Source organism: Dermacentor albipictus, chromosome 6, assembly GCF_038994185.2.
Source record: "Dermacentor albipictus isolate Rhodes 1998 colony chromosome 6, USDA_Dalb.pri_finalv2, whole genome shotgun sequence".
NCBI lineage: Eukaryota > Metazoa > Arthropoda > Arachnida > Ixodida > Ixodidae > Dermacentor > Dermacentor albipictus.
Genome location: NC_091826.1, coordinates 8,180,689 through 8,756,079, shown reverse-complemented (window position 1 = coordinate 8,756,079; position 575,391 = coordinate 8,180,689). Strand labels below are relative to the sequence as shown.

The following is a 575,391-nucleotide window of genomic DNA, read 5'->3' as shown; positions in this document are numbered from 1 at the left end:
TCCTTCACCTTTACGACAACGTGGCAATATGAATGCTACTCGTGTTCTGTTTTATTCTGCCAACCATCAACGCATAGGGTGAGCAGCACCCTGTTGGTCATCGCAGTATACTTGCATCATGGGCCATTTTATGTACAGGTCATCTCAGTGAACTTGCATCAGCCGTTCACTACAGACTCGCGCTTTCCCTTGAAACATTTTTTGAAGAAATATTTAGCGTTTAGTGCTGCTCGGTTCTCGCTCAAGTTTTTCACTAAGATCGCATTTTATAGTGATCACCGTTCAACACAGCACATGCCACTTTTACGTACCTGGTTTGTACCAAGAGAACGAAACCGAAACGAGTTTCTCGGAAAGAAAGCTTCGCAATTGAAATAGCTGTCTTGGTCCGGGATCCGAACCCGGGACCAACGCCTTTCGAGGGCGGTCGCTCTGCCATTTGAGCTAACCATGTGGCTAGCAGATCCTTACAGATTTCCTGTCTAGCTTCGTATACATTCGGGTGGATGACTATTTTCCCTTTCATATATAGTGTATATTACGCTATAATATATTTATTTAAAGAACAAACTACTAGCTACTAGCATTCCCTTTATGCGGAAGCAACCTCTCGTTAGCCGCATCGCATTCCCATTCTCGAATGTTCAAGTGATCTCTGGTGGTGCACATTTGCCCTGATCAAGCCCTGCATGATTTAGCCTACGCTCTAAAAAATGTTTACACCCCTTTGGGACGTATCTTGTCCCCATCCAATAATCGTCGCCTGCCTCACAGTTGCGCTTCCTGTCTTTAAAGTGCAGCGCTCGATAATTTCCTCTTGAGAATGCTGTGTCACGCTGACAACGCGCACGTCGTTCGGGACCTGCAAGTACCGGGCACGCTGCGTTCGAGAAAAAGAAAATGCATGCAAGATAAATGACGACTATTGTTTGGGGGCCAAAATACGCCCCAATGCGCGTAAGTGGTTTCTGGAGTGTACCGCAACGAGGGGCACGAAAACTCGGAGGCGAATATGGGACGGCCAGTTTGTTCCGGCGGAAGGAGCTGAAGGTACTCTATTTCGTCCTTGAAAAGGTGAAGACACGCTGCTGCCGTATACTGTCTCGTCGTTGTAACTATAGAAGACTTTAGTATCGACATGTGCTGAAGTAAAATTTTTCCGAACGAGCGAATAGATCAAAAATTCAATCAAAGAAACGTAAACAAACAAAAATAACTAAATGAAGATAGAAAACAATAACGAAGACGTGGCAATAACAGTATAAGAGGAACAAAAATAAAAATAGAAGAAAACAGACTGAGAAAGACAAGGCTATTGGCATGAAGCAGAAGTGAAGAAATGAGAAATAGAATAATTTAATACGGGCTGCACAATATAGCATTAAAACGTATATACGCGGAATTTCGATAAACGGAAATTGCTTAAACGGAACTGGCGCTTAAACGGAACACCGTCTTCATGGTAGGCTGGTTCTGCAATGCTAAAAAAAAATTATTTAAACGGTGCCATTGCTTTTGCGACCTCCGGATAAACGGAACTGTGAGCATCAACATTAAGGAAAAGCGGCTGCGACGGATGAAGCAAACAGAGCTGCAGTTGTTTTTCAGTTCGAAATACAGCCAGTGTGTGATTGCGAAACACCTTTTTCGTTTCTTATGTTCATTGTGTTTTTTTTTTATTTTATTGTTGTGTCAAATATAGTGCTAGTCGGTGGCTAACTTCCTTGTTTACTTGTGTATATATATATATATATATATATATATATATATATATATATATATATATATATATATATATATATATATATATATATATATGCATGCGAAGAAGGCTGTGTACTTAGATTTAGGTGCACGTCAAACAACCCCAGGTGATCAAAATTATTCCGGAGTCCCTCACTACGCCGTGCCTCATAATCTAATCGTCGTTTTGGTTGGGACGTACGACCCCGTATATATACTAGTATATTACCTTTCAGCTTTGTCTCTCAGTAAATGGAACTCCTGATAAAAGAAACAAATTTCCCTGGTCTCCTGAGGTCCCCATTAAAGTGAGTCCATGTATATATATACAGGGCGTCCCAATTCTATCATGCATCAAGATTTAAAATTTTGCAAATGTCACGTAGCTGCACAGAACCAGGGTAATGATGTTTGTCGTCGCTTGGGGATACTCACATTATTTTTCCGCACTCCGCCTAATTAAAGAGTCTTAATTACTTACTCAATCAACTTCTCACATATTAGAATTAGGTTAAAAATGTCAATGAGAAAATTTTAGAGCATCAAGAAAAACTCTCGATACAGCTTTCTGTTGCTCAATACGTGCTATATAGGTGCTTTTCCGAGCATGAAAGAAGCCCTCGAATACACGAAAAAGTGCCGCGCGACTGGCCGCTCGTAAAAAACCACTTACCTGTAACACTTATTGAGCAACAGAAAGCTGTATCGGGAGTTTTTCATGTTGCTCTACAATTTTCTCATTGACACTTTTCAACTAAATATAATATTTGAGAAGTTCACTAATTACTAAGGGCTAATTATGTATTTAAGTGGAACGCAAAACATAATCTGAGTATCTCCAAGCAACCGCAAACAAACATTACCTTGGTTCAGTCCAGCTACGTGGCATTCGCCTATTTTTAAATCTTGGTGCATGATAGTTGGGACACCAGCTGTATATGAAATGTACACATGAAAGAAATGCCCGATAAGATTAGGTCGGCAGAGTACTGCTTCTTGCAGCTTTCAGACGCTAAACATAATCAATTGATGAGTTAGTTAATCAATTATTCAATCAATCATGAACAGACGAGGTTTGAAAAGAAATCAACAGACGCGGGCGTTCCCCTCTTGGAGTGCGCCAACTCGGCCATGGCACTTGCGCGACACAGGAAGGGCAAGAGTGAAAAAAAAAATGAGACTGGAAGCTGCGGATGCTAATGGGCGGTGTCAGATACGGGACCTTTTCCTGAGCCTCCTTCGAGTTCACCAGACCACATCGAATCGCGTCACACCTAATTAATGAGCGCAGAAGCACCTCTACCACGTTCCCGAGGCGCGGCACGTCCAAACAAATTGGCGTCCCCCACCTCGTGCGCCGCATGTGGAGCTGTTGTCCCACTGTTTGACTCTTCCCGAAAGTGTAGCGGTAGACTGGCAGTGTTCCAAGTAACGTGGGTCCCGAGCAAAGCCGCTTTGCGGCTCTGAAAGGTCGCTCGAGAACAAACCGCCTGCCCCCGCTGTGCGCTTGCAAGCCGCGAGGTAAGACGGCTGTAATGCACCGTGATGCCCTGGCAGCAACCCCCCATCCACCTTTGTGACGGCAGTTGCAGACCAGGAAGGCAATACCGCAGAGAAGTACTCCCTCGGACAGGTGGAGACAATGGAGCGACCCTCTGCGCTGGGTGTGACTTACATTCGCACGGGCGCCTACCATTGGCCGAAAATGACGCCCCCTGAGCGGGCTCGCCGATTGGCCGAACAGAACGTGACCTCGAGACCCCGAAGGGGTTAAAACCCAGAGACCAGGAGCAGCAGTGGAGCATTCCTCCATTCATGTCTTTCGAGCTTCTTGCCACGGGCCGCAGCGTCCGAGTTGCTGCCGGCCCGTAATGACTTTATGACTGTTAATTTCTTTGTACTCTCACTATAAATAATGTAAATAAACCTCCAGTTTTTCATCTCAAAGTCCTCCTCAACATCGGCCAACTCCCGCACCCAACGGCAAAGTCCAAAATCTGGGGGACAGCAAATAGGATTGTCCTCCAGATCCAACAGCGGTCACTCTTGCGGTAGAGAGCCAACAATGTACCCTCTCTCGATCGGCTAACACGCACGATAATAGATGAAACAAAGAAGCAAACAAGGCGATACGAACACGGCAACGCCCGGCTTACACCAGTATACTCGCCGTCGCGCGGTCAACAACATATGCAGCGTCCAGAATGCCCCGCCGGTCGAGGTCCTCGATTGCTTCATTAATGGCTGTTCCGATAAGGCGCGTGCAACGTGACGCATATGGCGCGCCCCTGAAGTACGTGCCGCTTATCGCGAGGCCGTTTCAATCGTGACTGCAGCACCGACACGAGTTTTTTTCGTTTGAGCGGTTCGGATAAACTACGTTGCACAATGCCTGAACAGCTCAACTCCCACTTTCCGGCGGTCACGTTGTGGAGTTACTCTACGGGCGCGGATTATGATTAACAATTCTCCGGCGCCGTGCCACCCAACGTATATATAAACGCGCACTGCAATCGATCCGTTCATTACTGTGACGTTCTTGTTGCTGGGCACGAGGTCGCGAGATCTAATCCCGGACGCCATGGCCGTGATTATACTAGTGCGGAATTGCTTCCGCCGGAGTAGCTCAGTGGCTACGAGTTGCGATGCTTATCACGAAGTCGTGGGTTCGATCCCTGCCACGGCGGCCACATTCCGATAGGGGCGGAATGTAAAACCGCCCGTGCACAGCGCACTGGATGCGCTTCAAAGAATCCCCACGGAGGTAACTGAGATTAATCCGGTGATCCCCCGCTGTGGCGCGTGCCTCATAATTAGGTCGTGCTTTTCGCAGGCAAAAATGCAGAATTTAATTCACTCGCTCTTGTACGCTTTGGTTTAGCAGCACGTTATAGAAGCCCGGGTGACAAAAATTAATAGGAAATGTTCTACTATGTATCTCGTATAGCCCCATATCGCAGTCTAAAAATATTACACGTTCATGCAAGCAACATCACTCATTCAAGAAACTCCGTGAAACGTCATTTCACTCATTATAGAATACCAATTCGTGAAGAGAAATTTGCCCATCGAGCGTCATTTAACCGTCCTCTCTTCAAACAAAAAGAGAGAAACAAAGAGAGATCTGGTATACTGGGCTTCACGTTGATTACCACTGACCCAGCCAGTTCAAGAACATTCGATGAAGGCCATCCTATTGAAAGCATTTCATGCTTCCTACTGCTCCCATTTTCAAGCGAAGCTTGTATTAGCTCACAAGTGGCGTTGTCATGGTCACGCAAAAACTAAGTTGCTCCCAGAGCAAAGCAGCTGTGGGAATCTGCGGTTTGATAAGTTGACAGCTGCACCGGTGCCGGAGCGTGAGTTCTTAGCAAGGATTCCAGCTGCATAAGCGCGCGCTCACGCCATGCGCGCAACCAATTAGAGCCGTTTCGCTTCCGCCGGGGAGGGAAAGGGTAGGAAAGAACTTCGCGCGCTGCGCCGCCTTAGTTTCTGTTCAATTCAGTCTCAGAAAACGGATGGCACGGCCGCGCGTTGTGCGTTCTCCCGGGGAACGGGCAGCGTTCGACGAGCGGCGTCGAGAACTCGCCCGTGAAAGCACTTGTCGTCGGCGCGCCGATCCAAACGCCGTCAGAGCCGCCCGAGCCAAGGGAATCCCACAGCAACAAGATGAAGATCCCGAGTTGAAGGAGCGGAAGGCCGAAGCAATCTGGCACCGTTACCTGTGGGTTACTTAACCGGGACGAATGTCGGATGCACGCAGGACAAACTTCGCTTACCCCCATTTTTCCGGTATAAAGGGGAAGGGTTGGTCATTTTTTTCTTTTTTTTCGCTTTTTGACGAAACTTCTTGCAGTTCAGTCAGGGGGCGCCGCTCACAAAAACCGCATGTAATGAAAACATGTTAGACTATTATCGCATACATAATTGCAACCGCACTACACACGTGCCTTACTCTGGAATCGTTGTGGAATGAAAGAAACAGTTATACTCGATCGTACATGTGTTGGGTGCACTGATGGCGCCGTCGTCACGCCAGACATGACACAACCGGAGCTAAATTTAGCCTCGAGTGCGGCGTTCAAAGCGGCGCAGCTCGGCATCACGTTTGCTCATCCGAACGGGAGTGGTCGCGTTTCAGAGAGCTCACTGGGCCACAGTATAGGTATAGTTCATCTAACTCAAACTTGACTTCATCAGGAGTTATAAGGCCTACAAGAGTGCGTTTTGTTGAAGGAATTACACGCTTGACCGGCTACATCGTCCCTGTGTTTCGAAACATACGGCCCAGAAATGGCGTGCGTATGGTTGAGCAAAAAAAAGACGGAGGGATATCTAACCCCTTTGACCACGGCGAAGCGTGTCAGCCTCCATGGGGAGCGCGAGCGCAGAAGCCCCAACCATCCACGAGTGCGGCGGGGCCCACCATTAGGAGGGGGAGGGAGTCATTTCTTTATCCTACTGCCCAGACACCATCCGCAAAACACGCGGGCCCACTACGAATAGGGAGCGAGCACGACTGCAAAATTTGACTGTAAGAACCCTACTATATAGTTGTAACATAAGTTTAACATGTAAGTTTTCTAATGCGTGAATAAACGTAACTTGTGTATTTGGTTACGTTATTTTTGTACCCTAGTGCCCATGCACCCTTCACAACACGCACAAGACATTTCACGTACCTCTCTGCCGCTGTTAATGAAAAGACGTACCGATTTTAACGCGATAGCGTTAAGATCCCCATGTCGCAGGAAATCCGGCGTCGGCGTCCAGTGTCGACCATCTTTTCGGTAAATATCGTTCCGAACCAAGCATACCCAACCACTCTTCTATCACCAAAGTTGCTCATACCTTGTCCTTCATTCAGACTGCAATATTAAATGTGCGAAACAATATCAGGAGATCTACCCACGCAAGAGGCCGCGTTTCTACCAGAAAGCTTGCCTTCTGAGGTAGTCAATTTGAACACACTCAGGTATGGCAGACTTAGGGTGACATCCGGGGTTAGAAAAGTATCCAGGTGCGCATTGGTCACACTGAAGTCCAGTGAAACTAGCCAGGCAGGGGCACTTTCCAAAGGCATCACAGACTTTGACTGAGGGAGCTCCCTTGCGGTCACATTCGCAGGCTGCACAAAAAATAGACAGAGCACCATTCAGGTTTTAAAAAACAACGCTGAGTGTTGCGCCAGGAGCACATTCATTGCAGAATGTGTATACAAAGCAGGCTACAGGTTCGTTAGTTCATGGTCATTAAGTCAAGTACTTACTACAGGCCAAGGTCACTCTGATATTAAGGTGAAACATTATTTGCCAAGTTCAGGCACTTCGAATCCATCCATCGATCCATTCGTCCCTCCGTCCGTTCGTCCTCCTACGCCGACAGTTGCCAAAGTTACCTAATACCTTGGGTCACTAGGGATGTGCTCACTGTCATGATGCCGTCATTGGCTTTGCATCATGGTCATTCTAGCTTTGTCACCCGACTCTCGTCATGCTGTTGTCGTCGCGCAATCGTCATCATGCACTCGCTGTCACACCGCCATCGCGGTCGTTTCATCGTCGTCACTTCAGTTTCGTCACCCGGCTCTCGTCATGCCGTAATCGTCCCACCAGCGTCGTCATGCAGGCATCGTGGTACAATCTTCGTCGCGCCGTTCTCGTCATACACTTGCCGTCATCCCATTGTCCCTATACCACTGTCGTGTCATCGTCGTCATGTATCTGATGTCATACCGCTGTGATGACGTCGCGTTTATTTAACGCTCGTTATGCCGTCGTCGTCACGCCATCGTCGTCACAGAGTAGTCATCATGCCGTCGTTGCCATACTGCCTTCGTCATTCCATCGACGTCAATTATTATTTCTCTTCTATCGTATTTAACATGTCATTGAACCGTGATTACCCCGCCATTGTCATGCAATCGTCGTCATTGCGTCATCGTCGGACAGTCACTGTTATGCCTTCGTTGTCACACATTCATCGTCATGCCGACGTGGTTGTGTCATCGTCGTCACTCCAGCTTGGCCATGTGACTCTCATCATATTGTCGTCGTCACGCCATCGTCGTGGTAGAGGTTTCGTGATTCCGTTGTCACGTCATTGTCGTCATGCACTCGACGTCATTCCATTCTCCAATTACCGTACCAGTGGTAACGGTAATCAGTATCAGCGCACATGGGAATCTTGGGAATCTGCGCACAATATTTAGACAGCATTATCTCCGGGATCGGCCCCCGAAATAGGCTAGAAATATCCGATACAGAAAGGTGAAGGTAACTCTCCCAATAGAGCCTTCATCTTAAAAAACACGTGGCGACGCCACCTCGAAATTCTCGAAACAGGTCCTTGCGACGTCGTAGGTTTCTATAAAGTCTGCAAGGTGCTAGCTGTCTGTTTACCGATAAAGAAATATTCCACTGCTCTGGAATGAAAGCCAGTGAAGTACCTGAGAACTCCTGGGAGCTCTCAGCCAACTTTATTTCGCGTGTAGTAACGGCAAAAATAATTAAATAAACGACGTCCTATACTGTCGTAGTAGACATCTTGGTTTCGGCGTGAAATTCATAAAAACGAAGCTTGGCGTTAACTATACTCTTCTAATAATCAGGTTTCATACAGACAAATTTAGGTTATTTCAAGAAGCACTCTGCCATTCTAAATTCATTTATTTTTGCTTTTCAGTACTCTGAGCACCACTACTAAAAAATGAAAAAGAAGAACGCCATGAAGACCGTGCACCACGTATCACAAATGAACAGCAAAGGAACAAAAAAAAAAGAGAGAGGCGAGGTGGGGTGGGGGGGGGGGGGTCGGGGGGACACAGTGACGCCATTCTCTTCATCGACTCGTATAGGGCACGTGTTGATTGCTCTACTTCCGGACCTTTCAGCCATGTCCAATCGCCTTAATTGCAACACAGCGATACGGAAATGGACGTGACGCATCGCCTGCGGCCAATTCATCTTAATAGATTGGCACGCACACACCCGTGACGTTTTGGTCAGCCACAGCGGGGCGCCGTTTCGACAGTACAGAAGCACGTAGCTTAGGAAAGAGGGGATGGTGCCAGCCCAGCCGTTCACACAAAATAGAGCCACCTCGGAAGTCCGCTATAAAGGTTCCTGTTGTACGTTCAATATGATTAACTGTTAAAGAGAACAACTGCGGCGTCTTTTTCAATGCTTAAATGTTTTTTTTATTAAAATGAAAATAAAGGAAAGAGATGTAAGCTCCCTATAATGGCGACGGCAATACTCCTTTACGCATAGCATGAACAATAACAATAAAATGGTTTGCAAGGTAAAAATGAACATAATTGTCATAGGATCGAGACGTACAACCCGGAAATTCTAATGAAGAGTTATATATCTGCCACGAGGGCGCACAAAATAGCTAGAATGAATAATGACTCAAGCCATTTGATGCATTTGTTTTCGCATCTGCTGCCGCTCGGTCAAAATGAATGCCGTTTGAAACACCGACGACGGTGCATCATGCGAACCTGAAACTGCAGGAATGTGCGAGTTATATCTTGACAACATAATGCATTCAAAGTTGGATGCGCCTTAAATAATAAAACGACGCATTTGCAAGCAAACAAAAAAGCCTGCCAAATATAAAGCCTGTGCCAGCCGATGTCAGCGTTTATTTTCCCTGTCTGTTTGCATGTTTCTTCATTCTCATTTATTCACGCGTCGTCACTGTACGCAATTATGCAGTCCTACTCACGTCACCCTCCACTGTGCTTCTGGTGATGAAACCGGATAAAGCGCAAATTTTCGTCGCGCTGGCTGTAACACAATATGATGGCCTCCACGACGTCAGGGAATGCCCCTATGTAGCAAGCCAAACAGTTTGTATTCGCCGTCTCTTTCTGGCAGTAAATTTAGCATTCTGTCCAATTCGCAGAATTTTACCGGGGCTATGTGCCCGGTTTCGCACCAACAAGTACACTGACAATAACCAAGTAATACAACCTTTAATTGGTTACAGCAGAAAATCGAACAAGAATAAAGAAGATGAAGTCAAAGCCGGCTTGAAGTGCCCATGAAGCAGTTGTAGTACGCGGATATGTATATGTACAAGGAGCGAGTGTTGTCTCCGCATGCTTTCAGTGGCTTTCTCGCGGTTCGGCTTTCAGGCGGCCGCCCATCAGTGCCACGATGTCGTTCAAGGTCATCCGGGAGGAGCCGCCAGGTGATCGGCGCAAGTGGTCGACCCAGGCTGCGGACCTCCCGGCCCATGTAGCCGGGCTGCTTCGTCTTCACCTTCTGCACCGTCTTCAAGATCTGCTGCTCCGGCTTGCTCTTTGCAGTTGTCTCTTCCTCGCTGGACCACATGCTCTCAACGTCCGAGCCCGGAGCAGCAGACTGCTTGTTATGATCGCGCAAAACATAAAATTCTGGCACCGACTCCTTCTTTGTCAACCTCCTGAACTTGTCAACCCGGGGCCCTGGCCTGAGCCTCGAGTCAGTGGGAAGGGATTCTCTTCATTCTCGGGTTCGGGAAGAGGTCGTGGGAGCCTCTGAAGCCGTGGCTGCGGGGGCCGCACGATGCCCAGAGCCACATTCGCGCCGGTGGGCTTCTGCTTGTTCATGGATGTGCGGTTGTTTACTTCCGCCACTCTCCGCAGTGGTTCTGCCAAGGGTAGCTTCTCCATCTTTAGACGAGGCTGCTGCACCCCGCGGGCGCGGCTCTCTCGAAGAGTTTTGAGCCTATTTTTGAGCCCCGCAATTTCTTCGTCTCGCTTCCGAAGCGTAGGCGCCGACCGAATCACCGGACAGTGTCTCATTCTCGGTATGGGGCCTCGTAATCGTCACACGTTAGCTGCACCACTTGCTTCAGCCTTCATTCCCGCTGACCTTCATTCGGTGCTTTTTCTCACCTTCGTCGTCTCTATTCACGGCGGAGTCGCAAGAAAGTGCTGCTCGACAAACTGCCCCGTGCGAGCCGAGGTCCTGCCTCCCCCGCGTACTGGGGTCCGCTGTCGTTGAAAGAAGCCAAACGTGACCCGGCGGTAGCTGCGTCCCGGACGTTAGATGAGCAGCCGCATTCCACGTCTTGAGCTACCTCGCAGAAGAGCACCGAGCACAGGTTGGCTGGCAGGCGGCCGGGACCACTGCTCGTCTGGTCAAACGACAGCTTCGACTTGAAGTTCAATCTCCTGTCGGGATTTGGAGCATCGATTATTGACATGTCTTGAAGCAGGCCAGGGCTGTGGTGGAACAAGCGAAAGCTCCACGAGCGTAGGTTCTGGAAGCCAGTACGACGGCAGACGTGGAACAATTCCACCATGAGCAGGACACGCAGCTCCCGCATGATAATGATAATGATAATAAACATGATAATGATGAACCGCTGTCATGGCTCGCACCCACTAAGGGGGGTAGGCCAAGAAATGGGCGGCAGGATGTAGCCAAGATCTAGCCAAATAATAAGATCGCATCGGCGCACGAGGGCACTTCTTCTTCCCACGAGGGAGGGATTGGCCACACGCTTTTGGTCCCGCTACCACCTGGGCTTTCTCTTCGAGAGATACCGGCACGCTCTTCCTTGCGTTATCCCGGCCATTTTAACGCGGAGCTTCCTTTGTCCTTTCTCCCCAGTTTTCGGCTGACGCCTGTTGACAGTTGTCTCGCACGATTTGCCTCTGCAAGTGAGCCACTTCGGCACGTAGCTGGTACAGGAACACCTACTGGAGGACTACCATCTTGGTCTGCGGTGTACGACCCTCATTGAATGTCTGTGCTCCAGTAGTTGTTCGCCTCGACGCGATCAAGTTCAACGCGTGCTCGTTAGTTTTCTAGAAGAAACTAACTGGGCTTCTCGTTTGTAGCTTTTTTAGAGCGCAGCTCTTAGGTGCCCGTTCCTGGGTGGAGCGTCGCCGTCCCACGGCGGAACCGCGCGAACGCGCTCGTGCCACTGCTTGCGCGTTCGTCGTCGTCCTCTTCGACAGCCGACTCCGATGCCGCTCATTATGCCAGCGTTTCCCTCTGCGAAGGCGATGAAGGCACTGGCCCACTGCTAGTCGGTGCGGTGATTTCGGTGTAAAACTGTGCCTCAATATATCGCGAAATGACAACACGTGCACAGCTGCACTCAAATTTCGCATTAGGGAGTATCGTAATTGTCGGACATTTTTTGGTTGTTGTTAACCAGCGACCTAACCTCGGGTTTGGCTTCTATTCTTTAACATTCGTTTAGCAGCGTCACTTACAGTTACTGGCCATGCTCTATTGTTTAGTCATTTTTTTTTGCTCTATTCGTTGGGAGCTTTCTCTTCCCTTCTTCCTATCTTCCATTTCTATGTTTCTTTCCTGTGCTTACTGAAGAGTAGACAGGCGTTGTGTCCCTTCCGGTGGCCATTGCCCCACCCTGCATCTTGCTTTCCCTTTCATTTCTTTCAAGTGTATATATATATATATATATATATATATATATATATATATATATATATATATATATATATATATATATATATATATATATATATATATATATATATATATATATATATATATATATATATACACACACACTTGAATGAAATGAAAGGGAAAGCAATATGCAGGCTGGCAATATATATATATATATATATATATATATATGTATATATATATCAGACAAATAAATAAACAAATTTTTAATGTGTTCCCAGAGAGAACCGAACCAACATACAAACAAACAAACAAAAACTGGCTCGCCATCCCGGCCTTGCGAAAGTAGACGTCCAGCTTCACGTTCGTTTCGTAGGCTTCTGTGCTTGCCGGCGCTCCTTGTCGTCTTGGCGAGCTTGTCACTTGCGCTAGGCTTCTCTGGTGCGGACACCCCCATCTTGCCCGGCTTGTCGGTCGCATTGAGCCTCTCGGGAACGAAGTTCATCGGTTTCACCATAGCGGTGCGGCAACAACAATGAAATCAGTTGCTATAGGCTGGTTCTTTTATTTACAAACAGCTAGTGACGTCACTCCGCACGTCGCAAGCTGCCGTCGCCGCTGCGGCTTGCGCAACAGTAACCTTTACCGCGGAACGTATGCGGGGAGCGCTACGTGCTCCACATTGTTAACAGGAGCGCCCTATCATCAATTTTGTGCTTTGGATGCTTGTCTTGCACTCGGTTTTTGTTGAAACGAACGCTGTGGTGTATGTTGTATGCGTGATACCAAAGAATGTATTCACTTTACGCTTCAATTGCTGACTTTATCGTTTCGCGAAGACGATATACCGCGAAAAATAGCCACGCTGTGAAAAATCCGAGGGAACCTAAGGATTTCTTATGAGCTGTGAATGCGAAAGCATTAATGTACAATTGAACGCCTCTGAGTGGTCCGAATTTTGCGCTGCGAGTAATGCACCATAGCGGTACGTGCTGCCCAAGCCAGCAAGCAGCAGCGGCCACCAAGGCTGGCAGGCACGCGCCGCAGCTAGGCTCAGTGGAGGTGAGCGAGAGATGGACCGCGCGCCGCTTTCCGAGAGCGAGACGAGGGTGACGCTGCGTCGCGGCGATGGCCTCGCGCAGCACCTGGCGCGCTGATGCCTCAGCGGGTGCACCCTTTCACTCGCTCTGTAGCGTCGAGGCGCGCTCGTGACGAAGCGTCACAGCCAATGGCAATGCGAGTTTAGGTGCCGTTTCGCTTTTACAGACGACAGACGCCGGTTTTGCCGCTCAATGGGCCATTTGACACTTTCGCACAAAAAGGGCAAAAAGGTATAACAACCCCGACCTAAGTCGGGGTTGTTATACAGAAGGTAAAACCATAAAACTCGGGATAAGCAGGTACATAAGGAGCAACAATCAAGCAATAACACAAAATTACACGCATTATACATTACACACATATACGGAAGGCGAGAGAAACTATGAGAATACAGGGGAGGAATGCAGCTAGAAAGAAGGCCCCAGAGAAAGTGGGAAGCTCGGAACCGAAATAAGACATGTTTTGAAAAATATCAAGATGGAGAAAATGAGTTATACAGACTTTGCAGTTTGTGAAGAGGTGAATCAGTGCTGATAGAGGCAGGGACGTGGCAGGGTTTACGTTCCCTGGTAATCCTCTGCGGAAACCGTAGTGAAGCAGAAGATATTAGCACCGAGAACGACAGGGGTGCTGTGGGCGTCGCTCGCGTAGCGTCAGGGCACGGACTCGCGCCTGTCGTCTGCTGCAGTTCGGGCTTTCAGGCGGTGTCCAGGCGCCTTCTGCAGTATTTCCGTTTGTTCGCTCTCGTTCCCTATGCTTGTATACTTATGATGGTCGTCTCAAATATGTTTTTACGACGTGTTCGTTCGAAAAAACTTATTCAAAGAGCTTATTTCCCAGACAACATATTTCTCAAAGGCAACGCTACAGTGCCAGCCGAAGGGGCTCAGACCGGCGCATTGCGGGTTTTTTCATGCGCAGATCTACGCTTTTCAGCGCAGCTCACGTGAATAATATAGGCATAAACGCAAGAAAATTGAAGGTGAGAATCCACTTACGGTACCATACCTGCCATGGTTCAACGAGCATGTCAGGAAACCTGGCTATATATGACTTCTACAACATTTATCATTACTAAGCACCTCACGATTTACGCCAATACACATCATTTATTATCGTCAACTAAGCGTGGTTTTCGCAATGAGCTATCTATAACAACGCAGCTTGTTCAAATAGTCCAACATTTCGTGGACAGGTGGATCTCATTTTCTTGAACTTCGCCAAGACATTTGATAAGTTGCCCACCCAAAGCTGTTGCTCAAGGTAGTACTAACTTTAAAATGTCAATGTAACTAAATTTTACTTCACATGTCTTCAGTACGGCAAACAATATGTTGGAATTAATGACCCTAAATCTAAATTATTCGTAGTAGAATCTGGGGCGCGCCCCATGGCAGTGTACTGGGGGCCCTACTATTCCTCACATTCAATAATAATCTAAAAAACTGCGTTACTGTCCCGTTGCGATAATTCGCAGATGATTGTGTCGTACGTCGCAAGATACTTTTTCGATTACCAATTGGATTGCAGACTAGGATGTAAAAGCCCACGCATTGGTGCGACCAATAATAGCAAATGACGCTCAACCCATCAAAAACAGTTTCCATGACGATATCTAGAAAAAGAAATGTAGTTTATGGCTTTAATTGCAGTAGCCATTGCGTCCCCAGAAAGACATCACGCTTACCTGCTCGAAGAGAAAATGGAGTAAGAGAAGGGGCGTATATGCAGCACGTTTCGTCGCTGCTTGTCTGAACTCTTAATAATAATAATAATAATAATAATAATAATAATAATAATAATAATAATAATAATAATAATAATAATAATAATAATATATGGGGTTTTACGTGCCAAAACCACTTTCTGATTATGAGGCACGCCGTAGTGGGGGACTCCGGAAATTTTGACCACCTGGGGCTCTTTAACGTGCACCTAAATCTAAGTACACGGGTGTTTTCGCATTTCGCCCTCATCTGTCTGAACTCTTGACATGTTCTAAAACAAACCGACCGACCCAGAAAAAGCTCTCGCGGGAGGCGTTGTTCTATCACGTACTCGGCGCTTTCGCATCCAAGCACAGCGGCTCCACTTTCAATCGTGGAAGGATGTTTACGGTAATCCCGCGCTGTAATGCCTACGGGCACTGTGGGTATTGTGATAAATAAATAAACGGACGGGTAAGGTGCGAACAACAAATAAAAAAGTGCGATAGCTTATAGCGAACCTTTTAATGACGCGCAATAAGAATTAGAGGGCGAATACATCTTTTTCGTTGGTTTAATTGTGCCCTTTTTGTCTTATCGAACATCCTAGGAATACAACAACTTGAAAGGTTATACGAGTACAAAACTGCAAAAAAAGCTATTTCAATTTCCTACCCTTCACGAGGAGCATCTGAGAAAATCCGTGCGCTAAAAATTGCAAACTCAGACGTAAATAAAACATGTGCGATAAGAATAAATTTCCTTGAACTTCGCATTAAGTATTGTTTGTATAACGATTTCAGATGTAACAAACTACAAACAAATGGAAAGTGGGGCGTTCTTGCATGTCATAATCATTCTGCGCACGCTATGCGACGTCCAAATCGGTAAAGTTGTGCCAAAGTCATTTCACGCTTTAAAAAAAAAGAGTAATAAAGGACTCTGGCCATGACGTCGTCGAATGTTCATTTGCTGCGCTCGGTCGTCGTCTGTTATGCTGCGCTATATACTACTCGGTGCGCGGCCCGACATAGCAGACGACCGAGCAAGCCGCGGGAGTGAGTGCCGCAACGTTACGATCTCACTCTAGCGCGTGACCCCCTCGACGCCACGATACAGACACCTCCCGGGAAACGAAACTCGTTCGTAGTGAAGCCATTATAGCGAATTATTTAAGACCCTCTGAGGTATACCGGTATTATTTCTAGGCTTTCGAAGTGCACTACCTCAAAAGGGGTTCGACTCCGGAGGCGGCTGCGTATATGGCGCGCGCTTTAGCGAGAACGCGCGGCCCTGTCTCGAAAGCGGTCTGCCACGGGGACAGAGTGCGCCGATGGCTGATAGCTTCGTGTGCGCTGTGTTCTCGTCGCCGAGTTGAAGCGAGAGGCTGCGCAGAGGTCACTTCGCTCGCTCCTGCTACCGCACTTTCTCACTCCAGCGTTCTGATAAAGAGTTTCCGCGGTCATTGAGCGATACGCATTCATGTTTTGTTGTGCGCGCATGACACCACGCTTGTTAACTTCGTAAGCAAAATGTTTACGTGTTTATACGGCCGAAAGACCTACTATCCTTACTGCTTATAGCTGTATAATAGTTTGCTATCGCAACCGATGCTTCGCCTATCCGGCGAAACTGCAACTTTCTTAAACGGACACTAAAGTGAAAAATGATTTCTTCTGTGTCAGTAAATTACCTTTCTACACCACCAAAAACACCACTCTTCCAACGATAAGACGTTTGGTAAGCCAGAAAAAGCACAAGAACGAAATGCGGGTGGCGAAGCCTACTTAAGTTCCCGCACCTGGTGGCTGTGACATCATAAATTTTTATGGCATCTTTTAGGTTATATATAGCGGTACAGATTGACTACATTGTGTTCTAAGGAACCAAATATTAAACATGGCATGTTTCGGGAACCTTTACTCAGCCAACGCGGCCCAAATGCGAAAACATACTTTCGAATCCCTGACGTCACGCTGACGTACCGGCGCGAAATTCAAATACTGATACTTGGACCTTCATTTTCTCATCTAATAATCAAAGTATTTTTTTTTAAATGACTGCCTGCAGGGTTCTGAAACAATTCTTCATTAGTCTAAATTGATTTATTGTTTCGCTTTAGTGTTCCTTTAACTAAGTCGCGGTTTCCCCTCATGGGGCATTTCCGTTTGTTACGTGGGCGGCCTTTTCTGCGCTACCAGTGCGCTCGATTTCGTTATCGCCTAGCTTGAGCATTGAAATTCGACGGTGAATATGTTGAATTATGTGCAATCTTTAAAATAAAGAATGTGGATGTGTTAAAAATGCAATTTTTATTATACAAAAATAGGGATGCATTAAAATGTGACTGACTCCAAATTTGCCTTTTAAACAACTGTACCCAAGGTTCTAGAAAAAAAAATTTACGCATTTTTAATCGTGAGTATTTGTTATAAAGTTTGTGTAGTAAAATAAACACAAAAGAAAAGAGACACCCCGTATGTGCATTCGAAAGGGTTTTAATGTAGTTTGCCATGCGAACCAATCCTGCAGGCAGTGCATTCCTGATTTCGCACTACAGCCACTCAGGTGCGTCCGCATGTGGAACCTCCAAGTTTGGCGTCTGCATGCTATTGCCTCATCATGTGTGGCGCTGCTGAGAGGAAAGGCACGACGCAGGACAGAGGTCATGCAGAAAGGACTCGCGGGATATACCCCGGTCACGTGTTCGTCAGAAGCGTTGATGCATATTGAAGACACGTCGTTATATGTTTGCCACTTATCTGTACCTAGGCCTCTGCTCATAACTTTAATGATAACTTTAGCATTACACGTTTTTCAGAACGCGATATCGCGACAGTCATACATAAGTTGAAAGCTAAACATTCGCGTAATGCTACGAGGCGTTTTTTAACTCAACAAATGTCCTTGCGTGATGATCTTGGCATTTTGAACGCCCACGTCTGCTCTTTGACTGATTTCTGCTCTTGCTCTAAATTCCATTTTTTAACGCTATCATGTACTCCTGTTTGTTCACGTATTGTGTTTTGTATTCTTTTTTCCTTCTTTGTGAATTCACAAGTGCACTATTATTAAGACCTAGAACTGTTAAGGCCTATTAAGGGCTGATCTCTTATTAATTAAGGCAGATGTATTAAGGCCACAGGTTTACAGCTCTTCATGGGCACATGGAAAAATAAATTAATTGAATTGAATAACACTTTCTTCCGCACGCGCAAAACGTCGCATTAGCCTGCAAGTCATCCCCCATGCACGTGACATTTATTTATCACGTCACAAGTTCGTGTTTGCATTAAAGCAGTTAGGTGTAAACAATTGAATAAATTGGAAATAAACTGCACGCACCATGTGTCTCTCGACATAGTATACAATTGACACGACTCAAAGTTTCGCTTAACGTGGATTCCAAGTACGTTGCGCTTTTCGTAAGCTTATTTTTTTATAGTTGATTTTATTTTGCTTTATTTTTCATGCAATCGTGTCGTCACGCGTGACTCAGAGATGTGCAAGAAAGTCCTGCGGTAGAAAGGCGCGTGCTGTGACCCGTGTATCGACTTAGCGTCGCCACTTAAATACGTTTTCATGGTCTGCCAGGTCTCATTGGTACGGATAATAAATGAATGAATTGAATATTTATTAACCTCAAAAGATTCCGCTATAGGGTAGCGAGCCCTCAGACGTGGTGCCTGCTGGTGACTGTGTCGGGCACTTTTGGATGTACAGTCGAAGCTCGAGTTAACGAAGTGATGACCACGCTCGAATTATTTCGTTAAATCGGGAAGTTCGTGAAATCGAGAAGGATTTTATTTTTGCTCCTTCGAAATCTCAAATTGTAACGTAGCCACATGCAAGAGCTACCGCGGCATTGTATTTACCGCTAATCTAGCCATCTGTCGCACAAACCATGAAATAATGGAAGCAACCACTGCCGCCCATACCGAGAGGGTGTTGAGTTGGCTGTTCAGTGCATGGGCGCAGCGCGCAGCCTCGTCAAAATAAAGCTAGAGCTGTGACTAGGGCACCTAGCTCGAAGAAAAGCCCGTCTGTGTCAAAATTAGAAAGAAATCGCCGCTTTCTTTACTCATTTATTTCATGCAAAACTGGGTTAAATCGAGTTCGGCCAAGTTAATTTCGTTAATTCGGATTGATGACAACATTGAACCCTATGAGTACCTGCCGGGGAATGGAAATTTCTTCGTTAAATCGGGAACTTCGTAAAATCTGGTTTTGTTGGACCGAGTTTTAACTGTATCCCACTGTGAACAGGCGTTGGCCATGCTGGGTGGCGAGTATACGAGCAGTGTAATGCAGGGAAGGCTACACGGAGACAGGAGGAGGAAGAGGAGGCAGGAAAAGTCCACGCGATGTGGGCATTCGCACGCCCGAGGCGAGGATCGCCCTCGAACGTGGTATCGGCAGACTATTGGAAAGTTCGATTCTAATCGGTCTGTGCCCTCCGGAAGAGCGTCGCCAAGTTTGGGTGCGCAGTTTGACGCGATCGGAGCGCGGGGCGGTGCAGTCGGGATGCCCGCAGTTGAGCAGACTGCTTCGTTGCCCATCGTCCCCGTGTGTCCTGCAGGACCTACGTCTCAACTTCCAGACGATTGCCGCAAGTAAATAAAATGAGGTGAGACTTTGCAGAACCTGAGCACAACTTGCTTGCCAAATAATGGCATCATACACTGAAGGGTTCTCGGTAAAATTGCGAAGCAGAGTATACCACGGCTGCACTGAATCTTAGTGGACGGGCGCCGGCGAATATTTCCTAACGGTCTTCACGTAGACTTCTCCCGACCTGAGTAACCTCTTCGCAGAATTTAGTGCCAGCTAAACACAGCATTCCGAATTACCTGCGTGCCTTCAGAGGCGCTATTTAAGCTGACGCTACTCTTGATTTGTTGCATAGATCTGCTAAATGTTGTAGTATATAGTCGTTGATGTTGCGAAAGGTCCGCAAACAAACAAACAAACAGTTGTATAAACCATGTCATTGGTTAGCGCTTTAAGTGTAGGTAGCGTCCTCGGTTGGAATGTAAGGGTTGGCGCACGTCCCACGTGATGTCACAGTCTAACGATATCACAAATTGCGTAATGCAGGAGTCTTCCATTTCGTGCAGGAGCGCAGCTTGGCGAGACGGTGGCGGCAGCAGCAGTGCCTTGTAGGACGCAGTCCTTGAGACGGAACGCCGAGAAACCACGAGTGAAGAGCCGCAGGCGATGCCGTCCTGGAGGATCGCCGATGGAAGGATGTGTGCTCAAGAAATTACCGCGGCGCAGTTTTGAAGGCGTCGAAAAAGCGCCGGCGCCAGCCTGCCTGCAACCAGAGAAGATGAAGGATCGCAAACTCGCCGACGGGTCGCTGCGGACACGTGACAAAATATAGAGCGGGAACAAAATAGCTTCACCGTTGTACCGGAACGGAAGTAAATATAGTGCTCCTCCGTGCCGGAGTAAGCGGATACAACTGTTTCAATATGTTTCCTGCGACGCGAGACTGTCCCGAACTCAAGAAAGTAGTTGAAAAAGGCCAAGTGCGCGAACAGCACAGTTAGGACGCGAGGAGGAACACGAATAGGGCATCGTGTGTAGACTCGATCTCGTTCACCACTCCGAATAACAATCCTGGTCATGTTGCGTACGGTTGGTTTCCCTCATTCGTCGTCGCTGTGTTTTAGCCACTGCTATCTCCTATATTGTTAACCTAGGCTTTCAGACCAGACAGGCCGTTTGGCAAGAAAGTTGCGTACTTAAACCAAACAGACGACTGAGCATTGACCGACAAAGTAGTGTCATTGAGCGCACCACTGTTCTGCGTAATCAAACACTAAAGCCCGACCCGACCTGTACCTTTAATGTCAGCTCACCAGGTATCTCTAAAGCACACACACTTCTTAGCGCAATAGCGCATGATACTCAACGGCATTATTTGACTTTCTTAATTTTCTTACATATGGGATACCCCACAATTGGGCCACCCGGTAAGCGTCACCAGGTACGTGTCCATATTTTGGCTAATTCTTCTGAATGTGTGCGTGCCACTGTGACACTGGCACATACATAACCCTTAAATATCGATATATGTGCCCTGCTTCTCTCTGCATACGCCTCTCATCACCATTCGTCAATCGACGAGCATCATCCGAGATAGAAACGAAATTAAACATTTATTCCAAGCTTTTCCTTTTCTTTCTTTCTTTTAATGCGTTGGGAAACACCTTTCCGATTATTCAGTATATTTGGACTTGGGTTTCGGCACTATATTCTACGTGCTTCTAACACACATGCAAGATCACGGCGTGATCAGTGCGCTTTGACTTTGCTACAGCTTGTTATTTGTAACTCTACTATTGTAGCAGGACCGAGAACACGTGCGATCCGTTAAGTGGCCGTGCGTCCTATGAGGAATGCAATTTCATGACGGCTCGCTTGCCGAACCGTTAAAGGCAGCGCTGCCAAACTTCCGGCATCTTCTCGTGCGGCAGCATGCCTCTCGAGTCTGTCTGAAGGTAGCGCCGCTACAGCTGAGAAAGTGAGCAGCCTATTCGGCTCCAAAGGCCAGGCGTTTCGGCAATCTCGGAGTCCGGAAAAAAGCAGAGCGGGAGAAAACTTCATCTTATAAGCCAGGGGACCACGGCGGTAAAAGCGGGACGTCAGGTCACCTTAAAAACCTCCCCAATTTTCATTAGAGAACCTTTCTCAAACTAAATAGTTGCTTCACATAGGTTTGAACTTATCCGTTGTATCTGCGTAAATTTAATGGGATATTTAACATGAAATCATAATTTTAGGGCAAGATTATTTAACAAGATGTCATTGATTAAAATGCTAATTATTAATTTAAGCGCACGAGTTCCAAGTGTTAAATTTGAGCCGGTCAGTACTCGAGGCGCATCCACATAGCCGAAATCTTGAGACAAGAGCGACTTTCGAAGTTCCCAATACGTGCGGAAATATGGTTTCACAGGACTACGTGAACGTCAATCAATTTCATCGCCGATCTTGCGGACGAATATTTAGAACACTGGTGGATTTCTATATAACAAGCTGGCACGTCTTGGGCAATGCAGATCAGAACTTGTCCTTGAGTGACGCTTGCTAATCGACATTATTACAGCGGAAAGACGAACACAGAGGCGTGCACAAATGCTTGTGATGTTGCGTCTCTATCAATATCGGACAAGGGGTCTTGTCCTTGTTCTGACGAAGACAGGTCAGCTTGTCAGCTTGTCGTATACTCATCATAGCGGTAAGCATTTTCATTTCATTCAAATATACCTCAAATTTTGCTCATTTCAGATATACATCTTGCCCTTGAACATTGACCGAATCAAATTCTGCACTTAACACACGTGCGCTAGAGCAAATATCAGAAAGTTATTCAAGAAAATATAGTTAATTATGCAACTTATAAGCGATTACTTTCCTATGTTCACGACCTTGTATGAACTTTGCTTTGAAACCCATATATACTTAGTCGGAGACGGTCGTCGCCGAAACACCTCATGCAATGTACAAAGCGTATACAGTTAAAGCTTGTCATGATATAACGAATTGAGGACCTTAAAGTGTGCAAGTGCGCATTATTATTCAAGTGCGCACCTTCGCACTTAGGATGGGAGGATAAAAGGCAGCAACGGGCTGACGGGGCCCACTTGGGACGACGGTTGCTCACAAGTTGTGGCAGCAGAGAAATGTTAATCTAGTACGTTTAAATTGAATATACACAAATGCACAATGAAGAACAGATAAAACTGTAAGGACGTATGCATATGTGACAACGTGCAGAAAATATTGTTGCAGGAAGAAAGCAGGCCCACGAGTGTAAAATAATGTATATTTACAACTGGTATGAATGACGTTCAGGCAACGGCCAGTCTTCGTCTTCCTCTAGTCCATGTCACCTTCTTCTTTCCTTTCACCGTAACATCACCCTCCCGGCGGGGTTAGCTCCGTCCCGGTGCAAGTTATATATATATATATATATATATATATATATATATATATATATATATATATATATATATATATAGAGAGAGAGAGAGAGAGAGAGAGCCTCACTTAATGGGGGGACATAGGGCTTGAGCCTGGCGACGTGAACAATTAACATCGCTGGTGACGTTGGGAGGCACTGAAGGCTGGCCGAATGGGGCGATCTCGTATGTCACGTCGGACAGTTGACGTAAGATCTGGTACGGACCACAATAACGGGAAAGTAGTTTTTGCGACAAGCCGACGCGACGTGAAGGTGTCCAGAGAAGGACAAGGGAACCAGGTGAAAAATGGTGGTCGCGGTGCCGAAGGTCACAGCGTCGCTTTTGAGAAGCTCGCGAGACTGTGAGCCGATGACGGGCGACTTCTCGGGCCTGGGCGGCTAAGGCAACAGCATCGCGAGCGTAATCAGTGCTGGGTGATTGTACTGCGGAAGGTAGCAACGTGTCGAAGAGCAAGGTGAGGTCGCGGCCATACAAAATGTAAAATGGTGAAAATCCGGCATTGTCGTGACGGGACGAGTTGTATGCGAAATTGATGTATGGTAAAGCGACGTCCCACTCGCGGTGATCGTCGGAAACGTACATGGCCAGTATTTCAATTAGTATGCGGTTGAGTCGCTCGGTGAGGCCGCTCGTTTGAGAATGGTACGCGGTAGCAAGCTGGTGCTCTGTAGAACAGGAGCGGAGCAGATCATCGACGACCTTCGATAGAAAGTAGCGGCCGCGATGCGTGAGTAACTGGCGATGGGCGACGTGGTGCAGGATGACGTCGTATAATAATAAGTCAGCGACACCTGCAGCGCAGCTGGTTGGCATCGCTCGTGCGATGGCATATCTCGTGGCATAATCGGTTGCCACAGCAATCCATTTGTTTCCTTTAATTGAAATTGGAAAAGGGCCAAGGAGGTCGGGGCCCACACGGAAGAATGCCTCTGCAGGAATATCAATTGGTTGAAGTACACCAGCAGGAGGCATAGCAGGCGTCTGTCGGTACTGACACAGGTCGCAAGGAGCTACGTAACGGCGCACAGAGCGATAAATGCCGGGCCAGAAGAAGCGGCGCCGCAGGCGGTCGTATGTACGAGTGATGCCCAGATGACCAGCAGTAGGAGCGTCGTGAAGTTGCTGGAGCACGGCCAGTCGAAGGTGCTTGGGAACGACGAGGAGGAGCTCCGGGCCATCAGGACGAACGCTACGAGAATATAAAGTTAAATCGCGCAAGGCGAACATCCGGAGGGACGGGTCATTGGGCGAGGAGCTTAGGCGTTCCATAAGTGTTCGAAGAACAGGATCCTTGCGCTGCTCGTCGCCAATATGGAGGAAGCCGGAGAGGGATAGAACACTGATGTCCGAGTCTGCATCGGCATCGTCCGGTTGATCCCCGGGATTGCGGGACAGGCAGTCAGCGTCTTTATGCAGGCGCCCTGACTTATACATAATAGAAAATGTATATTCCTGTAGACGCAATGCCCAACGTGCAAGTCGTCCAGTTGGGTCCTTCAAAGAGGAGAGCCAGCAGAGAGCGTGATGATCGGTTACGACGCAGATGCTCCGACCGATAAGGTACGGCAGAAATTTCGCGACCGCCCATACGAGCGCGAGACATTCCCTCTTAGTAATGAAGTAATTTCGCTCGGGCGTGGAAAGAAGGCGGCTGGCGTTAGCGATGACACGGTCTTGGCCTTGTTGACGCTGAGCGAGGACAGCGCCGATGCCATGACCACTCGCATCAGTTCGTACTTCAGTGGGTGCAGAAGGGTCAAAGTGTGACCGAATCGGGGAAGTTGTAAGCCGTTCAATCAGGGTAGAGGAGGATTTCTCCTGCAGTGGTCCCCAAGAGAAAGAGACATCTTTCTTATGAAGGTCAGTGAGAGGGCGAGCGATGGTGGCAAAATTTTTCACAAATCGCTGGAAATAAGAGCATAAGCCCAGAAAACTACGGACATCGTTTCTTGAACAAAGTACCGAAAAATTTTGCACGGCGTGTACTTTCTGTGGATCAGGTAGGATTCCGGCGGCGTTTACGAGATGGCCGAGCATGTTAATTTCACGGCTACCGAAATGGCACTAGGAAGAGTTTAGCTGAAGGCCAGCCCTGCGAAACACAGAAAGTATATGGTTGTGAGGCGCCGCAGATGGCTCTCAAAGTTCGGCGAAAAAACAATCACATGGTCGAGATAACAGAAGCATGTAGACCACTTCAAGCCGCGCAAGAGAGAGTCCATCATGCGCTCTAATGTAGCTGGCGCAATTGCATAATCCAAAGGGCATGACTTTAAATTGGTACAGGCCGTCCGGTGTGACGAAGGCGGTTTTCTCGCGGTCCATCTCATCCACGCTAATCTGCCAAGAGCCGGAGCGGAGGTGAATGAAAAGTATTGGCACCCGTAAAGGCAGTCAAGAGCGTCATCAATGCGAGGCAGGGAATAAACATCCTTCTTTGCTATCCTGTTGAGGTGACTGTGGTCAACGCAGAAGCCCCACGAGTTGTCTTTTTTCTTTACTAAGACAACCGGTGATGCCCACGGGCCACTGGAAGGTTCAATGATGTCCTTGTCCATCATCCTGTCTACCGCTTTCTGTTTGATGGCCCTTTCTGTTGCAGAGACACCACATGGCCGCCTATGAATGAGGCTGGCGTCACCGGTGTTGGTGCGATGCATGACAACAGATGTATAACCAAGTGGACGGTCGTCCAAATCAAAGATGCCCGATAAGATGACAGGAGGTGGCGAAGAGCTGTTATTTGCTCGGAAGGAAGGTCAGGGGTGATCATCTTAGAAACGTCGTCCGCAAGCGTCGAGTACGGAGGAGTAGGCGACAGGGGTCCGTTGGTACTGAGGAAAGATTCAGAGGTCAAAGAAGAAATCTCAAATTCTTCCAAAGGAGTGATATGCGCTATGGCGATACCGTGTGGCAGCACATACGACTAAAATCCAAAATTGAGGCTGGGCATGCACGCGAGCGCAGTTTTCGCGGATCCGGATTAAGCTGCTCGGTATAGGCAATATTGCGCGACAAAACCACGTCAGTAAGCGGCGACACGCCGTACTTGCCGTCAGGTACGGGAAGACAGGGCGTCAGGAAGACATTTGTAGCCGCCTGTGGCGACAGCCTTGCAAACTCAGCAGAACATAAGCGGTGTGAAGCACAAGTTGTTGCGTCGGCAGGAAGCGGCAGATCCAACTGTACAACACCTGCGGAGCAGTCAATTTGGGCGGTGTGTTTCGAAAGGAAGTCGAGGCCGAGAATTAGGTCGTGCGGACAATGTTCAAGGACAATAAAGAGAACAACGGTATAATGGGCCCCAATGGTCACACGTGCTGTGCACGTTCCAAGGACAGGTGAAGTACTCCCATCGGCGACTCGCACAGTGCCCAGTATACGGCGGGTGTCAGAACCTTCTTGAGCCTTCGGCGGAGAGCAGCGCTCATAACTGAAAGCTGCGCTCTTGTATCAACGAGAGATCTAACAGGAACGCCATTAACTTCAATGTCCAGTAGGTTTCCACATGTAGGCAGGGTCAACAGAGGATTTGTGGGCCGGGTCGGAGTTGCAGCTTCACCTCCGGGAGCTGCACCGCCTAGTTTCCCGAAGCGAAGCGACCGTTTACAGAAGGGGACGAAGAGCGGTGAACGATAGGCGAACGAGACCTACGACCTTGCGGAGACGGGGAGCGGCTGGATCTTGGTGGAGCACTGTCGGCGTTGATGTTCCTGGTCGGTGTATAGGGCGAGAAAGTACGATTGCCTGGCACTTGGCGGTAGTGACTCGGAGACGACCACCGAGGAGGCGACGACCAGTGGATGCGACAATGACGGGCGATGTGTCCAATACCGGAACAATTAAAACAGATGGGTTTATCACCCGCCGTGCGCCAGTCAGCTGGGTTGCGACGGAGTGGCGGAAAGCTTTGCATCTGGGAGCGAGCGGCCGGAGAAATCTGATAGGTGTTTGTATGGCGGACCGAGCAGAGAGATGGAATGCCCAAACTTGTTATTTCCTCCCGAACGACCGCTTGTATAAGGGAGATAGCGGGCACGCTTTCCCGACAGTCGGAAGAACGAACTGTAGCCGGAGCTATGGCCTCAAGCTCACGGCGAAAGATGCGCATTATATATTCCGGTCCTGTTGGCTGAACGAACCGCGGCGGGTCTTCGCAAGATGTCGCGGGTGATATTCGGCAATCTGTCGAAAGTTTGAGCGACGCGGCGGGCCTTCGCTTAATTGTTCGAAGCGTCGGCACTCCATTATAATTGCATCCATAGTGGCACGATCCTTACACATCAGAAGATTGAAGGCATCCTCTGCAACACATTTTAGTATGTGACCAATCTTGTCTGCCTCGGTCATGTTGTGATCAGCCTTTTGACAGAGAGCCAGCACATCCTGTATGTACACGACATAGGATTCTGTGGACGTCTGAGCGCGGCACGCATTTTTTTTTTCTGCCAGCTGACGACCGACAGGTCTGCCAAACAGGTCTCGCATTTTTTTCTTTGCAGACATCCCAGCTCGTTAGGTTAGCTTCATGTGTATCGTACCATAGCTTCGCAGTTCCTCTTAGATCACGTTTGCTAGCATCATTGCTGGATCCCACCTGTTATTGTCTCACAATCGCTCGTACATCGTAAGCCAGTCCTCGACGTCGGCGTTGTCCGTGCCACAAAATGTCCCCGGGTCCCGCGGCTGAGTGAGGATGACCGTTGGCGCGTGCTGCTGAGGCGTTGTCGCTTGTTTCGGTTGATTTGCCATTGTGGCAGCAGGTAGATTACGTCCGCTGCGAAGCTCCGTGATTGTACCCCGCACCTCCACCAAAATGTTGGAGGAAGAAAGCAGGCCCACAAGTGTAAAATAATGTATATTTACAACTGGTTTGGTTTGGTTTGGTGCCTCTAGTTATAGCACAACCCACTACGGGCGATTGGCCAGAATCGGGCGGCAGTGGGTCGTAAAAGAATAAATACCTAAATAGGATTTTTTTTACTGAAAACAGATATTAAATGAATTCTAATCGTTAATAATAATTTTCATGCTATAGTTTCTAAAAATTAGAAGCTAATATTTTTGGCTTCTTGTTGTGGAAAATAAAACAGTAAAATTAGCATGGAAGTCCACTTGTTTCCATTACAAAATTATATATGGCATCACATACGTTCCTATTACAGTGTCCTAGTGCCGACGCCCCCAGAGACAGAATGATAGGTAACGTAATGGCTAATCAAAGTTGGCGGAAGGGACCTTCTAGAAGTCGTTTTCTATGCAAATTGAACCTACGACACTCTATAAAGAAATGATCCACAGATTCGGGTTCATTGCAGTAAAAACATTTAGGAGAAGGTGCCAAACCAGACCTATGGGAATAGAAATTAAGCCGTGGTATTCGGTAACGCATACGCGTAAATGAAACTTCAAATTTTCTTGTTGCACACCATCCGCTGTGCCAAGAAAATCTAAGGTGCTGAAAATCGGTGTTATCTAATACACATGATTTGGCATGTTCTTCTTGAATGGAAAATTTTTTAATCTTGCAGAAGTGATGTATGTCGAAGGTTTTAGGATCCTCAGTATCGGGCCTTTAAGAGATGCCGCTGCTAGTGCGTCTGCTAACTCGTTTAAAGTGAGCCCCACATGCCCTGGCACCCATACCAGTTGTATGAGGCGTAAATGTTGGGGAAGGAATTAATCAAATTCTCGGAGAATGATACTTGAATTGAGCACAGATAAAGCGGAGCAAACAGACAAGGAGTCGGTTAAGATTACGGCTGAAGAAATAGATGTGGGAAGTTTCCATCGAGCTAGGACGATCACCAATAACTCTACTTGAAATATTGGCGTAAAGTATAGTCGAACAGAGGAAGACCAATTTAATGGTGTCGAAAAAATGCCCACTCCGGCCTTCTCTTCCCTGACAGAAGCATCTGTGGCTATTACTGCATTTATTTGAAGGTTTTCAAGGTGGTCATCTAATAAACCTTTTAGGTATAGAATAGGTAGGAGCTTAGCGTTATTGGGAAATAAATCGCCAAATTCAAGACTTCCTGTCGAAGTAGGTAAATTTTGAAAAGCCGCATCATGGATTGATATTTGTAATAGCTCTAATAGTTTCTGCACAAAACTACCTGGGGACAATACAGTCTGGACCATTGATTCTCAAAGAATGCAGTTGGTTCTCGAATAAAAATATAGTAGGAGCATCTCTGGGGAGAAGCATGGATGTTTAGAAATGTTTGGACTGTCAGTATACGAAATCGAGTTTGAAGAGAAGGCAGGTGAGTTTCATGATATAAAATATTATAGGCTACAAATTTTGGAAGGCCGAGACACAGCCGTAGTGATTCGCGTTCTAAAAGAACCAGAGGACGTAACTTGTACGTAGGAACTCCTGAAAATAACACGCATCCAAACTCTAGAATGGGGCGGACATACATACAATAAATCATCAGCAAGGTCTCCCTGCGCATTCCAAACGACTGCTGCAGACTCTTCGTAATAAACCAACAGCGCGTGCTCCTTTAGATGCGATGTGAGATGTGATATGTGTGTCTGCCAATTAAGCTTTTCGGTGTAAATCATTCCCAGATATTTTGAAGAATGTACCTGCGGAATAATCTCCTGGCCATACGACAGTGTTATTCGGATAGGAAAAGTTAAGGGAAAGATAATGATCGCACTTTTGTTGACATTTAGCGACATTTGTATTCCTTTTAGTCAAATTTCAATCTGATTCAAGTACGACTGCAAAGTTTTATATAGGCTATGTATGTCATTCGATGCCGTGAAAAATGCGATGTAATCAGCGTATACGTATGATGTACGTCATGATGTGTCGGGATGTGATTTAGTAAAATCTTGAATAATACTGGGGAAAGTACTGCACCTTGAGGAACGCCCCTTGTCTGTTTGTAACTTTTAGAAGAAACAGCGTTTTGATAGCAATAAAATGTTCGTCCGCTTAGAAAATTTTGAATCCATGCAGTTATATACTGTGGAAGATTCACACTATTGAGTCTGTTGATTAAAGTACTGTGGTCGACACTGTCATACGCCTTCGCAATGTCTAATGTCACTAAGACCGCGTACTGGTTGTCGCGGCGAGCGAGTTGAATCCTCTCTCCAAGTCAACATGAGCACACCAAATTGAGCAGCCGCGCCTGAATCCTATTTGAGAATCACTTAATATTTGGTTCTCACCTATCCACCTATCGATGTGACCATACAGAACTCTCTCGATTAACTTTACAAGATTTGAGGTCAGGGAAATAGGTCTAATGTTGTCTATTGTATATCCATCGCCTGGCTTTTTGAGTGGTGGAATTATTTTGGCAACCTTCCAATCTGGATGAATCCATGCATTTTTAATCGAGTAATTTATAAAATTAAGCAAATCCTGGGGAGACAATTCGAATAATAATTTTATCGTTACTGTAGTTATGCCATCAGGACCTGGGGCTGAAGCTGGCAGCATCTTTACCTTTCTCATTAATTCTTCTAATGTGAATGTTATGTACTCATTAGCTGGTTCAGGTACCTGTATATGATAGGGGCGAAGTGATGTGAATCGACGCTCTAAGCCTTTTGCAATATCCTCCAGTGACTGCACTAATTCAGTGGAAGTTAAGCTAACAGACTCAACATTTATTGGGGCTGAAACAATCTTTTTAGACTGAAGAAACCGAAATAGGGCTTTTTTTATTACTAGACTCTGATAGGTAACTGTTATGTTTGGTGTTATATTTTCTTTCGCTTTGTCAAATGTTTGCCTGAATGTAGCTGCGAGAAACTTATAGTCATTCCAATCACGTGGACATTGATTATACAGCGACTTTCTCCAGGCTGCCTTTCCTCTTCTATATTCGCGTGCACAGTCCGGCTTCCACCACGGTGAATAAGTACCACCTTTAGTTGACTGCATACTGAACTTGCATTTTTTATAACTGTCACTTGGCAGTTGGCACAAATTAACTGCCTTAACTTCATCATTTAGGCCAACCTGTTTTTCTAAAGCTGATCGCAGTGAAACTTGAAATTTACTATAGTTAACATAGGTGCGGACATGCTTTTCAACCAAATTAATTGGGCGCGTTATTTCAAAAGTTATTGGAAGATGGTCGCCATTTGTGGCCGAGGTAATAGCAGACCAGGAGGAAATTACACAGCCCGAACTGGAAAAAGTTAGGTCTAACACCGAACGCGATTTGCCGGATACGTAAGTTGGGGTTCTCGAATTTACACAATTAAGGTTATTTGACGAAACCCAATCTAACAATCGTTTAATATAAGAGTCGGACCGATAACCCCATGATACGTGGTGGGAATTAAAATTACCAGCTATGATTATGTTCTTTCTACATGCTGCAACCGTGGCAACAAGAGAGCCTGTATTGCGGACTCCTGTAGGGAAATAAACATTGATTATCGAAAATGGGGCGCATCCAGGAAGCGTTACATCCAATGCTAGAATCTCACTTTCTGTGGAGAATGACTGGTGACTAATTTTAGCTCTATGACAATTTTTTTGTTGAAATGAAAAATGCCAGTCCCCCTCTACGAGAAGGACGATCTAGACAAAAACAGCGATAATTAACTGGTATGAATGGCGTTCAGGCAACGGCCAGTCCTCGTCTTCCTCTAGACCAAGTCACCTTCTTCTTTTCTTTCACCGGAACAATATTTAGAGAAAACAACAGTATGCGTACGCATCATTACATAAAGAAACGCGGAGGAAGCGTCAAACACGAAAAAAGAAGAAAGAAACGAACCAAAATTATATTTCAAAGCCCCATAGACGGTAACCGTATTTGCCCTTGAGGCCACGTGTGGAAAGCACTTCTTCCTTATACAAACGTTTGGCTATATACAAAATACACAGCAGCCGCGTTTTTAATTAAGTCATTTTGACGAGGCATCTTGTCTGCTGTGAGCTATCTTTGGATAAGCTTTGCGCTTTTATTTGGAATAACGAGCTTCGCTTTGAGCGGGATACATGGTTTGTGGGCCGATATTTGTTTCCTGACAGCGGCCCTCCGGGCATTGCACACAGAGAACAAAATCGGTGACGAACCAATTCCAAACGCCCTCGCGACCTTTCGCCACAATTAAACGAAGCACACGTCAAGTGAAACGTCCGAAGCTTCCGTGCGATCAGTGCGGCCCGAAACGGAACCCCTATCGAGGCCTCAGCAGTGTTTCCACGAGTTTAAACGCAGCTCGGGAAACGTGTACAAAACAAACACAAATCTCGAAGAACGCACGGGGGCTCCGGACGTCCTGCGATTTGGGCGGACGGCCGTTCCACCAGCAGCGCGTGACGCTGAGCGCGACAGTGGCGCCGCCATTATGGCCCTCGCGGCCACGTCCGCCGATTAAAAGCGCGGCGCCGCAGTGGCTCGCAGCAGGCGCCTCACGTCCCGGCGTCGACGCGCGCAGGGAAGCAGACGAAGCGGTAGCTGGCGGCGACGGAAGTCAACCACCCGCGGCTTCCCGCCAGCGCTGTAGTCCGTCTCTGTCGCCGTGATGAAAATAAGAAAAACGGAGTGTCAAAATCATGCGGTTGAAAATGTCGACGACGAAAGGCGTGTATTCTCGGCTGGTGGACAGCTTTCTTGAAAGCGTAGGTCACATTTGGATGGAAACCTCTGCGAGCACGGCACACTGCGTGGCAGCACCCGTTAAGTGAGCGCATACCGCGGTTCTCCAAGTGGGCGCGACCCCACCCATTCCGGCGAGGTCGGAATGCAATAACGCTCGTTTACCGGTGCTTTTGGTGCACGCTAAAGAACTCAAAAGTAATATGGAGTCCTCCACATTCCCCATAACGCATACTGTGCAGTTTCGGAACGTGAAATTCCGCAATCAAATTAATTTTTGTAAGAATTCTATAAATCGAAATTGTATTTTCTACACCCTGCAGAAGCTTGAGCTAAATCTTCTTAAAGACACATGTATAGGCCAAGTCGCGACTAGGCATTCTTAGACACGACCGGAGGCTTCGTGTTCCAGAAAATGGCGTAATTAGAAGAGCGGCACATGGCAACGCTACTGGTAAATTCCACCGTTAACAGGACAAGGGTTTCACTGTTCGTTATTATAACATGACTCATAAACGAGCGCAAACAATACCTGACAATACTTTTCTCACACGAATACGACGCACGAAAAATTCAGTTCCTAACTGTCAGGCCTACATCGTGGCGCGAAATTCAACAAGCATTACGTTTATTTTTCCGGATATGCTTGCCGCACAAACGTCAACAGTTGTGTAAATGTAATCTAACAGGTCTTGTCATCCAGAGTATCTCGATCTTTACGGCATGCACGCTCACGCAGGACAAGCTTCGATTACCCCCGTTTTCCGGCAGGGCAATTGGTTAGTATTTCTTCATCCTTCGCTCGCTTGCGCTGCGGGACAACGCCGACGCAGGAACGGGCGCCTAAATGCTGCGCCCTAAATAGTTGCACACATGTGAGCAATCATTTAGCAAACAACCCGTCTTGGGCTCTTGTTGCACTCGTTTCATTTTACTTTAATTGATTTGGTCTAGATTTTCTAATTTCTAAGCAGTTGTCTTAAAAGGTCCACCGACGATTACGATACTCCCTAATGCGAAATTTGAGTGCAGCTCTTTAGTGAGTTGAATTGACCATATACTGAGTCAAAGAATTTGAGAGAGACACGTACGCATGGTAGTGCCCCCCTCCCACCAGAGCACTCTTATTTTCCACGCATGCACATTCTTTAAGACACTCTACTCCCAGTCCTTGATGCCCATACGGGAAGCGTTGTGGTCGGAGAAACAGACCGATATATTTTCAACATGCTGCACCAATGCCTGGTGGCGCTGAGCCTCTGCTCGCGCAGCTCGTTGAACAGCAGCGGCAGACGAAGCACTTCCACTAGTTGCATCGCTCACTGTTCGAAAAATAAAGCGTGAACACGGGAACACGTGGCTCGCGTGGAGCACATTCTCTAGCAGATCCGGCGCGGGCGAAGTAGCGCATGCGCAGTGGATCAGAAGCCAATGCTGTTTCCATATATGGTATCAGTGGACACGCTTATCGCATGCCTTACTAATGACGTCATCGGTGATCGGGTGACGGCGCACGCTACTATGGCGCCATCTCGTAGCGCGTCGCCGCCGTGGAGCCACGTCTCGTGCGGCACTCCATTTTGCTCATCACCCTGTCGCTATACTCTCCTCCTACGCTTTCCTCCTCGCGCTCCGCGTTCGCTCTAGAACAGCTCTGAAGACGCCCGTTCTAAAGCCCCTAAAGCCCCTCAATTTTCCAAAAGTAGCGCCATTCTTAGATCTTTCCGCCACCCCGCTCACCCAGGCGCTTCCTCCTCCACTCCTCCTGTCGCCCCAGCCTCCTCCGCTCCCCCATTGGCCAATCTGTGTCACGTGAAAGCGGGCGCCGCGCTTTTGTATATTTTTTTCTTTCCGGCGCAGAGCAGGCGCCGCGCTTTTGTATATCTTTTCTTTCCAGCGCGCTGCGACCCCCAATCTTGGGCCTGCGACCCCCATTTTTGGGCCTCCGCGACGAAGTACGGCAGGCGGTTTGAAGGAGCGCGGTAGTTTTATACAATGTGTTAGGGCCGAGTGCTTAATTGCGATGCCGTGCTGCTGCGCCTACGGTTGCCACAACAGACCCAGTGACGGCAAAAAGCTTTTTGTTTTACCATCCGCCGGGCGCAACGCAAAACGAAGAAAAGTGTGGATTCACAAGATCGGGCGGGCTGACTTCGAGCAAGTGGCAAAGAACGCGCGGCTTTGTTAAGTGACACGGCTCCTCCAACCTCTTCTTTTGACGCCCGTGTCAAAACGGGCCCGTGTCCAGTGCATTGTGGGTGCGTTAAAGAACCCCAGCTGCAAAAAAAATTAATCCAGAGCCCCCATTATGGCGTGCCTTATGAGATCGTGGTGTTGGGATGTAAAACCCAAGAATCAACTTTTCTTCTGTCTTGTGTGCCTTGACTGTTCCAGTTAACGCAACACTGCTTCCTTGTGAAAACTTACAACGCAAAAGAATACAGACGCACGTAGTATACAGAGATAAAATTAGCACTTCAACAAAAGTGTTGCTGGTGCCAATGAGGGAGGGGGATAATTATTTTCTGAACCTCTTTCCAGTTGTCCCATCAAGTTCCTTCTTTCTTTTCTATCAAATTCTAACCATTTGCACTGTAATAAATAAATAACGATTTCATATGCTGGTAAGTTGTTAAAATTATCTATACCGCCTATGTGTGAAAACGTTGCTCATGGCCACCACAACCTGTGCATGAGCTACGTACATCTGTAAAAGGCGCGGAACAGAAACGGCCCTGCTGCCAGGCATTGCTGACCGCAGACAGTCGGAATCTCTCACGCGCCCGCCGAACAAAAGCATCCTGCAGGTACGTAAATTAACCTACGAAACCACGTGCACATACTTTCGCGCTGTCAAAACCTGAAACTCTGGTAATTACTCGCGTGTCTGAGCACACCGCGTGCTTGTGTCGTGTTTCAGCAACACGAACTTTCAACGTGCGCGCGCTTTACGCCTTAAATACGCCTTGAATAATGGTGCTTTTCTCTATTTCTTCCGCAAATCCGACACGACATTCTTAAGGCCAGTTACCGACTGACAAAGCAAGATCTAGATTGAAAAAACTGCTCCGCAGGACTCGAACGAACTTTTCCGCGGATTTCCTCCCGTAGCGTGTTAGCCGTCGTCTGCTACGGCAGGCCCACTGCCGGCGGCGCCACCGTCGAGGCCGCGCCGAGCGGAGGAGGAGAGAAGCTACTTTGGGAGATTGAGGGGCTTTAAAAGCCCCTCCATCCACGCGCCACCTGGCGCGTGGATGGAGGGGCGGTGGCGCGTAGATGCAGCGGCTTTAGCCCGTTCCTGCGGCGAGCGTCGGTGCCCTACCTCGTAATCGAGCGAACGAGCATGGCGAAAGACGAGAGCGAAGGCGGAGCGCAGCGGGGGGATGAAAAAAGCGGCAGCCGCCGCGGTTGCTTTTCGGCTGCTAAGCACGAAGTCACGGGATCGAATCCCGGGCACGGCGGCCGCGTTTCGATGGGATGAAATGCGAAAACACCCGCGTATTTAGATTTATAAGTGCACGTTAAAGAACCCCAGGTGGTCCAAATTTCCGGAGTGCCTCATAATCAGATTGTGGTTGTGGCAGGTAAAACCCCATATTTTTTTTTAAGTGGTGAGAGCGAAGAAAGCGCGAGGAGAAAAGCGGAGGAGGGTTGGCGAAAGCGTGGTAAGAGTAGTGCCACGCACGAGGAGCTTTGCGTCTACGATGGCTACGAGATGGCGCCAGAGTAGCGCGCGTCGCAGACGAATGCCAGACAATTGGCGACAAAGTAGAATGAATCTAATTTATAAAGGTAAAGGGGATGAAGACAGAATTCACTCGTATAGACCGTTGACCATTACATCGGTAATATGCAGGCTAGCAATGCAGGCAATCAAATTAAAGCTGCAAGCATGGGCAGAGAATAATGACATTTTCGGGAGAACTTCAGAATGGCTTCAGAATAGGTAGGCGTGTGGATAACAACTTATTTGTTCTTACTCAGTGTATTGAAATATCAAAGGTAGAAGGCAGACCGTTATATGTGGACTTTTTAGACATTACAGGAGCGTGTGACAACGTAGAAAGCAACATTTTGTGTGATATTCTGGAAGGGGAAGGCTCAGGTGACGATTGTCTACAGCTTTTGAGAGGTATCTACCTAGAAAATACCGTTTGCGTTGAATGGGAAGCGATCAGGAGCGAGGAGAAAGTTGGTATCAACAAGGGACTGAGGCAGGTGTGCCCTTTAACCCCACTACTGTTTATGATGTACATGGCGAGGATGGAGAGGGCACTGGAAGTAATATCGGGCTTAATCTCTCATACAAACAGGCAGGTACAGTAGTAGAGCAGTAGCTTCCAGGTTTATTTTATGCGGACGACGTTGTGTTGCCAGCTAACCAGCCAAGTGATTTGCAACGTCTGGCTAACATCTATAAACAGGAAGGCAACAATTTAGGTTTTAAATTTAGTGTTAGAAAATCAGGTGTTATGGTATTCAATGAAAACAGTGAACAGACAGTAGCAATAAAGCGCGAGGAAATACCTCTCGGTAAAAGAATATAAATACCTTGGTATATGAATAAACGAAGGCAAAAGATATATGGAAATACAGGACAATACAATAATAGTAAAGGGGAAGAGAAATTCAGCCATAATGAAGCAGTGCACAGAGCGCTATGGGGATACAAAAGCTACAAGGTGCTCTGGGGTATGCGGAAAGGTGTAATGGTTCCAGGACTTGCTTTTGGAAATGCGGTTGTTTGCTTTAAATCAGGGGTACAATCAGGACTCGATGGGAACCAAAGGTCTGTGGGTTGCCTCGCATTGGGCGCTCATGGGAAGACTACAAATGAAGCTGTGCAGGGTGATATGGGCTGGACTAGTTTTGAAGTGAGGGAAGCTCACAGTAAAATTGATTATGAACAACTGAGGAATATGGAAGAAAGTAAATAAGCTGGGAGAGTCTTCAGGTATCTGTACAGAAAAAACATTGATTCACAGTGGAGGAAAAGAACTAGGAAGCTTACCAGCAAGTATGTGGCCTGTAGGGTGGGTCACTCAGCAACAAAGACGGTCAAGCGGAAAGTCAGACAGGCTGAAATAAGCTCATGGGTGGCGGCAATGGAAAGGAAACCTGCCATGAGTAACTTCTCAAGAGGAAAGAACGAAATCAGGAAAGAAACAACTTATGATAACTCAAAGGGAAGCTCATTACTTTTCGAAGCGAGATCGGGATGCCTTAGAACACGCACCTATAAAGCGAGTTATAAGAAGGAAGAAGAAGCATGTGCTTGCTGCGGTAAAGCTAGGGAAAGTATGCAGCAGGTTTTATTAGAATGTGAAGACGTCTACCCAGCGGTCGATTTAGGCACCACTGGCTTCCTTGAAGTCCTTGGGTTTAGCGGGACCAGTGGAAATATAAACATGTCCGCAATAGGCATTAGTAAGAGGCGATTGGAGGATTGTCGGAAGAAAAGTAGGGAAACGACAAAAGACGGACACGTACAAAAGCACAGTTTGAAATAGGGGATCAGAAAATTTGGGTGGGGTAGTTCATAGTGTTTTTTTTATTGTTTAACCTAAGTAGGACACTGGACAGTATAATAGCAAGAACTTGGTGGTGCAACCCATCGCCCCATTCCAAAGGAGACACTCATAATATCCATCCATCATCTATCTGTATATGGAAACGAAGCACTGCATGAGCTGAGGTCTGTCTGCGGCAGCTGCTGTGAATCCCGGCAACATGTGACACAATAAAGTGTGAACCCTAGCTAACACTGTATAATAGCTAACATTCGCACGGCCTTCTATTGGCTGTTTCCTTTTTTAATGTTACTTATATATGTCATGGGAAAACAGAGGGAAGGTGGGAGATGGAAATTCAAGACGATGAGCAACACGAGAACAAGATGAAAGCAGGTGCCAACGTTTCAACAAGTGGACTTGCAGAAGCGTTGGCACCTGCTTTCACCTTGTTCTCGTTTTGCTCATCGTCTTATATATGTCATGTTCTATTAGTGGCAGAAGTGCGCCTGGAGTGCCCTTATGATTACGCCACAGCCGCCGGAGTGCCCCCCTCCGGGTGCCTTGCGCGCCACGAAACACGGCGCGATTCCTATCCGCTTTTCTCCTTATGCAGCGTCCAAAAGACACATGGCGAGCATAGTGTGACTTGCACCGACACCTCAGATACATCTGGTGTGGAGCAACATGCCGCGTTGGTGATTTCGAAGGTGATATTACTGCAGCTAGCTACAACAATTTGTGCAGCACTCTAGACGCGACAGCTGAATGCCCACTTCCCACGTAGAGGATCAGTCTGATTCCCTTGTCCAGCAACATTTTCAACATGTAACTGGTATTGCGCATGCAGCAACATTCGAATAGGCCAGATAAACACCATAAACAATTCACTGCAAGAATTACACTCATTTGGTGGAACTTAGAACTCGTCGTGCAAGTTTTAAAAATTTCACAGCCGGCTGTCACATCTGGTGGTAACCTTTCCTCCTGAATGCAAGCTAAGAATAAACCGGGAATACTAGACCAAAACTAGAGTTCTGCCTTCTCTACAAATATAATTAGCTCTCGCTGTTCCTCCTAAACAAAGAAGTATAATACCGCTGAGGGATATTACTGCACAACATCATCTGTTGCTACACCTTGGGTTGTTAGCCTCAATTATTCAGGGGCAAATCAGAGATGGCATAGGCGCCCGGCTCAGTGGTGTAGGCAAAGGAAGGGTCCAAAGCAATACAGCAGTTTTCAGGCTGCCATGTCCCTGCACATGTCATTGCGATAGCAATTATATGGACAGGTGCATTTCTGCCGTCACCGTGAATGTGATATTTCGCATTGTAGGGGTTGGAGGACGGACTTAGGGAAGAAAACCAAACTTGGGAGGGTTTATTTTACATTATATAAAGAGAGGTGAGAGTCAAGTAACAGTCGTACAGTCATTACGTGCCGGCAGCAACTCGGACGCTGCGGCCCGTGGCAAGAAGTTCGGGAGAGGTGAATCAGGGAATGCTCTGGTCTCTCTGGAATGCTTCTTTTAAACACTTCGAGGACTGGAAGTCGCGTCATGTTTGGCCAATGGGAGAGTCCGCTCAGATGACGCCATTTTCAGCCAATGGTTGGCGCCCGTATCGCGTTGTCACACCCGGCGGCTCTCTGCGGTCTTGCCTCGCAGACTTGCAATGCGCTTCTTCTAAGGCGGAGAAGGGGGGGGGGCACTCATGCTCCATTGTCCGAGGGCCCACCTGCTCCCGGTGGTATGGCTCCGCAGTGGTGGCAAATGCCTTCTTCAAAGGCGAAGAGGGGTACGCTTGGGCCTTCCCGGCACGTCCGGCTGTCACGGCGCATTACCGCCGACTTGGTTTGGCACCCACTTTACTTCCAACAGTGCCGTGCTATCCCCTCGCTTTCTGGAAGAGTCAAGCAGAGAACAGCTACCGGCGGCTTACGAACTTGTTTGCACGTGAACTTGTTTGCTCGAGCGCTCCTCTGGAATGTGCTGCGATTCGATGTGGTCCGCGGAAAATCGAAGTAGGCGCAGGAAACAGCTCCATATCTAACAGCCCCGGTTGTTCTGAATGGCCGGTGAACTCAATTCGCTGGCCATGAGGAACGCTGAAAGAAGCTGCAGGGTACTGGGGTCGAGCCTCGTTTGACGAACTTCGGGATCCTAGGCCCTGGAGAACATAAGTCAAACAAACAAAACAACACAGCGCTGCACCCCGCGTAAGCGCAGGCTCTTCACCCCTGACTCGCCAGGCTATTACTGAGTCAAAATGAACCCTGACCTTTTCTTTCCCCAATTTTGACAAAACAGTTCCAACCACCCTTCCAAACCGCTATCCATTTCTCCCCGATTGCCGACAAGACCAGAGTACTATTGTTGCTGCAAAACAAAAGGGTCGTTGACATTGCAAACAACAAATGAAAACAGCCGAACATACCCTAAGTGGCTTAACTACACGAACAGCATGTTTCCAACCCTACCACAGTGGCGTACTTATCGCACGTATTGGCGCCACTGAACAATCTGGTCAACCTCACAAGTACGTGGCACAAGCGCACTAGCCTTGTGGTCACTAAACAGAACGCGTACTTGCGTTGTAGGCAAACTTTTCATTTACGCTTACTCACGTTTCTTCCCTGAAAGTCCTACAGGACACGTGACATAAACGAACAATTAAACTTGCAGGACTTACACACTCCGCAGAAATCTTAAAATGATGCGTCTTCTACTAACTCTTTCCACGCACGCTTACAAAAGAAGTCAGAATACGGCTGCCCTCAACACACACCAGCAACCCAGTCATAAATCTGCTTCCTTCCGTCCACACAGGACACGCGCTAATGGAACTAAGAACGCTTCTCAATGCAAATGATGCACTTACTGAAAATCTACGCGCTTAACCTTAGAAAATTCAAAAACACTTAAAAAGAAAGAAGGTTAAATAAAACACAGGCGCTTTACCATAGGCCTTTCGACGTTAACCTTGACCTTCAGGTTACTCACACACACACACACAAAAAGAAAGCCTATATACTTATTAATGAACATCTCGCGAGACTACAGGTTTACATAAAACGCATCTTTCAAATTTCGGAGCTTCTCAAACGAAAACGAACAAAGCTCAAACCTTACACATTGAAAGAAATCCTGGTCTCAATTCGCGAAAACTTTCCGATGTTCAAAAATAAAACAAAACACTTCATTTCTACGGAAGCGCTCTTGGCCTCCCTTTCCAAACGTTTTCGACTGACTCATACCTTCAGTCGGACTCGAGGTGGGCGCGGTTTAAAAGCTACTCTGGCTACGGAGGAACAACAAAAGGGCTGATTCACTATCAGCTCCCCCAAGACGTTACGGTCTCCTGCCAATTTGCGTCCTCGCGCACCGCTTTCAACACAAACTCGATTGAACGCGTCGCTACTCCCCACCTGGTCTCGTCCTGCCACCTTGCGTTTCTTCGAACTGCACGCTGAGCTTTGAAAAGAACTACGGAACGACGAGGAGTTTAACTGCCCCGTGCCCTTTGTCCGCGTCCGTGCAGAACATGCTTCGCGGTCCCCTTTTGACCGGTGGCTCGAACGTTCTGGATGCTTCAACATCGTCCTTGACGACCGCACCTTTTCCCTCGCGCCCTGCCCTTTTGGGTTTCTCGCCATCTTTGGCGGCGCTACATTAGTTACCGTCTTTCGGTCTTTACCGCGCTTCTTTTTACGGCGCTTTCTCTTTGTACTCGCTTTCATGTCGCCTTCTCGTGCCTCGTGCAGGCCGGTACACATTTCGTCGGCCCGGATCGGTGTCTTACCCGCACAGTCTGAGTGATTTACATTTAAATCTACTGTCACTTTGCCTCGACTGGCGGACAGCCCAACCGACTCTGGCACAATGTAGCAGGCTTTACTCGAGTTAGACAACTCGCACTCTTGCGAACTGCCCTCTACTACATTGCCCAGCTCACGCTGTGCATCGGCATGTGAGCGGCGCGCACTCTCATAACTTAGCCGTCACGCATTTTACGCCGACCTGTCAGGCAGCGAGCTCATGTGCACCGCCGCAATCCCGTAGATCACGAGACGCCCCGCATGGTACTTTGCTCCCCGCAAGAGACCCTTGAGTAAACACGAGGAAAGACTCATCGCACCGATGCCCTGTCATAGTTCCTGGCACTGTAAGAAGAAACCCACGAGTAGACACGGGGGTTCGAGCGAGGCGAGAGAGAAGAGCCGGAGGTCAGCCGAACCAGAGAGACGGCACGGTGAGACGCACGAGAGACGCGACCGAGGAAGGCAGCAACACCCCTAGTAGCACGCTTTGTTGCCTCAGTGTGGCCACAACGTTAGCTTCTAACATTGCCTTAACGTGGCTAGCGTCCTCTTTTTGCAACGTTAACGCAACATACATAAGACAACGTTGAGACAATATTGCTCCAATGTTACATCAACTTTCAGTCAATGTTAAAGCAACTTCTGGAGACAATATAAATGCAACATTGCTACACGTTTTTATTTGCACACATGCAACGTTCCCACGACAATGTCACTGCAATATTGCCGCAATGCTGTCATAACATTTCAGAAACTTTGAGACCGCATTCTAAATCACTGAAATATTTCAGCTATCAATGGTTGCTGGTCAATAAAATAATCTCGTGAAAGGCTAAACAGTCTGCAATGGTATCCTCATACCACAACGGTTACGGCAGTTTAAGGTCGCAAGAATGAGCAACTGACCATTACTCCTTGCTACACAGTGATGCGGTGCTGAAAAAGACCACTTTAGAGCAACGTTATCAGCATGTTGCTTGGTAACATTGCAGCAACATTATCTAATGTTGAAGAATGTTAGCGCAACATAATACAACATTGGCAATGTTGTTGCAACGTTGCAGTAACATACTGTGCTACTAGGGACGCTTCACGCCGACGCTCTGCAGATAATAAACAGTTTGCATTTGAGAAAGAATCCAGCCTTTTTTTCCATTTGCTGTCATGGCGCAGCCGACAGGATCTGCAGACGCGTCTTTCCCGAACGAAGAACGAGCGGCCACCACGGAGCCCAGCAGAACGCCATCGGTGAGCTCGGAGTCGACATTCATCTATTCACCGATGAAATCAACGGTCCGCGAAGTTCTGAGCGCCCTGAAAAAGCAACAGCTGACTGACGAGCTGAGAATGCGTGGACTTCCGTGCAGCGGCCGCAAGGACGATCTCGTGACCCGTCTCCAAGACGACAACACTCGCCTACAGACTGAAGCTGACGGCGACGACCACGAAAAGGCGGACTCAAGGGCGCCGGCTACGATCGAGAGTCTGCGTGCAGAGGTTGACCAACTGCGACGGCTTCTAACCCAGCAACGCGGGTCACACGCTACGAGTGACACAACGGCGGCACCGAAGCCAACGCAGGCGCAAGCTGGGGACGAAACGGGCTCCCAACGTTTCGATGGGATCCAAGCCCCCGCTATGGCAGCGAACCAACGGCCTGCAGAAGTCAACCGTGGCGCACCTCCACAGCCTTCGCAGGAGAACACCACCGCCACAGCTCCAGAAGGTACGCCAAGCATGACTGAAATCGTGGCCATGTTCGCACGCGCGCAGCTGCAGATGACGGAAGCGTTGTCGAGAATGTCCGCGCCAGCTCCGCCCGTGCTGATTCAGTCTACGAACGATACCGCGTCCGCCATCCCCGAGTACGACAGTGATGTACAACGAAATGTCCAAACGTGGATTACGCAGGTGGAACGCATTGCTGCACTGGCCCACTGGTCCCCATCACTGACGCTCGCAACGGCAGCAACCCGGCTGCAAGGTGCCGCAAGGGACTGGCACAGCTCTTACGGTATGGCTTGTGAAACGTGGGACCTTTGGAAGGAAGCACTTGCCTCTCGTTTCGACCGGAAGCTGACAATGCAGGAGTTCTTGGACCTGCAGGCTTCACGAAAACTGCGCAATTCGGAGACCCTAGTGGAGTACATGTACTCTAAAAATGCTCTACTGGACAAGTCTCCGTACCCGCTTGCGAATGAAGAGAGAATTTCGCTGATACTCAGCGGGATCGAAGACGACACCTGGGCGATTCCTCTGGTTGCACAGCCCTGCAGCAGCGTCATTGCTTTGATAGACCGCGCAGCGCTGCTCGACACCAGGCGGCGTAAAGCAATAACGACGCAAACAGCGCAGTTCCGACAATCTCAAGCTGGACAACAGAGCCAACGAAACCAAACGAGGAACAGCTACGAGAACAGAGCGGCAGCTGACGACGGACGCCCCGAGCCGAGCGCTCAGTCAACGCGGCGCGAACACCGAGAACCAGTTCGAGCGGCGCGAGCACGAGCCTGCTTTAACTGCGGCAATATGGGACATTTGTCGAGGGAGTGCACCAGACCCAAGACGGAGGCCACAATCCACGCGGAACGACGCCGAGAAGCCAGATATGACGCAGGCAACGCCAGCACAACGTCCAGGCAAGCCAACTGCTTCCTGCAATCGACGGGCGGAAGCCTACCCATCGTGAAGGGCTTCGTTGAGGGCCGACAGGTCAGAGTCTGCATAGACAGCGGCTCCAACGTCTCCGTCCTCGGCGAGAGCTCCGTGGGCCCTGAGGTTCATCCCCGACCCTGGACGTCTCCCGAAACGATAGAAGTGCTCGACCGATGCATAAGACCGGCGAGAATGGCGACTCTGAACGTGACCATCGGAACATCGACCGTGCGACTCGAGGAGGTGGTGATCGCGCCGTTGCCAGGTGCCATGGATCTGATTCTTGGTTCGGACTGGCGCCGCGCTGCGAATATTGGCGTCACGTTCCACCCCACTAACGACGTCACCCTCGTCCCCGTTCAGCCATCGGTGAGTGAGCCGTCGGGTCACGCACCAAGCGCACACAGTGCGCATCGCGTCGGAGAGACCCTAATAAAAAAACAGCCTTTAGCAATCGCAGGGTCCTAGACGAACTACCGGCGAGCAATATCGGCTTCGTACAGCTAAAGACGCAGGACCCCGGTCCCGACGAAGATTACACCAATCAGGTTGAAAAGGCAGTATCCAATATGTTCCGCGACGCAAACGCCGACGAACGAGATGAGCTGCGCTCAATTCTTCACCGTCACCATAAGGCGTTCACCACGAGGAAGGACGCGCTGGGGCTCTGCGCTCACGATGAGCACAGCATCGATCTCAAGGACGATATTCCCGTCGCCTCAAAGACATACAGATCCTGTCCCACTGACCACCAGTTTCAAGAGAGGGATCCCGAATGCCAAAAGTTCCGGGCTGAAGCAGGAACTGTTAACTCCATCTACGAAGTGGAAGACGACATCGTGGTGAGAAGATCGATCGAGGGCGGACTAGCTTGCAAAAGGGTAGTGGTTCCTGCGGCGCTCCGAAGCAGCGTAATGGCAGTTTTTCATGACAACAACGGACACCTCGGAAGCGAGAAGACGAAAGCCTTGGTCCAGCGAAAGTACTGGTGGCCATCTATAGTAAAGGACATCCGCCGCTACATCGAGTCATGCCACACGTGCCAGATGATTAACTCACGAACGACACGAGCTGAAGAGTGTCTCAGCCCCAGAGGAAGGAAAAAGTGGAGAAGGAAAGGTAGGGAGGTTAACCAGTATGGCTTAACCGGTTTGCTACCCTACACATGGGAGAGGGATGGGGGAGATTAAAGATGGGGAAGGGGGAGAGGGAGAGAGAGCACATATGACAGCACACACACATCGTCCGTTGGAGTCCATCATTCTGGCATGGTACGCGACGTCACTCTCACAGCCGCTTGTCCAATCCCGTCTCTTTCAAAAACCGAAGTAGTGCCTTTGTCGCCTTCACCTGCGATATCTTCTGTCGGCGGCATGTGAAAATCGTGTCGAGCGACAATGGTCTACTGTCAAGGCGCGCTATAACAGATGCCAGGGACTGTCGCTGAACGTTATAGTCAGGACAGTCGCACAGAACATGTTCCAGCGTCTCCTCGCAAAGGCAGGCATTACAGAGATCGTTGTCGGCCATTCCAATGCGGAAGGAGTAAGATTTGGTGAAAGCCACCCCCAGCCATAAGCGATAAAGCAGGGTTGCCTCTCTTCGACGCAGTCCAGTTGGCATATAGAGATGCATCAAAGAGGGCAGGTGGTATTGACGGTTGCTCTGGGTGGTCTGGCTGTTTGGTGTGCACCATAGAGATAGCGTGATCTCATGTGCAAGCACTCGAAGTCTGCTAGCTGCGTCGGATCGTGAAAGCGGTATGGCCTCTTCTTGTGCGTCCTCAAGAGCTGCCCGAGCGGCATTATCGGCGTCTTCATTTCCAGTGACGCCGCAGTGACTTGGCAGCCACTGAAACGTCACATGGTGTCCTTTCTCCTGTGATGTATGGAGTAGGCATCTAATATCGAATACGAGCTGTTCGAATGGCCCGCGATGCAGAGCTGATAGTACAGATTGTAGGGCTGCCTTTGAATCGCTGAAGATTGACCATTGCCGAGGTGGCTCCCGATTGACGACACGAAGTGCAGCGCGAAGAGCAGCTAGTTCAGCAGATGTCGATGTTGTTGGGTGGTCAGTCCTAAAGCTGATGGTAATAGCTTTTGCTGGGACAACCACAGCACCGGACGAACACTGGATGTTTGTGGAACCATCGGTATAAATGTGTTCCTTGTCCGCGTACCTCTCGTGCAGAAGAAGCAGAGACAGTTGTTTGAGCACAGGCGACGACAGTTCAGACTTTTTTCCGATTCCTGGTACACTGAGATGGACTGTAGGGCTGATAAGACACCAAGGGGGTATCGATGGTTTAGATACAGCGGTGAAGCCCGATGGCAGTTTGTCGTTGTATTTGATGATAGTTTTAGCGAATGATGATTGGTGCCTGTCCGAAGGTAGTGCTGCAAGGTGGTGAACTTCTCAACTGCAAGGTGAACTTCTCAGCCCCAGAGAAGTTCCAAACGAGCCCAATGTTGTCATCTCTCTCGATCATATGGGTCCCCTGGATGGAGGCGAACGTTATATCCTCGTATGGCATCGACCACGTTACAAGGTACATGGACGCGGCAGCAGTGCCAAGCACATCTTCCAAGAACTACCTGGAATTTTTTACGAACCGGTGGACCCCACGATTCGGCGTTCCAAACATCATCCGCACGGATCAAGCGAAGGGATTTGTGAACAAACGAGCAGCGCAAGTTCACAACAGGCTTGGAATCCACAAATAAACTCTCCTCCGTACATTAGATGTCAGATACGAAGGGCTGTTCGAAATAACGGCACTGACAGGCCCCAACATGGCTGTTATAAGCAGGGCCACCCCCGTCCTCGGAAGATCAGACGAAAAAAGTGTAAACGTCGAACAGCTGAGGAAGTACAAAGAACGCACCTTGGACACCGAGGAATTGACATCGACGGACACGTGCGCCTGAGGACAGTCGCAAATTTTGGGTAGGCCGTGTGAGCGGCGCGCACTCTCATAACTTAGCCGTCACGCATTTTACGCCGACCTGTCAGGCAGCGAGCTCATGTGCACCGCCGCAATCCCGTAGATCACGAGACGCCCCGCATGGTACTTTGCTCCCCGCAAGAGACCCTTGAGTAAACACGAGGAAAGACTCATCGCACCGATGCCCTGTCATAGTTCCTGGGACTGTAAGAAGAAACCCACGAGTAGACACGGGGGTTCGAGCGAGGCGAGAGAGAAGAGCCGGAGGTCAGCCGAACCAGAGAGACGGCACGGTGAGACGCACGAGAGACGCGGCCGAGGAAGGCAGCAACACGCTTCACGCCGACGCTCTGCAGATAATAAACAGTTTGCATTTGAGAAAGAATCCAGCCTTTTTTTTCATTTGCTGTCAGGCACACAGCCCGTCGGTATCGATCGCTGTCTCACGCTCACAGTCCGAATGATTAACAACTGAATCATCCCTATCTAGGCCATCTAGACTGGCGGAGAGCCGCACCGATCCCTGAACAATGCAGTTGTATTCTCTTGAGCTACGCAGCTCGCAATCCTGAGAATTACCCCAACTGCATCGCTCAGCTCGCACTTCACTTCTGCACGCAGATCTGGCTCTACATGGGTGCTCGCGTCTGTCGGGTCGGCAGTACCCTTTTCTTCGCTAGCAACCTCGCTAACATTACCAGCGACGCACACGCGCGGTAACTGTGCCAATTTGTTCGCAGCTGGCCTAGCTGTCTCTACAGTCATCTGTTGGCACAGCACCTCGTCGCTCTCCTTGCGTCCTTTAACGGCCTCTGTTGCCACTAAGGCATCGTTAGCGGCTAGCCTTTTCCCTTCACTTATCAATCGGCAGCCAATCTCACAGGCACTACTCTTCTCGTTGGCTTTTGGCGAAAATCCGCTCGATGCTGCCTCATTCTTTCGCTCTGTACTACCTACAGAATTCTCAGACAGCCGTTGTCTCTGTGCCAATAACTGATCACAATACTGTATCTCTTTGATCAGTGCTGCCTTCTCTCTCTCATACTTTTGCTCACGCTCACGTTCGCGTTCATTCTCACGTTCGTGACGCTCACACCTAAGAGTAAGTTCTTGAAGCTCATGCTTCCGTTCATTCTCGCGTTCTTCACGCTTACGTTCACTCCTAAGCTCACGACGCTCTCGCAAACGTTCACGACGCTCACGCTCCCGTGGCTCCTGTATCACCTCCCAAGCAAGCTTAATTTTTCATCATCATCATCATCACTATCTTTCATCATCATTGCCACTAACTTGAATCGCCTTTATGATAGCTGGCGTTTCCATCCGTTCGTCCGCCTCAACTCCCAAATCGTCGCACACCAACAACAAGTCTAACCTCGTCAACCTTCTAAGATCCATGGCAGCTGCCCCGACAGGTGGTTAAAACTGTTTTCCTTAATTAATTTGTGCAAACACACAATGCATCAAACTCCCGATTCCCAGAACTATCAAAATGAGTCTGGCGAATCAACAACATTTGAGTCTGGCGAATCATAAGGAAAAAAACCACGCGCTCACTTACGGTTGCAGTACTCTGCCATCCGGTTCATTTGTCCGCTGTTCCCGGTTCCTCCGGACTCTCTGGGTCGAAGGCTCGCTCTTCTTCGCTACTCCCAGTTTCTTCGGACCTCTTTCGACGAGGCTCTCTCTTCTTCGCTCTTCCCGGTTCCTTAGGATCTCTCTCGACGAAGGTTCATCCGTAGCGCTGCCGCCAGCTGATGCATTCGGAGGCGATCTCACTGCTGCCAACCAGATGTAGGGATTGAGGACGGACTTCGGGAAGAAAACCAAACTTGGGAGGGTTTATTTTACATTATATGCAGAGAGGTGAGAGTCAAGTAACAGTCGTACAGTCATTACGGGCCGGCAGCAACTCGGACGCTGCGGCCCGCGGCAAGAAGTTCGAGAGAGGTGAATCAGGGAATGCTCTGGTCTCTCTGAAATGCTTCTTTTAAACCCTTCGAGGACTGGAAGTCGCGTCATGTTTGGCCAATGGGAGAGTCCGCTCAGATGACGCCATTTTCAGCCAATGGTTGGCGCCCGTATCGCGTTGTCACACCCGGCGGCTCTCTGCGGTCTTGCCTCGCAGACTTGCAATGCGCTTCTTCTAAGGCGGAGAAGGGGGGCACTCATGCTCCATTGTCCGAGGGCCCACCTGCTCCCGGTGGTATGGCTCCGCAGTGGTGGCAAATGCCTTCTTCAAAGGCGAAGAGGGGTACGCTTGGGCCTTCCCAGCACGTCCGGCTGTCACGGCGCATTGCCGCCGACTTGGTTTGGCACCCACTTTACTTCCAACAGTGCCGTGCTACCCCTCGCTTTCTGGAAGAGTCAAGCAGAGAACAGCTACCGGCGGCTTACGAACTTGTTTGCACGTGAACTTGTTTGCTCGAGTGCTCCTCTGGAATGTGCTGCGATTCGATGTGGTCCGGGGGAAATCGAAGTAGGCGCAGAAAACAGCTCCATATCTAACAGCATAAAGTCCAAGGGCGCGAGCTGTATGCTATATGAGCGAGTGAAAGCTTGCGAGCCAATGATAGCGGCTCTATGTCGCGCGCGCAACGGAGAAAAGCGGATATATAGGAATCGCGCCGTGTTCCGTGGCGCGCAAGGCACCAGGAGGGGGGGCACTCTACTCCGGCGGCTGTGGCGTAATCATAAGGGCACTCCAGGCGCATTTCTGCCATCACCGTGAATGTGATGTTCCTCAGAAACTACAACGCGATAACATCGTCGCTGCGTGCCGTATGCTGCACGAGTGAGTGAAAGTTTGCGAGGGTGAGCCGACTATGGCGGCTCTACCTCTCGCGCGCAAGGAAGGAAAGCGGGGAGGAAGTGCGCCATGTTCATTTGCACACAACGCGCTGGGAGGGGGGGGGGGGGGCATTCTACTCTTGCAGCTGCTGTGTATGGCGCGGCAGCACGGGCCCCATATTGAAAGCGATTTGCGATTAGTAAGTCTAGCTGCGTCGACGGCTCACAGCGTTGTGTGCACTGCATTTTCGCCTTATTTTGCGTTGAAGCGAGGCAACATGGAGGTCAATTCGCTCGTTGCTGCTGCTGCGCTTCCTCATTGCAACATTCTGACAGCGAGTTTCCGTGGTCATTGAGAGAGGTGTGTTCATGTATCGGTGTGCGCGCATGGCACCATGCTTGTTAATTTAGTTAGTAAGCAAATGTTTACACGTTTATACAGTCTATAAAACTACTATCCTTACTTGATATAGCTGTATCCTAATTTGCTATCGTAATCGATGCTTCGCCTTTCGCGCCAAACTGAAGCTTTTATTTAATGTTGGCGACGTTCTAGAAAACTCCCGAAATAAAATCCGCGCTGTCTCACAAGTTGCCCCAATTACTCCAATGGTGCATTCTACTGAAAAAGCAGTGAAAGATTGCATGCTCTCTCATTCGCATTATTGCCATGCAACGTCATTGAAAACAGCTGGACCCACAACAGCTATTGGCTGATTTCGTGATAACGAAAACATCCTCAGTTATACAATTATTCGTCATTTGAGCTATATAAATGAAAGTTAATATGTCTGCGATCTCAAAAAGACAAAAAAGCAACTTATCTCTGCACTGCCAGTCTAAAAACGACAATTGTGCATTGCTATGGCATCGCTGCGTCTGCTGCGCGTGGCCTCCAAGGTGAAGAGCATGGTGTGCCATCACTAGTTGTTTCGCATTCCGCCTTTGGAAGAAGCTAGCAGGGCATTGCTCCCTTTTACCCACTTGCAGCCTCCCCTGTATAGTTTCCAGTGCACTAGTGGAAATGAAAGCAGAAAGCGGCTCATGGGTTCAATAAGTCTAACTTCGATTGTGCTTGAGGATTTGCAAAATTTTTGTGCCAGGAGATTCACAAAGAAACATAACTTATTAGTAATGTCATTCTATGACTAGTTAGAAAAGTGTTTCAGGGCCCCTTTAAACTTAATAGCGGCAATACCACAATTTATAAAAAAAATTAAATGATGGAATTTTCTGCGCCAATTTTCTGCGGAGTGGGGGACTCTGGAGTAATTTTGACCACCTGGGGTTCTTTAATGTGCACTTAAACTTAAGTACATGGGTGTTTTTGCATTTTGCCTCCATCGAAATGCGGCCGCCATGGCCGGGATTTGATCTGTGACATCGTGCTTAGCACATTTCTTTTTCCAGATACATTTCCATCATTAAGTTTTGATGCGTGAAAAAGAACACATTGATTTTCTCAAAGAAGACTCAAATGAACGTAGACCACATGCTAAATCATACTTGCAACAGGTCACACATTTTTTGAAAGAGGACAACAGCAGCTTGGTTCATGAAACAAAGCATGATTACATTTATTGCTCTCTTGCTGCATGACAGTCACGTAGAGTTGTGCAGGATCCTGTTGAAGGCATTGTACGAAGATTCCAAGTCAAAGATGAGTTGGCGCACTTGACTTTCATTCAGCTCATCCGAAGCAGCCATTGACGACATGGTCTGCAGCCTAGTTCATCACAGTAATGAGCAACAATAGCACTTGGTAAGAGACATGACTTGGAGCTTGTGTATCCACAAAACATGGGCTAGCCTACAGAAACTGAAGGCAAGCTCTACAGTAAAAATTGTTGGCTATGTAATATAGCTTGACCTAAAAATGGCCGTCTCTGAATAGGGACCTTTTTTACATGCATGTGTCCTGCAATTTCAGAATGCTACTTTAAGTCACGTGGTGTTGTTTTCCTGTGTATCAGCTACTACCCAATCTGTGTAGTAAAAGTGCTTTCTAGAAAAAAAATTGAAAAAAATCAGTCTTAGTATAATATGCATGCTACAAATACTTAAAAAACCATGAATAAGTACCACTGCCATGGCACTTATGTAGTTTGCATGTAGTGATAAACAGTACAGTACAAAGTCGTTGATAAGACTTTGTTATGCATGATTTCCCTGTGCCAACATTCGCGATCGAAAACAAAAAATTGCCCCATAAGGTTATGCTTATTTTTACCGGTTCATACGTTCTTGGAAAACATGGTTTTTGGCATTAACATTAAGCACATCGCCAAACTGCAATCTTATGGTACATTTTCCAGCGGCTAGATCCCATGTAAACAAGAAAATGTGCGAGGTGCGCACGATTGAGAAAAGTAGCTGGCCATCACATCAGCTTCCATGCAATTCTCGCCTGCTCGTGTTACATGAAAATGCCAGCATCCACTAGTTTCTTATTCCGGTACCAGCAAATCTCCTCCAGTGTCATCGCACACCGCATTCAGAGCTATCGCTGCCAAACCTACTGTGATACTAAGTATCCTCACCTATCTGTTTTACAGTGCGTGGGGCGTAGTGCCGTCAAAAGCGTACTACAGGCTTTTAGTAGGTTACAACCCAAACATACCGCTGTTCCTCGCTGCAGACAGCGCAATGTGAGCATCACGTTTCGCTTCCGCGGCATCTGGCATCACCCAGCAGCTCTATTTCATTTTGGTTTCCCATCGTAGTCTTAAAACATTATGCAAAAAGAAAACAACAAAACATGCCTTGGGCCGCCAAAGCACCGCCAGCTCGACGTACGTCTCATCTCGTGCCCTGTGCGCAACCATTCACGCAACACTTCGCATAACGTAGCTGCCAACTACAGTTAAGTCTGTCATATTTTTTAGTCACTTCGGATAGCATGTCTTTTCAGTTAGTTCGCGTTCTCTCTTACTTTTTTCCAAAACATAGGACTGAGGTTCTCTGTACTGTATATGCTTAAAAGTAGTGTTTCCAAACTCAATGTCAGAGAGCCACTACAGAAGAAAAATGCCCTAGAGAAGTGCTGCACGTCTCATCAGGGCAAGCTATGCACAAATGTGCACAAGAGCGAATGCGAATGCGGGTGAGCAAGTTCGAGAGATGTATTGAGGCCCAAGTTATGCTTGTGAATTTGTTAAGAATGAACAAGAAAGAAATTTAACATGTGGTACAAGCCGCATTTTAACATAAATGTTACGCTGCATGTCCTTTTTTTTAAGTTCACAGGTGTCTTGTTCCTGCCACAGTGGTATTTGTGTGCTTCAATTTTCAAGGAGTTGATTACAAAAATTGTTTAAACAACCCTATCTTGAAAGTCAGCACGAGAAGTATGCTGGTGCAGATCATATGTTGCTGCACCCAATAAATCATTTTAACTTGTGTAACTTATTAAAGGTAACTGAAATTTACATTTCGTTGCTTATGAACAGCATCCTTTTAGCTTTAACTATCACTTTACTTTAGAAGAGCTTTTACACACATATTTCATGCTTCAACTGACACAGACGACATTTTCATTATCGACAAGTCAACTCCTCATTTAATGACTACTGCTGCTGCTGAGAATCATCCAATGAAACTACAAGCTTATAAAAGACACGTTTTTTGCTGCAAGTTAAAACACACACAGAAGCAAGACACATAAAGACAATGTTCCTTCCTTTTGTGTGTGTTTTAACTTGAGGCAAAAGACATTGTCTTTTAGCAAGCACCAACTATGCTTGGTGCTTGCTAAAGCAGTTCTGTTACAAGCTTATAGCAACAGTGTTTATGTTTTTTTCTTGCAAGAAAGATATCAATATAAGTTTCAATCTCAAAGCATATTGCTTACCATTCATCTACCTTGGCTTTCCCTTCAAAGCTGGCTGGTATGAGACTGAGTCGACTCATGGTCTCACTCAACTCTCTCAGGTCTGGTTGGAGCTGCAAGGAGTAAAGAGACAAATTGATGACTGACAAGTTCGCAAAAACACTAAAGGGACGCTAAAGGCAAATATTAAGTCAAGCTAGATAGAAAGAGTGTGCTTCTGTAATAACAAATTTTTCATTTATAATAAAAACAGAGCTTTTGTAAGCAAGAAAATGACGAAAATAGAAAATCGGGAGTGGTGCCATCTGTTGTAAACTATGGCACCTCTTATGCGTGGCGTCAGCACCTGCGATTCACAGAGAGTGGCTGGTACATGAAGGCTGAAGTGACTGTAACTGGTAACCTGAACCCAAGCAGAGCCACAGAGTGATTCACACAAGCTGAACACCTACACCTGCCAAGTAGTACGCTTCACTTCGTTCGCTAAATAAAGACTCTACAAAAGACATAAGAACGGCATAGTGGTGATGACGTCAAGTCCTCTGCTTTGGCATGAGCAATTCAAATTGAGAAGCAGCAGCGGAGCATCTGACGGCAATTTCCTAGGCAAAAAAATTGTTCTATCGGCATGCAGAAAACGATGATAGACTTGTAGATTGATACTATGTCAATCTAGCTTGACTTAATACTTTCCTTCAGTGTCCGTTTAAATCACCAGCTCACCTCATCCATAGATTTGATCTCCAGGCGTAGCTTATCAATGATTGTGATGAAAAGCTGAAAGAAAAATATCAGCAGTTGGCAATGAAGTGTACTTGCAATGCAACAACAACAATAAGAAGGGATACAGCCAAGAAATATGGACACAATGTTTTCTTCCATATCTGTTCTTGTGTTAAGTCATCAGTAAAAGAATGAAGCTGATAACTACACGCCACTGCTGCATTTAGTCTTACTTGGTATTAATATAAATAACATGCGAAATGTTTAAATGTTGTTTCCATAGCCAAGAGGTACAGATAAACAGTACAAGAAAAGTGGAGGTCAGCATGTTTGTTGCATTGCCTCCCCTCAAGCGACCTGTGTATCAGAACTGCCTGTCTTTCAGAATGACACATAAATTGGCCTATAAGCCTTAATTGTTACCTTTACACAATATGAAATAGCTTGTCTTTCAACAACTCTGTTCATTGTATTTGTGACATCCTTCCAGAACATCTAACAAAAGGTCCCTTTAGGCCATAAACCTGTACAAAAGCTTTAGCTTGGTGTTTGCTGCTATAAACTCCTGAAATTTCTACAGAGAGAAGCATTGTTTCAGACACTGCCTTGACACCACTCTTACCGACACAATATCAGCAATGCATTTGCTTGTGTTGCCTTTGTCATCCTTGATGGTGATAGGCCTGTCCTCACGAATTCGTTCCATGGCAGCAGGGCAGTCCAGCTATGCACACGCCAACCAATGGGAAGCAATAAGAGAAAAAGTTTATCAACAAGTACAGAGCCAACCTGTAGTAACTTTCTTCCCAGGTGTGTAACCTAGAGATTTAACAGGCCACGAAGCCTGTAATGTTCGAACAAGGTGGTGGCAAGACCCAAGATAGTGGCACAATAGATATTCTAATTACGCACTCACTTCATATGTGGTTTTGCCACATGTTCTTCCTTAAGCTCTCTTGGCACCCAGGAAGCTAGCTGCTATAGTAGGTTGTGCCCAAAACATGCACGAAATTTTGTCACCCATTGCTTCTAGCACTCATCTCATATAGAAGCCCTGGCAAGCCAATACCAATGCATGCTTTAGGGGTGGTTTTTGATTACCCATGCCTTTGATGTTCCAAATTAAATTCAATAAAATGAGTTCAGCGTTTTGTGCACCAAAGCTTGTGGACAGCCTGTCCGATTGTCTGTCTAGCAGCGATATTGCAATGCAGAAAGAGCACAGCCCCTGGTGACATAGCACAACAGCGGAACACTGCAAATATGACACCATAAAGTTTTGCAAGGCCATGCAAAACTTGATGCACACTCAACCTTCATGCAGTGTTATGAACTGAATTCCAGGGTTTTACATGCCAAAACCACAATTTGATTATGAGGCACACCACAGTGGGGGACTCCGGATTAATTTTGACCACCAGGAGATTGTTAAAACCCCCCAATGCACAGGACCACAGGTGTTTTTGCATTTCGCCCCCATTGAAATGCGGCCACCATGGCATTTACGCAGTGCCATAAGTTGGGTAGTGCCTAATGAAAATGCAACACTTGCGTGCCACTTCTAGGCCCGTCTTACTACTGAGGACAATCTACGGTGCTAATGCAGTGCCGTTCCCAGATTAATTTTTCCCTCCTTTTAATGCCAAACCTCATCGGTGCATCATTGCTGCCATGTGCACCTGCCCTGACTAAACTTGGCTGTGAATCGAGTTTCACAGCATTGCTAGGAACCTTCACGTGGCTTGCTACCAATGGTGCTGCAGATGCAAACATCAGAATGCAAACAGGCTACTCAGCGCAACTGCTGAAAGCTGAAATGCTTTGAGTTTATTGGTTTTAAAGCTTGTTCACACATCCAATCACATAACATAAAACATGGGCGTGCTTTCTAAAGCTAGTGTCAATTGGTCTAAGTATAGAGTGCAGGAAATTGAAGAGAGATTCCATGTTGCACTACCATTGAAATAGATTTTTCATAGATGTCTTATTTCATGTGAGCTCAAGGTTTCCTGCCACCAAGCCAACTCTTGCTCTCGCATTTACTCTCAGGTGCTTTAACTAGCACGCAACCCAGGCTCATACAGCTGATTAAATAAGGTGCAAACAGCATGGAGTAAGCAATGAGAAATGGTAATGTCCATTGTACTTCATGACATACTGCAACTCTTTAGCATAAGCTTCCACAATGACAAGTCGCAGGGAGCCAGTACAGCAATTTTGCTGAAACATCTCATTTTGGCCCAGAAGTGGCCTATAGCTATGGTTCACTTATAATTATTCAAATGTTGATATTTTTAAAAACAAGTCTCAATTTTGTTCACCTCACTATGTATCAAGAAAAGGCATTGTTACAAAATCGTGACCCAAGTCAAACATGTTTGCAGATATAACTTAAGATGTGCATTCATTTAAGCCAGCAAACAGGATGCTCCAGCGAGGGACTGTACTGGATGTCATGTCATACAAATGTGAAAGCAGCCCTTAATTTAAGTGACAGAGAATATCCTAAAGTCCATATGTCTTTATAGCAACTCGTAATACTATTTCGAACCATATTTTACTCTGTTTCCAATAATTTAAACAATATTTTGTGGCCCCTTGTGGTGTAAATCATTGTGAGTTGGCAATGTGCTAATCTAGCTTGGCATTATATTCTCCTTCATGTCTCACTAAGATGATGCAGATCACTCCTCCTGAGTAGGTCTCATAGCTACACTAAGAGCTACTATGCAACAGCGGTCGCACATTTCCGGGTGCATGAATACTTACCCGAAAGGCAGCCATAAAGGCTTCAACTGTAGAGAATTCTGGTCCTTGTACTTGCTTGAATGCTGCCTTGTACTGCACCAGCAGTTTTGAACAAGCGGCAGTGTACCTGCGTTAACGATTTTGGTTGTGCATTCAAATTATGCATTTGCAGGCAAGTGGCTTTACACACACACACACACACACACACATGCATGCATGCACACAAACGCCAACTTACTCTTTTGGTGTAACACAGTCTTTGATGTAAGCCTTCTCTAGGCACTGCAGGGTGTTGATTACAGCATACAAGTCGGCCATGTTATCGTACCTGTTAAAATTAACAGAACTCTCGTTTACTTCACGGAAACGACGTTGTCACGCTGTGTCTCGTTTTTAATACCCCTAAATCTCATTACAAACAATACCTGTGTCTTTCGAGGTACGTTGTTCGTTGTCAGTAACTTGGCGCGAACTCCGTTATCACACGCAAGTCCTTCCAAGTTGATTTCAAACGTAGAGAAACTGTTCTCACGAGTTCACAATTTCTGCCATATTAACTGGTTTATTTCCAGGTTTTTATCGTTCCTTATGTGACAGCCGAACATTGTGCAAAGAGTGAGCGCAACACCTACGGCGAAGGTAATTACAGTTCCGCAAGCTGCAACCCGCAAGCGAGAGCTAGGACGAGGTCGATCAGACCCGTCTTACACAGCCTACCCCCCCAAAAAAAGAAAAAAAAAAGCAACGAAGGAACCGCGCATCTGCCCTACTCACTTCTCGCGCTCCCGTGACGTCCTTTGGAGGCGCACTTCTTCGTACAACTCAGGACGGTGTTCTGAAAACGAAACAGTAGTGCAAGGTGAATGACTCAAGCGAGGTTCAAGGCGGTGAGAGCGGCGCACCTTGGTTGTTGGTTTGCGACATGAGAGCTGCGAAGGAAGCCATGCTGAGCGGTAATAATGCTGCTTGACGGATCGCTGCACTTATAAAGCGGGCACCGGGACACGTTCACCGCATACAGGTACAGCTATCGTTTACAACTGTCAGCAGCAATATCGCTACAGCTGACATACCACGACTCGCAGAAACGACAGCGAAATCGACTTATCGTTGGCCTGGCTTGCCATGGCAGATAATTCTGTCTGCATTCTGGCACTAGCAAGAAAAGCAACTAACAAGAACTTATATAAAAACACTAAATTTTGTTATGTCTACTTAACATTTTTAGTTAATTTAGCAGAAAACAAGATATTTTTTAAAGAAAACTAAAATTTTATAATATATTTGTAGAGGACGCCACGTACTACTCTAGTGCAACAACCGAGGTAGCATGTTCTGTGAGGCAGCTTCATTTCTCTTGTAGGCTTGTTCTTTTTGCGTTCCATCTTGTGCGAGCTGCGTCCTTTTTCTTGCTGGCAAGCGTGCTTGTGCTAACGCCGTGCGACTATGGGTCACGAGAACATCTGGTATTCCCATCCCAGAAAGTACGGACCTGGCTCTCGGTACTGGTAAGTGTATAAATGCACTACGTACTTCTTGTTAAACGTTGGTTCTAGCACATTTGGTTCTTTGACCTGCTGAACGTCTAAAATGCCGGCAGTTACTAAGCCTAGCGCCTGTTACTTCCACGTGTGATCCTGGGCTGTATCTGCAACGAAGCCACCGCGGTGGTATAACAACGCGCCGCATCAGTGAATACGTGTCCCCTGACAACAGTTAGCTCAAAGTAACATTGTACTATTACGGAGTTATTTGATGTGCGTTCGATCTTCGACATTCCTGGCCAGCGCATGCGGCCTGGGCCTGGCATTCTAGGTGTTAAGGTTTCGTACTTCGCGCTCTCGCCAAAGGCTGAAGAACCTCAGCTGTAGTGGTGACGACTGTTTTAACGGATAATATAAATATATGGTTTTACCCGGTGTCTTACTCGGAGCTTGACGCGAACGTCACTGTTAGCACGCATACCTCATTACTGCGTTGTGTAGTACGCTCATTCGCTCATTTACAGTGTTACCCGGTTTGCAAATGTTAATATGGTCGGCTAGTAATTTCAGCTTTCTTCATGCAGCCGAGTCTGTGCCAATCACCATGGACTCATCCGCAAGTACGGTCTGAACATCTGCCGCCGTTGCTTCCGGCAATACGCTGCTGACATTGGATTTAAGAAGGTAAGCGCCCAAACACCTTCCGTAGTGCATCGTGCGTTTTGTGTACAAGTCATTAAAGGCAAATTACACTTTGAGAACATGCAAATTGTGGGATTCTGCTTTTAGTAATGGTGCTAGGCGTGTGTGACCTAACACCAAAATGACACTTGTAGGCGCGGGATTCTAAGTATGTTGCTTATTTCCGTGTATCTTGTAACTTGGGATTTGGCGGCATTACCGAAATAGAACGTGCCGTTCGGAGGCCGCACAGGTTTTTTTGATCACCCGTGGCCATGGTGTGTGCCCTGTAGGCTCTGAAAGGGACATTTCTCTTCAGGCGTGGTCAACACCTGCAACTTTCTTGTTCTATAACATTCTACAAAGGTTGGCACATACTTTTGCGGAGCCACGCTGTGACTTCGTAGTAGAAATCATTTTTGGTGTTCTCTAAGGTCAGCTGTAGGGTAAAAGGTTCCTCTCAGTTATGACAAAAATAAGCTGGTATGACATACGAGCTGATCAACAGGTCATCAACATGCTTTGTCCAATTTTATCGTTTTATTGCGATAGCAATTATATGGTACCTGAGGCACAGTAATTCCATCGGCGCCACAGTTGTACAGGTGACTGCCGGTGCAAAACTTGCATGCAGGGGAGGGTTACCAGGGATGCAGAGTACTGCATGAATGATAAAACAAAGTGGATGCACCATCAACGCTATAGTCAATTACATCGGTGGCAGATTAAAGGCAGCATTCTGCCTTCAGCTGTTGGCATGAACATTGTGCACATGCACGTTACTATTACAGCATTTACATGAATGCGATGACTAGCACATTGCGTCTATGTAAATGGGGCTAATACGCTAGGCAAATGCGTCGTTTAATGTGCCAGACAGGGGTGGTTTGAGACGTGTAGGTCGACTTTCACAGTGCATGTAAATACGATTGCATTGCATTAGGAATTATGGGAAATGGAATTTGCTGCGGATCTGCTGTGTTGCCAAGCTGTGCCCTAGAGCCGGAAACGTCTGGAAGAGCTGCTTCGTCTTCTGTGTGCGACACCATGTGCTACCATCATTGCACCAGGGGCAACGCACTACATGTAAATGCTGGCACATCACATTACCTGTGATGCACTAGAAAATGCGATGCACTGTTGTCGCATTCAGTCGCATTGGTGTAAGTGCGGCCTATGTGGCATATATCGCTGGCAACACTGTGAAACCTACGCAAGTAGTGCAGCCATAGAAGTCTCACTCTACGTGTTTATTTTTCACCAACATTGCATACAACTGTTAGTCCTGGGTGCAGATTTATGTCAAATCACGCATTATTTATCCATATTTATGCGGCTAGTAGGCAGCGTGCTATGTTTTGATCGCGAGCGCAAGTGATGCGCTGTGGCCACTAGTCATGGAAACGTTACGCTGTTGGTTTAGTGGTAAAAAGGTGAAGGGCTCCAGCATAAGCTACGCTGTTTTGCAACGTAAAGTATGAGGCATAAAGGGACACTTAAGGCAAATATTAAGTCCAGCTAAATTAATATATTAGTGCTGGAGAACATCTAAGGCGTCAATATCATTGTGAACAGTCTTAGTAATCGAGAAATTGGGGTAAATGCAGGACACAATTAGACTCTGCCGGAACATTCAAGTACTTACTTGCCAGATGACGAAGGCACTCCTCATTTGAGTTCTGTCCCCAGTACTCAACCACTCATTTTGAAAATGTCATATTATTGCATTATAAGAGGAAAGAAAATGCTGCTTGTCCAGTTGTTATCCATTTCTAGAATGAACTTGTTGACATTACCTTCGACAACGACGCGGGCGGTCGAAAGCTTTCTTTTTACCTAACTCTGTGCCACCCACGCTTTCACGTTTCAGTAGCTTTGTTACTGTGTAGTACTGAGCTGGTTTTGCTGGCTCGTGAAAATCGCACAAGCTGCAAGTATCAGAATTCCGCTTCCATGTGATGTTGCGGGATGTCTGAGCGTACCATGCCACTTAACCAAAAGCAGCTGCAGCGGAAAATCCACCACTACTGTCTTGGCTCGGTTTGTCCACAGCCCCTGCGTTTGCATTTTGCACAACTGTACCGCCATTCTACTCACCGTCAGCAGCAAAGGACGGTTACTGCATATGCAATGTCACCACTCCCTGGTTGGCTGGCGGGAGATTTGAATTGCAATAAAGGTATTCGGACCCTTTAGATGAAATTTTCTCATATTAAACTAAGCCTTTTGAAACGAAGGGTTGCGAAATTTCTGAAATGGTATTTAAACAGTCCACCTCGATTTAGTATTACTTATTAGTAGCTTTCAAATTTTTCAAGCTGAAAAATTTCTTGCATAATAGCCAAACAAAAGACGTAGGCTGCGAAAGGCGACACAATTGGCGCGAAAAAGCTTTGAAGCACTCCGTCGGGAGCCCTCCAACGCACGGAGCACCCTTGGTAAAGGCAAGACTTGCAAAGGGGCATGCGTAACTGCTCATTAGTTCTTGCCGTACCACAGCATGGCAGCGAGAACAATATTCCTTCTCGCTCTGTTTTATTCCCGCAACCAGCAAGCGCTGTTGATTGCAGCGGAGCGTGGCTGCCTCGGGCACGGTCATTGCGGCTTTTGACCAAGACTGTACCTTGTTCTCTGCTTTTCGTCAACGTGTACTCTTGTATAGTTCAAACACCATCCGAGGAGTGCAAGCCCAGCACTAAACCTTGCTATCACTGTGAATGCTTCAACTTTCCAGCATAAGAGTTACTTTCAGCTTATGCTGATGTCTTAGAAAGCAGCGATGAAATGGCTGTGCCTGCTGCTTGTTCCTTTAATAAATTTGCAGCAGTCGCGGAACAGTGTTGCTCTCTCGTTGCACGAGTTTTACTGTTTGCATAACTTGAAACCAAGCAGCCCAATGTGCACATGCATGCTAAATGAACACTTAGTAATTTTTCTTTTATCTTTCAGCTGGACTGAACTCTGGAGGTGGCAATCATGGGATGCTAATTGAATAAACCACCAGCCTGCCTAAGGCAGCCCTGGGCCCAAAAAGAACTGTTTCAGAGCCTGGTTGATTGGGAGTATATTTATTGTATAAAAAAACGAACATGACACACCGGGACTACACAATGTACGGGCAAAATAGGAAGGCACTTGTGATGAGCATGCTTTATGGCCAGCCCCAGCTGTCACTTGTGGCAGTTGTCTGGGGGTGACTAGGGGGGAGGGGGGTGCCCTCTTTCTATAGAAGGGCTCAGGTACATCTGCAACCAGCCAAGGAGGGCCGCTGGAAATGGCCCTGCGCACTGCAAGGGGTTTCTTTGTTAGATCAGTTAAGTCTTGCTGCACACTAACCCCTTACAAGTGAAATACGTTGTCATCCACAATACATTGAGAAACTTTTCTCACATCAATGTTGTGAACACTGGGCTCTTGGAACTCAAAAGTAGCAGATGCTACCTCAGTGTGTGCAACAGTCCTAGCAGCAGTATGCAAACAATGAATAGCATGCAGGTTACAAATGTAGGAAACAAGTTGGCTTCGAATGCAATTGCATTGATGTGCTTGGAAGTTACAGGAATGCATGAACTTAATTGCTTTTCAACAGTGCATCTGACAATCAGTGAGTTTCTTGCTAGATTAAGCTTAGCCATTCCATTTAACTTCACTGCAAGACAGTGCCTTGGGTAGTTCAAGTAGCTTTGATCGTGTGCCCCGTCTTTGAACGTCCATGCATTGATGTATACCTAAAGAAATGGTACAGCTAACTGAAAGATGGCCAACAAAGTGAGCATTTGCAGATCAAGTTAAGGTGCTGTTCATTCCCTAAGAATACCCATTACTTCACCCATATACTTGAGAATTGCACATTCATGTGATGCTTTCAGACCAGATTTCAAGTCGTGCTCAGTTTTCTGGTCGCTTTATTGCACACATCAAAGTGTTATTTACTGCATGACTGGCCAGTATGCAAAATGTCAGAAAAGCAAATATGTGGCCCCTTGTTTGAATTTCCTAGCACAGTTGCTTTCAACTGTCAAAATATATTTCCAGCTTGTCTTTTAGGCATGAAAAAAGAAAGGGACTTCTACTTCAAAAGAAATGAACTATGCCGTTGTGATCTTTGGTTAAATGACTGGACAAATAATACTGCAAAGGCGGTGGTTGACAGAAACGAGCAATTTGTATACAGAACATAATGAGTTGTTCTTACTAAGTGCACAGCTTATGTTATATAAGCACATCAAGATTTGAACTTCACAGAAAATCTAAATGCACTAACCTGTGTCAATAAAGGTAGTTAAATGTGCAACAAAACCCAACTGACCAACAAGGTGAGGCGTAACCACCAAACCTGGGTTTATTCAAGTAAGGAAGCTTTTATATGCATTCCAAATATACTCTTCCGATTGTTCTGTACTGATTTGTGACTGCAGAAAACTTCTGTCAGTCATATGTCCCTACTCAAGTTTGTGAAGAAGTATTTTGTTCAGCAACAAAGAAACACTTCTAGTGTGTTGACCTCTTAGTATGTAACTTGATTTCAGGGTTTATAATGTACATTTTAGCTTTGCAGTGGAATTGGTGCCAGGCAGATTTGCAGGCTATTGCAATTTGCTAAATTAAGCACGCTGTTTCAGAGGGTAAAGCAGGGAAAAAACATTAAAAAGAAATGCCCACACACCCATAAGTTGTGGATGCATATAAAAACCATTCATGAATAAATTCATAGCTACAAGTCTGTGCATAATGCCACTGTATTCTCTCGCACTGCAAGATTTTTTTTTTTTTCCGAAACAAAATATGAGGAGTTGCACAACTTTCAGTCAATGTGTAACATATTGAGCAATAAAAAATATTCACACTCTCAACCTTTCAGGGCTGTGTTTTGGCAAAATATGTACTTTTCTGAGACTTCGTATTGAGAATTCAGACAAATTTTAATGAACCCTAAAGGGTTGCGCATTGAAGTGCAAATAGACCAGCCTCAGACCAGCAACGCATTGTGCAAAGAATGTGAAAACCAAGAAAAGGAAAAATTAAATGAGAAATCAAATTTACACATGGCTCCGAGGCCTAGGCATTAAATTCATGGAGACTATTGCTCCAATTTGAGAAGCAAGGTTTAGCCTTCCCTTGTGATTCAATTCCACAAAATGCGTGTATAGTTTAAAATGGGTACTACACCAGGCTAGACTACTATGTGCTCCCCTTATGCAAAGACAACCATCATTGCACTCTTTAGTGCCACTTTAAATAAAATGCTGCACTTGGCATGTTGACATCTCGGAGTACAGTGACACTGAAATAGTCGCACGACTTTAAGTACACTAGTAAGCAACTATTCCGGCATGCCTTTTCAGGAACGTTTCTTTGCTCCAATGTGTTTTGGCAAACACAGAAGGTGTCCATATGAGGTAATAGCTGAATATTCTAATCTGAACACTTCGCAGGTCCTGTCTGCTAAGTTTTATCAAAAATATTTTGCCTATACTGCATCGTAGATTTGTAATTTTCAGGATCCCAGGTTCGCTTGTTGGAAGTTTTTGAACACTTGCTCCTGATATGGCAATCAGTTACATGAAATCAACATCGTGTTGCTCAAAGATGCAGTTTCAGTTCTTACAGCCTTTGAGATTTATCAGCGCATGTAACACATTAATTTGTCAAATCTGCATTAGTTAGCCGAGTTACTCCCTGAACCCGCCCCTGAAATTCGAATACTATTGCAACAGCTAAATGTATCAAATGATTACAAGGAAGAGTGCTATGTGTCCAACCAACTAGCGTAAAGGTCGGCTGTTCCTAACACCAAATTAAGAGCAATTCATCATATGCTTCACTCCTTACAACATTTTATGAACATTATACATGTAACGTCCATTCGTCAGGTACAAAAGATATTTCTAACAACGGGTGTATGCAATTACGTGATACAGTTGTACTGGCATTAATTCAATGTACTAGGGGACAGATCTTTTGTCAGCATTATCTGAATAAATAAAGTCCCATTCAGGACAAAAATAATCTGCAAATTGATATACATACAACACAATCACCGGATATCAGAGCACCGAGTGTATTGCAGGTTTGCGGACACCATTTTGTTACAGTGCTGGCTGACATAGGCTGGGATAATATAACGATTCTATTCCAATTCTTTTCCTACTTGAGTGGTGCCCCGCCTACATTACATGAGCTTGATCAGCCAGTCATGAGAGGCGAAAGAACTCATGTAAAGCAAATTGTTGCATTATACCTGGCCCTTCAGCAACCTGAAACACCAACCTTGGGCACAGTGAATGTGCTCATGGGCACCGCTTTGGGCCAGTCTGCTTAGCACTATGAAGCCAAGGAACTTAATCTGACGGCCACCAAAAGCATAATTCGAATTATACACTCTTAAAAAAAGTTTGCACCCTTTGAGGGTTATCTTATCCTACAACAGTAATCGTCATCTGCCTTGCTTGCGTTCTCTTTCTCGAAAATTCTGTGCTTGCAACTTTCCTGTAGAGAATACTGTCGCGCTGATAAGGCGCATATCATAAGAAGCCAACAAACACTAGCACCAAGGACAACATAGGGGAAATTACTTGTGCTTAACAAATGAAATAAAGAAACAATAAATTAATGGAACAAGGGTCTCGAATCCGGCAACATTGATACCTTCAGGTAGCATGTGTGGGTTTACTGACCAGTTGCCTTCACCCAAAAACGATCATGTTCTCGGACGCCATCGGCAAAAAGGACGTTCCACGTCCGCCGCCAAGGTCTGTGAGTGGTGGCGCTGGCTAACACTCCCAGGTTTCTACTAGGACACATAAATACCCAAGAAAGTGGATGGGGAAACGGCGCCGCAGTAGCTCAATTGGTAGAGCATTGCAAGCAAAATACGAAGGTTGTGGGTTCGGGTCCCACCTGTGGCTAGTTGTTTTTTCATCCACTTTAATTTCCAATAATTTATCGTTTCTTTATTTCATTTATTAAGCACAAGTAATTTCCCCGTGTTGTCCTCGGTGTCAGTGTTTGTTGGCTTCTTATGATATGACTAATAAAAATCGAGCCCCTCAGCTAACCCCCTTTCTTCTCGTTTGATAACGCACATGTCATTCATGGCCTGGAAATACCCGGCGCGCAACACAGATGACAATTATTGTTATGGACAAAATAAGCCATAAAGGGTGCTAAATGCACTGAAAATGTGGCAGGCCAACAAAAACGTAAAATTAGTTGGGCTATTGCATTACCAACAGTTTGAATTATCACAAGTCAACTGTAGTTCACATGGTCAGGTACTAAAGAAATGGGCGTTTATGCAGAGAGCACAGCAACAGCCACACAACAGGCATGAGGTACACCACTTTGCTATGAAATAAGAACAATGGCATGAGTGGTATAAATGCAGGTACAACAAGATTCAAACCCGTATATATATATATATATTGCAACCTTGGCGCCCAAGCAGAGCGCAAGCAAGCCCTCCTTGGCTAAGACAGGGTGCAGAAAAGGCACAAAAATGAACACATCACAGGTTTTGAAAACGGGGACACCGGAATCTCACCGGGAGTAGAGGCAGATCTCCCCTGCAGGTAGTCAACACTCATGTAAACATAAAATATGCATGTGTGTATAAGGCAACATATATGGCTATATAAAAAGGCTTGTAAAATACTTGTGTAAAAGAGCTACAGAGTAAAACAGGTACACAATCTGAACACGTGGTGGTGCCTGAATGCCACGCAAGCTGCTGATGTTTCAGCACGCACAAATTAAACTTCCCTCACTTTTTCAAGGCTTCCGTGGGCCAATGTTGACTCGACTCTCACCGGTATATTCAGGTACACACAAAACAAACTGTGTTACCACCAACAGGAGTACGAAAAAAAAAAAACACTCCTGTGGCACTCAACACCATCTTGAGGTAGCAGCACATTAAGTGCATGAAAACAGATGGCCTGCTAGATTTGGACATACTGAAAGGCAATGACAACTGAGCACTGGTATTACAAACCACGTTTCGGCACCAGACTCCCAAATTCCGAATGTTCTTTACTCCTATTCCTGTCATGTGATTGGCACTTGACTCCAGCAAGAACTGCTTGGAATGCTATACTAAGCAAGCATGAGCTCACAATGTAGGAGTGTGAGTATTTGTCTTCCCAATTCTCATTCTTGAAAGACAGCCTGAAGTAATGTGACCAGATCTGAGCACTGCAACTGAAGTATATATAGGATGGGGGTGAAGCTTCCACGACCTAGAGGCTGGTCGCTTTATGTGTCGCACACCTACATCTTAAAAACAGGGTCTGTGCAATAAACAACACTAATTGATATGATTTTCTAATAACTGCAGTAAGCATAACTTTATAAAAGAAAGGAGAGTGCACACACAAACCAAATACTTGCATTCACGTATGTGCCTCGATCTTGGTGCGTTACATTTCACTTGGCACAATTATTGCAGTATGGAAAGGATTAGTTACACTAAACAAGGCTAAAGAGATCTAGAAGTTCTGCTGTCTCTTGCACCATCATCACAGGCCTTACAATAAGTGGACAACTTTGTTTCACAAATGTGCAAGGACACATCTTTCAGAACAAACACTGGCACAGTACAGTTGTGACTTTAATCAGTATTGCTGAGGGACTGGATACCATAAAGAGAGGAGATTTAAGGCACTTATAACCAAAGCTCACGGCCTGAAACAATTTGAGCCCAGTCTTAACATTAGAAAGATGAGATGCAACTCTCCTGCTATTGGACCCAATGTCACTATTGGGTCATATTTAGAAATTATTCTACATGCCAATGAATTTACCAGGTGTAGCAGGACACAGAAAAAGTTGGGTGCTGAACTAGCTTCTGGAACCCACTGAACTGCAGTTGCCATTCATTTTTACTACTGTGAATGACAAGAAAATGTCTAAACATATGTCATGGCCTGCCATCTGGGCATGTGTTTGATGATGCTACTGATTACAGCTGCTTTGATTCAACAGGGTTTTGTTTTGCAGCCAAAATGACCAGCCTATACTGGAAGCAAGGCTAGCGGGGGATTTCAGTGCAACAACATAAATGAAAAGAAAAAAAATGGGAGGGGGTTGCTTGTATAGTGGGATGCTTGGCTTATCACTGGCAAAAAGAATAGCACCAGGCAGCTGTTGTCAAAGCTTTTCAGAGCAGACAACTGAGGAAAGGCTCTACTGGAAGGCCTGGCTGAAGTGCGGCAGTGGGGGTGGCGGGGCCGCAATAACGCTAGGCCCGCCACAATAACCTGCCGTAAGCAAGAGGGTCGAATTGGCTTGGGGAGGAGGTGGGCGATGGTGATGCGACGGCGGCTGCTCCTCGGTCAGAGTGGCTGCCGAGACGACGCTAGTCGAAGAAGGCACGAAGGTTGTCGTCCAGGGGGCAGCAGCCACCTGGCCGTGGTGCGTCTTCTTGGTGTGGCGGACCAGGTGGTCCTTGCGGCCAAACTTCTGCGGGCAGAACTGGCACTGGAAGTTGCGCTGGCCCGTATGCACCACCAGGTGACGCTTGACGTCCTTGCGCGTGAAGAAGGAGCGCTCGCAGCGGTCGCACTTGAAGCGGCGCTCGGTGGGTGGCTTGACGAGCCGCGACGAGGCGCCCGAGTGCACCTTGAGGTGCAGCAGGACGTCCTCGCGGCGCGCGAACGCCGCGCCACACAGCCGGCAGACGGGGTCGCCGGCCTCGGCCGCGTGCAGTGCCGAGTGCTTGCGGAACGAGAGCGCCGAGCTGTACTTTTTGCCGCACAGCGCGCACGTGTGCAGCGCCTTGTTGGGGTCGTGCACCTGCTGGTGCGTCTTGAGGTGGTCCTTGCGGTGGAAGCGGCGCTCGCACGACGGGCACTGGAAGGGCCGCTCGCCGCCGTGGATCAGCGCGTGCCGCAGCAGCTTGAACTTGGAGCTGAAGAGGCGGCCGCAGCCCGCCGTCGGGCAGCGGTACTGGCGGCCACCGCCCGCCGGCCAGCTCTCGTGCCTCATGCCATCGTCGGCGGGGAAGCCTCCTGCTGGATGACAGAAGGCTTTGAGCTGTCCGACAACGCATGTAAAGCTATCTTTACGTTCTTCAAAAAACCGTCTTTATCGGCATTCCTGCATAACTTGAAACTCAAAGCGGCTGCTTATCCACAGAATTATGGTGTCTAAACTTATATACGACATAAATGGCAACGACTAAGGAGCGTACTTCTTTTATTCTCGCGTCGATTAGTATACGCCCCACAGAAAGAGCACAATTCTCACTGATTTTGGCTAATTTCACGATGCGATTACAATTTCCACGACCTGTCATCTCGGCTCTCATTGTGAAGGTCAATGGCTCAAAAACAGGCCTTTACGTATTTCAGGCAATTAGACAAGCCGTCCTGCGCATGTTCTCGATCAACTTGTAGAGTATTCTAATGTTGCTGAAGGCTTTAAAGGGCTACACATGGAGTACGGTATGATGGAGGGGTGTTTCGTATGTAGTTATCGGCCTCAAACCCCCAAGGAGCAATGCGGCATCCTGTATTTGGCACGGACAACATTACAGGTGGAGTGTAATCTTGTAATCCTTGTCACGGATTCCATTCCTCTGACCTGTCATTTCTAGTCAGTTTTAATCCAAGGCGAAAACTTCCGCCTTCCGCGCCAAATTGCAAACTAGTAACTCATTGCGGAAAAGATGAAACGTATAAATATAGAGAGCGACTCGTTGTTACAGCAGTACTCGTTCAAAATTTGCGCGGCTTTCCTCGAGTGCGGTGGGAAAGGAGTGGGGGGCTGCACGCGGCGAATCCACAGCCCGTCAGGAAAAAGTTACGAAAGGAGAGCTGCTTGTCAGCGACAATCCGCTGACTGAAGACCACATAGCATGCGCAGACGCTAAGTCGCACACTAAGAATACAGCAAGAAACTCTGAAAACGAGCGCCGTCGACCATTACTTCCAATTTGATGCCGCACACTGCGCATGCGCGCTACTCGTGATCCCGTCATTGCTCGCTACATTGGTTACATCCGGTGAAAGTAGCGACGGTAGCGACTTCCGGCGAGCCGAAGCCAAGCACAAAGATTTGGTGTCCAAAGTGTTAAGTAGGCCATGCCCTAAATCTGCATTCCGACATGTGCGCGGGTTTGCCGGCATAATCGCGAGCGCAAGTGCGGAGCGCCTTAAGCCCAAAACCTGCCGAAAGTACTTATTGTCGCTTTGTCAGAGCAGATGATGTGCAGATTGTCAGTTGTGAACCCACGCGGATCGGTGTTCAACGGGTTAAACACCTCGCCCCTACAAGTTATTTCCGTAAGTTCGCCCTTGTGGTAGCCAGTACTGGTCGGCTGGAGCGATTCCCAAACACCATTTGTATTATCAAGTGGTCTGCGATTGGCACATGCCGTGAGCGCGAAACGGCCTGCAGCAGCCGCAAGCGTGGGTCCTGCAGGCGCAGACACGTGCGAATCGCCCGCGGGACACGCGAGCATCACGGTATGACAGACTGCACGAGAATCATGGAATTGGAGGTTTTTCTCAGCGTTGTTCAAATACGATACCAATCAGGCAGCCATACTCCGTCAGAAATCAATACCGTCATGCGCATGCAGGCTGCGATGTAGCCCTAACTTCTGCTACTGTGGAAAAACAATTGCATTGCACAGCGTTCATAACGACCGCTGAAGGATAGTGGTTACACTACGCTCGTCGTCGAAAGCTCGTACATTCACACTGATGTTAGTGACAAGCTAATGAAGTTTAATTGTACGCACCAAACGTGGAGTCGCTGCCCTTGAAATCGTTGGGTGAGCAGCAGAGCGCAGTGCACGCTGCAGCTACAGTGCTCGTAACATTTTATTCACGCTGTTTAGCTCGCTGCTACGGATATATTTCGTGCCTCAAAATTGTTTTCGCAGTTTATTTTATTATCGCTGCACAAGACGCACGAATTAAGTGTGCGACTAAAATTTTGTTTGAAGGGGTCGCCACAGGCGCCGCGCTGACAAAAAATGGCGCTGTTGTGATAGTCCCCCAAAACGTCTACTAAACATGTGCCGGGCCGGGTCGTAGTTTCCCTAAGTTCTACGAAACTCTAGGTCAGGTGTAGTGTGTGGCTAAGTTGGGAGAAATCGGGTCTGGTGCCCTTCGCCTTGAGCACAAAGCTGGTCCTGCCGAGCATAAGTTACGGTAATAATTTTCATGTGGTCTCACCCGTGCAACGCGGAATGATGAACCAATCGTCGATGAGGACGCAGTCCTTGGAGAATGCAACCGAGCAGAGGAATAAGAATCCGTGTTATAAGGTGAGCAACCTGAAAAACTGCCGCGTTGTTAAACAGATCTCTTAACAGATGGATGTCCAGCCGATTCCGTTGTCGCATTTTGATTTGCGTTGCCTTTGCAATTGCAGGAACAGAAATTGAGTATGAAGTGCCTAGAGGACAACGGTTACGACTATGACAAATGTCAGCACTACTTCGATAACTTCAAAGCCTGCAAAGGCTTTTGGGTAGGCTTTGGCTTTTCCTTATCGCGGGCCGCATACGCAGAACGCTCATGCTGAACCGAGATACAAAATAGCTCTGCATCAGAGTACTCGTGTCCTTGTCTTTGTTGAAAATACGTCACAAATGCACAACTAGGACTTATTGAAAAACCCGATTTTACATCGCTGGCCTCGTCACTCATAATCTTTATGCAGCACATTGAAAATGCAGGGTGCAACTTTTTATTAATGGCAGAGTGGACATTTAACATAAAGAGATGCCTGCAGTGCTCGCATCTCTTGCATGCAACTTTTCTTTTTTTTTTTAACATCTCCGTGGCTGATATACAGCACATTATGCCTTTGCGGACAGCCAGCTGTTGCCAATAGTCAGCTTGCAACGTTGTGCCGTCGGAGTTAAGCTAGGAATGGAATGATCCAAGTTATTAAATATTTTTGTCATACTTGCGATTTGCCAGCATGGCTGCCACGATGACAGACGATCTAGCTAGGAGACAAACGAATTTATAGTGGCTCTTTTGCACATGCATCATACAAAAGAAGAGCTGTTGAAACAGATTGTGAAGCCCTATGGATATATATAATTAGAAATGACACCCATCAGTGACTGGCTAGCGCACCAAAGTGAAGTGAAAGTGCTCTATTTTTCTTTTTCATCATGTTTAAAGAAAAACCAGCAGATTGTGGGTGTTTTCAGCTGGCCATTTCCAAGGACAGAAGAAAGAAAAACATACATCCTGCAATGCCGCCTCCCGAGGAACGCGAGACCATCAAGCAAGAGTACCTAAAGCAAGAAGCACAGAGACGACGGATCAGTGGACAGCCAAGCAGCTAGCTGTTTATTTTTTTGGCTAACTAGCGGTTGACCCATCGGTGCACAGTCTCCTCCCAGTCGGTGTTGGCCGCCTCCTCCTCATCTTCAGTGCGGACGTAGCTGTCATCATCGGTGGTTCCTGGCTGGAGGCAGCTGGGCGACAGCTCCTGCAGGCATGGCAACTGTCTTGCAATGACCGGATGGTGCCTAAACTGTGTTGCAACAGAAGCACCAAGCAGAACGACCTTGGCTCAGAGGGCCAAGGTCATTAATCGACGTACTGAAAGCTGCAGGGTGTGCTGACGATATAGCTGTATTAAGCTTACTGTAGATAATCTTCAAATGGGTAGGGCTATGAAAATTCAATAAATGCTGCAAAATGATAAGCAAGCCTTATGGTCTAGTCCTTCAATAAAGAGCGAACAAGCCACACAACTTGTACCATATAGACTTGTGTAAGGGTGATACTTTTTTGTCACAATTTTAACCAAGGTGCGGCCCTTGCACGCGACCAAACTTTTGGTTCGGTCCCGTGTAAAGGCCACTGCTAGATGGCTCTTGCCATCTAGTAGTGGCACACGGAAGTGCACAGCGTGCAAAAATTCGCAGATGCGTGCCCGTGGCATCACAGCACCGAACGCAATTGCTTCTCCGTCCGATTTTTTTTTGGGGGGGGTGTGGCCCTTACACAAGCCTAATGGTGTTATAGTGTCACAGCAAATTATCTAGTCTCAAACTTCTTAAATGATGGGTGACATTACAGCATTAAGTTTATAAAAGCCGTTGTTACCATCCGTTCTATGTTGATAATACAGATCTTTCAAAGCAATGTCCAATTTTCGATTTTTGTGGGTATCGCACAGTGCATGCGAAGAGCATTCTAATCGGGAAAGCCTGGTGTTCATGGCACAACAAAATGGATGTTCACACGCAAGTTTAATTGAGCTCTTCTGAATTAAAACTCACTTTTGTTAAAACAACAGGAAAATAATGGCCAAATCACGTTTTTACATACTGTCAGTTAGTAGAACTAGCAGCATGACCTGGTGGCTACATTAGAGGTTGCTGCCCTTATACATCAATGTACACATAAAATATAAGGTTGATAAAGGTCTAATTTCCCCTTTATTCTTTATAAGCTTGATAGTCGGGTGCTTCAAGGAGCTGGTAAGCTAAAAAAAAATTATATCACAACCCACTTAGCAGATAAATTTGGCATTATCTTGTGTCAGGCTGTGTGAGGCTATACATGATGTACAGTCGCCAGCAGAAGTTTGGGGACCAAAGGTGCTGCAATTATTATTCTTCTTCTTTTATTTTATTACTATTATTATTATTTGCAGACTGAGAATTCTGGCTGAAATTAAGCGTGCACGCCATGGAGCAGCGCTTTAATATATTTTAATTTTTTGCTGATGTCGTGGTCTCCAAACTTTTGCTCACAATTGTACACTGTTCCAGCATGCCAGTTTAATGTGCCTGTAGCCACTGACAAGTGGTACCACCTTCACTGCCCCAGTTTCTTTCGGGCATCATAAACACACACACTACCTGCATGTGCGTAGGGAAGTATGACCTGTCAGTTCTTTTCAATTTCAGGCCTAGGCCTGTAAGTGTGACTGTTGCTATGCTGGACTGAAAGGTCCACCATCGCAACTACACATGGTTCAAACAGGGTGTCTACCAAGTTGACATTTCCAAATTCCCTGAGTTTTCCAGGTTTTCCCTGAGTGCCTTTGCGAATTTCCCTGAGTGATGCAGAACTATGTTTTATGTCAAGACGGGCTGAAACCATGTCGCCTGATGCTGTCACTCTCTAGTAAGCACATGAAAAAAATAAAAAAGCGACTTAATCCAATTTGAATACTAAGGAGTAGTGTTTATGTTATTTAAGAAGAGAATAGAAGGCAGGGGTTAGTAAAATGCACAGCAAATAAAGTGTCTTCGGAAAAAATTGCAAATGGAGTCGGACATTCTCTAATACGAATAACAAGGAGATGCACATAGAAGCAAATATTTTCGAATATGAGCTATTTCTATCAACTGATAGCAAGCACAGTAGTATGAGGCCCGAACTCTGTCACAATTGAGATTCTCTCTCAACAGCTCCTAAGTCAACGTCAACTGCCCTGACATACTCTCAGCCTGTGCACGACACCTGACTTGTGTTTCACTGCTTTAAAGAGTTTATTTTGGTTTAGGTGAGGGGCACCTGCATCTCGACATCACCCAAAACTTTGTTTTTTGAGTTCAAGCTCCTTCAAAACAGCGGCAGCAAGCTTCCTTTCCCGTTTATTCCTCAATGCATAGATAATTTCTGTTCGTGTCCTCCTTCCGCCACTCGTTCGCCCCAAGGACCATTTGAAGCATCTTAGTCAGTTGCACAGTCCACGACCGACTTTTCGAACTCCCTAGGGGCCGCGAAAACGTCCGGAAAATCGGCCACTTGAAAAAAGATAAATGCATGTCATTTACTGCCCTTAGGGGCTCAAACCACCACAGGCACGTTCGAAAACGCTCTGAAGGCTTGTCGGTACACATATTGGGCATATCGGAGCTCGCACTGCGACAGGAAATACCGGGTGCATGTGTGTATAATTAAGGGATACATACTGTGTTCAGTGGCAATAGCCCCTTCCCACGCTTGTTATGCTTCACTGCAATACTTTTGCGTATGCTTCACCAACTAACACTCCTGTACGGAGGCAAAGCTGACTTACGGAAACGCATTATTCATCGCACCGTGCTTTCGAAGCTTCTAAGCCAATCGCGAGGACCGCAAAGGCGGGGTCAGTGCCATTGCTGAAAACAGCTAATTCTTTTAATAAAAAACACTGCACCCAACGACAAGAAGCTTCATAGCGAACGTCGAAGCAGCTAAGCCTAGCGTTGCAGCAGTGGTGGCAACTGCTGCCAGCGGATCTGCGTGCGAGAGTGCCGGTACGAGGTGGCGAAGTAATCAAAACGGCAGCGGTGGTGCCCTTGATTATTGCAGTTTTGGACCTGCGGTCACGGCAAAACGTCCGGAAAATAGGACGGCGAAGAGTTCCTGCGTCCGAAATTTCACACATTCTGATAGGTTGACTCTATGGGTTACGTGGCGGTGCCGCGAAGCCGTCCAAACTATCGGGAATCCGGAAAGTCGGTCGTTGACTGTACACTGGCAACTCCTCCAGCCGACGACAGAGCGCCAAAGACGGTTCATTACGATTCCTGTCTGTTGCTCGAGCCAGCATTACCGCGACTTTCGACCCTTCCAAAAATATTTGCGCTAATTTTCCCTGATAGAGGCCCAAATTCCCTGAGTTTTCCCTGACTTTTTCCAGACTACTCAAAATCCCTGAGAATTCCCGGTTTTCCCGGTTTTCCAGGTTGGTAGACACCCTGTTCAAAGTACTTATTTACCTGTGGGCTTGCATCTGGGCAACCATTGTGTTGGTTTCCATCACCATCAGGTCCAGGCTGAGAGGCCTCGTCTTCAGAACCCACACCTATGGAACAACATTCATTGCCACATTTGCTTGCATAGGAGCAGCATATTGTCACAGTGTAGTGAAACAATGTAAAACAATGTAAAACAATGCTCACATGGCAACATCTTAACCAAGCTTCACGAAGGTGAAGGTTAAGAAGCAAAGCTAACATTCTGCTCTGGGGAGTTGTGTCAGAGTTAAGCCAATAAAAATGTTCCAAGATTTGCACCTTGTGTTGCACTGCCTAAGCTTGCTAAAGGAGAGCAATGTGGGAACTTGCTGCATGGCACAGTCAGGGACATTTTGGAAGGAATGAAACCAATTAATGAAGTTTTTTTTTTTTTGTTCAGCATAGGGAGGTATAGACAGGTTAAAATCTTGGATCAGTCGCTTCCCATGATGCTTTTAAAAGTTCCATGTGGCATATCATCAAGCATGATGCTTCAGTTTTACAACTAACATTTTTTGACATCCATCAATCATACAGCAAGTTATGGGCTGCAAAACTGTCGCAAAACTATGAGAATTATGCGTGTTGATAACTTCCCTTCCCTGCTTGTACTATAGTTTAGCTAACTGTTACGTCGAGATGTCCTTGCTACAAAACGGTTCAGAGAATGCCACCTTTCTTGATTTCAACGAGTTCTTTTTTTTTTAGATCGCAGCTCCTAGGCACCCATTCCTGCGGCAAGCATTGGCATACTACCACATAACCGAGTGAAAGAGTGCAGCGAAAAATGAGAGCAAATGCGGAGAACAGTGGGGGATTGGAGTGAAGAAAGTGCACGAGGAGGGTATTGCGAAAGCATGAGGAGAAACGCGTAGTGCCGCGCACGAGGGGCTTTGCGGCGACGATGGCTATGAGATGGCGCCAGAAGAGTGCACGTCGTCTGTATGGAAACAACATGCCGCATGAGCGGAGGTTGTCTGCGGCAGCTGCTGTGAATTGCGCTCACGCATCACCCGTGCGCTTCCTCTCACAATCTCCCGATTAGTGAGGCGGTCATGCCAAACTTTGCTCCGTTTGCAACATGCTGCATGAGACGGATGGTCTGTGCCACTCAATATATCACAAAATGAAAACACTTATACAGCTGCGCTCAAGTTTCGCATTAGGGAGTATCGTAATCGTCGGTTAATTTTTATAGCACTGAGGTGCCTGCCATTATTGCATTGCTCACTACTATGTACAAGAATGGCTGCATGTGTGTGTTCAACATGCACTCTTTCATTTAAAAGAACTTTTATACATTTGCATTACTGTATTTACCATACTGGCACAAATGTAGTATGAGTTCTTCCTTGTCATTCCCAAGCCAAAGTTCAATCTCCTTGAATACCTTGCTTCATCGTCAACTTCACATCTTAGTCACAATCAGTGGTGTAGCCAGAAATTTAGTTTATGGGGGGGGAGGGGGGGGGGCTCACGTTGCAGCTTGGCCTCCACCTTAATGGCACATTCACACCGGCGACTTGAGGAGGTCGCGCGACCAAGTTGGTCGCTTTGCGACCAGTTGCAAATGGTCGCAAACGGTCGCCTTTCTCGAAAAGCGACCATTTTGGGCGAGTCGCGCGACCGTGGTCGCAAAACTGATAAACCAATCAGCGGCGCACCGGAAGTGATCTTTCGTGTGTCTACATCCGGCTTCCTCCGGCGTCGCATTCAAATTCCGCGTAGATTCCGAGAGTTCTCGCTGAGAACGATAATCTCCGGGATTGCGACTGCGGGTCGCGCTCAGCCGGGCTTGCCGGTGTGAACATCAGTCGCCTTCGGTCGCTTTTAGATTGCGAGTCGCAAATGGTCGCGCGACCTCCTCAAGTCGCCGGTGTGAATGTGCCCTAAGAGAAAGCTTTATCTCGGATGCTCCTATCTAAACACATGTAGAAGGTGAATTAGTTTTTCTCAGCAACCACGGCACAAAATTTGATCAGGTTTGTTGCATTTAAAACAAAAACTTAAATTCTACTGTCTTCTGGTTTCGAATTTTTCATTTAGGTTGTCAATTTTTTATTAAAAATTGGCACGAATCTCAAATTTTCAGAAAACGAAACTATCATGTTTAAAACTCTGTAACTCAACATTGAAACATAATATCGTAATTCTGTGAATCGCATCTAATAGTACATTTGCAGTGGACAAAATTGATATGTGTCAAATGAATCTCAAACAATTTAGCATTATCAAAATACGGCGTTTGCAGACCCCTTGTGCACCACGTAACTAATTCACCTAAGATACAAATTGACATACCAAATTTGTCCGCTTTGACTCTTATAAGAGATGCCGTTTGAAGAACCGCGATATCTGTTTTTGATAAAGAGCTTTTAGTTAAACGTCGTGCTTCTATTTTTTTTTGCACTTTCAATATTTTCAAAATATTTTAAACAAAATTCATGCCCTAAATCGAACTTTCGCTTCCAACAGATACTAGAAGTTTACTTTCACAAATTAAACAAATTCCATTAAAAGTGATTCAGGGGTTATCTCAGAAAAGCGTTTCTGCGTTTTACATTTATTTGAATAGGCCGCTTCAGAGTTGGGCCCGAGCTAAAGCTTCCTTTTAAATAATTTATCGAGAGATCAAATACATGAATAATAACTGCATTGCCATTGCCAAAGATGCTGCAAATGAATTCTTGAATGCTACGCACTATCAAAACAAGTAATATATGTATATTTTAATGAAAAGATATACTCGTATGTGCCAGAAATTGTGCTCAATATAACTGATATCAATGCTTCCATGTTTCTGTCTATTTAATAAGTAAAGAAAAGATCACACGATCCTTAGAACTATATCAGTTCGAAACCAGCAAAGCAGTGCATGCCTTTGATATGAAAAATGTAAAGGCCATGAAATGAACAAATTGAGCACAAATATGTTAATGAAACTTTGTCATTCAACAACCTTGTTTACATTGTTGTACATATTCAACAGAACGTCAGTGAAAAATCGCAATGATGCTGTCATTTATTCCAATGTATTACGCAGGAGCAGCTGTCACCGGTCGTGTATCGTGAGTAATTGCACCGAAATTATTGTCCCAACAGAGAGCACCTATATAAGGCCATTCTCCAAAATATACGAGGGCAAGTAAAATCAAAGTGAGCCATTGCATATATATGACAAACGAGGTAGTTAATTTAAAAGTAGTCTCCATGAGCATTTAGACATTTATCCCATTGACTAACGAGTTGGGTAATTCCCGTCTCATAAAACTCCTTAAGTTGCTGCTTCAACAAATCTGCAACTGACTAACGTCATCGTCCGACACGAATCTGTTTCCCTTAAGCTGTTTTTTTTCATCTGCCCCAAAATGTGGAAGTCGCAAGGCGACAGGTCTTAGCTGTATGGCGGTATGTTGCAGCGTTTCCCACATGAACTTTACAGGTTTTGTATTAACCACATCAGCGACGTGGGGACGGGCGTAGTAGAAAATTAAAAATTAAATTATGGGGTTTTACGTGTCAAAATCCCTTTTTTATTATGAGGCACGTCATAGTGGAGGACTCCGGAAATTTCGACCACTTGGGATTCTTTAATGTGCACCTAAATCTAAGTACACGGGTGTTTTCGCATTTCGCCCCCATCGAAATGCGGCCGCCGTGGCCGGGATTCCATTTCACGACCTCGTGCTCAGCAGCCCAACACCATAGCCAGCTCGTGGAACAAGATGACCCCATTCGTCAATTTTCCACGTCGTTTGTTCTTGACTGCGACACGCAGCCAATCCAGCGTTTCACAATATCGGAAACGATTGATAGTCTCTCCGGCTTTAGAAAATTCTATCAGTAATGGCCCCTGATGATTGAAAAAAAAATAGTAAACAACACCTTTCCTGCGGAAATGACGGCCTTTGCTTTCTTTGGGGGGGCGGTGAATTCGAATGTTTCCACTGTAAGCATTGGCGTCGTGTTTCAGGCTCGTAGTAGTGGCACCATGGTTTGTCCCCGATCACAATTGCAGACAAGAAGTCGTCACCCTCATAATGATACCGGATCAAATGAGTGAAGGCAGCGCAGAACCTTCTTCTGGCGGTGGTTCAAAATCTTTGGCATACATTGCGCACACAAGACCCGATAACAGAGATGTTCATGAATTATGGTGTGAACCGAACCGCAACTGATGTTCACACGCTCTGCCAGTTCATCGATGTTTATCCTCCGTTCTTGTCTCATCAGCTCATCAACTTCTGCACTTGTGTTGGGGGTGATTGCATGATGGCTTTGGCCCGGCCTTGGATCGTCTTTGCAACTTTCACGTCCTTTTTTCAACCATTTGCTCCAATGCTTCACAGTGGCTGATGAAATGCAATGTCCAATGTAGACGGCAGTCATACGGCGAATAATTTCCTTTTGCAAAACACCTTCAGCTGTCAAAACATTCATGTCACCCCGCTGCTCAACTTCTGAAGTGTCCGTTACGTCACGCAACCATGTTCAATCCAGTGTATGAGAGCATTAAAGATTTACCCTTACATCTGCGTGTCACTTTTGTAAATGAAAGATGCTTGTGTGCTACGCGCATGCCTCGCAGATAATGAACTGAACCATTATTGCGCGGGATGGGTAGGCTCACTTTCATTTAATTCGCCCTCGTTCATTACAAATGCGAAGATACAATACAAATGCTTGATAAAGGGCAAAAAAGTGTCACTGGAAAGAAAGTTCACTGCACGTATACACAAAACCACGCAACAAGATATTTAAATATACGTACAAGTCTCCAATAAATTTATATATCTAAGAAAAAGTCACTGGATATAATGTGCCAAACAAGGCAAATAAACATGTGCAATCACAGATTCACAGAATCCTAGATCCCGCCCCCATTCCATACACTCCACCCGATGTATCGCGCACGCTCCCCGCTTGTTTCCTTTGCGCACGCTATCTGAGCCACCATCGTCGGCTCACCCATTCCACCCCCACCCCCTACGCTTTCACTCGCACATGCGGCGTGCGGTCACGACATTATTGCCCTGACACTTCATACGAAACATGACGGCGACAGCAGGAATACGCCTGGAGTCTTCATATAATTGCTATCACAATAATATAATAATAGTATCTGGCAACCGAAGCGTGCCATGGCCGATTACTTTCCGCAAAAGAAGTAACAAACTGTCACCATGCGACAATTTGCTGTGCCGCAACAATGTACTTTTTTTGCTTTTGTGGCGCGGGGGCACCAAAATGAAAAAAAAAAAAGAACCGACGGAAAGCAGTGGCCACAATCCGATGCCTACTTTGGGCACCTAATCTGGCTACCGAATGAATATCGAAGAAAATGTGAGACGCTTGGTCCACCGAGAACCATACGCATAGTGCTCGGTATTTCACACCGGCGAGACAAGACTTTCCGGAGAGGTTGCGCTCAAGCGAACACGGTGTAATCCGTCAAGTCTTAACAGGGATGGCGGTGAGTGACCATTGTTTCTTTTTCTCGTCTGCCAGCCAGAAGGCGTCCAAAACACTGCCAGGCGAAAATTCACTCGGCCAGAGAAAACCACACGCGCACTGAAGTACGCCGCGAGGTATGGTCGAGCCAACACAAGAAAAACGCATGCACTCTGGCTGGCTCTGGCAGCCTGCGGGTACAGGTAGTGAGAATAAAAAATTTAAGAGGCTCAATGTGTCCTCACTAATAAAGGTCAAAGTAGAAAAAATAAATAATAAACGTAGTTCCCTGGCTGGCTTTAGTGTCTTGACATGGATGCTTTGGCGTAGGTGAAAAAAAATATTTATGTTTTTTATGCGACATGACGCCACAAATGAACCACCACAACGCTTCGTCTCATCATATCTCGCTGCGTGTTTTGTCAACTTGTCTGATAGTGTGTTGATTTGGCTTGTCTCGTATGTTCCGATCTAAGACTTTCGAAAAGTCAATGCACCTTTGGTGTCAAATGTTTATAACAACATGAAGCCCACAATGTTCTGGAATTGAAAATCTAAAGCACGACTTTGGAAATATCAATGCACCTTTCGCATCAAAACTTTATTACAACTTTATACCCATAAAGTGTCAGAATTGAAATCCAAGCGCTCCCGATCTCGCGGCCTCAGCGAGATGCCGCGACGAGCCTGCCCGCCATGCCTTTGGAACTTTGTGCTCGGATGGAGCTCCTTGCGTTACGATATGCGACTCCCGGTGCATGGGCGTTGCCACGAAATCCAGCCCGATTTCGCAATGTTCGCGCTAAAATGTTTTTTCAAGCGTGAAAAGGACATTGTAGACAAAACTGAGCATGATTTCCGGCGCCAGGGGTTGTTTTGGCCGGCGGCGCATGGACAGCACGAACAAATTCCGGGGGGGGGGCTGAAGCCCCATAAGCCCCCCCCCCCCCTGGCTACGCCCCTGGTCACAATATATGAAACGAGGGCCAGGCATTGCTGATGTGAACCTATTAGCCACAGAACAAGGAAAGTGACATGGCTGTACGACTGTAATGATTACACAGCTTCGAAAGATCACCCCCCCACGCACACACATACACACACACACACGCTGCTTGCATTCACAACCAAACCTTAGTATATCACATACTATAAAATCATGACATTCGCAGCCGACTTCCGGTAATTCGATTCTGACTTCCGGTAATTCGATTCTGACGAGACTGGCGAAACTGGCCGAATCATGCAACGGGTCGCATTAAACAAAATGCAGAACAAACGCCCAAACATGGCGGCAGCATTGCCTTTAAAGGTAGCTTCGCCGCAATACAGCCGCGTTATGCGGTGAAATCTACCAAGCATGGAAAGGTACCACTGTTGCCAGACATGGCACGTGTTCCTTAATTCACACATGTACATGCGCCGTCTCTAGGCACGGTACGAGCACAGATGCCCGATAAGTTAATTGACAGGCCTTCATAGTTTTAGATAGACCCCCGCCCTTTTGTTGGCTTTAAACATCCCTTTGACCGTCTGCATTTTTAAATTTTACCACCTGCCTTCTCGCTAGCTTTCCCAAAGCACAGATCATGTTTCTTCACTTCTCGGTGCACGGCATGTGTGTGCATATAATGAAGGAAAGTGTACTGGGCCCCCTTAACGGGTCTCGTGTACATGACACGCATGGCGGGCGAATTGGGGGCTCAAATTGCCACAGCAATGTCAGAAACTGCTCTGAACAGCTGCCAGTATGTTTATTAGGTGTCTACGTGCTCACACTGTGACTGGAGATGGCGTGTGAGCCCCTGTATAATAAAGAAGCGCACACTGTGTACCGTGACAGTGGCCCCTTTCCATTCTTGGTATGCCTCACTGCAATATATTGCGCATGTCTCCGCATAAGCCAGCTTTACCGTGGCAAAGCTAAAAGTTAAAACTGCCCGGCAAAGGCCAACTCTGAGATAAAAATAACGGAAGTTTGGACTTCTGTAAGTGTGTGGGCGCTGGCCGAGACCTTCGGTTGGGATCAAATTAACCAGCATCGAATTAATAAATGTCCACTGTACTAATATAGCAAGAATCCATTCAGCTGCAGATCGAAATAACATGGGGAGTGAGTGAGTGAGTGAGTGAAACAACTTTATTTTGTCCACTAGAGACGTAAGCAAACGCCACGCCACCTGGCTAGGCCCACTCGGGGACCATCATAACATGGGGAGTAATACGTTTTTTGAGCACACCACTTGCATAGTTTCCGTAGCATTGTCAGCGAAGTATATGGAATGGAGTAAAGGTCGCATTACGCATGAGCAGTAAGAAGGCGCCAAGCAGAAACTATGGCCGTAACGAAAAACTAGCTTACAGGCACACATTTAGACCCTTTTGCATTCAATTAATTTTCACTTCGTTAGATGCTTGGCTATGGTTTATGGCAAATGCTCAGAGCTAGATATTGCTAAAAATGCTGCAAGTCTTATTGCACATAATATTGAGCTGCATGTTGCAGGCGCCAAGCAGAAACTATGGCCGTAACGAAAAACTAGCTTACAGGCACACATTTAGACCCTTTTGCATTCAATTAATTTTCACTTCGTTAAATGCTTGGCTATGGTTTATGGCAAATGCTCAGAGCTAGATATTGCTAAAAATGCTGCAAGTCTTATTGCACATAATATTGAGCTGCATGTTGCAGGCGCCAAGCAGAAACTATGGCCGTAACGAAAAACTAGCTTACAGGCACACATTTAGACCCTTTTGCATTCAATTAATTTTCACTTCGTTAAATGCTTGGCTATGGTTTATGGCAAATGCTCAGAGCTAGATATTGCTAAAAATGCTGCAAGTCTTATTGCACATAATATTGAGCTGCATGTTGCAGATTACTTTTCTTTCTCAGAACAAAAAATTGCTGGGTATACCAGAGTCAACGCAAAAGAAAAGGTCAATGGCGTGGTAGTATATGGATTCATATCTACTGAGATTGGGGCATTAAAGTTGATGCAAAGTTGCATAATTTTTCATTGGCCGCAATGCCACGTCATGAGCATGCCTCGTGCATGCTCTAACGCTGGCTCACACTTGCTGGTTCAGGCCTCGATGGAGCAGAGCAGGCAAAAGGAAACACTTGCTGCTGCAGTATTGCGTGAGGGGAGAGGGCATCATCGCAGCGTCATGTCACACTCGGTCTCGGAAGCGTGTGCTATCTGCGCATTCCTTGTCCGCACAAGCTCTTGCCTGCATTCTCACTGCGCCTTGGCAAGGCCAAATCACCAACACAGCAAGCATCTCAACGCACTCGCTTGCCTGCGAAGAGTTCATAACTCGAGGACCGCTCAGCGGTGTTCAATTGGACATTAATGCTTTCGCATTCACAACTCATAAGTGCTTAGGTGTCCACGAATTTTTTCCTTGTTCCACTGTCAGACCTTACATTTTTTCCAGACCCTTTATTTCTTTCAATGGTGTCAAATCTTCTATTTCTTTCTTTCTTCTTTTTTTTTTGTGCATGTATGCCTACTTTGTTTTTCTTTTGCGTCAACTTTGGTTGACACGGCAACCAAGAGGCCAGGCGTGCCAATGCCAAAGATAGCACAGTCGAGAGTTGCAGAGTAGAGCTCTCCATTCTGGAAAGTGGAGATTCCCGTAATTCTCTCCTTTTAACTGCTTGGAACGGCGGAGTTTAACTATTCCCACTCCTGGAGTGGCTGAGCTTGTCCATTCCATTCCTCAAATTCTAAAAAATGAAATGCTTTTTTTCTACAATTGTTTTTTACTTGGTAGAAAATGCAGGTCACTGTCTAAGGTCAACATGGAATGACATTTAGGGATCCGTACGGATCCCTTGTTCACAGGATTGTGAACAAGGGATGACAGATTGTGAACAAGACTGTGAACAAGGGTTCTGTATGGATCCCAATTGTCATTTTATTTTGACCTTCGTTAGTGACCTGCTTCATTTTCAAACAATGCTTTCACCTGATGAGACGGTATTCCGTCGAACTCTTGACTACGCTGTTTACTACTTGCGTTTGCCTGCCTAGTGCCAAAAGAAAAAAACATATACCATATTTACTCGCACAATGATCACACTTTATTGTAAAAAAAAAAATTGACGCAAATTTAGAGGTGCGATCATTACGTGGGTTAAATTTCCCACAAAAAAATTTTTTTCATCCCGCATTTGCTGCGGGATCACAACAGGTCAACAAATAGGCGGCTGCCGCTGTATGTAGTGCGGGACACCAAAACAAGAATGGCGGCCGGCTTTAAGCCGAATGTGCCAAATGTGTTTTTTTTTTTCTTCTCGTGCGAACATTATGTGCATTGAAACAGTTTCTTCCGTATCAGTAATGAATAATATCGTTAATATCGGCAAGTTCGCAGCAATAACGTAGTCATGTCCACTTTGAGGGGACAGAAACAGATGGCCGCGCTTAGCTGCCAGTGACATAGGAACACATGGCGGGCATGCTGCGGAAACTGCGGCATTTATCTTCACAACTAACCTAATACGGCACGTTTACGCTAAGCATGGGCGAATATCTTAGCTTTGTTACAACCGTTGGCGTATAAATAGGCTACACTTCTAACGTATCAGTGTAAACACGGCTGCTATCGTTGCTGCACACGATTTGTTGTGTGTCCACGAGTGCAGATGAGAAGAATCGAAAGGCACCTTTCTTGTTGTAGTTGACCACAACCATTATAAAGCCTAGACATAATAAACGCAAGTTTGGTCGTAGCTTTTTTTTTTGTTATGGAAGTGCAGAAAGTGATGAAAGGAATGAAATGGGGCATCTGATTAAGAATGTTTGGTGCGTGCAGACAGCTTGGTTTGTCTTGAAGAGTTGTTTGTGTAGCATTTGATAGACGGTAAGTGCGATCATTATTAGCTAGACTTGGCACACGACATATCGCTGCGGCAAGTTCGGGGTGCGATCATTACACTGGAAATTTAAAAAATGGAATTTTGACGACAAAATTCAGGAGTTCGATCATTACGCGAGTGCAATCATTATGAGAGTAAATATGGTATTTTGAAGTCTTAAGAGTGTAACAAATAATTTTACATACTATTTTTGTTTGCACAAACACAAACACGCTTATCTCTTCAGGCCACTGTTACCTGTAACATTATTATTAATAATTTGAGAAAAGCAGCTTAAACCATGTCCCCCGTAGTAGGCGAGTGCAATTATTTGAGGAAAAAGCAGGCAAACAAAATTAAGATGGTGGTTTTCGAGACTGCTGCTGTGTTTCTTTTTCTTTCTTTTCTTGACACTTACTGGCATATTAAAAAACATCTTTTTCTAACACGCCTCCTGGATACTCGACAGCAAGCGAAAAAAAAGCCATGGTGTGCTTTTAGAATCAAAATAGACTCGTGCAGGGTGCAGCCATTTGCAACATGGCCATTTTTTGACCTGCATCTTTTTGTCGTAGGTCAAGCATGCTCTTGCTAAATCTAAGAATTTTTGGCAAGTTATTTTTCTAACTACATGACTAAGGAGTTGAAATAACTGAATTCCTGAACTAAAGGTTAAGGAATTAACTTGAACTAAAAGGTGCTGTCTTCTAATGCACTTCAACCTTATAACAAAGAAAGGTTTCCAAGTCATCAGAAGTGGAGAATGTGTTGTTTATAATTACCGCTGCATAGGTAGTCGCCTGTTATATGTAGATACTGGAAATTGAGAAATGTAATAAATTGACCAAGTTTAGTTCAGTCGAATTGACATATTCAGTGGTTTTGTAGCTGCTTATAAAATCAACATTTAGTGCTCCAGAACTACAGGCCCATTCCATTTCCACTCCATTCCAGAATCTTGAGCTGCCATTCCATTCTCATTCTATTCCTGGTGTTTGAAAATTTGTAATGATTCCGGAATCGTTACAACTCGGAAGGTGCACTTCGCAACTTTGGCACTCCAGTCTGTGGTGCAATGTGGTTAATTTTTTTACTATATTGACATCAATTGCACCTGTACTGTTAATTATACCTACTCTGCAACTAATTCTCGCTTACTGTTTTGTTCAGACCTACATTTTGATACCTTTTGCAACTCTATATTACATTCCAAAGTCCAAAGTAAGACAATTTCGTCTTTTGTTAAAATATTACAAACATAGATAGCCAGCTCCCAGATACACCAGACTCATATCAAGTCAGCAAAGAAGGCCTTGTCTTCAAAATTCTCACAATGTTATATCTGAACAGACATGGTGTGCCTAGTAAAGGAATGGTAGGAGGAGCAATTACCTGAATGTAGCTCGCGCACAAGGGACGACATGGCATGGGTGACCGAATCCGCAGCCACGAGCAAGTGATCACGCAGTTGCCGGCCCTCAGGTGTTCGGCCAAAGGCCATCTGCACATCTGCACCCAACCCCACCAGACTGTCTGGGGTCTGCAAGTGTGCGGCCACAATAGCTGGACGCTCCGGTGGTGATGCAGTGGACCGAGGAGAGCTGCCAGGCGTTGACCGGGGACTCCGCTGATGGTTCTGCACGTAAAAACTCCAGCTCATGGCACCATCTTTAACTCCTACACATTGTGGCAGTCAAACTGTGCAAGTTAGCTTACAGGCCTTGATACAGACTTGACTGTTGCAGGCATGGGCAAGCAAAAGTGAGAAGTGAGCACAGTTTTCTGTGGCCTCAGAGAGCAGCAATATCCTGCACCGACTACACTCTGTGTGCAGCATTCTTAAGCTAATTTATTTATTTATTTATTGGATACTCATAGTGAAATATTTAGCGCGCACAATGGACAAGGACACAATGAAGGGGGGCACACGAGCGCTTACTCACAACTGTTTTATTTTCGGAAAGATACTGAACATAATAAATACCCCAACTATCAGCGCTGGGCATGTGCAACAACAGTCGTCAGTAAAACAGAAACAGAACAAAATCAGATTAAAAAGGTTCAACCAGTATTTCAAAAAGCAAATTCACTTTCAGTGATTGCAACCGATGGTAGGCTTATGCATTTTTCAGCACACTTTTTGATATAAAACGCTCCTGTGATTTGACACGTTAGTTTGTTTTTATCTGAAAACAAAATGTCAGTGTCAAAAAATACCGGATCACAATGACATAGATTACAGTGGTTCGACTAGTGCGAATAGTTTTCTTTACCGAGAGAACATTCATGTTCTTTTAGACAGGTGCGAGAACATGAATGTGAACGAAGACCAACGACTTAGTTCTACAACTTGGGCATGTAGAGTTCAAATGTAGCAATGGATGGTTCAGCCATTTTAAAGAGCGCAATAATTTGGCCTTCATAGGTGTCTGTGCAAGAGCGGCAGTGCAATCGAGAGAATCGTCGATGACTGGAAGAAACACACGTTGGCTCCGTTGCTTAGCGAGTACGGTGCAGACAATGTGTAGTACCTTGACAAGGCAGCCCTTTTTTACAAGATGCTGCCCACAATAACGTTCGCAGCAAAGGACACCGCGGTCAAAAATCGAAAGCAGGGCAAGGAAAGAATTACCGTTCTGTTTGGCGCGAACATGTGCGGTGAACACAAGCTGCCACTACTCGTAGTTGGAAAGAGTGGGAGGCCTCGCTGCTTTAAAAATGCACGGCTGCCACCAAGGGATGAGCTTATCTACCGGCACAACAAGCCTGGGTCACAGGCACAATATTTGAAGATTACTTTTGGCAGCTTGACCGAAAGTTCGCGGCCACAGGAAGAAATGTACTCTTCGTTGTTGATAATTGCCCTGCACATGGTGACATCTCATGCCTGAAAGCTATCAGCCTGAAAGTATGATATTTCTTCCTCCGAACACCATGTCTATCTAGCAGCCAATGGACCAAGGCATCATTCACCACATGAGGAAGATTTACCGCCACCACCTGCTCAAGTGCATACCCCTTTGCTATGACAATGGCAAGGAGTACTCCATCGACCTCCTCGGGGCCGTATGTCTTATTGTGTATGCATGGAAGCAAGTGGAACCCACTTTGATCATGCGGTGTTTTGAACACGCTCACTTCTCGAAGGAAAGCACCGTTGATGCTGATGCTGATGCTGACTATTCATGAGCACTTGAACAAGAAGGAGCCAGGTATTGCAACTGCATCAATGCGCTCTGCGCAGAGGATAGTGAATCCGGTGCAGTCGGCTTCGCCGAGTATCTGAACTTTGAAAATTATCAACTAATGTGCTACTCAGACTTAGAGAGTGAAGCTACCGCTGATGTGACCATGTGCGATGACAGCAATGACGCCGACGCTAACGAGCCCTTTCGAGCACCCACTTTCTGGGAAAATATTGGAGCGCTGAATGTTATCTACAGTTTTGTTGAGTGCCACGGTGGAAATTCTCAAATGCTGCACGTAGTTGGCCAACTAGAAAACATAACCCTTGGAGCCTCAAACTACAGGACGTGACAAACCAGCATCTCTGATTACTTTAAGTAATCCAAAGATCGCCGAATAAAGGTAGCGCATTCCTGCACCAAAATTTTTCACCTGGGTTGCTTTTTGTGTGTTCGGTACACCCTTTAAGGGTGTGGGGATGCGCGACTCTCACGCGTCCCCTGATACGTTGTTTTCTCGCATAGCTCCCGTCTCCTGTAATCTGGCTTCGCCGCATAGCCTGGGGCCTGCGGCAGTCGGTGTGGTGTGTGGTCGGCGCAATACGAGAGATGGCGCGAATGTTGCGCTGTTAACGCCGCCTCACGGCGGGGTTACTCGGGCACTGAAAGGAGAAGGCGCTTCCTCTTCGGCTGCGGGTCGGCAAGTGGCGCGGACCTTCCGTGCGTGCGCCGATCCATGCTTCTGTGAGATCGTCTCGCGTGGTTTCCTTCGAATGCGCCACTATTCGAGTGACCGTCACGCGAACGACCAGGCATTGGGATCCAGCATGGGGCGAACATATTCGCTCGCTCTCTGGTCGCGGTGAGTCGGACTTCCTAGATTTGGCGAGCGTCCATCGGCACGTTTTGTGGATAGCAACTCGGCTAGCAGTCATTAGTCTATGAAAGGTGCAATAAATGCCCTTGTTATTGTCTGCACTACTGTGTTGTTGTTCCTTTGTCCCAAGAGCACAGATAAGAAACCCACAAGGGTCAATGACGTAAATATACGGCACCGCGAACAAGTACAAAAATGGTCGATGCCATATATTTACAGTGCCGTCTGTATGTTTAAAAAGCGCGCCAATTTCCTTTTTCTTTTCTGTAATGTGCTGCCACTATGTGGGAATATAGGGAATTTTTTTCGCATACCTCCCTCTCGGTTTTCGTTGCATGGTTTTTTTTAGAGCTAGTTTGCTCCCGCACGTCTATATACTACCGCTCGTGCATTGGCGTGCGCGCGAGCGGGTGGCGGTTTGGGTTTTGTTCCGTAGGCGGTTTCGACTTCTTGCGCTTGCAAAACTGATGGCAATCTCGTAACTGATCGGTCAAAGGGCGACCACTTGCTTCTCACTCGTTTAGTGCTCACGGGGGTGCGCATAGTAAGGATGCCGCCGTGCATACGTTTCTGTTGCTTTTTCTTTTTTTTTTTTGAGACTTCTGAAAACTAATTGCCTCTGGTTGACGATAAGATGAAGATTAGCAGAAGTTTTTCACACGTTTTGCTTTTTTGATGGGCACACAACTACACAATTTTCTTGACTGCGTGCACCTATGCAGTTCGATTACGCTGTAGATGTACAGTGCTCACAGAATGAAATAGGACACGGAGCATTTAGTAGAACCCTACATACGTGCAAAGTACGCGAGAGCACCATGTCATGTCGCTAAGAATTTGGTCACCAAAGGTGACGAGGACTCCGATGTAAGTGTACGCGCCAGAATTACGTCGATGTGACACGAACTGCAGCCGCTTGAAACGAAAGTATGCGCATTACTTAGCCCTAAATTGACGCGTTTCATTCCGTGAGCACTGTACATATTTGATATTCATGTAAGGGCAGAAACATTTGAGTCTTGCGAAATATTCTCGTGTGTGCATTTTCAAAGCCTTCAACTTTGTGTATAATAATGCATCAAATTTTTAATTTTGATGTTTATTTCCCTCTTTATTGTTGTTATTCAGGAATGAAGAGTACATATATACCAACTCAAAATATTTTTTTCACACTTTACGGTCACACTAGAAAAATTACGGTACATTTTTTTCGAAATAAGTCCCTGAGAAGAATTGGAATCTGCAATAAAAAAAGAATCGACCCTGGGCAGTCACATATGCCGAAAAAATTGACCATCAAAGGGTTAATTCGAAAATCCGCTTAATTAGAAGAGTTTTTGCGGTCCTGATGACTTCGAATTAACAAGATTTTACTGTATTAGGAATAGAAGAGGACCAAGTACAGATTCTTGCAGAAGGCCTGATGTGACTAGGAGGGTGTTAGACAGGTGACCATAAACAAAGACTGACAGAGAATGATTAGTTAGGAACTGTTCAATCCATTGGAAGAATGTTAGGATGTGGGTTCAGTTGTGAAAGTTTTAGTAAAAGAAGGCAGTAGTAGAAGAAAGCTTTTGTAAAGTCTAGAAAGATGATATCGGCCTGCATCTTACCGTCAAGATTATTGTGAAAGTTTTGAAGGAAAAGTGCTAATTGGGTTTGGCAGGAGAGGCCTTTACAAAACCAGTGTTGTGAAGGATGGAAGAAATGGCATGAGTCCAGGAAACTTATTATGTACGACTAGATGACGTGTTTCATGATTTTGTAGGACATACTAGTAAATGAAATGGGGCAGTAATTCAGGGGCGAGTCTCTGCAGTTTTGCTAAGGAAATAAATGTCACCGTATCGGCTAGCCCAGTTTGCTTGCTGCAAAACTGAAGCTATGTCAGTCCTTTGGTCAACATGAGATGCACCTTGAGCATCTTCATGAGGGCCTCCAGCTGGAGCATGAGGTCCCTGCGGCTGTCCTGCAGCTGTGCCAGGTGCGCCTCGAGGTGAGCCTTTCGCTGGCGCAGTGCTTGTAGCTCCCCAACCAGCGCGGGGCTGCCAGCACGCATCGACTCTTCTCGCTCCTGTTGCTGCCGCAGCCGCACTATCTGACCCATCATTTCCCTGCACCGGAATGAAACCAGGAGTTGCACGCATTTCTCAATTTCATTTCACCCATGTTAAAGAGAAAAAATGAGCGTGTGTGTGTATACATATACATATAGTTAAACCTTGATATAACAAAGCAGGTAAAATCGGCAACTTGCTTTGTTATATCGAAATTTCATTATATTGAAATCCAACCTTTTATGCAAATAACTGCAGTCACTGATGGATTTTTCTAACACAAAGGGACTGCAGAACTTTCAAAATTATAGGGCAATTGAAAAAAGGAAGTTTGAATGAGAAATAAATTCATTTTGATGAATTTGGGAGTTGGTGGTGAATGATACGGTTTCATGCCACATCAACGATATCTTCACATAGGCGAGCCACGCTTTCGCATCCACTCCACCCCCAAGGCTAATCTAATAGTGTTGCTCGCACTGGGACGACGCTATCATAAAAAGTGCTGGCAGCGGGGATCAAATGCTTCGTCTGCCTCTCACTCCAATGGGTCACCGAAACTCGAGATTATGCAACCTTCAACACCAAACACGCCAGAAGACAGCTTGCATGATTCCACGCTGTCTCGGCAGGCCCATCCTTTCCACATGCGGCAGATTTCCTCTAAAGCAGGCTGCACAGCTGCGTAAGCGCCAAGCTGCGCTTACAGCCATGCGCAGCCACAACTGAGACGCATGCCATAAATCGCGACGCATGTCAGTTCCCTCCTTCCATGCCTTGCCCTTCATGTGCACTTGATCGCTCCCCTCCACCTCTTTCCCTTTGCTCCCGCGGGGAAGTGGCACTTGTGCATGAAGCCACCATCTTTCTTTCTCACGATCGCACACTTTCACTCGCACTCAAAGCACAAAGTGCATGAGGTGCAATAGGATCTTATCGCACTTTGACTTAATACGGAACACGAATCGTCGCGCCGCGTGCGATTTAAGAGGTGCATTTGTAAGCAGCCACTTGTAATTCAATCATTTGACCATCTGCAGAAGTTTCCATTTATTGTCTTGGCATTCCTTTGCTGCGGAAGTGAAATTTCATTATGTTAAAATCTTATACAAACACACTTCGTTATATTGAGGTTCTACCTACCTATGGACAAGATTTTATGAAAAGTTAAATACTTTGTTATATTGAAAATTTCATTATATTAAAGTTTGTTGTATCGAGGTTTAACTGTATAATACAATCTCCACTCAAAGTGTTCACCCTGCTCTGACAGCTTTATTAACAACACCATTCCCACATAATCCACACCGCTTAGCAACAATTCCTTCCTCTCTGGATTGTTGTGCAGGAGTGCAAAGCACATGTGCTGCCACTTGTACAGTGCTATTGAGAAGGTGCTCACGCAGGTTTGCAACTGTCCAGGAAGCTCTCATTTCTCGTTGGAAAGTTCTATACAGGAAGAGTTCACACACTAGTAAATGGTTGGCGCAAGGCAGACACAGGCAGCATCTATCTTGGCAAATTGTCACATGAGGAGTAGGGTAGGTGTGCCAACAACATTGTTTTTTCCAGTTTATGCATTCAACATTTAATGCACTAAGTGGTATGCATAATTACTAGCAATGTTATCTATGCAGTTTTATGTAGTGTGTGCGAAGTAGCTGACATAGCTCTGTGGAAACACACTTGACTCACAGCAAACCTAATAAGAGTAAACATATTTTTCCTTGTTGGGTTGGTGGGCCGATATTGTTCATGATGCCTTTACAGATCTTACTTCAGAAGATTGCATGAAACATAACAAAGTTTACATATACAATAAACTATTCTGAGCCAGAGAAGAGCTTAATTAAGATGATAGAATGCTCTCTAGAACAAGAGAACCCACCTGTTCTTGGCCTCCAACTGTGCTAACAGCTCCCTCTGCCGTGCTGTGTCAGTTGAGCCCGTAGGTCTTTGTGCAAGGCGTGCTGCATATCGAGCGATCAGTCGGTGCTCTTCATCTTGCCCGCTGTCCATGGATGGACCGATCAAGGACGGGAGGCCATTGTGGCTGGCTGCTGGAGATGGAGGCCTGCAGTACCAAGGACCAAGGAATTACCCGGACAAGTTCATGAGAAACAATGATGATGTTTGAGGTTTAATGGCGCAAGGGCCAGGTATGGCCTAAGAGCGCCACATGAGAAACAAAAGAATGACATGGACAATCAGCTCCAGCTAAACCCTTCAGTTTTGTATAAAGTTAGCTAAGAATGTTGTAAAATTCACCGAAGTGTGCTTGCAAGAGCAGAAATGCTGGTACCCTGCCACTTGTCACATAAAAAACAAAGAGGGTGCATATTATGACAAAATGAGTGCAGATGAGTGTCACCATAAAAATTTAGAAATAAGCACAAACAATGCTAAATGGGACAAAGACGATGAAGGTGATTTACAAGTTTGTCTTATTTGGCATTGTTCATACTTTTTTCTGTCATGCACTAACACAGGCAAACTAATACTCAACTATAAATGTTTAAATAGATGGACTAGAGAATTAGGCTTAATTACTTCAGCCAGTGAGAACTGTTAGTGTTGTAACTAACAAAAATTAAATCCCTTTGGTTCCCTTTATTATTTTTTTTTCAGCTAGTGTTATAATGGCAGCATTTATTATTTCACCTGTCCTGCCTTTTACTTGCTGCAGGCACAGCCTTTGATGGCAGCAATCGAAAAAACAGGCAGCACTGCTGTGTCACAAAATCTGTGCTTTCTTCTCACCATGTTAAGGGGCAAACAGTTCGCGAGGACTGCAGAGGACTGCATTTACAGCCAATGTATCTCCTTGGAATCTGCAAAGCTTAAGAGAGGGCAAAAGCAATGTTGTTAAATTATAGTTAAACAAATGACCGTGCCAATCAGTACTGTTTCAGTTGGATCTGCTAAGTTGTACACCTTTGTTTTAGCATGTGATAGGTGATGACTCGCAGAAGCAAAGCTTCATTTTGTCTTTTGCTGGCAGAGCATCAGTTAACTAATCCCAACAACCTGTCACACTTTCCCAGACGACGCAGTGTTCTGCTGCTGAGTGTGAGGTCACAGGTTCAATTCCTGGCTATGGTAGCCATACATGTCTATGGAGGCGAGATGCCCCAGAACACTTGTCTGCAGTGTTTTGGGTTCACATTAGACCCCAGGTGAACTAAAAGCATCCAAACAGACCATGCATTGCTTTGGTACATAAAATGAAAACAATCAAACAACTAATCTCCTTAGATTGGCATTAACATACTACCTCAAAGTTCAAAGGGGAATTTTGGAAACTATAATATGTAGAATTTTGATTTGGGATCAAGGGTCAGCAAAGCAAGAAGAAAGCCCAGTGGGCTTACTTGGAGTTGGACTCTCGAAGCCTCAATGTTTGTGAACCGTCATTGTAATGTTTGTGAACCGTCATTGTACTACTTTAACACTTTATTAGTGAGTACTGTTTATAGGCAACACCAGAAAAAAAAAGAAATATTTATTTTTCTTGTTGAGTTTTGGTATAGAGTACAGAGTTTCTGGCTAAATGTCTCTGGCCAACACTGAATGATAGGCAGCAAGCATTGTGTGCCAATTAGAGTAGGAACATAAAAGACATTTTACGTGCAAATCTCTTTGTTTTGAAAACATGCTCAGAGGAAAAAGACCAAGGCAAAATGCCCGGCTGCAATGGTATCCCACAGGTAACGTAGAGGAAATGGGATGTAGACCTGTGTTTCACATATAGAGATAACCATGTACAAGTTGCACATGAAGCTGTAGGCAACTTGGGGTGGAGTTCGCTTCCAGTGTTCTATTGCTAGCACCTATTCCAACCTATTGCTGAAACGTTTCTTCAAGATATATTTTCTTGTTGAATATCCCTGTTCTCTGTGTATTTTGTGCATTTTGACAAAAAATAATAATTTCCTTCGGGTTTCTTTATGCCTAATCCTTAAAAGGGTTAAGGCTATGTTCCACTAGTGCAAGTGCAGTGCCCGCTAGTGCATGATGGGGGCGTGGCATGCAAGAGCAGGTGATGCTCACACAATGTGTGCCAAATCCAGTGTGTGCTCCTCCTCCGGGAAATGCGGTAGTGGCCGGCTGGGTCTTTCGGGGACACACCGGAATGACTTGCGCAGGGAATGACCAAGCTGCTTGCTGGCCGATTTCTGCCCGAGGAAACACCCATACAACAAGTCTCTCTTTTGTTTCTACACCCTGCTGCGTGCTTTGTTTGCACCCTGAATAGCTTTGAAAAGCTGCAAGTACATACCACATTTCAGCCAACACGCCAAAAAATACATAATAGATGTAACTGCACATCAAACAGGAAAAAATAGCGTGTATGAAGATGTTCTTCTGCACTGGCAAAAATAGTGCACCACAGTATAGATGCTGGCATGTATGACATAACTTCTAAAACTTGTGTGTGCAAAAAAGTCTCAGGCTATGGAAGTAAATATTGTCTGAGTGACTGTTTTTCGATTAGAACTGTAGCCAAATAGTGCATTTTCGACAACCCACCCAGTAGATATGACCTTCGCCACCGATACAACCATGAGAAATAGAAAAACATATATATGTAAACAGTATCAGTAGGTACAAGCCGCACAAAGAACTGTATACAACAATGCATGAATACAAAAACAACCCCGCACAGTTACTGGCAGCTGTTTTATATGGTGAGCTTTCTATGCTTCCACAGCTGCTTTATACCGAAGCGGAAGTAGCGTAGCATGATAGCAACGTGGAACACACTCCTGTTAAGCTTTGTAAGAATGCAAAACTTGCATATGAATCACATCTCTGTTGTACTTAAGTCCCCTCACCAGGCCCCTTAGCAAATTTAGGTTATACACTGGTCATTCTAAAACGCCATCTAGGTATTGTTTTGCTGAAATAATCTTTCAAATCGGTTAATTATTGGGGGAGATAGAAAAAAAAAACTGAATGCCCTGATGCCATACCACCATGAGGAGAGCGTGACTGCCAAAAGACACCCTTTGCCTCGAGTATCATTTGCTATCGACAATCCATCCCCCTCCTCCCATAAGAGACCACATCGATTTCACATGACGAGGCCCACCCTTTTTTTTTTCTCTTCTATTCCTTCTTGCTATGCGGCACATTTCCAGTGGCGGTATTGCACACTACACAATGGACAATTTATCAAAGTAATGTACCGTGGTGAGTGGCATTGCTAGGACCACGTTTTACATCACGGTGCTTGTGCGTATTACCTCGACTGGGAGCGGTGCTTCCTCGAGGGATAGAGGATGCGCGGCGTCTGATTCAATATTTCAACTGTTTTTACAGCTTGCAGTGCTGCAATACTTTACAGACATGATCGTCAGTGCAATTAAGTATGCGCTGTGCTTGTCTTTTTAAAATGGCCAAACCTGGTGAGGGGTTCCTTAAACGAGTTGCAATTGCTTTAGGGTTAATGCACAGAAAATATGGCAGACAAGAAAAATGTTAAAATTTTTCAGAACAAAGCACAAGTGTGGTTTCAGAATTTAAGACAATATGGCACATTCTGGCTTTCAACATTGTCAGTACACAGTACAGAATGTAGGGATAATAGTCTCTTCCAAGATAACAAAAGGATTAAATACATGAATTTACACTTTTGCTGTCATAACATGCTAACAAAATAATGTCTGCAAAAAATTAAAGGAAATAAAAGAGAAACACAATAGAACAAAAATCACAAATTTACTGCAACTTTACTGGCACAGAACCATGTTTATTCAAATGTCTTAAAAGCGAGATGCAAAAAAAGTGATGGAGCCCAAGTAAAATTTTCTGTCTTTGCCTTATGTGCTGTATAAAAATAACTATTAACAATTTGCCTAATTTATTGTACACCACCATTAGTGCAAACCTCCAACCTGTTGAAAATAATATAAACTTCAAACAAGCATGTGGCCCACATTTGGAGGCATCCCAGCTACCGATGCTAGACAAAACAGCATAAATGCATTGCGCACACACATATACAATAGAGCTAGCCCGCTTGCGTCGGGTCATTTGTTGGAGTGAGAGGTGCCTATGAGCTTGCCGCTGTAGAAAATTTGCAAATATACTACAAACTACATGTTCACTCTGACAGCAGCCCACACCATACCAAGAGTGAAGGCCATCTCCTGGAGTTAAAAGCCAGATAAGGGCACAGAAAATTGTGAATAGGCCTTTAACGCCCCCCCCCCCCCCTTCTTTTAAAAGGGCAAAATAATGTTTGAATGTGATAAGCTTCCATGTGGGAACACATATGCATGCCAAGATAAGGCATGTTAATACTGCTGCGGAACAGTATTGGCGGAACAGTATTGGCGCCACACTTGCCTCTTGGCCAAGTGTGGCGTATTCCCTTGTAAATATACTTGTATATAGCTTTTCGTCTGCATCTTGCTGAAACGTCTGCGTCTGTGTATCATGAAACACGATACACAGCTTTCTTTCTCTGCCAAGATCAACACTTGCCTTATTGCCTTTACCTATAAGGAGGATGTGAGGTCAGAACAAAAGCCTAACACTGACTATTGAAGGACTTCAAAAGTGGACAAAGGAGCAGATCAACCACATCGTGTTTGTTCACAAACAAAGGGGGGTTCTTTTCAAGATCTCGTTAAAATCATAATTTATAGCTAAGCCACATGGTTTCGAAACTTAAAGAAAGAAAGGTTAACCTCTACCGAGTTGAAATGGTGGACATTCCGCATGATGGAACAACCCAGAACTAGCAACCACAACTTCTGAGAGAAAAAGAGCCGTGGGCAGAGCCCCAGGTGAATTATAGCAATTCCAAGAAATGTAGGCAGCATATGATGTGAATACGCTACTCACTAGTGCAAAAGACCAGTGACCAAGGCAGAAGGGCATAATGGAAAGTGCAGAATTAACCAGAGCCAAATTATTTAACTGCTTGTACAAAAAAACATTGTGCCAAAGCAGTAGAAAACAGTGAAAAGTGAAGCTTTATAACCATACACAACATCGTACTGTAGTCAAGCATGAAACTCATGAATGGGAACTGGCAATCTAGCTGCATTAAAAAACATCACACAATTCTGGTACCGTATTTTTGCGATTCTAAGCACCCCCCCCCCCTCTATTTTTGCGAAAAAATTTGGAAAAAAGTTTGCACGCGAATCTAAGCACCCCCCTATTTCTTAGGAAGAGCGCGTAGCCAAGGCCGCCAAACACTCTTGCTCCCTCTGGAATCATTTCTCGGCGGACCTGCAGGCACGAGGTCGATGCTTCTGTTGGACGCGTTTTGCGGCCATCTGAGCCCGGAGGTAAAGACAAAGCTTCGGTACATCAATAGCGACGTAGTTGTGATTCTGGGTGGCATGACGCCAGTGCTGCAACCCCTCGACATTTCTGTCAACAAGCCCTTCAAAGCCAATCTCCGACCGGAGTACGAAGAGTGGGTGCGAAACTTTGACCGGAAGAAGACGCCGACGGGAAAGACACAGAAAGCGTCCCCATCAACCTTCGCAGAGTGGATTTTGGGCGCGTGGAACAGGGTCCAAGTGGACGTTGTGGTCAAATCATTTAAGTGCTCGATCACAAGCAACTTCGACGGAACGGAAGACGACCTGCTGTGGGATACCGAGAGCAGCGGTTCAAGCAGTGCGACGAACTCGAGTGGCAGTGATAGTGACTGAGCATCCTACACAAGCGGTGTGTTCACTGTCTGCACCGATTTTTCTTTTGAAGGTTTGCAAAATAAAATGTTATTTCTCGCACCCATCTCGTCGTGATGTCGCAGCGAGAAGAGGGAGGGGGGGGGGCGTCATTTGAGATTTTTCTAATCTAAGCACCCCCCCCTCACTTTGGGCATCGCGATCGTGAAAAAAAGGGGGTGCTTAGAATCGAGTAAATACGGTATGTGCACGCACTTCAATCTGCTAATACCTTTTGGCTTACAAAAAGGCTTTTGCACTTTAGGCACTGCATTTGATGAAAAGCAAGGCACAGAAACAAGACTCACGTAGATGGCATACTCCTTCATCTCGTGCTGGTTGGTGTGCGAACCTGAGGTGCGGCCTCGCCAGAAGCAGTCCTGGCAAAGCTGATAGTTGTAGCAGCGTTGGCATTTGTACCGGAAGCCCAAGAAGGAGTCCCGGTTGCAGCCATCACACTGCACCGGATGCAGCACTGCAAGACATACGCAGCACACTCAAGCCATACCTGGGTGCACTGCATTGATACATTTCAAAGGCATGGATGCAGAAGATGTGGCTGGGTCAAGCCTGTGCCATGTGGTTTGTTTCGCATCCAAGGCTTGGGGTGTTGCCACCATCAAAACGATGACAGTGCACCGCCGGCAGTGCTAAATGAAGCGGCACCTAAGCCTTTATATTGTAAGCCTTATTTGCAATGCATCAAACCAATGCGTATAGAAAAACATTGTTCCTTTATACTTTAAATCTTTCAGAAGCAAATTTGGCTTGAACACTGAAGACCTTTACATCATGACACACTTTAATAGGCAAGTGGGAGAGACAGTAGGCAGTTTCGGTGGTACGACAGACTTATCGGTTGTGAAAGTGTTGTGGTCATGCTCAAATGGAGCTGCAGCTTGCTGAATATTGTGAATGAAGTGGTGCGACATCTTCAGCTACAAAAGTGCAGGAACTTTGGCACCATACCAGCCTGCGACGACTCTATGCGGTTGGATATATCTGTTTATTCAGCAGCCCGCAGCTTGTGTTCACTGACGTGTGGTGGGACTGCAAGTAGTATCTTTTTGCATAAAACACTTATGCGTATTACGCACCGGTATACCTTCTGAAACGCCATTGACGTGCCTTTTATTTCATGTAAACAATGATGCTGTTATAATAACGTCGTTTATTTCTGCAGCAAGTTTATGTGATTAATGTGATTTCACTTGGCCTTTGTGGCAGCAGCAACTTTCAAAGGTAAATGTGCAAGCTACTTCTGAATGTCGAATAAGAAAAATATATAAATATTATGTAAACGGTATAAAATTTAGAAAATACCTGACCAAAGCAAGCAGGTAGCTGCAACAGCAATAGCAGAAGCTATTTGACGCTGGCATCAATTGTCTGCTGTGAAAAATGCTTTGCAAGCATCACTGCGCCTTCGATACATAATTAACTTTCTAAGTGACTATGAATTATTCAGACGTCACGTATCCTCTTTAAGTTTAGATTATAAGTGATTAATAATCAAAACATCATCCGGTATTAGTAAACGAGAATTCTTTTGTTATCAGTGCAACTACCGTTAAATCCAGTTGCCGCTACGATCGCCTTCGAAAACTGGCCCCATTGGCTCAATGGAAATGTCACGGGCTTGGTTAGGTTATCACATTAGCCGGTAGAATATTCTGGCTGATGAGGCCCTCAAAAGTCCAGCCTTGTTATGGTGATATGAAGAGCTGTGAACAATTCGCTCAGGCAGAGACATTGTTTCAGAGCAGCACTGATTGACTAATAGAGTGTTCAAGAGTAAGTAAACTATTTGAGTACGACTTCAGTATAAAGTTAAACCGTGATATAACGAACTTTAGTATAACGAAATTCTCGATATAGTGAAGTATTTAAAGGGACCCTGAAACGATTTTGACGATATTGTACAAACGTACAGTCTTTCTGATCATTAATTGACGCATCTAAGTGCTCCGTGTAAAGCAAGCAATTTATTATAAGGTTTTAAAATGTTTATTGCTGCCAATTACAGCACACCACTCAGCTTAATTTTCAGCCGCCCCTACCCATTTGACGTAAATTGCCCTAATGACGTCAGTAGGGCGAGCTATCCGATTGGCTACCCAGGGCGCGTCATCAATATCTTTTCCTACTTTATGGTGAACAAGTGTTGTTCCTAATAGTTGGAATGTTAGTTAATTTGTTTCTATGAAGAGAAAGTAACAAACAGCATGCACAAGAACAATTTCTCAGTACACTTAAGCCCTTCTGGCACACAGCAAGTGTCGTCTGCTTGTGTTACAACGTGCTCCGTCTTGACGAGAGCTCTGTGGTCAGTGTCGCTCTGTCTTTTCGTGAGCACCATGATTCACCTTTATTGCGTTGTGGGCTGCAAATCAGCGACTGGCAATATGTCAAGCTGCGACATCGCATTCCTCTGCTCTGCAAGGCAGCAGACGAGCGGAATGGCTGCTGCGCATCGGACTGTCGCTATCAGATCGGCACCAGAATTTGCGCATTAGCGACCATCACTTTACACTGCAGGATTACTACCACAACAGTGTTTCGAGAGTGTGATATTCGGGTGAACACAAGCGCCAGGGGACTGGGCCTGGCCATTTGACCGTGCAATTTCATGGGATGAGTAGAAGCGCAAACGTAAATGATCTGCACGGTGCAGCCACCTGGTGGCACAGAGCTCAACCAAACACAGTAGCAGCAACGAAGTGTATTCTTCTTTGGTGCTGGTGTAAATTTTTCGCAGGAGCGTAATCATTAACATTCTGTTTTTGTAAATGTCTAAGATGTTTTACACTTAGTTGGAGCAATATTAGCTCTTTGTTTGGCTGGTTAAGCTCTGCGCCAACGGGTGGCTGGACCGTGCAGACCGATCAGGCAGTCGACGTATGTCTACGCTAAAGTTCCTTCATCAGCTTGAGTTTGTGCCTCCACTGTTCCGTCGAAACATCCAACTCGCCTGTGGTTACTGGAATACATGTTTGGCGCTGCGACAGAATGATCACAATGCATGCTGCTTCGATAGCTCTCGCTTGGGGTCGACTGCCAAGCAGCTGGCAGAAAGTTTGGAGAGGTTTGGGGTGCCAGCTCACTCCTAGAGAACCGGAGGTGACATGACATGCCATCACGATGCAGAGCCAGTGAAGGTGGAGCTTAGCCCCGATCATTTGGTGAAAGAGTTGAGGAGAAAATGCATGGCTATGGAACAGGGCAACTTGTAATCGTCCATAGCTCTCTTAATACGAGACGCTTCACGTAAACTCTGGTGCGAATGATTAACTTTAGGTGTACCCTACGCATCTATAAAATTCGGCCGAACTGTTTCAGGGGCCCTTAAACTTTTCCTAACCTCTTGTCCATAGAAAACCATGTAGTTAGAACCACAATATAATGAAGTGTGCTTGTATGCAATTTCAACATACCAAAGTTTTGCTTCTGCCGCAATGGAATGGCAAGAGAATAAATAGGAACTTCCACGGACGCAAATGGTCAAATTATTGAATTACAAGCGGCTGCTTCCAAACGCACATCTTAAATCACGTGCGACGCGATAAGAGCGACCGCGGAAGTGAAGCCGCATCATGTTCCATATACAGACTAAGTGCGATAAGATCCTATAGTGTCCCGCACACTTTGTGCTTTAGGTGCGAGTGAAAATGTATGAGGGTTAGACAGAAAGGTGGCTTCACGCACGAATGCCACTTCCCTGCGCGAGCAAAGGGAAAGAGGGGGAGGGGAGCGAGCTCGCGGTAATGCGATCAAGCATGAGTGAGGGGTGGAGCTGGGAAGGGGGGGTAAATTGGCACGCATCAAAATTTGTCACAGTCACCACAGTCTCAGTCGTGGCTGTGCACGGCTGTAAGCACGGCTGTAAGCACGGCTAGGCGCATACGCAGCCTGTTTTAGAGATAATCTGCTGCATGTGCAAAGAGTGGGCGTGCCGAGACGGCATGGCATCATGTAAGCTGTCTTCCCACGCGTTTAGTATTGAAGGTTGCGTAATCTCAAATTTCAGTGACCCGTTGGAGCAAGAGGCACTTGCTTCCAACGCTTTCCATGATAGCGTCGTCCCAGTGCGGGCGACACGTCAGCCGTGGGGGCAGAGTGCACATGAAAATGTGGCTGGCTTCGCTTAACTCGTGCCGACTATGTAAAGATTGTCGAGCGTATCATTTGTCGTCGACTCCCAAATTCAGGAAAATGAGTAGTTTTCTCATTCAAATTTTTTCAACTGCCCAATAATTCAGAAAATTCTGCCACCCCTTTCCATGTAAGAAAAAACAATCGGCAATTGTACTTATTTGCATAAAAGGGATCTTTTCACTGCTTCTTAACATTTATGAGAAAAAATCCAGCGGACCTGATGACATTCCAAATACTTTTCTGAAAAGATACGCCGAGTCGATGGCCTAATACCTTTCACTTATTTATCAAAAATCTATGAACACAGGTGAATTACCGCGTGAATGGAAAACTGCCAAGATACCGATCCATAAATCTGGTGATGCTACAAATCCTTCTATCTATCGGCCGGTTTCTTTAACCTATATTGTTTGCAAAATATGAACATATATACTTAAACACATTATGCAGTTCGTCAATAACAACAAACTTCTATGTGAAAATCAACATGGGTTTAGAAAAGGCCGGGCGACAACAATGCAACAGAAACAATCCATGACCTCGCAACATCCATCAATAACTGTGGACAAACTGACATTATCTTTCTTGATCTATCAAAAGCCTTTGACCGGGTATCGCACACTAAGTTATACTGGAAACTTGATAACTTATTCGGTAATTGCAAGGTCGCAAAATTGATTAAAGATTACCTTTCAGACAGGACCCAGTATACTCACTGCAACGGCTACTCAACCGAACGCTCACCTGTTCTATCTGGAGTGTGGCAAGGCACAGTACTACCTCCTATTCTTTTCCTCATTTTTATTAATGAATTAGCTGAGAACTCGGATGTGACAGTCCACATGTTCGCAGATGATTATATAATATATAAAGAAGTCAACAATACTACAGACCAAGTTATCCTGAACAATGCACTTAGAAACGTTACGAACTGGTGCCGATCATGGCAGATGAATATTAATCTAGATAAATCTGTCTGTATGACAATATCAAGAAAAAGGAAGCCTCTGATGTCCACCTATGTAACAGATCAAGTACCGTTAAAAGTCGCTGACCATTACAAGTACCTCGGGGTAGTTATTTCGACAGACTTAAAATGGGCTAAACAGGTGTCATAAATTTCAGGTAAGGCCTTTTCCACTCTTTGCTGACTGCTTCACAAAGTACAAAACTATTAGCATATACATCATTAGTTAGCTCAATTCTTGAATCTGGTATTATAGGTTGGTTCCCGCACACGAACAGATGTATTGATAAATTAGAAGCAGTACAAAGGAAAGCAATTAGATTTGTGTACAACAAGTATCGACGCCGTGGTTTGCCTTCTGAACTCCTTGAGAGAGCAGGTCTTTTCACAATAAACAAACGTGCAAAGCTTCTACGTCTCAAGTTCGTATTCCAGTTCTTAAATAATGAAGTAAATGGAAATAGCCGATGACTCCTATCATTCTCAGACACCAGGCCTACTAGAATAAAACATAATAGACACTTGAAAGAATATAGATTCCACAATGGTACATTTAAGTTCTCATTTTTCCCACGGACAATAACAGAATAGAATGCACTACCTGAACATGTTGGCCATAGTTCAACTGATATGTTTGTCTGAAGACTAACCAATTATATTTCTCTATTGCCTTAACTTGAAAAATTAAATGTATGTATCGGTGTTTTTCATGTAAGTAATTGTTCGTGGTAAGATTTCTTTTTCTTTAAAATATGTTTATAGTGCTATTATAATACCTCTGTGTATACAAATTGCGTACATTGACATGAATTGCAGGAAAGTGTCTGTACTGCCGTTATTCTTTGTCCACAATATTTGGAATTGTTATTAACAGAAACTGTTAACCATGTTTGATACCACTTTCACAGTTGTATTTGTGTCCCGACCCTGCTACAGCCTTATATATAAGGCTAGCAGTATGTATTAAATAAATAAATAAAATAACAAGGTTGAATTTTAATACAACAAAATTTCTATATAATGAAGTAAATTGCTGTTTTTACCTACTTTATTATATTGAGGTTTCACTGTAATGAAATTTCACTGCCACCACGAAGGAGTACCGAGACTATACATGAAAACTTCCATGGACACAGACGGTCAAATGGTTGAATTACAGGTAGGTGCTCGCAGACGCACCTCTCAAATTGTGTGCCTCGAGACCGAGAGCGACTGTCCAAGCAGAGAAGCACGATGTTCCCTATAAAGTTCAAGCGAGATAAGATCCTATTACGGTCAATGCGCTGTACGCTTTGGGTGCGAGTGAAAGCATGCGAGATTGAGCCGAGAATGATGGTGGCTTGATGAGTGCAGTCTTCTCGTGTGAACAAGGGGAAAGGGGGCAAGGGAAGCGAGCTCATGGTAACACCAAGCACGTGTGAGAGGGGTCAACTTGGCGCATGTCTCCGTTTCTAGCGCAGCCGTGGCTGTACATGGCTGTCAGCGTGGCTGAGCACATATGGAGCCCATGCGTCCTGTTTCAGAGGTAACCTGCCGTGTGTGAAAAGAGAGCATGCCAAGATGCTGTGGAATTATGTGTGCTGTCTTACCGCACGTTTAGTACTGGATGTTGCATAATCTCAAGTTTCGGAGACACTTTCAAGCAAGAGGCAGGCGAAGTATTCGCTTCCTACTGTCGGCAATTTTCATGATGGCGTTGTCCCATTGCGGGTGACACTATCAGCCGTGGGGGCAAAGCAGACGCAAAAGCATGACCGGCGTCACTTCGTACCACTGAAATCAAGATACAGTTAAACCTCAATATAACAAACTTCAACATAACAAAATTCTCAATACAGTGAAACCTCGTTAAACCGTAGTTGGCCGGAGCTCGGAAAAGGCACATACTAAACGGTAGTACTGCTTAACCGAAATAGCATGAGATCGCTCACTTACCTGTCAAAAACGGAACTCAGAGAGAGCGCGATGAAAGGGTAAAAAACATGCAGTATTTATTCACTTTGCACAACAAAAGTGTTATTTTCGTTTGATGCCGCGGTGGCCTAGCAGCGACGACAGCGGCCTCAAACTTACTGAAGCTGTGGGCCAGCTTTTCAGCCAGCCCCCTCTTCTCGGCAAACACTTGCATGGCAGATTCCTTGTTGGCATTACGTATTCTTCGTACCGAGTGCTATAGCGCTGCAGAAGTCGTGGGGTGCTTTTTTCATAGCGGGGTGCTGTTCTTGTCGCGACGATTGTATTCATGAGGCTAACGTAACGCGCAGCTTCTGCCACTGTCGGGCCTGAATGGCCCTTGCTGTCGCTTTTCGTGTCGTCCTCATAACTGTCATTAAGCGACACTTCGGCAACAACATAGGCAACGATGGCGAAAAGTCGATCGAACGTCGTAGCTGACATATTTTCGCGGTCGCAGCAGTGCTGCCGAGCAACTTCACATTCCAAATGCCACACACCGTAGTGAACGGCACATCCCCGTCACATGCCCGCGCCGACTTCTTCGTGCCACATTCGATAGCACAATGCCCAATTTTCTTCTATGCTGAGCACCTGGCGTTCTTTATCAGGGCTTCGGCATGATGCGAGTCCTAGCTTTGCATGATGCGCAACTACAGCCACGACGCTCTCTGGCACGGCGCTGAAATGATGTTGATGTTGATGTGGCTTCACGCACAAATGCACAGAGCGCTTGGAGGCCGTTGTTCTGATCAATGAGGCTTGTTGTTTTCTGCCAGGCTACCCGATGGGGAGGATGCACCACCATTATTGCGCGACAAAAAATGGAAACACTAAGTGTTAACCGATACGTATACAATGAGCTGGTACGGTTTATGCGGATATAAAACGCATTATGTTCAATGGCCGCTGAGTCGGGGATGACTTTACTACGTTTAAATGAAACTACTGTTTAAGTGCGTATAGTTTAACAAGGTTTTTACTGTATAACAAAGTATTTGACTTTTCATAAGCTCTTGTCCATAGAACACCACATGTATTTAGAACCTCAATATAATGAAGTGTCTTTGTATGCGATTTCAATATAACGAAATTTCGCTGCCGCTGCAAAAGAATGCCGAGACAATAAATGGAAACTTCCATGGACGCAGATGGTCAAATGACTGAATTATAAGTGGCTGCCTGCAAACGCATCTCTCAAAGCGACCAACCGTGGAATTCGAGCCGTATCATGTTGCATATAAAGTCCAAGGGCGATAAGATCCTAATGTGCCCCGCACACTGTGTGCTTTAGGTATGAGTGAAAGTGTGCGAGGGGAAAGTGGCACCTTCCCATTCGAGCAAAGGGAAAGAAGGGGAGGGAAGTGAGCTCGCAGTAACGCCATAAAGAGTGCGCAAGAAGGTGGAAGGGGGGGGGGGGGGGTGCCAGTTAGCATGTCTTGATTTCTGGCGCGAGTCTCGACCATGGCTATGCATGGCTGTAAGTGCGGATGAGTGCATACACAGCCATGCAACCTTCTTAGAGGTAATATGCCGCGTGTGAAAAGGCTAGGCGTGCTGACACAGCGTGGCACTATGTAAGCTGTCTTACGGTGCATTTAGTATTGGAGGCTGTGTTTTCTTGAGTTTCGGGGACCTGTTGGAGCGAGAGGCAGACGAAGCATTTGCTCCTCGCTGCTGGTGCTTTACTTGATAGTGTCGACCCAGTGCGGGAGGTGGAGTGCACGCAAATGAGTGACTCCACCTCATTTGCGAAGACCTCACCTGAGTCTTCGCTTAATGCATACCGTTGAGAACATATCATCGATGTACATGACATGAAACTGTATCACTCGTCACCGACTCCCAAATTTATCAAAATGAATTGTTTTCTCATTCGAATTTGCTTTTTTCAACAGCTCAACAAATAGGAAAATTCTGCAGCCCCTTTCTGTGTCAGAAAAATAGACCGGCGACTATACTTATTTGCATAAAAGGTTGAATTTCAATACAACGAAATTTCTATTAACCAAGCACGTTGCCAATTTTACCGACTGCGTTACATCAAGGTTTAACTGTATCATCGACACAGCATGAAACCGTACCTTTCGGCGCCGACTCTAAAATTCAACAACCATTCAAATTGGCTTTTTCCAATTGTACGATAATTTGGAAACTTTTGCCAGCCCTTCCATGTCAGAAAAATCCATCAGCGGTTGTACTAATATATTAGCACAATAGGTCAAATTTCGATACTATGAAATTTCGATATAACGAAGCAACTTGCCGTTTTTACCGATTTTGTTACATCAAAGTTTAACCGTAGTCACAGATTGTGCTACAATCGAACCCACTTATAATGATCGCAGATATAACAATCCATTGGTTATAATGACCACATATCAGTGCATTTATGATTGTCTGTCCCTCGCTATGGAAATTACTGCCAGATGTGAGAAACTATTTTTATTTAATTGCTGTACTGTTACAACGAATGCTCCAAACCTCGTCACAGTAAAAAGAGGGTACACACGAAGTGCCAAAGCACGGAAGCACGACAGCGCACACCTCGCTCCAGTCCAACCGCGATGATGATACGGCCTTTGAGATGAGCAAGCAACTGCCTCGTGCAGATTTCAGAAGCCACAAAGGTGATGCATATTAAGTCACGCCTCCAGGGTGGAGGCGTGCCACTCACCGCATAAACAGCATGGCGCGGGTCGTTTGCTGGTGCCCACGACAGCGTCACTCTAGTTTTTTTCGCAATTGTCCGTGTACCACCATGTGCATTACGCCTGTTTCAACGATATGGAATGGCCATCTATGTGTTTCCATCACGGCCACTCAAGCGTTCCTGTCGATGTGATCCTACGTGGCCCGAGTTGGTGAGAATGCTGCACCATGCACTGCCACAATGCAATATTGCAAATCGTGGTTCAGTGGCACTTCATTTATACGTTGCAGATTGCTGATAATGGTTCGTGGTGACATTTTACCTTTCGAACACAGCATTTCTTTTTTTTCACCCAAAGCGACATAGATAACGTAATTTCACAGCTCTTGCGTGACTTCGCAGAATTCCGCATTCACATTTGTAGAATGGTGGCAGGCCGCAGTAGCTTCCGAAGTTTACGCTTCCGACCAACTAGAATGCTTCCCTCTCCTTTGCCTAATACAGTCAGGTCTCGCTGGTAGTAAAGTATATCACAAGCTCTCAAATAAAAGTGGCGGCTCTGCTGCAGCTTCAAAATGACAGGTGATCTGAACTGGGTGCCGTTCTGAAAGAGCTACATGCCGCTGCATTTCGTTCTTTAAATGGCCGTTTCTAACAGAAGTTTGCAGCTAGGTGTGGAAACGCACCGGGAACAAGAATGACGCTGAAAATCTGGCTTTCAGACCAAAGTGCTTCTGAATTATAATTGTTGACGCCAGCTTCAGTGTAGTTAATTTTTTAGCGTGTTTGAGGGTGAGTCCATATATAACGAACTAGTGATATAACAACCACTTTTCGCGGAACTATTGAGTTCGTTATAAACGGGTTTGACTGTAGATGGTTCTGTATTGTCCTGAATGTTACAGCACAAATCAGGACAGAGGGTTGAATTACTTGTGCTTTTGCTTCCATTGCCTCGTCTGTGTTCCAATTCATGCTTGTAACATTTAGGATGCCTCCCTTTCTGCCTCAATCTTAAGAGAGTTTTTCTGCACATGTACCTTTGGCTTGTTCAAGGTGTGTACTGCCTCATACAGTGTGTTCACTTGTGCTTTATTCAAGGAGTGATCAACCCATGCACTATCAAAACTAGAGCCACTTATACCATTCTCCACGTTGGCCATGCGATGGAGAAGGGGCATCCAAATGAGGCACTCTGGACCTCCATCGCTGGTCAACACGGACAGGAACTCGTTGAGCGTCACTCGAGACTGCATAGAGCACCACAAACAATAAATAAGAACAATATTCGTGGTATCATTTCAGCTGTTCTCAGCTTTTGGCTTAGACTATTTTGCATGATGTCAATTAATTTTATAATTGCATACCTTTCTTTTTCTTCAGACTTCAAAAAGTCTATCTTTGTGTTATACAAGTAGTCTTGTTACATATGCACAAAAACTGCAATAACTAGATGGTATGCTACGGGAGAAAACATCTGAGTGATCTATTAATTTTGCTGCTTGATATTGAGGCGAAATGCATAAATGTCACACTTGTGACCTTTGTAGCAGACATTACCTCTCTGGTTTCTAACACTGCTTTTTTACATTCTTGCTTCTATTTTTGCAAATTTAATGTGCTGGCAACGTATAGGTGTCCTTATGGAAGAAATATACTTTAAAGTTGCATTTTTTCCATCTCAATAATAATATTTGGAGTTTTACGTGCCAAAACCACTTTCTGATTATGAGGCACGCCGTAGTGGAGGACTCCGGAAATTTTGACCACCTGGGGTTCTTTAACGTGCGCCTAAATCTAAGCACATGGGTGTTTTCGCATTTCGCCCCCATCGAAATGCGGCCGCCGTGGCCGGAATTCGATCCCGCGACCTCGTGCTCAGCAGCCCAACACCATAGCCACTGAGCAACCACGGCGGGTCATTTTTTCCATCTCATCTATATTTTTCATTCAAAGATGTGCCTGCACTGTGGCAGCTTTAAACACTGGGAATGACATTCCCCCATAAGTTGCGCCAAATACTAGTGTGCTGCACTGCATTCTTTTCCTATGAAAATGGGAATCTGTATGATTTGCCTGTAATATATTTCATATACTTCCCCTAGCCCTTTGTGTTAATTACCATGTTATCTTACTACTCGTCAGATTTATTCAACATATGCCCACCAATACAAATATGATGCCAAATTACATCTTAACAAATATCTAGATCACTTTTCTACATTAGTCCCGGAGATAAGGGCAAATTACAGTTTGTTTTCTTATCTAGTGCTACAGGAGAGTATTTGTGACGACAAAGAGGTGAGCAGTGTGAAGACCCAAGTTTGCAAACTCCTGGCGAACAACTGCCTGGATCAGGGAAACCATGACTGCAGGTGCATTGGAGGAGCTGGAGTCGAAGGCAGCCGGACAGGCGGCCTCGATCTCACGCCGGATGATCCTGTTAACATCGCCAGTGTTGTTAGGACGAGAGGCATCGGCACAGGAAGATGTCGCTGGGGTGTTGGGCAGACGGGCAAACTGCTGGTCGATACGTCGGCATTTAGTGAGTCCCAGGTGGCGGCACTCTTTTATAACTGCATCCACTGTCGCCACATCGTTGAAAACGAGCAAGTTGAAGGCATCATCGGCAATGCCTTTGAGGATGTGGGAAACGTTGTCTGACTCAGCCATGTGCGTGTCAACTTTGTGGCACAGAGCCAAGACGTCCTGAATGTACGTGACGTGGGGCTCTGTTGACGTCTGCACATGGCCAGATAACGCCTTCTGCGAGGCAAGTTGGTGACCATAGGGGTTGCCGAACAAGTCTCGGAGCTCTTGCTTAAGCGAATCCCAACTGATGAGCTCATCTTCGTGCGTCTGAAACCAAACCCAAGGTGTGCCACCGAGGCAAAAGACTACGTTGGCGAGCATGATAGTAGGGTCCCACCGGTTATTGCAGCCGACGTGTTCGTACAGGCTGATCCAGTCCTCGATGTCTTCCCCATCTTTGCCTGAGAATACGCCAGGATCACGGAGAGCGGGGAGAGCGATGTAGGTCGTTAACGTGGCAGCAGGTGTCAGAGGCAGCTGAGTCGAATTGTCTTCGCCGGGAGCCATGAAGAAAGGCTCGACGTACCGTCCACTGCGAAGCTCCGTGACGAGGTACAGGGAACGTCCACCTCCACCAGATATGTTACGTGGGAAGACGCAGACGAAAAGCTATATACAGCATATATACAAGGAAATACGCCGCACTTGGCCAAGAGGCAACAGCCCGTGCTAGCCTCTAATCAGCATCGTCGTCTTCACACTGCTCACCTCTTTGTCATAGCAAATACTGTTTCGCAGCAACATGTTGCCACACAACTCTGGAAGAGTTTACTCCAAGAAATTAACACTTGAACATGATACAACTCTTTTAAAGGTGTTCTGCATAACTACATGTCTGACAAGCAGGAATAAATCAACACATTTCATGTTTGACGGTTTTACACTTTTGTTAGCATGCTTTATGTCCCTGATAATCTGTTATGTGATTGCATATACATGTAACAACTTTTTAACACAAAAAAAAAGAACACAGCACTGAAAGGATAGACACTGTTTCTGCACTGTTCCTTTCAGACCTGTGTTCTTTCATGTACACTAAGAAAGTTGTTACAGTAAAACTTGTTAAACCGTACCCACTTAAACAGTAGTTTCGTTTCAAAAGTAGTAATCTAACATCCCCGACTCAGCAGCCATTGGACATAATGTGTTTTGTATCCGCATAAACCGTATCGTTACGTACTATTATATACGTATTGGTGAACACGTATAGTGTTTCCACTTTTTATCGCGGAATCACGGCGGTGCGTTGTCCCCATCGGGTAGCCTGGCAGAACAACAAGCCTCAGAGATCGAAACAATGGCCTCCAAGCATCCTGTGCATTTTCACGTGAAGCCACATCAACATCAACAAAATTTCAGCGCCGTGCCGTGCCAGAGGCATTGTGGCGTCATGCCAGCAAGGACTCGCGTCATGCCGAACCGGGTGCTCAGTATAGAAGAAAAATTGGACAATGTTCGTGCTATCAAGCATGACACGAAAAAGTCGGCACTGGCATGCAACAGGGATCTACCATTGGCTACAGTGTGTAGCATTTGGAATGCGAAGAAGTTGCTCGGCAGCACTGCTGTGACCGCGAAGAGATGTCGGCTACGAGGTTCGATATTTCGCCATCGTTGCCTCTGTTGTTACCGAAGGACGACACGGAAAGCAACAGTACAGGTGATTCAGGCCCGACAGTGGCAGAAGCTGCGCATTACATCAGCCTCATGAATGCAATCGTTGTGACGAGAACAGCACCTCACAATGAAAAAGGTGCCCTGTGACTTCTGCAGCGCTACAGTGCTCTTGCACGGAGAATATGCAACGCCAACGAGGAATCCGCCATGCCAGTGTTTGCTGAGAAGAGGGGGCCGGCTGAAAGCAGGCTCACAGCTTCAGTAAGTTTGAGGCTGCTGTCGTCGCTGCTAGGCCACCGCGGCATCAAACGACAATAACACTTTTATCGCGCGAAGTGAATAAATACTGCATGTTTTTCCCCCATTGATTGTACTCTCTCTGAGTTCCGTTTTTGGCAGGTAAGTGTGCGATCTCATGCTATTTCGGTTAAGCAGTACAACTGTTTAGTACGTACTTCTTCCAAGCTCTAGCCAACTAGTTTTACGAGGTTTCACTGTACTATGGATTACCAACATGCCCAAGCATACGCCCTTTCCAAGCATAATCATATTGAGAGCAGCATTCCGGGCAAGTTGGTAATCCATTACTCAAATGATATTGCGCAACAAAAAACGCCATGGACGTGAGAGAAGACGACACACCAAGCGCAAACTTTCAACTAAGTTTATTACACCACTGAATCGATTTTATACAAGTGAAGCAGTGTAGACCGCGCATGCGCTTACAAGAAAATTAACTGCACATCCATGTAACATAGCTACGAGTCAAGTTCTATGTTACATGTTACGATTCTATGTTACAAGAATGCGCAGTTCATTTTCTTACTGTAAGCGCATGCATGGTCTACACTGCTTCACATGTATAAAATCAATTCAGAGGTACAATAAACTTAGTTGAAAGTTTGCGCTTGGTGCGTCGTCTTCTCTCACATCCATGTCATTTTTTGTTGCGCAATATCATTTGCATAATCATATATTTTCTGAAAAATGCATTCTTTTATTTTAAATGTATGTTCATGAAAGATACCACGCAATGTGTTTACTACAGGGGGGATATTCTGTAAGAGTCCACCTAGTGGACTGTCTATTTCGGCTGCTCCTGATTGGATCCTCTTACGAGCTTATGGTTCTGGGTTCCCAGCTTTACATACTTAGGCTCTAATTGGCACAAATAAAAATTGTTTGCTTGATTGATGACTTGGCATGTTCATGTCAAATTAGATTCAATGAAACATTGTTCTCATTATGGAACATGCATGCCTCCCACAGCCAGAACCAAGGCAACACACAGGATCTGTTAACTTAAATTCTAAAGGGCAACCTAAAAATATTTAGTCAGAAATCTTGCTCTTAGCTGGAAGTTACAGGAGGCTGCCGGAGGACTGTTCCCTGTGGGAATTCTTGAAAAGATCCTGCAACAGCCAAGCCACAGGCATCAGAGGACGAAAAACATGGTTTGCAACTGCATTCACCCCCCATCCCAGCAATTGTGACGATGATTACAGGCCTTCAGAGGAACAAAAGGCTGAATTCATTTCCCATCACTCATAGTGGCAGCACACAAGGAAACAATTGCACAAATAAAGGCGATGACACACACCTACCATGGATGCACACTAACTCGCCCAGTACTCCAGCTTGCAATAATTTCTACATTGTGGTACCATACTCTTTTTTCTGTTTCTGCTCTGCTGCGTACCACCAGCTATGATGGCTTCACACACTGTGCTTCTGTGAAGATTTTCACAACCAATGCCAGAGTGCTTCCACTGCTGTAGCGACACCAAGGGCAGTACCACTGGTGGATAACAGGAAGGGTAGTGCGACCACAAAGTAGTGGTTAAGACCATTTTGCTGGAATAGGAAGGTGGTTAAAATATGCTGAGCAATTATTCTGGGGCCTGCATGAATGATACCCTACTCTGCTACCGTATCAATCATGAGAACCACAATATACTGAAACACGACTCCTTCATCTCCTTAGCCCTTAGCTATGCAGTATGTCGTAACTGGTGTTGCAAGAGAAGTACCACAAAACCAAGCTGAATTTATATATAGGCTTGATATAGTTGCACCGACAGTCCTAGAAGTAGCAGACACAAGCGGCTCAGCGTACCAAAAGTGAAAGATCAATGACACGTGCTCAAGTTCTCGTGAATGTCGGACTGACAGAATCTGCTTACTGTGTTTCCACTGTTATTAAAACTTCCCAGTCGCTCAGCTGACCTGCAACTTGGCACAAGAAAAAAAGAAAGAGAAGACGAAATAAACAGATAAAAATGATTGTCTAAATGAGAAAAGTGACTGTTTATTTGGTACGTTTCTCAAAAACCAGAGCAATACTTTGGACGCAGTTGCTTCCATTTCAGGTCTTAAAAACTTAAAATCGCGGGAAAAAATATTCATTTTTTGGCAACTACTTGTTTCTGCATCTATAACGCCTAGTCTGCACTGTACCAATATAATTTGCCCCAAAACGCACCCTAAGTGTAAAAAAAAAAATTGTTTTGTCAGTGAGGATGGCGAGAAAGAGCCTAAATTCACACAGAAACACTGGAGTTCACAGAGCTATTTTTCGTCTTTCCCGCCGCTGCGCACCATGATTTTGGTATCGTTCGTGTTAGATACAGACCATTTCTCAGCATCAGTTAAGTTTTCTGAGCACAACTGCTCGTCGATATTTTCCAATTATGGTGTGCAGGTGCGCATCGACCATGCTACTGGACCCGCCACACAGGCTGGCCATCCCGCCCTTATGTGTCGCACAGGGAGCTTTTGTCGCCACCCTCTCGGTGACGCTTCCCGAAAGTATACACGGAGGTCAGCATGTTTTGGGGTAGCTAACCTTAGTCCCGAAAAAAGTTGCTTTGCAGCACTGAAAGGTCGTCCACGGACGACTAGGCGAGGAAGCAATGCAGGACGGATGCGGCCATCGGAAGGTAGAGCCCAGGGAGTGTCCCTTTTGGCCGAACATGACGCCGCTTGCACGGGCTCCACGAGTGGAGGAAAATGACACCTGTACGGGCTCGTCGATTGGATGAAAATGACGACATCTGCACGGCCTTGACGATTGTCTGAAAGTGATGTGACCTCGATGTACTGAAGGGGTGATAAGCCAGAGAACCATAGGAAATGGGGAGCCACAGCGTACGATTTTCTGCTGGCCGTCAATTACTTTTTACTTTTATTTTACTTGCTTCCAAGTCCAGTATATAATGCAAGTAAACCTTCTGTTCTCAAAGCCCACCTCAACATCGGCCAATTCCCCCATTAAACGGCAAGATCAAATATTCGAAAGCTATAAGTTCCGCCTTTCCGTTCCCCGCATCCTCGCCAACGATGGACGTATCGAAAAAATGCAAACGTAAAACAATCACAGGCCGGTCGGATGAACCTTGCGATGCATGCGGCCCTCCTATTGGCTCAGTGCGCCAGCACACCGGGAGGCACCTTCCGGTTCGCTGTTACTACAGCAACTAGTGCCCTGATGCTGCCAGCACAGCGCTCATATAGACCTGCCAGTGGGTCTGCTTAGAAAACTGTTGATATGCCGTTTCTTTGTTGTTCTTATTGCGAACGCAAGTGCAAATCAACTCTCTCTTAAAAAAAGAAAAGACAAAAAACTGGACAAGTGTCCACGAAAAGCAAAGCGCAAACTTCCTTTGTTTTCTATGGCAAGAAAGAGGAGGTGGTTGCCCCAAGATCACGGGGAAAGAATATTTGGGAGTTGGAACTGCTGTCAGTGCGGGCGCAGGCGGGCGGGTGACTAGATAAAGTCATAAAAATAGCATGAGCCGATGGGGGCACATGCAGTGGCGGCGCCTTGCAGCGCATCATACAAACTGCAGCGGAAAAAAAAAGAAAGCAGACACCTGAGTGGGCAGCTCAGCCATGCTCTCTTCAGTGGCACCCGTGTCTTCCACTCAAAGCAGACAACAAGCAGATGACACGGACGTTCGCTTCATCGAGCATGCTGTAAGGTTGTGTTTGCCTTTAAGTCAAAGCGCCACAGTTATTGCCGATGTCTGTTAGAGGGCTGTAATACTAACAGCACTGCTACGCGCAAATGCCCTTCTTAGGAATTTGCTAGCTTAAGACGGGATACAGGTGTTTCGCTAAAAACTGCAAAAGCAGGCACAAGTCTTGGAGGGCAAAGGTGAGCATCTTGAAGGTTCCAAATGATCCTGAATGGCTGCAAGCATGGGATGTGGCAATTCCTGGGGATGGCCGTCAGCTTGCATTGAGAGATTATGTCTCTGAGAAGCACTTCACGAACAACATGGTGAGAAAGGATAAATACTACGTTGAGCTTAGAGGCAAGGTAATCCCAGACCACCTGAAAGAAAGCTGGACTGCGTCCAGAGGCTGTCCTTTGCATCTTTCTTCCGTCTCCAGCATCTTTGACATCCCCGAAAAAGAAGCGGACTCCCCGGGTAGCATCATCAAATATCAATCATGCTACCATTAAAATGTGAAGAACGAGTGTATACGACAAGCCAGGAACATCAATGGCATGGAACGTCAGTGATGTTCATACAGCGTGTGAAGTCCGTGAGCTTGAAGAAAATCACCTTGGTCATATACTCGAAGAAGTTGAAGGCACGCTTTGCCTTCGACGAATGCCAACAGTGCTTACACCCATCCAATCAAATTCATTGCGTGGGTATAAAATAATAGTGGCGCCTACAACCAGAAGCTACAGATCATCTTATTTTAGCAGTCATCAAAAGGAATGCATTTTATTTTTTACTGTGATCAAATGGTTGAAGCGCAGCACCAATCGCTGTCCAGCCTACCAGTGCTGCAGAAGCGCATGCGAGTAACCTCAGTAGAACTTGTGCCAGGTGTGAGGCCGAACACAAGCAGCACACATGGCCGGTTGCCTTGGCAACCGAAATGGCAGTAATTTCTTTCTCGGCCACCAGGTACCGCCAGCACGATAGCTGCTCCACGGGCTTGTGACCTTTTGTGGTCGACGAAAACAGCGGGGTTCCCACGGCTAAATGTTTCTTGCTCCGTGCCCAAGGTTCAGACGAGCCAATGATAAGATCACATTGGAGATAAGTCACTGCATTGTGCAATATCATACGGCAACGGCTATCATGCAACAGCGAAGCTAACCATTGCCCTTTGTCCTCGCACATAGGTTTACTTTGTAGAATTCGGATGATGTGCCGATGCCTATTCCTGTGCCTCTCGTGCGTATGCGGGTTCGTGTTGGTGCATTCCAGATCTTGTTACGAGCCTAAACGTGCGCCTAATGTCAACATCGGCAGAATAATTTTGTTATATGCGCAAACGTAACTGGCCAGCTTGTGAAATCGGTGGTGTTTGTTTGAAGCCGCAAAGCAAGTGAACAAGGAAGGTGCCGGGGCCTCCATGCTGGCTCTGGCTTGTCTGTAAATTTCATCTGCACAATTAGCACTATGGGCAACGACAACGCAGAAATTTGATAAAAATCAATGGATAACCAAAACATTTATGAAGAACTAACCCCATCTACTATTTAAGAATATGTTGAGCATGCATTGGGAGGTGGTTATTTACAGTACTATATTGCATTCGTTAATGGGGGGTGCTTTCCCTTGTGGAGTTCTCACCCATGCTCTCGGGACAAAGGAACGACAACACAGTAGTGCAAACAATCACAAGGCCATTTGTTGCACCTTTCATAAACTTATGCCTGCTAGCCAAGTTGCTATCCACAAAACATGCTCATGGGTGCGCAACAAATCGCGGAAGTCCAACTTGCCGTGACCAGATAACGAGTGAATACGTTTGCCCCATGCTGGACACCAAGGCCTGGTCGTTCGCGCGTACGGTCACACGAACGGTGGCGCTTTCGAACAATCGTGTTCATCCATTCCGGGGTAGGCTCCGCGAGACGGTCTCACAGAAGCATGGATCGGCGCACGCGCAGAACGTCTGCGCCGCTTGCCAACCCCGAGCCAAAGAGGAAGAGCCTTCTCCCTTTTTGCGCCCAAGTAACTCCACCTTTAGGCGGCGTTAGCAAAGCCACACTCGCACCATCTCTCGCAATGCACTTCAACCAGACCGACTGCCACTTGCACAAAGCTACGTGGCGAAGCCGGATTACAAGAGATGGGAGCTATGCGGGAAAACAACATATCAGGGGACGTGTGAGAGTCACGCATCCCCACACCCTCACTACCGTGCCTTACCAGTACGCAGAAGCCAACCGGTACTTCAAGCGCTACTTCCTCAAGCAACGCGTTCGGAACCCCGTGCAGTGCCTGCCACCACCTCTGATCGCCGATGCTGCGACCAGAGGCGCAGTGTCTCATAGCGCTGGCTGTCACGAGGGAAGCATGCGAGAATGTGGTGATGATGATGATGATTTAATGGCATCCCCTTTAAAACGGGGCGGTGAAAAATAGTCGCCTAGCCTGCTTGATTTAATCAGGTATGCTATAGATGTTTTTTATATCCTCCTGAGACCCCGCTATGGGGATTTGTCCAATATATTGGACATTAAGAAATAAGACAGCACTCCTGTGACAAGGCTTTCATCCTCATAAAACCACACTGTCCAACCTATTGGACACCTGTTGGCGCCATCTATGCAGCATTCATGAAAATACATCTTTCAAATTCCTGCCGAAACAGTTCCACAATGGCGGCATTCAGCGGCGCGGCGTTTTAGGGCAGCTGCCGGAGAAGTAAGCACTGTTTCTCGTATTTCTACCTACTTTCAGGGCATATCTTTGATTTTATAATAAAGTTAATACAACAGCATAAGCGCAGAATACGAAATTTAAATTTTTGGCGCGCTTACTTTTTTTCACGCTTCCTTTGATTTCGCGTGTCCATTATGTTGGACGCTAGGACTCAACCCGGTTATTTTGACCGCGCTTTTGAGATGGCGTTGTTATGAACAGCAGGCGAGTACTGTTGGCATTTAGCGGCTTGTGGACGAAATCGCGTCTCTTTTTTTTCTTTAGGGGACTGGCCTCGCGTGTCTGATGAATTAAGTGGATAACTTTTCTTTTTTCAATCCATGGCTAGGATCCGCAAGACACCTGTCGCAGGTGGTCTCGTAAGGAAAAGGACATATCGATGTCCCTCCACCAGATATTGTGCTCATGTACAACGTCAACATGGGGGGTGTTGACAAGGCAGACCAAATGATAAGTTACTACAGAATAAAAGCACGCGTCAACAAGTGGACAGTCAGACCCATCTTTCACCTCTTCTACATTGCTCTCAGCAACTCGTGGGTGCAGTACACGCTGCACATACCCTCCCTAAAGAAACAGCGGAAAGAAATACTGAAATATATGCAGTTCCACCAATCTGTTGCCGAGACTCTCGTGGCTCAAGGGAAGAGGCAGGATGAAACGGAGAGTCAGAACGAAGCCTAGTGGCATCCGCCATCAAGGCAGGCTCGACTGCCTCCTCGAGAACCCCAAAAAAAGAGCACTACCCACTGCTCAATGCTGGCAGACACTGCAAACGCTGCCCGTTGCAGACTACATGGCTGCGAGATGAAAACAAATATCTTTTTCACCAAATGTCGGCTCTTCTTCGGCATCACCCAGGAAAAAAAAAAGCGTTTTGAAGTTGCCCACAGGCAGTGAACACAAGAGCAAAATTTTTGTTGAGCAGAGGAATGCTCTTTTTTATACTTTCTTCATTACTTTGCCTTTCGAGTTATTAAAATATTTTTGCACACGAGTTTGAGTGCAATATCTGCGGTATGACATTACGTGCGCGCTGGGTGAAAAAGACCGGGTAGCGTCCCGGTGTCCAATATATTGGACATCACGCTGAGCTGAAACTATCAGGGCTGTTAAAAAAATATTTAACACTTTTCATCTTCATAAACCTACTGACTTATTCTGAAAGTTTGGAAAAAATCTGTGCACCCAAATGCATCCCGGGTCTCAGGAGGATATAGCAATTTTGTACACATCTTAATCTTTTTTTTTTCTTTAAGAATCTGGCTTGTACCACTAGCTATGAGTGTAAGAGATCCAGTCATATCAATCTCTTCCCTGCTTTTACCACCAATAATATAAATGTCTCTTGGTTATCTTGACTGCTGACCAGTTGACACTTCCATCGACTTTCAACCTAAACATTTCGGGAAGGTATACGTTACCTACGGTTCTCGCTGGGTGAATCTCTTCACATTGCGTTAGAATGCGCCGAGTGGTCTCCGTATTTTTGCTGCAGCATACGCATGCCTCATCTATTTCCTAATATTTGCTCCAGCATGTGTTTTTCCTTGAGCTACCAGCTCGAGTCTCAAATAGCAAGGCACTGCCCTTTGTATTATCGTACAGATTTTCCCTTCTAATTTCTTTCTTCTCATTCTTATAAATCTCCATGGTCCTTTTTGTTTCCATTCTTTGCATCCAATTAACTGTCTCTGTTTCTGTCTGATGACTGCTGGTTGTCTAATTACAGTCTCAATTACCTTGTACTTTGTTGCCAACTTTCTTGATCTCTTCCTCCATTCTTTGTTCATGCTTTTCAAGTACACATACTTGTGAATTTCCAGCTGCCTATTTATTTGAATCCACGTTCCTGAGTCTTTCTTCAAAAGTAATTTTGCTGTGTGCTTCAGTGACTTCAAAAGACGCCCAACACATGTCAATTTGCATTGCCTCATTTGTGGTTTTACTATGGGCTCCCAAAGCCAACCGTCCTACCGATCTTTGGTTAACTTCCAGCACAGACTAGATATGCTACCTTAAAGGGCCCCTGAAACGGCTCAGACAAATTTTGTAGATGCGTAGGGTACAGCTTAAGTAGAACATTCGCACCACAATTTAAGTGAAGCGTTACGTATTAATGGAGCTACAAGCGATTAGAAGTTACCCTCCTCCCTAGCCATGCTTTTCCTCCTCAACTCATTCGCCGAGCGAGCAGGGCTAAGCTCCGCCTTCACTGGTTCAGCGTCACGATGCGATGTCACATCGTCTACTTCCGGTTGTTTTGGAGCCCGCCCCTGCCGGCGCGAGACCTCTCCGCTAGCCGCTTGGCCGTCGGCCCCAAGCGAGAGCTATCGAAGCAGCGTGCATTGCGAGCATTCTGTCGTAGCGCCGAACGTGTTTTGTATTCCGGTAACCACAGGCAAGCTGGTCATCTCAGCAAATGACTGGAGGCATAAACTCAAGCTGATGAAGGAACTTTAGCGTAGACGTACGTGAGCGGCCTGATCAGTCTGCACGGTCCATACACTTGTTGGCGCAACGCTTAACCAGCCAAACAAAGCGCTAATATTGCTCTAACCAAGTGTAAAACATTTTAAACATTTATAAAAACAACGTGTTGATGATTACACTCCTGCGAAAAATACACACCAGCTGCAAAGAAGAATACACTTCGTTGCTGCTATTGTGTATGGTTGAGCTTTGTGCCACCAGGTGGCTGCACCGTGCAGACCATTCACATTTGCCCTTCTGCTCATCTCACGGCTCATCCCATTAAGGCACAATTAAGCGGCCAGACTCTGTCCCCTTGCGCTTGCGTTTGCCTTAATACCTGTGGGGATGCGCGACCCTCACGCCTCCCCTGATGTTTTTCCCGCATAGCGCGTCTCCTGTAGTGAGGCTTCGCCGCACACGCGGCGGTCCGAGTGGTACAGGCGCAGTCCGAGAGATGGCGCTAGTGTTGCGCGGCTGCGGGGTTACCCTCGGCGGGAGAGACAAGGCGCGCGCTCTTGGGTTCGAGGCAGGAAGCGTGCCGCACGTGCAGCAACGCTCTTCCCCGGCGGGTCGCCGAAGCAGCGCGGACATTCCGCGCGCTCGGCGACCGATGCATCTGCGAGACCGCCTCGCGTGGCCGCCTTCGAACGCGCCACGATTCGCGTGACTATACACGCGAACGACCAGGCGTTGGGATCCAGCATGGGGCGAACATATTCGCTCGCTTCCGGTCGCGGTAAGTCGGACTTCTAGACTTGTCGCGCGCCCATCGGCATGTTTTGTGGATAGCAACTCGGCTAGCAGGCATTGATGTATGAAAGGTGCAATAAATGCCCTTGTGATTGTTTGCACTACTGTATTGTCGTTCCTTTGTCCCAAGAGTACGGTGTGAGATATCCCACATCAGACCCCGCATACCGGACTCGCGAAACGCTATTGCGTTAGTAATCTTCCGGTGTAAAGTGACGGCCACAAACGCGCAAATCCTGGCGCCGATCGGATAGCGGCAGTCCGTTGCACAGCAGCCAGTTTGCTCGTACGCTGCCTTGCAGAGGGACACGATGTCGCAGCTTGACATATTGCCAGTCGCTACGTTTGCAATCCGCAAGGCAACAAGGTCGAATCATAGTGCTCGCGAAAAGACTGAGACCAACTCTGACCGCGGAGCTCTCGTCAAAATGGAGTACGTTGTAACACAAGCAGATGACACTTGCTGTGTGCCGGAAGCGCTTAAGTGTACTGAAAAATTATTCTTGTGCATTCTCTTTATGTTACTTTCTTTTCATAAAAACAAATTAACTAGCATTCCAACTATCACGAAGATTATTTGTTTACCATAAAGATGGAAAAATTATCGATCACGCGTCCTTGTCAGCCAATCGGATAGCTCGCCCCACTGACGTCGTATGGGTGATTTCGGTCATATGGGTAGGGGCGGCTTAAAATTCCGCCAAGCAGTGTGCTGCGATCGGCAGCGATGTGCATTTTTAAAACCTTATAATAAATTATACGCTTTACACGGGGCACTTAGATGTGTCAATTAATGATCAGAAGGACCTACTCTAACGACTCAGTACGTTTGTAGAAAATCGTCAAAAGCGTTTCAGGGTCCCTTTAAGCATAGAATGGCATTTGCAAACGTTAGTGCTGGCACCACTGATTCCTGATTCCGCGCACCACCTCATACTTAGTGTGGCCCTACAATGCTCTGCGTTTCATTATTGCAGCATTCCGCTTCCCCTTTATTTTCAGATTCTCTTGGTGGGTGCTTGAGTAAGTATTTCCTTCGTTTACGCATTATGTTGCTTGACTATACACTCCCCTTACCATGGTACTACTCTGCCAGCAGTACCACCATACTGTCCCATGGCGCGGTAACGCAGGTTCAGCCTAGATGGGCCGACGGCTCGTAGTTTTGCGTGCACTGTGTTCTCACCGCTCAGTTTGTGCTGCAGCAATAGACAGCCTGAAGGTCACATCGCTTGGTGCTGCGATTCCTCACGCCAATGTTTTGACAGCGAGTGCCCGCGGTCATCAAGTGTGAAGTGTTCATGTTTGGTTGTGTGCGCTGACATTATGCCAGGTAATTTAGACAGTAAGCAAATGTTTACAACGGGGACTTCTGCTCTGGCAGCTGCTACCTATGGCACGGCCACACGAGCCATGATTTGCATACGACCTGTGATGCGCACAGTGTAGGTGTCTAGGCGCACCGAAGGCCGATAGTGTCGTGTGTGCTATAGCACGCTTGCGCGTTACTCACGATCAAGAAGTGAAACGCCACTGTAACTTTCTAAAAATTATATTTTAATTATTATTTCCCAGTGTTGAAGCTCGTGATTTATATTTTCCCAATTTTATTAGTTTTTTTTTTTCTCAAGGTTACCTCTCTTAAAGTTAAATGTTTGGGATCGGCACTGTGTCCGTCCTACTTATTCCATTCTTATCATTCTTCTTCTCCTTTCTTTTTTCTGATGCTGGCGAGTCGGAGTGTTCACAAAAAATATGCTATAGTGTCTTAGGGCACTGAGATATCTTGATAGCTTGTAGAAATCACCAACAAGAATTCACAATTGTAAAACTGCAACATTAGAATTTGCTAACTTTGGCTAAAGTACATATACAAACACCCAAATGCTAACTTGCCGTCTTTGAACACCCAGGAACATACCTGCTTTCCTTTAGCTATCTTGTTGCAGTACAAGTATTGCAAATCACATCCCAAATTTTTAAAACAAAAATTGTACCCCTTTTTTTTTTCGACATTTTGTGAGCAGCAGACAAGATTGGATGTGTCTTGAAAGTTTCATGTGTCTCGAGCGAATATCAAAAATGGTTGTTCTGGATGGCGTGTCCCCTCATATTTAACGTTGTTTCTTTTTCGTACTTCTCTTAAAGGGCCCCTCACCAGGCCCCATAGCAAATTTTGGTTATACACTGGAAGTTGTTACATGTCCTCTAGAGAGTGTTCTGCCACAAAAATTTTCCTAATCGGCTCAGTAATAGTCGAGATATTAATATTTCCGTGCTGTGAACCCATATTTCTTCAGGCAAGCTCCACTGCATAGCGAGACTCTCTCTCGACTCGCCCCGTCTAGCCTTCGCAAGCAAAATTCCTTCCCTGCGTTCTCCCATACTGGACCTCGAGGATTGCGTGACACATACGTCACGGGCACCACTTTCACTTCTTTTTTTTTCTCATTTTTTTTTTCCCCCCTCGATGATGCGCACGTTTGCTGGCGGCATTGCGTGCGAGCTGTTACTGTTTTGCACAGCGCACGATTTTGCGCGCTGTGCACAAGGACACATGACTACCAGTATAATTCAGTCCTACATGAATACTGAAGCAGACACAAGTGGATCACAGAACATGATCACGCGCTGAAACACGGTAGAACATGGCACAGTTTTGGTACCTGCGCACATGACTGCACGACTGTGGGAACAAGCACACGAAGCGGAAGTACATCTCTCTTGCTTCGGTGTGCAGTAAAACAAAAGCATGCTGACATTCCGTTTGTGTTTTATTATTTCTATAAACATCAATCGTCAATTCAAGCAACAGATCACACAGACAACAGATGTCTTGAATAATTCTTGAAGTCACATGTTACCATGAGCAACATCACACTGCGGACAAAATTACGTAGGCGCAGGCGCATGATTATGTCATCCTCCAGCTTGGAGTGTGGCGGGGGCGAGAAGGAGAAACGGTGTTCGGTTTGAAATTTCAGATATTGCCGAGGCGCGTAGCGATGTAATACTTTTCAGACACGATCGTTATCGTGAAATGTATGCTCTGTGCTTGTCAGCTAAAAATAGCCAGATCTAGTGAGGGGCCCTTTAAAACACAAATTTTGGGTTCCATGTAATATTCAGGCTTCGATATCTCAACACCAAGAACAGAGAGACCTAAATGTTTTTTGAAGAACGGAGCCTAATGTATACTCCATGAAGTATAGCAAGAAATCTTTTTGTTTTTTTTCACCTTGGAAATGAATTATTTTGCTACATTTTCTGCCACATGGTTGCCACATTTTGTAGGCTTGTATTTAATGGGCTGTAAAAGATCTATTACAGTCGCCGACTGATAAATCGGACACCAATAATCTGGACATGCTCCGTAATTCAGACAGCTTCGATTTAATGTGTAGAGATGGCTGATCCTTCGGACAACCGCCAACTCTACATTCGATTATCCAGACTCCACCCGTGGCTGTAGCGTACGCCAACTCTGCCGCCATTATTTCCTATGGCAACCTTGACAAGACATCAAGTATAGCCTCAGATATTACACACTAGATTGTAATCTCTCAGACCTTGCCTTGGTCGCCGCTCTGCACCTCTGAAATTTAACTGCAACTGCCGATCTTGGAGACTTTGCCTGAATTGTGAGGTTGCATTGTGGGGATGCGCGACTCTCGCGCGTCCTCAGATATCTTGTTTTTCCCCATCTCCTGCAATCCCGCTTCGCCGCGTGGCCTGCGTGACATTCGCGGCGGTCGATGTGGTTGAAGCGCAGCGCGAGAGATGGCGCGAGTGTTGCGCTGCTAATGCCGCCGACAGGCGGGGTTACTCGGGCGCCGAGAGACAAGGCGCTTCCTTTTTGGGACGGGACAGCAAGCGGGACGGATGTGCCGTGCCGCGCGTGCGCCGACCCACGCTTTTGCGAGACCGTCTCGCGTGGCCGCCTTGGAATGCGCCACCGTTCGCGTGACAGTACGCGCGAACGACCAGGTGTTGGGATCCAGCATGGGGCGAACATATTCACTCGCTATGCGGTCGCGGTGAGTCGGACTTCTAGATTTGTCGCGCGCCCATCGGCATGTTTTGTGGATAGCAACTCGGCTAGCAGGCATTGATCTATGAAAGGTGCAATAAATGCCCTTGTGATTGTTTGCACTACTGTGTTGTTGTTTCATTGTCCCAAGAGCACGGGAGGAGAACCCCACAGCATCAACATTGCGTTCATCACATCCCATCCCGGCACCTCACGCATGGCACATTATCACCATTCTGTTTGTTGAGCTTGCCTTGCGGACAGCGTTCTGTCATGCTATGCTTGTTTGTTTAGGTTGTGTTCCAGACAGCGCTCTGCTGGCTCTAAGAAGTCTTTCTTGTGAAGTTATAGATAGCCCACGTCAAATGGCATCAACGGTGCCCTCGCAGTCCGACTTTGAGTCTTGAGTCGCAGTCCAAATAAGCTCAACTCTACAACTGTAGAGCCTGAACTGCTGCCTACCACAATGAGCTCAAATGCAGGCATCATTAATGACCTGCTAGGCTGTGGCGTGCTGATTCCTGCCGCCATTAAGTTTGAAAACTTCGTAGACGTCGACAGCGCGGTTTCGTCGTGTGTCGAACTGAGCGATGACGAAATAATTCAGCAAGTTCTCCCACCGTCAAACAGCGACTCTGACTCAGATGATGATATGCCACGGGCTTCGGGGCCTTCTGCATGGAGATTTTACTCAAGCCTTTGCAGTCCTTGTATTGGCATATTGGTATTGGCATACAGCAAAACTCAAACCTGCTCAAACTTGCTTGCACACAAGCGGAAGTGCATGCAGCAACGCGTCGACCACTTGTTCCTTGCACAGGGTCCTTAAAACATCTTAACGATCTTAACCTTAACCGATCTTAACATCTTAACCTTAAAGCGATCTTTTGGGGGGGCGAGGGGGGGGGGGGATACATTCCTTTTTTCGGACATTGAATAGTCCGGATTTATTTACGTTCCCTGTGGAGTTTGAATTATCAGTTGTCGACTGTAATGGTCAGATAAAAAGAAGTGCTTGCTATCCTTCATTCCTTACTCTTTCGCTACCTAACCATGCCTTACAAATAACATTTTATTGCGCCATTTATTTTCCATTGTGGTCGTAAACAATGGAAGTGCAATGTTAATTATCGTAGGAACTGATTGATCTACAGCAAAACTAATTACATATTTGAAATCAGCACAAAAATCTTAATAACACTGGAAAGTTTCATTAATAATGATGAAGAAAATGATGAACATCATTTCAATAGCAGTGTCCTCTCTTAATTTCCTTGATACCTCATAGTAGTCATTTGCTGTCATTGTACTTCAATGCAGTTCCCTAACTGCCCAACTCTTCTGCAGCCAGCAAATACTGATGGACTGGGGGCCACAACTTGAACTTTAGAGAACAATGGTCTATATGAATAAACTAGGTACTCGATGCAGTGCATTTGTTCACACAAGACATAAAGTCCTATTCAAGGATACTTGCAAAGCACACACAGACACAGCAAAATTAATGAAAGACAGAGAAAATGACTAACACCCAACATGCTACTTCGAACAAAAATGTATTCATGTATTACTTTGGGTGTTCATCCTCTTCTGTGTGTGCGTCTTTTCTTCATGTGCGTTTTGCCAGAATTATTTAAAGTTGCAATTCCCAGAATTCCACAATTCCCATACTGGAACTTCTCATGGAACTATCACCACTCAGGATGACCTACCTGGTGAAAAATGCTGGTTGGCAGTGACTCGCTATAGTGGAAGCTAGGTGACTCAAGCACGGAGGCAGGCAGCACAAGGGCCTCTTCCAAGAGCTGCCCAAAACGGGACACAGGTAGTTGTCCACTGCCATCAGCCAGCAGCGAGAAGAGGTCTGTGCAGGCACAGGCCACATCCAGATGTGTGAGGCCACCGGCACACTTCAATGCACCATAGTTTGCAGGCATTTCCAAGTACTAAACTCTCCACAAACCCTGTGTTACAGATGCAGCCCCACCGCTATTGGTTACGCTGCCTGGTGCATTATATGAGACTTCATGCTGACTAAGGCACCTAGGTATAAGTAGGCTGCTTGAGCTTCGAATAGCATCCTGAAGGTTTTTCAGTGTAGCGCAACCAGTACAGGGATGCAGAGATGAAACAAGACACACACGCAGTGGTTTGTGTGTGTCCTGTTCCTTCTCTGCATCATTGTACTGGTTGCGCTACAGTGAAAAACATTAACAATGATGTACCAACAAAACCAAATTTCTACGCTCTAAATAGCACTTCAAAATCAAGAAATCAAGCACAATGCTAGAAGCTGAAAAGGCAGCCAGAATTCGCAAAAAGTTTTTGAAGCTCGAAATGCCAGAGAGAAGACCCCACAAGCGTGATGCATGTATCAGTCAGTCCCTCTTATGCTCACTTCCCCACCACTGAAAAGTAAAAAATTAAAACACCTGCTTATAGTGTGGAGCCAAACATTTAATCTTCCTCCATGCAATACAGCAACTTTGGAATGTCTTGTTTCACAAGTGATTTAGACTAAATTTGATGCACACAATAAACTAACTCAAGCCACTCCTCCATTTAGTTCCTGCATGACTAAGACACCACTTTTATCACTGATTGTTTTGCCTAACTGTTGCTTATACTGCACTTAGCCCAACAATTATTGCTGAAAATCTTGAAACACACCAAAACGAGCATGCCTACAGTGCACAGATTGCACCTTGGTGATGGCAGAAAAACTCCACAACATGCAGAAAAAAAAAAGAAAAAAAGAAAATGAAAGAGAAAATGAGTTTCTGCAAAGAGCACTTCAAATACAGAGCAATGAAAGGCAGGAGGAGAAACTCTGCTCACCAGTGCAGACAGACAGCATAAAAAATGTCAGCGCCATTTGGCAATAATGGCAATGGTGCTCATTGATTGGGGCATGGTACTAATGCGCGCTTTCATTTTGTATGACCCGATGGCATCAATGTGTGCTCACACCCTCCGTGCCTTCACTGTAAGCTTGCCTTCATGTTATCTGGTGCCTCCTCACACATCTGGCAACCTGCTCACATTGACACCAGCAGCGAGTTTACCCTTACTGGAAAACGTGCAACTATATAAGAAGCGTACAACAAACTGAGAGGAAAGGGCAAGTGCTTTACACATGGATAAAGGATAGAAACTCTGGAGGAGTGTCACGTGTCAAAGGTCACTAAAAGATTGGCTCAGCACATGAGCATGCCACAGTAGTTTCTAATGTCCTCCCATTCTGTTCTCTGTGCCTACTTTCAAGGTAGACGTAACAGGCATGGCAGCAATGAATGGCTGCTATGTGACAGGCCAATTTTTGGAGACACAGGAAAGAGAAAAAGTAAGGAAACAACTTCACAGAGAGTTGGCTTGCAAATACTGGCTGCATCACATCATGCTACCCCACAGTTTCTTCAATTTCTTCGTGGCTTTATCATTAACATAGTTCAAGGCAAAGATAGCTCGAGAATGCACTAGCAGCATCTGGGGGCACCAAATGCAAATTGTCCTTTTTTCATATCAGTTCTAATGTTACAAAGAATAATTTTTCATCTGCTCTCTAAGCAGCTGCTTTTAGTTTCCACTTAAGTGACTTGGTATGAGCATTATGAAATGTATCAGTGTCACACACTACCAAGCTGTTTTACATGGAGAAGGGCCTAGCTTTGCAGCTTTCTTACCATTACCCCCATTCTATCCTGGAGATAAAAATATTGAATGACTGATTTTCCAGCAATATGAGTCCACACCAATAGCCTAACTGTCTACTTTGGAGAGTTTGTCCTCCTGTCCATGCCCTCTGCATTTTCAAGGACTGTGTAGGAAAGATCGTTCTGTAACGCTGACTTCGTGGCGGCACTAAATGCATCAAGTGTGTGTGTGTGTGCATTTTGCTAGGAGAGGGAAGCGGCACTCACAGCGCAGCTTGTCCAGCAGCTTGCCCGCACACAGGATGGCCAGGGCCACCTTGAGAGAGAGCACTCGCAGGCAGCCCTGCTGCTCCCTGCATGTACCAGATGTGTTTATATTGTAAGGGAAAACAAATGTGACATCAGTATTAACGAAAGCGAACTATAAATGATGGAATTAGAAAAGAGGTGCAATATCAAACAGTCACCAGAATGCTTTAGCAGTAGACGAGGTGTATTATCAATGCATTATCTCCTAGTGGTTCACCTTGTTGCACAGAAGAGTGTGTGTGTGTCCTATTGCAATTGTGAGCTTAAGTTTTACCCCATTTTCTATGACCCAGCATGTGCATACAAGTCTAGAACCAGGAACTGCTTCAGTTGCTTTTGGCTGCCGTACCAAGTTGTGCTTTGACAACGGATGCCACAGCTGGAGACATTCGATTCACTCAGAAGTTGTGTACAAGTCATGTGACAAGCCCACAAGGTATGGCAAAAGGAGGCAAGCACGGCATTCCTCATGACTGGGGCAGCACCATATAATGTAACAGTGGTTGGATGGCACTCGGAAAAAGATCATTTAATTGAACACAAGAAATAGTCTTGTCACATTACAGACAGAATACTCACTCAATGGGAACAACCTGCTGAGGCCATATTGTCAAGTGACCGCTTTCAAAAGTAAACTATCACTTTTTCGTGACCTGTCATGTAGCCTAACCAACGACTAATTGGATTGATGGACATCCTTGCCATTAGCCTAGTCAGTAAGCATTCACTGATAGTAATGTCTTCGAACGCAATTGATTCAAAATACAGCTCCAGGTAATAACAGAGAAATAGACTAGAATTACAGGGTGGACAAACAGTGCAGCTGCATACAAAGAATAAAGATTCATCCTTCATTTTCATGTCCATTCTGGATTACCAATTTTCTGCTCACTTAGTTAAGAGTGTCCTACTAATGTATTCTAGATGTGTGATTAACCAATCTAGCTTATTATTTTTCTTTAGTGTCTCTTTGAAGCACTTATGTTCCCAACTCAAAAGGTGGGCTCAAGCAGACGTCCATACTGACGGGTCATAGCTGGCAAGCAGCCAGTTGAGCAGCAGGCTGACGCAGTGGGGCAGATCCAGCTGCTGGCTGGGGGGAAGGCGCTTGTTGAGCTGGTAGTACAGGGAGTTCAGCAGGGCACGCACCCGCGTCACCCCAAGAGGTGCTTGGGCATCCATGGCATTGAATGCATTCTCACGGAAGGCCTCGATAAGGTTCCACAGGTCAACTAAATGCACTGCGCATTCAGGAAGATGCAGCCTTGTACTGCACGAGGTAACCTCTAAATGTAGCGAACCAGGTTTTAGTTTTTCACAGTGTTTAAAAACAAGCCCTCAAGAAACTTCTGGCTGCTGGTTTCAATAGCTGCAGCCGAAAGTCTTCCCACAGTTTGTTTCCGAAATGTCCTTAGTAATCACTGTGCTTCTCAACCTCTGACGGAAAGAAGTGCTTCATATTTATGCTACTTCATTTAGGGCAATTTCAGAACATAGGCCACATTTAAAAGCATTAAAGGAGCACACATGCAGTGCTGAAATTTTGAGATAACCCACAATATTTTGAGGTATCGCTTCAATAACTGTGGGTGGGAACATGTACAATGAAAAGTGAATTAGCCCGTAGTATTTACAAACACATCAACTCAAACACTTGTCCACCAGATACCACTTAGTTTTAAAAGCCTACGTGAAACTTTAGGAGTGTCAAAGTATACCAGCAAGAACACTAAGAATACTATAAGGAAAGAGATATTTACAAATACATTAAGAATACTAAGCCAGTTCCTTACATTGGCACCGCTTCTGAATGAAGCGAAGCTTGCAGGCCGTTCGATAGGAGGCAAACCGGATCACATCAAAGTTCTGGTTCTCTGCACAGGCAATCAGATGAGCCTACATCACATAATAAAGCAGCAGACTCCACAAAAATTGCATGTAGCAAGCACCATAACAAAAAGAAAGAAGAGTCAACAACAAGTATGGCCTTCTGCCTCTTACTGCAATAATATGTCATCACTTATCAGTACTGTCACAAGTTTAAATAAAATGATATTATAGTGAGAAAATAACTACTTGCTATTGATATTTGTCACTTGTTTTGGCCAAGTTTACCAATTTCGTGCAACACATCTGCAAATGAACATTTTCTACAGATGACGCACCTGCATCCTACAACATCTCCTGCAAGTAAAGCACACAATAAGCAAATTTTCAGCAAATAAAAGCACACCATGTTAGGAATTTCTTAGTAAGACATATACACATGAATCCTAAAGTGCCTTTCTGTAAATTAACAAAATTTCCCTACTGGTGCTACGTAGAAAACGGGTTTATCTGGAAGCATAAATAATGTAAATACATATGAGGATGTGCATTAAAGAAAAGAAAAAGCTGAATAAAATTGAAACTGTATCCATACATGCACCTAACTAAAATTTTCTGTAAGCCGCTCCAGCAGGCTGTTTGAAATTCATTAACCTTGGCCTTAGCACACACACGAAAAAAGGCTCTTTGCGTAAATCTGCAACTGAAAGGACTTGTGATAGTAAGTTCAGATTTCTGTTGTACATGATGTGGCTGATGTCCATGTTGCTGCTTCAGGTAGACTTTAGCAAACTTGCATAGCAAGGCACAGGTACGTGCCTTGATGAAGCCTCCAAATATGCTGCAGCACAGCATTGTTGTGCTATGTAGCATTCATTTGGCAAATGCTGTCTAGTGACTCGAAGATTAAGGTACACAGGCTTGACATAAGTTTCCGCTTTTTCTTTTTGTTTGTGATGATTCAGACAAGAAGACACAAACCAGTGTGAACACTAAGCAAAACTTGCTATTGCGAGAGCAGTTTCGCATGAGTGCACATCTCAGGGGCACACATGGCACACAATCAGACAAGAGACCAATGAGACTTCACTATAATGCAAACACTAAGTATACCTTGCACAGGTAAAAGACCTAGAAACACACAGATAGCAATTGAATCAGGCACACGCATTCAGGGAATCTCCCCGAACATGCCAGCACAATGCTTCATAGAACAGCCGCAAGTCGGAACTCAACCTCCAATAGCTAACCTTTCCAAGCTCTGACATTGCCTTGCTAATCTTAAAGAACTGAAAATTACTGTGTGGACGAAGACTCCTCTTGAACGAAGGCAATCTTGAAGTGTCTGTCATAGAGCAATGCTATAAAGCAAGCACTTCTTGCCTGTCTTGTGTCTACCTTACTTTGTCCCATCTAAGTTGTGCACTTGTAAAACCTGCAGGTACAAAGCAACTAGCCCAGCAACACATTCTATGAAACCCTATAGCGTGAGCAAGTACATGTCACAGCATTTGTGGTATAGCTTCAACAGAAAAGTTGTGACGTGCAAGGGCCGGCCGGGGCAAGCGAGCCCAAGACCCACGATGAGGAGCCACGGTTCTCGGAGTAGTTGAGTGAGCAGAGAAGAGGTGGCTTGAGTGCGGGGAAGACAGCAGCAGGAGTGAATGAGTGTGCGGGAGGAGAGGGGCGAATGGGGGGCCACGGAGTGTGGTTGTGTGGTGTGCATGGTTGGCATGCGGAAATAAAGGAAAGTTCGGGACAAATGTGTGGCGTGTTGTCGAACATGACAAGTGGGGGCCCGCCCGGGATTTACGAGGACATAGAGACAGTGAACGTTGCCGAAGAATTAGTGCAGCACCTGCTGGAGCAGACGAACGGATCCACCATAGAACGCGAGCAAATCGCGGCAGCGGTCAGACAAAGACTGATGGTGGCCGAGGCAGTGCCTTCGGGTTCTAGGACAAGTTTGGGATGAACGTGTGGTGTGGCGTGTCGTCGAGCGTGACAAAGTGCAGAACATTTTAATGTCAGACTCACACGTATCATGTGTGGCACCTTTTTCAATGCTCAAAACTTTTCTTTTTTTATCAGGATGGCTTATTACTTTCAAAAATTATGGGGTTTTACGTGCCAAAACCACTTTCTGATTATGAGGCACGCCGTAGTGGGAGACTCCGGAAATTTCGACCACCTGGGGTTCTTAACGTGCACCTAAATCTAAGTACACGGGTGTTTTCGCATTTCGCCCCCATCGAAATGCGGCCGCCGTGGCCGGGATTCGATCCCGCGACCTCGTACTCAGCAGCCTAACACCATAGCCACTGAGCAACCACGGCGGGTGGCTTATTACTTTACAAGCCATGATAAGAACATGCTCAATATCTGCTCAAGGCAATGTGAACAAATGATATGTAACAGAAGCATTTTCAGAAAGGGTATGTTATTAACATTAGAACTAGTAGACTTGAAGCATGAAGTAAAAAAGAATACAGGAATAAAAGGACAGACAAAGACAAGCACTTCTCCATCTTTTTGTCCATATTTTTCTTTGCATTTCAAGAATACTAACCAGCTTTCTTTTTCAAGAATTACTTAACACTTGAAGCTTAAAGCCCAAGCACGGTCATTTTATCACGAAAAGTCTCAAGTTAGGCACGGGGCTGCAAACTCTGCAAGCAGATACTCACGGGCAAAGCTGTGTACAGGAAGGAAGAACTCCACGGAAAGTGTACAACTAAGAAGAATAAGGCTGAATACTTTGGAGAGTCAAGCTGGCCTCATGCAAAGGCTTTGTGCACTACATGCGGTACCACACATTTTGAGTCTTTTCTGTATACGGTGAAAACAAAACAGGGTCAGTCCGCTCACTCATTTCAGCCATGAGCAACTTGACATCTGCTCCTGGTTCTTCATCTTGGTACTCCATGATGAACCCCGTGATCTGGTATTCTGCCAAGAGAGCAGGCTCCCTTCACTTGTCAGTCAACTGTAGCCACGTGTTGATTGGCCAGCCTCCCTCCACTGGACCATAATGCTGCAAAGACAAAACTTTTTTTTTTTAATGCCAAGAGCACAGACTGTAATTCTGCATAACAAAAGACTGCAACCAACAGACTGGCAAGCTCACACAACACACAAACTAAATGCTTGGGGAAGATTGCAAATAATTTTGGTGTTGAGGAAACCAGATGGCACATTTTCACAATCACATGTTAAATGAATGAGCTGAATTCAGGTATATTGCATCAAATACGTGCACATGAAATGGTGGCCATTTCAAAATGTGGTGAACAGTTCAGAATTCAGCTGCAATAAATAAGTGAGGGATGAAATCACAATGATAATCATATGACAAATACCTGGCTGCATGCTTCAAGGAACTAAAGCAAGCACAACCAGTTTCAGGCCGATCAAGCATTTCTGCAAGTTCTGTTGTCTTTACCTATTTATGAAATGCCTCTATTTGCTCCCGCACTCAATTCTGTAAATAGTGTAGCTGTAAAACTGCTCTCACTGCACATTTTTCGCCAATTTTTTTCTATTTTTTCAGGCAGCATTTCACTACAACAGCCCTCAGCACAATATATTGCATCGGTCAGCCAGCTGCTCACCAACATTTTTGTAAATAACACAGCTGAAGTGTTCATACAAGGTTTCGCATGCAAGTCAAACTTAACACTGAAAAACTGATGCCCTTCTTAACACATTTGCTTCGACTGCACTCTTTGTTCACATGCCTGACCAGATAAGCACTTTGCGTACGAGTAAATCTTCGCGACGTTTACTATATGTGCGTTTCAAGAGTGGGTGTTCCCTGCCTCTGCATTGACATATAGACCAAATTGTCACAGTCGGCTTTGCAATATCTTGTCAGACATTTTAGCCTAGTCCCAAAATGAGCAACTTAAGCTACATCCATGCTGCAATACTGTGGAACAGTTCAGTAAAGAGAATTAATTTGTGGTTATGGGAGATGCCAAAGGGGGCTATCTGGCTGTCTGTAATCAATGTGCTCCAATCTAATTAAATCACGCGAGATATAATTTCTGCAGAAACACCTATGTCAACCTCTTACGGCTACAAAACTGACACTCGCTGCAGCAAACCATTTGTTGTGAGACCGTTTGAATTTCAAGTTCATGAATTACTTATGTCACATCGCAGAAACACAATCAATGGTTTTGCTAACGACCCTGCAACAACTTGCAGACTGACGATCCCTCCATTCAGCCATGGCGATGTTGCACATATTCCACGCCATTACCAACAGAATTTCCTTCCTAAAGGTCGTAGTAGGGAGGGGGAGCAGCGTAGGCTATTTGTATGTGCCCGTCTCGCACTAGCCTGCGCAAAGCGCGCTGAAAAGTGAAACTGCGTGTCGCAGGGCCCCGAGAACGACGGTTACTCGCGATGGTCGGACGAACCATAACTGCCCGCTATTCTCTACGATACTTTACGAAGCTGGATCAGTTATTAAGCAGCATTCTTCAGGCGAACTAGATTTGTGCACACAAAACGAGAAGCCATCGGTTCGCGCTGATCTCTGGTGGATCAAAATATATATGAGCGAAAAAAACATAAACTTCGTGCGTTTATTTCTACTTTTTCTTATTTCCATATGCAGACCAATTGTCGCTGCACTGCAGCACATGTTTCCTAACGCCGCTTATTGCTCGCAATCTCTGCATCCTCAGTCCGCAACCACCGTCGAGAGCAGCCAGACTGATTCCGATGCAACTTGATGTTAGCCACGTAATGTCAAATTCAGCGAGTAAACAGCTGCGTGTTATGTTACGACATTAATGACACGCCCAAGTCTAGAGCTACGCACTTTTTCTGAGAACTTAAACTCTGTCCCGGTTCACGGCCTGCCCCTAAGCGCTCGGACGCGAGCAACCGGAGTAGGCGCGGCAGCATCACAGCCCGGGAACACGGACGAGTTAGGTTTAATGGTGACGCGAACAGTACTCACAGAAAAGGTACAAATTCTTTAGCCATGCATCGATGTCTAGGTTTCTACGATTCAATTTCTTTCGCGTTAGTTTCCTCGGGTCTACGCGATCCACAAACGTCAAACATGGAAAAAGCACGCCATTTTCGCGTTGCGCCGAAAACAAACAATACAAAGAAGAAAAAAAGAAAGTGCAATATCAGGCCGGCACTGCCGGGGCCCACGCGTAATACATACGCATTATTAGTTATTTTTTTATGCTAAGTAAAAAAAAAATATTGCTCAATATTTGGAATTATTGCGAGCCAGTGGTCTACATACTGCAAATAACATAGCCTTCAAGATTGGGTGGTGCAGTCTAGCTAATCTTGGAGGCTGTAAAGGTGACATAACCTCCGAGGTTCGCGCGCGCTGGCTGGTTTTGCTGCGGCCAGCGAGAAACTCTATGGCTGCGGCGGCTGCAGCCATTGAGTTTCTCACTGCAGCCATCGCCGTCCCATTCGCACATCGAGGTAGGAACTTCCTTCCTCCGTGCATTCGCCCCACTATAGTGCCTAGAATGTACTGGCTAGTGTGCCGTGCACCAGCTCTTTTCAATGATTACAAAAACGGCGCCGAATAAAACAACACACGAAGAAGGGAAACACGAGACAGCACGTAGGCGCACTAACAACTGAGTGTTTTATTTCTTGACATAGCAATATATAGCTGCTGTCAAAAAACAACAAGAACTAAACAGGGCAGTCATCTGCATCGTGCTTAACGTAATCATGCTTAACCAACTAGCCCACCAACACATGCTCAGTTCTTTTCAATGGACGAGCGTAGCGCCGCCTGCAATGAATGCCCACGATGGCCGGCAGAGGTCGCTGCCACACGGGTGGGTGCAGTAAAGCTAGGGAAACGACGGAGCATATTTTATTAGAATGTGAAGACGTCTATATGTATATCCAGCGGTCGATTTAGGCACCACTGGCCTCCTTGAAGCCCTTGGGTTCAGCGGGAGCAGTGGTAAAGCAAACAGGTCCGCAATAGACATTAGTAAGAGGCGATTGGAGGACTGGTGGAAGAAAAGTAGGGAAACGACAAAAGACGGAGACGTACAAAAACACAGTTCGCAATAGGGGATCAGCAAATTTGGACGTGGTAGTTCATAGTGTTTTTTTTTTCTTTTCCTTTTTCATTGGTTAACCTAGGTAGGATATTAGGCAGGTTGCGCCACCAAGCTCTTGCTACTATAGTAGCAAGAGCTTGGTGGCGCAACCCACCACCCCGTTCCAAAGGGGACGCTCATAACATCCATCCATCGTGCAGACTGCGCGTGTCGCTCCGTGGCGTGTCGTCTGCTTCGCATATCAGTTTCGCAGTTGTTGCGTCGGTTTCTGTGTTTGCGTTTTCAGTGTTATTACAGCGTTGCGTGTTTGCGCTTGGTGTTGTCAAAGAGTGAGTGCGTGGCTGTTATGTTCGTGTGCCTGTCATTGCGAGAACTATGCGGCGGCGGTGAAAAAATGCCGAAGCTGAGACAGTGCAAGGAGAGGACCTGCTTTGTGCCGTTGTGTGGATGCGGTTACCGCTCGAACAAAGGGCGTGTATCCTTGTTCACTCTACCATCTGATACGAAGCGGCAGCAGAATGGGCAAGAATGATCAGGAGAATGGCCAGAAGGCCGGCACCAACTGCTGCGGTTTGTGAAAAACAGTTCGAAAACAGCTTAGTCGAGCGCGCGTTCTCTATCACCGTGAACGACGTTGTCCACGAGATTCCCCGCGATAAAACACGCCCACGGTGGAAGTATTCTTCCATCGTGACCACGCCTGAAACCCTAAGCTATACCCACGATATTTCCTGAGTTTGCTAAGCAAGCTTACTTTTCCTGAGTAGGGGAAAAAGAAAAAAGAAAAAACGAGCAGTATATAGTGCTTTGATCTACTATACTGCAGGTTATGTTGCACGATAGATTACTGCCCAAAATTCTTGACCACATTGTGCAGGCTTCCTTTGCGTAAGTAAAGCTGAAGCTAGTACAGACGCTGCTTCATTATTTCACTTTCCATTTTGACAATGGAGGCCTTGCTTGTCTATCTTACCAAGACGTCAAGCGCTGTGAAGGCCGGGTAGATGCTCTTAGCTGTGTTCTTCAGCAAAAACAAGTTACATGTAGCGAGTATAGCTGATTTTTCCGGTCAGCTAGCTGCAGACAGCTGGCCTTTCCTCAACCAGGGTGCCCAGAGTATGAAAAACCAGCTTTTGACAGCAGTTGCAAAGTTCTTTGTTTTCTTGAGGTTTCGTTTTTTTTTTTCTGTAAAAGGCATCAACAAAGAGAGGGAAGCGCAAAGGCAACGGCAGAAGCTCCTGAAACTGCGTCACTGCGCGATCTATTCATATATGTGTGCATTATCTCATCTAGGGCTGTCTTATATGCCTGCGATTAACTGTTGTTACGCATGAATAAAATCTTTGTTACGCTTAAATGAAATATATCTGTTTCCTATCTTTGTTCACGTATATCAGACATAAAAAGAAATCTGCACGTATTTACCAGGTATAAAAAAAAATGTATAGTATACTATACATTTTACAGGCATTTTTTTTTTTTGCTTATTATCCTATCCTCGGGGCCCAATGGGAATTATGAGGAGATGGGTACATGGTTTACAAACCATCAAAAACATTCAAACCTATGAGGACAACAATAAGATAGTAGGCAGAAATAGCAGCAAATAAAATAAAAAGAAAGAACACAGAAATTCAAGCCATTTCAAAAGATGATCGGTTACAGGCGCGGTTTTGAATGGTTATGCATTAATATAACATCAATAGAACAGTAACGTAACCTTAGAATTCCTTTACTTTATTAGAATGAAAAATGTAACCTGAAACGTCCCCTTAAAAAATTACGATGCCATCATCGCTAGAATTAAAAAAGCAAGTGTCCTTAGCTTTTGCCGAAGATATACACGTTCGAAGGGGAAAGCCTTGTAAAGCCTACTCTAATTCACTCGAATCCTTAATTAATACACCTTAATACCTCTAATTCAGCCTTATCCCCTTAATCCAATCACTATAATGAATACTTAAATTTGCTAATCATTTAGCATCTCCTATACACGGCTGGACATGCTTTGGTTCGTTTCTGGCCTTCCTTGGATCGTGTGATATGTTCTGTACCTCGCAACACGGCCTTGGAACATGGAGATCAAGGCATTTGCCTTAGAAATTACGTTTTCTCTTCGCCAGCATAAAACACATCAGGTTCCCCGGTCGAAGCCCAGCTGAGCTAGCACACGCTTTTCACGCAAGCGACAAGCGCTAGAGAAGCCTGTTGTAATCGAAACAAACCCTGATTTATAAATCAGCTGCCCACATTTGAACTGTGCTGCTGCTATAGCTCAATAAAAACAAAAAGCGCAGCAGCCCGCTTGCCGATGCTGTGGAAACACGGCGGGCTACGAAGACCGCATAAAGACCGGATGGTGCCGCGGCACGGATGGATGGATGGATGTTATGAGCGTCCCCTTTGGAACGGGGCGGTGGCTTGCGCCACCAAGCTCTTGCTACTATGCTGCCTAATATCCTACCTAGGTTAACCCATGAGAAAAAAAAAAACACACTATGAACTACCACGTCCAAATTTTCTGATACCCTATTGCGAACTGTGCTTTTGTACGTCTCCGTCCTTTGTCGTTTCCCTACTTTTCTTCCACCAATCCTCCAATCGCCTCTTACTGATGTCTATTGCGGACCTGTTTGCTTTACCACTGCTCCCGCTGAACCCAAGGGCTTCAAGGAGGCCAGTGGTGCCTAAATCGACCGCTGGATAGATGTCTTCACATTCTAATAAAATATGCTCCGTCGTTTCCCTAGCTTTCATACCCACCTGCACTGCAGCGCCCCTAGTGGCAGCCGCCGGCATTCATTGCATTTGGTGCCACCCGAGAGGCCGCGGACGGTACACTAGCCGTACACTAGCCAGTACATTCTAGGCACACATACATAGCGCCATATAAACTCTATAATTCGCACCATAGAGTTTCTCACTACAGTCATAGAGTTTCCTACAAAACATTTTGTAGGAAACTCTATGATTACAGTGAGAAACTCTATGATTCATACAGTATGAATAAGCGAATAAATGCTATGAGCCTATTCTTTGAAACAGAATAGTGGGTTGCGCCACCAAGTCCTTGTGATTATATTGTTTACCCAGCCTATTGTTTAGTGTCTTACCTATGGTAAAGGGAAAAGGGAAAAAAGTCCACGCGGAATTCTCATAACCAAAATTTCTGTACCTCTATTGTGAACTTTGTTTTTGCACGCCTCCCGTCGTTTGTCGCTTCTTTACTTTTCTTTCCCACCAACTTTCCAATCGCCTTTTACTAATCTCTATTGCGAACATGTTTACTTTCCCCCATAGAGTTTCTCACTGAATGTAGGGAGAAACTCTATGCTTTCCCCCTGCTCTTCCCTGCCCTGCCGAAAAAAAAAAAAAGAAACCCAGCCGGCGCGCTTAAATCTCGGAGGCCATAAAAGTGAAAATGTAGTTACAACATTGGCAGTTTGGTCGCGCTACGTGTTGCTAAGCTTCAGCATCAAAGCAATAGCGTCTATTTGTCTATCGCTGTAGGTAAATAAGCATAGATGGCGTAGATAGATAGGAGAGCTAGGAAAGGAAACAAAGTCGCGTCATGGCGACACTCGTTTTCTTAATACAATAAACACCGTGGCAGCTTTGTGGAAATCAGTACTCTGCGCACACGCGCGAACGGCGTGAGTGATTTTGTTGTAGTACTGTTCTGGCGAGTGATCGTTTCTGCGCGGCGACGCCTACCTTGTGAATTTCTCGACCGTGGGCTGTGGCCTTTTCGTGAGGCGTCCTTGCTTCTGTGCTCTTATGCCCACGAACTCGATCCCGGCCATGACGAAGAAACTTCTCTGCAATTTAATAACGCAAACTACATGTGTGGGGCGCAACGCGTAGCCGTGCGCGATTACTTGTGAAAAAGCGTGAACTTCATTTGGAGGTCGCCGGGATGGGTAAGTTGACCGTCACGCCTACTGTCACTGTCATCTGCACGTATACCGTTGTCAACGCACTAACGCCTGTGATCTAAAGGGTGAGGACGATCGTAGCTGTGGTCTAGGGCGCGTAATTCGATTTCCAGAGCAGCTGCCTCCCTCGCTTACCGGTTCATCGCGTTGGTGATCATTCAGAGCTGAACTGCCACGTAATTTTCACACGAGCTTCTACATTTCTCAGGACCCAAATACCCGCATCTAATGACAAGAGGCTGCCTAGCTAAGCAGATTTTCTGTAGTACCGCGTTAACAGTAGCTTTCATTTTCTTCCAGGCCACGAATAACGAGCAGCCTAAAAGGAGGCAGCGATGTCGCATGTTCTTGCGGGGAAATGGCTGCCCTTGCTTTCGGGTACCGGCAGCGGCGCAGTGCAAGCGCAGATGGCGGATACCGCGTCTTCGCGGAGTTTCCTCGATTTAAAAGAAGCCCACAGGCGCTCGAATTTCCGTGCCGTCGGGAGCCATTGGTCCGCGCCCCGGGGCGGTGTTTGCTTTTTTTTATTATTATTATTTCTTGCTGGGTTTCGCTCGGCGCGTCCGCTGCCTGCGCAGCCGTGGTGTCGGGTCGATACGCGGACGGAGGAGAGAGCTCGCTTGCCGCCGCATTGGGAACCGCATCGCATTCGGTGTGCCGCCGGCGGGGGATCCTGCGTCCTTTTAAGGGGGTCCCAAAGGTCGTGCCTTAACGGCTCCAGCTGAAGCATCGTCGTCGCCAGCGGTTCTCGCCATGCTTACTCCCGTCCGACGATGCATCGCCTTCCGATCGGGACGTGGCGACGAGATCGCTGCTGGCGAGGCCTCACAGCCTCTCTGCGTGTTTGCGTCCTTACGGGCAGTCTGGAGCTTCGGCCGACTTCTCGGTTGAGCGCGCGGCTATGCGACTCGACGCGTCGTAGTGGTCCGTAGTTTGTTTCGCGCAGTGTGTCTGCGGTCGACCGACGTTAGTAGCTGATCGCTGCTTGCAGTGACCGCCATGTAGCCCCGTAGTGATGTAGCTGCAGGAAGCTGTTGTTTTTCCACGTTTCGATTTGGTGCACCTTCCCATAGAAAAAGGGCAGCTCAAGAGACGTTCTCTCCGGCGGCGCGAACACACGCCCTCCGTATACTCCACCATAGAAATCCTCCTTGCTAATCGAATTCTGCGAGAGAAGCATAGTTTCTGCATGTTAGAGTTGCTGTACCCTCCCCCCGCAAAGCATTTGACTTCTATAGCCGCTCTCAGCTGACTCGAAGCAGCATGTCCTTCCTGACTCCAAGCTTGCGCTGGTGTATGGAAAGCCAGTGGGTTGGCTCCATCCTCAAGCAGTGCGAACAACATGACTGTGAGTGCACACTTTTGGAATCGATCATCATGTATACGTTGTCACAGATGTATAAGCTGATGTTGATGCATGTGCATTTTCACTTGAAATTGTTAGCTCCATCGACTATCTCACAAGATAGAGCTCTGTGATGGAGTCAATGGGCTCACCCATTTCAACAATAATTAATGGTAGTGGTCGTTGAAAGTGTCTGTGTACTACAGGATATAACACTGCTCCAAGAAATATCGTGACTTGACATGTTGACTCACTGATCCGATGTACACCTTATATTTGTTAGTCATGAATTTCCTGCAAAACAAGGAGCAGTATCGCTTTCAAAAGCGTGTGTTTGGCTGGAGTCATACATGTGATTGCCTGGGTTTTGATCATTTCTTTTTGCACTGACCTTGCCTCCCGTTCATTCTCAGTTAAAATACTGCAATTTGAAATAGGTAATTGGAGAATATATTTTTACGTTAAATGTACACATAAATGTGGAGATCTTAAACATGAAATGAAATGATGACCTGTGTTGCAATTATATAGCAACATCACGTGGTAAAGCTGCATGTTGGCTTAGTAGTAACATTGAAATTACACATATTGAACTTGTAAAGCAGAACTAACGAACTATATTGATTAGTTAACAATAGGTGTATGGCAGTGAAACAGCTACCCCTTCATAATGCCTCAGTCAGTTCAGGAATGCCTTGGTGATTTCAAATGAAAATTATTGCACAGAAAAAATGGTTGCATAGGCCCCTTGGAAGCTAAAGTGCCTGTGCTCAAGGCACTAGCTCAAGTTGCTTAATATGAACGCTCATTCAATATGTTCCTGCGCTACATATTCCTAGAGTTACATAAACAATTAAGAGGGATTTATTGCATGTGCCATTTCTTTTGCTTCAAATAATTTTTGAACTACAAAGCTGAAATATTTTTTAATTATGTATTTTTTGTTCACTTAATTTGTTGTCTAATTATTGCTTCATCACTACATAGGCATTGTAGAATAGGAAATTGCAGACGTGAACCAATAAAGCAGCTTCGTGCATAATGCTTGGAAGAAGACACTATCACTGAAAATGACGTGCACTATTTTTCTTTTTACGTGCAGTAGGGATTACAAAGAAACAATGACAACACTTGGAAAAAAATTATCACAACACACATTAGCAAAACAACTTTGGCACCATAATGCTTGGGAATATTGTGTGAATAAATGTTATAAAGACAACTGTCAGACATTTGTAACTCTTGCCACTAACCTGTGTCCAAATTTTTTTTGATGTAAATGTATGTGTCTGCAGCAACAAAATAGAATGTGAGGCTTCAACATACTAGCACCCCTGATGCTCTTTTACTTATCTGTCAAGCAAGCGCTCTTGCATGATACCTTTATATTTTCACTTTGTTGTTGGTTAGCTTACAAATGCTAAAGCTTCCTTTCCACTACTGATGATGGTACTGAGTAGCGATAATTTATGTAGAGGTGTGTGAAAGTTCGAATTTTCAAATGTGAATTGAATAGCTCTTGCTATTTGATTCAAGAATGCTCTGTTTGAAGTTGTCGAATCGCTTTAACTTTTTTTTTTTCTGAGAACATACAATATACAAAAACAGTTGGAGCCCGAGTTGAAGTGAGAACTGTTCCGAATGATTCTGGTGCAGGATAGATGTGGCTGCTGTGCAGAAGCAACATTCCTGAGCAAACGCTTGGGGCAGATAACAGATAATGTGCACTCAATAATTGCCACTCATTCACTCAGAATGCGTCGCTTTTAGGCAGCCAGTATACAAGTTTGATCCAATTTATTATCTGGCCAGTCTCATGATGCATCCCTTTAAAACAGTTTGTGGTGTCACACTTCTCTCCTTCAGTGTACATCATTGTACGTCCAGCTGGCAACATTCCTTGGTTTCATTCCTCTCGTTGCCATAGTGTCCCATATAATTTAAACTGGTTGTTTATCATTTACCAGCTCCTCAATTGTCTGGACATATAATTGTGAATGGTATTAAATGCATGTGCCTATGCATAAAGCCCGATTTCTCTTTATATTATTTGTTGTTATTTTTTCACGAGGCAGACTCCATGCGAGCCTCGCATTTCCTGTTGCTTCAGAAATTAGGAAATGTTCTCTATTTGACATTTGGTGGTCATTTTTCTCAAATATTCACGTTAGATCTTATTCAGAATCTTCGCCATTTGAACACCCCTTGTTTTATGTGTATCTTACAGGAGTACCGACACATATTTTTGAAGTTGTAGAAAATCTACGACATGCTTCTCACACCTAAATGGATTACACTTGCCAAGTGCAAAGGTTGGGAAATTATATTTTAACTTGATACTGAATTTCATTTTCAAATGCAGACCTAGTATCATTGACATCGTTATGACATCATGATGTCGAGCAAAAATTTGCTGACATTGTACAGCTTGTGGGGATGCACGACTCTCGCGCGTCCCCTGATGTTTTTCCCGCATAGCACGTCTCCTGTAATCCGGCTTCGCCGCGTGGCCTGCGTGATGCCCGCGGCGGTCGAAGTGGTTGGGGCGTAGTGCGAGAGATGGCGCGAGTGTTGCGCTGCTAACGCCGCCGACAGGCGAGGTTACTTGGGCGCCGAAAGGAAGGCGCTTGCTCTCTTGGATTCGAAACAGCAAGCGGTACGGACGTGCCGTGCCGCGCGTGCGCCGACCCATGCTTCTGCGAGACCGTCTCGCGTGGCCGCCTTGGAATGCGCCACCGTTCGCGTGGCAGTACGCGCGAACGACCAGGTGTTGGAATCCAGCATGGGGCTAACATATTCGCTCGCTATCTGGTCGCGGTGAGTCGGACTTCTAGATTTGTCGCGTGCCCATCGGCCAGTTTTGTGGATAGCAACTCGGCTAGCAGGCATTGATCTATGGAAGGTGCAATAAATGCCCTGGTGACTGTTTGCACTACTGTGTTGTCGTTCCTTTGTCCCAAGAGCATTGGAGAACCCCACAAGCTATAAGGCTAAGTATGAAAATGTTGCTGATAAAAAGATAGACTAGAGTCACAGCAATAGCTTGACTTGAGCGAGCAAGTTTATCATGATGCCATGACTAATACACCGCCTGGGTATACTGAAACTAGTTTGCAGAAACAAATATTATATAAATTTTTCTTTAAGTAGCTGTGACACTTGCCAGTATTTAAGGAAAGGGGGGCGGCACAGATAGAGGGTGTGGACCTTTGTTTAAACAAAAAAAAATCGCAGGTCGAAAATGTCATATCAGCACCCCTTTAACATGTTAAATGTGCTACTGGCTGTTTGTTTTTATGGTCCCAATGTCATTTAAAGTTCTGCCAGTTCTTTCTTTTATTATTTTTTTTTTATCTGCAGGCTGCTGTGGGTGTTGTGCAGCACTGCGGCCCCGCTACAAGCGGTTGGTGGATAATATCTTCCCTGCCAACCCTGAAGTGAGTTATGCAGCTGTCACCTTTGGCTTATTCTTCTTAAATTGCACTTGCCCGCACTCAAAGAATTCAGAATGCAAAGATTTTCTTTCTTCTTTCAGCCTGTCAAGTTATATATTCTTGTGTCTGCATATATATATATATATATATATATATATATATATATATATAGCATGCATATGTAATATTTCCCGCACGTATGTTGTCTTATTAAATGTGGATGGAGACTTACTAATGCGGCATGTGCGATACAGGATGATTTGCATTTGACTTCCTTTAATTATTTGTTGACAGGATCATAAAAATTGGTCATGTCTCTAAAGGATACTGACAGTGTGGAATTACTTGACTGCCTTTAGAAAATACTTTTGCAAGTGTCCAAATTTATTTTAAAATGTAAACAACCACATTCTGGTTGCTGTAACATTGCCAGACATTATTGCACCATTCTGGGATATGGGATGAGATTACTGAATGCTGTGTAGGAATCGAGTGTTTAATAAATTAGAAGCCTAGATAAGTGAGACAGGTCCACTCATTATTGGAGTCAGTTTGAATGGAATGGAGCTAAGGAGCAGAACATCTGAGCAACGTGTCATAAGTGTCACAATAAAAAAAGACTGGAGAAAGGCGCAGAAAGGAAAGATTGATAATTGGGACCTGCTGAAGTGAAGCACAGGCATCGTTGGTAGCCATGGCAACTGTGGTTATGAGTTGTTTTTTGCAGCTACCAGAAAGCACTACCAGCATATGGTGGCTGGGTAACCTATAGTCTTCTTCATAAAGCTGTCTGTCCACATTGATGGGCAAAACTCTTGACGGTATCTTGCTCCTTTATTGAGTCCAATGTTTACAATATTATTTCAGGATGGCCTTGTGCGTAACAATATGGAGAAGCTTACATTCTATGCGCTCTCCTCTCCTGAGAAGTTGGACCGAATCGGCGAATACTTGGCGCTACGGGTTTCACGTGACATCTCGCGCCACCGACTCAAGTATGTCGAGATCTCCATGGAGGCCATGGACCAGCTGCTTGTTGCCTGCCATGCCCAGAGTCTCAACTTGTTTGTGGAGAGCTTCCTCAAGATGGTGCAGCGCCTACTAGAGTGTCAGAACCCAGACCTCCAGCTGCTCGCCACTCAATCGGTGTGTGCCATTCACATGAACTGCCAACAGCTTACTTTACATTGTGTACTTGTGTACCTTCTCACCCATGTCTGACATCTTCTGTCTGCTGTTTTCATTCAGTAAGTATGGAGTGCTATGGTTTGAAAACATAGCAGTGAATTATATATTGCCAACTGGAGTGGCTGTGTTCCAATGGAGGTGGCATGTGCATGCATGTGTGCTTTTTTGGTACACATCAGAGTAGCCCTGCTGCGTTCCACTGCACTGTTCCTCTATAGCCCTGTACATAAAGCTTTCTGTAACAAAATAAGAAATATATTGAAAGGAGTCAAGTACTAGTTCAGTAGTGAGTAATGCATCATGTGCTGACCATTGTTTTGGTTTTATGTTCATCTGGACACATGCACCCACCTCTCCTCAAAATTTCTTACTACAATGCACCAGAGTCCCATGTATGACACATTTTGTGTCACAGTGACATTTCCTGGGACAGTATGCGGAAGGGCATAGAATGAAGAATATGTGAGCATTGTTGTATTCCATAGTGCCTTTTCTTCTTGCCTGTGCGCCATTTCCTGTATTGTGTTGTGATGAAAGATTCTCAGTCTTGTTCAGTGCTGCGCACTAAGTCTGTGCATTTCTTCCCGTCTTGCACATACAGTTTGTTAGGTTTGCAAACATAGAAGAGGACACGCCATCGTATCATCGACGCTATGACTTCTTTGTGTCCAAGTTTTCCTCCCTCTGCCACGACAACAACCCAGATGCCGAGCTGAGAAAACAGTAAGATTTCTGTTGAATCGGTTTCTCTGATGTATTCTGCTCATTGTTGTGACAATTGAAAGGCTGACAGAAAACATAAGGGGAAAAGAAAGAGATAATTTTTGTAAAGGTGATTTATGAGGTCTGTTTTCAAACCTGTAATCTTTTGGTCTACCAGCACAAGTCTGTTGCAGGTGAACCTAGTGTATAAATGCATTTGAAGCCAGCTATATTTCAAACCAGTTCTTTTCCTCTTTCTTCTTCCTCTTTTTTTTTTTTTTCGTTGTCACCATACCAGATTATACGCAAAACATTGCGAATTTCTGTGAATAATGTGATTGCTGCAAGTAAAATGATAGAACTCTTATATACAGGGTGTTTCAGCGAACACTTTTAAAAATACTTAAAGGTTGCCTGTGGCAGATAGCACAATTCTTGTTCATGAAGTGATGTCTGCTTGAAGCGGCAGACATTACTTGCACAAGAAATTGAAATGCATAATTGACGAATTAACAAAAAAACACTAATTAACTTTCTAACTAATTACCTTATGGCCCATATTGCAATTTACGAATCTACCATGGAGTTCGCAAGGCGGATCCACTCGTAACGACCCGCCGCGATTGGTTAGTGGCTATGGGGTTGGGCTGCTAAGCATGAGATCGCAGGATCGAATCCCGGCCATGGTGACCGCATTTCAGTGGGGGCAAAATGCAAAAACACCCGTGTACTTAGATTTAGGTGCACGTTAAAGAACCTCAGGTGGTCCAACTCTTTATAGTCCCCCACTATGACATGCCTCATAACCAGAAAGTGGTATTGCCACGTAAAGCCCCACAATTAAAATTAAATTTTTTTTCCCCACTTGGAACGAATTCTCAAGATGACACCAGTTTCGAGCTATTAATTCTGAAACTTTGCGGAGAACTGCATAAAAGGACGTTTTCTTCAGAAAGTTTGTTAAGAAAGCTTCTCTCGTGTGTTTGCAGGCTGCGTCTAGCAGGACTTCGGGGTCTGCAAGGTGTGGTGCGGAAGACGGTCAGTGATGATCTCCAGGTGAACATCTGGGACGAAACCCACATGGAGAAGATTGTGCCTTCGCTGCTGTTCAACATGCAGGATGCCAAGTGAGTTTTTCAGGCAAATAGTCCAACGCTTGCCTCCCGGCTAAGCAGCGTCATCATCATCACCATCATTAGCCTATTTTATGTCCACTGCAGGACGAAGACCTCTCCCTGCAATCTCCAATTACCGCTGTTCTGCTCCAACCAATTCCAACTAGCACCCGCAAATTTCCTAATTTCATCGCACCACCTAGTCTTTTGCTGTCCTCTACTGTGGTTCCCTTCTCTTAGTACCCATTCTGTAACCCTCTGCCAGACAATGGGAAAGGGAAAACATATCTGTCCCTTCATGAACAGGATGTGCCTCTCCTGAAAGGAAAGCAAAACAGCCACAAAGGGGCATTCCTGAGGTTTCGGACTCTCTTTGGCTGCGGCCCTCCGAGTGCCACTTGGACTACCCGCCCTTCCTGCAAGAGAGTTTGGCAAGCTACAAGTTGGGACTACCCGCCCTTCCTGCAAGAGAGTTTGGCAAGCTACAAGTTGGGGATGTGTTACAGAGTGACTGAGTGTGGCTAGAACCAGAGCTTGCCTTCTGCTGTAGCTGCATGCAGAGCATAACCAATAATTGATTGATTGATTGATTGGATTTAATGTTCTTAAGTTATAGAGGCAATATGAGAGAAACTGTATTTGCCCAGCTTCATTGCTGGGCAGATGCCACTGGGAAGTCTGGGGAGGGCACACTGTGCCCCCATCACCCTGCTTTGTTCATATGACAGACGTTCTCAGAGTCGCAGACATTCAGCCGGAGGGGACCAGGCAACTGACAGATACATGTATCATCAGGTGTTTTCACCAGCATTTGGCAAAACATACCAAAAAAGAAAAAGCCAGATGCGCTGGTAAAAGACTGGACAGATGGTAACTCAAGTTACGTGAGCAAACTAACCATGGCATTCTGAACTCGAGGCAGTTACGAATAAGTTACTCACCGAACAAGTTCTCAATAAATGTGGAAATGAGCTGCAACTTAATTTATGCAAGCAGGCAATAAAGTATATCTATATTTATATCTTTGTATTTATTTATTTTGTTTATTCATTTGCAATACTGCTGCTCTCAGCTGAGAGTATAGTAGGAGGGCAATACAATATGTGAAACATTTTACAAAATGATCAAATATGTAAACAAATGTAGGAAATAAGAGGCTACAGTAATGCATTACAACAACACATACTGGTTAAATGAATACAGACAGTGAACATCACTCTAGTGTTACTAAAGTTTAATGATATTGATACCATAAAGTAACAATTCTAGTTTTTGCTGCCTTCAATATTGTTAGCAAATTCCAAGAACAATTTGGTGTTTGTGATAGATGGGTGCAGTGGGTTCCATTCTATTATGGCAAGCAAAAAGAAAGAATGTTTATATGTTCAATTACTGTAGGAACATTCAATTAGTTTCTTTGCATGGCTTTGACATGTAGGTCGAGTGTCGGAAAACGAAGTGCATTTGGACGCGTCTATCTTGAAATTGTTGTGAAGTATCTAGAATAAAAATTTGAGGCGGGCTTCTTTCGCTCTATCTGCTAGCGTTTTTAGATTATATGCGGTAAGAGGGTTAGAGGGTGAACCTTTGCGCCTGTACCTGTTATGTACAAATCTTATGGCTTTTCTTTGCACTGCTTCCTGTTTTCTTAAGTTAGTCATTGTATGCGGAAACCAAACCACGTTGGCAGATCAGGCGAGTAGTTTAATTGGAGTAGGTGCTAGTTTTGGTCACCTTTTAAAAAAAATATAACTTATGTAGTACTGCTGCAGTAATGTTATCGATGTGCGGGGTCCATTTAAGGTCTGCATTAAGTGTCATGCCTAAATATTTGTTAGTCAACTTTAGTCAGCACGGTGCCATTGACTGCATAAGTGAAGTTAGAAGGATCTTTTTTTGTAGTGATGGTAATTATGGTGGATTTTTTTACAGTAATTGTCATCTGCAACAGCTCGCACCATTCAGATATTGTGTTGAGGGATGCACTCAGGGCAAGGTGGTGTGCATGACTGTTGATTTCCCAGTAAACAACACACTCATCGTCAAAAAGTTTAATGTTGCAATCGATTCTCGTTGCGATGTCATGAATGTAGATTAGGAAAACAATGGCCCAAGGACTGATCCTTGTGGTACACCCGATGACACAGAAATAGTTAGTGATGTAACATCTTCAAAGAATACAAATTGTTTCTGATTATACAAAAAGTCCTTGATCCAACGGGTAATTGGGCTATTACCCAAATCAGCTTCTAGTTTGATAATTAATTTATTATGGCTTACACTATCAAAGGCTTTTGAGAAATCTAGTAGAACCATATCTGTTTGACTTCAGTTATTTAGGCCATAAGCAAGGTCATGTACAACTTCGATCAATTGTGTCGTGGTTGATAAACCATTTCAAAATCCATGCTGGTTCGTAGAAAAAAAGTTTAGTCGTTGAAGGAAAAGTGTGATGTGTTGAAAAATAATGTGTTCAAGAAGTTTGCACGATGTACTTGTAAGAGATATAGGCCTATAATTTGATGCCATATCTTTATCTCCGGATTTATGTATTGGCATAATTTTAGCTAATTTTTAGTCTGACAGTGATTTAGAGGATTGGAAAAATTTCTTGAAAATTAGGCCTAGATATTTGCTACTCCATTCCGCGTACCTCTTAGGAAAGTCATTCGGGACGTTATCGGGGCCACTGGATTTCTTAGAATCTATTTCTAACAGAAGGTTCATGATACCGGCACCCGTAATAATTAGGTCATCGATGGTCGTGGTAAAGCACGAATTGACCGTGGGTACATTTTTATTTTCGACAGTGAATACTGACTGGAAAAAATCATTAAATTAATCAGCTTTCTAGCGTTTTTCTTCTGCAAATAGTTGTGGCACTGCTGCATTTATACTGAAGTGCTTCCAAAACCTACGAGAATTGTTTGCAAGGAAATTCGGAAGAGTTTCGTTGAAGTAATGATCCTTTGCCACTTTGGCCTTGTTTTGAAAATCATCTCTAGCATACTGTAGTTTTGAGTTTGTCGGCTGGCTTGGATTGTTCTTTATGGTTTTAATATATATATATATATATATATATATATATATATATATATATATATATATATATATATATATATATATATATATATCGAAACTGTCGAAATTAAATACTTGTTCTGTTTACCTTGTAGCACCACTCAAGTTCTTTATACATATATATATATATATATATAAATTGCATCTTCTGTTTTATGGCTTAGTGCCACTCAAGAGCAGCTGGACAGCAACTTCTAAGGACAAGCACAGTGTAATGCACTCAATTACCATATTTCTCTATTTTCCATGATAGTATTGTTACAGTCTCATGCGATGTGCAGAACTTTTTTCCATGTCAGCACAGTTCAGCACTGCTTAGCTGAAACATTTCAGTGTTGTGTACCTTTGCCACAAGTGCAGGCGTATATGCAAAATCAAATTGCAAGTCAAGTACCTGGATTTGTGCAAGGAAATGAAAGATACTGTGGTCAGCTCGGAAGTCTATCAGCTTGTTTTCTGAACTGGCAGATTCATTAAAAAAGTCCACCATAGGTCGCACTGAAACCATGACAGTGCTCGAAGAATGGCATTCCGCCGACACATACATTAAATTTAGACTTATTGCTTCCAGCCTGGCCCCAGAAGATTTGTTGCAGACATCTGAGTTAGCTGTAGTAGAATTGTTGAGGTAATAGCCTAGTGGTACCTTTATAAGTAGAGCATCCAAATGAAAGAGCAGTTAGTTTCATTTTGTGCTTCTTTAGGATTGAACTGCCTTGATGAGCTCAGCTTGGCCATAACCTACAAGAAGAAAACATGCATACTTGTAGTGTTTTTTGTTGACATGAAAGTTGTAAAGCTACAAGAAAAACGGCCACATGCAGTACATATTGCACAAGTTTGAGCAAGTGTTGCTTCATCTGTATGGGCACTCGCTATATCACAGCTCTTAGGCCTTGTGTTTCAGTTTTTCACCTAATTACTGTTCAGTAACGCTACTTTACTTCGCTCTCAGCAGCAGCGAACTATTTCTCTTCGTTTCCTTCCAGCTTAGAAACGACAAGAACTCCGTCTGTTCACTCGCAGCAAGAAAGTGGGGAAGGCGGCGGCACTGCCCAGACAAGGTTTTGATTTGCTCTCATTGCATTCTTTTCTCAAGTGTCGCTGGCCGTAACGTTATGGAAAAGTCAAGAAAAAAGTGTCCGTAACACCACCAAAATTGCTGAATAGCACCCCTGAAGATGCCCCGTAACGCTGTCAAAAAAAAAAAAGAAAAAAAAGCCCCGTTAGATTGAGGATGCAAGAGTGAGCAGCTGCTGCTTTGTTCTTTGGGAGTTTGAGTGCAGGCTTATTCATTCTGACTGGTGCTTTCTGATGTTTGGCAGTGCGCGGGCTTCGGAGACGCCAGATAGCCCCCAAGTGGAGACACCCGTCACCTTGGCCGAGAACTGCTTCCGAGAAGTCATGGGGCGAGCCACATATGGTCACATCGCATCTGTCATCAAGCCAGTTTTGAAGTGAGTAGCGACCAACACAGCTCACTCTGTTTTGGGTCGCCATTGGCCTGTGATGAAAACCACACTTGTATCGGTGTGGCTGGCTAAATGATTGTTTACTAGGCTGATTCTTCAGGTTCTTCTCTGAGAATGGCTTCTTGTGGTTTGAATTGAGCTGAGTTTTTAATTGGTAAGCATAATATGTACTATACTATGCCACACAATGAATTTCGATTCATAGCCCCCTTTTTTTTTTCTGATTTGTATGAAAATGTTGTAATGCGAGCAGAAAAAAAAATGAAATAGCATGAATGTCCACATGTTAATGGAGTATATGGCATGTTGCCTTCTGCTAAGAAGCAGTCAAAAATGAGTGGTGGGCAGAGGAAGGGGTGGTAAGAAAGCAAAGTAGCATACGACTCTTTAGTAGAGACAAAGTAGTATGGTACATACTCATGTTAAACATGCATGCAAATCGAATAGACGTTTGAGTGAAACATGCAGTGCATTACTTTGCTAAATTATAGTCAAGGAAAATTCTGCAATGCGCTAGTTGATTATACATACTAGAGTTCTTGCACAAGAACAACAAATGGACCAGGCTGGCGGGAGTCGATAAGCATGGAAAGGTATCTTTGCGTGTGCAAGCAGACTGCATCATATATATTCTCATTTTTGTGAAAAATAAACAGTTGATAGTTTCCACTTGGCTGTCCCATGTGTGTGTATACTCTCTTCAGTCAGACACATTCACTGTTCTTGTGAAAAAACTCTAGTAAATTATAGTACGTAGTAACAGAGCTGTGATGTCATAAAAAAGTTTAATGTGCTCTCTTTGTGATGTAACATAGCTAAAATATTACTTGGGTAACAGCAAAAAATGATCACCAGCCATTACAAATTCTTAATTTGTGTGACAGGTACACTTGTGCCATGTAACTTCCACTGTGACAGACGGGAGATGTTTACTTAAATTTGTTTAACGTGTTGACAAGCTGGCATGGTGTCTTTGGGTCTCTTTGCAGTGTATTAATCAGTGGTGTGCTTTCTTAGCTTAGATGTAATACTGAGTTTGGGTACTTGATGAGCTCACAGTCATTTTCAACCTCTATTTTACTAAAACACTGTAAGCATCACTGTGCTTTTCTGGCAAGTTACTGTCAGTCATAGGTAAACAGATGGGAGCACCACTTGTTTGTTCTGTGTGTCCAGGCACCTGGACAACCACCAGCTCTGGGTACCCAACACCTTCTCTGTGTACACATTCAAGATCATCATGTACTCCATACAGGCAAGTGTTCCAAGTGTGCTTGCCTAGACATTTGGATTGCCTCTCTTCCTCTTTTCTTTTTCTGTTTGTGGGGAAAAGTCAGGTGAGTTACACTCTAGTCAGGAAAAGTTGGTTGGCAAGTATTTCACATCTTTGTAGTATTTTTCTACGCATTTGTTTTAGACCTTAAAAAATGTTTAATTTTTAGAATTCAGAATCCGAACAGGACATGGTCAATATAGATAGAGGTCTTGTGAGATAAGATGGACAGAGATCTGCCAGGACTTTGAGCTGAATATTTCTTCGTAAAGTTGGCACACTCTGTACCACCATCTAAATAGTGTATTTTTACACAAATAACCCACAGCTTTAACTATAATTGTCTGGAAACAAGAAAAATCACCTATAATCTGTGCAAAAACCTGCTACAACACAGCGTTCAAATCTTCAAAATTGGCCCTGCAAAATTGTTGGCATAAACCATGTCTCCAGAAACAATGTTGTTGTGTGCATTCTGTCATCACCAGTTTCTTTGTGGCTCTTCTGCATGGTACTGCTTCATGGCAACTTGCTTTCGCATTTGGCTTCATGGCAATGGATTCTGCACTGGTGTATCCATAGGCATTCTGCAATTTATTTTGCAATGTTTATTGCCCGCAGCTCACGATTACTAAGAAGAGCACGCAAAACCAGTCTGAAGTAAAGGCACTCAAACACAGTGTCATTTTCGTATGCCTCTATTTTTTACCCTGTCTTCGTTTGTGTGTCAAATGTCCCTTGTGTATGCTGTTCTTAGCTGATCATTAATCAGAAAAGCCAAGCTTCAACATCAACATGCTTCATTGCCACAAGTTTTTGGGAAATCGAAGTTTAAGCTGAAAGTGTGAAGTTAGGAGTTCATGAATAACAATATTACAGATCCCACACATACGTGGCAATCAGTGCTGAGCGAAGCTTTATTTGATGTTTACACAACTGTTAAAGCAAATGCTATGCAAACATAATGCTAATGGCATAAATATTTGTGCAAAATGGCACACGTGCAATACAGTATTTGTTTATATTTCACATTAATGACACAAATGCAGTCCAATGCTGACTTCTTCCAGACTTCTGTGTTGCTTCTTTTCTTTTTTTTTTCACTTCTTGTCTCTGTACCACAGTGCAAAAAGTCAAAAGTCACAACAGCGTTGTGATGCCACCTATGGGGCCCTAGTATCACATAGAGGCAAGGCTAGTGGGTAGTGGGCCTGTGTCTACTTGGCAAGACAGCAGACAGCACTGTCGAGGAAAGCTTTGCTTTTGGAAGGACACTAAATTAGAGAAGCATTAAATTATGCAGTTTAGGGTGATTTTCTGTCTTCTTTCTTTAAATTCTGCTTTTCTTTATTTGGTATCAGAGGTTGGTTATTAAAAAAAAAAAGATGGTCAAAATTTGTGTTTTTTTTTTTAATTTTATGCTGAATCCATAGTGCAGGTCGTCAGTATGGTGTCACGGATTTTTTTTTTGTATTTTGGCCATTGTGGCTCAGTGAAAGTTTTAAAACTTGCCAAGTTCAGTCCTTGAGTCCCTTAGGATAGAATGTACCCCATCTTTACCAGTAAATATTGGCTTGGTCTGACGAGATCCTGTCAAAAGCCATAAACTCGCAATGAGCTGGTGCAGGACGCTGCAGGTTCCATCCGCCTTTTGTTATTGTGTGTTTTGTGGCTTACTACAAAGCCTCCTCTTCTTGCAGTAAGAGTGCTGTATTATAGAAGTGTTATTTACTATTATAGCACGAATCATTTTTTTCTTTAGTGCCTCTTTAAAAGTTGTTCTCAGTGCTTGTGTTGTTTTGTGCTGTGTGCACACAGGCACAGTACTCGTATGCGGTGATCCAAATCCTGATGAACCACCTGGATGAGATGTATCGAATTGAAACTGGTGCCGGCACTGCTGACGAGACTGACCAGGACCAGGGCAATGCCATCTCCAAGGGCCCCAAAGTCCGCACAGGCATCGTCAAGGTGCTCTTCCACATTGTCACCATTGCAGCCGGAGAAAGTGTTGGGCCCTCTGTCCTCGAAGTGTTCCATTCACTGCTGAATCACCTGCGGCATTCAATCACCATCCGCAGGTGAGCACACTCGCAGACTGTATGATTGGACATGCCTTGCTTGATGAAGAAAAATGTGGGTTGCACTCACAGGTGTTTATGTAGCAAGGGTAAAAAACTAGAACAAGTTTAGGATTGTAGGAGGGTGACACTGTAACTGGTTTGCTCAAGGCAAGGTTTTATCAATTTTGACAATGCCTCGCTGTCTTTTCTTCATTGTGCCTCGATATTATACTTATTGCTTCATTGCAATAAGTGTCGGCAGTTTCCAGTGCACCTTCATATGTGGTTTTTGTCGCATGCTGTTTGTCAGGGCTGCTTTAAATTCAAGGTGATAAATTGAAAATCCACCAGCTCACATCAATATGTTTTAAAGATGAGTATCATTCGAGCACGAAGCTTTCTTTGAATATGAGTTAGTAGCTTTCAAAATATCTGTATTGGTTTTCCTCTGCAGCATTCTCCTACAGGCATCTGCATTGGAATTTTTTCTTTCTTGTGCGTGCAGCTCAGATGGAAGTGACATTGAGGATGAGCGCGAGTTCCAGGAAGCGGTGATTGCTACATTGGGCGAGTTTGCCAACAACTTGCCCGACTACCAGAAGATAGAGATCATGATGTTTATACTGGGCAAGGTGCCCGCATCTCAGGGTCCCGATGACGTCCTCGATGGCCATGACGGCCACGCAGCACCCAACCTCAAGGACAATTCAGAAGTCTTGCTACAGCACATCATGCTCAAGTCACTCCTCACGGTACGCATGAGCCTACCTCCTGGCACATTGTGGGGGTCTGGTATCTCACAGAAGTATTGACGTCCGCGGGTTCGAGCTTTTCAAGCCACAGGGTGGTGTCAGCCATTGCCTCGCATACTATAGCACGCCACTGAGTGCTTGCTTGGGCCGCAAAAAGGGCTACTGAGCACTACTGAGCAAGACAACACAGTATTGCCTTGAGTTAGCGGAAAAGGCTTATTGTCTCCGGCAGCGCCTAATATTACACCCGGTCCCGGGCCGGAGCGGGAATCAAAAGGCTCCCGTTCCAAGGGTGAAAATACTGTGACGTTCTCACCAGAGCTCTTGAGACAAAGGAACGACAACACAGTAGTGCAAACAATCACAAGGGCATTTATTCGTAGACTTTCATAGACTAATGCCTGCTAGCCGAGTTGCTATACTCAAGGCATGCCAATGGGCGCGCAACAAATCGAGGAAGTCCAACTCTCCGCGACCGGATAGCTAGCGAATATGTTCGCCCCACGCTGGATGCCAACACATGGTCGTTCGCCTATATGGTCATGTGAACGGTGGCTTCGTCCATTTCGGTATAGGCCTCGCGAGACAGTCGGACAGTCTCGCAGAAGCATGAATTGGTGCACATGCGGAAAGCCCGTGCCACTTGCCGACCCGGGGCCAAAGAGGAAGAGCCTTCTCCTTATTGCGCCCAAGTAACCTCGCCGTTAGGTGGCGTTAGCAGAGCAACACTCGCGCCATCTCTCGTATTACCCTGCAAGCATAGTGACGTCCGCCATAAAGCCACGCGGTGAAGCCGGATTACAGAAGATGGGAGCTATGCGGGAAAACAACATATCCAGGAACGCGTGAGAGTCGCGCATCCCACAATACAGACAGGGGCACAGCTACCATGTTACAGCGAGATGATAGCTCCCCGCGACATGCTGCTAGGAAAAGTCTCCGCAGCTTTGCTGATTGCTCTTGCAATAACCAATGTGCCTACTCACAAGTGCTCGGGCAATCTCTTTCAGCTTGGGCTTCTGATAAGTGCAGCTTAGCACAGTACGACCATGCGCGAGCTCTAAGCACTGCTCTTCGGCTTAGCATTCGGAAAGGATCAATACAAGGTATGTGCTCACCGTATGTGCAAAAGCACCGTAGGCGAGCTCAAGTCTGAGACAGAAAGGGGTCGGTAGATGAGGGGAAAACGTGTACGTACCCGGTGCTGTCCCAGAGAGGTCTCCCCTGTGCTTGCTCCTTTCCTGAAGCCTACTTTCCTTTCCTGAAGTATCCTTTCATGAAGCCAGCCTGTTCCTGTGGTTGACTAAAGTCTAGTGTTGCCCTTATTCTATTGGAGATTATTTTGGTAAATATTTTATATACTACTGGGAGTAAGCTAATGGGCCTATAATTTCTCAGTTCTTTAACGTCTGCCTTTTTCTGAATTAGTATAATGTTAGCATTCTTCCAGTTTTCTGGGACCTTTGCAGTTGATAGACACTTTCTATAGAGAGCTGCCAGCTTTTCTAGCATTATGTCTTCTCCATCTTTGATTAAATTGACTATTATTCCATTTTCTCCTGCTGCTTTACCCCATTTCGTGTCTTGCAAGGCCCTTCTGACCTCATCTCTAGTTATAGGAGGAGTTTCTGTATCCTGTTCATAATTGTTTCGAATAGAGTACTCCTGAGTCCTCTGGGTACTGTACAGGTCAGTGTAGAACTCTTCTGCTGCTTTTATTATAGCTTCAAGATTGCTGACGATATTACCCTGCTTATCCTTCAGTGCGTACATTTTGGTTTGTCCTGTGCCAAGTTTCTTTCTCATTGATTTCAGGCTGCATCCACTTTTTATGGCTCCTTCAGTCTTTCTCACATTATCATTTCGAATATCTCTTATTTTCGCCTTGTTGATCAGTTCTTACAGTTCCGTGAATTGTATCTTATCTCTTGAGTTGGACACTTTTATTCTTTGTTGTTTCTTTATTATGTCCTTTATTACTTATTATGTCCGACTACCGCAACTGAGCATTCAAGATAGCTCAGTAAGATAATCCCGCAGGCGGCTAGGCTACCTTGTCGCCGAAAAGTACGGCCCAGAAGGCCCTACATGCCTAACAGATCCGCTGATTTGTCTGCCCTTTGCAAATTTTGCTGATCGTCGCGGGTTGCACAATATAGTGTCAATTCTCTGTGGTCTTAACCTCTTGTTTGCCGAATCTCACGCATGCATGCGGTCTTGAACGCGCCTAAGTACACAATATATTTTCGCTGAATTTGAACAGCAATTAACACTTATGTGTAAAAATAGAAAGGGAAAAGTTTTCAGTGCTTACCGAGAGGCCTTGAGTCCCATATCATCAGCGCGACGCGTCTGCTTGTCCCTTGGCGTCCGAAAACTAGCGCTCCCGGGTAGCTATTCAGAATTGTGAGTAGTGCCACCGTATCAGTACCACTTTAAGCCTGGCGCAAAGCAGGCAACCTTGACAGCTCCCAATGGTGTCTTCAGCCTTTCTGCAGCTTTGGACAGCGGTTATATGAGGTCTGTTAGAAAAGTATCTGACTTTTGGCCGAACAAAAAAAAACTGGCATAACTGTAGCGTTGGAAACCTTCTCACCCTCAGAGTAGTCTCCTTGGGACTCCACACACTTCTCCCAGCGGTGCTGCCATTGTTGGAAGCATTCCGAGAAGGCCTCTTTCGGAATGGAGGTTAGCTCAGCTGTCGTTGCAGTCATAATGTCCTCTCTTGTCTGAAATCGTGCTCCTTTCAATGGCCTTTTGATTTTGGGAAACAGCCAGAAGTCGCAGGGGGCCATATCAGGAAAGTAAGGAGCCTGTTGAACTACAGGAGTCTGGTTTTTCGCCAAAAAAGTCTGAATCAAGTGCAAGGAATGCGCAGGAGCATTGTCGTGATGGATGCGCCAATTTCCTGTTGACCACAACTCCGGTCTCTTCCACTGCACAGCATCACATAGGCGATGGAGGACATCCTTGTAGACTCTTCGGTGATTGTTTGACCCTGTGGTGTGTACTCGTGGTGTACCACACTGCGAGAGTCAAAGAAGGCAGTGAGCATCACTTTGACATTGCTGCATACTTGGCGGGCCTTCTTGGTCTTGGTGACGTGGAATGCTTCCACTGTGACCACTAGGATTTGGTTTCCGGGCCGTACCTGTACACCCAAGACTCGTCACCAGTTATTTAATCCAGCATGTCCTGTGAGACTTCAACACGAAGTTGCTTTTGCTCCACCGTGAGCAGCTTCGGCACGAACTTCGCCGCAACTCTCTTCGTAGCCAAATCTTCGGCCATAATGGGATGTGCAGAAAAAGTGCTGATGCCCACCTCTTCCGCAATTTCTCAGATAGTTACACGATGGTCCCACATCACCACGGCGTTCACTTTGGCAATGACCTGGTCATTTCAGCATGTTGACGACTGACTGGAGCGTGACTCGCTCTCCACCAATGTGCGGCTGTCTTTAAACTGGTTGTACCACTCCTGAATCTGTGTGCTGCTCATAGCATCGTCACTGAAAGCCGTCTGAATCTTCCGAATTGTTTCCACTGGGCTGTCGCCCAGTTTCTGGCAAAATTTGATGCAGTTGCGCTGCTCCAGTCGCTCTGCCATTTTCCTTGCAATAAAAATGAATCGACGAGAGCACTGCGCATTACCTCACTCAAACACTGCGTCCCAGCAACTGATACTATTGGCAGGCGGGAAGAAATTCGCGCATGCGCCGAAGGTTCAAGGTCGGCTGATGCAAGCGCGCTTGTTTCATATCCATCAAGTGTGTTCGCAAAAAAAAGGGGTCGGGTACTTTTCTAACAGACCTCGTACTAGAGCTAATGAGAAGGAGAAAATAGGGTGAGGGGGTAACTGACGCCGCAGTTTTTCTGGAAACGCTGTGGGCCTAAACGCCAGGGAGTTGGGAATTGTATGCCTCATTTAACCTACAGTGATGCCTTCTTCGATCAGTCAGACATGGTTTGAACATTCACGCTTGTAAGCAATTGACGGCTCTGCTGCCACCGCAGTCGCAATTCAATTCTTGGAAATACAAACGAAAATAAGCAAGAAAGAATAACTGCAGATGTACACTTAAGGAATGGACGCATATACGATTGTCCTGACATGCTGAAAATCTGTGTGTTCTGTAAATCTGTAAGTACATTAAAAACGAAAATGTACTAATTGTCTTTTATTAGAGATCTTTAAGAGGTATGATGTCATTGCATAATTGAAGCGAGCCAGTGCACAAAGCATGTTCATTTGCTAGAAATCCTGTGACCATCACCAGTTTCATGAAATATGCAGTCATAATGTGCAGTGAAATGTGTTGCTGTACCAGCTAACATTTTTCCGCAGTTTGGCAAAATTCAGAGTGGAAATCGAGACAGTTATGCAGCATTAGTGTAAACCTGGACGCAACTGGTTTGTCTTTTTAAAAAAGTCATTTGGATTGCTCTAATTTCAGAGAATGATCTGGTGCCAGAACACACTGTATGTGCGCCCCCCAGCTCTAAACTGGACACTCTGAGCGTGTTCTAATACCCCCTGACGATTGTTGTGTTTTGACGCATGCTGTGTTATGTGACGCATGCAGGTGGGCCAAAAGTATCGGCCAGTGCAACTGAGCCAGGCATTTCCAACAGCATTCCTGCAGTCCCTGTTGCGCATGTCACTGGCCAGAGATCCTTCCGTGCGCCTCTTAGTGCAGAACATCCTTCACACGCTGCTGGACCGGCACCAGAACCTGCCGCAGCTGAGCATCATGCCAAACTGCCAAGTAAAGTTGAAACCTGACCTACACTTGATTAAAAAGAATTCTTGTTTTTCTAAGTTGTCTAAAGGCGAATCTAATTGTCTAAGGTGAATTCTAATCAGTCTAAAGGCGAATTTCACTGATGGACATACAGTGTTCTTTTGTTCCGTGTCAAAAATTTTGTTTTACACTGGCCATTCTAAGAACAGGTTTGCGTTTTACTATCGGTGCACTCAAATGTGCCGCGCATATGAGCGCACAGCGCATTGAGCCTGGTGTGCTGCCTAGTCAGCTTACCACTGTCATTAACCCCACTGCAAGGGAAGCACGTCACTAATGCAAATTACATAGGCAGTGCCTGCATTGTTACACCGTCACTAGTTTAGCGGCAGCATGCCAGGAAAAATGTGCTGCTCACTCATACGTGGCATGTTTGAGAGCACTGCAACCATCGTGCACTAGTGGGCATGTCAAGTGCTTCTTTCCTTCTTTTTCTTTTTTCTTGTTTTTTCCCTTTTTTTCCCGCAGGCTTTCTTTCGGGCTCAGACAATATGATCACGTAACTAGTAGAAATTTAGAAGCTGTTGAATTGGATGTTTCCTAGAACACTTCACAACTTTCTCATTATAAGTTATGCCCTAAAGGTAATAGTACTTGCAAAGTTGGTGAATTATTTTTGACTAATTATGCATGCAATTAAGAAGAATACAACAATAGTGTGAGTTGTACCATACAACAGCCAACAACATGCATTTGGTCACTTACTTCTAGAGTGCTTTGGCATATTTTTAAACCTTGGTAAAAGTTAGCTAGAACACCGTGCATACAACTTCACCATAAACGTAACATGGAAACTGACTTTTTGAGTTACAGTGAAATCCTGATGATACAAAATCTCTTAATTCGAATTGATGGATAACTTGAACTGCTCTGTTGGTCCCAGAAAGTCCTATGTATTTGAATAGAGAAAAACTCCTGTGAATACGAACTCCAAAAACCATCCAACGGTTATTTCGATCAAAATGTCTCACTCCTATGCACCACTTTTCAGACAAACCCAATCCAAAGGCGAATGTTGAAAGTGTCACCAGCTACAATAATGTCACATTCTGTAAAAATGGCATTGGAAGCCAAGACTGAACTTAAGCAAGCAGAGCAATGCACACACTCCTTTCCCAATCCGGCTTAAAAGGAGAAGGTAGGAGCCCCCAGCCTGCATTTAATCACGTTCCCCCATCCCTCCTAGCGCTTACTTGATCACATTACCATGCGTTTGATCATGATCATGTCATCTCGAACACTACGCACGCGAGAGTATGGTGTGTGTCAAGCCACTATCCTTCTCAGCTCACCTTCGCACATTTTCCCTTGCACCCACAGCAAAAGGTGTGCAAGGCACAATCTTAACGCACTTGTGCTTGTGGGGTCCTCAACCATGCTCTTGGGACAAAGGAACGACAATACAGTAGTGCAAACAATAACAAGGGCATTTATTGCACCTTTCATAGACTAATGCCTGCTAGCCGAGTTGCTATCCACAAAATATGCCGATGGGCGCGCGACAAATCGCGGAAGTCTGACTCACTGCGACTGGATAACGAGCGAATATGTTTGCCCGATGCTGGAGACCAATGCCTCGTCGTTCGTGCGTACGGTCACGCGAGCGGTGGCGCATTCGAACGATCGTGTTCGTTCATTCCGGGGTAGGTCTTGCGAGATGCTCTTGCAGAAGCATGGATCAGTGCACGCGCAGAACATCTTCACCGCTTGCCAATCCCGAGCCAAAGAGGAAGAGCCTTCTCCTTTTTTTGCACCCTAAGTATAAGCCTGTCGTTGGGTGGCGTTAGCAAAGCAACACTCGCGCCATGTCTCGTACTACCCTGCAAGCATACCGACTGCCGCAGTAAAGCCACGCGGCGAAGCCGCATTACAGGAGACTGGAGCTACTCGAGAAAACAACATATCAGGGACGCGTGAGAGTTGCACATCCCCACATGCTTTATACGGAACCTAGGCTTCTTCCAGCACAAGTCTCATACTGATAGAAGAAAGATAAGACTTTTTCAATGCAAGCACAGTGACTGTTTTCGTTTTGTGAAGTGTAGCGTAGAATTGATTAGGCGCTATATTTAAAGGGGCCCTCCTTAGTTCAAACTTCGTTTTACTAGAATAGATTTCTGGTCCCCTTGAAGTTTCAATTAAAGAGATCCTACTGTATCATTACAATTCAGATGTGGTCACTTTTTGTAGCCACTCCACGAGGTTAGCAAAAATGTAAAATCATCAACTTTGCACAATTGAGAAGAGGGGGTTGTTTGCTGATCATTCTATCTGTTCATTTTTTCGCCTTGCATTCTCCTCACCTCCTGATTTAGCGTGATGTGACAAACAAGTCAGACTGTTTGCCAAACTTGCCCTCTTGATGCTATGCTATAGCATCAATTTATCCCATCTTTGTGAGGAACAGGCCACTTACAATATGTTATGTACAGTCTATGATTTGCTCACCTTCAAAATTGAGATGCTGTGCAGCTGAATGGCTGTGCATCGAGAAAAACTGCTGTCAGACCTTGTTAGGCCTGGCTACTTGGTGTGTTTGCATTTTAGGCAAGCAGGTGGAACAGCAGAAGAAGAAAAGTTGATGACATGGCCACAGACATATTCTCATATTACTTGTGCCATAATATTGCCATGTGTCATTGTTTTAATTCACTGGGTTATCACTGCTGTCAAGTTATCGCTTTGGCGTGATGTATGCCTACTGTGTCAAAAATTTCAGAAACATTGTCTTCAGTTGCATGGCAAAAGAGACGTGTAATCAAATTGAGTGTGCGTCATGAACAGTGTTGTAGATTCTTTAATGTACATAAGCATCAATGACTGCTATGAAATCTATGGTGAGAAGTGTACATGGCAGATTGGCTTGACTCGCGGGATCATATTTGATGACCGATGACTGTGCTCGCAGCTGTCATTGTAATTTGAATATTACTTGTCTTTCTGGGCACGAGTTCACCGAATAAAGGGTTATATGCTTAAATTGCACATTTGGCAGCATTTAGTTCTCCACAGTGTGGGGTTCTCCTCCGGTACTCTTGGGACAAAAGAACGACAACACAGTAGTGCAAACAATCACAAGGGCATTTATTGCACCTTTCTTAGATCAATGCCTGCTAGCCGAGTTGCTATCCACAAAACATGCCGATGGGCGCGCGACAAATCTAGAAGTCCGACTCACCGCGACTGGAAGCGAGCGAATATGTTCGCCCCATGCTGGATCCCAACGCCTGGTCGTTCGCGTGTATAGTCACGCGAATCGTGGCGCGTTCGAAGGCGGCCACACGAGACGGTCTCGCCGAAGCATCGGTCCGCGCGCGGCACGGCACGTCTGTCCCGCTTGCTTCCCGAACCCAAAGAGAGCAAGCGCCTTCCTTTCGGCGCCCAGGTAACCTCGCCTGTCGGCGGCGTTAGCAGCGCAACACTCGCGCCATCTCTCGCACTGCGCTTCAACCACATCGACCGCGCGGGCGTCACGCAGGCCACGCGGCGAAGCGGGAGTACAGGAGACGTGCTATGCGGGAAAAACATCAGGGGACGCGCGAGAGTCGCACATCCCCACAACAGTCACTACAACTTGGCAATGCAATGTTTCATTCTCTCTGTATTGGTGAAGGTTGCCAAAGAGGCAACCACAGATATGCTTACTTTGCAAGTCGTAACTCTTGCAGTGCTGGAAAAACAGTGGCATTTGCAGCCAGCCCGAGGTGAAACTTGAAAATTTCTAACTTCATGCAGTGGACGGAGTCTTGATTTTTCTTGTATGTGGCTGTGGCTTGCTGCGCAAGTTGGCACAAGTTTCTTTGAATTGTTAGCCAGTTCCATTGCACGTCAAACTACACTTCCTGCAACTGTGCAGGACCCAGTCGGTGAGCTCCACGTAGAGAAGTGCTCGCGGCAGGACACAGTGTTCATGAAGAAGAATGGCCCGGACTTGCTGAGCCACATCTACGAGAATGCTCAGCTGCCCAACAACCTGCCTGGAAACTTCCAGGCCCTCTACACAACATTGGCTCTGCTATGCGTTGAGCTTGGCAGTGAAGATGTGCTCATCGAGCTGCTGCGGCTGATGTTTGCCATACAGGTGATTGTACACTACATTGCTGCTCACCAGTGAAGCTCACTGATAATTCAGGCAGGTCACCACGGTTTGATTTCTGCAGTAGAAGTTACAGTTAATACTACACAGCTTTGCATAGGCTGCATAAATCCTTAATAAATTTGATTGTACACTAGTAACACGTACAAGCAGTGCACTTATGTTAGCTGTGGAGCAACAAGTTTTTCTTGCTGAATTGTTTATTTTATTTATTTAGGCAGAAGCATTACGGAGAATAGTGAAAACAAATTACGATAAAGGGCAGGCACAGTTTTTGTAATCATGGTTTGCTTTGAAGGCAGTGACATTGGTGACTGAAGAAACAGAGGAACAGAAATGGTTCCATTCAGTGCTAGTTTTTAGACCAATATGATCAGCATATAAGTTCGTATAGCTGCAAGGCTCTAATTCACCATACCGATGATTAATCTTTTTCCACACTAGACAGGCTTCAGTGAAACCCTTATAAGTGTAATGACTTTCCTATTTGAATTTAATTTGTTCTGTAATTAGGCTTATTACCAGATTGCAGGCATTGCTTACACTGAAGTCACCTAAAAGCTGTGGAGCAATGTCAGTAGGTTCACAGACATGGGCAAAATGGGACCTGTGCGAGTGCCTAACTAGTGCTATGTGCAGGACCTGCCCAGCAGTGGGTTGGTGAGCATGAGTGGCACCCACATGGCATCCTTGTACGCCCTGGTGGCTGCCTTCATGTTCCTCGCTGGACAACTCACCTCCATTCCTTCTCTCTGCAGTCACGTCACTGAGGTGAGACAGTGAACTGCTCTTCACACCACACAATTGGTTCATAAGTGCAGACTGATGGGCTAGTTTGTTCTGTTGCATCATGTAATGTGTGATGCAAGCAGGGTATCCAAGACAACAGAGAAGACACAGAATAGAGCCTTCACCTTTGTTATTGCCTTGTTTACCCCATTTGCAATGCAATGCACATTGATAAAAACATTGTAAAATAGTGCAGTTGTCTATTTTCATTACGCATGTCCTTCCTGCAGCTGTCCATGCCTTTCAAAACTGATTAGAGCGTACTAAAAAATCAGATTCCTCATTGCTTCATTTGCCACTACAAAGCTCTGTGAAGTACATCTTTATAACCACCATTGATTTCTTTCAGTTATTTGAAATGGTTCATCTTGCAAATGAGTCAAAATAAACAAAAACATCTTTGTGCTCCTGCATTGGCCAAAAAGTGCAACATTGATGCTGTTTCAGTTTGAATGGTTGGTTACTGAGCCCGTCCCTTTGACCAACCAAGAGACCATGCGGTACCTTATGGGGCCCTAGGGTCTCACAGAAGTACCGACCATCGCGGGTTCGAGCCCGACAAGCCACAGGGCCGCATCAGCCGCCTCCTCTAGTGCGCGAGCTCAGGCCGCAAAGGGGCTACCGAGTGCTATGCACGCAAGAGAACACAGTAATGCCCCGAGATGGCGGAAACCGTTTGTCTCCAGTGGCACCCAACACTGCACAAATGCCTGGTCGTCTCAGGGGTTCATGGAAATCAAGAGGGCTTCCGCAGCAAGGGCGAAAATGCAGACAGGGGCACCTATAGAAGTTGGCGCAAGAGCTAAGGCTCCCACTGGGACATGCCGCTAGGAAAAGTTCTGGCGGCTATGCTATTTGCTCTTGTGATGACCAGTGGGCCAAATTGTGAGAGCTGGGGCAATCTCCTTTGGCTTGAGCCTCCTATAAGTGGCACGACCTCGCGCGAGCGCTAGGCACCGCTCTTCGGCTTAGCGCCTGAAAAAGATCAACACAAAGTATGCGCTCACCGCAGGGGCAAAGGCACCGCGTGCGAGTTCAAGTTCTAGACAAAAAGGTGTCAGTCGACGAGAGGAAAGCATGTGCATACCCGGTGCTGTCCGAAAAGTAGAAAAGGCGCACTCCTGGTGAGCACCCGACAGCAGACCATGCCGCGTCGTCCGCGCTCCGCCCTCACCGAAAACCGTCGTGAGTGAAGCACCACCGCTGAAATTTGTTGCGAGTGGAACGGGGATAAGTGCAGGAACGGCAGAGCAGGTGAATGCCCATGCAACGGTGCCGGCGCATTCCTCAGTCTCCACAACATTTGAGTAATCATATCTAAAGGGTGTGGCTTTTCGTTGTTTTCTTGCCATTTTTGCAATTTTTGCTGATGGTTCATGTACCCCTTGTGGCCGCAGGTGATTAAGGTACGAAGAGAACGTGCACCACAGTTGTTGCCCCAGGGCCCGCCCCTCACGGGGTCACTGGGCCAGGTACCAGAGCAGGCACTTTTCGACCGTACTATAGTGGCCGAAGCTCTTCGTAGCACAGGACATGACCCTTCGAAGCTGTTCACCCCGTATGCCCCACGCCACTCCAGTGTTCCAGGAGGTGAGTTGCTTATACGTTTGGGACATCATCACCCACTGTGTTCCCGATGCACGCCATTTTTATTCCTGTTCTCTGCATTGTTAGCATTTGTCACTTAGAATCCAATGTTCACAGCAGGTTTCTGATATCATAATAGCTTCCTGACATGATATTGGAAGAAAGTCAGACTTGTGCAATGTTGCCGCATCATGGCCAAAACTCTAGCAAAGCAATGTTTTGTAATGCAAAGAGGCTGTGGTTCTAAGTGTACTGTTTGTCATGGTCTCAAAGCATTTTCCTGTCCGAAATGCATTTTCAATTTCTGTGCAAATTTTTTATGGCCTTCTTTCAACTTTCTTACCTTCTATTCTCACCCTACCAAGCCACAGCTGTTGTGCTAGGAGCCTTGAATGTTCACTCACTTACACCTGAAAGCAGTACTAACATGACATTTTCTACTTTTCATTCTTAGTGTTAAATGAAGGCAGTCAACCTCAAAACCCTAGAGAAGGTACCTGCATGCCTCAGAGCACCCTAAATAATTTACTATGATAACTTATCTATGAGCCAGTTTTGAGTTCGTTTCGCAAGAGGTGTTTGTGTCATGACGCAGAAGGTAGTCATGTGGGAGCAGAACATCGTAATATTTTGGCACTCGCTCCGAGTCACTCAGTCACCTGCTATGCTGCTACGCCAAGTTGCGCAATGAGGAGCAAAAAAGAGCAGATGTCCGAGAGAGCAAGAGCAAGTGACAAATTTTCTGTTCCCGCTGACCACTTTCTACCACCACAAGACGTAACTTATTTAAAGCTATAAATTCTGTAATGATACAGAAAACATCTGAGAACAATTAAAACACAAAATATACAACATTCCAAGCAAGTCATTACACCATCATCACTTAGTGACTGCTTGCTGAAAATGGTGTTTTGGGCAAGGACCTGGCGACCTTGTCCATGAAAAATTACCAACATAGATGTTTACCTCCTAATATTTGTTTATTTGCACATACATACTGCACTTGCATTGGAGTGTTGCGGGAGTGTAGAAAATATTACATGTCAGTTGCAGTCAATCACTTGCAATGAACAAACATGACTATAGTCGGGTACAACTTTAGAAAAAAAGGGAGGGTCGGCCCAGATGACTGAAGCACAACAGCCGATTGCCTTCGTGTCTAAAATAGTCTCGCTCAAAAAAAAAGAACCATGCTTCTCAAACGCGTAATTCTTGGTATAAATAAAGATTTTCGTATTTTGATGACTAGTTTGGTAGAGCTCTCGTGATTGGAATGCTACAGCACATACCGGATTGCGAAAGGAAAATAACCCCGTGCCTTCTACAATGCTGCGCGTCGTCTGCTTTTTAGCTTCATTGCAAAGGACAAAAGTATAAAAAGCAGCTCTGCATGGCTTTTGCACTGGTTTACATGTACCCAGCACATTTACTACTCGTTTTCCGAGCTTAAAAGTAATCAGTTGCTGTTCAACAAGTACTTAAAAAAAAGCAATACATCTTTTGAAACCATTACAAATCTGGGGCAAGAAGACAATAAAGGCAGGAAAGGTACAAAAATGGTTCATTTATCATTTTAAATAAGTACTCTTGGTTTTAAATAGCACAAGATTTATATATTTTTCGTTTTGTGTTTTCTCAAGCTTATTTTGAAGAATGTGATAGTTTTTGTTTTTCCGTTCCTTTCAAGCCTGCAGTCTCGCCAGTTCGCGTAGCATAGCGTCAGCAATGCTTGCTGCATTCTTCCGTCCCCGGATCATGGCTCAGAATAAACACGCGTGGCACACATGGTGCATCATAAGCTCGCAGTAATATTTGCGGCATGGTAGACCACCACAAACAGTTTGGGAATTCACTCTGACAAGGGGCAGACGCGCACGACTTGACACGATTAGGCCCAGTTCGAAGCGCCGGCGGCCATCTTCTTTACCGGCAAGGTCATTTAGAAAAAATTTAGAAAAAGGGGGCATTTGCTCCTCCAAGGCGGATGCACACGAGCCTCCATTAATGGGCTTGTGTGCATCCGCCTTGGAGGAGAAAAGGCCCCTTTTTCTAAATTTGTACCTGTTTATAGCTTCATTCCTCTGTACAGTCTGGTTTTGACTGCTTTTACCAAGTTTATGGCACAGTCCACTATTAAAAATATGACTGCACCTTTTCATGAGCAGTTCAAAGAAAGAAGTCTCTCACATTAGGTGTCTCACATTAGTTAGGTGTTTAACTACGAAACATAATCTGCAGTCCTTCATGTCATGTCCCAGCTGTAACTGCCGGTGAAATACTAAACGGGTGTTGCAAGGGTAGCTGTCCTTCTGGCATGCATTGTTTGCAAAATGAATAGATGGTTAATAGTAGTCTTTCTTGTTGTGTGTTTGTGATGCAGTCCAGTCCAAAGATGGAATTCTTCCAGTACTCTAAACTGTAAAAATTGCATCCATTGCAGGTACCGTATTTACTCGCATAATGAACGCACTTGCATAATGGATGCAGCCCCAACTTTTCCAATCAAGAAGTGTGTTTTTTTTTTCTTTTTCTCGCATAATGATCGCACCCTGAACTTGCCGCCGAGAAGTAAGAGACACACAGTAAGATTCGTCGTCTGATAGGGCGTCAGGCAGGTGCAACTGTGTCCAACGCTGTGTCGGATGCCGCAGCGTACCGTGTCTCCTAGCTTTATTGCGATAGCAACTATATGGACACTACAGTCGCATTTTTTCCGTCATCGTCGCTGCCATGTGCTGCATGGTGTAGGTGTGAGTGCAAGCACGCAAGGGAAGCCGACAATCGCAGCTCAATCTCACGTGCCGTCTTTCGTCGCGCAAAAGGTCCCAGGAGGGAGGGGCAGTGACGTTGCACTCCAGCAGCAACTGCGCATTGCACAACCACACCCGAGGGGCGCCGATGATTGCTGCTCAATCTCATGCGTACAAGGAAAGAAAGCAAGAAGGCAACACGCAGTATTCCATCGTGCGCATGGCGGCAGGGCGAGTGGGGGGGTGTTTTACTCTGGCAGCAACTGTGCATTGTGCAGCCACGGCGCGCCCTATCTTCAAAGCGATCTGTGTCAAGAGCTGAGGTAATGACGGCTCGTACCTTCATGTGCGCTGCGTTCTTGCCACTCAGTTTGCATTGAAGCGAATGTTTGCAAGTTTATAAGGCTGATAAAACTACTATCATTACTTCGTGTAGCTGTCTACACATTTTCTATCGCAATCGATGCATTTGGGGCAAAGCTGACTTTTTTTCGAGGTGGCCACGACAAAAAAAAATCGCTTGAAATTTTACCCCGCATAATAAACGCACCCCCCAAATTTGTGCATCTCTTTCGGGAAAAAAGTGTGATCATCATGCGAGTAAATATGGTATTTTTAAAGAACAGAACTAGGGAATATTCTTGCTATGACATCTTTGATAAGCACTTCAGTCTGTGTTGCTTCACAAACTATTTGAGATTGGTCCTTCCTTTTAAGACATCTGGAAAGTATGATGGCATGGAACTAATCTAATTTAATATGACCGCATATTTTTTGGGTTTTGTATGTATCAATAATCTGTCTGCTATAATTGTTGTATAATTGTGTAAGTTGTTTTTGTAAACCACTTCCTCCTCCCCCCCCCTCTACTCTATGCTCCCTCCATGTTGCCTGTCAGGTACTGTAAATCACATAAAAAACTGAAATAACTGATGTGTTTTTGTCATAGTCAACAGACTCAGGAGAACACTTTTGTGGTTATAACATTGCAAGCGCACAACTGTATGTGATTGTGCTTTCATGTTGGATGACTGCTTGACGTGTGCAGGGGAGGCCAATGTAACACGAAGTGTGAGCGACCTGAACTCTAACAACATTGAAGTGGCCAGTGTCAACTCTTCTCCTGGCTTCATTCGAGTAAGCATGCTCGTTTAATATGCTTTTTCATCCTCGGTATGCAGACACTAGCTAATGTTGCTACAGAACTCTTACGTGTTATCAATGTCCAGTCCATGCAGGCTAATAAAATCCACCTGCTATTCGCCATGCTTTCTGTAAATTGTAGAAGGCAAGACTTCTGACATGTTTATCATTGAGGGCAGTCTTTTTCTTCACTAAGATGAAACACTCTAAATGTTTTCATTTTGCCTCAGACTGTTTGCATCACTATTCCTAAACCACCCCGCAGGGGCGTCTGCGGAAGCAGGTGTTTATTGCGTTGTGACACCATGTACCCAAGCACACAGGGGTTCGAACCTCCCGCATCTATGCCTGTGTGTCTTAGCCGTGTCCTGGGAAAGGGGATCCTGGCGATTGAGCCAATGTCAAGTGTTTGGACCTTATAATTTCGGATGATGATTTCATGAAACTCAGTGAGACTGAACTCTTAGAGGGCTGGAGTGAACAAAATGTCATCAGTGTCAAAAGAATTAAGATGAAGCGTGAAGAAAATGAAATTCTGAACAAGCATCTCATTTTAACCTTTGGCTCAAGTGTACTGCTCGAGACTATTGAGGCAGGCTATGTAAAGATCGGAGTCAGGCCGTATATCCCCAATCCCCTGTGATGCTTTAAATGCGAGAGATTTGGACATAGCTCACAGAGCTGTCGAACTCATTTTACTTGCGCTAAATGCAGCGCTTCTGAACACATGTCTGAATCATGCAAGAATACTCCACATTGCATAAACTGTGACGGGGAGCACATCGCATAATCGCGGTCCTGCCTATCCTGGAAAAAGGAAAAAGAAATTGTTACAATCAAAGTGAAAGAAGTCTATCGTTCAAAGAGGCACTAAGGCGGATATTGTACCTGCCAAAGAACAGCTTTGCTGAAGTGGCGCGTCAGGGGGCGGCGCCACAATGGCTTCCAGCAGCTGTTCGGCCCAGACGCAGTGAGCCGGTGGCGATGGCCCCCCCGGGGTTGCAGTAAGCGCGGCACTGCCGTCCCAGAAGGAGGCATAGGCTTGCGGGTTGGTGGCTTCCAGGGTCCCGTCTCCTGAGGCGAGGTCTTCAAGGCGAACAAACTGCTCCAGAGAGCAAGTGTCCAATGCCCCAAAAGAGACGATAGACACGTCTTCTAGCGAGCGTGGCAAGTGCCTAAGGAGCGGCGGCAGTCTCTCAACTGCTCCAGAAAAGAGAAACTCCACATTACAGGGCCCAAAAAGGCTCTATAAGTTAAGTTCCATTTCCTACATTACACACACAGCACACATCTCTTTTACAATACGGACACACAAATATTGCAGTGGAATGTAAGGGGACTTCTACGCAATCTGGATGTTGTTAAAGAAGTTCTTCACAAACTAAGTCCAAAAGTGCTGCGTGTTCAGGAAACACACCTAAATTCACACAGACAAACTTTCTTACACACTGTACCATTTTTCGAAAAGACTACGATGATACCCTCTCCTCGTCAGGCGGTGTGGCTATAATAATAGATAAAGGTGTTGCCAGCAAGCAAATACAACTTCAAACGTCCCTTGAAGCAGTTGCCATCCAAGCACTGCCTTTCAATATGCCATGCGCAAAACGCTGACAATGCCGCCTGTCGCCAAGGCTGCGAAGCATAGGCGGGCTCTGGCGAGCACTGTTCGCATCAGTACCCGTGCGCGTGCTGTAATGTTTGCGTTCTTGATAGTTTTTTACGCTTCTGACAGCCTTCAGCGATGTCTTGAAGCAACTCCAAAAGCAATTGACCGAGAATATTGCACCATGGCAGTATTGGCAGTATGCGGCGCACTTCGTACCGTCAGCAATGTGTTTCTATATCCTCGAGCAAAGCTTGCCAAAGTAGGCTAATGGAATTTTGACAATAAATTTTTGTTCTGAGATGTCTGTGCATGTTTGGTAACCTCCATGAATGATGTGTCGCATTTTATGAGCTGCCACGGCAGCAATGGCTTCGCTGGGACCATCAGGCTTGGCTCAAGAATCGGAACTCCCATTTCCTCAGAAAGTTTCCTTACGCGCAGAGAATCGTTTGCCTTCGGGTACACGAGATTCGATAATTTTTTCGCTCGGCACTGGACACACAGGTGCACATTACGCAGTGCACTACCGCGATCGGCGATTGTTGTTCGAAATGCACGATCAGTTTGCATTCAGTTTCGCCTCGGAATCAGGCTGTTTGCCTATCTGTGCTCTCTCCTTTCGCAACAACAAAATTCTTGCGAAAGCAAATTTTTTCGCGTTCCCCGCCGATTTCGTTATTGCAAGGTTCAACTGTATGTGATAACAGGCTTTATCTAATAGAGAGTTACTTATCAAAGCATACATTTCAGGTTAGAGTTGGCAATACCTTGTCCAGGCCATTTATCCAGGAAACTGGGGTACCACGGGGGGAATACTCAGTTGTACCCTTTTTATTGTGAAGATGAACTCCTTACGTTCAGTCATTCCTCGAAATATCTTTTACTGTCTATATGTAGATGACTTACAGTTAGGGTTTTGATCATGCAACCTCGCAATGTGTGAAAGACGAGTGCAGCTTGGTCTGGAACAAGGTCTCAAAGTGGGCCAACGAAAATGGCTTTAGGTTAAATCCCAGCAAAAGCTCATGCATCCTTTTCTCAAGAAAAAGAGGCTTGATTCCAGAACCCAGCATTGTGCTCGATGGTCACCACATAAATGTGAACACAGAACACAAATGTTTCGGCATAATTTCTGACACAAAACTGACATTCATGTCGCACACAACATGGGGTAGTGATCGGAAGTGTCTAGCAAACCTCTACAAGAGTCTTATACTTACACGATTAGATTACGGCGCCATAGTGTACCAGTCTTCTACTCCAAGTGCCCTAAAAAATACTAGATCCTGTTCATCACCTAGGCATCTGGCTGGCCACAGGAGCCTACAGGACAAGTCCTGTGGCAAGCCTTGATGTAGAGGCGAACGAGTGGTCACACCATCTGCAGCGTTCATACTTGAGCTTCGCTTATTTTCTGAAACTGGATGTGAACCCAGAACATTCCTCTTATCCAACTGTAAACAGTTTGACATTGGCAATGCTCTTTCGTAATAACCTTCAGCTAGAGAACCATTTCCTCTGCGCGTAAGGAAACTTTCTGAGGAAATGGGAGTTCCGATTCTTGAGCCAAGCCTGATGGTCCCAGCGAAGCCATTGCTGCCGTGGCAGCTCATAAAATGCGACATCATTCATGGAGGTTACCAAACATGCACCAGAGGCACATATAAGAATGCATTTCCTTGAACTGCAGTTCACATACACGTGCCCAGAATTCTACACAGATGCTTCAAAGTTGCATGCTGGCATTTCTTAAGCCGCAGTCAGCCCATCCTCCTCAGAATCGGGCTGTTTGCACCCGGAGCATCTTTACGGCAGAGGCCTACGCACTCTTGTTGGCTGTAAAGCACATCAAGGAAAGAAAACTAGAAAAAGCAGCAATAATATTTAAAGATTCACTGAACGTCCTCAAAGCCTTAATCTCCTTAATCTTCACTGCAACATACTAAATTCGCAGTTCTCTCCAGAACAATGAGATGTGTTTTTTTTTTTTTGCTTTCTTTCTGTTTCATGCACAGGCAATTCAGGTCGGCCTCGCGAGCTTTTCACATGCGCAGGCGTGCGTCAGTAACAAATGCAATGCTGCAGTAGCTTTGGGTGTCACTACGTTACAATTTTAGATTTCAAAGGACCGAAAAGTTCAAAAATAACGTACAGCACGAAAGACAAGTACTGCGAAGACCAGCACAATGCGTTGGCGGGCTAGTTGGTGCGAATCCATGAATACTTTGTTTAGCGCAAAACGACAGAGACAAGAAAGACGACAGGACAAGGCGCTACTCTCAACTGACATCATTTTATTGCGTCACTCCTTTATAGACCGCTCAATCTAGAGGAACATGCGCAGTGAGCACCATGTGGTGGAGCCACCAACATCCGATCCCAAGAGCGCACTCATGCGACAGAATCCAAAAAACCAAATTCAGCGCTGTACAAGGTTAAGGAAGGCACACTAATGCACTGTGACCCCAATGACTGAATGAAAAATGCTTCCGATAACTCTCGGGCGGTGGTGTCACGGCTCATCTTCAAAATCGTGGTATCACGAAACAGGGGTTTGCACTTGCATGTTTTACAATGCAGAGCCAAATTGGAACCTGTGCCTGTAGGTATGGATCGCTCATGTTCTCTAAGGCGCTCGTTAACACAGCGGCCTGACTGCCCTACATACACTTTGCCACATGACAAGGGAATCTTATAAACCACACCGACGCTGCAATCTACAAACTTCACGTGGTTCTTTTCACAAACAGGTTTTTTACTTGTTTTAGAAATACGGTTGCACAACATTGACAGTTTCTGAGGAGCGGAAAACACTATCGGAATTTGGTATCTAGTGGCAACATTCTTTAGATTGTGAGCCACTCTGTGGCAATACGGCACAACTTCAGGCCTCTTCTTTTGTGTGATGCAGTTACTTTTGTGCCGCTTCCCTTTCAGTTTTTGAAGCAAAACCTCCGAGACTGACGTCACCACCACACTTGGGTAACCAGCAGCCTGCAGCCTATTTAACTGTGCAATGAAACTCATGTTCGCAGAGTGATGACAAGATTTCTTTAAGGAAGATTCTAAACACATCAAAGCAATAGCGCGTTTCACAGTCTTTGAGTGCGCGGACGCGTAAGGTAAAAGACCCTTACGTGCACGTGGCGAGTACATCCAACAGGCGTGGCCTGTTTGTAAGGATAGCTGCAAATCTAAAAACTGGAGTTTACCGTCCCTAGATAGCTCATGTGTGAAAGTTAAACCTTTGCCATTGTCATTGAACATTGTTAAAATATCAGCTACCGTCACGGAGCATTCGTTGTTAGTCTGTTTTATCACAACAAGAAAATCGTCAACATATCTAAAAATCTGAACCGAGTCATTGTTTAAGGCACTCTTAAGAGCGCGGTCGACAAACGATAAAAAAATATTACAAAGAGCAGGCGCCACACATGAACCAATACACACACCATTTTTCTGGATAAAAAGGTTATTTTCGAACTGGATAAAAGTTGCACTTAAATAAAATTCAAGAAGGGACATGAAACTTTCCGAAGATAACCCGGTCGCATTGCGAAAATCTACCTCGCCGCTTTCTTCGATGCACGTCATCACACTGCGAAATAGCTCATCATGTGGTATCGAATAGTACAGATCTTCGACGTCAACAGAAAAAATGTCGGTTACAGAATGGTTGTCTTCCAGAAAGGAAACAACATCGAAAGAGTCTGCGAAGACGACATCACAGCGCTGTGTATGTCGTCTTCGCAGTCCTTGTCTTTCGTGCTGTACGTTATTTTTGATCATTAATTACCAGCTAGCTCAAGCAACCACCCTAGTAGACCGAAAAGTTGTTTCTCGATTTTACGAACAACTGACAATATATAGCATTCATTCTCTGCCAAGCCTGTTCCTAGCCCACATGAAAAACTATTTCCATGCTCAGGTACACTATTTGTTTTGTTGTGTACCTAAAGGTTTGAAAACTTCCACTTGCTTGCCTCTTATTTTGGCATGGAACACGCATTGTGCGAGCTACCTTTCATGTTTATTGGTTTGCATGGAACTGCCAGAAATGCACAGGTATTATACAGTGAAAGCTCGTTAATTCGAACTTCAATAATTCAAATTTATGGATAATTCGAACTGTATGATTTGGTCCGGCCAAGCTCCACAGAAGTCTGTGTATAAAAAAGCCTGTTAATTCGAACGCGAGAATGTTCAGCCACGGATAACTTGAACGACGCGCCACTGTGCCGGCGGCTTGGAGCCTGGCACATGGCCAGAGAAACGTGCCTACTGCCTGCACACAAGGCTGCATCGCCTTCGGAACGGAGAGAACGGCGTGAGAAGGCAAAATCGGGAAAAATATAACCGGCGTGGGATCGGCCAGAAGGCAAGCGGCGGCTGCCTCCACTCCGTTCTACGTGACCTCCGAGACATCTTGCCCATCGCGAATCTCAGAGGCTTTGCAAGTCTTGTGTAGCTGCTAATGTTGCGCGGAAGATGGTGCTGCAAGCACCAAAACACAGCGAATCAAGTGCGTCGCAGCTGCGCTTGCAATCAAGAACCGAGGAATCGGGGCCTTCGCCACCTTCACATGTTCAGCATCTTTGTCTCGGCAGTCTTCATCAGTTGTGCACGTCTGTCTTCAGCTTAGGATTTACCGACCGTCGCGATTCTTTATGATGGCGTTAAGCCTCGGCTAACGTTCGTTTTGGTGGACATCGGTGGTGTGGCACAGTCTGACCCAGAGCTGCGACTTGAAGATGGCATGTGCCTGCAGCACACGCCATCACTTTCTGGCACGCCAAATTTTTGACATGCCCTACTGCTTCCAAATCGCAGTGTACTGTTGTTCTCCTTCACTTTCGTTTGTTCGAACTTTCGTTAATTCGAACTGAAGCGGCTTCCCCTTGCGGTTCGAATTAACGAGCTTTTACTGTATTATCAACACCAAATGCACTCCAGGACCTCATTGATATCTTGTAAGCAGTGAAAAAAAAAATACAGAAAGAACCGAGGAAGTGAAGACAGTCACAAGTGCCGAGTTGCCAACTAAATATGCTTAGATATACTCTATAAAATTACCCTATCTGACTGCATTTGTCTTTATTTCCATTCATATTTGTTCACTTTACGTGGCTTCCATCGAGATAGCAAACTGACCAAGTTGACTTCTCACCTTGGCGCAGTTCCCTGTATACAGTTTGTTTGCCATTATTTGCGTGCAGCCCTCCAGGCACTGTGGAATACTAAAAACTAGCAAAATGAAATCTACACTAGAGTTAGGTATAGTAACAAGTGGTTGGTTACATGAGACTGTAAGGCCACAGAATTAGTGACGAAGGTGACCATAGTAAGGAAGCGGCCCCACTAATGATTTTTCCCAGGCTGGAAATAATTTGTTCTGCATATTTGCAGGTCAGTGCTTGTGGTGGTGATAACAGCAGTGCACTTCTTTCTTTGGGGAATGCACCGTCTGACCGTGTGCTCCTTGTTCTACACAGAAGCATCCTGAGGAGGAGATAACGGTGGAGGCACTGAAAAAGATGATGCAAGAGCCGATCGACACACAACAGGTGGCCGAGGAGCAGCGGTACAAGGTGCTTGAGCGATTCCGCAGCACACCCTTCCTCGAGCTGCTGTCGAGTGCACAGCAGCACCACCAGGTACTGTTATCATCCACATTTTGATACCATGTTGCAAACTGATTCCATGGCATTGAGTCAAATGTACCTCTTGTGTTTCTCGAATCCCCATTTACTGGTGCAGAGCAAAATTGTCTGAGCATTATTTTACTTCTTGCAGGCAATGTTTTCTCTCTCTGTGTGTGCATGCACACGTTATACCGAGCTATTATTATGTTATATTGTTTCTGCTGTGGCAGCTTGGGAATGTTGTGGCTAAAATTTAGTAAATTTTGTTATGCATATTTTTTTGTTTATTTACATACTAGCTTATACCTCACATATTTTTCTAGTTACTGTGGGTATCTCGCCCGTACTCTTGGGACAAAGGAACACCAACACAGTAGTGCAAACAGTCACAATGGCATTTAGTGCACCTTTTATACACTAATGCCTGCGAGCCGTCTCTCAGCACATAGAATGTGCCAATAGGCGTGCGACAAGTCTAGGAAGTCCGACTCACTACGACTGGATATCGAGCGAATATGTATTATAATATATATAATTATATATAATTAATATTATAATATGAACCAGGCTAGACACCAACACCTGGTTGTTCACATGTACGATCGAATGACCGTGTTTGTCCATTCCAATGTAGGCCTCACGAGACAGTCTCGCAGGAGCATGGATCAGCGCATGCGCGGAATGTCTGTGGTATTTGCTGCCGCTGAGCCAAAGAGGGAAGAGCCTACTCTCTGTCACGCCCAACTAACTCCACTTTTAGGTGGCCTTAGCAGCGCAACACTCATGCCATCTCTGATACTAATCTACAACCGCACTGACCGGCGCTGACGCTTAGCTAGCTAGGCGGAGAAACCGGATTACTGGATACACAAGAGCCATGTGGGGAAAGCAACATCAGGGGACGCACGAGAGTCCGCACATTACTGAGGCAATATTCTGAAGAAAAAGTGTAAAGGTGCTTGAAATAGGTTACCTTGTAGGTTTGATGTAAGGAAGAATGGTAATAAACTGGTTGAATTAATTGACGAGTAGATCTGCTATTTATAAACAAATATTAAGGTAAGCTAGGGTGATGCGTTACACTCCTGAACTGTGAACAAGTTGTCTTACTTTGAGTCGAGACTTGATGTGTCAAAATGGACATGATGGTGATAGATTACCAGCAGTGCCACTTCGAAATTCTTGCCTCAGTTTGATCGAGGAAAGCAGAAATATGGAGACAAAGTGATCAGCGGTGGTTGAAAAAGGGATGTCATAAGGGCCAATGTTTATAGAAATCGACTTGTCTTCATGAGGGCAACAACTGCTTTCCTTGGCAGCATTTATATAGCTCACTCTCACCCAATGGAGGAGGATAATAAGCAAGTGCGGAAGCAGAATGAGAAAAATCACAATGTTCAAAGAGCTTTCTGAGAAAACTACCGTATTTATTTGAATCTCTCCCTCTTTATTTTTTTGCATGAGTTATGAAACTTCTAGGTCGGCTTAGCTTCGTCGATGTCACTAGGAGCTGTTTAATCCTTTGAGGGTCGAATTATTTCGAAGAAAACTTTCCCGGGCGGTCAAATTATTTTATTGCAGATATTGTATGTACAAGATGTATAAAGTCGGGAATAAATAGTAAAAAAAATTAGGGAACAGTATTTTGGTGTCGGCATCACTCAGAACTGCAATATGTTCAATAGTATTTTAGAGTGTGGTACTCCTTGAAACACGAGTCTCCGCGCAGCCGCAGAGAGCGAGAATACCTCATGAGCGGCGGTGATAAACGAGCTAAGAGCCGTGCCAATCAAGATAGAAACCAACTTCCGCCGCCCCTGCGATAGCGTGCCGACAAAGATAAAAATCAGGTTTCGTGCGCCTCCGTTGCGGCGGAACCAAAACCGCGAAAGCGCATTGCTGCTGAGAGCGAGAATACCCCGCGAGCGGCGGTTATAAACAAGCTAAGAGCAGCGCCAATCAAGATAGAAATCAACTTCCACAGCATTTGCAAGAGAGTGCCGACAAAGAGAAAAATGACGTTTCGCGCGCCTCCGTTGCGATCACGCGGCGAAACCGAAACCGCAAAAGGGGTGTGGCCGCAGTCTGCGCGACGCGCTGAAGCTTGAAGTCAGTTCTGTTTATCTCCCCAAGAAGGTCGCACAAATTTCAAACGCTTCTTGTTAGACCTAAGAGGTGGCAGCACCTCCCAGTAAGCGTGCATCGTCATTATGGCGCGAAATTTCAAATGGAGGGTCGAAACCGTACCCGTACGGCGAAGACCTTGCGGGACAGAAAACCGCCGCCGTACATGTACGGCAAAAACCGTCAAAGGGTTAAAATGGAAAGATGCGTGCCGCTGACGCCAGTGCCAAAACACAGAACTGTGGCCATTACTAGTTGCTGCCACACAGTACTACAGCTCACTGTAACAGTACGCCATTTTCACTGCAACAAATGCATGGAGCGCTGACACAGTCACTGTTTCTTCAAAGCCTGCTTTCCGTGAGGCACTGTCACCAAGCATGTGCAGGACAAGTGCACAGCTGGCGCTGGACATTGGTAATAAATGCCATTTACTTTCTGTGGTTGTCATTATTTACTGTTACCTTGGTTGGCTTGCACGAGGAAAGCTTTTTCTTTGATTTTCGGACTCTCTCCAAATATTGAGGGGGGGCGAGGGGTCAGCTTAGAATCGGGACCAGCCGAGATTCAAATAAATACAGTAAGCCCATTGAATTGGCAATTCCTGCAGACATGTGACCATTCCTTTCCGTATTTTTGTGACTGAAGAAGAGTGGGATGAGGCCGCTCAGCTACGGGCTGTCCAGAGGGCCCACGGCGCGGCGTTCAGGCATGGCCTGCCCGTCTCGAGAAGGGAGCGGCCTGCTGCAGCTCCTCCCTCGTAAGGGGGTTTCGGAGTCGCTCCTCAGGACCTAACTAAAGTTCATTGCCTGCATGCCTACTTCTTGCAGGAACGAACAGCTGTACCCCCATCCCTCCTTTTCACAACATCCCAACTAAAGACTCCCATTTTATGAACATTTTGACTTCCCCCATTCTACATCTGCACCTCTTTGTTCTGTTCCTCCAGTTAGGGAAAGTGAGCTACGTAAATGCTGTCAAGAAAAGCAGTTGTTGCCCTGACTAAGACAAGTCCTCTTTTCGAAATGTTGTCTCCAGTGACAACCCTTGTTCAAGCACTGCTTATCACTCCACTTTCTGTATCTTACATTCTGTTAATACCTTGCCAAGACTACGGAACTATTTGCTCTAAAAAGGTGCATTACATGGTGTACAAAAATAAACAAAACTGAACCTAACAACTTATATATTTCTTGTACCAAAAGCAATGAACATGCACAGAAATACAGTAAAATCTGTGACATTATTATAATACAATGGGCTAGAAGTTTCACCCTCACTTCCTTTACATACAAAAAATCATTTCCTCTGAAGAAATGTTGAAAAATCTTTTATAGACTTCACTGTCACTATAGAGTGGTCTCGTTGTAGATGGTCTTTCAAAAGTCAATTTGCATTTCTCTGGTGGGAAAGGAATAATTTTTTCAATATGCCTGCAATAACGCCTTTCATTAGGTGCAACTGTTAACTTGGATAAATAGAGAAAACGAAATCCAAGCTTTCCTTTTTAATGTTTCACATTCAAATCACAGTTTCAATGACATCAAGGTCATTTCACAGATTTAATGGTACTATCATGTTTTGGGGTTTATCTTATAGAAGGAATCCACAAACGTTAAGTTTTTGCCCAGTTGCAAATTGTTTGTAACCATTTTTAATCATACTGCTAGTTAAACAGCACAAAAAGATGAAGACACATGTACACATGGAACACACAGTACATGTCTCTCTGTCATCATCTTTTCACTGTTTAAGCTTCCGGTATGTCACACCTTGTCCAAACAGAAGTACTCCTCAGCCACCTTTAATGAAATAATAAACGAACAATTGACTAGCTGTGAGAGGTGCTGTCAAAATCTCTAGTGTAAGTGAGGTGCTAAGGAGCTGGAGTATCAACAAATAGTACTCTGCCTCTTTTGTTTTAGTGTCATTTCTGGCTTACGAAGTCTGCATTCATTGTAAGACTGGTTTACTTGCAATTGTGGAGCAGTAGTTTACCCATTTAACCTAACATTCCTCTTTATATATAGCATAAATTAGTAGTAAATGTTTCATACTCAATATTGCTAGTTTTCAGCATACTGTAAGCCTTTGTAGCTGGATGCAGTGCCTTTATAGCTGGAACCAAAATGTATTTCATTTGTCACAAGAGAAACTCGTACAAAAGCAGCCTGAATCCATCCTGCAGGCTACAGTGCAACCTGCCCGTTTTTCGAAGCATACCAAGCTCCGGTAACCGACAATGTTGGCTCACAGCACGAGGGGCTTAATAAGACAGACATTCCAAGACAAATAAACTGGTCGCATTGGCAGCCTTTGGTTTTCTTTATATTATTGCTTGAACATGAGATAGCTATGTGACAAGGGCCATGATAACTCCATTCAGCATGAACATTCATGCCACTCACTCCTGAGCATGAAATTGTAGTAGGAACATCTATCCTCTGCTGAATAACTGTCATCACTTGTACATTGACATAATATGTTCACATTTTGTGCCTGTAAGAACTTGTAGAGGGGCAGTACAGTTACACTACAGTGTACGGCCTCTGTTCATGGCATAATTGAACCTCACAACACACCATCTAATCATTCCTATCATAAGGCATCTGCTGCATTTGATGGTTTGATTTTGGTGTTGAAACCAGAAGCCATGCAATAATTTAACATACAGTTATATCATAACTTCACTATTGACTGGTGTCAACCAATACCTAATTCAAATGAATTATGGCTAATCATTTGGCTGTGTGAATCTGAGTTATTCCAATCACTTCAGCACAATACAAACTGCCTTTGTACACAAATTAATAGAGAGTTTTAGAATAGGAGCCTCAAACGTTTCGAAGCCCCAAAGAAATAGCGTCGAAGCCACTGCGCATGCGCGAGACGCAAACTGCGTTTAGGTTTTGTGTTGGGAACGCTATTTCACCGATTTAGTGGGAGCCCAAATAGCGGCCCCAAAAGATTTGCGTCAACAAAGATGGCGGCACCCATCGAAGCGATGGCTCTTACCTAGCACCAAACTGGGTTTGATTCGCAGTAACGCGTGAAGTATGCAAGCTAGGAGAAATGACTGCGGTTTTCGCTTTCTCTCAACTAGCGTGTAATATGAAGATTGATTCATTAGACACCGCTAATTCCGAATTCGATTGTGGATTTTATGGCTCGTAGGCCTAACACGGCTAAGCTTGGCTGGTGAAGGCACGCAAAAGTTAGTTTTGTTGCTCAAAACTAAGCGCTACTAATTGTTTACTGCTTGAAGAATAACCTCTAAATTGTTAAATGCGAATACACGCAAGTCGAAATTACTGCCTATCATAAAATGGTATATTTTATTTAATTATTTCTAATAGTTTTTCTTTGACGCTGTAGTGGCGCTGTCAGCGCAAGACGCTATCCACAAATGCAAAACCCTATTCTAAAACTCTTCACTCCTGCATGCTCCAACGCTAGCACCCGCAAAGCTCTTGCTCCTATTCTAAAACTCCCTAATCTCTTGCAGTGCTGCAAGGAGAAAAGCTGAGTTGGTAAAGCATAAGAATTGCTATCACTCATATCTGTTCCTTATCAGTATCATCCATAACACATGACTAGCCAGGATTGGCCACTTGTGAGCAGTAGCTTTACAGCAGACAGTATCTTTCACCACTGACGAAGTGTGAAACGGAAAGTATTTGAAAATACTCAGCAAATTATCCCGGCTCTCGTGTGTTTTTCTGTTGGACACCAATGTGAAAAAAATATGCATAAACAAGGGAATGGCAGCTAGGTCCCAGTTCCTCATTGTTGAGCGCTGACTACAACTAATTTTCTCATGCCAGTCACTTATGAGTTGTGGACAGCCTCTGTTCATTTTGTTGTGAGACATGTTGCTGAATCTGGTGTTTTCACTCTGCACTCACAGAAAAGCCACATCAAAGTCAGATTTATGAATGTGGAGTTTTGCGAGTGTTGTGAAGGCCAGGCACAAAAAGCTACATGCTTCTGTAATTTCACTATTCGTAAACACAAAACTGTCTCTGTATGGTTATCACCAATACTTTCAAAGAATATCATATTTCCTACTAACGTTTTAGCTATGGGCTGGAACAGGACAAATCACAGGAAAATGTTCCAAATACAGAAGGAAGAGCAACTGTAACAGGCACAAGCTTTGTTCATTTTACAGTTGTTCCTTTTTTGTGCAAACTTTCATGTGTCATTTGCAACAACGTATGTTGATCAGCTGTGGAATTTTCAGGCCATTGACCTTCAAGGCAAGCTGAAGGAAATTCTGGGGAAGCTGCCAGGTCCCATGACTGGCCAGACTTCTACAGGCAGGCACACTGGCACGACAGCAGGTCAGCATGCACTAAATGCCCATCTGGCTCAGGAGTCCCACACAGCCCCAGTGTACGAGATCAACTTCCCTGAGCTTTTTGTCTTCTAGTTCTCACACTGATGGGGGCATTCTCCCACACATGGTGCAATAAAAGAGTCTGTTTTCTTGATCTCTTGCGATTTCCTTAGCACCAGCAGCATGATCTTCAAGTCATTCTCCCACGTATGGTGCAATAAAATAGTGTTTTCTTGATCTCTTGCCGTTTCTTTAGCATCAGAAGCATAATTTTCAAGTCATAGACCTTGAGTCTACAAGTTGCAACATTAAGCAAAGACTGCTGACTTTAGCAACTAGTGCCTATATGTACAGAATGGAACTACAGAACATGAGATAGGTCTCCACTCAATTTGAACATTCAGTGCTTCCTGCTGGTTGCTTTAGTAAACATGGAAAAATATCAGGAAATAGTGTGCTCAGCATATGGTGCAGAATACACAGTACTGCTGTCACTGTTAAAAGTATCTAGACACTGTGATGAAAAAGTCGTAAGGAAGTGCTTGTCTTCCATTTGCAAATTTCAGCATATTTTCGTAAGAATGCTACGTTCAGCCTCGGGCAAGGATTTGAGGGACTATGTTATCCAGGGCCATTTCTAACAAAAGGTTGAGAATGAATTCTAGAGTGCTGTCTGCAAGCGCAGCTTTTGTTAACCTGTTGCTCATGAACTCAGGTCAAAGTTAATTTTCTTATCGTAGGTCCGCACAGTACCAAGGTCTGACCTCTGTTGCAGCTGAACTTTGAGTAAGAGCTTGCGTATCTCTTGCGGAACATCCTTGAGAACAAAGTTAGCAGCGTAAGGTTCTACACCAGACTCTCCACCTTGTGGTCGTGCAATAGGATGGGCTGGTGTGCTAACACTGTCCGGCAGCAAAATATCTTTGGTAAGTTCAGGGTCAAAAACTTGAGATTGTTTCCCTGATCTGTCCCTGTAACGACGCACCATCCGTGACACCAAGATTTTTGTGCGCACTAAGGATGTAAAGCGCTTGTCACGAGGTTTGAGGTTAGACTTGAGTGTGTTTACAACATCCAAGCAATCAGAAGTGGGTACAGGCTGGTAGAGCGCAGCTGCACCTGGACGCAACCTGATGCAGTATGGGTGTTCCACGGAGGGTCGGTAGGACATGATCGATGAAAGTGCCAAGAGCAGAAGAGCAATGAGAAGTACAAGTACCATCCTTGTGTCGTTATCCAAGTGTGACACATTAGGCTTGGCTGTCGTGTTGTTGACCTCCACAGCGTTGTAGTTGGAAGCATGTCTTCGGACTCGTTTCTGATGGACCCAGCCATAGTCAATCTGAAAGCTGTCGCGGAGCATATCAGCAGCCAACAAAGGCACTGTGATGGGACGCTTTGATGCTTTGGATGTACTTCTTTTCCAGAAGAGTCTTGCAATTCCAGCTGCGAAACCGGAGCGACTTGTTCTATAGAGTTCTGTAGTCGACCAGGTATTTGTACCATTTGTGCTGTTGTGCAAGTTTGTGCCTTTTGAAATTGCAAGTGAAGAATTTTGTTTGAAGGCATTCAAGAAGCTTTCTACAGTAGTTTCGAAGGGTTCGGTACTTTTCCGCGCGTACTTGTTTTGTGTTCCCAACGTTTTGGTCAAAATTCCATTTCGAGAACCGACTCCGGTTTCTGCAGTGGCCCCTACAGATGCGGCTTTGATGAATTCCGTAAGTTTTGCACGAATGTCGGATGTGCATCCTTTTCGGCGAGTCGACACGACATAGGCATTTTCCGCGTTCGGGTAGGCCGGTTTTTTTTTATTGCGTATAAGGACGCTGCTGCTTACGTTGGTCGCCTTTCCTTTGGACACGACGACCGACTGGGACACGATGATGCTGCCATTGTCCGTCCTCTCCACCGTAAGCGGCAACGCGACCGCGGAAACGTATAAAAGAAGTACAACTATAAACATGGCTCACCATGTCTAACCTTGGCACCGCGCCAGGGCTCGGTACAAGTCTTGTTTATGCAACGGCATCCGCATGCTTGGGCGCGGGACGCAGCATATACATATGCAGGTCCCGTCAACCTATTGCACAGGATCACGTCATCGTTTTTCTTTTTAGCTCGTGTTCAAAATAGGTCACACAAGCACCTATCCGAATTTCAAGAGTATTTTACTACAGCGAAACTTGAAAAGGCGCGCGCCTATTAGCTTGGAAATATTCGTTATACACCCTTAAAACACGACACAGATATCAGCTTGTTAGGTCAGCAATATTCCACGCAGTATGTTTACAACTATCCCTCAACCTCACGCAAACCGAAACGAACGACGTTACTTATCGATGACAGTAAAGCTTCACATAACAAACAAAAGCAGACGACGTCGTGCGCTGGCGCTGGAAAAATGTACAACCATCGTGCCTTATTTTATTTATATTCAATAAAGCTTTTACTCACGCAGCCACTCATAGCCTGCTGTGTTCGACTTCACCAAGTGTCACTAGCTTGTTGTCTAAATAAAAGAACGCTTCGTTTATAAAGTTTTCTAACCGTCAGAGTGTGGTTAGAATGCGCCGGGCGCGAAAGAATTGCTCTTGGAAACCGAACGCGTAGGATCCGACGCGCGAGCCACAGCCGAAAAGCGTTCAAGGGTGGAGTCGACGGAAGCCGGAAATCACGTGAGCAAGCCGAGGAATTTGGTGGGGCTTTTGCCAGCTCCATGGGTCCGCACTTGTATGCTACCTGTTCGCGGAAACCGCGGCTGAAATGGAGTTGACAGGCCGTGAAGTGACGCGAGGTCGAGGTGCCTAACCCGGACGCATCGGAGGCAACAATTCACCTATGTGACGTGAAGTGTCTGAAGCGCGGAGACAACGGTCTTACCTTCCAGACGCGCTGCCAGGCGTTAAGATGGCGTCCGAGCGAGAGCTGAAAGCCGTGGAGCGTATCAACCTCCGAAACACCATCAACCAGTGGAATGCCAATCGTCTTGACCTTTTCGAACTCAGTGAACCGAACGAGGTAAATGCGTGCTGGTGCTCCGGAACCGTCCACCCGTAACGTCAGTGTGTTTTGCCCGTGCCTCATGTGCGTTCAAATGTGTCTCGGGGGCCACCTTCGGCCCGAGTCTAGAAGTGTGTCACGTCAAGATGGCGCCTTGCTGCACTTGTATTACGCGGAATTGACGCTTTATTAGCGGCTTTGAGAGCTATTTTCGGCTTTCCTAAGACGTTGCTCAGCTCCGGTGCCAGCGACGCCACTGTCATCGGAGCACCCGCGGGCACTCGGGCGTGACAGTCGCCGTGAGCGGCGTCCTCGCTCGAAGCGGCATCCAAAACTTGGGTAGTCTCTGACAGTTTACGAATGAATGCTTACTGTGTCGCCCTGACTCATCACTTTTGTGGTAAAGTTGATAACATCACGGCTCCTACTCATAGTTTTGGTACCGATAATATGTGCTTGCTTCAGGCCACATTAATTTCCACGCTAACTGCAGGATGCTGGACGTTCAGATAACTCATTCCATTACACCTCTTGACTTTTGTGGTCGAGGCCGCTAGTTTCCACCTGTGTAATGAAACCTGTCTGCTATTGTACGCAGCCGTGTTCCGGAAACTTAGAATTGCAGTGTAAACAAGCAAAGCTACTGTTACTGCGTCAGCTCCGCACCTGGCACAACGTTTAGGGCCGAGCTCCTCGCGACGTAGACATTTGTCACAGAGTTTGACTCTGTTTTGCAACCCAAGCCAACGTGCTCATTGAAACTCGGCCCAAATATCACTGTTGAGTTTGGCCCACATTAATATATAACGTAACTCAGATTAGTATGCTGGTAAACCAACGAAAAAATTGGCATTTTAAGGGTGTCATCTTATTGCAAACATATTAACAGAGCATACACAGTGGTGTTCAGTGGATGGCTTGTGCTTCTCAATTGTACATGAGTTTCACTTCACGACTTGTGCACTTTGATGTCGGCCGTTATTAGAATTGCATGATGAATGCACGTTGTGTTACACCTCAGCTGCGCAGTTTTGTTTAGCATATTACAGTGTCAGTTTATGTGGCTGCACATCATGAAAGAATGGAGTTAAATTGCTTTGCTGTTCTGTCAAATGCTTACACTGAAAGTGAAAAATTATTTTTTAATCTTATAAAGCAGTAATAAAGTTATCTTAGTTATTAAGAAATGTCTACAATTTAGACTGCTGGAAAAACGTAGTTTCAAATGGTGCAGCTAAGAGCAGCTTCTGGGCATGTTATTACATTTGGAAAAGGAGTAGGCATGTCACAAAAAAGGCCGCAAAAATAGATGTCTTTGATACTGAAGCTGAAACAACTCCGACTTTCTGCTTACTGTAAGTGACGCACAATCCGGAACGCAGAGCCACCTTGTCTCCTATGCATATTCTTTGATATTACTTGGTGTCCACACAACACTGCAAGCCTCAGAGGTGAGATGCTTGTATTTGCAATATGTCTTCTAAGCAGCAGCTGCCCATGTCCGCCTAGGTGCCAATTAAAGGCTGTTCATTAAAAATTTAGTTACCAGCCATGTAACTTTGCCAAAATTGCTTCAATAGTATACACAATAGATGTATGTATAACCAATTTAGCCAAAAATGAAATTGCCATTAGCCTTTATTGTGTACCGCTGCAACTTGAGGTTACTAAAATACAAAAAGCATTCCACACTAAGGCCTTGTGGAGTGAAAATCTCGAGGTAGAAGCAGATTATAACTTATATTCTAAATATTTTATAGATGAATCAAAGGGCAACAATAGTGTGGGTGCTGCAATAATATGAAACCATTTAAAGAAGGAAATGTGACTTCTGTGTTATGCTACTGTGTTTACTGCAGGATTCTGTGCCATCGTCGGCTCTGGAAGATAATCTGACAAGTAGTGACAAATCTGTCATGTTCAGCGACCCTTTGATTCCTCTTCAAGAGCTCATATCTAGTCAGCTGTCAAGAAATAATTTAGGAAAGAAAGCACAAAATCAGTATACAGAATGTCATAGCAAGGACTTATATGTTGCTTTCTGGAAATGAGAGAGCAGATTTTATGACAGCTGGAACAAAAACATTCGAGCTATGTGATGTTCGGTTTACCTTGGCAAAGTAAGTGCACTTCAGAAACTGCCGATTTAAATATTGGCTGAAACTGTGGGACCAGCTGAAAGATGAATTTTATTGTATACAATATTTCTGTGAGAATGGCGCAGTTGTCACCCCAGAGAAAAAAAAACACTTTATGAGGTCATTCTGTGTCATCGAAGAATTGGCCACTCAACAGTTACCTCATTAAATTATATTGCCACACCATTCTATCACTAAAGTTGCTCATAACCTTGTCTTACATTTTTGACAAAGTTATTCCTGGGAATTTTGAGAGTGACAGCCCGCAAACAAATGTCATGAAACAAAACACTAATAACGCGCATGCCTTTTATCTTGAATCTTCTCATCCTTAAATAATAAAAGTGCAAAACAATAACAAAAACATGAAAATGATGCAGTTTTTTGTGTGTGTGTGTGTGTGCAGTTGTGCACTATCTCCAGGATTGGCCCACACTAGAGGCCACATTTCTACCAGTAAGCTCGCTATCATGCATAGCATTAGCCGCCAGCATTTTCCAGTAAACATTACGGTTACATAAGCTGCAGTTGCCCGAAGCCTGAGAAGCAGTTGGGGATCTATGAATGCTGTCGCGTTTCACTCTTAAAGGCGAAGCTTAAGCATCCTCCAAGTTTTTTTGAAATACTTTTGCTCTGTGATGTACAGCAATATTACTCCATCTTAACTAAGCTACTTTTAAAAACATGCATGTGCACAGCTGCTGCAGCAAAATATCGAAAATCCATCCATGCAGCCTTTATTGAGCACTGAGGCAGCTGGCAGCTGCGCAGGAAAGACGAGAGAGACAAGAACATGAAATGATGCCACATTCTTGTGTCGTTCCTGCACTGCTGTTTTAATACGTCAAACAAACTGACCCATCAATTGTGAAATGAACTTTTTTTTTTTCCAACCTTGAAAACATGCTTGAACCTTGCATTGCCTGAATTAGCATGTCATGATTAAAAATTGCCATGAAAACGTAGACGGAACTGCCATTAACTATTGCCATGTACACATGGATATGACTAGCTTGCACGTTGAATGAACATTGGTACCAGCTTCTTAACTGTACATAACGTGGGCTTGTCTGAATTTCACCTCGTACTTGTGAAATGTGTCAATATTCATTGGCAGAAGCGTGCGTCCAGTTTGTGATGCAATGTTGGCACTCATTACCAATTGACTTTCATCTATCAAACCTTGGTGGTACATACAGTATAGGTCTCGACTATTTAATATAAATTGAAGAAATCTCCATGACGCATGTGTAGATCTGCCATGAAAATCAGTTCAACCAATATGGCATTCATGAAAGTTGCATGTACCTGTCTGTATGTCTACATGCATTGATGTGTTGAAGAACTAGTAAGTGGCTCTATTTGCAGCACATTATAGTTGTGCTCAGTGGAGTTGTAACCTTCTCAGATGCTGTTAGCAATGTTGGGCCTTGTGAGCTGTGCAACATCCATTGATAAGTCTAGGGTAAAAATATTTATTGTCATAATGTGATTAGCTTCTATAGTGTCCAAAAAGAAGACTGCTTTGCAAGGAGACAGACATAGTTTTCGGTATTGCAGGGAGAATTTTATTGCTATATCAGTTATATAGACACTGCAAGTGAATGCTCGCTGTCGGCATTGCTGTGAAGTTCCGTATATATTTAGGGATCTTTAGGCTATATGCCATGCCATGCTATATGACATGGGGTATGTGCGGGTTATATTGCTACACCATTCTGTCACTAAAGTTGCTCATACCAGGTCTTATTCTTGACAAAATTATTCCTCAGAATTTTGAGAATGGCAGCCCACAAACAAATGTCATCAAACAAAACGCCGACTGCGCATGCCTTTTACCTTCATCTTCTCAGACCTAAATATTAAAAATAAGTGGGAAACAATAACATAGCTCAAACCTGAAAGTGATGTTAATTTTAGCCGCGTGGCGGTGCTCTACCTCTGGGATCGGCCGTGGAAAGACATTTGAAACATGCAGAATATGCAAAAGTGGTGGCAAAGTCGTTCTATGAAAGACGTCACCTTCAATTAATATAAAGAAATGAAATTGTCCGATGCAGAATTTGAACGGAGGACCCTTAGCACAACAGCTTGTTTTTACTTAGTTTACATTTACTTCAGTTCGTGCTTCCACTAGAGCTACGAGTCTTACACTTTGTGTAATATTTTAATATGTTGCTATCGCCTCTATGGCAAAACTGATATTTGTTCTTTAATCTGCAAATGTTTCTCCATGTGACTTCTATTAATGGTCAAAATGAAAACTGTCGTGATACAATTCCTGCTGCTATGAATAGCAGTTCTTACTGTTGCTTTATGGCACTGTGGCATTGACAAGGCCAGAAGCACATGAAGGTGACTTACTGCTGTGTCGGTTTCAGGACCTCGAGTTCCATGGGGTGATGCGATTCTACTTTCAAGATGCAGACCAGAAAGTTGTGACAAAGTGCATTCGTGTTTCGAGCACAGCCACTGTCAATGATGTCGTTGGCACACTCATTGAAAAATTCCGCCCTGACATCCGCATGCTGTCGGTCCCGGACTATGCCCTCTACGAAATACACGAGAATGGAGGTAACCTTCGTGCTATTTCCTCTGTACCGGCATGCCTTTTTAGTTTGGAAAGATAATTTTGATTCCTACACTGTGAGAATACGCATTGCAGTTATCTTTTACTCTACTTGAAACAGGATTACTATGCTACTGCTACTAAGGGTGTATAATGACCCACGTTGAGGGTGTCTTAACTTGCACTGGGCCTTTTTCTACAGTATGTGTGCCCTCACGATCAGTTGTCTATCAGGGTTTCAGATTAGTATTGGATGAGTTGATGCTTTTGGAAAGTATAACAATTTAGTGTAACAACAATGCTGAATATCAAGCTCTGTGTTTATTACCAATTGATAATGAGCCGTATTATGTGATATTATGGGCATCGCATGGTTATAATACTACCACTGCTGTCATTTTGGTTGGGGCTATTAGCAAACTCTGACAATGTTGAAAATGCTGGCAACAAACGAAAAGAACCAATTCTGCACATTGATGTTCCCATAGAATGCTAGCGCCAGTTGTTCATTCACCTGGCAAAAGTGACGAGCCACCTCCCTTACTACAGGCTCAGTCGAAGTCGACAACAGAGCATGTTGGTGCACTGTCTTCACATTGCACTAATACAGACTTTCAAAAGGGAATGACATGGGTACGCCTGTGTTATCCCCTTTCATGTATTTTCACACAGCTAGCAAGCAGTGTAACTTATGGAGCAGGGCAAGAGAGATTGACACAGGGTGTGTTGATCTGAAGTGTCGAGAAAATTCTCTGCACTGGCCAATATTGCAGCACAAGAGAGAGACTAGGTCCAGATCAACTAACAGAATTATAACTGCATATTTTTGAAACTTGTGCAGGGGCCACAGGGTTGCAGAAAATTCCTTTTTCTGCATCCTTGAAGCAAGCTACAGTACCGTATTAACTCGCATAATGTTTGCACTTCTTTGTCAGAAAAATTGTTGCAAAATCAGGGGTGCAATCATTACGCAGGTTAAATTTCCCGCGAAAAGAAAAAAAAACTTTTTTCGTCCCGCGTTTGCTACGGGACACCAAAACAAGAATCGTGTCAGGCCAGGCAAGCCGAAGGCGCCGAGCGTGATTTTTTCTTCTTCTCGTGAGTACATTGCGTGCATTGAAATAGTTTCTTCCGTATCAGTAATGAATAATAACATTAATATCGGCAAGTTTGCGGCAATAACATAGCCATGTCCACTTTGAGGGGACAGAAGCAGATGGGCATGCTCAGCTGCCAGTGACATAGAAACACATGGCCGGCATGCTGCGGAAACTGCGGCATTTGTCTTCGCTACTATCCTAATACAGCACGTTTCCATTAAGGGTGGGCGAATATCTTAGCTGTGTTACAAGCGTCGGCGTATGAATAGAGTACACTTTAACATATCAGTGTAAACGTGGCTACTATTGTTGCCGCTTGCGATTTGTTGCGTGCCCACAAGTGCAGATGAGAAGAATCGAAAGGCGCCTTTTTTGTTGTTGTTGACAACCATTATAAAGCTTACACATAATAACGGAAAGTTTGGTTGCAGCTTTTTTTTTAGTCATGGACGTGCGGAAAGTGATGGAAGTAATGAAATGAGGTATCTACTTAAGAATGTTTGGTGCGTGCAGACTGCTTGGTTTGTCTTGAAGAGTCGTTCGCGTAGCATTTGACAAATGGTAAGCGTGATCAATATTAGCTAGACTTGGCACACGACATATTGCTGCGGTAAGTTCGAGGTGCGATCACAACACGGGAAATTTTAAAAAATCAAATTTTGACGACAAAATTCAGGGGTGCGATGATTACATGAGTGCAATCATTATTCGAGTAAATACGGTAGTTCATTAGATCCTACTACCTTGCTCTTTCCACAAGTCTTATCCTAAAAATAAACTTCCCCATTGTTAAAAGTTCAAACATTAGCAGATTACAGAGCTCCAGCATCTCATCTCACCTCCATTTTTGCTAAGTGGCATATTTAAGTGATGCTTAGAAGACATGCAACCAACACTTGATTGGGCTTTTTGATATAGTAAACTGCATTTTCCTGTAAAAATTAACATTGTGAATTTGCTTAATGTAGTTTTATTTTCAATCCAATGATTACTAACATTAAAAGTTCACATCAGGTCATCCGCTGTAATACTGATAACATTAAGAAAGAGGCTTATATCTGCAGATGCCTTTTTCTTGTCTACAGCTATACACCAAGGCAGTTATTATATTCAGCTTATCTATGAGCATGATGTTGATAGCCTTGAGGGCTGCATGTATTGTGTTGTGAGGAACATTTATCTGCATATGTTGTTTTTTCATTGCATTGAGCAGCGACACGACTTGCTACTGATTGTATTCACAGAGGAGCGTAAGCTGGGTCCTGATGAGCGTCCCCTCTTGGTGCAACTCAACTGGCATCAGGATGACCGTGAGGGCCGGTTTCTCTTTCGACGCATGGACCACAAGTCTCGGGTGAGACAGCCATTGTCCGAGCCGCTCACCTGGCAGCAGATCAGCTTACCTTCATGTGTTTTTGTATGCTTTTTACTATATCTGTGTCCCTGCTGTTTGTGGAAAACAGCAGTGCTAATGGCAATTTTGGTGACTCATTTACCAGAATTTGTTGGTAGCAATAAGTACAAATGAACCTCGCATATAGCTTTGACAAAAGAAAAAGGAATTAGTGCTCAAAATATTGCAAAGGCACGATTGGCAAGAAGTACGTACTATTTCTGCACCTATAAACCAAAAAATATGTCCACCATAAAGGTACCAGTGAGCTTATACCATGCACCATACCAATACCATGCATTGCAAAGTTGAAATGTTTGGCAAGCAGCATTTTCACTTTTATTTTGGTGGTCCTATTTGTTGCCGCTGCTACTGTAGTGCCTGCTTTTTGCTTTTAATTGAGTTGTTCATTCTTGTCTGGCGATATGATTGTCGTATCTCTCCTTCTCTTATTTCCTTGTTCTATACCTATGTGTTTTGTGTGACTAGCTCTTCTATACCGTTGCCCTGCAAGGGTGCATATTGTCCTAGTGGCCTGCTTTTTGCATCCACATTTTGCATCCAGCACTGTGTGCTGCCAAGCATGGCTTGAGATCTTTGGCAGTGACTTATTGCTCAGTGTCTAAGTGTGTCCTAACCTTCCTTGTAAGAGCTTTGAAAAAGCATAGGGGCTTGAAGGGGCTAACAGTTCATTGTTTTATGCAGCTGCCAACCCTCAAGGTGGAATCATTGCGGTTTGGGCGCAAACTTTCACGTAGGGAGCACAAGAAAAAGAAGAACAAAGAACCGGTATTATATTCTTGTTTTTCTGACTCTCATGTGTACAACTGAGATGCGTACAGTCGCCGACCGTTTATTCGGGCCTCACGGGTACTGCGGAAATGTCCGAATAAACAGGTGTCCGAAAAAGCAGATTAAGAAACAAAAAATGAAATCCTTTATTTCCACAGTAGGCTTGAAGAAATCATGAATGCGCCATTGCACGCTGTTCCGTTCACACGCGATCAGATAAGCCTGAGTGTAGGAGAGGGTCATACGGTCACTACAGACTTTTTCATCAGGCGAGGAGGATAGGGCGCACCGAGAGGCTTTCCTCCTCTCTGGCTTGGGCGATCCAGCGCGGCGCTGCTTGAAAGTATTGCTGTTGCGCGCTGTGGAACGATTTCGAGATGTTTTAGATGGTACTTCGTGAAATTTACGCCACGTCCGTTCATATTAGGTCGTCAGGGAAGCTTTTCTGTGCATCGGTAACTACAGTAGGCAGAAATATCTATTGGGGGTGCAAAAATGTGACGCGCTTTATCAGCCGCAGTGTGTACATGTGTTGTGAACTATTTTACTTATATCTGTTTTAATTCAACAAAGAAAACCGGTGTTTCTGTATTAGCAGCATGAAATGGTAAATCTGCTCACTATCTGATCACTTGGTGTAGGGAGTAAAACACAAAGCATACTTACATAGCAGGGCCAGAGTTGCTGTGTGAAATTAGAAAAAAATGGTACTTCTACTCCCATTCTTTTCTAATAATCAACCTTCAACACCAAAATTTAGGAAATTATATTTGAAAAAATACTTTCTCACTCTAAACTAAAATAGCGGAGACCCGCGCCGAGTAACGGCAACTTCGAGGATGACGTAGGCCCTCGTCGGGGTGCACGAGCGCCCAACTGCAGGCATAAATAAAGTTGTCTCCAACCAATCTACGTGGTAAATGGTTCTGTGAGACGTGCTTACATAGCGGGGCCAGAGTTGCTGTGTGAAATTAGAAGAAAATGGAACTTCTACTCCCATTGTCTTTTCTAATAATCAACCTTCAGCCCCAAAATTTAGGAAATTAAATTTGAGAGAATACTATCTCACTCTAAACTAAATTAGTGCATCTCTTCAGTGTCCCTTTAACCCTTTCAGGGTCAATGATGTAAATATATGGTGCCGTGAACAAGTCCAAAATGGTCCGTGCCATGCATTTATTGCACAGTCTGTTTGTTTAAACCTTTGAGGGTTGATTTTTCTTGCCATATGCGACCGCCCAGGGTCGATATTTATTATTGCAGATTCCAATTCTTAGGAACTTATTTCGAAAAAAAAAAATTACCGTAATTTTTCTAGGGTGACCGTAAAGTGAGAAATAAATATTTTGCTTTAGTATATATGTACTCTTCATTAATGAATAACAACAATAAAAAAGTAAATAAACTTATATAAGAATTCAAAATTTGATGCATTGTTATACACATAGTTCAAGGCTTTGAAAATGCACTCACGAGAATATTTCGCAAGACTCAAATATTCCTGCTCTTACACTAATATGTACATCCATACCATAGTCGAACTGCTTAGGTGCGCGCACGCAAGAAAACTGCGTGGTTGTGTGCCCGTCAAAAAGCAAAACATGTGACAAACTTCCACTAATCTTCATCGCGAGTGTCAAAAAAAAAAAAGCAACAAAACGCATGCACGGCGGCATCCTTACTATGTGCACCCCCGTGAGCACTAAACGAGTGAGAAACGAGCGGTCGCCCTTTGAGCAATTAGTAGTGATATAGCCGTCAGTTTTGCAAGCGCAAAAAGCCCAAAGCGCTGCCTGCACTCGCCAATGCGTGAGCGGTAGTATATAGATGCGTGGGAGCAAACTAGCTCTAAAACCAAGACCTACTGTATAAGGGGCGACCTGCACGTGCGGCACTGCGCTAGCGCCGCTGATTTGCTTTTGCTTGTGTGTTTCTTGTTGTTGTTGTTTTTTTTTTAAGTTTTCCAAACCGCCGCCGCGAACAGTGGTGCTAATGCTCACCCCCACCTAGAGTCACTGGAAAAAATTTCAGAGTACCGCAAAGGTCGGGATTTGACTGGCAACACTGAGCAGCCACCGCCATATACCGTAACAACCGGACTATAGGTCGTACCGGAATATAGGTCGATCCCCCAACTAACGAATTCTCAAAATGAAAAAAAAAATTTTTCAATGGCAAAAGTATCGAAAGACCTGACACCCTTACCGTGAAACAAATGCGACTCAGGGGGTTGCACAATGGTGACATTATTTATTTAAATGCTGCTCGCATGTGCACCTGGCCAAGTTTTTAGCGGTATCGCGCGACCATCGACCCGCGTGCTTGTCAGCACCTTATTAAGGGCACTGAGCAGCGAAACAAACGAGATACGCGCATGTGTACACATGCCCTTACTTTCGCTATTTCGCCGCTCCGTGCCGTGATGACAAGGTGCTGACAAACACGCGGGTCGATAGTCGCGCGATACTGTTAAAAATTGGCAGGGTGTACAGTACACAGAAGGGCACGAAGTGCGCAAGCGCTACACCGAATCAGAGCAACGCCTTTCATCAGAGTCGGATGACGAGTGCTTTTCGCTGCCCAGTCCATAGGCGCGTGCGATCTTGCACGCAGCTCTCGGGCGGACTCCGCAACCTTGCCTTCCAGTTCTGCAGTCCACTGTGATCCGGCACGAAATGACGTTTTCTTTTGGTTGCTGCAAGTTGTAATACGTTGCTTTTGCCTCCGCCACTGCCGAATGCTCTTTTCGGATACTTCAAGTTCGCGCTGTGCCGCCAGGTTGCCGTGGGCTTCCGCGTACTCAATCGCCTTTTTCTTGAAGGCGACGGTGAATTGACGTCGGCTTCCGCTCATTTTGAAACAAAATGAAAATGCAGCCTTTAATTAATATAACTTTGCGACAATGGAAACGCAAAATGCCGGTGCCACACCATCCCCACGCCGCCATAGACGCTGCGCTGCTGCTGATGGCCATGGCGGCTGTTTACTTTATCCGCCCATTGTTGCAAGACTTCTGTAGTTTTTCCGCCAATGTCCGGTATATCGCGATGGTTTTTTGAAAAAAAGTTCGACCTATATTCCGGTTTTTACGGTACCTTCCAAGCCGACTGCGTCGTGGGAAGGCCGCCGTGTTGGAAGAGCTTGATATTCGGTGACACATAGGGTTGAGTGTTTACTGAGATACAAATACTTTGTGCCCGGAGATAATGGTTGCTGAGAACGAACATAAAATGTTATTTTGTGCGAGTTAATGCAGCCGGTGGTTGTTTTGCACGCCGATCGTGTTTACTGCTGGAACTGGGCTACGATTGTGGGCAGCAGCTTAGTGCTGCTATCGGGAGCTTATGCACGCGTTTTTCCCCTTACGCGGAGCGAGCTACGAAGGAAACATTTCGTCACTTCGAGCCGGAATGAGGCATGCTTGTGCTTTTGGGCATGGACATCGTGGACCACCGTCGGCTTCTATTGAATGTTTTCAAGCAAGACGAAACTAACACCTGACAGTGTCACAGGCACGTACGTTCATTGTATAATTTCACAAGCTAAATCGGATACATTTAATTTAGTTTGTAAACGGATACCGCGCGTTCTCGATTCTGCCGGGCGACTTCGTCCGCTCTATACGCACGACACACTGCGACTGCCGTGTGCGCACCAGTGTTTGGCCGTGATTGTAAGACGATCTGTTCACAGAAGGCGTAAAAACCAACTTCGATGACCATTTTGCGCACTAAATCTTGTGTAAGGCCAATATGAGACAGTTGCGTGATTACAGCAACGTATATGTACTTCTGTACTCAGATAATGAGGGAGAGTTTGCTACATTGTGATTTATGAACACGGCTGTCTAGTGCGTTCATGAGCGGTGACTCTTCTCAACTTATTTATGACTGTTTTCTTCGACTGCCAAGATTTGCTGCCTGTGTAAAAAAAAAAAGCAGGAACGCCTGCTGGTGACGCAGCACTTTTTGTCCTAAGTTACATAGGTGATGTATAAAATTCTTGTGCTTTTAGAGCGGTTTATGTAACATGCGTAGTGAAAGAGTGAAACTAAAGCTACTGCGTGTTCTGTTGTTTTGTATTTCTTGTTATGCATCAAGCACAACATTATTTGGGTATGTACCGTAGCATTTCAACATAAAACATAATATGTATGCTGACTTCGGTTCATTGCATGTGCTCGGCTTGCAAGCTCAAAATTTGAAGCATGCGTTGTGAATATTACCTGGCCGTTGGTTTCAACCTCAAAATGCGTATGTATAAATGAGCAAAGGATAAGTGGAAAAAAAGGAAGTATCATGGGCCTCGTATTGACCATGTTTTTATTGACTGCGATCGTCACGATCTGCGAAAAACAAGTGCCATATGTGTCGAGTGACTCGAGGCGAGAGCGCGCTCACGTGCGCGGAGAAATCATGCGAGTATCTGGTGCACGTGAGGACGTGGAATTCTCACGCGACATGTGTGCCTTCGCATGCCACGAGCACGGAATAATCGCGTGTGTTGAGCAAGAAACGCGTACACGTGTACCCCCGTCAAGTGTGCAAGACGCGAACGCTTCCTGCAATGAACTCCTATTTTTGTCGCACCGCTAACACCGCGTGCACTTCGCTTAAATATCTTCTAAAACAGTGCCGAAAAGCAAAAGCAAGGTGTACTTATACCTCGCACACGCGGGTGTTTTTTTGCAGGCTTGAAGTTCTCCCGGCCGATTCTGTGTAACCACGTAGAACGACGCTCTCGGTCATTTTTCCTGGTCGGAATCGAGTAAAAGATTTTTCCAGACTCGGTGCGGTTGCTGCATTCGAAGACTCAGCAGCCAGGCATGATTTCCTTGCAGTCAAACGCGAGCGCGACAATCGGAACACACACACACACACAAAAAAAAAAAACGTAGGGAACCTGCGCTAACTCAGCCGGTCCGCTCGGTGCTTGGAAGGTATATGGCACCCCAAAGTCACGTGGTACAGTTGGGCCAATGAACGCATCGGTGGCACGGGGAAAACGAATGCGGTACTCTGAAATTTTTTCCATTGACTCTACCCCCACCTACCCCCAACCCCGTGGCCGGCCGCACACACGGGCAGCAAGCATTTTCAGCGAGAGCACGAAAGAACGCAACGCACCCGCGTGAAACAATCGATTAGCTGATTGCTTGGTGATCTGTTGGTGTCGCTAGATCTTGATTACCAGATTCTATTTCAGTGAAACTGATTCTCAGCCCCGTGGGCGCCGACTTTCACGTTTGCGGCTTCTTCATACACGATGGTTTACTTCTGCTAACCGTTGTGAAAGTCAAGCGGCCGAGCATCAAGAGGAATTTCATTTCATGAGTTCCCCGTGACCGATATTAGAAACCAATGGTTGAAACATTAACACAAAAAAAAAATTGGCTGGGGCTTAGCTAAGCTTAAGCCTGGATATCTCGAAGCGAAAAGGTTCGGTGATGCTTATGGTTTAGCTGATAGTTATGCTTTATGATTTAGCTTATGGTTATTCTTACGGTTTAGCTGATGGTTATGCTTTATGATTTAGCCTATGGATATGCTTACGGTTTAGCTCATGCATATGCTTTGGTAAGCTTATGGTTATGCTATACATGTGCCTTGTGTAGTTATGCAAATTGCTTATCAATGATATATACCAAAAGCTATGCAGGATTATTAATCTTCTTTATTCATCGTTGTTGGGCACATTGTCTTGCGATTTCTGTACAGCCATAAATACAGCTCTCTGTATCGGTAGTATCACTCTTCTCCTTCCATGTTGAATGTGCACGCCTGTTCTCTGGCAAGCGGTTATATAGTTGGCCTCCGCGATAAACACGCGCTTGCGGCGAACGTCAAATGACGACGCTAGCGCGCGGCAGTGGCCCCCTGCGCCGACTCCGAACACGCTTACGGAGCCAATTCCGACACTATTTCAATCCTAGCAGCCGCGCTGCCGCGCCTTCAAAGTAGTTTAAAATTTCATTGCACTGCACAGCGAAGATACCAAATATCTAGGGCATGTATCACATGTATCGATGCACATTTTTCTAACCGCACCCTGTCAATAATGTGAAATGCCGAGTTTACTGCAGCTCCTCTGCGAATTTTTACCGTCATCACCGTACTCCTGAAGGCAGGGCCGGAGCGTTTCGGGCGTTGCTGTGAGGGTGAGCACTGGTGGCCTCTACCGGCATGCTTGGTCCCTACTCAATGATCACGTGGTATTTCTTCGGCCGTACGCTGCCGTAGGCGACCACGGGATGCGCAGGTCACTCTTTATACAGTAGGTCGTGTCTAAAACAAACCATGCAACGAAAACCGAGAGATGGAGGCGCACGAAAAAAATTCCCTGTTTTCCCACATAGTGGCAGCACATAACGAAAAGAAAAAGTTAGGAAATTGACGCATTTTTTAAATGTACAGACGGCACCGTAAATATACGGCATCGACCATTTTTGGACTTGTTCGTGGCGCCGTATATTTATGTCAGTGACCCTCAAAGGGTTAAAAAGCATGCTAATTTCTTAACTCTTTCTTTCCTGGCATGTGCTGTCACTATGTGGGAATACAGGGAATTCTTTTCTTGTGCCTCCCTCTCTGTTTCATCGCATGGTTTGTGTGCTCCGGTGCATCGATATACTACCGCTCGCGCATTGGCTCACGTTGGGGCAGGCGGTGGTTAGTTTGGCTTTTGTTGTGCGGGCAGTTTCAGCTTCTTGCACTCGCAAAACTGATGGCTATGCCATTACTAATCGCTCAAAGGGTGACTGCCTCTTGCTTGCTGGTTTATTGCTCACAGGGGTGCGCATACGAAAGATGCTGCCGTGCATGCATTTCCTTTCTTTCTTTTCTTTCTTTCCATTTTTCTTGAAACTTGCGATTACTACCGTATTTACTCGATCCTAATGTGCACCTGTTTGCTGTGACCTAAAAAAAGAAAAGTCATTTAAAATACCGTGCACCTCATTCTCTCCTACAAAAATACAACTTTTTCTCATTTCGAGAAACAAAGAATTACTCCAAATGCATTAAAGTTGCAATAAATAAAAAAAGTCGCAGTTTTGCAGAAAAAGCGAAGCATCGATACAATAGCAAATTAATAGACAGCTACAGTGAAACCTCGTTAAACCGTAGTTGGCCAGAGCTCGAAAAAAGTACGTACTAAACGGTCGTACTGTTTAACCGAATTAGCATGAGATCGTCCACTTACCTGTTGAAAACAGAACTCAGAGACAGTGCTATGAAAGGGGAAAAAAACAAGCAGTATTTATTCATTTCGCGCAACAAAAGATATATTTTCGTTTGATGCCGCGGCGGCCTAGCGACGACAGTGGCCTCAAACTTACTGAAGCTGTGTGCCAGCTTTTCACCCAGCCCCCTCTTCTCGGCAAACACTGGCATGGCAGGTTCCTTGTTGGCATTACGTATTCTCCGTGCACGCGCGCAGTAGTGCTGCAGAAGTCCCGGGGCACCTTTTTCATTGCCGTTTGCGCTTCTTGTCGCGACGATTGCATTCATGAGGCTGACATAATGCGCAGCTTCTGCCACTGTCGGGCATAAATCACCCGTGTTGTCGCTTTCCGTGCCGTCCTCATCACTGTCGCTAGTCGACACTTCGGGAACAACAGCGGCAACGATGGCGAAAAGTCGAACCTCGTAGCCAACATCTCTTTGCAGTCGCAGCAGCGCTGCCAAGGAACTTCTTCGCATTCGAAATGCCACACACCGTAGTCAACAGCGGATCCCTGTCGTGTGCCAGCGCCGACTGCTCCGTGTCACGTTCTATAGCACAGACGATGCCTAATTTTTCTTGCACTCGGCGTCTTTTTTTTTATCCGAGCTTCGGCATGACGCAAGTCCTTGCTTGCACAACGCCACAACGCTCTCTGGCATCTCTCTGGCACGCCGCCGAAATGATGTTGATGTTGATGTGGCTTCACATGCAAGCACGCAGGGTGCTAGGAGGCCGTTCTGATCTCTGAGGCTTGTTGTCTTGCCGGGCCGCTCGATGGAGACGATGCACCGCCGTGTTTGCGGGACAAAAAATGGAAACCCTACGTTTTAACCGATGCGTATGCAATAAGCTGGTACGGTTCATGTGGATACAAAACACATTATGTTCAATGGCCGCTGGGTCGGGGATTTGATTTTACTACTTTTAAAACGAAACTATTGTTTAAGCGGGTACGGTTTAACGAGGTTTTACTGTATAATAAAAGTAAGGATAGTAGTTTTATCGGCCGTATCGACATTTAAACATTCGCTTACTAGCTAAATTAACAACCATGGTGTCGCGTGCTCAAGCAAACATGAACACCTCTCATTCAACAGCGCGGTGCGCTCAGATGTGTAGACTCTTCAGCACAATGTATTGGCGGGCTAGTTGGTGTGAATGCATACCCTGTTTACTGCAAAACATCGGAGACGAGAAAGACGACAGGACAAGGCGCTACTGTCAACTTATTTTATTGCGTCACTCCTTTATACAGAGCAGAATCCAGAAGAACATGCGCAGTGAGCACAATGTGCAGGAGCCTTGTGCCTTCTTTAACCTTGTACAGCGCTGAATATGGTTTTTGTGGATTCTGTCACATGAGTGCGCTCTGGTGATCAGATGTTATGGTGGTTCCTGCGCGTATACTCTTGTCTCTGTCGCAGATCACTTTCCAGATAGGGTCTACGCGGCTGTACCGTAGCAGCCGCTGGCGTGGAATGCCTCTCCTGTTTGTGCCAGTCCCGCACGCAAGTTTCGGAAACTCCGAACGCCCGTGGTACAGCCCGACTTCCGTCTGTCTCCGCTGATGTGATCACTTTCCTTTTAATTGCGGCATCATTATGAACTCGGCATGTCTTTGCAGATGGCACTTACATGCTGATAGAGCAAACACAGAAAACGGTATGACGGACGCTGCACTAACCTAAGCTAAAGGCCATGTACTGCAGCACATGGAGGAAGCTACAGCAGCTAAGCTCGAAGCACGTATGAGGTGGCCATATTGAAGTTCTGGTGGTGATATGGTTATGCAAATTTAGGGTCGTGTTCAATTCTGATGTGCACACAATTTTTGGACCCATTTTATCAGAAAAACAGTGTATGTTAGATTAGAGTAAATACGGTAATTGCCTCTGGTTGGCGATAAGGTGAAGATTAGCGAGTAAATATTAGTGTAAGAGCAGGAACATTTGAGACTTGCGAAATGTTCTCGTGTGCATGTTTTCCAAGCCTTCAACTATGTGTACAGTGAAACCGTAGTTGGCCGGAGCTCGGAAAAAGTACGTACTAAACGGTAGTACTGTTTAACCAAAATAGCACGAGATCGCCCACTTACCTGTCAAAAACGGAACATGGAACTTGGAGAGAGTGCTATGAAAGGGGGAAAAAAATGCGGTATTTATTGACATAGCGCGACCAAAGTGTTTTCGTTTGATGCCGTGGTGGCCTAGCAGTGATGACAGCAGCCTCAAACTTACTGAAGCTGCATGTCAGCTTTTCAGCCAACCCTCTCTTCTTGGCAAACACTCGCATGGCAGATTCCTTGTTGCCGTTACATATTCTCCGTGCACGCGCGTGGTAGCACTGCAGAAATCGCAGGGCACCTTTTTCATTGAGGGAGCACCCCTCATCACGACGATTGCATTCATGAGGCTGACGTAATGCGCAGCTTCTGCCACTGTCGGGCCTGAATCGCCCATTCTATCGCTTTTCGTGTCGTCATCACTGTCGTTAGGTGACACTTCGGCAACAACAGAGGCAACGATGGCAAAAAGTCGAACCTCATAGCCGACATCTCTTCGCGGTCGCAGCAGCGCTGCCGAGCAACTTCTTCGCATTCCAAATGCCACACACCGTAGTTAACAGCAGATCCCTGTCGCATACCAGCGCCAACTTCTTCGTGTATGTTCGATAGCACGAACGATGTCTAATTTCTCTTCTGTGCTGAGCACCCGTCATCTTTTTTACCCGAGCTTCGGCATGACGCGAGTCCTCGCTTGCACAACGCCACAACCCTCTCTGGCACGGCGCCGAAATGATGTTGATGTGGCTTCACGCGCAAACACACAGGGCGCTTGGAGATCATTGTTCTGATCTCTGAGGCTTGTTGTTCTGCCTGGCCGCCCGATGGAGACGATGCGCCGCTGTGTTTGCGCAACGAAAAGTGGAAACACTACGTGTTAAGCGACACGTACGCAATAAGCTGGTATGGTTTATGCGGATAGAAAACACATTATGTTCAATGGCCGCTGAGTCTGAGATTTGGCTTTACTACTTTTAAAACGAAACTACTGTTTAAGGAGGTATGGTTCAACAAGGTTTTACAGTATAACAATACATCAAATTTTCAATTCTTATAAGCTTATTTCCTTCTTTTTATTGTTCATGATTAAACAGTACATATGTACTCATGCAAAATATTTTTTCTCACTTTATGGTCACCCTAGAAAAATGACGTTAAATTTTTTTCGAAATAGGTCCCTCTGAAGAACTTAAATCTGCAATTAAAAAATTGATCCTCAAAGGGTTAAAAGTATTAAAAGAAGGGGCGGCACGAGATTTCGAAACAGGCATGCACATTACGATTTCTCATGGTACACCTCCTCCTCGTGACAGCGCAAGGCAGCATATACCTGAGGGGCACATGCTTTTAACAAGTTTATTCAGTGTAGTTTCCGAAGCGAGTGAAATCAGTGTCGGTGAATTTTTTGAAAAAGTCAGTGTGGTCTAAAACACTGTCGCTTGTCATTGTCTGCTCTTTCAATTTTGCTGATGCTTCTGTGCTGCATCTAAAATTAAATCACTATTAATTAACTGCATATGTATGCCAGAAATATGTGTGATTGGATGTCACAGCTGGGCAAATTATGTGTTGTTTCTGCAATGCATGCGCGGAAAAGTAGCAAAACTGACTTGTTAGCTGCAGCTGTTTGTGACGTGTTTCTGTGTACCCTGTTATGTTGCAGCTGGCTGTTATTGCAGTGTTCTGATTCTGATAAATAGGTGCCCCTTAGCAAGAATGCAACGTTGGGGTTTTGTAGCCCCTCAGTTAGTGACTGCTTTTGTTTATTAAAGAACAGTCATGTGTCATTAGCCAGTTGGCAGCGAGGATTTTTTTAATTCTCTGAAACGAGAAATACAGTGGTTGCTGGGAAAAACATGTGTATGATAGCACTCTGTTCAAATCAAACTCAAGGAATTTCGTAATGGATGTCTGTTGTGCTGACTCCCTTGCGTTGTGGCTTCCAGGTTCAGACTGAGGAAAAAGACGGAATAGCAGAGAAGCTTTACACTGAGCTTCCAGAGACGAGCTTTACACGATCAATTTCCAATCCGGAAGCTGTGATGCGCCGCCGCCGACAGCAGAAGCTGGAGCGCAAGTTGCAGCAGTTCCGGCAAGAGGGAAGCCCTGAAGCTGGCAAGTGATATTTTCACTATTGTGCAATGCTTATGTAAATATTTCTTATTCAGTGGTCGAAGTCCACGAGTCCTTCTTCTTTTGATAATCGAATATACAGTCAAGCCTCGTTATAATGAACCTCAATTTAAGAAAATTCAAGCTGTATTATCAGTTTATAATGATAGTTTGATTGAAAACCGTGTACAGTAGAACCTCGTTTATACATACCTGTTACAGTCGCCGACCGATTTTCCGGACTCCGAAAATTCGGACATGCCCGATTATTCGGTCAGCTTCGCGGCACCGCCATTCTCCCCATAGACCATAATGTATAACAACTGCCGAAAGTTCGGACACCTTGCAACCTCTCTTCTGATTTTTCGGACACTCCTTGAGCCAACTCGGTAGTAGAGCAACTCGGTCGAGACACTCCTTGAGCCAACTCGGTCGACTTGCTGAACGCCATTTTTATTTTGAACGGAGCTTCCTTGCTGCCCCACGAAGTGGCGCTAGTGGAAATCCCCGCTCATCATCATCGTTTCTGCTTGGTTAGAAAGGCTCTGCAGCAGTTCCGGTTTCAGCTTAGCAAGCCATGTCAAGACAATCCAGCAGCTGATTTGTTTCTTCGCGCAAGACGCTGCGAGCAGGCCGCGTTTTTCGTTAGTGCGACTGGTGTCGGCACGGTGGTGTTTGCTTTGTGTGCTGTGTCGAGGTTTCGGTGATCCAACGCGGCATACGTAAACATCGCGTCAAGGGTCTAATGGCGCCGACAGTGCCGGCGCAGACTGCGCTGGGGAATGCCGGCAAGCGGGTGCCGGGAGCCCCAAGACTTGTCGCCTTCCGATGTGCTCCTTACCGACGCGGGAAATGTTCTGCCGAGGCCTGCGCAGTGGTTGCATTGCGATTCCGGACACCGTGTCATTTGACAGTTTCATAGGTGCTGACACTGCTGTATTGACATGCGCAGAACTTGACGACGGCAAGATCATTCGTCAGGTTTCTGCTGCACCGCCGGACGATGACTTTGAGTCGGAAGATGACGCACCATGTGCTACGCTGCCGTGGCATGCGGAGTGTGTACAAACAGTGACTGTGCTTTCAGCCGCTAATAGTGACCGTACGACCCTCTCCGAGATTCAGGCTTATCTGATAGCGCGTAAACGGAACGGCGTGCAACGGCGCATTCACGATTTCTTCCAAGCCTACTGCCGAGCCCGAATAAGTGCGTGGAAATAAAGGATTTCATTTTTTTTTTTCTTAATCTGCTTTTTCGGACACCTGTTTATTCGGACATTTTCGCAGTCCCCGTGAGGTCCGAATAAACGGTCGGTGACTGTACATACATTTTTCTGGCGCCAACTTTCTCACTCGAGAACACAAAAAATGACTCAATAGAGTTATGCTCATTTTTCATCGGTTCATACACTCCCGGAACACGATTTTTCGGCACCAACGCTTTATGCAGGAAATACCGCTGCGGCATTTGTCGTATTGGTTACAACTTGTGGAGGCCGCAGGGTTCACGCCATCTTGGAGCACTCATAGAAACGTGAGAGCTGGCAATTCCTTCTGTGCAAGGGGGATGGAGAGAGGGTGAACGCGCGCGAATGAGATGAAGCACCTGCTGGGGAATGGGGCCAGAAGATGCACGCCTATCTGCCATCTCCCGCTAGGTGTTTATCTTCTCCTCGCACACTTCCATAAGTGGGCCAAGTAACCTCCAAGTAATCTCGGGGGTAGTCTGTGGCAAGTGCAAAGACCATGATGAGGTGGTTGGTGCCTTGATGCGCATTGTGTTCCTGCATGTTTGGTGTTGGTGGGCATGGGATCTCAAGTTTCCGAGACTCGATGTGAAGTGTACGCTTGCGTTGTGACAGTGAGTTTATGGTCATTGAGTGAGATCTGTTCATTTCTGCCTGAGCGCGGTTGATGCCAATAAAACGACGAACCTTGTCTCTTTGCTATTGCCATCAATGCTCTGCCTTTCTGGTGAAACGGTGGCTTCATTTTTTTGTGTGTGTGTGTGTTAGCACGAATATCTGTACCTTTTTACACCTTTGTTTCTAATTTGTGGGCTTCATCTCATGGTGGCTGCGGGCACTACTGCAGTCGGCCATGGCATCTTCAAGATTTACAGCTCCGCACAACTCCACACACCCAAATGTTGGACGCCATGAGCCACGTTGATGCATTGCTCTCAGCATGATCTGCACCGCACACGCTGGCACTCGTAACTGTGCTATTATGACCCAACCTTCTTTGTGATTAGTTTATGCGTGCTTACTGACAAAATGCTATCCGCCAGGATTGCTCTGGGAATTTGTTATCCACTGATGCTGAGTGTTAGGACCTTTAATGCCCCTCGGCCGAGGCAACACACTCCTTTGACCTCGGCTTCATGTAGACGGCACCCCCGAACTGTCACACCCGGGGAAAAACGGTAGTGTCCTTTGCCTGTCTCTCTCTACCTCCAACCTTTCTCTTTCACTCACTTTCCATCTTTCCTGTCTCCTACTCATACACACTCCTACACGAGAAGAACAAAATCGCGTTGAACGCGATTTTTGTTCTTCTCGTGAGTATATTACGTGCATTGAAACAGTTTCTTCCATATCAGTAATGAATAATATAATTAATATCGGCAAGTTTGTTACAATAATGTAGCCATGTCCGCTTTGAGGGGAGAGAAACAGAGATGGGCGCGCGTAGCTGCCAGTGACATAGAAACACATGGCGGGCATGCTGCGGAAACTGCGGCATTTGTCTTCACTACTATCCTTATACGGCTCGTTTCCTCTAAGGGTGGGCAACTATCTTAGCTGTGTTACAAGCGTCAGCGTATGAATAGGGTACACTTCTAATGTATCAGTGTAAACGTGGCCACTATCATTGACGCTCCCGATTTGCTGCGTGCCCAGGAGTGCAGACGACAAGAATCGAAAGGCACCTTTTTTGTTGTTGTTGTGGACCACAACCATTATAAAACCTACAAATAATAAAGCCAAGGCAAGTTTTGTTGTAGCTTATTTTTTTTTTCATGGAACTGTGCGAAGTGATCAAAGGAATGAAATTGGGCATTTGCTTAAGAATGTGTGGTGCGTGCAGACCACTTGGTATGTCTTCAAGAGTCGTTCATTTAGTATTTGACAGCATTTGACAGATGGTAAGCGTGATCGTCATTAGCTAGACTTGGCACACGACATATCGTTGCGACAAGTTCGGGGTGCAATCATTACACGGGAAAGAAAAAAAAATTGAATTTTGACGTCAAAATTTAGGGGTGCGTCCATTACGCGAGTGCGATCATTATGCAAGTAAATACGGTATGTCATATTTGGTTATAGTGGTAAAGAACAGCTGACATTTGCAGGCCCTGTTTCTACAGGCCCTGCAGCGTCCTATTGTAGGGCTCCATGGTGGGCGGCTGGTGTTGCTGCCAAAAACTGCACATCTACCTGTGGCTACTTCCTTCCATCCACTACATGATTGTCCCTGAAAAGAGGGTGCACCGACGAAATTTTGAATTTTTTTGGTCGCCAAAAAAAAACCTTCCCCCGATTTCGTGTTATCCACTCTAGAAAACAGGAAACATAAGCATGAACAATCTCACCTTTTGTTGTTTCGAAATCCCTAACTCAGGCATTTGGACCAGGCCATAAAGCATCAAAGATGGCTAGCAGAGATCTCCTTTTGGAACTCCGCGACAGAAAGCAACTCGAGAAACTGCATAGCCTGGTATTGTTTGCAGATGTCCCAGTGACAGTGGCCCCGCACCGCACGATGAACACCACCCATGTTGTTGTTCAAAACGTGATCAATATTAAGAGAATTCTGCTGAGGTGCAATGGAAAAGAGATCAAAACAAAGCACCTTTGGTTCAAGCGTGCTCCCTGAGAATATTGAGACAGGGTATCTGAAGGTCTGGGTCAGACCATATGTCCCAAACCTTCTGAGATGTTTTAAATGCCAGAGATTTGGCCACAGTTCACAGAACTGCCGGGGCCGCCAAACTTGTGCTAAATGCAGTGCTCACGAACATTCCTCTGAATCATGTGAAAAATATCTCCACTGTGTGAACTATGATGGGGACCTCGACGTGTACTCGCTGTCGTGCCCATTATAGAAAAAAGAAAAAGAAATTGTGATAATACCGTATTTATTCACATAATGATCGCACTCGCGTAATGATCGCACCCCGAACTCACCGCAGCGACATGTCGTGTACCAAGTCTAGCTAATAATGATTGCGCTTACCATCTGTCGAATGCTACGCGAACGACTCTTCAAGACAAACCAAGCGGTTTGCACGAACCAAACATTCTTAAGTAGGTGTCTCATTTCATTACTTTCATCACTTTCCGTACTTCCATGACAAAAAGAGGTACCGTACAACCAAACTTTCCTTTATTATGTGTAGGCTTTATAATGGTTGTGGTCAACAACAACAAAAATAGGCACCTTTCTATTCTTCTCATCTGCACTCGTGGGCACGCAACAAATCGCGAGCGGCAACGATAGCCACGATTACACTGATATGTTAGAAGTGTACCCTATACATACGCCGATGCTTGTAACACAGCTAATATATTCACCCACCCTCAGCGGAAATGTGCCATATTAGGGTACAGTTGAACCTCTATGTAACGAACCTCTATGTAACGAATTCCTGGATTTTACAAAATTTTTCAATTCCCCAACACATCCCCCATTGAAGCCCATGTATAGGCGACCTCCATGTAACTTACGCGTTGCGGCGATTGACCTTGATGTAACGAATTCGCGGCACAGATCATCGAGTTGTATCTTGTAATTTTTTGCCCAAAATTCAACTGCGCAGTGCGCAACTTTAATGAATATTGTTTAAGTAAGTTTTTATATCTAAAGCTAAAGTAGACCGTGTGGTGTTCTCACACCCGTACTCTTGGGACAAAGGAACGACAACACAGTAGTGCGTACAGTCACAAGGGCATTTTTTGCACCTTTCGTAGATCAATGCCTGCTAGCCGAGTTGCTATCCACAAAACATGCTGATGGGCGTGCGACAAATCTAGAAGTCCGACTCACTGCGACCGGATAGCGAGCGAGTATGTTTGCCCCATGCTGGATCCCAACGCCTGGTCATTCGCGTGTACGGTCACGCGAATGGTGGCGCGTTCGAAGGCGGCCACGCGAGACGGTCTTGCAGAAGCATGGATCGGCGCACGTAGCACGTCCGAGTTGCTTGCTGTACCACCGCCAAAGAGAGAGCGTGTTCTCCCTTGCGCCCAGGTAACCCCGCTGCAGCGCAACACTGGCGCCATCTCTCACACTGCGCTTCAACCACTCCGACTGCCGCGTGCGCGGTTAAGCCGCACGGAGACGGGGGCTATGCGGGAAAACTAGATCTCAGGGGAGGCGTGAGAGTCGCGAATTCCCACAACCGCGAGCAGAACGCTTGCAATCGCAGCAAACAAGCAAATCTCGGTGATGATGATGATGCTGAGCGCCGCTCCGTGGCAAGTGTAGCAACCTTTAAGCTTTCATTTTGTAGCTTGACACTAGGTGGCACTACTATGACAAATTCTTTGTGGTGTCTTGCGGCGCACTTATGATAAGCCTTCTTTGTCAGCATGTTGATGTGCGTGTGCACATGTGTGTTTACGGTGTCAGTTCGTTGCGATGAGTTCCGCTGTGAAGAAACGCAAAGTTTTGTCGCTTGAAGATAAGCTCTCGATTTTGAATGCAGTTACCGCCGGCGAAAAAAAAATTAGAGGACGCTTAAGCTTCGCTTTCAAGAGTGGAACGCAACAGCGTTCCTGTCGACCCGCCAAGGGGTGTAAGACAATGGGCTACGGCGCAGCGATCACTTATGAAGCGCCCCGCATCGGACGCGGTGAGCGTCAAGCAACGCAGCGTTGGGCGCGGCAACGAAACGTACGCCTGAGCAAGCGGGACAAACCAAAGAACTCGGTGTCTCGGAGGGGGAAACGATGCACGCCAGCCAAACGTCGTGATCGGCACGAGCAGAGAGATAGACAGATAGTGATCTAAAGAAAGGAAGGACGCTTGATTCTGCAACCCGTGAGGGAGCAAGGCGAAACGTCGTCAGGGGAGAGGGAATCCAGGCCATGACGCGCCTCGCACTGGTCCCCGCACAACCCCAATGCGCGCATGGCGCGCCACCTGTCGGGGCAGCGCCGTACATTCAGAGGAGGGGGTCTTCCGTGTTTGCCGCAAGATGGCTCTGCGTGTGCTGAAAGCGCAGAAGAAATGTAACGGAAACGCACTTCGCTACTCGTGTAACTGCGACTTCTGTAAGTTACATGTTCATAATTACCGATATACACCGCAGTATAACTTTCTACGGCTTGTTTCTAAGGCAACACCGCGTTCACTAGAGGCGCTTTTGTACTGCTTTGAAGCATCGAACTCTTGGCTGAGTGGTAGCATCTCCGTCTCACACTCCGGAGACCCTGGTTCGATTCCCACCCAGCCCCATCTTGCAAGTTTCTTTTTATTCATGAAGTGCCTGCCGGGATTTATCGCTCACGGCCAACGCCGACGACGACACCGGCTTTTCTGCGACACGAGCTCCTTAACGCTGTCGCGTTAGAAGAAAAATGTCGCTGCCCGCCTCAATATACCAGCAAGCTCCCTGTCAACCATTCTTGCTGCAGAACAAAGCATCCGCACTGCGATGGAGTCGGGCACAAGTGCCAAGAAAAGAATGAAGTCGTCGACCTATGCTGATGTGTACAACGCCGTGTTTGCATGGTTTTTGGACAGACGAGCACAAAACGTGCCCATAAGTGGTGTGATTTTATAGCAGGAAGCCATAGATTTTGCTTGCATCCTGGGCCACGACGACTTCAAAGCAAGTAACGGCTGGCTACAAGGATTTAAAAGCCGGCACGGTGTCGTCGGAAAGGTGATATCTGGTGAGTCTGCCTCCGCAGACAGCGATGCTGCTGCGTCGTGGGTGGCGGAGAAGCTTCCCGACATTTTCAGCCGCTATGAAGCTGCCGACATTTATAATGCTGATGAGATGGCCCTGTTTCATTAAATGTTACCGAGCCGCCTGTTGTCACTAAAGGGAGAAGACTACCACGGTGGAAAGCAAAGTAAACTCCGCGTGACGGTTTTGCTTTGTGCCAACACTGATGGCAGCGACAAGCGAATCCCATTGGTTATTGGCCGCAAGCCCTGCCCAGATGTTTTAAAGGAACAAGGTGGATGCCACTAAAATATGTGGCAAACTCCAAAGCATGGATGTCGCGGGCAATTTTTTCCAACTGGCTGATGGAGCTCAACCAAGATGTCAAATGACAAGGCCGCAGCATTTGTTTGCTGCTTGACAACTGCTCCGCGCACCATGTGGAAGGCCTACAGCTTTTGAACGTCGAGCTGCAGTATTTGCCCCCTAACTGCACTTATCTCATACAACCCTTCGTCAAAGGGATTATTAACAGCTTTAAATGCTGCTACCGCCGTCGATTGATACAAAATATGCTCCTGGACATCTGCCTTGAACGGCCGACGAAAGTGGATATCTACCAAGCAATCCAAATGCTTGCTGCTTCGTGCCAAGAGGTCGGATCACAAGTGGTTGCCAATTGCTTCGCCAAGGCTCGGGTAAATCAGGCCATTCAAGCTACGGTCCCTGAAGACGAACCTTCAAGCCCACCTGAGGTTGCAGAAGCGTGGGATTAACTACGCATGAATGGTGGGGTGCCCGACGGTGTCGAACTGTGCGATTTTTTGTTCGTGGACAACGGCGCTGTGTCTATAGAAGAGATGACTGACGCGGCACTTGTGGAAACAGTTAAAGGTAGCCTTGAAAGTGACAGTCCGTCACAGCCTGACACGTCCTGTGCGGTGCCTACCGCGAGGGAACTGATGGACGCGGTGGACGTTCTGCGCTGTTTCGTCGGCTCGCAGGACGATGAAGCAGCACTGGATGCCCTAGTTTCTTTGGAGCGCCGAGTAGTGGCTTCGATCGGGCAAAAACAACAAGCAACAATTACGCAGTTTTTCTCCATTAAATAAATTCTTTGAATGGCGAGTTCACTTCAATTGATATGTCGCATTTTTATTTCGTTTTGGCATGATCCTTACCAGTCTTAACCCGAAACTGCATGTAACGAAAACCTGAATATAACGAAAATTACGAACTTTTTTCAATTTCGTTATATCCAGGTTTACTGTAGTAGTGAAGACAAATGCCGCAGTTTCCGCAGCATGCTCGCCATGTGTTTCTATGTCACTGGCAGCTAAGCGCGCCCATCTGTTTCTGCCCCCTCAAAGTGGACATGGCTACATTATTGCCGCAGACTTGCCGATATTAACAATATTATTCATTACTGATACGGAAAAAACTATTTCAATGCACGTAATGTACTCGCAAGAAGAAAATAAAATCGCGGTCAGCGCGTTTGGTTTGCTCCGCTGGCAGCCATTTTCGTTTGGTGTCCCTCACCTGCAGCGAACACGGGCCGAAAAAAATTTATTTGTTCTTTTTGCGAGAAATTTAACCCACGTAAGGATCGCACCCCTGAATTTGCGTCAATTTTTTCTGACAAAAAAGTGCGATCATTATGCGAGTAAATACGGTAAAAGTAACAGAAAACATCTCATTCATGGAAGGTCTGTGAAGGTCTTGTCTACTGAGGTGAGGCCTTCACATCAAACGCAGTGCTTGCAAGAGTGCATGTCCAGCACTTCACAAAAGGCGATAGATACTACAACCAGCCAGACGGTGCCACCAGCACCAGCTTTCTGGCCCTCACTATGAAAACACAAAGAACAGATGTCCTATTCACTAGACTCAGAATAGGACATACATTTGGCGCTCATAGCTTTCTCTTGACTGGTAACAAGCCTCCAACCTGTTGTAGATGGGATGACAGGCTGACTGTCCTCCACGTCTTCCTGGAGTGTCGGGAACCCGAAAGAGACAGCAAGAAACATTTTCCTCTTGCATACCGCTATTATGTCCCTCTTCATCCGGCTATATTTCTTAGTGAAGAACCGTTTTCAAGACCAACGCAATCCTTGCTTTCTTGAATGATGTTGTCATACATGTTATAAGCCCATTAAATTCGTAGCGCATCCTCTTTCCAGAGTATGTCACTATGATAGTTTTGTGTAGCACATGTCTCTAGGCACTTGTGTTTCAATGGCTCTGGTGACGCAGTAGTGCTCTAGCCAATTTTAGCATCTGACATATTTTGTATATTGCATCATTCCTTCGCAATGCTCATAGGACACGTCATTAGTCATTGCATTACCTTATTACACATAGGTTTTATGCAATTTACAGCAACTATTTTAGACTCCTTTACAGCCATGTCACATCAACTTCACAGAACTGCAGTCCACTGCCAATTAACACTAGCATGGCGCTCTTTGTCCATTCCTAACCCTTGCGCCACTAAACATCACACATTCATTCAGAGGCAGTATCAGGCCAGTATGATGTCTACAGAGCTTGGTGGCACGCAGTATCCTTAAAAGAAGGGAAGTGCCATAGAGGAGTCCCATTGCAGTGCACACCTCATTTCGAGGGTGGCATTATGTTGCGCTGCAAAATAATTCAATGCTCACACATTACCATCGATAGACATTGTTAGATGCTTTCTGGCACAATTCTTTTCTTAGTAAATATTGAGTTGATATTTAGTTGATTTTAGCGTATTTTGAACGTTAATGTGGAATTTGTGCAAAAAATTGGCAACATTGGTGTTTACACTGAAATTAACTTTTTTTTTTTTCTACAGTATATTGAAGGAGGCTTAAAATGCCTATTTTTGTGCTGCCATGAGACAATTCTGACTTTGCAGCTTTAGCTCGTTCTTACAATCTGGCACTTGTGTGTTTGCATTTGTGTGCAGGTGGCACGCTGCGCATTTTTGGCGAGTCGCTGAACCGGGATGTACCATACAAGACTTTGCTGCTCTCGACAACGGACACTGCGGCACATGTGGTTCGGGAGATACTGGTGAAGTATGGCCTTGAGCAGGAGGAGCCGCAGCACTACTGCTTGGTCCAGGTACTGGTGCCCCCGCCTCCAGGCGGCCTGCCAAGCCCCCAGGATCCTCCCACCGGAGGCCTCAAGGAGTTTATCCTGGATGACGACGACTGTCCCCTGGCCATCGAGAGGCAACACAACCGCATGAAAGGTGCGTTCTCTTGTAATGACTGTTAATGGCATTTCCTTTGAATTTGGGTGGGGACAAGTGATCACCTTGCGTCTGACGGGATACGTGTTGCCATATAGTAATCTAGCATTCTCCCTATCCCTGTTTTATCTCTTGAAATTGCCCGTGTTTGTGAAAATCTCATCCCTAACTCTCGCCCACTTTTTCCTCACTAATACCGTATTTTCTCACATAATTGCACTCGCCTAATGATCGCACCCTAATTTTGTCGTCAAAATTCGATTTTTTTTTCTTTCCCGTGTAATGATTGCACCCTGAACTTGTCACAGCGATATGTCGTGTGCCAAGGCTAGCTAATGATGGTCGCGCTTACCACCTGTCAAATGCTACGCAAACGACTCTTAAGGGGGGACATGGCGATTAAAAGTATCATTATGTATTTATGAACCAAACTTGATAAAAATTGGCATGCTTATTTAGTTCCTTCTCCTGATTCTAAAAATGCAGTTATTTTTTTTTGTAGGTTCATTATTTCATTACATAATTAAGAAAACAATGTATTTTACAATGCCTTTTTTCTTACTACAATAGACAAATAACCGCTGCACAAAAATAGACAAATGACATATGGTCCAATAGAAGAAAGCACAAGCTTCACAACATAGGAAGAACTTTTATGATTGGATCAGTATTTCCTACTTTATAGTGCACTGAACTCCATTGTTCTGAACATGGCCTTGCATTAGTCAGACAAAAGACAAATTTTAAAAACTTTAAACAAAGAAACTTGAAAAACTGCTTCCTATGTTTGGTGCTCCAAACATCTAGCTTCATGATGCAAAAAAAATTAATACTATAACTATGATAGCTACTGATATATCACAGTAAATGTCTTGCTGGGTGGGTAAAATTAGTATTTCGAGAAAATCAAGAAAACAAATAAATGTCACATTTAATTGTGAAGGGTCACAAATGTGTGCACATACACATTCCCAAAACATTAGTAGGCTCCTGGGGCATAGTCAGTTTGGGCATTTGTGTCTCTGTGGCGCTTTTTGAAGAAGCACTGCACATTTTCTGCCGATGCATGCTTGTGTTCAGATGCGGCTGATCGGCGCCGATCTTTTTCCGCCATGCGCTGCATACACTTTTCGCCAGGATTCATCGAGAGTTCTTGCAAAATGCTTGCCGAGGTTCTCCTGCAGCCAGCATTGAACTTCATGACTGCTTCCGCCACTGCAGCCTCAACGCTGAAGAGTGATGCGTGCTGCTCCTTCGGTGCGAGCGCCCATATTAGCGAGTGCAGGCTTTCATTGTTGTTCTGTGTTTTGCCTCGCTGGCAACGTTCAAGCAGCATCTTGTCAGAGAGCCGTTGGTAGATTGGCAGTAATGCCTTGCTTACATGAGCAGGTAAATTGTAGCGGTGCTTCGGCACAGGTTGGCCTTTGGCCTTTGCAGCATTTTGCCGGCACCAGGAATCGGGACCTTCTGGGCAAAGGCTATGATTCGAGGTGACGTCATTTGATGTTACGTGATAGTAGCTTGCCATCACGGCCTTCTCCATGGCTTCAATGTCACCAGTGTGGGACTTCAGAGCCCATCCATAATAAGAGCTCAGTTTGTTGACCAAATCTCCAGTCAACCTTCCTCTTCCACCAAGTGGCTCTGAGCCAGGCCCCTTGTGCTTTGACAGGGCATTACGTAGTGCTGTCCCCATCCTCTTATGGACATGGTTGACACAATCCTCTTTGTCAACTTCTATAAAGCCATATACTTTGGCCTCCTTTAGGGCCAAGAAAGTACGGCTGTCACCGTCCGACAGCACAGTTGTGTATCTTAGGCTGTACTTTTCCAGCGATCTTTTGAATAAAATGAGGCCAGCCTCCACCTCCATTTCACCAGCCTTCTTATCCGTATTTTTTTGACACTCATGACTGGCTTTCCATTCTTCGTATGAAGGGTCACCAACTTTTGGTCCACGCTGACAACCGGCACAAAAGTTGCTCAGCACAACGTAGTCCAGGACAAGTCCCGTGAAAAGTTCAATGACGGCGCCGACACCGATGTGCGAACTGTGCCCGCGAGTCATCCAAGACCCGTCGTACGATACAGCAACGTTGCCCGGGTTGCCGAAGTTTAATTGGCTGTAAAGCTGCCGGACCGACTTCGCGCATTCTGTTGTAAGCGTCTCAGCTGCCCGGGTCGCGGCGGGCGTCAACTTCGTTTTGACGTACCCCTGCCACGTTTTCGTATGCAGCCCGCGGTGCGATATATTCATTGTTGCGAAAATATCATTGAACGCAGTTTGCCGATTGCCGGTGCTTTGCATCGCGCGCGCAGCCAGAATGTTGACGGTAAACGGATTCACTTTCTGAGTCCCATTCACACGCGGCGAGCTCCACGCTGACGCTTTGTCGCCGCATTTCGAGCATATGAGCACCAGACTTACTGCAAGGCCATATTCGCGCTCCTTCCGGCTGATTTTCGCGCTACCGCCGCATGTATTACAGTTCATATGCTCCAGAAGTGCGTTCACCGATTCCAGGCACACCACGGTGAAAACTGTGTCGTCAATCGGGCCGGCCGCGACATCGCCAGCGGACAAGATCTCCGACTTACGGCTCACTGCTGCGGTTGATGCGAGCTCTTGTAGTTTCTCGTCGGATCTCATGTCGATTACCTCCAAATCTGAAGGCGTCAGCATAACGGTGTCACGACGGACGCGGCTGGCGTTTTCGTCGCAGCTACTCGTTGTCGCACCACCTAGGCCTAGCACTCGGTCGGCTCCATCAGTTCCGTCGCTTGACGCCGTTGGTGGCTCGTCCTCAACCACTTGCGACGCGGTGGGGCGTTTTTCGAAGTTGTTGAGCATGGACTTCTTCCTTTTCTTTCCATACTTGTGCTTGGAGTCAAACTTTCGGAGCGGAGGAGGCATCGTCGCGCGTACTCACACAACGATCGTATCGAACATGGCGTCTCGCCTGCGCCTCTGCTGCGGCTAGCAGACAGCTCGGGAGTGCGCCCAGCCAATCACGTGGCGTTATCTCGTCACGTGCATGCGACAGCGAATGAGAACGCGCGTTTCACCTATTTTTGCCGCCGGTTTTTGTATTGAACCAGCAAGCCTAACGAAGCGGCAGCGCGCGATATTTGAAGCCGAAACCGCGTTCTTTCAAACGAGACCAAGATGGCCGCCCTCAAGGCACTAGTACGCGAGCGCGGCGTCATTGAATGTGTGTCGTTTTCGCGTCGACACACGCGAAAAATCAGGTGCCCTATCTGTTTTTAAATTGTTCGTATGGCTGAAATATGACCTTACGAGATTGGAAACTTGGCAGATAGGGAGAATAATAGATGTAGATTAGAGAAATGCTATTTTCCAAAATTCGTTTTTTTATGATATTTTGGGTCTAAAGACCCGTGTCCCCCCTTAACCAAGTGCTCTGCACGCACTCTCTAGCAGATGCCCCATTTCATTCCTTTCATCACTTTCCGCACTTCCATGACAAAAAAACCTACAGCCAAACTTTCCTTTGGTTTGTTATTTGTAGGCTTCATAATGTTTTTGGCAATAATGGCAGATGCCCCATTTCATTCCTTTCATCACTTTCCGCACTTCCATGACAAAAAAAAGCTACAGCCAAACTTTCCTTTGGTTTGTTATTTGTAGGCTTCATAATGGTTTTGGTAATAATGGCAGATGCCCCATTTCATTCCTTTCATCACTTTCCGCACTTCCATGAAAATAAAAGCTACAGCCAAACTTTCCTTTGGTTTGTTATTTGTAGGCTTCATAATGATTTCGGTCAACAACAAAAAGGAGCCTTTCGATTCTTCTCGTCTGCACTCGTGGGCACTCAACATATCGCGAGCGACAACGATAGTGGCCACGTTTACACTGATACATTAGAAGTGTACCCATTCATACACCGACACTTGTAACGCAGCTAAGATATTCGCCCATCCTTAGCGAGAACGTGCTGTATTAGGATAGCAGTGAAGACAAATGGCGCAGTTTCCGCAGCATGCCCACCATGTGTTTTTATGTCACTGGCAGCTAAGCGCGCCCACTTGTTTCTGTCCCCTCAAAGTGAAAATGGCTACGTTATTGTCGCAAACTTGCCGATATTAACAATATTATTCATTACTAATACGGAAGAAACTGTTTCAATGCGCGAAATGTACTCAGGGGAAGAAAAATAATTGCGTTCGGCGCATTTGGCTTGCTCCGCCAGCCGCCATCTTTGTTTAGGTGTCCCACACTGACAGCGGGAGCTGCCTGCTTGTCATCCCGCAGCAAATGCACGATTAAAAAAGTATGTTTCTTTTCATGGGAAATTTAACCCGCTTAATGATGGCACCCCTGAATTTGCGTCAATTTTTTTTTTTTACAAAAAAGTGCAATCATTATGCGAGTAAATACGGTACTCTAATTGGGTCTTGCTGATCCCCTGCTCTGACCATTTAACACTTGCATCAGATTTGAACCCCAGTTCTTCTGGAAGTAAGTGCGTGCGAATATAAGAAAATTTAGAATATTTTAATAATATCTGTATTCAATTCAAAAACTAGGTATTTGAAAATTTTTGAATATTCAGTGGGGCGCACATGTTCAAAACAAATCAAATAAAGGCTGGCAATGCGGGAGCAAACACAGTTCTTAGTGTTTGTTTCGGTCTAATCTGATAATGTGTCTGATTTTCACCTGTAAAGCTAGCTCAGCTACTGAGCATCTAAGCTTCACAGTGACTCAACTTTTTGCTGGGGCTTTGCTGACTTGGCTTCTTTGCTATGCAGCTTCCGACGGGCTAGCCGAGGCGAAAAAGAGCGAAAATAGCTGAAGGATTCGAAAAATTTGGGCGGAATGAGGTTCGTGAGGCATCCTGTAATAGGGAGGCCATTCTGTGATAAGTTAGAAAAGTGTTCAGGGTCCCTTTAGGACAGGTGTTAGACTGGCAGAACAGATGTGGAGGTTTGCGATTGTTTGGTTCTTCACTTTATCGATGTCGTACAAGAGCACTGGTAAAATGCGGTGTCTGGTGGCCACCTTGTAATCCTGAGTTTAGATAGGCTCAGCGCAGGTAATCAGGCTGTGGAATCGATATGTGAATGTGGCAGCTAGTTAACAACTGCCAGCATAGACGAGGGACATGTAAGACTCAAAGCTTGCCCAGTTCCAGAACATAGTGTTTGTTTGCCAAGGAACAGTGGTACATTTGACCCACATTTTGTGCAGGGACACTGTCCTTCCACATACGGCGGCGGCCAGCTGACTACCAGCCTCGAAAGCGCAAGAAGAAGGCACCAAGCGGTGGTGGAACAGTCCTTCCCGAAGAGGGCTTGCCCTTTCTGCAGGAGGTGCCCCAGGGCGGTGGACCCCCTGGCCCCTGCCACCCGATTCCTCTCCACATGACCGAGGTTGGCTCGGCACCCTCTGGAAGCCAGGGGCTGCAGGTGGGTGGTAGCTTTGGCATGGCATGGTGTACTGTTGTTGTTATGCAGTCTTTATTGAACAATTCAAATCAAAATATATAGAGGTGTGTGAATATTGGAATATCAAGTTTTGAATTGGATAGAGAATGTTTGAATAATTTGATTTGTGAATCAAATATTAAATATTTGAATTCCTAAATATTCGATTTTTCAGATATCAGTACCTTCAGTGAATGACCCATCAGTAGTTGGTGCCTTGACGAGCATAGCATTCCCATGGTGCGCATTCTCTATTGGTGCAAGGTTCATCCATGTCGACTATACCGATCGAAACAATTAACACCACGTGGACAGGGGCACTACAACCGCAGCATATATGGAAGGCATGAGAGCATGTGGGAATCGGTCTGATTAGCCACTGGAAGACATGCTGATCGCATCGAATATGCAAGTTCAGTGTTCACACACGCAGATTCACGCATTTGGGAGTCTTATGCCCACTTGCGAGCACACTGACGAACTTGGCACGTGTGCTCGCGGTGGCTCGCCGGCTGGTCGACCGTGTACCCGAACACCGCTTAAACATCTAACAATCTAACCCGTACTCGTGATTTCACAACCAATCACCGATGAGCCAGCCGTAGGAACATATTAGCGACAAGCTTCGTGGCAGTTTGTGGCCTATTGTCACATCAGCTGGCGTGCATCAAGGCTGCACCATTGGCCATACTGCCTAGCCCATTAGGCCTAATTGGAGATTCGTCATCAAGTGTTGGCAACATTTAAGTAGCAACATTTATTTGTCTCTTGGACACGTAGTGATATAATGGGTTCCTGGCCATAAAGGAATCAAAGGTAATGTGCTTCTTGACGAAATCGCCAAATCAATAGCATCACAAGGTATTCGTTCTGCTGCTGTCCCTGCCACAGACATGAAGCCTTTCCTACGAAACAAACAGTGAAGCCACTGGCAACGCTTGTGGGATGCTGAAACGAGCAGTAAGCTTGTGATTCTTGTGATTAAAATATGTGATTAGCCTTCTGAGCATGTGCAGCATTGTGTATTTTGCACAAAATTTGGAAGCATAAAAGATTGTGTCAAATTTTCTGATATTCGAATCAGTATGCGTTTCTTTTTCCCTTGATTCGATTCAAAATCTACTATTCAGTATTCGCACACCCCTAAAAATATAGCTTTGATGAGTGTAATGATAGTTTCTTACACAACAGCAACCAAAGGAGCCTGAGACTGGGTCAAAATCTAATACTGAATGAAACACACTAGGTGTGGGGAACACACACTCGTATCCAATTTTAACAGCCTACCAGCCTGGACTTCCTTGTCCCCTGAATTGGGCATGGTTGGTAGCATGTTTCGCTACTTCCGGTTTTGAGTAGGTACTGGCATGATTTCAAAATAAAAACATCACACTTTCTGCTCGTCTCAGTGACCGAATCAGCATTCAGTCGTCCAGACTGAGTTCCAATAATCGAACGGGTAGTGTAAGGCATGCAAACTATTAGTTGTCGTTATGACACTAGGTCAGTAGGGTGAGCAACGAAGCCTTGAAGTTGTCCAAACTATTTCTCTGTGACTGTATACACCAATTGGGCCATGAGCGAGTCCTCCTAAAGAACAATTCAGTCAGTATAGTTCAGTTTGTTGTCCAATGCACTACACACTCACAGTGACATTTTGCCCACAGCTCCAGGGACCAGGCGTCCTGCCAAGGCACTGTGTGATAGCACACACGGAAGGTGTGGTTACGGTGACACCCAGTCAGCCGGAAGCAGAGACCTACGTCGATGGCGCCCGGGTGTTTGACACCACACTGCTGCAGCATGGTGCCACGGTTCGCTTTGGCCGCAGCCACCTCTTCCGCTTCTGGCAAGCACCACCTCCTCGGGCGGCTGCCCTACCTCCTGCCTCACCTGCCGCTACGGGTGACAACCATCGGCCACCACATGAGGAAGACCACCGACTGTGAGTGGCACCACCTGGGATGGCAAGGGGAAAGGGATGTGGGACCAAGATGTACCAGCTGTGCAGTGCCCCATAATAAATGCCTTTATTTTATCTTTTTTTGCTAAACGCAGTGAAAAATTCAGGGCATGAGTTGCAACGTTGGGCATCCGATCTTATTTTTCTACAAGGGATAGCCAAAATGTCCAATAGTGTTGATTACATTGATGTGTTTAGCTCTCTAAACCTCTGTGTAACTACTTCCATGGGTGTCCCCACCTGTGATATCTGTGAGGTGCTTTCAGTGCAGGAAAGCATTGCTCTAGGTTTTCTTTTTCTCTCTCCTTTATTACATGCTTTCATTGATGACTTTTTTGCAGTAGGCTAAGGTTGGATTTGAGTGCAATATGCAACACATCATTGGGGCTATACACCACAACTTCTGTCTTCCTGTATTTTTTCTTTTCGCCTGCTCTACAATGTAGCAGGTGGTTGTACAGTAAGCCTACCATACCACCATAGGCATAGATAACAAATTTTATATTTAACAGTCGCTTGCTGTACTCTTATTTGATGCATCCAGCCATTTGTGGAAGCTCAGCTGGCCGTAAAGGCACCTCAAATTGTGTTCAGCCATTGCTAAGTAGGAAAGTTCTACACATAGCATTGGTGATGTGTTGCAGGAGAGCTCCTGAACCAGAGCCCACAAGCATGGTGGCTGTTCCCGACCATATGGGTCCCGTTGGCGCAGGGGACCACAGGGATCAGCGGAGGGGTGACCCCATTCTGCCTGCAGTGTTGGAACTGTGGGAGGAGCGTGAGTCTCTTTTCCCCGAGTTTGGTGCAATGTTGCCGACCGATTATTTGGACTTGACAGAAACTGCCATAAAGTCAGAACATGAAGTCGAAAATACTGCATTCATCTGAAAATAAGAGATTTTGTTCCGCCAAGTGGCGAAAAAGGTGGGCCATATCCTCTGATCATCACTTTCAGGGATACCTTCAATTTTGCGTGACTTGTGCAAGACAAATCACCATCTGCGTGCGACTGCATTTTTGGGACAGTGCCAAGCACGCTATCTTATTGCAGTGCACAAACGTTGCCACCCTTCGGTGCGTACAGTGTTAGTGGCGCGGAATGTCATGTAAATGAATGTACCGTATTTACTCGCATAATGATTGCACTCACGTAATGATCGCACCCCTGAATTTTGTCTTCAAAATTAAATTTTTTGAATTTCCCGTTTAATGATCGCACCCCGAACTTGCCGCAGCGATACATGTATGTCGTGTGCCAAGTTTAGCTAATATTGATGGCGCCTACCATCTGTCGAATGCTACGCGAACGACTCTTCAAGACAAACCAAGCAGTCTGCACGCACCAAATATTCTTAAGTAGATGCCGCATTTCATTACTTTCATCACATTCCGCACTTCCATGACTAAAAAAAAAGCTGCAACCAAACTTGCCCTTATTATGTGTAGGCTTTATAATGGTTGTCAACAACCACAAGAAAGGCGCCTTTCCATTCTTCTCGGCTGCACTTGTGGGCACGCAACAAATCGCAAGCGGCAACTATAGTAGCCACTATTACACGGATACGTTAAATATACCCTGTTCATACGCCAATGCTTGTAACACAGCTAAGATATTCACCCACCCTTAGCGGAAACGTGCCGTATTAGGGTAGTAGTGAAGACAGATGCCGCAGTTTCCGCAGCATGCTGGCCATGTGTTTCTATGTCACTGGCAGCTAAGTGCGCCCATCTGTTTCTGTCCCCTCAAAGTAGACATGGCTATGTTATTGCCGCAAACTTGCCAATATTAACGATATTATTCATTGCTGATACAGAAGAAACTGTTTCAATGCACGTAATGTACTTGCGAGAAGAAAAAAATATCGCATTCGGCGCGTTCAGCTTGCTCCGCCGGCTGCCATATTTGTTTTGGTGTCCCGCAGCAAATGAGGGACGAAAAAAATTTTTTTCTTTTCGCGGAAAACTTAACCCGCGTAATGATTGCACGCCTGATTTTGCGTGAATTTCTCTGACAAATAAGTGCGATCATTACGCGAGTAAATACGATATCTTCAGAAGTGATTGTCCAAGAATATGGCCCAAGCTTGTCAACAAGTTATTGTGCCCAAGTACACACTCTTAAGGGGGGACGCGGGTCTTGAAATCGCGAAAAATGGTCAAAAATGGCAATTTTCAAAAATTGCGTTTTTGAAGTCTTTAATGTCCCAACTATGCCTCTACAAAATATTATGGCTCAATTCCTACTCGAAGTATAAAAAAAACGGCAATTTAGAAACGTCGGTGAGCCGAAATTGAACGCCAAACGCGAAGATTTGCCTCATTTTCAAGCTGCCGTAGCTCCGCGCGACGCGAACCGATCGGCGCCATCTTGGTCTCGTTTGAAAGCTGGTTTCCCGCTCTCCATTCTGGCGCCCCTCGGCATGCTGTAGACCCTCGTGCAGCGGAGCGATCGGCACCCCAAGCACCCGTTCTCAAGAGCGAAATCGTCGCGAGACAGCCGCTGATTGGGTGAAGCGGGCGCCTCCCCGAGGCGCAGCCCTCTGATTGGCCGTGACGCATGCTTCGCCTGCCGCGGCCCCGCGGCCGCGTTGTTCGACTCCTTCGCGTCGTCTGCTTTCGCCGGCGCGCACGTCATTTTTCGCATTCCTCTTGTATTTTTCGTTCTGCCTTTTTCTTTATCGTTCTTGTAGATATTTTGGCTATTGAGTCGCCTCTTTTAACCACGAATTTCTTGCTTTTGCGTGCCTGGTGTCTTTGTTCCGCGTGTCACGATGGCGCGAGACGCGCGCTTGAAAGCAAGCACGCGAAAAGCAGTCAGCAAAAAGAGGCGCGCATGGAATAAGAGCGCTACATCGTCGAGAACTACAGCTTCGGTGATGCCGCAAGCTGCTGTGGCATAGAGATATGGCTGTGGCCTTGGTGGATGCAGCTGGAGTGAGCTCGCCAACAACAGCTTCGCCGGTGGACGCGGCTGGACAGTCCCGATCGGTGTCAACTTCGGTGTTACCGCAAGTCTCTGCAGTGCCGGTGGATGCGCCTGGACTAAGCCCGTCGACAATGCTAACTTTTGAAACGCTGCAAGTCGCTTCGGATTCCGTGTCGTCGGAAGCGGCCGAGCCGGCTGACCTAAGCCTAACGTCGACTTCGGCGTTTCCGAACGCCGCTTCGGTGCCGACGAACGCGGCTGAACCGAGCTCGCGTGCTCAACGCTTCGACGCGGTGTTTTGCGCGGAGTGCGCGGGGCGTGAAAAGTACTCAGACAACATTAAAACTTCATTGGCGAAGAAGTCCGCGACTTCCCGCAAGTTCGAGCTAATGAACGTCGGCGCAGCAAGTAAAGACGACTTTCTGAGCTTTTTTGTTTGTTTTTTTTGCCAAGTACCAATGCAATACAGAGGTTTTCACAATCTTTACATGAACAGATTTCTTTGAGTTTGGTGTTATTGTGTTCAGTAATGACTGGGCTGCATGCTAAAGCATTAAATTTTTCCGTGTGATAGGTAAACAAAAGTGGCAGAGTAAGCAAAACTTTGAATGCAATTTTCTCAGCTTTGCTTTTTCGATCAAATGCCTTTGCCTTACAGAACTTTTCATAATGTTTGCATCAACTGATTTTATTGAATTAGGTATCATTTTTTTCAGTAAAACCTCAACTACATCCTAAAGCTTTCCATTTTTCATTAAACCCATTAGACTAGCAATTAGGTCAGATGTAAGCTAATTACTCCCGCATTGTTTTTTTCTTCCGACTTTGTTATTCATTCATGACCTATATGATCACTTTTTAAAAATTTCTTTAGCTTTAGGATGTGCAGTGGGCCCTTGGAAATGACAGCCATTTTTTGAAACTAGTTTTTTTAATTAAGAAATTATCATAATGGCCCGTAAGAAAAGACCTATGTGGGATGAATTATTTTGCAATATCTTCATTTATAGATGAGATATATAAAATCTGAATATATATTTGGGATCAGCATTCAAAGATATATCTGCATGCCAATTTTCAGGAAGATATGTTACGAAATAAAAAAAAAAAGTTTTCAAGACCCTCATCCCCCCTTAAACAAATGTACACCCTTTAGGTCGTATCTTGCCACACAACAATAATCAATTGCCTTGCTTGCATTTCCTTCCTTGAAAGTGCCGCGCTCACTAGTTTCCTGTCGAGAGTGCTCTGTGATGCTGATAACGCATAGGCTGTTCGTTACTTGGAAGTATCGGGCTCACAGCGTTAAAGAAAGAAAATGCGGGCAAGGCAGATCACGATTATTGTCGTGTGGCAAGATAGGAACCTGAGGGTGTAATTTTGCTTACGAGTTCGCTTGCCTTTGGTAGTGTAGTATGGGGGGGGGGGGGGACTGATTCCGTTGTGACTATGGCGATAGTCTTGACTGAAAAAAGAAAAAGAAAGTTCAGTCCACTGGTGCGTTTCCTTGGCTAAGTAAGAGCAGGCATGGCCTCCGAGACTGGAGGATGGCACGTGCCATAGAGTTTCTCACTACATTACCTAGAGGGAAATCTGGTGCTGTTGTGCTGTGGTATGCATGGGAATGCTTGTATACAGTCGAACCCGGATATATCGAATTCGATGGGGATCGTAAAATAGTTCGATATAGCGAAAATTCGATATACAGATATAGGCCAAAAAAGCACTCGCGATCATAAAAAATTGTGGCTTACCGATTGGAACAGTCGCGAATCACATACGATGTGCACACAATATAAAAGCGCTTTATTTCACGGAAAAAAATCACTAATTTTGGGCTGCTTTTTCCTCTGGGAAATGAAGTTCAAAACACTAGTCTCCATCTTCTTGAGACTGTCCAGGTGCCAGAGCCCAGTGCCTTCCATTTCGCCGCAACAGCGCCAAATCAGGCTGAACGCTGACGCCAGTTCAGTGGCTGTGCACGGTCGCGTTTCTTCGAAAACACAATTGCCCTTGTCGTCGCTGGAATCGCCGTCTTGAACGCCAGCTATGCGGCGCATGTTGGGGCAGCGGGCTATTGTGCAGCGGCTTGAATTTCTCGTTTTGTTTTTTTTTCTTTTCGGTGACATTGCATTTCACTACCATTCCGCTCGGGCACCCAGCAGCCAAAGTTCATTATTTCAACCAATAAGGTGGCATAGGGGCATTATAGTAAGCGGGTCATTTCAACATGGAAAGCATACAAAAGTTGACGGTGCAGCAGCTTCTCATTGTAATAAGGTATATTGTTAAACTGGTATCGTTATAAGTGGGTTCCACAGTATAAGTAATTTGATATATAACATAAAAATATTATACAAATATTTTCAAGGGGATTTTACAGCCATTCATTCTACACAATAATTTGTTACATGTGGGTTCAACATATCTGCGTTCAGCTGTGTATATTGGCTCTGCTCAGTTATTGTTCCAAGGTTTATGTCTTGGGCAGTCTTGCAGTGTTCACCACAGGCAGCTGTTTACCTTTTGCATTCTTTTAAGTAGAGCTGTGTGCTTCAGCCAAATGGTTCACAATCTCTCGCTAATTTAATCCTGACAATCTATCATTCCATTGGCCTTTGTCTTTCTCTCTCGTTGTTGCTTTAGATGAGTCCCTGTTCCTGGATGCAGTCATCAACCAACTGGACTGGCTTTCGGTCCAGTTTAAGCTAGTTCCTGCATACACTCTCTACATGGCCTGCCGCTACCGGGCTTCCACACACTTTCGACCTGAGACAAGCCCCACCGAGCGTGCGCAACGGCTGACAGCACTCGCCACCAACATAGGAGCTCGAGTGCGGGTAGCTGTGGAACAGCAACAGCGAGACTCGGGGCCACTGGCCTTCTGGCTGGCCAATGCCAGTGAGCTGCTGCACTTCCTGCGGCAGGACCGGCATCTCAGTGCCTACACCTTGGATGCTCAGGACCTGCTGACCGAGGCACTCCAGCTGGCATTCCGGCAGCTTGTTGCAGCACAGCGGCGTGAGTTAGCCCAGGCTTTGCCTCGTGCTTTTCTCAGCCCGGACACGGCCACAGATGCACCAATTGGTGAGTCCCCCCTCTGCGAAAGAGGAGGCAGCACTCGTGTTGACATGAATGCGGTAGAAGCGTAGCATATTAATTTACCATATTGCACATGCCCATGTGCCACTGTTTGTGCATTTTCCTGTCCAGCTAGCTAAAACCATGTAGTGTCTTATTGCTGGCACTTCCAATAACCGTGCTTTTGCTGTCACATGAAATTCACCAAAAGTACTTGCATGGTAACAGCTACATTCCATCAGGTTCTCCTTCATTTGTTGGCCTGAACAAATTTGTGGTGCTTATTTTGCAGAATTGTACCATATTCTATCAGGGGATTAAACTTTGCTGTGCGTTGCCATGTCCAGCGGTAGCCGAATGCGTGCATTTCAACATCCATCTCGTCAAAGTGGACTTGGCTATGTTAACACCGCAGATAAATAAGGGTTTGTAAATACTTGAATATTTGATTTCCAATTGAATTGTGAAAGTAACTGAGACATAAAGACAAAGGAAGAAAATAAAAAGAGCCAACAGCGGCATCTGTAAAAACACACAATAAAGTGACAACTGTGTAAAAACGTGTGAACTGATTCCCGCTGTTGTACATTGGTTTAGATAGTTGTTTAGCTCGTGTAGCTCCAAAAACGCACACTGGTTATTCATCAAATCTAATCTATCTTTGTAAGCGCTCTGTGTTGGAGCTTTGTACACACTGTTCTTTTTGTTGTGCATTAATAAGCAAACTTGCAGCTTTTTTCTGCACGAAGTTAAAGACGCAACTGCTGCAACCGGGCTCATTCATACTGATGTTTTCACGCACTTAGAACAGCAGAACTAAGGTTGAAGTGCACCGCAGCGCACATTGAGTATTCGCAAATTAGCATTTCTATCGGCAATGCTAGCGCATGTTTGTTCAGTCTTAAAGTTGTTTAGTCTCAGCTTATTGCTCTCTATTAAGTTTCAGTGGTGATAACCTCTCAGATTCGAGCCCAAGCGACACTACCAGAATATGTCCGAGGCACTTTGTCAGCGGAGAAAAAAGCACTTACCTGCCAATTCGGCAAAACCTGTGCAATTGTGAGGTGCAAGGCACGCTTCAAGTAATGACGCTGCAAATGACCGTTGAAAAACATCCATGTCCATATTTGATAACTTAGGCAGCGTAAAATAATGCTTTGTTAACTTTGAGTTCGACGTTGTAAGCATGCTTACTTTGTTGTGACAAACACTTTGCCACCTGCGCAAAGGATCTGGGATCAAATCCTGGCCTCGGCAGCTGCATTTCGTTGTGGGCAAAATTCGAAAACGCCCGTGTACTTAGATTTAGGTCCATGTTAAAGAACCCGAGGTGGTCCAGATTATTCCGGAGTTCCCCACTACGGCATGCCTTATAATCAGATTGTAGTTCCGGCACCTAAAATCCCATAATTTAATTTCAGCCTTTCGCTGTGATGCCCGTGCTGTTTACTTCTTTTGACACAATAAACTTGATTGTAGTCGTAAAGTTGACGTCCTTTCTCAAACGTCGGTGCTCTGAAATGGGCCTCAATGTCTTCGATTGGCTTAAAATCGCAATTTAGAACTACCAACATATTTCAAACGAGCGTCGCAAAAGCATGCCTTTGTAGCAGTGGCCGCCTTGGTGTTTTCCAGTACTGACACGGTGGTGCTGACGGCTGAGCCGATCGCTGCGCTGCCTTGCCATTGAAGGCAGCCCACAGAGTCAGTCTATAAGAACGTCTGTCATTTCAGATGCAAGAACCCTTCACTGTCCAATTTTCCGGAGTTCTTGCCCTGTCCGCATGTCTGAAACTGCATTAATCAAAGCCAACACTGCTGTTTGTATTATATCGCCTCCTCCAACCAGCGCTCTCGCACGCAGATCCGCTGGCAGCTGTAGCCACCACCTTGTCAACGCGAGGCTTAGCTGCTTCGACATTCGTTACGTTTTTAGATTCCTTTCAGTTTGCAAGCTTCTCCAAGCCGTGCATGAAAAAGTGACCCCCCTTCCATTTCCACTCACCACGCGGCGCTGCTGTCGCTGTCGGCCCGAAGCACTCGCGCTCGACAGCTGTTGAGAGAGCGTTCTCTGCTGGCCTTTTCTGGGCAGTGACATTGAAACTTCAGTCTCGTGGTTAAAGGGACACTAAAGGTTACTATTAAGTCAACGTGGACATTTGAAATACCATCACAGAAACCTCGAAACGCTTGTTTCGTGCCAAGGAGAGACTTATTTCAAGAGAAAATGCGTTCTGAAGCGTCCGCGTACCTCTAGCGCAGTTCAAATCGCCCGCCCTCCGATCGAGGAGTGCTGACATCATGGTCTCATAGTGACGTTGCGCTACCGGTGAGTAGAACGGCGTCCGCAAAGGGCGCTACGGCTTTTCTGCGCAAAACGCAAAGGCACAGCCAGAAACAGCGCCAAGACAGAGCCGACAGCAGAGCGAAAGCGGGAGTATGGTGGCTAGCGGAAGGAGAAACGCGCAACCATGGGGCTCTTGCATTGCCCAGGGGGCGCTGCGAGAAAGGTGCTAAAAAGCGCCCTCGTCCTAAAATGGGCCGTACCAAGCTCGGTCGTCTGCTTCGGAAAGCACGTTTACAATATGGACCTGCCACTTTCGGTTGTGTTGTAGCATGGCCTGCTGCGTATATCGGGCACCGAAGATATTTTCAGGGGTGGCACGCTGCGTAAAGGCAAGAAATTATGCAGTGCCGAATACGTGTACGCCGTTCAAGAATTAGGCGGCGAAGATTTAGCACGGTGTCAATCGCAAGTGAAGCGAGTCGCGTACGAAGTGGAACTACAGGTAACGTTTTCACGCTAGCTGCTAGATTCAGGCGCGCAAACGCGAGGAAATGCGTGCTATAAATGAATCCACAGCAGCGATAAGCAGACATCATGTGTACGGAACTGCTCCAGCACACGACGGTACGCACCGCGAAGTACGAACTGCTCGAGCGCATGATCGTACGCGCCGTGATGGCAGCAGTCTTCGAACTGCCGCCAAACGGCGGGCCTCCTGCAGTCTTTGTTGACTGCATGCCGCTAAACTGATGCAATACATGTGAGCTCGCACGTATGTGCGAATCGTGCTGCAGCGCGAGCTCGTGCGCTGCTCGCTTGATGTAGCTTTTAATGACAGCGCTCGAACATCGATGTGCTGCAATCAATATTGCCTTGCTGCGCTGCCTCAACGTGCTGGCTTGAGATCAAGGATGAGCGCATTTAACTCTCTTAACCTGTGCTGCTCGTAGAGTTGTAGTGAATTGTCATCGAATGAGCCCGACCATTTGTGCTCATTTGCACACGCTTCACCACTTCGCATCGGTCGAATTGTTAATTGTCGCTGTAGCCGGATCTCGAATCGTGAATTACCAGCCATGTCTGCTGCTATGTCGGTCTGCTGTCGGTACTGTAGGTGCAAAAGACTGAAATTTCGAACGCAGATAATCAAGCAAGCTTCAAGACAGGCGAAGCAGTCAGCATGGCACGAAGTTTCGCTTACTCAGCACGACGAACTGCAGCTATGCAGCGCGCCCGACGCTCCACTTCGTGAGGCCTTGAAGGAAAACGGTAGAATCTGATGTTGGGATTCAGGCCTTTTTGTTCATGGCAGCCCACGACGCAGAAGTAATGACGGTGACGCCTTTTCAAGGCTGGGCTAGGTCTCTCCGGATCAAATCACCGATTCCTTCTACTCCCAGTATTACGGCACACGGAGAGTCCATTTTCGTTAAACTATAGGCTGCGGCGAGCTCGCAGCGTGGTCGGCGTGGTCTGTGAGAAGTGACGAGCCTTTTCGCACTCGCAACAGGGCATAAAAAAGTGCGAATCGACGCAAAACTCGGTCTAAAAACGTGCTTCGCCACAGCCAGGGCTCAATACGACCCAAGCTGGCACGACCCAGATGTACATCGTTTCCCGCACCGCCACCAGGCGCCGCTACTATACCTCAAACTCCAGCGCAAGACGCCCATAAGCTGGTACTTCATTCTATGATGCAAACTTCGACGCTCGTCGCAATGGACCCTGACACCGACAGATTGGCTCGCGATGGTGGGCTCAACTTTAGCAATTTGAGCACCGACGAGCGCGACCTGCTGCTGAGGGCTCGCGCTGCTGGCGTCGTTGCGTACTACGACGGCGGCCTCGACACCGGCTTTGCGGAGCAGGAAAGCAACGAGGGCTTCCCACGACATCACATGGACATGGCATTCTCGTTGCTTGTTCCAAATGAAAGTTTCGCGAGCCAGCAGAACCCTCACAGCACGACGCGATAACGAAACATCTGAAACTCCAAAGCGCGCGCGGCGCAGAGTCGAGCGTGCAGAGTTGAGCGAAAACGAAACCTTTCGAACTCCTGTATTACTGAAGGGTAACGTCAAAATGTTATTTTTTCTTAGAATCGAATGGACATAGACAAGTAGCATTTTTTCCGTCTTATAATCGAATGAAACAATATTGTTAATACGAGTAGTTGAGTATTAGTAACACAAATTATGAGGAGTGCTTTCGTCATCGGGCTAGTACCGGAATGTCACTGGGGGGTCTCAAATCGTGTCATGCATTTACCTCAATTTCTCGGTTACTAAAACTCTGTTCACGATTATATTGACGCCTTAAGCCTGTTTCACATGCAAGCGATTGAGCGAACGGAGCCAACAGCAGCGCGGCACTGCGAAGCTTTTTGCAAGGTTTCGTTTCACATGCATTGCCGCCGCGCGTTTTCCGCCGCAGCGAATAGCAATGTTGCTGGCAAAAAACATGGGACTTTCAGCCAGTTTCGGTAGTTTGCGACTACCAACATAAGCATTGCTTTGTCCCTGTCTCTCAAATTTTTATTTTATGAATATATATCCTACGCTTAGCAATTAACAATTCGTTGAAAAGCTCTGTGGGCATGTTGCCCATACCCCGTGTAGCAAGTAAATAAACATCGTCCTATGCGCAGGCTTTACCGCACTAGTCCTCCACTGGTCACATGTCGAGGCGGGCCGTTCGGAAGCGGTGCTGCCGCTCTGCCGCTGCGATGAAATTCCAACTTGTCCGAACCCCGCCGCTAGTGCCGCCGCCGCCGCTTGAAACAGATTTCTGCGGCGCGGCGGCAGGATTCGGGAGCATTTTCGCTTGCATGTGAAACAGGCTTTAGACGTTCTAGAACATTGCTCTACCACTTTAACTTGAGTTTCTGGTAACCGTTAGTGTCCCTTTAAAGAACTGTTCGGCCCGAGTGGTAGGTGATGCAAAGAGCAGCCTAATGCAAGATCCCGAAGAACTGATAGTTTAATTTCTTCGTGCTTTGTTTATCACACGCTCTTCCGACGTTTACCCCGAACATTTTAGTGTTTACTAGATTAACGCTTATTTGAAGGTATGCGCAAAACAGTATGAAATAGCTATAATAGCTATGTTCCGTTCCATTTCTAGACCACAGTCACGAAATTCCGACTCTGTTGTCGACGCATGGAGCACCGCACAGACTGAGCAGGTCAGGGTTATGCATATAAATTTTTAATATGGTAATTTCAGTCAACACAAACAAGCATTAAATCAAAACAAACTTAGTCGAAAGCATGGAGGGAATTGCTATGGAAGAAGAGGTTTTTTATTTGCAATGGCGGCCTTTTCTCTGTTTTCCGGCTGGCGATTCATGTCTCTCGCATAAAATGCATGCAAGCCACAATGACAAAATGCAGCACCTGGCATGTAAAAGTGGCCATATGCTCTGCACATCCAACTCGAGCAAGGTTTAGCAAGTCCAGCTCATCTAGCACGTCCCAAAAGATATCCCCCAAAACAGGACCTTCTTTTAAATGCTTCGGTTGCCTGCTGTTTGACAACGATTTTGTCATCATTGCTTGGTCGACAGTGTGCCACGTTTAACAGGAAAATGCACGGGCGCTGTTTTTCAATTAAGGAAATAGAAACTGCTTTGTTTGCAGTATTTGTAAGCTGTAGCATGTTTTTGGTGGGATGCTTTAGGCACCCTTGCTTGAAGCTCTTGTATACCGTAAGGTATGAGTTAATGCCAACAACTGGCACTGGAGAGCTGATATCTTTCATACAGGAAGGACCAGTTGTACTCTTGGATAATTTGTGCACCACATAGCGTGAAAAGTAGTATGAAATGCTTCATCCAGTAAATGTGGTCACTGTCACTGTTTCTGGGCGAGGCAGCTTCAGAAGTTACCTCGAGCATTCTGGACTCGGATCAGTTCATGCAGGCGAGCTTGCTTCCAACGGTGTGCTTCTCTCGATTTTTTCAGTGTATCTTGAACAACCACAAACACAGCCCTCGGTGCACCCTTCACACTTCCACGTAGACCTCTCTTTAGTGGCGTGTAGTGACAAAGCAGTCGGAATATTTGAGTAAAGTGCACACTTGAGAAAGTACAGCTCGCTACTTCGATCAGGTGGCGGCGACAATGAAAAGGGACCGTGCCGGTCGGGCAAACAGAGTGACGAGAACCACCACGTGGCAGGAAACAGAACAGCAACACTCCGCATGGCACAGCTTTCAAATTGAAAGGAATCTAAAAATGTTGGTTCGCCATTAAGGTTCTTGCCTTTCAGTGCCGTGTTTTTAATTGAAACGATTGGCTGCTGTCAGTAATGGCCGTTGCATGAGGAATGATCTGGAAAAGAACTGTGCCGCTGCTTCTTTGAAGGAACTTGAGCTCAAAAAGCAAGCAAGTGTTGGCTGACGCAAACATGCAGGTGACCCTCATGCAAACCAAAATAAACTCTTGAAAGCAGTGAAACACTAGTAAATGAGGACAGTTCAGGTTGACTGTCCAGCTGCTGAGAAAATCTCACTTGTGACAAAGTTCCGGTCTAATACCAACGATCTTGCTATCGCTTAATAGAAATAGCTCATATTGGAAATAATTTGCTTCTCTATGCATCTCTTTTCATTCGTATTTGAAAATGTTAGACTCAATTTGTAATGCTTTTGCCATTTTGTTTTTCGAAGATATTTGCTGTGCATTTTACTATCCCCTCCCTTCAGTTTTCTATTTTTAATAAACGCTACTCCTTAATATTCAGACTGGATTAAGTTTTTCTTGTTCTTTTTTTTTTCTCTCTCTCTCTTAGAATGCTTACTTGAGAGGGACAGCATTCGGCGACGTGGGGTCAGCCTGTCTTGACATAAAATAAAGTTTTGTATCGCTCAGGAAAAACCTGGAAAACTCGGAGAATTTGAAAATGTCAACTTGGTAGACACCCTGATAATGTAACAGTGCACTGACTCTGCTGCGAACGCATTTACACAGACGGCAGATGGACACACACAGAAGGGGGGGGGGGGGGCAGATATGTTGCATGAACTTACCATGGGCCTCCCCATTTGAGATCTCTTTAACATCAGCGCTGACCACAGTTGATGCGTGCAGCACCTATGACCGTGCGGAGCGGTGCCAAATGATGTCATGCGCATTCCCCACTTTTCTGTTCTGCAGATTGGCCTTAACGAGCTGATGATAACCCACAGAAACCACGTTATAATTATGGAAAAACCCTCCTGTCTTCTGGAAAAAAAACTGGAACACAATACAGTAAAAACACCTTAATTTGGGTTTCATGGGACTAAAAAGAAAAGGGCAGATTCAACCGAATTTCGAATTATCCACGGTGTCAAGCAAGCAATCAATTCGCAACCCTTGCTTCTATTTCATGCAAAATCAGTGCAGATGCGGCAATTCTCTTCCTTTCTCCTCACTTCCACCGAGCGATAATGGCAGTTTTTTTTTTTTTTCAGTTTTGCTTTGAAAAACATTGATTTTTGTGAACTCTTTGTGACAGATTGACCTGTATTTCAAGGGTAAGAATTTGTACAGAGGCTTCCGCATGTATAAATTATCTGAAACTATGCTTTTTATGCGGCCCGAAAATTTTGTTGCAGTTGTCCTTTAGCTCTTTCGTTACAGTGAGAAAATTGTTTTTTATAAGTCTCGGAAAAAATTATTTACCTCTACAAAAAATATTCTAGCACACATTGCAGCATAGCATATTTTACATAATGAAATGCTCTTTCCAATAACATACATTGCCGAACAAAAAAGATGTATTAGGGAAAACATAAAAATTCTAGAAATTGCTGTTTTTGCTTCCAGTTGATAAAAACAATAAGAAAAACAGGATTTCTACAGAAACATTAATATCGAAAGAAATTCAGAATATACATTTCAAAGATAAATAACTGAGGAATAGTGTCTGAAAAAATAAATGCTTAGTACACTGCCATTCTTCGGTTACAAAGAAGAAACTAAGGCCTGTTCTTCGCTCATGCCATCCGGTGAAGCAGTTCCTGGATTTTGTGAAGCTTATGTCCACTTTGTGGTGCTCGTAACACATTTTGCAGTTCCACCTTTTCGGCATCCTCTGAGAATGGTCCGATGAAAAGTCCAAGGAACGTACTTCACTAGTTCGTCTAGAGTCATACACCTCTTTCCAGGACCGATCGCGCTCAGCATAGCTGGGCAACTACAGAATTATGCATCCAAGCATATCTGTTTGCATTTTTGCAAATTGTCTTGATCACCTCTACAGCGAACAATAGAAATAAATCTCATTCGTTGTAAACTGTCTTGCGCTGATCCGTAGTGCTGGGCTGAGGTGTGCTACGAGCGGCCTTGGTGTGGTTGGAAGTTTCTTTGCTGCCAATGGCAGCACATCATGACCAAGCGAAGTGCACACTCTGAAGATAATCAGTAGAGCTCTCAGGTTGCGCAAAAGGGTCGGCGGATAAGCATGCACAAGGAAGGAGACCGCTCACCGCTGTAAAGGAAACTCGCCGGTGAACAGCTGCGGATGTTCCAGGCTGACTCGAAACATTGTCACCGTTAGAACTTGAATCTGCTTTGCTGTCATCTTCGGAATCATAACTTGAGTCCTCATGTCTAAATTCAAGTGCGGGTGCAGCATAGTTTCGAGCGCAACGCTTTGCTCACGATGCAGCCTCGTGCTGCGTAGTGACACGGGCACCACCCCTTGGAGATTTTACCTCTTGCCGTGATTTTGCAAGAGAAGCAAAATCAAAACTCTTGGAAACTGGTTGAAAATTCCAGGTTAACATGTTGGACAAGCAGTGGACCTTCAAAAATGCGCTCTGGTGGAATAAAACAACTCGGACTCCACACCAAATCTAACTAGGGAACAGCTGGCGTCATTTTCGGGTAATTAGTACCGCTTAGCGCTGTCGTATGGCAAAGCCAGGATATTATTTAATTGTTGACTTGCTGGGAGTAAAGCCCCTTAAACTTCGTTAAGTAGTGACACGCTTTCAAGAATGCTGCCTCCTCCTCGCGCGCTCTGGCCGAGGCCGACTCAGGGTTGCTGTTGGCCTAATAGCATCACGAGTAGCTTGCGCCGGATTCATTTGTTTACAGTCGTGCTTCAGCACCATTTTCGCTCGAGCGGTGTGAAAGGTTTCATTTAACGCACGACTCCGCGCCGCCCACTTCAGTAGTTACGTCATCACGTAGTGTTGTGGTGGTTTTGCTGACTCGCAAAACTCGCACAAACTGCAAGTAGCAGAGAATTCCACTTCCGTGTGATGTCGAGGGATGCCCGGACGGTCTACACCACTTGACCAAAAAGCAGCTGCAGCGGCGAATCCACCGCTCTGTCTTGGCTCGGTACCGTCATCCGTCAGGCGCCGTTTTACTCACCGATGGCAGCAAAGGGTGGTGATGGCGTATGCAATGTCACCATTCCCGTTCGGTGGTGGGAGATTTGAATTTAGAAAAAGGTATTCAGACCCTTCAGATGCAATTTTCTGGTAATCAGTCTTTTCTTGGCACGAAACAAGTGTTGCAAGGTTTCTTCTAGATTGATATTTAAACAGTCCACGTCGACTTAGTATTTGCCTTTAGTGTCTCTTTTAAGTGAATAAGAAATGGCTAAACATGTTGAAATTGGCCATCTAAAGCATTGATCACCAGTGATCGATTTGAATAGTCATGGTAACGAAAGAGTTAATGCCGTTTCAGACCTGCGGTCATGTCAAAAAATCCGGAAAATCGGACAGCAAAGGCTTTTGTGTCCCAAATTTCAGATGTTCTTATACATTGACTCTATGGGGTATGTGGCTGTACCGCGAAGGCGTCTTAATTATCAGGCATGTGTCCAAAAAATCGCACATCTGGAAAAATCGGTCATCGACTGTATTCGATATTTGATTTGATAATCGGTTTGTTTTTCTTGACTTGATTCGATGTTCAATTCGAAATCTACTATTCGGTATTCGCACATCCCTACAGATAGGGTAACTCACAGATGTTAACACTTTCCTGTCTGTGAGAAAATAGACAGTTCTTGGGTATTCTAGTAAACTATTTTTTACTGCTGCAGCAAATGCTTCATATTAGAATGTATGGTATCAATTTGTAGAAGGAATGTTCTTTATCACGACGTTATTTTCAAGCAAACATTTATGAACAATTCTTTGAAAAAGTTCATTTACGAGGGTGAATCGGAAAACTTTTCCGCTATGTTCTTTAGCCACACAACAGCTGTAAATGCGAAATCAACATATCCAGCAGTGGACCTTTCTCGGACCGGCCCGACCTTATTTGCCGGTAGCTCTGCGGCACGGCGCTGCTGCGATGTTATTTTCAAGCAAACATTTATGAACAATTCTTTGAAAAAGTTCATTTACGAGGGTGAATCAGAAAACTTTTCCGCTATGTTTTTTAGCCACACAACAGCTGTAAATGCGAAATCAACATATCCAGCAGTGGACCTTTCTTGGACCGGCCCGACCTTATTTGCCGGTAGCTCTGCGGCACGGCGCTGCTGTCAGTCGTTGAAGATGGCGATTGTGCTTCACACGTCCACGGCGTACGAGCAACGAAGTGTGATTCCATTTTCTATGGAGCAAGGGACGAATGCCCATAGAAATCACTAAGGAAATGCAGTTCACGTATGGGGAAAGGTGTCTCTTTGAGAAGTGTGAGGTGGTGGTGTTGTGAGTTAACAAAAGACCCTGAAGACTTGCATGACAGTGAGCATTTGGACGAAGTCAGCTGGGCAGATTCTATCACAGGGGCATCTCAAATTTAGTGCTGCAATGGGACAAATGTCTGAACCAGTGTGGGGACTGTGTTGAAAAATAGTGTGAGGTACGTAGAATAGTACGTATACAGTGGAACCCCGATTATACAGCTTTCTCGGGACTGTGAAGAAGCGTTGTAAAATGCGAGCGTTGTAAAATCCGAACATAAATTATGCTTATAAAAATACTACATATTTCGCGTGACGGATTTACGAGAAACTTCAAAGTGAACTACTAACATACTCTGCTGGGCTTGGAAATCCAAATTACCAAAAAAAGTAAATGCGATAAGAAATAATGCTGCAGTACAGCTACTAATCATGCTTTATTCAAACGAACCTTTACGGCACTCCACTGCCCATTGCCGCGATTCCTGCCAGCCGGCGCAAACTTTAAAAAAGTCGGTAAGTTTCTTTTGGACCTTCTTTGATGCGTGAACCAAGAGCTTTCGCTCGAGTTGGGCAACGTCCAAAAGGAGGTCCTCTGCGGCGTTGCATGAACAGATGTTCCGGGAGCAGTCTATGTGTCATAGCACCTCGGCGAACGTGGTAGGCACAGGTACGGCATCTGTGGCGTCGGCACTAGGCAAAGTCTCCTCGATGGCGTCATCCAGCAACACCTCGGCGAAGGTCGTGGTGAGGTTTAAACCCTCGAAATCGTCGGCGGCGAAGCCTGCACCGGCTTCAAGCGGCATTGAGGTTGTTGCGTCCCCAGCAGAGGAGGCAGTATCTCGCTTAAAGCCACAGTGCTTGAATGAGTTATCAATTGTGCTTAGCAACACTGCATTCCACAAACTGGTAATAAAATGCATGGCGTCGAGCACAGTGATCACAGTGAGCGCATTGAGCCCAGTGATAAACCTAGGTCTCTCCACGCTACCTCATCGGCAATCTGCTGTTGGGAAACTGGACGAGAGGCAACGCCGCCGAGAAGAGAGGGAGAAAGTGATTGTGGAGAAAGGTGCTATTTCAGCACAGCGGCCGTCGCGGGCGGCTGCTGGTGGGGGGTAGAGAAACGCTTCCCCAACGGGACGAGAGACGACGCCACTGAGAAGAGAGGGAGAAAGTGATTGTAGAGACAGAGCGAGTAAAGAGACCCACAGCACTTTTTTTTTTTTTTTCGTCTGCCGTTCTGTCCCGTGCTTCGCGAGGGTCATCGTATAATGCGGGTCGGGTGTAAAATTTCGTCGGATAAGTGGGGTTTAATGCATTGCTTCTATGGGGACTTCGCCGTTAATGTGCTAATCCATCGTAAAAACCGGGTGGACCGGGTTTTATACTGGGGGACGTATAACCGGGGTTCCACTGCACTTGTAATTGCCTGTGTGTACCTTATTTTGGCTAATAAAATATAGGGGCCTTGTAAAAGAAACATTTGCCATGAAAACGAGAAAACTCCTTAAAAACATCGATGCTCCTTTGTACCAAGAAAATATTTTAAAATTCTAAATATACATTTTGAACAAGAAGGCTATATACAACATTCCTGCAAATATGAGCTTTCTCTCTGTAGAAGTTTTTTATATACTAAGGAAAATGGGTAAGTCCTTGTGGCTATTTGGCGGTTTGTAAGAGCTGTGCTGCGGCTTTCACGAACCGTTACATGCCAATGAGAAGTGCAATGCTGAGTTGCACTCCCGGCCGTCTTCTTGAGCTAAACACTCTTTGCGCCACTTCCAGCAAGTTGTCCTGCCCAAGCGACATTGACAGCCTACAGATAAGAACTGTGACCTCTAGAACACAGCAGATATAGTGCAGCACCACCGAAACGGTTCAGAGTAGAAAATGAAATTGGCCGGCTGATACCTGTTTAATGACATTCAGGGACTGTTGGACATATTTTTGCCATCTGTACCGGAATCCTATGAACCAAAATCATTTTCCAAGTCTGTGCTGCCACCACCATCAAAATATTATGGTGCAGACTCATCGAAATCCATCGGAGTTTGTCGTTTCCAAAGGGCAGCTGCACGCAACATCAACGCCATGTTGGAAGCTATGAGCACTCATCACGCCCAACTAAAAGGCGCCTTAAACATACCCCCGCGGTGGAAGAAATAAACAAAAACGAAGCTAGAAAAACATTTTCTCTTTAAGGCACTGGATAGCGCTAGATGTCCGAAAGTGCTATGAGCACAGTAAAATTTAAAGTTGGAATCATTGATACCAGGTTATCGACGGATACAAGTGCGGACAGGAAAGTGTTAATCTCACTTCTAATTGACAAAAAAGACACTGTTTAAACACACATAATGTACGCATGCATGAATTGAAATCGCACGCAGCCAGCCTGCTCTGTAAGCTGCCATCTTCGTCTTGATGTCCTGCAGTGCGGTGGCAGCCGCTGGTTGTTTAGCCAGTGGTCATCCCATAGTGAACACCCACCACGGTGGCTTAGTGGCTTTGGCATTGCTCTGCTAAATACAAGGTTGTGGGACCAAATCCCAGCCGCTGGCCGCATTTCGATGGGGGTGAAAAGATGCATTGGGGGCACGTAAAGAGATGCCCTGGTGGTCAAAATTAATCTAGAGTCTCCCACTACGCCATGCCTCATAATCAAATCATAGTTTTGGCACGTGAAACCCAGCATTCATTCATTCATCCCGCAGCGAATGCACTCACATAGTTCCTAATATGGTATGCTTCTCTTTACATGGGCCGCGGAAATACACATTTTCCATTTCAAACTACTCCTGTTTGGCGTATTTGATGCAATACCCCTTTCTAGTGAATTAACTCGTTTACGTGAGATGCGATACGCTTGGAAATTACCATATTTACTTGCATAATGGTCGCACTCGCGTAATGATCGCATTTTTTTTCTTTTCCGTGTAATGATCGCATCCTGAACATGCTGCAGTGATACGTCGTGTGCCAAGTCTAGCTAATTATCGCACATACCATCTGTTGAATGCTGTCGAATGCTACGCGAACGACTCTTCAAGGCATACCAAGTGGTCTGCACGCACCAAACATTCTTAAGCAGGTGCCCCCTTTTATTCCTTTCATCACTTTCCACACTTTCATGAAAAAAAAAAGCTACAATCAAACTTGCCTCGGCTTAATTCTTTGTAGGCTTTTTAATGGTTGTGGTCAGCAACAACAAAAAATGCACCTTTTGATTCTTCTCATCTGCACTCATGGGCACGCAACAAATCGTGAGCGGCAACAATAGTAGCCACATTTACACAGATACATTAGAAGTGTACCCTATTCATACGCTGACTCTTAACTCGGCTAAGATATTCGCCCACTCATAGCGGAAATGTGCCGTATTAGGATAGTAGTGAAGACAAATGCCACAGTTTTCGCAACACACCCACCATGTGTTTCTATGTCACTGGCAGCTAAGCACGCCCATCTCTGTTTCTGTCCCCTCAAAGTGGACATGGCTACATATTGCTGCAGACTTGCTGATATTAACAATATTATTCATTACTGATGCAGAAGAAACTGTTTCAATGTGCATAATGTACTCGCAAAAAGAAAAGCAAAACGCGTTCGGCATGTTTCGGCTTGCTCCGCCGGCCTCCATTTTTGTTTTGGTATCCTGCACTGTTACAGTGGCGACTGCCTCTTTGTTGACCTTCATCCCGCAGCAAATGCAGGATGAAAAAAAATTTTTTTTTCCTTTCGCGGGAAATTTAACCAGTGTAATGACCGCACCCCTGAATTTGCGGCAATTTTTTTTTCATAAAAGTGCGATCATTATGTGGGTAGATACGGTAATACAGTTCGCTTCTGTCACATTCATGTACACGTGGCCAGTGTGACTTGTGTGTGGTTTTTGCTTGTTTCCTGTAAATGTACGAATTTTATTTGTGTGGCATGCACCTTTTAAACTAAGAATGCCTGCATTGGACAACGCAAATTCAGCTTTTGGTGTCGTGTGGGATATTGCAGCCAATAGTTTCTGTACGCCATGACATACAGTAGGTTATGCTCTGTGTAGCATGAAACAGAGCTCCCAAGCTTGCAAGTAGTAAATCGTATAGTATGTGCCCAAGGCCTGCTTTGTAAGTCGCAAAGCTATACACCTTTTCAGTGTTCTTTTACGTCTTATTCACTTCAATGTTGATGGAATGGAGGAGGATTGGATATTGATATTGCTGTGTAGGGGTTATTAAGATTATTGGAAGACTGACCAGATATGAGGACTTGCTAACTTGCTGCAGCAAATGGCTAACAGGTGCCTTCACTTCTGGTCACTGCGGCATGTGTCAAATTGTAGATGAATTCGTGTCCTATCCATTTATTTCCATACCTCGGCATCTCTATGCAGGTGAGGCTCTTGGAGTCTTGGCAAGCAGCATGAGCCTGCTGCGACGCTGCCGGGTGAATGCAGCACTGACGATCCAGCTGTTCTCCTGGCTCTTCCACCATGTGAATGCGTGGCTGCTGAACAGCCTCCTCCTGCACGGGCGCCCTCCACTTTGTCGGCCAACAGGTGCCCTGCTGAAGCGCCGGCTGGCCCATCTAGTGGCCTGGGCTGAACAGCAGGGCCTGGAACTGGCCGCAGACTGCCACCTTGCACGTCTCATCCAGGCAGCTCACTTGCTGGCGGCACCCAAGGCCCACCCTCAGCATGACCTGCCCCTGCTTGCCGACGCATGCTTCAAGCTTAATTCTGTCCAGGTACCTTGACAAAAGGGTTTTTTTCAGCCATCATACGTGTTATGTTCGTCAGCTGTTCAGAGCCATCTACGTGTTGCGAAATCGCTTGGCACCAATGAATAGGACAGTGCTGCACGAAGTTGACTAGAATGTATGTGTTGCAAGTGATGATTGTGATGAGTCGCTGAACATTGCATTAAGGAATAAATTAGTGAAGCTGGCATCACCTCTTTCTTTTTTCAAGTGCAATGATGCTTGCTACTGTAAGGCTGCAGTAGCATGCAACTTTAGAGTTAGTGCATGTGAAGTAAGAACATTGCTTCCAGTGTTGGCATATCAAAATCGATCCACATGAGCAAATGTATTCTTGCTAAAGAAAAAGAAAAATGAGAGAAAGGGTTTAAATTTAATGTTCCTGAGCTGTGTGCTATTTCATGACCTCAACGCTATTTTTCAGTCGTTACACGTACTCCGGAATATATTTGGAAGCCCGTGGTATGTCCTGGTCATCCTGGTTTGTGACTTGAACCTGAGACCATCGCCTTTCCGGGGCAGCCGCTCTACCATCTGAGCTAACCAGGTGGCTATCAGATGGCAGGGCGAAGTCGAATTTGTCAACAACTCGAAGCAAAGGCAAGAGTTTGACGAAATAGTTCTGCAGAAACCCGCAAGGTGGAGAGAGGTAATTAATAAAGAAATAAGTAGACATCCACCCATTCGTAGCAATTGCTACAAAGGAAACCTATACGGGTTCCACGAAAGGAAAGCCTCGTAGTTGAAGAAAAATTTTTCCTGGTCCGGGACTCAAACCCGGGACCACCACCTTTCCGGGGCAGCCACTCTACCATCTGAGCTAACGAGACGGCTATCAGATGGCAGGGCAAATTCGAATTTGTCAACAACTCTAAGCAAAGGCAAGAGTTTGACGAAATAGTTATGCGGAAACCCACAAGGTGGAGAGAGGTTATTAATAAAGGGAAAATTAGACATCCACCCATTCGTAGCCATCGCTACAAAGGAAACCCATACGGGTTCCTCAAAAGAAAAGCCTCGCAGTTGAAGAAAAATTCGTCCTGGTTCGGGACTCGAACCCGGGACCACTGCCTTTCTGGGGCAGCCGCTTTACCATCTGAGCTAACCAGGCTGCTATCAAATGGCATGGCGAAGTCGAATTTGTGAACAATTCGAAGCAAAGGCAAGAGTTTGACGAAATAATTCTGTGGAAACCCGCAAGGTGGAAAGAGGTAATTAATAAAGGGAAAATTAGACATCCACCCAGTTAAAAATTTAAAAAGTTTGTGCCACTTTCATATATTGTTACACCCTGCCTTAAAATTGGGCGATGATCCACTAGTGCCATTCACTAACTTGTTCGAGTTTTTAGACGAAACCGGTTATCTACATCGACTTTAAGGTAACGCAGCTATTGCTGCCTTAACATTGGATCTTATACTGTCCTGTGACTGGCACGGCATGGCCTTAGTTGCTTTTGCACCATTAAACCCGAATTAACTAACTAACTAGCTTTTGGATATTTTCTATGGTCTCCCAATGCTTTCCTTTCAGCGCTTTCTTCAGTCAGGGAAACAAAAAAGTTGCACGGAGCTAAGTTGGGACTGTAAGCAGGATGGGGGGACCACCGGGGAGTTGCTCCGGGCTAGGAAATTGGTAACGATGAAGGACATGTCGCTGGGGCATTGTCATGGTGGAGCTTGACCGTGTCTTTGATGTCAGCCCAGAAACTGTACCAGAAAACTGTACCAGAAAAAGACCTATGTCCCCTCCTACTCTGTAGGGTGCCATCAAGTCTTGTCATTCTGCGCTCGCTTTCACGTGCCTCTGTGCTAGGTCTTTCGCTATTTTGGGCTTTCAGAAGCTCAATCTCTAGGCGCTTCATTTTGAGTGCGTCGCGTGCAACGCAATCGCGCTCTTCTTTGGCCTCACGTGCTGCCCACTCGCACTCTGCTTTTTCCTCTAGGCACTTCGCTCTTCCTCTTTCTCTAGGTGCTTACGCTCTTCCTCTTTCTCTGCAATGCTACCTAAGCATTCCTTCAGTTGATCGTCGTCTGCCCCGATCGCTTCGATCACCTCAATGATCTCCCGCTTCCTCTTTGATTTGGCAATTTGGAGGCCCAACTCATTGGCCACGCTCAACAATTCTGGCTTCTTAAGTGCCTTCAAGTTCATGGCTGCCCTTAGTGCTGCTAACTCTTCACTCTATAACAACCTAGACGTACTCAAAACTTCCGTCAATGCTCAAAGAAAAAAAATCACTGCACTGTACTTTCGAAAAAAAATACGTAAAGCCAAGTGATATCTTAGTGAAGAAAAGCCGTGCACTCACCATGTGCAGTCATGAATCCTGACACCTCCCTTCTGAACGTTGTTGCCAGGACAAGAGGCTACGATCTCGTAGTTGTTGTCCAAGTTGGGGTCTCCAGGGTTGCGTATCGCAATCACTGCCAGTCAGTTTGTTGCGTACTCCAGGCTAGCGTATCGTACTGCTGCCGAGTAGTAGCGACGCCTGCTTATCAAAGCTCCACCGACGTTACTTATTGGGTAGCGTGGCGTTGCCGGCGGGCTGCAGGCATCTGGTAGACCATGGCGACCAAGCAAGGGCGAGACGATTTCTAGTGCGAAATTTGCATGGTTTATTGAAAGGTAGATGAAAGATGATGAAAAGAGAATGAAGTAAATAAAAGTACATTTCGGAGCCCCTTAAATAGGCTCTCTACAATCGTGGGAGAAATCTTGCTTATGTCGACGCCACGTGACCGGCACAGAAAGAGCGCCCCTCCTCCTCTGGTTATATCAAGCCTGCTGCAAGGAGGAGGGTGTCCCGCCTCCTGGAATTATAGACGCTTGTCCGTCTCTTTTGCGCATTGCTAGTTCGTGGAAGTTCTCCTGTAGAGTTTGGCCATTCGAGAAAAGGGTCCCTCTAAAGTCGTACACACACACAAAAGAGGCCTGTAAACACTGCGGGGCTTCTGCCAGACCGGCAGACACTCGAAATAGTCAAGGCGAATTAGGAAGTCACACTTAATTTGACGAGGCAAGGTGTGTGAAGGTCAGGTGATAGAAATTCCTTTCTGCACATGGTGCTGGATGCCAACCGTAGCAGGAGCAGTCACGCCTCATTTCGACGAGGCATGGCGAGAGAAGGTCGGGTGAAATTTCTTTCCGCACGTGGTGCCAGACGCCGACCGTAACACCTCCGTATTTAACAAGCAGCAGTGCTAAAAAGATGAAAGGAGGATCACAACATCTTCTGATGTGGACAGCTGAGCGCTCGTGCCTTTACATTGCTTGTGCAAGAAACAGCTTAAGCACCTTCTTTTAGGCAATTGCAGTTTGACGGCTTACATTCTTGCTTTGCAAGGTGAGGTCATTTGTGCCTGCTTTCTCAAAACCCTTGTATCTTGCGTAAACAAACTGTGAACAAATTCTTTTGGCTTCCTCATATGGCAGGTGCGGCACTTGCTAGAGCGGTTCCAGCCCTTGGGTCCTGGTGATCAGGTTGGCCCAGGCTTGATTGAAGCACTGGTGCGAGAAGCACACAAGGGTGAAGATGCACGTCTCACTCAGGAGGGTCGCCCGCTGCAGCTGGCTGAGGAGCCCCAGCTGGCCCTGCCTTTTCTGCTCCCCGAGGATGGATACTCGTGTGAGACTGTGCGAGGTGTACCTCCAGGACTCCAGGTGGGTGGCCTTCACTCTTTGCTGCTCACAGGTCAGTGTGAGGTCGCACGACTGCCACAGTTCATCACCTCTTCAAACAAAAATGTTTTGATATGGATAGTTACCTCGTGCTAAAGATTAGAAACAGCAATAAAAAGATAGCAAGAGAATTGTCAACTTCTAATTATGTTGCCCTTTTGTTCTTCCTTAGTTTTTGCTTTAATAATGCTGCTTATGAAGCCATTTGGCTTTGAGCTTAGATTCCCATACTTAGGTGAAAAGGAATATTTTAGTTCGGTTTTACTTCATCATTTTTGCATGTCTTCTCTTTTTCAAACTGTTGTTCAAGTTCTTAGGAGTTAGCATACATTTTTGTGTGCTGCATTATGCACCACTTTGTTTATTTTTCTTGCCATCATGTCTGCACCTGTCTGTTTCTGTGTGTACATGCCCCTCAGGATTCATGTGTGCATTGGGTTGGGCAATTTGCGCTCATTCCAGCCATAGCTACGATAAGCGATTGATGTTGGGAACTTGCACTACTGATATGTGAAAATGTGTGTCTAGTAGAGAGCGGCGCTGGTCTTTGGGACAAAAAAATAACGAAAAAGTCGACTTTCGGAAAATGGAATTTTCGAAATCTGCAGCTATTGTTCCGCAACTACACAAAGTTTCTCGACTCTTGAATGAATGTTTTAACCACAAAATTGCTTTATTTTGTCGATACCTGCACAATTTCAACCGAAGTTATTGCAAAAACGGTACTTTTTTCACGAAGCGCAGTTGCCGTTTCACGCATAGGAGCGCAGACATCTTGGTGTCATTTGAAAGAGCTATCTTCTTAAGATTCGCTCCAACTACGGCTCCATGCTGCCATTGGCTTCCTCAAATTTACGCGCCAAAAGAGAGTCCCAGTGCGGCCCCTTATTGGTTGTTTAGCGCATGTGACCTGTGCTAGGCATACCATTGGCGGGATTCCTTTCACGTCGTCTGCATCATGCTCATCCGCGCGGTCAGCTATGCGCCATATTGTCCAAGCGTCGAGTCATTGTGAGTGAAGTGACACCGTACTGCACGATGGCCCGTAAGAAATTTCATACGAGGAATGAGTTTGGTGCAAAAAAGGTGCGATGTGCACTTATAGACAACTTCAAGAAGCATAGTGAGACAGAGTCGGATGTCGAAGTCGTCGCGGCCCCCTCCACACCCACGTCTGTTGGCGCCGCCGGTGTAGGCCTAGGCCTAACAAGCCCGTCACCATGTGAAGGTCACGTTTGTCGCGATACAAAGTTCCTGAAGCCTGCATAAGAGGGCAAAAAAAAGAACCCAAGGAAAGCTCCAGCGGCTGTCGTCCACTCCCGTGACGGAAAGGAAGCGAGATCTTCTGACTGATAACACCGATGCCGCAGCTGAACCCGTTGAACCACTTGATGGGACCGTGTTTACTATAGTAAGTTTAAATGCGATGAACATTCTGCTTGCGTGAATGAAGTGCAAGGTATGCAATGGCAGGGACATGAAAATCGTCAGAGGTAAGCACTAATAAGAAGATTCTGTCAGTTCTTATGTGCGGGAACTGTGGTGATCTCACTTCGACGTGGAGCTTGCCGTGCATATGTGGTGAACAAGAATGAAACCCGTTCGCTGTGAACGTTCTTGCCGCTCGCGCAATGCAAGCAATGGGAAACCGGCAAACAGTCCTCAATGATGTGTTTTCCACTATGAACATTAGCCATTGCGGTCTTCACACGAAGACGTGGCAACACTACATGAACGAAAATGTGACTCCCGCCGCCGATCGTGTTGCCCGAAAAGTGACAAGCGAGTGTGTGCGTTTGGTTCGTGAATTTTACAGCGAATTGTGTCTCGACAATCCCGGGAGCATCACAATGTCGTACGATGGGTCGTGGATGAATGCGGACACACCTCGTACACCGGCGTCGGCGCCGTAATTGAACTGTTTATACGGGTCTCTGGTTAGGTTACGTTGTATTAAGTAATTTCTGCACTGGATGCGAAAAGGGCCCAAATGAAAATGATCCTGGTTATGGAAGCTGGAAGAAGAATCACCAGTGCCAGAAGAATACTGAGAAAAAATTGGGAGAAATGGAAGTGAAAGCCTCCCTAATTCTGTTCAAGAGGACCCTAGAATGGCACCACCTCCGTTATACCACTATATTGAGTGATGGGGATAGCCGTATTTAACTTGCACTGCAAGAGGAAAATGTTTACGGTTATTTGAAAATAGACGCAATGGACTGCGTAAACCACGTCCAAAAATGCATGGGTATGGCATTGAAAACAAAGCTTCTGGCCTTCGGAGCCTCGGTGGGAAGGGTCAGCTCACAGCAGACCTTATTGCAAGACTAAGCTCATGTTACGAATGGTCGCTAAAAACGCACAAGGGAGACGTGGATGCCATGCACAAGGCACTGATGGCGACCTACTATCATATCACCTCTGATGACTTTGAATCAAACCACACATTTTGCCCAACAGGCCCCAACTCGTGGTGCCGTCAAAATGCCGCAGAGGCTTGGGGCGAGCCAACACCAAAGCATCCTTGCAACCTGCCCCCTCATGTTTGCCAGGCCTTGCTGCCCATTTATGAGCATATGAGTGACCAGAAGTGTCTTGAGAGGTGCCAGAGGGGAAAGACCCAAAACAGCAACGAGAGCCTCTACTCGGTTATCTGGTCTCTCGCACCGAAGGATCACCATGCAGAGGCTCTCTGTTCACCATACAGGCAGCCGTGGCGGAGGTAGTGCTGAAGTTTAATGCAGGGAACGTCAAAGCGTCTGCATCTATAATGCAAGAGCTGAGCCTCAACCCCAGCTCATTATGCAGTGATCACATGGCTGAAAAAGATCAGCAGCAATTGAGAGCTTCAGCTCGAAAGCATGCATCAACTGAAAACATGCATCAGGCCCTCAAGAAACGCCGCACATGCACCAATTTTCAAACTGACTATGTGCCAGGGGGATACTAACCAATTACAGCTGGTAATGTGTAAAGATTTTACAATATTATTGAATAAATCGACCTTTTTTCATTTTTCTTGATTTTCTCAAAACAAGCTTTTTACTTGCCCTGCCTGTTCAGAGCAACGATATCTGAATCTGTAGGACACCTACAGCTTGCGGGGATGCGCGACTCTCGTGCGTCCCCTGATGTTTTTCCCGCATAGCGCGTCTCCTGTAATCCCGCTTCGCCGCGTGGCCTGCGTTACGTCCACGGCGGTCGATGTGGTTGAAGCGCGGTCCGAGAGATGGCGCGAGTGTTGCGCTACTAACGCCGCCGACAGGCGAGGTTATTTGGGCGTTGGGGAGACAAGGCGCTTGCTCTTTCCCGGCGGGTTGGCGCGCGGCGTGGACGTCCCGCGTGTGCGGGGCGACCCATGCTTCTGCGAGACCGCCTCGCGTGGCCGCCTTGGAACGCACGACCGTTGGCGTGACCGAATACGCGAATGACCAGGCGTTGGGATCCAGCATGGGGCGAACATATTCGCTCACTTCCGGTCGCGGTGAGTCGGACTTCTAGATTTGTCGCGCGCCCATCGGCATGTTTTGTGGATAGCAACTCGGCTAGCAGGCATTGATCTTTGAAAGGTGCAATAAATGCCCTTGTGATTGTTTGCGCTACTGTGTTGTCGTTCCTTTGTCCCAAGAGTACGGGTGTGAGAACCCCACATCTGGCGTCCAACGTGGGGCTTTTGGGGCATCGGACGATAGTTTTAACAGTTCAAGTTCAAGACCTTTGTTTGAACCGAAGCGTAGGCCTAGCGTGAATTTTGATCGCTAGCGTCGGCGGCGTGCTTTCTTGAGCGAGGTGACGGTGGCTGTAGTGTGTTTGAACATGTCAACATGCCAAGCCTTTTCGCAAGTGTTTTTTTTAATGGCATTCGTCGGTACAAGAGCCACGTGGTCTGCATCCTGGGAGAGTGAGGCTCAGCGCCCGCGGAGCATTGCCAAGCCTGAAGCAAGGGAGTACGGAAGCCTCGTGGTTGGTCCGAATTTCTTATGTAAATAGCTGCTTCTATCTCTTTGACTCTGATGAAGTCGCGGCTCTGGGAGCCGGGTGGCCGCGGGCCACGGGTGCCACTACGGGCTGACTGGTATTGCGGCCTGGCACCGGGCGCTCCGACACCGTCTGGGACGGTGGACGCACTCAACTAGGATGCTGTGTGCACCGAGCGGAGTAGGACCACCTCACAGTGCTGACGTCTCCTCGCGGCTGCCTGTTTTGCGCTCATTTTGGGTGTTGTTTTTGGATGCCAGTTGTTGTCAGGGTAGCGACGCTTTAGGCCTAAGGCTTTACGAAGTTTCCTGTCGCACGTGGAGGGACACAACACGCGAACGACCAGGCCTTGGGATCCAGCATGGGGCGAACATATTCGCTCGCTTCCGGTCACGGTGAGTCGGACTTCTAGACTTGTCGCGCGCCCATTGGCATGTTTTGTGTATAGCAACTCGGCTAGCAGGCATTGATCTATGAAAGGTGCAATAAATGCCCTTGTGATTGTTTGCACTACTGTGTTGTCGTTCCTTTGTCCCAAGAGCACGGGAGGAGAACCCGACATCTCCCACAAGCTGTAATTTTTTTCTTGCTACAGGCAGCTAAATGAATAAAGCTTGAAGTGCTGCAAGCATATTCTTATTTGTGTACCTCCATAATTTTTTGTTTGCTTTCTTTTCTTTTTATTAGTAGCTGTGCATTAAACACTAAACTTCATTGAGCTGCTTAATTGCTATTTGTTGTTGGGTTGGAAAACTGCTTGCAGCACTGCAATCCTTATACAGTCTGCATTCCACTCATGCAATAAATATAACTTTCTGACCAGTAAATATCTATTGTTTCACCAAAACATGCTAATGAACATTTAATTATATCATTAATTGCTTGAGCCACACAAAAAATTGTTGCATTGTCAAAATTAGCACAAGAACATACATATATCTATGCACTTAGGTTGAATTTGCCTAATAAGTAACGAAACCTCCGGATGCTATTCAATACTTGAGCCACAGCAAAAGTTAATTGCATTTTCAAAATTAGCACAAGAACATACATATATCTGTGCATTTAGGTTGAATTTGCTTAATAAATCTAATTAATAATAATAATTCCTTCCAGCAACGCTGTGAAAGCTTGTGAAAGAGCAATAATGATTTTGCCTGCAAAAGGACAATGCGTGCCTGTTCATTTGTGGGAATATTCAAGACTGAAGAAGCACAGAAGCAGTGCCCATTTTGGCTATCACTGTTTCAATGAACGTTTTATTTCACTTCGCAGGAGTTTCTGCAGCCCCTGTGCCTTGCTGGCCTGTGTCGGCTGACGCTGCAGCCCACTTCCCTGGGCCACTGGACCATCTACATGTGCGACCAGGATGTCCTCGGTCCCCGTATTCTCACGCTGACCCTCAAGAAAAGCCCTTCGGGCATGGGGCTGAGCATTGTGGCTGCAAGGGTCAGGACCTCCGTGTTAATTTCTAGGCTACTTGTTCTCATATACTGAAATGTGGTGTGTTCAGTGATGTGGCTTTCAATTGGGCACTGATTGAGAAATGCTGAACGTGCCCCTGCCGGGACAGCAGTGACTCACAATCCGGTGAAAGTGACAGTGCAGCACACAGATCATTGAGAACTCTCCATATTAGCTGAGAAATCCTGTGAAATTAAAATGCACTTTGGATACATAATTTTTTAGATGAAATGCAATCTAATGTAAGCAGTTGTCTACGGGCAAATTGTTCAACACAATCTCCTCACCTTTGCTGTCAGCTCACAAGCAGCACTGCATTGCCCATTGCACGAGCACAAGGGTATCACTGGATGGGGACAGGCTGTGCTAATGGGAGCAAAGGAGCAAACATATGCGTAATGACCCGTGCTGGTGGTTGTAACAAAGTCCTAACGCATATGCTGAACACTTTTGAAAATTTTCTTTCTGCCTCCTTTGAAGTTCAACAGCCTTGGAATATTTGGCTTTACACAAAGCATATGGCATGGTAAATGTCAGTCAAGCAGCTTGAACAGTTTTTTATTGCAACACTAAGGCATGCCTGCAAGTTTTGAATGGGAGAAATTTAAGATTCAATTGCATCACATTGGTCATTTACCTCACACTCTCACTTCTTCAGCTGTGTGCAAGTAAGCAGGGGCAGAACAGACTGCGCCTTTTTTTGCAATGTCTCTGAGGGCTCTGTGCCTGCTGTGCAGGGCTCCAACCAGGACCGATTAGGCATCTACGTCAAGAGCGTGGTCCGAGGTGGGGCAGCTGACCTGGACGGCCGCCTCCAAGCCGGCGACCAGCTACTCAGAGTCGACGGGCATTCCCTAGTCGGCGTCTCGCAAGAAAAGTGAGCCACTTGCTTGATAGCTTTTCAGCGCCAACATTCTTGTCGCCCACTATGTAAGGTTACTTGCTGTTTAGTCACCTGAGATTTAAAATGCACTGTAAATGCACTAATTTAGAGGCATGTGTGTTACTCAAGGCATCACCTAGCTTCACAATATTGTGTGTGCAAAGCAATCCTCTCTTCCTGCTTAATTGTGTAAAATAATGAAATATTTTCTGAAAGCTTTCAGGTGGAAAGTTTTAAAACGAGGCACTGTGCACACAATCCAGGAGTAAAGGGCGCACCGATTTAGGTTGACAATACAGCAGATGTGCCTTGCGTGTGTAGGTGAAGCAGGCATCTGCTCTCTGAAGAGTTTACTCAGAGTGCATGAAGAAAATATGGACGCGTTTGCTGCAAGGACAAAGCATGCATCGCAAGCTATCTTCAAGTTCGTGATGGCAATGCATGCAGGGCAGCAGAGCTGATGACACGCACAGGCCCACTAGTCCAGCTGGAAGTGGCCAAACAGGGAGCCATACACCACGGGCTGGCATCACTGCTCTGCCAACCGTCACCTCTGCTCTTGCAGCGCGGCAGCAGCCGCCTCAGCGAACGTGACATTCCTGGCCGGTTGGCCCACGAAGAGCCCCCTCCCCGCATCCAGGGCAGCAAGAGTGTACCGGCTCTCAACTGTATGTAACACTGTCCGTGATAGCTGCTAGGCTTTGCCATCTTTGGTCTTTATGGCAGTTGGGTGCTATTGTCATGTTTTCTTCAAGGAAGCCGTTAGGGATTCTGGCTACAGTGGCTGCATTAATGGGGATGAAATGCAGAAACACCTGTGTAAACTTTCACCACTTCAACAAATTCTTCGATATGTCGATTCCTTTTGTTATCATTAGTCGATATAGAGTCAAACCTCAATATGACGAAGTCATACTTTTAGCGGAAAATTTCGCTAAATAGAGAGCATCTCCTGGACGCGCCCAATATTAGACAAGTGCACTAAACTTTTATGTTGCTTCAGGGGTTATGAAACTTTACAGCAGTCTCAATGTTGTATGTTTAATTTTGCCTACAGGTGGCTCTGCAGCTATGGATGGTGGAAGTAGCCAGCACTTGGCGCCAGGAAGTTCCATGACGATGCCACCACGGGGCTACCCTCCAGGACCTTCTTATTCGGTATGTGGTCTCCTAGTCATCCATGGGTTGGCGAGTCTTTCAAGATGCAGTGCTGCAACCCTGTCCATATGCACATCTCTTGCCAAAAGTATGCAGCCTATGAGACTGCTAATTTGAGATTTTGAGGCAATAGTAATAGCTTTTTCTCATGCTCACTCATTAAAAAATATTGTGATAATAACAAGAGGGCTTTGTTCACATAAAAAATACTTGAGTTGTTTTACTTACCATTACCTACTAAAAATGGCAAACCATCGGACCCAACAATAAGGGCCATATTGCCAAAGCCGACACTTCGCCATGGTGAAGGCTGGAGGTATGGTTCATTTAAGAATGCTGCAACAGGCAATATGCGTTATACTTGAATTAAAATGTTGCCCCATACATCGCACTACATGTCCACGATAAGAATTTGTAACTACCTTATTCAAAGGGAAAAGCTACATCAGCATCAGTGAAGGCTAGATTTTTTATATGTTTAGTGTGTAGTGTTTAGTGGAAATTTGCGTAGCGCCCATGAGATGCAAAAATAATCGATGCCACGGGCACCGGGACGTGCATAATACAGTAGCCGACGGATCTTTCGGACTTCGAAAATTCAGACTTGATGGATATTCTAGACTTCATAAATGCACCGTCATGGTTTCCATAGAGTTAATGCATTTTCACAACCAATTTTTCAGACTAATTTAGGCCCCAAAGTTCGATTTTCTGGACTAAATTGGTCATTCCGAGCCACACCACCTGATGTTGGAGGCCACCATGTTGGATTTTCCACTGGCTTGGCCAGGCTTCGCTTCCAGTGGCCCACTTTATAGCCTCCAAGATTAGAAGGCGCATGCTATCAATAGAGTGTGTAGCAGAGAGTTTCTAAATAAATACCCTGGAGGGCAATGTGGCGCTAGTGTCTAAGGGGGCTCTTCTGAGTGTTGCCTCAACATACATGGGAATGATAAGGACAGGCTTCGGAGTGACTTCGATCTTTAGACTACAGTCGAACCCACTTATACCAATACTCAAGTGCCACAAAAATTCGATTGTTATAGCCGATAATTGTTATGAGTGGGTTACATAAAAAAATCAAAATAGGGTCATGTCAGAGCTGATGTAAGAAAACTATAATGGCAAGGAGGCCAGTGCCTCTCCCCACCACGTTCCTCCATCCGGCTGCTGGTGGTATTCACTCGTTTAACTGCTTCCTGGGCGCTCTGATCACGTGTAAGCAGCCGCGGCTGTCGGCGTTAAATAATGGCACTGCTATAACAACTACAAAGAGGGGTCACGGGTGGCAAGGGATGTGCGAGCATCGCCGAGGCATCACTTTGGTGGCCCCAAAAAGGGCCTCTTAAAAAATGCGAGAAGGTTGCCGTGGCAGCCTGTCAGCTTGTGAAATCCAGAAGAACGCTTAGGCGAGATCGATGCAAGCCTCTTACCACAAACTTCTCATCCTATGTCTGTCAGCCTTGCATGCTTTACGCGAAGCTTGCCAACATCCTTCTCCAAGGCATCCAGATGCTCCACGTAGTGCAACGGAAGGTTACCCGTGAGAATGAAGCCCCGGAGGAGGACTGAATTATCTGCCAAGCTTCCTATGAGAAGAACGTTGAGGCAGCCTACCATACCGAGTCATCGCTGGCGTCGTCGCCATCTCTATCTGAAGCAGGAACGTTCGCGACGATCGCCTCATTGGTTAGAAGCACTTCCAAATATATAGTCGTGTGCTTTGTTTTTACCGGCAACGTCGTACATTGCCGATGATCAGCGGGCAGATCAGCCATCTTCTATTTTGGCGGTGAGTCAAACGAGGCTGAGAAACCATGTGACCAGGAACAATTTCGTCACAGCCTATAAGGACGAACTTGAGCAATTAAATTAACCAATTTCCAGAACTGCGCTGAGTGAGGAGCCAGCAAGCAATATGCGAGCAGCGCAGTTGGTACAGTTCATTTGTGTTTCAGAGGGTGGCACAGCGTAGAGCTATGGGCGCAGCCCATTTGTGTTCGGAGGGATGGAGGGGTGACGGGAGAAGGCGAGAAAATGAGCGCGTGGCGGCTGTTGGAGCAACGGGACATCGTGCAGTGGCTCCAATTTGCCATTGTCTTTTTTCTTTTGGAGGATTTTGCATTGCACTATCATTCGGCGTGGACACCCAGCAGCCAGACTTCATCGTTTTAGTCGATAATGCAACATCGGGGCATTGTAGTAAGCTAGTTATTTCACTGTGGAAAACATGGCGGTGTTGCAGCTTCTCATTGTTTTAACCGATATATTGTTAAAACCAGTATCGTTATAAGTGGGTTTGACTGTAGTGGCATTTTCTTGCGGTGCAGTAAACGAAGCTATAGTTAAATATTTTCACGTAAAATCTCATTTTATTTCTGCACTAGCTTATATAATGCACAATACATCACATAAACTTTATATGCCTTTGAGGTAGTAGCACGGTTTACCACCAGGGCACACCAGGGTATGCATTCTTCCACAATTCTATTCCCGATTTAGCGCCAGTGAATAATATTTATTTATTTCTACAACATCAATAACAACCGTGCATGTACTTATATAAAGATACTCAAGTATTTATGTACATAAAAATTTTGTAGTTGGAGAAAGTGTTGTCTGCTATGATGCCTGCTCGCTGCGAACGTGACTTTTCTCACAGACGACAAGCACTTGCGTACTCTCTCACTCTTTCTAAAGGCTGCGTTGGCTGTCACGATTGCTGAACGTCTTCAGGTACTTTTAAGCACATCTGCTGCAGTGCTAGCTAGGACGCTTGTTGTCTCCTACTAGTATGCTTCATTATATATTATATTGACGTATTGCTTCTTCTGTAGCCATAAAGGCTGCGTTGGCTGTCACGATTGCTTCTTCTGTAGCATGAGCTAGCAGCTGTTATGGCGTGGCTTTGCATTTACCGATTTTGCGACAGCAGACTACAGCCAGGAAGCAGCAGCTTTTCCTACCATGAGTAAGTTTGTGTTCTCAAATGTCCTGAAACACACATTTCAATGAGCACATGAACGAGCAATATGTAATGAAGCCCTCAATCAAATTTGATTTTCTAGCCATTAGAAGTACATTTGTCTTGTATCAGTAGTGCCTTCTTTTTGCTTTTCTGAAGTTTGATAAAGCATGTGACGCTACAGCGCTAACCTAACACACTTAACAAACCAAGGTCAAAACGGTCAAAACATGTTCTTTCAATGTTTACGAGGCTGTCACTTTCTCGGCAGAGCTTCGTCACCACACTGTGACACAAACATCTGCCCAGCTACTGGCCCAGTGTGCAATCGCCACTTTGAGCAACAGAATAAAGGCAGAGAGCATCTTTGAGTGTGTTTATGCGGCTTTGCATTTGTGCGATCAGCACCACCTCCTGTGCTTTTGCAACAGCCAAGTAGTGTGGCTTGTTTTTTCTATTTCCATGGTGATGCTTTTATCAACTGTATATGGACACAATGTCACTCTTGCACAAATCTAAACAAATCTGATCCCCTCCAAGCGTATAACGAGGCCTGGCATTATGAGAGTTTTTTAAGCCACTCCCAGCCTAATAATTTTATTTCTTGGGGTGAACAAACTTTTCAGAGTGTTTGATTTTTCAGATTATTTTTTAGTCCCTGCGAGGTCCAGAATATTGGTCGACGACTGTATTTGGTAGCCATTGGGTTAAGGGAGGACGCGGGTTTTACATCGCGAAAAATGGCTAAAAAATTGATTTTTTGAAAATCACATTTTCAGTTTCTATAACTCTTTTTCTATCTGATTCCAAAATATCATCCATATAAACCACGTAGAAGTGGTCTAAAAAAATTGTTTTATCAGCCAAAGTGGCGAAAAATTTCGCGGAAATCAAGAAAGAACTGCGTTTTTCAAGCCACAACATCTCTGGAACGGTGCAACCGAGCGCCGCCATCTTGGTCTCGTTGCAAAGCGCATTTCTCCGTCTTCAAATTTAGCAGAAAGTCTTCAAATTTGCCGCTTCAGCTATCACCTCGGTACAGAAACAAGCACACAAAAAGCAAATGACTGAAGGTCGTGCCGGAGTCTGCGATTGGCCGCGCCCGCCACGTGACTCCAGCGCAGTTCGCCATTGGTCCGGCGCTCGCGTCGTCTGCTCGGCTCTTTCACGGCTCTTTGCACCTCGCGAGCCTGAAAGTCTCCACTCGCCATAATCTCGACGTGTCAAAACGGGTGCTACGCAGACATTGCGGTAGCGTGGCCGATCCCTACGTTTATGGACATCTCAGACCTACGGCAAGGTATTCTGATCATTAGCGACGCGGAGTTCGCGACCAAGGTTCATGCGCGGAATCCTCGGACATGCGGCTAGGCCTTTCAGCACACAGTGTTTCGGAATTCGTGACCAAGCACATCGCGCATGCAATGCTCGTACCGCGGCTAAGCATTTCACGCATAGGAGTCTCCGACTCGTCGATCAAGCACATTGCGTGCGGACATCTCGGGCCCTCACCTCAGCATGTTATGCATCGGCGCCTCCAACTACGCGACTAAGTACTTCGAGCGCCAACTCCTCGACCTGCATCTAGGCATTTCGCACGTCGGCACTTCGGACTGCACGAATAAGAGCATCGAGTGTCGACTCCTCGAGCCTGTGGCTGGGAATTTCACGCGTGGCGTTGGCACCTCGGAGTGCGCGAACAAAAGCATCGAGTGTCGACTCCTAGAGCCTGCGTCTAGGCATTTCGCGCGTCGGCACCGGCACCTCCGAGTGCGCGAATAAGAGCCTCGAGTGTCGACTCCTCGAGCCAACGGCTAGGAATTTCGCGCGTCTCTCAAACTGTGCGAACAAGAGCATCGAGTGTCGACTCCTCGCGTCCGCGAACCCTATCATAACCCCCACCCGCCCCCTCATAAAGAGAACATCATGAGCTCTGTTCACTAGGCCCCTCGTGCTAGCACAACATCTGGCTGCAGAAGTGACCGAGGCAATATACAAAAGTACAATTCTGGAAAGCACCTAGCAGCTGCATATCTATCACTGGCTCTCTGATCCTTAGTTCCACAGCCATTGTCAGGTGAAGATGACTTGGAAGGCTACTTAAACTCAGTGCCTTCATTCAGTAACATGGTCAGTTCTACCAAATGAAAAAAATGCCTCACTGATTGTAATGAAGACTGCTATCAATCAGGCAGCCTGCAGGTACAACACTGGAACTATATTCATGCCCACACAGAGTTCTGCACCTCAGTTTGAAACCCAGGCACCATGCTCTTTGTAGAGCATGGTGCCAAATAAAGTTTCTTGTGCTAGTTCAGTGGCCAGTGTGCTATTATTTTAAGTGTGTGCAGTCACACATTTAGTATGACCATTCTTACAAAATATAGAGCTTCAAAGCGGTGCCATTTCTATTGCTGTAGATTCACTTCAGCAAAAGCTACGTTTGTTTGAAACTTCAAATGCGTTTATTTCAGTTCTATGTTTTTGCACACTGTGCTGCGCCTTACGGGGGTTTTTTCTGCGTTGTTTTTGGCCAAAAATGACAAGGGTGGTATCATTTTATTTGTATTGAAATGATCTGGGGGTGATGCTATCTTTATTACTCTTGCACAGTCATGAAAATTACATTCAGGTATAGTAATCACTGCTAATTGGAAAAAAATTTTCATAAAAAATGCAAGATTGTTTTCTTGTCCGCAAAATGCTTCCAAATGAATAAGAATAGCATCACCCCTTACAGTAGGTCTTTAGCAATGGTGTCATGCATTTAGTTTTTGGTTTAGCAAGACGGAATCATCAAAAAGCCTCGTAACAAGTTTGAAATTAATTTGACTTCAGACCTCAATATTTATTGAACTGCTATAGCTATCAAAAATCTAATTACAGATCTGAAATCAGCACAAAAAATTACCCTAGTCAGTGGAGTGTATTAAATATTCACCCAAAAAAATAAGAGAAAAAGTTTTAGGACCCACATCCCCCCTTAAAGAGTAGAAAGGACGATGAAATGGGTGCACGGCAGTCAATTGAAAGAAAACCTAATGGGGGCACTTGACCTTATTTTCTAATGTTGTAGGGCTGCCAAGACTCTGATCTGTTTAAACAATACAGACAAGTGAGTTTGCAGCAAGTGGGTTAGAACAAAAGTTGGAATGAGCCTCGGCATGAGCATTTGTCCATTGTGGATTCAAATAAGCACCAGCTAGCCCACTTGCGTACACTTTCTCCGGTGGAACAGATGGCCTTTTTTAATATTTTGTTGCGCTTGCATGCTATCAGTGTCCACAAGCTCCCCTCTGTAGGCTGTTCACATCAGTTTCGACACAGCCCAGGCAAGCAGCCATGGAGGAGCGCCAGTACCAGAATATTGGCTTGTACCAGCAGCAACACCAGCAACAGCAGCAGCTTCCACAGCAGCCACATCCACCGATTACAAGGTGAGACCACATATTTCAATAAAACCTTGTTAATTTGGAAGATCGGATCATTCGGACACATCCTCAGATCCCATCGGGCATACGCTGTGGGGATGCGTGACTCTCACGCCTCCCCTGAGATCTAGTTTTCCCGCATAGCTCGTCTCCTGCAGGGTGGCTTCGCCTGCCGCGTGGCCTGGCGCCCGCGGCGGTCGGAGTGGTTGAAGCGCCGTACGAGAGATGGTGCGAGTGTTGCGCTGCGGATGCCGCCGACAGGCGAGCCTTGGGCGCGGGAAAGGAAGGCTCGCTCTCTTTCCCGGCGGATCGGCGGACAGCGTGGACGTCCCGCGCACGCGCCGACCTGTGCTTCTGCGAGACTGCCTCGCGTGGCCGCCTTCAAACGCGCCACCGTTTGCGTGACCGTACGCACGAACGACGAGGCGTTGGGATCCAGCATGGGGCGAACACATTCGCTCATTATCCGGTCGCGGTGAGTCGGACTTACAGATTTGTCGCGCGCCCATCGGCATGTTTTGCAGATAGCAACTCGGCTAGCAGGCATTGATCTATGAAAGGTGCAATAAATGCCCTTGTGATTGTTTGCGCTACTGTGTTGTCGTTCCTTTGTCCCAAGAGTACGGGAGGAGAACCCCACACCGCATTATATATTGAATCCAAACTCTTGTTCATTTGGGCGTATTTGATCGCGCACCGGTTCATTCAGACAGTTATCTAAGCGCGGTGAGTGCAGAGCACCTCCCATGTTTGGCACAAAAGAGTAAAAGCAGTGCCAGTGTCCAACCAAAACAAAGCGGCAGAGTTCACATTTCCAGTCTTTAGTATGAACCATATGGGAACGACAGTAACACAGAATGCTTCATACCTATTTCTGCCTTTGTAGCTTTTATTATGCTCTTGTTTACAGTCACCGACTGATTTTTTGGACTCCAAAAATTCGGACATGCTTGATAATTCGGTCTGCTTCGCGGCACCGCCATTCTCCCCATAGACCACAATGTATAACAACTGCCGAAAGTTCGGACACCTTGCAACCTCTCGTCTTATTTTTTGGACACTCCTTGACCCAAGTCGATCGAGAGCAGCATGCACCGACTCTGACCGGTGCATGGTTCGACTTGCTGAACGCCATTTTTGTTTTGGGTGGAGCCTCCTTGCTGCCCCACGAAGTGGCACTACTGCAAATCCCCGCTCATCATGATTGTTTCTGCCTGGTTTGCGGATACACCAGTTCCGGTCTCAGCTCAGTAAGCCATGTCAAGACAATCCAGCAGCTGATTTGTTTGTTTATTCGTGCATGACACTGCGAGTAGGCCACGTTTTTCGTTTGTGCGACTGGTATCTGCGTGACGGCGTGGTGATGTTTGCTTTGTGTGCTGTGTCGAGGTTGCGGGGATGCAACATGACATACGAAAACATCGCGTCAAGTGTCTAATGGCACCGACAGTGCCCGCGCAGACAGCGCTGGGGAATGCCGGCAGGAGGGTGCCGGGAGGCCTAGGATTTGTCGCCTTCTGATGTCACGTGCACCCTACTGACGCCGAAAGTGTTCTGCCGAGACCTGTGCAGTGGTTCCGGACACCATCTCATTTGACAGTTTCACAGGTGCTGACACTGCTATACTGACATGCGCAGAACTCTATGACGGCGAGATCATTCGTCAGCTATCTGCTGCACCGCTGGATGATGACTCCGAGTCTAAAGATGACGCACTATGTGCTACGCTGCCGTTGCACGCGGAGCATGCACAAACAGTAACCGTGCTTTCAGCCGCCTATAGTGACCGTACGACCCTCTCTGAGATTCAGGCTTATCTGATTGCGCGGAAACGAAACAGCGTGCAACGGCACATTCATGATTTCTTCAGGCCTACTGCCAAACCTGAATAAGTGCGTGGAAATAAAGGATTTCTTTTTTTCTTTTCAATCTGCTTTTTCGGACACCTGTTTATTTGGACATTTCCGCAGTCACCGTGCGGTCTGAATGTTACAACATTCATTACAACACGAATTACAGCATGAATTACAACACAAACACGTTACACAGTAGAAGCTGTCCAAGATGAAGAATGATTCTACCATGGCCTGCACGCTGGCAGCAAACCTTCCAGCAACATTGCAATGGACGGACACTGTTGCTGACCAGCTCACTGAATAAAAAATTATCGTCGGGATGTGCGCACAGTATTAAGCATGTAGTGAATAAAGAGGCAGGACTTGTGCTGCGGCAGCACTGCAGAAGAAACATGAGGCCTTCCTCGCTGCGAGCGCTAATGCATCACGAGATAATAATTGCAGCTTCTGCACTGCTTTAGTGCTAAATAGAAACGATTTGCTGTTGCTTACAACGAAAACGATGCAACACACCAAGAAAGACAGGTGAAAAAAAAAGGGCACCCTTTCCTTTTACCTGTTTTTCTTGGTGTGTTGCATCGTTTTCATTGTAAGAAGCATGCACCAACTAGCTCAACAAGTGTTATTAGGATTTGCTGATTCATTCAGTAAGTAAATGCATGGTGTTTGAGTTAGCATTTGTTTATAGTTTTTTTTTATACCCTCAATAGTTTGAGATCGCTTGATTCGCACATTTGTTTCTATCCTATGAAATTTCTACAGTGAAAAGTTGGCCGGAGCTCGCAAAAAGTATGTATTAAACGGTAGTACTGCTTAACCGAAATAGCGTGAGATCGGCCACTTACCTATTAAAAACGAAACTCTGAGCGAGTGCAATAAAAAGGAAAAAAAACATGCAGTATTTATTCATTTTGCACAGCAAAAGTCTGTTATATTCATTTGATGCTGCGGCGGCTTAGCAACGACAACAGTGGCCTCAAGCTCCCTTAAGCTGCAAGCCAGCTTTTCCGCCAGCCCCTTCTTCTCAGTGAACATCCGCATGAGGCTGACATAACATGCAGCTTCTGCCAATGTCGGGCCTGAATCGCGCGTGCTGTCACTTTCCGTGTCATCCTTATCACTGTCGTTAGGTGACACCTTGCAATAACAGAGGCAACGATGGCGAAAAGTTGAACGTCGAAAAGTTTAACCTCGTAGCCAACACCTTTTCGCAGTCCCAGGAGTACTGCCGAGCATCTTCTCCTTCTCATTCCAAAGCCACATACAGTAGTCAACGGTAGATCCCTCTCGCGTGCCGGCGCCAACTTTGTGCCATGTTCGGTAGCACGAACGATGTCCAATTTTTCTTTTATGATGATCACCCAGTTTTTGTGCGAACTTGCACGATGCCACAACACAAGCCAGCCATAATGCCCTCTGGCTCAGCACCAAAATGATGCCCTCTGGCTCAACACCAAAATTCCAAGCGTCCTCTGCATTTGCATTTGGAGGCTGTTCTGATCTCTGAGGCTCGTTCTTCTGCCTGGCTGACCTACCATTATGATTGCGTTACGAAAAGTGCAAACATTACGTTTGAAGGGCCCCTGAAACAGTTCGCATAAATTTTGTAAACGTGTAGGATACGGCAAAAGTTAAGGGATCACGCGACGCGCTCCTCATAGGTTTTGCTGTCAGCCCTCACTGAAAACGCCACGGCGAGCTCTCCCGGACATTTCTGTAAGTACTTTCGAAATGAGAGAAGTTTTTTACTGTCTAAATAATAATCTTGGGCAAGCTGAAAGCACAGAATCGTTTACAGACGCTATCTCTTTACCGAATACGTACAGGGAACGCCACTGCGTGCGGTCGCCGCGGTGGAGTCTCCCGAACCAGCTTCTTGCGTGAAAGGTAGGTAAACGCTGAAAGCAAACTATGTGAAATATGCTCTTATAGTATTTGTATACCTAAATTGAGCATAATAGAATGAAGCCTCCATGCAGCAATCGCACAGATTCACAACAACCGTCTGCGCATCTGCATGCTTGTCCGCGCACTGTTTCGCTTTCGCCGCGTGCGCGTTTTCGCACCATGCCATGAGCTTTAGGCCGCAGAATGTGAGCATTTGACAGTACACAAGCAGCCATTGTTGCGTCGGTGCTATCAGAGCTGTTAAAAAATAATTTCATTGTAGACATTGTAGAGACGACGGGCACTGTGATATGCCGTCGCGACGATTCAATCTTTTTTTTTTCTTCTAAATTCTTGGACGTTTCAATATTATTTCTCGAATTGCGCCACACTGTATGTTTATCGGTGTTCTCAGCGTGTGATTTCCCGCTGCTTCTTATTTGTAATCCAGTGTATTAATTCATAACACAAACTTGACCATATGCCATGCTTGTTTTTAATGTGCGTCTTACCACTCCCTTTCCACTCCACTAAACTTTCCAGTAGCTATAGCATCGACAAGTTCATAGACCAAACCGTCATTACATTGGTCGGGCAGCGGACTCAGGCGAGCGTCTCAGTGCACGTTTTTCGAACATCGCAGACCCGGCGCCGTAGCAGAAATCTTCCTCGCGTCTGTGCTTGCTGCATACCCGAGTTGTAGCCGATGACTGTTTGCTGGTTTTATGTTTCGGGAGCCAAGCTTCATGCAGCTTATTGTCCTGCGGCTACGTGTGAATAAGGCTGACACCGGGCTCCGTTGCGTATGTCCGGCACTGCAGCACCGAACAGTAGCCTACCATGATGCGCGCCTTCAAACGAAGCCACTACCTATTGTAATACTTTCAAGCGTTGTAAAGGAGACACTCGAAGCGGGAAAATCTCGCGACTTAATGACGACTGCAGCGTACGAGGGAATTTAAACTCTCATTTTCAACTCGCTTCAACGCTCCCGAAGCAGCCGACGCGGCTGCTATGTCCACGTGATCCCTAATAGCGTGTCACAGCGACGATGGCGCCAGCTTTTCCAGTGGTGGAGCTCGAGGCCAATACGTGAGCGGCGTGATGGCTTTGCACAGCATTCCGTGAAATGTAGGCAATCGCTGAGAAGCAAACTATGTGAAATATGTTCATATAGTGGGCTGTCTGTATAACCAAATGAAGCATGACAGAATGAAGCCTCAATGCAGCGATCGCACGGGTTCACATGGACAGATTGCACATCTGTATTCACGTCCGCACGCAATGTTTCGCTTTCACTGCAAGCATGTTTTCAACGCCATGCCGTGAGCTTTAGGCCGCAGCATACGAGCCTTTGACAGTACACAAGCAACCATTGTTGTGCGGACACTATCAGGGCTGTTCAAAAATATCGTTATAACTATGGACCTCGACGCCTACAGCGATTTGTGGTGTGCAGTTGTGACAATTCACTCCTTTTCTCTTATATTTTTCTGTTTCTTCTAAATTCTTGGACGTTTCAATATCCTTATTTCTCCAGTTTCATCGCACTGTATGCTTATAGGTCTTCTCAGCAAGCGATTTCCCACTATTAAAGGGACTCTAAAGGCAAATATTAAGTCAAGCTAAAGTGCTCGAGAATCTCTAAGGCATCAATGTTATAACAAACAGAGCTTTAATAATCAACAAATTAAGGTAGATGCCGGAGATGATTAGGGACTCCCCTGGGACATTCAAGTACAGGGTCCTGCATATTTGGCTCCACGTGTTCAAAAAAAGATTTTGCACTGACCGCTGCACTGTTCTTGCTCAAATTTTGCAGAACGATTGCATTTTGACGTCAACTTTGTTTTAGCATACCACTTGGCATGATTAGTTGCCTGTTTTTTTAAGACAAAACTGAGAAAGTGTTTTCGTCTATGGCAAAAATGGCGTCCAAAAAGCCGACCCTGGCAGAGGTTTGTATCGTCACCTGCCGTCATCTGCAGAAAGCAGCGTTTCAGGGAGGGCTGCCATGTGTTGTCCGCTCCTGGAACAGGCGACTGCCCTCCCTGAAACGCTGCTTTCTGCAGATGGCGACAGGTGACGACACAAGTTTGTGTGCGCCGTCGCGGCAGCAGCTGGCATACCCATAAACACAGGCAAATTTCCACATTTTTCTTAAAAACCAGGCAATTAACTGTACCAAGTGTTATACTAAATGAAGTCGACACCAAAATGCAATCAGGCTGCAAAATTTGAGCAAGAACAGTGCCGCGGTGAGCGCTAAACCTTTTTTCGAACACGCGCAGCATCATATTCAAGACGTTGTACTTGGCCGATGACAAAAGCACTCCTCAGTTAAATTTTGTCACTAGTACTCAAGCAATCCTTGCAAAAAACATCCTTGCATTGTATTATAAGACAAAAAAATATGCAACTTGTCTAGTTCTGTTTCATTAAAAAAAAATGATTGAAATTACTTTGACAACGATGCGAGAGGTCGAAAGGTTTCGTTTTCGCTCGACTCTGCACCGCTCACGCTTATGCGTTTTAGGTTTGTTATCGCATAGTCCTGCACTGGTTTTGCTGGCTTGAAAAACTCACACAAGCTGCAAGGAGGAGAGAATACAACTTCCATGTGATGTCTTCGGATACCTCATTGGTTTGCGCCACTTGACCAAAAAGTAGCTGCAGCGGCAGTTCCATTGCTCTGTCTCTGCTCGATATCGCCGTCTGTCAGGCGCCATTTTACTCACCGACGGCAGCAAAGGGTGCTGATGGCGCATGCAACGTCACCACTCTCCTGGTTGGGTGACAGAAGATTTGAATTTCAAAAAAGGTATTTGGACCCTTCAGATGCAATTTTCTAGCAAACTAAGTCTTGGCACGAAAGAAACGTTACGAGCTTTCTGGAATGGTATTTAAACAGTCCACGTTGACTTAGTACTTGCCGTTAGTGTTCCTTTAATCCGGTATGTATTAATTGTTTGGTGCAAACACAAGTACAATCATATGCCAGGCCTTTCTTTAGTGTGCTTTGTGGAGATGCGCGACTCTCATGCGTCCCCTGATATGTTGCTTTCCCGCATAGCTCCAGTCTCCTGTAATTCGCCTTCACCGCATGGCCTGGTGCCCGTGGCAGTCGGTGTGGTTGAAGCGCATTGCGAGAAATGGCGCAAGTGTCGCTCTGCTAACGCCAACGTTACTAGACTAGCTTCAGTTGTAAAACTCCCCGCCCACGTGCTTACAGCCGCTGTCGCCATTTCTGTGACAGCCGCCAGAGGGCAACGCTGTTCGATCGGGCTCCACTGCAGACGCCTCGTCACAGCCTTGAGCTTATGCGGACGGGCAGTTTGCACATTTCACGCTCGCTGGCGTTCTCCCTTGTCCGAATTAGTGATACCACGAGAAAGCAGTATCCACCTACAGCAATAAGATTTATCGCGCCAGTTTATTAATGCTGAAAGAAGGGTAAACTGCACGAAAGGAAGAAGCGCACAAGCTGCGTTTCTAAATGTCGTGTGTTTCTTCCGGTCGTCTTAACGTTTTGCGCAGTTTAGGCTCACGAGCCTGAATATCCGGCCAAAGTGCGTGATTGTAGGATGATTTTGATCCCCACCGAAGCTTCTCACCACGCCAAAGAAGCGCTACAAAAAGAAAGATGAGGTCGGTCTTTGTACACACAAGCCACAATAAAAAAAAAGTCGGATTTTTCATTCTGTGAAGATGCTTAATCAGTGAAGCTAAAACTTGGGGCCCCTGTGTTTATCACTGGGTTAATCCCGAGGGTTCATTTCAGTATTTCTCAATTATGAGGTTGCACACACAATCGGCAGCGAGAGAGAACGACGTCACTGACGGTATGCCCGCAGTCCGCAGTTGTCGCTTGCGTTAGATGTCTCGAGTTTGCTCGGCGGCGTGGTTAGCAACCTTCGCCTGCGATTTGCCGCTTGTGATTCTTCGAAATTAAATCTTTCCGTTACGTAAGATCATGAGTGGCTCATACTCCCTTAAGCAATGGCTCATACCCCCGTAAACGCGGCCTCCCCATTACGACGACAGAAGTGAAGTGAAATTATACGCTGGAAAGATGAATGGCCACACAGCCAGCTGTGGAAGACAACGACGAACGCGGCAGCAGTGGCACGAGCGCGTGCCGTTGATTTCGCAGAGAGTTCCCAGTCGGCACGATGAATCGCTCAGTTTCACGCCGAGCGAGGCGTCGCATTGCTAGGAGCACAGAAAAAGTGGTGCGCCGAACTGTTGACATCGCTCCGATAGCGGCCTATTCAGCCAGGTACGCAGCACGTCGTCATCGTCTGCTGATATTCTTAAAAAGCTCGGCGAAGGCTACAGTTCCACGGATGACATGCTTGCTGAAATTCACTGTCAACAACGAACCACAGAATACACCAACGCTGCACCGCGTGCTTAGTCCGGCCCGCCCGCGTAGCCGGCTAGTGAGGAAGTGAAGCTGGGCGCGACTGCAGCGCCACGAAAGCGCAGGCGGGTGGCGGTTCCGCGCAACGGCGCCGAGTTTTAAAACTGAAGCTAGTCTAGTAACGTTGGCTAACGCCTCCTAACGGCAGGGTTACTTGGGCGCGGAAAGGAGCAGGCTCTTTCTCTTTGGCTCGGGGTCGGAAAGTGGTGTGGATGTTCCCCGCGTGCACCAATCCATGCTTCTGTGAGACCGTCTTGCGAGGCCTCGTTCGAATGCGCCACCGTTTGCTTGACCGTATGCACGAACGACCAGGTGTTGGTGTCCAACATGGAGCAAACATATTCGCCCGTTATCCGGTCGCGGTAAGTCGAACTTTCACGCGCGCCCATTGGCATGTTTTGTAGATAGAAACTCGGCTAGCGGGCATTGTTCTATGAAAAGTGCAATAAATGCCCTTGTGATTGTTCGCACTACTGTGTTGTCGTTCCTTTGTCCCAAGAGCACGGGTGAGAACCCCGCAGCTTGCCATTCCCTTTCCATTCCAGTGAATTTGCCGGTATCTAGCATCAACAAGTTCATACATCAAAGCTTCATGACATTAGCCAGACAGCGCGTGTGGACGAGCGTTGCAATGCGTGCTTTCTGCTACTCACTGAACATCACAGCCTCGATGCCATAGCAGAAATCTTCCTTGTGGAAGTGCTTGCTGCACACACGAGTTGTAGCCTATGGCTGCTTACCGGTTCTAAGTTTTACGATCCAAGCTTCACGCAGCTTCTTGTCTCGTCGATACTTGTGAAGGCTGACACCGGGCTCAGTTGCATACGTCCGCCACTGTGGCACCAAGCAGTAGCCTGCCATGTTGGACGCCTTCAAAGGCAGCCACTACGTATTACAGTGCATTCGAATGTTGTCAAGTAGACACCCAAAGTGAGAAAACCTCCCCACTTGATCAGAACTACAGCATAGGTGCAACTGTCGTTTTCAACTTGCTTCGGCGCTTTCGATGCCCAAAATATGCTGCGCTATGGTGCTACAATGAAACGGACAAACGCAATCCCTACAAATGGAGGCAGATTTTTTTTCTGTTGTCCTAATTTTTACCAACAGGTCACATAGTAACCAACTGCACAAGCTGCTCAACTGCTGTAGAGACACCATCCACTAAGCTAAACACATTTATTCCTGTTACTGCACCTGTGCTGCTGTGGGTGAGCAGAGCCGAGAACAAGAAATAGTCGGCTAAAAAGCATGGAATTGCCTCTAAAAGTGTTTACCTTTTCAGGCCAAGCCATGGTTCACAGCCATTACCGTGGAGTCCTCCCACGAGTAGCAGCAGTGGCAATGCACCGCTCCGGCCAGAAGTGGGTGCCCGGCCCCTCTCCACACTGGTGAGCCCTCGAGAGCAGGAGCAGTACGTGAGCAGCCTTGGTTCCCTCGCCATGGGTCACCACTCTGGCCCTCCTGGAGGAGGCGAAAAAGTGTTGGGAGCCCCACTTGCATCAGATCCTCCCCCACACTGGAGCCCCCACCCGCCTCCGCCAGACCTGAGGGCGCAACGGGACCTGCTTCGCCAGGAAGCCAAGATGGAGGAAATGAAAGAGGAGGTGAGGCAGTGAGACATGGAGGAAGGACAGCTTAGGAGAGTCCCTGGCAATCTCTGCAGTGTTGGAGAAAGTTGTTGGAGAAATTCATGTGTATTTTTTGTGAAGTAACATTGGGACTGATGGTGCAAACCGATGTTGTCATAGCAACCGTGCCTCAGTCATCTGGTTATGAGAACAAATGTGCACATTGTTCGCAGTCGCTGGCAGCTATCACCTCTTGCACCACGCGGGCATGTGCGACGCTGGCAGCGTTCGCCGCCCATTCGCGAAACCTTTCCTTGAACGCTGTGTCCTCCAATCACTTTTCCAAGGGCTTGATTGCACAGCATGCCAGTGTGGTGGAGCTTTGCGCGTGTTAGCTTTGGGGCATGCAGAAGTGAAGAGTTTTAGAATAGGGCTTTGCGTTTGTGGATAGCGTCTTGTGCTTGCAGCGCCCCTACAGCATAAGAAAACAACTGTTATATATAATTAAATAAAATATAATGTTTTGTGATTGGAAGAGTAATTTTGACATCCATGTTTTTGTGTTTAATTGCACTTGGATGTTATTCTACTAAAGTCGAACCTGGTTATATCAAACTCACAAGAAAACGCCTATCAGTTCGATATAGAGCATAATTCGATATAAGCCTGCTTAATAATTGGATGTCATAAAAGCACATACCATTTATAAATTAACTTTATTGATGAAACTAGCTTAGCGTGGCATGAAATAGTCCAGTCTTTTTTCTGCTTGCTCAATTTCGCCGCCTGCCACACATGCACTTCTCCACATTCTCTAAAGAATCAGAGTAGCTGAGGCTGCAACCTTCCGCATTTCTGCAGAAGCACCAGACTAGTGCAAGCGCACCAATCACTTCGGAGGATGTGGGCAAAGGACCGTCGTTGCTTTCCTTATTGTGCCCACTTTCACTTTTGCTAGGTACGATGTCGGCAATGTAGTCTTCGTTTTCGGGCTCTCCTGTGGTTGCAACAGACTCATTTGCGCTCACAAACTTGTCCACGGTTAATTCTGCAACAACTTCTGGAAATTCTGACAGCTCACTCCAAACTTCGGCAACACAATCAACGGCTCCGTCGCATTCATCATAATATACTCGCCATCTTGCATGACGAGGGCACAAGAGCCCCTGATTGGCTGTCTGAGCAAGCGCTGCGGGTAGGCCAGGATAATTTTTTGCAGGGGGTTGTCAACGGCTTGTCCGAGACAGCGCTGTCACGGTAGGGAGAGCGGTTGGTTGGAGCCGCGCCGCCGGGTTTCCCCGCCACAGCAAGGGAAAGCCAACTTCCGGGGGCACTTTTCCGCTGCTTGACGTTCGATATATTGGGAGTCGCTGCTATTTCTGTTCGATGTAAGCGTAATTTTTGCTATTATACTCATTGTAACTATACCGTGTCCAGAAATTGTTTGATATATAGAATAATTCTATGTAAACGGGTTCGATATATTTGGGTTCGACTGTAGCAGCAAGCAATTAGTTGCGCCTAGTTTTGAGTAACTACCTTTACATGCTGTCACCAGCCAAGTTAAGGCATGTTAGGCCTACGATCTATGAAATCAACACTCGAATTTGGAATCAGCGACGTCTAATGAATCAGTCTTCATTACACCCATTAGTTGAGAAAAAGCGATAACAGCAGTCACTTCTCCTAGCTTACGAACTTCACGCATTACCACGAATTGAAGCCAGTTTGGTGCTAGGTTAGAGCTGTCGCTTCGATAGGTTCCGTCACCTTCGTTGACACAAAGCTTTTGGGGGAGCTTTTGGGGCTCCTGCCAATTCAGTAAAATAGCGTGCCTGATGCCAAACCCAAACACAGTTTTCGTCTCACACTTGAGCAGTGGCTTCAATGCTATTTCTTTGGAGCCCCTATTCTAAAACTCTCTAATGAGTCTGACACACACACACACACACACACACACACACACACACACACACACACACACACACACACACACACACACACACACACACACACACACACACAAAAAAAAAAAAAGAACTTTGGACAGTGTCTTACCTTTTGATTTTCAGGCAGTTGCTGTCGGCTATCCCTTCCCCATTTCGCAAATAATGAAGGTAGAAGTGTTGTGCTTTTTTAATGTAAGTCCTGAAGCATTGAGGAGTGCTATAAAGCTGCTCATTTTTGTCTGCATGCCACAAATATTTTTATAATTCACCTTTTGCAAAGGTCGTTTGTAAGACAATATGCATACCTAATAAAGCTTAAAAAGAAATATATTATGCTTATTCTGCAGTAAAAAATAAACCAATAGCTTTAATAGCACCAGATATAGCTTTGTGAACATTATGACACAAAAATTAAGAGCTATTTCTGTGATTTTAAATAATGACCTATTGGATGACAATTAGAGGATGCGACTTGTGGTAAATCAAAATCTATAGCAGAGCTATACACACATACATACATTCACATACCAAATTTATCACGTTAGTTACATAAGTAATTAAAATAGTTTTCAATGCCGCATCCCCCTTAAAATGTGACTTCTAGGCAGAGGGGTCATGTGCCAGCAAATTGTTTCAGGTTCCCAAAGCAGTCTCCTTTGACATTGTTTGCAAAAGTGTCCGACTGGGCCTTGCCACTTGCCTGTCAGTTTCAGCCTAGTAACTTTTGTAGCACTTCCCCCCTGAAGAAAACGAGAATTGTATTCACGAAAAGAGTGTTAGTCTTGCAGACTGCACAATTTTATCACAACTACGGATTCTGCGGAAGAGAAACTGAGGACCTCGGGTGTCTCTAGATGCAGCTCACTTTGCCAGTGCCTGGTCAGCAATCTTGCCAACTGACACTTCCCAGGTACGGCGGCGAGAGGAACGGGACCTCCATCAGCCATTGATCACAAAGCCCCCAATGAAGCAGCACCCACAGCAAGGTGTTCGCTCGCCACCGCCTCCAGAGACCAGCAATGGGCACCACCCAAATAACAGGTCTGTAATGGCCAGTGGATTGCTTTTAAAATTAAATTCTGAAATCCTAGTGCACTGCAGTGATACCTGCTTGTATCAAACCTAGATGTACAGTCAATATTGCTTTGCCTGCGCTTTTCATGATAGGGTCATTCTACTGCAGGCAACAGTACAAGCCATGAGAGTGGAGTAGAGACATCACAGGCTTCGCTTTGTGCCACTGATGTTAAGATACCATATTTCTGCATGTGTAACCTGCAATAAAAATGCAAGAAATGTAACAGTAAAGTAAGTATGCAGGGTACATGTGAATTTCTCCTTTAAGCGTGGCTTCACGGCAGTGCGGCGCACCCTGCCCTGAAGTCGTACCTTAGGCCAGGTGCTCTGCCATTTAGTTTTGTTATCTCCTAGGGAATGCTACCCTCTCCCCACCCTTGCGTGTTGAAGCCCCTCTCTACCCTCCATAGTCGCCCATTCTCCTCCTCTTTACGGATCGAAATACTACTGCATTTATTAGTTAGCAAATGGTGTATGTGGCACTGGCAAACTAGACCTCGGATCACGATGATCGGTGCTGAATGGCCGCCCTAGCATAGCCAAAGCTAATGATAAAGCTTTCACTTTACAAAGCAAATTGTGTATCATGTGATCATGTGTAGATCACCCGTATCTGTGGTGCTCACTTAATTAGTGCTACAGCTTGGCCGCATCTGCTCCATCACCATTGCACATGCGAGGGCTATTCTCTTCATTCTGTCATCGTTTGTCGTGCGAATCCCAGCTGTGAAGTGATCCGATTCAAGTCACAGTGGTGGTCCAATTGCGTCATTTTGCTAAAATTCGACTTGCATGCTCCTGGCTGTGCCCACTCAAGTGCCATTTGCACCATCTGCGCAAAAGTGCGGTATTTTCACGTTTTCACAGCAATGGAATGTTTTCAGTAGGGTTATGCAGCCACAGTCAATTAATGATTTTCTGGACGCCCGCTCTTTCAGACATGCCCAGTAATTCAGACTCTTTCATAGTCAATGTACAAGCTAGACCGTTTTAAATGTCAGATGCAAAAACCCTTCGCCATCCAATTTTCCTAACTTTTTGCCATGACTTCAGCTTTGAAACAGCATTGATTGAAACCACTATCGCCGCCAATTTTGCTTATCTTGCTGCCTCGAACAGGTGCTTTTGCATGCAGATCTGCTGGCAATCTGGAGCCACTTCCACGACAACGCTAGGCCTAGCTACTGTGACGTTTGCTACGAAGCTTCTTGCTGTTCATTGCCGTGTTTTTCATTAAAACAATTCGCCGTTAACAATGGTGCCGACTCCGCCTTTGTAATTCTCACCAATGAGCACCAGGTGGCCGTTGTGCATCGCCACTGTGGCTAAATCGCAAAACTTGGGGGGATGCGTAGGAGACGACACAATGATCAGGGCATTGCCCGCACTCCTTAACCACTAACTTGGGAAAGTGAAGGCATCTATATGAGGCAGGGCATGCCCACGATCTTCGTGAACAGCAGAAAGAAAACACAATCACCATATTAGGAAGTATGTTCCACAGTTCCACAGACAAAGCTCACTGTGCTGAGCTACAATGTAGTCCTGGAACTGTACGTCCCCAGCATTATGCATATATATGCATTTAATGACGTTTTGTGTATATATGGACATATTCTTGCAGCTCGACAAAGCAAGGAGCATGGAATCAGTAAAATATTCCTGCAAAGCCGGAGTTGAAGGGCGTTGCAAGCATACTGCTCCTGTGGCCTTTGCAATGGATGAAGAGGGAACGGAGTAATGCACAAGCAGAAATCAGAGCTGGAAGCTGTAAAAAGAAAGTCTTAAGGGGGGACGCGGCAATTGAAGTGGCAGAGTTTTCAATTTTCCGATTTCTTCACCCCCCCCCCCCCACCCACCCACCCCGCAATCCACAGACCTTTCTTTACCTCGTAGTGAAATATTACAAGATATGCGATAGAAATCAAGACGACAGCACTTTAGGGTAAAGTACTCTCATCAAAAATTGCAAAAGAATTGGGCTTCGGTAGGCCCCATCGCATCGCGGATCGCTCGGCTATCTTGATGCAGCACCGCCATCTTGGTATCATCGTAAAGAGGAGAGATCGGAGCTCAAGATAGCCAGAGCGATGCATTTCTCCACCAAAAAATAAACCAGCAAACACAAGGGAGAAAAAGGCAAATAGTCACGTGGGGCACAGGGCATGCTCCTATTGGCTGTTTTAGATGGGAATTGCTGACGAACCTCTCTCACGCGCATTTGTGCACAGCGAGCTGCGCGTTCTGATCAGCGTGATTGATGATCGTGGCAGGTTAACGCACGTGTTATGTGATGAGCCCCATAGATATCAAATTCTGAACGGCCCACTTGTGCGGAAGACCACGAAAGGTGTAAAAAAGAGGGAGAAAACCACTCGTAGAAGCAGATGCTGCCGAGCTTGTCAATGAGGCATGACTAGCGCACATGGGTGACCGGGAAAGCGCATCCGCGTGCGGTGCTGACGATGTGACTATAGGCTATGGTGAAGGCGTGTTTGTTCACGAGTAATACTCAAGGGGCGTTCGCTCGTGAACAATGGTGAATGCGCGTCCGCGAGCGAGCGATGGTGCGTCAGCGTGCAATTCTGTCTGCAACATGGCATCGGCGAGAGCAAAAGTTTTCAAGTGAAATATTCAACTGCAGATTTCAGCTCCAACTCTCACTAATAAAGAGCTTGTGCGACGAGAGACGAGAGCAGATGTTTTGAATGCACCATCAACTACCTCTGCATGATGCATGGATGCATGACAATCAAAAAGGCAACTGAGGTGCATGAAACTGCTGCAACAAAGCAAAAAACCACATCAATATGTAAGGAAAATGTGTCCTCACAGGCAAACTACATCCCAGGTGGGTTTTAGGTGCTCAAAGTAAATATTTACATGTTTACAACAAATGAAACTGAGCTCCGTTCTCTCGACTTTCATTTTTTGTGCAGTTGCTTTCAGTTATCATGCGTGCAACTCGAAACACTGAGGAAAAGATACTTTTTGTTTTATAATGAACATATTCCTTTTCACCCAGCATTGATTTTAGGCAAAGATGCACTTGTGATGTCACACATGTTACCGTGTTTATTCGCATAATAATCGCACTTGCGTAATGATCACACGGCTGAATTTTGTCGTCGAAATTCGATTTTTTGTCTTTCCCGTGTGATGATCGCACCCTGAACTTTTCGCAGCGATATGTCATGTGCCATGTCTAGCTAATAATGATCGCGCTTACCATCTGTCGAATGCTACGCGAACGACTCGTGAAGACATGCCAAGCGGCCTGCATGCACCCAACATTCCTAAGCAGATGCCCCATTTCATTCCTTTCACCACTTTCCGCATTTCCATGAAAAAAATAGCTACAACCACACTTGCCTCAGCTTTATTATTTGTAGACTTCATAATGGGTTTGGTCAACAACAACAACATAAAGGGCCCTGCCTTTCGATTCTTCTCGCCTGCACTCGTAAGCACATAACGCGAGCCGCAACGGTAGTGGCCATGTTTACACTGATACGTTGAAAGTGTACCCTATTCATACGCCGACGCTTGTAACGCAGCTAAGATATTTGCCCACCCTTAGCGGAAATTTGCTGTATTCGGATAGCAGTGAAGACAAATGCCACAGTTTCCACAACATGCCCGCCATGTGTTTCTATGTCACTGGCAGCCAAGCGCACCCAACTCTGTTTCCGTCCCCTCCAAGTGGACATGGCTACGTTATTGTTGCAAACTTGCCAATATTAACGATGTTATTCATTACTGGTACGGAAAAAACTGTTTCAATGTGCATAATGTACTGACAAAAAGAAAAAGAAAACGCGTTCGGCGTGTTCGGCTTGCTCCGCTGGCCGCCATTTTTGTTTTGGTGTGTCCCACACTGACAGCGGCAGCCGCCTGCTTGTTGACCCGTGCGGGCTGAAAAAAAAAATGCGGGCTGAAAAAAAAAAACTTCATTTCGTGAGAAATTTAACCCGCGTAGTGATCACACCCCTGAATTAGCAACCATTTTTTTTGACAAACAAGTCTGATCATCATGCGAGTAAATACGGTATTAGCTTTTTAAGAGAAGCAGGTATTCTAAATGATCCTACATGCACCTTCATATTATGATACAGTCAACGACTGAATTTTCGGACGTCCTCGCAGCACCACCACGAGCTCCATAGAATCAATGTATAAGGACATCTGAAGTTTCGGACGCTCGAACCCCCCGCCGTCCAATTTTCCGGACTTTTTGACGCGACGGAAGGTCCTTTGGCTTCTCGCGCAGCGCCCTTGCGCAGGAAATCGACTTGCAGCCGAAGCATATCACCGCTTTGAACCACAACTAGCCAAATCTAGCCGTCACACACCGATTGGTCTGGCCACGCTGGCTCTTCATCGCCGCACTTCCGCTTCCGCCTCCGGCGGAGTTTCCGGTGCTGGGCTAGGGTCCCTAGCTGGGCCATTTCATTTGTTTGCGTAAGCCACGTTTTGGCTAGCGTGGTGTGTGGTTGTGCTGTTGTGTCAAGTGTGCTCTGCGACGCTAGGCCTAGGTGCTTCGACGCTCGTCTGCGAACTCCACTGTTCCCAACTTGAGGATTTCGCTTGCCTTCGATGGCCCACACTCCGTCTTCCTCGTCCTCGCCGACAGCGTCGAAGCGCGGAAAGCAGTACCATCGGTTAACGATGGAGAAGAAAGCCGCCATTATTAAGCAAGTCGTGAGCGGCCCATCGCAGGCTGACATGAGCAAGGAGTCAGGCTGTGAAGGATTCAGAAGACTCCGATGTTGAAAATGAGGAGCCAATGCCTGCGCCGCCTACAAGCGCCGAGTTGACGCGAGCACTGTTGACTCTTTCATCAGTGTACAGTGCTGACATGACCCTTACTCAGGTCGAGGTGAACATGATCGCATGCAACCGGAACACTGTCCAAACAACAATCAACAAATTCTTCAAGCCACTGCAGCAATAAAACCGGCTGCCCGACGATGCACATGTACATAATAAACCGGCAGTCGGCTGCATACAGAGTTTTTGAATGCGTTTCTTTATAGCCACTTCACTACTCATTGTCGTTCCTGAGTAACTCTTCCGTGAGGTGGCGTTAGCAACATTACACTCCCACCATCTCTCGTAATATAGTTCAGAACTTCTTGCTAAACGAGTTGATGCACGACTATGTTAGGAAGAGTTGCGCGTAAAAGACTATGAACGCAAGAAAAAATGAAGTAGACAGAAAGGGTGCAGTCATAAAGAGCGAAATATGCTGCAACCACACCGACCACCACCTGCACTTAGCTACAGGGTAAAGCCGGATTACAGGAGACGCAAGAGCCATGTGGGGAAAGCATCAGGGGACGTGTGAAAGTCGAGCATCTCCACAATAAATGAAGCGTAAATGAAGGAATGATATCAGTTGGAATGCTGTTGCAACGATAAATGGAGAGGGAATTGTGGCAAGAGATTTAAAAACAGAAAAGATAACTCAGTCACCACATACTAGCCTAGTGCGCCCATAGACAGGCATCTGTTCTATGCCTCCATTGGCAGTTTTGTATGGGAAAGGTCCACTGTTAAAGGGAATGCACATTCCCATATTCTACCATCAATTATTGCTGCTATAGACCGTTTCATCGGCCGAGGAGGAAAGGGCGCACGGGCGAGCCTTTCCTCCTCTCCGATCCAGCATGGCGCTGCTTGAAAGTATTGCTGTCACGTGCTGCGGAATGTTTTCAAGATGTTTTATATCTTACTTTGTGAAATTTATGCATGTCCGTTCATATAAGGTCGTCAGGGAAGCCTTTCGGTGCATCGGTAACTATACAGTACGCAGAAACATGTGACGCGCATCAGCAGCCGCAGTGTGTGTATGTGTTGTGAACTGTTTTGCGTATATCGGTTTCAATTCAACTAAGAGAATCGGTGTCTCTGTATTGCCAGCATGAAATGGTAAATATGCTCACTATCTGATCGCTCAGCATAGGGACTAAAACATTAAACATAAGAGCGCATGGTCGTGTACGGCCAACCTAAGGCAACCACGAAACATCTTAGCGGCAGGCACTATAAAAAAATTGTGATACACCGGCATCGTTCTCACGCATTTAAAGTCTAGTAGACTTGAAATCACTATATGTCTACGCTAGCCTTCCTTCATGAGGCTGATGGTGCTGCTCAACAGAGCGATCACTGTGGTTGGTTAACCAGCATGATACATATATAAACTATGTGCATCAACATTGCCTTTTTGCCCTGTAAAGCCATGATATATGAAAGGGATCGCATAATAAGAAAGTGATGGCCATTTTTGAGGACAAAATTTCCGTAATACATGTGAGTGCGTCATAGAAAACGGAACGAAAACAACCGAAAAAAGAAAATTCGGTTACCATCCTCTTTCTCGAAAAAGAAAAAAAAACGTGCTAATGTCACAGTACAAGCTCACATAGTCACACCGCACAACGTTGATAGATCTATAAACATTGATGCCGCATTCTTGGAACATATGCTATATAGAATAGACATGTCTACTCCAGCACCTACCACTGCTTAGGATGCTCGCACAGTTCGTAAACGGTCGCTTTGCTTGACAAGTATAGTTCACACTGTAAGGTGTGCTGTTATTGCTAACCAAAACTATTTTATTCATGGGTGGAAACCTCTTACGCTGAACCAACTAGTCATGTAATGTAATCTGCAGCTAACAGTTTGAACGCTTATCAAAGTAAAACAGCACAGCTCAGGGCTATCGTAGCAGAATAGTTCCCAGGCCATTACGATCGTTGCATACATTTCATTGCTCTTAAACCGCAGCTTAGAACTAGAGGATAATACTGCAATACGGTCACATTAGTGAATGGAACTTTAAGAAATCCACAATTTATCTCCTAGGCTGATTGTAGGTGCAAACATGTGCGTACACGTTGCACTGCATGCTCCGTCCACCTTAACACCAGCAGAAAGTCCAACCATACCGACTTAAACTACTTGGTACGTCTCACAGAACCGTTTTCCACGTAGAGGATGCCACGTCATTTTACACAGACCGCATGAGCGCGAAAACAAACACCAGAAACTACCAGCATGCCAGCTGCCCAAGCCAGCATGCCGACTGCCCATAGATGGCGCCACTGCGTAGCAATATGGCGGCGCCCATGAAAAACCGGTGTATAAAAAGCCCACAGGCTAATTTCTTGCATATCAGTGGATGACCAACTGATTGTGTCCTACGTCTTTGTGATAAAAGTGAACAAATATTCATTATATTGGCATTAGTACTGATTATAAGTGTTCCCATTAGTAGCGGAATGGGTCGTACATGATTTGAGAATTCTTTAGCAAAACCCCCATTCACTCACTCAATGAAACTTGTGAAAATTTGGCTGTAACTTCCTCAGTTTTAAACTCTGTTGTGGCAGAATGTTCACTTAGTGGTGTCCTGTAACTTCCTTTATAAAATTGTTTTTGATGGTGTGAAAGGCCTATTTATAAAGGGGATCAACAATGCATATGCAGGATACCCCGAGATGCCATCCAGGTGGCCAGCCCCTCGCCCTGGGAACGGGAGGAGAAAGAGATGGTGAGTTCTCTCGAGTGCGAGATGCACATCGACGTAGGATTTGCCAAATGTGTAGACGACCGAGTTCCAATAACTGCTCTGTTCACGCACCGTGATAGCAGCAGTGGCATTATGAATCATGCAGTAAGTGCATCATTCCGGGTGTGTGTGTGTGTTCTTTTTTTTTTTTTTTAACCCTTCGAGGGTCAAATTAATTTGAACAAAAACTTTCCCAGGTGGTCAAATTACTTGAATGTACAAAATGTATAAAGTTGGGAATAAATAGTAAAAAAAAATTAGGAACAGTATTTTGGTGTCGGCATCACTCAAAACTGGAAAATGTTCAATAGTATTTCAAAGTGTGGTTCTCCTTGAAACACTGTGCTAAGCACAGTGCCTTATCGCAGTCTGCACACCTAAAATGCGTGTCTGTTCTCCTCTTGGAGCGACGAGTTGTGTTGGCGCGCACATGACAGCTTCTCTGCGTGCAGCTGCCTTGGGCAGAGGTCTGAGGCACCCTCTCGTGTAAGCGCGTTGCCGCAGAGAGCGAGAATACCTCGTGAGCGGCGGTGATAAACAAGCTAAGAGCAGCGCCAATCAAGATAGAAATCAACTTCTTCCACCCCTGCAAGAGAGTGCCAACAAAGAGAAAAATCACGTTTTGCGCGCCTCCGTTGCGATCACGCGGCAGAACCGAAACCGCGAAAGCACATTGCTGCTGAGAGCGGCAATGATAAACAAGCTAAGAGCAGCGCCAATCAAGATAGAAATCAACTTCCACCGCCCCTGCAAGAGGGTGCCGACAAAGAGAAAAATGACGTTTCGCGTGCCTGCGTTATGATTACGCAGCTAAACCGAAACCGCAAAAGGGGTGTTGCTGCAGTCTGCGCGATGCGCTGAAGCTAGAATTCTGTTTATCTCCCCAAGAAGGTGGCACAAATTTCAAATGCTTCTTATAAGTCCTAAGAGGTGGCAGCACCTCCCAGTGAGCACGCATCGTCATTATGGCGCGAAATTTCAAACATAGGGTCGAAACCGTACCCGTACGGCAAAGACCTTGCAGGACAGAAAACCACCGCCGTACATGTACGGCAAAAACCTTCAAAGGGTTAACTCTTTAAAGGTACGTTTTCGTTTTTTTTATATATATATGTAACCCTCCAGCAGGGCGTCTACCAACCGGTAAAACCGGGAATTCTCAGAGTTTTTGAGTAGTCTTGTTGCCGGCTGAGGGTTTGACAATGCTCCTCGTGGCTGTGTTGAGTTTGGAGACCTTACTTCTGAGGCGACGGTTTAGGCACTGCCCCTTCCATCGAGCTAGGATGGAGGCCTTAGCCTACAAAAGATGGGCGAGGCAGCTATGCATGCGTTAAACTGAGGCATCTGTAGTTACCACCCGAGTGGCCGTTTCCCAATAATTTGGACGGCTTCACGGCACCACGTACCCCATAGAGTCAATGTATAAAAACGTCTGAAATTTCGAACGCAAGAACTCTTCACTGTCCGATTTTCGGGACGTTTTGCCGTGACCGCAGGTCAAAAACGTCATTAATCAAAGCCACCACTGCTGCCATTTCGATTACCTCGCCGCCTCGAACCGGCACTCTCGCATACAGATCCGCTGGCAGCCGTAGCCACCATTGTGGCAATGCTATGCCTAGCTGCTTCGACGTTCGCTATGAAGCTTCGTGCCATTGGGCACCGCACTTTTTATTGAAAGAATTCGCTGCTGTCAGCAATGGCATGGACTCCGCCTTTGTAGAACTCGCAATTGGCTTAGAAGCTTGGGAAGCACGATGCGTTGCATAATGATGGTTTTCAAAAGTCAGCTTCGCCTCTTTATAGAAATGTTACTTGGTGAAGCACACGCAAAAGTATTGTAGTGAAGCATAACAAGCGTGGGAAGGGACTGAGACACAGTATGAGCACCAATATGCCTAATACGTGTACCGGCAGGCCTGCAGAGCGTTTTGGAATGTGCTTGTGACGGATTGAGCCCCTAAGGGCAGTAAATGACATGCATTTATTTTTTCCAACTGGCCAATTTTTTTGACGCTTTTGCCGCCCCTAGGAAGTCGAAAACTCACACGTGGACTGTGCAACTTACCAAGAAGATGCTTCAAGTGGTCCATAATGCAAACTAGTGGTGGAAGGAGGACAAGAACAGAAAGGACCTATGCATTGAGGAATGAACAAGAAAGGAAGCGTGCTGCCGCGGTTTTGAAGAAGCTTGAGCTCAAAAAGCAAAGTGCTGGCTGATGCCGAGATGCAGCTGTCCCTCATCGAAATCAATATAAACTTTTTAAAGCAGTGAAACACAACACTGAGGTGTCGTGTGCGGGCTGAGAGTATGTCAGGACAGTTGAGGTTGACTTACAAGCTGTTGAGAGTGAATCTCAATTGTGACAAAGTTTGGGCATCATACCACTGAGCTTGTTATCAGTTGATAGAAGTAGCCCATATTGGAAAATATTTGCTTCTGTATGGATCTTTTTATTTGTATTTAAAAATTTCGATTTGCAATGTATTTTACCTTTTTATATAGAATATATTTCATTCGCTGTGTATTTTATTAGCCCCTCATTTCTGTTTTCTTTCTGAGTAAAATAGACACCACTCCTTACAATTCAAACTGGATTAAGTAGTCTTTTTACTATTTAACATGCTTACTAGAGAGTGACAGCATTGGGTGACATGGTGTCAGTATGTCGGGACATAAAACAAAGTTCTGTGCTACTCAGGGAATTTGGAAACGTCAATTTGGTAGATGCCCTGTTTTAAGTCAGATGTGACTTCGTTACGAAATTTGTACAAAAATGTTGAAAGAAATTTCATGGCCAACCAACTGGCCAAGCTAGACATTGAAAAAATGTAAGTTTAGGCATGTTGGTTTTCCATTTCAGCCTTTGAGCGCACAAAGGGACAGTGTGACAGAAGTAGACAAAGTGCTCATCTTTGTCTGTATCTGTCACATTGGCCCTGTGTATTTTTGTGTGCTAAAAGACTAAAATAATAGACATGTGATGGCCTGCACAATGGCTACTTGCACTGGTCTAATGTTGGAAGGTACAGGGGTGCAGGTCTGTGTTCACCTTTCCGCTAAGAAATTAGACCAGTGCCTATGATCAACACCACCATCATATGGCTATGCATTGGTACAGTATGAATTGTGTTGGTCTAGAAGGTTTTGCAGCAGATTGTAAGGTTCCTTTCATAGGGCGTAAAAACTGCATGTGTCGATTATTGTGAACTGTGTTGATGGAGCCTAGAACCAGTTTATCCACTTGTGTTGACGTGATGCACATGGGTATGGGTCAAAGGCTGAGCTGGAACAATGCTAAACTTACCGTTCCAACCTGTGTGTACAGCGGCGCCTCCAGCGACTGGAAGAAATGCGCCAGATGCGAGACGAGGAGTTGCAAGAACTGGAGTCTCTACCGAACCGGACAAGCCGACAAGAGGAACGGCTGAGGGCCCTGAGGCTGGAACGAGAGTTTGAGCGGCGGGCACAGGAACTTGCTGGGGACGAGGACGAGGAGGAGCAGGTGCCAGAGCCAGCTGTATGCAGTTGTACGATTGGGTCTCCTCACTTTGGCTGCACTGGCTGCATCAAGTGTATTGCTGGTAGTGCTCTTGGCACACAGGACACCCTACTGAACTGTTAAGAACCAGAAAGCTTCCTTTTCTTTATTCAAGCTTAGTAGCGAGCTAGTCTTCACCACAGAGCTAGTTATTGCAGATGTTCTGGTTTCTTGTAGCAGCGACTTGTATTGTGCCACTGCTGTGGCAGAAAAGATTGTCCAGAAACTATCAACAATGATTGTAAATGTAAAGAAATATCGCAAACAAGTGAATGTTTGCCTTGCTGAGTCCGACCACCGAACATTGTACATCAAGCAACCACAAAAATGGGTAAAGAGTCAAAGAAAGCTATTTGCTTTAAAAGACATGCTGCTTTAGAAGTGTTCAAACTCGTCTGTGGTGCTCAGACTGCTTATTTCAGAGTGCTCCAGCAGTGCTGCAGTAAGATAGTGGTAAGGCTGTATTTCAGGGACAGAAAGGGTGTAGCGTTGATCATCAGACTTCTATATAGTACACACAAGGAACTTAAGTCTCATAATAAAGCTTCAGTCACTTCCTTATGAGGCCTTTGTAGTGCTGCTCGATCTCTCTGGAGCAACCAGTCAAATATAGTTACTGAAGTCTCGGGTGTAGTGTTATTTTTATTATAGTGTAATTTCTTATGTGTAGAATGAGCATCTGTCCTGTCCGCCTGCCCTCTATTCTCGACAATATTTCCACCCAATGCAATTATCAGTATAATACTACAGATTACAAAACTTGCGTGTGCCAAGATGTCACTGTTGGTGATCCATAAATTGCATTTCATGCTCCTCAATGCAGCATCTTTACTGGCAGCAGCTGTAGCGCACTAAGAGTCAAAGCATTTTTTTCTGCCATTGTAGCTGCCATTATTGCTGTAAAGAGACAGAACTTTGCTGCAGCCATTGCATGGTCAAAGTGAGAAGACTTGTGTCACCTTGCTTTGTCTGTCAGTCTGCACTCGTTAACAATCTGCCTTCTGGCGTACCACGCATGCTGCTTTGGGAAGCACAGGATTGGCTCTGCCAGCTTCTGGGGAAGTAGGTGTCCCTTGTTCCTCGCATGTGTGTTAATGGCAAGCCACACAGCGGGGCACTTTATGACCTGCATCCCCCCCCCCTTCCCCCCAATGCATCCAGGACTTGACAACTGAGGTGCAACCTCTGAAGGAGCGCCCCTCCCAGCATCCTTGGGAGCCGATTCATGTGGTTACTCCCCGCCATCTGGAGGTGAGTTTTTGAGAGAGAAAGAAGAGAGTAGTAAGCATTGGTAAGGAGCTTAGTCACCACAGGCTCATCCAGTTTGCTACCCTGTTCAGGGGAAAAGGGATGGAGGAAAGGAATAGGAGAGAAACAAGACTGCATGCATGGCATGCACACATGACATTGCATGGCACAACTGCAGTCAGTCCCCATTGTATTGTCACTTTACATATTTTATCAATGCTCAACTTGTTAAGCCTTAGATGGCTCAAGATTCAAGATTTATTATCGAAGCACATGTAATACACTTCATATGACATAAATAAAGGAAGAGGTCTCAGAGGCGCAAGACTGAGAGTGAGACCTATAAAACCATACATCAGACAGCAACATTTCGGTAAACATTGGCGAACACAGAAAACTGAGTTATAAAAATGTTCAGTTAAGCAAAAAATAAAGCATATATACATAAATTTAAGAACACTCTTTGTGAACATAAAGAAGTGTTTGAGTGTAACAAGTATGACTGCAAAGCCTTTTTAAACATTTCAAAGGATTTCTTCTTTCTACCTACAGGCAAGGAATTCCAAAATGATACTAGTGAGAAGTTAGCTGTAGACTTGCCATTGTTTGTCCTGGGTTTAGGTAAGAGAAAGTTATTTAATTTTGCAAAGCTGATTTTTGCAAAACTGATTAGCATGTAGTAAAGGAATTTGCAAGCCTTCCATTCACATATATCTGTATAAGAATGCCGAGAAATTATCTGTTTAGTTTTTGAACTGATAAAATAGCATGTCAGTAGAGTAAGGAGAACGTATTGGACATGAAGCTGCTGAAGGTTATTATTCTTATTGCTTGATTTTGGGGATGCTGAATGGTTGATAAATGAGTAACATACGTGTTCCCCCACGATCAGATGCAATAGACAATGTTGCTCTGAAAGAAAGCGTAATAAAGTGACAACAATATTTGAAAATAAAAGAAAGGACAAGCTTTTAGTAAAAGTCGAATGGCACATGCTGCTTTTTGCATGAGCAGTGCAATCTAGTATCACTTCTAGTATCACTTCTAGTATCACCTCTAGTATCACCCTTCTAGTAACTTCTAGTAACTTCTAGTATCACCCATATAGACAAAGGAATTGTTAGGAATAATTCGGTTAGTTGACAAAAATATGACCAAGTTAGCTTTTTTGGCATTTATATTTAATTTATTCTTTTTGAACCATTCAACAACATTTATCAAATCTCTATTTAGTTTACTGGCAGTTATTACAGTGTTATCATCTGCATAAAGTATACAGGAAGAATGTACAAGACTTTACGGAAAATTAGTGATGTAAATCAAAAATAAAAGCGGACCCAGGATTTACCCCTGCGGAACACCTATGTTGATGGTTTGGGAATTAGAATATCAGAATAGGTACCAGACACATGTACTTTTTGTTCCTAATCATTCAAATAACTATGAATTAGTTCTAATGGGGGCCCAGATACATCGATTGACTTCAGTTTCTGCAATAAAACGTCATGCATAATCGAATCAAAAGCTTTTGAAAGGTCAATAAATGTATCTCCAATGACATTACCGGGGTCAATGGCAGATTTAATTTTATCTGTTAGCCACATTAGACCGAATTCAGTTGAGTATTCTGGTCTGAAACCATACTGGTTATTGGAAAGAATACCAAACTTGTCTAGATAAGTTCTTAAACGTCTTGCAGAAAGTTTTTCTATGACTTTACTGAAAAATGAAAGAATTGCTATGGGGCACTAATTAGAGATTAATCGCTGATCTCCTTAAAGATGTAAATAATTTTTGCATTTTTCAGCTCTGTTGGGAAGAACCCAGTTATAAATACAAGATTGATGATGTGACAGAAAACATCACAGGTTAAATGCACTATCATTTTTATGTTGGCAGCAGAAAAATTGTCAGGACCAGCACCTGTATTCTTAATACTAATGATAATGTTGTAAACTTCTTCAGGTGAAGCCAGATAAAGAAAAAAAATAATGTGATAATCGCGATCATGTGTAGTTGAGGGGTGCTGTAGACTGGGGTGGATCAGTGCCAAATAAGTCATTGAAGGCATTCGCTTGGGTCGCTTAGGCTTGTGGGGCGAAAAATTCGTTATCAGGCATTATGGCACCAAAATTCAAGTGAAACAACTCGGAGATATGGGCAACCCACCCAGATCTCCCAAGTTGGATTCCATTTGACATCGTGAAGGTCGAGAGTCAAACCCATTACCTTTGGTGTCAATTAAGGCAAAGTTAATTATGGCACAGTTAAGATAGAGTAAATGAGGCACCCGAACCCACAACCTTTGGTGGCAGTCAAACCCACTTAGATATGGACAAACTGGCCATATCTCCAAGTTGGATTCCCATAGACATCATGAAGAGTGTCGAAAACATGACCTTTTGTGTTAATTAAGGCGAAGTTGATTAAGGCACTCAAACCCATGACCCAACATGGAGATGTGGGCAGACTGGCCACATATCCAAGTTGGATTCCACTTGACGTTGTGAAGATCAAGAGTCGTACCCATTACCTTCAATATAAAGCATAGTTAGTTAAGATAGAGGTGATTAAGGCACTCGAACCCACAACTTTTGATTTGAGTCAAACCCAGAATGCAGTCAAATAAAAATGTCAAGTAATGAAATGAATGTCTCGTGAGCATGCAGTCATTCGCCTTCATCATCTTTAGTGTGTGCTAAAATGACTGTCAAGTTTTGCGCCATTGAGAAGCATTGCGGATGTCAAAGGATCTTTGCATTTGAAAGTAGTTGACAGTCTGTACAGTTAGAGCTGTTCATAGGGAGAGAGGCATTGGACATCACAGTGGTGGTAAAGGCACCTTGCTGTGAACTCTAAAGATGTGGATACCTTACAGCTGTAACAAGCATGCAAGTCATGAAGTTTGTGCATAAATGAAGTAAGGTTGGTGTTGGCCAATGTTTATCAACATGAACACCTTGTTATGAAACACAGGTTGAAAATTGGATACAGTAACTCTTGCCTCCAATGTCTATCAGCTTATTTAGCTTGCTTGAAGTCTAAATCTCATGAATACTTGGTTTAGCGCAAAACAACAGACACAAGAAAGACGACAGGACAAGGCGCCTTGTCCTGTCGTCTTTCTTGTGTTTGTTGTTTTGCGCTAAACAAAGTATTCATGGATTCGCACCAACTAGCCCGCCAACGCATTGTGCTGATCTAAATCTCATTGCTATGCTTTCTGCTACATAGTCATAAAGTCTTGTAAGGAGTGTCCGACCAGTGCATTGATAGCATTCGCAGAGAATCAAGAAAGGAATGCTGAATAGTGGCCTGCTTGGCATGGAATTATACCATGTAGCATGAAGATGCCTGTTCTATGAGATGTCGGCGCACAGACAAAGTAGTCAAAATTACTGCTCCAGCATGGCATCTTTTGCAGCCCAAGAAGGGGGGGGGGGGGGGGGTATTCTGTAAGAGTCGACCTAGTGGACTGTCCATTTCGTCCGCTGCTGATTGGATGCAGCTGTATGAGTGAGGAGGAGACGTGCCGCCCTAGCCAATCAGCAGTGGCCGAAATAGACAGTCCACTAGGTGGACTCTTACAGAATACCCCCCCCCCCCCCCCCCCCCCCTTTCGCAGCCCTTGGTCTTATGGATCAATCTCTCAATCAGCACATTTGCTTTCAGGAACAAGAGGATCGTCTACGACAGCTGCGTCTGGAGGAGAGTGGCAAGCAACAGGAGCTGGCTGCTCAACGCATGGCTGAAGAGCAACTGCTGCGTGAAGCACAGCGCCGACAGCAACAGCAGCTGCAACATCAGCAGCAGCAGCAATACCAAAACCAGCAACAACAGCACCACCACCAGTTACAGCAGCAGCAGCTACAGCAGCAGCAGCAGCTACAGCAGCAGCAGCAGCTACAGCAGCAGCAGCAGCTACAGCAGCAGCAGCAGCAGCAGCAGCAGCAGCAGCAGCAGCAGCAGCAGCAGCGTCAGCAGCAGGAAGAACACCAGCCGCATGATGACCAGCCTCCACCACTGCCGGCATGCCCACCTCCCCCGCCAGACCGCAGACCCCCACCTTCCAAAAAGGTGTCCTTTACTGAAGCGCCCCCTGTTGAGGTAAGCGCAGTGACAGCTGCCTGTGGCTGCAGAGCAGAATATGCATAAGAGAAACTCCGCATTAGCACAGCATGAGCTTATGCCTAGATAATCTCACACGAAGACTAGCATGGAAAAAATGTACGGAGGAAGTTCGAATGGATAAGTGACATATGTTGCCATGTGGTTCAATCTTGCAACAATGTTAAGGTTGGCTGCCATGTGAAGTGCAGCAGCACAACATTTGCATCTTCGGCCACCAGATGACACTCTTGTTGGTGACAACCTAGGAATGCATTGCAAATACACCACTGTAAAGCTCGGGAATCTGTATAGTTGTGCCAGCCCAATTACCGTATTTACTTGAATCTAGGCCGGCCCCGATTCTAAGCCGACCCCTAAATGTCCGAAGCCAGAAAAAATGTAAAAACTTGCCTCGAATGTAAGCCGAACAAAAAAAAAGGGAGGACAGCGTTCACAAAATGAGAACAGCATTTATTTAATATGAACATGCTGAGCTCACTCAGCGTTATCATCACTGCTAGCCCAGTCCGCATGCTCAGACAGTGCAGCACGGCTCACATGCATTGAAATGTGGTGCAGTCTCGGTCAACAGTTCCTCTCTGTTATCGCGCGCTTATTTTCCTTATGGCTGTCATCTCATTGCGGTGCACACGAAAGGCATCCTCCATTGCACCCTCCAATGACTGACATTTCTTTCATTGATGCCGAAGTCCCGCCCGGCTTGAACGTTGGATGATGCCTCTGCGGCTAGCAACTTTTCGTTTGAAAGTTGCACTATAGTGGCATCGCCTGTTTGGTGCCATTACGATAATGCCACACTATGGGCCAGACCGCACACACAGAGATGCCGCACGGCGATACGACACAGGTCAAAATAGCGACGTCGCTCCTGTACTTCAGTTGGCTACTCGTGCGGCTAATAGCAGCTGCAATACTGACTTTTCTAGATGGTGTTAGCTATGCACCATATTTATCATATTCAATTACAAACTGGTGCGTGTTTTAAAATCCTCAAATCTAAGCCGACCCTAAAGTTTGGTATATGATTATTTGAAAACAACTATAGGCCTAGACTGGAATAGATATGGTAAGTTTGCTCATTTCTGTGAGGCAAACTTCTTTCAATATAGGCGTCTCCCGGGGAACTGCATTTTGGAACACAAAAGGAAACCAAGCATGCGCAGCACAGTTTTGAGGGTGGAGGTTGCACTAAATTCTTAGATTGACATTGAACATGCGACAAAGGGCTTCAGGTCACCCAGAGAATGTGTGATGTTAGTTAGCAGTTCTTGAATCATACCAGTTCCAAAACTCCATCCAGGCCTCTGGATGTGTGTAGTGTATCAATCTTGTGGGGTTAATTGACTGACATGTATGCCACCAGTGGACATTGGTATATTAAGATGGGTGATTCCACGAGAGGTCAACACGGGTAAAAAAATTCATATCTTGGATTCCATTGAATATTTAATATTTCATGCACATAATCACTCGGTATCACGAAAGTGAATGTGGCTTCTTTGCCAAATGAATATTTTAGGAGGAAAAACATAGCGAAATTTTTCAGTGTGGAGGCGCCTATTTCATGCACAAGGCATTGTCGCAAATTCACAACAACGTGAAATGCAACATGTTACAGCTACAAAGAATATATTTTTGTCTGTAAAACATAGACGTAAAGAAGGGTCAGCTAGCACTGTTTGAGGCTTCTGTGCGAAACGGAAGTGTTTTCGAATAACTGCTTAATTTGCTACAATTTTCAAGAGTTGCTATGTTTACCATTTTTTATCAGCTGAAGCAATCCATGTTGCACTTTGAAATTTGGTGGACTGTGAGACCTTAACCGATTCAACAATTCTGTTGAATATTATTGTATCACAAATTACCGTTATTACAATTCGCCTCAAATGTGGAGTTTTGACGAAAATGAACTGTATTAAAAAAAAATGAACTCTATTAAAAGAAAGAAAGAAAGAACCCATCGTAAGTATTTCTCAAAATCTCGTAAAAGACTGTTCATGTTGCATTATTTTGTTTGTAATGACAATCTAGGTGATAGAAATGAGAGCTTCGCCAGAATGCAGCAAAGTGCTATGGAAAAAGGGACATTGGGATAGAAAGAATATGCATACGGCTTTGAATTGCCTAAACATGACCATGATTGCGACAGAAAGACAGTTTCAGCCTTACTTATGCATAAAAGTGCGTTTAGTACAATACTCATTCGCTTTAATGGGAGTAAAGAAGCGTTAGCATAACCTTCACATGGCTCATTTCATTTCCTCATGTGTGCACAGCTTGCAGCGTAGATGATTTGTTCCTTCTGTTAATGAAGGTTTGCATTTATGTGCTACAGAATTAACGGCTAACTGTCTGTGAATGTACACAAGTAACAGAATGCACGGCAGGTAAATGCCTCCAGAGATGTACTGGTCATTATACAGGGTGTTTCAGCTAACTTTAGTCAATGTTTAAAACTATGCTGATACACCCTAAGATGACGCAACCAAATGCATGTTGCTCACTTTTGTATGTAGTTTGTCACGCTATCTTTTGTATTTTGCCTAATTTGATAATCAGTCAGGAATAATTAACCAACTTCTGAAGCAATGAAGTTAGGCAAAGAATTCCAATTAGAAAGTTGTAGAGCGCTTTGCAAAACGTCCGATTAGACAGTTTCTACTGTTCTATATATTAAGTATTAGTGTTTTTCAGATTACTGCGGATGCCCGCGAAATACTAAAACATACCACATCATAGAAAGTGAACAAACATTGACACCAGGGACAACATAGGGGAAATTACTTGTACTTACTAAATGAAATAAAGAAATGATAAATTAATGGCAATGAAAGTGGTTGAAAAAACAACTTGCCGCAGGTGGGGAACGATCTCATGTCATCGCATAACGCGTGCGATGCTCTGCCATTTGAGCTACCGCAGTGCCGTTTTCCCGTCCACATTTTTGGCCATTCGTGTTTGCTACTAGAACCAGGAAAGTTTTAGCCAGAGCCACAACTCGCAAACCTTGACGGTGGATGTGAAACATCCTTTCTGCCGCAGGCGTTACGAGTACGGGATCTTTTTGGGTGAAAACGACTGGTCAATAAACCCTCGCATGCTACCTAAAGGCATCAACGTTGCCGGATTCGAGACCCTCGTTATGTAATAAATTAGAGGAAAGGGAGTTAAAAGATGGGCCCAATTGCACGCGTAATGCAAAGACGTGTGATCGTTCCCCACCTGCGGCAAGTTGTCTTTTCATCCACTTTCATTTCCATTAATTTATCATTTCTTTAATTCATTTAGTAAGTACAAGTTTTTCCCCTATGTTGTCCTTGGTACCAATGTTTGTTGGCTTCTTATGAAATGTTTAATAAAAATCGGGCCCCTCGGTTAACCCCCGTTCTTCTCGTTCACTACATAACGAGGGTTTTGAATCCGGCAACATTGATGCCTTCAGGTAGTATGCGTGGTTTGATTGACCAGTTTTCTTCACCCAAAAAGATCCCATACCCATGACGCCTGCGGCAGGAAGGGTGTTCCGTATCTGCCGTCAAGGTTTGTGAGTTGTGGCTATGTCTAACATTCTCAGGATTCTAGTAGGAAATACGATTACCCAAGAAAGTCGAGGGGAAGATGGCGCCGCGGTAGCTCAATTGGCACAGCATTGCACGCATAATGCGAAGATTGTAAGATCGTTCTCCACCTGCAGCAAGTTGTTCTTTCAACCACTTTCATTTTCAATAATTTATCATTTCTTTAATTCATTAGTAAGTACAAGTAATTTCCCCTGTGTTGTCCTTGGCGTCAATGTTTGTTGGCTTCTTATGATGTGGTATTTTTTTTTATTTTGCGCGCATCTGCAGTAAGCTGAAAAACACTAATACTTAATAGATAAAAAAGGTAGAAACTGTCTAATCGGACGTTTTGCAAAGAGCTCTACAACTTTTAATTGGCATTTTTGCCTTACTTCATTACTTAAGAAGTTGGTTTATTATTATTCACTAATTATCTAATTAGGCAATATACAAGAAATAGCGTGACACACTACATATAAAAAAGAGCAACGTGCATTTGGCCATGTCGTCTTAGGGTGCATCAACATATTTATAAACTCTGGCTAAAGTTAGCTGAAACACCCTGTATAAACATCATTATATAACCTAAGATGCGGTGGTGGGAGTGGCCTTGGTGTTGGTTAGGGCAGGGTTAGTTGGCAGGTAGTTCCAGCTGGCAGCTGCCTAAAACTACCAAAACTGTCTTTCTGTCGCAATCATGGTCAAGTTTAGGCAATTCAAAGACGTATGCATGTTCTTTTTACCCCGATGTTCCTTTTTCTTGGCACCTTGCTGAATTCTGGCTAAGCTCTCATTTCTATCACCTATATTGTCATTATGAACAAAATAATGCAACATGTCTTTTAATAATCTTTTTCAGGTGCCTATGAACAGCTTTTTACGAGATTTTGAGAAATATTTACAGTGGGCTTTTTTTAATAGTTCTTTTTATTTAATAGTTCCTTTTTTTTAATAGAGTTCATTTTCATCAAAACTTCAATTTGAGGCGAATTGTAAGAATGGTAATTTGTGATACAGTAACAATATTCAACAGAATTGTTGAATCGGTTAAGGTCTCACAGTCCACCAAATTTCAGAATGCTACATGGATTGGTTTAGCTGATAAAAAAATGGTAAACATAGCAACTTTCGAAAATTGTAGCAAATTAAGCAGTTATTCGAAAACACTTTTGTTTCACACGGAAGCCTCAAACAGTGCTACTAGCTGACCCTTCTTTACGTCTACGTTTTACAGACAAAAATATATTCTTTGTAGCTGTAACATGTTGCATTTCACGTTGTTGTGAATTTGCGACAATGCCTTGTGCATGAAATAGGCGCCTCCATACTGAAAAATTTCGGTATGTTTTTCCTCCTAAGATATTCATTTGGCAAAGAAGCTACATTTACTTTCACGATACCGAGTGATATGTGCATGAAATATTAAATATTCAATGGAATCTAAGATATGAATTTTTTTACCGGTGTTGATGTCTCCTGGAATCACCCAGATGCATACTCACACAGTCCGGGTCTCGTTCTGCCGCTACGTGTGATGCGGCTGAACGGGACAGTAGGCTTCGTGCCTGCTGTATTAGTGCCTTTACAGCCTTTATTCTTGCATTTTCCAGCAGGGATGACACCCCATTAGCTGTGCACCTCCAGAACCGTGTAGTCAATAGTGAGCGTGGTTTCATCCACAGCAGTTGTTGCAAACAGTAGCATTGTTTTAAATGGTGTGCATTGGTGGCGTGCCTGTAGAACTACGTAGTCGCCATACGTAGTAACGTCATGAGGAACCGCAGTTTCATCCACCGTGCTGAGTAGTAGTTTCATTTTAATTCAATGCACATTAGTCGTTTGCTTTCAAAACTGCGTGATCGCTATCCATTATCACATCAAAAGCAACTGCAATTTTGTTCGGGTTGCAACTAACAGTAGTTTTCGTTTTGACTCTGTGCAATGTGTGTGTCTGCATGTGTGTGTGTGTGTGTGTCAAACATGGCGGAAGCTGCCGAGGATGAAGACCAATTCTACTGCACGCTGCCAACAAACCCGCCAACTACATCACAATGCTGTTGCCCACTGACCAGCTCACTGGCGAAAAAACAATCGGGATGTGTGCGCAGTAGTAAAAGCCGCATCTTGAATGAAGTCTCGGGTTTTGCACCACGGCCACACTGTAAAGAAAGTGGCAAGACCTTCGCAGCTGTCAGTGGTAATCACTCCCGAGATGATAAATGCAGTTTATGCACTTCCTTTGTGCAAAATAGAAACGGGACTTGCCAATTCGTTTAGTGAGTAAAGTGTGTTGATGTAGTAAGCATTTGTTTATTGTTCTCGTTACCCAGAATAACTCGACATTCGGTTAACTTGGACCTTTTTTTTTATCCCGTGAAGTCAGAATTAACAAGCTTTTACTGTATTTACATGCACTGTTACATGTAGATGCAAATCTGCTTTGACAGTTCTTCATTGTGTTTATGCGATTACAGGTGTGCCCCCAGGATGATGAAGAGGAGGATTCAGGCTACACCTTACAAGATATTGATGCAGTGCTGAATGCTCCACCAGGTGGTTACCTGGTGGCATCCACACCAGGTGTCATTGGTGCACAGGAGGTGTATCGTGACCCTCGACAGCGAATTGAACGTCAGCGAGCCCTGCAGCAACCAAGCAAGCCACCAGGACCCGAGAAACTCACCTTCCGCGAGAAGATGCGCATGTTTGCTCGCGAGACGGGTGAGGAGCACACACCACGCGACAAAATGAAGATCTCACGGGCGCAACGGGAGATTGAGACCAGCCTGAATGGTGTGCCTGCGCCCAACCGTTGAGCAGTGTTGTGGCTTGCACCAAAACAGTCTTTTAAATCAAATGCCACTGTAATGCCAATTGAAGGACTAAATGGTGGACTGTTTCTATGCTGTTTTTGACTGAAGCAAATTATGTGTTTTGAAGCACAGAGAATGTGGCTGCTGCCATGTTCCGATAGACTTTTGTGCAGCTTGAATGAGTTGTTGCTGTTTTGTCGTTCCAGCTATATTGTTATTATGCCCTTCCTTTTTGATCGACTTGAACCATAATGCTTGAAGGACAACATATAGGGCAGCTGTTATAAATAACAATTTAATGAACTGCAGTGAAATGCCACTTGAAGCCGAAACATGGCTGCTCTTATGTGCTTCTAATGAACTCTAGTTTAGCAGCTTGTTATTCATCCTTATGGCTGATGACATTTTCTTTTTACAACTCATTAAATAGCATTCTAAGAAAGTTATCATTGCCATTTAGCTCAAAGTTTGGTACTCATTAGCAGCAAGTTATATTGTGTCACTAGCCATGAGGATGCTTTTAGTCAAAGGCCAAGTTTGTCTACTAGAGGCTGTTTTTAATTATTTCTTGCTCTTTGAATACTGATTTACGCAAGCTAAACATAGATTATCTGTTATTTGTATACTTTCAAAGATGTTAAGGATCATTACTGAAGTGTGGTTGTGTAAGGAGTACTCAGTTTTCTAATACAGGTGTTTACATTTGTGGTTTGACTCATTCCAAATTACAAGAGCTTACTTTGTTGAAAGTTCTCCTTTACTATTTTTTTTATTTATTGTTATTTTTTTCATCATGAACCTGTGTAAGAGTCACAATGGCCATTGGGCCAGCTTTTCACTCAAAAGTATTTTTATGGTGCTTTACAACACACTTTATGTCGCTTGTTCATTCACCAGAGTGCCTCTTTCTTTATCATAGTGCAGCTAACTGAGAGCAGCTAACACACACATGCCGAACTTACGGCCACTGTCGCAAGGTACGCAACTCTACTCTTCACAGCCCATGAATTGGACTCCAAAGCGCTGTGCACATAAAGCTGTTGCATCATATGATGAGCTATTTTACCAGAGTGCCTGTCTTTTATTACCATGCAGCAGCTAAATAAAAGAGCTACCTGAAAGTTGTGTTATGTGTTTTCTTGGGTCTGGAAACGGTACACCTGAACATCTTGGGACGCTGGCAAGGCCAAGGTTGGTCTTCCTGGCAGACAGGTGCTTGCATGTCCTCACTTCTGCTAGTGTCGTCATATTTTGTTTTGTTTTTTTGTAAAGCAGTGCATGCATGTTTGGAAGCCAGTTTGTGAGAGACAGCTTTGTTCCATTTCTGGGTGTTGTCTTCAAGCAACTGTTCAAGTGAGCTTACATTCCGTGGCACATCTAGATGCAGAACTGACTGTTGGCTGTTGGATGCAACTGATTGTGTAGCGAACTCAGAGGACTCTGCATTTGCAGCTTTTCTGGTATACACATATGGTTGTACTGCATTCATTGCTTCTGCTTTCCGTGTTGTGTTACCGTCATGGTATGTTGCTGGTTTTTGGTCTGACACCCCTCTTGATCTGGAATGCAGTTTAGGAGAAGTAGGTCCATTTCGATCGTGTTGCTCGGCATTCTTTTCAAAGAAAGTGACCACTGAGCTTACATGTGGGCTACCATTTGGAAGTTTTCTTGGAGGTGGTGTCCTTGAGCAATCTACGGGTGTAGCTGCTGCAGGATTCTGGAATGGCAAATATTTATCTTTCTGGACAACTGATGGTTGCTTGTTATCAGTTTTGGTGATCTTTTCATTCCTCACACCACTGTTCTGTGCCCTACCTTTTGCATTGAAACACTGTTTAGGGGTGGCCAATTCATCACTGCCTTGTTGGGCTTTTTCTTCCAGCAGTTGGATAAGGGAAGTTACATTATTTTTTGGCAAGTCTATCTGCAGACTTTTCTGTTCTTTATTGTAGGTGACATGACCTGCCTGTTGTGGTAAAAGATTAGTGCAGTTGGTTGACACACCTTTGGTTTGTGTTAACATATTCTTTTCTGTCTGAGTACCCTTGTCTGTAACTCTGCATGGTAGCTTGTGTAGGTTATGCAATAAAGGTGGTGTGTTTTTCACTCCAGTTGACCGGGAGATGTCACCTGTGGTATCTATTAGGTCCTCAGGCATGAGAGCTTTCTTAAGACTCAAATTTTTTTCATTTTGCTCTTTTCCATCTACAGATGACAGTTTGTGGTGTTTGTTTCTAACAACATAGTTTTCAAAGGCTGTGTTCATATCGGTGTCGCCTAGCCTTGGTTTAGCAGGGACGGAATTTGGACTTGAGCCTCCTGCTTCAATATGTATCAAATCTTCGTTGGTGCCACTTGCTTCAAGGAGATGTGCCATTTTGGCACAAGCCTCCATGATTTTGTGGATTGTGTCCAGCAGCGATTTCTTTTTATGTGGTGCCTTGTGTGGCATCTGTGGCTGTATCTTCTGGGCATTGATTATTACGGCTGGTCCAAAACCCTCAATTCTTGCAGAAACCATTTGTGGCCACTGACCACTTGGTACGTCCTGTGAGTCTAGAGCTTTCATTTTCTGCGACCCTGACTTTGAGTTGTGCCCAGCAACATTTAGGGCTATCATGGATGGCTTTGTGACGTCTGTTTTGCTGTCTCTTGGTGACTCAGCTTGATGGTTCATTTCTTTTGCAGAGTCCATTTGCTGCGTGTCTTTGTCACCGATGGGTTCTTCTGCAGCTTTCTTCCTAAAAATGTTTACCACTTTTATGTCTTCCTTTGGTTCTCCCAGGCTTCTCTTTACAGTCGGCAGGCGTCCTCTTGGCGTGATGCCATTTTTCCTGTTGGCAGAGTTGTCCACTGTGGTGCTAATGCTTGGAGCCTTGTGGTCACTTCCTGACCTGTCTGTAACCTTTGGTGAAGGAATGTTCTGTGGTGCCTCATCGTAGCTGGCCGTAGTGCTTGGCGGCTGCTCGTCACTTGTGTTTTGTGGTGAAGACTCTCTCGGTGATTTTAGTAATGACGGCTTGTTCTTTAACACAGTCTTTTCTTGAAGGTCTACAGGACGCCTTTTACTACTTGGCTTACATGTATGGTGTGGCATGTTTCGTGGCTTGTGTGAGGGAATGTTGCTTGATGCGTCATCAGATATGGCTGCTGTCTTTGAAGGCTGCTGCTTGTTTGTCTTCTTTGGCGTGGGTGCTTTTGATGGAGCCTTCTGTGACGATGGTTTATTAGGCCCCCCTCTCTTTTCTTGACGGTCTGTATGGAGCTTTTTACTTTGTTTATATTTTGGCTGTGGTCTCTTTCTGGGCTTATCTGAAGGAATGCTTCTCCGTGTGTCATCAGACTTGCCCACTGTCTTTGAAGGTTGCTTGTTCCTTGCGTTTCTTGGTGCAGGTGCTTTCGATGGAGCTCTTTGTGATGCTGGTTTGTTACGTAAACCTGTTTTTTCTTGAAGGTTTACAGGATGCGTTTTACTACTTGAATCAGATATTTTTTTCATTTTGTTTCTTGGCCTGTGTGCAGTAATGTTACTTGCTGGCTGATCAGAGCTGGTTGCTGTCCCTGAAGGCTGCTCGTTGCTAGTGTTTGGTGCAGGTGCTTTTGATGGAGCTCTCTGTGATGACTTTTGAGGTAGCTTCAGCTTTTGTTTAATGCCTACAGAGTGTTTTTTACTAGTTAGCACGGGTTTGGGTTGTGGGCGATCTGTTGGTCTATGTGATTTTCTTGGCTTGCTGGTTCTGGCAGCCACCTTTAAATGTTGCCTGTCGCTTGTGTTCTCTGGTGCAAGTACACTCGGTTGGACTGTTTGTAGAGATGGCTTGCTAGGTAATCGAGTCTTTTTTTTAAGACCTGCCTTGGATTTGGGTTGCGGTTCATCTATATGCCTTTGTGAGGAAATGTTTGGCACTTCACTGAAGCTAGCACCAGTGTGCGAGTGCTGCTTGTTGATTGTAGTTTGTGGCGCAGGTACTTTTAGTGAACCTGCTTGTGCAGACGAGTTTTCAGGTAGGCCTGACTTCACTTTAGGGCTTACAGTTTGCTTTTTACTTGATTCAGGTTCCAGTTGTGGTTTATATGATGGTTTATGTGAAGGGGTGTTGCTTTGCCCTGTAGCAGTGCCTAATGGTTGCTTGTTGCTTGTGTTCTGCATTTCAGGGATGTTTAGTGGAACTGCCTGTGACGATGGCATATTAGGTAGTGCGGTCTTTTCCATAAGGCCTGTAGGATACTTCATACTTGGGTCAGACTGGGGTTTCAGCGACCCTATTGGCATCTCTTTTGTACGGCTTTTCTTCTGATTTTTTCGATGTATTTCCTGTTTGCTTGTGTCTCTGACCAACTCTCGTGGCTGCCCCAAGCCTGACTTGGCACTGGTTTCTTTAGGAACTTTATGCTTTGGTTTCCCAGCTGGACTTGCTAATGGGGCTTCGCTGATAGTGTTTTTTTGTTTAGTTGCAGCCTCTTCATGGGATGTATGAGAGCCACGTCTCACTTTTGTGTTGTCATTTAGGCGTGTTTGATTTAGCTTGGGTTTTGCTAACGATGGCTGCGTCTTTTGAGTAGAAGTAGCTTTCTTTTCCTTGTTCACAATCATTCCCTTGCTTTTGGTTGGCCTTCTGGGTTGCTTGGATAGGAAGCTTGTATTTTGACATTCTATGACATCCTCAGCCGGTGTTTTTTTCAGAAGTGCCTCTTTACCATTAACAACAAGCTTTTCGTCAAAGGATGTTGACAGCTGGGGAAGCAAGATATCATCAGATGTTGGACTTGCTGTTCCAGACGATTCAGATTGTTCAGAGTAACTCAGTAGTAGCTGACTGGTGCCATTACTGCTGTCAGGATGTGAGCCTGCCAACAAGTCTTTGACATGCTTGTACAGATTCAGTGGTATAGCAGTCACTGCTCCCAGCATTCCACGTTCCTGCATTAAAGAATGGCAAACTGTTCTCCAATGCTTACTAAATAATATGAGCTCTGACCTTTTCTGGTATGCCATCTGGTAGGCTGCATGATGAATGAACAGAAGCAGGCATTTCATTTGCTTGCTGTCTGCAGAACTTGCCAAGGCCAGCAACTACTGCAGTGCATGTTGCCATCAGGAAGAGAACTGGTTTCCACAGGAAGCCAAGGAGACATTGAATAGCCCAGCTCACACTGCCAATGGACTTGCTCCGTTTGCTCGCAGTCTTCTTGGAAATTACACGGGAGCTGCAAATAATTAACATGGGCATTCAGTGTTTACATCTGGCACAGCCATTCACTTGTCCACATTGCAGAAATATGCATTGTCATGCCAAAATGAAACGTGTGCATGAGAAAGTGAACTAGGTGAATTTCTCTCCACATCTGCCATGGTATACTACACCAGGGTGATGCACTCACCAAAGCTTAGTTTTGGACCAGATTTCACATCGCATCTGCCTACATCTAAAGTAACCAGGCCTAAAAGGTGCTCTTCTCTATTACTGCCCATATCATTCACATATCATTTTGGCATGGTAGTGAACTCTTGTCATATACAAGTCACTTCCGTTTAAATTTATACCACGCAATTTTCCATCGGATATTTAGTACGACTGTGCCTAATTGCCACAGAATGGCACTGAGCTTTTTTATCTCTAAAGTCGGCTTCGGTGTATGCTTATTCTGTTCGTCAGTTGACAATATTTCATATAAATAGTGAACTCAATGTCTATGATGATTAACCAGGCAGATTAATCTGTGTTGCCTTGCACATTATTTATATGTGCATGTCTTACACCGGTGCGATCGAGCCGGATATCTGGATCGAATTACTTGGCTCTTTCCCGCATCTCGCGCAAAGGAGCCAATCGCGACTGAGAAATTCGATCGCGATCGAAAGTGTGCCGGGTTTAGACCAGACGTTATACCGGTTCAGCTGGCTTTTCATGCAATGCAAAAGTAAAAAATAGCGGTGCAAGGGGAAAGAAGAGATGAAACTTTGCACCAAGCCCGAAAATTGCACATGCTTTCTTAATGTACAAGATTTTCTTGACCTAGTCTTCAGGAGATGAGCTAATGTATATCTGCTTCTTAAATTGAAAAGACGCTGCATAGCTTATTCAGCAAAGCACATTCGAATAGTTGATGCGAATTTTCGCGACACTTCATCACGATTGCTAAAGAATGCGTCAGACCGAGGCTGTTTGGCGCCGAGTTTCTTTTTAGGTCGGGGCATACGCAGTCACTGCTTTTAAAAAGCGTATTATGAAATAGTAGCACTCTGTGGTAGCACCACAGCACGCTCTCTGCATGCAAAATATGAAGGTGATGATCTTCTCCAACCCTACACGATCTACATGACAAATGGCTTGTGGCAGTGAGTAGTGGGGGTCGCTAAATGCAGCTTTTGCTTTATGCAAATGTGTGTTTCTTTCTTTTTTTCTGTTCTTTCCCCACAGTATGGACGAGAGAGAGAGAGAAAAAAAACTTTATTTGGTTCTTTCAAGGATTTAGCGTCTCGGGGTCTGCGTCGTCTTCTTGGGCGCCGGCGACTTGGAACCTCCACAGAACACCTAAGGAGCCTCTTCGAATCATTTCTGACTTCTCATGCGAAACTCTCTGCTACTGCCTTCTTCAACCACTTCCAAATCAACCACCAAGAACATTGTTACGATGTTATTTACAGCTGGCAAAAATAAGAAAGAAATCCTATCAGCTTTATAATTTGTTTATTCTAACCTTTTACCAGTAAGCACAGCAGAGCATTACAGCTTATCGACGCCCGGAGTTCTTTTCAGTGTTCTCAGCAGGCAACATTGTTTCTGCATTTTTTTTATGTTTGTTGTGTTTTACTTTTTGGAAGTGCGTGAGTGAGTGTAGTTATATGTGTATCGGTGTAGAAAGGTGAAAGGAGCTTGACAACTTCTAATATATAACGTGTGTGCTGCTAATGACGGCCGGATCGACGCAAGGAGGTCATTATGTCTAAAGGAACGCTGTGGATGGGTGATGTAAGTTGAGTTTTTCTTCGCTTCGATTTCTAAGTTGCAGAGCAGCGCTGTATTTAGGCTTAGCATGCGAAATTTCACCGAGGACGATCGCAAGGAGTTAGTTTGTCTTGCTTTACTGCTCGGCGTATTTGAGCGTACGCTTAAAGCCTTTAAGCTGCCGATCGACAAGGTTGGTACTATGTATCGGTTGAGGAGGGGTCTCGGAGACGCGCTGCTGTGTTCTTACCAGATTGAGCCTTACATGGATGAGGCATTCTTGAAGCAAGCCTTCGCCGTGATGGGGGAAACTTGCTTGTCTACGAAAATCATCACGAATAAGCTAACCGGGTAAGTGGCCCCACTCAGCCCCACCCTTATGCACCGGGCCCGGTCGAGCTACTCACGGTCTCGTCTATGCCTCTTCTCATTCGCAGACTCCCGCTGGGCTACGGCTTCCTGGAGTTCATTGACGAACCCACGGCGCAGAGGATACTGCTAAAGTGCGACGGCAAGACGATTCCTGGCTCTAGTCCTGTGAGTACACTTCCTTTATGGCATTTATTAATGTTAAGTGCTAATTATTCAGGCACCCTGCACCAGGGCCCGTATATCGATTCCCAAAGACCTAAAACTTTAATCATATCAAGACCTGGAAGTTATTTTAGACATGTAACAAACAAGCATTTGCTCACCTTTTCTTACTGAACGCCGGAAAAAGAAAGTGCGCTTGGAAACGGAAACGGTACGTAGCTTCACACAAAACGGACCCTCAAAGCATAGCTCTGTAAAAGTCTCGAAGAATTTTCCTGCAGGAGCTAAACCACAGGTAGTGCCACTTAAGTGAAAACTCTCTTGCCCAAAACAATTACAGCACTTCTGGCATGCTGTATGCGTTGGTACTCTGAAACCTACCTCCACGCAGTGTAGGTCAGAGGGTAGAGTGTACCATACGTGAAGCAGCATGACAATGTGTAGCATGACTTGCATTGGCCTTTGATGGTGTTTGGTTTTAGTTTCTAACACTAACACACACGTCTTTTTGCAATTTCCAAGGTTAAATTAGCTGTTGATTTGAATTCCCCCCCCCCCACTTTCTTTCTTTTTTTTTTCACTTTCTTTTTGTTGATTGTTACAGAGCAAGAAGTTTAAACTGAACCACGCCTGTCACAGCAAGGACACTGCACAGCAACAGTGAGTGTCAGGTTTCTGTTGTACATGCTGTTATCAAAATAATCTTGCATTGTTCAGCCCATAGAGTTCCAAAAACGTACATGAGCATTATATGGGGTATTTATGCAGGTTTGTTCACCATGCAGCATGGCAATAGGCAATTACAGAATTTGCACACTGAAAGTGCCATGCCTTGCTTGCGTTCTTTTGTATGCTCGGCAGTTTGTGCCCCCAGACGTTAAATGCACAAAATCTGAAACTCCCTAAGGCCCTAATGATGAGGAAAAACATTGGCTTGGTTTCAGATTTCAAAGGCAGCATAGTGCATAATGCAACTGCAGCTCAATTCAAAAGTACATGAAAAGTAGTCATCTCAGTATATCAGTGAGCTGAAAATTCACCAAGTGAAACATTGCTCAAAGAAACATCGCGTTACTAGGAGACTGTGATAATATGGTATTGAAAAACTGCTTAGTTTATTGATCACTTACATCAGAAATCGGAATATACCTAGGGCAGTGCTTGCATTACATTGGAGATTGAAAAAAATGCCTGCATTCAGCACCTGCACAATGCTGACATTTCCTATTAAAGAAATTCTCAAGTCAAAGCAGCAGCAAGATACCTAGTGCTGCCCGAGATGAGTATTTGTCATCTTTTAAGTAGTGCGTATTGAATATTGAAACCGTGAAAGATTGCATTGGGGATGGTAAGTTTTCAATTGTAGTGATGTTGCAATATATAGCTTGAGCAAGGCTCAGAACTTTCTTTTTGCTTGATACATCATAGTGGGCTGTTTTGTTTCTTGGCTCAGAAATTGACACTCAAATGATTAGCTGCAAGGTCCATTAAGTTGCTGTGATGTTAAAAGGAGGACAAAATAATGCAGAGTAGTTGGCATGTAACTAAGGAGCATTTGATGCTGGCTCTATACAGTCAGGGTGTGCACAGGTCCTTGAATATGGCTGAAATTGAAAAGTATGTTTTCAAGGCACTTGAAAGTACTGGAATTCTTTTTTCCCCTTGAAAGCCCTTGAATTTCGTGAGTAAAATAGTCTTAAGGTCAATTTTGTGACCAGTTTACTATTGCGGATCAGCGTGGACCTAGCAAACTTCCCATTTAGAAACAATGGTTAAAAAAAGCACCGAGCCATCGCACTTGCGTGTGGGCCACACACCTTCACCACATTTGCCTTTGGCCTGCACGCCCCGCTCAGCACGCCTTCTTCACAGTTACACCTCTCCTTCTCTCTTTCATCCCTACCCTGTCTCCATTGTGAGGCTCTTGTTTCGGAGGAGTGAACGGAAGACTGGAGAAAGGCATGTGAGACTGCCAATGCAACAAAATCCTGCCAAATCATGCCATGGGTATGCGGCAAAAAAGCAGAGTGCGGCATTTCACTTTTTCTTTCCCCCCCCCCCCCCTTCTCGTGCGGCCTTCGCACTTTATCTTGGAGTTAATTTGCAGCGAAGGAAAGCATAGTCTCATTGAAGGCGAAGCTTTCAGCGGTGGCGGTGGAGCGGACGTGAAAGCTTCGCAGACTTCGTTTTGTATTGTTAGTGTAAAGAGATTGACGCGGCATGAAACCATATATTTAGTCACGGACTCTCAAATTCAACAAATCTATTTTTTTCCCCGATTGTGAAACAAACGCACAAATTTTTACGGCCCCTTCCATGAAAACACAATATATCAGCGACTGTATTTATTTACATAAAAGGTCCAATTTCAATTGTACTTTTTTGCTGGCAATTTTGTCAATCTTCGAAACGATATCTAAGTTTAGCTATATACATATGGTGTTTTGGAAATGTTGTACTTAGAAATTGCTACATGGTATGTCACTCTGCAGCCTTGAAAAAGCTTTGACAGGGCCTTGACAGTCCTTGAATATACTTGAAATTTTGTCTCCGAGACCTGTACAAACACTGATGGTTTGGCAGTACAGCATGATTGCGATGCTGCCCGCTTTTTAAAAGGCCTCCAAACTGCCTCCAACATTTTGAACACGTGTACAGAGTGATGTGACTTAACTTGTACACTGACGCCACACGACGCCACAGTACGGGCCACAATGCTTTCTGGCGCAGCGCTGAAATGATGTTGATGTGGTTTCACCCTTCCACCCTCTGCCTTTGCGCTTGGAGGTCATTCTAAATTCTGAGGTTCGTTGTTCTGCCGGGTCAACCTACTGCCGTGATTGCACAATGAAACATGTGAGCACTACGTGTTGACCAACACGTACACAATAAGCTGGTATGGTTTATGCGGATACAAAATGCATTATGTTCAATGGCCGCTGAGTTGGGAATTTGACTTTATTACTTTTAAAACGAAACTGCTGTGGGTATAGTTTGATGAGGTTTTACTGCATTCTGATTCGGCACTTGGGTAGTAGACTAGTAGTCTCCATTGGGCATTTCGACTCATTTGCAGCAGAGCAACCAGCGTGCACACCCATAGCGTAATTGAACCGTGTATGTGCTCACACACAAGAAAACTCAATGGTTGTGTGCCAGTCGGAAAAACCAAATGAGTCAGAGACTTGCAGTAATCTTAAGTTTTGCCTCCAACAAAGGGCAATCAGTTTTCGTTAGCTGAATCTCTAGAAAAGAAACGCAGGCATGGCAACATCATTTTTATATGGTGGTAACGCTTATATATACCAGCGCCTGCCTGTAAACAGATGTAGTCACACTTTTGTGAACAACAGTACAAGCGAGCATCTGGCGGTGACCCTTTGAGAGATTTACAAACCAGATTGACATCAGTTTTAAAAAAAGAGAGAAACAAATGAAAACGGCCTGCAAGACAAAAACGAAAACTAACTGACACGTGGATGCGCGAACGGTCGCTGAAACGCCAGTATAAAGAAGCTGTGGAATGAAAATGAGTCCTAGGACTTCTTGTACCGACAAACGGGTGCAGCGGGGAAACCGTCGGAATGCTAGAAAACAGTGCCAAACAAACACTGAGGCTCAATCATCACCGAAGTGATTTTATAAATAGTTCATGCTTTTATGACGTCCATTCTCTAGCAGGCTTATATCGAATTATGCCCTAAATCATACTGATAGGCGTTTTCTTGCAAGTTCGATATAACCGGGTTCGACTGTACTCTTTTTTTTTTTTTTCCCAAAAGCTATGCCGTGCATCTACCAGTGAAAGTGCCATTGTCACACCCTGCAGGTAGAAAGCTTTGCTTAGTCAAGCTGCAGTTCTGAAGCTTTTTCCCATTTTACTTTTCTTGCCTCAAGATAAATAATACTAAATAAAATATCAATTGATTAGTTTCTTCCAAGAATCTTCAAATTCAGATGAGCTTAAGGGCCCTTTTACTTTTTAAGAAAACTTTAAATGCCATAAGTTACGGATTTTATTACATCATGGAATTTTCAGTTCTAGTGCTTAAGTGTTTTCTTGTCACGTGTTTCCAGAATTGAGCATTCTGCCTTTGTCGGAAACTTGACTCCAGAGGTTGATGACCTGAACCTCTACACAGCATTTCATTCGAGATTTCCGTCAGTGAAAGCAGCAAAGGGTAAGCTGACAATCATCCGAACAGTCACGTGCATTGATAGTTGTGGGAACATGCATTATATTTGCAGATTAGTTGAAAACCTGGACTATTTTGCTGCTCAACAATTCAGAATTATTCTGTGCTGAAATGGTGAATCCACCATTCCTAATCACCACGTTGTGATGTGAAGGATTCAGTACAGTTGAATCTGTTAATTTGGCCCTCCTTTTGATGCTTTGTGTTTCTGTAATGCTTCCTTTGCATTTTTCTTTAAATTAGAGCACTTGATAATTTGAACCTTAAGCATATCTCATAGGTGTTCAAAGTATGGAAGTAAGCAGTGGAGGGTTCTGTCATAACGTAAATCCAAAGCTCAGCAGCAATTAACTTGTACCCTGAGATCCTCTTGGCAACTGCTGCTTTGCTTTTCAGATTTGTTGGTGTGAGTTTTGCCCGACCACTGTATTTGAATGGTGATTGTGTCAAACCTGTGTAACTGCAGACAGTGTGCGAGCCAGAATGTGTGTCTGCATTTGTCACTGCTAACTTCTGTGAAAAAAACATTCTTTACAGCATGCTTTTGATGCAACCCTGGAATCCACAGCTGTCGATAGTAAGCACCTTGATCGTTGCAAATCATGTTGTGATTTTTTCATTACATTCAGTTACTGCTGCGAGAGCTGCTCATTTTATTTTAAGGTTCTTCTGGACATGTGCTTACTAATGCTACTTGATTGTGGCGGCTCCAGGTGTCATGATGACGGGGGATGACTGTGGACGCTGAAGACATGTATGCCCTCCAATATTCAGTACTCTTTCTGTGGGAATTTCAATGGCTGTGAGGCCTTGCGTGTGTGCATTTTCTTTCTTTCTCCATGGGCCTTCAGCAGTGAGGTGTCCTCTGGCAGCCTTACAGAGTGGAGGGAGGGGTTGAACACAGAGCTATACCTACTCTCTTTGCCTGCTTGAGACTGCACAATGCCCAATGCGGTATGTTAGGTGGGTTTGTAGGTATGACGACATTAGTTTGACAGCTAACAGTTTTAGCAATAGTAAAGGGATCCTGCCACTTTGAGGTACTAGGATCATACCATTAACATGTGGTGCTCGGAGTCAGTTTACAAAGGGCAATATATTTTGGCCTTCACTGCCAGGAATGTTACTATTGAGAGTGCAGTGTGCTTATAATTCGCATTCCTGTGAACTAAAACTAAAATGGACTTTGGCCATTAAAGCTGAATGTGCAGTTGTCTCTCTTAGCTTTTTTTTGTCATATTTTTTACCTTACTTTTTTTTCTTTGGTTTTTTTGGGGTATTCGTACAATTTCAGTGTATTTCCATACTCAACAAAGTGGAACTAATTCCAGAATTTAAATTTTTTTTTAGGAGAGCTTAGAGTAGCGCCACTCAACGATTCAGAAAATATGACTGCAGAAATCAGACTAGAGAACACTTTCGTAACTGTTATGCAGGTATCTCGTGCATCATGATCAGTGGCATACATAGCAGCTGCAAACATGGCTGCATGATAATGGTAGTTCCTTGGTGGCAGCATAGCAAGCAAGCATTTGCAACATGGCATTTCAAGCTGGTGGAATCCAATACCTTTGGCTCTGATGACTGCAACACTTGCCTTTCATTTTTTCTCAGTGGCATTGCTGTTGTGGCCATGTGCCAATGCAGAAATTTTCAGACTAATGTGTGGGCTACTTGACTGCCTCTGGGCACATAAGCAAGGAGCACAAGCACATTGCAACCCCTTCTCCCCCCTGTGTGGTTTGTGCGAGGCTGCCACCTTTTGCTGGTCGGGCCCGTGGAGATGCACCAGGTGTGAGTGGGTGCAAGCTTCTTTGTGGTCCGGGCACGGTGTGCTGTTTCAGTGGTGCTGGACGAGAGTGGCAAGAGTCGGGGCTATGGCTTTGTGCGCTTCGGCAACCAAGAGGAACACCAGCAGGCTCTTGAGGTCATGAACGGCTTCGAGGGGCTGGGCGGCAAGGCATTGCGTGTTAGCAGTGCCACCCCCAAAAGGTAGCCACCGCCCCCTCACCCACCTTCGCTCCTTCTTTTGCTTGGAGGCATTGTCCTGGGCGCTTCTGTACAGATAGTGCCTCAGGCTATCATCATCATTATGCTCATAATCATGCATTATTATGAAAAGCATAATAATGGTGCTGGTGTACCAAACGTAATTTTCATACCATAGCTCTTGGTTATTACATGCACCGCCACTTTGGAGTGAAATGCAAAGAAAAAAAAAATCTGACACCCGTGCACTTAATTGTTACAAATTGCCATGTGATTGGAGTATATATTAAGGTGCTAAATATGCAGTACAGTCGCCGACCGTTTATTCAGACCTCACGGGGACTGCAAAAATGTCCGAATAAACAGGTGTCGAAAAAGCAGATTAAGAAAAAAAAATTAAATCCTTTATTTCCACGCACTTATTCGGGCTTGGCAGTAGGCTTGGAAGAAATCGTGAATGCGCCGTTGCACGCTGTTCTGTTTACACGCAATCAGATAAGCCTGAATCTCGGAGAGGGTCGTACGGTTACTATTAGTGGCTGAAAGCACAGTCACTGCTTGTACACGCTCCGCATGCGACGGCAGCGCAGCACATGGTGCGTCATCTTCAGACTCAGAGTCATCGTCCGGCGGTGCAGCAGAAACCTGACGAATGATCTTGCCGTCGTCGAGTTCTGCGCATGTCAATACAGCAGTGTCAGCGCCTATGAAACTGTCAAATGAGACGGTGTCCGGAATCGCAATGCAACCTCCGCGCAGGTCTCGGCAGAACATTTTCCGCGTCAGTAGGGAGCACATAGGAAGGCGACAAGTCTTAGGCCTCCCGGCACCCGCTTGCCGGCATTCCCCAGCGCACTCTATGCGGGCACTGTCGGCGCCATTAGACCGTTTACGTATGCCGCGTTTGATCACCGAAACCTCAACTCGGCTCAAAGCAAACACCACCGTGCCGACACCAGTCGCACAAACGAAAAACGCGGCCTGCTCGCAGCGTCTTGCGCGAAGAAACAAGTCAGCTGCTGGATTGTCTTGACATGATTGACATGACATGGCTTACTAAGCTGAAACCGGAACTGCTGCAGAGCCACACTATCTAACCAGGCAGAAACGATGATGATGAGCGGGGATTTCCAGTAGCGCCACTTCGTGGGGCAGCCAGGAAGCTCCGTTCAAAACAAAACAGGCCTTCAGCAAGTCGGACCATGCACCGGTCAGAGTCGGTGCATGGTGCTCTCGACCGAGTTCGCTCAAGGAGTGTCCGAAAAATCAGACGAGAGGTTGCAAGGTGTCCGAACTTTCGACAGTTGTTATACATTGTGGTCTATGGGGAGAATGGTGGTGCCGCGAAGCTGACCGAATAATCGGACATGTCCAAATTTTTGGAGTCCGGAAAATCGGTCGGCGACTGTAGTTCCCAAACTTAGTGCCTGAATGAAGCAACATTATTGTTGCATACACTAGCGAATGTGGAAATGAAAATGCAGTTTCCTCTTTGCCCATGCTGGCATGATGGCACTAAAAATTTGTACACTAAAGTTGGCACTAAAAAGGTGAAAAACGTAGGGGCACTTAAAGTTGAATTTATTACATTGTACTAGTTAACATAAATAGTGATGATTTAATTCGCAGCCAGTGATGACGTAGAAAATTATGAGCATAACATTAGGAGGTAAGAAGGTAGTAGTAGCCTGGTTTAGAGAGCAAAAGCTGCAAGTTGAAATTGCTCAGATTAGGAGGAATAAAAATAGCTGTGCAGGTGACACCCAGCATGTAGTGCTAGGGTTGTGCGAATACCGTCAAACTTTGTTAATGCACAGTTGGCCGGGAACAATGTTTAGGTACGCACTAAATCATGTGCGAATTAACTGCCAGTGTCAGTTTAGTGGCTACTTACCGGCCGATAAATAACTATGTCATGATGCTTTTAAACACACACACTTCGACATGCTTTATTTGTGGGTACTCGGCAAGAAAATTGATGTTCACTTGCCGCCATGATGGCTTTGCTGTGATGGTGCCATCTTTGAACTCAGCAAGGTCACAAGGCAGTTTGTCCATGAGGCTCCGCTTCTCTGCGGAAGCTTGCATGACACTCAAAGCATGTGCCGTGTCAGATAATGAAGGGCCGTCATCATCACTTTCGCTTGAAGCTGGGCGATGTGCGACCGCGGCAACAGTGTTGCTATCCAAGAACTCCAGGGATGTAACAATGTTGCTGTTGACGTCTCGATAACATAAACACAACACACCACAGCAAAGACCATTGAACCCTACAGCAACACCATAACAGCAAGCACACGGGCGGAATCAAGATAAAGAAAAATGTGCTTCGACACAGTTACTGCTTGAATTGGATTTGATTCAATTTGACAACGACAGCGAATTCACACCCCTAGCGGCAGCTTCTTTGTGTTACCGGAAGTCAATCTCAAAAGCCATGCTTTTGTGCGCTTATATCGGCAACAGCTGTATGAGCAGGAAATATGTCATGGTGGCCGTGTTTTAAAGTCACTGTTGCTCGCAACTGTCGTCCGGGCGTCACAATTTGTGAATAGAACGTCTGCACGCTAAATTTTGCCAATTTGGTGCCTGTGTGTGTAAACAAGAAAGAAAAAAAGTATGCACTAACCATTTGGTGGGCAATGAGTGACTGTAATCGAAAGTGCCAGAATTGAATACTTTTCGAATAGTTTTCAAATGAGTAGCCATTTTCACAATTGATGTAAGACAGTATTCGCATCCTTCTAGTATTCGTAAGTGTAGCAGCTTACTGTCATACATTGTGCATTATCAAGTATTGTTTATCAAAATGCATGAGTTAAGCATTTGGAACAATTAAGTAGTTTGTTTGCACATGCAGGACATTCCGGAGAGTGGGAATGTAGCCTGTAACGTAACTTGTTTCACAATGTAAGCTGAAGTTTTATGCGTATGTTACGCATGCAGAGATGTTATACATGCGAGCTCCACGTACTGCGTACGACAGCAGAACTTGGCTGAGACGTTCACAACAGCATATGCTACCCGCATACTATGTTATTTCACAAAGCCCAAGGGGCGGTTCAGGGCCCCTTTAAGGATTCCACCTATATTGTGGTTGTGCTACTGCAGCAACTTTTTTTTTTTTTAATTTATGAAAGGTTGCTTGCTTTGCATGAAAGCACAGGACAAGCTTTAGAGCCCAGCCCCTTTTCTTTTTTGTTTGCATGAAAGATTTGAGTTCGTAAGCTGGGCTTGTTAATGCATTTCAGATGTACTAACATTTCAAGAAAGGGATGGAAAAGGGGAAAAAGGCGAACACAGAGCTGTGTTCATGTGTTGACACTCTCTTTATCGCTCTGTACCTTTAGCAAATGCATGAAAAATTCTTGGCTCACATTTTTGCTTGTGAGGAGCCATATTAAGTAATTGCACATCATTCCTAGGGAAATGAGTGCCATCTTATATGTATGCGTGCTATCCTCATCACCTTCATGCACAAAAGGTAAAATGTAAAGCCTTAGCAGGCGTCCTTTAGCACATGCATGGCAGCCACCCAAACCAGGCACAATTCTGTAAAGGGAGCGTTTGTCTGCATATCTAATTTCAGACATGTTGTCCTAGATCATTCATAGCAGTAGGTGCACTGTTAATGTTGTGCTGTTCCTGTGTCTTTGTTTTCTTGCTTACAGGAGCAACGTCCCAACTACCGTGAGCATGGCTACACCACCAGGTCAGCAGACGTACCAGCAGTACTACGGCAACTATGGTTACAACTACCAGAACTACTACAACCCCTGGCAGGGCTACCAGCAGTACTACGCCGGATACCAGGGCTACCAGGGCTACCCAGGCTATTATGGACAGCAGCCTGAGTATCCACAGCACACTGATTCGTCAGCTGTTGCTGTGAGTGAGGCTGGCAGGCATTATTTCCACTTTTACAGCCATACCATCATGTTTAATCTCATATCCAGCGTAGGATGATGGTGTTGCTGTGTCATCCAACTTTAGTGAACACTCAGTGTTTATTCAGCTGAGATAAAACCTGTGATCGGTGATGCGTTTAACATCTCAACTTTTTACTTGTAGATTCAGATGTTAAAACATTTTGCAGCTTATTTGTGAGAGCCTGCATAGTACTATTAGGTTCCAATTCCTGTAAGCTAGAAGTTAGCGCAGTATGTGTATTGGCATTGTTGTTCACATTTGGGAGTGAGTTTTTAATTTTAATGGTACATAAAGTCTGAAAAGCAACTAGTGCCCAGAATGAAAGTACTAATGGCACTTCTTTGTGAGGATGTGCGGCAGTGTTGTCATTATCACCGCCATATTAGTAAGTCAAAATTGTACCTTGCTAAAAATGAAAAGGCAACGTGGGTGACTAATATTTAATATGTACTTCTGATGAAACATGGAACTGCTAGCTGAAGGACAGAAGGTGTTTCCAACTTGCAGCTTCTAAAGCGAGATGAGTATTGTTGAAGCATTTCAAGGTGCATCTATTTAGAGAAAGCTTTATGAAAAATTTTGGGAAATGTAGACAGTTGGGAATGACTGCCACTTGCATATACTTCTGTGTTCACAAATCCAACAAGACAAACATTTGAGGTTTGCATTTATGAGTACAAGCACATGGGTTCACAGCTCCATTAACAAATAGTCGTGGCTGCCTTTGCAATTTTTTAAAAGAAACTATTCAAGTCCATATAAAATAAAAGCTCATTAATAAATTTCCTACCTAATTCACACAGCTATAATCTAGTGTTGATACAATGCAAAACTGTTTCATGTGTCTGCACATGCAAATGAAGCTGTCTTATAGTTGTTTTGACCAGTCTTCACTTTGACCTCTTCGAGGAAGCCATCCCATGCACCCAAGCGAACATTGGCTGCTATGTGCATTGACACCAATGCTATTCCTAAACTTCTCTGAGAAATACATAGGTGATATGAACCTGTTGGTCATTTCGCTGAAGATCAAGCTTGCATTTGATGAAGTTTGAGAAGGGCAGGTCCAGCTATCTGAAGCATTGCAACTATTGAATTAGTAATGGCATCGTAGATCAGTGAAGGGATAAAAATATGGATTAGTTAAGATCAGAGCTGCAACTTGGCTTTTTGTATTGCCTTGCTTAACTTCAGTCATGGTTTTGGTGTAGTTGCAATCCAAAGGTAGCAGAGCAAGTGCCGCTGGCATAGCCGTGATGTCCTTTTGCAGCACACTGGTTACGAGGATGCTGCCAACGCTGCTGCTGCGGCAGTGCCCCATGGTCCGAACCCACCTTTGCCTCAAGCGGCAGCCACAACTTCAGAGTCGGACAATGAAGTCGAAGGTGAGTTGCCAAGCCTAATTTTCACTTATTTCAGTTACAGCCAGCTATGCCTTCTACTTGTGACCAATGGTTTTGGATATCTGCAGTTGATTCACTCAGGTATTTGTGATCTGTGTGGGTGCTGTCAGGAATGATCTTAAGTGTAGATATGAGCCGCCCCGTCTTGTGCTTTCAAATCCTGTAAAAATTGTTCATGACATTCAGTTACCGTAAAAACCCGCGTATAATACGAACCCGAATATAATACGAGGTGAAATTTCTGGGACGAGAAATGGGAAAAAAAAGGTTTACCCGCGTATAATACGAGTGAGAGAAACTCGGGGAAAACATTTATTGAAATCGGACTCAGCACTTCATTCACTGTCGTGAATGAAGTGCTGCGCTTTCATCGGACAATTCCTTGTCTGACATATCCTCCCAGAGGTACTCGTCCTCGGTGCCATCGAGCGCGTTCGAGATCCCGCACTTCTTGAAAGCGCGACGCACAAGGTCTTCTGGGATGCTCGCCCATGCGTCCACGATCCACTTGCACAGCGTGGCTGGCGATGCCCGCTTCAGCCGCCCAGTTGGCGTCACTGCAGGTTCACCTGACCGCATCCACTCTGCGTAGCACCGCTTCACCGCGTCCTTGAAAGGCTTGTTGACACAAACATCTAGAGGCTGCAGCTGAGACGTCATCCCACCAGGGATAACGACGAGTTCAGTATTACAATCACGCAACAGCTTCTTCACCGAGTCGGCCAAATGGCCACGAAACGCGTCCAGCACGAGGATGGACGGGAACGACAACAGTGCACCGGGCCGCCTACACCAAACGGACTTTATCCAGTCGAGCACAAGACTCATTCATCCACCCTTTCTCATGGCATTTAACGATGACATTTTTCGGCAGCTCACCTCTCGGCATTGTCTTGCGCTTGAAGACGACATAGGGCGGGAGCTTGCGGCCGTCTGCCGTGCATGACAACATGACGGTAACACGCGTCTTCTCGTTCCCAGTGGACCGGACACAAACTTGTTTCGAGCCCTTTTCGTGCACGGTGAGGGGACGTCACGGTGATACTTCCCTCGGTGACGCCAAACTGCCTCCCGGCCGCACTGTTGCCGATTTCCTCTGCCGCTAAAATCACATTTCGCTTGAAAGCTGCCGAGTACTGCTTCCGTGCCCCCGACATCGTGCTCCTTCACTAAAAACGATGCACTTTGCGAAGCGCGGTTAACACGTGAACTGCCAAGGTCCGCACTCAACAAAGAAAGAAACGATGCCGTAGCCAGGCAGCAATAACAAAGCCAAGTCGTAGCCATGCAGATATTACGAAGCCAAGCCGTAGCCACAGAGCAATAACGAAACCAAAACTTCGAGCCGAACTTTGAAATTTTTGTCCGGATCCGCATATAGTACGAGGCGGAAATTTGGGACGCTAATAACAGGAAAAAAACCTCGTACTATACGCGGGTTTTTGTGGTACATTTCAGTATGAATGCAATGGAAAATTGATAATCATTTCTGGAAAGGAAGCGTGTGTCGCAATTATTCAGTCTCATGTGCCGAGTCATCATGCCACAGAGCATGATCTGCAGCTTTGTGATCTGCATTTGTGCAGGTTCATGTTGAAAAAATCTTTGTATTAAACACTGTGTTAAGTCTTTAGGTTAAGGGCCTGTAGTTGTACACCAGCTCTGCCACATAGGTTTAAGTGCAGCTCATGCCAGAAATTTAGAGATCTTTTGTCATTGTAGCGAAAATTGTACTTGTGTAAACTATGTCACTAACTGCATTAGTTAGCTTGCTAAACATGTTGTTTCTGGCGCAAAGTACAGAACATAAAAAAAAAGGGGGACAGGTAAGAGACAGAGGAGTGCCTCTGCCTCTTGCCTGTGTACCTTCTTTTATATTTTGTACTTTATGCCAGAAACAACATGTTTAGCAAGCTTACCCACCAACTAGCCCAAGAACAAGTTCTGCATTAGATGGCTGTTGTTACTCTTGCTACGCGTTTCCGTATGGTCTTTTTCACCAATGCGGGCAAGCTGTTCTGATATGCTACTGACATGCAGTGATAGCAATAAGTATTACATGTGCTTGCTTTTCTAGACCATGACATGGGCATGCCTGACATAGAGGCCAGCAACAAACTCCTTCTGGCCCGATCTGAGGTGAGCCACCAAAACTAGGTATTCTTGGCAGAACTGACAGTGAACTTGGGTTGAAAGTTTCATTTGGGATGTATTCTTTCTTACTCGATGCATTAGCATGTTGCTTAAAATTTTTGCTGTGGCCCTTCATGGCAAATTTCAGAAGTGTGTGTGAGGGGGTGGAGGGGGGGGGGTCATGTGAAGACATTGTTTGTTCATTTCTTTGTGATATTTTCAGCTCATAACTATGATTTTACTGCAACTTTATTAACTTACCTGCTTGAGAACAGCAAAAATAATTTAGTGTGTCAGTTTCTGTGCAGTGTTATGTTAAGCTTCTGGAAATAAATGTGGGGTGCTTCCACTTCGAAGTCTGATGTAGAACTCGCTGTGATGTACTGTCATTTGATGCAGGACCTGTACTCTGCGTTTGAGAGCAGTCGCTGGCTTCCGACAGAAGGACTGGACCCACCTTTGGTCTCTGTCAAATGATGTGTGAAAGAAATAAACATACTTTTCTATTGTGTTGCTACCAATTTGTACGATGACCGGCTTTCTGCATTTTGTAAAACATTTTTTTTCTCGCACATAAAAATGCACAGTTTACACAAAGTGCTGACATAGAAAGATGGAATAATTACAACAATTTTGGCAAACCTCACACCACGCCTTCTCGTGAACTGTGTTCAGATACCCTGTATGACCCAATAAGCCATTGGCTGTTACAAGTACACTGACAGTTTGTCACTTTCATGCTGTCGCCCAGTCAGCCATTTAATTGGTTGTTCGGAACCTCTGTAAAAGGACATGCCATTGTTGTGCACCCTTCTTATTTTGTTCATTATTTGTGCTAGAACTTTGAAGCACCGAAATATAAGAAATATGTCAGGCTGGAAACTAATTGGTGTTTTTGAATGCAAAGACCAATTTGGCATTCAAAATTAGGCAATTAGACCAGTAATAATTAATTGGATAAGAAAGGGTGCCCAAAAATAACCCTGCTTGGGAAAAAGACTGCTGGCTGACAGCACTGTTCATACCGTCCTTGTCTCTCTTAAAGGGCCCCTCACCAGGTCTGGCCATGTTGAGCTTATAAGCGGAGCATACATTGCGCGATAACAATCGTGTCTGCAAAGTATTGCATTGCTATAGCTGCGGAAAGATCTGAAATTTCAATCCGAATGCCATTTCCCTCTTCACTCATGGCCGCCGCGCTCCAAGCCGGACGGTGACGTAATCGTGTCCGCAGTGTGACGTCACTCGTGGTGACACATGACTTCGAGAATTATTCTAGACAACGTGTTATTTGTGCGATCTGTTGCTTGAAATGACAAATTGAAGTTTAGAGAAATAATAAAACACAAATGGAATGTCTGCTTGCTGCGAAGCAAGAGAGACTTACTTCTGCTTGTTCCCACGGTCGTGCGGTCACGTGCACAGGTACCTAAACTAGGCCATTTTCTAGCATGTTCCAGTAAGTGATCACACTCTGCGATTCGCTTGTTCTGCCTCGGTATTCGTGCAGCACTGAATTATACCGCTAGTCTTGTGTCCTTGTGCACAGCACGCAAAATCGTGTGCTGCGTGAACAAGACAACTTGCGTGAGATGTCATCAGCGAAAGTGCGTAGCGCGGAAAACAGGCTAGCCAGTTTGCAAGCTGTGGAAAATACAATGCTTACACCTTGCCTTTACGCCACCTTAATGTGGGAGATTTTATGAATGTATGGCATTACTTCTAGTTGCTTCCTTCGCTCTGATGTCGGCGACTTCTGGCCTGCAAGACCCTTCACTTTCCGCAATCCGGCTTCAGGAAAAGCCCTAATGTCCAAAAGAGGGAAATCTGCCAAAAGCAACCTCTCAACCTGCTGTTTCAGGCTACGTGCCATACGCTGGCAGCAGCTCTTCTGTACTGCATCCAGGAGGTGTCCAAGCGCTACAACCCTCTTGGCCAGCTTAGACCGATTAGAATCGTACGGCAGTAGTGCTTTTTTTTTTTAAGCATAAAAACGTGACACCCTTCATCGGGTGCAATACTGGGGTTGTTTACTGCCTTCCGTTGGCTTGTGGTAAAGTATATATAGGCCAGACAGGTAGGTGTTCTAATAAGCGCCTGCAAGAACTCAACACATCCTTAAGCAGGAACCAATTTGGCACTTGATTGCTGCGGCTGCAAGAAGTGCAAGAAAAGTGCGCCACTGGTAAGACTATATGAATGGAAAATCTTGAAAGCTTTTCACATTAGAAATGAGAAAGAAAATTGTGTCAGTGATATGTCTGTTTAACCAACAAGGAATGTGCTGACCTATCGGGTACATAAAAGGTGATTAAAAAACTGACATTGATGCACGGGTTGTGGGACGAGTACACTTTGCTTGTGTGTTGGCTGTTTTTGTGTGGCAATGTGCTTTTTGAGGTGCTATCAATGCACGTCTTGGGAGGAGTTAAAGATGCGCATGCGTCGGAGGTTATGTGTGGCAATGTGAAATCCAATAAAGTACAGTTGAAAGTCCAGCATCTGTCCATGTCTTAACGCCTTTTCTTTGTGTGCATGTCCTCTATGTTTCGCTCCTATCCCTTTTTCAAGTTCATGTCCAAGAGGCCTCGCATCTAGTGTGTTGGAACTGGTCGGAACAGAATGAAATCAGAAATGAAAAGAAAAAACATTTTTGATCGGAATGAAAGTGTAACCAAAATGTTATGTATTAATTTGTTTCGGAGTGAAACCAAAATATTTTTAATCGATTTTTGGTTTAAGGAGAAATTTGGCACTTCGTACTTTGTTATTGACAGTGATTCAAAATGCTTCGATATCAATAAACATTATAGTTATATTTTTAGAGCTGTTGGATCAGCACACACACAAAAAAAAACATGCACAGTTTGCACTAGTGGTGCAAGGCTGAAGTCAACAGCAGAGCTTGTGATCACCTAGCGATCACGTGGCTTCCCTAAGCTATGCTTACCTTCGCTTATGCTAAGCTGGTAGACTTGGCTAAGTTTCTAGGTTATGCTAGGTTTTGATAAGTCGTCTCGGCAAGCTTAACGCAGCAAGTTGTCGAGCAGTCGCAGGCCGGGATCGCTTTCTCGGCGACATCGAGCGTTCAGACGCCAACTAGCGTTCCCTGGACAAACTGGATCCTCGACTCGGCGTCGCCTCTTTACAGCCGCAGCTTCGGCGCGGTGTTCCGGATCAGCTCAGTGGCGATGCATCGCTTTTCGCTTGGGAGTAAAGCCGTTTGTTCTTCGGTCTTCCCGTGGCAGTAGCACGTAGGCACCGAGTAGAGGAGGCAAGAGGTGTGTTGCCGCGCCGGCTGTTCCGAGGCCTGTGACGTAGCGACTCCGCCCTACGCGCATCGAGTGCGAGGAGGTTACGTGGTTTGGTGCCTTCGCCGGTGATTGCTAGGCGAGGCGAGGCGGTGCACAGCTGGGCTGAGTTTTCTGGTAACGCTCCACGGCGGAACGAAAGCTTAAACAGCTCCGCTGTTGTACGGAAAGATTAAGCATGATACAAATCTGTTTCACTTAGGCTTGAATGTACCGCGCCGTACCTGTGTAGCCATGCGTGCCGACGCGAAGTAGCCCACCAGATTTCCACCTAGGTGAAAATCTAGTGCCACCGTTTAGGAGAGTTTCCTAAGGGGCGCTGTGATTTCATGGGAATGACGGTATATGATGGTGTACTGAAATGGGGCAGTGTGTCCTTATAGCAAAGCAATGGGAAAGCCGGGGACGCTTCTGCGATGACGCCACCAGACGACGCTGCGATCGACCGGCGTGCCTAGCGCGCGAAATTTAAACGTGCAAAACTTTTTGCATTTATAAACTAAAACTCTTTCAAAACGCAATTGAAGTTATTTTAATTTGCAATACAGAAGTTATACCAACAGTTAGGATACATCAATAACGCCTTCTAAGCTTGCACGTTTCCAACCATAGATCATATGCAGGGTACGTTCGATTCGTCTGCACCACTTGAACCAGTTCACGAGGTGCTGCACCCTGTGAGTGAGTGAGAGTGAAATAACCTTATTTGATCCAGAGAAGACGCATAAGACCGCCAAGCCGAGCTTGACGGCCCGATCGCGGGCACTCTGGACGGCCAGGGTTTGGTCGATGAGTTCGGGGTTGCCCAGGAGCGCAGCCCACCTATCCTCGTTGAACGAGGAGCCGATGGCTTCACACTCCCACAACACATGATCCAATGTTGCACTTAGTTCACAGGCAGGTCAGTCCGCACTGGGATACATTTCAAGGTATATTGCATGAAGAACCGCAAGGTTAGGATACGCACGGGTTTGTTAAAGTCGAAGGGTCACTGCCCGCGCCCTGCATAAGGCGGGGTGCGGGAGGGGCATACTCGTCTTGATAGTAGTGTGTGGTCAGCTCATTGAACGTGAGCAAGGGCTCCCCGCTGGGCAGGGGGACAGCGGAGGCGGCGCGATCAGCGAGTCCTCGCGCGGCCTCGTGCGCGCCCTCGTTAGGTTTAGAGGGAGAGCCCTCAGTCGACCCCAAGTGAGCGGGAAACCAAGTGAGAGAATGCGGAGAGATACTTTTGGCGCTTTGGAGAATGCGGAAGGTCTGAGGGGAGACCATCCCGGTTTGGTAGACCTTAATGGCTGCCTTTGGATCGCTATGTATTGCCTCTCTGCGATCATCGAGCACAGCCAGCGCGATTGCAACCTGTTCAGCTACGATCCTGTCAGCTGCACCATTTTTTGTTTCAGCGGTGCAGCCTGATCCTCCCCAGCTGCCTTCCCCCTTTGCATAGCTCCCAAGGCGTTCTTTACTTCTTCCGGTGTTACTTGTGGGATTTAAAATTCCTCTAGACTATTGTATAAATCTCTATAGAACTCCTCAGCCACTTGAACTATCTCATCCATATTAGTAATGATATTGCCGGCTTTGTCTCTTAACGCACACATCTGATTCTTGCCCTATTCCTAGTTTCTTCTTCACTGCTTTTAGGCTTCCTCCGTTCCTGAGAGCATGTTCAATTCTATCCATATTATAGTTCCTTATGTCAGCTGTCTTACGCTTGTTGATTAACTTACAAAGTTCTGCCAGTTCTATTCTAGCTGTAGGCTTAGAGGCTTTCATACATTGGCGTTTCTTGATCAGATCTTTCGTCTCCTGCGATAGCTTACTGGTATCCTGTCTAACGGAGTTACCACCGACTTCTGTTGCACACTCCTTAATGATGCCCATGAGATTGTCGTTCATTGCTTCAACACTAAGGTCCTCTTTTTGAGTTAATACCTGTTCTGTAGCTTGATCTGGAATTCCTCTATTTTCCCTCTTACCGCTAACTCATTGATCGGCTTCTTGTGTACCAGTTTCTTCCGTTCTCTCCTCAAGTCTAAGCTAATTCGAATTCTTACCATCCTATGGTCACTGCAGTGCACCTTGCCGAGCACGTCCACATCTTGTATGATGCCAGGGTTAACGCAGAGTATGAAGTCTATATTTCTAGTCTCGCCATTTGGGCTCCTCCACGTCCACTTTCGGCTAACCCGCTTGCGAAAGAAGATATTCATTATCCGCATATTATTCTGTTCTGCAAACTCTACTAATTATTCGATCTCCCCTGCTATTAGAGCCTATGCCATATTGCCCCACTGACTTGTCTCCAGCCTGCTTCTTGCCTACCCTGGCATTGAAGTCGCCAATCAGTATGGTGTATTTTGTTTTGACTTACCCATCGCCGATTCCACGTCTTCATAAAAGCTTTCGACTTCCTGGTCATCATGACTGGATGTAGGGGCGTAGACCTGTACGACCTTCAATTTGTACCCCTTATTTAGTTTCACCACAAGACCTGCCACCCTCCCGTTAATGCTATAGAGTTCCTGTATGTTACCAGCTATATCCTTATTAATCAGGAATCCGACTCCTCGTCTCTCCGCTAAGCCCCGGTAGCACAAGACGTGCCCGCTTTTAAGCACTGTATATCCTAACCTCACTGAGCCCTATTATATCCCATTTGCCGCCCTCTAATTCCTCCGATAACACTGCTAGACTCGCCTCACTAGATAATGTTCTAACGTTGAACGTGGCCAGGTACAGATTCCAATGGCGGCCTGTCCGGAGCCAGGGATTCTTAGCACCCTTTGCTGTGTCACAGATCTGGCCGCCGCCGTGGTCAATTGCTTCGCGGTTGCTGGGGATTGAGGGCCGGTGTTTGATTGTTGTATTCATATAGGAGGTTGTGACCAAGTACTGCACCAGGGTGGCCAATCCTGCTCTGGTGAGAGAGTGCCGTTACCGGTTCTGGTCACCGGGATCAGGCCGCACTCCAGACCTTTTTATGCAATTCCTTAACACGCGGATTTTTTTTTTCTGGTGGGAAATTGCGCGTCACCGGGATTCGAACCACGGTCCTCTTGCACGCGAGGCGGATACTCTACCTCTTCGCCACCGCAGGATGTTGTACGCCTCATTTAACCTACAGTGGTGCTTTCTTCGATCAGCCAAGGTCGATCAATCTGAGCTCGGTTAAACCTCACAGATGGCACTCAACTGGAGAAACCTGGTAGTTTATGACCTGCAATGAGTGGCCATACATTATAGAGGAGGGTTAGTTTTTTACAGAGAATTTTTTTTTCTTTAACAAGGTCCCCGTGCGGACGGTCGTGGCGGAGATATGCAATTCCCTTGTATAGTAATAAATTAGAAGAAAAGAGATAAAAAAGAAGGAAAACAAAAAAAAAAGGAAGAGAACAGGGGATTTGAACTCGTGACCCTTGGATGTTGCCCGGAGAGATAGCTCAGTCATTTGGTCCGTCAGGCCCCAGGTTACATTGAAGCGGCATAGTTCCTGTTCAGAGCCTCGTATGGGCTGGACTAATTTTGAAGTGAGGGAAGCTCGCAGTAAAATTGAGTATGAAGAACGACTGAGGAATGTGGAAGAAAGTAACTGGGCTGGGAGAGTGTTCAGGTATCTGTACAGGAAAAACATTGATTCACAGTGGAGGAAAAGAACTAGGAAGCTTACCAGCAAGTATGCGGCCTGTAGGGTGGGCAACACAGCAATAAAGAAGGTCAAGCGGAAAGTCAGAGAGGCTGAAATAATCTCATGGGTGGCGGCAATGGAAAAGAAACCTGTCATGGGTAACTACTTATGAGGAAAAACGAAATCAAGAAAGAAACAATTTATGATAACTCAAAGAGAAGCTCATTACTTTTCGAAGCGAGATCGGTATGCTTCAGAACACGCACCTATAAAGCGAGATACAAGACGGAAGAAGAAGCATGTGCTTGCTGCGGTAAAGCTAGGGAGACTATGGAGCATGTGCTAAGAGATTTATTAGCAACCGGGGCAGGCGAATGGGTAGCAGTCAGAAGCGTTCGGCAAGAACAGCAACCACGCGCTCATACCTGTAGCGATGGTGCTGTGGCGCAGGCAGGCTACTTTTCTTCGTTACACATGTTTTATTAGAATGTGAAGACGTCTACCCAGCGGTCGATTTAGGCACCACTGACCTCCTTGAAGCCCTTGGGTTCAGCGAGAGCAGTGGAAAAGTAAACATGTCCGCAATAGGCATTAGTAAGAGGCGATTGGAGGATTGGTGGAAGAAAAGTAGAGAAACGACAAAAAACGTAGACGAACAAAAGTACAATTCGAATAGGGGGATCAGAAAGATTGGGTGTGGTAGTTCATAGTTGTTTTTCTTCTTTTTTATTGTTTAACGTAGATAGGACATTAGGCAGTATAATAGCCAGAGCTTGGTGTCGCAACACCGCCCCGTTCCAAAGGGGACGCTCATCCATCCATCCAACAAACGCATGTGCTTGCTGCGGTAAAGCTAAGGAAACTATGGAGCATGTTTTATTAGAATGTGAAGACCTCTACCCAGCGGTCGATTTAGGCACCACTGGCCTCCTTGAAGCCCCTGGGTTCAGCTAGAGCAGTGGAAAAGTAAACATGTCCGCAATAGGGATTAGTAAGAGGCGATTGGGGGATTGGTGGAATAAAAGTACACTCTAAGAACAGTTTACACCCTTTGGCTTGCCCCTTCTGCCACACAAAAATAATCGTCATCTGCCTTGATGCGTTTCCTTTCTTTATCGCTGCAAGCCCGGAACTTTCCAGTGACGAACGGCACGCGCGTTATCAGAAGAGGCACTCCAAAGGGTGTAAACTGTTAAATGCTGATAACGCGCGTGCCGTTCGTTGCTGGAAAGTTCCGGGCTCGCAGCGATAAAGAAAGGAAACGCATCAAGGCAGATGACGATTATTTTTGTGTGGCAGAAGGGGCAAGCCAAAGGGTGTAAACTGTTCTTAGAGTGTAGGGAAACGACAAAAAACGTAGATGTACGAAAACACAGTGCGCAATAAGGGATCAGAAAATTTGGTTGTGGGAGTTCATAGCGTTTTTTAAGATTTGTTAAAATTTTTTAAAATTTAGGTAGGACATTAGGCAGTGTACTAGCAAGAGCTTGGTGGCGCAACCCACCGCCCGTTCCAAAGGGGACGCTCATAACATCCATCCATCCAACAAATGTACACCCTTTGGGGTGTATATTTGTCACACAACGATAATTGTCATCTGTCTTGCTTGCGTTTCCTTCCTTGAAAACGCTGCACTCGCTACTTTCCTGTCGAGAATGCTCTGTCATGCTGATAACGGGCATGCCGTTCGTGACCTGAAAATACCGGACTCGCCGCGTTAAAGAAAGGAAATGCGGATAAGACAGATGACGATTATCGTTGTGTGGCAAAAGGGTGTAATTTTACTTAGATTGTACACTCTTAGTAATATTTACACCCTTTGGCGCGTATCTTGTCCCACAACGATAATCGTCATCTGTCTTGCCCGCGTTTCCTTTCTTTAACGCTGCGAGCCCGGTACTTCCCAGTCACGAACGGCATGCGCGTTATCAGTGTGACGCAGCTTCTCGAAAGGAAAGTAGCGAGCGCCGAGCTTTCAAGAAAGGAAACTCGGGCAAGACAGATGACGATTATTTTTGTGGGACAAGATAAGCCCCAAAGGGTGTAAATATTTCTAAGAGTGTAGACCGGAGATTTTCAACACCCCAGGCTGTCATCGCAAAAAGAGCCATGATGTTTTCGCCCGCGGATGGCACACTGCCTTATTCCAGTACACTCTTAGGCAAAGGTGCACCCTTCGGGGTGTATCTCTGCCACACAATGATAATCGTCATCTGCCAACTGCTTGCGTTTCCTTTCTTGAAAACGACGCGCCCGCTACTTTCCTGTCGGGAATGCTATCATGCTGATAACGCGCGTGCCGTTCGTTACTGGAAAGTACCGGGCTCGCAGCGTTAAAGAAAGGAAACGCATCAAGGCAGATGAGGATTATCGTTGTGTGGCAGAAGGGGCATTCCATCCGGTTACTGATACGCATCACGAACAGACATAGCGGAATGAAAGAAAGCAATACGATCCGCCTGGTACAAGCGTTCGTAACCAGTCACATAAAGTACGTCGCCTCCTACCTCAAGTGGCAGGTGGCCGAACGAACTAAACTAGACCGCCTCATCCGCAAAGCGTACAAACGTGCCATAGGATTGCCGATCAATACCAGCACGGATAAATTTCTCGAACTGGGTTTACACAATACCCTAGACGAGATAATAGAAGCGCACAACATCGCGCAGTACGAGCGTTTGTCAAAAAGCAGAACCGGACGACACATTCTCGAGACGCTGGGCATCAGCTACTACACACAGCAGGGCGAAAAGGTTGCGATACCCATACCGATTCGCGAGCGCATCGCCGTTTCGCCGTTGCCCAAGAACATGCACCCGACGCATCACACTGGCCGGCGCAACAGGCGCGCGCGAGATTTACAAAAGAAATACGGCAGCAACAAAGAAACTGTCTACGTAGATGCGGCCCGTTACGAGCGGCAGCGTGGTTTCGCGGTTGCAGTCACGGACCATAGCGGAACTTGCGTCGCGAGCGCGACGATACGCACAGAAGAGACGGAGGCGGCCGAGGAAGCAGCGATAGCCCTCGCGGTGGCCACCACGGATGCCGAGGTGATAATCAGCGACTCGCAGGCAGCGATACGCAACTATGCTAGCGGCCGGATCTCCCGGGAAGCGGCCCACATTCTCCAAATTCAACAGGGCAATATTTGCCGCAAAAACGACCGTTTCCTCGTATGGACCCCCGCCCACACGGACCCTCCGCTCTCGGGAAACGAGACGGCCCACGCCACGGCTCGAGGACTTACATGCCGAGCCGCGGCGCCCGCCGGCAATCCCGACGTCTCGCCCACCGCGAGAGCGATGCAGGAGTGGACGTGGGGGGATCGCATGACCACTTTCAGAGACATCACGCAACACTACAGATTGAACAGATGTAAATACCCACCACCGCACGCCAACCTAAACAAGAAACAGGCGGTTGCCTGGAGGCAATTGCAGACACACACATATCCTAACCCGGTGATCCTTCACCTCTGCTACCCCGACATATATCCGTCCGACGACTGTAAAGCGTGCGGAGCCAGAGGGACGCTGCAGCACATGCTGTGGGCATGCGCCGGTAGCCAGCAGCAGGAGACTCCGACGAACGGGATAGAAATGGCAGTCTCGAACCGAGGGGCGCGTTGGGAGGCGGCCCTGCTCAGCCACGACCTCGCCGATCAACTGTGGGCCGTCCGGCACGCCGAGGAAGCCGCCCGGGTCCAAGGACTCGAGGCCGTCACCTAGGCTGGGGTGCTTATGGCCCCACCCCACCCAAATCGCCGGGCATTTTCAATAAAGTTTTCACCACCACCACCACGTGCCAAAACCACTTTCTGATTATGAGGCACGCCGTAGTGGAGGACTCCGGAAATTTTGACCACCTGGGGTTCTTTAACGTGCACCTAAATCTAAGCACACGGGTGTTTTCGCATTTCGCCCCCATCGAAATGCGGCCGCCGTGGCCGGGATTCGATCCCGCGACCTCGTGCTCAGCAGCCCAACACCATAGCCACTGAGCAACCACGGCGGGTCAGGGGCATTCCAAAGGATGTAAACTGTTCTTAGAGTGTAGTACAGGGTCCTGAAAATTTGGCTGCGCGTGTCCAAAAAAAGATTGTGCGCTCACCGCTGCATGCACTGTTCTTATTCAAATTTTGCAGAACGATCGCATTTTGGCGTCGACTTCGTTTGCGTAATAAAAAGCTAAAATAGCTTTTTATGTGCTGTTTTAGTAGAAAATGAATGATTGTGACAGACGGAACGGTGCTTGCCAGGCGCATCTTCAAGGTGTCTTGGTCTCCGAGAACGATGTCAATACGAAGTCACAATATGCCGGCATACCCGTGCATACCACACAGCGCAGCAGCGCCAGATTTCACATAGTGAGGAACCCTATGGCCCAAGCGCACGATAACGGACTGTTCAACGATATCGCGCCGCGTTTAATGATGTACTGGAATGACGCATACGAGCCGTGCCGCACTGTCTGCGCATGCGTGGGCGCGTGGACGCGAGCTTGCGCGCGTCCGCAAGCGTACGCGTGGTGTGGGCTTTAATAATAATCAGGCTGCTGCTAAGTGCAGTAGCGAATCGGCATCGTAGCAATACCCAGGGCTTGTGCGCTGAAGAGCTTTACGTTCCGTTTTCTAAAGGTACAACGCCTTGTTACCGAAGTTTTATCGTTCAATTAAGTCCGTTTTATCTGAACAGCGGTCTCGCATTTTGGCGAGTACACTCGATGACACGCTGCTCCTGAGATCATGCTCAGTGCCTTGACTTATGGCACTGAGCATGACCTCAGAATTCATAATGAACTTATTGAGAAAAAGAAATACTATATTCTTATCGGTACTTTGCTTCGAAAAGTTTTGCATGCGAACCAAAACCATTATGAACCGCAACGGATTATTATTATTTTTTTTTTTTCGTTCCGGGAGTAGAACCGGAACGGAACGTTTTTCCGTGGAATGAAACTAAAAACCAGAAATATTTCATTCCGACACAATATCCACATCATCACAAAACACACCAAAGACTACAAATTTGGCGTCCTTTAGAGAACTGACGAGAAGGTGAAACTGAGAGCCGTTTTCTCAAAATTGTTCGTCTCCAAGCGCTTGCAGCCACTAGGGAGAATGGGAATAGCGGGAAATGATTGGTTGTACGTGGTTAAGATGACCATCACTCGTGCGTTTCATTAACCGAGTACGGGGCCGAATGGAAACTGGCGCGTGTGCATGTGCTCTCGCTAATGCGCACGCACCTGAAAGAGGTAGCTCGATCGCGTTGCCAAGAAGGGAGTGGTCGACTAGGTCCGTCTTCGGAGAAGCTACTGCTCATGGGGTCGACACTTTTAATTGATCCCGATCCGCTTCTTGGCGCTTGTGTTTATTTGGACCAGTTTTAATCTTTTTTTCTTCTTTTCTTTCTTGTCATTGGACCATTTAACATAGTGTGCGTTCTTTAGTACGTGTGTGTGTACAAGTGTAATGCACGTAATGTTTGCTCATCACCAGACACTAGAAAAGATGCGATGCAGGAACCTACCTATCTAACGCCAAGCGCCTGGGATGAGCTAATAATGTTTGCAGTGATGTTTTCTTTTCTTTTTTTTTTTTGCTGACTCACGCAGCTGGACCTGGCTGGACCCGTATTCGCACACGCACTACCACACGAGTTAGATACCGACTCTTGCGAGATGCCTTTCACACCGCTCTCTATGTGGGAACGAGCAGGGCCCGGGTCAGTCATACGGGGGTGCCGCACCGCCTGCTCCTCCTCCGTCGCCCCAACATGACCTTGAGAACCGACTCGGGTTGTGACTCGGCCGCCGCCCTGTCCGTCGTCTGCTACGCTCGTTATCTCGTCTCAGCGGAGGAGCGAGCTGCCGTCTGCGAGGATGCGCGTGTCGAGAAAGAGAAGAGATAGGGAGAGCGAAGGGAACGGCTCTCCCCGGCGAATTCCGTGCAACGTCGTTGAATGCAACCGCGGGAATAATTCGCAAGAGCTGCCTGCACGCATGAAGTAGGTCGGTAAACATCAAGTGTGCTTCTGTGTTCGCCGACGCTTATGTAGTATATAGTTAACGGCAACTGCGGTTGCACTAGTAAACCACGAATTTCTTTTTTGACGCTGCGCTATAGTTCGGCGCTTGCATAGCAGGAGCCATGGAGCTCGTAGCTTTCACAATGCCGCACACATTTACTGGTCGCCTCAGCGACCGCGCCTGTGTGCTATGTGATCTTTATGGTACGGGAGGGGGGGGGGCTGGAGGTCAAAAGAAACGAAAAAGGATACGTGAGGGAGAGAGAAAGAGATTGTGTTGCGACGGAAGGAGAGCGGCGCGGACTTGCTGCGGGCGCTATTCTGCACCCCTCCCTCTCTCCTTGGGAAAGACTCTCCGGAGAGGCGAAGAACGGTTTCTTGGTGTTCCCCCGATCGGTATTCTCTCAGTCCTCCCCCGCGCGCGGTTGGGAGCATGCGACCCCCCGCTCACTGCTTCTGAACCTCGCTGCGCAAGCGGCGAACGCTCCAGACAACAGGCGCCTCCTCGATAACGTGAGTGGTTCTGTTTTCATGGGCACTTCGACATCCTGCTGCCTCGAGCGGACGACGCGAAATGAACTAGTAACTTAGCGCAATAAGAACCACAGACACAAGAAAGGTGGACAAGACAAGCGCTTGCCTTTGTCCGCCTTTCTTGTGTATGTGGTTTTTATTGCGCGAAGTTACTAGTTCGAATATGGAAGACCAAGTAGCGCAACAATCAACTCTTCTAAAATGTGAAATGAATTCAGGAACTGATGTGACGCGTTCTACCAGGACACTTATAGTGTAGAGCGTACTGGATACGTAAATTAAAGCATATATAGGCCGCAATAATCGGTATTTCAACGAAATGATATGGGTGACGCGCGGGATCGAAGACAGGGGTTAGAGCACTGTGTTTTCTACTATGACTTGAAACTCGTAAACTGTCAAGACTTCGTGGTAAGTGTACTAGCTAGGACGACTGCCCGCTAATGGCAATTTTTTTTGTCATGGCCAACTTTACAGCTACCTAAAGCAAACGAATGTTGGAGTGCTTCTACTACACCTTTGAGACTTATGTCGCCCAAGAAAGAAAAAAAAAAAATGCACGAATGTGTAAGCTTGTTACGCATGTTACGGATCAGACGATAATTTGTGTAATCGGGCTAACGCCGGTTTCTCAGTCTCGCCAACGTCGCATATATTTTTTTTTCTGTTAGAAAAGATTTTCATTCAATGTTTCTTCTTTTCTGTATGTGTACGGTTATATTGCACCGAAATGTGGAAACTAAATACTATGACTCCAGCTCACTTGCATACGAAGTAGGCACACACAAAGAAGGTCGTGAAACGGATGAAAAATATAGAGCAGTTTCGCGGACGATGACTGCTGCTGTTGTAATTTGCACAACTCGTCGGAACGTGTAACTGATCTCTAATTCTTTTAAGCACGTGACACAGAGTTACCTGGCACATTCTCACAGCGAGCGACACCCCCCCCCCCCCCCTCCCTTTTTTTTTATTTTTCCACGTCAATAGAAACAAAATAGTGGGAAAGAAAAGTGCAAGTTTCTAAAATATGGACAAAATATCCGCTTTCGTTGTTACAGCGTGCTAACGGATATAACGGTTGCATTCCGTGATTTCGTGACATTGTTTCGATTAATAAATCCAGATTGCGCGACGCTCAACAACACGCACAACGGAAAGAGCTGACAGTGTGTTGCCTCCCAATGTGCCAGCTCAATGTAACGTGAGCGCTATTGAACGCCGCTACCGCTGCAACTGCAAGAATATGACTGTCATGACGGGAACAAACGTTGCGTACTTCCAATTGTAAATAACCCTGTGAGCCGTACGAGCTATAGTTCATTCAGTGTATAGTTTCGAAAGGCGATTAGCGCATACGTATTGGACAAACACGAAACGCAGGGAACTCTTGAAATGGGCGGAACATGCTTCGACGCGAACAAAACCCGAGCTTTCAGCACGCCTTGCTGAGCTCGCCGATGTGCACGCGGCTCAATTTAAGCATTGCTTATGGAAGTCGAAAAACAGCTCGCCGTCGTGCACGCTGCAGGACTGGTCAGCGGCGAGAGAGAGACAAAATGGCGGCCGCCGTTAGCAGCGCGGCGTGGATAACCGCGACGCTGCTGTGCTTCCTGGCATGGTGCACCCTACGCGCTAGAAGCCAAATCCTGAACCCTCCGTACTTCAACCTTGCCGAGGGCCGCAACATCTCGGCCACGGCTACGTGTGGTGACCAGGGCACGCCCGAGCTCTACTGCAAGCTCGTCGGCGCCAACCTTGACAAGCAGGACAACCCGAACATCAACATCATCCAGGGACAGGTGGGTCTCTGTGGCGACGCTGATGATGAGGCAGCTGTACGTTGCGGGAAAAAAAAAGAATATGACTGCCTTTTTGCATTGTAGGCAAGGTACAAATTTTAAGCCAGGTTGTGGTGCCGCCTGAAAGCTCTAGCACCAGCATGCGGTGACCTCAAGGACTGCTCGGCGATTGTTTTTTTCTTTTATTGATAGTCATTATATTGCATTTTAGATCTGGGAGCGGTGAATCACTTTGGAATGATTGTGGATTCTTTTCTTGTCATCAAAAGGGCACGAAAGAACGACGCGGAACGTTGGCGTCAGGCTGACGGTATTTGTGCCTCGATTTGGGTGTGGTATTCGGAAAGGGAGTATTCACCTTTCATTTTCCCCGCAAGAGAAATGCAAGTATACAGTTTAGACAGAACCTGCCACTGTATACACTGCTCTCTTTTATAACAGTTCCTTGTACATTCTCGTGGCTTATGTAGTCTCAGCTATCGCGCAGACGATGATGGGTTTTGTCTCTCACTCGACGCAAAGTGCTTAATAAAATACACCATAACGTATACACTGCTAAAACGGTTGCACCCTTTGGAGTGTATATTTGTCCCACAACAATAATCGTCATCTGCCTTGCTTGCGTTTCCTTTCTTGAAAACTCGGCGCTCGCTACTTTCCTGTAGAGAATGTTCTGTCGCGCTCATAACGCGCAAGCCGTTCGTGAATTGGAAGTACCAAGCTCGCAGCGTTGAAGTAAGGAAATGTGGGCAAGACGGATGACGATTATTGTTGTGGGTCAAGTCCCAAGGGGTGTGAATCTTTTTAAGAGCGTACAGTCCAAGGTCCAACTTCTGAACTCCTATTTGAACCTGTTTGGATTACAGAAAGAGGAGTTAAATGAATACAGAAGAGGATTCATTTGTGACCAGGTAAAGCTGTTCTGACAAACAGCTTTTTGTCGCAGTCCTTCTTTCTGTATTTTTGACAGAATGAAAATAAACTTGATTGATTCAGCTATAGCCACCCTTGATTTTTGCACCTTTTATTGTGCAGCGTTATGCCACGCGACAGTAACCGTCAATAAACTCATGCTGCTCCCCCCCTTTCTTTTTTAACGCTGTAATGGCGTACCTAATTACTTCCTTCACCGAGTGCCCTTATACTAAAATAGTTACGCCTTGTAACGCGTACCAAAAGAACAAGCGTCCTCGTACCAGGTACATTACTGTCGGGAACGCAGCGGCGACCAGAAGTTGTTCGTGACAGGAAAGCATCCGGTAGTTAGGCCTCACGCTGGACCTTAGTGTATTTGAACTTGCATCGAACTGGCAGAGTTCAAAATTCACGTCATCGTTTCAGTAATTGAGCCATCCAGAATAAATTATGCCTGTTTGGTGCAACAGCGCCTGCTTCAGCCTGACTGCGTTCATTCGTTCGCGCCATGCAGGTGTGCGACTACTGTGATGACCCCCGCCGAGACTACCCTCCGCACGAGTACTACGGCGACACGCTGGGCCAGCGGCGCGAGCACCCGGCACGCTACGCCATCGACGGCACCGAGCGGTGGTGGCAGAGTCCACCGCTCTCCCGCGGAACGCGCTTCAACGAGGTCAACCTCACCGTCGACCTCGGACAGGTAACACTCTGTCGTCGCGCTCCCAGCATCTGCAACGCGCATTGGCGTCGTCTTTTCTTGTGGTCGTTCCCTCTGCGCTGTGCAACATATTGGCGTCGCGGCCCATGGTGCCCCAAGATTCGATCAATTGTGATATATATATATATATATATATATATATATATATATATATATATATATATATATATATATATATATATATATATATATATACATATATATATAGGAAGCCCTGCGGCCAGCACACTGTTGTATGCGCAGCTTGAGAGCTTCGTAAGGGCATCAACGCGTAGGCTAGTGCATCCCGAGTAGACGGTATACATGGTTTGGGTACCTGTCATTGACAAGTATTGCGCAAGAACTAAGAGAGAATTACATAAGACAAAAGCGCGAACTTCCAAAAGAAGAAGAACAACAACATGGACTTTATGAAAAAAAATGGCTGTGGCTTAGGTAAGGTTAAGCCCAGGATGCGAAGCATACTAGCCTTTATTTTAGTTGTTGAACCGCTGTTTAGCCTGGTGAACTGCTGTTGCTTGGCTATATTTGGTTCGGCTAGACAAAGAAACAACTCATGCGTTACTCTGCTTCGCCTTCAAGAGTGGAACGCGACAGCGTTCCCGTCGACCCGCCAAGGGGTGTAAGACAATGGGCTACGGCGCAGCGACTACGCGCCCCGCATTGGACGCGGTGAGCGTCGAGCAACGCAGCGTTCGGCGCGGCAACGAAATGTGCGCCTGAGCAAGCGACGCACGCCTGAGCGTTAGAAACAGCTCGTTTCTAAGACAACGCCGCATTCACTAGAGGCGCTTTTGTACCGCTTTGAAGCATCGAACTCGTGGCTCAGTGGTAGCGTCTCCGTCTCACACTCCGGAGACCCTGGTTCGATTCCCACCCAGCCCATCTTGCAAGAGTTGAGCCAAAGCCACTTCTCCTCTGTCGTGACGTCACGGTGTCACGTGGTATTGAAGGCGACACCCGCCGCGCCTGAGGAGCTGGGTTGAGCTCTCGTAATATGCTTCGCATAAAAGAATGGTCCGGCAGTTTTGGTTGCGGTCGCCTCAGGTGGCGGCTCGAAGTCCTTGGACTCAGGCGGCGTCTTCGGCTTGCCGGACGGAACTGAATGGACGGCCCAGTCTTCCAGCGCTTCCAGCTCCGAACATTTGAGAGCCGCCTCCCAGCGGCGGCGACGCGAACTTCCAACGAAATTTTATTCGTTGTGGTGAAGTTTACATCCAGACATGATATATGACATACTTCCGGTTAATGATAAGAAAAAACTTTAAAACAAGCTAATCGACTGTAGTGTAAATGACGCTAACATGTGCCGAGAAAGAAAACGAACAGATCCGCGTTTTGCAGTCGGCTTGTTTGTTTTATTGAGTGCATCCTGACACAGAGCTTAACATGCGCAATTACAAAACACTGTCCATGTTTGACCTTCTGCTGTAAGCATGTTTACGATGAACCACCATGCAGCTCGCCCAAACGTGTACGTTTTACGAAGGGCGATACAGTTTTTGCCAGCGCATCGTAGGCCCATATGCTTGTGCGCTGGATTCGTGACTTTATGCTCGTAGGTCTTGATATCCCGAAGGTCGATATATATATCCAAAACAACGATTTCCAAACGGAGAGTCGGTCCTCTATAACATCACAATCGGAGCGCGCAGGTTCTTGTTGGGAGCTGGCACCCCTCCCCACCGACCTACGTCGCTTAAATTTGGCCACTTGCGAAGCAGCAGCAGCAGAAGAGCATTCGAGTTAGTTTCACCACTTACATCAACCTCCGGGTGAAGTGCTGTAACCGCCAAAAGTCACTTCGGTGGCTACGTTGCATACGTGTACGTTATGTACCATCGGGTCGCTTTGACACGCCACGAACGCAAGGACGTCAAACATTGGGCTAATTGGTTCTGTATGAATAAAGGTGTAACAACGCGACTTCTTGAACGAGAGCAAAAAGAAAAAGATAACGAACAAGGAAGCCTATTTTCCTTGTCTGTATTTTCCTTTTTTTTTTCTTTTTTTTTTCGTTCAAGAAGCTGCGCTGTTATACCCGGCATTTAAGCCCACTGAGACGCTTCCCTGTGGCGGTGTGCACTTCTATGATGCACTTGGCCTGCGGGTAAATTAGTGTTTCTCCTCTGCAAACAAACGCGCTTCAGTGGTCAAAAAAGAAAGAAAGAAAGCGAGAAAAAATGATATAGCGCATCTGCTTTCGCACTCTGTCCGGCCTCTCGAGTCGCTTTTGCACGGAGTGTTCCCCTTTGGCGGGACGGAATATTTTCTTTGCGCCGTCTCCTCCCGTCGACCGTCTCGCCGCCCTCCCCGTCAGCAAATGGTCCAGTGCCGCGGTGCTGGCTTTTTCTTTACTTGGTTTCGAACTTTCTGCAACGTGCCGCTTTGTCCGTGGCGGTTTCTTGCGAGAGAGAGGGAGAGACGGGGCGCAGGGTGGCGGGCTCAGCGAGCGAGGACCGTTTCTGGGAATAGCGGCGACGCCAACCCCCCAGAATGCGGGCGCTGCGTGAGCTCGCTCGCCGCCCCTGCGAGTGACGGGCGGCAGACGGGCCCACATTTGCGTCTTGCAGTGCGTTTGCACCGCGAAAGATGGAAGTTTCACATGCAGCTCTACACACGCCGATGTGTTAATAGAATGGTTAATTATGTCACGAATTCTTTAATTTACTTTTCATTGATTTAGACATATTCAGCATGTACCACTGGGAGTGTGCCTGTTTAAATCTTCATCTCTTATATTGGAATCCTGCATAGTTGGACATGCCCATACTGGAGGATTGTCCAGAACTGGCGCCTACTGAGTGCCTAATAAATTAACATAAAGTCATGCATATAATTCACCATTCCTTATATAGATTGGTGTGCTTTAGGAGCTCCTGTGAGCTGACGTTATATGTACAGGTTTTATTTAGGTTACTTTTTTATTACGCAGAACAGAGCTCGACATACGTGATCAGCGTACAAGGTGTATATGAGCGACTTACCTTCATATAAGTTTTGTATATACCTATATCCATAGATATATTTCGCAAGACAGCAGCTTGATTTTCAACCAGTCTGGTTCTTGTGGCCAAGCCATCGAAAGTATTTATTAGAGAGTTTTAGAATAGGGGCCCCAAAAGTTTACAATATAGAGGTTGTTGTATCAGCAGCAAGCGATTAGTTGCGCTGTTTTGAGTAACCAACCTTCACCAACCAAGCTAAACCGTGTTAGGCTTACGAACCATGAAATCGACAATCGAATTCGGAATCAGCGACGTCTAATGAATCAGTTTTCGCCACACACGCTAGCTGAGAGAAAGCGATAACTGCAGTCACTTCTCTTAGCTTCCGAACTTCACGCGTTACCACGAATCAAACCCAGTTTCATGCTAGGTTAGAGCCGTCGCTTCGATGGGTGCCGCACTTTTATTGACGTAAATCTTTTGGGGCAGCTTCTAGGGCTCCCGCTAAATCAGCGAGATAGCGTGCCCGACGCAAAACACAAACGTGCCAGTGGCTTCGATGTTATTTCTTTGGGGCCCTTATTCTAAAACTCTCTATTGAATGTGCGTGCTCACGTATGCGTGATAATTGTAGCATACAGGGTGTCCTAGATATCATGCATCGCATGTGTAAAAATATTCACGCAGAAACTCTTATTATCTATGTATGAGTAAGCACTGTGCGACTTGCTCATCTCCACGCAGCCCGGTGTCGTCATAAATGTTATCAACCTGATCCTACCAGTATAAATCTTTATAAACTTTTATCGGTTGTTATCAACGTTGTCGGACTAGATCCGAACTTTATCAATCCTTATCGGTTGTTATCAACCTTATCGGACTCGATCGGAGCCTTATGGACCCTTATCGGTCGATATGAACATTATCAAAATAAATCCGGTCCTTATCCACCATTATCCTGAGGGATAAAGGTGGATAATATGCACCCTAACGGATATGATATGACTCTTAGCAACCTTATCTTACTTGATCCGATCCTTATCCGTCCTTCTCAACCTTATCGGGGACGATCCGACCCTTATAAACTCTTATGAACCTTATCGGGCTTGATAACCATTAATAATCCTTATTGGTGCTTATTAACCTTATCATAATGCTCCATTATAAGACCTTATCGCTCTTTAGCACCTTATCAATCATCGTCGAACCATTATCAACCATGATGAGAACCATATAACCCCTCATCAATGCTTATCATCCTTATCAACTTATTTCCTGCTTATCTGTCTGCGTTGCGCAACTTGAAGCGCATGAGCCCTCAGAGATCGGTGGCATTTCGGCCGATGAAGGAACGCCCGACCGGAATGTGCATCCTGCGACCACCGAAACGCATCGGGGATGTGGCGTGTTTGGCATTAAATTTTAGCAAAGTCGGAATGTTCTTGGTGTCTACAGTGCTCCTAGCTAGCTCTACATGTGGTCCAAAAGATTACTTTTATTCCATCATCACCAAATCTTTCGACTCAGCCTTCATAGAAACTGTTCTCCTTCGACATTTGCTTTGTACCGCCGGTACAACGCATTCATTTGGCTCAGATATATCCACCTTCTGCAAGTGTGAGTGTTTAAGAAGAATCTTTAACTTGGGCTCAACCCCGATGCGGCCTCTTCAGATACATGTAAAACACAAAAACGTTTTTCTGAGATAAGCTATGAACCGATTTCAATGAAATTTGTTGCATTTGAGAGAGAAAGGTTAATTATAGTGTCTGCTGGGAGCGGAATTTAAATTTAGTGCCCGAATTTTGTTAAAAAGATCTTTTTTAAATCCGAAAGTTTGAAAAAGAAATAGAAGCACGAAGTATACAAATTAATAGCTCTGCATCAAGAGCAGATATCGTGGTTCCGTAAACGGCATCCACTAGATCATTGAAAGCGGACAAATTTGATATGTAATTTTACATATTACATGAATTTGTTACGTTGTGTACAAGGGTTCTGTAAAAGCTGTATTTCCATACTATTTATATTTTTAAGATTCATGTGTAACATATCAATTTTGTCCGCTTTAGATGTACTATTAAATGCAATTCACATAATTGTGGTATTACTTTTCATTGCTAAGTTACAGAGTTCTAAAATTGGTAGTTTCGTATTGTGAAAATTTTCGATTTTTGACGCTTATTAATAAAACATTGACGGCCGAAGTCAGAAATTCGGAACCAACAGTCACTAGATTTTAAGTTTTTCTTTTAAATGCGATAAGCGTTGTCAAATTTGGTGCAGTGGTTGCCGAGAAAAACGAATTCTAATTTTACATGTATTTAGGTAGGCGCATCCGAGCCAAAAGTTCGGCGGGTAAGACATTCGACTTCTGAGCGTGGTGTCGTAGGTTCCAAACTCGCCACCTCCACCAGTTTTTCTTTGGAATTTTTTTCTGCTATACATTAATTTCTTCATACCGGTTCATCTTACGTGACATCGCTTGCGTAAGCGCTCGTCTTTTCTGTGTCCCTCTGTCCTGCATCGCGCTGCGCCACTTATATGGAAAACCAACTAGCCCAAAGTTACAGTAGGACGGGCGGACAGGTTTCCTCGTTGGGTAGGCATGGAAATGCTTAAGGCGGACCATTCTACGTGAACATTACCAAGTGAATATTGTTCACACTCGAGTAACCGCCAGAAATTTATTTCGTTGATGCCATTCAATTTAATAATTTATTGCAATTAGGAAATGTTTTTGATTACTGCTCTGAATATCGTGCTGTCATTGAATAATCTGTAGGAAATTGAAATAAACTTAGAACTGGCATGCTTTCAGCGAGGTAATGCTTGTCCATTCGTTTTTTTGGCTGATGAAGAAAACCCACGAAAAATGACAAATACCGCGTGACCGCATCAGCGCCCTCAAACAAGCTCCCGTGGCAACACCGAGACGTCGCGGCCGTGTCACCTGCTGACTCCCGTGTAGCTTGACTGAGGACGCGGCCTTTTTTGATGCGAGATAGATTGACTGTATTATAAAGCCCGCCAAAGCACTCGAAAAGTGCCGCGCGACAAGGCTGTAGTCACGTTATGTTTTCAATTTTCCGCGGGTTTTCATTATCAGCCGGAAATCTTAAACTTCCAAAGAATACCTGGCTGAAACCAGGCCAGTTTTCTTTCAATTTTGTACAATTTCTTCATTCACTAATTCTATCACTAATTAAGTTTCTGACTAATTACCTTATGGCACATATTGCAATTTACAAATTCTAGCCGGGAAGTTCGCAAAGCGGATATACTTGGACCAAATTCTCAGAATGGCACCAGTTTCGAGATAATTCCCGATCTTTGCGGTGAAATGCATTGGTGTTCCATTTACTTTTGTATTTTAATGCATAAAACGACGTTTTGTCAAGAAAATCAGTGGAATAATATAGCGCATTTTTACCGCAAGTTTGACGGCGCATACCTCGTAAATGGTGTCACCCACACAATTCTTTTCAAATAGATACGCCTCGCAGTCTCACCCTCTCGAATTTTTTATGAATTGCAATATGTGCCATAAGATAACTAGTTAGAAACTTAATTAGTGAATTTTTGTTAATTACTCGATTATGCATTTCATTTTTCTGTGCAAATAATGTCTGCCACTTCGAGTAGACCAGCTTATGGACTAGAATTCTGCTATCTGCCACAGGTAAATTGAAGAAAAATTGAAAGTGTTCGTTGAAACACCCATGCGTATGTTAGTGAGACTGTGTGGACTCGAACATTTCTGGGAGAACGTGCCGAGTATACAGAGCTCAATCCTTTGTATATGTTGTCGTCCTGGTAGTATTGTGCCATATCCGCGGAGACTTGAAATATTTGTGTCGTTTTTTGTTGGAATAAACCTTTTCTAAACAGGTCAGCAAAGTGTGGGAGGGCTCGTAAGGAAAGCTTTAGAAATACCTCTACGCTGATAGCTATTAATACAATCTGTATGTAGTGTGAACGAAAAAGAAAACTGTATAAGCGCACATATTTCTCCGAGATATTAAATTTAACGACAATGGGGTCCCGCCGCCCGATGCATATGTTTCGTCACGTACACGCAGAGAAATGCGTAACACGCGTATGCGTCGGCTAAATAATGGCGGGAGTCTGTAGGGTTATGCTCGAGCTGGGCGTGTCTAACATTGCTACGCATATTGTCCGTGTACCAGCACAACTTAATGCCGCTAACCGTTTTTTTTTTCTGGTTTTTCTTATTGTGCGTGTATGTTCTTTAAATTCACGTTAGCGGTGCGAACGACCGTGCAGTTTCTTTGATCTTGTAGATAGAGTGATAAATGCAGCGAGGACCAGTATACGGAAGCAGTGTGCACGTTTCCACAAGCATATATATAACATAGACGTCGTGACGTTGAAGCACAAGTTCATAGAAATAATACGGTAACTTAATTGCGCACAAACCACACAATGAAAGGGCAAGTTAACATAAAGTAACGCGTCCTTGTATACGCAGAGGTCGGAAGGAAAGCGTGGCAGCGCGTCGCGGGCATAGCGCAACCAGCCGGCCGTACGCGCCATGTCGTAATCGGCGGCAGCTCCGATATGCGCAGCCTCAGAGGCGGTCGCAATCTTCTCAGGGGTCTTCATCGTCGCTGAAATGCGACTCCCGTGCTCCCCCACCGCACTGTCGCGCAAAGGCGTTTGCAGCGACCGCGAAGTGAAACGAGATCGCCGTATATACGCGGCGTCGAGGTCCTGTCGTGGCGGGCAATGTGAGAAGTCGCGCCAAGAACGTGCACACCGAAGAAGCGGCCACTTGTATACGCGCGCGCGGCTCTCATGAATCAGCTGCCTTATCTCTGCGGCGCCGACCGCAAGCACTGCGTTCTCCTTGTACGCTGCTTAGCGCCTTGATTAGGGTCTACAACTTATCGCCCGAGCGTTGACCGCCGCCTTTCTAGTATCTCTTGTCTCTCTGCCTCGAAGGCCAGGCGGCAGCCGTTCATCCAGATTTGATGAACACTGGAACTGCAGGCTATACAGTTGATACAGAGGCTATACATAGGCTATACAGGTGATGAGATGGCTCTCCTTTCAATAGAGAGTTATAGATCAGTAAGCCAGCGAGCCAGTGTAGGCACCACTGCGCATGTTGTACCGCGCACGCGCACTGGCGTCTACGGTGCACCGTGGCTATAACTAATAACTAAACTAAACACTGTAACTATAACTAAACACACTGTGCTTCCGAGGCGTTCAGCGCATACAGATCATAACATGAACCATTATTCGCTGAAATGAAACAGCGTCAAACATAACGAACAACCGCTGTTCTCCAGAAACGTTAGCGCTCAGTGGTAGAACAAATTACAATTACTTGCAGTCGTGAAATATTCACTGTAGCCTATAGGGCTATAAAATATTTCTCACGAGTTGCCGCGCAGAGACGTTATATCACTGTTAAAACGGTTGCACCCTCTGGGCTGTATATTTGTCCCACAACGATAATCGTCATCTGCCCTGCTTGCGTTTCCTTTCTTGAAAATGCTGCGCTCGTTACTAAATTTCCTGTAGAGAATGCTTTGTCATGCTGATAACGCGCATGCCGTTCGTGACTGGGAAGTACCGGGCTCGCAGCGTTAAAGAAATGAAACGCGGGCAAGACAGAGGACGATTATAGTTGTGGGACAAGATAAGCCCCAAAGTGTGTAAATTTTTCTAAGAGTGCACTCTTAAAACGGTTGCACCCTGTGGGGTGTATATTTGTCCTACAACAATAATCGTCATCTGCCTTCACTCTTAGAACTATTTACACCCTTTGGGGTGTATCTTGTCCCACAACAATAATCGTTATCTGTCTTGCCCGCGTTTCCTTTCTTTAACGCTGCGAGCCCGGTACTTCCCAGTCACGAACGGCATGCGTGTTATCAGTGTGACGCAGCTTCTCGAAAGGAAAGTAGCGAGCGCCGAGCTTTCAAGAAAAGAAACTCGGGCACACTCTTAAAACGGTTGCACCCTTTGGGGTGTATATTTGTCCCACAACAATAATCGTCATCTGCCTTGCTTGCGTTTCCTTTCCTGAAAACTCGGCGCTCGCTACTTTCCTGTCGAGAATGCTGCGTCACACTGATAAGGCGCATGTCGTTCGTGACTGGAAAGTACCGGGCTCGCAGCGTTAAAGAAAGGAAACGTGGGCAGCACGGATGACGATTATTGTTGTGGGACAAGATACGCCCCAAAGGGTGTAAATTTTTGTAAGAGTGCAAGACAGATGACGATTATTGTTGCGGAACAAGATAAGCCCCAAAGGGTGTAAATATTTCTAAGAGTGTTGCTTGCGTTTCCTTTCCTGAAAACTCGGCGCTCGCTACTTTCCTGTCGAGAATGCTGCGTCACACTGATAAGGCGCATGTCGTTCGTGACTGGAAAGTACCGGGCTCGCAGCGTTAAAGAAAGGAAACGCGGGCAGCACGGATGACGATTATTGTTGTGCGACAAGATACGCCCCAAAGGGTGTAAATTTGTCTAAGAGTGTGTGGTAATGCGCAAGCCGTTCGTGACTTAGAAGTACACTTTTCACTCTAAAAAAAGTTTACACCCTTTGGGCTGTATATCTGCCACACAATGATAATTGTCATCTGCCTTGCTTGCGTTTCCTTTCTTGAAAACGCCGCGCCCGCTACTTTCCTGTAGGCAATGCTATGTCATGCTGCACTCTAAAAACAGTTGCACCCTTTGGGGTGTATATTTGCCACACAACAATACTCGTCATCTGTCTTGTCCGTATTTCCTTTCTTTAACGCGACGAGCCCGGTAGTAACGAACGGCATGCGCGTTATCAGCATGACATAGCATTCCCGACAGGAAAGTAACGAGCGCAGCGTTTTCAATAAAGGAAATGCGGGCAAGGCAGGTGACTATTATTGTTGCGTGGCAAATATACACTCCAAAGGGTCTATAAACTTTTCTTAGAGTGTGATAACGCGCATGCTGTTCGTTACTGGGAAGTACTGGGCTCGCAGCGTTAAAGAAAGGAAATGCGGACAAGACAGATAACGTTTATTGTGTGGCAAGATATAATTCAAACACTCTCAAAAAGTTTGCACCCTTTTAGGTATATATCTGCCACACAAAGATAATCGTCATCTGCCTTGATGCGCTTCCTTTCTTGAAAACGCCGCGCCCGCTACTTTCCTCTCGGGAACGCTATGTCATGCTGATAACGCGCATGCCGTTGGTTACTGGAAAGTACCGGGCTCGCAGCGTTAAAGAAAGGAAACGCATCAGAGCCGATGACGATTATCGTTTTGTGCACTCTAAAAACAGTTGCACCCTTTGGGGTGCATATTTGCCACACAACGATAATCGTCATCTGTATTGTCCGCATTTCCTTTGTTTAACGCGGTGAGCCCAGCACTTTCCAGTAACAAACGGCATGCGCGTTATCAGCATGACATAGCATTCCCGACAGGAAAGTATAGCGGGCGAGGAGTTTTCAAGAAAGGAAACGCAAGCAAGGCAGATGACGATTATTCTCGACAGGAAAGTAGCTAGCGCCGAGTTTTCAAGAAAGGAAACGCAAGCAGGGCAGATGACGATTATTGTTTTGGGACAAATATACACCCCAAAGCGTGCAACCGTTTTAAGAGTGTATGTCTTGCCCTCATTTCCTTTCTTGAAAACTCGGCGCCCGCTACTTTCCTGTCGAGAATGCTGTGTCATGCTGATAACGCGCAAGCCGTTCGTGAATTGGAAGTACCTGGCTCGCAGCATTAAAGAAAGGAAATGCGGACAAGACAGATGACGATTACCGGTTTGGGACAAGATACGACCCTAAGGGCGTCTTTCCAAGGAGTGTGCGCATGCGTAACTCAGTTCTTTTACGGTTTTTTTTTTCGTGGAAGAAGGGGAGATTTTATTGTTTCCGGTGTAGAGTGGCATCAAAATTAACAGTAAGATTTTAATCTTTCCTCAGTGATAAATTGTTATTTTCTGTTTCTTGCAAGGGGAGCCAGGATTGCAGCAGACAGTTCGATATGTGTATATTGCAGATAAAAAACACGCGCGCGCTAAGATGCAAGCTTGCTTACTCGTTACGAACTCTACCGCTACTTAACTAAAGAGCAAAAAAAAAAAAAAAACACGGAGTGGGCGTACGTTGCTGTCTGTATATTCATGCAATTCCCTTATTAATCTGTTAACAGTTGTCCCGTGTTGACCATGCGGTTTCCGGCCTGCTGTGGAAGCGACTTCATTGTATTAGTGATTTATTAGCCCTTGGGGCGCCTTCACGACTTCGTTAGAATTCGAAGCTATGCGGACGTTGCTCACATCCGCGTTCCTCCGACGCACGTGTTCCTTGAACCGGAACGGTTTCCACAGAATGCGACTTATCGCTGTCCCCGCCTGAAGGTCTCTTGAATTAGAAGTTGCATTTAAAACGAAGATAAAGCCTTAATTCGGTGTCACCCAAAGAAACGACTGCACGTCGACGACTACATGACGACGAGGCCAGTGGCGGCAATACAACTCAGAGTTGTATTAATTGAGCAACGTGCGATGACTGCGATCGGCTTGCACGTCACAGACCCCATTTCGAATCCTAGCCAGAGAACCGGGACAAATAACTAAGTAGGCTATCATTTTCCAGCCACTTCTGCCGAATAGTCATGCTGATGATGATACTTGCTAGTAGTGACAGCACGCAAGTTTAAGCAAGCGCGCAGCAACGTCGCCCGCTTCCGACTGGCGCCGCTATATTTGTCTCGCCTGTCTCGCCCACGACCGGCTGTATTATGTCGTGGTCTCGCCTGAGCAGCGGTTTCCTTGCGGTCGACGTCGCCAGCGGAAGCGCGCGGATGGCGCCGGATGTGGCAAATTGGCCCCAATGCCGCGACGAGGTCGCCGTGTTGCGACGCGTTGGTTCGTTAGCCCTAATTGAGATGCCGCTATGGTTTCCATCCATCGTTCTACAAGGTGCGTTATTTTCTAGCTGCACCACATTTTTTAGATTGCCTATGGCAGATAACCTTTAATCTAAATTACTCGTTGAGGCGGCCATTACTTCAAGAAATCAGAATGTTTAATTGAATAATTAGCATAATTATTATAATCGACTTTTTAATTAATTAATTTATGCCACATATTTCAACTACAATGGCATATCCACTTGGAAAGAATTATCTGGACAGCACGAGTTTTCAGATACTAATTTTCAACGTGTCTATCTCAACATGCATTGGCGTTCCAGTTACTTTTGTGCTTCATTGCATAAAACACCAGTTTCTTCAAAAAGTAACTGGAACACCAATGCATTTCAAGACGGACATTTTAAAAATATTAAAAGTTGCGCTCAATTGACTGCACCATCAAGGCAATGGTACACTTGCACAATTACAGATTCCCCATGACCTAGTGTGTGGCGTCCATGCTCGCTGCTGGATTTTGTTGAAGATTGCAGTGTCCAATAGCGAACACCTGCAGCTGCAGTGGAGCAAGCATGAGCAAGGTAGTGCAAACAGTGAATGTGGATATGAATGTGTACGTACGGAGAGGTATACAAGCGAATTTAAAGAGAAAGAATAAATATGAGTCAAAAATAGCTGAGTGAAAGGTTGTTTAGACACCTGAAGGATGTTCAGAGGAACATGAAATGTTTGAAATGCCGTTGGCGATAGTGTTACTTGGGCATTTCTTGCTTAGCACACTGGCTGGCATGATCGGGGTCATGGTTACACAAACCAGCTCTTCCTTTGAGCACTACTTCCTGGTGCTTCTCAATTAACACAGCAAGCTGGGTGAGTTGGTGGCTGAACATATTCCCAGGGGTGGGCAGCGCAACCAGGACAACAGATAAAAGGAAGGGGTAGGTGATATGAGCACAGTATCGTCCACTTCCTTTTGTCCTTCATCCAGGTTGCACTGCCCACCCCTAGGAATATGGTGTTTCTCAGCGTACTTGAATGACCAACATGCTTGATCCAGATTTGCATAACAAGCATAATACTTTGTGGTTTGCAGGAATTCCACGTTGCCTATGTCTTCATTAAAATGGCCAACTCCCCTCGGCCAGGTGTGTGGGTCCTGGAGCGATCGACTGACAATGGCAAAACCTACAAGGCCTGGCAGTACTTTGCCGACAGCATCGATGACTGCAGAACCATCTTTGGACCAGATGTGGAGGACTCCATCAAGCGTGATGACTCTGTTATTTGTGAGACAAAGTTCTCCAAGGTGGTGCCCCTTGAGGGAGGGGAGGCAAGTACTGATGCTGCCTGTAAATTAGCACTCCATACAATCAAAATGAGCTATAGGTCACAAGGACAGCTAACCACTTGAAACATTTATTCTTTTGTAAGTAAACATGGAATGAAGCTTTCTTCTCATGGTTTCAAGATGTGTACACTACTGTGAATATATTCTTTAATAAGCAATATATGCAGTTTGCTTAGATTCTTTCATAATTTTTGCACTGCGGTAGGCCTTTACTAGAAACATGCTGCTGTGCGTAATTTTTGGCAAATCCACAAGCAAGCTCTATATCCTATTTAGAACCATACTTAAAAATTTATGGCACTGTAGTCAAGAATGCTTGTAGTTTATAGAAATATTTATAGTTTAAAAGCCTTGTTGGTATGAAATCTGCAACTTACCAGATTTCTACTTTAACACTACTTATGCAGATGGTCATCTCCCTGCTGAATGGCCGTCCGAGTGCAGATAACTTCACATATTCACCTGTGCTGCAAGAATGGACTAAAGCAACCAACATACGAATGCGCCTGCTGCGAACAAAGACACTTCTAGGTCACCTGATGTCAGTCGAACGTCAGGACCCCACAGTCACCAGGAGGGTGCGTGACTTTGAAGAACTTTATTAATTGTGTGCTGCGAGGTTTCTGACTCGCATAGAATGTGCCCCAGAAAAATTTTATATTTGCTAATTTGTCAAACATAAATATGTATGCAGGTACATACTGGCCTCTAAGTAATATAATTTTGCCCTGTTACTCACGAAGAATGCAATCTATCATGGGACAGCGACTGCTGTGGATCTGGTGATGCACTTCTATACTCCTTGGTTATAGACATTCCTGTAGTGCAATTTACTGACATTTGTCAGCACTTTCAAGTAATTACAATTTGTGAGGTAAAACACATAGTTTATCAATATGTTAAAATAGGGAATAATCAATTTTACCAATTACGATCATTTTATGACAACAAAGCTATTTAATATCCTATGGAGACGTTGCAATGATGTTCTACCTTGCATACTAAGCTGTTCTGGGTTGTGATACTAGGGTTGCAATCAGCTCACCACTTTCTCTCACTGGCTTATCTGATTACACCATCTTGCACCGTCACTGCTTATTTTTGGTTAGAATCTCAGATTCGTTTAGCTACAAATAGGACTACACTTTTTTCTGTTCTTTACTTGTGTGGGTGACAGTCATGCACATGTAGTTACGATTTGATTTTTGCTATTTTCACCCTAATCCTGTTGATATTTGTTTACCACAGTACTTTTACAGTATCAAGGATCTCAACATTGGTGGCCGGTGCGTGTGCAACGGACATGCTGACACGTGTGACATCACCGATCCAGCAAACACGTACAAGCTCAACTGCACGTGCCAGCACCACACATGTGGTCACCAATGCGAGCAGTGCTGCCCTGGATACATGCAGAACAAGTGGCAGCGAGCCAGCATTGACAACCCCAATGTCTGTCAACGTATGTACACACTTACCATAACCGTAAGGGTATTATCAAGAATTTTATAAAGCCTGATGTATATTTATTACTGTTACTATATTACAGAAACATGTACAAGACACTATGATGCCTAGTGGTACTGTGGCCAGTCAAAATGCCCAGAATTAAAGAATGAATGAGTGTATGTTTTGTTTATCTGTCAGTGTTAAATGTTAAAGGGTTATAAAGTTTACAGAACTTGATCATCATTGAATGCATAGTCTAAAAACTAGTACGGGTTCAAGGATATAAACACAATAAAATATGATAAGCAGTAGTTTCGCATCTAAACAGGAAAACAACACACCAAAATAATGTTAAAATTGTGAACACTTATAAAGCACATGTGACACTATTTCGTAAACACGACTCTGCTTGAGAATGTAACATTTAAATGAACATTTATGTTCACAAGGACATATTTGTAAGGCTACTGCTGGCTTTTTTTTTTTTCCTTTCTTCTCTAAAGAAATTAGTGCAACAAGACAATATTTGCAATGTGTTATACTGTAGTGGAAAATGCTATTACAAGGAGCAGTTGCAGTCAATGCTACTATCTTGCCTGCATCTGTGGTATCATGCCACTCTGGCAATGGAAGGGAATTCTATTACCAGTGAAAAGATGCAGCTCATACATTTAGTTAACGTGGCTTGTTCATCATGTAATGTAGCACATTTATTGTGAAGGGTATGCAGAGATTGTTTTATATTTGTTCTGTGATGTCTTCAATCATCTGGTGTTCAGTCCACTGATTTCTCTGCACATTAAAATATATATATAATCAATGCAAGATTAAACTGAAGTGAAAATGTGTGGTACAGTGGAAGCTTGTTATAGTGAAGTCACATCTGACATGAAGGTATTTTTGTGTTATCCAATATTCTTGATAGGCATATGTTCGTTGTATGCTGATATCGGCAAGAAGCAATTTTGATTTACTTCATTGTACATCTGGGTTCGTTATGTTGAGGTCCGACAGTAGTTGTTTAGAGTAGGTGAAATATTGAAGTGCTGCAAGTCACCGTTACCCACACGGTCTGGCTCCCACTTTGTCTGTAGGACAGAGGTGTAAGCTGAAGCTGTTGAAGATGTTGTGATGCAGCTACTATGTCTCATGCTCTTGGAAATACCATTACATAGCTAGCTTTTGTTAGACTGATCCACACAGATGTTTGTATTACTTTTTCTATAGACCCTGTACACATACAGTCCAGCCCACATACAACGAACTTGATCGTCACGTGGCATTTGTTCGTTGTATCCAAAGTTCGTACTAAGTGTACCACCTATAATACGTGAAAAAAGAGCAAGCGAGACGAAAGTTAACTTTATTTTTGAAAAAAGTCCGTGATGCATGTCTGCTTCTTCAAAGCTGATTGCATCACTGCCGTTTCTAATTTTTCCAGCGCAGTAATATGTTCATCGCCAAGGCCTCTGCTGCACACGAGTTCCTTAAGCGACGCGATGTAACCAATCGCGGTTGAAGCGTTCACAGCAACCGGCGGTAGAGCAGCATCCTCGTCCTCGTCGGTCTCTGGGCAGTCAGGAAGGGTTCGCACTTCACGCACAATAGCTTCGTCAGTGCATGGCTCCGCAATGTCGGCGTCGTCATCAGCAGAAACGAAATCGTCCCAGGCAACGTCAGGTCCGGCCAGCTGCGTGTCAACGACGCGTTGCCACAAGTACTCGCGCGACCGGCCTTCCGGTGGGTGATCTATGGCGTCCTCGAAGCCTGGGCCCATAAAACCCGCCTTGCGGAAGCAATTTTCTATGCACTCCGCGGTGAGTTCCATCCACGCCGCTTTCAACATGTCCACGGCGGCAAGCAAGCTGATGCAAACTGGCATGGCAGCATCAATCGCGATCAACAAGCGTTGGATGACGCGCCGCCAGTAGCACACCTTGAACGCATGAATGATGCCCATATCCAGCGGCTCAGTCGCTGGATATGGGCCCCTGTAGTTGACCGCCGGCTCGGTCAACTACAGGGGCCCGACAGCTTCGCGTTCGCTGTAACCGAGTGTTGAGGCCACAACAGTTCGTTCTATGTGAGACACTGTGCCATTGCCCCAATATATATTTTGACGGTAGCACCGCCCTCGTTCGTACTAAGCGAGCGTTCGTTGTATCTGCGGCTGTTATAAGTGGGCTGGACTGTATGTATCAGACTGCAGATAACTTGAGCTTCAAGATGGAAGCTTCAACTCACATGTTTTAGTCTTGAGCAGCACATCAGGGCAGTAAGATCATTGTCTGATACTTCAGCTGGCCCCCTTGGTCTCATTGGGAGCTTAATTCTTTCCATGGCAATAGTAGAAGCAACCGGAATTATGCTTGCTAGAATTTTCACTTGTCACAGTTACTGTCAACAGCATGCAACTGAGGACCACATGCTAAATTTCAGTATGCGAAACATTTTCTTCTGTCACCTTATTGTGCTCAGAAATGTCAGTTGTAGCAGAGTGATGAGTCTTGCCTCTTAATAGTTCTCTTTGCAATATGTTTGATTCCATGATGAATCAGTACTGTTTTTATTAATGTGCAGCCTGCAACTGCTTTGGACACTCGAACGACTGCTACTATGATGAAAAAGTGGATGAACAGCAGCTGAGTTTGAACATCCATGGCATTTATGACGGAGGTGGAGTCTGCCAAAACTGCCAGCACAACACAGAAGGCATAAACTGCAACAAATGCAAGCCTGGCTTCTATCGCCCTTACAACAAGCCCTTGAATGCCACCGATGTCTGCCAACGTACGTGGTGTGCTATGTGCACATAGCAACTTCACTGAATCATCATGTGTGCATGTGGGAAGTCCTCTGGCCCTTGATTTTTAACATTGCAACTAACAAGGCATATGAAAGCTGGAATACTACCTATGATTTTACTCATGTTATTGTGTTGTCAATAATTATGGTGTTTAAAGAAATACTGGCTATCTAGATCTGTGTGGCATAATTTTTTAGAGAAGTTAACTGTTTCTTTCTGAAGCAGTACTTTGGTGTAACTTCTTGCTAACCTACATAATATGTTACTGACGTTTTTGACATGTGTTGCATAGGCAGTGTTTGTAAAAGTAGCTGCGAATCTGAACGCTTTGCTGATGTCACTTTTTGTTACTGTGCATAGAAAGCCAGATGCCTTAAGAATGTTTTATTCTTTGTATGTTTTACCATGTGGGAAGGAGCACGTAATTTCACAACTTATGCTGTGGAGTAGTAGGGCATTGATTTTAACTTTGAAACCTGTGATACTTGTGAACTGGAAATTTCACACCACAAGGACTGAATGAATGTGTCTTGCCTGTGCTGCGCAGCGTGCCAATGTGACCCGACATATTCCTCGGGCAACTGTTCAGAAGGGTCGGGTCAGTGCGAATGCCGGCCGGAGTTCTTGCCACCAAACTGTGACCAGTGCAACGTAGGCTACTATGGCTACCCAACCTGTCGTCCTTGTGACTGCCATGCAGAAGGCACTCAAGGTCGTGTCTGTCAGGTCAGTGGAGACTCTGCTTCTAGAAGCATCCATACCATGTGGAACCTACACTTTAGACCATTTTACCTCTGGTAGCATGATGCGATTAACTTTAACGCCAGTCTTTTACCTTCAGTTTGCTTGTGTTGCAATCAGCACTGCTGATGTCACTAGCGTACTTGACCCAAAGTCTGCAGGGCTGTTTTACTGTTTTCAGATTGACCCTAAACATTAATGTAATATAATGAGCAAGTACCCATATTAAGATGCTAATGTTACAATATCCTAGAGCTCTTGACAAAAGAAAACAATCTGTGGGTATTATTCCACTGTCTGAAAAATAATGTGGGCACTGTAAAAGCTTTCTACTGCTAGAATCTCCATTATAAGAACAATCTATTTAGGCACCTAATTGAAAGACATATGAGTACTGTATGGCACCTTCATATCTGCTACCACATTTCAACAATGAGGTTGGCACCCTTTGGCTTGTGAAATGTGTTTCCAACTTCTGAAGGACCACTGAGTGTAACAAGTTATCTTCCTTTTTTTTAATGCCCTTTTTCTTTTTTTCAGGTGAACGGAGGCCAGTGTCCGTGCCGCCCTCACTATGAGGGAAAGAACTGTGACCGGTGTGCTCCGGGCTATTATGGTTTCCCACACTGCCAACGTGAGCACTATATACACTCTGTAATAGCTCTTTACAAGTCACTTATGCAACTTAGATAGAACATTTGCAGAAGAGTTGCTTTGTTGAGACCACTTAGATTGATAGAGGCTTTGTGAAATGATCTTATGTGAAAGAGATGGCTGCAAAAATCTAATGCTTACACAAGAACACTGTTATATTGAAGCTTATGCCGTTTAGCATTTATTTTTCTGGAGCATTTTTTGCTTGTTTTATACATGTTGTAACACGAATATTTTTTAACTTGTATGAAATACACAGAATTGTCTCCTGTTTTTCATTGATTTTCCACTTATAAGTAATCTTTGCACATGTCCACAGTACACTGATGTTTTTGCCAATCTGCATGTAGCCTGTGACTGCCACCCAACGGCTTCCTTGGGCAGAACATGTGACGACACCACAGGGCAGTGTCAGTGTCGCAACAGCTACGGAGGACGTCAGTGTCTGGAGTGTCAAGTGGGCTTTTATGACTACCCGTCTTGCAAATGTGAGAAACTTGTTCTTCATTTCTATGCTGGCTGTGGCATTACCATATATTTTTTGCATGGGAACCACACTTAAATTCATATATCATTCCGTGTGTAGTATGTGCATATCTTGCCTTGCGGTTCATCGTCATTTTGTACAGCATTGTACAAACAGTGCACACAGGATGGCCTAAAAGCAAGGACGTGGCACCAGATATCACCTGCTCTGTTGTTCTGCTTGCCCTGACTGCGCTTGTCATTGTACAAGGTGTATTGCCAACTAGCTTATCAGTATGCAATTCTAAAAGCAGATTCACTCTCTGCAAAGCTCTTTAATGCATCATAATATGTTGTTCATTGAACGTGCGGGAACGTTTATACAGACAAGGACGTGTGGCAAGTCCATTTTGTACATCTTGTGGCTGCTGCGAGACACTTCAGCACCTTATATTTGAGTGTCCCGCTTTCACTGCACAGCGCATGTCGCTAGTGAGAAACTATCATCTCCTTGGCCTGCGGTGTGCGACGCTTGACCAATGTTTATATCCCAGTGGTTGTGCATCTAAATGTGATCACACTTATCGTGCCCTACTTACTTATCTAGAAATAACCTAATTAGGCTCACGTTTGTAGCGTGACCTTCAGTGAACGGCCCTACTATGTGTGATCTGTACTTTGTTCTACTTTAGTCTTTAGATTTGTCCTGTTGCTCTTCCTTTCCTCCTTCCTCCCCTCCTTCCTATATTCCATTTCTGTGTTGCTGTCACCTCCCTTCAGAAGAGTAGGCAGGCGTTGTGCCCCTTCCGATGGCAGTTGCCAGCCTGCTCCTCGCTTACCCTTTCCTGTTAATTGTGTATATGCATTGAAAACAAATAATAATAGTGATAATAATTGCCATAAAGCCACACTGCACTTTAACAGGCATTGAAAGCAAGAGTGGTAATGGCTCAGCACATAAAGCTATGTTATTCCTGCACATTTTTTTGTTGCCCATAACGCTGTCATATTTCGTTAAAATGAAATTGCATTTGACAAAAGAATACCTTCATTATAGCTCACATTCTAGTAAACTTGCATGTTGTCATTGGCAAAAAAACAAAAAAACAAATTTAAGTTTTACTTCATTATGTCAGATAATCCATATTCACTGCTTATAATAGTGAGGTTTACTGTATAGGATACTTGCTATCAGTTCTAAACAATATCTGCCGCCAGCAAGAGAAATATGCTAAACCACATTTGCTGCCTGCTTTTTGTGTGCGTGTGTGTGTTTCACAGTTATAGTGAAACTTCTTTTTGATTCTCCCAGGGTTATTTAGTGTGCAGTGTTGTTCGAATATGCAAATTTTCATCTTTGCTCTTTCTTTCTTTTTCTCCCGTCATCCACCCTTTCATTTTGTCACCCCTTTTTCTATACTTTCAGAGCACAAATAAACTATTTGTCTGTTTGCCTGAAACTATACCGGATATGCTAATTTGTAAAAATTTATTAACATGAATCAGATATTATGTGAAATAATTATATATGGTACATGGCACATGGTTCTGGTTTTCCATTTTTTTCCCACACAAGTTTTGAACATAGTACATTCACACACCATATATATTTGGAATGTGTGATAAACTTTTTATTCAAGCATGCAAGAAGGGAAAATAGCATTTTCTGAATGCTTTACACATTTATAACCAGCAGATAGTAGTTAACACTTTTGGTTTGATGACGGACGTTGCAGTGTGTGCCTGCGACACCACGGGTACATTGGACGATGTCTGCAGTAACCAGACTGGCCAGTGCCTGTGCAAGCCGGAGTATGGAGGGGCACGATGTGACCAGTGTGCACTGGGATACTATGGCTTTCCCAACTGCATCCGTGAGTTGCCTTTGAGCGGTGAACACGAGGAGCACATTGGATGTTGCCCACTTACTGCACAGCCATAAATCTGTGTCAGTGGTAAACTTTTAAGAACAGTTGTTGAGATTAATTGTCAAAAAAGTGACACCGCAATAATAGAGGTGTCATATATTTCTTTGCTTTTCTGACCCAAATTCTCTTCAGTCCGAAGCACTGAAGATTGAAAATAGCTTGTCAGAAATGTGCAGCTTGATGGCTAAACTTTGCAGATTGTCTACGAAATTATGAACTCATGACTATACTCCATCTCACAAGCTGGTTGCAGCACTGCTGATGATACGAGGGGTACACAGGCAACATCCTTGCGCAGCAGTATATAGTTCTGGCCGTAACTGGCTGATTATTAGCTACACAAGTTTTTTTTTTTTTTTTGTTGCTCACTATATGATATAGTACAGTGATACATGACATGTTAGGGCCTTTGCGCATGCCCGTCGTATACCGAGAATTACTGTGGCAGTTACCGCCGTTGTTACATGTTGCCACAATGTTGCCCTAATCATGGCAACATGGCAGCACCCATACAGCACTGACCACCCACTTCGGTCCAAATTCGCACGTTACTGGCTCTTGGCCCCGTCAGCAAGAAACGAGCGGCAAAATCCGTTATCGCTCAGTCTCATCTTAAGTTCTAATCAAATGATTAGGTATGTTTTGTTATAATTATTGAGATCGGCTGTGCGTTTTCACGCTGCCAGGACTACGGACATGGCACTGAGCCGTAAAACTGGTTTGATTTCTAGTTCGTAAATGGCACCATAGCATTAGCATTGGTAATGTGTTGACGATGCTAAATGCTATAAATGTCTAATTGTTCACTGCATCATTAATTTACTACCCCGCTCAAGTGCCTCGTAGACACCGGGCAGATGCTGTGACACAGGTGAAAATTAGTTAAGACATTCGCCTGTGCTACTTGCTAAGCAGGCTGCAAAGTGACTGCAGGGAAAGCATACAGGTAAAGTGAAGCCCTGATGTTGTATGCATGTAAATGTAGCTTATGGTTACGGCGTCGAAACATTTTTTTCATCAACCCACCAACCATGGAGCATGCAACAAGATGGCAAGCGGACGCTGAGCAGACGAAGCAGCACAGAGGAGAACATCTCAAGGGGCATTCAGTATTCCTATTGGCAAAGAATTGGTGTATCTTCCGCAGTGCTGCAACCAGCTTGTGAGATGGAGTATAGCTTTGAAGTTAGTTTGAAGAAGTTCGTTTCAAGTTAGCTTAGTAATTACTTTAGTGTAGTTTAGTTAGTTAGCTTAGGAGTTAATTTTAATTTTAAGTTGAAGCTGAAGTTAGGCTTCAAGACTACTGTGTGATGTTTGGCATTGTCTGCCATCACACAGCTGTAAACTTGGGTGGGGGTTAAAACAAAACAATACATTTATGAAATTGGGACTACCACAAGAGTGATTTCTTGGAAACTGAGGCATTTAATTTCGCCTTGTTTTCTCACCCACAATATACTTAATACGAAAAATAATTAAGCATATCCCACATTCTGTGGGAATCGAAGTTATGCGAAGCATTTTGCAGGTAGCTGGCTAATGGCATTGACTCTGCAGCGGTGCTCCTCAACCAGTTCTTTGACTCTCTCGATGACTTTGAGCAGGAGCTCGCTGCGAAGTTTGTACATGCTGAGGGTCAGAAGAAGTGTGGGTTAGCTTAACTGCTCAATCATTGCGGACACGTCCCTCTTCCTCTGCGCCCAGTAGCACACGAGTAGTGCGCGATCCTCGAACTGCTCAAGTAAGGCCCTGAGAAATGCAAAGTTCAACATGACGCACTTTTTAACAAAGCTGCAGCCTTCTAAGAGCTTCTTTGTTAGCGTGAAAAGCTGGACTTATCAATCTGAGTCGCATTAATGACACTGCCATGCTGGAGTTTGGCACAGCGTTGTCGTACTCAGACACTATGTGCAGCATGAAAGAGTAGGCCTTGATGCTTGATTAAATAGCCTGGTAAATACTGTGGGGGTTCAATTCTGTGTGCGGCTAGGGCTGAAGGCGAGCTCCGGAACTAGCCACATGCACTCGCTTCGTGGTGCTACCAACTCGTAGCGCGGGAATCGCGGCTACGTCGGGTTCGAACGAATAAGGCAACCAGCGGTGTCAACTGCAACAACGTTTATTGCTACCAGCAATAACGAACACTCGCAGAGGGACGTCCTCTCAGTAAAAGTAATAAATAGGCTTGCCTCGTTGCCTGGGTGGGTCAGGCGAACGAAGTCACACACAGGTTGCGGCAGGTGGCTTCGTCCAGGTGGTGCTGGTGTCCGGCGTCCCAAGAGCGCGGGTCTCCCCTGGTCGCGCTGTTTTGTACATTTTTACCTGGGCGAGGGGAATGTCTTCCTCGCCCGTCAGCTACCTGCCCGCGAGTCGGGGAGAAAGGGTGCGCGCGCGTCGCGAGAGCGAGGGAGAATCGGGAGAGGGCGTAGTGCGCCTCTCCCATGTCTATGCAGGCTTTCGACGCGACGACGCGGGAGAAAGGGCGTGTGTGCTCCCCACAATACGAGAAGGCGTGAAAGTTGGGTGGGAGCGTGGGGAAGAATGAGGCAGTGGTTTGCTGTCCGATGATTGAAAATCAACACTTGTGGGAAACTTCCTTTTGAATAGCTGTTTGTAGTGAGGCAGTCACCACCTGGTATTCTATAGCCGATATGCCCAGGTCTTCTTATGCACGTAACCTTGCTTAAGTGCAGGTAGTATGCGACAATCGGAGATGAGAGTCAGATCACGAAGCTCAAATGATGATGATACAGTGACGACATCGCGAACACAAGCATGTATCCAGCGACTCAAATCTCAAGTTGATAGGCATAGATAGCACCGCGGCATAGGTGGTTAGCTAGACATTGATTGATTGACTGATTGATTGAAAGTGCTGTAGTCTGCTTTGGATACAAATTCTGCAATGAATGTGCTCTTGGCGCATCACTCAGTGTTGTTTTTAAAACCTGAATGGTGCTCTCTGTATCTTTATGCAGCTTGCAAATGTGACCCCAAGGGCTCCCTTAGTGAAGTCTGTGATGCCTCTGGAAGGTGCCCCTGCCTGGCTAGTTTCACTGGACTTCAGTGTGACCAATGCGCACCTGGATACTTTTCTTACCCCGAATGTCACCGTAAGTCTGCCATAGCTGAGTGTATTAAAATTGACTATCCCTAAAGACAGATTGCAATGATTTTGCAACTCTTGCTGAGCATCCAGTTGGTACCCAGAAATAATGTTGACTGGCACATGCAGGCCATTTAGGAGTTACTGTAATTTTATGCGTATTACAGTTCATTCTTTTTTTTTGTGTGTGTGATCTTGGCCTTAGTGCTTGATATTCTTCTGACTATATGGCTATATTATGAGTGGTTGAGTTGGGATAAGAAGTTTACCATAAAAGTACCCTGATGTACAAAAGTGGTGGGAATGTCTGAGGGAAGACAGTAGGGGAGCGTTTGAAGATCGTAATTAGTATGTGGGTGTGGGTCTGCTCAGTGTTCAGTGTATCGATTCCGGCAAACAGCAGGATTCTGCTGCAAATTTGAAATGTTTGGATATGAGTAGCACCTTTAATTTTATCACATTTAAAACAACATACAAGTTTATATAGTATGCTTATTAACAGAACATATATATACAGTCGAATCTCCTTAATTTGAACATGGTTATTTCGAACTTCCGGTTTATTTGAAGTGACGGTGTGGTCCCATCAAAGTTGTGTGTATTCCAATGGGCAAAAACACCCGGTAATTTGAACGTGTGAGCATTTGTGATGGGTAATTCGAACACACCACGCACCAACAATGCTCTCAGCAGCGTGCCAAATCATGCAGGCGCCTGTGACCAGCATTTCTCTGACCCCATAGAGGAAAAGCTTAGGAGAGACCCCTCAAAGCCGCGCACAACTTAAAAAAAGAAAGAAAATGTGACAGAAATTTTACCCTCTCAAATGGCAAGGCCACCATTTCTGTGTCGTACCGTAATGACCCAGCCAGGCTAGCGGCAAAGCATGCGATGTGGGAGGGATTGATTATGGATCTATTTCTCGCGGTTTGCCGTGGCGGCAATCGACCCGCAAGCATAGGAGACCAATAAGGGTGGCCTCTGCAGTGACGTGTGCGCAGGAAACTGGTGTCATGTGGACCCGCCCGACTGCTCTATTCGTACTCGCATCTGGTTCAGTCGGACTGCTTGTTTTGGTTGGCTTGGTTTGGTTTTCTTCACACTTGTTTTTTTATAATGACGAATCTAAACCAAGACATCCCAATGGAAAGGTTGTTGGAGGCAGTGCACCATATCCGTTTCTGTACAAGACATACCCTGAATACAAGGACACAAAGGCGACACCTAGTACCTCATTCTCCTTGTCTTTTGTTAGCCGTGACGTTGCAACAGAAGGGATCACACCAACGTGATTATGATGGCAATGACTTCGCCATCTTGATAAGACATTACTAGCATTAATAATACAGGACGAAGAATATAAACACAGCACCGATCTGTCAGCAGACGAAGGAAAAAGCATGCGAGCACGCGGAGGGAAGCAGTGGCGGAGGCACAGTCCGGCCTCAGAAACTCCGCTGCTTTGGTGGCAGTCTTAGGTTGGATGGATGAATGGATTGATAAGGCAGAACCCTTTAAATCGGGCGAGGGCGCACACCATCTAACCGGGACTAATAATATCATCATCATCATCAGCCTAGTTACGCCCACTGCAGGCCAAAGGCCTCTCCCATACTTCTCCAACTACCCCGGTCATGTACTAATTGTGGCCATGTTGTCCCTGCAAACGTCTTAATGTCATCCGCCCACCTAACTTTCTGCCGCCCCCTGCTACGCTTCCCTTCCCTTGGAATCCAGTCCGTAACCCTTAATGACCATCGGTTATCTCCCCTCCTCATTACATGTCCGGCCCATGTCCATTTCTTTTTCTTTATTTCAACTAAGATGTCATTTACCCGCGTTTGTTGCCTCACCCAATCTGCTCCTTTCTTATCCCTTAACGTTACACCGATCCGACATTTTGTACTTAATGGAAGGTGAAACTTCACTCTTGCCTTGATTTTAGCCACTAATCAGATAATTTCCTTTGGTTATTTCTACTCGCTTAAAGTCTATTTTGACTCTACTGTCCCTAAACCCCAATGCTTTGAGAATAGCCACCCTGTGGCTTTGGACTGTAGGGTGAAGCCCTTTACAGCAAAGTATCAGGTGTTCAGCCGTTCCCTCTTCCTCTCCACATGCACCGCATAATGTGTCTATCCCTTGTGTGCTTGTCTCTGTACGTGTTAATCCGCAGTACTCCTGTCCTGGCTTCAAACAACCAAGAGCTTCCCCTGGAATTATCGTAGATATTTTCTTCAGCAATTTCCTGCTTGAAAGTTCTGTATGTTCCCAGAGCTGATTTTGTCTGCATCCCTGTTTTTCACAGAAATTTTCCCTCTCTGTTTCTGTAACATTTTCTTAACCAGTTTCTTGACTTGCTTCCCTGGTGTTGTCCAAATAATTGTGTGATGATTTTCTGGTTCGCTTCCTCCATTTTGTGTCTACATTCCTCATGCACAAATAATTGAAAACTTTCCTTGCCCACCGTTTTCCTGCCATTTCTCTCAATCGCTCCTCAAATTCTATCTTGCTGTTAGCTTCCCTGCCCTTGAATGATGTCCATCCCATGTCACCCTGCACCCCCTGATTTGCTGTATTTCCATGTGCTCCCAAAGCAAGCCTACCTGCCCCTCGTTGCTTAAGTTCCTACCTTGCTCGAACCTCTGATCTCATGCACAGGACCGCATTTCCGAAAGTCAGACTAGGAACCACCACCCCTTTCCAAATCCCTCTCACCACCTCGTACCTATTGTAATTCCACAGTGCCCTATTTTTCATCACAGCTGCATTCCTGCTACCTTTAGTCATTACATATTTTTCATGTTCCAATAGGTACTCAGCCCCATTGTTTATCCACACGCCAAGATATTTGTACTTATCCACTGCCTCCAGCTCACCACACTGATTATCATTAAAAATCATGACTGCTGATTTTTTGTTACTAAACTTTAAACCTAACGTGTCTCCTTCTTTACCGCAAATGTTCATCAATCCCTGCAAATCTTCCTTGTCTGCAATAAGTACAATGTCATCCGCATACATCAGTCCTGGTAATGACTGTTCAATCCATTCTCCTTGCTTGAAAAAAGGAAGGTTGAAGCCAAGTCTACTCCTCTCTAATTTGGTCTCTGATCCTTATGGATACAGCATGAACAACAAAGGTGACAGAGAGCACGCCTGCCTAAGCCTCCACTGAATCTCTATAGGCTAAGATTCCTTTCTTTCCCATTTTATAAGCACCTTGTTACTTTTATAGATATCTTTTAAAAGATTAGTTACTCCATCTTCCACCTCTAGTCTATGTCCCACAAATCCTCTTGGATTACACTGTCATAGGCTCCCTTTATACCTAGAAGTGCTAGACATAGGGGACTGTGTTCCTTTTCTGCTATTTTGATACACTGCGTCAACGAGAACAGATTGTCCTCTAACCTCCTTTGTTTCCGGAACCCATATTGTAATTCCCCCCAGCACCTCCTCACCCTCCACCCATGCCTGCAGTCTGTCCTTTACGATCTGCATCACCTCCCTGTAAACCACTGACATCACTATTATGGGACGGTAGTTGTTTATGTTGGCTTTGTCCCCTTTTCCCTTATATATCAAGTTCATCCTGCTTAGTCTCCACCCATCAGGGGCTTTACCATCCATTATCATTTTGCTCACTACCTCTCTTAATGTTTGCTTAGATTTTGGGTCCAATGTCTTTATTAACATAATTGGAATGCCATCAGTTCCTGTCGATGTGCTACTAGGAACCCTCTTCTCTGCCCTTTCCCACTTACTTTTGTTCAAGCAGAACCACTGCACTAACCGGTCTATCCTTGTCTGATAGAGTACATGTAACGCTTTGTTGTTCTTCAAATTTTTTCTGTCATCATTGTTCTTATATGTTCCATTGCCTTACCCCCTTCTAGCGGAACACCTTGAGCTGTAACTGTAAACTTATGCTCTAGCCTAGTCTTATTATTCGAGGAGTTGAGATGTTTCCAAAATTTCTTAGCTGCTTTTCTATCCTTTTTGTGTACTTCTGACAACCATTGGGTCCCTTTTCTTCCAATCTTCTCATTGATCAAACAGGATGCTTCCCTTTTACAGTTTAAGAAGTTATTCCATTTTCTGTCTACATCAGCTGCTCAATCATGCCTCTGCTTATGATATCTGCGTTCCCTGAATGCTTCCTGATGTTTCTCTATGCCGTTTCTTGACCTCCCCATCCCACCAGCTCTTGGGTTTTCATCTTCTTTTTCCTTTGGGCCTGACTCGTACCTTAGCAAGCTCTAGCTCAAATAACCCTGTTAAGTTTGTGTATGACCATTTTGTTTTAGTAACCTCAGAAATTACTTCCTCAATTTGTTGGGTTACTATTTCCAGCTGCTTTTCTGAGTAAAAAATCCCATCTGGTTGTTCATCTTGCCTCCTTCCTACTTTTGTTTCACTTCTAAAACTCAGCTTGATACGTTTGTGATCCCTACCCAGACTTCTGGAGCCATATTCATCTATGTTCATTACCTCTAGCCTATCATGCATCCTATGTGACATTAGTGCATAATCTATCATCGTCTGCAGGCTCCCTACCTTTCATGTTATGTGCCCATCACACACCTCAGTACTGTTGCATGCAACCAAATCATGCCTTTCACACAGAAGTAATTAGCGCCATCCATCAAGCTGGCGGGAAAGCAAACCCGCGTCCCTCCCGCTCCTCTTGACCTCCCTCTCAACTCCAGTGTATGGCGTGTGGCACCATTTGGATAGGGTTATATCTTGGTGCCAAAAAACGTGCACTTGCCAAGAATAAAAGAAAAGTAAAGAACAGATGTTTCAGGCCCCGTACGGGTCCCTTGATCACAATGAAGATGTAAGCATGGGCACGCGGCTATTTATGGGTGAATGTGGCGCAGCGTGCGGGTGTACATCTCGGGAAGATTACCCTGCGTCCTGTTTATCGTGTGTCTAGTTGATTGGATGTAAAATGATTCTAAAAGCAAACAGGATTATATCTTGTGCATACAGCAAAAGTACATACCTCGAATCCTAGTATACCCTTTGCCAGTGTACCCAATTTTAGTCTTTATTACACACCAACTGCCTGTCCACAGACAAAAGGACAATTTGAATGGGGTTGCAGCCTGTGCCCTGCAAGTTGCGGGTGTGCATTGCCTGTTGCCTGCATGTAGCATTGTGCATTTGTAGCAAGGTACACATAGTCTGCTGGTGAACATACAGTACTATTGTCCATTGGGACATTTGAACTCCCTGTGCTATGATATGCAGTACTGCTAGCTACTTGACCAGCAGACACTGAGTGCATGCTGAAAATGAAAGGCTGGGCAAAGGCAAAAGCCGACTGGCACAGACGGAGCTTGTGATCTCATCTAGGTTGCCTTCATAGAAGCTCAGCTTGTATGTTGTGGGTGTGTGGTAACTTCATTCGACCTGCTCAACTGAACACTACAGAAGAAACTTCTTTGCTTAAGGAGTATGGCATTTGAAATGGGCTGCTGGTTGGCAAACCTTCAAGTGGTCACCACATGTTCTCGCTTTGATGACGAAGTTGCAGTCACTGATCAAGTCAAGGTGAAAAACACAGAGATTCTTCAAAGCCCGTACGGGTTTCTTAATCACACCAGTCTTTATCATCATGTTACCTGCACCAGACAAACTTTCGTTCTGTTCTTGCTTTTCTTCCAGCTTGCGAGTGTGACACTTATGGTGCTGTTGGTATCTCCTGTGGCAACGATGGTACATGCTTCTGCAAGTCAAACTTTGATGGAGAGAAATGCAACAGCTGCAAGAAGGGCTTCTACAACTACCCGCTCTGTGAAGGTACAGATCCCTGCTATTTTCTTTATTCCAACAGGAGAAGCTCTCCTTCACATTTTCAGTTGCATAATTACATCGTGGTTTATATTGTTAAAATGAACATACCCAAGCAATCACGGATATCCATTGGATGTCCTATGGATATCCATTTCCGATATAACGGGTGTCCAATGGACGACCGCAAATCTCCCAACAGACATCCATCGGCCTTCTGATGGATATTGAAAAAAAATAACTTGTACATCCATCGGACATCCGAAATGGGATCCTGTGGTGGATGTATTTCGGACGGTATGTCTGTCGTGTATATATAAATGTGTGTGTGCACACGCACACACACACACACATTTTGAAGCAGCGATAGTGGAATGCATTCAAGCACCCAACCAATGTTATATAACAACCGGTCGGGTGCTTCAATGCATTTCACTGTCGCCGCTCTGCTGCAAATAAACAACAAACATGGGCCCACACCAGATTCAAAATGCAATAAATCTTATGTCATGTGCCACCTTATGTCATAAGTCCATAAAGCACACTTGAATACTGTTCATAGCATCAAATATACATGCTGATAAAAAGAAAACTTGCAGATCTAGATGTCATGACTGAATTTAGGACAGCACGAAGACATAAAAAACAGAAATAGAAACTCCTTTCAGCATTTTCTAACAAATGTGGGAAATACAATACAACTAATTAAATGAAGTCTCATGTGATTATACAATACTTATTTTACTTTTTCGTACTGTCAAACCTTACGAGGATTCATTATAGGCTGTGGGAACCACAAAAGAGGCTGATAAGAGTTCAGCTCACCCAAAGTGGATCCGCGCTCGGGCCCTGGGGCGGTGAGTCGCTCGCTAAGGCCGGGCGCAACAGGGGGACGGCGTGCGGCGGTCTCAGCGGCTGAATTGAGATGCGGCCAGTCGCAAGCTCCTCAACCGAAAGACAACAGTGCATCGGGGGAATAGCGCTTCTCCCCGAGCGGCGGAGAGGGTGTCTCCCCGGTTCCAAGAAAGGGAAAGGAGGGAACGGGGTGCCTTGGCTGCGGCGTCGCGGCCAGGCGCGAAGAGCAGCGGGAGCGCCGAAGGTGCCCTCTCCCCAGCTATACCCTCCGCGAGCGAGCACGTGATTATCGCGTGATAACCGCGTGGCCGCTCCGGAGATATCGGGATGCGCGTGCGATCCCCACATCCCCCCTCCTTAAAATAACCCTTTAGCCGCTAAGAGGCCGCCGTCACCTGAGGCTTTCCTGCGAGAGGGACATGCTACTCCGACAGCAACACGGTGTGAGTCCATGTTGGTGAGGGAGCAGCTCTAGCTGCAGACCGTCGTCGCCGTGTAGGTAGCCGCGAGCAAGGCCGGAACATTGAACGATGCCACGGAGCAGCTTGGCAGTAATGGGACGCAACAGGAGGCAAGAAGGCTGCTAGGTCCGGGTCACCTTGCGTCTCGGCGGCGTCACCTGCCCAGTCGGACGTGCCGGGTCCGTGGTGGCGAAAGGGTCCCTGGATTTTTCTTGGCTGCCTCGATTACGCTGACGCGATCCCCGAACCAGCCTCGAGATGGCGCAGGACAGCTGTCTTTTGGTGTTCCCGGGGTTCGTTGTCCTCTGGTATTGGCGAACGCGTTTCTTTCTGTTCGTTGCGCACCCTCGCGGGTTTCGGCACGCAAGACCGGCAAAGGCGCGCCGACCCACCCCTGACGATGGCTTGCACCTCGCTGCGCAGCAGGGGTCCACTCTGTCCTTGCGGGCGAAGTCTTTCGCTCGGCCTTGAGGCTGGATGCTTGGTTGCGGGGCTCGCAACTCGGTCGCGGAGCTGTGCGGTGCGGTTCGGCGAATTCTGCGCCGCGGCGGCCATTCCGGACCGGAAGTCGCCCGCTTCACCCCAGACGGGGGGAATGCTCCGCCGCTGTGGTTTTGTTTTGTGTTGTATTTGTATGTGTTGTGGCTGTTGTTGTCTGTTGGTATCCTTGTACTCTAAGGTGAATAAACACCTTAGGTCGAGACTCACCCTGTCCCCGCTGGCCTGAACCCGCCGTCGTCGCAACTCACTGCGAACCGCGGGTTAGGGGTCACAGCTCTGACTGCTAGGGCTGCTGCGAAAGTGCTAGTGAGCGACTGCCGCTCCGCCGGCGCTGTGCGATCCAGAGAAGGGTCAGGTGCGCACGCGCGAGCCTGAGTAATACCCCTATAAGGCACATGCTTTATTAAATTAAAAAAATAATCTCACAAGCAAGAATAAATGTAGAGCAGAAATCACAAAGTACACTACCATGCTTACTGGAAGTGTAAGCATCAAGGCTTAGGCTAGACAAAAGACAGCAAAAAGGGTGGGACAAAGACAAACACTGTCTTCATCCTTCTTCTATGCTGTCGTTTGTCTCATTTTGCGCTGATTAAACAAGAAAACTTAATACAGACATAAACAGCAGTCTAACAGAATAATGTAAGATAGCATCAAAACACAATTATGTATATGTCAGAAATAGAATGCATTTTGAAGGATATGAAAAACATAAAATGTAACACACCTGCAAACTCATTGTTATGGAAAGATTTAACACAGAAAGCACTGCCATTTTTGCTGGTTCAAGGAATTTGTGTATTGTTGAACAATAATTAAAAGTTATTATTATGCATACAAGGAACATATTTTTTCACTCAGAAGCTTAGTAAGAAAAAAATTAAGTGCATGACACTTGGACCTGCGAACCTTAGAGCTTTGTCTACAAGAAAGATATAGCGTGACAGCCATTACACTTATCCATAATTGGATGCAGAAATGCCCACCACGAATGTACGTTAATAACAGTATTACCAGTAGTTGCACTTAGCGACCACAGAACGGTGTATTATTCTTACCTCTTTAAACATAAATTCATTCAATTTAACCCTTTCAGGGTTTACTTTTTTTGCCATATGCTATCGCTCAGGGTCGATTTTCTTTATTGCAGATTTAAATTCTTCAGAGGGACCTATTTCGAAAAAAATTTACCGTAATTTTTCTAGGGTGACCATAAAGCGAGAAAAAAATCGTTTTGTGTTGGTATGTATGTACTGTTTATTCCTAAATAACAACAATAAAAAAGGGAAATAATCTTATTAGAATTAAAAATTTGATGCATTGGTTTTACACATAGTTGAAGGCTCAGAAAATGCACACACGAGAATATTTCACAAGTCTCAAATGTTCCTGCTCTTACACTAATATTTACATCCACAGCGTAATCGAACTGCGTAGGTGAGCGCACTCAAGAAAACTGTATGGTTGTGTCGCCATGAAAAAAGCAAAACGTGTGACAAGCTTCTGCTAATCTTCATCTTATTGCCAACCAAAAGGAATTAGGTTTCGCGAGTCTCCAAAAAAAGAAAAGGAAACCCATGCATGGCGGCATCCTTTGTATGTGTACCCCTCTGAGCAATAAACGAGCGAGTAACAGGCGGTTGCCCTTTGAATGATTCATAACGAGATAGCCATCAGTTTTGCAGGTCATCATCATCATCAGCCTGGTTATGCCCACTGCAGGGCAAAGGCCTCTCCCATACTTCTCCAACTACCCTGGTCATGTACTAATTGTGGCCATGTTGTCCCTGCAAACTTCTTAATCTCATCCGCCCACCTAACTTTCTGCCGCCCCCTGCTATGCTTCTCTTCCCTTGGAATCCAGTCCATAACTCTTAAAGACCATCGGTTATCTTCAAGTTTTGCCAGTGCAAGAAGCCAAAACCGCCGATGGAACAAAACCCAAACTAACCGCCGCCCACCTGTGCGCGTGCCAATGCGCGAGTGGTAGTATATAGATGCATCGAAGTAAACAAACTAGCTCTAAGACATACCATGCAACAAAAACCGAGAGAGGGAGGCGGGAGAAAAAAATTCTCTGTATTCCCACATAGTGGCAGCACATGCCAGGAAAGACAAAGGAAATTGGCGTGCTTTTTAAATGTGCAGATGGCGCCGTAAATATATGGCATCGACCATTCTGGACTCATTCGTGGTGCCGTATATTTACGTCATTGACCCTGGAAGGGTTGACACTATAAGGATCTTTAATACCCGCTGCGCTAGAGAGTGGCTACATCATTTTGCTTCTGAGCCCGAGGTCGGAGGTCGCTTCGTGTTACAATCAGCGGCATTAACTTCTGAGGTAGCCTCTGTACAGCGGCAAACATTGCAAGGCACATAAACGTTCGCATGGATAGGATGACAGATGACAGTATACGTTAACGCATATGTGCGGCGTACATGCACTGCTGCACCATTCTGGACTTGTGATTTCTCAAGACGTTGACTGCTGGCTGCTGGCGCTAGATCCTAAGTCCTCAAATATGGCCTTCATTTTCAGTGACGCTTTCTTTCGAATGTACGGCTCTCCCCTCAATTTAGAGCTTGTTGGCACCTGTGAACAAAACATGTTCTGATACTGTAATGGCTCAAATAGGGATAGATGTAGCTGTCACACCTCAATAGCTGAGCAGGTGACTTCGGGCAGGCTTTCAAGACTGCAAACAAACCAACACTGCACCGGCACTTCGCCACCATTAAAACCTATAAAACGATGGCTATACCTTGGATTGGATTGGATTGGATTGCTGCAGGACACTGTTGTCAAACAGCACGCGTTGCCAAGGCTTTATGACACATAAACGTGCATAAAAAAGTTTTGTTGAAACATTTTCATTATATATCAAATTAGGCAGTGAAATAACTACTGGTTTTGGCAATAAGTGGTGTCTGAAAACCAAACATCTATGCCGTGTTTCCGGCTCCTGAAATCGCTTCTGCTGAATTCAGTTAGCAGCATAGCCTTACCACTCACTACATGTCGTCTATGATGTATTTTTTTTCTTCTCTAATCGTTCACGCAGCCAAAAAAGGCCTAGCCTTTGAGATCTGTAACACTTTAACTGTGGTCTTAAGTTATAAAGATGCGTCAGCTACCCGTTTTGCCGTGCAAAAATAACTCAGATTATGTGTTCAATAGAGTGCAGAAACATGCAAATGTAAAATGAATTACGAACCTTTAGAATTTCTGGCTATATTTTTCATATTAGGACGTTGATCAATGCCTTAACTTATGTCCTAGGCATGCCCATTTATGTACAGCCAGGGGACGTTCAAAAGAGGATGTCCCGGGCCTGGACATCTGAACGGGACATGGACATTTCTTGTACGTCTTATGGACGTCCGTGAGGGATATTTAGATGGATGGGCATTCGGACTTGTGGCAGACGTCCCATGGATATCCGTGGTTGCTTCGGTATGAGTGTTCCTTTTGTGTAAATTGCCGTGCCATCAAATAACTTGTAGTGCACTTTCTGCGATGTTGAATTGTGGGAGTTTGTCATGTCTGAAATGCTGAGAAAGAACTGAGCAGTAACAAAAGTATTTTGCACGAGAGAACCTTTCGTGATGTTTGATGTATATATGAATGTGTTCATTGTTCAGGTTTAATTTGCCAACATTGTATTGCTTAGCTGAATTCACTGCACAGATTGCCTACTTGCATGTATCTTTCAATGCTATTTTTTAACCAGGCTGCAACTGCAACCCTGCTGGCATTCTGCCTACATTTGGCGGATGTGGCAGCCTGACCAGTGGAGAGCTGTGCGAATGCAAGGAACGTGTCACGGGTCGAATCTGCGATCAGTGCCGCCCACTCTTTTGGAGCCTCAAGCCCGCTAATCCTCAAGGCTGTGAAGGTTTGGACATCTTTTTTGTTCTTGCCTATTGGTGGCCATATGGGTGCACACAGCACAGTGCTGTGGCTTGTATGTCGTTGTGGACAGACAAATGGAGAGTACAAAGTTGAACACATCATATGGGTAGTAACTCGAGAGAGTGATTTTGCACTGCTGAGTATTTGATTACCAAAGATAATGGGGGCCCAAAACCAAGTGTACAAGTCAAAATCATGATGACAACACACGAAACAGCAGAAGTAGAAATGAACAAGTGTATATTCTGGTTAGTTAATCATGATGACAACACACGAAACGGCAGAAGTAGAAATGAACAAGTGTATATTCTGGTTAGTTAACTAACCAGAATATACACTTGTTCATTTCTACTTCTGCCGTTTCATGTGGTGTCATCATGATTTGAACTTGTACACTTAGTTTTAGGCCCCCATTATCTCTAAATTGTTCGAAATTTACTTGTTTACCCAGTTAAAAAAAGAACATTGAGTCCAGTTGGATTTTTGAGTGGGACTCAACTGATTCCAACTGGACATCATAGGAGGGCCAAATTCCAATTGGGCATCATGAGAAGTGCAATTGGTCCCAACTGGACCCAAATGGAAGCCAGTAGATGAGTAATCTCGTGAAACAACAAAATAGTTTATAATAATAATAGCAGAATTATAATGTTAGTTTTCAAGTAAAAGATATTTGTACTTTGGTGTGATCAATGGAAAGAAGCATTTAGCTTTCTGTCAAGTTAAAAATCTATCTGGAAATTTTATCAATTTCTCATGAACCACTGGCACCACTTGGTCAACCAAATATTGTTTATATATAGCATCTGACATCTCTCTCTCATATATGGAGAAGTAGTGAATGTTGGATATGTCAGTGAAGAGAATTGCCGTAGTGTGTTGATGCATGAGTATATATGCTTCTTGAAAGGATTTTAGGTGTATCGGTGTCATGTCAAGGTAAGGGCTCCAATGTTGTTTTTTTTCCTTTTCTCTGTTTTTCATGCTGGTCCCAACAAGTTGAATTCAGAGACCAGTTGAGTCCAATTGTGTTCAAAAAACCAGTTGGTCCAATTCTACCTGTTGGATTTTTCCAATGGGTGTACAAAAACACAATTGGAAATATCCAATTGGTTTTTTTTTTAGAACTGAGGTTGAACAGCACGATAAAACAAGGACATGAGGAATCAAATACCACAGACAAGCGCTGTCTGTGGTATTTGTTTCCTCGTGTCCTTGTTTTATTCATGCTGTTCAACCTCAGTTCTAAATATGAACCAACTTCATAGCCCTCATTAGGAGTTTACTAATCCAATAGGTTCTAATTGGAAATTTCCATTTAGCTTTATCAATGCCTTTTTTTGTTGTTTTGACTGGGCATGACAGAACAAATTGAGTTAATTTATCTCCATTCAGGTTTCCCTGTAGAAAACAGTCTGGGTGAATTAGGCCCATAAGAAAATGAGTGCTTTGCTGCAGTTGATGTGGTTGAAATACTTAAGTATGATACTATGTTCAAAAACAGACTGGTCTGTTTGATGGTGAGTTCTACTAATTGGAGCAACTGACAGATATCAATGCTGTCTTGAATTAAGTCACTGAAATGCTTCAATATTCACCTTTACTCAACAGTGTCATGATACAGAATTGGTTCGAGAGAAATAACAGCGGGAAGCAAAAATATATTGCTGGTTCTTTAATAATTTTTTGAAGGAATATGAATTATGGTCTGGTAAACAAAAGCTTGAGTGGGAGAATTTGATTTGTTAACACTGTGTGCTTTGCTATATCTGTGAAAGTGTTACACAGTGCTGCAATAAGGCACTGGGTATTCTCAAAGCTCTTCCCCATCTTGAAAGTGTCATGTGATAGATGGCTGCTATAGCTGTTACGCGAGCAACCTCTAGATGGCGCCACCACACTGTGGTGCAATCCCTTCTCAAAGACCCGCTCCCGGGCCTCTCGTCAAGCAGACGAGGCCTTGCGGCCCCCGAAGCAAGATGCTTTGGCAGCATAACCTCAATAAACGTGTCTCTTTGAAAGCCTGTGTCTTCCTTATGCGCAGTCAACGTGGAGTCAGAAGTGGAAGACTGAAACTGTTGATGCAACCAGTGAGCGAAGCAACCAAGCAGCTTGGACAGGCTACCGCCACCACCGAAATTCGAAGCCGGCAGCAATGTCGCAGAACAATGGCATATGTTCAAACAAGCCTGCAGAGGCAACCACAGAGGTCAACAAAGGGAAGCACCCAGCAGTGAGGAGAACAGTGCGAGCATGCAATTATTGTGGAGGAAGTCACGAAACCTCGAGGAACGCATGTCTGACATGGAAGCAAACATGTAACAACTGCAAAAAGCTCAACCACTTCGCAAGTGTGTGCAGGAACTATAAGATTGTCACCAGCTCTAAACCTCAAGATGACGATTCTGATGCTATACTTATGGTTCTAATGGCACAGCAAACCCATTGTTCACGACATTAGATGTCAATGGAATAAAAATGAATTTTCAGGTTGACAGTAGAGCTGCAGTTAACGTCATCTCACAGAAGAGCGTCACATCACACCAGATAAAGCCGACATCGACAAGTCTGTGCATGTGGAATGGTGCAAAGGTGATACCGATAGGCAAGACAAACTTGGGTGTGATTGCTCCAGATGGACACAAGCATGCTGCAGAGTTTATCATTGTGTGAGATGACCTCACACCACTTATAGGACATCAGACAGCTGAGGCCACGGGACTCATTATGGTAGACTATATTCTCGTTGCCAGTGTCTGTGAGGAACACACAAAAGGCTTGACGAATTGCATCTTCCGCAAGTACCCCACTGTATTTGAACAATGCTTAGGCACGCTGCCTGGGAAAGTACATCTTGTAACCAAACCGTCAGTTTGTCCAAGAGCAGTCACAAACTTCCACATCCCTGTCAGCATCAAGCCACAACTCAAAAAAACACTCAGGCACATGGAGCAACGTGGAATAATCGAGCGTGTCAATGACTCTACTCCATGGGTCAGCCGAATGGTCATTGTCACATAGAAAAATGGCGAAATCAGGATCTGCATCGATCCACAAGCCCTGAACAATGCTCTGGAACGCAAACGACACCCGCCACCTGATCTGGATGACACATTGCCAGAGGTTGCTAAGGCCAAGATCTTCTCAAAGTTCGACCTACGCGACGGACACTGGCAGTGCATCCTGGATAAAGAAGCTAGTCTCCTAACTACATTCCAGACACCAATAGGACTATTATAGCAACTTCTGGGAGGTTGACCAGCTGATCGAACTTCTTGACAGCTGCTTGTGTTATCCACTAGTAGAAGGAACATTTTGCAAGACACAGTGTGCCAGTAGTTCTTGTCATGGACAATGGCCCTCAGTTTTCCTGTGAAGCTTTCAGTAACTTTGCCACAGAGTGGAACTTTGAACACTCGACATCAAGTGCAGGATACCCAAGATCAAACGGCATGGCTGAATCAGCAGTGAAGACTGTCAAAATGCTTCTCAAGAAGGCTGAGGAGAGTGACAGTGACATGCAACTTGCATTTCTCAACCACCACAACACTTCCCAGCAACATATCAATGCCAGTCCTGTGCCACTCCTCTTTGGTAGAAGAATGCGAACACTTTTTTCCCGCGACAGCCGCATTGCTGGAACCAAAGGTTATAAATGCAAAGTCTCTCTTGGATTTTAAGAAATGTGCCATGACACTCCACCATGACAAGCATGCAAAGATATACACTCGTTGAGAAAATGACAAAATGTCACAGTCTCTGCCCATGCTGATGGAACATAATCAAGAGGTACACTGATGAAACAGTGTGGTATTCGATCATACAAGGTGCAAGTAGGCGACAGCACTCTAAGACGCAACAGAGTGCACATTTGGGAAGTTCTTCAACTGTGCCTTTGTGGTAATGCACCCATTAGTCCACAGTCAACAGCCACAGTCAACAGCCTGAAACACCCGAACCACCCGAGGCCAGAGATTGCATGGAGCAAGCAACTAAGGTGACAACACCGCTTACGAGAATGTGCAAGTTGCAACAGCAGGCAGACCCAGCATCAACTCCAGTGCGTCCAAGGCGGGTCGCCACTCTGCCAAAGAGGTTCATTGACTTCATAGTCTATAACACCAAATTTCAACCACAGGAGGATGTTACATGACCAACCTCTAGGTGGCACCACCACACTGTGGCACAATCCCTTCTCAATGACCCACTCCCGGGCCTCTCATCAAGCAGACTAGGCCTCGCAGCCCCGAAGCAAGACACTTATGGCGGCGTAATCTCAATAAACGTGTCTCTTTGAAATCCAGAGTCTTTTATATGAGCAATCAACAATAGCTTCTAAGGAGTGGAGGCCAGAAGTGCTGCTGAGAGCACTGATGTTTTGTTGCAGAGTGCGAGTGTCACATTCCTGGCACTGTCGGTGGCCTTGGAGTATGTGATGGACAGAGTGGTCAGTGCCTGTGCAAGCCCAATGTAGGACAGCGGCAGTGCACAACTTGCCTGGATGGTACTTTTATGCTGCAGGAGGACAACCTGCTAGGATGCCAAGGTAGGTTAGCACTTTGTATTGTCTTGTACCATCTTTGCTCATAAGGAAACATTACAGCTACCTTTTGCAGGAGACCTTGAGGGTTGCTCCTTGTGTCACTATTTATGTGCAAGGATGGCATTCATGAATAACATACTCGTCTGTAATAGTGCGAGCACAGTAGTATGTTTTGATGTGGAGTGACTTGAAATAAAATTCTGCCACATATAATGATATTTTACACAAACAGTGCATGCATAACTTATGGGGTACGCTGTACCTGTGGCTAAAGCGAAAGGCAAGCTCAGTTTTAGTCACACTCAGTCGCCGTACAACGCTTCCACAACCTGTAGTGAAAATAAATTGCAATTATGGAGGTTTGGGCAAACAAGGCAAAACAAGTGGCATACACACAACACCTACTCGTCCCTACACCTACTGCTTATTACTTTTGCACTTGACAATAAACATTATTCAGTTCAGGTCCTGTCGCATGTGGTCAAAGGCAACGATAAAGTGTGAGCATCATCACCTTGTCTTGACACTACGGCTGTTGTCAAACAAACCCGCTAAATCCATAACCACCACAGACCATCTGCTGGTGCCGTGGCACAAGCGCCTTCCTCAGAATTAAAAAAAAAATACAATAAGGCGCATTGAAGTTGATCGTAGCTACAAGCTCTCGGCACTTTCCGCCAGGTGCATCACACCTGTATTTATTTATTTATTTATTTATTTACATATACTGCCATCTTGCATAGCAAGATATTGCAGGAGTGAGTGCATACATATGTCAATCAGTTGAAGAATACATTTGAGTGGCAAAAAGAAAACAAACAATCGAAAAAAAACAATATCAGGAATAGCTAGTTGATTAATGAACATGATTAGGTAATAGGTTGGCAAATACATCACTTGGTAACTCGCGCAAGGACCCCTCAAGGCCATTCCAAATCACAATTGTATGCGGAAAAAAGGAAAACCTAAAACAATCAATCGTTGCATTCAAAGGAACAATGTTAAGATGATGACTTCTTCTGGTGGGCCGAGAAGAAGGGTTAGTGAAAACAATAGGTGCATTGACATAAGTTTTCCCATGAGCAATTTTATGTAGCAGAACAACACGGTCACAAGTACGTCTATGGGCCAGTGGCTTTAGTAGTAGCTTGCTAGCATGCGATGTCGGTGAGAAATGGCGGTCATAACGATTATATATAAACCTTATGGCCTTTTTCTGAATAGACTCAAGCATGTCTATGTCTTTGGAATGATGTGGCGACCACACTACCGACGCGTATTCAAGTAGAGGCCTTATTAGTGATCTGTATGCCGTTAATTTACATTCTTTAGTTGCATCTCGTAAGGTTCTTTTAAGATAACCCAGTTTTCTCAACGCCTTGTTGGTTATACAGTTAATGTGAGCATGCCATTTTAGATCAGGGGAGAAAGTAACACCAAGGTATTTAAACGTGTGGACGCTTGCAAGCTTGTGCGCTTCATTAAAATATGTAAATTGTAATGGTTGTTTTTTATTCGAAAAAGTCATTGATACGGTTTTCTTAAAATTAAGTGACATTTGCCATGTTCTGCTCCATTCGCAAAAACGGGTGAAGACTTCATTCAGCTCTAACTGATCATGATTACTACTTATACTAGAATAAAGGACGCAGTCATCAGCATATAGTCTTATTTTGACAGAAGTGCCCGCGGTTACTTTAACGACATCATTTACATAGACTACAAACAGCAAAGGACCCAAGACAGACCCCTGTGGTACACCGGATGTAACATTGACACGAGATGAGTGAACATTGTTAAATGCAACAAACTGAGTTCTTGTACTTAGGTAGTCCTGTATCCAACCTAGTAATTTATAATCATGAATTATTGCCTTGAGTTTAATGAGAAGCTTTTTATGGCACACTGCGTCAAAAGCTTTACTGTAATCAATAAAAATGGCATCAAGTTGTCCTCTAAGGTTAAGTGTGGATGCAATATCATGGGAGAATTCTAGAAGTTGTGTTACCGTGGAGAATCCGGAACGGAAGCCATGCTGAGCATGCGAAAGAAGATTATGTTCAGATAAGTACTCAATGATATATTTATGAATAATGTGTTCCAATAGTTTACAAGATGTTGATATTAAAGAAATAGGTCTGTAGTTAGATATTTCCTGCTTATTACCGTCTTTGTGAATTGGAACAACTTTAGCACATTTCCAGAGTATTGGAACAGTGGATGATTCTACAGATTTCGAAAAAATTAGGGATAAGTACCGAGAGCTCCATTCAGAATATCGCCGTAAAAACATATCTGGAATATTATCTGGCCCAGTACTTTTCATAGTATCGATCTTGAGTATAAGATTGTGTACACCAGCTGAAGTGATTGCCATACTAGGAAAAGGTGATGACGAAAGAGTAGTGCAAAACGTGGGGGTGCGTCCATCATCACAGGTGAACACTGATTTAAAGTAATTATTGAAAGCTTCAGTAATGCTAAGATTATCTGAGCATGGTTGATTAGCAATTATGAATGAAGGAGAGCTCTCACTTGGTGGACTGACGGTTCGCCAGAACTTTGATGGCTTGTTTTTAATGAAGTATGACAAGGTGCTATTAAAATAGAAACTTTTCGCATTTGACATAGCAGATTTTAAGTTGTTTTTAAGTGTGGTCAATACTGAAGCTTTCATTGGATTGTTTGCATAGGGTTGTTTGCGCAGACGCCTGATGCGACGAATTAGGTGTATAATTTCACGTGTGTACCAAGGGTGCTTGGGATTGCGCTTTATACACTTGGTTGGAATGTAATCAGTTATACATTGATTGACAATTGAGTAAAAACGGTTCACTAACACGTTAACAGAGGAATGGTTTACGCAACTCGAAAATTCATCAAAAGAGCATGCGAGCAACTCAGTTATGGAGTTGTCATCAGCACGTTCAAAGTTCAATACTGTCTGATGTGAGGGGCGCTTAGGCATAGTTGCTAAATTCAAATAAACAATGACCCCTTTATGGTCCGAGAGGCCTTCAACGATGGTACTATCATAACCATTTTGTCTAAGTTGCTCATTTATGAAAACAAGATCTAAAATTGAGCTTTCTCGGGTTGCGGAATTCACAATTTGCGTCAGATCGAAAGAAATAGACATGTTAATCAAGTAATCACAAATGGCTTTGTGACGGCCACCAGCAGATAGCGTTGGCCAATCTATGCCAGGGGTGTTGAAATCACCAGCAAGTAACATTTTACAACAGTTAAGTTTATGTTTGGTTATATAATCGGTAAGATCGGAAAAGACACTGAGATCTGTGTCAGGGGGTCGATAAACAGCTCCTACAGCCAAAGTGAATCCACAAAGCCTTATTTTGCACCATACTGATTCGCAGTTAGGAACGTCAGGCAATGCTGTAAACTCAATGTCTGGGTTTACGAAGAGTGCCACACCGCCACCGCGCCGGTCACTTCTATCTTTCCTGAGGACGCTGTAACCTGGTGGTAAAATTTCAGTATCTAAGATGTGTTCACCAAGCCACGTTTCAGTCACGCAAATCACAGAAGGATGATAAAATGCCACGAGATGGTGAAAGTCTTGAATTTTGTTAAGAAGACTGCGGGCATTAACGTTTACCAGCGAGAAATTAGCATCGGAATGCAGTCAAGTTTCATGTACTGCAGAGGTTTGCTTTTTGGTTTTAATCATTGAATCACCTGATTCATTCAGCACATAGCGTACATTGTCTGTCAGCAAGGAATCATACTGCAGACGAACGGTAGATGCATTTTTCCTTTGATTTACAGAAAGCCTCCAAAGAGCTTTGCGTATCTTTCGAACCCGTTCAGAGAAGTCCTCATTTATATATATATCTGTACCTTTAAGCTTTCGGGCATTCTTTAATATTGCAATCTTTGACCTGTAGTCCAAAAATTTGAAAATAGCAGGACGTGGTTTATCACCTCTACGCACCCCAAGCCTGTGCCAACGTTCAATGTCTGCACACTGAACACCAAGTTTATCAGATATCAAGTTCGTGAATGCGTCAAGTAGTTGCCCGGAGGGCTCAGAATGGGGTTCAGGTAATCCATAGACAACAAGGTTATTTCGGCGGGACCTGTTTTCAAGATCGTCAGACCGACTTTCCAGCTTAAATACCACGTTTTTAAGATGAGCGACAGTTTTTTCAAGTTCCTGAACTTGCGGAATCACTTCCGCGACTGGCAGTACTGACGTCTCAAGCCTGTTTAGCCTTTCTTCAATGGAAGAAAACTTGGCTGTCCAAGAAGATATTTCGGAACGAATTTTTTCCTGCCCTGCGAGCAATTGCAATAGCGTTTCCTGTAACTTATCGGGACCAGGATTGGTCTCGACGTCACCAGATAACATCAACAACATTCTACGGACAGAAAAAATAGAAAACGCTCTCATCAGTGGGCCAGGCAGCAGCACTACACATCGATCATCGCTTCTATAACAAGGAAAATTGTACTTCGGGCATACCTGAAAGACAGTGCAGACAAGCTTAAACCATGTGCTCATCGTGCCGCTGCAAGACCCACTGAAGAGCATAGCGTCCGTCCTCGGCTTTATAGTGCAGTGTAAACGACCAGGTGACGCTGTGGTAGTGCTCCATGCGCAGAAGGGCTCGCCAAAGGTCAAGCCACGCAGGTCCGGTGCTTCAATGCAACGATGATGCGATGTTTGTATCACATCCCCCGATATGGCGGTCCTGAGTAACGTTTCGAAGGATGGGCCAAAGGGATCATGCGCAGAGGTAGCACATTCCTGAAGACATCTGGATTTGGTGCAGGCGGCAATCTGAAAGACAGTGCAGACAAGCTTAAACCATGTGCTCATCGTGCCGCTGCAAGACCCACTGAAGAGCATAGCGTCCGTCCTCGGCTTTATAGTGCAGTGTAAACGACCAGGTGACGCTGTGGTAGTGCTCCATGCGCAGAAGGGCTCGCCAAAGGTCAAGCCACGCAGGTCCGGTGCTTCAATGCAACGATGATGCGATGTTTGTATCACATCCCCCGATATGGCGGTCCTGAGTAACGTTTCGAAGGATGGGCCAAAGGGATCATGCGCAGAGGTAGCACATTCCTGAAGACATCTGGATTTGGTGCAGGCGGCAATCTGAAAGACAGTGCAGACAAGCTTAAACCATGTGCTCATCGTGCCGCTGCAAGACCCACTGAACCACCTGTAGTGGAAAGGTAGTCAAGTAACCAGTGTGTTGGTTGGAAAAATAAATTTTGTAGGGCAGCTTACTTCACGAATTTTGATAGTAGTTAATTTGCACACCTTTTTACCAGCCCAGAGGGGGGCAGTTACCCTCCCCCTGCCCCTCCTGTCTGCATGCCTAAGGTCACAGCATACAAATGTGTGGCATCATGGTCAGAGGAAAAAATAAGCATGCTTGCTTATATACGCATGAGCATTTTCTTTACGCTGTGAGTTTATTTAATGTTTTATTTTATACAGTGGACAGTGTTAAATAGCATGGATTGAGAAATGCATTCACAGCATTGCAATAATGCCTTATTGCAACACAGAAAAAAACCTTCTACTGCTTTTATTCCCACTCCTATGGCCAGCAGGTGGGCTAGGGTGGCATTATATAATAGGGGTTTCCAATCCCATTCTTGGTTCTGCTGGACACAGCTGCAATCATGTCTACATGCAATACACAACAGACAGTGGTGCAACAAAATTGTGGTTGAAGTAAATTAATCAAATTGTGCTGGTATGTTCCACCGACAGATATAGAAAACAATGCAAATGGTGCTAAATCATTGAAAGTAGAATGCCAGAGTTCATTATTTTGATACCAAACTAGGTTTTGCAAATAGAGTGTTCGAGCCTGATACATGTGCCTTGGTAACAATCCATGGCACAGTTTGAATCATAGTCGCATGTTACAGATAGTGTACTGATGAGTAGTACGGCTTCTTGCTTGTTATCATTGTGCCTTTTTTATGTGAGAATTGGGTTTTGACTCAGCTAAGCAAACTGGCTGTGGCGCTGTTGAAAACACCTTGATGAGTAGCCTTGCACTGGCAGTTAGTTGAGCAGTGGCCTCACTGTTCGCATGCATGCTTTTCAGACTGTGGCTGTGATGTGGGTGGATCAGTAGGCAGCACGTGTGATCAGCGGAACGGACAGTGTCCTTGTCGTCCACGGATTACCGGGCGTCGTTGCTCAGAGCCTTTGCAGGCACACTACTTCCCCACATTGCACCAGCACAAGTATGAGGTTGAAGATGGTCACACGCCAAGCGGCGTCCATGCTCGCTTCGACTTTGACGAAGTGCTCTTCCCAGGATTCTCATGGCGTGGCTATGCCATCTTCTCTAACATCCAGGTGAGGTAATATCCAGGTGACTTGAAGTTTTCATTGTACTATGTCGGTAGACATGGTGTTAAAAATTACAATAAAGTGTAATGAGTGCACCAGCTGGCTTATGACACACGGGTCACAGGATAAACTATACATGGCGAAGAATGGAAATTCTGTGTGTCACATGCCAAATACCATGTGCCACGGTGTTTACTACATGGCTGCCATTTCTGTTCTTTGCCATGTGCATGAAAAATGATTCTAGCTTCTCCCAAGTTGAATATCTTCTCATCATCATCCTCCTCCTCATCATCATCATCATCATCAGCCTGGTTACGCCCACTGTAGGGCAAAGGCCTCTCCCATATTTCTCCAACAACCCCGGTCATGTACTAATTGTGGCCACGCCGTCCCTGCAAACTTCTTAATCTCATCCGCCCACCTAACTTTCTGTCGCCCCCTGCTACGCTTCCCTTCCCTTGGGATCCAGTCCGTAACCCTTAATGACCGTCGGTTATCTTCCCTCCTCATTACATGTCCTGCCCATGCCCATTTCTTTTTCTTGATTTCAACTAACATGTCATCCCTTAATGTTACACCTATCATTCTTCTTTCCATAGCTCGTTGCGTCGTCCTCAATTTGAGTAGAACTCTTTTCGTAAGCCTCCAGGTTTCTGCCCCATAGGTGAGTACTGGTAAGACACAGCTATTATATACTTTTCTCTTGAGGGATAATGGCAACCTGCTGTTCATGCATGATCTGAGAATGCCTGCCAAACGCACCCCAGCCCGTTCTTATTCTCCTGATTATTTCCGTCTCATGATCCGGATCCGCCGTCACTACCTGCCCCAAGTAGGTGTATTCCCTTACGACTTCCAGTGCCTCGCTGCCTATTGTAAATGGCTGTTCTCTTCCGAGACTGTTAAACATTACTTTAGTTTTCTGCAGATTCATTTTTAGACCCACTCTTCTGCTTTGCCTCTCCAGGTCAGTGAGCATGCATTGTAATTGGTCCCCTGAGTTACTAAGCAAGGCAATATCATCAGCGAATCGCAAGTTACTAAGGTACTCTCCATTAACTTTTATCCCCAATTCTTCCCAATCCAGGTCTCTGAATACCTCCTGTAAACATGCTGTGAATAACATTGGAGAGATCGTATCTCCCTGCCTGACGCCTTTCTTTATTGGGATTTTGTTGCTTGCTTTATGGAGGACTACGGTGATATCTTCTAAATGCATCCAAAGGTTGTTTCACAAGTTCCTCTTTTACCTATTGTGAAGCAAGTTACGACTGTCTTTCTTTTTGGAAGTATCTTCTTGAGATTATTGACAATAATATATTAAAATTAGTGTGCATAATTTTCACCTGGAGCGCAGGCAGGTGAAATAAAAGACGCTTTTAATTTTTTCTTAGCACGATAACAGAACAAGCTGTCTTGTGGCAATTACGATTAGCTTATTTGGAGGAAATTTTTATGTTCCACGAATCAAAATGTAGATTTGTTTGGTTGTAGTCACACAGTGGTATGGCAAAATCTAATTTGACTCTGTCACTAAAATGCCTCATTTCTCATCTAGTCAAACAAACAATCTTGCCTTTCTAGAAGACAAGAAAGGAAAATTCTTCTCCAAATTTACAAGTGGAATACACATGCCTTCTGCAGAGCTGAAACACACTGCAGCAGAATGCTTGCAGATATTATTATCGGGTGCCTGTTGTCAGATGCATTGCTTCTCTTTTCAGAAAGAGATCCTGCTTGATCTACGCATCCAGAAGCCAGGACTGTACCAGGTCATTGCACGTTATGTCAGCCTCAATGGTGACAATATGTACTCCAATATCACCTTCACTCCTGACTCTTATGGAGGTAAGTGCAGTGTGCACAGTTGTGTGTAATTTGTCAATGACCATTTTGCAGTACAGTTTCTGGAGTGTGTTCCTTATAGGATTACAAAAAAATCAATTGGACTGCAGCGACATTTGAATTCCCCTAATTCAGTTACTGTGAACAGAAACCTTCAGCAAGTATCCAGAGAATTTAAGCATAGCTCCCTGCCTGTACTTGGAAAAACCTCAACTCCCCAAGCTGATAGAAAATCTGAGCATATTAAGAAAGTAGTTTGGACAGATAGACACCAGACAATGATGTCAACCGTGGTTGTTGGATCCTGTTAAGGCTACTTCTAGCTCACTGCTTCTTGTCATTGGCACCATGATCGTATGAATTGTCGTTGACGATTTCCGCACAAACTTGCTTGTCCTCTCTTGTTTCTGTGGCATCTGCAGAGACCAAGCAGAGTGAGATTCTCATCCTGCCACCCAGCAAGGAGCCGCGCTTCCAGGCTGTCGTCGGCCCTGATGGTGTAACTGCACTGCCGTTTGTACTCAACCCTGGCCGCTGGACCCTGTCCATCAAGGCACAGAAGCCGGTGTTCATGGTATGTTGACATATCTGTAAATTACTCATTGCTACGCATGTTCCTTTTCATGAAGCATGTTCACTTTTGTTGCTAAGTCATTGCCTCGTCTCTTCTGCTTCCTTCATATTTGAGCTACATTAACATGCCTGAGCACTGGTTATGAGGAAGTTGGGCAAGCTTCTTGCTCTTATGCTTTTTGCTTCTGCCTCCCTATCTTGTTCCAAAACAAGAGAGAAGTTCATGGCGGGATGGAGGCTTGAAGTGATGAACACTGGTAGAACAAGGAATGTCACTGGAACCAACATTTTGACAAGGGGACTTGTCCTCGTCCTCTTGTTGTTGAAATGTTGGCTCCAGTGAAATTCTTGGTTCTACCACTGTTAATCACTTTCTTGTTGACATACTTGTCATTGAGAGCTTGCAGCTTAGGCTACATGAATTTGTTTATGGTTGTATGGCTGGAATGAAACAATGATGGTTTTGAAGCGTTTAGAAACCATGAGCTTTAGAGAACTTGTTCCCAAGTTTGCAACATATATGAACTCGGTGACTTGATCAGGAGCTGTCGAAAATCTGAAAGGCATCCATGCAGACTACACTCGTTTCACTGCACAACAACAGATTGATGCATGCACTCTTCAAAAGAACAAGTCCTTGCTGATAGCGCCATATTGAGATGCTACCGCAAAGCTGCGAGAAGCGCCTCTAGGGCATCCACAATTTGTAACGCAGCCAGTGCTGATGGCGTGCATAGACTAGAAAGCGCATATTCAACGATCAGTTCCCTTTTGTGGTTGTTTGAAAGTCCAACATTCCATCTCCCTTCCGACTATCAGGATATTTGCAACTTTGGTCATGGAAAGACATTTACAGAAGCAAAGTTCCCTTGTGCATACATCGTGACATGGCGTACGCCCTACATATGGTAACGGAACATGCTTCTAATGAATACATCTGTGTGACAGCAAGACTTAAGCAGGGCATGTTTTCGATCATTGGAGGCTATATACTGCCGAAAAAGAGATTTTATCGCCTACACCCAAGTTCTGTCGTCCAAGTGTGCCCTGGACCACATATAATCATCAGAGACTTTAGCGCCCACCACCCATTATGGGGTAGTGTTACGATGAATGGATAGGGTGAAGAATTGGCAAACTTCATGCATAACGAAGGTTGCAACCATTAATGGCAATTCCCCTACATTTCTCCCGAGGCATGACATATAGCAGCTCCTTAGATCTTGCATTTGTGTCCAGAAGCCTTCTACCCTCAACAACCTGGTGCACAGATCTGGAGACGCATGGTAGCGACCACATACCTACATATGTACAACTGCAGTGGTTCCTTCAAGCTGCTCCACCTCGTATTCGTTGTACTAACCGGCAAGATTATCAAGCATTGGTGGACAATTCTTGCTCAGACCAATCTTCACTGCCTGATCTAGAATGTGTTATTACCGCAGCTATTCATGACGCGACAAAATTCATACATATATCGGTACCTAGAAGCTCCATCGACATTGAATATGAAAAAGTACGAGCTGTGCGTCGCCGTGCCGACAGAAAATACCGTAGAACGAAATCTACCTCAGACCGTACTATCTGTCACCGAGCTCGACGACATGTCCGTCGGCACCTTGACAAACTGGGCACCAAGCGCTGGAGAGGATTTTGTACTTCCCTTGATCCTCGCAAACCACTTTGTAAAATATGGCAGGTAATGCACAGCTTACAATTTCCCCCCACTACCAGAGCCCGGGAGGATCAAGGATCCTCCCGTGCTCTGGCAGCGGTACAATGTAGAAGCGAGGCGGAGGTTGCAGAGGACTAGTGCAAAATTATTGTGGCTGTAGCTTCTGGTTCACATTAAACAATTGACTCACAAGCCCCACCGTCCACATATGACCGTCTTGACATCATGTTGGCAATGCAAGAACTAGATGCTGCACTGGCTTCATCTTGAAGATCATCAGTGGCTGGACCAGATGGCATCACATACGCCGCACTGTGTTCCCTGGGGGAAGACGCATGCACTGCTCTCCTCTCCCTCTTCAATGCATCGTGGAGCTCGGGCACTGTGCCAGAGAAATCGAAAACCAGTTGTATTCTAGCGCTTCTGAAGCCTGGCAAGACACCTCATGCGATATCTTCCTACAGACCTATTGCCCTGGCAAGCTGTATGGGCAAGATCATGGAGAGAATGGTGCTGACGAGGCTAGAGTGGTTTCTCGAACAACCTTTACCCAAACATTATGACAGATTTTTGCAAAGGAAGATCCTTCATTGACAAGCGTGATTGACTTGGTGTCAACCATCGAACAGGATAAGAAGCATCGACGCTTGTCAGGAGCGACGTTACAGGTGCATATGACAATGTGTTGCATGGCACCATTCTTGACGCACTTGAGTAGCTCGGAATTGGAGGTAGAATGTTTCACTGGTTAATGAACTACCTTACAGGCCGGTCCATATTTATGACGACGACAGACGGAGAGACCAGTCGTCATCAAATCAGCCGTAGCATTCTTCAAGGAGGCATACTCAGCCCTACACTGTTCAATATAACCTTTACTGGACTCGCTGATATAGTGCCAAAGACTGCAGCCATGAGCCTATACGGTGACGATATCTGCATATGGGATTCTGGTGTTTCGCGGCCACAACTTCGTGCAACACTGTGTCACGGCTTTTTCACCCGTTCGCCATTGACGCAAAGTCGTCAATGGGGTACACAAGCCGATTGGTCGTTCTGTACTCAAGCAAACACAGCGAAGGAGTCAGAGTCGGGAGAAAGACAGAAAAAAAAAGTTTATTGACTGAGAATGACACAAAGAATAAAAGAAGCACAAAAAAACACACAAGGACACTGACACGCATGCACTTAATCTAGATCAATGATGAATACAAAAGAAATACAACAAACAGGTAACAATAGACATAGAAATTAACACTGCACCAAACACACTTAACAGTGGTTAACTAAACAGAGTTAAAATGAAAACAAATAATGGCATATGCATAGCCGGGCAGCTGCAGCAAGTCCATAAAGTGTGGAGTCGACGGCAGAGCTTTCCCGAAGAACGCTGGCTAGCCGATCTCGTGGTGGATGCAATTGCTGGGCTGGGTTTCCCAGTAGTCCAGGTCTTACGTCTTTCCTCCAGCAGGTTGAGCTGATTTGAGGAGACCTACCATGTGCTTTGTTGCAGACGTTGGTTTTTCTTCTTTTACGCCGACTAGTAAATTGCAGTCCAGACACGGCTAGGCGGCCCAGGCGATACTGAACGGTACTAGCTCCTTGATGCTTCTCAGCAGATTGTAGGCTCAGTTTCTAGACTAGAGTCTCTAGACTGGCTAGCTCGGTCTAAAAGCTGTGCTTAAATAACTTCTCCTTTCCCTAGTGCCCTGGGTTGGAAGACGGCAGATATAGGTGACGATCCAATCAAGTTCACCCATGAATACTTTGTTTAGCGCAAAACGACACACACAAGAAAGACGACAGGACAAGGCGCTACTCTCAACTGACATCATTTTATTGCGTCACTCCTTTATAGACCGCTCAAACCAAAGGAACATGCGCAGTGAGCACCATGCTCACTGCGCATTGCGGTCTATAAAGGAGTGACGCAATAAAATGATGTCAGTTGAGAGTAGCGCCTTGTCCTGTCGTCTTTCTTGTGTGTGTCGTTTTGCGCTAAACTAAAGTATTCATGGATTCGCACCAACTAGCCCGCCAACACATTGTGCAAGTTCACCCAATTGCATACTGGCTTCTCCGAAGGTCTTGGCCACACCCTTTTTAATTAGGGACGAGGGAACAGGTGCTTCCCCCCTGCTGATAGAGTTTGCGCAGTCGTATTGCACCACATATGCACACCCTTGAGTCCGTGCCGGGCCTTCATTGTCCGTTCATAAACATGGGAGAAACTACGGCAGCTGGCCATACAGCGCTGTCGGCACACATACACTGGCAGCAATTTGTGGACACAGGATTGCGCAGAGACACCACATACACTGTCAGCACTTCGTGGACACAGACTTGCTCAGACACACCACATATTTTTCAGTATTCGCACCCCCGCCTTCTTAGTAAGCTTCTCAATGCACACGCAGGGCAGAGAATAGACAGGGGTTCCTAAGAAAAGCTGTTGGGGTGTCACGGTTGCGCCAATAATCTCTAAACCTGCTTTCAAACCTTTTCGTCCGCTTGCCCGAGTGGCCGGCAATAACCGCTTTGCTCGTCGGTTCCTATTACTATGACCCTTTGGTGCCTGTTGATTGGCGCTTTGCTGAATTGAATAATGCCGCACCGTGACACACTACAACATGCAGTTTCGGTCACCTCGAAGTATTTGCAGCAGCGAGGTCTACAATTGGCATCTGCGAAGTGTGTGGCCTTTGCATTTACCCACAAGGCGATGCACAGTTACCAGATTACGATTAACGGTGCAGCTATACCATACTTAACGCACCACAGATATCTAGGAGTGATGGTTGACCGAACCTTGTCCTGGTCTAAGCAAGTGTTGATGCTCCAGTCCAAATTAAGCAGCTTCATACACATGCTTAAATATATAGAGGCATGAAGTGGGGCCCATCAGAGAGTTCATTGCTTTAACTATATGAATCACTTTTCGTAGGCTACCCACAATACAGTCTACCAGTTATTACAAGCATTCGCCCCTCCTGCCTATGTACACCAGTGAGCTTACAAGCTCAGGCACTGAGAATCTGTCTTTGTCTGCCTCGCTGCACTTCGACAAAGGGTGTGAGTGCAGAAGCACGTGTACTTCCTATAGACGCTTATCTCTCATGCGAACCTTTAAGGGTATGTCTTTGACTATTGACCTGCCATGAACGTCGCCCCCTATCGACCATTCGCACTCTACCTCCAGACAGTGCTTTCTCAGAATCTCTTTCGCATCACAAGAGCATCCTTCCCTCAGGCTTTACTACAGCAAAAGCAGCGGCCATACCAGTGCGGACTTTGTCAAGACCTGTGGTTAATCTATCCATTCCTAGAGTCAGGAAAAAATGATGTATACCTTCAGGTGAACTTAAACAATTTACTTTAACCTATATATCGGAAGAATATGCTGCTTCCATACTTTACTTACGGGCGGGTGTCAACAAACACTTCAACGGCAGCACTCGTAATACCAAATATGAAGATCAGTAAGTGCTTCCATCTTGACCACCAAACTACCTCAACGGCCACAGAGATTGTTGCCATTCGGGGGGCAATTCGTTATATATCGGTGGAGCCGCATCAGACTTGGACTATATTTTGCAATTTCAAGCCAGCACTTCAAGTGATCAAATCACACGATGTCGCCCTAAGACCTGGCCATTGCATAAGGTTTCAGTGAATTCTGGGACACTATGGCTCACATGGAAATGAGCTCGCTGACGTGGAAGCAAAGATGGCCCATCTTAATGCCACGCCAGTGTCCATCCCATTTTCATGACCAGACGCTAATGCCCTAGTGTACAAACTTGTGCGTGATAATATTGCAGTATATTGGGCCTCGCTAGGTCATCGTCATCGCCACCTTCACGAACTCGACCCAGAGATGAAAGTACAGATACCACCAAACATGAAAAGGTGCAATGCAAGCTTGCTGCACAGATTACGATTAGGTGTGGCCTTCACGCGGTACTACCTGCATCTCATCAGCCGGGCGGACAGCCCGAATTGTGAGGAATGCGGTATTCCTGAGATGATAGAACACCTCTTGTGCATCTGCCCACGATTTGATGTACAGAGAAAATCGCTGACAGACATCTTGTCAAAATTTGCCGTTGGACCATTAACTGAAAAGATTCTATAGGGACCTTCGCCTGATCCTCGTCATCAGCCTGGTAGTCTGAAGGCTCTCAACAAATTTTTGTATGAGAGCGGACTGGACAAGAGACTTTGAAGAGTCTTGGAGCGTGCAAGATTCCCACCACCATCTTCATCCTCATAATCAGTCTTCTCTATTCTTTCCACACCCTTTCCCCTTCCCCCAACGCAGAGTAGCAGCTCACAACATTGATTCAGGCTGACCTCTCAGCTTTTCTATCATAATAAATACCTCTCTCTCTCTCTCTGATCAGGAGCTGTTCTGGTGCACTGTTCGGTACTATATTATGCAAGATTGTGCACCTAGCTATGTAACTGTTTGTGTCTTGTTCCTTACTTTAGTCTTGAGAAGAGAAATGTGTACCAGAAAAAGTTTTCCAAGTAGGAAGGTTGCACATGCTTCACTGTTGTATGCAGGTACAGAGATGTCTGTCAGGTGCTATTGCCTTTAATCTATGCCACCTCTCAAGCGTTCATGAAAAATCAATTCAATTCAGTTCACTTCAGTTGAATTATACTGACGTATGTGGTTTTACAGCGCGAATTGTGCAGGCATGTCCGGAAGAATGCTTCTGCCGCAGTGCAGTACTCTCATCTTCCGAGATGTATTGGGTGTGCCCCCATATCCGTCACCTACCTTTTCAGTGTTCAGTGCTCATTGGTGACGTGTTTACAGAGTATCCCTCGAGTCGACGCAAGCTTTCTGAAGATATCCAAGTACTTTTGGATAACTGCAAATAAGAATTTGCAAGCCTTTAATGCTGATTGTACTGTTCATATGAGAAATGAAAACAGAATGGGCATTCTCCATAAATGAGTCGCTTTTCTTTTGTACAACAGAACTCGGCCTCAAACATCTTGGTACATGTTGAGACATGAAAAATATGAGCCGAATGAACTTATTTTCATAATTTCTTGCATATTTGTAAATCTTTTTTGTCTTTTTAACTGGCTCACATTACCTTAGTTTTGCTAAGTTTAGGGTCACATTGCAGTGAAGAGCTACATATAGTCACAAGCAGTAAGAAAACACAGTGCTGTGCTATCATGCGACAATGAAATGTGAATGAGAAGAAACAAAGCAAAATAGTTCTTGCTTTTACTGCTCAAAATTTTGTTGCATTATTTTGGGTGCTAAATGCACTGTGGCACCATGACTGAATGTCTTCCTATGAATGGCATCAGGGTTGCACACACTAGCATATGTGGAAAGAGAACTGTGCCTCCCAGTTTGTTTTCCTGCTTCGTGTTTCACTCCTACATGGTTGTGACATGGTTGTGTACATGCACAGGTCTGATGAAGTCATTCTAGGTGAGGAAATGAAATGATGTCAATTGCAGCAACATGCATCTACACCATATTGCAAGGAGAGAGAGAGAGAGAGAGAGAGAGAGAGAGAGAGAGAGAGAGAGAGAGAGAGAGGAGTGTTCATTGCCAACAAGAGAGAGAGAGAGGGAGCTGCTCATTGTCGACAGTGAATGGCTGGCTGTTAGGTTTTAGTGAAAAGGCGTACATAATGGTGTTTCAATATATCATGCACACTACCATCACATAAAACAATGGGGAAACTTTTCTTTTGGACAGGACTACATTGTGCTTCTGCCAGAAGCCTTCTATGAAGCCACGCTGCTTCAAGAGAAAGTCAAGCAGCCTTGCCTCCGAGGGCAGGCAACCGAAGTGGCATGCCTCCAGCTGCGCTACCCAGCACTCCCTGATGGAGCAGTGCCTGTTTCAGCAGCTCAGGCTGGTTACGTTGAAGAAAACGGACAACAGAACCCCATCAAGCTTCTGGATGACCAGGACATCTTGGATGTGAGTTGTCAGACTTTTCGATAGCTTTGACAGCTCTTAACGCATTGAGCACAACAGATTGTGCCATGTGCTACCTGTCTGGCCCTCATAGCTTATCATTGTGGAGGTAACATTTTCAATGCATGCCAGTTTGTTTTACTGGTAGAAGTAGATGTGGGAAAAGCTCCCGCGCAAGAACATTTCTCCTGCTGCTCTTATTATCAGCTGCACTAGCAGAATGGCAGCAGAGATGTTGTAACATAAAACATGTCATTTGCTACAGCAGTGCATGTTCTGGATGACATTTAATGCTAGAATGACAGTGATGATGGTAATGGCAGTTCCATAATTTGCTATCTGTGTGTGACCTCTAGTAAGTTTGAGACAGGCAAGCTGAACTGCACTATGCCTCTAAACTGGGACTAAATTTGTTGGGTTGCATCGATTAAATTTTACAATTTTAAAATTGAGAACATGAGGGCTTGAAGTAATTTAAGAAAGCAAAGAGTAAGAAAGTTATTAAAAAGTTAGTACATATTAAATCTCACACAGTGAAAAGTAAGGCTACCTCTCTTCTTTCAGGAACTTCGCAGTGGCCCAATGGCACATTTTACAGAAGAGCACACCATGACCTTGGAACTGAAAGCTCCCTCACCAGGACGATATGTGTTCCTGCTCTTCTACCACTCGCTTGATAGCAATGGCTCCCTGCCAGCGGATGTAAGCCTCTCAAACTCCGATGCCTTGGCCACTGGCAAAGTTAATCTGCATCAGTGCAAGTACAACATGGTCTGTCGACAGGTATGTGCCTGCTGCCTCTCCAGGCAGTTGCTTCTTTTCTTCTCAGAGAATGAATCAATTCTTATCTAGTGTCTTGTCCTGAAAGTCTTGAAAGACATACTCTAGACTCTTGCACCAGTTTTGTGTTTTTGATGTCTGAAGCTTTATATGTGGTTAGTGAACTCTTCTTGTGTTCATTGCCATTTGTGCACTTCAGAACTATGAAAGGTTTGATCGTCAGACACTATCGATACACTGTCACTGTCACTTAAATTACTGCATATCCAGTATTAAAACATTGATTATTGGTAATTTGGGCTGATATTCCGGTGCCACCCAAGTTGCATGCAGAATTTTCTTTTCTAGTCATATAATGTGCAAAACTTCATAGCACCCATGTTTTACAGCCCAGACAGACAAAAGAAAAAGCAATTGGTGTTATGTTGCGGCACCTATGGACAACAAAACTTGCTAAAAATGCCACTCTCCCATGCACCGTGTTAAAGAAAAAACTTCAGTAAGCCTATAATTGCATTGTAGCTAAAATGAATTAAACGTATCATTTTTATTCAGCATCCTTCTTTTCCCCAGTTGTTTACTGTTTATTTCAGTGCCTGCTAACAGCTGTGAAGCCTTGGCAACAGGTTACTAGTACACACAATAGCATGAACATAGTAAAATATTAACACAGAACAGCAATCTCGCCTTTAACATACACATACAATCATCAATGTATTACCATTTCATAAATCTTTGAAAACCCTGAAAAAGGAGAAACAGGCCGGAATTATTTCACGTCACAAGGATCACCAGCCTCAAGGCTGGTGATCCTTGTTTTACACAGGGACTACAACTGTTGTTTTCCATTCAGATGGGAAAAGCCCACTTTGTAAAGAAAGGTTAAACACATAGGTCAAATGAGAAGATAGGTCTCTGCACAATATTTTATTATAAAGCTAGGAATGTAAGTATACCTTGTAAAAAATTTCGCCTTCAGCTTTCTTATAAAACAGGAAACCTCAAGCTCAAACATTAACCTGACTCATCATCAGATTGTTATAATGTTGGAAGAAAATGCCAAGAGGGAATGGAGACAGCCTTCTATTTAAAATGCGACACACGCAACCATTTGACCACACATTGGGTTTGTTGACAAGTTCTAGAGATTCATCATTCAAAGATATATGAAACTACCGTAACTGTATGTGGGGTACCTGGTTTTCAGCCTGTGTATGCCATTTGAAGCACATTCTTTTTAGCAGCTAATGCATCAAACTGAAATTTCATTTGTCACTCACTGGTCGCACATACGCACTCGTATAAGTCAATTACTTCCACCCCTCCCCATATTGATAAACGAAGTTCAAGATAGATTTTTGAAATTGGCATGATTGAAGAACTCTCATATGCATGTACTTGAGCAGGAAATACTCTTGTAATCATTACACATTCTAAAATGGTTAGCTTGTACATTACTGTCTGATGATTGATTCTATATGTTCGATGTGACTATAAGAGCAAGAGGTTACTACATTGAAGCTGTGCCATTCACATTCAGGTTGTTGTTGATCACCTGAATCGCGTGCTGGAGTTTGGGCTGAAGGATGATCCAGTGCGCATAACCGTCGACCTTGGCGAAGACTCCAACACGGAACTGGCCGTGGAGAGAATAGTGGCTGTGCCAGCGCTCCAGTGGCACACAGACTATTTGCTTCCCGGCAGGGAGTGTGTCTTGCGTGAGGGAGAATGCCAGGGACTGCCTTTCCCTGCCTTCTCTCCTGCTGCAAAGGTATGCATGTGCTGATTTTCTCCCCTCAAGTAGGGTTCATCATTTAAGATGAGCCTAGCTTGTTGACGTGATGCTGGTCAACTTAGCTGGTCCGAAGCAAAGCTTGTTTATGGCAATATTCACATTTTCAAAGCGATTCGGACAAATGGAGCATGTCTACTTAGTCTTTCTTTTACAGCATAGATGGCTGCACAGTGTCAGCGCTCGAAAGCAGCATTTATTGTGCTCTTGGTGTTTTACTACATAGATGGCAGCACGTATTCAGTGTTTGAAGGCCGTGTTTATTCGGTTTTTGTGTTATACCACATAGATGGCAGCACTTTAGCAGCACTTAAAACAAAATAAAGCATTTCCCTCGTTTCCTACTATACAGTTTACGGCATTGACAAATATATATATATTGCTTAATGGAGAGCTAGAATGAGGCTCACACGGGTAAAGTATAAGGTAAGTTGGTCGAGAATGCTCTAAAAGTGTTTTAGAAAAATAGCAGCTTATAAATATGCCATTAAAAAATAAAAAGAGCCCACTTTTCATCAGAACAATAAAACGCTAAAGGGATAATAAAGGCAAATGCTAAGTCGATGTGGGCTGTTTAAATACCATTCCATAAACCTCGCGACGCTTATTTTGTGCCAAAAAAATACTTAGTTTACAAGAAAATTGCATCTGGAGGTTCTAAATACCTTTTTCGGAATTCAAATCTTCCGCCGCCCAACCAGGGGAGTGGTGACATTGCATACGCCATCACCAGCCTTTGCTGCTGTCAGTGAGTAAAACGGCACGCGACAGACGATGGCACCGAGCCAAGACAGAGCGGTGGATTCGCCACTGCAGCTGCTTTTTCGTCAGATGGCGTTGACCTTTCGGGCATCCTGTGACATCACATGGAATTTGAATTCTCTGCTAGTTGCAGTTTGTGCGAGTTTCGCAAGCCAGCAAAACCAGCACAACACTACGCAATAACGAAACTACTGAAATGCAAAAGCGTGGGCGTCACGGAGTCATGTGAAAATGAAACCTTTCAACTGTCATTGTCGAAGGTCCTTTCAATGTGTTCTTTTTTCTAAATATGAAATAGAACTAGACAAGTAGCCTTTTATTTCATCTTATAATACAATACAAGGATGTTTTTTGCAACGAGTGGTTGAGTACTAGTGGCAGAATTTAACTAAGGAGTGCTTTCGTCATTTGGCAAGTACTTGAATGTCCCAGGGGAGTCTCTAATCATGTCCTGTATTTACGTCAATTTCTCAGTTATTAAGGCTCTGTTCGCGATAATATTGATGCCTTAGAGATTCTCGAGCACTAATCTATCACTATAGCTTGACCTAATACTTGCCTTTAGTGTCCCTTCAAGGGGCTAACACAGCCGACTTTTGTTATTTTGATTAGCTTTGTAAGTCGACACTGCTCAAAAGCATAAAAAAATGTGCGTGCATGTTGACCGCATCTGATAATAGAGTAATTTTATTATCACAAACAGTGCTGGTTTGTGTAATCCTGAAAGATCTAAATGGCAACCGTGACTATAAGTGCAAAGTAGAACTTGCAGTTCGGCTTGCCCCAGTACGTCATGGATGCTCCGCCACCAACAGTATAACATACGTGTCTACAATCACCTACTCAGTGTCCTCCACATAGTCATCACTTCATATTGTCAATCACGTCAAATAGTTGTGATCAAAGCAGTGGCCATACTTGGTAAAGTCGTGCAAGTTTTGAGGGCAGTAAGGTGCTGTTGTTCGAGGTGGCAATGATGAGCTGGTTTTTAAAAACACTTATTGTCATCACATTTGTGCAATCTCATGAAGTTAAAAGTTAAAATTACCTATTATGTAGCATCACCCTGGTCTTATTTAAAAAAAAAAATGTTACATCATCATCATCATCATCATCATCATCATAAGCCTAGTTACGCCCACTGCAGGGCAAAGGCCTCTCCCATACTTCTCCAACTACCCCGGTCATGTACTAATTGTGGCCATGTTGTCCCTGCAAACGTCTTAATGTCATCCGTCCACCTAACTTTCTGCCGCCCCCTGCTACGCTTCCCTTCCCTTGGAATCCAGTCCATAACCCTTAATGACCATCGGTTATCTTCCCTCCTCATTACATGTCCTGCCCATGCCCATTTCTTTTTCTTGATTTCAACTAAGATGTCATTAACTTGCGTTTGTTCCCTCACCCAATCTGCTCTTTTCTTATCCCTTAACGTTACACCTATCATTCTTCTTTCCATAGCTCGTTGCGTCGTCCTCAATTTCAGCAGAACCCTTTTCGTAAGCCTCTAGGTTTCTGCCCCATATGTGAGTACTGGTAACACACAGCTGTTATACACTTTCCTTTTGAGGGATAGTGGCAACGTGCTGTTCATGATTTGAGAATGCCTGCCAAACGCACCCAGCCCATTCTTATTCTTCTGGTTATTTCAGTCTCATGATCCGGATCCGTGGTCACTACCTGCCCTAAGTAGATGTATTCCCTTACCTCTTCCAGTGCCTCGCTACCTATCGTAAACTGCTGTTCTCTTCCGAGACTGTTAAACATTACTTTAGTTTTCTGCAGATTAATTTTCAGACCCACCCTTCTGCTTTGCCTCTCCAGGTCAGTGAGCATGCATTGCAATTGGTCTCCTGAGTTACTAAGCAAGGCAATATCATCAGCGAATCGCAAGTTGCTAAGGTATTCTCCATCAACTTTTATCCCCCATTCTTCCCACTTCAGGTCTCTGAATACCTCCTGTAAACATGCGGTGAATAGCATTGGAGAGATCGTATCTCCCTGTCTGACGCCTTTCTTTATTGGGATTTTGTTGCTTTCTTTGTGGAGGACTACGGTGGCTGTCGAGCCGCTATAGATATCTTCCAGTATTTTTACATATGGCTCATCTACACCCTGATTTCGTAATGCCTCCATGACTGCTGAGGTTTCAACTGAATCAAACGCTTTCTCGTAATCAATGAAAGCTATATATAAGGGTTGGTTATATTCTGCACATTTTTCTATCACCTGATTGATAGTGTGAATATGGTCTATTGTTGAGTAGCCTTTACGGAATCCTGCCTGGTCCTTTGGTTGACAGAAGTCTAAGGTGTTCCTGATTCTATTTGCGATTACCTTAGTAAATACTTTGTAGGCAACGGACAGTAAGCTGATCGGTCTATAATTTTTCAAGTCTTTGGCATCCCCTTTCTTATGGATTAGGATTATGTTAGCGTTCTTCCAAGATTCCGGTACGCTCGAGGTTATGAGGCATTGCGTATACAGGGTGGCCAGTTTCTCTAGAACAATCTGACCACCATCCTTCAACAAATCTGCTGTTACCTGATCCTCCCCAGCTGCCTTCCCCCTTTGCATAGCTCCTAAGGCTTTCTTTACTTCTTCTGGCATTACCTGCGGGATTTCGAATTCCTCTAGGCTATTCTCTCTTCTATGATCGTCGTGGGTGCTACTGGTACTATATAAATCTCTGTAGAACTCCTCAGCCACTTGAACTATCTCATCCATATTAGTAACAATATTGCCGGCTTTGTCTCTCAACACACACATCTGATTCTTGCCTATTCCTAGTTTCTTCTTCACTGTTTTTAGGCTTCCTCCGTTCCTGAGAGCCTGTTCAATTCTATCCATATTATAGTTCCTGATGTCCGCTGTCTTACGCTTCTGGTGGTCAGTTTTCTTTTCTCATTTTGCAAAGAAACCTAAAAATGTGGATAAGGTGAAAGGAAAGTATGAGGTCGTGTAGGTCTTTCATAATTTATACTGTGCATCACTTTAATAACAAAGCAATTACATTATGATGCTGAACAGTGATTTCACCTGGGTAATGCTCGCTACCGAAACTGTGCTGTTGCTTAAAGTGAACAAGCAAAGAAAGTACACCAAGAACTGTTCTTGCAAAGAAGGCAGTGGGTTTTACTGCACACAAGATGCTTGGCTCTATTGCCCATAAAAGATGGGAAGACATTCAAAACTGCCCTGCTGTCTCTAAGGTTGGAATATTTATGAATTTTACTCTGTGCATAGTCACGAGAGCAGCGCTTCCCAATTTCTCTACAGTTCTTGCTATCTTCCAAGTAGTGATGTTTCCCCTGGTTTTGTATCTTTTGGGCAGGTTGAATTCGAGAGTGCAGAGGATGCCATGGTGGCAACTGACCTTCCAACGACCCTCAAAGACAATGGAACTAGCCTGGTTCTTCTTGACCACCGCAATCCAATGGTCACCCTTAATGACACTGTGCCAGAACCGGGACCTTATGTGCTAGTTGCACACTACTTCCAGGCAAGTGTACATTTATTGCAGCACTAGCTCTCTGTGTTCAGTTTCAGGAATTCATAGTGTGCATTGCTGAAGATATGTAGTAGAGGGCAAGAAATATAGAGAAGAAAGCTTTTGACTTTTGTGTGTGCATGGAGTTTGTAGTTTATACAGGCATTTAGAGTTGACTATTCTGCAATCTAAGTTTGCATACCTGCAGAGGCTTTTGCACTGGAGTCCCTGACTTATACAACTTTCTTTCATTTGTGGGCCTTTTGGCATAGCTAAAGACACTCTTCACAACCAGAAGCACATGTTACTGCTTCTGGAATGGCTTGTTATCCCATCCGATGTTTCCACATACCTACGTGATTGTTGGCTTTTCAATGATCATGAATGTCATTTACTTCATGCTGAGGACTTGCCATATGGTTTCTCAAAGCTCAGTGAGCACACAGCACTTTCATCATTGCTCTGCACAGAATGATCTTTGTCTTGCTGGCCTAGGACATGGAGCATGAAGCAGTGATAGCTATATGTGTGCAAAGAGGCAGTTCGTAAGAAGCGCATGCTCATTTAATATTGTGTTGGTTTGTGTGCATTGTGTTGGGCTTCACAAATTTTGAATTGTACAGGACTGGTGCAGCTTTCTGTCTCTCTCTTTCTTGTTTGCCATTGGGCATCTGCAGTGGCCTAAGGTGCTTTCACATCAAAAGTGCGCTGCAATTGTGTGCAGCCTGACCACCCTGCCTTTGAGCTGACGACCATCCTGGAGAGTGGGGGTCACCAGCGTGACACCAAACTGCCCCTGGAGCACTGCCCGTGGACTTCAGGCTGCCGGGCTGTGCTTCTGAACCCCCTGACAGGCACCACTGCCTTCCCCCTTATAGACAACTTCACGCTCACCTTTGAAGTGCCCGACCAGAAGTCAGTCTGGCTGGTGGGTGCACATCACAGTTTTCACTGTTGTTTGTGTAGATATGATGAAATCATATTGGACATTACAAATTTATGGCTACGAAGTTGGTGCTTTGCAAGCGTATAGATTTAAGGTTGGTGGTGAAAGCAGCATTCATGTTGGGTGGCACATGTGAGTTTTACTTTATTAATTTTATGTTGTTAGCGCCCCCTAATAGATAAATGCTTTGCATGCAATGCCTCGCATGCAATGCTCTGCTGATAAGTGAGTGAGTGATAAAAGGTCTTTATTAAATCTAAATAAGAAAGATATGTACATGGTTTCAGGGCCTAGGCACTAAACCAATTTGTAAACCTTGTTGCTCCTTGTAAAACCTAGGAAGCTAAAAGCTCAAGTGTGAGCTTGTGAATACAGGATGCAAGACACTCCAATAAATGCAGATTACTCACAACAAAAAAATATACAATAGAGTACAACATGGACATGCCACGTCTGATTGCGAGAAACAAGAGGATAATGCACAAACCTAAAAATATTATTAATAAACAGATTATAGCTACTGTATCAGTAAGGTCTTTATAAAGACATGGCTTCACAATTATTTATACTAGCAAAATTTTTGATGCCTGAAGGGAAAACTAAGAAAAAAAAAAAGCTGTAGTTACACAAAAGTTTGACAGGCCAGTGGTGTTGTATGAGACCTGCCAATGGTATTTGGATTTAAGTAGGAAATGACAGAGTGCTTACTATTTTTTTTCCACTCAGAACTGTCGGCAGCAGGTTACCTATTGTATGGTCTACATGCATTATGGAACAGTCCACATGAATAGAATAAACTGTATGTGGCTACACATTATATTTACATGTGATTATCATTTGTGTCAAAACAAGTATTCAGATGATTCTAATAAGAATGTTTACTTTATCATCCCTTGACTTCGATCGGAGTGAGAAGGTTGTAGGGCTTAATCAGAGATCACCTAATCCAAGTGCCTGTCATAAAAAACTTTTACCAGTTTTTAAGTTATATTGGAGCCCCAAAAGTGAGCTCCTTAAATGAAGAAAATGACTCCTCGAAGCATTTCCAGACGCTCTATCCAATCTAACATTCCGACCTTAAGCAGGCACTGCACAAAAGTTACCTTATCAGAAATGTCTTGCATGAAAGTGTGATACATTAAACATTTGACAGCGAGACAGGAACACAAAAACCTGAGGTCGAGCACTAAGTTGCAATTGCAGGTCCTCAGCCTCATGTATTTGTGTTGCTGTCTTTCTATCAAGCATTTCACGCTTTCACAGAAGATGTTTCAACTCCAACTAGACCAATCAGTAAACTTATATGAAATACGCAATTCATGTTTTTCTCAACATACCCTACAACTTTCTGTTGACACCTTGGTCATTAATAGAGTAGGTAATTACACCTTTAGGTGGTTTGTTGATTAATCATTTAAATTTATTTATTTATTTATTTAAAATACCTTACAGGCCCATTTAAGGGCATTGGGTAAGGGGGGACACAAAGTAAGTGTTTCAACAGGAGTAAATAATATAAACATCAATACAGGCTTTCACAAGATAAGTAAAGCAGTACAGGAGTAGAGAATATAAATATCTATACATGCATTCACAAGATAAGTAAAGCGAAGTTCAATAAATGTTTGTCTAGGCTAAGCTTTAGAGAGCGTAAACACAGTAATATACTCATGCTCACAAAAATATAAAAATACAAGTGTGAAAAACAGCGAAGGAAAGCAGGTCAATAACATCGTTATACAATGTTTCTACAGGAAATTCAGCAATTCTTCGCGAAAAGCGTCACGATCTCTTATGCTCGCAATGTTATCAGGAAGGCTGTTCCATACGGTTATGACACGTGGCAGTGCTGATGCGTTAAATGACAGTGTATTACCGAATATGCGCATGAAACTATGTCTATTGTTAAGGCGACGTGACGTGCGCGCTGGTACTTCAAGCGGCAACACATGAGCTCGATTACCATGGACGTATCTATGGAAAAGGCAAAGAAGACTTATCGTGCGACGAGTTTCAAGTGGCTGGAGCGAAATATCTGCTTTGATCTTGGTCACGCTGCAAGTTCTGTCGTAGTTACTTGTGATGAAGCGCGATGCCCTGTTCTGAATTTTTTCTAGCATATGAACTAAATAATTTTGATGTGGTGACCATACTGATGACGCAAATTCTAACTGTGGGTGAACAAAAGTCTGATATGCTAATTTACGAACTGTAGCCGGGGATTTACGCAAGTTCCGTCGAAGATAACCCAGAGTTTTCGAAGCTTTTGCGCAGATAGCCGTTATATGTTATAGGGGTATTACTCAGGCTCGCGCGTGCGCACCTGACCCTTCTCTGGATCGCACAGCGCCGACGGAGCGGCAGTCGCTCCCTAGCACTTTCGCAGCAGCCCTAGCAGTCAGAGCTGTGACCCCTAACCCGCGGCTCGCAGTGAGTTGCGACCACGGCGGGTTCAGGCCAGTGGGGACAGGGTGAGTCTCAACCTAAGGTGTTTATTCACCTTAGAGTACACTGTTTCCAACAGACAGCAACAGCCACAACACACACAAACACAACACAACACAACACAAAACCTCAGCGGCGGAGCATTCCGCACGTCTGGGGCGAAACAAACCGCACAATGTGGGAACCACAAAAGAGGCTGATAAGAGTTCAGCTCACCCAAAAGTGGATCCGCGCTCGGGCCCTGGGGCGGTGAGTCGCACACAAAGGCCGGGCGCAACACAGGGGGACGGCGTGCGGCGGTCTCAGCGGCGGATTTGAGATGCGGCCGTTCGCTAGCTCTTCCACCGTGAGACAAAGATGCGTCGGGGGAATAGCGCTTCTCCCGAGCGGCGGAGAGGGGGTCTCCCCGGTTCCAAGAAAGGGAAAGGAGGGAACGGGGTGCCTTGGCTGCAGCGTCGCGGCCAGGCGCGAAGAGCAGCGGGAGGTGGCGAAGGTGCCCTCTCCACGCTACCCTCCGCGAGCGAGCACGTGATTATCGCGTGATAATCGCGTGGCCGCTCCGGAGATATCGGGATGCGCGTGCGATCCCCACATCCCCCCCTCCTTAAAATAACCCTTTAGCCGCTAAGAGGCCGCCGTCACCTGAGGCTTTCCTGCGAGAGGGACATGCTACTCCGACAGCAACACGGTTTGAGTCCATCCATGTTGGTGAGGGAGCAGCTCTAGCTGCAGACCGTCGTTGTCGCCGTGTAGGTGGTCGCGAGCCAGGCCGGAACGTTGAACGATGCCACGGAGCAGCTTGGCAGTAACGGGACGCAGCAGGAGGCAAGAAGGCTGCTGGGTCCGGGTCACCTTGCGTCTCGGCGGCGTCACCTGCCCAGTCGGACGTGCCGGGTCCGTGGTGGCGAAAGGGTCCCTGGATTTTTCTTGGCTGCCTCGATTACGCTGACGCGATCCCCGAACCAGCCTCGAGATGGCGCAGGACAGCTGTATTTTGGTGTTCCCGGGGTTCGTTGTCCTCCCTCGCGGGTTTCGGCACGCAAGGTCGGCAAAGGCGCGCCGACCCACCCCTGACGATGGCGTGCACCTCGCTGCGCAGCAGGGGTCCACTCTGTCCTTGCGGGAGAAGTCTACGCTCGGCCTTGAGGCTGGATGCTTGGTTGCGGGGCTTGCAACTCGGTGGCGGGGTTCTGCGGCGCGGTTCGGCGAATTCTGCGCCGCTGCGACCATTCCGGACCGGAAGTCGCCCGCTGCACCTCTCACCTCGCTGTTAGCCGCCGGAGGATGTTTTCTCGCCGCCTGTTGCCCGCACTGCGCTGCTGACTGCTTGCGGCCTGCTCGTCCCCACCAGGAGTGGAGATGGTCTTTCCTTTTTGCTTGGTGGTTGTTTCACGGCTCCCGACGGGCGGTCTGCTGCTGCGACAATTCTGTTAGCCCCTCTCGCTTCTTCCAAAGAGAAAGCGCGTGCTCGCTCTGGAAGCCTGCAAGCTAGACATCGGAGGAGCATTCCGTCCGATATCGTGCACAATAAAATAGCCTCCGCGAACCGGACAGAGTTAGTTCTGCCGAGATCGCAAGTTATAATGCTGCACCGGGCTCGAACGTCGAGCCGTGCCACCCGATGCCGCTGCCTGCGGGCGCGGGAGAGCATTCTCCTCGGGCCACTCGTTCCCTCTGTCATAGTAGGGTTTGAGATCGCAGACATGCACCGGTCGGCTGATCGGTCTTAGCTTCAAGTCCGCCAGCCTGTACACGAGCGAAGAGACAGTCTCTCGCACCCGGTACGGTCCTGTCCATTTCGGCGCCAGAGAAGCTGAGAATTTCTTACTGGCGTCGCTCAGGACGTGATTCCGTCTCAACACCAGGTCGCCCACTCTGTAGTGAACTTCCCGATGAGAGCGGTCGTACTGCGCTTTCTGCTCGGCACGTGCAGTGCTCAGGTTCCGTCGCGCTTTTCGTAAAGCCTCCGTTACCTTCGCGCGCAGCCCAGTCGCATAATCGGCGCGTGCCGACGAAACAACCAGTTCCGTGCTGCTTCGTTCCTGTAGAGTAAGTTCTACCGGATTCAGCAGCTCCCTCCCAAGGTTGAGGGTGGCGGGTGTATACCCAGTCGATCGATTCACTGTCGACCTGATAGCAAATCCAATTTCAGGAAGACAAGCGTCCCACTCATTGTGCGTCCCCGCAAATGCAACTAGCATGTGCTTGATGTTGCGGTTCACACGCTCAGTGGGATTCGCCTGGGCATGGTACGTGGTTGTTCTCCTGTGCTTAATGCCGAGAGCTGCACAAGAGTCCACGAAGAGTTTGGCAGTGAAGTAGGACGCATTGTCCGTTATCAGCTGCTCAGGATAGCCGAATCGTGTAAACACCTCGATCAGCTTTCCCATGATAACGCGTGCCGTCAGCTTCCGCAGGGGGAACAATTCCGCCCACTTGCTGAAATGGTCTGTGACTACGAGAAGGAATCGGTTCCCGCTCGGTGTCCTGGGGTAAGGCCCCATGACGTCACATGCCGCAATTTGCCACGGTGTTCGGCTATTGATCGGCTGCATGAGCCCGGGTGGGCGTCCACCACGCGGCTTCACGCGTTGGCACACGTTGCACGAGCGGGCGTAGCGCATCACCTCCCGCTTCATTCCAGGCCAGGTAGCAAAGCGGCACAACTTTAGATAAGTCTTAGGGCCACTTGCATGCCCGGCCAGGCACGTATCGTGAAAGTAGCGTAAAAGTGCTCCTCTCAGCGTGCGTGGAATCACCGCTTTGAAGGACTCGTGTGTATCCTTCTCCGCGGGAATGTATCTCAGCAGGACGCCGTCAGAGTCTAGCAGGTAGGAATCCAACGCGCTCACAGCATTACCAGCTGTTTCGGAGCGCCGCGCACCCACAGCAATACCAGCTGCGTCCATGTGCGCCGCGGCCGCGCCGCCGGGCTCCCGGAGCCCCTCAAACACTTTTTTACAAAACGGATCCTCCCGCTGTGCCTCTAACAGCTCCTTTCTGCCGAACACGCTCCCCACAGAACTGACGCAGTCCAAGTGGTTCACGCTTTCGTCCTGAGAAGGGGGTCCATCCGCCCTTCCTTCGGGACCAGCGCCGTCGAGCATTGTAGCAGTTACTCTGCTCTTCGGCTGAGTCACTGAGGGGTCACGATGGGTATTAATATTACCCCTCCTGACAACCTCAATCGTCGCAGCGGTTAGTCCGCTCTCAAGCTCAGTTTCGGGCGAGGTGAGTTGAGTAGTAATATCACTCTTCTCACAGTCAACGGGCGCGCGCGAAAGTGCGTCCGCCACAACGTTGTTCTTTCCTCTCCTGTAGCGAACGGTAATATCGTATCGCTGCAGGAGAAGTGCCCATCGCGCGAGCCGGCCGCTCGGCTCTCCTAGGCGCCTAAGCCAAGTTAATGCCATATGATCGGTCTCAATTATGAATGGGACTCCATCAATATAGTAGTCAAACTTTTTGAGAGCGAAAATGATCGCCAGACATTCCTTTTCTGTCACGGAGTAATTTTTCTCTGCGGGAGTCAAAGAGCGGCTGGCAAAAGCTACCGGGCGCAAGCTACCTTCGTGCTGTTGGAGCAAAACCGCTCCTAGGCCAAGGTCGCTGGCGTCCGTATGAATGACAAATTCTTTGTTCAAATCAGGTAGCCTTAACTCGGTGGTTTCCACGAGCGCGTTTACGAGGTTGCGCAGTGCCTCCTCTTGCTCGGGACCCCACCTCCACTGCTCACCTTTCCTCAACAGCATTGTCAAGGGGGCTTGCAGTGCAGCGCAGTTTGGGATGAACTGTCGATAGAAATTCGCCAGCCCCAAAAAGCGTCTCAGTCCGCCTATGTCTTCCGGTGACGGGTAGTTCAATAATGCCTGAACCTTGTCATCACACGGTAGAAGGCGTCCGTTATCCAGTTTAAACCCCAGTAGCGTTACTCGGGTTGCTGCGATCTGGGTCTTGGTCGGGTTTAGCGTTATCCCCGCAGACCTCAGACGCTCCAACACGTCCCTGAGATGGCGTAAGTGCCCATCAAAGGTACGCGAGTATACCACAACATCGTCCAGGTAAGCAAGAGCGTGGTGCCACCTTGCGTCACCCAAGACACGGTCCATCAGGCGCTGGTAAGTCGCAGGCGCACCGACAAGTCCGAATGGCATACGGGTAAACTGGAAAAGTCCCCTGTGACACGTGAAGGCAGTCTTCTCTCGGTCACAGGGATCTACCTCCACCTGAAAGTATCCTCTGCTTGCATCGAGCGTAGTGAAGTACTTCGCTCCGCCAACGTTGGATACGACCGAGGGAATGCTAGGAAGCGGATATGCGTCCTTGCGTGTCACCTCGTTCAGGCGGCGATAGTCAACACAAAGGCGGGGCGTCCCATCCTTTTTAGGAACCAACACCACAGGAAAACCCCATGGGCTGTCCGATCTTTCAACAACGCCTGTATCGAGCAGTTCGTCCAGAGCGCTGTCTAGTGCTTTCCTCTTAGCCAAACTCACCGGCCGAGGATTACACTTCCACGGAGAGGCATCGCCTGTCTCAATTTTGTGCCTGTATAGCGTAGTGCAACCAGGCCGCTCTGTGAATACGGCATCATATTCAGTCAGAAGCGCTGAGAGGCGAGCCTTTTCTTCCCCCGACAAACTGCTTGAGTCGTCCAGCAGCGGGTGGTATCGTTCGCCCCTCACTGCGGCACAGTCTGCCACCGCAGCGGGGGTTACGGGCTGTGCGGGAGGGGAGCAGTTCCCCTCCGCGCCTCTTTTCTCAGCGCGGTTGGCCGGACGGCATTTCGACCCGGCCGCAACCGTTCTGAGGGACCTTTTCGGGCAATCGTTTGTTCGGTCTGCGCGCGAAGCATCATCGAACGAAGTTGTCTCTGACGCTTTTTGAAATGAAACGAAAGGTTTCAGGGTGCCACATGCTCGCTCCCTATATCCTCCGTTGCAGACGTCAATAACAATGCCCGTCTTGGCGAGGAAGTCTCTTACCAAGAATTATAGGAACCGACAGGCCGGGAAGGTGAGCTAGGCGCTGTCGCCTCACCCGTTTCTCCCACCGCACCACAAGCCTAGCAGCACAGCTCGCGTGTGCCGTGCCGCTGGCCAGTCGGAAGGTCACATTACTCTCTCTCAGTCGGATAGCGCTCCGACGGAGATGTTCACACACCTCGTCGCCAAATAGTGAAGCGCTTGCTCCTGTGTCTAACAGCGCAAAAAACCTGCGCCGGGCGACTGTAACCTCTATGAGCGGGACTGGCGTGTCGCTGGGCAATCCAAAACGACAAGCCAGCGGGGCAAGGAGTTCGTGTGTCTCACTTCGCACCGCTGTAACCGCCGCCGGCCATGCAGCACTGCTCAGCGGCGGCCCCGCTCGTTTCCCGAAAGCGCGTGCTCTCGGTTCGCAGGCTGTCTGCAATCCCGGGCGTAGTGCCCCGGCTGGTTGCACCGATAACAGAGGAGAGCCGGCCTTTGACGGGCTTGGCGTCCAGTGCCTCGCGCCGTTTGACCGTTATTCCTCTGTATCGACTGCTCCCTTGCAGGCACGCTCTGCTCTCGCATCACCGAGCCGGCATATCGACCACGATTCTGCATACCTCGGCCATCGGCAGCGCATGCTGCACGCATGGCATAAGTGTACGGATCGAGAGCCCGGTCAGATAAGCCCCAACCGTTTCTCAGTTGTCCGTCACTGAAAGCAACCACACCATCTCCACCGGAACGAGTGCGAAAAGTGTCCCCGTTCCACGCGCATCGCGGCTCAAGTGCCCTCGACGCTGGGGGTGGAGGTCGGTATGAGCGCAAGGCGAGTATGTCCGCCTGTATGCGCTTTGCCTCCGAGGCCAGCTCATCCAAATCCCTGAACTTGCTGCCTCTTAGGTACGCTGCGAAGGTGGGATGAGCTTGTCGTGTGACTCTCTCCACCTTATCGCAGTTCGGAGCGGTAGGGTCAGCGGTACGATAAAGTTCGTCCATCGCCCTGACGTACTCGAGCAAGGATTCGTCCGGATGCTGAGTACGTAGCTCCAACTCGCGCCGCAGACGACGCTCGTAATCTGCGGGCAGGAATTCCTCGCGTAATCCCGCTCGGAACTCAGCCAGCGTGCTAGACCGGTAGCCAGTAAGCCGGAACCAGCGGGCAGCGTGATCAGTTAACGACACTGGTACGACGCGTTCCAGTATCTCGCCATCGGACAGCCCCGTTGCGCGCTGGTAAGTCAGCACGCGATCGAGGTATTCGTTGACGCTAACTGAATCATGATACCCGCTGTAGGTGGGTAAGTCCACCCTCACTCTCGGTCTAGCAGCGGCGGCAGATGTCAGCAGAGTGTTCTGCACGGCACCTGTCAACCTCTCAATCAAGCGCATCGCATCCTGCAACAGCGCCTGTTGGGGCTCGCTCTGGCCAGTAATGCCTGGCACAGGAGCAGAACGCGTCGAGCAAGTATGCCGCAGTGGCTCCATGCTCTCCGCAAACACTGGCGAAGGGTTCGGCGTAATGTGCCTCACGCCTTCAAGGGTACGAGGCTCGCTCTGGCCAGTAATGCCTGGCACAGGAGCAGAACGCGTCGAGCAAGTATGCCGCAGTGGCTCCATGCTCTCCGCAAACACTGGCGAAGGGTTCGGCGTAATGTGCCTCACGCCTTCAAGGGTACATCCTGCCGGAGAGAGCGCCTCGTGTGTAGCGCTACCCTCTTCGAAGCTTATCAAATTCCCAGGGCTAATGTTCGCCGCAGGGCATGACTGAGCGGTAGCAGTTACCGCCGCTTCGAATTGTTGCCTGCTGGTAGCAACCTGCGACAGCGTATACAACGGCTGTAAATCAGCCCCGTATGCTGCCATGGTTCGTTCGTGCAGTGGCAGACACTCACACAAACAGACTCAACCTGTCACACCTCTGGCCCCACGTTGGGCGCCAAATATAGGGGTATTACTCAGGCTCGCGCGTGCGCACCTGACCCTTCTCTGGATCGCACAGCGCCGACGGAGCGGCAGTCGCTCCCTAGCACTTTCGCAGCAGCCCTAGCAGTCAGAGCTGTGACCCCTAACCCGCGGCTCGCAGTGAGTTGCGACCACGGCGGGTTCAGGCCAGTGGGGACAGGGTGAGTCTCAACCTAAGGTGTTTATTCACCTTAGAGTACACTGTTTCCAACAGACAGCAACAGCCACAACACACACAAACACAACACAACACAACACAAAACCTCAGCGGCGGAGCATTCCGCACGTCTGGGGCGAAACAAACCGCACAATGTGGGAACCACAAAAGAGGCTGATAAGAGTTCAGCTCACCCAAAAGTGGATCCGCGCTCGGGCCCTGGGGCGGTGAGTCGCACACAAAGGCCGGGCGCAACACAGGGGGACGGCGTGCGGCGGTCTCAGCGGCGGATTTGAGATGCGGCCGTTCGCTAGCTCTTCCACCGTGAGACAAAGATGCGTCGGGGGAATAGCGCTTCTCCCGAGCGGCGGAGAGGGGGTCTCCCCGGTTCCAAGAAAGGGAAAGGAGGGAACGGGGTGCCTTGGCTGCAGCGTCGCGGCCAGGCGCGAAGAGCAGCGGGAGGTGGCGAAGGTGCCCTCTCCACGCTACCCTCCGCGAGCGAGCACGTGATTATCGCGTGATAATCGCGTGGCCGCTCCGGAGATATCGGGATGCGCGTGCGATCCCCACAATGTGTACTCCAGGAAAGATGAGTTGCGAGTTCAATGCCAAGGTACTTGTAGGACAATGTCGGAGGTACGGCGGTGTTATTTAGGACGTAGGAAAAGTGAGAGTTTGAATGTTTACGCGAGAAGGACATAACTTTACATTTGTCTGAGTTCAGGGTCATCTGCCACGTACTGCACCAGAAACTGACAAGGTTAAGGTCGTTCTGCATTACTGCATTTAAGAAACTGTTAAGACTAGGAAACACAATTATGAATAACGTGCAGTTGATATTATCTGTTGTGAAACCCTCCATAGCTCTTGATTTCTTTGTGGCATTTAGCTGGGAAATCTAATTATTGTGTAGCCATGATGTGTCCCAGCGATCATTCTTTTAGATGCCACACATGAGCACATGAACTAGCACAGAATTGTGCAGTCTGTTTAGGCAGTCATGTCTGGCCATCTGTGGTGCAACTCAACATTTTTTGCACGGCATGCAGGACCACTTGATGCTAATTCGTGAAGACCAGTTTGACAAGTCAATGCTGCAACCTCTTCCCCTGGACAAGGCTGTTGAATTCATCAAGCAATGTGGGCAAAACAGCCTTTATATCAACACCGACACCAGTGGTATATGTTCCTTTAAACCCTCTGCTTTTATTTTTATTTTGCAACTACAGGCAGAAAAGATAGAAAGCAAATGATACATTTTGTTTCTGATACAGGAGTTGTCTGTTGTTTTATGTGTGGAAGTAATGATAGATCATTTTTAAATTTGCTCACAAGGCAAAGAAAGAAATGTCATCAAAAAGCATTGCTATGTGAAAAAGCATCCACATTACCTTAAACATTTTTGTGCATTATAAACATGCACGATGTGGACATACTGCGCATCTTCTAATACAGTCAAAGAAACGTTATATGGGATGAATTGGATGGCTTAAAACATGATAGATGAATAGCTTGAATAGACGAAGGGACAAAATAGGAAGCGGCAGTAGCTAGCTCCTCACACATTTGTGCCTCATCTCAACCCAGCTCCGTTTTGCAATGTGTCAAACATTGCATAACTAGTGATAACAACTGCAAACTAGGATGGCAAACACTAGTGATATGTCTAGTGTTATATCCTCAGTTTCAGTTTCAAACTCACGCTGTAGGTCCCACTTCTGGATGCCCTGTCAACACGCTACAACATCTAGCATTAATTGATTGGCACAAGGCGTCTAATATAAACTTCATTGCTTGAAAGAGTATAAGCACTGATTGTTCGTTAGAAAAGGGTGGTGTTGGTGATTATGCAGTGCAGTCATGTGTGTATAGTGACAAGTAGTGCGCTTTTGCAAGTACATGCCTAACTGTAGGGCCATGTGAGCGTCGACCTCACATGCACTATATCCCTTTCATTTATTAAACTTACTGGTCACGTGGGTCACAAGCATTGCACTTAAGAAAGGCTTTTTAGACTGAAATGCACCCTTTGTTTCATTTCACAGACTTTTGCAAGGAAGCGGTATTTTCAGTCACTGCTGAATACAACAATGGGGCACTTCCCTGCCAGTGCAACATCGATGGCTCGTTGTCTTTTGAGTGCGAGCGTTTCGGTGGCCAGTGCCAGTGCAAGGAGAATGTGATTGGCCGCACCTGCTCCCAGTGCCGCACAGGCTACTATGGCTTCCCTGCATGCCAGCCATGCGACTGTCCCAACACTGCTGTGTGCCACCCAGTCACTGGCCAGTGCATCTGCCCTCCTCGTGTCACTGGCGAAAAGTGCGACACCTGTGTGCCACTCACCTTTGGCTACACTCGCATTGTCGGATGTGAGGTGCGTCTTCTTGCAGTTATGTGACACACATGTCTATCTGCCATTGTTGGCTGTATGAGATGGGTGATATTTTCAGTGCTGGGCTTTAAGCCTTTTTTTTTTTTTGCCTCTTCTGCCTTGTCTTAAGGACTATTTTTACAAGATTATTTTATACCCCATTTACTTACTTCCAGAAACTTTAATCAAGTTTTTCTGCATTGCATCCTGCGAGTTTCACACCTACTTAAGCATGTTTCTAATGAAAGTGCAGTTTTGTCTCGCACTCCTTCTTATCCCCTTTTCTTTGAGGCAAGTGGGCTATGTTCCACTTCCTTAGGTAGTTACCAGCATCTCTCTCAATATTTTTGCTACGTTTTTCAATTTAATTATTAAATATTATGAAATATAGTAATGTGCAATTTATGGCAAAGCACATATGCAGGAATTGCACAGTGTTACCATCTTTTATGGGGAACATTTTATTATTATTCAGAATGGTAAAATTTCAAATCTTTATTATAAAAATAAGGCCAGTGCATGCTGCTTAACACAAATATAATTATACCTCAATATAACAAACTTCAATATAATAAAATTCTTGATATGACAAAGTATTTAACTTTTCATAACCTCTTTACCAAAGAACACCATGTGTTTCGAACCTCAATATAATGAAGTGTGTTTGTGTGCAATTTCAATCTAACGAAATTTCACTTCCGCTGTAAAGGAATGTTGAGACAGTAAATGGAAGATTCCACAGACGCAGAGGGTCAAATGATTAACTTGCATGTGGCTGCTTGCAAACGCACCTCTCAAATCGTGTGCGGCACAACAAGAGCAACCACCGAAATGGAGCCGCATCATGTTTCTTATGCAGTAATAGTCTATTGCGCCCGTGCACTTTGTGCTTTAGGTGCAAGTGAAAGTATGCAAGGGTGAAACAAGAAAGATGGTAGCTTCACGAGTGCCGCCTTCTTCCTGTGCAAGCAAAGGGAAAGAGGGGGGAGGGGGGTAAGTTGGCGCGCATCACAATTTCTGGCATGCAGCTCAGCCATGGCTGTGCATGGCTTAAGCGTGGCTGAGCGCATATGCAGCACTGCACCCTGCTTTAGAGGTAATCTGCTGCTTGTGCAAAGAGTGGGCCTGCTGATATGGCTTGGCATTACGTAAGCTGTCTTCTGGTGCGTTTAGTATTGGAGGTTGCATAATCTCGAGTTTCGGTGACTTGTTGGAGCGAGAGGCAAATGAAGCATTCGCTCCTCGTTGGTGGCACTTTTCATGATAGCCACGGGCACAGAGTGCATTCGGGAGCATGGCTGGCTTCGCTTCATTCGTACCACTGATGTGAAGATATTATCGACGTGTCATGAAACGGTATCATTCATTGCCGACTTCCAAATTCATAAAAATGAATTGTTTTCTCATTCAAATTTGCTTTTTTCGATTGCCCAATAATTCAGAAAATTCTGCAGCCCCTTCCCGTGTAAGGAAAATGGATTGGCGATGTATTTGTTTCCATAAAAGGTTGGATTTCAATACAAAATATTTTGATAAAGTGAAGCAAATTGCCGATTTTACCTACTTCGGTATATCGAGGTTTAATGGTATAGGGTGCTTTTTCTTTTAGCTGCATGAAAATTTAAAAAATTGCTTGTGGCAGATAGCGAAATTCTAACCCTTGATCTAAATTGCTCGATAAGGTGGCCATTACCTCTGTGAGAAATCAAAGTGCTTATTTCAATAATTAACACCACTTTGCTCATTAGCTTTCGTGCTACCTGCCGCAGGCAATTTTAAAAAATTTATTGCAGCTAAAAAAGCATACTGTATATTATTTGAAGGTTATTTTTGGAGGCTGTAAATTTACGGTGAAGCTCCCCTGAGTGCTTCAGCACTTGAGGTGTTCACCCTTTACTGGATGACCTTGTGCATCTCGGAAGGGATTGAAAGACAAACGAGCATGTGCTACCATTGGATGTTATTTTTCACCATGTTAGATTGTGTTAATACTACTGACTGTTTAACATGACAAAGCTATGACTTTGAAATATGGCAAGGCAATGTCTGTTGAGGTTCCTACGAATGCCATGATACAATATGTAAAGCTTTGTTGTGCTCTATTCAGCCGAAGAATAGGCATCATACTTTATCACCAAATCGTACTTGTACTGATGTAGCTTTCCATGTGCTCCTGTGAAAAGAGATGTGCTTGCCTGTACGCAGGAATGTAACTGCAACCCTCACGGAGTCCAAGGAGGCAATCTCCAGTGTGACCTGCAGAGTGGACAGTGCAGGTGTGTGTGCAACATAAGAGCCATCTTACACTGTCACATAGCCACCAACTACAGAGGGGGGGCTCGTGGGTCTGAGCCCCACGTACCTCCCTGCGCCCCAATTTGTCAATGCCAGGCCTCTGTCGTACACATCTGAGGTTTCTTTTAAGTTGTCCCTAACTTCTCACTTTTAATTTTTTTTTCAATTGACTAAAAGCTTGTTGTATTATTGCTTGTGCAGGCGTGCTCTGCTTTTTATTAAATAATGTTTTCACACAATTTCTGTGAATGCTTATAATCAAGGGAAAATGGCATTAAAATGCCCCTCGCCAGGCCCCACAGCAAATTTTGGTCATAAGCTGCAAGTTGTTACATGTCCTCTACAGAGCATTCTGCCACAAGAATTTTTCAAATTGGCTCATTAATAGCTGAGATATAAATATTTCAGTGCCACGAACCCATGATTTTAGCAGGTGGGCTCCACTGCCAAGCAAGACGCTCTCTCCACTCGCCCCGTCTAGCCTCTGCAAGCGAAATTCCTCCCCTGCGTTCTCCCATACTGGACCTTGAGGATTGCATGATGCACACGTCACAGGCTCTGCCTTCATTTTTTTTTCTCCTCGCAATTTTTTTTTTCCAGCGCTATGCAATTCCGCTGACAGCGTCTCGCACGAGCTGTTATCTCGTTCGTGCAGCGCATAATTTTGCACGCTGTGCACAAGGACACATGGCTAGCGGTATAATTCATCGCTACACAAATACTGAGGCAGAGCAAACGGATCGCAGAGCAAGATCACACGGTGATACACGGCAGGAAATGGCATAGTTTCGGTATCTGCGCACGTGACTGCACGACCGTGAAAACAAGCAGATGAAGCGGAAGTACATTTCTCTTGCTTCGGTGTGAAGTAAAACAAACAACACAAAGACATTCCATTTGTGTGTTTTATTTCTCTAAACTTAATTTGTCAATTCAACCAGCAGATCACACAGATAACAGATGGTGCCTTGAATAATTTTCGAAGTCACGTGTCACCACGAGCGATGTCACACTGTGGACCAGAGTACGTAAGCGCAGGGACGCGAGTACGTCACCATCTGGCTTGTAGCGCAGTGGCCATGAGAAGGGAAAATGGCGTTCAGATTGAAATTTCATACCTTTCCGCGGTGCGTAGCAGTGTAATTTGAAACAAAATCGTTGGCACACATTGTATGCGATGCGCTTGTCAGCTCAAAATGTCCAGAACTGGTGAGGGGCCCTTTAAAGAAAAATTTAGTAATATAATCTTCAATTCTAATGGTACATGGGCAGCTTCTTCAGCAGAATGAATATTTTGCTAAATGTTCATGTTGCTTCCAACATTGCTCTGCAACTTTTTTCAGCGAGGGAACTAGTGTAACTAGAAGCACTTGAAAACATTATATGCTTGTTTTAATGATGTCCTGGGAGAACTAGATAATTCACAGAGTTTATGTTTATAGCTGTAGGCGTCGTGATAAGCTATTTGGCAATTCATGACTTAGCTTGTGGGGTTCTCCTCCGTGCTCTTGGGACAAAGGAACGACAACACAGTAGTGCAAAAATCGCAAGGGCATTTATTGCACCTTTCATAGATCAATGCCTGCTAGCCGAGTTGCTATCCACAAAACATGCCGATGGGCGCGCAACAAATCTAGGAAGTCCGACTCACCGCGACCGGATAGCGAGTGAATATGTTCGCCCCATGCTGGAACCCAACGCCTGGTCGTTCGCGTGTACGGTCACTCCAACGGTGGCGTGTTTGAAGGCGGCCACGCGAGACGGTCTCACAGAAGCATGGGTCGGCGCGCACGCGCGGGACGTCCACGCCGGGGAAAGACCTCGCGTCTTGTCTCTTGGCACCCAAGTAACCCCGCCTCTCGGCGGCGTCAGCAGCGCAACACTCGTGCCATCTCTCGCACTGCGCTTCAAGCACATCGACCGCCGCAGGCACCAAGCCACGCGAGCCGTGCGGGAAAACAACATATCAGGGGATGCGTGAGAGTCGCGCATCCCCACATCCCCCCAACCTTAAATCACTTCTTATTCTGGCGAAACATGTGACACGGTCTAACATTAATCCGTGCTTTGCGAACAAGATAGTACATGCAACAGTGGCCGCTCTGAGGAAATGTCCACAGGCTGTTCATAGCATGCAAGCCGACATTGTCCGTGGGTACACCGCTGGCGTCCACCGGTCACAGCAGCAGCTTTGTAGACTCGACGGCACGATTACAGGCCAGGACTCCGGAGACGACGATGCAGTAGCCGGTACGAGCAAGTGTCGCTCGCGCCCTGCTAGGAAGAGCCGCTGTAGCTGTCGGTGACCGCCGGCTCTTTTGTCCGCCGCCGAGGGTTGTGAGCTGGATGCAGGAGGCGGCCGAAGTCGCTGCGCTGCACTGGCCACAGCATCACCATCGCCCGGGTGACTCGATCGTAGTTCGGGGCAGCAGCGCAGACGATGTGCAGGTGACAGCAAGCCAGGGGTGACTCCAATCACGCTGCGTACACTCAACACACTCGGCAAACACTAAAGTAGTGCAAGGGAGAGAAATTGTGCATGCGCATCGCCTGTTCAACATGTTCAACTCGGCCAGCAAAAGATCGGGCAGCTACTCAGATGCTAAGTTCACGTGAACGAAGCTTGCTTTCTTGAGTCGAACGAGTAATTTCAATTCGTGCGAGGCTAACTAGAATGAGGGACGCAAAGTGCAACACCTCAACGCCACGGTCCACCGGGTTGTGTCCCTCCACATGCAACAGGCAGCTTCGTAAAGCCTTAGGCCTAAAGCATCGCTACTCTGACAACAACCGGCATCCAACAAACAACACCCAAAATGGGCGCAAAACAGGCAGCCACGAGGAGACGTCAGCTCTGTGAGGTGGTTCTACTCCGTTCGGTGCACACAGCATCCGAGTTGACCGCACCCACCGTGCCAGACGGTGTCGGAGCGCCCGGTGCCAGGCCACAATACCAGTTAGCCCGTAGTGGCACCCGTGGCCCACGGCCACTCGGCTCCCAGAGCCGTGACTTCATCAGAGTCAAAGAGATTGAAGAAGCTATTTACATAAGAAATTCGGACCACCCTCGAGGCTTTCGTACTCACTCGCTTCAGGCTTGCCAATATGCTCCGCGGGCGCTATGCCTCGCTCTCCCAGGATGCAGACCACGTGGCTCTCGTCCTGACGAATGTCATAAAAAAAACACTTGCGAAAAGGCTTAGCACGTTGACATGTTCAAACCACGACCGACTTTATTACTCGCGACCTGCTCACTACGCCGGCTCCTATGGCTGCGCGTGTCCGCGTAAATATCACGTGGCTGTTCAGGAGGGACGGCGCGCCTCAACAGGTGGTGCTACAAGTTACCCTCATTCCGGCAGCGCTTGCCGTACACTTCTGTTAGCTTCAGTACGCTTGCGTTACCATGTTGCAGGTATGCCAACTTAAACCGCATCGTTTTTTAAGCACGCACCGCAAATATGTGGTAATATTCATCAGATGCAATAATCGTGGACAGCTTTCTGTACACAGTGGTAGTTAAGAGCGCGAGCTGTCAGCTAACACGCCTAAGTCTCTGGCTCATGAGCGCGCGAGAACAGCGCAGAAGCAGTCGTCTCACGCTCGTAGCAATTCCCCTGCATAGTCGCAAAAAGCTGTACCCGACTAAAGGCTGATAGCAGTAATATTTTTCTTTCTCAGCGCAGCAGTTTCGCAGCTAAAACAAGCTCAAAGAGCGGTTGTAGTGGTGGCCGCGGCTTTGGTGCTACTCGAGCGGCGTTTTTTTTTTTTTCGCGCACAGCTGCACAATCTCAACACGATTGCTTCTGCTCTGTACCTAGCAGCATCCCAGGGCGAAGCCGCGCTACTTTCGGCCAATTTACAACAAAAAGCACGCCATGCACACTTACTCGTTTTCAGAAGCATTTACCCGATTGTTAATCGTTTCAAGACGCACTCTACATGAAAAATGAATAAAACCAGACTAAAAAAGCTTGTTTGCCAGACACAATAGCCGGTCGTGGCAAGAACTTTATTTCAGGTCAGCCAGATTCTTACACTTTTAGGATCTTTCTTAATTTCGGTTTGGCATTAATTAATTTTCGTTTGGCGTGCTCTTCTGTGAGATCAGAGGCAGAATTGGACAAAAATGGCCTCATAAACTTGTGGACAATCAGCTTTAGCTGGGCCCTTCTGTGAGGCTCTGTGGTGTCCTTCAAGCACACAAACAACTGATTCTTTATAAGTGACGGCAGCACTAGGTCTGCAAACTTCTTAAGCGGCATTGGCCCCCTAACAAGCACAGGAGCCACACTTGATGCAGCACCTTCCAGGCGGCTGACGAACCCTACGAAAGCCAAGATAGGGTACGATAGCCCTCCCCGGCTCGTGCCTGCTATGATGGCAGTAGTAGTAGACTGAGAGGCTGGTGCCCTCAAATTAATGAGACAGCCCTCACATGCAATGTAGTCTTGCACGGCTCTGACCAAGAAGCCAGCAATCATTGCCAGTGTGCTGGCTCGAAGGCTTTGTTGAGGGGCACCTGAAAGAATGAAGGCAAATTGGAACTTACTGACACTTACTCTGAAAAATGCTATTGGTAGCATTTCAGTCCTAAATCAATCTTTCACAAGCACAGCGCCCAAATATTGGTAATATCTCCTTAATTCATGAAAACAGATAATTTGTCAATGGCTATAAGACAGCTCTTTAGGCGACAACACTTTTCAGAGGTCACTGTTCAGGCACAGCTAAGTGCAGAATGAACGCTGTCCCTTCCTCTTGGTCGAAGCCTCAGTCGTTGATCCCTTCGTTCAGACCATAAAGGTTGTTTTGGGACAGCACCTGAACTCACTGTTTTATATCAATATCTCTACTTTTCTGAGAAGCAGAATCCTCCCACCACACCCAGCATTGGCACTGGATGACGCGTGGATGATTCCAGTCTGCGTCTGCAGTCTACAGTCTGCAAAATTGCATACTGTAGAGTATGCAGTTTTGCAGTTGAGAATATCAACGCAAAAATGAAAGGAGAGTAAACAAAGCTAGTCGTGCAGTGAACATTTATGGCACAAAAGAGGCCCGCTGACCAGGACGCATTCCATGTGAAGCGTCAACGTTTCAGGTATATTTTTTTGCCGTCACAGCCACGTAAAGATATATATGATTCCCACTGCTTACCTTCTGCTTGGTGAGAAATTCTCTTGAGTCACTGGGTCCGCAATTGTGTTACAGGAAACTCGTGAAATGTGATACCCTTCGCTGTGCGCCAGCTCGATTTGCAGAGCGGAACGCAGCAATACACCATCACGGGCGATGATTTTTACGGCCTACGAAATGTAAAGGCTCTCAGCAGTAATTGTGTTCTTGGCACGTATGCGGACAGCAATCAGAGCAGCCGGAAACACAGTGTTCATACGCGCACAAAACACAACGAAGAAGCCGCCACTGCTACCGCTACGCCAGCCGGCACTCGGCGTGGGGGCAAGTTGTGGCGCCACAGAGAGCAGCGGCGGTCGGGCGAACTAAGAATGAACTAAACAAGCAGTAAAAAATCGGGGGCTACGGAGGCGGTGCCAGTGAACAGGTCGCGAAGTAATAAAGCTGGTCGTGGTTCAAACACACTACAGCCACCGTCGCCTCGCTCAAGAAAGCACGCCGCTGACGCTAGCGATCAAAATCCACGCTAGGCCCACGCTTCGGTTCAAACAAAGGTCTCGAACGAAGCAAAACTGTTAAATCTATTGTCCAATGCCCCAAGAGGTCCACGTTGGGCAGCCAGATGTGGGGCTCTCCTCCGTGCTCTTGGGACAAAGGAACGACAACACAGTAGTGCAAACAATCGCAAGGGCATTTATTGCACCTTTCATAGATCAATGCCTGCTAGCCGAGTTGCTATCCACAAAACATGCCGATGGGCGCGCAACAAATCTAGGAAGTCCGACTCACCGCGACTGGATAGCAAGTGAATATGTTCGCCCCATGCTGGAATCCAACGCCTGGTTGTTCGCGTGTACGGTCATGCCAACGGTGGCGCGTTTGAAGGCGGCCACGCGAGACGGTCTCGCAGAAGCATGGGTCGGCGCGCGCGCACGGGACGTCCACGCCGGGGAAAGACCTCGCGCCTTGTCTCTCGGCGCCCAAGTAACCCGGCCTCTCGGCGGCGTCAGCAGCGCAACACTTGGGCCATCTCTCGCACTGCGCTTCAAGCACATCGACCGCCGCGGGCACCAAGCCACGCAAGCCATGTGGGAAAACAACATATCAGGGGATGTGTGAGAGTCGCGCATCCCCACAAGCTATAGGAGTGCACTTGAAGAAACATGAACACAATAAATGAGAACACCCGAGCTCGTCATTCCTTAATCAAAATTTATTCATCAAAAGCTCGAATGCATTCTATAACTATTATTTGATCTGTTTCCCAATGTCCCGAAAGGATGCTACATCACAAGGTGTTTACATTTGGTGAAAATTGTGGCCACGTTGTATGGTGAAATGTATGGTGAAATGTTAATGTTTCTAAATCAATAAGGAACTTTGCAAGTAATTACCAAACCGTCATTTTCTCCTTATTTCCATGCGTTATACAAGGTGCCTGTGGTGTCCTCGATGAATAAATGAGTCACCTTGTTTATATTCTGTGGGTATCGAGGGAGGCAGTGGGTGATGTGCAGGCAAAGTTCGAAGTGTGCCATTCAGTTACAGCATAGAACTTAGTCTGCCGTCCTGGGAGAACTATAAGCCACCGATATCAAATTTGGTAGATGGGGGAACATTATGGCCGATATGCATGAGAAGTTAAAAGTGCATGTGTGAAGTACAGCCGTGGCAGAATATTTCTTAAACAAGAGCAAGAAGCGCTGGCCGAGTTGGTGCAGTACCATGGTGAGATAGTTCTAAAGATAAATGTAAAAATAAGAGACAAATACCAGTCAAGTGCTTGAAAGCATTAGTCCTATAATCTGCGAGGAACAGTGCTAATGTACAAATCATATTCTGGCAACATTTTAAAGTGTGTGATTTTTTACAAGCAACTGAAATTTGTAATGTGGCTACTCAAAAGACACAGCTTCACTGGAAATTTGGCTGTGATTCCACGAGATCACTCCTCTCGTTCTTTATTTGTGGAAAAATTAACCTGCAGACTTAAGTGATTCCATCAGTGAAGTCGTTATCAGTGACATGCGAAATAATACGTGAATTATACATGTCTAAACATCATTGTTTTTCTTCTGAGGACACAGTACTAATGGCTCGCAAAGTAACTGTAATTCATTACATTTACTAGTAATGACAAAATTGCCACTTATGTACAGAGGTCCATGCGAGTTATGCAGCTTGTTATATGTTCCTCATGGTGGACATTACATGAGCGAACTATTCTGCTCACAAAGCACACAATTGACCCATTCACTAGCAATCTCATGCTTCGCGCCCCTTCGAGAAATGTGGTGTATTGGATTAGTGTTCTATTTAACATTTATCATGAGTGGATTTTCTGACAGTCTCAATAAGCGTTAACTACTTATGCAGCTACAACAAATCTAAAGTTATGGCATTGCCAATCAAAATGCTAGTTGCTTTGTAAACACCACTTGTTTTGCAGCCTGCACATCATTCCACTGCCTATTTGAAACAATGATATACTGTATTTATTTGCATAATGATCGCACTCACGTGATGATCGCACTCACATAATGATCGCACCCCTAAATTTTGTCATCAAATTTGATTTTTTTCTTCTTTCCCGTGTAATGATTGCACTCCGAACTTGCCGCAGCGATATTCTGTGTGCAAAGTGTAGCTAATGATGATCGCGCTTACCATTTGTCGAATGCTGTCAAATGCTACGCGAACAACTCTTCAAGACATAATAAGTGGTCTGCATGCACGAAACATTCTTAAGCAGATCCCCATTTCATTCCTTTCATCACTTTCTGTACTTTCATGAAGAAAAAACTACAACCAAACTTGGCTTGGCTTTATTATTTCTAGGCTTTATAATGGTTGTGGTCAACAATGACAAAAAAGGTGCCTTTCGATTCTTCTCGTCTGCACTTGTGGGCATGAAACAAATTTCAAGTGGCGACGATAGTAGTCACGTTTACACTCATATGTTAGAAGTGTGCCCTATTCATACACCGATGCTTGTAACACAGCTAAGATATTTGCCCACCCTTAGCGGAAACATGCCGTATTACGATAGTAGTGAAGACAAATGCCGCAGTTTCCGCAGCGTGCCCGCCATATGTTCCTATGTCACTGGCAGCTAAGCGCGCCCATCTTCGTTTCTGTCCCCTCAAAGTGTACATGGCTACGTTATTGCCGCAAACTTGCTGATATTAACAATATTATTCATTACTGATACGGAAGAAACTATTTTAATGCTCGTAATGTACTTACGAGAAGAACAAAAATTGTGTTCAGCGCGTTCGGCTTGCTCCGCCGGCCACTATCTTTGTTTTGGTGTCTCACACTGTTACAGCGGCAACCGCCTGTTTGTTGACCTGTTGTCATCCCGCAGCAAATGCGGGACGAAACAAAAAAAATTTTTTTTTTTTCAGGAAATATAACTCGTTTAATGATTGCACCCCGAATTTGCATCAATTTTTTTTACAAGAAAGCATGATCATTATGCGAGTAAATGTGGTAGTTTCAAACATAGTTTTTCATGAATTTATATGTTCTGCATAGAAATCAACAGAACCAATCAATATTAATTGCAATAAAGTAATTGATGAAAAGTTCACAAAAAATAAAGATTTGTATATATCCATATAATCTTTTCCTGGAGTGTTATCTATAAGAGGACATATGTACAATAAAGTGTTTATTTTTATGTAAAAAAAAAATGGCTGTGGCTTAGGTAAGGTTAAGCCCAGGATGCGAAGCATACTAGCCTTTATTTTAGTTGTTGAACCACTGTTTAGCCTGGTGAACTGCTGTTGCTTGGCTATATTTGGTTCGGCTAGACGAAGAAACAACTCATGCGTTACTCTGCTTCGCCTTCAAGAGTGGAACGCGACAGCGTTCCCGTCGACCCGCCAAGGGGTGTAAGAGAATGGGCTACAGGGCAGCGACTACGCGCCCAGCATTGGACGCGGTGAGCGTCGAGCAAAGCAGCGTTCGGCGCGGCAACGAAATGTGCGCCTGAGCAAGAGACGCACGCCTTAGAAACAGCTCGTTTCTAAGGCAACACCGCATTCACTAGAGGCGCTTTTGTACCGCTTTGAAGCATCGTACTCGTGGCTCAGTGGTAGCGTCTCCGTCCCACACTCCGGAGACCCTGGTTCGATTCCCACCCAGCCCGTCTTGCAAGAGTTGAGCCAAAGCCACTTCTCCTCTGTCGTGACGTCACGGTGTCACGTGGTTTCATGGCGACACCGCCGCGCCTGAGGAGCTGGGTTGAGCTCTCGTAATATGCTTCGCATAAAATATATATATATACGATATCTTCCGGACCAAGGCATTCCGGTATCATGCCTTAGGCATCTTGAAATGACATGTGAAAATACATATGCTATAAGTAGCTAAATCACTCCTGCTTTCAAACCAGCGTCATATTTCGTTATATATATATATATATATATATATATATATATTGCGATGAGGTTTATTCTCGTTCACAACGTTGTGGAACGCTAGGCAAAACAAGGCACTGCAAGGGCTGTCCGAAGCACGGGGTCGCTCGAGATCACGGCACGGCCCTTCGTCTTCTTCTTCAGACGGCACATACACAGGGGCGCGTCTGCTTCATTACAATGCCCCGGGAGCTAAGCGTAGCCATCCTGGCGACTCAGGGTGCGGAGAAGATGAGCGGGTCGTAGTACGGTTTCAGGCGGTTGACATGTACTGTCTCTCGCCCACGACGACGCAGGTCGGGTGACACGGTGAGCGGCTCGACGATGTAGTTGACCGGTGAAGTGGCCTCGATTATACGGTATGGACCGTGATAACGCGCCAGGAGTTTGGAAGAAAGGCCAGGAATGTTGGCTGGTATCCAAAGCCACACAAGTGAACCAGGAACAAAGTTGGGCGGTGGTTGATGAGCACGGTCATGTCTTGTCTTTTGACGTTCTTGAGTCTCACTAGTCAGGGCACGTGCCAGCTGACGGCAATCTTCAGCATATTTGGCGACTTCGGAAAGCGGAGTATACTCTGTAGCGTCAGGTTGGTACGGCAGTATGGTGTCCAAAGGGCATGATGGCTCACGGCCATACACAAGGAAAAAGGGGGAAAAGCCGGTGGTCGCTTGCGTCGCGGTGTTGTACGCGAACGTAACAAAGGGGAGTACGGTGTCCCAGTTGGAGTGGTCGGATGAAATATACATCCGCAACATGTCGCCAAGTGTGCGATTGAAGCGCTCGGTAAGACCGTTGGTTTGGGGATGGTACGCGGTCGATTTGCGATGAATTATCCTGCACTCAGCGAGGAGGGCTTGGATGCCCTCCGACAGGAAGACACGGCCCCTATCACTCAGTAATTCTCGGGGAGCACCGTGGCGAAGGACAAAATTGCGAAGGATGAAAAAACCAACGTCACGGGCGGTCGCTGCTGGCAGTGCTGCAGTCTCAGCGTAGCGAGTAAGGTGATCTACGCCGACAATAATCCACCGATTTCCACGCCCGCTGCATGGAAACGGGCCGTAGAGGTCGATGCCGACGCGGTCGAACGGACGAGACGGGCATGGCAGCGGCTGCAACGGTCCTGTGAAACGCTGTGTAGGTGTTTTGCTTTGTTGGCATGTAGTGCAAGACTGAATGTACTTTTGCACAAAGTTGTACATGCCTCTCCAATAATAGCGCTGACGCAACCTTGTGTAAGTTTTGAGGACGCCGGCATGAGCGCTTAGGGGGTCAGCGTGAAAAGACGCGCAGACGTCAGAGCGCATATGACGAGGTATAGCGAGGAGCCATTTGCGTCCGTCGGGCATGTAGTTTCGGCGATATAGAATGTTGTCCCGCACTGAGAAGTGGGTTGCTTGGCGACGCAGTGCTCGTGTCGAAGGGACATCAGACGGAGCAGCAAGGTAGTCGAGTAACATTGCAAGGGATGGGTCCTTGCGCTGCTCTGTGAGCATGTCAGGGATGGTGAACGGTGACAGGGTGGACGAGGAAGCTGACAACGACGCCAAATCAGGCATCAGTGGGGAGCGAGAGAGCGCATCAGCGTCGGAGTGCTTGCGACCAGAGCGGTACATGACGCGGATGTCGTACTCTTGCAAGCGAAGCGCCCAACGTCCCAAGCGTCCAGACGGGTCTTTCAAGGAAGAAAGCCAACAAAGGGCATGGTGGTCAGTAACAACGGCGAAAGAACGGCCGTAAAGGTATGGGCGAAACTTGCTTAATGCCCAGATGATCGCTAGACACTCCTTTTCTGTGACGGAGTAATTTAATTCTGCTTTCTTTAGAGTACGGCTCGCATAAGCGACGACGTATTCATCATAGCCAGCTTTCCGTTGCGCTAAGACCGCGCCAAGGCCAACTCCGCTGGCGTCAGTATGGACTTCCATGGGAGCATCAGGGTCGTAGTGGCGAAGAATCGGTGGTGAGGTCAACAAGTGGCGCAATTGCTGAAATGCTGCATCACATTCAGGTGACCATGCTGCTATGCCGTTACTGGCGGAAAGTAAACTTGTCAAAGGCGCCATGATGGATGCGAAATTGCGTACGAAGCGACGAAAATAAGAACATAAGCCAATAAAACTTCGGAGGGTTTTGATAGACGTGGGCCTTGGGAACTCTGCAACAGCGCGGAGCTTGTCTGGATCCGGGAGGACGCCGTCTTTTGAGATAACGTGACCCAATATGGTTAGCTTGCTTGCAGCAAAGCGGCACTTTTTGAGGTTAAGCTGTAGACCGGCAGAGGCGAGACAGGTCAGAATGTCATGCAGGCCAGCGAGGTGCGTCGGAAAATCGGTTGAGAAGACGACGATGTCGTCGAGGTAACATAAACAGGTCTTCCATTTGTGGCCACGAAGGATGGTGTCGATCATACGCTCAAAAGTAGCAGGCGCGTTGCATAACCCGAAGGGCATGACGTTAAATTCGTAGAGGCCATCGGGTGTAACGAATGCGGTTTTCGGACGGTCAGGCTTGGCCATGGGAACTTGCCAGTACCCGGAGCGCAGATCCAAGGAACTGAAGTATTCTGCGCCTTGTAAACAGTCGAGAGCGTCATCGATTCGAGGCAGAGGATAAACGTCTTTCCTCGTTATCTTGTTTAGGCGTCTGTAGTCGACACAAAAGCGAATGGAGCCATCTTTTTTTCTCACCAATACGACAGGTGAAGACCAAGGACTTTGAGAGGGACGGATGACTTTACGTTGGAGCATGTCGTCCACGTGCTCCGTGATGATTCGGCGCTCTTCGGCAGAGACACGATACGGGCGCTGTCGCAAGGGGGAGTGGGAACCAGTGTCGATGATGTGAGAAACACCGGTGGCACGGCCCAGTGACGTCTGATGACAGTCGAAAGAAGAGACACACTTGTGAAGGAGAGCGAGAAGTTGGCGGCGATGAGATGGGGAAAGTGCAGGGTCGATGGCCTTGTCAAAACCCACTGAAGGTGATGAGCCGGAGACCGAAGCGATGGCGTCAAGGTGACGGAGGGAGGCGGCAGGAACATCGAAGTCGTCGACGTAGTCGACCGCTTGAAAGTATCCTAGCGTCTCTCCACGCAGTAGGCTGATCGGGTACTGGTAGTAGTTGGTGACCAGCATCACAGTTGAGCCAGAGGTTACAGTAAGCACGGCAAACGGAAAAACAATGCCCTTGCGTTGAGCAAACACATCGGACGGCGTGAACACTACGGTGGCGTCAGATGCGGAATCAGACGACAAGACAACAGCCATCGACGACTCAGGAGGTACGGTTGTGTCGGCATCAACAGTGAGTTTGTCGGCAAAGTGAGGAGAGCTGGTCGGCAGTGATTCACATAGTGGTAAAAGCGACACTTCTGCACGTGAACAGTCAATGACAGCATGATGACGTGACAGGAAATCCCAACCAATGATGAGGTCGTGAGAGCACGATGGTAGCACGAAACACTCGATTATGTACAGAACGTCGTTGATGACGACACGGGCCGTGCATACAGCTGAAGGGTGGATTCGCTGCGCGCTGGCAGTGGCGAGCACCAGGCCAGAGCGAGCTGTAGTCACTTTTCGTAGCTTGCGGCAAAGGCCCTCGTGAATGACGGAAACGGCTGCTCCGGTATCGACTAGTGCCACTGCTGGTACTCCCTCTACAAAAACGGTAATTACATTTTGCGGCGAAGATTGAGGTCTTGAGAAAATCGACGTATTTGCAGTTCTTGCCTCAGGAACTGCAGCAGTCAGTTTCCCTCTTCAGTGGGAACTCGACGACGCAGGGGCGAAATCGAACGCCGACGAGGGGAAGGGGAACGCCGAGTTTCCAACCGGCGATCAGTGTCAAGACGTCGCGGTGATAATGGAGGCGTGGCGGCGTATTGTGGTGCGTAGCGGGGCCTGTCAAAGCTGGTACATGCAGTTGAGGCGCGGCGGCGACAGAAGCGTGCCACATGGCCAGCAATGCCGCAGGCGAAGCAGATAGGCCGGTTGTCTTGAGTGCGCCACGTCTCGGTGGGACGAAAAAAGTGTGGTGACGGTCGGGCAACTTGAAATGAAGCCGGATTCATGGGCGATGGAAAGGAAGCGGTCTGCGCAGGTGGCCGTGCAACCACGGCTGCATAACTGAGCGGCAGCGACGTAGGGTGGTTGGCAAAGGTGGTATGGGCCAGCGGCACACTCATAGGGTTGGTTGGGGGGGTTGTAGGAGCTGCAGGAAGCGCTTCAGATATGTGATTTCGGATGGCTTCCTGCAGCGTTGGAGGCAAAGCTGCCGTAGGGGCGTCACTGTGAGACAGCAGCGAGAGCTGCCTGGCCACCTCTTCACGGATAAAATCTTTGATATGCTGCGAGAGGGTCGAGTTGGTGAATTCGGTAGAAACCGCGATGCTGGAGACGGAATCGGCGTGCTGGATGTTCTGGCGGGCGATGGAACGTTGGCAGCGCAGCTCGTCAAAGCTCTGGCAGAGGTTAATGAGGACGGATACGCTAGTTGGGCCTTTGGCCAGCAACATCTGGAATGCGCTGTCCTCGATGCCCTTGAGGATGTGTTTGATCTTGTCATCCTCTGACATGCTGGGATTGACCCGCTTGCACAAATCGAGAACATCCTCGATGTAGCTGGGGAATGTTTCTCCAGGCTGCTGTGCGCGCTGGCGTAGACGCTGTTCAGCGCGTAGCGTACGCACAGCTGGGCGATCAAACACTTCTGCAAACAGAGTCTTAAAGGCGGACCAGCTTGTAAAGTCTGATTCGTGGTTGAAGAACCAAAGTTTGGCTACGTCGGCGAGGTAGAACGGCACGTTGGTCAGCTTAGAGTGGTCATCCCATCGGTTATGGGCACTTACACGTTCGTACGATGAGAGCCAGTCTTCCACGTCGTGTTCGGCGGTCCCACTGAAAATGGGTGGGTCGCGCTGACGAGGGACGCCGGCGCAGATGACAGTGGCAGCCGGTGGGGCGGGCAACGAGGTGGCGGGATCAGGCATAGTGCAAGGCGATCTTGTTGGCAGGGTTCGAGTGCGGAGCTCCAGGACGAGGCGAAGGATCTCAGCAACCTCCACCAAATGCGATGAGGTTTATTCTCGTTCACGACGTTGTGGAACGCTAGGCAAAACAAGGCACTGCAAGGGCTGTCCGAAGCACGGGGTCGCTCGAGATCACGGCACGGCCCTTCGTCTTCTTCTTCAGACGGCACATACACAGGGGCGCGTCTGCTTCATTACAATATATATATATATATATATATATATATATATATATATATATATATATATATATATATATATATGGAAAATGAGAACTCTGCCTTTGCGCTGTCAGTGTAGTCCCCACTCCTGATTCTGCAAGTTTGCAGAAAGCCGCTTGAACAGTGAAGATAAGAGATTACTAAAGCAGGATGGTTTTGATGAGGTGGGCTTACTTGCTGTAACAGAAACTTTCAGTCTGCATTGGCGTGCCACATACTGGGCACTGAGCATGCAGTATAACTGGAACCTCATGAAGGATAAATTTTTCTTGGGCCAGTTGGTTGATACTTGTTAAAGCCATTGTAGCACAAATAAAGATTAACACAAAGAACACAAGACTAGACACCAGTGTGTGGTGGTAGTGCGCCTAGTATCTGGTCTTGTGTTCTTAGAATCCATTTTTATTAGCACTACAGCGGCTTCATCAAGACCTAATATGGTAGTTCAGAGGAGAACTTGGTTATAGTGGTAAAGACTCTTGTGGGATATACAATATTTTTTAGCTACATTAATAAAATGAATAAGTGTAGTTTTGTTAAATTGGAGGCATAATCTTTATGTCTGCTATTACCATTTCTAAATTATTATGAGATCAGATTTACAAGCATTATTGTGTTTGTCTCAAAATTATAATCGAAAAGCAAAGCAAAGGTTCTGTGCTGATGATGATTTTTTTTTTTTTTTTCAGATGCAAGAACAGCATTGTGGGCCGCACGTGCAACGAATGCAAGTGGGGTTACTGGGATTTCCCACGCTGTCGCCTTTGCAACTGTGACCTCCGTGGAACAGGGGAAGAGATCTGCAACCAGGACACTGCAGAATGCTATTGCAAGGTGCCCATCTTTCTCAGTGCCAGACCCTTTTTATTGATACGGTCAAAGGTTCAAAGCATCAGTCAACAGAACATCCATGCCGAGTGGACATAAAGGGGTTTGAGGCACTAGCCTGGTATTTTACTGTTTGGCAGGCACATTAAATTGCAGTTTGGACAAGCCATGTGTTGAAAATGCTGTTATATGTTTTAGAAGTGGGCCCTAGCTGATTGCAAGGTATATTCAAAGTGTGTGCAGTGCATTACACTTCTTGTACATTTTATTCAGTGTTACGAAGACATTTTCTGAGTAGTTTTGTTCCAGGAAAGACCATATTTAGGGTTATAATCATACTTGCTAGTGCACTGGCCAAACAAAACAAATAGGAAGTAAGTTACCTGCTAGCTAAATTTCAAAAGAGTAGCTGCTTGGGCTGGCTTGTGAAACATCCTTTAGATTAGGAAAAATCCTTTTTAGTATACAAAACGTAGAAAGGAATGAAGAATGCAACTGTCCTGTTGCCTCCTTCCTTCCTTCCTTCCTTCCTTCCTTCCTTCCTACGTTTTGTGCACTAAAATAGATTTTTCCTTGTCTAAAGAATAGCTGCATTTGCTATTGGATACTCAATTTAGCAAAATTTATTTCCTTGTGATTTTTATTGCTGTTGCTCAGTCTGCACTGTTTGGCTGTCAGCAACACAAGAAAAGATACGAGTAGTAGGCTCCCTTTAAGACAAACTTGAAAGGACCATGAAAATTTGTTCGTCTTATCAGAAGAATAATCGACAACATGACCAGGTGCATCCAAATCTCTTACTTCAAAATGGTAAATGAAGTAGACTTACAATGGTGGAAAAATGACGTAAAAAGAATTTATTTAGCTGAACTTGACAGAAAACTGTCTTCAAGTGGTACTCTTCCTTGATTTCATCCAGTTCGTGATGAATATTTGTCACTTGGCAAATAATCGAATTGTCAAATCGGCAAGCAGCCACAGATGACGTCATCTCACCTAATGACCTTAAAAATCCTTCTGTACCTTCGTGCTGATGGAAAAAGTTCACCAGAAAATTCAAGCAGGCATTTGCTACCTCACAGGTCATCAGTGCAGGCTCCGAGCTAGCTAAAGTATGAAGGAGTGCGCTGAGCACATGGCAAAGCAACGTCACCTAGCGACAAGTCTAGGTGACTTTGAGCAAAGTGGGGAACGAGAAATGAGGCGAAGCATCATGGAGGAGGAAGGTAAGCGGAGGCGCGTTGTGTTGACCTCCTCTAGCAGTTGCTACAGGTTTTGTTAGATACGGACGTACCGGGTTTGCTTGTTGTAGCATCGTCCTCACGCACCATCCGCTTATGTGCGAGTGCGTGATGACAATGCATGCGACGGTGAGCCGACGATGGCGGTTCAATCTCGAGGGTTGCAATGTGGGCTTGTTGGTAGCGCTGTGTGTGTCCCTTTGTGTCTTCTTTTGTCCTGTCTTTGAATCGCGCTACCATACTCCCCTTGAAGAGGCTCAATCTCACATTCACAGGGCAGGAAAGGGGGAGGAAGCACCTCATCTTCTGTTGCGTGCATGGCACCGAGTAAGGGGAAGGAGGGGCCACTGTACTTCAGCCGCGCGCTGTCATGCGGGCTTTATTTGAAAGTGATCTGCTGAGGGGGCACAGTCTAGGTGGGCCGATGGCTCGAAGCATTGCGTGTGCTGTAATCTTGCTGCCCAGTTTGCATTGAAGCAATTGACCTCCAGTAGGCTGCCTCAAGGCGCGCACCCCCTGGCATGGCGCTTTGAGGCACCCTAGCCTCCAGAATCGGTAGCGGTGGCAGTCACTCCGAATGTTCGTTTTAACTGAAAAGTATGTCTGAGGTGGTTCGTCTTAAGCGGATTTTTTTTTGCATTGAGTCTATGGAAAACCAAACAAACGTTCCCTCATTGTTTGTTATATGTGAGAATTCGGATTAACGGAGTTCGTCTTAACGATAGTTCACTGTACATCTGAGAGCACAGTTGCTTTCTTTTTATTTCATTCCAGGAAAATGTTGAAGGGGAGTCGTGTGACACTTGCAAGCCAGGAACCTTCTTCCTTGAGGAGAGCAACCCTGTGGGCTGCACCAAGTGTTTCTGCTTTGGCACTACAGACCGCTGCAACAGCGCCCTGCTGTACCGCAGCCAGGTGGGTCTCAAGGGGTCTTTAAGGCAGTGCTTGTATGGTAATTTTCACCTCCACCAATGGCATAAGCAATGTGAAAAACAGGACACGAAGGCCGATGATAAACACAATATTCAGTGAATGGTCAGAAACACCACTGGAAATGCCCCTTCAACAGTATATGTTTACACATGCATCAGCAAATAACTGTCCAGTTTTGTTTCACCTTGGTATCCATGTCCCTTCCTGCCTTCATCTTGATCAAGTGCTGCTGTGGTGTATAAGTCATTTTCAACCTTCGGGAGTAAAGAGGGGCTGTTGTTAGCTTGTGTGTCATAAACATCCCTAGGGGGATTATCTTTGCCATCTGTGGTGCATATCAGTTGTAGTGAGCACCTTGTTGTTTATACTCCTGCAGAATTGCAAAGGGGTTCTTTGAATTTAACGCCAGGTCAGAATAATTCTCCTAATCCTTTTCCAAACTTCGCCTCAGTACTGTCGAAGACAATTCCTTTTGTCGAATTGTTGGCTTCAGCAGCATACTTTCTTCTACCACTGTTAATCACTCCATAGCACCCTGTGTATGATTGCACTGTGAACTGTTTTCTTCGTTTATACACCTGCTGATCATGGCTGATCATGCAGTTGTAACGAATGAGACTTGTCGATTGCTGCTGAGCAACTGGGGTATCTTCCCTGTTAGTGCTTGTATGTTGAACATATGAATGATATTCCAGAGGTGCAGAGGAACGGAGAGAAGGTATAGCACACTTTTGTCAGGGGAGCTTCTTCAGCAATGTTTACCCATCAGAGACTGTGGTGCTTCATATTACCAGCCCTTTTGTATTGTTTATGCTTCTCATCATAAAGCAACCACCACTAATCAAGAAGCTAGTGAAAACCTATCATGGTTTCACCTCGTTTCATATTTGGTTGTTTCTGTTCATTTGTTCACCTACAACCACCACCATTTTTTATGGTACCTTTCATGCTGCTTGCATGAATCAGCAATATGAACGAAACAGATAGACTGCAAACCTGATTAATGCTAACTAATATCAAGAAAATGCATGAAAGCACAAGTTGTGCCTTTTGAAGAAGCCATCCACAGAAAGTAATACCCAAGGAATTGCCACGTCATTCTTGAAACCCCATTTTAAACTGTTTAAATTCTTTAAACAGCTCTTTTCATGGTTAACTGCATTAATAAAGACTGAGCCTGACTGCATGTCAATAATGCAAAAGGTTTGTACAGTTAGGTGAGGTCTTCTTAGCATCTGCAAATCATACAAGGAAGGGTAAAGCAAACATTGCACCGCATTGCTTGGCATCACATCATGTCATTACATCCATTGCGCATTATTTGGCCATATAGAATGATGTGCATGAGGCAAATGGATGCTGTTGTTTCGTCAGCCTTACTGCAGCCACATCTTAGCCTAACCTTGTAGGCATTGTGTGCAGATTGTGGAAATGGATGGCTGGACATCTACCGGCCTCAATGTGCTTGGCGAGTTGACGCGTGAAGATCTGGAAGCACCTGTGTCGTCTTCACCCAGGAGCGTGGAGGTGACTCCACCCGCAGAACTGCCCGTGGGCTCCCTGCTTTATTTTGCGGCTCCCTCACCGTACCTTGGAAAAAAGGCATGTGCCATTCCACCTGATGCCACCTTCCCTTTCTCTGTTCAAACACCTTTTCTATTTGCAAGTGCCGTAAAAACATGGTGCACCAGGCTACAAAATGTAGAATTACTCCTGTAAGCAACGAGAAGAAAGGGGGTTAACCGAGGGGCCCGATTTTTATTAGTCATAACATAAGAAGCCAACAGTGTCAGTGTTTGTTGGCTTCTTATGTTAGTCCTGTAAGCAAGTTTCTTGGAATGAGATGTGTTGTTGAAAAAGTCAAACACTAGGTATAGCAAAGACTTTAGTATATGATCAGAGTACACACTCCACTCTGCAGCTTTCCCTACATTGAGTCTTCGTTCAAATAGCAGTGCTATCAAGCATTGCACAGCATCCCTTGGGTTATATATCTTGCACTACAGAGTGATCATGTAACTACAAATCATTTGTTTAGAAGCAGAAATATATTTTGTGGCACATGCATTTAATACTCTTGACTGTAAGTTAAACCTGCAGAGATCTAAAACATAAGTTCTTTTGCCAATTTGATCAATTCAAGTCAGTTTAATACAAGCTCACTGAATTTCTAGTTTACTAAGCAAAGGTCCTCAAAGTGTTGTCATGTCAGTTGTCATGGAATTCACCATAACACAGTTCATCCTATAGGGAAGGTCTAAGGTATTTTGGTTGCAGGTATTTAAACATGTTGCCATTGAGTGATGACATTATAGTCACACTGAAGGGTACAGCAACTTCTCTAATGTCTCTTCCAGGTTACGTCCTATGGCGGAATGCTGTCCTTCAGCCTTTCAACCAAGGTGGATTATGCTGAAGACTTTGGCAGCGTTATTGGTCCAGACATCATCCTTACGGTAGTTTTTTTTTTTTTTTTTCATGTGTTCTCTCCGTCCTCGAAGTGGTAGCTTCAATCATTGCCCTTAACACTGGCATCGCTTCGCAGGGAAACAACTTCACTTTGGTGCATGAGCACTTGGAACAACCTGCGGCTGATGTTCCACTTGACTTCAGCATCAAGTTGGTTGAGGTAAGCTGTTGATCGATATTGTCACAAGGCTACCTTTTTTATTGCATCATAGTCATGTTATGTCAGCAAATTAGTTTGAAGTGAATGTGAAAACTGCCACATGTTAAAAGACTAGTTCGTGTGGAATTGCATTTTGAGCAAAGCGGGACTGTATACTTTCACTTTGGCATGATGGCATGCAGCATGTTAACTTGCTGGAGCTATGGGTGTCCTGTCAATGCATTTGAAAACTATAAGACCTAAATGTAATGCAGGTGCGAGGTGGTGTTTAATACAACTTGTAAATTTGTTATGGACTGTTAAGTCATAAGTAGCATCGCGCTCAGTACAAGCTGCAACATGCGAGCCGCGTCTGCAGTGACGCTCTTGAGAAAAACACGGAGAGGGTGTTGCCATTTGAGCAGTGTGCGTACCTTCTGCTTTCTATTGTCTGCTTTCTTTGTGAAGTGATAATACACTGGCCTGCTGAGCAGCTATTGCTCCATCGTGGATTAAAAAAAAGAAAAAGAAATGAAGCTAGGGCAGCGTGCGCCATAACAAAACACGCTGTGCTAAGGACTTGCAGGCTGCTCTGCAGGCCACTTTATTATCGCTCCGCGAAGAAAGCAGACAGCATAAAGCACAGGGTATGCGCATTTCTGGAATGCCAAAACCTCCACTTTTTCCCAAGAGCGTAGCTGCAGCGATGACTCGTGTGTTGCATCTTGTATTGAGCGCAATAGTACATTGAGTAAAGAAAGTGAAAAGCATATTGTCTGCTATGGAACCCAGAGCTGCGTTGTCACAATAATTGTTATACATTTTCCTACCAGGGCGAGTTCCGTCATCTAGGTGGGCGCAAGGTCACAAGGGAACAGCTTATGATGACCTTGGTCAACCTCGATGGCCTGTACATTCGGGCTTCCTACTTTCAACCATCTCTGCAAGTCAAGTACGTAGAGTGAAGAATTGGCCTATGCCATAGGCACAAAGTTTTCATTCTTCCGGTGGGGGGGGTACCAGCATACCAGCATTTCAAACCCCATATATATATATATATATATATATATATATATATATATATATATATATATATATATATATATATATATATATATATATATATTTCTTGCACTTGAAGAAACTTCATGCGACCTCAAAGAATTGTTCACCGAAGTGGCGGCCTTATATGAGAATTTACAAGACCCTCATAGTAGGAGACATTCCAATTTCACAGCCCAAGTGCTCTCGCTCCACCAAGAATCTGGCATCTCTCGCTGGTGTAATCTTCCTTTGTGTAATTATCGTATACTTTGCTACCACTAATACTGCTTCGCCTTTTCGATGGAACTGCAGCCTCTCTCTGTATTTTTTTATTTTTATTTTTATGCGAGTCTGAGTATAAGCGTTCCTGCATGTGACTGCTGTTGATTCTGATTTTAAGTGAATCCGGCTTGGCCTCATTTCAGTTACTGAGTGAATTATACAGGGTGCCCCAACTGTTATGCACCAAAACTTAAAGGAAGAGCAGTTGCGTTACTCGAAGAAAACCTAGTGCATATTTTTTCCAGTAGAGTGGAGTAGCTGCCAGTAATTCTTTCGTTCCTGAAATTTAATGAGACCATTGCAATGAATTATCGAGAAGTACTGTCCTAATTATCAAAGTGTCAATGAGGCATTTGTAGGCACCTCTAGGCATCCCCAAATCACATCTAACAGCAGGAGAAGCTTGACGTGGGTGAGTTGGTTCAACATACTTGAAGAAAAGCAGTGCTACAAAGATGCGGACTAAAAGAAGAACGTGTCCGTCTGTCCACCTCACATCCGCCTATCTGTCTTACATGTTCTTCTTGAGTCCGCGTCTTCGTCGTCATCATCATCATCATCATCAGCCTGGTTACGCCCACTGCAGGGCAAAGGCCTCTCCCATATTTCTCCAACAACCCCGGTCATGTACTAATTGTGGCCATGCGGTCCCTGCAAACTTCTTAATCTCATCCACCCACCTAACTTTCTGCCGCCCCCTGCTACGCTTCCCTTCCCTTGGAATCCAGTCCGTAACCCTTAATGACCATCGGTTATCTTCCCTCCTCATTACATGTCCTGCCCATGCCCATTTCTTTTTCTTGATTTCAACTAAGATGTCATTAACTCGCGTTTGTTCCCTCACCCAATCTGCTCTTTTCTTATCCCTTAACGTTACACCTATCATTCTTCTCTCCATAGCTCGTTGCGTCGTCCTCAATTTGAGTAGAACCCTTTTCGTAAGCCTCCAGGTTTCTGCCCCGTAGGTGAGTACTGGTAAGACACAGCTATTGTACACTTTTCTCTTGAGGGATAATGGCAACCTGCTGTTCATGATCTGAGAATGCCTGCCAAACGCACCCCAGCCCATTCTTATTCTTCTGATTATTTCTGTCTCATGATCCGGATCCGCTGTCACTACCTGCCCTAAGTAGATGTATTCCCTTACGACTTCCAGTGCCTCGCTGCCTATTGTAAACTGCTGTTCTCTTCCGAGACTGTTAAACATTACTTTAGTTTTCTGCAGATTAATTTTTAGACCCACTCTTCTGCTTTGCCTCTCCAGGTCAGTGAGCATGCATTGCAGTTGGTCCCCTGAGTTAATAAGCAAGGCAATATCATCAGCGAATCGCAAGTTACTAAGGTATTCTCCATTAACTTTTATCCCCATTTCTTCCCAATCCAGGTCTCTGAATACCTCCTGTAAACACGCTGTGAATAGCATTGGAGAGATCGTATCTCCCTGCCTGACGCCTTTCTTTATTGGGATTTTGTTGCTTTCTTTATGGAGGACTATGGTGGCTGTGGAGCCGCTATAGATATCTTCCAGTATTTTTACATATGGCTCATCTACACCCTGATTCCGTAAAGCATCCATGACTGCTGAGGTTTCGACAGAATCAAATGCTTTCTCGTAATCAATGAAAGCTATATATAAGGGTTGGTTATATTCCGCAGATTTCTCTATCACCTGATTGATAGTGTGAATATGATCTATTGTTGAGTAGCCTTTACGGAATCCTGCCTGGTCCTTTGCTTGACAGAAGTCTAAGGTGTTCCTGATTCTATTTGCGATTACCTTAGTAAATAGTTTGTAGGCAACGGACAGTAAGCTGATTGGTCTATAATTTTTCAAGTCTTTGGCGTCCCCTTTCTTATGGATTAGGATTATGTTAGCGTTTTTCCAAGATTCCGGTACGCTCGAAGTTATGAGGCATTGCGTATACAGGGTGGCCAGTTTCTCTAGAACAATCTGCCCACCATCCTTCAACAAATCTGCTGTTACCTGATCCTCCCCAGCTGCTTTCCCCCTTTGCATATCTCCCAAGGCTTTCTTTACTTCTTCCGGCATTACCTGTGGGATTTCGAATTCCTCTAGACTAGTTTCTCTTCCATTATCGTCGTGGGTGGCACTAGTACTGTATAAATCTCTGTAGAACTCCTCAGCCACTTGTACTATCTCATCCATATTAGTAATGATATTGCCGGCTTTGTCTCTCAACGCATACATCTGATTCTTGCCAATTCCTAGTTTCTTCTTCACTGTTTTTAGGCTTCCTCCATTCCTGAGAGCATGTTCAATTCTATCCATATTATACTTCCTTATGTCAGCTGTCTTACGCTTGTTGATTAACTTCGAACGTTCTGCCAGTTCTATTCTAGCTGTAGGGTTAGAGGCTTTCATACATTGGCGTTTCTTGATCAGATCTTTCGTCTCCTGCGATAGTTTACACTGGTATCCTGCCTAACGGAGTTACCACCGACTTCCATTGCACACTCCTTAACTCCTTTTCGCGTCTTCGTAGTGCTGTTTTTCTTCAAGGACATCTAACTACTTTGTTTTCAGCGACATACTAATTGCATGCAATTTTTTCCGACTGGCAAACAGACCTCACGAAATATGAAAAATACCATGTGACTGCGTTCCCACCCGTTTTGCAGTGCACTCAAATAAGCTTATTGAAAGCAAGTGCTTTGCCTATCGCAAACCTGAAGAGACACCGCATCACCTTGATAATGGCACGGAAGGAGCACCAACAGCAGGTTTTGCGGCTCTGCAGCTATTCCTTCCTCTGCTACGTTACACTTATTGTCCGTCTATCAAGGCTGACTGATCACATTGATAACAAAAGCTCCTTGATGATGTGGCTGAAGCACCGCTCTGACCACGCACGAAACGCGAAAAGCAATGTAATAGGCATAGCACGTTTAAAAATCCCGGCTTTGCTCGCACCGCATTGTCAGAGTGCATGCGCAGCTATATTTCACGCCAGAAACTTGCTTTGGACCAAAGCCAAATTAAAGTGACAGTTTTAGTTTTCATGAGAGTGTATACATGCTGCAAAAACGGGTTCATGGCAACAAATAAAAGTGAAATAAACAGACCGGGAAGCGACCCACGTGTAGAGAAAAGGCAAAACCAATGTATTCAAAAACGTAAATATACCACGACTAAATGAGCCCAATTGGCACTTGGGACGTCTGCACAAAAAACAAAACAAAACAAAAAGAATATCAGATTTCAATGTGTCCTTGTTATCTATGAATTCAAAAGCACCATCAAACACCAGCTGCTTCCTAGAGGATGTGTTTGAGTAGGTCTCCTTCTCCAGCTACGCAGTACTCTGCTTTATCACATCTTCAGTGGCATTCTTGATGACCGATGCTGGAATTCTACAGTTGACATCCGTTATCCTTGTCTTGAGCTAATCTGACGTCCGTCTTGATCATGTGAGCACGATCTTTCACATAACTCCAAAGAAAGAAATCGAGTGGAGAGAGGTCAGGTGACCTAGCCGGCCAATTTACAGGCCTGCCATACCTTCCAATCTATTGCGCATGAAAAGTCGCATCCAGCCAGTTTCGTGCTCAGTTGCTGCTGTGTGCTGGTACTTCATCTTGCTGATAACACAGAAGTGGAAGATGTAACAGCAAGACTTCGCTGAGAAACTCATCCACCACTCCTTCAAGGATTTCGTCCATGCACGTAACACTGTCCAGTCAGCTTGTGATCAAAGAAGATGGGACCAATTATGATATAGCAACGGCGTAAATTTCGCACCCCACTTTGAATGACCACTGCAGGTACTGGTGCTGATTGTGCTTTACCCAGTGTGGATACGAGTCATTTCAAAAGTGTGCATTATGCAAATTTACCTGGGCGTTTCTGTGAAAATTGGCTTCATCTGTGCTCAGGATATTGCTCAAGAAGTCTGGTGACTCATAGGCTTTTATGAGGACCCAATTTGAGAAACCTAGATGATTCTACACTTCCCTATCTTCCAAGCATTGATGCTGGTTAAGGGGGTACAGGTGAAAGGCCATCATTTAGAATCCTCCGAACTGAGGACTTGGAAATTGATACCAGTGTGTCCACGTCCCGCACGCTAGCATGTGGGCTTGAGACCTTAAATGGTAGAACGTCCGTGCGTAAGCTAGGACTCACAGATGGAATCCTCCGCCGCTGTTTCTTGAAGCTGCCGGTTTGTGGCAGGTTTTCATAATTTCTGATGATAGTCGATGCGTTTGGTCTACCGCCGCACTTCCATGACTGATATATATTTGCGGCCTTCCTCTTGTTGCCATTTGCAGCTCACAAGACAAGGATCATGTTTACCTTCTGCTCATTAGAAAAAGACATGGCGACTGGGACGAAACAAAACACACCTTTAAACATTTGCACTGATGTTGTCAATTTGCTTTTGTGGTGTTAGGTAATGTGGCAAAGAAAAAAGAAAAGCCATCCGTGCATTTTATCTATGCTGAAACAACAACTATCAGAGCTTGTTTCCAACTAGCACCAAACCCGACGTGTTCATTCGGACATGATGCAGCAGATAAGGCACTAGCTCGATCATGATGTTTTACAGTGAAGCTGTATATGGCGAGTCGATTCCTCCATCCGTACGTCTGTCTCTTGCCGAAACCTCCTTTGGCGCAACCCTGTGTGCATGCGCGAAAGAAGAAAAGTGAAAGAGAGGCGCACGATTGGCTGCGCAAGTAGTGACGTCGTTGCTCTCCGCTGAAGTCGAGCGGGCGCGAAGCAGTTTTTCTCTGGCTCCGAAATGGGTAGGCCACACATCATACATACTCCTGATGAGCAGGCAGCCTTCAATCAGCAACGCCATGAGCAGAACCGGGAACATGCTCATCTACACCGTCCCGATGCTGCAGCCTGGGCACAAGAACAGGCTCGTGCCGCCATGTGCAAGCAGTAACTGCGTACCGAGGATCTGGCAGCCTACCAAGCCATCGTCTAATGAACCGTCGAGTTTAACCCAGTGATAAAACACCAAGGCTGCGCGTTTTAGCGTCGCTGGTTGACCATCTGTATGGAGTGCTTGGGCAATGATATTTTCTTTATTTCCGTTCATTTCGTTCTGGCCAACTCGGAAGGAGCGTGCTCGAGGGTGCCGCTTTATGGTGCGGGTTGGAGCACTGTAGCGCGGTATTTGCCATGTTTCACAGGGCTTACTTAACAGTGGGAAAAAGTTAGTATGCAATTAGTACATCGCTGAAAATACTGTAGTTAGATGTCCCTTGGCTGTGCCTACAGATGTCTTATTCACGCCTCAATTATTAGGATAGTATATCTCAAGTTGGATAATTAATTACAATTACCTAATTAAATCTCAGTAACAAAAAATTTGCTGGCAGCTACTCCACTGTACTGGAAACAATATGCACTAGGTTTTCTTTGTGTAACGCATTGCTTTTTTTTAAATCTTGGGGCATAAATAATTGGGACACCCTGTATATATTATGACCTCTGCATGCAAGTGACAATTTTTCCATCCCTAATAAATGTTGTAAATTATTAAAAGTGTTTTTCTTTCTTGAGTCATTAGCTTTGCTTACTGGAAAGAGAAGCGATACTGAGACACATATCATTCGCATGCATTTCACACACCATTGATTAAAGACTCTGCCGAAGGGGTCACTAAAGTCTACAGTTTTTTTTTTTTCAGGGTCAAAAAACACCCAGTGCACTTAGGAGCAAGGTGGACATACAGCAACATATTCATACTCTAGGCATAAGCTATCCATACCTTTAGAAATAATTGTTAATTGGCCACCTCCTTCTCTTTAAAAATGTAATTAACTTTGTCCTGTGTATATACTAAATGTATTGTGTACGTGCATGATGTTTGCAGTGAAAATTTAAAACAATGTCTAAGCAAGAAAATACGGATGTGGCAGCCCACCACTGGTACTTCTAATTTGCTTGTGCTCCTATTGTCAGGATTTGCAGAAATAAAGTAAAGTGTGAATTAAAATCCATGCACATCCGCAACAACAATAATGCAGTAAGCTATTAGCCACAATAAAATTTTAATTGAAAAGGTCAAGGCAAGTCAAAAGAAACCTTAAATGATGTGGGTGACAGAACTCTGGTTATGACACATTAGGTGGGAGGGGGGGGGGGGTAGGCTTCAACATCGCCGGGAATGGGGGGCTGCCCCCCCCCCCTGAATTTGTTGGAGGGGGCTCAAGCCCTGGAGCCCCCCCTGTAGACAGCGCCTATGGCCTATGCAGTTCATAGTAGACATGCCATGCAAAACCTGCATAGCTCATGTTTATGGTCTGCATGGGCTTGGGAACGCCTACCTGTTAGGCCTTATTTGTACAAAGCCTTTACATTGCTAATATACAATTGTTGAGAAAAGTCCAAGCTACCATAACTTTAACCGAGATACAAATCTTCGAGAGTATAGTTTCAGCTTGGTAGCGTGTCTTGTGTCTGCACTCCTTTCAGGTTGAGCAATGTGGCTCTGGACACAGCGCTCTCAACGTACCTTGCTGATGCTGCCCAATCCTTGACTGTGGAGCAGTGCCACTGTCCGCCCAATTACAAGGGGACTTCTTGCGAGGTTTGTTCTTGTCTCTCACTTGAGGGAAATTTTCTAAATTATAATTCTCAAGCTTCTGGCCATTAAGAAGGAGCTTTAGCACAGGGCCAATTCTAGTTGATTCATACAAAATCATGCGAAACTATTGTTGTTGTTGTACGTGCTTTTAATCAAACTTGTAGCATACATTAGGAAAAATGAAATTTCAGTGACTTTCCTATGTACATATTTTTTTAATTAGACCATGAGATTAAAAAAAAAATATTGATGAAAGAATTAGAAAAGTTTGGAGAAGTTCTAGTACCATGCTTACAACTCAAATTTTCATCTATTAAGATATTGTAATTCTGCAAACAGCACATTCAAGGATGCCTAAAGCAGACAACATTAATGTATATTTCTTTAAAAGTTAATGAAACATTGTCGTTTTTAGTTTTTACGGGTATTATTACAAAACAAGTGATCTTTTTCGAAGTCATTTGCTGTATGTCAATTTTGTCCGATTTAGGCATATAAAAAAAAAATCATACGAGGTTGCGTGAGCCAAAACCACGATCTGATTATGAGGCATGCTGTAGTGGGGTACTCCGGATTGATTTTAGCCACATGGGGTTCTTTAATGTGCACCTAAATCTAAGTACATGGGTGTTTTTGCATTTTGCCTCCATCAAAGTGTGGCCGCCATGGCCGGGATTTGATCCCGTGACCTCGTGCTTAGCAGTGCAACACCGAAGCCACTAAACAATTAGTTACCATGGCAGGTCCATTTAGACATTAATACAGGTGCTGTTTACAGAACTGTTCTACTATATACTTTTATGGTGGAGTCATTGAACTATTTACTTGAGTTTTCTTTTTCTTTTCTTTTTAGATTTTAAATTAGTCAGTCAAAAATAAAAAAGTTATACTATGGATGCGCGTATTTACCATTTGGGGTCACAACATGCATTTTTTAATTAAGACTTGATTCGACCATGATATGTTATTACCACTTGTGTAAATTGTCACATTTTCCAAATGCTAACGTTGCCACACTGTTTGCAGGAATGTGCACCTGGGTACTACCGCTCAAGGACGGGTCCTTACCTGGGCTTCTGTGTTCCCTGCCAGTGCAACAACCATGGGGACACTTGTGATGTTGTCACTGGAAAATGCTATGTGAGTTGTTTTCCTGATAGCTCTGACAGTTCCAATTTTTTACAGGAACTTGACAGTTCCGTTATTTGTCCTTATATAGTTTATGCATCTCTGCCTTGTTTCCGTCCAGTGCTCTGAGAACTCGAGGAACTTGACTATTCCTTGGAAAACTGCCCCCCCCCCCTCCCCCGCCGCCCCCACAGAGGCACTTTGTTGTCTTAGATAGATTGTCATTGTTTTAACCATGAACTTTTTTCTCATATTTATTTTTAGAACTGTCGAGACAACACCTATGGTGACCACTGTGAGAAATGCTTGCCTGGTTACCACGGTGACGCCACCAGAGGCAACCCTGATGACTGTCTCATCTGTGCCTGCCCAATTCCATTGCCATCAAATAAGTATGTGGTTCAGCTGGCTATCTGTTAGCCAACATATTGAACATGCTGTAGCAGCTCATTGACAATCATAGAATTTATTGATGATCAACTCCGTAGCCACGGTACTGTGCTCAGCTTGTGTTAGCTTTTAATGAAGCTTTGAAGGTATACATTGTGTCGCAAATAGGGAGGGCTTAGCTCGATCTTACGAAGTAATTCTGAAGGAGGTTGCTTTGTGACTTTTTTTTTTTGCCTTTTTAGAAGCTTTTCTTATCAAAATCGGCACTGATGTCGATGCATCAGAATAGGAATGCATTGAATAGTTATGCTGTAGTGCTCTATCTATTTTGTATCTGTATGTAAATACAGTTAAGCCCTGATATAACAAACTTCATTACAACAAAATTCTCGATTGAACGAAATATTAAGCTTTTTATAACTTCTTGTTCATAGAGCAGCATGTATTTAGCACCTCAATATAACGAAGTGCGTTTATGCACGATTTCAATATAATGACATGTTACTGTCACCGCAAGAGAATACCGAGACAATAAATGGAAGCTTCTGTGGACACAGATGGTCAAATGGTTGAATTACAAGTGGCTTCTTGTGAACATACCTATGTAATCACGATCCACGGGACCAAGAGCTATCACTGAGGAGCAGCGTCATGTTCCGTACATGATAAGATCCTATTGCACCCCGTGCACTGTATGCTTTTGGTGCAAGTGAAAGCTTGCAAGGGTGAGCCGAAAAGGATGGTGGCTTGATGAGCTCCTTCATCCCGCGCAAACAAAGGAAAACAGGGAGAGGAGAACTCGCTTTCGGTAACGCAATTAAGCACGCGTGAAGAAGGTGGCCATGGGAGGTCATCAGATGGGACGGGACAAGAGAGAGTGGGGAGAGACGTTGATGTAAGTCTTCTTTTCTAGCGCGGCTGAGCATATACATAGCCCATGTGCCTTGTTTTACATGTAATTCGCTGTGTGTGCAATGAGTGGGCATGGCGAGATGGCGTAGAATCATGTGCACTGTCTTCCTGTGCATTTAGTACTGGAGGTTGTGTAACCTTGAGTTTCGGAGACCCATTGAAGCTAGAGACAGATGAGGCATCCGCTTCGTGCTGCTGGTGCTTTTCATGATAGCATCATCCCACTGCAGGCAACGCTATCGGCTGCAAGGGTGGAGTGGACGTGAAAGTGGGCTGACTTCGCTTTCATATCTTTCTTGCATCTTTCGTCGCTGACTCTGAAATTCAACAAAATGAATTTTTTACTTATTTATAACTTGCTTCTTCAGATTGCCTGATAATTAGGAAAATCTTGCATCCCCTTCTGTGTAAGAAATATTAATCGGTGACTGTACTTGATTGCATAAAGGTCCAATTTCAATGCAATCAAATTTCAATATAACGAAGCAAATTGCCAATTTTACTGACTTCAATATATCGCAGTTTCACTGTAACTTACTTGTTTTCTTCTGGTGCCTGCTATACTCTCTTCTGTGTTATTGCAGCTTTGCCGAAAGCTGTGAGGTGTCTCCAAGTGGACAAGAGATCAGCTGCAACTGCAAAAAGGGATACTATGGAGCTCGATGTGATGTGTAAGTGTATGCAAGGCGAAATCGTGGGACTGGCTGTTTTCTAAGACTGTTTTGCTCGGTTTACTGCAATGAAGTACTAATAATTGTGCGCAGATGTGATGCTGGCTACTTTGGTCAGCCAGATGTGATCGGCAGCAGCTGCGAGCCATGCCATTGCAGTGGCAACATCGACCCTGAAAACCCTGCATCTTGCGACTCAGTCACTGGCGAATGTGTGCTCTGCCTGAACAACACCTTTGGCGCAGCATGTGAACTCTGTGCACCTGGCTTCTATGGGGACGCCATCATGGGAAAGAATTGCCGCAGTGAGTGGGACTCAGTCCTTTCTAGGATACTTCTTGCAACATTTTCAGATATGAAAAGTGAAACATACGTTTATTAGAAAACTAATTTTCCCAGGATGTTGATCTAGGATACTCTTGATAGAAATCGTTTTATGTATTCCTGTTATAAGTGTAGAGTCGCAGTTTGATAAAACTGCTGGAAATCGACTTTGCTTGACTACAGGATGTATCTATTTATTTAGCTTTTTTTCTTCTTTGCTTCTATAGAGTGCTCCTGCAACAAATGCGGAATGTACTCCTGTGACCCAGCTGCAGGAACCTGCAGCTGTCATGACAATGTGATTGGAGAACTCTGTGACCAGTGTGCTGTGAGTGCTTATCTTGCATCTTACAGCCATCATTGAACTTATCCAAATATGCACATGAGTGAAAATGCCACATTGTTACACCATTATCAAAATATCACTTTAACACATGAATCACATCAAATCTTGTCTGGCTTGTGAGGACACAGTCCACTGTTTGCAACACATCTAAGCCCTCCTTAAAAGAAGAAGCTTCTGTGCTATTTACAAACTGCCTGGCAAGCATGTCGATTTTGGTGCCATGCACTGCCCTTCCTAGGATGCATGCGAATAATTTCACAGCTCCAGAAGAACTGTTTCAGGGCATGAATGAGGAAACGCTCCAAAACAGCTGTCCTTGTTTGACTTGTATCAAAGGTGCTGGTACATAGTACAGGTGGATTTAGCCTTGTGAGATCTGCTTGCTATGACTCTGTCAGCACGTCTGTGCCTGTAAAGAGTTATTGCCACATTAGTGGTCTGATGGCGAGTCCACGTCCTCGAGAAACATAGAAGTGGCCTCAGCACTTCCCGCCTTGACACTGCGCGACCATGTAAAACTTCCATAGCACAACCTACAGTGTAAGCACAACTGTGGAGAAAGCATGCATAAGTGATTCATGATTTCCGTTGTACAAGGGACAGTTTTGCAGGAAATGTTTGTTGCCCGAGTGATGTTTGCAGTCTGTGCAGAGGTGGTGCAGGTGTAGCTGTGTTCATAGTGTCACTGAACTGCGGTGCAGCCAAACCACTGGGGCTTCAGCAGCTGCCAAGGCTGCCGTCCCTGTGACTGCGGCTTGGCTTCCCAGTCCAAGCAGTGTGATCTGGAAACAGGCCAGTGCCCCTGCCAGCCAGGTGCTGGAGGTCTCCGCTGCGAAGCCTGCGAGCCAGGATTTTGGCGTTACTCCACCAGTGGTTGCATCTGTGAGTGTTGTGATGCCCATTAGCCAGGATTGCATTCAGATGCATTTCTCTTTCATCATCAGGAGCATTACTTGTCTCCTGTTGAGCACAGTAATAACTTGCAGCTTGGCATATTCACACATTGTGTAAAAAAAAAATAATGTGATCTGCCTCACTTCTGTTCAGTATCTGACATTGGGCTAAACCCCATTGTCATGCACTTTTATTGAGTTTCCTTAACTACTTATGACAAATTGGTTTTTTGCATGGTGAAATGCTGTACTTGTAAATCAATTAGTCATGTTTATGTGAGCTTCTCATACTGTATCATGTGAGTCATGGTATCAGTGGGCAATGTGACCAAATCCAATTGTACATACGTGTATGTCAAATGTGTTGCATAGGCCCACAATCACAATACTACGGATACCCAGGCAGCTCAAAAGGCAAATGGAAAATGGAAAATGGAAAATGGAAAATGAGTCTGTAGTCTAATTTTATGTGCAACTTGGCGATAGTTAGCAGGTGAAGTGCAAGTTAAAGATCTGTATGGCTAACTGGGGGCATGTCCCGTTACTGCATTTCATGCATGTCTTTCATTATGCGACATGTAGTCTGATATACACATGCACATGTGAATCCGAGGTCTGTAATACGCCATTAGCACATACCGCTTGCAGTCCTTAGTAATTGTGTTTTATAAATCCTGGCTCTGCTACTTGCATGACTGACTGAAAAAGTGCACTTTTCCCCTGCACATTTATTCCTTCTCTTTTTTAGCGTGCAACTGTGCTGCCAAGTTTTCGGCTGGTGCTGTCTGCAACCAGCAGACGGGTCAGTGCCAGTGCTTGCCTGGCGTAATCGGGGAGAAATGTGACAGCTGTCCACACCGATGGGTCTTCGTAGAGCGACAGGGCTGCCATGGTGAGTATGTAACAATCAGTGAGAACTGGCTATTAACTTGTTCTTTCTTGAGTGTCATTGCTGTGTGCGTTCATACACACAAGACTATAGCTTCCACTGCAAGCTTGTTGCTTCCTTTGTGATAGCTTGTGTTGTGCAATGCAACAAACTTGTAATAATTTGAACTCAAAATTCAAAACTCCTGTTAATTCACAGTGTTTTCAGCAGTTTGATTGCTCCTGGTGCACTTTCAATGCATTTCAAAGCAACTCAGATGAAACAAGGCTTTTTGTTAATTTGGCATATGTAAAGCTTTTTGGCTTCCCGGGGCTGAAAAACATGTCCAAAGGCAACCAACAAGTGGACAGGCATGTGGCATGATTGGTAGAAAGATGACCATGTTTGGCAGGCTACTGTTATTAGGTGTCACTGTGAGATTGTGCCACTGACCCAGCCAGTAACATATGCAGAAAAAGGCATAAAATTGTCTTGTTTTTTGTCATACAACTTCATATCATAACTCATAATTCTGTTTATTAGCATATTTCATTAGTTTGTGACTAAACTGTACCACCCTGGATTAAGGCAGTCTTATTCTTGCTGCTCCATTGATAGTGCCAAGCAAATTTTGTGTCAATAGCTATGCTGGGATAGGGTAGTGCTGATGCACCCCATCAGAGATTTGATTGCTTATTTAGTTGTATGAATGTACATCTGTGCTGTTTAAGGGACCCTTATTAACACTGGCTTATTGTGCATCACATGCGTAGAATGCGGCGAGTGTGTGCATGCACTGCTGGACGACACAGACCAGTTGGCAGGTCTCTTCGGCGATATCCAGTTTGAGGTGAAAGACTTGTCGGCAACATACCTGGCCAACCAGCGGTTGCAGGTGGTCAACCAGACTGCCCATGACCTCCAGGTATGTACTATAGCACAGGCGGTAGTATACCTAAATAGTTTGTCAAATTACTTGTTACATGTAATGAATACATTGTTGCGCCAAAAAAGGAAAGTAAAGACTTGGGAAGGAACATTCTGTAATCAACAAAGGTAACGCGAATTTACCTGCGCATTGCACGGTTTGCCTGGAAGGAACATGCCAGTCACTACTGCGTGAGATAAAGATACTTGGCAGGAGTGGTGATACGTTAGCAAGAGAACTTTTGGAGGCATATCACATAAAAGTAAGAGGCACGAGTTGTATTAATGACACGTCTGTTTTTCTGTTTGAAAATGAGTTTCAAATGTTGAAAACGTCACTGTAATCGCTCTAGGCAACACTGATGTACTCATGCGTATTTGTTCATTCTCCCTGCCCTGCTGTAAGAATAAAATAAGTTGAAGTTCAGCGCTCATTCTGTCGTTTCGTACTCTTCCTTCCCAAGTCTTCATTTTCCTTTTTTGGCGCAACAATGTATTCATTGGATCCCAACCAACTCGCCCAGCAACAAGTTCTACTTGTTACATGTCATTATTTGGTTTATTTATTATTTATTTATTGGTTTAAGTGACCTACAGACAGCATAATGTATCCATGTACTGAACTCTTCTGATTGTTCTACATAACATGGGGGCTGTGCTTAGAAAGATATAAATGATACAGTCTGTGCATGTGAAAATAATGCACTGCTTATTAGGCACTTAACAGTGTTGATAAAAGCACCATATTCTAGATAATTTCACTGCATCGTGAATACAACATAGGCACTTTACTTAATGATTGGCAGTGCTCCTTTGCTTGCAACATGCTACAAAGCTCGTCCGGATTTGGGCAGAAAATTGCGTGGTTACAGGATATAGTACAAGGCGTCATGTGTTTAGAGCCTGTAGTGCTTGCACAGCTTGCTGGACACTGATGTTTATTTTTATTACAGCTTCAGTTTGAGACATTCCAATCAGATCGGGAGGCAGAAGATGCCAGTCCCTTAGGACAGAATGTCTCTGACTTGGAGACCTTTGGCAATGTAGTTCGCAAGAGTGTGAGTAAACAGCCCTGTTCCATATGCATTGCTCCTTTTGCATGGGATTGAAAATTACCAGAAGTCTCCTTTCATTCTCTACATTTGTAAAGTAAGTATATGCTGGTGAAACAGTGATACATGGCATTCATTCACATGATTGAAATCATACATGTGGTTTTACCTTCTAAAAATTAGGTTTATAGTGTCATCAGTAAGACTGACATCCCAGTGTTTTATCAGCTTGTTGAGAGACTTACATCTTTGGCATAATGGGAACAGAAAATTAATTGGTGGCTGTAATAAAACATGCCAGTTTAAAGAGTATTACCATATTTACTCGATTCTAACATGCACATTTGTTTCCAGAAAAACATGCTAGAGATAACCAAATGCATGCTAAATTGGAGTACGACTCCACAACTAAAATAGTGGTGGGGTACCATCCTTGGCATCAGAATTTTCTGTCATCCAATCCAATTCACATGTACACTGCTGCAGCTGTGAGAGCAGTGGAAGTTTTGTGCCCACTCCATAAGTGCATTAGGCTGCAGTAGTCTGCAAAGCATTCAAGAAATGTGATATTTTTAAAGTCCTTCGACGGTGCCGAAGATGCGATGCTCTGTCAGGCCAGTGTCAGTCGTATCGAGGCATTCGACAGCAATGACAAATTAAGTGATGCTTGGTCTAAGTAGCCCAGATGTAGTAATTTTCCAAATCTGAAAAAGTTGCCATTGCTCTCTAACTATTGAAAAATAATGAGTGAAGTATGAAGGGCATCGCATTTATCATTTCTTGAAGTGTGAAAATTAAGATGTGTGTTACTTTTTAGGGCATTCCAGTTTCGATTTGTGGCCATGAAAATTGTGTATGCTTTACAATACAGGGAGTGTTCAAGTAATCAAGTAAATACAGTGAATCTACAAATACGGTGAGGTGATGAGGGGGAATGATTGTCATCCACCTGACTACAAAGAAAGCTCACATGCGTCTCTCACAAAGAAAGCTGCAGAAATTCATAATAGTTTCTACAGAATTGATCTGCTACATGCAGTATCCCAACTGCACATTGATTTGCCAATAAATTTGGCCTCTCTGCGGTCTCCTAGACTCCTGGTAGGCTGAGATGGTAGAGTGACCATTAGTAGATGATTGAGTGAGCAACTCCATTGTGGAGCTTTCTTTTCGAGAAACCAGTATGGATTTTCTTTGCAGCTTTGTGATGCCGTCAAATGGACGGCAGTTATTCTCTTTCATAATACTTATTCCACCAAGTGCATTGCCGTAAACTTATTTGTCGTAGTTCAGCAATGTTATCACGACTTCTTGCCAATCAAAACTTACATCTGCTTCTTAGATGTCGGTGATCCTCTCTTCGGCCAGGACAAATGACAATGCTGCATTTGCGACTAAGATGGCTGCCTTACAAGAGGAAGCTGATGTCAACAAGACCGTCAAAGAAATGCAAGGTAAGAGCACATTCGTACTCATAATGATTGCAGGTGTGATCATATGGAGAACAGGCAGTCAGTAGCAGTGAGAGGATGTGCCACGAAGCACTCTTACATGGGCATTCTTCTGTGCAGACATTCTGTACAACCTGATGACATTCTCGGAAGGCATTAGCACATCGTCTGCTAGCAGCATCGAGCCAATGCTTCAAGAAGCGAAGCGCATCACTGAGCGGCTCAATGATACCACCTTTGTTCCTGAATTTCGGCAGTCCGAGGATGATCTAGCCGAGGCTCGTGAAGGTGTGATATTTGTATTTATTTATTTGCACTGTAAGCTCTTTATAGATCCATTGCATGAGTCACATTAAACATCATAAGCACAAAAAGAAAAGGTGCTTCTATGAGTTCACAGAGGCATTAATGATTATAAAGACAGAGACAATTAGCTAAAGAGTCAGTAAAAATTTCTCTTAAATTGATTCGTCTGCCCGGCTGATAAAAGAGCCAAATATTTACAGTCTCTAACCTCTGCTTCTTTAATTCACTACATATGAGAGAATCAGCTTTCCAAGACTGAAACTTCACCGTGATGCTGCTGTGGCAAGGGCTATTAGCACACTGGGCTACCATTTTGTTTAATGCAATACCTTGGACATGTCCTATTATTCAGACTCTTTCATGGCAGAGCTATGTGTTGTATACGGCCAACGCATGTGCGTACGATGACAATCAGACAGAGTGAAACAATATGTCATTTCACCAAGTGTCTAATGCATAGAATACCAAAACCGTTTATGGGAGGGTCGTTCCTTTTTATCCATTTCATTACACTTAAATATCTAAGCCGAATCTCTTCTGGATATTATGTTTGTCGTCTGATTTCTCTTTTGTGCCCCTTCAACACACTTATTAACTTCCTCAGCCTTGGAGCAAGCACAGCAGTTTTCACTGCCTGCGGTGCAGAACAATGCAACACTTGCTGAGCTCAGGCGCAGCATGCAGCAGGACCTGGAAGACCGTCTGCACGAGTTGGCTAACCACACGGCACGCGCCAACACCATGATGCGCAAGGCTTCGGGGCTGCTGCACAAAGCTAACAGCTCACCATTCAGGGTACCTTAATTGCGTGCAATCTAGGCTGCATGTTGGGTGCATTCCATGGTGGCAGCAGGATATTTATAAAGTATTTGAGCTTCTTTGCCTTTACAGGGCCTAGTCGCCCAGAGTGAGGAGCTGCAGTCCAAGGCCCAGGAGCTCTTGAGAGAAGGCGAGGAGTTGCTGCGCAAGTGCTCTGGCTTCAATTTGGACGCAGACAAAGCCCTTGATGTGAGTGCCTTGGGCCTTGTATGTACATGCCAGAAGGCTGAATTAAAATACATATATTGCCTTTTCATTATCCTGATATTATTCTGTTCCGCAAACTCTACTAATAACTCTCCCCTGCTATTCCTAGCGCCTATGCCATATTCCCCCACTGCCTTGTCTCCAGCCTGCTTCTTGCCTACCTTGGCATTAAAGTCACCCATTAGTATAGTGTATTTGGTTTTCACTCTACCCATCGCCGATTCCACAGCAGGCAGGCATTCTCAGATCATGAACAGCAGGTCACCATTATCCCTCAAGAGAAAAGTATATAATAGCTGTGTCTTACCAGTACTCACCTACGGGGCAGAAACCTGGAGGCTTACGAAAAGGGTTCTACTCAAATTGAGGACGACGCAACGAGCTATGGAAAGAAGAATGATAGGTGTAACGTTAAGGGATAAGAAAAGAGCAGATTGGGTCAGGGAACAAACGCAAGTTAATGACATCTTAGTAGAAATCAAGAAGAAGAAATGGGCATGGGCAGGACATGTAATGAGGAGGGAAGATAACCGATGGTCATTAAGGGTTACGGACTAAATCCCAAGGGAAGGGAAGCTTAGCAGGGGGCGGCAGAAAGTTAGGTGGGCGGATGAGATTAAGAAGTTTGCAGGGACGGCGTGGCCACAATTAGTACATGACCGGGGTTGTTGGAGAAATATGGGAGAGGCCTTTGCCCTGCAGTGGGCGTAACCAGGCTGATGATGATGATGATGATGATTGCCTTTTCTTGTACATCCTAACAAAGCAATTTTTATAACTTTTCGCATGTTGTCTGTGCTCGGATGACATTTAGCCAGCGTTGTATTCATTTTAAAAAACATTTATTCAGGCCAGCTAGCAGGAATTCAGATATCTCAAGGGAAAGAATTTAACACCAAGTTGTAGCGCACTAAAGTACTAGGCTTAGTACCTTAGCTACTCTGGACTGTGTGAATGCGATAGCATAAAATGTTGAATTAGGCGTGTTGTACAAGGAAACAGAGCTAAGAACAGGAGACAAACATCTCCTCTCGTCGTCATCCTCTTTTTAGCGTTGTTTCCTCCAAGTTCGGAAAAGGAATAGACAGCAACTTTTTTCTTTCCTATCTTCTTTTTTTTACTGTCCCTTCATCTTTTCTCTTCCATCACTTCCTAATTTTCCTAGGTGGCTAAAGTTAACCTTGTGTATGTGCCCTCCCTTGGGTATAATATATTAGGTTGTAGTGGCAATGTACGGTTGGCGCCTGCAGCCTTGCCCGTTAAGTGCTGCAGCGTCCCCAAGTTGGGCTCTATGGTGGGTGGCTGCCATTGCCGCCGAAAAAAAAAGAAAGTACTGTAGGGACACCCGCATTTCCCCGCATACTTGATCGTCACCCTCAAAAGAGGGGACACACCGGTGACCTAACCACATGCTTCAACCGAACAAGAGAGACCTATCCAAAATATCATGTTGTGCACAGCGAGAACTCTGAAAAACAGGCCAGATTCATTTCCTGTTTCATAGTTGCAAAATCTTTAACCGAAGCCATAGGGTTAGGTTATAAAGTAACAAAAATGGCTAGCGGAGACCTTCTTCTTGAGATCCCTCAGAAACATCAGTACGAGAAGCTAGGCAGTCTTGTGACATTTGGTAGCATACCAATTTCTGTTACACAACACCGAACAATTAATAACTCACGAGGAGTCGTGTCAGAGGCAGACCTCCAGGATTTGACTGAAGCTGAACTCTGGGAAGGGTGGAAAGACCAAAATGTAATCAATGTAAAGCATATTATCCTAAAATGGGGCAACAAAGAAATTCCCACCTTACACCTTGTCCTAACATTTGCATCTAGCGTTCTGCCAGAAACCATTGAAACAGGATACATAAGGCTAACTGTCCGACCATATATCCCGAGCCCTAGATGGTGTTTCCAATGTCAAAGGTTCGGCCATGGCTCGCAGAGCTGTCATGGTCAAATAACTTGTGCAAAGTGTGGAGTCCAGGGCCACCCCTCCGACAACTGTAGTGGCACACCTAACTGTGTGAACTGCAGTGGTGACCATCCAGCCTACTCACGCTCCCGTCCAAACTGGAAGAAAGAAAAAGACATAATCACCCTCAAGTCAAAGAAAACATTTCGTTTAAGGAAGCCCGTGAAAGATGCTCACCTTTCCACAGCACACCTTATGCTGATGCGGTGCGTCGGGGGGCAGCGTCGCAGCGGCCAATGCCAAGTGCCCAGCCCGCGCACAGCGAGCTGGCACCTTTGGCTCCTGCCCCCAGGGTGGAAGTAGGTAAGCCTACTCCATCCAACCAGCAAACAGGCCAGGCTACCCTTGGTTTGCCGGCCCCACAAAAGTTATCTGTGGCAACGTGCGCTACGCGCAGCGATCCCGCAGTACCGAAAGCGGCCCCGAAGGTGGGCGCAGCCAAGGCTGCCCCAACCTCCCCAGCCCCTTCCAGCACTGGCAACAGCTGGCGCAGCTCAGACCCAAAGGTAAGACCCAAAGCCCCATCGACCTGCGGGCTGGTGGGCGCAGGGGTCTTGCCCTCCGAGGCAGGACTGTCTCGGTTAACTTCTCACTTGCGAGAGCACGTGTCCGGCGCCTCACAATAGGCAATGGACACTACACCAATCCCCACGGTGCACCAAGCGCCTAGGGAGCGGCGAGGCTCCCTCAAACGCTCCAGAAAGGACAAAACCCCCGTTACAGGGCCTGCAAAGAGCTCTGTAGTCTAAGGCATCACTTCTGTTTCTGTACACACAGCACAAACTTACTTTAAATATAGATACACAAATCATTCAGTGGAACGTCGGAGGTCTTTTTAGAAACCTTGATGATGTGCAAGAACTTATCCGTGAACACAATCCAAAAGTGCTGTGTTTACAGGAAACACACTTAAAATCAAAACACACAAACTTTCACCGACAGTATGTTACGTTTCGCAAAGATCGCGATGATGCTATCGCATTATCAGGTGGTGTTACCATTGTTATTCATAAAAGCATTGCGTGTCAACATTTACAGCTACAAATGCCCCTTGAAGCAGTGGCGGTTCGAGTTGTTCTCCTAAACAAATTCATCACCATTTGCTCGCTTTACATACCCCCACATTACAAATTAAACAAACATGAATTTCAGTCCTTTATAGATGAATTGCCAGAACCTTATGTTGTTCTTGGCGAATTCAGTGCACACAGCTGCCTGTGGGGCGACTCTCCTGTAGATGCGCGAGGTCATCTTGTTGAACAGTTTCTTTTTTCTTCTGGTGCGTGCCTTCTGAATAAGAAGGAACCCACGTATTACCGTCTTGCAAACAGAACCTTTTCTTCAATTGACCTTAGCACAGTTCATCTGTATCTGTAGCATCTGTACTGCCTGAACTTGAATGGGAAGTTACCGACAACCCTTACAGGAGCGACCACTTCCCCATACTGCTAAGAACATCTAAAGAAAACGAATATCCACCACAGGCTCCTAGGTGGAAGGTTGATACAACCGATTGGGAGAAATTCTGAACTCTTACTAGTAGCTCATGGGCTGACATGTCTTTGTTAGGAATTGATGCTCTGTGGAATATTTTACAGACTTCATAATAGATGCCGCATCTAAATGCATATCTGAAGTAAGTGGCTTGGCATGCAAACGCTGTGTCCAGTGGTTGAACGAAGAATGTAGGACCGCTTGTAAGAAATGGAACAAAGCATAGGGGTTGCTACGCACGTCTCCCACTGCGGAGAATCTTATTAATTTTAAAAAAGTAAAATCCCACGGCAGGAGAACCCGCCGACAGGCCAGAAGAGAGAGTTGGCAGAAGTTTTTATCGGGTATCAACTCGTATAGAGATTAGGCCAAATTCTGGAACAGGGTTAATAGGATAAGAGGGCGACAAACATATTCACTTCCTTTGGTAAACTCACAAGGTGATACACTGAAAGATCAGGCAGACTCACTTGGGGAGCACTTTGAGAGCATATCAAGTTCAACCAATTATTCAAAATCCTTTCTCAAATATAAGCAAATAGAAGAATGTAAGCCATTCATAAGAAAATGCCAACAGAGTGAACCGTACACTCGTCCTTTTAGTATTGCCAAGTTGTTGCGAGCTGCTTTGAGTGCATGCAAGAGCTCTGCACCAGAATCTGACAGAATCATGTATGAAATGATCAAAAACCTACACAATGACACACAAGTTACACTACTTGCACTTTTCAACTCTATTTGGGCTGCAGGATACCTTCCAACCGCATGGAAAAAAGCCATTGTGGTCCCTGTTTTGAAACGGGACAAAGACCCCTCCTTAGTGGCAAGTTACCACCCGATAGCCCTCACAAGTTGCCTTTGTAAGGTATTTGAAAAAGTGATTAATCAGCGACTCATCCATTTCCTTGAACTGAGCAAAATGCTTGATCCCTATCAGTGTGGCTTCAGAGAAGGGCGCTCCACAACCGATAATCTTGTACGTATTGAAAGATATATCCGTGACGCATTCGTACAAAAACAGTTTTTCTTATCCATATTCCTCGACATGGAGAAGACGTACGACACAACGTGGCGCTACGGCATCCTGAGAGACTTGTCAGAAATGGGGATTCATGGCAATATGCTAAACCTAATAGAAAGCTATTTGACAAATCGTACCTTCCGGGTAAAAGTTGGCCATGCATTGTCACGTCCTTTTATACAGGAAACTGGTGTACCCCAGGGAGGCATACTCAGCTGCACACTCTTTATTGTTAAGATGACAACACTTCGTGCTGCATTACCACCGGCCATTTTTTATTCTGTCTACGTGGACGACATTCAAATAGGTTTCAAATCATGTAACCTCGCAGTGTGCGAGCGACAGGTACAGCATGGCCTGAACAAAGTGTCAAAGTGGGCAGAGAAAAATGGATTCAACATCAATCCTCACAAAAGCTCTTGTGTTCTTTTTACAAGAAGAGAGGCCTGGTCCCGAATCCTTGCTTAGAACTGTGTGGACAACAAATACCTGTCAGCAAAGAGCACAAATTTCTAGGTATTATACTTGACTATAGGCTCACTTTCATTCCACACATTAAATATCTTAAAGAAAGATGGCTAAAAACAATGAACTTCATGAAACTTCTATCCCAGACTACATGGGGTAGTGACAGGAAGTGTGTAATGAATCTCTACAAAAGCCTAATGCGGTCACGATTGGATTATGGTGCCGTAGTGTATAACTCTGCCGCCCCGAGCGCGCTAAGGATGCTGGATCCTGTCCACCATCTAGGTATCCGCTTAGCCACTGGCGCTTTCAGAACAAGCCCGATTGAAAGCTTATATGCCGAATCGAATGAGTGGTCACTCCACCTGCAGAGATCATACATCAGCTTTACATATTTCCTTAAAGTGCACTCTAACCTTGAACATCCATGTTTTAATAATGTTACCTACATGATGTGTGCTACACTTTTCCGCAGTCGTCCCTCTATAAGACAGCCTTTCTCGCTGCGTGTGAAGGAGCTTAGCGATGAAATGTATGTCCCACTCCTTGAGCATCGCTTAATGCACCTAACCAAGCTCTTACCTCCTTGGGAGTGGCAGGCGATAGAATGTGACGTATCCTTTATAAAAGTTGCAAATCATGCTCCAGAGGTCGAAATCCAAATGCATTTCCTAGAACTTCAGTACAAGCACTCGTGCATAGAGCTCTACACAGTCGCTTCCAAGTCACATGCCAGAGTGTCCTATGCAGCCGTTGGTCCATCCTTCTCGGAATCCGATGTACTGCATCCAGAAACAAGTATCTTTACGGCTGAGGCCTGCGCACTATTGTCAGCAGTGAAGCATATCATCATCATCAGCAGCGGCGGCGGCAGCAGCAGCAGCAGCAGCAGCAGCCTGGTTACGCCCACTGCAGTGCAAAGGCCTCTCCCTTACTTCTCCAACAACCCCGGTCATGTACTAATTGTGGCCATGCCGTCCCTGCAAACTTCTTAATCTCATCCGCCCACCTAACTTTTGAAGCATATAAAGAAATCTAAACTTCAAGAATAAGTTATGTATACGGACTCCCTAAGTGTTGTGAAGGCCTTGATGTCATTCTGTAAGCACAAAAACCCAATAATTAATGAACTCTATTTCGTCCTGTGTAAAGCAGATATATCTAACCAACATGTGATTATATGCTGGGTGCCTGGCCATAGGGGCATTGAGGGTAACATTCTAGCGGACCAGATGGCCACATCAATTTCATTGCATGCAGTTAATCCTACTGCTTCGGTCCCTGTCACATACCTGAAGCCCTTTTTAAGAAGGAAATTACGAAACCACTGGCAACGCATGTGGGACGCAGGAATAAATAACAAACTGCATGTGATAAAGCCACAGTTAGGTTCTTGGCCCTCCGCAACAAAATCACGGCCAACAGATGTCCTATTCTGTCGTCTCAGAATAGGACACACATTTGACACGCATGACTTTTTACTCACTGGAAATGATCCTCCAACCTGTGGTAGATGCGGGGAGAGGCTGACCGTCCCTCCATGTCCTCCTGGAGTGTCGGGAAGCCGAGTCTGAAAGAAAGAAACATTTTCCCCTAGCATACAGGTAGCACATCCCCCTTCACCCTGTAATGTTACTCGACCCAGAACCGCTCTTTGACACCAACGCAGTCCTAGGTTTCCTGAAATATGTTGTAATACATGTTATTAGCCCCACACATTCGTAGCGTCTCCTCTCTTCAGAGGATGCCGCTGTGATAGCTGTTTCATATAGCACATGCCTCTAGGGCCCTTGTGTTTCAAAGGCTCTGGCGAGGCAGTAGTGCTCCAGTTAATTTTACCATATCACATATTTTCTATATTGCACCATTCTTTCACTATGGATTTTACTGCACATAGAACATGTCACTTGTCATCGACATAATCTTATTACAGATATATTTTATGCACTCTAGAGCGACTGTTTTTAAGGCCCCTTTACAGCCACGTCACATCAACTTCATAGAACTCACAACTACATTGCAAACTCATCACCACGGACCTGGCGCTCTTTAGCCATACCTGGCCCTTACGCCAATAAACACCGTACATTCATTCATACAGCAAAATACAGGATAATTATGCTAAAGGTGCACTCTATCCCTGGGAAGTTGTGAACCAACTCTTAGTAGACAGATTATTAGAGGAATTTAGGATAGGGGCCCCAATAGTTTGGGGCCCCAAAGAGCTTTACGAGTGTTAGTGCTGGGGCATGCAGGAGTGAAGAGTTTTAGAATAGGGCTTTGCATTTTCAGATAGTGTCTTGCCCTTGCAGCCCCACTATGGCACCAAATAAAAGCTATTATACGTAAACATTAAAGTAAGATATACCATTTTATGATGGGAAGAGCAATTCTGACTTTCATGTTTTTGTATTTAATCTCAATTTAAAGGTTATTCTATTAGCAGCAAGCAATTTGTTGCGCTTGGTTTTCAGTAACCAACTTTACGTGCCCTCACCAGCTAAGCTAAGTTAAGCCATGTTAGGCCTACGAGCCATAAAATCGACACTCGAACGTAGAATCAGCAGCGTCTAATGAATCAGTCTTCATTACAGACGTTAGTTGAGAGAAAGCAATAAGCGCAGTCACTTCTCCTAGCTTACAAACTTCACGCCTTACCATAAATCGAGCCTACTTTGGTGCTAGGTTACAGCCGTCACTTGGATGGGTGCTACCATGTTTGTTGATGCAGAGCTTTTGGGGAGCCTTTGAGGCTCCTGCTAAATCAGTGAAATAGCATGTCCGACGCAAAACCCAAATGCAGTTTCCATCTCTGGTATGCACAGTGACTTCGACGCTATTTCTTTGGGGCCTCAAAACGTTTGGGGCCCCTATTCTAAAATTCTGTATTATGTCTTTCATGGCAACCAGAAGAGAGAAGGAGTAATGACCCGAGTGCATTGCATTACTTTAGAAATAATGGCCAGCAGTTCTGCTGAAGACATCCCATGGTGTGTCATTACAGGCGCTGGGTGACAATGAGCGTCGACTGCGTGATTCAGTGGACGAGCTCAAAGAAACCTTGGCCAAAGTGAAGAAGCAGACTGACGACGTCGAGCCAGCTGTCTATGATGCCGTTGACCACTCACAACAGCTTGAGAACCAAGCTGAGGAGTGCAAGAAGTAAGTTTTAGTGCCAATAGAACTGTTCACTGACCTGGTTGAACAGGCTGTCATTTCACAATTAAAACCAGCCCCTGTTCATTCTGGGCTCTTACCTGCACATCTGCAAACATCTGATCGAAGGTTCAAGCATACCTGTTGTTCATGCTTCCTTGTGCCTTACTTAAATTTTTCCTTGTGTAGTTACGATAACTTCGCACAAATCTTGGCAGTGAGATTTGCTCTGTGATTATGAATTGTGCTCTGTACTAGTTTATTTATTGCGTATCTTGTAAGTCAGTGACGTTTGGATGCCTCAGGGCCCCCACTGTTTATCTACCAGTGCCATGTCTTTTTATTTCTCTGTTGCATTGTTCCTTGCTTGATATTTGATGTTAATATATACCTTTTGTTTTGATGAATCAATCCGTGTTTGTAGCAAAACCAGTGTTACAAGAATGTTGCACCACCAGTACCAATTAGAAATAGCAAATTAGAAAAGCAAATTGAGAAATACAAATTGTGGAAGCAGCAAATAATGAGGACATGTTTGTACACTTACTAGAATGCATGCATAAAATGCCTTGTTTTGTTGTGTTCTGTTTTGCAGCATCTTATATGATACAAAACAAACATCTGCATCAGCGCTTGCCTATGATGAAATTGCCAAGGCAGTTGATGATGCTCTCAATTATTCGCATGCTGCAAAGGCTGCTGCTGATGAAGCCCACTCCATGGTAAAGTTTTCTTGTTTCAGTTCTTTTAAACAGATCTAAAAAAACTTTTGTTAATTTTTATTGCTGCAGTGCTGTAGGAAGATTTACACTCCTCTGATGCTGTTTGTAGTGAATGAATAACCAGCATGCATTAAAAAAAAAAGAAGAATGACACAGAGGGCTGATGCCATTATTTACATATGTGTCTTGCTGTTGTTGAAAGCATAAAATCTCACGATAGATGGGCTGCCTGTCTGTGTAGTACTCTTGCATCACTGGTGCTTTGAGGAAGCTATTATGCTGGCATTGCCTTGCATGTGACATACATGTGTTCAATTGTGTTGTATTGGTTGTTGCTATATCTTTGATTCTTTGTTTCCCACTAGAATCGTGGAAAGTGCATATTTATGGCTACTCCTTCCTTTTAATACATGAAGGCAGACCAAATTTGATGTTTTTAAACCATGACAGCTCCAATATGGCAACAATTTGCCTATGCAGATGGTAACATTTGTTGCCATTGAGAAGTCAGCAGGGGAAAGACAGGGAACTTAACCACAGAATATCTCTGATTGGGCTATCCTGTACTGGAGAAAGGGAAAAAGGAAATAAAAATAAATGCAGCAATCTGAGTCTGCAATTGTTTAAGGTTGTTCAGCAGCACTCAAGATAAATCAGAACATTTTATACGACTGTGCATTGTAAACCATACAATTAAGTGAGTCTTGGTGGCAGTGACAAATTGGTCAAAGCATGAAGGGGACTTAGACCTCTAAATAAATGTTTCAGTCTGTTGGTATCATCGACCGTGCTTCTGACTCTAAGGGCAACAGTGAAGGTCTCCTCGCCAATGCAAGGGAACTGGAACAACATGTAGAACATGGTATGTGTTAATAAGATGCTTACCATCGGCAGTATTAATATTACTTTTTAAAATCTGTGACAGAACTAAATAGGCAGCTGTAAAAAAGTTGTATATAATGAATAACCTGATATAATGAAGTAAATGTAACATTTTTCTTGCCGATATCAGCGTGTAATGAATACATGCATGTAATGAACATCAGCTATAGCAAAGGTACCTTTGCGTCAAATGCTATTTCCTTATAACGATGCTTGATTGAACTGACAAATAATACTTCCTCACTTTTAGTGTTATAGAAATTACACATGTGGTGGTGGTGCTTTCACAAGCTTTAATTAAACCAAATTTTGTTAGAGTTCAATGACTTGCACAGTAAACATTATGAGCAGCCAGAATGACCAAAACGAATTTTATAAAATGCCACTTTTTTACATTAAAGTGAGCACCAGCTAGAGTGTATACAATGTTTGTAGGAGCTCGCTGTAGATTTTACGAAGTCAAGCTTTACAGTATCCCACATACATTTTTATTTTTACACTCTCAGAAATGAAGCCAAGAGTAGGAGATGCTGTTGAAAAGCTTGCGACCATAGAGCTTCACAACAAGATGAATGCCAAGGACTTGCAAGACTTGGCACGTGACATGGACAATTTGCAAACAGGTAATTTTATTCAGGATACCTGCACTGAAGTTTTTATACTACGGAGTGCCAAATGATTCCATGCTGTTTTTATGTTATGAAGTGCTGAGCAACTTCTATTACATTTACTGCTTTGAAGTCACAAAGAGTTTTCTTTGTAATAGACCTTCATTCGGATTAATTCCACCACTTGTCTGCTATATATCAGAGATTGTTCATTTCTACAGATCACTTTAGTAACAAAATATGTTTGCTCAGAGTCACTCTTAAGGCACATTCACACTGAAGGTGGAGCGGCCAAAGCGGGCAAGCGGACAAGCGGAAAGTGGGTAAACATCCTCACCAGGCATGTAAAAGCGAGCGGAAAACAAGGCGGTGAGCTCGATTGCTCGCGGACTGATTTTTTTTCACCTGCCGGAGCTCTCCACTTTGCCACAGTCATTCAGAACGCCAGATGACAGTAGTGCAGTGACGATGCTGGCACGCGCACGGTGAGGACAGACGACCGGCGCCACGAGATGGCGACATTAACACCACGAAAATGCTAGATGCTCCGCTTCCTCGGCGGCGCAGGCAGCCGGCAAGTCGTCCGGTCGGAATAGGCCCGCGTGCTCACTGCCTCGTTGCATTGAAAACCCGCTTCACCGCTTGGACGCTCCGCTTTTGTTTCGGTATGAATGTGCCTTAAGAGTCACAAATGTCACAAATATTGAGCAATAATAGAGAAAACTACAGTGTGGTAACAAGTGTAAGTATAGTACACACCTAATTAATTATCCACGCTTCACCATTGTGCCAGAAGACAATGCATCTTATCATCACCAGTTGTTTGCTAATGGTTTGTGTGCATTCTCCCTTCACCATGGCACGTCCAGTTACGCTTCTGTTTTAGCATGGAAAGCTGTACTTCTTTTACAATCAAAGGGGCACTGTTTAAGTTGAGCTTAATTGCTATATTGATGTACCAAAATGTCCAATATTTTCATCTTACTGAACATAAACTCTTCGCAAGTGTTTACCATACATAAACATAGTGGTTCATTTGTAATTGGTGAAGTGCAGACAACTCCTCATAATAACAGAGTTACACTGCATTTCATCATTTAAAAAAATGTAGTCGAGCTAATTTTGTTGGAGAGCTCAGTAGTGCTACCTGTTCACATTGCACTGGTAATGCTTTTTGGAATAATACAGCACCATCTCTGTATGTGGGCATCAGACCGAAATCAGGCAGTTGTGGCTAGAAGTGCACAATGTCTGAGACTGCTCACACAACTACCTAAAAGGCCTTGGTAATTGCAAGCACCTTAACTCTGGCAGAATTGTGTGGCCACTTCAGTTGTGGTCTTTTCAGCAGCTAAGTTTCTAGGCATAAAGCAAACATTGTGAGGTTGACAGAAGGGTAACATTTAATAAGTTCTGACATCTTCTCATCCTCTCTCTCTTCTTTGTCTTTTCTTCTGCCTTGTGGTTTCACAGCTGAAGGTCAAGAAGCCCTGCAGACCTCAGTGACCGCTGTGCAGGCAGCAGCTGACCAAGTGCAAGAAACTGCAGACAAGATTGATGCCATCCTCCAGCGACTTCCTGGTGAAAACACCCATGCTCAGGAACTCTCCAGCGACAATGTAGGCTACCAGCAGGCTCTGCTGGCTGCCAGCAACTACAGTGAGTCTGGTTTCTTTCTTGTTGCTTTTTTTTTCATTTAAATGAAAGCAAAAGTGTATTTATTATTACTTATGAGTAATGATTCAAAGATATTCACCAAGTAAGCAATGACAAAATGAAAATACTGCCTGCCATATTTTGAAAGCTGTATGGGTATTGAAAGCTTTTTAAGGCTCTAAATATCGTGGCTGTTGAGTGCTGAAAATGTTGAGTGCTGCTCTTCCTGCCAACATTTTGTCTGCCCTCTTCATATTGCACCCAATACAAGAACCACTATTTGATCAGGCCGAAAAGTAAAGGCCAGTCCAGTCTGTGTAGTTCTCTGTTCCCATGTTGTTTTACTTCATGTGTGTGTACAAGTATATAATGCAAGGGGAAGCAGTTATTAGATGTAAATTTCTTTATAATTTTAGTACAAACTACATTGGCATAAAAAGATGCGGGAATGCTAAATTTGCCTCATCACATATTCAGAACCAGGAAAGAGGCACATTTTAACTGCATCATGGAGATGTGCAACTGAGGCACAATACTTATTCATGTCATTATACCCAATTATACCATTGTGTAAATTTGTGCTTGGTCACCTCATATGTGCATTTGTGGTGCCACTCCATCCTTGCTTGTCTTCAGTTGATCGTGTCATGGCTCCTGAGCCAGACTTGGGCCGCCTTGCAAACCGTCTGCTGCAACGACACAAGGCCATGAAGGACCATGCCACGGACATCCAGAACAAGCTGGAAGAACTACGTCGCAAAGTGGCTCTTGCCAAGGATGAAGCTAACAGGGTCAGTGAATATGGGCTTGGCTTCCAAAAAATAAATATAGAAAGAAACTATGTGTAGTGCTTAGTGATAATGAAGCAAGAATATTCTGTCTAAAAATTTTACCTTTTGAAATTGTCTTTTTTTGTAGCGAAATGGATCAAACACAGATTTCTGAGCTGCTCAACACGTGGCAAGCTTCCTGTTTCATGCACCCAAACCAATTAGAGTTGAACTCATCTCAAATATTTTTTTGAAGCTTCAAGAATAAAATATCATAATTAGAAAGAGATTGCACAGCCATATGCTGACTGTGAATTTGGCATAGCAGGGTTCCTTTATTAACAATTTTGTATCCAGGAAAGCATGTAAACAAGGTAATTTCTAGTAGTATTACTGTAGGCAGTATTTTAGACAGGCTATAGGAGGCAAAGAACCTCCATTTTTAAAAGGCTTACGATGGCATTTGTACAGCGACACAAGTAGTCTGTCCGATGACTGCTCAATTTGTGTTCCTCATTCGATATGGGAATGATAGTAACAGTATAGGGTGCTTTCGATGGCTACTCATATTAAGGTTAAGCCTTGCAAACAAGTGTTTTAGCTCGAACGAGTATGTTCACCACTTCAACAGCGCTTAGAAGCTATCAGCCTAAGGCAAGCTGGAGGCAGTGCAATGACACAGCCTGTGCTTTTAGCCTAAATGATGAGTGTCAATATGTGCATGCCACACTGGCTCAGTGGCTATGGTGAATGATACTGAGCACAAAGTCACAGCTTTGATTTTCGACCATGATGGCCACTTCCCAATTGGGTTGCAGTGCTAAAACACCTGTGTATGACAAAAAACCGAGGCTGAGTTTGCGTTATAGTAACCCCACGCGCTCAAAACTAATTCGGACCTTGCCACTCCAGCATCTCTTGCAGCCTTTTAGTTGCATAGGGATGTCAAACACTATCACTCGGCCATCATACACCTTGCTAGAATGTTTCTTTTAATACAGAAAGAGAGAATTGAAGTTACTGCTTTTGTGCACACTTGCAGGTTAAGATCGGCATGGAGTTCAAGGGGGAACAATGGCTACGGTTAAAGAACCCTGAAGACTTGCAAGAGGCAGCTACATACACCCACCTGTCTCTGCACGCTAAGACGGACAAACCTGATGGCACACTCTTCTACCTTGGAAATGGCAAGAACCCTCAGCCAAGGGCTAAGCGCTCTCGTGAGGTCAGTACATTCTGTAGACTCATTCTTTAGACACAAGTGATGAGAGTTATTTTGAGCATGTTTTCAGGCAAGTGAGATGCTCTAGCTGAGAACCTAATGGCTGACATAGTTATTGTTGCTAGTGTACCATGTTCTTTAACATTCATCTTGGAGAATATTGTGAGGACCACAGTACAGGAAATTAAACAGCATTTGAGTAGCCACTGCATTTAAGTGATGCTTTCACAGGCAGTACCTTCTAGTAAGAAATTTGCTGAAAGAAAAAAGGAAAAAATGCATTGCTAGTACTTCAGCTGTTAGTTTTCTGCTGTTATTATTATTTTTTTATTAACGAGATTTATTTGGCAAGAAGTCGAGTCACAGAAAGTTCATGTTGAAGCTCCAACTTTTTCTCAGTGATGATAGTTTTTGAATTTAATAATTGCTATGTATTCAATGTTTTTAATACTGATACCTTTTGTAGTTTGGTGAAATTTCACACTGCAGATGTACTTTTCAGGGTGATTTCATGGCCCTGGTACTGAGAGATGGTTACCCTGTGCTTCTCGTCAACCTCGGTGATGGTATAGAAGAGATTCGGAATGACAAATATGTTGCTGACAACAGGTGGCACCATATCATTATTGACAGGTAATCTTGCCTTTGTCACTGCAGGCTTCAAGTGAGGTCCTTGTTATTGTGTCTCCCAGTTGTACTGTGCGTATTCACAGAAGAGCAGTGCCATGCTTTCTGAAGCAAGAACACAGTCCAGAGCAGGTGCGAATGTGGCGATGATGTGCAGACATCCTGACCTTCCTCTCAAATTTCTTGTGTGTCATAATAAGGGCTCTGTCAAGTATACTTGTTGTGTCATTTGTAAATTTTGTCTCCAAGTTTTGTATTGCTTAATAGCCATACATATCACTATTATCTCAACTATTGATCAAGATTTTAAAAAATAAAATATTTTGGGCATATGATAATTGTAGTCTAGGCTGGTCCTCTCCTCTAAATGCTCGCAAGGGCCCATCAAATTAGGAGTAAGAATGATTAAGTTTTCATAAAGTTATGAAGGTAACTGTTATAATTTTTTATAATCTGACCTCTCCCTCGGGGAAATGTCGGGCTCTGCTTCTGGTCAGGAGGGGTGACCAAGTTCTATGAGGAGTATTGCCCTGCACTTTAATAACCAACCAGTTCTTGCTGCATTAGTGAGAACTGTGCTCATCACGCCTCACTTTTCACAAGTATGCCTTCCCAGCAAAAAAAAAGAAAGAAGGTAACTCTAGACCAAAACTGAGCATCTTATAAGCATCTGAATTTCTGGTTTTAACTGAAAACTGCTGAAAGACATCTTCTGCAAGAAAATGACCAATTGTTTAAAATTCATTAACACTGATTCTTTGAAATTTTCCACCCCTGTGAAATTCCTTCATCTGAGTAGTATCAGCTCCATTACAACAACAGCCAATGTCCATATTACTGGGGTACTTATTACTCAAATTTGCGTGTGCGGACTTGACCCTTCTCTGCATTGCACCATGCCAGCGGAGCGGCAGTCACTCACTAGCACTTTTGCAGCAGCCCAACAGGTTCCTTGGCTGAACCATCAGGGCAAGGCACGAAAAGCCACAGGAGCGGCGAAGGTGCCCTCTCCAAGCAACCTTTCTGCAAGCTTGCTTGTACTTATTATAATAACCATGCACGACTGCTCCGAAGATATCGAAATGCTGGTGCATTCCCCACAATATAAATGCATGAACAACCAAATTATCAGAAGCTAATGGGAAGTTTGAATTGAGTTTGGGGATATTAAAAATATTCATACCGAAAAATATTTCCAAGAAATACTGGGCACTAAGGACCTGTAACATGCAGTTGGCTTTTGCTAATTGTGCAAGGCATATTTTGGGAGCTTGTGCCTTTATAAGTCCACTATTCTCGTACTGTCAACCTTAATTCTCTTCCCGACGCTATGCTCACTAAAGTTCTTGCAGATTGCTGTATGCTTTTGCCAGCAAGAATAATCTAGAAAAGTCGTATATAAGCATGTCTGGCTTCTGGAAATTTTTAATTTGTCGGCATTGTTTGCAAGTTTATTTGAAGTAGCTATCACTCGTTGCGATAAACTGTGTCAGTTTATCATTCAATTAATTTTTGCAGCATTGTACATAATGCTCCCCAACTGTCACAAAAGTTCATTTGTACTCCGGCAAAATCTGATTAATACTGATGCATGGTTTCGGGAAAGAAGGAGGGGTTAGTATTTTTTTAACATTCAAATGGGGGAGGGTGCAGGGGACTGCCTTCATCTATCTATTGCGAAGACTTCTGAAGTAAGATGTGCTATGTAGTCAGGGACCTAAGGACAGAGGCACCTACAGATATTCCAGAAAGAAAGCGTCAGTGCCTTTGACATGCTATTTTGTTCTACCATTTTTGCTTCAGGACTGGCAAAACAGTCAATCTTGAAGTGCGCACGGAGGGTGAACCTGACAGCACAAAGACCAAGTATCTTCAAGGCACCAGCAGTGTCTTCAACTTGGATCAATCAATGTCTGAGTTCTATATTGGAGGTGTGCCAGACACTGAAGATGTATGTATCACATAGTGTACGCTTGTTATTGCGGAGCACGCAGATTCCACATACGTATACTCACCGTGATGCATGGCTATGGCATTGTGATATTGAACAGGAGGTTGTGGATTCGACTCCCACTCACAGTGGCTGCATATTGATGGGAGAAAATGCAAAATACTGCTTAGACTGAGGCACTTGTTAAAAAAGCCCAGGTTCTCATGATAAAGGCTGTGCCACTCAGCTGAGGAATCAACCATAGCCCAGGTCCCTCAATCAATCGATCAGATTTCACACCTGAATCTTCTATTTAGCCTTATCTGGTAAACATAAAAATGTTACTGTACTAATTTTTGCAGTTCCATATGTAGGAAGCGAGAAGAAAAAATGCAGACTAGATTTATAGATAAGAACTGCTAGCGCATTTTTTGGGGTAGCTGTGCATTCAAAAAGGCTCTTTTAAATTGAGGTGTGATTTTTCAGAAATAACAATACTTTCTTGAGAACATGCATGTTTAATTGAATCCTTATGTCAAGGCCTAAACACTTGTCATGGCAATCGAAAGGCCAGATTGGCATTGTCTGAAACCTCTATTAATGCTTGATATCTAAGTAAATTTCCATTCTGGGGGTAGGGAAGTAGCGTTAAATTTTTTATGGTATCGGGAATTAGGTTATGCAAAAAATTGCTTTTTTAAACATCGTGAGCATTTTCTACCTTTGAGATTCCATACCATTAACGATTATGCATATGCTCTATCCGGCTACTATTGTCAATTCCCAGGTTCAGCTGAGCCCTCGGGACACTATGCCATTTGTTGGCTTCTTGGAAGAGTTGCAATTTGGTGGACTGCCTGTGGGCTTGTGGAACTTCCACAGCCACGGAGGAAAGCTAGAGGGATGCCAGGAACGGGACAGCCTTATTGACATTCCAAGCGGCAGGGGCCTTCGCTTTGATGGCACAGGCTATGCCATAGTGTCCAAGGAGCGGCGTGATTTCAACGATGGCATCAGCATCAGCATGAAATTCCGCACCTATGCCAGGGAGGGACTGCTCTTCCTCATACACAATGAGGTCAGTGAGCCGACTCGTTGTTGAATGTTGCCCAAGCTTACTAACTCACCTCATTCTCTACTTCCTGGAATGACTACTGGCTGTGATACTTTCACTTTTTGAGGAAGTAGCAGCCATAGCACACACTGAAAGAAATGTAACAGCAAGAGCTGGTATAGGGACATTCTATCATGTAAGGCTCTGTGAGTGTGTATAAAATGAGCTTTCAGTGGATTAAATTAAGCAGCTGCTAAAAGAATGTTTAGAACGAATACAATACTAGGATGGATGTATTTGCTAGGGAGCATGTATTTGTTCTTGTGTCCATTTTTTCATAGACCACTGTATGCCATCAAAAAGGCTCAAACTAGCTAAAGACTGGACTCTGCTGGCTTTTAGTTTTGCATACCTAGGTGCAAAACTAAGCTTGGAGCTGAGCCCACACTAACCAACTTTTTCTCTCCTTTTGGTGATTTAGCCTTCTGTCTTTGAAAGTTCTTCATAAGGACCACTGTACCCTTGCAGGGAACGTTTATGGCCCTGGAGTTGCGTGATGGCCATGTAGTATACAAGTTTGACCTTGGCAGTGGCATGATGCAGATGAGATCCAACGCAGCCTACAATGACGGTCAGTGGCACCAGCTCAGAGCGGCCCAGCTCCTCGGAGAGGCTGACCTCACTGTGAGTGCAACCAAATGACTTGCCTCCCTTGAAATGTGAAAGCTATTCTGATGGCAGGTTAGCAAAGAGGCATGTGTTAAAGAAATGAGTCGGGCTGGACTGGTAAAGCACACTTTCAGAATTTTGATTCTCTCTTTTGCATTAAAGAAAATTTCTCACTAATGGAGAAAGTGAGCTTCCCTTTCTGAATTCCACTCCCAAAATGGCTGTGTGACAATGTCAGTCTGCGATGCTGTAGCATTACAATTAGGGTTGTGTAAATAGTGAAATTTTCTAATCAGATCCAGTACAAGTATAGAAGAAGAAAGTGGGTGGAGGGGGGCTTCGATTATTGATTTATAATTTCTAAAGAAAGTAAAATATAAAAACTCCTGTGTAGTTTGCTTGGCAACAAAATGCTTATTTAGGTTACTGATACATTTAATACCATTGTCAACTGAGTTTTAGCTCATTTGAATAGCTTGTAAATGAGAACAAGGGAAATTTAACTGTATCTGGCACACCATGACAGTGGCAGCAATATAACAAACAAAAAGCATGCTGGCAGATGCATGTAGAACTGTAGTGCTCGTCGTAGGAGTGAAGCACATTACCATACAGTGCTGCACATCGTTTTCGAAGTATCCTAGCATGGTGGCATTGCCAAAATAGTGAATGCATTTGCCTTAATCTGGAGAAAATATTTGTCGGCTGCAGAGCATGCGCGTTTAACAACTGAAAACTATTTTGTATGAAATATTTTCCACCGTGAGCTCGCTCATGAGCATGTCCATCTGTGCAGCAACCACGGTTCTCTGCAGTCGTTACATCAATTTTTCCTCCTGTAGACTTCAAAAGCTCTTTCTGTTTCTTGGTATTTGAATGAAATGAATATTCAACAACTTCAAATTAGTTAACTCTCAAATTGAATACGAATCGAATATAAATATTGAATATTCACAATTACACAACTTTTGCGTACGGGAGTTCTCGTAGTGCAAGAAAAAAAATACAGTTGTTTCCATGTTGAGCCTAGACTCATTTTCAAAAAGTGGGCTTCAATCCACGCTGCGAAGGTGGTCGGCCAGCAAAGCTGTGGTATTGCCTGATCCTATAGACCAATGTTGTGTAGCCTGCAACTGGGTCCTGCCAAGCCCAAGCACGATGGTGTTGCGCACATTTACATTGCTCTTTCTTTCATCGCCCATCATATTCACGCTGCTCTTCAGGTGTCCTAACTGTGCGTGGCTTGCTTTGGCCAGGAACTGCTGCATCCTGCTTAGCCTACACATGACGCTGTTGTGCATATTAATGTAGCTGTTCCCATTGCCACTCATAGTGTTCACGCTGTTCTTTGCGAGTCCTAACTATGTGTGGCCTTTCCATAGTGCTATCACAACACTAATGCAATCAGTTGCTAGGCGGGTTCTTTTTTTTACATATGAAAGTGTAGTGGCATCACTCCCTGCTTCATATGCTACAGTTGCCGCTTCCTGGCAACTGCAGCTTACACAACCGTAATCTTTACAGGGTAATGCTTGCAGCGAGCGTTATGCACAGAGGAAAGCTGGCACTTTTCTTTATTTTTTCAATCCCCCGCTGCGGATGTGCAGAGGCGAGCATCATCTGGGGGTGCTACAAGGAACCCAGTGGCACACACCTTCCACTGTGACTGGTTCAATTGTCTGTCGACGGAGATGAAGAAATCCCGTGATCATAGTCATATACAGCTTCACTGTAATACAAAGTATTCTTTTCTTTTTCTCAAAAGCATTTAATACCCTTTTTGCGTCACATTAACAAAAGCTGCAACATCAAAGGATGCTCCGTTTTGAATTTTCAAGGTGACATTGCTACATGTCTTTCAATTGCATCATTTTTTGCTGCAACAAACCTCTACACTGTTACTGAATCCAAGCTATTTGCTGTTCCAAAAGTGTGGCCTACCAACTTAGTGTGACTCATCTTTCTTTGATGAGACACCAGTAACTCTGATAACATGTGCTTGCAGCCAATAATATCTATTTCAACAATTTTCCTTTTTGTCAGGTGGGAGGCAATGATTCTAAGACTGACACTTATCGAGGTCAAGAGAAGGGCATTGACTCCAATGATGACATATTCATCGGAGGCCACCCGACTTTCCATGGTCACATGTGAGTTGCTATCTTGCCCTCTAGCTTAGAAATGCACCTAGCATATACAGCCTTTCTTTTGTTATCTCTTAAAACTGTCATCAAATTTTGGACCCTGTAAATAGCGTAGTTTCAGATGCCTGTCACTGGCAAAAGATGCCGAAAGCGAGTGGGGCTATACTAATCCAGGTACAACCAGATTAGGAAGGCCCACTAGGCTTCAACAGGACACTCCCTCACCAGAACAGGAATTGGCCTCCCTGGTGCAGTATTCCGCCACCCCTTCCCAAATGGCTCAGTCAATTACCCAATGGCCCTCAGTCCCCAGCAGTTGCAGAGCATCTGACCAAGGTGGTGGTCAGACCTTGTGGGGATGCGCGACTCTCGCGCGTCCCCTGATGTTTTTCCCGCATAGCGCGTCTCCTGTACTCCCGCTTCGCCGCGTGGCCTGCATGACGCCCGCGCGGTTGATGTGGTTGAAGCGCAGTGCGAGAGATGGCGCGAGTGTTGCGCTGCTAACGCCGCGAGGTTACTTAGGCGCCGAAAGGAAGGCGCTTGCTCTCTTGGCTTCGAGACAGCAAGCGGGACGGACGTGCCGGGCCGCACGTGCAGCGACCCTCTTTCCCGGCAGGTCGGCGCGCGCCGTGGACGTCCCGCGCTAGCGCGCGGCGACCCATGCTTCTGCGAGACCGCCTCGCGTGGCCGCCTTCGAACGCGCCACGATTCGCGTGACTATACACGCGAACGACCAGGCGTTGGGATCCAGCATGGGGCGAACATATTCGCTCGCTTCCGGTCGCGGTGAGTCGGACTTCTAGATTTGTCGCGCGCCCATCGGCATGTTTTGTGGATAGCAACTCGGCTAGCAGGCATTGATCTATAAAAGGTGCAATAAATGCCCTTGTGATTGTTTGCACTACTGTGTTGTCATTCCTTTGTCCCAAGAGTACCGGAGGAGAACCCCACAACCTGTAACACAGCAGAGGGTGCTAAAAATCTCTGGGGCTGGACAAGCTGCCAATTGAAACTGACCCCTGCAACGTTTAACACCCGAACCCTCTCGTGTGAGGCTAGCTTAGCCGGACTCTTTGAGGAACTATCAGGCATTGTTTGGGATATCATCGGCCTTAGTGAGATTAGAACTGGTGAGGCTTATACATTGCTGAATAATGGACATGTCCTGTGCTATAGAGGTCTCCTCGATAAGAAGCAATACAGGGTAGGATTCCTAATCCATAAGGACATAGTGGGCAACATTGACAGCATTCTACGGCATTAATGAGAGGGTAGCTGCAATCGTAATCAAACTTATTAAGAGGTATAGATTAAAGGCAGTACAAGCCTATGCCCCAACATCCAGTCACGATGATGAGGAAGTAGATCAGTTTTATGAAAAAAGTGCAAACTCAGTATATTGTAGTAATGGGCGACTGCAATGCAAAAGTGGGGAAAAAGCAGGCTGGTGAACAAGGAATTGGCAACTACAGTGTCAATTCTAGGAACTCTAGAAGAGAGATGCTGGTAGAATTTGCAGAAAGGAATATGCTTCAAATAAGGAACACCCTTTTCAGGAATCGTAGCAACAGAAAATGGACCTGGAAAAGCCTTAATGGTGAAACAAGAAATGAAATTGACTTTATACTTTATGAATGAAACTGTAACGAAGCTGGCTTCAGAGGCAGCAATTGAAGTGGGAGGCAAGGCTTCAAGGCAAACAGTAGGCAAGCTCTCCCAAGTAACAAAGGACCTAATAAAGAAACGACAAAAAATGAAAGTGTCCAACTCAAGAGATAAGATAGAATTCGCGGAACTGCCAAAACTGACAAACAAGGTGAAGATAAGTGATATTCGAAACTACAATGTGAGAAACACTGAAGAAGCTGTAAAAAATGGAGGCAACCTGAAATTAGTGAGAAATAAACTTGGCATAGGACAGACCAAGATGTATGCACTAAAAGATAAGCAGGGTAATATAATCGGCAATCTCGAAGATATAGTAAAAGCAGCGGAAAAATTCTATACTGACCTGTACAGTACACAGAGGAGTCAGGATACCTCAATTAGAAACAGTAATGAACAGGATACAGAAATTCCTCCTATATCTAGCGATGAGGTCAGAAGGGCCTTGCAAGACATGAAACGAGGAAGAGCAGCAGGAGAAGATGGGATAACAGTCGATTGAATCAAAGATGGAGGAGACATAATGCTTGGAAAACTGGCGGCTCTCTATACGAAGTGTCTATCGATTGCAAGAGTCGCAGAAAACTGAAAGAATGCAAACATTATACTAATCCACAAAAAGGGAGACATTAAAGAATTGAAAAATTATTGGCCCATTAGCTTACTCCCAGCATTATATTAAATATTTACCAAAATAATCTCCAATAGAATAAGGGCAAAACTGCACTTCAGTCAATCAAGGGAACAGGCTGGCTTCAGGAAGGGATACTCTGCATTGGATCATATCCATGTCATTAATCGGGTTATCGAGAAATCTGCAGAGTAGAATAAGCCTCTCTATATGGCTTTCATAGATTATGAAAAGGCATTTTATTCAGTAGATATACCAACAGTCATAGAGGCATTACGTAATCAAAGAGTACAGAACGCTTACGTAAATACCTTGGAAAATATCTACAGAGGTTCTACTGCTACCTTAATTCCACACAAAAAAAGCAGGAAGATAACTATAAAGAAAGGGGTCAAACAGGGAGACACAATTTCTCCAATGCTATTCACTGCGCACTTGGAAGAAGTATTCAAGCTACTAAACTGTGTGGGACCGCACGCGCATCCCGATATCTCCGGAGCAGCCACGCGGTCATCACGCGATAATCATGTGCTCACTCGCGGAGGGTAGCGGGGAGAGGGCACCTTCGCCGCTCCCGCTACTTTTCGCGCCTGGCCGCGACGCTGCAGCCAAGGCACCATGTTCCTTCCTTTCCCTTTCTTGGAACCGGGGAGACTCCCTCTCCACCGCTCGGGGAGGAGCGCTATTCCCCCGATGCATCTTTGTCTTTCGGCTGAGGAGCTTGCGACTGGCCGCATCTCAATTCAGCCGCTGAGACCGCCGCACGCTGTCCCCCTGCTGCGCTCGGCCTTTGTGAGCAACTGACTGCCCCAGGGCCCGAGCGCGGATCCACTCTGGGTGAGCTGAACTCTTATCAGCCTCTTTTGTGGTTCCCACATTGTGCGGTTTATTTCGCCCCAGACGTGCAGAACGCTCCACCGCTGTGGTTTTGTGTTGTATTTGTATGTGTGGTTGCTGTTGTTGTCAGTTGGTATACTTGTACTCTAAGGTGAATAAACACCTTAGGACGAGACTCACCCTGTCCCCCCTGGCCTGAACCCGCCATGGTCGCAACTCACTGCGATGCGCGGTTTAGGGGTCACAGCTCTGACTGTTAGGGCTGCTGCGAAAGTGCTAACGAGCGACTGCCGCTCCGCCGGCGCTGTGTGATCCAGAGAAGGGTCAGGTGTGCACGCGTGAACTTGAGTAATACCCCTATAACTGGGAAGGCTTAGGAGTAAGGATCAATGATGAATACCTCAGCAAACTCCCGTTTGCTAATGACATTGTTCTATTCAGCAACAATGCAGACGAATTACAACAAATGAGTGAGGACCTTAACAGAGAGAGTATAAAAGTGGGGTTGAAGATTAATATGCAGAAGACAAAGATAATGATGAATAGCCGGGCAAAGGAACAAGAGTTCAGGATCACGAGTCGGCCTCTAGAGTGTGTGATGGAGTAAGCTTATCTAGGTCAATTAACCACAGGGAAACCTGATCATGAGAAGGAAATTCACTGAAGAATAAAAATAGGTTGGATCGCATACGGTAGACATTGCCAGCTCTTGACTGGAAGCTTACCGTTATCATTGAAAAGGAAGGTGTACAATCAGTTCATCTTACCAGTGCTGACATATGAGGCTGAGACTTGTAGACTGACATAGAAGCTTGAGAGGAAGTTAAGGACCGTGCAAAGAGCAATGAAACGAAGATTGTTAGGCGTAATGTGAAGAGGCAGAAAGAGAGCGGTTTGGATCAGAGAGCAAACAGGTATAGACAATATTCTAATTGACATCAAGAGAAAAAAATGGAGCTGGGCAAGTTATGTAATGCGCTGGTTAGATAACCGTTGGACCATTAGGGTTACAGAATAGGTACGAAGAGGAGGGAAACGCAATCGAGGATGTAATTGAGGGGTAATTGGAGATCGCAGGGAGAGGCCATCGCCCTGCAGTGGACATAAAACAGACTGATGATGATGATTAGATATGGGGCAGCCTCTGTCCAAAATTTTGCATTTGAAATACTGCTGGATTCATCATGAAAAGGTAGCAAATATAGATGTTCTTGATACCAAAACTGGAAGAAAGAAAAAAGAGTAGCAGAATGATGTCATTACTGTTTGACCAGAAAAGACGCAGAACCTGGAATCTTGAGAGCCAGCGCGACTCCTTGGCGTGACCTCCAAAATTAGGTGGTGGCCATGTTGTGCTGAAAATCTCAAGATGATCTTAGATTAGCACCACTACTACTAACCACTGCCACTTGGTGCATGTGTCGTCTGCTTATGTGCTATTTCAAGGCTGCTAAAATTGGATACTTACCAGCCCTGCAGCTTTGCCAAGACTGCTTCAATAGTACACTTATACATAACCAATTTATTCAAAATGAAATTTTGTTGCAGTTGGCCTTCAGAGATTGTGGAAGTTTCTTAATGGTCAAAGTTGAAGGAATCTTGGAAACATATAGGCTTTTCAAATGCTTTTGCACCTGTGACACACTGTTTATGAATGTGAACGTAAAATTTACATTTAACTTTTCACCGTCCAGGTGACTTTATCTCGGATGACTTTGTCTCCTGTACTTTCTCACTTAGTTAAGAGGAGAAAGTTATCCCTTGCTTTGTTATCTAAACAATCCAATTCAGTCACAGTGAAGTTCTTCGCAAAGTTTTGCTTTACTCATTATCTTCATTTGGTTTCCACAGGGAGGTGACCCGTATGAACTTTGAAGGATGTATTGAAGAGTTGGAGCTAGACGCAAGACTAGTGGACCTACACAAGACCAAGGAAGCCCTGGCTGTAACCACTGGTTGTCCTCCAAATGTAGGTGACTTTACTGTCAGGCGTTTCTGCTTCACGCTTCATACTACTGAGACAGCAGTTTAAAGGTCGAAATGGCGTTTGCTGTGTCTACGTGCTGTTGAGTAAATCATTTTATTTACGCATAGAAGATGTATAAAATAGAAGATGTGCCTTTTGAATTATGAGGAAAGGTGGCCAACTCATTGTAAGCAGAAACAGTGCTGCCGATCGCCAAGCTTTGTTTGAGTGAAGGCTAGTGCTTTGAATTTACCAAAATTTAATTTTTATATATTTTCTCTTTATATATTGATTGAAATATTACTTATGAGTACCTGAATGAAGAAATTTGTCAACAGACATGCAGGCAGTCTATCCGATTATTATGCTGTGACTAATCATAATTATTTCCTTATTATTTCCTTGCACAGGTGGCACGGGTGGTGTCATTCTCAGCAGAGTCTCCTGGCTTTGTCGCCATGCCATTCATGGACTTGACAGAGAATGCTCAGCTGACATTGAAGTTTCGCACTAACCGCCCCAATGGTCTCATCTTCTACACAAGCAATGAAGACCACTCCAAATTTCTTGCACTCGGATTGCGCGGTGGAAGACTCTTCCTACAGGCACGACCAGGTGGCCGTGTAGAGACTGAGGGCACTTACGATGATAGCCGCTGGCACTATGTCACTGCCAGCAGCTACTCCAACCGGCTGAGGCTGGATATTGACGATGCTCTTGTGGTGAGCACTGTCTTGCAGTTAAGCAGCAGCAAAGTGCTTGTTTTGCTAGACTGTCATTGTGGGTTTGCATACACCTGTATAGTGAAGACGACACGCAGAAAAAAAAGAAAATCAGTAACATGATCGCTGTTGAAGGATATGCTAGGGTGTAAGCAGTAGGACTTGAAACATAGGGCAAAAGCACACATTCAGTGGTACAGCTCATTTTGTTATGTGTATTTCAAGTGCTCTTGCCTACCATACGTGAAATGCCATCCATATAAATTGAAACGCGGACGAAGTTGAAATTGGCTACAACACATGGTCACCATCTTCGTACACTTGCCATTGTTGATGACACTTGCGCAATTCAGGCTTTGGGAGAAAGGAGACAGCTTTGGGAGTGCAGCATGTTCAGAAACTGGCTTTGTGGTAATTGTGCTTTACACTATGAAGGGATTTCAAGGAAACACGCTCCAATGTGTTCATTCTTGCTTGCATTTTAATATATCTTGATGATAGAGGCTAACCTGCTACTACTATACTCTTCTCAGCATCCTGGCTGGTTTTGCACTGGAACCTTGCATTTACCCCCCAATCCCATCACACTCCAAATCTTAATATCTATAGTGTTCGAGATACTCATCAGTATAACTTCTCCCCATTCATATTAATACCGCTGGTCCAACCATTTCATCAATCAAGCCTGTGCATAATATGCGCACCCTTGCTGCACAGCAAGATAAAAAGCTCATAAGGTTTCCAAAAGACAGAAGTTTGTATCCTGTGTGTTATCCATGTTTTGTCTCTCATTGTGCTTTTAATTTCTTCAAGAGCAATTTCAGCCCACCTAACAGTCTTGTCACAGATGCCCATGTCTGTACTAGCCATTGCACCACATGGTCTCAGAGCCCTAACTTTTGCATTGTTCAAACAAGGGCTGCTTGTTTTTTGGTGGGAACCCTCAGGTGCAAGAGAATGTGGTGGAGCCCATCTTGATTCACACCACCAGCCCACTCTACTTTGGAGGCCTCCCCACTGGAGTCCAGGCCAATCCTGAGCTTCAGCTTGATGGCCGCACCTTCTTTGTCGGATGTCTCGGTGATTCCACTGTGCGAGGTGCGCTCCAGAATTTCGCTGCTACTGCAGATCGAGTTAATGCTGTCCTCACCAGCTGCCCTCTGCCTGGGGAGGAGAGTGGTGAAGAGGGCATATCTACAGAGGACACAACACATGTGTATGAAGGTAACGGCCTATTTTAGATGCACACTTCCTGCTTACAGTTTCTGTGTAAAAGCCAACTCTTGCCATGTTTTCTCATGTCCTGACACCAGTTACTTTCATTTTTTGTGTTAGTATGCCTAAGCATGTAGTTCGGCAATGGTTGGTAGTTTTGTGATAAGTACTGCTGGTGTAAAATCAACAGAAGTGTTGAGATGAGGTCAAAATGGTTGTTTATTCCACATTTAATTTACCAATGACCTTCTTTTGAAGATGTAAAGAACATCATTTGAATCAAGGTGAAAAAAATTAGAGGGGTCATCTGGAAGAAATTCAAAACTAAGAAGTGAGGGAACCTAGAGGCATTATGCCAAACCATTCTATGAAACTATCTTGACTTGCAAAGCAAGTGTCCAAAAGAAGTCAGGCTGAAAATGGTGAAACAGGCAATTTCGAACCTGGAAAAGTTTAACTTATGTATAAGATTTAACAAGCTTCTGTCACAGACAGTTAAAGGGACACTAAAGAGAAAAATGATTTCTTCTGCATTAGTAAATTACCTTTCTACGATGCCAGAAACACCACTCTTACCACGATAAGACCCTTGGTGAGCCAGAAAAGGCGCAAGAATGAAAGATGGGTGGCGATGCCTCCTTGAAGTTCCCGCACCTGCTCGCTGTGATGTCATGGATTCTGATGGCACCTTCTAGGGCATATTTAATTATATAACGTTACAGACTGACTACATTGTGTTCTAAAGGAACTGAATATTAAACTTGCAAGTTTTGGGAAACGTTACTCAGCCAACGCAGCCCAAAAGATAAAACATACTTTGGAATCCTTGATGTCAGACTGACGTACCGGCATTGGGGTTTCGGTACGAAATTCAAATACTGATACTTCGACCTTCATTTTCTCATCTAATAATCAAACTATTATCTTGAAATGACTGCCTGCAGGGTTCTCATACAAATCTTTATTAGCTTAAACTGATTTATTGTTTCGCTTTAGTGACCCTTTAGGCTTCCCATGGGCTTCTTGACTTATTTGCAAATATCTAAAATGTTGTCTATGTTGGTGTGAGGAAAATATATTAGCGTGTTAAAGTGGTGGCAAGATTTTGCAGTTGCAGTCTAAGAAATAGCTAGATGCAAGCATTATCCCAGTCCATAGAGATGGTGATTTGGGAAGTTACCGCAAGGAACACACAAGACGAAGAAAGGGACAACACGAAGCGGTACTGACAACTGTTGATTTAATTAAATTAATGCCGAGCTTATATAGATCAGACACAGCATGTGCACCTGAAGAGTAATGAAAAAAAAACAATAAAAACACAGAACGACCTTCAACAGGGGTGTGACACAAACGCTAAGATAAACACTGAAGACTACTGAAGCACCAAACACGTGTGTGTCACATGGAAAGAAACAAAAAACAGAAAAAACGTTCAGCTGGAAAGAGAGATTGTAGAGGCAGTGATCATGCAACGCTTTAAGGATGGTGACTGCTTCAGCTCACCATCTATTGCTGTTTCTCAGAAAGAACCTTTGTTTCTTTCCATGTGATACACAGGTTCGGTGGCTCAATAGTCTTCAGTGTTTATCTTAGCATTTGTATCGCACCCCTGTTGAAGGTTGCTCTGTGTTTTTATTGTTTTTTTTTATTGCTTTTTGGGTGCACACGTGTGTCTGATGTACATAAGCGCAGCGTTCGTTTCATTAGATCATCAGTTGTCAGTACCGCTTTGTGTTGTCCCTTTCTTCGTCTTGTGTGCTCCTTGTGGTAACTTCCAAAATCATGATTCACCAACTGGCTTACACCCACACTCTGCTATATAATGATGGCTTGATGCTGTGATGATCTTTCTTAGGATTTCTTAAGCTTTTAACTTGCAAGCTGCATTTGAAAGAAGACCAGACTGAGGAATCCAAAGCTGTCTCTGCTCTGGCGCATGCATGCAGCTGTATCATTTCCAAAGAGCACCAGTGTGAAGGCAGTGCTGAAGGACCGCTACAAATATGGGCCATTAAAGTGGCAATACAGGTTTGTTCAGCATGTGGTAAATGCATCAACTTGTACGTAACCATGTGCAAAAGCCAGGAAAGGTTGTTTTATAAGCCCCCTGTGGCAGTGTTCGTGAATTGGAAAGAAAGAGAGAGAATGCTCACCTCCAGACAAAGGCAGAAACATCATCCTGACACAGATTATTCTAGCCAGCTACTCTGCATTGGGGAAAAAGGAGAATGGAAAGAAATGTGGATGTCAGACCCGAGGATGAAGACAGAAACTATAGGTACAAGAATAAGCAGCCGCTTACACAATGGCCTTGAGCCCATACCAAAATGAAATGGGTGTATTACATGCATCTCGGGCTTTTGATCGGCGCAGGCAGCCATCCCTCGAGTGGTCCACTTCCTGGCTGTGTGCTGCCACTGGAGCCAGATCGTGATGCTGATGTGACACCTGAGAGTGGCCTCCGGTTTGGCAACAGTCCCGAAAGCCGACTCGAGTTCCGACTTCCTACAGACTTAGCCAATAGTCTGATGGAGCACTCAACCATCTCGCTTGAGTTCCGCACCCGCCACGAGGACGGTATCCTGTTCTATGTCACCAACAGCAACAAAGTCGACTTCATAGCCATCTTCATGAAGCAAGGAAGAGTGAGTGCTTTAACATGGATGTTGTTCACTGGAACAGCTTGAGTCTCTGTCTATATGCACATGTTGCTCCTTGAAACAACATCTGTTGCAATGCTGTGCAAGCAACATATTCATGCCACTGTCCGTACTAACAGACCTCTTGTGCAGGCAGGGCATTGAATGGGACTTTTGTGACTTGTAATGGAATATAAAGTGTTAGGGCACATTCACACCGGCGACTTGAGGAGGTCGCGCGACCATTTGCGACTCGCGACCAAAAAGCGACCGAAGGCGACTGATGTTCACACCGGCAAGCCCGGCTGAGCGCGACCCGCAAGTCGCAATCCCGGAGATTATCGTTCTCAGCGAGAACTCTCGGAATCTATGCGGAATTTGAACGCGACGCCGGAGGAGGCCGGTTGTAGACACACGAAAGATCACTTCCGGTGCGCACTGATTGGTTTATCAGTTTTGCGACCACGGTCGCGCGACTGAAAAATCGCGCAGAGAGCGACTGGCCCAAAATGGTCGCTTTTCAAGAAAGGCGACCATTTGCGACCATTTGCGACTGGTCGCTTTGCGACCAACTTGGTCGCGCGACCACTGTCAGTCGCCGGTGTGAATGAGCCCTTAGAGTGCTGAATAAATGCACTTGACCACTGAATTCACCATATGGACAGGCTCTCTCGATGTGAGGCACTTGCAAGTGCACCATTGAACGTCATCCATTTCTTCTTTCTTGCTAATTTTATTACATAGATGAGCAGTGCTTAGAAGGCATAATGCCACCTCAGAAGTGGGAGCATAATGTGTGACATTGTACTCTAATTAAGAATTTAAAAATGTGATGAGGGATTAACATCAACAAAAAGGGGCTACGGAATTCAAGTAACTTTTATTCTTCCAAGCTGTCTTTTCTAATCAGCAGAGCACACATAATGAAAAGGAGCTTTATGTATGTCTGATGTAAATGTAACCTGTGTTTTCTTGCGCATTCGTGATAGCAAGGAATAAAAGGAGCACAGCCAGAAGCAACAGAGTGACCCAGCTTTATAACTGAAAACATAAGCGATGAGTTCATGTATTACAGACCTTGCCAGGTGCTCATTACACCTGATTAAGCTTGTAATTTTTACTGCACAGAGCTTCAGTGTTTGTTCTTCTACAGTGGGCATTGCACCTCTGAAATTTGAGTTTCTTGGCACCTTCTGGGGTCATTTTGTAGGTGAACGTCATGTTCAACTGTGGCACGGGCCCAGGCCTGCTGACGACATCAGAGGTGTACAATCTTGAAGAGTGGCACTCTCTTGAGTTCAGCCGCCGGGGCCAGATGGGCGTGCTGTACATGGACAATACCACAGCAGCACAGGGCAGCTCCCAGGGGACCACCAGCTCAATCAACGTCAAGAGCCCCATTTACCTTGGTGGACTTCCACGCAATGTCTCATCTCAAGTGAAAAACAACCTTCGCGTAAGTCCCTCACAAGTTAAAAACAACATCCATGCTGCTAACTAGTGCAGTGCTGATGTAAGTCAACTTTGTGCTGTCTCCACCTGCAGGGAGTGACTGGCTCTTTTCCGGGATGCATCCGCAAGCTGGAAGTACAAGACCGGCAGATGCTGCGACCTCGGGTCAGCGTTGGTGTCACAGGCTGCTCGCAGAAAGTAGAACCGGGCACCTTCTTTGGTGCCAATCACAGCCACCTCATCCTCTGTAAGTCGACAGCGAGGCTGCACCCCTCAGCTGTTATGCATACCGACATTGCGGTCAGGTACCAGAGTTGAGGAACTACTGTACAGGTTAATAAACAATGAAGATTTCCTTGTATTGCCGACTATTTAATTTGTAAGCCTTTTTGGAAGTCTACAAGATTGCTGCATAAGGGTCAGAGCTGATCTTGCAGATAGGTGTCATACTTAGCTTAGAGCACTATTTGTCTAACATGGAGGTCTGCATGTCAAATATATTTTTACTGTCTTCTTTTGAAAGTATGTAATATATTCATTGCAATGGCCAACAGTAGGATTATTGTTGCCTTCTGCCTCAGAGCATCATTTATTCTGCTACAGTTATGTTATTCAGCTATCCAGCTATCTATGTGTTCAGTATACGCCCCCTTTTGCAGTCACTTACATGTTTGTGCATATGGTATTGTATACATTTGCTTTCATGTTACTAATAAATGTAGCTCTCTTGCTCTAAGACCATCAACAGAATAGTGGGTTGAACAAAATAAGCGAAGCACAGTGCTGACACATTATAAAAAATCCACGTGCCCACTGATGGGTAGAAAAAATGGTGAGGGCTTTGGTTCACAGCTAACGGCCAATGCATTTCTGCAGACGACAGCTACAATGTGGGCAAGGAAATGACTGTGGAACTGGACATAAAGCCACGAAGAACTTCGGGAATCCTGTTTGCAGTTCACAGCAACAACCAGAAGGATTTTGTACTGCTGCAGATGGTCGATGGCAACATCATATTTAGTGCCGACAATGGTGCAGGAATTATCAAGGTCTCCGTCACTGCAGGAAATCTTTGCGATGGAGAGTGGCACACTGTAAAAGGTAAAGCGCAGCTTTTGTCACCCCACTTAAAAACCAGCATTCATTTTGCTGTCCTTTTTTTTAATGCTGCAGAGACACGACTGTATGGTAGTACTACGTAATCTTCATGACTGCAGTAATTAATTTGACATTACGTGTTGAATTAACTTAATTCATTTTGTCCCTGTTATACTAATGGATTGGACATGAATGCAGCAGAAATAAGAGATGTTCACATTTCTTAGCCTCCCTATGTATTTTAATTGCACGTTTTCAGAGCATTAACAAACACACAACAGTGCCGTGCCTTCTAAGCACCATGCTTTTATGGAAATGCAGTTGTGGTTGAAGCATGCTTATAGCATATTTTTCCTTTTCAGTTGACACCTTAGAGTACCATAATGAAAGTTATACGCATGACTATGTATTTTTTGTCATGAACAGTAGTGTACTATGAGCAAATGATATAAACAGCTACTGTTGCCAGAATAGCAGCAAGGGATTACAGTCGAACCGGGATATAATGAACGTAATAAATAATTGGATAAAGTAAATTTAATATGTTTCATGCCAGCACCAGTGTGTAACGAATATATGCTTATAACAAATATTGGATACTACAAAGATATTTTCATGTCTGATGCGCGACTTCGTTATAACAATTAAGGTTCGACTGCATTCACAAACTCAATTTGTTGCAAGCAGTCATTTTTAACTGCACAGGACTGGAACCTGGTACTCCAACTATTATGCAGCAATATTGGAGATGCAATTTTCTGATTGGATAAATTTCAAAGGAATGCGTGGCTTTAGCACAGTCTTAGTTTGACCACCAGGTGCCGTTTCTTTCCAACACAGCTGCAAAGAACAAGAACATTGTGTCCCTTGCTGTCGGTGCTGCCAGTGACTTGGCCATTGGGCGAGGAGGAGTTACGGCTACCGACACAATGAACCCGCTCTACATTGGTGGTGTGCCAGATCCGAGCAAGACACGAGCCACGGCCACACATGAGCAATATGTTGGCTGCATCCGTTACCTGCAGATCAATGGAAAACTCCAGAGCATGGCCGAGAGCACTGTTTATGGCAACGTCCAGTTGAACTCGTGCCCAACCATCTAAGGAGTTGCATTCTGCTTGTGTTATTCCTGGGTATTATATTATTATTCCTGGTAGTAGTACTCAGCTTTGTGTCATTCTTTTTTAATCATTGACCTGAAGAGTATTAAGATTGGTTTTACAAATTCTCACTTTTCTCACCAGGTACAAAAGTAAACTTAGATTTAATTAATATGCAATATGTACGAATTGCTTTTGTTTCTAAATGTGGTAATGTTTTTGGATTAAATTGGTGTTAAACAAATACTTTACTGAAGATTACTGTCTTATTAATGTAGAGGCTTCCTTTATTATCCTTGATAAAATCTGGAAGTCTTCTTTTTTTTCGGCCACTGATGATAGAAAAAACAACAGCATTTCTTTTTTTGCATTGCTAAATTGACATCATTGTCCTGCGCTAGTTTGATTGGCTGAGATTTGTGTGACTGGGGTCACCCTCCACCTGAATTGGAAGAGAATTGGCTATATCTTTAATACAGAAAGTGTTGAATAAAGATTGGTTTATTTGTGTCATGTCAACTGTGTCTCCATAAAAGAGCAGCTCAAGAAAATTGTCTTTCACATGTTTACAATGATTCGAACTGCAGATTGTTTGCTTTATCACATGAAATAAGTTCTTTGATTGCCTGGAAAAGAATGCAAAAACCTTGGAGTGTTGTGAACATCATGAGAATTTTGATGAGTTGTTTTCACAGATTGGCACACATAGAAGACAATGCAGAGCATGTCATCAGTCGCAGCAATGGACTAGATAGTCTCTAAACTTCTTGCACAGATAGTACAGGCACTGAGCACAGTGTGGTTGTTACAAGTGAAAAAATCGAGGTCGAAGTAGAAATGTGCAGATCTACCAAAAGAAAAATGAGAAGCTGGCACTTTCATCCAAAGGTGCAGCATTGAAACTGGTAGCAAAGTTTAGCATTGGGCCCGAACTCCTCACTTATGGTGTTCTAACAGCACGCGGAGGCGACATGGGACAAGGGAGCACGTGAAGCAACTGCTACTGTGCAGCAGGAGCAGTACCCTGGCAGATATCTGGCGTGTGGCAATGGGGAACGCTGGCAGTGCCATTACAAACATCGCACCATGATGGTGCATGAGACAAGACCAACAGAAAACCATTGGCATTTGATAGCACCGAGTAAAATATTGGATAATGGTCATGTGACGTTTGCTGTACATTCTGCTTAGGCCGGTGCATGCACTACAGTTCACTGCCCCTCAGCAGGTGTGTACTGCACATTGCTCATGCCAGCAGCAAAAGGCAGCTCTGACTCCAGCAGAGCCGACTGATGAGAGCGAAACGGTGGCAAATGCACTATGCATCTCTGGAGGCCTTCTAACTGTCCACATGTGAGCCACACATGAGTCACAGATACCAGGACAGCACAATGGCTGTGGCATGCCTTGAGTGTCCGTATGGTTGCTATCACAATAAAGAAACAAGTGAAACAAACCACTGTCAGGTGATACATTTGATTTTATTGACATCCTAGTGCTTTGATTTAATTGACTCTCTATGTTGCTCAACATTTTCATGTTACACATTTCACCCGATGAATTTCTCACTGCAGTCTCTAACCTGAAGTGCCTGGATATAAGTGTGTTTTTTTTACAAGACTTAACCTCTTACCTACATGAACAGTTGTACATGCAGTTTGTAGATGTGGTGGTGGTGCAGTCGTATAGAGCATCCAACTCCAGATTACTGAAGTGTTCTGACTGGCACCACCCAGTAATTCTTCGGTGACCCCCTCACTGGATCCAGTGGTTCCCATTAAGTCATAGAGAAACCAACAATTAGGATGAAAAAGAAAAGAATCCCCGGTGCTTGCCATATGTACACTGCGCCATTGAACACGAACACTTATGGCACTCAATTTGAGAACCTAACTCGCAGAAGAACATACAATGACTGCGGTTTTGCAGAATGTACCTTGCTTTTGTATATGTATAACAGGATGTCCCACCTAACAGCTTGGCTGTTAGGTAATAAAATATTCAGTTATGGGGACCAATGGTGCTTGTTCACGAGTTCTCTTCCATCACCAGGAATATTTTGTGTGTTGCTTAATTAACACAATAATTATCTCAAACAAATGTTTGAATATTAAAGTAAGGGCATGAGTTATAGTGAGAGAGCTATTAATTATTGCATCCTAAAACATCCCATTCTGTTGTTTTTAGCATGCTTTGTCCTGCATAATTAACTTCTCCATGCTAAATTTTCTTGTAGTGAGAAAAGTATGTATGTAAAATGCCCATGCACGGCAGCAGCGGACCCAAAAGTGATTTGAAGGAAATAGCTCAGTGTCTGATTTTCCAATCATCTGGATGGGGCAAGCTGTTGGCGTTGGTTTCTGCTGATCACAAGCTCTGTGTCCTGCCTGACGATTGCAGCAAGCACATTGATCAAGCATCTCATTCAATGCAATGCTCAGGGCCTCAAGGTGCATTGATCAAGTGGTTACTCAGTCTGTTGATGAGTGAGGTTACTTCCTTCAAATCACTTTTGGGGCCACTGGTGACACAGTGTGCTTGCATAACCATGCACCACTTTAAGAATTTTGCGTTCAAGAGTAAAGCGCAGAAATATTGTTACGCGTGGATGTTAGGAGCACATAAAGACTGAACTTCCAATATATATACAGAATGAGTCAGCGTAGACAAGATGGCTGACCGTTAACAACCCACAGCAGCCAGCATCTCGCGGTCTTCTTTTTCCTCTCTTCGTTCATACTTCTGTAGCAGGACCCCCTGGGTGTGAAGCACTGTCTCGGTGCATGGTAGGCGGAGAACTGCAAGCGAAGTATGGCTTCAGCCACGAAACGTGCACGATGTCAACAGGCGGCGGACTTGAGGATGGATCAAACTGTAACGGCGTGATCTCGTAATTGACATCGTTAACTTGACGTAGGACTTCATAAGGCCCTGTGTAGCGAGAGAGAAGCTTCTGGGAGAGGCTGACCCGACGACATGGTGACCAAAGCAGCACCCAAGCACCTGGGGCCAACTGAACATCGCGATGGCACCGGTCGTAACGCTCTTTCTGCAGATGCTGAGAGGCTAATAAGCGAGATTGATGACTTCGTGAGCATACTCAGTGGCAATGCAGGGCACAGAAGGTAGGATGGTGTCAAATGGCCATGTGGGGTCATGACCACACAAAAGATAAAAGGGTGAATATCCTGCGGTGTCATGTTGGGACGAGTTATACGCGAATGTCACGTAGGCCAGCGTGGTGTCCCAGTCGTGGTGATCATTGGAAACGTACATTGACAATATCTCTGTGAGTGTTCGGTTGAGACGTTCCGTAAGAACGTTCGTTTGCAGGTGGTGGGCGGTGGACAGCTTGTGCTCAGTGGCACAAGAGCAGAGGAGGTTGTCCACAACTCGAGAAAAGAACGAGCTGCCATGGTCTGTAAGTAACTGTCGAGGTGCACCGTGCTGTAGAATGACGTCGTTCATCCTTCCGTAGCAATATCATTATGCAGGACACATTGCACTGAAAACAACTGAATGGGATGCTTTATGATGCAAAAAGTGCATTAATTTCCATCTAAAATTGTGCCCCAATTTCCAAAAAGGAAATAGTTAACCTTCCTTACTTGATTTATTTATTTGCTTTGTCATAGTACAGTGTAACAGGAGGCGGAGGGAAAAGCCGTTCATATGGTGGCTTGAGGAATCCTCCATTCCCTTTGTGAACAATGGCAGCAGTTGAAGGACGTCACAATATCGCAGCACTTTTTTTTTAAGTGACACATTGTTTTACGTAAAGATCAAGACATAAAGGAAAACTGAAAACATAGTTTACACTTATCTTATGCAACGAAGAAAACTGCTGCAATCTTCTGCACTTAAATAAATTGCTACATAGTTTATACAACAAAAAGATCCGCTAATTCTGCGACACTTAAACGAGACGCATCTATACCTTTGCTAGTGTAATTATTTAGAATTAGCGGAAGAGTACATCGAAGCATCTGAAAGCCATAATTAGTATGAAAGTAAGGAACGTTCCACATTTCTGTATTTCTTGTTTCATAGACCTTTTACTTTAAGCAAAGATTCGCCATCTCCGTGATCAAAAAGTTTGAGCATTTGCAGCTAAGACAGTACTCTCTTAGTAGTCTGTATTGATATAGGTAATTCACTTTGATTATCCTATATTTTTCAAATAGTGGGTCGCTAGGTGCTAGAACTATAACATTGTCTATCAGCCTCAGTATTTTCTTCTGTATTCTCAGTAATTTTGTTAAGTTTGTTTCTGTAGTTGTTCCCCAAACCAAATAGCAGTAGTTAAGAACTAAACAGCGATTTGTATATCAATAACCTCACCGAGTTGGGGATAAAGTAAGCAAAATATTATCCTAGCTGATGGATAGGATGACCAAACACAGTAATTATTCGAATCGTATATTGCACCGACTCTTTATTATTATTATCATCATCATCATCATTAATTGTTGTAGTAGTAGTAGCAATAGTAGTCTGTGTTTACGTGGTTGAATGGTCTTCACGCATTCGATCTGCAGTGGTGTATAACTAAAACCAACTGGACAGAGAAAGCTCAGAATAAAATTATCGGAATAATTGTTGGAAAGCCTCCACGCTTACCCTTCCCCGCATAGGAGACCACGCTTAATTGGTGTATAACTGTAGTCTGTGGATGATAGTGGAAAACAGCTAGCCTTGAAGCTGACCTATATAACTGTTAAAGTTGTCCACATTAATTGCTTAGCTGAAGGTTAGCATTGTACCCAACGTGGTCCACATCATGGTAATTAAATAACAGCACAAAAATTCTGTTAAAAATTGAACCCCGGTCTCCCGCTTGACCGGCGGGGATACTGACCACTATTAATGAGGAAGACTGGTTGCGATATGCTTAGTTTATTACATTTACAAAGACAATTTGTGGACGAGTGCGTGCATAAGTATTTGCATTTTATGTAATTATTTTTGTAGTGGTGGGGAAATATCGTGGTTTACATTCTTTACGCAAGACAGGTTGATTTAGCCCTCGCCATGGGGCATTGGTTTTTCTAATTGTTGATTCGTTAGTTTTCTCATTTGTGATTTTGTTAGGGGTTCGCGTGATGATCAATGATCAAGCATTATTTGCTGCTGCTAGAGTGTACTAGAATCGGGGAGTGGGTCCAGCGGATGCCATGGCAACCTCTGAGGCTTAGGCAATCTCACGGACTGGGTCGCATGTCGTCTGCTTGACGCATCGTTGTTCTTGCAAGGACGTTAGTTCTTGCGCCATTCCCATTGCTGTTTCTCCAATTTCTTTACAACATGTAGGTGGAAAATAAAATTGTTTCCGCCTCCTCGTAGCAAAAGATGGAGGATGCCTAAGCTTCGCCTTTAAGAGTGGAACGCGATAGCATTCAAAGATCTCTGTCTGCTTCTTACGCTTCTTCGGCCTCTGCGGCCCCAACCCACGGGCCGCCATGCTTCCAGCTTTGATCTCCCCGCTACCGCTTGGGTGCCCCGGAGATCCTGCGCCGGCTGCTTTAATATAATCTCAGGTGCTCTCCTGAGGCCTCCGTTTGCCGGTTACTTGTGCCCTCCTGGAGCAGTGCTTGTGAAAAATCCGATCTATCGTCACGACGAAAAAAGCGACCCGAGGATTATACAACACCAATCAGAACATTGTCCCTTCAGACACAGCGATCACCAAGCGGCGTTCGCGCCCACTGCCTCACCGCGCGGGCAGCCAGCGGCAGAGCGTATAAACCAACTCGACCGCACTCTGCAATGCTGGCATGTCTAGGGGACAAACGAATACGACGCGCTCTAAGAAACCTCCTCCGTAGTGCCTAGGCTGAGTCATATATTCAAGGAGCGAAAGCCCCCAGATTTTCTTTCTCACACCCGCTCTTACTCGCGCCTGCGCAGAAACGTCGAGCGCCGTCAAAAGCGCCACGCCCCACTGTACCTACTAGCAATTGCAAAAACGCTATAGTACCTTCAAATGCTGTCAAGTAGATACCCCTGGCGGGAAAACCTCGCCACTTAATCAGAACCGCAGCGCAGGTAGGACTTTAAACTTTCGTTTTCAGTTCGCTTCGGCGCTTCCGAAGCAGCCGACGCGGCCGCTGTGTCCACGTGATCCCTCATGCCACGTCACGCCGATGGTGGCGCCAGCTTTTCCAGTAGTGAAGCTCGCCCCCGTGTTATACGCGAAGGCGGGCTCTGGCGGGCTTTCTGAAAGAAACTAGAGTGTACCGTGAGTGCATTTCTGTCTTTTCCACCTTTTTGTGAGTCCCCTCTTACAATTCTCATAGCCTAAGAAGTCTGGAGTCTCCCAAGTAACCACGGATATCCGGGCGACGTCCGACGGACGTCCTTTCTGGATATTCGGGATGTCCGTGGGATATCCATGAATGTCCGACGTACGTCCGAGGGACGTCCCTGGGAAATCCAAAGGTAATCGCTTTGGCATCCGTAGTACGTCCGACGCGGACATCCAGCATGGACATTCAGCGGCCGTTCAGGACATATATATATATGTGTGTGTGTGTGTGTGTGTGTGTGTGTGTGTGTGTGTGTGTGTGTGTGTGTGTGTGTGTGTGTGTCTTCCCGGGGATATTCCAGATATACACATGCCTTGAAGCGACAATAGTGGCCGGGACACATTCAAGCACCGGACCATTATATATATTACATTGGTCTAATGCTTGAATGCATTTTTGTTTTAAATAAACGAGAAATGAACGTACACCAACTTCCACATACAATTAAACGTTTATTGTCACCTTATACATATACATAAAAAGACCAATAAGCAGATATATGCGTACTGTTCAAAGAACAAATAAATACACGGATAAAGAAGAAAACTTGCAATTTCAATAGCACAACACAAGGTAGAGAACAGCAGAACAAAAATACTTATTGCCCACCCTGCTTTGACATTTGAGTTTGCAGCATGGAATAAAAAGAAAGAGCAAAAATACATCAATTAGCATTATTAAGCAGCGAAAGCAACAGAAATGACAAGAAGGAATTAATCTTGACTACATCACTTCACTAGCACTCTTCGACACGGGCACAAAAAATGACATTAACTGGCTAATGCCTTAAACTTTAATGTCATTCGCGGGGTGCCACACGGACATGCTTAATGGTATTGCAGCTTAAATGTTATTCGCGACGTAGTGCGTTCTCGTAAGTCAACTTGCCGTCAAATGCGTACTCTCGTTCTCAATGTCTCCACATTCTGACGTGGCTGAACGAACTATTAGTGAAGAACAATCAATATATTCTTCACTTTCTTTAAACAATAGCTCTTTCTCGTGGCGTAGTGCGTTCTTACAATTATTAAAACTCACTTGGCCATCGAATGCGTACTCTCGTTTACAATGTCCCCGCCGTGGCCGTAGTGACCATATTCTCACGATATTAAACAAACTTGTAGATAAAAACAACTAATATATTCTTCAATTTTTTAAAAGGAGCTTTTTATTTTCGCAGAGATCAGCAGGCGATCTTGCCCCTACTGACGGCTACAGCTCTGATCATGAGCGCATTAGCCAGGAGAAGCTGTTTGCCAGGAGAATCAAAGGGCGCCGATGAAGAGTCCGCGGTAGCTAAAGCAAATGTAGACTCCGGGGTCCTGCTTACCAGAAAACCCGCATTGACTTGTGCGTACACCTCTCCTAAGGGATCCTGTTCCGTTCTCACAGCGAAGTGAACCATCCGAAGCTTGATGTAGAGTATATCCATCAGGGAAGCAAATTAAGGCACATTGTCCTTAGTGCGCGTAGTCTCACAACCACCGTCCTGAACTTCCGATGTCGCCTCGGTGCAGCGACCAGCATCACAAGGCGTACAAATGTTTGCAGGGACAGCCCGACCGCACATGTTAATGCATGCGTGCGGGGTATACGCGCCACTGCACAGCTCTAGACTTGCGAATTCTCGAGCTGTTGACTGCTGGCTGCCGGTGCGAGATCCGAAGTCCTCGAATATCGTCTTTGTTTCCAGCGACGCTCGTTTTCGCGCGTGCGGCTTCTCCCGCAGTCTAGGCATCCTGGCACCTGTGAAGAAAACACATTTCAATACCCAAACGAATTAAAAAAGAAATATGTAGCTGTCATACCTTGGTAGCTGAGTAGGAGACTTCAGCAGGCACGGAAGGTGACAAACGCTGCTCCGCTGCCCTTAAAACGATCGCAGAATGAAAAATGGCGTGGCGACAATGGCTAGAGCTTGGATTGGATTGGATGACTGCAGCGTTCTGCTTTGCCAAGGTTCTAACACTTCCACGTGCATCTACGCAAACATAAATAGGTTTTTAAAATATTCTATTATTACACAGTGAAATATTTACTTATTCTGGGAATATTCGGTATCTGATTTTCGAGTTTTTAGTTTCTGCTAAGCTGTCGGCGCCAGAAAAACATAGCCTTTGAGATTACTGTCAATGCATGGCGGCTCTGACGCATTATAGCTTTCGTAATCGCTTTCAACGCACGCAGCCACCAAAAGCGTAGCCTTTGAGATTTGTTTTTGTTACCTATAATGATATTATTGTATGCAGACAACTTCCTGTTTTAAGAAACCAGTCAAAAACAGGCGCACACAGGAAACATACGAGAAGACAGAAAAGAGGCTGGAAGAGGCCTGTCTTGTGTATGTTTCCTGTGTCCGTCTTTTTTTTTTTGCTGGTTTTTTCCTAATACAATGCACCAACTAGCCCAACAACGTGTTTTACTTCCTGTTTCAATGATAAACCTGAACCTACATAGCCTAACTCCAAGTTACATGTTCGGAGGTCAGGACCAAAACTCTATGATCAGGAACTTTTCATAATGAGGGGTAACTTGAGTGCTTGGCTCTAGGTCGAATAAGTGGCTTCAAATGGGCGCTTATATATTCTGCTAGTCATCCACAAGCATTTTTTTAGAGCAAACTACAAATTGTTTGTATGACCCATCGATAGAAAAAAAATCGTATTTTAATACTGCGATGTTAAAGTGGGCAGAATTTATATCAAGTTGGAAATATATTTATTTTGCTTTGAAAAAAGAATGAACTGTGTCCGATAGAGAACAAAAATAAACAAATATAATATGAAAAAACTAAAATTTCCGGCAATATATTTATGCTAGTTTATATATAACTCACTAGTGTATATCCTGGGCATGCCTATTTATGGACAGCCAGCGGACGTTCAAAATGGGATGTCCCATGGACATCCCGGTGGGATGTCCTTCGGACATCCAAACAGGATACGGACTTCTCCTGTACGTCCCACGGACGTCCATGTTGGATATCCGGATGGATGGACGTTGGGACTTATGGTGGACGTCCCACGGATATCCGTGGTTACTTGGGCTACGTCCGGTGTTTGCGGCGTACGCAGTGGCGTAGCTAGGTCGTCTAGCACTCGGGGCCCATAGGTCTTCTGTCACCCCTCCCGGGTGTAGCCGGCGGAAATAGGGGTGTCTTAAAACGTAAGTGACACCACCCCCCACCTCCCCTTGCACCCGGGACCCACGGCGCCCCCCTCCCCCCCTCCGTTGCCACGCCACTGGGCGTACGCTCGATTTCTTTGGTGACTTTGCGTTGTTTTTCTTTGAGCATGTTCCCCCACTTCGTGATCGACTCGATACTTCCTATCGCGTCGTCACATGCTTCTCTGAAGGCGTTGCAATGATCGGGCTAGCCCAACAACTAGAGCAAATCGAAAACATACGACACGCCACGTACGCCGACGACATCACCGTATGGGTAACCAAAGGCTCACTCAGGGAAAAAGAAAGAAGACTACAAGAGACCGCGACATGCGTAGAGGTCCATGTCAGGCAAGAGGACTAGCCTGCTCGACAGAGAAGTCCGAGCTCCTAAGAGTATGGCGAGGCAAGAAGAACGGCACTGTCCCCGAGTAAGAAAACCTGAGGCTTATCGTCCAACTCGAGGGGCAACCAATCGCGGAAAAAAACACTCATCAGGATATTAGGAATGTGGATACAATCGAACCAAAGATGCACTCACACCCTAACAATACTTAAAGCAGCAACCAACCAAGTGGCCCGCATGATAACAAGGAGGAAAAGACACGGCATGAAAGATGCAGGCACGCTAAAGCTGATCAGAAGCCTGGTGGTCAGCAGAGCGATATACAGCCTTCCATATACTACTACTGCACAAAATACGAAACGCAACAAGCGGACGCTATCCTATAAGGAAAGCCCTCAAGACGTACGGCGCTTCACCTACCGCAGTCAACATCAACCGACAAACTACTGGCTCTGGGGCTACACAACAGTCTCGAAGGACTCCAAGAAGCGCAAATAATTGCGCAAATCCGAAGACTAAAACTATCGGCAACGGGCAGAAGACTCCTGAGCAGATACGGCGGTAAAGCTTCCATAAAGGAGACACAAAGCACGGAGGCGATAACGGACGTATACAGAAACACCATCAAAGTAGCACCGATACCCAGGAATATGGACCCGAACCTGCACATGGCGCGAAGAGAAGCAAGAGCAGAGTATGTGCAAAGAATACTGTCAACTAGAAACGACACAGTGTACGTAGACGCCGCTACATACACTGAGGACAGAAATCACAAGAAAAGCAAAGTGGTAATTACGGTGATCAACTTGGACCTAAAAGAAATCACCAGCGCACCAATCCGGAACTGTATCTTCTTTATTCTATGACTGTACGGTAGTCGAGGCTGAAGAGGCAGCCGTGGCTCTAGCGGCAGCGGAGGGCTATACCGATCCAACAGGTCCTTAACCGTACTCACAGACTCACAAGCAGCATGCCGCAACTACCTAAACGGCAGAATCAGCCACAGCGCGCTCCGCATCCTCCGCTCAAGTGGCAAAGCCGAAAACCAGACCAAACACACGACGATAGTTTGGGTGCCGGGACATACCGACATTACGGGACATCAGGAGGCGGATAGGACAGCTCGAGGGTACGCAACAAACCGAGCATCCAACAATCCCAACCCCGCTGAGGAACGCGAGCCGGTAGCCCAAAGCTATTGAGAGATGCTAAACTACTACAGAGGGATCAGACGGAAATACCCGCCCCCACACAAAGAACTAAATAGAGAAGGCGCCGTAGCATGGCGACAGCTACAAACGGGAACATTCCCGTGCCCCTAAACATGCTATGAAAAATCTACCCCACGTAGTACGAGAGCGAGTGCCCGTGTTGTGGAAACAAACCAACCCTATACCTTACCACATGGGCTTGCCAGAAAATAGTCGAGCTAACCATAATAGAAAACCCGAGTGCGGAACAGTGGGAGAGGATGCTATCCAGCGACATCCTGAAAGTCCAACAAGGACTAGTAAAGCGTGCACGCAGGGCAGCCTCGGCGGAGCCCTGGACTAGAGGAACCGACCCTGAAGAGAAGATGGAAGACTCCATCTGAAGCCGCAAATCCACTGTAAAATAGAGCAAATAAACGTTTTTTACCACCACCACCGTGAGTGTACTCTAACGACGAGGCTCGAGCCATTGCTAATGATGATAGCTTTAATGGAGTCCGACAACGATGGCACAGGATCCGCATAAACAGCTTCGCTCTAAAAGCCGCCTTGGTTTAGGTCCCGTCCGACTTCTTAGCTCCTTCTCTCCGAGCCTTATACAGGGTGCCCCACGTAACTTTAGCCAAACTTCAAAATACAAATGCCACGTAGCTGGACAGAATCAAAATAATGTTGCTTGTCGTCGCTTAGAGATACTCAGATTATTTTTTGCATTCCGCGTAAATACATAATTAGTCTTAATTAATTATTCAACTGAAATATACTTAATTAGAATACAATTATAAATTGGAAAATAGTAGAGCAACATGAAGAGCTAAAAACACGTTTGTGACTAAACTAAAACTTATTTGTGATATCACGTGACCGGCACCCTCCGCTTTCGGTGACGTGATGAGTCCCATTTTCACGGCCGAAGCCGTGCTGCGCTTCATACGCGCGTTGAAGGCATTGGATAACATTAAAAATTGCTATGAATACTTGTGGCACTGTTTCTGTATGTATGGAATGTACAATTTATATAAAAAAATGGCTGTGGCTTAGGTAAGGTTAAGCCCAGCATGCGAAGCATACTAGCCTTTATTTTAGTTGTTGAACCACTGTTTAGCCTGGTGAACTGCTGTTGCTTGGCTATATTTGGTTCGGCTAGATGAAGAAACAACTCATGCGTTACTCTGCTTCGCCTTCAAGAGTGGAACGCGACAGCGTTCCCGTCGACCCGCCAAGGGGTGTAAGACAATGGGCTACAGGGCAGCGACTACGCGCCCCGCATTGGACGCGGTGAGCGTCGAGCAAAGCAGCGTTCGGCGCGGCAACGAAATGTGCGCCTGAGCAAGAGACGCACGCCTTAGAAACAGCTCGTTTCTAAGGCAACACCGCATTCACTAGAGGCGCTTTTGTACCGCTTTGAAGCATCGTACTCGTGGCTCAGTGGTAGCGTCTCCGTCCCACACTCCGGAGACCCTGGTTCGATTCCCACCCAGCCCGTCTTGCAAGAGTTGAGCCAAAGCCACTTCTCCTCTGTCGTGACGTCACGGTGTCACGTGGTTTCATGGCGACACCGCCGCGCCTGAGGAGCTGGGTTGAGCTCTCGTAATATGCTTCGCATAAAAAAAGGACGGGACAAAGGTTTTCTTGTAAGTATATATACCCCTCCATTGCTCGATCTTTTCATTGCGATAGCAACTATCTATACACTCCGGGCGCATTTCTGCAGTCGGTGTCGCCGTGGGTTTCGTATAAAGTCCAAGGGCGAAAAATGGCGGCGAGGAGTTACGGAGTCGCCATCTATCGGAAGCGCCTCGCTGGCGTAGTATGAGGGATCACGCGGTGCGCTCCTCATAGGTTTTGCTGTCAGCGCTCACTGAAAATACCGCGCGCGAGCTCTCCCGAACATTTCTGTAAGTACTTTCGAAACGAGAGAAGTTGTTTACTGTCTAAATAATAATCCTAGGCAAACTAAAAGCGCACAATCGTTTACAGACGCTATCTCTTTACCGAATACGTACAGTGAACGCCACTGCGCGCGGTCGCCGCGATGGAGTCTCCCGAACCGGCTTCTTACGTGAAAGGTAGGTAAACGCTGAGAGCAAACTATGTGAATTATGTTCTTATAGTGTTTGTATAGCTAAATGGAGCGTAATAGAAAGAAGCCTCAATACAGCTATCGCGCAGATTCGCAGCGACCGACTGCGCGTCTGCATGCTTGTCCGCGCACTGTTTCGCTTTCTCCGCGCGCGCGTTCCCGCGCCGTGCCATGAGCTTTAGGCCGCAGAATATGAGCATTTGACAGTATACAAGAAACCATTGACGCGTGGCCGCTATCAGAGCTGTTCAAAAATAATTTCATTGTATAAACTTCGACACCTACTGTGATGTGCCGTCGCGATGATTCAATCTTTTTTTTTTCTTCTAAATTCTTTGACCTTTCAATATTATTTCTCGAGTTGCGTCGCACATGTATGTTTATCTGTGTTCTCAGCGTGCAATTTGCCGCTGCTCCTTTTTTGTAATCCAGTGCATTCATCCATAACACAAGCATGACCATATATACCATGCTTTTTTTAAATGTGCTTCTTACCGCTGCCTTTCCACTCCACTGAACTTGCCAGTATCTATAGCATTGACAAGTTGATAGACCAAACCGTCATGACATTAGTCGTGCAGCAGACTCGGGCGAGTCTCAGTGCGCGTTTTCAGAACATCGCAGACCGGGCGCCGTAGCAGAAATCTTCCTCGCGTCTGTGCTTTCTGCATACCCGAGTTGTAGCCGATGACTGTTTGCCGGTTTTATGTTTCGCAAGCCAAGCTTCACGCAGCTTCTTGTCCTGCGGCTACGTGTGAATAAGGCTGACACCGGCCTCCGTTAGGTGCGTCCGGCCCTGCGGCACCGAGCAGTAGCCTACCATGTTGCGCGCCTTCAAAGGCAGCCACTACCTATTGTAGTGCTTTCAAGCGTTGTAAAGGAGACACTCGAAGCGGGAAAATTTCGCCACTAAATGAGGACCGCAGCGTACGAGGGAATTCAAACTCGTTTTCAGCTCGCTTCGGCGCTCCCGAAGAAGCCGACGCGGCCGCTATGTCCACGTGATCCCTCCTAGCACGTCACGCCGACGGTGGCGCCAGCTTTTCCAGTGGTGGAGCTCGAGGCCAATTCTATAAGTGCGAGGGTGAGCGGGCGATGGCGGCTCAATCTCGCACACGCAACAGACGAAAGCATTGGGAAGAAAGCGCGCCGCCTTCCGTCGCACGCAAGGCTTCAGGGGCGCGTTCTGCTCCCGGGTGCGCCCAGCCGGGCCGCTGTACCTTGAAAGCCATCTGCGACGGGTAGAGTCCGCGCTGCGCTGTTTTCTACTTCGCGTTGATGCGAGCGGCGGCAGGAAGGTGAGTTCGCTCGCTGCGTCTGCCGCGTTTCCTCGCTGCAGCGTTTTGACAGCGAGTTTCCGTGGTCATCGAGTGAGATGTGTTCATGTTTGCTTGTGCGTGCGTGACACCACGCTTGTTCATGTAGTTAATATGCCTGTGTTTACATGTTTATACAGCCGATAAAGCTACCATCCTTACTTCGTTTAAATGTCCACTAATTTGCTATCGCAATCGATGCCCTGCCTTTTGAGCGAAACTGCGACTTTTTTTTTCTTTTTTTTTTCAACAGCAGACAGCTCATCATACCTTGCTGGTGAAGCAGCGCACTGACACGGACACAGTGAAGACAAACGGGAAAAGACGACACTCGCTGCTAACCAGGGAAATAATCGAAGCCTTTCAAATTCACAAGAGGGGAGAGGGCTGTATCAGTCAGCCATCTGTACATCTAAGCCATGGTGAGGTTGCCTTTTTGGAAGTACACTAAAAAGAAGAAAAAAATCTGTAATAAAAATGTTTGTTAGGGTTGCAACAAATTACGATAGGAGCGCACACCATGATAGATAGGTGCCATATCTTTGACGCCCGAGTATGCGCGGGCAAATGATTTTAAAAAAAAAGTGCCTTTATTCTTCCTTGATTTTCTTTGGAGGGTGCGCAGGTATATAAATATGAAGTATGTGTTCTGAAATAAAATAGTTGTGAGTGCAGCGAGTGTCGTCTTTTCCTGTTTGTCTTCACTGTGTCCGTGTCAGTGCGCTGCTTCACCAGCAAGGTATGATGATCACTCACCAACTAGCCCAACTTTCCACTTTACTGAGCAGACAGCTCTGAAAGCCAGTTTGCCAGTATCAGCATCGGCTGACCAGAACCACGGGAAGTAAGTGATTCAACAAGTCCTGAAACCGAGACAGATCCCAGCCTCGCCCTTTTCGGGGAGCCCGCGAGATCTGCCCGGTTTCACGGGGCAGGAGTGAAGGCTCGATCTTTATAAAGTTGCACTGGAGCGTGACGTACTTGTTATGTTTCTTATAGCCGCGGTGACAGGAGATTTTGTCATTTTATATTTCGAAGCTAGAGTTGTCTGCGTGCGTCGATGCGCATATAGGTTCCAGAGCGCCGTTATCGTCCCATCTGAGTGTGTTGGTTCGACGTGACGTTTCGTTCGCGTACCTTTGCCTACGCCTTTGTCGTGCTTTACATCGAGAACTTAATGCGTCATATTCAGTTCTGATTCAGCGATCGTCGACTGTGCTCGCCGCTATCGTTGCCACTCGCGTACACCGCTTGCTTTTCCTGGCGCCGTTAGCACAAAAAGTGTTCGGGGTCCTCCGTGTCCTCTGCCTGCATGCCAGCTTCTCTCTGACGATCCGACGTATACACGTGCTGAAGCGTCTACGGTGAACCTTCGGTAAACCTTCGGTGAAACGCAAGACGAACTTCGATGCTAGTCGGTAAGCCATGCATTATTTGTTCCGCGCGTCTGGCGGGTGTTAATTTTTCGTTTTGCGGCTTTCATGAGAGACGCCGGGTAAATCTTAAGTTAAAACGTGCGATGAGCGTTCTTGAAATCGTCAGACTGCGGTCCAGGAGGAATTGTTGTTGTTGGAAATCGTCAGACTGATTTCCAGGAGGAATTGTTGTTCACGTTTGATTTGGTTATACTTATGTAGTTAATATATAATTATGTAGCTGTGAGTACGTGAGCCATCTCGTCTGCAAGACCTGCGACTTATGCACACGTTTTCGGGCACGTGCGTTTGCTTTGCTTGTCACCGATCGAGACGTACACGTGCTCATAAATGAGCTGCAGCTATAGTGTCATATACTTGTTTGTCTATATCGGGCGACACGTTTCACCGCCTAACAAATGTTATCGCACAGCGCAGGACGCGCCTGCGTGTATCGGAAGTTTCTGGAATGTTATCGATGCTTCCATCCGCTGTCTGTGACCGAACCTTGTGTAATCTGATCGCACGTGTGCGCGACGCGAATTATGTAGAACTTTGTGGATTTCACAGTATTTCTACTGTTCTTCAACGTCACCACCACGTGACAATATATCCATCGTATTCGTCCTTCAAATTTAGCCTGCAGGCATGAGTGGCGTAACCGAGAGGTAGGCTTTTGCTGCCAGAACAATCCCCCAAGTTGTGTATTAATCCTCGCGAAAGCAACAAGAAACGTCTTATAGGAGCTGTCGAAAACTTTCGTGCTGCCGCAGCGTCAGCGCCATGTTCAACTTGCGCCACGTCTCTCGCTTCGCATGGCCGTCGCGCGGCCTCTCTTCTGTGGCGTGGCGGCCGCCGCCGCTCCCACGCATGTATATGGTTTACAGACGGCAAAGGGACGGAGTACGGCGAGCCGTGTTCGCAAAAGTGGTGCATAACCGCCGCCGCTACACGTGAAGAAGCGGGCAGGTGCGTTGCCGTCACGCGCGCGCCGAACGTCGGGTCGGCTGCTGGCCCGCACTGCGTTCTTCCGCCGCCGCTCGCCGCCACGGTAAAGGGGAGGCCCGGAAGAGTTGTCTCGCCATTGCGTCCCACCCGACCCCCATGGACGCCGTACGCCGACAACTGGGCTTGGAAGACAGCGTCATCGGAGGCGACATGGGCTCCGACCGGGTGAGCCTCGGAATTATTTAGCGCATGAGCGCGCTCGTGATGTTGATCGTTTCAAGGAGCTCTTTCCTAACGCAGCGGATCACGGGTGGATTGTTCAATTGCCGGCATAGGTTCGAGCAGTCCGTACCCACCGAGTGTTCGCACGGCAGAAAAGCAGACGACACTTTGGACATCAACGAAACGGCAGGCTCGCGTTTAAAGCCAGATCTTTTTCTTTCAGTTACATTTTTTTTTCTTCTTCTGTAGAACAGAGAGAAATGAAGTAGCCAACGTATTTCGTGCCTCTCCACAGCAAGCTCTCTATAACAGAAGTGGGATATTTCACTGTAAAGATGCCCATTATAATCTGACGAATCGGTCCACGCCAGAGCAGGAGGAAATCGGTGAGGTTGGCGCATGACCACATGCTATGCGCTCCGCAGGCTCGCATGGCAATTTAAATTATCCATCGCGCGAATCGCTTATTCAACCCGTGGACCGATCGCAGCGCGTGGCTCGGCATGTGATGTATATCGGCAACGGATTGCGCCGAGAGGGAAAGTTTGCACGCGTGCGTGTCGCCGAGCCACGTGGAATGTAATGCCGATTAGGTTGGTATTGTGAATGTATACCTTTATTGCACCCACTCAGCACACATTAGTCCTTTAGCCGTCCACAAGACGTCTCGACAAGATTAGCGAGACGTCTTGAAATCACTTTATAATGTTACAAGAGATCTCGTAGTCGTTTTTACCAGACATTTAAGACGTCTTGTAGCTGAGTTGACGCAGCATTGTCGGATATCTTAAGTCGTCTTGTAGCCGTCGTGAAGACCGTCCAGTGCACCGCCAAATAAGAATTTTCGAAGAGCAAGGTACGACACCTTCTAGTCAGTAAGTAACTTAACCCCATAATTTGTTGAGTGGCAGGTCCGGCCCCAAGGTGACATACGTACAAGCCACTTCAAAGCTCTCTCAAACGTGGCGGCACAATGTATGATCAGGCCTGTTCAACATACTTTGCAACCGTCAGCACCCTAAAACTGAAGCGACAAGCACCACTTGTTCATTGGGCGAGGGAGTAGTTGCAAAAATGACAGCAAGCTCTACCAAACATGTCAATTTACCGCGGGAACATTTTTGTCAGGGGAAGCACTAGCACGAAGATGACGTTTTAGGGTCTATATGGACGCTAAAATTCAGTCGTATCATTGCAATCCAGATGGTTTGTCTGCTTCTGATATCAAATGTCCAACGAAATGTTGCTTAGCTTCAGTGATCTGCATAGAAACGGCATACACTGCACATATACGATGGTCTGGGAAGACCCAAGACATTTTACTTACATTATCAACACTGATCGAGATTTGCAGATGGAATAATATCAAGGACTTAAGCAATACTGTCACAGAAGTTTTCTTTGCATGGATGTTTGGCACACACACGAATTTAGAAACGAAAAACGCCCTTCCAGCTATGTAGATATTTGTTCTGAAAACAGGTGTGTCATAAAGGTGTGTCATAACGGCGTCTCAAGACTGAATGAACGTTATTCGTGAAAGACGTCGCTCTGACCTCTGCACAAGTGTCTTGTTTCTCTCGTTTGCTACACATGACAGGCCCCCGCAAAGGCTATCGCTAATGGCAGCGTCAGTAAAGCATAGCTATGGTGGCTAGCCACCATAGCATAGCTCATGCTGGCAGCGGAACACTGCCCTCCTCCGCTGCCGATTGAGAGGGTTGCAGTCAAACTGGCTGAGCGCGTGAAATGTGAGCGGCGCTCAGTTTGGGTTCTGCACTGTGCAATAAATCATGATATAAATAAATAAATAAATATTGAGCGCTTGCGAAAGTCTCCTCGTTGTGTGCATATACCTACAGTGCCTAGCCACCTGTGGAGTTTCCGAATCCTTGAGGATGCGCGGTTAATGAAAAATGTCGCAGTATCACCCGCAAGGCGATGCATCGATTGCGATAGAAAATTAGTGCACAGCTATATACGAAGTAAGGATAGTAGTCCCGTCGTTCTCTCTTGCCGTCTCTGTGCTCTGTTAACCCTTTAAGATGAATTAAGCATGTGGTGTCAGCGCGCACGAGCAAACACGAACATATCACATTCGACGAGCGCGAACACACGCTCTCAAAACTCTGGTGTGAGCAACGCGGCAGCAACAGCAAGCGAAGTGACCGTGCGGTCTACCGCTTCAACGCAACAGCGGCGAGCACACAGCGCGCACAAAGGTATGAGCCGTCCGCAGATCATCTTCAAGATTCGGCGCGCGCGACCGTACAAAGTAAACGCTTGTTGGCGAAGTCGAGGCCGCCCCACCTCCGTCCAGTGCTGCCTTCCCGCTTGCCTCCATATATGGCGCGCGAAATTGAGCCGTGATCACATTTGCGCCCGGTCGCGAAATGCGCGCCTCCCTCCCTCCCTTCCATCCCCGAACGCCCTCGCGCGACAGAAAACGGCGCGTTTCCTCTTCGCATTATTAGTTCGTGCGCACCAGATTGAGCCGCGATCGTCGGCTTCCCTCGCGTGCTTTCACTGGCACACACAGCATACAACGCGCGGCGACTGTGTTAGCGCCCTTGCACGTTATACAGAACATCACGGCGACGGCAAAAATGCGTTTGGAGTGTCTGTGTAATTGCTATCGCAATAAAATAAATTCTGAGGTTTTACGTGCCAACACCACGACCTGATTATGAAGCACGCTGCAGTGGAGTACACCGGATGGGTTCTTTAACCGTGCACCGCGTGCACGTAACACAGCAGTTCATGCATTTCACCCAATCGAAATGCGGCCTCAGCGGCCGACATATGCCGCGACCTAGCAGCGCAACGCCATATAGCCACTGAGGCACCACGGCGGGTATATGTACGGATAGGGGTCAGCGCCGAATGTGTAAAAGGCGCGGATGTAGTCCGACGTTTCCATCGTGCTAGGCAACGGCCGACGAAGTTGAATACGTCGAAGTTGGAATACGAATACGAAGTTGAATATGATCGCCGAAAATTTGGCTGTCGCCCGCAGCAGCGCGGCGATGAGCTGCTGCCGCAGCGCATGCTCGCACGGGCGCGGCGAGCGAGGGTTTTTTACAGCGAAGCTCCACCAGTTCCCCCAGGATCGTGTCCGTGTGTAGACACAAAACTCCCCATACGTGGGCCGATCCCGGCGGTGGAGGTGAAGCAAGCGTTAAGCACTCCCCATACATGGAGCGATCCACAATATAGTGCAATGTCGGCCTGACCCGCGGCAGAGGTGCACTTCGCCATTAAGGGGCCCACATACACAGCTTCGCTGGCCATCCTTCAGAGAGTGGTAGGGCACTGAGTTTTTGTTTGGCGTAGGTGCCATCTTCATTGCACTCGAACAGTAGGCCGGCCAGCTAAGCTAGCGCGCGACTGTTGCGGCTGTGGCGCGAGACAGGACATGTTCTATTCCCGCGCTGGCCACGACAGAGCGCGCCTAAAGCTACCAGTGACGTTGGCTGTGCGGTGACGCTATAGATTACATATAATGTCCGCTTCGCGCTGTCGTAACCTATGTAACATTTGATCACCGCTCACGCAGGGACAAATGCAGGACAAATGAAGTATATACAGTGCTAAAAAGCGGGCACGTCCTGTGCTACCGGGACTTAGCGGAGAGAACCAGGAGTCGGATTCCTGATTAGTAAGGATATAGCTGATAACATACAGGAATTCTAGAGCATTAACGAGAGGGTGTCAGGTCTTGTTGTGAAACTTCATAAGTGGCACTAATTGAAGGTCGTACAGGTCTACGCGCCTACATCTAGTCATGATGACCAGGAAGTCTAAACCTTCTATGAAGACGTGGAATCGGTGATGGGTAAAGTCAAAACAAAATACACTGTGCTGATGGGCGACTTCAATGCCATGGTAGGCAAGAAGCAGGCTGGAGACAAGTCAGTGGGGGAATATAGCATAGGTTATAGAATAGCAGGGGAGAGTTATTAGTAGATATAGCAGAAAAGAATAATTTGCGGATAATGAATACCTTCTTCCTCAAGTGGAATAACCGAAAGTGGACGGGTAGGAGCCCGAATGGCGAGACTAGAAATGAAATAGACCTCATACTCTTAGCCAACATTGGCATCATACAAAATGTGGACGTGCTTGGCAAGGTGCGCTGCAGTGACCATATGATGGTAAGATCTCGAATTAGCCTAGACTTGAGGAGGGAACGGAAGAAACTTGTACATAAGAAGCCGATCAATGAGTTAGCGGTAAGAGGGAAAATAGAGGAATTGCGGATCAAGCTACAGAACAGGTATTCTGCTTTAACTCGGGAAGAGTACCGTAGTGTTGAAGCAAGGAACGACAATACTATGAGCATCATTAAGGAGTGTGCGACAGAAGTCGGTGGTAACTTCGTTAGATAGGATACTGGTAAGCTATCGCAGGAGACAAAAGATCTGATTAAGAAACGCCAATGTATGAAAGGCTCTAACCCTACAGCCAGAACAGAACTTGCAGAACTTTCCACGTTAATCAACAAGCGTAAGATAGCTAACATAAGGAAGTACAATATGGACAGAATTGAGAATGCTCTCAGGAACGGAGGAAGCCTAAAAGCAGTGAACAAGAAACTAGGAATAGGGCAAGAATCAGATGTATGCGTTAAGAGACAGCCTGCAATATCATTACTAATATGAATTAACGCATGACTTAACCCAAATCATTGATAATCAAAAACTAGTTGATCTAATAGCATTAGATTTTTCGAAGGCGTTTGAGAGAGTAATCTATCAAAAACTAATCGGCAAACTGAAACCAACTTTAGGCAACGGTTCTATTGTCAATTGGATTGAAGATTACTTAACCAACCGGTTTCACTATGTTGTTGTTAACAATTAACTTTCTTCCGTTTGCAAAAGTTACATCGGGGGTGCCTCAAGGGTGCGTCCTTGCTCCCACTTCATTCCTTATCTTTGTTAATGATCTGCCCTCTAACATCCGAGTTAAAATGAAGTTTTTTGCCGACGTCTGCATTCTTTATAATGAAATTAACGCTATGAATGATCCCGTTGATTTAAACAGCGCCCGTCATGATGTAGACAAGTGGTGTAAAAAGTGGCAGATGGAACTGAACATTAAAAAAAAAACTGCCTTTTTATCTATAACCCGCAAAAAACATAGGTCGGATTTCGAATACACTATCAATAACATACCCCTCAGCCGAGTTCATGAGCATAAATATCTTGGCTTGATTATTTCACATGACCTAAGATTGGAGTCGCATATTAATAGTATCATACCATCTGCTTTCAAACAGCTGTTCTTCCTCAGAAGAGGACTTCGAGCTGCGCCACCGAAAATTAAACTGCTGTCATACAACGCACTTATTCGCCCAGTTCTCGAATATGGTAACACAATTCGGTTTCCTTATACACAACAGCTTATTAACAAACTAGGAGTGCAGCGAAAGGCAATTAGATTCATCTTTAACAAATACAAGAATAGCGATTCACCTACCAACTGCTAAAACAACCGTGTATTCCTACTCTGCGAAACCGCGCCAAACTAGCAAGACTAAAATTATTGTTCCAATTAATACACAATGCATTGCGAATAAATACTTCGTTGTATATTTCACTAGCTGACACCAGACCTCCCCGCCGTGAGCATTCACTAACACTCAAAGAATATGCATTTCGCACTGACTGTTTTAGATATTCGTTCTTTCCTCTTGCAATAAGAGAATGGAATAGCCTGGACCCCTGCATTACGACTAACACATCGTTGCCGAAATTTGTAAATCTTGTAAAAGAACTGTTGAGCAATAATTTGATTATGCTGGCCGGAAATAACACACCACTCACGTCGTTGTGTAAGGTGAAATCTGTATAAGCATTGTATTTGCCTATGCAATTTCACCCCTTTTTGCCAAATGCACCGTATCATTCATGTTTTATTTCCTGCCGTATGTGTACGTCTGCTTCGTGTCGATTGCAAATATAATTGTTGAGATTATGTAAACCTGTTTTTATCGCTATTTGTGAGCATACAATATATGCCCAACCTGTAAAAATACCACTGGGATTGACAGTATTCTAAATAAATAAAATAAATAAAAAAGCACGCCGATAATGGAAGAGGCAATACTCTCGAGGCATTTGACATCCAACAAGTAACGCCGGAAGAAGTAAAGGAAGCCTGGGAAGCTATGCAAAGGGGGAAGGCAGCTGGGGAGGATCAGGTTACAGTAGATATGTTGAAAGATGGTGGGCAGGTTGTTCTAGAAAAACTGTAAACCCTGTATACGCAATGCCTCATGACCTCGAGCGTACCGGAGTCTTGGAAGAACGACAACATAATCTTAATCCATAAGAAAGGGGTCGCCAAAGACTTGAAAAATTGTAGAACGATAAGCTTACTGTCCGTAATTGCCTACAAAGTATTTACTGAGGTAATCGCAAATAAAATGAGGAACACCTTAGACCAGGCAGGATTTCGTAAAGGCTACTCAACCATACACCATATTCACACTATCAATCAGGGGATAGAGAAATGTGCGGAATATAACCAACCCTTATGTATAGCTTTCATTGATTACGAGAACGCGTTTGATTCAGTCGAAACCTCAGCAGTCATGCAGGCATATACGGAATAAGGGTGTAGACGAGCCGTATGTAAAAATACTGAAATATATCTACAGCGGCTCCACAGCCACCGTAGTCCTCCATAAAGACAGCAACAAAATCCCAATAAAGAAGGGCGTCAGGCAGGGAGATACGATCGCTCCAATGCTGTTCACAGCGTGTTTACAGGAGGTATTCAGAGACCTGGATTTGGAAGAATTGGGGATAAGAGTTAATGGAGAATACCTTAGTGACTTGCGATTCGCTGATGATAATGCCTTACTCAGGGGACCAATTGCAATGCATGATCACTGACCTGGAGAGGCAAAGCAGAAGGGTGGGTCTAAAAATGAATCTGCGGAAAACTAAAGTAATGTTTAACAGTCTCGGAAGAGAACAGCAGTTTACGATAGGGGGCGAGACACTGGAAGGGGTAAGGGAATACATTTACTTAGGGCAGGTAGTGACCGCGGATCCGGATCATGGCTGAAATAATCAGAATAATAAGAATGGACTGGGGTGCGTTTGGCAGGCATTCTCAGATCATGAAAAGCAGGTTTCTAATATTCCTCAAAAGGAAAGTGTATAACAGCTGCGTCTTACCAGTACCAGAGTCCTTCCTCTGCCAGTACTCACCTACGGGGAAGAAACCTGGCGGCTTACGAAAAGGGTTCTACTTAAATTGAGGACGACGCAACGAGCTATGGATAGAAGAATGGCAGCTGTAACGTTAAGGGATAAGAAGAGAGCTGATTGGGTGAGGGAACAAACGCGAGTTAATGACATCTTAGTTGAAATCAAGAAAAAGAAGTCGGCATGGGTAGGGCATGTAATGAAGATGGAAAATAAACGGTGGACATTAAGGGTTACGGACTGGATTCCAAGAGAATTGAAGCGTAGCAAGGGGCGGCAGAAAGTTAGGTGGGAGGATGAGATTAAGAAGTTTGCAGGGACAACATTGCAGGGTAGTTGAAGTATGGGAGAGGCCTTTGCCCTGCAGTGGGCGTAGCCATGATGATGATGATGATGATGCAGGGTCGCAGTGGCTCTGGCTTCCCGCTGGACATGAACATGTACGCAACGCGCAAGACCTTGGCACAGGGCATGCTCGACCTGGCACTGCTGTCCTCCAACGCCTGCCAGCTGCGGCGCGTGCTGTCTGCGCCGCCGGGACAGCGATACCACGGGACGTGCGTCGCCTTCCTCGCGCTCTCCGTCTCCTTCCAGGTATCGTCGTCTCTCTCGCTCTGCGTGCACGAATTTTACACCCATTTTAATTTGTTACGTTGTTTAATCTGGTGCGAAAGAGAATGCTATACATATATATACTATAATTTTTTATTGACATTGACAGAATTCGTAACTGCAAAAAATAGCTGCTGGTTTCTATAGCGACCTTGTGCCTTTGCACGCGCCGTTCACACGAAGCTGCTGGCGGGCCTCCTGCTGGTACTGCTTGGCCGATGGAACATCAACTGCCCTTGGGAGCAACGCAAGGCCGACCTGGTGAACAACGTGGTCGTGCTGCTCACATTTCTCATCAGCGTCGTCAACGTGCTGCTCTCGGCGTTCGCGCCGGACTCTCTGCTGGGTGACCACGGCTCGCACCATCAGCAGCACACGACCGTGGAGTGGGCAGCGCCGCGCCATTGACTGCGCATGCATGGCCGGGTGTAGACGACGTTAATGTCGGCCCTTGGCGGCGGCTCTACGGGGCTGGGTCTGCTAATCCGAGAACCTTCCGTTTCCCGCACAGTTGGCAAGTCAAAAGAATGCTTTCAACAGACGTGTTGCGTGGTAACCACACGGCGCTTCAAAAAGCAGCACGCGTCGCGGAATTGCGCCTACAAATGATTGTGCGGATACCTCCGAGAAAACCCGGAACCCGGGACGTCCGGAACACATACCTGTACTCGCAAAAAAAACTACACTATGGCTGTGTTGCTTGACTCGCCGTAGACGGCAAAGCAGGCGGCTAAGTGGACAGCGGCCATCTTAAGTCTTGTTCCAATTCTCACGATGACGTCAAAGTATACAGCTACGCGAAGACAGCATCGAAGTAAAAAAAATGCTACTTTCCTGTCCAACCGAGATGGCGGCTGCGCAGGACGCTTAAAGACGACAGGAAGGTTGTCTGCGCACAAGAAAGCGTAGCCATGCTATCCTACACTTTTAATGTAAGCTACCTCGTGTTTTTCATACGGTTAGGTTAGATTCCGTAAAGGCTACTCTACAATAGACCATATTCACACTATTAATCAGGTGATAGAGAAATGCGCAGAACATAACCAACCCTTAAGTATCACTTTCATTGATTACGAGGAAGCGTTTGATTCAGTCGAAAGCTCAGCAGTCATTGAGGCATTACGGAATCGGGGTGTAGATGAGTCGTATGTAAAAATACTGAAATATATCTATAGCGGCTCCGCAGCCATCGTAGTCCTCCATAAAGAAAGCAACAAAATCCCAATAAAGAAAGGTGTCAGGCAGAAAGATACGATCTCTCCAATGCTCTTCACAGCGTGTTTACAGGAGGTATTCAGAGACCTAGATTGGGAAGAATTGGGGATAAGAGTTAATGGAGAATACCTTAGTAACTTGCGATTCGGTGATGATTTTGCCTTGCTTAGTAACTCAGGAGACCAATTCCAATGCATGATCACTGACCTGGAGAGGCAAAGCAGAAGGGTGGGTCTAAAAATTAATCTGCGGAAGGCTAAAGTAATGTTTAACAGTCTCGGAAGAGAACAGCAGTTTACGATAGGTAGCGAAGCACTGGAAGTGGCAAGGGAATACATCTACTTAGGGCAGGTAGTGACCGCGGATCCGGATCATGAGACTGAAATAATCAGAAGAATAAGAATGGGTTCGGGGGCGTTTGACAGGCATTCTCAGATCACGAACAGCAGGTTGCCATTATCCCTCAAAAGAAAAGTGTATAACAGCTGTGTCTTACCAGTACTCACTTACGAAAAGAGTTCTACTTAAATTGAGGACGACGCAACGAGCTATGGAAAGAAGAATTTTGGGTGTAACGTTAAGGGATTAGAAAAGAACAGATTGGGTGAGGGAACAAATGCGAGTTAATGACATCCTAGTTGAAATCAAGAAAAAGAAATGGGCATGGGCAGAACATGTAATGAGGAGGGAAGATAACTGATTGTCATTAAGGATTCCAAGGGAAGGCAAGCGTATGAGGGGGCGGCAGAAAGTTAGGTGGGCGGATGGGATTAAGAAGTTTGCAGGGACAACATGGCCACAATTAGCACATGACCGGGATAGTTGGAGAAGTATGGGAGAGGCCTTTGCCTTGCAGTGGGTGTAACCAGGCTTATGATGATGATGAAAGTTAGCTGAAACACCCTGTATTATGCGTCAAACAAGGCAAATAAACATGTTGCGCAATCACAGGTCACAGAACCCTAAGCCCCCCCCCCCCCCCCCCTCCCTTCACTACATCCGATGCATCGCGCGCAACGGAAGGCAGCGTGCTTACTCCCCGCTTTTCTCCGTTGCGCTCTCAAGACTGACCCAATTGAGTCGGCTCACCCAACACCTCCCCCCCCCCTCACCTACGCTTTCATTCGCACATAAAGCATGCATGCTTTATGTGCGAATGAAAGCGTAGGGGGGGGGGGAGGGGGGAGCCGACTATGGGTTGCGTGGTGACAGTGTTATCGCCCTTGGACTTCATAGAGAACATGATGGCGACGGTGGCGACAGGAGTGCGCCTCGAGTGTCCATATAATTGCTATAGCAATAATATACTAAGAGTATCTGGCAACTGAAGAGTCCCGTGGCCCATTACTTTCCGCAAACGAAAAAGTAACAAAATCGAACTTTTACTATGCGATAATTCGCTGTGCCACAACAACGTCTTTTTTCTTTATTTTGTGAGGCGGGGGTACCGAAATGGAGAAACGCAAAGGACAGCATGTTGGCCACAATCCAATGCCTATTTTGGGCACCTAATGTGGCTACCGATGGAATATCGAAGAAAGTGCGAGACGCATGGTCCACAGAGAACCATATGCATGCTGCTCGTTATCCTACACTGGCGAGACAGAAGACTTTCCGGAGAGGTTGTGATAACATAGAAATGAAGGTGATGCCTTTAAGGGAACGCGTTGCAATCCGTCGAGTCCCCGCAGTAGTGGCGGCGAGCGACCATTGCTTCTTTTTCTCGTCTGCTAGCCAGAAGGCGTCCAAAACTTTGAGGCCAAAATCCACTCGGCCAGAGAAAAACGAACGCGCACCGAAGTGCGCCGCACGGTTGTCAGGGCAACACGTGAAAAACGCATGACCTCTGGCTGGCTATGGCAGCCCGCGGGTAGTGAGAACAAGAAAATTTAAGAGGCTTAATGTGTCCTCGCGAATAAAAGTCAAAGTAGAAAAACATAAATAAGACCGTAGTTACCTTTGCTGGCTTTAGTGTCTCGACATGGATGCTTTGGCGCAGGCGAAAAAAAAAAAAATGTTTGCGCTTTGTCAACTTGTCTGATAATGTGTTCATTTTTTTTGTCTGGTTGTATGGTTCGATGTACGACATTAGAAAAGTCCATGCGCCCTATAGGCGTCAAATGTTTATAAGAACATTAAACCCACAAGGATCCGGAATTGAAAATCTAAAGCACGACTTTGGAAAATATCAATGCACTTTTCGCATAAAAAGTTTGTGTGATGTTTATGCCCATAAAGTTTCAGAATTGAAAACCATGCGCTCCGTAGATTCCCATTTAAGATTAACCGGTGAAGAACGGCCCAATTTTGAAAAGTGGTTAACAAAGCAAGTGGTGCTGGTAGAATCTAAACTGCACTTTAAAGGCCTGTACTGCAAGTTTATTTTGCTACTGTTTCAAACGGGTCCCTGAGGCAGAACCATAGAGAACCCAATCAAGGATAAATCCATTCGTTCCAAAAAGCACACGAGAGAGAGAATTTACTTGAATGAAGGCAGAGAGGTCGGCCTGAGCTAATGCTCTGTAGCCTGCTACTCTGCACAGGGGCAGGGGAAACGGGGACATAAAGGTGTGATCAGGAATGATGATGACATAGAAAGAGGGGGGGGGGGGGGTGGACATTTACTATAACTAGTGTGAAAAGAAACATAAACACGCAATGGAAATTCACAGCCAGAAACAAATACATTTAGAGCTAAAGTGGTACCAACACCACGTGAGTTAGGGCACACCACGAGTGTAAACACGCGCAACAGTTCGACGTGGATGGGCCGCGACGAATCGACGTCTCGCCAAATTATGTCGGCGGGGTGGACCGACGTACCGGCGACCAGAGCGACCGGCTGAGGGGATGCAGGCGGCTTGGTGGCACGTACGTACAGATGGAAGTTACGTTCTGGCCAGGCAGCTGGGCGCAAACTCGGGCTTGCAGCCCGACTGCCCGTGCTCTGCCCACGGACATAGGAGTCCCCGAACTCCGTCGTTCTATCAGCGCTCCACGCTTTTCGTACGCTCTGGCCCTTTGGTTTCTCCCGGATCGGTGACCGTCGGAGCCCCGTGTTCACCGGCGATTGGCCTCCATAGGTTCTCCCGGTTGGATCGCTTTCCTTTTATTTCATCTTCTTGCGCCCCGCGTGCTGGACGCTCTTCGACGTCTTCCACCCTGTAAGCACAGGATTAATTCACATCCGCGCGCGTATTCTTTGTTGCCCTATTCTTTTCATTTCCCAACCACGGCACTGTCTCGCGCACTGCATGCATCACACTGCCGAGCGTTTCTGTGAAGAAATGCAAGAGTTCGATATTATACCCTGAACAAACTTGTTTTAGCGGGTTAAAATAAAGGCAAAAGTTGTCGAAGTCATATATAGCCAACGTTTGTGACATGCTTGTTGCACCACTGCATGTATGGTGTTAGTGGATTCTTATGTGCTATGTTATTTTTTTCTTTCGTTTATTCTTTTATTCACGTGAGCTACGGCTGCAGAGTGTAGATCCGCGCATGAAAAATCCGCAATGCTAGAGCCTGAGCTCCTTCGGCTGGCACTGTATATAGCGTTGCCTTCGAGAAAAATATTGTCAATCGCCTAGGAAATAAGCTCTTTGTATAAGTTTTCGGGAAAGAAGAAATCTTCGATATAAATTTGATAGGACCGTCATAAGTATACAAGATAGGGAACGGGAACGGACAAACGGAAACACTGCAGAAGGCGCCTGGATACCGTCGAAACTGCAGGAGACGACAGGCGTGAGTTCGTGCCCTGGGGCGTTACGCGAGCGGCGTTCGCAGCGCCCCTCTAGGTCGTTCTCAGGGCTAATAACGCACGAAAACGAAAGGCGGAACGGGAACAGACACGACCAATCGCAACAAGCAATACAGTTTTGTTCACTGTTTCCTCTACTGAGCTGGTGCTTTGGCTTGGCATAGTTATAGACCCTTCAATATATTCACCTTCTGTAAGCGTAGGCGCTTAGCCCAGTCGGTCAGACACTCAGTTTGCGAGTGTGGGGTCGTAGGTGAAAAACTCACAACTGCCAACGTTTTAAAGCGAAAGCGTTACTAACCACGTGGTGCCGAGTTTCACCGTCGCCAGCAATTTGACCTTCATTTGACCGCAGCTGCGCGTAGCCTTGGCAACGCATCACAGCTTGATGCGTGCGCTCTCCGCAGCTGGGTCACTGCCTGACCATGTATACGCGACTCGCCGCGAGCCTGGCAAAGCGGGAGTCGCACGGTCCGATGCGGCGTCTGACGCGCCGGAACAGCAGCCGGAATTGAGGTGTTTTGCCGTGCCGAAGCGCCGGTTCGTCCACTTGCGACAAACCGGGCAGGTTTTCATGCCCCGATCCGTCCGACAACCGCACCGTCGTTTGGCCGCAGCCAATGACAGCGCGACTGGCATGTGACGTTCTCTGACGTTCCCTCCACAGAGGCGCAGCCGGCGGGCCGGTTTCTCGAGGTCTTTTTTTTTTATATATCCTTGCCGGATGCAGTTTGTTTCTGACACGAAATAGTAACCAGTTCAGTAAAGTTATCTCGAACATGTGCCTGTTCTGCAAAGCAGCGCCTAGTACACTAGTACTAAACTACTGGCGAGATCGGGAGCCGCGATGCGAGGGCATTTCGCAGGCAGACAGCACACACCGACCGCCTGAGCGAGGCTGAGGCTGCTCGCTTTGCTTGCACGTTTGCCCTTCGCAACGACTGCGTCGAGTAAAGCAATTGTATTGAATTACGTACGACCTAAGTGTGCAGTGTTAATCGTTTTGGCAAAAATAAGCGCTCTTCGACGAGCTCGGGCTGGATCGCAAGCGCCGTCGGCCGCGGCGTTTGCCGAGCTAGACCTACCGGCCCTATCGCTGTCAGCGGAGCCGTTAGTGGACAACGCGCCGTCGTGAAGTGTTCTGTCACTCGCAGGGGCATAATTTTATTGAGTGTTCGCGTATAGCGGAGCAGTGTTGTGGAGAATTCTTTATATTGGGTTTCTCGACGTGGATATGAAGTCTTCCGAGCGTTCAAGCCGGGGCGCTGAATCTGGGCGGAGCTTACGCGCCGCTCGCTCGTCCGGATGCACGCACCGCGTGTGCCCCGAATCAACCCTAACCTACCCGAATCGCCGCATGCCGCCTGCCGGATCTTGGCCATGAATGGCCATGCCCTCTCACGGGTTGCAGAATCAATCGTCTTTACTTTCTTTAGATCATTATCATCAGACCATGGATGAGAGCGAGGGCTGGCCGTCTTCTCTGTGCGTTGCGCGGGAGCGGGGCTTTGGAGCCGTCGTCGCCAAGCAGCGTCTGATCACCCCGAGGATATCGCCCCGCGAGCTGCTTCACTGGAGAGGGTCCAGAATGCAACATGCGTCACACCGTTGAGATCAATGTAGCCCACGTGTCCGCGCCCTGACCGTTTGTGCTTCGACGCTGCGCATGTTCGCGGCGTCTCTTTGCATGCGCTTGAGCTTTCCCTGTGGCACAGCAAGTGTCGCACCGTCGAACGATGCGTGGTCTAATCAGTCATGTCTAACCACCGAGCTAGGCACAGCCGTCATACGTGACTTAACGATGACTGTATACCTAAGTATAATTACAGCTAAATCAAAGGTTAACCAAGTGAAACCAAGACTTTACCAGGCTAAACCAAGCTTTCGCTGTGCATATCCAGGGTTGCTTTGCATATCCAGCTGTTCTCGTCTCTACGGGAAGAAGCCCGCACTCGGGCCATTGGAATATTCTCAAGACGGAGGAAACAAACTGGGCTACCGCCATCCGGAAGGCAAGCCATAAGGAGCCTGCGCGGAAACCACGATATTGTGGTTCTGCCTGTCGATAAAGGGAAAGCAACTGTGCTACTAGATAGATTCCGACTATGCCTATGCACACAGGCCGGTACCTTGATTCCATTTCTAATCATCCCGTGGCTCACAAGAAATCGGTTGCTTCGTCACTGTTGACGCGTGCTATGCGGATCTGCACTGAGAAAGACCGCCTGCCATCCGAGCTCAAGATGGTACGGTGGGAACTTTCCAAAAATGGCTACCCCGACCATTTTGGGGCAATAACTGAAAAGAAAGTTTTGCAGCCAGTAACAGCTAATCCGAAGGTTTTTTCCGCCAACGCAGGCATTCCGTATGTTGGCAGGATAAGCGAAGCTTTGTCCCGCGTGTTTGCGAAGTACAACTTGCACATTGGGCACGTGCCAAACTCCAAGCAAAGGAACATGTTTGTGAACGTTAAGGGCCGCCTATACCAGATATCAAGTTCCCTGGCGTTGTCTACCGGATTCCTTGCGGCGGTTGCAGTCAGGCCTATATCGGCGAAACTGGCAACTTCACACGGCGACTCAAGGAGCACGAGCGCAACGTCAGAAATGGATATCGCTGCGCTTGCTGAGCGTGCGCATACGTCCGGACATCACATTGATTGGGACAACGCGGGAATCGCTTCTCGGCCTTTTGGCTAAGATCAAAGTGTAGCCAAACAATGAAATCTGACAACGCGGCTTCTTCTTGAGTCATTCTTCATCCAGTCGACAACCGGGACCATGAACCGAGCAGCACTATCGAAGCATGCCAATCATACACAATCAGTCATTACGTGACAAACTTAGCCTTTAATATGCCACTATACTCGTCTTTTCTGCCTCATTGTGAACAAGGAACCCGTACGGGTTCCGAAACGCCCTTTTTTTTTCGTTTGACTTGGTCAGTGGCTGCAATCCTTTTTTCACTTCAATGCCTGACCAGACGAATTTTCGTCGAAACCTTGACTACTATATATCCAGGGTTAGCTGAGCTAAGCCTAAGCCAATGTTTTTCCTTTCGAATTCATTTTTTTATACATTAATTTCTTTATAGCGATTCGTATTACGTGACAGGCGGACGGACGGACGGGTTTCCTCGTTGGGTAGACATGGAAATGCCTAGCATTTAAACGTTAAATTGCGTGCCCGATGGCGGGGTCGAATTTCGGTCTGCCCGTACAGCAGCCTGCTGCTTCAGCCACAATCGGGCGGATGTCTCTGTCGTGCCATCCGAGGTGGTCGCCGCGTGCATCACGCTGAGTTACGCCAAAGACGTAGGAGTGAAACGGGCAAGCTTTTAGCGTTTGATTAATCGCTTCGTATAAATTCCCAGATGTGCGTTGATTCTGCAAAAAAATAATAATAATAATAATAATAATTCACTAGCAGACTCTGCTTCAAGAAAGCAGCTTCAAACAAAACCGTGAAACTAGTGAAAGAAGCTCCACTCCGTTCACAGAAGAGGCGACCACTCGTCTTCGGTTCACTGCAATGGGTATTCAGTCGTACGGCTCGGCATTCAATTGACGATGGCGCATATGCGGGATAGTTGAGGTGCAACCATTCAAAGCAATGCAAAATGAGAACTAAAAAATCGTCTTTTTTGTTTTTTGACGCTTGGTCCCGCGCTGAATGTTTGCAATGAGAGTGACTCGCCTATTTCTTATCTTTATTAGCTTTTGGAGGTAACATTGAAGAGTGTGTGTGTGTGTGTGTGTGTGTGTGTGTGTGTGTGTGTGTGTGTGTGTGTGTGTGTGTGTGTGTGTGTGTGTGTGTGTGTGTGTGTGTGTGTGTGTGTGTGTGTGTCGGAACAATGCACGCGTGCTTCCGTTACTAATTATACCATGCACAGGATGAGAGCCTTTCTGACTGGCGCTGTAGCTGAAAATCGAAATATAAGGCAAACAAATTCGGCTGAGCTGAGAAAGCAACTTGCTGACTTCGAGAAGATATACGCTGAAATTTAATGACAGCACGCTATACTATACGGCTATAACTGCACGAACTGATGCTAGTTTCAAAATTATTTCCAAGTGGATGTGCCTTCTGAGATCACTGGCTACTTCAGTTCATGCATTCCAATAAGCGCGCTAAAGTAGTTAGTTGAAAAGTTAATTAGTGAAATTCCGTTGATTAGTCAGTTATGCATATTTTATTTCCTGTGTAAGTCTTCCGAGCATAATCCATGGAGCTTATACAGTGCATGGCTATGGCGTAGCGCTGCTGCAGAGGTTGCGGGCGGCACAGCTGTGGCTGCGGCGGCCACACTTCGATCAGGGCAAATACAAGACGCTCGTGTATTCAGATTTAGGTGTGCGTTAAAGAACCTCACGTGGTCGAAACTAATCCGGGGTCCCCTACTACGGCGTGCCACATAATCAGATTGTGATTTCGACACCTAAAAACCGCGAATTCAATTATTTTTAAAACTGACGCTGTACTCTCAAACCCTTGTGTGCAAGCGGGCTCATGAAAAGCAGATGAACTGATGAAAAAAAAAAAGTGTTTGGAACGTGTCGCACACATATTGAGGCAATCTTTATTGGTCCTTTGCTGGAAATCTGTGCTAATTAAAGTGTTCTAGGGAAATGCACTGAACGGTCTGAATGTTTGGTATTGTTGCAAGTCTGTCGTTATGTGGCGGGCTCACATCTTTCATTGTTCCTGGCAATGCTTTACTTCAGAAATGGCCGGGTGGGTGCTTTCCTATGCTAGACACGTAACATCACATATAATGTGCCCGTGGAGAGTTCGTGCACGGGTTTTTTTAAGCTTGAGAGCGGTAACTGGACAATCGAAAGTCTGTCCACTGCTGCCGCTTGCGAGGCGTCCGCGACGTAGCCGTTGGCTGCGCGGTTGACGCCAGCAGGTGATGCGCTCGCCTGGCGGCGGTTCGTGTCAGCGACGAGAGCGGGCACGGCTCGGTGCGCACTTCCTTCGCGGCACATTTGAGAGCCCTGCAATCGCGGCGCGCAAGCGTGTTTTTGTCTGTTTTTGTTGTTCGTACTTCGCGGGATATCTTAGGACGCAGAAAAAATGATAATGTACCAGGTTAGGAACTAGAAGCCGCTGAATTAATGTTTCCTAGAACGCTTCACAAATCTCTCATTAGAAGTGAATACTTGCCAAGTTGGTTAATTGCGAGGTTAGCTGAAATGCAACGCGACTAGTGCGGCACTTCGGGCTGCGCGGGCTTTCTTTGAGGCTTGGAAAAAAAAAAGAGAGAACATTTATCTGGCATGTATGAATTGAGTAACAGAAAGCTGGATGAGGAATTTTTCAGGATGTTCTATAATATTTTCTATTTGACACTTTTGCTCGTTATATTATATTTAAGGGAGTTAATTAATAACTAATTATGTAACAAGCGAAATACAAATAAATAGGCTTATTTGCTTCAAGCGATGGCTAACATTACCTTGCTTGGTTCTGTCCAGCTGCGCGGCACTTGCATAATTTTAAGATTTGGCACAAGGTACGTCGTGGTGTTGCAGTCTGTGACGAGACGTGCCCTTCAGTTCTCCGTATACTTCTATCAGAATCGTGCCCCCATAAAGACGACGAACGACATCCTTTTGACGGTTCCTTTTGAGGGCAAGCTTCCTGCTGTCGCTTCCGCATTTGTGGAGGACATTGCAGGTTCGAACCGCCCGCCAACCGCTGACGAATCTCTAGGGAAAAACGTCAGGGGAACGCCTGGCCGCGTCTAGGTACCGCGTCATTTAGCGATACGGCCAAGCGCTCCCCACGTTCCCTATCGCGGTGTGCGTCCGCAAGCGGCAAAGCCACATGCATCTCAAGCCGACGCACTAGTACGCTCAAAATTGAAACTTACAAGCTGTCGCGCCACCTTGCAATAAAATAAAAAGACAAGTGTTTGCTTTCTAATGAAATTCTAAACGCGCACTTTCTGTTAGGTGTTACGCATAGACGGCAGTAACGTCGGCTAATTGGCAAGAACATGTGACAAAGAGTGTTCGAATATTAAGCGGCGCCCCACTGATGTCATCGAACGACTCTGCCAGTCAGCGCCGCGAGCAGCCGACGCACCCCTGTTGCCGTCAGCAACGCCCGCTGTTCCATCAGCGTAGAAGGGAGGAGATCATCTATTCGAGGGGGCTTGCTCCATCGGGACACTTTGCGGGCCGCGCTTTTCGCGTGTGGTGGTGGTAAGACGAGGCTGCTCGGCCGAATTACACATGTGCTGAAACTCCGAGCGGCCCTGCGAGTAACCGCGGAGCCGCGGTGACCGCAAGGGAAGCGAGGCTGGAGGCTGCAATTCTCACGAGCGGTAGCGACGACGACGTTGTGGTGCTGTACAAGCGAGTGCCGCCGGCGAGGCTGGTCAACGGTGACGGCATGGCTGGCGCCGGCATGTCCGAAGACGTCCGAGAGCCGCCGGACAGGCGCCTCATCGAGCGGGAGGCGAGTGCCACACTTACATATGCGTATATGCGTGCATCGTTGCCGTGTACTAAAGGGCCAGAAGATCGCGCTTCTCCGCTGTCTTATACCGGCGCGTTATTGTACAAGCGTCGTCTGCTACACACAGTTTACGAGATACTCAGTTTAGATAAGTGCATACTATGGCAGAGTACATTTCTTAAGCCGTTGTATTTTTCATCCGTATGAGTAATAAGCATGCACAATACAGAAAATTCGTCGGCCATAAGTCTTCCTGGGTATCTATAGTACAGATTAGGAATTAAATTTGCTCTGTTTTGTGGCGGCCGAGAGCAAGTGTACGCGCCATAAAACCACGAGCCGTGCAACGTCACCGTGGTGCTCGGTGCAGATGGACGCATAAAGCAATATAAGTGTGCTGCGGCTAGCCCAGCAGGACATTCAACCTAAGAGCCAAACACGCACATGCGCCAATTTAAAGTTGTGTATTCGCCGCCGGTGTAATTTCCGTGACGATCGACGTGCGCGTGAGGACAACGCGTTTGCGGTACATATCCTCCGAAGCTGGGCCGTCATTCGCAGCCTTCCGCGTAATCCAATTAGCAACTCACGTGGCGCTGTGTTACACACGGTCGCCTGCAAGTAGTGTGGCTGTAAATGCGTGCTCACAGAGCAAGTGTCGTCTGCAAAGTGCTTCGCAGAAGACCGCTTGCCACGTGCGAGTGAACTTATGAACAACGTTCATTTAGCTCTGATCGGGATCCAATTTATGCTTATTTGCAGCGTCTCCTATAGCTCCTGTCCTCTTTGCCTGCACTCTTCTTTATTTCGTTTCGCACAAGGAGCCTCGTGTGTAAGCTTACCGCAGTTTCTCGGCTCGCTTGTTCATTCAGAGTTGAATAGAGAATGTTTCCTTCCCCGATGCCACACGTTCCAGAGTGGTGTCCTTCCTATGTCATTAAGTTACACGCTCACGCACATTCGTCACCTTGTAAAATGTTCAATAAATGAATAAACAAGTCTCGATCCACTCAGATTAGAAGAGGCTTCCGGGAATGTCTGCTGGTGTGCGAGCCAAGTATCTTCGGCCGGCCTAACCCGGTCCGGCGGGTTTCTGCTCTCCAGTTCTCTCTTTCCCGTTTATTGTTGTTCCTATTTTCTTTCCCTCCTGCAATGAACGCGAGAAGTGCAACCGCTTCGTTGATTTGGCCTCGCGCCCGCTGCTTCAATTACGCGTGCTCTATGAAAAGCAAGACGGCGGCGCACACAGTCTTGGCTCTGTTCGCAGGTGCGCGTGCGTGTGTGCACGCGTTGCCACGCGACAGCGTATACACGGTACAGCATGTACACTTTCGTGAGCACTCCGAGCCGAGTTTGCAGGCGGAGACTGGCCGCATTTCCCGAACGAGAAACTTGCATGGTCTTTGATAAACTTAGCTTACGCGACTGATAGCTAGGCATATATAGTTGTGCGACTGCCATGTTACGAGGTGCGTTCAAAAAGTGTCAATCCTTTGGCCTGCAGGAATGCATTTGTTGATTAGGAGGCACAAGACCCTAATCCCTTTCAAGGTAGTCTCCTTGGTAATGCACACACCTCTCCCATCGTGCCCGCCATTGTTGGAAACACTCCTGTAACGCGTCTTTCGGAATGGTCATGAGTCTGACCGTCACATTCCGCATGTCTTCTCTTGACTTAGATCGGATTCCTTTCAGCGGCATTTTCAGTTTGGGAAATAACCAAAAGTCACAGGGAGCCATGTTGGGGGAGCAGAGGAGGGAGGCTGACGAACTACAGAATGTTGTGTTTGGCGGAGAAAGTCTGAATGTGTATATCGGGCGGGTGCGTTATCAGATGGAGCGGCCTAGTTTTTGCCGCCCACAGATCCGGTCGTTTGCGCCGCATAGCATCACGAAGGCGACGAATGACCTCCTGGTAGTATTACTTTGTGATGGTTTGGCCTTGTGGTGCGTACTCATGATGCACCACCCCACGGCAGTCGAAGAAAACAATCAACGTGCACTTGACATTGCTGCGGACCTGCCGTGCTTTCTTTCTTTCTTTTTGGCCTCGGGGATGTCAGATGTTTCCGCTGTGATGACTACATCTTGGTTTCTAGGTCGTACCCATAAATCCACGACTCATCGCCTATGACCACAGTGTTCAGAAAATTGGGCTTAGTGCTTGCATTGTCCGACAGGTCCTGTGCGAGTTCTATACGGAGGTGCTTCTGCTCCATTGTTAGCGTTTTCGGAACCGATTTCGCGGGCACGCTCCTCGTGACAAAAACCTCTGTCAAAATTGAATTTACTAATCCAATGCTTACCCCTATCTCGTTCGCAAGTTCTCGGACTGCGATGCGACGGTCCTCCGCGACCAAAGTCCGCACTTTCTCAATGACATTCTCGTTTTGGCTTCTTGGGGGCCTGTCTGAACGCGGTTTGCTGTCCCCCTGGTGTGCGGCCATCTTTGAAGCGGTTGTGCCACTTTTTTTTTTTGCTTCTTTATCTGTGAGGTACTCATGCCATCGTCCCCGAAAGCCTGTTGAATCTCGCCTATGGCTTCCTCTTGTACATCGCCAAGATTTTGTCAAGATTTGATGCAAAAGCGCTGCTCGTGCTGTCCCGTCATTTTACAGCCTACTGGAATCCGGCAAGCGTTCACTATGCGTGTGCTCACTCATAGGCCGACGGCCAGCAACTGACGCTTTCTGCAGGCGGAAAAATAATACCGCATGCGCCCGAGTGTCCCCTCCGTACCTCCACCGAAGGAGGCCTCCCGCACTTCATTGATTTACGCAGGAAGGAAGGAGGTTCGATACTTTTTGAACACACCTGACATGTAGGCGTGGGTGGGTGCACGTACAGGGCCGCCGATCGATTGTACTGAAGTCGTAGACTGTTCCTTGTAATAGCGGCACATGTAAACGCATTGTTCGGAGTTCTTCCGATAATTGATCTACTGCGTTCGCTGCTTTTGTGTGTGTGCGTGTGCGTGTGCGTGTGCGTGCGTGCGTGCGTGCGTGTGTGTGTGTGTGTGTGTAGCGTTTTTGGTTTTAGAAGCAATAAATATTAACGCCAGCAACATATAAAGCAACCTATGTCCCTTTATCCAAATGTCAACCTTACCGTATAAAGAAAAGTGCGATTCCAAATGTAAAGAGGAACGCATGGAAGTGAAGCGGGACACAAGAAGATGGAGTGATCCACATTGGTCTTAACATGTTCGATATCGCTATACTCGCTGGAGCCGACTTTTCCGCGATTGTCTTCGTCAGGGCTGTGCTGACGATAAGACAAGTGCCCTTCCCTTGCAGATTTGCGTTGGCGCCAACGACATCCAAGTTGGTCGATAACTTTATTCATGTTTAATATGTGTGCATCCATGGTCGGCAAACACAAATCTGGAACCACAATTGTTCAGTCATTCCAGCGACCTCGACATGTGCAGGCCTGGTATACGAGAATCGCCACCGCTGAAAACCTCCACGTGTATCGGCGCGTCAAGCGACATGCAGCGTATTTTTAGGCCTGCGCACAACGTGACTGCTTCGGCGCTGCAAGCATGTTTTCGCATAGGCGGGTCCAGTTAAGCCAATAAAGCTCGCTTAGAAAATTAACGAAGCTCTATTTGAGGTGTTCCTCTTTAGCTGCGCCATTTTTCCTTTCTTACGTTGCCTGTGGCTGACAGCACAGTTCTATCTCATAGGCTAAATTACTCGATGAGGCGGCCATTACGCCTACAAGAAATCAAGATACTTAAATGAATAATAAACGCATTTGCACTAATCAAACGTACTTAATTACGGCACATATTTCAATACGAATTGTAGCTTAGAACGACAGAAAGCTGAGCTAGTTGGTAAGGGTTCATTATGCAAGAAAGGTGAGGCGTTCAGACAGGACACGAGAAGAGAAGTGCGCCACTTTCGTGTTGTCCACTTCTCTTGTGTCCTGTCTGTACGCCTGGCCTTTTTTGCTAAAAAAAAAAATTGTAGCTAGTGAGTTTGCAGGGAAACTCAACTTGGAACGAATTCTGAAGATTGCGCCGGTGTTGAGATATGCGCCGTCAAACTTGCGATAAAAATGCACTGTTCCACTTACCTTTTTTTTTATTAAAGCTCTGTTTCATGTACTGAAGCACGAAAATAACTGTAATACCAAAGCATTTCTTCGGACACTGAAAATTAATATCTATAAACCGGTTAGTCCCGAGAATCCGTTCCAAGTATATAGGCCTTGCGAACTCACCGGCTGTCATTCGCACATTGAAATATGTACCGTAATTGCTTAAAAAGTTATTTAGTGTAATTGCGTTAATTATTCAATCGGGCATCTTGATTTCTTGTAGAAATGATGGGCTGCCTCATCGTATAAGTTAGCTCTAGGGTTAGAATCGTGCTGTATACCACAGGCAATTAAAAAAAAATTGGTGCAGCTAAAAAAGAAAGAGCAGCTGGTACATCACGAGCTAAACATGGCCGATAACGTGTCTCTCAGAATTAAGTCTAGCGTGGAGCTCTGTCTGACGTGACAACGCCATGTTAATTGCGCTGAAAAAGAAAAAAAGAAGAAAAGATGAATTCGAATACCGAACATAAAGTACGCTTGTAAGCAAGTTTAAAGCCCGGTCTGGAGTTCTTCACGCCCTGCGATTGAGGTAAAGGTTCTGCGTGGGAGTGCCTTTAAAGTCTCGAGCGCGAAGGCACCGCGTGGGATGCGGTCGAAACCGTATAGGGCGTGTACACATGCCGATCCAGGGGCGCAAGACACGTCACCAATCTGTTACGGAGTCCCTTGCATGGGCCAACTCCGGTTCACCTACTCGGATACGTGTCAAACGTGTAAATACTCCAAAAGAGAACCTTTGAAACGATTTGAATGAACTTTATTACATTTAAGAGATGTACTTTACTTTCTGACTATCGAGAAACACCTTTATATATATGTGGTATAATATTTCTCCTTCATAAAAATTGCCAGAAAATTGTAATATATCTTATTCTAAAGAGAGATACTACCAAGTTTATCGCTCCGCAACTTCGCATCAAGAACAGATATCGAGGTTGTGTAAACTGCATAGAAAACTGCAAACTGCATAAACGCCATGGCTGCCTAAATCAGACGTGTGCTGTAAATTAAAGCTTCAGTGAAACCTTTAAATCATTAGGGCAGGTTTGCGAGAGACGTATTAACAAATCAGTGATATATTTCCGAGTAGTTTAAAATATGCCAATTTTGTCCGCTTCAGAAATTCATGACAATCCTGCGATAAGGGCTGTTTCCGCTGGGCCGTTGCACATATGACGGATTACACTAATATCCCCCCCCCCTCTTTATTCTTTTTCTTTTCGATTTGGCCAGGGAAGTGAAGATTTTTTACCGGTGTTACACAGTGCATTTTCTATCGCAATTGAGCCCCATCTGGGTCGAATTTATCGATCGCGATTGGGTCGTTTGCGCAGGCTGCGGCACGGGAGCCAGTCGCGGTCGGGCTATTCGATCGCGGTCGAAAATGCACCGTATGACACCGGCGTTAGTTTCAGAAAAATAATGAATATTTATAATGTATATGCTATAGACAGCTTATTAAATTTCTCTATTCAATGTGACAATTAAAGCTCATCGATATCGGCTCAGCGGACGCGGAGAGCAGCCGTGAGGTGTAAAGCTTAGATTCAGTTTTATAGAACGTAAGCTGGCTGTCATTTACAATAAAGATCAATATTAAATCAATTTAGACAGCAAACACGTTAAATATGACAATTTCATCAGTTTTACGGGAAAATGATGATTGCCAGACTTCCGTCTACGTTAAACGCCGCGTCGACAAATCGGTGTGACGTCGCCCATGGGCCTTAACGCGTGGGGCTTCAACGTATGGGCTGTAGAGCTTGCAAGAGCGTGCTGCAGGTTTAGTCCTTGATGCCTTTAGCGTTCAACGTGATCTCTCTCTTTATTTTTTTTTTATCGATTAACAAAAAAGCAGGATACCAGCGCAAGTATACACGGCTTCATTGGAAAGCGGTGTGGCGTCGTCACGCGGCTTTCCTTCTCTGCTCACGGTATAACCGCTTTGGGGAGGCGTATGCATGATTGTCCAGTCCAGCTTCACGTATTCATATGTCCTCTTTAGAGTCCGTTTAAATCGGTGTGCCGCATGAATTGCTCGAGTGACGACAGCACGGACCGTGAGCCCTGGGTGCGCGTCACCGACACATGCGAGCACTGGCAAGCGTGCACACGTATCGGCCAGGCGGCGCCCGCCTTCGCCTCGTGCAGTGCGGGGAGACCGCGTCGGAAGCGACAAAAGTCGGCGTTCGACCTCGCCGCCGACTCCGCAGAGCTCGAGCCGGAAGTGGGCGCAATTAGGCGAGACCGCGGCCCGCCTACGGTGCGCGTCCTGTCCCCGCTCGCTGCTTGCGCGGTCGGCGACTGCGCGCGGCCCGGGCCCGCACGCGGCGTGGACCAGAAAGGGCCGAGCAGCTTTGCCAAAAGTCACGGCGATAGCTAGCTTATCCTCAGATGCGCAAAAAATGCGCACCTGAGGATCCTTTCTCATTTTTTTTCTTCCTCAACAGCATTCTTCAACCATAGCAGACTTGTAAATACTGCGTAGCACGCAATCTCTAAACGTATACAATCTGTAGCACGACTGCGTAAATTGTGCAACACGCACTGATGTGTTCTTTGAATGCGTGCGCTGACGCGCCGGCTCGACTTGTGCGCCGGAAATCACGTCCGTCGTCTAAAAGGATCGACTGCTCACCAGCAGCGGCGGTTAATTAGTAGGCACCTATGATAAATATGCAACGGGCGGGTGTACACGAGAGGCCACGTCGTGTATACGTGTGTATGACGACGTTAATGCACACCCGGCGACGAGTCAAACGCCGATAGTAGCTAAGCACCAAATAATATAAAACAAAATGCCGGTCGCACTATCCACTATCCCTTGAGCTAAATTACACTATGAGGAGACCAATTACTTCTACAAGAAATCAAAGTGCCTGATTGTATAAATAACATATTAAACTAATTAACTTTAATTAATTACTTTTCGGCACAGATTTCAATCTACGAATTGTATAGCCGGTGAGTTCGCAAGACGTGTCCACTTGGAGCGAATTATCAGGACTACACCAGTTTCGACATATTATTATTATTATTAATGTTCTAAATGTCCGACAAAATTTATTGGCGTTCCAGTTACTGTTGTGCTTTAATGCACAAAACAGCGTTTACTCAAAAAAGTAAGTAATCAGCAACAGCACATTTTTACCGCACATTTGACGTCGCATATCTCGAAACAGGCGCCATCCTCACAATTTTTTACAAGTGGATATGTCTTTCAATATTCTAGCTACAATTAATAGATTGAAATAGTACACATGAAGAAGCTAATTAGTGCAACTTTGTTAATTATTCAATTAAATATTTTGATTTCTCAGAGTGTCCAACTCATCGAGTAATTCAGCTCAAGGGTTAGAATTGTGCTATGTGCAGTAGGCAATCTTTAAATATTTGGTGCGAAAAAAAAAAAAGAAAAGAAACTATGTAGACGTCGTTGTAAAAGTCGCACATATCACCGAGTTGCCACGTAGGTTCGCACTTGCACTTCTGCGGCAAGCGAAGTTTGAATTCAACGCAGCTGTTCCCTTTCACATGCGTGCACCGACTGTGGCCGGTATTTTACATTACAGCTAAAGTTGTGCTAAAGCGTCCGCGAGTTAACGTGGACTCTCTCGACTGACCTCTTTCCTTGTATAGCTCTGGCAGCCTGCACTAATGCGTATTTTGCGTTTGTGATGCACTTGTATTTATGTATGGCACCAAAATTCACGGTCAAGAACAACGGGGTCTGCATTGAAAAAGAAAGAAAAGAAACATGACCATTGCTTCAAAATGGGATAACGAGAGAAATAATCTCTTGAACGTTGAGGAATGCGAACATGAATATGAGAGAAGCGTACTTTGCCTTGAATGGCGTAAAAGCCATGCACCAGACATGCTCTGCTAAAAAACTCGAAAAGCCGAGAAAAGAATGCATAGAGATAAAATCTAGTGATCTATGCTTTCTACGAGTAGTGAGCGTGACCGACAATTTAAAAGTTGCGCGTACGCTCACAGAACACCGAAGGTATGTGACCTGCCAGCACCGAAGAAAGCGGATGAAAAGGCCGATATAAGCACGCGATACAGATGGTAGAGCATGAAGAAAGACGCACGAATAAAAAATAAATAAGAAAGGTAATAAAATAAAACGCCACAAGCATTAACGTATGAACCCAAATTAAGGAGGCGGCCGCGCTTCCGCCAGCATTGCACATAACGGATGACATAGAAAAGTGCGGTAGAGGCGCAGACTTCCTTTTTTTCTGTTTCTCTCTTTTTTTCTTTCTCTCCTACCCTTCTTGACAGCAGCGAACAGAGCCATTGTGTTTCGGAGCGCAAACCGGCCGCGTTTGGCCGCACTTGTGCTGAACACACAGACACGGGCTTCCGCACGCGGCGCTGAGACCGCGTAGAGTTCTCGGCGGTTGGTGTCGTCCTGCGGGGGGCATCGAAACGGAGCGTGACTCATGCGGAGTTTCGAGCGTGGGCGCCGACCTGTCTGTGCGCGATGCGACGCAAATTCCCTGGAGACGCAGTGAATTCCCTGTTCTCTCCCTAGGAGACCCTCAGTCGCCTAGAAATCCCCTAGCAACTCCTCAGACAACAAACGCACGCGTTTGTCGAGGTTTCGGTTTCGGATTCGCGCCGCTTGTGCGCGATTGATCGCGGCGTATCACGTCGACCAGCGAGAGGCGTTTCAACTCGGCGATTTCGCCTACGGGACGGCCTGTAAATGATTACTTCGGAGGAATAATTTCTAGCACAAATGCAGCGGTTTAATTTGGACGGCATACCTTAACGCACGGCCTTTACGCGCGGTAATTTCTTTTTCTCCTCTTGCAGACGTGACGGGTAACCGAGCTGTATTTAAATAAGACTATGATGCATATCCTTCCATAAAGTGTCACTTGCGTCCGACACTGAATAGAAAACTCAGCAAATCAAGGAGAACGTATCAATATTTGTTGTCGTCGTTGGATGGGCATTAAAAGCTTCATCAATTCATGAAGCCTTAAGGTCAAGCATATGTAACAACGCACATCGAGGATCCCGACAGAATTATTATGCGTAATCTGGTGCTGAAATACTAAGTCTGGTACTCTGGTGCTGAAATATAAGCGCCGTACGTCCTGAAAAGGCTTATCATATCTAGAGCTTCCACTATATGGCTACTTCAACTATTATTGACTGGGGGTGTTGTCGCAGCAACCCCCAGACCCACCCACGCTTTTTTTTCTCTATTTCCTTTACACAGCAGCAAACCTTGCAAACTACGCGCTAAGAACTGTCTGCCCGTTTGCTCGGACTTTCGACGGTACCTCCAGAGCGTCGGGCGCGCAACGAGGTACTCCGCGGAGCCTGAAGGCTGTTCGAGTCGTGTTGAAGTGTGCCTTTCCCCGCAGGGCAGTCCGGAGGCACCGTACCCACCGGCCGCGCCCGAGCCGGGTTTCGTGACGCCGTCCGTCGGCCCGGGCGGCAAGCGCGTCCGGTGCATGGACATGAACCTGTACGCCACCAAGAAGAGCATCGCCCAGGGGATGATGGACATCGCGCTGCTCACGGCCAACGCGTCGCAGCTCAAGCATCTGCTGCACGAAGGGCCCGAGGCGAACCGCTTCTACGGGCTCACCGTCGCCTGTGTCGCTCTATCCATCGGGCTGCAGGTACAGTACGCGCCAACGCTCGGCCTGTAAGCGACGTTCTGCGTGCCTTTCGCTGTGCAGGCCGTTGCGTGATCACAGCTGCTGCTGAGAGGAAACTTCCATCGCATAGCGTGGTTGGTGAAAATCCCGCACTACTGGTGCGGCAATGGGTGGTGCGGAAGGGAGGCGCGTGCTCGCCTCAGCTTTGTGCTAGGAACACAATAAGTGCGCAGCTACAATTGTTCCTGCTTGCGCGATGATGGTCTCGCATGTAATTGCAGCTCCTTTATTCTTTTTTCTCGCAACGCCTATGGCCATACATGTAGAACGCCATGATAGACAAATTCTTTCGGTTTGAGCACCATTTCTAGAAAACTCGCACCTTAAACGATTTGGCAACACTGGTTGCTCTGTAGCAACCAAGTCTATCTTCCTGCTGGTACATTGAAAAAAAAAAAAATAGGGCTGCTGCTGTTTGCGACATTCGGGTGCTCCGGCCATGCATGCTTAAAACGTACCAACGTGGACTGCGCAAAAGACAGAAAGCTCATCCAGGAAATATAGCAATTTCGTGCGCGTACATGCCACGTATTCTCAAGAAGATATCAGTAGATATATATTTCAGTAACCTGTGTTGGCTCTTCGCAGCATTCATCTGTTGATTCTATTTCAATGCCGCTATTTCAATTATTCTATTTCAAGTTATAGCACTGTGCAGAACTCATCTAGCAATTCCGCTTTTAGTGTAAGTTACGATATGCTAAACCTTTTCACTCCAGTGCTTGAAGGGAAGGTTGAACCAGCCATGTTGTGGATGTACGGTCGATGGTGTACAGTGACCTGAACGTTACAATGCAGGTCATAGTGGGGATACTCCTGATATTCAACGGCCGATACAACATCAACAAGACCCACCAGCAGCGGAGAGCGGAGCTGTTCAACAATGTCATAATCATCGGGGTCTTCCTCATAACGGTCATCAACATATTTGTTTCTGCATTCAGTGGTCCAGAGTAAGCATCTCTCATTGACGCACAATAGATTTTGGTGCGCTTTTGCAGCGACATAATGATGCTGAATGCTTGTCGAGTTCATGGATGACACAACAGTTATAATCCTCTTTTTGTTAGAAATGAAACGAATGTATTACCATTAAAAAATAGTACCACTCAGATTTACAGAGGTGGAACATGTTTACAGCAGGCAACTGCACATTTGAACCATTAAACAACTGCACTAATGTATTTTAATGCTGTCTCAGGTGAACAATATTTTTTAGAGCTGATATTAACAACATTTATTCTTTTTTTTCCAGTTCTCCCAGATGGTCTGAACGCCCACGGCTACCGTGAAAATGTGTATTACAAGCATTCACTTGGCATCTTCGTCTGACATTGTCATCAATTGCTTTTTTTTTTTTTTGCTGCTGTGTATGCTGCACTAAACCTTGATAAGAGCTTTTTTAACGTTGCATACGTTGTCAAGTTTGAAGAGCTGGTGCTGTACTGCGTTCGGTAATAACCTACGGCTAGTCGTGTCTCGACTTCAAGGAACTTCTATATGCAATAAAACAGTATTGGTAACATGTGCTCCATTGTGCTATGCTTCAATACCGACCAAGAAGCACTGATTTTCAGCGTGAACTGCCGACGCTTTCACCCCTTTCGGGAAAATGACTTTTCCCCCCTAAGAGAATGTGATGAAAGAGCGGAGTACACTTCAGTCTCTTCAGCTTCCATAAATGGACTCAGATACAGCCCCCACCTTCTCTCTCCGTCTGCAGAGATTTAATTAAGGAGATATCAAACTTTATTGAGAAATTATAATTTCCCTTATCGTACTTGAGTAACTGCTACAGTGCATGTACAAATTTAAAATGCAAACAAAGTCATCCGAGCATAGCTTCTAATTTGTTCAGAAATTATATATATATAAACGAGAAGAAAGGGGGTTAACCGAGGGACCCGATATTTATTAGTCATATAATGAGAAGCCAACAAACGACACTTGGTGTCAGTGTTTGTTGGCTTCTCATTATATGACTATATATATATATATATATATATATATATATATATATATATATATATATATATATATATATATATATATATATATATATATATATATATATGAAGCGGTCTGCGCTGGACGCATGAAAGAAGACGAAGGAAGGTGCTAGGGGAGAAGTGAGAAGGAAGAAGTTGGAATAAAAATGGCGGACGACACCCGTCTCACTTAGATGATGTCATTTCTGTTGCCGTTCTAGTTAGGAACGCTACATTTTGGCGCAGCCGACAGTTTTCGAAGACCAGCGATGCGGGTGACGTTTTTCGTCGACCAGGCGTCATCAGAGTCTGTTGTGTTCACCCGATACCAAGTGCACGGTGAGCCAGCGACGGACCTTCCTCTTGAAGTTAGTTCTACCGCGCTGATCAACGTGGTACTGCAACAAGCTGCAATCAGCCGCCAAGCCCTCGTGCAAACAGGATCGGTGACAGTGAATCTACAACTGCAGACACTGAGCGAACTCGTTCTGGAACCCATACGACGTGGCACCCTCAAAGAGGAAACGCCTGCCGGGAAGGTGAGCCTAGACTTGAGTGTTATGGAACTGCAAAGGAACATTATACAACAGATCGAAATAATGAGAACTTTCGTCCAAGCGCTTAGTCGAGAGCAGTCAGCACGAAGCATTGTTGAACCAGATGTTTTTGAAGGAAAATCGCAAAATGCACACTACTGGCTGTGTTTTTTCGAGTATGCCTGTGACAAGAATCTGTGGCACTCCGACGACACAAAGATTTTGCATATGCGCCGCTATTTGGGCGGTATAGCCAGAAAATGGTATGACGTGCAACTCATGGATTATGGAACAACATGTTGGGAACTGTGGAAAAGCAACTTTTTAGGGGCTTTCGAAGGCAACGTAGTAGAAAGATGGGATGCGGCACTGCGGTTCAGTTATACAGGTGGCTCTCTGCTTGAGTACTGTCTTGAGAAGCGTCGCCTGTTGTATTCTGCAGAACCGAAGCTGTCGTCTTCTGCTGTTGTAGCTTTGATAACGCAAGGGTTGTGTATCGAGATCCGTAGTCATGTCCAGCTCAAAGGTCCAAGAACGTTTGATGACCTTCTGAACTTTCTACAGACCTCAGTGCCAAGAATTACATCGAGAAGACAGCCAGATGGTAGAACAGAGCAACTTGATTCCAATCTAGAGTCGTTGCCGTCAACTGAATGCGAACACAGCTTCATAAACAAATCTCTGGGAAGCGTAAATCATGACTGTGAGGATGGTGAAGAACCAATTACCGCAGTTCACGGCAACCTACTTCCACATAATCTGTCTACCGTGCATCACAAGCCCCAGAAAAAGAGCTTCAGTGAGACAGTATATTTGGTGTCGTCAAGCTTATTGTACGCCCCCATTAAGGTAGATGGCATTGAAGTGAAGGCTCTCGTTGACAGTGGAGCTTCGGTATCTATTATCAACAAGACTCGAGTGGATGCCAGTCGTCTGCACGCTGGTAGAACATTGCGTGTCCAAGCCTATGATGGGTCAGTGACCATGCATAGCGAATGGGTAACCCTGGCTATTGAATTTCAAGGAAATGCTATTACCAGTGACGTATTGGCCATTCCCAATGTCACCTACGATTTTCTTTTGTCCCGTCCAGACATGAAAAAACTTAAGATGAACCTCTATTGGGATGACAAGGTAATGGCCGAAGACACGATAAGAACAGAAGACCCTGGTGAAGAACCTAGTGTATCAAGGCTAATTTTTCACCACGAAGACATCAAGACTAAGTACCCAGAACTTATATGCATAGGAAGCTACCCTCCAGCAATGAAATCCCATGTCGTTCCTTTCGAGCTCGCAGATAAAACAGTGGTTCGTAGAACCCCCTATAATATGTCCAGAGATAAAAAGGTGTGGCTGAAAAAGGAGTTGCAAGAAATGTTAGACGCAGGTATCATCCGGCCTTCTGTATCCCCATTTGCTTCTCCTATCACTATTGCACCTAAAGAAGACGGGACATTCCGCCTCTGCACAGACTACCGGGCTCTCAATCGTCAAACTGAATTGATACCTTATCCAATGCCGAGAATCGACGACATCATTGACGAAACCGGTGGTTGCCATTGGTTTTCACGAATAGATCTCTGCAAGGGCTTTTGGCAGATTCCACTAAGTGAAGAAACGAAGAAGTACACCGCGTTCATAACCCCATTTGACTTGTTTGAGTACAACCGCCTACCATTTGGTTGGAAAAACTCCCCTGCGTGGTTTCAGAAGATTATGACGGACATTCTGAAACCTTACCTGGGCACATTTTGCAATGTGTACATCGACGACATCATCATCTACTCAAAGACAAAGGACGAACACCGTAGTCATCTTTCAAAAGTTCTTCATGCCCTCAGTCTTGCCCAACTCAAAGTCAACTTCAAGAAAAGTGCGTTCTTTCAAGATACCGTAGTATTTCTTGGCAGGGTGTTTGATGGACAGACTAAAAGCACCAAGCAAGAATCGGTAGAGAGAATCTCCAAGCTGGTAAAGCCTTATGATGTGCACTCCCTGCGCGTTTTTCTTGGCCTTGCAGGACACTTCCGGGCGTTTATCAAAGACTACGCACTGAGAACAAGGTGCCTCACACGTTTAACTCAGAAAGACGTGCCTTTTCATTGGGACGAGAAGTGCGAAGCTGTCTATCGTGAGCTTGTAAAACTAATATCGTCGGACCCCATCTTGCGAATACCGGATTTTTCCTTGCCTTTCGTGCTGAACACGGACGCATCACATTATGCTACCGGTGCAGTTCTATACCAGAAGCCATCCAAACAAGCTGATCAAACCAAACACTACGTCGTGGGGTACTACAGCTATACCCTGAAACCCGCCGAAATCAATTACTGTACCACAGAAAAGGAAGCTCTGGCCGTCTTAAAAGCTGTGCAGTACTTTCGTACTTACCTGGAAGGTGCCAAATTCATACTTTTCACGGACCATCAAGCATTGACTCAACTTCTGAGCATGGCCCAGCCAAGAGGCCGCATTGCTAGATGGGTGAACTATCTGCAACAATTTGATTTCGTAATTTCGCACCGTCCTGGCCCACTCCTCACTGACGCTGACGCACTATCAAGATTACTTGTACAGGAATCAAGCAATAATCCAGATACAATCAATCATATTAAGCTATGGGAAGGTACAGAAGAGCTCCAGTTTATCAATGGAAGGTATCACGTACCACCAACTATGATTCCAAGGATTCTTCATCTATACCACGACACCCCTGAATCGGGTGGACATGATGGCTTCTGGCGCACTTATAAGAAATTGCTCATGAGATTCACATGGCCGGGCATGAAAAACGACATCAGCCATTACATCCGCACATGCCACCTCTGCCAGGTGAACAAAGTTAAATTCAAGCAATCGACAGACGTTATGACAAACCCTGAATATTCAAGCATCCCGTTCGAAGTAATTCATTTGGACTTCGCGGAGCTCAAAAAGAAGGGGGAAGGAGTCAAGCGAACGCAAGCTTTCTTGCTCTCCATAGATGAGTGCACACGGACGATTGCGGCTAAAGCTGGCAAAGAAGACGCAAACAGCGTAATAGACCTCCTCAAAGCTGAGTGTTTTAAACACACAAAGACGCTCGTCTGCGACAACGGGCCGGCTTTTCGGAGTGCCAAATTATCAAAGTGGGCCCAGGAGCACGGCATCATGATAAGGTATTCTTCTCCATACCACCCGGCAGCAAACGGCCTAGCGGAACGTGCCATACGAGACATCAAACAGTATCTGAAGATGTATCCAGACTTTGCCGGTGGCTGGAAGTGCTGTCTCGAGGCCGCTGTGAAGCATCACAACAGATCATACACCACGAGTTTAGGCTGCAGCCCTCATTTTGTAACTTCAGGTACAGCGCCCATACTTCCTGCAGATCGTGAGCTAGGTCTCCTAGAGAACCTCGAACTTGCGGAAGTAAGGAAAACTGTCAAAGAACAGGAGATCTACAAGCGCCGCATGAAGCGAAACTTTGATAAAAGGCACAGTAGCGAGATACCGGACATACAGCCTGGAGACTATGTCCTTGTAAGGAAAGGAGCTGTGCCCTCAAATTCAAAATATTGCGGACCATTTCAAGTTATTTAAAGACTGCATGCCAGCATGGAATATTGAAGAATGTCTGGTACGCCGGAGCCTCGGGCCAAACGGAGTGCGCCGCTATTGGAAACGTATTCAAGTATTACCCCAGGAGGTGTAATTAAAAGAAATCCGGAAGAGTGAAGCGGTCTGCGCTGGACGCATGAAAGAAGACGAAGGAAGGTGCTAGGGGAGAAGTGAGAAGGAAGAAGTTGGAATAAAAATGGCGGACGACACCCGTCTCACTTAGATGATGTCATTTCTGTTGCCGTTCTAGTTAGGAACGCTACAATATATATATATATATATATATATATATATATATATATATATATAGTCTTTTAACGAACGACATGTGCATTCTTTTCACACAATATGTATGCATTGACAGTGTCGTAAGCGAGGTATCGATCCGGAACTGCATCCAGGCTCACAACCGAGGCAGGGTGGAACCGCAGGCGGGTGTTGCCGCACGTAATTTTATTCCAGGTATGCCTGGTACGTAGAAATTTTGAGAGTGCACATACAGTTACGAGTCAAACAGTTTTCTGGTGGTGGAAGGGGCTATTTCTTTGCAGCTACTGCCAGGGCCGTAACCAGGGGCAGGGTTTTGACACCCGCCGAAATTATCGCAGCGGCGATATACTGTTTAGCACGATTTACATATATGTCATTACATGTATACGTCAAAATATATATGTTTATACAATTTCTGTTAATTCAAACCTTGTGCGTTCGCCAGATTTGGTAGACATTTGGAATTAACAGGCGGTAAAATGAACGAATTCTAATCTTTTCTTCAATGCAGTGTTACAATAACTATACATGTCGTCGTCGGTCACTCGCCCGCAAAACCCAACTCTGTCGTCTGTTCTGAGGAAATCACAAAAGAGACATCGCTCAGAGCCTAAGCCGTCATGATCACTGTTGGACAGGTTCCTGCGGTCACCGTCGCCTGCTGAATTCCTTGTGTTTACCAGCTTTAGTACACGTCACCGCTGCACGCATGACGGGTTGCCGGTGTGGGTCGAAATGACCGCAGCGGCATGCTGTCACGTTCGAACTAAACGGCTTTTCTCTGTAGCAATGTGTGGCTTCTCAGCGGGATTTTCCAGTGCGTTCGAATTAACTGAGAAGTCGAATTAACCGAAGTCAAATAAAAGGGAGTCGATTATTATGACATGGGAGCGACGTGTTCGATTGACGTACAATATCTGCCGCGGTACCCTGTGGCCATGGCGTGGTGCTGCTGATTTTGAGACCTTGGGTTCAATCTTGGTGCGGCGGCTGCATTTCGATGAAGGCGAAATACGAAAACGCTCGTGTACTTAGATTTAGGTGCACGTTTAGGAACTCTTGGAGGAACGAAATTAATCTGGAGTCATTCACGACGGCGTGTTTCATAAGTATATTGTGGTTTTGGCATGTAATACGCCAGAATTAAATTTTTATTTCACGCGGAAAAATAAATGACTATTTCAAAATGGCCGCCGCTGTCCCCACTAAATCCCAGAAGCGTATCCCCGCAGGCCGGCTGTACCCGGTTTAGAGGAAAACCGGATGTGACGTGAGCCAGTGCCGTACTCCCTGCCCCCAGATAGGTACTTGTACGCCTAGGGAAAGACGCTGCTAGGTGCTGCTGCTAAATCCCTGTGGTTTCTGCCGGCTCACGTAGGTTCGTTCGCGTGGTCTTGTTACGCCTCGCTGGATCGTGTTCAGTCATGCCGTCCTTGCGCGGCGTCATTGTCGGCGAGTCAGGTTAAATTCTTTAATAGGTCGCGCCTGCGCCTAATTGAGTCTATTAAAAACTGCACATTCAGTTTTGCTGGCTACAATTCAGTGTGGCTGGTGTGGGCTGTCTCCACGATGCGCTTCGAGCGTGTCGATTTCGCCGTTCTTTATGTTGGCGGAAATGACCGTAAAAGCAACATGGATCTACAAGAAATATGCAGCAACATCAAGGTAAGTCTACTGAAATCACAAAATTTGAAACAATAAGCGCTAATAGTTGTGTTTTCTTTTAAATTTTAGGCCTTGATTGTTCAGCGAGACGGCGCCCGTCGTGCTGGTTTTCAAGGTGCTCTCTCGCTGGCTAGAAGATGCTGATGCGGAACAGAAAATGCAAAAACGTCGCTTGTTCAACCGCAAATTGACGGCTACGCTGAAGCGCATGCCATGTCTGCGGAATTTGAACCCCGAGGTATGGACCCCTTTTTTCCAGCGGCATGCCGTTGCATACCGTCAGGAACACGCTTGGCTTATTTCTGACTCGGTAAAAAAATGTTTCACTTTTTCTCGCTGCTCGCTGCTGAAGAAATGCGGACCGTTTGTCGTAGTTGTCTCCATTACAGGGTGGCATTACTGCGGTGAACAAAGCAAGTGTTGCCGTACATACTGTGCGCACTTCACCCTTTGTTGGGCGGTCGGAAAATATTGGTCCCACTATTCAGGGCAACTTCGCTACTCTGTAGCGGTGAAGTGTAATTTCTACCAGTGAACGTTCTTGTGTAGACATGTTTCTGAATCACGTTAAGCACATTTTTTCGTCAATTTCTTTGTCAAACACGCGATAGAGCGGTTGCGCAGATTGTTAACTTCCCTTTCTACAATGTTTGGTTTATTCTGTCGCCGTCCTTCAAACCACCACAGCGGCAAATGGACTCTTTTGATCGAAATTCCGCGTTTTCATAATAGCTGAATTTTGGTGCGGTTAGGTGTCTCAATTTCTCGTGCCCACAGCTACCAAAACAGGTGATCAAATTATTAGCATCGCGAATAAATCGCATTCCTACATATGCAAGCTGCTACATATTTTTGATTGATTGATTGAATAACTTTAATGAGCGGTTCTTAAAACGAAACCCTCTTTGCCTCTTCCTTGCTCAGTGAGTGGTGGCTGCTGCAGTCCTGCCAATATTGGTCACTGTGTATGGCACTGGATATGTGCTGCTTGGCATGTGTCTAAATAGCAACTTGGATTACCTGTTAAGTGCAGCTCAACATGTACCACTGGGTAGACACGTAGAACAAGAGGCAAGAAATTAAGTATACAACAGGAAATTTAAGAAGTCAGCCACAGAGAAGTCGGAAAGTCAGCATCGAAAGCAACCGAGTATGGACAAAAATGAACTAAACGAGACCAGGACATGCATTGTGTGCAGAGTTATAGAAGTGAACGAGTGGTTGCATTTTACTGAACATTACAAAGGCTTCACTTATAACCGATTTTCACATATGCATGGAATCTGCTAACTTTTCTGTGCAAAACTCTACCGGAAAGGATATATTGCATCCATCGGTGTTAATATATTTCTTAGCATATTTTCTCTTTTTCAGCCAACATACACATCCCCGTTAAATCAAATAGATCACTGTAGATGGCTGCCACAAGCATATTACAAGAACTGTGAATTGGAAGCTGTTGGCTACCTGTGGCACGAAGTCATGCAAGGGCACATGTAGTCTGTGTGTGCACATTGACTTCATGTTTCTCATTTGACTGGCTCCTATTGCACTCCGGCTGAATAGCAATAACACACAGGCCACTTTACGCTCGAGCTACTCGAAAGCCTGTGAAAGCTGCAGGTACATTCATAAAAGTTCATAAGTAGATGGCATTAGTGAAAAAAATTAAAACCTTTTCTGGTACAGCCGTGCGTTGTCGGAAGTGTCTCAATGCATTGCAGTGATTAAACAGGCACATATTGGCTGTACCACTTAGATTTCAGCGTGCACGCGTTGGCTGGATAAAAAATTCTACCATATTTTAACTCCAAACATTAGCTCACGGGTGGAAAGCGGTTTCTGTTGTAAATAGATGTGGCTTGCACACAAGGTATGCTGCATGAACAGAAGGTGCTGCAGCCACATAACCTGACCTTTGATCTTCATTATGCTCACAGATTGAAGGGATGGAACTAAGAGTGTGTCTTTTAAATGCTTGATTTCAGCCAGTTAAATTTGCCAACACGGGGTATTAAAACCACTGGTGTCCATCTGCTGTTGGGCTGGATTCTCAATTTAGTGAGAATACTAACTACTGCGTTCATTGGTGCTGACAGATATCAAGTCAGTTGTAGCTCGGCATTTACTGTATTCCGTTTGTCACCAAAATGCTAGAGAACCACTCGAGATCCTTCGATGTCAGCATCCTCATAATCAGTGGGCACCCCATAAGAAAAATAGGTCAATTTTGGATGGTATCCTTGCAAGTGTGAGAAGGCTAGGCCACAGAAACTCTCGTTTCTGATTTGTGCACTATTCAGCCACGTTAAAATGTGAGGAGCCTAGACATCTAAAAGACGAGCAAGCAAATTGAATGTAGCTACCAAGCAAAAAATGTGGAAGCGTAAGCTGTTGATTTTTTACTCTAAAGGCACGTTCACACTGAAGACGGAGCGGCTAAACCGGGCAAAGCTCTTGGCCAGGCGGATAAAAGCAGGCGCTAAACGAGGCAGCAAGCCCGATCGCTTGCGGACCACTTTTTTTCCTGCCCGCCAGAGCTGTCCGCTTTGCTGCAGCCAATTGGAACACCAGACGACGCTGGCGTGTGCGCGACAAGGATGGACGACCGGTGCCACGAGACGGCGACAAGTGCACCACAAAAACCTAAGATACTCCGCCTCGGCGGTGCGGGCAGCCAGGCAAGCTGTCCAGTATACACGGTGTTTCAGCTAACTTGTGCCGAGGCTTTAAAAGAGAAAGACCGAAAGAAACTAGGCCTGCAGTACTCAGATGCAATCAATTCAGTAAACTACCCTTTTGAGCAACTTTAGTACTTACGGCTCATTGAGAGACATCTGCTTTATTTTTTCAAGACAAAAGAAAGTGCACAAAATCGAAAAAAAGTACCATGCAACTATGCACTTTTTAGCAGTGATGAACAATGCGGCATGCAGACAGGATGTAAAAAAATATGCAGTTCCGACACACTGTGAAAATTATGTAAGCAGCTTTCTTTGCTGCTAGTGTTCGTTGATGGCATTTGGCAGTGATGTGTTAAATGTTACCTTGCATGCACCACTTGTGTTTGTAGTACACAGAGCTCACAGGCAGACGTGTGCTCCGGTGCTCAAGGTGGTGTTGTGCACCATCCATATCCTGTGAGAGTAGTGGCACTGTCATTCCCTCACATGGCGCATCGCATGGCAGGTGAGGTAGAGAAATCCGTTTATTGAATCCTTAGGAGAAATAGTTGCTGCCACGTCCTGTGCCCGACAGAGCAGTGCCTGCTGGCCACCCAGGCTTCTGTCACGCAGCATGGCCTCCCAGTGTTGCAGTGTAGGGACATTGAAGTTTTGATGCTGGACCACCACTTGCATACTGTCGTTTTGACGGCGTGGTGCTGTATTGCAGTTTTGCATCTGCACATCCTGTGTCAATTGTTGGCATGGACACACTTGCTGTGTTTATTTTTTCAGAAATAGCATAAACATGCCATACCACACCTTGAACTATCATTATATTTTTAGTTTGCCCACAACTGTCACCATGTCTAGTTGTAGTGTTTTTCTTTTAAAGAGACTCCATACGAAAGATGCTTTCTGATGGCATCTTTACCTTCTCGTGTGATCATTCAGCAAGCACAAAGTACTGCAGCTTCTGCAATGCTTTTGTCTATTCCTTCCAGGCACACTACTCTCAATCTATCATTAGCGCTGAAATAGAATACCACCTGTTTCTCAAAGCAGCTTCAATATAGATTCTAATCGGAATAGGCAGACTTGTGGCAGTATACAACTTTCTATAGCCATAAAAGGCAAGCTAGCATAGTGGGGCATCTCAATGCTCGTAAAAGCATTCAACTGCATGTATCTCCAAATAACTAAGCTCAAGCAGACACTGTCAAAATCTTTGCTTGTCACGGTGAGTTGGTGCGGGAACTTGAAGGGGTCTCTTTTCCTTCATTTTTGTGTCTCATGTTTTTGCTAAGGCTCTTGCCACAGCAAAGTTGCTCTTGTGGTATTTTAGAAGGGTAATTTACTAATCACCTAGGCGATGTCATTTCCTACATTTGGTTGCACCGTGTGCATCAGTGCAATAAAATGGGTCAAACGGCTTAATATGAGATGTTGCCAGGCCTTTTTGGCACGACACTTGTGGATAACATTTTGGTGTGGCTTGGGCGAGACCGAAAGAGAGAAATTTACACATACGAGCACAAAGGCCAGGCACTGTTCCCTTGTGGCCTGCACAACCACTAGAATAGCAGCTAGTCTTATCAATTCATACTGAGTATCACAAAGTGGAACATTGCAAGAACTGTAGCTTGGTTGAGACAAGGCACTTACAGCTGCAGCTGAAACATGTGGTGTGATCAACATGTACAAGGTTACAATACTCTTCACCCTTTTTGTATTTAAGACTTTTTAAACTTTGCCCGCAATTTGATTACAGCTTGCCAGAGTTCCTTGGAAAATCCTCCCATGCACCTGCAATGTACATTGGCCCCCCCCCCCCTCCTCGATGTGGCATGCAAGATGGCAGCAGCAGCTGTGGAACAGTTGAAGAGGCGAAGAAAGCTCCACATTATAATAGGTTGTATGTAAATAAAACTGATCGAACACAACCGATTCGGCTTCCACTTTTGTCAAGACAATTGTCAGCAAACAAATGGAGTAATTTCAGTAGGGCGATACTAATAGTGCATAGAAATTCTTGGAATCCTCGTCAGCTTTCTTACTGTTAACAGGCTGTGTTGGTAAGGTGGTTTAGGTAGGGAATGCCAATTCATGAGGGATGGTCATGGCCACCATGTTCAATGTATGTGCAGCATCAATCAGTTCTCTAGACCGAGTGCACTAATGTCATGGCAGGCCAGCACTTCGTCGCATGATATATTTTCAAACCTCGCATGCTTTCTTTGGGGCTCTGAGAAAATTAATGAAGCGTGAAACTAAAATCGGCATGTTGCAGTTTTCAATACTACCATCACTGCATTTGTCCATTCTTGAAAGAAATTTTATTGTACCAAATGCATACAGAATTGTGGAATATCCGAAGTACATTTTGCTTGTTTTGGTCAAGCAGCTGGCAGAACAAAACCACGAAGTTCCAAAGCAGGAAGGTAACACTTCTTTTGAAGTACACAACGAGTGCAAAACTTGCCGCCAATTAAAAAAAGAAGGGAGCTGCTACACACCATTTCTTCGTTCTTTGACCATTTATTTTTTTCTCTTGTGGCTGATGTTTAAAAATCCTTGCTATAGCAAATGCAAAGACATCAAAAATCAACGCACGACAGATATTGGTACTATGGTGTAAAGTAATGAAGATATAATTTTGCATGCACATTATTTTGTCTGAAATAGAGGGATATAGCACAAACGTTGCTCTTCAATCCCAATAAAATATAAGGAACTCGTGGGCTACAAGAGGGCTACGGATGATTGTTGAGGGCCTCGGATTCTGTAATGTGCAGCTATACTTAAAGGGCCCCTGAAACGGTTCGGACAAATTTTGTAGGTGCGTAGGGTACAGCTTAAGTAGAACATTCGCACCACAATTTAAGTGAAGCGTTACGTATTAATGGAGCTACAAGCGATTAGAAGTTACCCTCCTCCCTAGCTATGCTTTTCCTCCTCAACTCGCTCGCCGAGCGAGCGGCGCTAAGCTCCGCCTTCACTGGTTTAGCGTCACGATGCGACGTCACATCGCTCACTTCCGGTTGTTTAGGAGCACGCCCCCTCCCGCGCGAGACCTCTCCGCTAGCCGCTTGGCCGTCGACCGAGAGCTATCGAAGCAGCGTGCGTTGCGAGCATTCTGTCGTAGCGCCGAACGTGTCCGGTACTCCGCTAAAAACAGGCAAGCTGGTCATTTCGGCAAATGACTGGAGGCATAAACTCAAGCTGATGAAGGAACTTTAGCGTAGACGTACGTGAGCAGCCTGATCGGTCTGCACGGTCCAGACACTTGTTGGCGCAGCGCTTAACCAGTCAAACAAAGCGCTAATATTGCTCTAACCAAGTGTAAAGCATTTTAAACATTTATAAATCAACGTGTTGATGATTACACTCCTGCGAAAAATACACACCAGCAGCAAAGAATACACTTCGTTGCTGCTACTGTGTATGGTTGAGCTCTGTGCCACCAGGTGGCTGCACCGTGCAGACCGTTCACATTTGCCCTTCTGCTCATCTCGTGGCTCATCCCGGCACAGTCAAGCGGCCAGACCCTGTCCCCTTGCGCTTGCGTTTGCCCTAATACTGGACTCGCGGTTTGCAGGTCGCTAGGTTTGCAGTCCACAAGGCAACAAAGTCGAATCATAGTGCTCGCGAAAAGACTGAGACCGACTCTGACCGCGGAGCTCTCGTCAAAATGGAGTACGTTGTAACACAAGCAGACGACACTTGCTGTGTGCCGGAAGTGCTGAAGTGTACTAAAAAACTATTCTTGTGTATTCTCTTTAAGTTATTTTCTTTTTACAAAAACAAAGTAACTAACATTCCAACTATTACGAGCATCATTTGTTCACCATAAAGTTGGAAAAATTATCGACCACGCGCCCTGGTCAGCCAATCAGATAGCTCGCCCATGTGACGTAATATGGGTTATTTGCATCATATGGGTAGGGGCGGCTTAAAATTCCGCCGAGCAGTGCGCTGCGATCGGCAGCGATGGGTATTCTTAAAACCCTATAATAAATTACACGCTTTACGCAGAGCACTTGGATGCATCAATTAATGATCAGAAGAACCTACTCTAACGACTCAGTACGTTTGTAGAAAATCGCCAAAATCGTTTCAGGGTCCCTTTAAGCACACAAGCATTTTTGGAATCTGCCTCTACCTGGGTGCAGCTTTGTGACCTGGAATGAAAAGCCACACCCATCGAGATCGAGCTGCTGCAGTGGCGACATCACAGTAAAAGGTAATAGCGAAAAATTAAAATAATATGGCCATGCAACTTGCAACAAATCAGATAGGTCACCTGAAGCTTCTATTTCCAATTTTTCTGGTGTTGCATAGAAGGGCAAAAATCTTGAAAAGTGATAGTGTACGACTTTCATGCATAAACAATTGTGCATATCTACTTTTTTTTTAACCATGCAGATATTTAGCAAAAAGTTTTGAGCACGGAGAGCCCGGCGTTTTTGCAAAGGAGTTTCTAGGTGAGGTGGACACACTATGCTGCTAATAATGCGAGTTTCAGAAAATTAATTTTGAAAAATTCAGTCACTTTTTTATTAGTAACTTGGCGGCAGCCTTCTAAATGGCATATTTGGAGGCAGTCGCATGTGAACGCACACCCTTTCTTTTTCTAAATCTCGAAAATTGCACTTATTTTGAGATATTCATTACCGCGCTCAATTGAGTACAATCAAAACTTGGTGCATCCTCCTCCACATCAGGCGGCAGTGCCCTGTCAAGAAGTGTGGGACAAAGCTTAAATGATAGCCTGATATGGCACACTGACGCACATGCTTGCCAGGCAAAGTGTGTCGTATCAGCAGCTACAATGACTGGCCAAGATGTTCCCATCTGATGAGATAGCGGGACCTTCTTTTCTGCACTCCCAGCACACTCAGTTCCAATATTGCCTCGATTTACCAGTGAAATTCAATGATGAATATCTTGAATTAGGTGCAACTTTCAAGATTTTTAAGAAATGAGAGTGCATTAGAGGAATTCCTCTGCAAGAATGCCACATTTTCCACGCTCATAACTTGAAAACAAGAAAATCTGTAAGGTAATAAAAGACACCCTATACGTATACAGTGTGCATTGGAGCATTTCATGCAACCAATATTCAAGCACCTTCTGTCTACAAATAATTCATAAAGCAAATTTATGCATTAAAACTTGAATAAGTTACGAGCACTGGAAATGCAAACACTGTTACGAACCCTTGACACATGCCAGGCATTGTGTTGCTGCTCTCTGCGTAGGGCCTATGAATAAAAACCACCTTCAACATCGCACAGTAAGCTACTAATTGCTATGTGTAGGAAGACTTACAGTTCTTCAAATGCAATTATGACCTAGACATTCTAAAGCTTTTCTAATAATGTACTTTTAGTGAACAAGTCCCCAAAACTTGGAACAACTCTGAAGCTATAATGCCATTATTATCTGAAAGATGCACTACACATTTTTTTAACGCAGTAAGGAAACATTCATAATCGACAATGCCACCATAGACATGAGAGTCATAATATTGCACTGCGTGCAGCAAGGATAGCAAAATCTCGCACAAAAGATTAGTCTCTCCCGCAGCCTTTGAGGCCCCCTTTATTATGTCTCGCTTATGATGCCGTAACATAGTACGAAACCATGATGACGTAACTTATGATCGTGAGTTACTCTTGAAAGAAAGCTTGTGCACACATGCATATTCCGGCATTGTAACTCTGGAGTGCACTTACAGTAAGGACACTGTGAAAAGAAGAAAAATAAGGCCAACAGCAAGAACCAGGCAGCGCAGTGCTATTTGCACCTTCTCGGCTGTTGTCGGTTTAAGTCACCTTTGCTGCAGCAGAGTCGTGTTATGCGGCGAAGCATATTTATCATCATGCAGTGAAGCATATCTGAAGTTAAAGGAGACACTGTCACAGGGCCCCTGCGGGTGCTTATGGTTACCCGACACTAGCTTAAGTACTTATACTGTGACCTCTTCATGCATTTGGACAACACCAATCGCCATGTAAAAACCTCTGTGTTCACTGCTAATCTCGCCAAGAGCCTAAATTGTTCGAAACTACAAATTTCACCAAGTGGCAAACTTGGCAATGCTTCTGGAACCTCATTCTAAAGTACTTTAATACTACCAGGATGCTTCAATGTCAAACTGGATTAACAACCTGGGATGAAATTGCGCCAGCTTCTAACTTTCTGAATGTTTGCTTCACCTCCTACATCAGTGAGTAGGCAGTGTTCAATTGGCGCTCCCGCTTCACCAAGCAGATGACCGCTGACGAAAGCACAGTGAAGGCGAATAATGAGAGCGCAAGCAAACATTCAGAATGCGAGATCTCGCCCTTGGATTTAGAGAAAGGAAGGGTAATTTCATCACCAAGGAACCGAAGTATGCATTCAACAACAAAAGCTTCTGAACGGGCCACTTCCACATCAGCACTGCGGAAAGACTCTGATGAGCTTATCAACCAGCAGAAATTTTCACTCGTGGCAGAAATTTTCACTACCACAATCGCAGGTTCAAAGATATTTGCATGATGACATTTTGGTCCAAAAAGAAGATCCGTTTGAGCGATGGTGTAAGCGTGGTGCCTACTGTTGGCTCGGCTTGCGAAGAGCGACCTGCTGATACCAGACACTTAAGCAGCTCTTTTTGATGTCTGAATCGATGGTAACATGCACTAGGTGTCACTGCTCTTCGAACATGTTGAGCTGTTGTCCTTGCTTCGTGAGACATTAAGTAACTACAATTATGACATTGTCAAACAAAAGTGTTGTATTAGAGAATTTTGTTAACCACGAAGCATAATATCCCTGTACATTATTTGCTATGCAGTCTATGTAGTATAACTATTTTGCACCTCTGGTTGGTGAAAAGAAATGGATTTTTGCAAAACCAATAGTATTCATATTCGAAAAATATTCGCTTCGCACTTAGGTTTTATTATTCGAATTAGCTTTGAAATTAAAAAATTGATATTTCCACACCCATAGTTTTTACTCAAATACCTGGAGCATAAGTCATTTGAGGACGTAACTTCAGGAATAGCAACAGTATGCCACCAAAGAGTCAACACAGTTCAAATTTTTTTTACATTTTTTTACAATTGTTTCCTACTGTACATTCAATAAAACCATCTTAAGCCTCAATAATTGACTAAACTAAGCTTTGATAACAGCTGCATGCTTGGAACGAACGGTGCATGTTCCAGTCACTCTAGGGTAGCAGTTTAGGGTAAAAAATATCTGTTACTTAGGAATGCCACTTGGTGACCTTGTGCAGAGAAACCCCAGCTGGACTTTGCCATCTGAAGCTGCTGCGCACAATGGCTAATCACTGGCTTCTTTGGTCTTCTCGATGGCATCTACTTGCTTGAGAAGCTCGACCTCAATGACGTCTGACCACTGGCAGCACATATTTCTGTTTATCACAGATAAAAATTGCCTATGAGCTCTTATTTCGCCCAAAACACAGACTTTTGCCACATTTAAGAAAGTGGCACTCTCCAAGTCAGTGTGGTCAGCATGTCTGGCATGCTGCGTCAGAGTGGAGTTACTATCCTAAATTAATGTGCTACAGAGATGACAGAGAGGTTGGCAAAGAAGTTATGTGCCCAGACAGAAAGAATGATAATATTTATGTCTACTGCAATTCAAAGCCATCTATTTGAGCACCTTGCACCACCAGAGAAATCCTAATGGCTTCCTTTTTTTGCATCTCATAATGTGGGCGGTAACACCCCATTAAATGGTCCCTAAGATGGTTTTTGTCAACCCTGAGGAAATATCTCACAGAAAACTTGTAGACAGTCTTGATAAGTGTTGTCAGATTACCTTTCAATGTGTCCTTTATATGTGGTGATCGTGATTTCAATTCATGTGCAGCACTCACACAGTGTGCACTCCTTGCAGACATCTGTAACTAGTGGCAGTTTACCAGCATACTTGAAGGGAGGAAAAAAGAGCATGGCCACACCAACCACATCACAGCATGTGCATACATCAGATGACATTGTGGAACCTAATTCTATGTCAGCAGGAAATGCATGGCTGCTATCGCTATTTCGAGTGCAAATATTTGTCCCACGGGTACAGAGAAGTCATTATGGCAACCACATAATCCAGGCAGCTTAGTGCTGGGCAACTGCAATATTTATGAAGCAGCACACTGCATTCAAAGCCAGGCACTGTCACACTTGTCTGGGAAAATCGGTGCTTCTATACACAGGGGCTGGACCATTCCAAACCACAGTCACATTGGAACTCTGTCCACTCTCGTAGGGTGCATTTTCTGTGTAGTCACTGCCACTGCAGGAATCATTTTCTTCGAACTGCACAAACAGAAAATTGTAGCAAGGTGCTCTGCAGTGCTTGGTGCAAAGGCAGAACAGCCATGAGCCTTCTCCCATCCACAATTCAGAAATCCGCCAATACATAGATGGCTTACAGTGGCATCTCTACAGGCAGCACACACCACCTATATGCTGCCACTTAGATTGCAACACACTGAGGGTCTCCATGCCTTTATGTAAATGCTCAAATATACTACAGGACAGGATCTTTAGGGAATAAAGGTTGTTTCACGGTTTTCATATCTATGCTATGACAAAGCCAACTCCAACTGCACAGGTAGATATTGCTGTGGAAAATTAAATTTTACAGTTCCATGCACCACATTTTCCATACAGTACTATAGTCTGCAGGATCTAATTTGGGCTGAAAAGCCCCTCTCATTAAGCACCATGGCAAATTTTAGTTATAGGTACATTGGAAGTTGTAAGATGCCGTCAAGGGAGCATTTCCTCAAACAAATATTTCTAATTAGTTCATTATTAAAGGAAATGGAAGAAATTGAAATGTTGCATTTTCACGCTGCCAGGAGGCGAGTGCTAAAAGTGACGGCACTCAACCCCTTTGCCTCCAAGTGATCTTCCTTCTTCATCTTCCCCCATGACGAAGCCAAGGGTTCACGTCACACTCGCATGATGAGCCGTCTTTTCTTTCCTTTTTTTCTTCTCTTCCTTTTTTGCTGTGGGGCACACATTCAGGGATGGCATTTAACATTGGTTGGCTTACGAAAGTCACGTGCCATGGTTGGTGATATTGCAGGCAGCACGTTTTACATAGAGACATTTGTGCATGTAACCTTGACTCTGGCTGAAGCAGGGCTTCGTTGAGACCATGATGGCTTTTGTTTAAAATTTCAGTTGTTTTCCCACTGTGCATCATTTTGATAATTTGGAGACAGGATTGTTAATGTGTGATCTATGCACTGCACTTGTCGGTTTGCAACTTCCAATCTTGGTGAGACGCCTTTTCATATAACAAAGTGCAACTGAACTTCCTGAAGGCATTTGCCTCCTATGTTCAAGGGAAGCAGCCCACATCCGCATACCTTATTCACAGATGTCAATTCTTTTTTTGCTGCTGCTCCGTATTAAATATGGGAACCCAAGACTGTGGAAGTAGCGTGGGCTTGGTGGTCTGGAGCTTACCATTGGTTGTCGGATCGTGCCGCTGACTGCATTTTGCAGCGGCTCATGAGTGCCGAGGGGGCCAGGCAGGAGATACGGCAACAATTCAACGAGTAGCAATGAATGTTTACTTCACATTGTTACGGAGTGGTCAACTCTGCAAGTTTCCCGATGGTGAGCGACAGACATGCTAGTTTGCTCAAAAACTGAAGGCTGAAGTCCATTAGCGAAGACGTCCTTTATAGTGTTTGGAATACCCTCGCTCAAGGAGAGAGAAAACACTCTCCACGCTGGCGGCTGCCGCTCGATACATGGAAGTGTTCAACGAATTTTCTAACCCCCACTGGCTCAGTAGAAGGAAAGGCACTGACATGCGCATACACACACACACATCCACACAACGCTGGCATCTTCCCTGCCGAGGACGAAGAGAAAGAACGAATGCACACACGAAGCTTAATCGTCCCACTTGCTGAAGGGAGACAACACTGTGGAGACTAAGCAGACATCAGGGTGTTGTGCAAGCCGTGGGTAAGAAGGTGAAAATGCCTGCACAAATGATAAGGTCTTATTGCTATTGGGGCCTCCTAGGCGTTTTCCAACGGTTGCAGGCGGCTCGGCGTATCTAAAGGGTCGAGCCTTTCGCTGTTGCTTTGGTGGCGCGACACAAATCGTTGACCACACAGGCCAGTCATAACATCAGTTAGACTAGTTCTTGTGCACGCTCAAGGACACTGAGCTTGAACGACGCCGTGAATGCTCTGTCTTTTCAGTGCTATTAGAACTGTTCTTGTATTTTCTGTGTATACGAAGTCGATTATAAATCTCTTGTGCATTTTGCAACGTGGCCTTAAATATCCAAGCACTGAAACGCAGCCACATGATCAGAGTAAGCAGCATTCACTTGCATATCGTGAGTTGCCAGAATAAATTGAAAATATTGTGCTGCGACTATCATTACTACGTCATGAAGCAACCAGAAATGACAGTACCATGCTTCACAATGCGACTTTCATTTCTCCCCTGGTGCTCTTGTACTTCTCTGGTCCCCTTTCCACTGTGTAGAGCTCCCAGAAAAGCTTTTCTCAGGACAGGGGACCATACTGTGCGCTCAACCAGGTGGCACCCATCACCACAACATTGCCCCAATCAGTCTCACCTTGTCATCTCTCGTCCTGTCCAGTGACATTCTTCACATTTCAAGGATGAAGGTTTAGCACTGTGCTTCCGATGACTCTTTAGAGCTCTGGGACAGTGCTTCCGCTGCCAGGGATAATGCTACAGAACAGCGAGTCCACTGACGCAGGTACGCAATGTTTGAAGAGACAAAGATAAAACCTTGTGCAGGCTGTCCGACATGCATATAGTACATCTTTTTCTGCGCCTCTTTCTAAGCAACAATGCTTTCACTGGTGAACAGGAAGGCAGCCTTTGTTTCTTTTTTTCATTATCGTTTCTCAGTTTTACAAGGCCATAAAAAATAAGGAAAACAGAAAAGATTGCGAACCAGCCCTGCAATTTTCTTGAATTATTGGAAACGAATATGTGCGAACAGAGGATGCCAAATGAAATGAACAGCCAGGTGCAACAACAAGTGACATCATTCAGGTGGTGCAGGCGGTTTGGGAGGCCCATAAAATGCCTTAATAATGGGATTTATTTGAGCGTAAACATGGTGAGAAGGCTGCTTCTGCCTTGCAGTGGTGTAAAGACTGCTGCATGCCTGGAGGTTAAATGCTCATCATTCTATCATACATGGAAGTATTCCGACTATTTAGTGGAGGCATGGGAAAGCCACTCAAGCCTACATTAGCAAAATGTGTGGTACTGATTACAGCGAACGCACTCCCTCCATGTTCATGCAACCGAATGTAAACATACTGAAAGCTGAGGTGTACCTGACGAGTGTAGCATTGTGATGCTTGCCAACAGCCCATAGGACAGGAAAGGCAAATCCCTGTGCACGCATAGTGAATTCGTCACTACTGTGCATGCTCATTTCGGCAAACTGGCATAACAGATGTATTGTGAGTGCAATATGTGACTGTAAAGCATGTGGCGCGTCTTTGTCACCATAGCTTGAGCTTGGTGAGAATCAAGTGGTTTGATAAATGTACAACAGAGTCAGCAATGGTGGGACAGTTCTTAGAAACTTCACAGCATGCCCGTCTGCCTCTACAATGTAAAAAAAAAATTGGCTTTGATCCAAGAGCCAGATCTTTCTGACTGGGCAACATTCATGCACCAGCTTTGTCAGTTTTTTTATGCTCCCAGTACTTGTGCTGAGGTTGTGAGAAAGGCCTGGAGAGAGTATACAATTAGAGAATCATGTACCTCTTACATTGTGGATGTCCTGGAATTGTGCTAACGCATGAACACCACCACGTCTCAAAATGATCGAATGCGACATATTAAAGGCACAAGCACTGTTACCTTATACGCCCTTGGTATGCAGAACCCCAGCACCTTCAGCACTTCTAAGGAACCGCTTTATTCTTGCCGAGCTAGAGCTATGGCGAGGAAGAAGCGACACACTACGTACGGATGAGGAAGATGAAGGAAAGCCACATTGCGCTCACAATATCGCTAACGTGGTAGTTTCCCAAAGGAAGCGGTCACACCACTGCGTATTAAGTGTATGCACAGGGATACCCATGTCTTCCCTGTCCAAGGGATTGGTGGCAAGCACCACAGAGCAGCACTGGTCAGGTGCATTCCAGTTAAATTCTTAAGAATTGAGAAAAGGCCGATTCCACACAAAGCAACGACCTGACACCCTTGCCAACCAATATGTTGAACTGGCATTGAGTTTCAGGTGTTTGCGGCCACACATAGGTAAACCAATGGGCAAGGTTCTGACTGGTGTTGTAGAAGTCGCGGGGCGCTTTTTTCGTTGCGACGATAGATCGGATTCATTTACAAGTACTGCTCCAGGAGGGCACATGTAACCGGCAAACAGAGGCCTCAGGAGAGCATTAGATTATAATCAAGGAGGCGGCAGGGTACCCAAGGGGTAGCGGAGGGATCAAAACTGGAAGCAGGGCGGTCCCAAACTGGAAGCAGGTTATGTTGCCCCAACCCACGGACCACCCTGACTCCTGCTTTTTTGTCCGCGATAGCGGACAGCTGATCTTAAAATGCGTCAGAAAATTCGGGAAGTACGACTTACACACAGCCTACGGGCATCATAGATATACTACTAGCACGCGCAGGCCTCGGCGAGCCCCAACCCATGGACCAGTCCGGGTTCTAGCTCTGGTGTCCCCGTTACCGATTTGGTGCCCTGGAGACGCCGCCAATAATATGAAGTAGCGACACGTTGTTACTAGTAAAAAAACAACGCTACGTTCAGCACTGCCGCGCCCAACAACTTCTGCAACGCCTGTGAGAACTTCGCCAATCAATGGTTGTTCTTGGCAATACTTAGAATTTGTGAATTTTGTGTACCGTTCATGCTTAACTTTGTAGTGCACTGTGGCTTAATGAAGCACTACGCTTGCGTGTAGCATACGTACACATCTTACCTGATAGACAGTGAACGGGGTCTTGTACATATATCCGCTGAAGAAGAAAAGACTACACCTTCACATGTGTTAAAACGCATGCCAAACTTGAAAAAACAGACGTACAATGAACCTCCACACGTTAAAATCGCAAAAGAATCACTTAAAAGGCGAAAACTATTGAAAACTTCGCAAGCGCCACGGCAAGCGAAAATCCGCCATTGCTGCTGATATGGATGGATGGATGGATGGATGTTATGAGCGTCCCCTTTGGAACGGGGCGGTGGCTTGCGCCACCAAACTCTTGCTACTATGCTGCCTAATATCCTACCTAGGTTAACCCATGAGAAAAAAAAAAACACACTATGAACTACCACGTCCAAATTTTCTGATACCCTATTGCGAACTGTGCTTTTGTACGTCTCCGTCCTTTGTCGTTTCCCTACTTTTCTTCCACCAATCCTCCAATCGCCTCTTACTGATGTCTATTGCGGACCTGTTTGCTTTACCACTGCTCCCGCTGAACCCAAGGGCTTCAAGGAGGCCAGTGGTGCCTAAATCGACCGCTGGATAGATGTCTTCACATTCTAATAAAATATGCTCCGTCGTTTCCCTAGCTTTACCGCAGCAAGCACATGCTTCTTCTTCCTTCTTATATCTCGCTTTATACGTGCGTGTTCTAAGGCATCCCGATCTCGCTTCGAAAAGTAATGAGCTTCCCTTTGAGTTATCATAAATGGTTTCTTTCCTAATTTCGTTTTTTCCCCTTAAGTAGTTACTCATGGCAGGTTTCTTTTCCATTGCCGCCACCCATGAGATTAATTCAGCCTCTCTGACTTTCCGCTTGACCTTCTTTGTTGCTGTGTTGCCCACCCCACAGGCCGCATACTTGCTGGTAAGCTTCCTAGTTCTTTTCCTCCACTGTGAATCAATGTTTTGCCTGTACAGATACCTGAACACTCTCCCAGCCCATTTACTTTCCTCCATATTCCTCAGCCGTTCTTCATACTCAATTTTACTGCGAGCTTCCCTCACTTCAAAACTAGTCCAGCCCATATCCCCTTGCACAGCTTCATTTGTAGTCTTCCCGTGAGCGCCCAATGCGAGGCGACCCACTGACCTTTGGTTCCCGTCGAGTCCTGATTGTACCCCTGATTTAAAGCAAACAACCGCATTTGCAAAAGTAAGTCCTGGAACCATTACCCCTTTCCACATACCTCGGAGGACCTCGTACCTATTGTATCCCCATAGCGCTCTGTGCTTCATTATGGCTGCATTTCTCTTCCCCTTGACTGTTATGGTTTTTTCCTGTGTTTCCATATATCCGTTGCCTTCGTTTATCCATATACCAAGGTATTTATATTCTGTTACCCGAGGTATTTTTTGGCCCTGTATCTCCACTGTCTGTTCACTGTTTTCATTGAATTCAATAACACCTGATTTTCTAACACTAAATTTCAAACCTAAATTGTTGCCTTCCTGTCCACAGATATTAGCCAGACGTTGCAAATCACTTTGGTTGTTTGCGAGCAACACAATGTCGTCTGCATAAAATAAACCTGGGAGTTGCTGCTCTATTACTGTACCTGCCTGTTTGTATGAGAGATTAAACCCGATATTACTTCCTTCTAGCGCCCTCTCCATCCTCACCATGTACATCATAAACAGCAGCGGGGATAAAGGGCACCCCTGCCTCAGTCCCTTGTTGATATGAACTTTCTCCGCGCTCCTCATCCCTTCCCATTCAACGCAAACAGTATTTTCTAGGTAAATCTCTCTCAAAAGCTGTATACAATCGCTACCTAAGCCTTCCCCTTCCAGAATATCCCACAAAATGCTGCGGTCTACGTTGTCGTATGCTCCTGTAATGTCCAAAAAGGCCACATACAACGGTCTGCTTTCTGCTTTTGATATTTCAATACACTGAGTAAGAACAAACAAGTTATCATCCAAACGCCTACCTATTCTAAAGCCATTCTGAAGCTCTCCCAAAATGCCATTATTTTCTGCCCATGTTTGAAGCTTTAATTTGATTGCCTGCATTGCTAGCCTGTATATTACCGATGTAATGGTCAACGGTCTATACGAGTGGATTCTGTCTTTCTCCCCCTTACCTTTATAAATTAAATTCATTCTACTTTGTCGCCAACTGTCTGGTATTCGTCTATCTTTTAAAGTTTTTTCAACTGCTTTCACGAGAGCTTCCTTACTTTTTGGTCCCAGTTCATTTATCAGCCTAACGGGAACCTCGTCTAGCCCTGTGGCTGTGCGCTTAGGAATTTTCTCTTCCGCTTTCTTCCAGTTTAAATTTGTAAGCACTAGCTCCTTTCCCCCTTGGGTCTCTTTCATGCTCTTTTTTTCTTCAAATACAACCTCGTCCTTGCCTTGGAAAGATTCGGCTGTTACTTTTTGGATGTAATTTATTGCTGCTTCTCCTTCCAGTCTGTTTTCATCTTCGTCTAGGATATGTTGTTGTATTGTTGTTGATTTCCTGCCTAATAATTTTATGTGATTCCAAAATATTCTAGGTGCGGCCTTCTTTTTCTCACGTATTTCTGACAACCAACTTTCACTTTCACCTTTTAATTTTGCTTGCACCAGTATTTGAACCATAGACTTTTTCTCCCGGTATATTTCCCATTTACCGGTTACTTCATCTTGTGGCAACTGCGCCTTCTTTGCCTGCCTGTGCTCTCGAGATGCTTTCTGTCTTTCGGCGATCGCTTCTCGTATCTCCTTGTTCCACCAGCTTTTCGGTTTCTTTTTTCCTTTCCAATGAACGTGTTGTTTCCCTAATCAACATATTGATGTTGATTAGGCTGTCCCCTTGCGATCGAGTCGACAAGCGCGCGGAAGCGCGTTTCTTTATTCAATGTAGCCAAAATAAGTGAATAAAGAAAACTGTGCATCAACTCCAAATACACACACGCAAAAAAAATAGTCGGGATTCTCTATAGCGATGTTTCCAACCCCTTGACTGATATTTCATACAGCTCGTTGCATTAATTAAAATACCTGCAGTGCATTGTTTTCATAACGCGCAAAAAAAAAATTCTGCGCTTAAGTTTACCCGCACAAACACGCGCCGCAAATTCGTAGAACGCTACCAGTGCAGCCCCCACCCTTCAAGAATATATATAAAAGACTAGTCAATAATAATAGCATATAATTATAACGTGAGCGTCGGTGCAATCAATGGAGAATTCGATTTTATTTGTTATAGAAAATCAAATGCAATAGTAAACAATGGATAGAATTAAGCATACGGCTTCTTGGAGTCTAAAAAAAAATCTGCCTTGAAACTTGACATGGTGACGAGGCAAATTGTGGGTATACGATTGAAAATAATTGCTATAATGTGTTCGCGTATGAGTAAACTTCTCAAAAGGAGTTTCAAGTGCTTCCATGGTATGGCAAGCTTATATCTTGATTCATAAAGTTTTTTTTTATTCATATTGGTCAATTATGTTTAAAAAGAGAATTGCAAATCCCAATGGTTTTGTTTTTTACCGGGGGAACACAGAGTTGAGCCACTGTTTTGAAACAAACTTTTATTTAAAGGCAGTTACAAGTAACACCGACACCCTCACTCACGACAAAACAACTTTCACTTGCTGTGTCCAGACACTTGGTTCAAGTTGCATGTAATGCTTCATCTCCAAGCTTTGCGTGGTTTCTTAAAAGCATTGTGAAATCTACACGGTGTTTTTATTTTACACCTCCTCATCTCACAGCACAATATCTGAAATGCGTGATTAAGAAGAATCAGGCCAGCACATATTCACAGAAACGAACTCTTCACAGTGCAGTTGACAAGTGCAAAAATTACAGCAGAAACTGTCAGTCACATGATATGAGCAAAACATAACTGTTCTTTTTGCGGGAAAGCCTCAGTCCCATGCCGACATTAACCCATATGGTGGTCATCACTGGCAATGTTTGAAAGATTTTCATAAATTAGAGACTGAATGTCTGGAGTATTTATCATAAGGGAAGTAGAAACTCACACGCCTTCTAAACAGCACTTTGCAGTGCTAAATGCATGCTGGCTATTGATAGTAATAAATAGTATGACTGTTACAAATGTTAAACAAGACAAAAGCTCACTGGAATATGAAGGCTTGAAGTGATAAACAGTGTTTGGAGGGGGAATGTAGCTATAATGAACCTTTTGACAAAGATTTGTCTTCGTCAGTGCTGCAATTAAGTTCTGCACAGCAATCTTTATGCACGCTTAGCTCACCTTCGCACACCGTCAATGTAGGATGAAGAGGAGAATAAGATAGTGCGTAGAATGAAGTTGAAGTGTAGAAAAGAAATGGGGAGACAGTGAAAGAGAAGGTAGGAGCATTGTTGTAGATTATTCTTCCAAGGTTGCTCTTCCAAAAGAAAAAAAGAAAAATATTAAATGTGTAAGGAAGCATTGCCAATTATTATTCTGCCACCATAAGCACCATAAGGGATGCAATATTAAACTGATCTGATATGTAGAGTGGCCTAAAGCTTTCTGCATAGTCTTTACTATCATTATGACACTGTCTGCTGCAGCCAAATATGCAGAAGTTTTCATGGAGTGCTCATGACCAGAGCAACTTATCCAGACTGCACACAACACCACTGCATATACCCTCTATTTTGGTAATCTGAAAAATAAAAGTTTATTCAAATGGGCAATAAAGAACATCACATGGAACACAACATTTAGATCGAATTATGAGGCATGCCACAGTGCGGGACTCAGTATTATTTTGACCACCTTGGGTTCTGTGATGTGCACTTGAATTCAACTACATGCTTTTTTTTTGCATTTCACCACCACTGAAATGCAGCCACCTTTGCTGGGATTGAACCCGCAGGCTTGAGCTCAGCAGTGCAACATCTTGACTACTGCGCTACCGAGTGCTTACACAAATTTATAAGTAGCAAAACACATTGGAGGCTTTTGCACACTGAAACACTACACACCGTCCAATGCGCTTCCTATGTACAGACATACTTACCAGCGGCTCATATGACAAGCATGGAGGCGTGCTCTAGCACACTACTATCCAACAGCTCCCAAGTACCAGAGATAACCACTGGGTCTGTACCTATTTTCACAGAACACTTACCAGCAGCTCATACAACAAGCATGGAGGCATCTCTCGTGCTCTAACACACATACCATCCAGCTGTGACATATGGCTGCACACCACAGACAAAAACAGATGGGCTAATCATCAGAGACCACATGTCATGATTTGTTTATATGCATGCGCTCAACCTGCTTCTATAAGGCATGACAGCACAGCACTACTGCACCGCTTCTCTCTTCCTAACTGCACTGGAGGCTTGTTACCAGTAATCGTGCCCTGCTGACGTGGTTATCTCTTCAGTTTCTATGTTGCTGTCCCTAAGCCGTTATTTAAGGACTTCCTTTTGAGCTTCAGTGGGCCTTGAAAGGCTAGATGATGGCTGCGACAATCTAGGGTTTTTTGTAGAGTGAAATCTTAACAGGTGCACAACTTTTTTGTTGGCTGGTTCATTTGAATGGTCTGGCATCTTTCTTTTTGGGTCACTTTCACTTTCCACAAGCATGAAAACTGGCTCAAACAAATTGTTTGCCTTCTCACCCACACCCTCAGAGACTTCACCATCTAATATTGCCTGTCTGACTGAGTCCATTTTTGTTCTTAAGAGTGTTGAGCTTGACAGTGCTTTGGCTGCTTCCAGCTTTGTTATACTCCATACAATGTGCAATGCCCGACTTGCCTCACATGCTTCTTTGGGTGAGCTCTCATGGGCCTTGTTGCTGCTAGTTGGATTAGCGATGACCACACAGTGACTATGCTTGCACACACACTGCGCATTCCTTGCACCTCAAAGGACAGCAAGCACCATCTTTCACTTTTGACACTTTATATGAGAGCCCTTTAATAGACTGAGATGGCACAGTCCATATGCCATCTTCATTTATTTTGGCACAAGCTGCCATTTCACTGCCAGACCTGTGGTTCTTCTGAATTGTTCTCAGCTCCTTACCCTTTGCCCCTTTCATTATCTGGCTAGCCCCTTTGATTAAAAAATGATTTGTCAAGTCCATGAGGGCAGAAATTAGTTTGTCACCATGCTTATTCTGTTTTCTCTCCAGCATAGTATGCTTTAACGTCCTGTGCTTGCTCTCAAGGTGCATGTTAGTGTTGACAGCTGCTCTAGTCCTAAAGCGATAGGCCCACTCTTGCGGCCTAACTGCATAGTGGTCTTTGAAGTACTTGAGGAAGTCCCTCAGTTTTTCTTCCTCACTAGAAAGGAATTGCTTAAAATAATCTTCAAATGCCTTTTCCGCGAGGAACTCTAAGAGTAGCCACACACTATGGTAAACATGTGGCCTTAGCTGTCTCTCTACACACTCGAGTGTCTTCTTACGCCAATTGTTATCCACATGCCAGGCACAGAGAAGTTTCTGTTTTGCGGCACCCATGACCCTGGACCATGCTTTGTAGAATTGCGAGGCATCATCAGATATCAATGTCTTAGCGGCCACTTTTTTGGCCATGGCCGACTCCAGATATTTGAAGAATGCTGTCAAAGTTTGCTCGTTCATCTGGTTGCAGATGAAATAAGCTATAGCTACAACTGATGCTACTTTATCTAGCACCAGAAGAGTGGTCAGCTCAAACAGGTACTCTATAGTTCCATGTGTGGAGTCAAGACATACAGTCCCTGCAGGGCCCAATTTTTCTAGTAGCTCCTTCTGAGGCTCTGTCATCAGAACAAGAGCAAAGTCTGCTGAAGAAAATGTACCACTTGGGTCCACTGCACCTTGTGCCTTGTACAGGCAGACAAGTGTTTCACCTTTTTCTTTCATCACAAGCACCCACATGTCTACACTGACAGCGTCATTAGTGTGACAACGTTCAGGAGCAGCAATGTTAAACTGCCGTTTGATGTTATGCAGGGTTGAGCACTCTGCCAAGTGCACTGGCCTCAGCTTGGATGCCACAGATGTTCTTATTCGCTTTAGAATGGTTTTCATGGGCACACCCCTTTCTAGGTTCTCTGCTACGCTGGCCTTTTCCTTGTCACTCATTCCCAAGTGCTGAATTTCTGGTTTATGACCATAAGTGGTGCTTTCAGGTGTCGGACTCTGAGTGTTGTCCATTGTGATGGTAATAAATGAAAGACATATCTTACCAGACCTACAGCTCCCCTGACTTTTCTCCCGACGGTCACTATGACCTTCCTTTTTCCTTGCCTCGCCTGATCTATTACAGTAATAGTGGATCCTTGTCTCTCCACTGCCCAGCTTTTTGGGGTCCCTGGGCAAAATGAACCAGCAGTTTTGGCTACCCTCTTCTGCTTTCCGTTCATGAAATTCTGTAATAAAAGCACAATATAGCATTAGATTGTGACAAGTACTTTGGGGAGAGAGATGCAAACAAAAATAATCACTTTGAAGGCTTTGGAGACAGGCTAACGTAGCATTTATTTTACTCCCTCACCTTCAACTCGACTGTGTCATGAGGTCACCATTGATATTGCTCAAATTTCTGTTAAAATTGAATTTCAAATATGCAATGCGCCATAACTTCAAAAAATTTATCATATTAGTTTTGTTTTAATAAGAAACAAGTATGAAACTTAAGCGTGATCTATGCTCACTCCTTCCTCAATATTGAATCAGACTGTACATTCACAGCAATGCTATTACGATAAGACAAAGACGAACAGAGAGCACGTGGTGCAAGCTACGCCCTAGAACAGTGTGAATCCCTTCCCTCAGTTTCTTCTTGAAAAGCTCCTTCGTTTCAAGAAGAGCTTGAATTTTTACTGTAGATAGGGGCTTGGCGAGGGAGTGTTCCATGGTCACGCGGTTATGATCTGGCTTGGGCATGCGCCTGGTTCGAAGAGGCAGCATTATGTGTGATTTCAATAAACCAGTTGCTAGTCTGCGTTCGTCCTGTCTTCTTCTACGTTGGTGTCTTTTCCCAAGCGCAGTTTAAGTTCACAAAAAGATGTCTTACCAAGTAGCCTCCTAACACACTCTTCTTAAAGAAAAAAGGATTGCGCGTGCGTCAAATTTGGCTCTATTTTATGAAATCTACAACCAGAGTCCTTCAATTGAAGGACTGTGGTACTACTAAAGAATTTTCCCAAAGTACGCCGGGAGACCAAGCCGCTGACAGCCGCAATTGCAAGTGTATTGCGGTCGGCACTGAGGCGAAGACTGTACCACGCACGCAAGTAGCGCTAAGCAACGTGAGAACGCAGAGCAAATCCCTCCTCTCGTTTAAGAAAAAAAAAGAAGGGGGGAGGGTGCGCGAGCGTCAGATTTCGCTCTATTCTATGAAATGTACTACTAAAGAGTTTGCCAACAATACGCTGGGAAACCATCCCGGCGACATCCGCAAATTCAAGTATGGTCCCGGTTCTGCGTCTCTGCAGCATTGCAACGTGCATTGAGGCGAAGACTAGGCCACGCACGCATGTGGCACAGAGCAACGTCAGAACGCAGAACAGCTTACTCCTGTCGCTTAAAAAAAAGAAAAAAAGATGTGCAAACGTCAAATTTCACTCCACTTGCTGGGCAGGAAAGCAGACCATGCCAAACGTATGTCATGTAGCGCATCGCTGGGAGCGCGCACACATGACTATACCATATATAGATGGATAAACAAACAAATTATATTTAACGAGGATACAAACTTCAACATACCCCAAGGAAATAAATTAGGCACGTGCGCAAAAGATACTCTTCGCGAAACAGATGGAGAAAGAAAAAACAAAGGTCCGCAAGGTGTAAACAACTGCTTTTGGAGGCACACTGCGCAACAAGAAATTAAAAAAAGTCCGACATATAATATTGCGTATAAACGTCATTTGCTTACGATGACTGAGAATAAACTTAATAAAACTGTTCCTCACCCTTATTGTTCCGGAACACAGGTGCACGTAGTCAGCCTCGAAGTTGTGCGCAGCGATCTGGTGCACCGAATACTTCTCCAAATAAACGTTATTTCTCTCTCTCTTCTCCATTGTAGGCAGGGAAGTGCCACATACGTCGCATTTCATCAATTTCTTGACATCCACGGCCATTCTGTGAACGTTCCTGATGTGTTGCAGCATGTTCTTCCTCTGTATGAACAGTTTGCTGCAAAATTCGCAGCGACGATCGTCATCGCCGATGGCAGCTCGATCACAGACGTGCGCCATTCCGAAGCGGAGAGACGGCGTTTAGAAGCACGTGGTTTCTGCGTCATTGTACGCGCTAGGATTGTTGTATATTCCGGCAGTAATACAGGGAAGAAACCTCCCCAATCACGTGACACACTAGGTATTCAGTGGCCTCATAGAGACAGTTGGAAACCAACTTAGGGAACCAACATCCGGGAACGCAAGGTCACGTGGATGGTGCCTTCTATTGTTCACCGGCCTCAGCCGGCCTGCGGGGAAACGCATGTAATAAAATAATTCTTGGCTACGGCTCTAGACTGGGCGCTTGCTTTTGATCACACCAGGTATGTAAAATAAAGTACGCGCAATAATGATCGACGTACAAATTATTACTGAGCACGTGCTTACATAATTACGAGTTTCTTTTCTATTTTTTAGTACAGTGGTAAAATTAACAGCAAGGCATACTTTCTTAGTCTTTGTTTTTCTTTCCCTGGAGCTCAGGAGCACCGCCGAGTTTTTAATACAAGATAAATTTACGGTGTTCTGCTGTAATTATTCTAGGGTTAGGCAAACATACGTGTCTAAACCGGTTTTAACCCTTGTTGTTTTGCTCTGAAGTTGAGCCGGGACGAAAACCGGAACCAAAAAATTTACTCACCAACGCGACCCTGGGCAGGTCTCCCTTCTATATATGAAGTTTGGTGACGTCATCCACTGATTCGTACGCTCCTGTTGCCCCTTTCCCACCGGAGCAGCTTAATCTTCACCGGGAAACGCACACAAGAAGGAATGTGCCTCGCACTGCTCACAGGCGCCTTGTCATCCATCATGCGGTTTTGACACTTGTTTTGTGCTTTTCATTATTGAAATGAATACTGAGCTGTGTGTTGTATGCTTACTCCAAAGGAGATATAATAATATTTGGGGTTTTACGTGCCAAAACCACTTTCTGATTATGAGGCACGCCGTAGTGGAGGACTCCGGAAATTTTGACCACCTGGGGTTCTTTAACGTGCACCTAAATCTAAGCACACGGGTGTTTTCGCATTTCGCCCCCATCGAAATGCGGCCGCCGAAGCCGGGATTCGATCCCGCGACCTCGTGCTCAGCAGCCCAACACCATAGCCACTGAGCAACCACGGCGGGTCCAAAGGAGATATGAACTTCCTTATTTTTTGTCGGACACGAAAAATCCCGACCCATTGGAGACTAACAGCTTCGCTGTAAAAACATTCGGTTCAATACTCTGGTCATAAGTACACCGCGAGTTTAATCAAGTTGCACATAAAAACAATGCATCAATTTGCTGCCAATTGTGAAAAAAATGTCCAAGATGACGCAAAATGCCGAAGCTGATTTTGTGCTCAGACCAAGAAATTTCTGAGTAACAGAGTTTCTTTCACCCTGCAACGCGCCAATAATGGATGGATGCTATGAGCGTCCCCTGTGAAACGGGCGTAGGCTTGCGCTACCAAGCTCTTTTCCTTTTGCCTAATGTATGACCTATCTTTTTTTTTGCGATGGCGATTATAATCACACTCCAGGCGCATCTCTGCCATCAGCGTCGTCGTGACGATAAAATCGTCGCCGAGCGCCGCATGTGCGAGCGAAAACGTGCGGGGGTGAGCCGGCGTGCAGTGGGAGGAAAGCGGGGACGAAGCGCGCCGTTTTCCGTCGCGCGCAAGGCTCCGCGGAGGGGGCCGCTTTCTACTCCGAGCGGCCGGGGCCGCTGTGTCTTGAAAGCCACCTGCGAGGGCCGGGGACAAAGTCCGCCGTGCGCTGTGTTTTCGTGCCCTGATGCGAGTGGCAGCGCCAAGGCCAAAGCGCTCACTGCCACTGCTGCGCTTCCTCACTCCAGCGTTTTGACGGCGAGTTTCCGCGGTCATCAAGTGAGATGTGTTCACGTTTGCTTGTGCGCGCCTGGCACCGTGCTTGTTAATTAGTATGCCTACGTGGACGTGTAAGAGTACCACTATAATGATTGGTTAAAAATGTTTAGTGCAATTTAACGTTCGCACGATATTGCGAGTACTTCAACAGAAGAATGCCACAGCATTTCGTTTCACAACGAGTGGTCGTACAACAATTGTATGCAAGGCTCGGGTAACGTTTTGACGTAATAGTACTAGACAGTTTTAGTATAGCGTAAAGCAGCAAACGCAAAGAGTTAGCGTTAGCGTTGCGTGCACCACACTGCGCATGCGTTTTACGTAAACGCTGCTGGAGCTCTTACGTACGTACGCTATTTTCGAGATATAATGCGGAATCCCGCAAGGTTGAGAGATGTAATTAATAAAAAGAAAATGAGACATCCACACAAATGCTGCAAATTGCTACAAAGGAAACCCATACAGGTTACTCGAAAGAAAAGCCTCGCAGTTGAAGAAAAATTCGTCCTGGTCCAGGACAGGAACCCGGCACCAGCGTCCCTCTGGGGCAGCCGGTATACCATCCGAGCCAACCAGGCGGCTAGCAGATGTCGGGGCGAAGTCGAATTTGTTTTCTTTTGAGGAACCCGTATGGGTTTCCTTTGTAGCAATTTGCTATGTTTGAGTGCATGTCTCATTTTCCTTTCATCACTCAGGCAAGGTGTTGGACCGCGCGCCGCCCGATCGCAGAGGTCTTGAGGCAGTGCCCATCAACAGGCCGATTAAGCAGGCTTGGCAACCGTGGTGCCCAGACTTCCACCGATGCCCTGCTGCTGTTGGGGGGCACCATTTGAGGTCATCCGATTGGAGGGTAACTGCCATTTTACTTGCAATTTGAATGGATTAATTTTCATGATTACTTATACTCTGTGACATGCTGAGAAAAGATCTGAAGCAAATATGGTGACCCGAAAACGGCGCTGTAGGACACTTTT

At 45.6% G+C, this 575,391-nt stretch overlaps 12 protein-coding genes and 5 long non-coding RNA genes across 32 annotated transcripts; 8 read left to right on the top strand and 9 right to left on the bottom strand.

The window, feature by feature from the left end:
* Window positions 1-51,786: 51,786 nt before the first annotated feature.
* On the bottom strand, window positions 51,787-58,666 carry Vps28 (vacuolar protein sorting 28). The gene is made up of 8 exons (XM_065424801.2): window positions 58,437-58,666; window positions 58,309-58,369; window positions 57,773-57,862; window positions 57,556-57,661; window positions 55,409-55,510; window positions 54,787-54,840; window positions 54,085-54,176; window positions 51,787-51,960 (listed from the first exon to the last, which is right to left on the bottom strand). The coding sequence occupies exons 1-8, from the start codon at window positions 58,477-58,479 to the stop codon at window positions 51,837-51,839; spliced, it is 672 nt and encodes a 223-aa protein (XP_065280873.1). The 5' UTR covers window positions 58,480-58,666; the 3' UTR covers window positions 51,787-51,836.
* Window positions 58,667-66,729: 8,063 nt separating this feature from the next.
* LOC135896455 (zinc finger protein PLAGL2-like) lies at window positions 66,730-71,577 on the bottom strand. 5 transcript variants are annotated; one of them, XM_065424838.2, is made up of 2 exons: window positions 71,443-71,577; window positions 66,730-69,706 (listed from the first exon to the last, which is right to left on the bottom strand). In XM_065424838.2, exon 2 carries the CDS (start codon window positions 69,681-69,683, stop codon window positions 68,883-68,885), a length of 801 nt encoding a protein of 266 aa, XP_065280910.1. In that variant the 5' UTR covers window positions 69,684-69,706; window positions 71,443-71,577; the 3' UTR covers window positions 66,730-68,882. The 5 variants fall into 5 exon arrangements, with proteins under 5 accessions (XP_065280910.1, XP_065280911.1, XP_070395958.1 ...); XM_065424839.2 differs by having other exon boundaries at window positions 66,730-69,709; window positions 71,443-71,540; XM_070539857.1 differs by lacking the exon at window positions 71,443-71,577 and adding an exon at window positions 70,626-70,678 and having other exon boundaries at window positions 66,730-69,709.
* On the top strand, window positions 70,850-73,381 carry LOC135896456 (coiled-coil-helix-coiled-coil-helix domain-containing protein 7). The gene is made up of 3 exons (XM_065424840.1): window positions 70,850-71,973; window positions 72,081-72,179; window positions 72,874-73,381. The coding sequence occupies exons 1-3, from the start codon at window positions 71,896-71,898 to the stop codon at window positions 73,009-73,011; spliced, it is 315 nt and encodes a 104-aa protein (XP_065280912.1). The 5' UTR covers window positions 70,850-71,895; the 3' UTR covers window positions 73,012-73,381.
* LOC135896454 (dystrobrevin beta-like) lies at window positions 72,989-139,355 on the bottom strand. 4 transcript variants are annotated; one of them, XM_065424833.1, is made up of 14 exons: window positions 139,196-139,355; window positions 137,092-137,257; window positions 134,190-134,270; window positions 133,424-133,637; window positions 132,355-132,440; window positions 130,147-130,298; window positions 111,417-111,522; window positions 100,853-101,019; window positions 96,901-97,025; window positions 94,739-94,924; window positions 92,709-92,907; window positions 88,124-88,367; window positions 76,396-76,481; window positions 72,989-73,172 (listed from the first exon to the last, which is right to left on the bottom strand). In XM_065424833.1, the coding sequence occupies exons 2-14, from the start codon at window positions 137,147-137,149 to the stop codon at window positions 73,032-73,034; spliced, it is 1,845 nt and encodes a 614-aa protein (XP_065280905.1). In that variant the 5' UTR covers window positions 137,150-137,257; window positions 139,196-139,355; the 3' UTR covers window positions 72,989-73,031. The 4 variants fall into 4 exon arrangements, with proteins under 4 accessions (XP_065280905.1, XP_065280907.1, XP_065280906.1 ...); XM_065424835.1 differs by having other exon boundaries at window positions 72,989-73,157; XM_065424834.1 differs by lacking the exon at window positions 139,196-139,355 and adding an exon at window positions 139,055-139,168.
* Window positions 139,356-143,804: 4,449 nt separating this feature from the next.
* stmA (Protein EFR3 homolog stmA) lies at window positions 143,805-189,685 on the top strand. Of its 3 annotated transcripts, none has more exons than XM_070539856.1 (17): window positions 143,805-144,208; window positions 148,929-149,005; window positions 149,870-150,148; window positions 150,792-150,913; window positions 151,882-152,019; window positions 156,078-156,152; window positions 156,414-156,545; window positions 157,737-157,815; window positions 159,652-159,914; window positions 160,402-160,648; window positions 165,234-165,416; window positions 169,309-169,533; window positions 170,188-170,319; window positions 171,735-171,927; window positions 175,723-175,811; window positions 182,919-183,080; window positions 189,436-189,685. In XM_070539856.1, exons 1-17 carry the CDS (start codon window positions 144,205-144,207, stop codon window positions 189,622-189,624), a joined length of 2,589 nt encoding a protein of 862 aa, XP_070395957.1. In that variant the 5' UTR covers window positions 143,805-144,204; the 3' UTR covers window positions 189,625-189,685. The 3 variants fall into 3 exon arrangements, with proteins under 3 accessions (XP_070395957.1, XP_070395955.1, XP_065280880.1); XM_070539854.1 differs by lacking the exon at window positions 143,805-144,208 and adding an exon at window positions 144,825-145,571; XM_065424808.2 differs by lacking the exons at window positions 143,805-144,208; window positions 156,078-156,152 and adding an exon at window positions 144,827-145,571.
* LOC135896435 (uncharacterized) lies at window positions 175,825-192,120 on the bottom strand. Its single transcript, XR_010562706.2, has 3 exons — window positions 191,986-192,120; window positions 176,706-177,017; window positions 175,825-176,624 (listed from the first exon to the last, which is right to left on the bottom strand). It is a non-coding gene; the product is annotated as an uncharacterized lncRNA (long non-coding RNA).
* A 112-nt stretch (window positions 192,121-192,232) lies between these two features.
* On the top strand, window positions 192,233-305,486 carry cno (adherens junction formation factor afadin). 2 transcript variants are annotated; one of them, XM_065424805.2, is made up of 24 exons: window positions 192,233-192,549; window positions 197,051-197,243; window positions 199,583-199,692; window positions 200,437-200,520; window positions 211,756-211,924; window positions 221,776-222,063; window positions 227,279-227,496; window positions 229,182-229,459; window positions 230,122-230,255; window positions 235,050-235,490; window positions 250,805-251,157; window positions 254,605-254,832; window positions 260,104-260,277; window positions 261,030-261,169; window positions 261,623-261,843; window positions 262,233-262,333; window positions 268,626-268,735; window positions 278,181-278,502; window positions 281,326-281,456; window positions 288,990-289,053; window positions 292,401-292,592; window positions 293,775-293,864; window positions 297,534-297,968; window positions 304,027-305,486. In XM_065424805.2, exons 1-24 carry the CDS (start codon window positions 192,439-192,441, stop codon window positions 304,366-304,368), a joined length of 4,929 nt encoding a protein of 1,642 aa, XP_065280877.1. In that variant the 5' UTR covers window positions 192,233-192,438; the 3' UTR covers window positions 304,369-305,486. The 2 variants fall into 2 exon arrangements, with proteins under 2 accessions (XP_065280877.1, XP_065280878.1); XM_065424806.2 differs by having other exon boundaries at window positions 192,234-192,549; window positions 292,401-292,577.
* Window positions 305,487-305,635: 149 nt separating this feature from the next.
* LOC135896437 (uncharacterized) lies at window positions 305,636-311,019 on the bottom strand. The gene is made up of 3 exons (XR_010562707.2): window positions 310,524-311,019; window positions 309,345-309,573; window positions 305,636-309,286 (listed from the first exon to the last, which is right to left on the bottom strand). It is a non-coding gene; the product is annotated as an uncharacterized lncRNA (long non-coding RNA).
* A 154-nt stretch (window positions 311,020-311,173) lies between these two features.
* Window positions 311,174-326,017, top strand: LOC135896433 (tRNA selenocysteine 1-associated protein 1-like). The gene is made up of 10 exons (XM_065424807.1): window positions 311,174-311,339; window positions 311,569-311,666; window positions 311,753-311,852; window positions 312,454-312,509; window positions 315,927-316,030; window positions 317,890-318,037; window positions 321,706-321,922; window positions 323,235-323,349; window positions 325,445-325,506; window positions 325,900-326,017. The coding sequence occupies exons 1-10, from the start codon at window positions 311,310-311,312 to the stop codon at window positions 325,975-325,977; spliced, it is 1,008 nt and encodes a 335-aa protein (XP_065280879.1). The 5' UTR covers window positions 311,174-311,309; the 3' UTR covers window positions 325,978-326,017.
* A 12,838-nt stretch (window positions 326,018-338,855) lies between these two features.
* On the top strand, window positions 338,856-494,093 carry LanA (laminin subunit alpha). 3 transcript variants are annotated; one of them, XM_065424809.2, is made up of 66 exons: window positions 338,856-338,981; window positions 340,534-340,804; window positions 342,234-342,422; window positions 355,388-355,624; window positions 356,050-356,220; window positions 356,891-357,104; window positions 359,672-359,881; window positions 360,445-360,623; window positions 361,179-361,272; window positions 361,643-361,780; window positions 363,494-363,631; window positions 366,664-366,798; window positions 372,468-372,602; window positions 378,145-378,309; window positions 382,714-382,872; window positions 388,962-389,218; window positions 390,940-391,063; window positions 391,483-391,634; window positions 399,043-399,270; window positions 399,832-400,050; window positions 401,588-401,818; window positions 405,936-406,103; window positions 406,816-407,019; window positions 417,624-417,753; window positions 418,620-418,948; window positions 421,151-421,221; window positions 436,749-436,893; window positions 438,903-439,043; window positions 440,484-440,663; window positions 441,419-441,517; window positions 441,607-441,690; window positions 442,503-442,621; window positions 449,450-449,564; window positions 450,588-450,701; window positions 450,954-451,081; window positions 452,576-452,662; window positions 452,756-452,967; window positions 453,214-453,314; window positions 454,034-454,214; window positions 454,974-455,117; window positions 455,867-456,018; window positions 456,974-457,078; window positions 458,415-458,526; window positions 458,644-458,811; window positions 459,434-459,624; window positions 459,721-459,837; window positions 467,817-467,974; window positions 468,564-468,690; window positions 469,459-469,552; window positions 470,079-470,195; window positions 471,654-471,839; window positions 472,473-472,627; window positions 473,649-473,831; window positions 474,331-474,461; window positions 476,259-476,406; window positions 477,173-477,463; window positions 477,968-478,123; window positions 480,152-480,258; window positions 485,237-485,354; window positions 485,762-486,073; window positions 487,021-487,297; window positions 489,665-489,936; window positions 491,141-491,386; window positions 491,476-491,629; window positions 492,259-492,483; window positions 493,321-494,093. In XM_065424809.2, exons 2-66 carry the CDS (start codon window positions 340,562-340,564, stop codon window positions 493,581-493,583), a joined length of 10,935 nt encoding a protein of 3,644 aa, XP_065280881.2. In that variant the 5' UTR covers window positions 338,856-338,981; window positions 340,534-340,561; the 3' UTR covers window positions 493,584-494,093. The 3 variants fall into 3 exon arrangements, with proteins under 3 accessions (XP_065280881.2, XP_065280883.2, XP_065280882.2); XM_065424811.2 differs by lacking the exons at window positions 338,856-338,981; window positions 340,534-340,804; window positions 342,234-342,422 and adding an exon at window positions 353,852-354,343; XM_065424810.2 differs by lacking the exons at window positions 338,856-338,981; window positions 340,534-340,804; window positions 342,234-342,422 and adding an exon at window positions 354,852-354,875.
* On the bottom strand, window positions 358,455-358,973 carry LOC135896440 (tigger transposable element-derived protein 6-like). The gene has a single exon (XM_065424814.1). It carries the CDS (start codon window positions 358,971-358,973, stop codon window positions 358,455-358,457), a length of 519 nt encoding a protein of 172 aa, XP_065280886.1.
* LOC135896441 (uncharacterized) lies at window positions 422,132-427,155 on the bottom strand. The gene is made up of 2 exons (XR_010562708.2): window positions 426,401-427,155; window positions 422,132-425,762 (listed from the first exon to the last, which is right to left on the bottom strand). It is a non-coding gene; the product is annotated as an uncharacterized lncRNA (long non-coding RNA).
* A 6,224-nt stretch (window positions 494,094-500,317) lies between the features above and the next one.
* On the bottom strand, window positions 500,318-501,789 carry LOC135896431 (uncharacterized). The gene is made up of 2 exons (XR_010562705.2): window positions 501,694-501,789; window positions 500,318-501,631 (listed from the first exon to the last, which is right to left on the bottom strand). It is a non-coding gene; the product is annotated as an uncharacterized lncRNA (long non-coding RNA).
* Window positions 501,790-507,966: 6,177 nt separating this feature from the next.
* On the top strand, window positions 507,967-519,393 carry LOC135896447 (ninjurin-1-like). 3 transcript variants are annotated; one of them, XM_065424825.2, is made up of 4 exons: window positions 507,967-507,988; window positions 510,309-510,594; window positions 518,214-518,405; window positions 518,607-519,393. In XM_065424825.2, exons 2-4 carry the CDS (start codon window positions 510,526-510,528, stop codon window positions 518,829-518,831), a joined length of 486 nt encoding a protein of 161 aa, XP_065280897.1. In that variant the 5' UTR covers window positions 507,967-507,988; window positions 510,309-510,525; the 3' UTR covers window positions 518,832-519,393. The 3 variants fall into 3 exon arrangements, with proteins under 3 accessions (XP_065280897.1, XP_065280895.1, XP_065280894.1); XM_065424823.2 differs by lacking the exon at window positions 507,967-507,988 and adding an exon at window positions 509,099-509,424; XM_065424822.2 differs by lacking the exon at window positions 507,967-507,988 and having other exon boundaries at window positions 510,029-510,594.
* Window positions 519,394-529,450: 10,057 nt separating this feature from the next.
* On the top strand, window positions 529,451-541,191 carry LOC135896430 (ninjurin-2-like). Its single transcript, XM_065424804.2, has 4 exons — window positions 529,451-529,865; window positions 539,363-539,623; window positions 540,461-540,615; window positions 540,918-541,191. Exons 1-4 carry the CDS (start codon window positions 529,800-529,802, stop codon window positions 540,952-540,954), a joined length of 519 nt encoding a protein of 172 aa, XP_065280876.1. The 5' UTR covers window positions 529,451-529,799; the 3' UTR covers window positions 540,955-541,191.
* Window positions 541,192-547,279: 6,088 nt separating this feature from the next.
* Window positions 547,280-552,411, top strand: LOC135896427 (uncharacterized). Of its 2 annotated transcripts, none has more exons than XR_010562704.2 (3): window positions 547,280-547,724; window positions 547,794-547,962; window positions 550,138-552,411. It is a non-coding gene; the product is annotated as an uncharacterized lncRNA (long non-coding RNA). The 2 variants fall into 2 exon arrangements; XR_010562703.2 differs by having other exon boundaries at window positions 547,286-547,724; window positions 552,159-552,352.
* Window positions 552,412-566,908: 14,497 nt separating this feature from the next.
* On the bottom strand, window positions 566,909-572,595 carry LOC135896452 (uncharacterized). Its single transcript, XM_065424830.2, has 2 exons — window positions 572,277-572,595; window positions 566,909-570,728 (listed from the first exon to the last, which is right to left on the bottom strand). The coding sequence occupies exon 2, from the start codon at window positions 570,511-570,513 to the stop codon at window positions 569,197-569,199; it is 1,317 nt and encodes a 438-aa protein (XP_065280902.2). The 5' UTR covers window positions 570,514-570,728; window positions 572,277-572,595; the 3' UTR covers window positions 566,909-569,196.
* Between the last annotated feature and the right edge of the window lie 2,796 nt (window positions 572,596-575,391).

Excerpts from the sequence above, each read along its gene's own strand:
- Vps28 (XM_065424801.2), bottom strand. The coding sequence starts at position 58,479 with ATGGCTTCCTTCGCAGCTCTCATGTCGCAAACCAACAACCAAG. Across the intron at positions 58,370-58,436 it reads GTCGCAAACCAACAACCAAG|AACACCGTCCTGAGTTGTAC; the intron begins GTGCGCCGCTCT and ends TTTCGTTTTCAG. Across the intron at positions 51,961-54,084 it reads AAAGCCAAGGTAGATGAATG|GCTGCAGACCATGTCGTCAA; the intron begins GTAAGCAATATG and ends GTGATGAACTAG.
- LOC135896455 (XM_070539857.1), bottom strand. The coding sequence starts at position 70,677 with ATGACGGGATCACGAGTAGCGCGCATGCGCAGTGTGCGGCATCAAATT. Across the intron at positions 69,710-70,625 it reads TGTGCGGCATCAAATTGGAA|CAGGAGGCTTCCCCGCCGAC; the intron begins GTAATGGTCGAC and ends TCTGTCATCCAG.
- LOC135896456 (XM_065424840.1), top strand. The coding sequence starts at position 71,896 with ATGATGAACCAATCGTCGATGAGGACGCAGTCCTTGGAGAATGCAACC. Across the intron at positions 71,974-72,080 it reads ATAAGAATCCGTGTTATAAG|GAACAGAAATTGAGTATGAA; the intron begins GTGAGCAACCTG and ends TTGCAATTGCAG. Across the intron at positions 72,180-72,873 it reads AAGCCTGCAAAGGCTTTTGG|CTGGCCATTTCCAAGGACAG; the intron begins GTAGGCTTTGGC and ends GGGTGTTTTCAG.
- LOC135896454 (XM_065424833.1), bottom strand. The coding sequence starts at position 137,149 with ATGGAGTACCAAGATGAAGAACCAGGAGCAGATGTCAAGTTGCTCATG. Across the intron at positions 132,441-133,423 it reads CTGCTTGCCAGCTATGACCC|GGAGCAGCAGGGCTGCCTGC; the intron begins GTCAGTATGGAC and ends TGGTACATGCAG. Across the intron at positions 73,173-76,395 it reads GCCCAGATGCAAGCCCACAG|TTGCCATGCCTGCAGGAGCT; the intron begins GTAAATAAGTAC and ends ATTGCAAGACAG.
- stmA (XM_070539854.1), top strand. The coding sequence starts at position 145,487 with ATGTCCTTCCTGACTCCAAGCTTGCGCTGGTGTATGGAAAGCCAGTGG. Across the intron at positions 145,572-148,928 it reads GCAGTGCGAACAACATGACT|GCTGCTGTGGGTGTTGTGCA; the intron begins GTGAGTGCACAC and ends TTTTATCTGCAG. Across the intron at positions 150,149-150,791 it reads AGCTGCTCGCCACTCAATCG|TTTGTTAGGTTTGCAAACAT; the intron begins GTGTGTGCCATT and ends TTGCACATACAG.
- cno (XM_065424805.2), top strand. The coding sequence starts at position 192,439 with ATGGCGTCCGAGCGAGAGCTGAAAGCCGTGGAGCGTATCAACCTCCGA. Across the intron at positions 192,550-197,050 it reads AACTCAGTGAACCGAACGAG|GACCTCGAGTTCCATGGGGT; the intron begins GTAAATGCGTGC and ends TGTCGGTTTCAG. Across the intron at positions 222,064-227,278 it reads GCAACACAACCGCATGAAAG|GGACACTGTCCTTCCACATA; the intron begins GTGCGTTCTCTT and ends CATTTTGTGCAG.
- LOC135896433 (XM_065424807.1), top strand. The coding sequence starts at position 311,310 with ATGTCTAAAGGAACGCTGTGGATGGGTGAT. Across the intron at positions 311,853-312,453 it reads CGATTCCTGGCTCTAGTCCT|AGCAAGAAGTTTAAACTGAA; the intron begins GTGAGTACACTT and ends TGATTGTTACAG. Across the intron at positions 323,350-325,444 it reads GTCGGACAATGAAGTCGAAG|ACCATGACATGGGCATGCCT; the intron begins GTGAGTTGCCAA and ends TTGCTTTTCTAG.
- LanA (XM_065424809.2), top strand. The coding sequence starts at position 340,562 with ATGGCGGCCGCCGTTAGCAGCGCGGCGTGGATAACCGCGACGCTGCTG. Across the intron at positions 391,064-391,482 it reads CACTCCTGACTCTTATGGAG|AGACCAAGCAGAGTGAGATT; the intron begins GTAAGTGCAGTG and ends TGGCATCTGCAG. Across the intron at positions 485,355-485,761 it reads CCACTGGTTGTCCTCCAAAT|GTGGCACGGGTGGTGTCATT; the intron begins GTAGGTGACTTT and ends TTCCTTGCACAG.
- LOC135896440 (XM_065424814.1), bottom strand. The coding sequence starts at position 358,973 with ATGCCAGTTTGCATCAGCTTGCTTGCCGCCGTGGACATGTTGAAAGCG.
- LOC135896447 (XM_065424825.2), top strand. The coding sequence starts at position 510,526 with ATGGACGCCGTACGCCGACAACTGGGCTTGGAAGACAGCGTCATCGGA. Across the intron at positions 510,595-518,213 it reads GCGACATGGGCTCCGACCGG|GGTCGCAGTGGCTCTGGCTT; the intron begins GTGAGCCTCGGA and ends ATGATGATGCAG. Across the intron at positions 518,406-518,606 it reads CGCTCTCCGTCTCCTTCCAG|CTGCTGGCGGGCCTCCTGCT; the intron begins GTATCGTCGTCT and ends GTTCACACGAAG.
- LOC135896430 (XM_065424804.2), top strand. The coding sequence starts at position 529,800 with ATGGCTGGCGCCGGCATGTCCGAAGACGTCCGAGAGCCGCCGGACAGG. Across the intron at positions 539,624-540,460 it reads CTCTATCCATCGGGCTGCAG|GTCATAGTGGGGATACTCCT; the intron begins GTACAGTACGCG and ends GTTACAATGCAG. Across the intron at positions 540,616-540,917 it reads TCTGCATTCAGTGGTCCAGA|TTCTCCCAGATGGTCTGAAC; the intron begins GTAAGCATCTCT and ends TTTTTTTTCCAG.
- LOC135896452 (XM_065424830.2), bottom strand. The coding sequence starts at position 570,513 with ATGGACAACACTCAGAGTCCGACACCTGAAAGCACCACTTATGGTCAT.